Source organism: Corythoichthys intestinalis, chromosome 21, assembly GCF_030265065.1.
Source record: "Corythoichthys intestinalis isolate RoL2023-P3 chromosome 21, ASM3026506v1, whole genome shotgun sequence".
In the NCBI taxonomy this organism is placed as follows: domain Eukaryota; kingdom Metazoa; phylum Chordata; class Actinopteri; order Syngnathiformes; family Syngnathidae; genus Corythoichthys; species Corythoichthys intestinalis.
Window position 1 is genome coordinate 30,884,362 of NC_080415.1, and position 515,769 is coordinate 31,400,130.

Below are 515,769 nucleotides of genomic sequence, written 5' to 3' on the forward strand. Positions count from 1 at the left end.
ATTCCTCCATGCAGATCTCCTCTAGCGTAGTGATGTTTTGAGGCTGTCGTTGGGCAATACGGACTTTCAACTCCCTCCACAGATTTTCTATGGGGTTGAGATCTAGAGACTGGCTAGGCCACTCCAGGACCTTGAAATGCTTCTTAAGAAGCCACTCCTTTGTTGCCCTGGCTGTGTGTTTGGGATCATTGTCATGCTGAAAGACCCAGCCACGTCTCATCTTCTATGCCCTTGCTGATGGAAGGAGATTTTCACTCAAAATCTCTCGATACATGGCCCCATTCATTCTTTCCTTTACACAGATCAGTCGTCCTGGTCCCTTTGCAGAAAAACAGCCCCAAAGCATGATGTTTCCACCCCCATGTTTCACAGTGGGTATGGTGTTCTTCGGATGCAATTCAGTGTTTTTTCTCCTCCAAACACGAGAACCTGTGTTTCTACCAAAAAGTTCTACAGTGGTACCTCTACATACGAAGTTAATCCGTTCCAGGAGCTTGTTTGTAAGTCGAAATGGTCGTATGTCGAGCAGGATTTTCCCATAGGAATACATTATAATTCCATTAATTCGTTCCACAGCCCAAAAACCTGCACTAAATCCTTAAAAAATACTGCTGGTACTATTACAAATGGCAATTACATATAGCAAAACAAATAAATAATAAATAAAAATCGGATTAATAATATAATAATAATAATAATAATTCCTTTAATAGTGTAACGAAATGGGTTCTAATAAGGCGGACGTTTTTTTCTGTACCTGAAGGCACCACGGCGCTGACGTGACAAAGAGGGAGGGGAGCGGGTGAAAGTTTACTTTCGCTTTCAATGCTTTCTTGAGAACATCGTCAATTGCGGCAGACAGCAGGCGTTTTGTGTTGAATAAGTTGTGAAAGAAATGCTGAAAACGTGGCGAAGCTGGCGATTTCTCTGGAGATGTTACCACAATAAGAATTGTCAGCTTAACTTATAAAGACTGGCGAACGATGGTCGGAGGAGGACCGTGGAGATGTATTGTTGAGCCATTTCACGGATGCCCACCCTACGCTCATATTTTTCTGTCATTTGCATCTTGATTTAGAAGGTAAGCGTCAACTTTTTCCTTGTTTCACCACCTGTACCAACCTTTTCTGAAACCTGTGTTGGTTTGTCACACAAGAAAATCCGCCGTGCATTCGTCTGCGGTGCTGCCATTGTCGTCGTATTTCGAGCATGTCGTCGGATGTAGAAACAAATGGCGAGTCAAATTTTACGTCGGATGTCGAAAAGTTCGTGTGTCGAAGCGATCGTATGTAGAGGTACCACTGTATTTTGGTTTCATTTGACCATAACACATTCTCCCAGTCCTCTTCTGGATCATCTAAATGCTCTCTAGCGAACTGCAGACGGGCCTGGCTTCAGCAGGGGGTCACGTCTGGCAGTGCCGGATTTGAGTCCCTGGCGGCGCATTGTGTTACTGATAGTAGCCTTTGTTACTGTGGTCCCAGCTCTCTGTAGGTCATTCACTAGGTCCCCCTGTGTGGTTCTGGGATTTTTGCTCACCGTTCTTGTTATCATTTTGACGCCACGGGGTGAGATCTTGCATGGAGCCCCAGATCGAGGGAGATTATCAGTGGTCTTGTATGTCTTCCATTTTCTAATAATTGCTTCCACAGTTGATTTCTTCACGCCAAGCGTTTTACCTATTGCAGATTCAGTCCTCCCAGCCTGGTGCAGATCTACAATTTTGTCTCTGGTGTCCTTCGACAGCTCTTTGGTCTTGGCCATAGTGGAGTTTGGAGTGCGACTGACTTAGATTCTGGACAGGTGTCTTTTATACCGATAATTAGTTAAAACCGTTGCCATTAATACAGGTAATGAGTGGAGCTTCATTAGAAGAAGTTAGACCTCTTTGACATTCAGAAATCTTGCTCGTTTGTAGGTGACCAAATACTTATTTTCCACTCTAATTTGGAAATAAATTCTTTTTAAAAAAATCAAACAATGTGATTTTCTGTTTTTTTCCGACATTCTGTCTCTCATGGTTACCCATGTTGACAATTACAGGCCTCTCTAATCTTTTCAAGTCAGAGAACTTGCACAATTGGTGGTTGACTAAATACTTATTTGCCCCATTGTGTGTGTGTACAATGAAGAGTGTAAAAATGAAATAAAATATATATATATAGTATATCACGGCCCAAGCAACGATATGTATTTTTATTATACATTTCCCCTGCACATATTTTTTTATTAAAGAAATTTGCAATATTTAATAATTCTATTTAAAATATACAATGCAGCGATGAATGTGTTTAATCTTGCCAGAGTCACAAACTTTAAAGCGCCACATGCGTCAATCATCGTTTAACTTATTGAATAGTTGCTGTGGCAACTCATTGTGTGTAAGTGAGCAGCTCCGAGTGGATTTGAGTAGACTCACTCAATGAAGCATTTGATAAAGCCAAGCATTTTTCTCCTTTATTCTTGTTTAAAAATAACATGGTGGGACAGTAACATGTTTAAAACTTATCATAATTATTACATTTGAAGTGCTTAAAAAAACATTTACTAAAATATATATTCATTTTTTTTTATACTTTTATAGTTTTAATATACTTTTTTTTTTTTAAGTGAAAGAAAACATGTCTTATATTATCGTTTTTCTAATGCTAAATCTGAATAAATACATTTAACACAAAAAAGAAAATTCTAGGACCGCCACTGATTGTGTGGAGAGGAAAAAAACAATCAGGATGAGAATTGTGGACTATGTCAGTTGTGCTTCATACTTGGATGCAATTTCCAAGTGCCTAATTCATCTACTCAAACATTGCTTTCTGAAGCCAACTTCAAAATAAAAGCTAAACTAGGTATTCTAGTCTACCTTCGCCAATGGTACGAATACTAATGAAATCTAAGTTAGTCATTCCAAGTTGGTTAATTTGACTTTTTAACCAGGCACGGGGGTAAATATGCACTTGTATTTTCGTGCTTTTGGTCAGATCTATTTGAAGTTTGGTTTTATCTTTGGCAGCCGAGCTTTTTCCGGATGCGCGCTTCCCGACACGAGGGCAAGAAAGAGCCTCTTATGTTCACTTTTAGCTGGACTTACTTGTGAGGGGCTTCGGTGAGCCGCGACCGCCGTCCTCAGCGGGCCCGATGAGGCGAGACGCTGACTCGCAGCCTTGCTCGGTTAGAGACTGCTCAGCGGAGACTGAAGGATATGATTGGATTATGATGTGCTGTCAAAATAAATCGGGAGAAATCTGAGAAAATACAAAAATCACATGGATGCTGGTAGAGATTTATTCAACTATTTTTTTTATTATGAACTCTTAACGTCATTTTTATTTTAATAAGTTATGGTTTTATGTTCTGAAAAAAATGATTTATTTTTTCCATTTTTGTATTTTTTTAAATATAGTTTTTTATATTTGATATTTAGTTTGTTATGTAATTTTTATTTTTTTTATGTAGATTAGTTTGACTTAAATTTTATTTTTCAGCTTCATTTTTTTTTTCTCCATTTCTTTTTTAACAATTTGAAATGATTTTTTTTTTTCTCAATCAAATTCTTAACTAATTTCTGTCATTTTATTTATCAGGTTGATTGGATTTTGAAATGAAATTTATTTAGTTTAAATGTTTACATTTTTAAACATTCTTAAAATGCATCATGCATTATAATGTATTTATTTTATTTTATATATTTATATTCCTACATTATTTTGTATGTGGCATTTTTTGGGGGGGTTAACTTAAACATAAGTATCATTTAGTGAAAGCGCAACAAAAATAATATTCCTATCCCTCAAAAAAAAAAAAAAAATAATGTTCACAAAAAGAAAAGCACTTCAGTCTGTAGTGATGAGGCCCTATTCTCACACAGTTAAACAACAGTGCAAAGTGAACTGGCATGAACTTAGTCAGACTTTGGTCACTCTATTCTTATTATTGTTATTTTTATTCTTCTTCTTATTATTATTATATTGACTCTACTTTTGATTGAAAATTTTACAAATTTTATTAAAACGAAAACATGAAGAGGGGTTTTAATATAAAATTACTATAACGTGTAACTATAACATTTATCTTTTAAGAACTACAAGTCTTTCTATCCGTGGATCACTTTAACAGAAAGAATGTTAAAAATGCCATTTGTGGATTTATTGTTAAAGTAAACAAATACAGTACTTATGTATAGTATGTTGTATGGATATATCCGTCTTGTGATCTTATCTTTCCATTCCAACAATAATTTAGAGAAAAATATGGCATATTTTAGAGATGGTTTGAATTGCAATTAATTACGATTAATTAATTTTTAAGCTGTGATTAACTAAATTAAAAATTTTAATCGTTTGACAGCCCTAGTAAGTAACAATTAAAATTGATGTTCTGTGCTAATTCTTTCTTCTGTTACTGTTCCAGTTGTTTCAATAGTTGCTAGTTATGGTATTTGATAACACTTTATTTGACATTGGTGCAATAAGACTGTCATAAGACCATCATAATTATGACATGACACTGCTATGAGCATTAATGAGTGCTTATGGCAGATGTCATTTTGTGTCATCTGGCAAATTATCTCACTTTTAATGGATGTGAAAGATCCGAGCTGGACATAAATGGAGTTAGTGACATAATTTGCCAGATGACACTTAATGACACAAGCATTAATTAATGCCCATGATAGTGTCATGTCATAACTATGACGATCTTATGTCAAACAAAGTGTTACCTATTAACCCAATAAATCAACAAATAAGCCACACTGGACTATAAACTGCAGGTTTCAAAATGAGGGGCAAAAGTAGTGGCTAATAGTCTGAAAATTACGTTAATCATGCTGTGTGCAGGTAAAGATAAAAAACATGGAACAATAATTTTTATCTTTTTTTTTTTTTAAAGCCATTTCAAACACAAAAAACAGCATTAATTTTTACAATACTCTAGAAACGACATTATTTCATTCTCTCTCACTTCAGAAAAGAAGTATTCACCAATAGCAATGATTTGTGCTAAAATGGGAACAGGGTTACTTCAGGGACCATTAAAATTAGCAGTGGGGCCAGTGCTCTTGGTGCCCATCCCTATAACCACCACTGCCCACAATGTTACACATCCCAACGTTATCTGGATTTCTCCAAATCTTTCTTTACAGAAACTTTAGCTTGTAAAACGTCCTTCCGAACAAACTTTGTTGTCACTGTCGAGGCCCCCGAATGAAAATTGCAAGGAGGGCAGGTCCGCCCGGCGTGACGGGGGCGTCGAACCAGTGTCAAAAAGTCTGTTTGGGCACAGGATCTCATCTGCATAACGTGAATAATACATGCTGCTTATAAGCATATTAAATGGGAGGTTGCAAAGTGACGGCTGGCCACTACGTGTCACGTGAGGAGGAAGAGATTAGACCTCGCCGCTTCATTATAAAGATGTCAAATGTCAGCGGGTGAACTCGCTCCCAGGGGGTCGCCGCCTTTAGTTTGCTGATTATATGCACAAACTACAGATAAAGTCTCATCATACAGGCTATTAAGGCTGCGCCATTAGAATGCGGAAGAGGGCTGCTTTAAGACGGCTATGGCATCGATACGGTTTTTTGGTGCTGATATATACAGCGTATCACAAAAGTGAGTGCACCCCTCGCATTTCTGCAGATATTTATATCTTTTCATGGGACAACACTGACAAAATGACACTTTGACACAATGAAAAGTAGTCTGCGTGCATCTTATATGATAGAGTTAATTTATTTTCCCCTCAAAATAACTCAAAATATAGCCATTAATATCTAAACCCCTGGCAAGAAATTGAGTACACCCCTTAGTAAATACGTACATCCCTAAATCTCCAAATTGAGTACTGCTTGTCATTTTCCCTCCAAAATGTCATGTGACTTGTTACAGGAGTGCTGTCAGCATTGCTGCAGAGATTGAGGAGGTGGGGGGGTCAGCCTGTTAGTGCTCAGACCATACTCTACATCAAATTGGTGTGCATGGCTGTCACCCCAGGAGGAAGCCTCTTCTGAAGACAGTACACAAGAAACCCCGCCCATCTTATCAGACCATAGGACATGGTTCCAGTAATCCATGTGCTTTGTTGAGATGTCTTCAGCAAACTGTTTGCGGGCTTTCTTGTGTTGACTACTGCTATCGCTACATGGGTAGCCCAGAGAGTGTAGACCCATTAACATAGTCGAAGACGAGGGCCTTGAAAATTCAGTGACAACAAACAACAACAACCAATGACAATGTGCAGTGCCAGTGCCAAAACAGTGCCAGCATGGACTCATTTCCACTACAGTGGTGGTCTGCGCACAATAGTGCCCACAGTTAAGCAGGCCCACCTCGCAAAAAAAGTATCTGGTCACACCTGCCACAACCGTTCCTTGCGAGAGACTGTTTTCATTGCCAGGGCACATTGTTCAAAAGAAAAGGTCTGCTCTGTTATCTGAAAATGTCAACAAGCTAGTTTGCCTGAGCAGTTGTTAAAAAAAAAAAATAATAATAAGAGTATGGCTAACTTAAGCAGTGTTTCTAAAGACCTTTACACACAGTTTAGTGTCATGTTTTTCAGTTAAGTGTGTGAAAATTGACTTTTTTTTTTTTTTTTTTATATCTCACACAGCTTTCAGGCCATTTAGTGTAAAACTGAAAATGCTGCATTTATTTGTGTGAAATGTTGAATTTAACAGACAAGTTGTTTACACATTTTTTGAAACACCAGCTATTGTTACTGTATTGTGCTTGTCTGTGCTTTAAATTGGCAGCTAATTTTGGGTAATATGCCAAACGGTACTTGAGCCACATTGTTAGTCTGAGGCACTTTAAACTGTTAAAACTCTTTGCTGTATAATACAGACAATTTATTTTATTTTTTATTTTATATGATAAGTAAGAAATAAAATTTCAAAAGTCTATTTGGTCAATTATTAATTCATTCACACATCATACATTTCATCTTAAAACAAATTTTGAGTCAATTATAGTATTTTCCTAGATTTTTTTTCCTGAAGAGCAACTTTATTCATCCCGAGGGAAATGTGATTAATCATGATTAATCACACAATTGACATATGATTAACAAGATTAATTTTTTTCATCGTTTGACAGCACTAATTTATATATATAAATGCGACATTAGATAAGTTCTCGCGGCACACCTGACGATCTCTCACCGCACACAGGTTGAAAAACACTGTACTACGAGGTGTACTGAATTTGTTACAAGGGGTTTAGATATTAATGGCTATATTTTGAGTTATTTTGAGGGGAAAATAAATCAACTCTATCATATAAGCTGCACGCAGACTACTTTTCGTTGTGTCAAATTGTCATTTTGTCAGGGTTGTCCCATGAAAAGATATAGTTAAATATCTGCAGAAATGTGACGGGTGTACTCACTTTTGTGATATACTGTACTGTATATTCAAAATTATGAAGGGGACAACACAGTGTGTGCAGGTGTATGTTTAGGTCTTTAAAGAAGCCATTAAAAGCCAATCAGGGCAGCGGTGCAGCGAGTCCTGAGTGCAAAGCTCGACTTCACCTTGAAATGAGACGCTGTCGGACCGGGCCGCTGATTTCTATGTTCCTGTCAATCAATAGACTAGACCCTACCTCCTCTGCACCCACGAACCCCGAAGTAAAAGTTGGTTTCAACGGAGAAGGAAAGAACATGAACCAAACAAGGTTCAGCGTTTGGAAGAATGTCATCAAAAAACGCTTTTTTTCTTTGCCTGGCATCTTTTCTTTTTTTCCCTCAGAGTTGAAGTTACAGTAATTCTTGCATCCTTCCTACAGCAACGAACATATTTATCCTTCTTTCATCACATCTTTCCTTCATTCAGCAGTGTTGTTTTCGTTAACAATGATGATAACGAAAATATTTAGTCGACGAACATTTTTCACGACGATGACGAGAAAATGACGAGCTAGAAACGTGTCTAAAACATAACGAAACGAATGCTAGTTTTCGTCTGACGAGACAAAAAAAAGATGAAAATTCATCGAAGTTTTCGTCATGAGTTCACAATGTGTGACATTTTCTTATAGCATGTGTAGCAAGCACGCATCGTAGCAGTGTTTTCTCGTGTCAGTCGTGAGCGCACCAGGCGTCGCTTGTGAGTACAAGTGGAGCATGGTCCACTTTTGCTACTTTATGTGCAGCAGTACACGCAGGGCATCCTTGGAAGCGGAACTACAGTGTGAACGCAATTCAAAATAAACAATGGTACGATGACAGATGATTAGCCATGGACAAATGTTGTTGTGCTGATACACATTTTTGGGTTCTACTGTGGCAGTTGGGTTTTGCATGCTGTTGCTGAACGTATTGTGTGAGAGTGACAGTGGCATAAACAGGCAGAGCCTCTCGGGGGGCTGTTTCGTGAGTCCCGCTCTCCTGGAAGAGGCGACAATTTGATAGTCCAAAAAGACACGAAAGTGAGAGCGATTGCGCCTCTGTGACTTAGGGTACCACGCGGTTCCCTTTCGTAGTTTAATTTTCCCAGGGAGTTATTAGTCATTTTCTGAATTTGGTGTTTTGCCAAAAAAATGGCCGACTTTGGCACCCTGCCCAGGTCAGGCCCGAGAATGAATACTGACCATTTTGAGAACGTCATATGTCTCTTGAACAGTCTCACCAATTTTGAGGAGGATCCAACTAATTCTCTAGGCACCAAGATCTCAAACATGCACCCTGTAAATCGACAAAAAATTCACATTCGATCCAAAATTCCCAATTTCCTGTTGGATTTGGAATATGGGTGCATTTTTTAAATACTCCAGATTGCTTGGCACTGAGTCAGGAGCGAGTGGCGGCTTGCTATGCTATGCTACATTACGTATTGTGTCACAGCACCACTCCCATGAGGGAGGTATTTCCTCTTCTATTTTTCCAATCAATGAGTGCGCCTTTCGTCCATGGGATGCTACTCAGAAAGTTCGGTTGGCACAGTACGAATGCTGAACCTTTTCAACAACTCATTTGCAAGTGTTGCTGCGAGGTAGCTCTCCAACAGGACCCTGGTCCCCTTGGTATTGTGTGAATATAGTGTTGCCCCCCCCCCTCCAAATAAATTCACACTCATCCATGTCCTCTCCAGACTCCAGGCTTGCTTGTTTGAGCCACACGGTAAGATTTGTTTTCTTATCTTGGCAAGAGGGAATATGCAATGTTGCTTTAGCCTTTAAAGGTCTGTGCTGAATGATCATCACACACTACATGTAACTCGTAGCGTTAGCATAGTGTTCGCGTTAGTATTAGCATTTAGCGTGGCAAGCGCCGTCCAGGTGGGTATAATTGATCGAAAATAATGTACTGTCTTCCTGCTGAGTGTGTATTATCATCACCAAGTTGGCGTTCCCCTTGTAGCCGCTACAATATTTGCTCTTCTGTCAATGTCTATTCGAAATGTTTGGAAACCTTTATTTATTTATTTATTTTTCGACTACAACTTTTGACTTTATAGAGGAGTCATTGACTAAAACTACACGAAATTAGTCTGAGGTTTCGTCAAACGAATACATTTTGAAAGGACTAAAATATGACTAAAAAGTATTTTCGTTCAAAAGACTAAGACAAAAATTAAAAGGGTTGCAAAAACCAACACTGCTTCCTTGCCAATCCAATCCACTTTCTGAACTAAATGAGTCCTCGGGTTATCTGAAAAACAATAAATGAGTGCATTTGCAAAGTGTCAAGATATATATTTTTTGCCCACCCTGCGTGTGACAGTGGACAAAAAGAGCTCATATTAGAGGGCAGCAAGACAGCAGTCTGATGTGTTCTTTCAACTGGACTAAAATGTCGGTACTGAAGCTAAAGCTGAGTGACACGAGCACATACGCAGAAAAAGCAAAGTTGACTGTTTGCAAAGAGGAAGAAAAAGTAAGAGCGCAACACAGCCTATGTGCAGGATCAAAAACGCAAGACTAACATTAAGCTGAAAACATCAAATCAAAAGAACGACAAAAAAAATAAAAATTGGACCGAAAAAATAAAACAAAATTATAATTATGAAAGATATGCCTTTTTAGGCAATGTTGCCCAATTCGACAAAAATGGGAACAATAACGGACATAAAACAAGAGTGACCTTAAAGCAGTATTGTTTTCGTCAACAACGCTGATAACGAAAATATTTCTTCAATGAACACTTTTTTTCATGACTAAAGGATAACGATACAAATGCCAATTTTTGTCTGACGAGACGAGAACGAGACGAAAATGCGCAATCATGGACTTCAGAATAATATTGAAGGGACACCGGGCACGGGGCTGATTAATAGGGGGCCTGCATTGTTGGCGTGGCCGTCAAAGCTGACCGATTGGAATCACAGACAAAGAGCTTTTTTTTGTTGGAAATTCTTGTGAATAAAAGCTTAAAGCCCTGAATTCTTTATAGATATGGACGCAAAACAGCAAAAAAGCAACAACAACAAAAAAGGTGCAGCTAGCATTTATTTTACGTTAATAAGACAATGTACGATGTTAGTCTGTCAGTCAATGTGGCGGCTGCCATATGTAAACAGAGCTTTTCCAGTGAAAATTCTTGTGGATAAATGCTTAAATCCCTGAATTCTTTATAGATATGGATGTAAAACAATCTCGATTCTTGGTTAGAAGAAAAAAAAAAAAAAAACGTGCAGTTAGCATTTATTTTACGTAAATATGTTGAAGTACGATGCTAGTCTGTTAGTCAATGTGGCGGCGGTCTTATATAAATAGAGCTTCTCCGGTGAAAATTCTTGTGAATAAATGCTTAAATCCCTGAATTCTTTATAGATATCGACGTAAAACAGTCTCGATTCTTGGTTAAAAGCAAAAAAAAAAAAAAAAAGTACAGTTAGCATTTATTTAACGTAAATATGTTGAAGAACGATGCCAGTCAGTTAGCATTTATTTTACGTAAATATGTTGACGTACGATGCTAGTCTGTTCGTCAAAGTGGCGGCGGTCTTATATAAATAGAGCTTCTCCGGTGAAAATTCTTGTGAATAAATGCTTAAATCCCTGAATTCTTTATAGATATCGACGTGAAACAGTCTCGATTCTTGGTTAAAAGCAACAAAAAAAAAAAAAAGTACAGTTAGCATTTATTTTACGTAAATATGTTGAAGAACGATGCCAGTCCGTTAGACAATGTGGCGGCAGCCTTACAACAAAGAGCTTTTTACGTTGAAAATTCTCATGAAAAAACAAAAAATACAATAATTACCTTGAATCGTCGAACAAATCACTTCTGAGACAATCCTGTCTGTTTGTATGTGGTACAGCTTTCGTACTTTTTCAACATAAATCCGACGTTGGATTGCTGCATGTGTCGCTGCGACCGACTGCGAATAACTGAAGCGGATTGTGGGATGGCCCCCTACTTGAAGGCATGACGCAGTGAAGGTCAAAGCTGACCAGTCAATATCATTATGAAGTCTATGGCGCACTAGTTTCCATCACATGTTCACAATGTGTGACATTTTATGTGTAGTTAGCCTGCATTGTAGCAGTCTCTAGTTGTGTCAGTCGTAGGGTTGCCAACAGTCCCGGATTGGACGGGACAAGTTCTGACTGGTACTACTGCCGTCAGTACCAATTATAACTTCCTGAATTCCAGGATGTCCTGCCCAATCCAGGATTGTTGGCAACCCTAGTCAGTTGTGACATGCTGCCGACTAACAAGTGTCGTCTCCAGTCCATCCACCTTGCACACAATTTGTTTTCTTATCTTGGCAAGAGAGAATATGCAATGTTTCTCTAGCCTTTAAAGGTCTGTGCTGAGTGATCATCACACCCTAAATGTAACTCATAGCATTAGCATAGCATTTGAGTTCACATGCTAACAGCGAGCGTCCTCTTAAACCAGTGGTTCCCAAACCGGTCCTCAAGGATCCCTGTGGGTCCTGGTTTTTGTCCCTACCGATCGAGCATAGACCTTTTAACCAATGAGGTTTCTGCTAAAACAAGCATCACCTGACTAACATCAACTGATTACACTTGTAAAACATCAAATTGGTACACATGTGTCATCCTATTTTGTTGGAAAGAAATCCAGCACCCACAGCGGCCCGATGAGGAATAGTTTGGGAACCTGTAAGATATGCTTGATTGTATGACCATTATACTCTGCGGGTTATACAAGTTTGCTCTCCCACAGCTATTAAACGCGCTTTCCCAAGCTATTATGAAGAATACAGTTTTAGCCCATAATCATGTGCTTACATTTTTATTACCGGCAATTGCTCACATTCTGCTGATAAATAGATACACACACATATGTTGATTAATCACACAACGTCTCAGTACTTTTCCACCAAGCTACTTCGAGTGCAAATGTGTGTTCAAAACAAAGTTATCTTGCTCGCTCAAGAGTGTGACTGTTAATTTAATCAATGAGTGTGACTGTTAATTTAATCAATGACTAGAATAAGGAACTTGCCCGATCGAAACTGCCACGCTGGACAACAGTGTTGTAACTATATTCTGCCCAGCAACAAGCCCTCAATAAAAGTCAGTAGCGCGGGGAGCTCTGAGAGAGACTTCGATGAGACGCTCTTAGTCACGTTGCCCGATCTCAGACCTCTCCCCAAACTGCAGCTTGGTAAAAGTCTACTCTCTGCCTCCTGCCTCCTTGTGTCCTGCCTTTGTCACCTCGCTCTGGGTCAACAGCTAAAGAAGAAGGTGTTTTAGACCCAACAGAACCCCTGTCTCAAACTCTTGGACTTTTTTTTTTTTTTTTAACAGTTTGTGGCGTCCAGGTGCGAATAATTCATTGAAAATAATGTATTGTTTTCCTGCTGAGTGTGTACTATCACATTTTGAGATTACTAAAATATGACTAAGACTAATAAGTATCATCATCCAAAAGACTAAGACTAAAATTAAAAGGGCTGCCAAAAACAATGCTTCAGTTAAATGCAATTGAACAAGATTGATTAATAAAGCTTGACAATGACAAAATTAGGGTTGTTCCGATCATGTTTTTTTTTGCTCCCGATCCGATCGTTTTAGTTTGAGTATCTGCCGATCCCGATATTTCCCGATCCGATTGCTTTTTTTTGCTCCCGATTCAATTCCAATCATTCCTGATAATTTTCCCCCATCATATACATTTTGGTAATGCATTAAGAAAAACATGAATAAACATGAATAAAACTCGGACGAATATATACATTCAACATACAGTACACTGCATTTGTTTATTATGACAATAAATCCTCAAGATGGCATTTACATTATTAACATTCTTTCTGTCAGAGGGATCCACGGATAGAAAGACTTGTGACTTTGTATATTGTGACTAAATATTGCCATCTATTGTATTTGTTGAGCTTTCAGTAAATGATACTGTAGCCACGCCCAAATGCATGATGGGAAGTGGAACCATGACTGTGCGTAGTGCTACCAATTGATATATCTTCTCTGCGTTGGGAAGTAACATAAGGTGTTAAGAAAAAGATCAATTGCTACCTTGCGTCCCCACATTGCTTCCCATGATGTTTCTAAACAGAGGGATTGTAAGGCTTTAGCCAATTTAAAAAAAAAAAGGCTCCAAAGGCTGCCAAAATTCACTCTACTCATTTTACGCTGACTTTTATCTCTCTATATAGGTAAAACGGCGCCATTACAGATTGAGTGTGTCAATGCGTGATACATTTGTAAAAAAAAATTAATTACCGCCGTTATCGGGATAAATTTGATAATCCTACCTTAAGCCTAAACTAAAGACTCTGGATGACTGTAACATATTATGTTTGTAATGTTAAATACAATTAGAAAATTGTATTTAACAAGATTTAATTAAAAAAAAAAATATATATATATATAAAAAAGGCATGGCCGATATATTTTTGCCGATTCCGATACTTTGAAAATGACGTGATCGAACCCGATCGATCGGGATGCTGATAGGGATGCCGATCGATCGGGACATCTATAGACAAAATATTTCAAAAATATATAATAACAATACAGTAACTGAAAAAAAAAAAAAGATCAATTTAAAACACGATCAACCAGATAAATTGTCAAATAAAACTTTTTTTTTTCAAGGTAAAGGCTCTGGGGCTTTAATAAGTTTGTTTTGGTTCAGGGATCTGATTTAAACAACCCCCCCCCCCCTCCCCCCCACCCTTCACACACGCGCGAGCACCAACAACCCCCATCCCTCCCTCCCCCTCCGCCTCCTCAATATTTCATGTGTTGAGCCCATGCTGAGTATGTGAAGGCCACGCTACCAGGCAAATAAAAAAAAGAAAAAGAAAGAAGAGCAACACGAGCAAAAAGAAACGCCGCGTTCTATCAAACAGCAACAATTAGTTGATCCGGACCTTCCAATGCATCATGTTTACAAGTTTACCAACCTGCTTCTTTTTCCAACAGAACTGGAATCTTCCATGACCAAAGCTCCTCTTCTGCTGTCAGTGCCAGCCATAATTTGACTCAGGAGAGAGCTTTGTACCTTTATGGGATTGGTGTTCTAGTTATCTAGTGTTCTGTTATGCTTATGCTTGCTGGTGTGATATTAAAGGTTGAATTTGGCGAAGAACATCTGCATGCTGACATCTGAAAATATATCTAAATTGCATCTCTTCAACCATGCCCCTCAGTGGGTGAACAAGTGTGGCAAATTCACCCGTTTTCTGTGTCGAACAGACCATCTCCGCAAACGTTTTCTGTATCTCCTGCATTTTGACATTAGGAGTAAAAGCAATTCTTTTTCGATTTTGATGAGCTCCGGCTCGAGAAACAGCTGCTCCGTCTCGGACATTAAAGAAACCAAGGAGTGCTATGTGATGACCACTGTTGGGAGTAACGAAGTTATAAATAACGCCGTTACGTAACGGCGTTATTTTTTCAGTAATTACTTTTTCCGCCGTTTCAACACCGTTACCGTTACTGACGGTCAAATGCAGTGCGTTACGTACTCTGAATAAATTGAAGAAACTACCAGCCGTGTCGAGTCGACTCTCTGCTCTGTTGATTTGTCATCCAAGACTTGGGGTGCGTTCAGGTTCGAGAATAGCGCACGTATTTCTGACTCCAAGCTGTTTGTCCCTGCTCATTCAATTAGACAATGCTTTCCAAAGTTTGGTAACGTTTCTGTGTTTGCTACACCTGATGCTAGCCTCGTTCCCATCTCCCACTGTCAGCCAGCAATAATTCTGCTTCCATCTTGAGGACGGCAGGCGCTTTGAAGGTAACGTGAATTGTCGGGAAACGAGCCTACCTAAATGCAGCCCCTCGAGCGATGCGTTGGAAGTGATTGTGATTGGCTGAGGGTTAGAGTCATGTGTCGTGGTAAGCCAATCAGAGCCGGTGATTTCACAAGCAAACCGGAACAGCGCGTGCAGCAAACACACATACGCAAAACAGATGCACAGGGTCGGGATGGCAGATCATTCAGAAAAAAAATTGTCCTTTAAGAGGTGGAGATATAGACACCGTTTCAAGTTTGTCGAAATTAAAGGAAAGAACCTGCATGTAATGTGTAATTTATGTCCCGGGGCAAAGCTTTTGTCGACATCTGTGGTAAGCAATTCAAATCTGCTGAAGCACCTAACAAGTTAACTACCTGTCTGTTCTTCTCTATTCCACTTACTCGAATACTGCTCAGAAAATTTCAAATTCTTTGACATACAACAAGTTCTTTTTAAAGTAACGGAAATAGTTACTTTCCCTGGTAACTAGTTACTTTTACTATAGAGTAATTCATTTACTAACTCAGTTACTTTTTGGAAGAAGTAGTGAGTAATGTAACTAATTACTTTTTTAAAGTAACGTGCCCAACACTTGTGATGACCTGCAAAGGCCTGTGAAACCATACAGCGCAATGTGTCACTTCTACGCAGAAAAGTGCTAACTGACGGTGCAGGGTCGACGCTGTAGCTACGCCGTCGGACCGACGCAGGAGCATAAACCATGCATAATACCTGCATACCATCCAGTGTTGTTTTTGGTAGGCCTTTTAATTTTCGTCTTGAAATACTGAAAATACTTACCAGATAGCAGACATAAAGTGGGGCAAATAAGTGTTTTGTCAACCACCAATTGTGCAAGTTCTTCTACTTGAAAATATTAGAGAGGCCTGTAATTGTCAACATGGGTAAACCTCAACCATGAGAGACAGAATGTGGGAAAAAAACAGTAAATCACATTGTTTGATTTTTAAAGAATTTATTTCCAAATTAGAGTAGAAAATAAGTATTTGGTCACCTACAAACAAACAAGATTTCTGACTGTCAAAGAGGTCTAACTTCTTCTAACGAGGTCTAACGAGGCTCCACTTGTTACCTGTATTAATGGCACCTGTTTTAACTCATTATCGGTATAAAAGTCACCTGTCCACAAACTCAGTCAGTCATACGCCAAACTCCACTATGGCCAAGACCAAAGAGCTGTAGAAGGACACCAGAGACGAAATTGTAGACCTGCACCAGGCTGGGAAGACTGAATCTGCAATAGGCAAAAACGCTTGGTGTAAAGAAATCAACTGTAGGAGCAATTATTAGAAAATGGAAAACATACAAGACCACTGATAATCTCCCTCGATCTGGGGCTCCATGCAAGATCTCACCCCGGGGCGTCAAAATGATAAGAGCAGTGAGCAAAAATCCCAGAACCACACGGGGGGACCTAGTGAATGACCTACAGAGAGCTGGGACCACAGTGACAAAGGCTACTATCAGTAACATAATGCGCCGCCAGGGAATGAAATCCTGCACTGCCAGACGTGTCCCCCTGCTGAAGAAAGTACACGTCCAGGCCCTTCTGCGGTTCGCAAGAGAGCATTTGGATGATCTAGAAGTGGACTGGGAGAATGTGTTATGGTCAGATGAAACCAAAATAGAACTTTTTAGTAGAAACACAGATTCTCTTGTTTGGAGGAGAAAGAATACTGAATCGCACCATACCCACTGTGAAGTGTGGGGGTGGAAACATCATGCTGATCTGTGTAAAGGAAAGAATGAATGGGGCCATGTATCGAGAGATTTTGAGTGAAAATCTCCTACCATCAGCAAGGGCATTGAAGATGAGACGTGGCTGGGTCTTTCAGCATGACAATGATCCCAAACACACAGCCAGGGCAACAAAGGAGTGGCTTCGTAAGAAGCATTTCAAGGTCCTGGAGTGGCCTAGCCAGTCTCCAGATCTCAACCCCATAGAAAATCTGTGGAGGGAGTTGAAAGTCCGTGTTGCCCAACGACAGCCCCAAAACATCACTGCTCTAGAGGAGATCTGCATGGAGGAATGGGCCAAAATACCAGCAGCAGTGTGTGAAAAGCTTGTGAGGAATTACAGAAAATGTTTGGCCTCCGTTATTGCCAGCAAAGGGTACATAACAAAGTATTGGGATATGCTTTTGGTATTGACCAAGTACTTATTTTCCACCATGATTTGCAAATAAATTCTTTAAAAATCAAACAATGTGATTTTCTGGGGTTTATATCCACATTCTGTCTCTCATGGTTGAGGTTTACCCATGTTGACAATTACAGGCCTCTCTAATATTTTCAAGTGGGAGAACTTGCACAATTAGTGGTTGACTAAATACTTATTTGCGCCACTGTATGTGTAAAGGGTGCACGCGGGTCCATTGTGTACGGTGCGAAGAAACCTCCCTCCAGTTGCCTTTAAGAGGGTGCGCTGTCACCCTAACGCTGAAGCTGCTAGTCTGGGGTTTTAGCTTAGTGGTTAGCGCGCTAGCCTGCCGTGCTGGACGCGATGTGCGGCGTGGTTAGCTGTTCACCTCAAAACATAATGTTCATCAGTTTAACCCGTTGGCTGCCGTTGATAGCTATAGACGTCTAATGCATTTGAACTGGGTGGGTTGACAGCGATTGAATGATTGCCCACCCAGTTCAAAAGGATTTGACATCTACAAGTATCGTTGTCAATGGGAGTGAATGAGTTGAATATCTTATATTGTCATGTATTTGAAAATAAAGTATGAAAAGTATTCACAAATCATTGCATTCTGTTTTATTTACTTTTTACACAATATCTGTGTGTATCTCGGACTTGGTGAGCAGTAGTTCTTAACCTGGTTTCGGTGAGTAAGTCTAAGGCAGGGGTGTCCAAACTTTTTGCAAAGGGGGCCAGATTTGATGTGGTAAAAATGTGGGGGGCCGACCTGGCTGACGTCCTTTACAGAACAATATATTGAAGCAAATTTTAGCAAGCCATTCTGTGTGTCACATTTGCTTTATTATTATTTTTAAATGAATAATTTCAACAATCTCGCAACTAGCCTTTATGGCATTCTCTTTTGACTCTCGGCCTCTTGCGAAATACTGCTGCTGGGAAATTAAACTAGCTTCAAGTTGCTTCAATTTCTCTCTGTGTATCTTCCCTATAATCTTGTCGTACATGTCAGCGTGTCTTGTTTGGTATTATCGCCTCACATTGAACTTTTTAAAAACAGCTACTGTCTTTCCAAATGAGGCAGTACGAGTTGTTGCGTATTTTAGTGAAGAAATAGTCCAATTTCCACCTATCCTTGACGCGTCGGCCGTCGCTGTCAACTTTCTTTTTTTTGTTTGTTGATTGTAGCCGTTTTAGAAAATTGGAAGTAAAGGGTCACACGGGGTAATGTTAGTTAGAGTGCTGCTGCCTTTTAGTGGGTAAATGAGGAGCAGCATTTAGTGTGTAAGCTACTTCATATGCTGGTAGCAGCACTGCTGACCAATTTATTAAGTCTGTGTGCGGGCCAGACGTAATTGATTTTCTGACAAAAGCTGGGGGCCGGACGAAGTTTGACCGCGGGCCGCATTTGGCCCCCGGCCCGGACTTTGGACATGTCTGGTCTAAGGGGTTCAGCGAAGGCAAAGAAACGCAGAGCTCTATTTTAGCATGCTGACTAAATCTAGGCAAACTGGTTTTGGACTGGTTTGCTCCCAATGGCGTACCGCAAGCAACGCGTCACTTCCGCTCATTAATATTCATGACATTAGCTACTGTTGCTCAGTCGGGACAAGACACCGTTTGTCCCTAATAGGAAATGAATGGAAATCGTGTACGAAGGAGATGTTCACAGGGCTAAACCTACCATTTCTCTCCGAAAATGATATGCCTGGTGCCAAATTGACTGGCAAAGATGTGGAAGAACATAAAAATGTTCAGTTAAAGAGATGTCTTTAGTGTCGAAGGCTGAAAAAGACGAAAAAAAACGAGCCGACCTAAGCATAGCTTTAGCTTTTTTATCGACGCGACTGACAATGACATTCTCCTGTTTCAACAAGCTATCCTTTACCATCAGCCCTGTCTTCCTTATATATCCTCTTGTTGTCCAACGTCTCTTACCGTTCTTGGGGGTAATTTAGTTAGCTAACAGAAACGGTAACAGTGGCAGTCAGATACCATTGTAATTCTTTTCAGGTCATTCATTGTCAGACAGAAGCAGTAGGGCACAACGTTACGCTAAAAAAATAAGTTCAAAATATAAAAATGGCTTACCTCTTTGTCCCCTGAAAGACCATGCCAACCCAACATAATGTTTACTGCATATGAAACGTGAATAGATTCGCCGAGCTGGTGTTAAAGTCCGCGCAAGTTGATTCGGTCTTCACATTTTTCCCTCCCGAGTTTTTGGTTTCCGGAAACGTATGAAGAAAACATCCTTCATGTGTCGTAATGTCTAGAGTCGTTTCTACAAGTTCCAAAAAAGCAATGCGTGATCGGCATGTTTGTTTTTGAAAGATTACCGGCGAAAGGTAGCACTAATTGCGTTGTGTCTATGCGAGGGCGGGTCTATAATGTCCCACTTCGGCTTTACTTCCCCTTTACGATGCGACGTCACGGTCTAAAAATACCCTGCGTGCGGTACGCCATTTACAGGCTTATTCCATTTCTTTTAACTGCTAGTCCTCAAGCTGATGGGAGGAGGCACTGGTTTGCTCAGTGGAAGGTTGACTCACACTTGGTATGAGGGGAATACAACAGACCAATGGGCAGCGTGGTCTCATATTTTTACCAGTTTATAAAACATGCTGTCAAAATGATAATTTTGAACAGGAATTTGCTAAATTATTAGCTTGCTAGCTTAGATATATCGGTTTGGAATTTGGAAAAAAAAATTGCTTTATTATCTAATTCCGAAGGGTTCGGTGAATTCACATGTGATACTTGTGGGGTTTGGTACCTTTAGCAAGGTTAAGAACCACTGTTGGTGAGTTTACAAATGGGAGGAGCTTAAGTTTCGGCTCACTTTTGTTGCTTTTCGAGAAAAACGCGAAAATGGTGCCCGGATGCGCGTGTGAAAAACATCAAACATAGGCCATTTTCTGCCTTCTTTTGTCTGCAGCTGGATGTCATTGGAGAGCAAGAAAAAAAAAAACTAAAAGTGTGTCTTTTTTTCCCCCACTCTACATCCGTCCGCGTGTGTGTGTTTCGCAAACGAACGCGCACGCAGGCTTTGTTTTCCTTTTGAACATCCCTTTGATGCCGCTGCTTACTTATTTATTTATTTCCCCCCGCTCACTCGCCGGCTCGGCCGGATGAGGCGCGCCGCGCGCCGAGTGGCATCCATCAGCGAGGCGCCTCTCCGGGTGACCTCCACTCCCTGTCAGCGTTGAGGGGGGCTGGGGATTGGGGAGGGTAGTGTTATTTGGAAAGAGGAAGCATGGATGAAAACCACAAGGACATTTGTGACTTGAAAACATCACATATTTGACCTGAAACCTTCCATATTGATTGGATTATTTTCCTTATATTTTGAAAACTTTTGTTGTTGTTGTATTTTTTTTTTTTTGTTGCCAGTTAGTTTTTATGTAATGTTGCTACCTTTGTATGTTAGCATTAAGTTCGCAGGTGCTCGGAAAACAAAGTATTTTGTATTTTAATGCGCAATACGTGTATTTTTCTTGGATATGTGCGTTTAGTTTTACAGTTAACCTCACCTGTTGTGTAACAAACTACAGTGGTACCTTTACTTATAAATTTAATTGTTCTGGAAGTAGTTTCGTGAACTGAAAATTCCGTACGTAGAGACGCGTTTTCTATGTAAATGTCCTAATCCTTTCCAAGCCCCCCCAAATTCAGACATAAATCTTTTATAAAGCATAAAAATGCATCACAACATCTAACAAATACAGGCTACAATTAAGATTATTGCACAATGACCATAAAACGAGAGTTGCACATAATGTAAAAACAAAGAATAAAAGTTAATACAGCGGTACCTCGACATACGATCACTTCGACACACGATCTTTTCGACATCCGTCGTAAAATTTGACTCGCTATTTATTTCTACATCCGACGACATGCTGGAAATACGATTTATGACAGCGCCGCAGTTTCTTTGCTTTCCCGCAAGACGGACGCATGCCGGATTTTCTTGTGAGAGAAATCAACATGGGTTCCAAGAATGTTAGTGCAGGTGGTGAAAAAGGGAAAAACGTGAGGCTTACCATTGAAATGAAGATGGAAATGACAGAGAAATATGAGCGTGAACTGGTTCGACAGGGCGGCCGTAGAATGTCTAAGGTCTCGACGGTCCTTCTCCGACCTCCGTTCGCCAGTCTTTAGAAGTTAAGGTGACAATTATTATTGTGGTAACATCACGAAAAAATAGCCAGCTTCTTCAGGTGTTTAATCATTAATTTCAGATGTTGTGCAACACAACATGCCTACTGTTCGCCGCAGCTGAACATGAAAAGTGAAAGTAAAAAGTCCTCTCTCACTCTGTCAAGTCAGCCACGCGGTGCGTTCAGGTACACCACGCAAAACACATCCGCCACATAAGAACCCGATTTGTTACATTATAACAGGTATTATTATTATTATTATGATTATTACGATATTATATTAGTATTCCGATTTTTAGTCGAAATTTATGTGTTTTGCTCTGTGTAATTGATATTTGCAATAGTACCAGCAGCATTTATTAAAAACTTAGTGTAAGTTTTCGGGCTATGGAACGAATTAATGGAATTATAATGTATTCTTATGGGAAAATCCCGCTCAACATAAGACCATGTTGACTTACAAACAAGGACCTGGAACGAATTAACTTCGTATGTAGAGGTACCACTGTATACAATATAGTCTATGGGCGGATGAAGAGGACGCTGGGATACACACTTACACATACAGTAGAGGTCCTTCGTAGCCAACTGGATGCCAGGAAGATGCTAGGCAATAGCATATGGCAGATTAGCTATAAATATGTTACGTTCAGTAAACTCTGGGAGCTACATGTAGCAGCTCATACTTTATTTTTTTTGCTTTTGTATCCTAAAATTTCTTTTGTAACAAGAGGCAATATTTTCACGTTGAGGTGTGCCGTAACCTTACGAGACGTTCGTAAGTAGAGGTACCGCTGTACTTAAAAATCAATCAATAATGGACTTTAAGTAACGGTTCAAAAAACTGCAAATAATTATTTATGACAATGGTGATCATCGAGCTCGATCGAAAATTCTTAAAATTGCCCAGACCTAATTTGAAATCTTTTAAATAGAGATTAATGATGATGAGTTAATGCCTTAGTGGCTCTAAGTATATTTTTGGGTCACAAAAATCAATGTATTATGAGCATAGTTTTGGCTAGGAACAAACTGTGTATGCATGATAAATGAAGAAGATGGTTGGGTCAAACAATGGTGAACCTGTCCATGGTGCTGAAATCCTTACAGCAGTTCCCAGCATGCAACGTGCCAAAATAGAAGACAACAAGAACCTCTGCCAAGGCTTAATATTACTGATATATTGTCCGAGTTACTTTCATGTACAGGTATTTTTTTAAAAATATTTTCGTAATTTACTGCTTACACACAACACTGCTAACGCTTGAACTTACTACAGTGATGCCTCGTTTTTTCGCGGTTAATGGAGAACCCCCCTCCCCCATTTACTTTTTTCGTGTGTGTGTGTTCAATGTATTTATTCAGATTTAACAGCATTGGAAAAAGATACATACAATGAGGAGCAGAGGTTATTGCACCTCTTGTGATTTTGCAAGTTCACCCACTTAGAAAATAGGTAGAGGTCTGTTTTCCGAAATTCCCAGGTTCGAGGTGAATCAGTAACAGGCACACTTTTCCTCAATAGACGATGTTTATTGATTAGAAAATGCAGAATAAATGAGATTTATTGATTACAATCCCACAAAAGCAAGCAAACAGATATCAAAAACAAGCAAACAAATGGTCACGTGATGCTAGATTTGAGTTTGTCAATCTCAGAATCCCCGTGTTACGTTACAGCACACCTAGTTGTCCCTTAGAAATGAAAATTGCTTACCGTGACAAACGAGTGGGAAGCCAACAACACTCCAGTAAAGTGGCAAAAGGACAAAAGCCAGGCGATCCGTACGTGACCCGCTGGCAGACTTCACTGGTCGCCCGGAAATGTTCGGCTTTTGTAGGGAGGCACCCCTCAGAGGCAGAGAGGTCAACTTCTGCCCCCGAGCGGCGCGGCCCCGTCCAACCACAAACATTTAACCAACTTTTGGTTCAGCCCCCTTGAAAAAGGGCTTTTCACATGGGACAAATGAGCTGTTCTGCAACAGATGCCAACAAATGGTAAATATTATGGGTGCAAAACAAATTATCTCTATGGGACCCAGGCGTGTAACTATGGGACCCAGGCGTGTCAAAGCAAGTTATCTCGTGAGATTCTCAAGCGTGTCTCCTAACTATGGGAACAAGGTGAAAAACAATAGAAGTTGTTACAATCTATGCCACAGAAGCAATCATACATCACAAAAGCATAATGTAATATTTTCCCCTATCAAGGTCTGAAATTTAAATCGCAGATGCATTCCCACGTATAGAGTCATAATCTAAAAAAAAAAAAAAAAAAAAAATCTGAAACTCACGTTGTATGATTTTTTAATAATTTATTTGTAATTTCCTGGGGTTCATCAGTATTTGTGCCGTTGAGAAAATAAGTGCTAATTTTTAGTGAAGAAGCCTTTGTTTGCAATTACAGAGTTCAGATGCTTTCTGTAGTTCGTCACCAGGCTTTTACTTGAGTAAACAGGGATTTCGGCCCATTCCTCCACACAAATCTTCTCTAGATCTGTCAGGTTTCGGGGCTGTCGTTGAGAAACACGAAGTTTCAGCTCCATCCTAAGATTTTCTATTGAATTGAGGTCTGGAGACTGGCTAGGCCACTCCAGAACCTTTACATGCTTTTTACGCAGCCCCTCCTTGGTCAGCTTGCCTGTGTGTTTCGAATCATTGTCATGTTGGAAGATCCAGCCACGACTTATCTTTGTGTCTCTGACTGAGGGAAGGACGTTGTGGCTCAAAACCGACGATAGATTTCACCATTTATCCACTGCTTTTTACAGTACAGTCGTCCTGTCCCCTTTGCCGAAAAGCAGCCCCAAAGCATGAGGTTTCCATCCCCGTACTTCAAAGTGGGGATGGTGTTCTTGGGATTGTACTCATCCTTCTCTTTCCTCCACACACGACAGGTTTGCACCAAAAAGTTTTACTTAGGTCTCATCTGACCACATGACTTTCTCCCATGACCCCTTTGCATCATTCATTCATCATTGGTCCTTGGCAAACATTAGCTAGGGCTTCATATGTATTGGCTTCAACAGTGGAACCTTCTGAGCAAGGTATTTTCTTTAAACTGTTACACCGTAGTGTTCTAATGACAGCAGCCTTTGAAACTATGCATCCAGCTCTTTTCAGGTCATTGACCAGCTCTTGCCGTGTAGTTCTAGGCTGAGCCATCACTTTTCTCATCATGAGTGATACCCCAAGAGGAGAGATTTTACATGGAGCCCCAGTCCGGGATAGATTATCAGTCATGTTTAGCCTTTTACATTTTATAACAATTGCTGCAACTTCTTTCCAATTGTCCCATAGCCTTTTCCAGGTTTGTGGCACACAATAATTTTATGTCTGTGTCTTTCAAAAGCTCTCTGGTCTTGCCAATGGTAGCAGTTGGATTATGACTGACTGTGGGGTGCACAGGTGACAATTATGAGCTCAAACGGGTAGTGGGTGGGTGGCTACTCATGGGGTAAAGGTGGACTTTTTTCAAGGTAGACTGACAACTCTTTGAGTGCAAATAAATTAAAAATCATACAGTATAATTTCTGGAATTTTCTATGAGTGGAAGTGCATCTATGATTGAAATTTCAGACCTCTACCTATTTTTTAAGTAGGTTAACTTGAAAAATCAATAGGGGTGCAAATAGTCCTGCTCCTTACTGTATAAGACATGCCACACCGCTTTCCCCCAAAGTACAACCTAAAGAAAATAAAAATATAAACACATATGTATATGTTATCTTATATTTATATTTTAATAAATGTTTTGTAAGCATTGCAAATTTAATAATTATGACATAAATGAGATATATTTTTTTAAAAAAGCAATGATTTGTACATGTAAATAGGGTTGGGCATTGTTTGAATTTGAACGATTCCGGTTCCGATTCCACGTTTCGATTCCGATTCCGAACGATTCCCAAGGTCAAAAACAAAAAAATGCAGGGTCCAAAAAATTGCATAGTTTATATCAGGGCTGTCAAAATTATCGCGTTAACGGGCTGTAATTAATTTAATTACCCTAATTTCTGCACTATAAAGCGCACCTGACCATAAGCCGCAGCCCACCAAATTTGGCACGAAAACGGCATTTGTTCATAGATAAGCCGCACTGGACTATAAGCCGCAGCTGTCCTCACTGTATCATAGGATATTTACACCAAAAGATATTAACCGGTACAACCTTATTTGACAGCGGCATCATACGACCGACTATCATAAGACCAAATGAACCATCATTAAACTTTGAACCAATCAGTGCAAAGCTTTATTGCTTCAAGAAGCTTCATTTGGCCATCACTGCTACCTTGGGGGAGACAGTCAACCTCTGCTGCCACCTGCTGTTGACTGTTGTCATCCAACATACCTCTTAGCATGCATTGTAGCGCTACAGATGGAAATAACAATCAAAAATCATGTTCAGTGCTAAATATTTCTTCAGTTACTGTTGTTTCATCAATTGCTAGTTATGGTATTTGCTAACACTTTATTTGACAGTGGTGCCATAAGACTGTCATTACACAATCATAATTATGACATGTCTCTGTCCTAAGCATTCATGAATACTTATAACGAATGTCATTAAGTGTTATCCGGCAAATGATCTCACTTTTGAATGGATGCAAAAGATCCAAGATGGACAAAAATTGAGTTAGTGACATAATTTGCCAAATGACACTTAATGACATAAGCATTCAGTAATGTCCACGATAGTGTCATGTCATAATTTTGATGATCTTATGACAGTCTTATGACACCGCTGTCAAATAAAGTTACCTAAAAAAATCAACAAATATACCGCGCTGGACTATAAGCCACAGGTATCAAAATGAAGGAAAAAAGTAGCGGCTTATAGTCCGAAAATTACGGTAATCACGTTAAAATATTCGACGCAATTAACGCACATGCCCCGCTCAAACAGATTAAAATGACAGTTCTGGGTCAAGTGCACTTGTTACTTGTGTTTTTTGGAGTTTTGTTGCCCTCTGCTGGCGCTTGGGTTCGACTGATTTTATGGGTTCAGCACGATGAGCGTTGTGTAATTATTGACATCAACAATAGCAAGTTACTAGTTTATTTTTTGATTAAAAATTTCACAAATTTTATCAAAAAGAAAACATTAACATAATATAAAATTTCTTTAACTTGTACTAACATTTATCTTTTAAGAACTACAAGTTTTTCTATCCATGGATCACTTTAACAAATGTTAAATGTTAATGCCATCTTGTTGATTTATTGTTATAATAAACAAATACAGTACTTATGTATAGTATGTTGAATGTATATATCAGTTTTATGTCTTATCTTTCCATTCTAACAGTAATTTACAGAAAAATATGGCATATTTTATAGATGGTATGAATTGCGATTAATTACGATTAATTAATTTTTAAGCTGTGATTAACGCGATTAAAAATTTTAATTGTTTGACAGCCCTAGTTTATATTAAAGTCTTAACTTCTTGACGTTTTTTTAAATTAAATGAACTTCTCACAGGGCTAATTATAACTTGTATATAAATATTAGTCTTTAAACTCGAGAATTTTTTTTCCCGCTCAGCAGTCAGGGCATCGAAACAAGGAATCGAAATCTAAAAGTTTGAACGATTCCGGGAGCATCGGAGTGTTAGAAACGGTTACCATCGATGCTCAATGCCCAACCCTACATTTAAATATGCATATATCTTAACATTTTTTAATAGAATACTGTATTTATTTATTTATTTTTTTAATTTAAAAAATCTGCGTTTGAAGCCTTAAGTAGTGAGGGATCACTGTAATTACATTAAAAAAAAAAACAACAACTTTAAATCAAACAAAAACTCAAGGCCACTTGTGTGTTTTACGTCATTGATTTTCAGTGGATTTTCTTATTGTCGTTAATAACATTCATGCCCAATTTGATTGGATTGGAAAATTGAAAAAGTGGCGGAATAATTAAGAATGGACTGAAGGCTTGCCTCCCACGCCGGTTAAAGGAGAAACCCTCCAGGTCCAAAATAATGTCTGTCCGTTTAGCATAAACGCAGTGTGTTAATATCGCCAATTATTATTTCTTTTTACAAGATGGTTGACACTGGCCAAAGCCCCCAATTATTGTGAATGCTATAAAACACAAAACTTGGGTTTGTTGAATGTCCACTGAGCTTTTAGTAGGAAATCGATAAATTTGTCACTATTTAACATGCAAAAGTGTCCAACATTTTGCTACTATTTACAGCGATTTAGTCACATGTCTTTAACTAACTTTTACCGTGCATAATCTTGATATTTGTAAGGAGTTACACTTCGGATCCCCGCATTAATTTAGTATCACGCACAACGTTTCTTTCCTGATTTCTAGGGTTGTTCCGATCATGTTTTTTTGCTCCCGATCCGATCCCGATCGTTTTAATTTGAGTATCTGTCAATCCCGATATATCCCGATCCGACTGCTTTTTTTTGCTCCCGATTCAATTCCAATCATTCCCGATAATTTTTCCCGATCATATACATTTTGGCAATGCATTGAGAAAAAAATGAATAAAACTCGGACGAATATATACATTCAACATACAGTACATAAGTACTGTATTTGTTTATTATGACAATAAATCCTCAAGATGGCATTTACATTATTAACATTCTTTCTGTTAGAGGGATTCACGAATAGAAAGACTTGTGACTTTGTATATTGTGACTAAATATTGCCATTTAGTGTATTTGTTGAGCTTTCAGTACATGATACTGAGGGCCATGCCCAAATGCATGATGGGAAGTGGAACCATGACTGTGCGTAGTGCTACCAATTCATATATCTTCTCTGCGTTGGGAAATAACATAAGGTGTTAAGATAAAGATCAGTTGCTACCTTGCTTCCCCACATTGCTTCCCATGATATTTCTAATCGAAGGGAGAGGGATTGAAAGGCTTTAGCCTATTGAAAAAGGCTCCAAAGGCTGCCAAAATTCACTCTACTCATTTTACTCTGCCTTTTAGCTCTCTATATAGGCAAAATGGCGTCATTACAAATGGAGCGCGACAATGCGTGAGTGGGTCGTGCAGCGCATGCATTAATTGCGTTAAATATTTTAACGTGATACATTTTTTAAAAAAATTAATTACCGCCGTTATTGGGATAAATTTGATAACCCTACCTTAAGCCTAAACTAAAGACTCTGGTTAAATGTAACATATTATGTCTGTAACGTTAAATACAATTAGAAAACGATTTAATTAAAAAATATATATACAGTATATTAAAAAAAGGCATGGCTGATATTTTTTTTGCCGATTCCGATACTTTGAAAATGAGGTGATCGGACATCCCGATCGATCGGGATATCTCTACTGATTTCCTTCCCTTCTCATCACACCTGATTTTAATTTTTTCAACTTCCTTTGGGATGGAAAGATTTCACCATATTTTATTTAAGCGCTTTTGTAAGTAAGGCCTAATATTAAGCAGCTGTGATCTATGGCGGAATGACAATTTTTCAGGGTCAAGGAGGGACTGGGGCGATGGGAAACTGGGGTGCTGGTAGAGGGGAACAGGTGGGAGGAGGGACTTCACGTGGGTTTGATGGGATAAAAAAAATCAGACGAGAGAAAAAGGGACGGAAGAATCTCATGAGTAGTCTTTAAAAATGAATGAGAAAAGGGGTAATCCCACTGTCATGTGGTGGGTGGGAATGTGGTGGGAGGGGGGGATCAATATGGCTTCTCAACTCATGGGGGTCCTCAGCGGTCCTTGACATGAGCAAAACTTGTTGCCTTATCTCTCAATAGACGCGTGTTGTTTACGCCAAGAAAAATAGTTGAGCTCATTATTTGTTATTATCACTGGGGGTACGCGGTTGTCTGGGTAAGGGGGTCCGCTGGGCTGTGGTATAGATTACGTGACCTTTCAACAATCACCACAAATAGGAACTGAAGCAAAATTAGTATTGCAATACAAGTGATATCATAGATAGATCGTTTTGTTGAAAAGAATAATTTTCAATCAAATGTCTAATGTGTTAAAATGAATTTTTATTCTCTATTGCTTTAGGTGGACTTTAACTGATTGTGTTAAATGAGTACATAGTACAGTAGTTATCCATCGCTACTACATGGCTCAACTTTCGCACCCTCTTTGCGTGGCAGATTTTAAAGTCTTTTTGTAAGAATAAAAGAGCTTCAAAAACTTGTTCAAAAGTTTAAAATATGCGAGTTTTTTTTTTTTACACTAAACATAAGACATCAATTAATGATTCTAAGCTAAAAATGACAGACATTTCGAATAATAAATATAATTACTTACCTTCTTTTTATAGCTGGGTTGAAACAAAAGCGGTTGAGCGACATCTGTAAACGGGGGTTTCAAGGGTTAAACGGACAAATTAAAACTAGTTTGTGGTCTTATTGACCCATGAATCTGCTATGGTAGCATACAGACATATTGTTCTATCTAACACAACAGTTCTTTTGGCTTAAATACAGCAGTTTATTTTAAAGAGGGGTGAAAGAGCAGAAACTTTTTCAGCCTTGTCTATGTTTTCTGCCATACAGTGGGGTATATAAATATTTCGTCAACCACTAATTGTGCAAGTCCTGTAATTGTCAACATGGGTAAACCTCAACCATGAGAGACAGAATGTGGAAAAAACCAAATAATTTATTTCCAAATTAGAGTGGAAAATAAGTATTTGGTCACCTAAAAACAAGCAAGATTTCTGGCTGTCAAAGAAGTCTAACTTCTTCTAACGAGGTCTAACGAGGCTCCACTCATTACCTGTATTAATGGCACCTGTTTTAACTCATTATCGGTATATAAGACACCTGTCCACAACTTCAGTCAGTCACACTCCAAACTCCACTATAGCCAAGACCAAAGAGCTGTCGAAGGACACCAGAGACAAAATTGTAGACCTGCACCAGGCTGGGAAGACTGAATCTGCAATAGATAAAAAGCTTGGTGTAAAGAAATCAACTGTGGGAGCAATTATTAGAAAATGGAAGACATACAAGACCACTGATAATCTCCCTCGATCTGGGGCTCCATGCAAGATCTCACTCCATAGCGTCAAAATGATAATAAGAACGATGAGCAAAAATAACAGAACCACACGGGGGGACCTAGTGAATGACCTACAGAGAGCTGGGACCACAGTAACAATGGCTACTATCTGTAACACAATGTGCCGCCAGGTACTCAAATCCTGCACTGCCAGACGTGTCCCCCTGCTGAAGCCAGTACACGCCCATGCCCGTCTGCGGTTCGCGAGGGAGCATTTGGGTGATCCAGAAGACTGGGAGAATATGTTATGGTCAGATGAAACCAAAATAGAACTTTTTGCTAAAAACACATGTTCTCGTGTTTGGAGGAGAAAAAAGACTGAATTGCATCTGAAGAACACCATACCCACTGTGAAGCATGGGGGTGGAAACATCATGCTTTGGGGCTGTTTTTCTGCAAAGGGACCAGGACGACTGATCTGTGTAAGGGAAAGAATGAATGGGGCCATGTATCGAGAGATTTTGAGTGAAATCATCAGCAAGGGCATTGAAGATGAGACGTGGCTGGGTCTTTCAGCATGACAATGATCCCAAAACACACAGCCAGTGCAACAAAGGAGTGGCTTCGTAAGAAGCATTTCAAGGTCATGGAGTGGCCTAGCCAGTCTCCAGATCTCAACCCCATAGAAAATCTGTGGAGGGAGTCGAAAGTCCGTGTTGCCCAACGACAGCCCCAAAACATCATTGCTCTAGAGGAGATCTGCATGGAGGAATGGGCCAAAATATCAGCAACAATGTGTGAAAAGCTTGTGAAGAGTTACAGAAAACGTTTGGCCTTTGTTATTGCCAACAAAGGGAACATAACAAAGTACTGAGATGAACTTTTGGTATTGACCAAATACTTATTTTCCACCATGATTTGATAATTAATTCTTTAAAAATCAAACAATGTGATTTTCTGTTTTTTTTTTTCACATTTCCACACAATTAGTGGTTGACTAAATACTTATTTCCCCCACTGTACATATTGTTCCATCAAACGCAGCAGTTCTTTTGGCTTCGAATACAGCAGTTTATTTTAAAGACGGGTGCGAGAGCATGAACTTTTTCAGCCTTGTCTGGGTTTCCGCCATATATATGGATAATAATTCTGTGTTTTGAGAAACCATAATTCAAACGTCGAGGTATTAGGACAGTATACCAGAGAGCCATGTATCAGGTCCGAAAAAATGGCATCGAAGGCCATTGAATTGAATCGAAAATGTATCGTAGTAGATTTTATGACATCAGCAAATATTGTATCGTTGTACAAATTGATATTGTATCGTATTGTAACCACGTGTTTCTATAGCTCTAAGATTGGCTGACCAATTCATAGTTGAGGAGGCGTGGGGGTCCAACTGTCAGGTTCACCACCTTCTCCGATGTAGTCCTACACCTGCATTTAAGGAGTTTCACACAAAACTAACACTCCTTTCCCATCCATCTGTCCGTCTGTTCACTAAACGCACCCCCACCTAAGGCCCCCCCTCCACCCCCACCGTTCATTAGCGGGCTCTTCAGTAGCCTGTCACGGCGGATGTGCTCCATCAAAGCTGATCGGCTCGCCGTTTTTTCGCGGCGAGATGTCGCGGGTTATCACGGTGCGCTCAGATCTCGGGCTACGGGCGGAGCGTGACTGGCAGGCCGCCTTTTGAACACGCTGATTCCTCCCAGTTGGAAATTTAGAATCGTGTCGGCTAAGACGCCGCATGCAAAGTAAATTGCCGTGTGCGCGGGTGGGTGTAGGGCCGGGCGGGTAAAAGCTACTCGCTCTCGATGAATGTCCAAGCCACCTCCGGGAAACATTTTTTCGGCCTCTATGGACTGCTGATGATGCACTGTAAAAAAATTTACGGTAAAATACAAGAGGCTTTGGTAAACTTTGTTTACTGTAAATTGTATGGTATACTTTAGCTATTTTTTTTCAACTGAAAATCCAAGTAAAATATTTTTAATACTGCGATACATATGCAACTAGCCTTGATATCCTTTTTTCATTCTCCGCCCTCTTCAATCAGGATGTGAGGCCACACCATTACAGTGTCGAGCGTCCTGACTGCTGAGCTACTTAAGACCAATTGGAGCAAGTGCTGTTAGTGTAGGAAAATCTTCTTTATAACTGATAACTGATAAGATTGAAATGGTGGATGAAGCTAGACTGTGCTAATGGCTTGAAAGTCAGCATGATTGATTTCCATAGTGATGTAAAGAAACCTCCACCATCAAACTGGTTAAACATCAATAATTTTTACAGTTTGACATCGTTTTCTCATTCTAACCGCTCTCCGATCAGGGTGTGAAGCCACACACTGACCATGGCAGTCGAGCGTCCTGTCTGCTGAGCTACTTAATGCCAGTTGGCGCAAGTGCTGTTAGTGTAAGTTAGGAAAACCTTTTGATAGCTGATAACTGATAAGACTGTGATGTAGGGCTGCAGCTATCGATTATTGAAGACACTGATCAATCTATCAAATAGTTCAAATAATCCATTAATTGGATTAGAAACATTTAATGCGTTGCAGAATAAATTTTAGGAGCTGTAAAACAAGGGCTTGCGAAGATTGCACTTTCAAAAGAGCATGAACTGCGAATACAAAATAATTAAAATCTAAAGTTTAGCCTCAAACGGAATAAAAAATAATAATAAATGAGGATTGAAGTACAAGAAAAGAACAGTTGGCTAACTTGCATAGGAAAAATCCACTATCTTAAATGCGATATAATGCTAATTTTTTTTTTTTAAATTAATGCTCTTAGCAAATTGCTGAAACACATATACCTGCAAAAACTGCTAAATATACCTCTAAATTAAATGACAAATGCTTTAAAAAATCAAATTAGCTCCAACAAAAACTTACCTTATGTTGGTCTTCACAGGGAGCAGCTGGATCCAGCCTAGCTCGATGAGTTATGTCATATTCACTGTTTCCACTAGAGGGCAGTGTATCCACCCAATTCAATAAAACTAAATGCAAACACATTCGAAACAAACCATTACAACGCCACTCTAAACTAATCCTCGAAGCAGCAAAATATGATTCGAGGCTTTTTCCTAATTGAATTAGCATTACTGTGATGGTGGATGAAGCTAGACTGTGCTATTGTCTTAAACGTCAAAATGCTTCTCTTCCACAGTGATGGAAAAGATATTCAACATCAGACTGGTTAAACAATAGTTTTTACAGTCTGACATCCTTTTTTCATTCTCACCGCTCGCCAATAAGGATGTGAAGCCACACCAACACCATGGTAGTCGAGCGTCCTGACTGCTGAGCTACTTAAGACCAGTCGAAGCAAGAACCTCATTGATACAGTGGTATGAAAAAAATATCTCAACCTTTTGGAATTTCTCGCATTTCTGCATAAAATCACCATCAAATGTGATCTGATCTTTGTTAAAATCACACAGATGAAAAAACAGTGTCTGCTTTAACTAAAACCACCCAAACAGTTACAAACAATGACAGAAAAAGGAAAATAAATAAGTGACCCCTCTGCCTAAGGAGACTTAAAGAGCAATTGAAACCATTTTTTAACCAAACAATTTAAGTCAGGTGTGTGCCCAATCACTGATGAGTGGTGTAAAGCTGCCCTGCCCACTATAAAACACACACCTATTAAGAATTGTCTTGATAAGAAGCGTTGTCTGATGTGCATCATGGCTCGGTGAAAAGAGCTGTCTGAAGACCTGCGATCAAGGATTATTGATTTGTATAAAGCTAGGAAAGGATACAAAACCATTTCTAAAAGTCTGGATGTTCATCAATCGACAGACAAGTTTTCTACAAATGGAAAATGTTTCGCACTGTTGCTTCTCTCCTGAGGAGTGGCCATCCACCAACGATAACGCCAAGAGGTCGGCGCAGAATACTCAGAGAGGTAAAAAAAGAACCCTAGAGTCTCTGCTGAAGACTTACAGAAATCACTGGCACAGTCCAATATCTATGTGCACACATCAACTATATGTAAAATCATGGCCAAGAATGGTGTTCATGAAAGGACTCCACGGAGGAAGCCACTGCTGTCTTAAAAAAAAAAAAAAATTTAAAGACCATTATTGCTTGTTTAATGTTTGCAAAAGGCACTTGGACACTCCACAGAACTTTTGAAACCAAAGTTGAATTGTTTGGAAGTAACACACAACGTCATGTGTGGAGGAAAAATAGAGCAGCTCACCAATATCAACACCTCATCCCCGTGAAGCATAGTGGAGGGAGCATCATGATTTGCGGCTGTTTTGCTACCTCAGGGCCTGGGCAACTTGCAATCGTTAACTGAAGAATTGATTCAAAAGTTTATCAGGATGTTTTGCAGGAAAATCTGAAGCCGTCTGTCAGACAGTTGAAACTAGAAAGAGGATGGATGCTGCAACAAGACAATGATCCAAAACACAGAAGTAAATCAACTTCAGAATGGTTTCAGAAGAACAAAATACACGTTCTGGAGTGGCAGAGTCAAAGTCCAGACTTGAACCCCATTGAGATGCTGTGACATGACCTAAAGACAGTGATTCATGCCAGACATCTCAGGAATCTGATTGAACTACAGCAGTTTTGTAGAGAAGAATGGGCCAAGATTAGTCCTGATCGTTGGGCCAGACTGACCTGCAGCTACAGGAGTTGTCTGGTTGAAGTTATTGCTGCCAAAGGCGCGGGGGGTGGCACAAAATATTAAATGTGATGGTTTACTCATTTATTTTCCACCTTCTATCATTGTTTGCATACTATCCTCATTAAAATATGAAAACCTACAAATGTTTGGGTGGTTTTCGTTAAAGCAGACGCTGTTTTTTCATCTGTGTGATTTTGACAAAGATCAGATCACATTTGATGGTGATTTTATGCAGAAATGTGAAGAATTCCAAAAGGTTCAGATGAATTTTCATACCACTGTAGCTGATATCTAAAAATACTATAATGACTCAAAGGTCAGCAAGCTTGATATCCACAGTGATTGAAAGAAACCTCCACATCAGACTGGTTAGACAATAAATTTTATAGTCTTTTGCTGTTCAACAATTGAGTTTAAATGTTGTTCATTTTAGGATAGTTTGTTGCAATTTTTTTTAATGGTATCATTCTGGCAACCACAGATGCTGGTATTTTACTGTCAATCTTCTGTGAGAATTCGCTCTGAGAATGTGCTGTCTTAAAAGTCGCAAATCCACTTCCAAAAATTCCGATATCATCTGTTTTTCCAGCATGCAAACCATGACGCGGCATGCAACTCATTCAGGTTGAAATTTATTTGAATGACATTTATCGACAATACAGACACAACAGAGCCGTTCGGGGAACGGCCGCGTTTGGTGGATGGCGTCGGCCATAATGGTGGCCATTGTTGCTCTGAGTACCGCAGAAACGCTGACGGCGAGAAAAAGAGCGACGAAAAAGCCATTCTCTCTAGCGTACAAGCGGAGAACGTGGTGCCTCTTGTGTGTCCCGTCATGCTGGGGGGTGGCAGTGGGGGCAAAACGACACTGGCGGATTCATGGTGGCGCTCAAACGACACTATTGTTGCCTCTCTTTGGGGAGTCGTCGTGGCGAGGGTTCTTCTAATGTACGCGTTTCGGTATGTGTCCATCACTAGGGTGAGGGGGGCAGTTTCTAAGAGCACCATCCTTTGTCATGGTAAATAGTTGACAAACCTCAGGTGGGGGGGACGGTTAGTCCTGTATTTATTTATTTATTTTTTTCAACTTTTAAATTTGGTTGAGCCCAATCATTCTGTTGCTATCAAGAGAGTGAAGGGGGTCCGAAACTTGGGCCAAGGATGGTCCGACACGAAGGTGTTACGCAAAAGTTCTCATCGACCAGTGTTTCTCAGTTATTTTCTGTTACACGCCCCCCCCAGGAAGACGTAAACGTTCCACCCCCCCAATTCTCTGCCACCACTGTAACTATATACTGTAGTATCATTTGTATATAAAATTCTTATAAGTACGCCTCTGCATAACATTTTGTTCTTTTTAATATTAAAGAAAAAAACAACTTAAAATAAAGCGTAAAAAAAAAAAAAACACACATCCAATGTGTAAAAATACACTCAAGATACATTTTTGACCGAATAAAATCAATAAATGATAATAAATTCAAATTGATTAGCAACATTAACTCATGAGGACAATATGTCGAAAAATTAGACCGGAAAAACAAAAATTAATAGAACAAAACGACAGTTTCATTGGACAGAGGGACAGTTTTTATTTTTGCTGCAGGCAGTATCAGCTCCTTTGCCATGGTGTAGGGTTATTTTGCACTGAACAACTTGGTATGCCACCTTATATGATGCTGACAGTGCTCCCTGGTTTACTGATGTAACACTGACAAAGCGAGAGGATTGTTGGCAATATTTGCTACTCGCTGAAAAAAATAATTCCTGCTGTCCGCTGCGAACATTTTAGACAAAGTAAATAGTCTGTTTTTTCCTCATCTCCCACTGTACTAAAAGTCAAAGCCAAAAGCTACAGTGGGGCAAATAAGTATTTATTCAACCACCAATTGTGCAAGTTCTCCTACTTGAAAAGTTTAGAGAGGCCTGTAATTGTCAACATGAGTAAACCTCAACCATGAGCGACAGAATGTGAAAAAAAAAAAAAAGCAGAAAATCAAATTGTTTGATTTTTAAAGAATTTATTTCCAAATTAGAGTAGAAAATCAGGACTTGGTCACCTACAAACAAGCAAGATTTCTGGCTGTCAAAGAGGTCTAACCTCTCTAACCAGGCTCCACTTTTTACCTGTATTAATGGCAACTGTTTTAACTCATTATCGGGATAAAAGACACCTGTCCACCATCTCAGCCAGTCACACTCCAAACTCCACTATGGCAAAGACCAAAGAGCTGTCGATGGACACTAGAGACAAAATTGTAGACCTGCACCAGGCTGGGAAAACTGAATCTGCAATAGGTAAAATGCTTGGTGTAAAGAAATCAACTGTGGGAGCAATTATTAGAAAATGGAAGACATACAAAACCACTGATAATCTCCCTCGATCTGGGGCTCCATGCAAGATCTCACCCCGTGGTGTCAAAATGATAATATGAACGGTGAGGAAAAATTCCAGAACCACACGGCGGGACCTAGTGAATGACCTATAGAGAACGGGGACCACAGTAACAAAGGCTACTATCAGTAACACAATGCGCCGCCAGGGACTCAAATCCTGCACTGCCAGACGTGTCCCCCTGCTGAAGAAAGTACACGTCCAGGCCCATCTGCGGTTCGCTAGCGAGCATTTAGATGATCCAGAAGAGGACTGGGAGAATGTGTTATGGTCAGACGAACCCAAGATAGAACTTTTTGGTAGAAACACAGGTTCTCGTGTTTGGAGGAGAAATAATACTGAATTGCACCCGAAGAACACCATACATACTGTGAAGCATGGGGGTGGAAACATCATGCTTTGGGGCTGTTTTTCTGCAAAGGAACCAGGACGACTGATCTGTGTAAAGGAAAGAATGAATGGAGCCATGTATCGACAGATTTTGAGTAAAAATCTCCTTCAATCAGCAAGGGCATTGAAGATGAGACGTGGCTGGGTCTTTCAGCATGAAAATGATCCCAAACACACAGCCAGGGCAACAAAGAAGCATTTCAAGGTCCTGCAGTGGCCTAGCCAGTCTCCAGATCTCAACCCCATAGAAAATCTGTGGAGAAGGTTGAAAGTCCGTGTTGCCCAATGACAGCCCCAAAACATCATTGCTCTAGAGGAGATCTGCTTGGAGGAATGAGCCAAAATACCAGCAACAGTGTGTGAAAAGCTTGTGAAGAGTTACAGAAAACGTTTGGCCTCCGTTATTGCCAACAAAGGGTACATAACAAAGTATTGAGATGAACTTTTGGTATTGACCAAATACTTATTTTCCACTCTAATTTGGATATAAATTCTTTAAAAATCAAACAATGTGATTTTCTGTTTTTTTCCCCACATTCTGTCTCTCATGGTTGAAGTTTACCCATGTTGACAATTACAGGCCTCGCTAATATTTTCAAGTGGGAGAACTTGCACAATTAGTAGTTCACTAAATACTTATTTGCCCCACTGTAAATGCTACATACGCTTCGTCATATTTCCTTGTCTAAGCTTTTCATATCTCCAGTGCTCTTTGCTGTGTGCTCGTTTGGTTCAAAAATCCATGATATTTGCGTCATCAGCCTTCGTGCTGTGACCCGGGAGTTTAACACCACGGACATTATACTAAGACGCGACTGAAATGTCAGCGTCATCTCCGTGTCAGTGAATCCAGGAAATTGCTTTCTAACATAAGAGCTACCCGTTTAAATCCCGGGATTTAAACGGTGTTCATATGTGTGTGCAAGGGGCTTTACTTTTGACAAATCGGAAAGGTGCGGTACTCACGTATGGTATGGGCAGAGGGGTGGGGCATAAATTGTGGTGACATCCCTCAAAACAAAGTCTCCACTCGCCATTTTTTTATCACTTCTCTTAATGAAAGTAATCGCTCAGTGACAGTAATGACAAGAAACTAAAAACATCTAAAAACGAGTGGGGGTGGGGGTATCAGGCACGCATGCCCCCCTTCCCTACTGCATCCCCCGCCCCCCTCCCTCAGGTTGTCGCCGGCGCTCAATTATTTCCTTGTCAAGTGGCGGTGTTTTTAATGAGGCCCTGTGGGACTGACGTCTGTCAGTCAGCCCTGACTTTTTGACACCATTACAACTTCAAATAGAAACCGCCGCCGCCCGCCACGCTGCCTTCTACCCGCTCGTCTGACAGGCTAGGGGGGAGCTGGGGGGGTGGGCACAGAGGGAGGAGGTAGGAAAGGTGGCAGAAGAGGGGGGAGACAGAGGAAACACAAGAGCGCGCAGGTAGGACGAACATCGCCGGTCATTAACCCGTCTAGCCCCTCCTTTTTGCTTCCTGGTTTACTTTCCGCTTTTGTCTCATGACAACAATCGGCGGGCTGGCCCCCAGCACGGGACGGACCACCCCCCCGCTGGACGCTGTTTTGTCGATTGGTAATGTGAGACTTTGAAGCAGATGATGGGGGGTGAATTGGGAGGTATACCTTCACACGTCACAAAAAATATGACGGCTCCCATCTCTGAAGAGCAAATATGACACAATCATATATTTTAGCATCTGATTTTGATGATCTGCCGATACAGAGTACCGTTCAGATGGCTATGCAATGTATTAAGAAGAACAAAAAGCACAATCAATCGTGAAATATTTCCCATACCTGTCAACCTAAGGCAATCTTACAAATAGTGACGTATGCCCTTACAAATTGGTGACTAATCTTACAACGTTGTACCGTAATTTCCCGAATATAACGCACACTCCCCCCCCCCCCCCCCCCCCCAAAATCAACTTGTAAAATCATGGTGCGCATTATACACGGGTACAGGGATGGAGACATATATATATTAGGGCTGTCAAAATTATCGCGTTAACGCGCGGTAATTAATTTTTTAAATTAATCGCGTTATTATATTTATTAATATTAATATTTGACGCAATTAACGCACATGTCCCGCTCAGACAGTATTCTGCCTTTTTGTAAGTTTTACAGCAAGGCTTTTTGTGCTGTCTAACAGCGAACTCTTGTGGTCGCTTTGCGACATGGTTTATTGTTTTCTTGCCAGTTCAACTTCAATATGGCTGCACGACGTCTCGGGCTGACGCCTACGTTGTAATGTTGTGCTTATATGATCCTTGGACAAGATTTGTCCGTAAGTATGGTTGTTATAAAGAATGTACATATTATGTTAGTAAGCGAAATGTTATATTTTTTGTATGAGACGCTTTTTGTTTGTGTTGCTAATGCACTGCTTGCGTACTTTTTTTTTGTAGTTTTACGACGGTCTAAAGAGGACAATGGTTTGAGGCCATTTTATTAATAAATCAGATGAAAAAGGAAGAATTCTGATTATTAAGGCGTCGTTCACTAGCTGTCTAGCTTTGGAAAAAATAGACGCTTCGGAGTGAGGACAGCATAGACAGATTTAAATGACAGTAGAGTGAAATGGCCACTACAGTCCTTATGTACCGTATGTTGAATGTATATATCCATCTTGTGTCTTATCTTTCCATTCCAACAATTTATTTTACAGAATATATATATAATTCACCGAAAAATATGGCATATTTCATAGATGGTTTGAATCGCGATTAATTGCGATTAATTACGATTAATTAATTTTTAAGCTGTAATTAACTCGATTAAAATTTTTAATCGTTTGAGAGCCCTAATATATATATATACACACACTCACTCACCGGCCACTTTATTAGGTACACCATGCTAGTAACGGGTTGGACCCCCCTTTTGTCTTCAGAATTGCCTCAATTCTTCGTGGAATAGATTCAACAAGGTGCTGGAAGCATTCCTCAGAGAGTTTGGTCCATATTAGACATGATGGCATCACACAGTTGGTGCAGATTTGTCGGCTGCACATCCATGATGCGAATCACCCGTTCCACCACATCCCAAAGATGCTCTATTGGATTGAGATCTGGTGACTGTGGAGGCCATTTGAGTACAGTGAACTCATTGTCATGTTCAAGAAACCAGTCTGAGATGATTCCAGCTTTATGACATGGCGCATTATCCTGCTGAAAGTAGCCATTAGAAGTTGGGTACATTGTGGTCATAAAGGGATGGACGTGGTCAGCAACAATACTCAGGTAGGCTGTGGCGTTCCAACGATGCTCAATTGGTATCAAGGGGCCCAAAGAGTGCCAAGAAAATATTCCCCACACCATTACACCACCACCACCAGCCTGAACCGTTGATACAAGGCAGGATGGATCCATGCTTTCATGTTGTTGACCCCAAATTCTGACCCTACCATCCGAATGTCGCAGCAGAAATCGAGACTCATCAGACCAGGCAACGTTTTTCCAATCTTCTATTGTCCAATTTCGATGAGCTTGTGCAAATTGTAGCCTCAGTTTCCTGTTCTTAGCTGAAAGGAGTGGCACCCGGCGTGGTCTTCTGCTGCTGTAGCCCATCTGCCTCAAAGTTTGACGTACTGTGCGTTCAGAGCAGGGGTCGCGTTAACCGAATATTTTCCGTCGTTGACAGTTTTTTTAAAACGCTGACGGAAAAAAACTGAAGTCCGTCCATCATTTTGACAGGTTGCAATTCACACCCCAGACCACAGGGTGGCGAGTGAGCATATTAATTAGCTATTGTCTCTCTTAATGCATGACGTCGTTGGCTATTCTGTCAGAATATTGTAGCGTCACCGGGGTCTGGCGGCGGCACCGTGATTGACACATCAACGCGAGGTTCTTATTGGTGCACCCGGTGTGCCAGCGCGTCATCCAATTGGTGGACTAGATTGCCGCCTGTGTATAGACCCCAATCACATGACGTCACAACTCCGCCCCCCTGACTGGAGCCGCCATATTGTGTGTCAGCTCGTCGTGTTTACACATTACCGCTACGTACATGCGTCCTATTACGGCGTGTTTTTCTGCTCGTTAACATTAATAATCAAAATGGTGAAGGCGTGTGTGGCGGTTGGTTGCAGTAACAGAGAAGATAGACGGAGAGACTTGAAGTTCTACCATATTCTGAGAGACCCGAAGAGGAGAGCGAGATGGACTGCTGTAATTCGACAAGAAATCTGGGCACCAAACGATCACCGCAGACTATGTAGTAGTCATTTTATATCTGGTAAGATGCTTTTAATATATATTTAGAAGATTTTGGGCTGACAACCACAATTAAGATCATTGTGTGACGTTGGTGATTGGGGTCTATATAGTTGCCTCTTTTTCTTTGGGGGCGGAGTTGTTGTTTTGTTGGTGTTGTTGGCGGTAAGCAGAGTAAAAAGAGGGAGAAAAATACCACGACTTCCGTGTCTAATTTTTTGCCGCCAAGCAAGCGTTACAATATTAATTAAAAATGAATGAAAACTAAATACTATTGAATATGTCATCATTATCATTTTAAAAATTTAAGTGACGGGTAAAAATAGATTATGACCGGATTTTTATGACCCTGTCAGTCAAAATAGACAACGAAAATGTCTAGCGCAACCTCTGGTTCAGAGATGCTCTTCTGCCTACCTTGGTTGTAACGGGTGGTTATTTGAGTCACTGTTGCCTTTCTATCAGCTCGAACCAGTCTGGGCGTTCTCCTCTGACCTCTGGCATCAACAAGGCATTTCCGCCCACAGAACTGCCGCTCACTGGATATTTTGTCTTTTTCGGACCATTCTCTGTAAACCCTAGAGATGGTTGTGCGTGAAAATCCCAGTAGATCAGCAGTTTCTGAAATACTCAGACCAGCCCTTCTGGCATCAACAACCATGCCACGTTCAAAGTCACTCAAATCACCTTTCTTCCCCATACTGATGCTCGGTTTGAACTGCAGGAGATTGTCTTAAACCATGTCTACATGCCTAAATGCACTGAGTTGCCGCCATGTGATTGGCTGATTAGAAATTAAGCGTTAACGAGCAGTTGGTAAATGGTGTTAAACTTATACAGCGCTTTTCCACCTTTCAAGGCGCTCAAAGCGCTTTACACTATCTCGCCATCTACCTACTGGTGACGCAGCACCAGGAGCAACGTGGGGTTAAGTATTTTGCTCAAGGACACTTAGACAAGTTCATCAGGGCGGAGAATCGAACCCACAACCTCTGGTTTGGGGGACAACTACTCTACCACTGAGCCATGCCACCCCAGTTGGACAGGTGTACTTAATAAAGTGGCCGGTGAGTGTATATTCTATGTGCAATACTATTTACGTGCAATATTTATGTGCAATATTCCAATGCCTTCACTGTCAACTGCTGCTACTTCGATTATTTGCACTGCCTGAAAATAGGACTACCTCATACACATTTTGTATTTATTTAGATTTTATACTTTTATACTTGCAAGCCACTTTTGAGATTTTTACTTGTCCTGCACTGTAAAGGGAGATGCTCCACAATTTCATTGTACAACTGTATATGACAATAAAGGGCTATTGTATTCTATTCTATGCTCCCCAGTGTACTGTATCCAAAATTGTACGGTAAACAGATCCAAATTGCATGGTTTATAATGTCATCCTAAAATTTCACCAAAAAATGGCTGACTTCCTGTTCAATTTTAGATCCTTGGTGTGTCCACATTTATTCAAATTTGTCTACATTGTTAAAAAAAAAAAATCCAAGAAGAACTGAGAAATCAAAAACATTTTTCACAGCCAATGAGTCGACTTGCAAATTAATGAGAACTGTAAATAACTGTTTAAAAGACCTTAAAATAAGTTGAGGCTATTCATTGGCAGCCATTGATGACAAACGTCTATCACCGTCAACGACAGTTTCAAAAGGATTGATCCCGAAAACAAAAAAGAAGAATCAATTGGTCCTGTTGTGATTGTTATTAATGCATTATGGATTCCATAGAAAATACAGTATAAGCACAAGAAGACACTTTTATAAATAAATAGCAGAATCACTTAACATATAGATCTTGGAACTATACATGATGTCCATTTAAATGTTAGTATAAAGTCGAGTTAGAGGTCCACATTGAATTCATGTTTGCAATGATTTTCATTAAGTCTACTTCCAACTATAAATAATCAAGAAAAAAATGGGCCTTTTGTTTATCTCTTACATCGTGAAGATCTGAGTTTGTCCACATCCTCGTGTGTTTATGTGTCCAAAAACAAGGGCTGTGATTAACACTATGAATTGAGTTCTGTCCCAAGATGAACGCCGGAGCATGACAGAGGGAAAAAGATGACAATATATAAAAAGAAAAAGAGGAGAGGGGAAAAAATCCTTGTCAGCTGCAGGGAAAGCTTGATTCATGGTGACTATTTGTCCTAATTACAGTCCAACAACGCGTTTTGTCGCTATTAATCATGCGTGTGTGTGTTTGTGTTGGTGTCAAGATGGACGTGTGTGTTTTTGGAGGATCAGTGGCCCCGCAGATTGAAATAGATGGCCAGGATGATGGTGAGGAGGATGAAGGCTCCCAGGACGAAGACCAGCACGCGATTCTGGATGATCCTGCAAAGAGAAAAATTGTTGGGATTGCTGAATTTTTAACCTGTTTAATACCATTGACGTCTATCGCGTCAATGGCAGTCAATGAGTTAATTACATGTGCCAGCAGATGAAACATTTGTCTTTTTTAAACATCCTTAATGGGACACACAAATAGAAAGACTTGTAGTTCTTAAAAGATAGACGTTAGCATGAGTTCAAATAATTTGATATGAAAACCCCTCTCGATGTTTTTGTTTCGCCATTGTTGTTGACGCCGCAGGGTGGTGACGTCACTGAGTTACGCTGCTGGGCTTCCAGAGACTCTAGCGACATAAACATGTCATCTGTTCAGCTCTTTCAATTATAACCGAGAACAACATTATTGAGCATGACGGCACTGTCGATATCTCACAAAACGAGCTGCAAAAGCAAAATGAACAGGAAAGACGGGGTGAGACGAGAGTAGGACAAAACCGGCGTTCAGCCAAAATGTGCTACACCAGCGAAACGTCTACAAGAGGCGAATTTGACACTCAAAGTACTACCGTGCACTTTCAGCTTTTTTGTTTACATGCATACAGGCAAAATATACTGATGATGCCTTAAGAAAATAAATGTAGTAATATCTAATAAGGGTGGTTTAAATACACGACGTGACAAATGTGGTCAATAGAACAACAATCTGCTTTAAAGCTACCACAAAAAAACACAATGCTTAAAATTATGAGAGGGAAACAGATTCAAAAAGTGTTTTGAGGCAATGAAAAGGTAATAAAAGACTAAATTAAAAACATTAACAGTAAGTACTCGTAAGTACTATTTGTTTGTATGGTATGCTGACATAATTATAAATGACGAATAGTTGGGGGTGCTGCTGGCTCCGGTGGCCCAAGCCCTTGCTTGTTGGGGCAAGGGCAGCTGGTTGGGGGCCTAAGGCGATCGCCTACTTCGCCTGAATAGTAGATCCGCCTATGGTTACAAACAACATGCAAAATTGCACCCAAAAAAATCTGCGAAACAAGGCTGCGAAAGGCTTTATAGTGCGGGAAAACTCACTCAAATGGAAGAATATTTAGTTCCAAGCGTGTGGCCTCTCGGTGTGAAAAAGGGGCCACCAAATGGTTAAAAATCTAGCGTGAGCTCCAAAAATACCAGTGCGAAACGTAATAAACAAAGGTTAAACGCGCCAGCACAGAGGTGCGCCTCTAAAAGTTTATTTGCTAGCGTCTGGCTAGTTTGCTGGAAGTCATAAAAACAGCAAACTAATGATGGAATTTACCATAAAAACATTTTGACCAGGACTGACTTTGGAGGGGGAGGACAGGGCGGGAAGGGGGGGGGGGGGGGCGCTTGCTAAAATGTCCAAAAGACAGATCGAGCGCTGAAGCATTTGTGCCTCCCCAAAAAAATTCTCCGCACTGGCTGCCACTGACAAATGAGAGAATTATCACATTTGCTGACATGTGGAGGAGAGGCTGAGGTTGAGGGGGTGCCCGCTGTCCACTCCTCTAAGCGGGAGATGAATAGCCCCCCCGGTGGTGGTCATTTATCACCGGGGGGTGGGTGCTCACTCACCCCGGACGAGCTTGCTGCCCACCATCTCGTGCTTACGTCTTGATTTCTAGAACGTTCTTGAAAAAGTGCTTGTGACTAGAGGATGCGCCAAAAAGCCACGCTGGTGCGCCAGCTGCGGGAGGAGATGTTTAGGAAGGCCACGTCTCCCCGCTATTAGTTGACATGCATTATTTACTGTGATTATTTATTTACCCCAGCGGAGGGAGGGGGTGCGCTTCACTATGCGAATGTGTGCTCATGTTAATTTTGAACATGAGGGAATGGAAGGAGGGGCTCGCAGGAACGGGGTGTTAGCTTAGCCATGTACAGTGGGCAGGGGTGAAAGTGGCTAGAATTTCTTGCCAGAATTCCCCGACGTGAAGGTCGCCACGGAGCCAGAAATTTTATTTTTTTATTTAAAATTGTAGTTTTTCAATGATTTGCAAAATAAAAGTTAACAAAAACAGCAATAACCCCAACCTCATTCTCCGAATTTTAATTTTCCCTCATTTACCCACATACTAAATGCCAAATCTCAATTTTAACTACCGTATTTTTCGGACTATAAGTCGCACCTGAGTATAAATCGCACCAGCCATAAAATGCCCAACGAAGAGGAAAAAAACATTTATGTCGCACCGCAGTATAAGTCAAAATTTTTGGGGAAATTTGCTGTTCCAGAAAACATGCACATTTGAACCAATCAAAGCTAACCATCTCTACTGATCACATGTCAGTGTGTCAGCCAATTGAATGGATAAATGAGTCCAGGCGTTTTGCTTTGCTGCGTGCATTCGCACATTGACCTGAATCATCATCGTCAGACTCATAACTGCAGCAGCTGGGGAAACCTCCATGCCGTCCATGGTATATAATCAATAATAAATATTGGTGGAAACGGATCACGCTAAACAAGCACTTTATTATGCTTGTTGTTAACACTTGTGTATGCAAATCTGATGTTGGTAGATTGTTTTCTTCTTGGAGCTGAAATGCATGTGTGGCAGCTTAGCATTTTTTTTTTTAAACAGTGTTTTGACAGTTGCTGTCATATTTTCAGAATCAAAGCACCGTGTACCGGAACAGCATTCTGGCCCTGAATCTTATACCGGAACTGCGTTCCTGACCGTTCTGGCCCACTTTCACCGCTGACAGTGGGGCAAATAAGTATTTAGTCAACCACTAATTGTGGAAGTTCTCCCACTTGAAAATTAGAGAGCCCTGTAATTGTCAACATGGGTAAACCTCAACCATGAGAGACAGAATGTGGAAAATAAACCCAGAAAATCACATTGTTTGATTTTTAAAGAATTTATTTGCAAATCATGGTGGAAAATAAGTATTTGGTCAATACCAAAAGTTCATCTCAATACTTTGTTATGTACCCTTTGTTGGCAATAATGGAGGCCAAACGTTTTCTGTAACTCTTCACAAGCTTTTCACACACTGTTGCTGGTATTTTGGCCCATTCCTCCATGCAGATCTCCTCTAGAGCAGTGATGTTTTGGGGCCGTCTTTCTGACTTTCAACTCCCTCCACAGATTTTCTATGGGGTTGAGATCTGGAGACTGGCTAGGCAACTCCAGGACCTTGAAATGCTTCTTACGAAGCCATTCTTTTATTGCCCTGGCTGTGTGTTTGGGATCATTGTTATGCTGAAAGACGCAGCCAGGTCTCATCTTCAATACCCTTGCCGATGGAAGAAGATTTTCACTCAAAATCTCTCAATACATGGCCCCATTCATGTTTCCACCCCATGCTTCACAGTGGGTATGGTGTTTTTCGGATGCAAATCAGTATTCTTTCTCTTCCAAACATGAGAAACTGTGTTTCTACCAAAAAGTTCTATTTTGGTTTCATCTGAGCATAACACATTCTCCCAGTCCTCTTCTGGATCATCCAAATGCTTTCTAGCGAACCGGAGACGGGCCTGGACGTGTACAGCAGGGGGGACACGTCTGGCAGTGCAGGATTTGAGTCCCTTGCGGTGCATTGTATTGCTGATAGTAGCCTTTGTTACTGTGGTCCCAGCTCTCTGTAGGTCATTCACTAGGTCGCCCCGTGTGGTTCTGGGATTTTTGCTCACCTTTCTTGTTATCATTTTGACGCCACGGGGTGAGATCTTGCATGGAGCCCCAGATCGAGGGAGATTATCAGTGATCTTGTATGTCTTCCATTTTCTAATTGTTGCTCCCACAGTTGAGATTTCTTTACACCAGCGTTTTACCTATTGCAGATTCAGTCCTCCCACCGTAGTGCAGGTCTACAATTTTGTCTCTGGTGTCCTTCGACAGCTCTTAGGTCTTGGCCATAGTGGAGTTTGGAGTGTGACTGACTGAAGTTGTGGACAGGTGTCTTTTAGACCGATAATGAGTTAAAAGAGGTGCCATTAATACAGGTAACGAGTGGAGCCTCGATAGACCTTGTTAGATCTCGTTAGAAGTTAGACCTCTTTGACAGCCAGAAATCTTGCTTGTTTGTAGGTGACCAAATACTTATTTTCCATTCTAATTTGGAAATAAATTATTTAAAAACCAAACAATGTGATTTTCTGTGTTTTTTCTCCACATTCTGTCTCTCATGGTTGAGGTTTACCCATGTTGACAATTACAGGCCTCTCTAATCTTTTCAAGTAGGAGAACCTGCACAATTTGTGGTTGACTAAATACTTATTTGCCCCACTGTATGTTACGTTCAGTCAACTCCGGGAGCTGCGAGTACCAGCCAAACTGTAAATTTTTATCTTTCTTATCCTGAAATGTCTCCCTTAACAAGAGGCAATATTTTTCCCAATGAGGCATATCTTAACCTGAAAATTCTGTATGTAGAAAAGTTCTTAATTAGAGGTACCATGGATTTTATGTGGTTTATTTGTAATGGCTTTTACAGTGTATCACAAAAGTGAGTACACTCTTCGCATTTCTGCAGATATTTAAGTATTTCTTTTCATGGGACAACACTGACAAAATGACACTTTGACTCAAACAGAAGTTGTCTGTGTGCAGCTTATATAATAGAGTTAATTTATTTCCCCCTCAAAATAACTCAAAATATAGCCATTAATATCTAAACCCCTGGCAACAGAAGTAGTGCTGCAACGATTAATCGATTAACTCGATTATTCGATTACAAAAAATATTTGAATTAAATTTTGTTGCTTCGAGTAGTCGTTTGATTAAAGTGGCGTTTTAATGGTTTATTTTGAAAGTGTTTGCAATTAGTTTTATTGATGAGGGTGGATACACAGCCCTATGGTCTGCCTCTTTTCACATGGCTGAATCCAACTGCTCCCTGTTCAGATCAATGTAAGCTAAGTTTTTGTTTGAGCTAATGTTTTTAATGCATTCTTAACTTAGTTTATAGGTATATTTAGTTGTTTTTGTGGGAATATGTGTCTGAACCATTTGTTAAGAGCATTGTTAAAAAAAAAAAAAAAAAATACATTTTTTAGCATTTAAGCTAGCGGACTTTTTCTATGTAAGTTAGCCAGTTCTTTTGTTGTACGTAGATCCTCATTAAAAAAAAAAACAACAACAAAAAAAAAAACGTTTGAGGCTCAGCTCAGGTATTTTAATCTTTCATGTTCCTTATCCGATTACTCGATTATTCGAACTAAGTAGTCCATCGATTAATCGACTACTGAAATATTCAATAGCTGCAGCCCTAAACAGAAGTGAGTACACCGCATGGGAACTACTACATACATCCCTAAATGTCCAAATTGAGTACTGCTTGTCATTTTCCCTCCAAAATGTCACTGGGTTTAGACTTGGACTGAACACACTGCTCTTACTTTGCAAGGAAAATATCGGGTTATGTGTCGGTATTCAGCCTAATTATATCGGGACTTGACTATGACTCGGTCAATTAAATTGTGGGCTGAAAATACATTTTTATTAGACAAACCCAATTTTTTTTCCTTCATAAAATGAACCATGTCCAAGAAATATTATTAACCAATTGGCTTGCCATTGACGGCTATAGAATTTATCTAGACTGGTAGTTCTGACAGAGATTCATATTCAATCATTTCAAATGGATTGGACGTCTATTGCCGTCAATGGCACTGAAATATGATCTTTCACTGCCAGCTTTCCCGGTTCAAATGGAACCGATGTGTGTTTTGGTTGAGCGTGACAAGGTTCGGTGGCACCGCAACATGCGCTAAAGTGTCTTCGGCTTCAGTTTCAGCTTGTACGGGAGGAAGAAAGAGGTGGAAAAAAAAGCAAGGGGAAGTTCAAGTGTGAAGAACACGCTACTCGTTGATCCTATCCTGACACGTGGCGAGACGGAACACAACTTATCAAACCGGATCCGTCCTGCAGCTTTGACAGGAGGGGGACGGAGGTGTGCGTGCATGCATGTGCGTGTGTGTGTGGTGAGAGGAGGCGTTTCCACTTGCTGATCAGTTTAATAGAGGGGATGCTGGTTGGATTAAATCACACCTTTGTTTTCGAGAAATGAGACTTTTTATGGGTCTAATTGAAAAATGTTATTGGCTGTCATTTTCAGAAAGGACAAGCTCAAAGCTGATAGTTGACTAAGAGAAGTTTGACTGATATTTCAAGACCAATGCAATCTTGTGTTTTATGATTATGAAAACATAAGAACTACCAAATAAAAGATCAATTCGACTATCTTTTCTTATCGAGAAAAAAATAGACTGTTTCAGCCATATTCTTTTCTTTAGTAAATGTCAGTAGCTATTTTAAAGGTCAAAATTACCAGTGGCGGTTCCTGGCACATGAAGATTGGACAGTCACCTGGGACGTGCAAGTGATCGACTACTAAACTGAAATGATCACATCACAAAAAACTAAATAGCAGAACTACCAAATGAAGCTTCTTGGAGGAACTGAGCTTTGCAGCTATTTGGTTCATAGCTTCATTGCTTCAAGAAGCTTCATTTGGCCATTGCTAATTATGTGATTATGAAGCTTCATTTGACCATTGCTAACAATGTGATTATGAAGCTTATTGAAGCAATGAATCTCTTATGTTCAAAGCTTCATTCAAGCAATGAATGAATCTCTCTGGTTCACAGCTTCATTGCTCCAGGAAGCTTCATAACTACATAACTAGCAAATGGCCATTTGCTTCTTTCAAGCTTCTTGAAGCAATGAAGCTTTGAACCAAAGAGATTCATTCATTGGTCAAATGAAGATTCATTATCACATAATTAGCAATGGTCAAATGAAGCTTCTTGAAGCAAGGAAGCGATGAACCAAATAGCTGCAAAGCTTAGTTCCTCCAAGAAGCTCCATTTGGCCATTTGCTAGTTCTGCTTTGAACCAATTAGCTTCTTTTCAGCTTTGCAGCCAATTGGTTAAAGCTTCATTGCTTCAAAGAAGCTTCATAACTACATAACTAGCAATGAATCTCTTTGGTTCGAAGCTTCATTCAAGCAATGAATGGATCTCTTTGGTTTACAGCTTAATTGCTTCATGAAGCTCCATAACTACATAACTAGCAAATGGCCATTTGCTTCTTTCAAACTTCTTGAAGCAATGAAGATTTGAACCAAAGAGATGCAGTCATTAATCTCTTTGGTTTAAAGCTTCATTCAAGCAATGAATAAATCTCTGGTTCAAAGCTTCATTGCTTCAAGAAGCTTGAAAGAAGCAAATGGTCATTTGCTAGTTATGTAGTTATGAAGCTTCATGATGCAATGAAGCTGTGAACCAAAGCTATCCAGTCATTGCTTGAATGAAGCTTCGAACCAAAGAGATCCATTGCTAGTTATGTAGTTATGAAGCTTCTTGAAGCAGTAAAACTTTTAACCAATTGGCTGCAAAGCTGAAAAGAAGCCAATTGGCTCAAAGCTTCACTGCTTCAAGAAGCAATTGGCTGCAAAGCTGAAAAGAAGCCAATTGGTTCAAAGCTTCACTGCTTCCAGAAGCTTCATAACTACATAACTAGCAATGAATCCCTTTGGTTCAAAGCTTCATTCAAACAATGAATGAATTCCTTTGGTTCAAAGCTTTATTGCTTCAAGAAGCTTCATAACTACCTTTTGCTAGTTATCATAACTAGCAAATGGCCAAATCTTCATTTGACTTTTGCAATGTAAACTATCACTTCCCTTGGGAGAGACCAACAACCTCTGCTGTCAACACTGTTGTCATCCAACATGCTTCATGCCTCCTAGCATGCATTGCGGCACTATAGATTTTAATAACTTTCAATGTTCATGTACTTTCCTAATTATTTCTTCGGCAACTGTTCCAGTTCTTTCATTAATTTCATTAACCACTGCTATCCCTCCCATTCAAAATTGATTAGACGTCTAACGCTGTCTTTGGCACCGAAGCATGAGCATTTACGGACATTTCTGACAGTTTAAACGAATTAGGGTCCAAAAATCCAATACCAGTTTAATCCAATTTATCGTTCATTCATTAATGATTAGTACATTTAAGACTATTTAAGACCGTCATAGCGGAGCTGCCGAAGACTCTCAGTCACCCATCAGTGAGAAATTTAAAAAAAAATATTTGACAAGAAAATTAATGGCACTCAACATTAGAATTCCAGTTGAGGTAGGGTTTTAACCTAACCTTTTTAAACACAATTGGCAAGGCTGTAGTTTACTGTTTTTACGCTCAACAGGTGACCTAAAAGACAAGCCGATGCCTGTCACCCAAATTGGTCGCTATACAGTTTGATGATTAAAATCCAGTAAACATCTTCGAAAAATAACAACAACAGACACTAAAATCAAGCAAGAAGGACGATGACGGACTGCACAGTGAAGACAGAGCGAGAGGAAAAGCGCCAGCCAGCGAGTGAGGGTCCGTTTAGCTGCAGGAGAGAGAGGCCCCTCGGAGACCACATGAAAATAATGAGGACTTTTCTGTCAGGAAAGATTTACAAAATCGTACCAGTGTTATTAAAATTTAAAATCTCCCGTTTTTCCTCCTCCTTCTTCCTCTCTCTTCTATCCTCTTGTTTTTTCCCTCCCTTCACAGCCTTATTAGCTCTAATGAGCGGCAGGGTACACCTCAGCGCCGTGTGTATGTGTGTTGGGGTACAGGTCCCACTCTGCGCCGACCTAGTTGACGCGCTCATCACTTAATACAGCGGTACCCTGGAATAATTCTGTACTCGTAACTCAAATTGCTTGGATCTCAAATCAATTTCTCCATTGAAATGAAGGGAAATACCATTAATTTGTTGAAACCACTATTTGTTTTTACTATCGTCGTCAGTGGCAGTGAATTATTTAAAAAGGGCATCTCATCAAATATTTCATGATGAAAAAAAAAAATATATATATATGGCGGAAAACAAAGACAAGACTGAAAAAGCAGTTTCTGCTCTAGCACCCCTCTTTAAAATAAACTGCTGTATTTTCAGCCAGAAGAATTGTTGTGTTTGATAGAACAATATGTCTATATGCTGCAATAGAAGATTCAAGGCGAATTCAGCCCCCAAACTGTTTTTAATATGTCCGTTTTACCCCGGAAACCCCCGTTTACAGACGTCATGCTACCGCTTGTGTTTCAACCCAGCCATAAAAAGAAGAGAAGTAATTGTATTTATAAGGGTTGTTGCGATCATGTTTTTTTGCTCCCAATCCGATCCCGATCGTTTTAGTTTGCGTATCTGCCGATCCCGATATTTCCCGATCCGATTGCTTTGTTTTTTTTTTTGCTCCCGATTCAATTCCAATCATTCCCGATTATTTTTCCCGATCATATACATTTTGGCAATGCATTAAGAAAAAAATGAATAAAACTCGGACGAATATATACATTCAACATTCAGTACATAAGTACTGTATTTGTTTATTATGACAATACATCCTCAAGATGGCATTTACATTATTAACATTCTTTCTGTGAGAGGGACCCACGGATAGAAAGACTTGTAATTCTTAAAGGATAAATGTGTGTTTGTATATTGTGACTAAATATTGCCATCTAGTGTATTTGTTGAGCTTTCAGTAAATGATACGGCAGCCATTTAACTTCTGCCCAAATGCATGATGGGAAGTGCAACCATGACTGTGCGTACGGGCACCAATTGATGTATCTTCTCTGCGTTGGGAAAGAACATAGGGTAATGAAAATGATGAAACACTAACTTTCTTCCCCACATTGCCTTCCACGTTATTTTTAATTGCTGAGAAAGGTATTGTAAGGCTTTAGCCACATAAAAAATGGTGCCAAAGCTGTCAAAACTCTCTACACATATCATACGCTGCCTTTTAACGCTATCTATAGGTAAAACAGCATCTTTATAGATTGAAAGCGACAATGCGTGAGTGGGTTGTGCAGCGCATGCGTTAATTACTTGACGTGACAAATTAAAAAAAATTAATTACCGCCTTTAACGCAATAAAATTAATAGCCCTACTTTAAGCCAAAACTACTCTGGATGAGTGTAAAACATTTTGTCTGTAACGTTAAATACAATTAGAAAACGATTTAAATTAAAAAAAAATTTTTTTAAAAGGCATGACGGATATTTTTTTGCAGATTCCGATACTTTGAAAATGACGTGATCGGATCCGATCGGGACATCTTTAACAATATGCAAATTTTTTTAGAAGGACTAGTCTTTTAACACTTGGAATCTTTACAATTGCAGGGTTAAAACTTCTTAATAGCACCTTAAAATTTGGGGAAAATTTAAGGGGAAATGGGTGGACCGCCAAGGTGAGGCCCCTCCCACTCAGCGCAAAAACAACATGTCCACTAAGAAGAAAGTTAGCCGCAGAGTTTCATCTCTCAGGCCCTCCTTCTCGGCACCAGAAGCCCGATAAAATAAAAATCAATGGCTGTCTGAGCCGCTCTGGCTCTCCCCGGTGAGAGCCTGGGAATATATGGGCGATTTTGAAAGGGGGAGGGAAAGATCAATGCGCTCACAAATGGTTTGAGTGACGGACACGGCGGAGGGAGGGTCCGCACGAAAGCATCGACTTGTTAGCGCAAACTAAAACAAATAAATCTTTCATTGAGCTGTACACACACATATTTACAGTGGAGAACAATAACGTGTTTAAAAACAGAATGCAGTCAAAGTTCTGGTCTGGATTACACTCGGCACTGTGACAAGATGGCCGCCTCCATGTAATGCATGTTAAAGTAAAGGCTTGATATTTACTTAACTACACATTTTCAAAAAACTAATAATTAATAGTTTAATTTATGTAATAAATATGGAAAAATGTTTTTTTGGAGTTGTCCGAAAACGACTTTTAACCTATAACTGATATCCTGACATTATTCATCTCCAAAAATCCAATACCGATATCAAACCGATACTGATATATGCAGTCGTGGACTTACGAATGCTGCAACAATTAATCAATTAACTCGAGTAATTCGATTAGAAAAAAGCTTTGAATCTAATTTTGCTGCTTTGAGTATTTGTTTAACTAGTGGCATTGTAATGGTTTGTTTTGAAAGTGTTTGCATTTAGTTTTATTGATTTGAGTGGATACACTGCCTTCTAGTGGCAACAGTGAATATGAAATAACTGATTAAAATGGCTGAATCCAGCTGCTCCTTGTTAAGACCTACATAAGGTAAGTTTCTGTTCATTTTTTATAATGCAATCGTAATTTTTTAGGTATATTTGGCCGTTTTTTGTGGGAATATGTTTGAACGAATTGTTAAGAGCACTGTAAAAAAAAAAAAGTTAGCATAGGTATATTTGGCCGTTTTTTGTGGGAATATGTTTGAACGAATTGTTAAGAGCACCGTAAAAAAAAGTTAGCATCTTATAGCATTTAAGCTAGCCAACTTTTGTTACGAAAGTTAGCCAATTGTTCTTTTGTTGTTGCTGAGATCCTCATTTTTTTTTTTTTTTTATGTATACCGTTTGAGGTGATGCTCAAGCATTTTATTTTAAAAAAGGTGCGAATCTGCAAAGCAATCTTGGCAAGCCTTTGTTTTACATCTCCTAAAACTGATTCTGCAACACTTTAAATGTTCCCAATCCGATTACTCGATTATTCAAACTAGTTGATTGATTGATTAATCGACTACTAAAATAATCGATAGCTGCAGCCCTAGGACTTAGTATATTATCGTTAATTGTATTGTGATGCCCCACTAGGTGCATCACTAATGATAAATGTAACAACTTCAAGGTCGTTCAAATAAACATTCTGTGAAAAATAAGAGGACAACTTTTTCCCATTTACCATTTTGCTGGGTTAGTTTTTGTATTTTATTACTTTTTCTAGTTACTATTTCATTCCGGCAACATAGTAGTTATATGTAATGAGTTAATAACTCAAATTCAAGTCATTTATTGTTCATGTAATTTTTGCACCATGAATGCAAATGGTCTGCTCACATAACATCTTAGTTTGGAAACATCTAACGGTCAATAAGCATAACTGCTGTGCTCAGTTGTGACCAGCCTTTGTACAAAGGCAGAAGGTTTCAACATTCACTATGAAGGCAAAATGTATACTGGCCCAAAACCGGGAATATAAAACCAATGTTGATATTAGCCGATATCATTTTAAAATGCTTTTATCGGCCGATATTATCAGCTTCCTGATAATTTATTTTTGATTTTTTCTAACAATAAAGTTAGTGTTTAATTTGAAATTTTGAATTCCAGCGCGTATTTTAGAATTTAGGGGAATTTTTTTTAGGTACCCGCTCAAATAATTAACATATTTTTCGGACTATAAGTTGCAGTTTTTTTAGTTTTTCGTTTGATGGGGTGAGACTTATACTCTGGAGTGACTTATGTGTGAAAATATTTACACTTTATGATATCATTATATGGGGCTTTGCTTTGCAAATGTAGTACAATTCGCTTTTTTTTTTTTTTTTTTTTTTTTTTTTTTTAATGGCGTTTCTTTGGCGCGCCGCGCAGCCCAAATTGTTTGACTGATCATCACCATTCATATATCGAAACGACCGGAATTTTCGCGCAACTTTTTCGAATGATCCTGAAAAATTTTCTGTTTGCCCGATTTTTCGAATGCTACTTGTCCTATAATTTTTGACCAAATCACATAATTTAGACATCAAAAATTCCTGGACGGTGGAGGGCATAAAAGCCGTAAAAATGTACGGTTCCCCCCCATTCATTTCCAATGCCATTTACTTTGCATTGACACCCATGTACACAGATGCCAATCAGGACGATGCACGTCAATGACGCATATGTAAGTCGATGCCATTGATGGCCATGTACGTCCAAATTTCACATTCATTTCCAATGACATTTACATTGCATTGACGCCCATGTACACAAGTACATATTTTGTTCAATTTTCACACTATTTTCTGTAGGCAACAAAACTTGTCTTGCCAAAATTTGACCTTTATATCTTCATTAAATGTTAAATGTTTTTTCAGTGAAACAAATATATTTTTGTACATTCAACATCAATTTGGAGGGTTTTAGCTTTAAATGAGCCATTTCTGAAACCAATTGAAAGTCAGGTTATTAGCAATTGTTTTTACAAAATGGATAAGCAACAAGACTGTACACAGATGCCATTGACGGCAATGCATGTCAATTCTTTGGATGCCAATGTACTTGGATTCCATTTAGGAATATTTAGGTCGATGCCATTGACGCCCATGTACGTCCAAATTCCTATTCATTTCCAATAGCATTTACATTGCATTGACGCCAATGTACACATATGCCATTGACGGCCATGTATGTTAATTTATTGACACACATGACGCAAATTTTCCCATTCATTTCCAATGACAAAGGAAATGACTTGATATCAATACTACATGTCCCCTAAATGTCCCCAAATCAACAGGAAGTGAACTGATATCAACAGCAAATGTCGCCCAAATGTCCACAAATCAACCTGGGTGGGGCTAAGATCTTTATCTCCCACAGCAAAGCCCCATAATAATTTCTCCAGAAATTGCAGTTTGTAGTTTCACATGATTTAGTGATTTTGAGTTACACTGATGGGTTGGTAAACTTACTCATAATAACGTAATAGTTATCAGAATAACTCTTAATAGCTTTATTACTTTAACAAACCGGGCACGTTCTCAGTTCGTTGTTCATACGTCACATATTGTTCTCATACCGTACACTTGTTCAGCAGACTTATGTATACGCCTAAAGTCCGAAAAAAATGGTATTTATTTAATACATTTAATTAAGTTTTATAATTATTTTATCTATTCCTGAAATATTTTTGTGTTGGGTCTTAATCCTAGAATAAATTTATCCAATTTTATATATTTCTATTAAAATGTACTGTATATCATTAAAATCTTATGTCTATTTTAAAATTATTATTAAATATTTTTTAAATATAACGATAAACTAATAATAACATGTTTATAATTTTCACATCTACGCACTACTGATTTGCATTGAGCTCTTAAAAATATCAACATTTCTTCATTTTTAAGGCATTCTTGTTTATTTTTTTCCTCATCTTGCGTTTACATTTCATCTTTAGCCAACAGTGCACTTAATTAACGTGAAAAACTTCAGAGAAAACTAAAAACGAGCCAACATTAAGCGCTATTCTAGTGATTGTAAAGTGTCTCTGCTGTTATGGCGAAGCATAAACGCAGACGTATACAAACAAGTTGACCCGAGACGCCGGCTCGCCACGTTTACATTCCGCCGATTGCTCCCAAGGGGCCATTCAAGATAAATCATTTGACTTATTTGTTGATTTTTTTTCCCCCTGGAAGCCCCTTTCGAGCAAAGCAGCTGCTGGAGAGCAGCGCCGACACTGCCGTTTAATTGCAAGCTGTTTACACTAATGAATTATTTACAGATCATCACTTAATTCCCTGCAGATGGAAGAGTGCGCGCAAAGAGGCCGCCTCGCACCTTTGACGCGCTCCACAAACCGGAGGGGGAATCCCAATGTGCAGGATGGAATGTAGTCCTTTCACATAGAAAGTTGACTGTTTTTCATTCACTAAAAATGGGTCAATCATTTAGGAAAGGGTGAGCACCACCTCTGTCATTGTTCCTTATGATATGTTTTTGTAATTTTAGAACTATAAACCACTACTTTTTACCTGCTGCGGCTAATAATCCTCTGTCCTATGAGGCTAATTTACGGATTTTTACAACCTAATGAGCTCATGTCTTTTGATGTAATTATTAGGGGTGTGTCAATATATCGAAAAGGTGATATATCGCGACACTTTGTAACCCAAAAGGTTATCAATATGCTCCAACAATTCAACAAGTTGCTACAAAAGTGACATCTCTACCAAAATCAACAAAAGACATATATATATATGGCGGAAAACACAGACAAGACAAGCCAAAAGAACTGTTGTGTTTGATAGAAAAATATTTCTATATCCTGCCATAGCAGATTCATGGCGCATGAAGCCCCCGAACTATTTTCATTTTGTCCATTTTACCCTGGAAACCCCCGTTTACAGACGTCGCGCAGCCGCATTTGTTTCAACCTAGCCATAAAAAGGAAAGTAATCGTATTTATTATTCGAAATGTCTGTCATTTTTAGCATAGAATCATAATTTGATGTCTAATATTTGGTTAAAAAAAAAAAAAAACGACTTAAAAAATTATTCACTCACATATTTTAAACGTTTAAACAAATTATGTCACAATGAAAAATTAAGGTCTGTTAAAAAAAGTCACGGATATCTACCTCAGAACTATCGCTTAATTGTATTTTTTTCATTACGGTCGCATTTTCCTCAATATTTTAGATGATAATCGATCCAAACAAAGAAAAATTGGAAAAAAAAAATGTTTAAAAGCGAAAATATATGAAAATGAAAATGTTGACCACTCCTTGTTGTCTGTGATTTCTGCATCGCGACCCTTGTTATATTGCCATGTTTCACCCCTAAAATCCCCCCAAAATCCAGCTGTGGCCATTCACAGCTGTGTCTTGACACTCGGTGATACATGCTACATGGAGTTTTTGGATCGAAAAGAGGTAAGTACGCGATAATATCTCGTTAAAATCATGGCGTCTGTAATTATGCTCTCGCGTGGTCTTACCTCCAGTTAAGGTTTTGCTGTTAAATGCCTTCCTTTTTAAAATTTTTCTTCCCCCAGAAATTGAGATTTTAAGCTTTCCAATGATGTATCACACATGCATATTGGACAATTTTGAAATTTGGCCAAATTGGGGGTCTCAGAGCTGAACTTCAAGTCACCCGAGTGTTTTCCGTCATATACCGTAATTTCCCGAATATAACGCGCACTTTTTTCCCCCAAAATCAACTGGTAAACTCATGGTGCGCATTATAAACGGGTACATGGATGGAGACAGAAATATATATGTATTACATATATATATATAAACCGATTTTTTTTCATTGACACGGCCACGTTGTGTTGAAGAAACGTATGCGGCCACCCGTTGCCGACCATTACGGTACGTGACGTCACCGTTTTGTTTCGGTAATACTTCACTCTAATCGGCCGAATGATTTCGTCTGTGTTAAATTCTGCTTTTTTCACTCTTCATAAAGCACAGAATTTAGTTTCTTGAACTCATTTGAGTCGACGTTTATTGCAGCTCCGCAATTCGGACCATAACAAATGTAAGGACACACACTTCCTGTGTCCGTCAACTATATCGGTCCCTCGGGAAACTCAAACCCAAATAACAATAGTTCCTTTTGTTACTGTCATGCTGACAGCTATGAGCTCTCACGGATTTCCGACTTACGTTCTCACTTTCATTTTACCGTATCAATCCATGGAAGAAACATTTATTCATCATGAGGAAACGAGCAAGTTATACAGCAGCCTTTATAAGAAAAGTCACATCTGTTTTGTTTTCTCCTAGATTCTGGTAAGTTGGAGAAGTTGTCAAATCATATTATTACCGTAAATATTGTCAGTTCACGTTAATGTTTTGAACTACCAATGTGCTATGCTTGAGCTGTGTTTCACCAGTCAGTAAAATGACATCTCTGTATCTGTACACAAGCTCTGTTTTCTTGTATTCTTCTATTTATTGGTGCTAAAATTAGGGTGCGCGTTATAAACGGGTACAATAATTTTCCCTAGATTTTACAAGTAAATTTGGGGTGCGCATTATACACGGGTGCGCCTTATATTCGGGAAATTACAGTATATACTAGCCCTTCTCATAAAATTAGCATATTGTGATAAAGTCCATTATTTTCTGTAATGTACTGATAAACATTAGACTTTCATATATTTCAGATTCATTACACACAACTGAAGTAGTTCAAGCCTTTTATTGTTTTAATATTGATGATTTTGGCAAAAAAGTCAAGAGAAATCAAAAATCCCTATCTCAAAAAATTTGCACATTTTATCCGACCAATACAAAAAAGTGTTTTTTAATACTAAAAAAGTCAACCTTGGGAATCCTTTTGCAGAAATGACTGCTTCAATGCGGCGTGGCATGGAGGCAATCTGCCTGTGGCACTGCTGAGGTGTTATGGAGGCCCAGGATGCTTTGATAGTGGCCTTAAGCTCTTTCACAGTGTCGGGTCTGGTGTCTCTCAACTTCCCCTTCACAATATCCCACATATTCTCTATGGGGTTCAGGTCAGGAGAGTTGGCAGGCCAATTGAGCACAGTAATGCCATGGTCAGTAAACCATTTACCAGTGTTTTTGGCACTGTGAGCAGGTGCCAAGTCGTGCTGAAAAATGGAATCTTCATCTCCATAAAGCTTTTCAGCAGATGGAAGCATGAAGTGCTCCAAAATCTCCTGATAGCTAGCTGGATTGACCCTACCCTTGATAAAACACAGTAGACCAACACCAGCAGCTGACATGCCACCCCAGACCATCACTGACTGTGCGTACTTGACACTGGACATCAGGCATTTTGGCATTTCCTTCTCCCCAGTCTTCCTCCAAACTCTGACACCTAGATTTCCCAGTGATATGCAAAATTTGGTTCGATCTGAAAAAAAGTACTTTGGACCATTGAGCAACAGTCCAGTGCTGCTTCTCTGTAGGCCAGTTCAGGCGCTTCTGCCGCTGTTTCCGGTTCAAAAGTGACTTGACCTGGGGAATGCGGCACCTGCTGCTCATTTCCAGCACACACCTGTGCACGGTGGCTCTGGATGTTTCTACTCCAGACTCAGTCCACTGTTTCTGCATGTCCCCCATGGTCTGGAATTGGCCCTTCTTCACAATCTTTCTCCGAGTGCGGTCACCTCTTCTGGTTGTGCAGCGTTTCCTGCCACACGTTTTCCTTCCCACAGAGTTCCCACTTGATACAGCACTCTGGGAACAGCCTATTCGCTCAGAAATTTCTTTCTGTGTCTTAGCCTCTTGCTTGAGGGTGTCAATGATGGCCTTCTGGACAGCAGTCAGGTCGGCAGTCTTGCCCACGATTGCGGTTTTGAGTAATGAACCAGGCTGGGAGTTTTTAAAAGCCTCAGGAATCTTTCGCAGGGGTTTTGAGTTAATTTGTTGATTTAGATGTAGAGCTGAAACGAATACTCGAGCAGCTCGAGTAACTCGAGTTTAAAAACTGATCCGAGTAATTTTATTCACCTCGAGTAATGCATCACGTTTTGCTCGGACTACTTTTAATGCGGGACAACGCGCTGATGTCACGTAGAGTAAGAAGCAAAAAAAAAACTTACCGCAGTCGACAGCCGCTACAAACGACGCCAACGTTGCTAAATACTAGCCCGCATGATGCTACGTTGATTGCAGGTAGCGTGTGATGCGTCTCATAGAGATCACATGTATGTTGAACTAGATGCGAAATGACAGACTCGGGGCAGCGTTAGTAAACAGCCACCATCTTAAAGCAGTAGAGCGCTAAGTGCTAATAAAGAGCGCTAAGCGCTAATAAATAAGATTAACGTTACTGTCACTAGCTCACGTAACGTTAGCCCTGCGGAGGGCTAGGTTTCTATTAATTATGACCACTGTCGATGCGTGGCTAACGTGTCTTACATACAGGCTTTAACATAACATAGCGTTGTGGAGTGATGAGGGTGTAAAATAAAAACTTAATAATGCTAACTATCAATTTTAGCTCAGTAGTCATTGCTGGATAAAACACTAAGTAGCACTGGTCCCTAATGTGCTCCAATACAGCCTGTATCATACATTTATTTTGAACACTGCAACAACTCAAAATCCTATCAGGACTTACAGTTTAGACTAACTTAAAACTTAACTAGAACTTAAAAATGGCTTCACACAAATAGAAATTCAATTGAAACACGTGGGAAAAACTTTTAAGTGATGTGTGTTATCAAGCGTAAGGGCATTTTTAGGTATTTTTTTAATAAGATCTAAAAGTTTTTTGAGTGAAAGCAGTGAATTAGTCTTTTTTTTTATTCTGGTTACATCTGAGATGCAACTGTTGGCTGTTTTCAACAATATAAATCGAAAATAAAGACATTGAATGACTGAAAATGGTTCAAGATGAGATGAAATGTCTTGTTTTCTCATGTATATTTATAATTGCTCTTCACCTAAAAATATATTTGTTTTATTCGATTACTCGATTAATCGATAGAATTTTCAGTCGATTACTCGATTACTAAAATATTCGATAGCTGCAGCTCTATTCAGATGATTAGGTTAGTAGCTTCTTTAGAGTACCTTTTCATGATATGCTAATTTTTTGAGATTTTTGGCTTTTCTTGACTTTTTTGCCAAAATCATCAATATTAAAACAATAAAAGGCCTAACCCTAAACCCTTGAACTACTTCAGTTGTATGTAATGAATCTAAAATGTATGAAAGTCTAATGTTTATCAGTACATTACAGAAAATAATTAACTTTTTAAAAATATGCTAATTTTCTGAAAAGGACCAGTATGGCTTTATGAACTGACATTAAAGCTGTCAGAACAGTATTGCCAATCCGTTGGCAGTGTAATACGTGGTCATATGCAAAAATTACTGTCTGGTCAGTGCAAAAACAGTTTTTTGAGCAACTTTAGTTTGTCTACCACTGTCAATGGCAGCCAAGTTCTCAAGAATTGGACGTCTATCGCTGTCAATGCCACGAAAGGATGATCTTTCACTACTAGTCCTCCCATTTCAAATATATTAGAAATCTACTGTTGTCAATGGCAGCTAATAAGTTAAAAAGTATACATTGAGTCATTAATTTCTTTGCAATCAGGATTTAAAAACAACATAACACGTTATTTTACCAAATATGCTCAGATCAAGGCTTTTTTTCCCCTTCCCCTCCCCCTCCCTCACTCACTCACTCAGAGTCACGAATGCAGGAGAACGGCACCGAAGCTCTACAGGTTCATCCATTTTTAATTCAAACGGCTAACAAGGCTGGCTGGTAGCAGCCTTAAGACTGGGACCCCCTTCTCTCCCGGGCCACAGCAAGCGAGAGAACGAGTACATATGAGAAATAGAGAAAGAGCGAAAGATGAAAAGGAAGACGGCAAGAGAGAAAGAATAACGCCAAGAAGGAAGAGAAAGCGGATACGCTGCGACCACCATTGGAATTTTTACTGGAGTTTTTTTGCTGGAAGCAAATTTTAGGGTCTCTCCTTCCATGTCGCCCCTTTGTCCCGTCATTTGGTTCAATTTCACATGTTATGGAACGACCGGATTTTCCCACCAATGGGAATAACACAATCCAAGTGCTTTCCATGATATTGATTTTTGCAAGTAATACTAAAAGGGTGTACAGGTATGTGTTGGTTTGGAAAAGGGTTGGCCAAATGTGGCGTAAAACTTTGGGAAAGTCTTGTATGGGGGTTTCCTAAATTGGATCTGTGTCAAGTAAGCAGACGGCAAAGCCTCAATGCCCGCTACTTAACACCGACTCTATTATTGTGAAATGTGACCTCACTTCTTCGGGCAATCTGATAAGAAACACATTTTAACAGTAGTGAGGAAAGCACGCCTATAGTTCCAAGTTCAGGTGAATGTTTGCAAAAAGATCCACTCAATCACACTTCGGGCTGCAGCTATCGATTATTTACAGTGGTATGAAAAAGTATCAGAACAATTAGGAATTTCTCAGATTTCTGCATAAAATCACCGTGTTATCTTTGTCAAAATCACACAGATGAAAAAACAGTGTCTGCTTAAAAAAAATAAGTAAGTGAACCCTCTGCTTAAGGAGATATAATGAGCAATTGAAACGATTTTTTACCAAACAATTTAAGTCAGGTGTGTGCCCAACCACCAATGAGTGGTTTAAAGCTGCCCTGCCCACTATAAAACACAAACCTAGTAAGAATTGTCTTGATGAGAACCATTGTCTGATGTGCATCATGGCTCGGTCAAAAGAGCTGTCTGAAGACCAGCGATCAAGGACTGCTGATTTGTAAGAAGCAGGGAAAGGATACAAAACCATCTCTAAAAGTCTGGATGTTCATCAATCGACAGTCAGAGAAGTTGTCTATGAATAGAGAGAGTTTGGCACTGTTGCTTCTCTCCCAAGGAGTGGCCATCCACCAAAGATGTTCAGCGCAGAATACTCAGAACGATAAAAAATAACGCTAGAGTGTCTGCTAAAGACTTACAGAAATCACTCGCACAGTCCAATATCTCTGTGCACACATCAACTATATGTAAAACTATGGTCAAGAATGGTGTTCATGGGAGGACTCCACAGAGGAAGCCACTGCTGTCTAAAAAAACATTGTTCGTTTAATATTTGCAAAAAGGCACTTAGACATCCCACAGAAGTTTTGGTAAAATATTTTATGGACTGATGAAATCAAAGTTGAATTGTTTGGGAGTAACACACGTCATGTGTGGAGGAAAAATGGAACAGTTCAGCAACATCAAAACCTCATCCCCACCGTAAAGCATGGTGGAGGGAGGATCATGATTTGGGGCTGTTTTGCTTTCTCAGGGCCTGGACAACTTGCAATCATTAATGGAAAAAAAAAATCAAAAGTTTATCAGGATGTTTTGCAGAAACACCTGAGGCTGTCTGTCAGACATTTAAAGCTAAAAAGAGGATGGATGCTGCAACAAGAAAATGGTCCAAAACACAGATTCAACTTCAGAATGGTTTCAGATTAACAAAATACACGTTCTGTGTGGCGATTCATGCCAGACATCCCAGTAATCTGACTGAACTACAGCAGTTTTGTAGAGACAAATGGGCAAAGATTAGTCCTTATCGATGTGTCAGACTGATCTGCAGCTACAGGAAGTGTATGGTTGAAGTTATTGCTGCCAAAGGGGGGTGGCACAAAATATTAAATGTGATGGTTCACCTACTTATTTTCCCCATTGTTTGCAAACTGTCCTCATTAAAATCTGAAAACCTATAAAAGTTTGGGTGGTTTTAGTATAGCAAGCACTGTTTTTTCATCTGTGTGATTTTGACAAAGATCAGATCACATTTGATGTTGATTTTATGCAGAAATGTGAGAAATTCCATAAGGTTCAGATACTTTTTCATACTACTGTAAGTAATCGATTAATCCATCAATTAGTTCGAATAATCGAGTAATCAGATTATGAACACTTAATGCGTTGCAGAATCAATTTTAGGAGATGTAAAACAAAGGCTGGCTATGATTGCACTTTTAAAAGAGCATTAAATGTAAATACAAAAAAAAAATAATAATAATAAAAAAAGTTTTTAAACTATCCAGAATTGCACTTTTCTTTCCCGAAAGCAATAATTTTAAGAATAAATTAAAATAACTGAGCTTAAAAACAAAATAAATGAGGATCAAATTACAAGACAAGAACAATTGGCTAACTTGCATAGCAAAAGTCGTTAGCTTCAATGCTATAAAATGTGTGTGTGTGTTTTTAACAATGCTCCTAACGAATCATTCTAACACATATTCCCAGACAAGTGTTAAAGCAACCTAAAGCAATTGTCTTGGATAAAAGAAAAAAATCATCTAATCATTTTGACTGTTTTGGACGTCGAGTGATGCCAGTGGCACTGACACTAGAGCATTCTTTTGTCTGCATTTGTAGGTCACTTAAGGTTCATTTCAGGGCATTTACAGGTTATATCATGTTGATTTTCAGTCACTTCCTATTCATTTAGGGACATTCTTGAGTCACTTTGTTAGGGCCTCTACCACTCCCTCCAGTTGAAGCCTGGGACCGTGTGCTTTGGTCAGATGGGACCAAGATTGAGCTTTTTGGCAACAAACACTCTAAGTGGGTCTGACGTGCCACGAAAGATGCGCATGCTGAAAAGCACCTCATACCCACTGTGAAGTATGCGGGTGGGTCAGTGATGCTGTCGGGCTGTTTCGCTTCCAAAGGCCCTGGGAATCTTGTTAGGGTGCATGGCATCATGAATGCTTTGGAATACCAGGACATTTTAAATCAAAATCTGTTGCCCTCTGCCCGAAAGCTGAAGATGGGTCGTCATTGGGTCTTTCAGCAAGACAATGACCCTAAACATATGGCCAAATCTACACAGAAATGGTTCACCAGACACAAAATCAAGCTTGTGAAACACTATAGGAGAAGATTAGGTGCTGTTTTGTTGGCAAAAGGGGGTTGTACAAAGTATTAACACAAGGGGTGCTAATAATTGTGACACACATTATTTGATGTCAAATCATTATTTCTTTATGTGGGATTTTTTCCCCCACTGAATAAATGCACTTGTATTGAAGGTTGGATTTTCTCTTTTTTTCCCATTAAGGTTCCATATTATTTGAATTTTAAAAAATTATTAGAAGCTAAACAACACATCTTAACCAGGGTGCCAATAATTATGAAGGGGAACTGTACGTACATATATATATATATAAAACTGTTAAAGCTCAGTTGTAGTTGGTTGCGTTTGAAAACTTTTTTACAGAGATTCTAAATATCCATCTTGCCTCCACAGGGGTAGTTGTGGCTAAGCAAAGCAAAAGATAGTCTCTAAGGTGCTAGTCACATGATCTGCTCGAAAAATGATTCTGACCCATTATGAAATACGTTGTAGGATTCTTGTTCATTTCATTAATTTTTGTTGTTTGTTTTATTGCTTTACAACTTTTATAGACAATATTTTAACAGCTAGGTCTTGATTTTAAAGGTGAAGTTCAGAATTTTTGACATTCGGCTTTATCTTGGAGTTAGTGGGGGTTTATTGAGTCGTTGGAGTTGATCCGAACAAATTCCGTGCAGTTTGTCAGTTATTTGTTAGTTTCAGGGCTCCGGAGTGGCTAAGCTAGCGCGAGTCAATGGTGGTCGACTAATTAAACCCCCGCTAACTCAAAGATGAAGCCTTATGTGAAAAATTCAATTACATGTGATGACATTTTTCTGTTGTCATTTTTATGTTGAGGCAGCAAAAAGAGAAAAAAATGGTAAAAAGTAACTCATAAGTTACTTTTAAAGTAACTTAGTTACTTTGATAATAAAGTAATCAGTAAAGTAACTAGATTACTTTTTTGAGGTGTAATCAGTAATTAAATTACTTTTTAAAGTAATCTGTGACAACGCTGCTGATGCCCTACTGGATGCTTTAGTAATTATAATGTTCTCATAACAAATCCCAAGCATCTTAGTTCCGAGACATCTAATAGTCAGTAAGCATAACCACTGTGATAAGCTGTGACCAGCCCTTGTATGAAGACAGAAGGCAAAAAAATTCTACATTCACTTTGAAGGAAACATGCATATTAGCCCAAAACAGATTATAAAAAACTGATGACGATATTATCCGAAATCATTACTAAACTGTTTTATGGGTTACGGCCATAGACTTTTGTTCATATGTGCCAACCTCCAACTTGAAACGGATTGGAGGACTATTAGTGATAAACTCATTCTAATTTACAGCTGAAGGATGAAAATAGCTTGTTGTTCTGTGCATTCGTTTTTTGTAGAATGATTTCCTGACCCATGTATCGACAATCTTTGCATCGCCATATCATGAGATCATCGTTATCGTGAGCCTTGTATTGCAAATCGTAACGTGAGGTGCCCAGAAGACCCTCACTAACGTTTATGTTTCATTGCCGTTAAAAAGTCAGTTTTCATGAATGTTATCGCCTTCAAAAACAGCACTTAAAACTTTCAGAACGAGAGGCTAAAGTTTTCATCCCTGGCATGTTTACGATGCAACGACAACACATCGGCGAAAAGGATGTTTGTGTTTACGTCTACGTCGGCGCAAGCGGCGTCTCCGCGCACGCTTTGTTTGCAAAGCTGAACTCCGCTCTCCAAATATTTGCCTGCCGATCCCGTGAAGTGAAGTTGACCCTTTTCTTATACAAGCGCACGGGTCAGTGGAAGCATTTCACATGTCATGCCATTGCTTAAACAGTTTTTTTTTTAATTCAAGAGATTACGGAGGAATCGGCACGACATTTCAACAGTCAGACACGTGTATCCGCAATAAAAACTGAGGCTGGCAGCCCACGCGGAATCAAAAACAGCCTCCGAGGACAAAAGTAGTGTTACTCCGAAAAACTTTTGGAATGACCACAAATGAGGAGAGTAGCAAAAAGCGCAAGAACAACCTGGGGAACTTTTAAGGAGGTCTCGGTTTGGTCACATTTATTCGGACAGAATATCTGAGCATTGATAAAACAGAAGCCAGACTTTCTGTGTGGATTAATCAAGAAAACTTAGGAAAACTGTATTTCCGATCATGAAGTTACAAGGTACTAAAAGATTAAAGCAAGGGTGTAGGTTTGCATATAGGGACAGTAGGGACATAACACTACCAACTTTTCAGGATGCTCAAATTGTCCCTACCAACTTTTAAGCAACCTTATTTGCATTATATACTGAGTTCAGTTATATAGGTAATTTAGCTTGTCTTCCCATATGTTGTAGGGATAGAATAGACCCTTCCATAATGAAGTGAATTATTTTCATTATGTTCAGATTTACATTGACCCCTTTTTCACTTGCTGAAAGTGCCAGTCAATTTTTTTCCGCCTCAAACGCTCGTTTGATTGGCTGAGAACTTCGAAGACGAGGGATATTAGAAGTTTTTTTTTCCCGCCAGCAGCATCAGCCACTGTAAGTAATGTAAAAAGTCATCGTGAATGTTGTGGAGGCGGGGAACACACCACTAATTTTGCAACTGAAAGTCCGACCTGCATCGGAAAATAATCAAGGCAATTCGGATCATTCATAAAGCACCGTTCAGAGCACACACAAATGAACTCTAATGATGCACAAGGCCCACGCAAACTGTCTCCCGCCTAACCTACATCAAATCAATCAAATCAAATGCTCTATTCCAACTGAGGGAATCAAATTACGACCTAAGAGGAATCAGATTCTTTTCCTATCGGGCAACTAGGACAACAGTAAAATCTTTCTCGATTACGAACATTGGGGCTCGCCTATGGAATACATGTGATGCAGCGCTTACGAGTATAGAATCATTTAGTTACTTCAAAAAGATGTACAAAGAAACCATTCTAAATCGTTACTCGGACCAAAATGAGACATAGCTGCACTGCACACACACATCCGCAACTAAATGTTCCCACAACAAAAAGGCAACCAAAGGATGATTAAATGTCAGGGACAGAGACTAAGACATAACATTGTATGCTCTGAAGATATGCCCTCCAGCAAACTTAGATCACTGATCTGCTATTGCAACGTGTGTTCTGTGTTTAACCTTCTGTGAAATGGAGTTGCTTGACTGGACACTTAGCTCATTGGCCCAGTGACGACCCATCTTCAGCTTTTGGGCAGAGGGCAACAGATTTTTGATTTAAAATGTCCTGGTATTTCAAAGCATTCATGATGCCATGCACCCTAACAAGGTTCCAAGGGCCTTTGGAAGCGAAACAGCCCCACAGCATCACTGACCCACCCCCATACTTCACAGTGGGTATGAGGTGCTTTTCAGCATACGCATCTTTGGTGGCATGCCAGAACCACTTAGAGTGTTTGTTGCCAAAAAGCTCAATCTTGGTCTCATCTGACCAAAGCACACGGTCCCAGTTGAAGCCTGGGACCGTGTGTATTTTTGTGTGATGCTTTGAAATACCAGGGCATTTTAAATCAAAATGTGTTGCCCTCTGCCCGAAAGCTGAAGATGGGTCGTCACTGGGTCTTTCAGCAAGACAATGACCCTAAACATCTGGCCAAATCGACACAGAAATGGTTCACCAGACACAAAATCAAGCTCCTCCCATGGCCATCTCAGTCCCCAGATCTTGGTTTGTTGGCAAAAGGGGGTTGTACAAAGTATCAACACCAGGGGTGCTAATAATTGTGACACACATTATTTGATGTCAAATATTTTTTTCCTTATGTGGGATTTTTTCCCCACTGAATGAATGCACTTGTATTGAAGGTTGGATTTTTCTCTTTTTTTTCCATTAAGGTCCCATATTATTTGAATAGAAAAAAATATATTAGAAGCTAAAAAACACATCTTTTTCAGGGGTGCCAATAATTATGGAGGGCACTGTACGTACCGAACCGAGATTTTTGTGTACCGTTACACCCCTCGTCAAAATCCAGTAAAACAGCCGGGAGCAAAGGGGGTTGCACCAGTGAAAATGGCTGGGAGTGATTGAGTTAATGTCCCGTCCCCAGAAAAAAGTGTACATTTAGGTTACGTTGTTATATAGAGATGTCCCGATCCGATATTTGGATCGGATCGGACGCCAATATGGGCAAAAAAATGCGGATCGGTATCGGATCGGCCGACACGGAATAATTCCGATCCAGATTTCCGATCCAGTTGAAATTCCGGTCCGGGTTTTCCAGCGCACCGACATACATAATCCATTCCAGTTTTTGCTTCGGTTACCGGTCCGCATTTTACGGCACACCTTCAACACACTACATTACCGTCTTCCAATTTACAGAGAGACTTTATCTGTAAAAATATCAGCTGTGTGGGATCATTTCACCTTAAAGGACGACAAAGACGAAGAGGCAGAGTGCAACATATGCCACAATAAAGTCAAGCGTGGTGGTAAAGCTGTAAGACGTTTTAATACAACCAACCTAATCAAGGATTTAGCGACATACACATGCATTGAAAACTAGGTGCGTTAGTAAACAGCCGCCATCTTAAAGCAGGAGACTTCCCTTGTAGGCTGTTGTAGTGAACCTTCCAAGCGAACCTAATTAAATTTTTATCTAAAATACTCCTAAATCGGCAAAATCTTGACTTGAATCTATCTTCAAAACAGTTTTAAAACTTTCACATGTCATTAGTAGACAGAAGGGAAATCATGGAATAACGGGAGCAATTTTAACAACTTAAACAGTTGATTCGCAAAATTAAATTAATTGAATGTAGTTCAAAGCTGATACAGAATGGGGACTTGAGTATTTTATTTACTGTTTTAAAATGTTAACTTGATACTGAAATAGTTGTTTATTTAAACCTGAGAGGCTTTTTATACAATTTTTGTCACTAATGCACGAAACATTAAAAGCATCTAATAGCTTGGGGGGTTTGTGGGATTTTCCACTGACAGTTTACAATATTATTTGCACGTTTTACTGACTGACTATGCCATTTCTGTTTGTCATTTATAATGTTTTGTGTTTGTCACTGAAGAAACAGGTCAGTTTCTTGTTACCAACCATTGTATGTTATTCAAACTCACCTAATTCAGCTGGCTAGTTGTTATCAAGAGTACTAAAACCCTTTTCAACATGAGTCTGACAACTAAGTAAGAAGGCTAAATAACTTTAAACTTTAATACATGCTCAGATAGGCCGGTATCGGTATCGGCCAGTATCGGTATCGGATCGGAAGTGCAAAACAATATCGGTATCGGATCGGAAGTGCAAAAACCTGGATCGGGACATCCCTACTGTTATATCGTCTCTACCAATATTGAGACCAAACCTACGCGCTTGAACAGAAGCCAGACTTTTTATATGGTTAATCAAGAAAACTGAGGAAAACTGTATTTCTGATCATAACGTTAGAAGGTACTGAAAGATTTAAGACATGGAGGTATGCTTGCGGGTAAGGTAGTATCGACAGTGAGAGACTGCAGTCGAGAATGCAAGGGCTATAATGTCATCCTACAGCCCCCATTTGACACGACAAGGTAGGCTTTAGTCATCCTAAATAATCTATGGCTTTCCATTAAATTTGCACACGAGCTTCCCAAGCACCCTTACACACACACGTGCTTCCATTTCCCAGTCGAAGCTGTCGGTGAGAGCGAGAAACTGGAAAGGGGGAAATCGCTTCAGGAACAATTCATTGACCTCGGAAAACCCTGAGGTCGAGACCGGAGCTCCGAGTGGTCAGTCCCTGAAAACATGCTTGCCAAAAGCCGAGGGGGGACTGTAAAGAAGTCTTCCTTCTTTCCTGGGATGCGAAAAGATTTTTTTCGCAGCAGCATCGGCGTGGGCGGGAGGCGCCACAAGAGATGCAGATTGGCGGCTACACCTCTCGTGTACCAGGTTCAAGAGTCAAGGGGGCGCCTGGGATGCTTTGGGACTTTTTGGAATGTGAGAGCCAATCCATATTTGCAGAAGGCCATAGTGAAATCTCAAGAGTACAAAAGGGGGGTGTTTGAGGGGGTATTCATTGGAAGCATGTGAGTGTTACTCAGAAGAGAAGCCGTGTGACCAACAAACACAAACGCCTGTTATTTTGCTCACTGGTCAGCAGTCCCTGGCTATCAATCTGTATTCGAGTGGTCGTCACATCACAAGCTCACGACGATGCAAAATTCATGGGCCAACTGTCCATCAAGTATTCATGATCAAGTTTTTTTTTTTTTTCGTGGTCGCAGAGTTCCCCCAAGAGCAAACACCAAAGAGAAAAGCAAACGTTGGAGAGATGGGGGTTTGAGGGAGGCAAAAGGTGTGAGGCTAAGGCAAGTCTAAAAACATCTTTGGGCGCTCGATATTTCTCTTTTTGAGGGGCCGGGACCTGAACGCTCGGTCTTGATACGAGTCCCTAGATATCAACACAAATTTGTAGCAGTTTCTTTTCACCCCTTTGTGTAATCCCCAACATCTTTTGTTAAGCTAGCAAACTTTCCAAAAACACCTGAAACAATCCAATGTTAGTTTTCCTTGCTATCAAGGTTTCCAAAAGACAACTGAACCTGACTTGTTTCAGGTGTAAACACAAGGAAAATTGGAAATTTTACACAAACTCTGTCCTACCACTGGAGCAGCTGTGAAAGTACAAGGTCAGCAACGTCCCCTCCGGCCTTGCTGACCAACACATAATAATAATCACCTTTTTCCGACCGTCCCACAGTCTCCACAACCGGAGCTTGGATACGTTAAAACGGCCGGCCCCATGATCAAACGGGCAAATACCTCCCAGGTCAGCAAAAGGCCTACCCTGAGTCAGTTAACAATGCGGCATTTAAACATCAGACGTATGCAAAACGGCCGGTACACAGGGGGAAAGGAGATGGAGATTGGGGGGGAGAGTTGTGGGAAGCAAGGCCTGGACCGGAGAGATAATAAGCACGGGGGGGTGCTTAGGGAGAGCGTCAGCAGCTATTTAACATTGTTGCATCAACGCCGGGAAAATTTGGGATGTCACACATGGAATGGAATAACACTCAGATCACAAGATTCAGGTTTATTGACATATTTAGCTTTTGAGAAATGGTCTCCAAAGATATTAGCGCATGTGGTTAGTAGGGGTGTAACGGTACACCCAGGTCACATTCTTTAATTCACAGTTTTTGTGCAAAAATAGACGAATCAGGCCTTTCTGTAGGAATTGACTGAGGTAACATTTAAACGGCAGGTAGGACTTCAACCCATGAGCGTTTTACTCGTGTTGAAATTCGCCTCCCCATACAAGCTGCACGGAAACAGCGACAGCTGAACAAAGTGCCGCTCTGCCAATGCTTCCTCCGCGCACGCCAACCGGGAAGGCGGAACTTCGCGCGTTCATCTCTGATATTAACCCTTTGTACTGACTCCATGTTCCAAAAGTTTGAAAAAGACTCGCCGAAAGCAGGTTGGCAATTTATTCATCGACAATGGTCAAAAATAAGGCAAAAACAGACGACGGAGGGACAATTCTGGATCCAAAACAAGGCTACATGTTTCCGAGCAGCAAAATCTGTCTTATCTCAGTGTCCAATGTTTTTTAAGTCCGCGGGCCGGCCGGAGGTGTGTCCAGGGGTTGCTTAGGGATCATCCCCCTCTGGCCGGTTTCGGGCTGTTTAGGTTCGTGCGTGGATGGGATGCGGTTGCCACAGCGACGTCACAAGCGCCTGCTATCAACTTTATTATCCGGGCTTGCACAACTTGTTTTAGGACAAAGCGCGCTGGTCTTTGTCCTTGTTCGTTTGTCGGGAGGACTGATTGCCAGAGTTTGGTGCGTCAATCTTGCTCGTGGCGCACACGTTTTGGGTTTCTGTGATAAGATGGCGTTGTGTATCTATTCTGTTTTTTTTAAACTATGGTGTGCTATTTATTTTACATTAGTTGTGTTAGAGGAGTGCAGTTCTACGGTGAATATGAGAAATGATACTATTCCCTGATTGATTACATTACGTGTGTTCGAGTAATGCAAACAGTTAGACGGTGCCTACGAGAAACGTTACCATTTTTCCTTTTCCCCCTCATGAGCGCCATTAAGGTGATTCACTTTACTGTGTTCAAGGCTACTGAGTGGAGTCTGTCTAAACTATAGTTAAATGAATGTGTTATACTAATGCAAACAATTATATGGTGTGTGTGCGAGAACGGTACCTTTTCCCTTCACTCGGTTAAATTGTATTGAATCCATCATTTGCCATCTGAAAACTCACATTACCAACTTTGACTTTACAACTTTGACCTGGCCACTCCAGAACGTGTATTTTGTCCTTCTGAAACCATTCTGCTAATTATCGGACGGATAATTATCTCGTACCTCTAGAACATTCAATCTGGCGTGCCAGGTTAGTGTGTGGTTGGGAATCACGGAATTAGATCACAAGACTGACGTTTGTTGTTACCTAGGAAAAGATGCTTCCAAAAGTGGAACCTCAGAACCTTTACGGTATGGATGGTTGGACCCCTACGGTTAAGGAATCATAAGGGTGAAAAGGTAAAAGGTATTTTTTGTTGCCCCGGCCAATTCCCTGTCTGCGTCTGCCTCCTGCTTGGTTAACCGACTGACCTGCTGTCAAAGGAGCCTTTGTGATGGCGCTCTGGCAGGAGGCCCATCAGATCCTGCGCTTGTCTGTCTCACAGAGGGCGGGAAAAAAAAACAAAAAAAAAACGGTATGCCGTCGGTAGCAAGGAATGTGCAGACAGTCTGACTGGTGTGGTCCATCCTGAACTATGTCCCAGGAATTACCTGCTTGGCACGGGAGCTGGAGATTTTAACGCCTTGGGTTTATTCGCTTAGCAGCATTCAGTTTGCTGGAAACAACCCTTCCCTATGGTTAATTTTCCATTTCCACCACTTTGGTTGCCTGTACCTCAAATTTTTTTAAGTTAAAAAACTCGTAAATCAAGGAAACACTGCAAGCCTGACGTCAGAGGCACGCTTGGATGCTAAGCATCTCCCAAATCAAACACGGAACAACAAGAAAAGTTCTGACAAGTGCTGCTTCACGCTAAACAGAGATCACAACTTGCACACTGTACTTTCTACTTGGTAGAAAAAACAACAAGAACCTGCCACAGACAAAAAAAAAAAAAAAAAAAACAGCTGCGACAAAGTGCCACTTGTGACACATCATCCGAGGAAGCAAGTGTTTAGACGGCTGCTTCAGAAACCCAACTTCTGACAGCGGCGGATGATCAAAAGAGGAGCAGGTGTAAATTATTTTTTCCCCCTCCCGCACTTTTCAGAACCCCTGCTAAACCTGCCGCAGCCTCAAGCGTGCCCCTCGCCTTCCCCCCGCGGGAGAGAGAAAGCAGGGAGAAAATTGGGAGGACCCTTAGGACACATAGACGCAATGTGACTGATTAGAAATGCATACCTAAATTTAAAGTGTGAAAAGTATGTCTCACTGGCGGTTTGTTTACGACGACGTAGAGCCAAATCCTGTCAACCACTTTTCGGAGGAGACAAAAAATACATTTTTAATTCGAAAGTTTTGCCTTAAACAGTACAGGTTTGTATTATTTACTTTGTTGTAAAGTCAGCAGAAAAGGGATGGCCGAGTTCTCATTTTTACAACGCACACAAGCATTTCCTCCGGTCCTGTGACATACTGTACGACCGCAATTCAAATGACACACTCAGCAGATCGCCGGGCGCGTGTGTTTAGGCACAAAACAGAAGCGGCATTCTTGGCAGCGCTCGCGTGTCTGCGAACCCGTCGGGTCGTCGCGACTCGCTCATTTCACACGGCGAGGTGAGCCAAGGAGCAGGGACAGAATGGGGCAGTAAAACAGGCAGCCAGGGTGGGGGTAAGGGGGCCAGAAGGACTTAGATAAGTGCTCTTTGTATTTGACTTTACAAAGGTTTAGTATGAAATTTCACCAAAAAAAAAAAAAATAAACAAAATAAAATACAGGTAGTCCTCAGTTTACAAGCGAGTAAATCGGAATTAATCCTTTATATACCTCTAAACACCTTCTAAATTAAAAAAAAAAAAAAAACAATCCAAAAACATGTATTATACATCATTATACTGTCCTCGCTGATACATAGGAGATTATAGCTAGACAGCAAGGTAAGCCCCGAAATGACAGTCAGACGTCCGTGTGGTTTGCTGACTTTATTCAGCTTCTCATGACATCAACACTTGCAGAATGAAACTAATATAAAATGAAATTAAATCAGTCTCATCTTCAATAACAGCAATTCAAATTTGCGTCTACAAGTAGCTGCTGATACAGCAATAACAAACGATTAGCATGTATCAGTTAGTGTCCGCTCATCATCTAAAACAATCACATAAACTCGCCCCAAGTATTTGACCACAATTGAAAACGCACAATAAACAGTACAGAAAGGGTTATATACAGCCGACGCCTCTGGATGCTTCACTAGCAACAAATAATCGCGCAGGCTGTCACTCCTTTACTCGGCTGCTTCCTCATGTGTGCATGGAGGAGGACGCGACGATTTGGGTCAAAAACATGTTGTAAAGAATTGCAACATTGCATCGATGTCCATATTAAGGTCATTTTTTACAGGCTTAAACTAGAATTACATTCATGAAGTTGAAATACCTTTTAGCGGATTTTTATACACATTTCCAACGCGCAAATTAACAAACAACAGGAAAACCGATGTGACTTTCAAAATAAGGCGTGTAATGGAACAATTTGTATTTGATGTGCTATTTCAGACGATTTATTGCAAATAGTCCATAAATAATGAGCTACTATATATATTATTTTAGACGTCATTTTAAATCATAAAATTATAAATTAGAATTCCGTATGTATTTTTCAATCCTTTTTTCAAAAAAAAATCTCAATTGCAATGTGTGGCGGCTTTTATTTTGGTGTGGCGATGCGCCACAATCTTTTCTATGTAGGGGAAACCCTGTGTACATTCCTTGAAGTATTTCCTTGTAACAACAAAACCCATGTCAGCTCTTCTGCATTCAGTAACTGTAATTTTATTTGTAATTTCACCTCATTTCGGTAACTCACGTCAACACAGGCTTACAGGTTGTTATAATTTTGTCCACAAATGATCAACAAAGTGAAAACAACATACTTACAGTACAATCTTTTAGGTACTATATCCTTAGGTTTAAAGCACATCCATAACTAATTGTTTACAGCTGATTTCGATTTAAAGCGTATGGTGAGGTAGAGCCACACTGGCGCGTTGAAGCTGGATGCTGTTCAAAACATTCCACTTCCAACCATATATATGGGCGCTTCCAGTTCACGCACAGCACAGAAAGTCTCGGAAGCAGAAGTTCAGAGCAGTAATTATCAAAGATGGCGCCGCCCATGTTTCGCTCAGGAAACTTGTCTATAGGGTAAGTGACTATTTTTAGTAGTTTCAAAAAACCAACAACAAAAAGACCCTGCGTCCACATACAGTCCCTGACAAAAGTCTTGTCGCTTATCCATTTTGTAAAAAGAATTGCTAATAACTTCACTTTTAATTATTCAATTGGTTTCAGAAATGGCTCATAGGAAAGCTAAGACCCTCCCAAATGATGTTGAATGTACAAAAATATATTTGTTTCACTGAAAAAATATTTATCATTTAATGAAGGTCAAATTTTGGCAAGACAAAAGTTTTGTCACCTACAGAAAGGAGTGTGAAAATTGAACAAAAAATGTACTTCCAATACAAAAATATGTTAAATAACATAAGCGAACTAAGTCGTGGTGCTGTGAAATTCAAATGTAATATTTTGTAGGACTTCCATGCGGTTTGGCAAGGATTCATACAAGTTATTGATGAAGTCATCAGGAACATCAAAGAAAGCAGTCTTGCATGCCTCCCAGAGTTCATCAACATTCTTGGGTTTCGTCTTCCATGCTTCCTCTTTCATCCTACCCCAGACATGCTCAATGATGTTCATGTCTGGTGACTGGGCTGGCCAGTCCTGGAGGATCTTGATCTTCTTTGCCTTGAGGAATTTTGAGGTAGAGACTGAAGCATGCAATGGAGCACCATCCTGCTGCAGAATTTGTCCCTTTTTATAGTTAGGAATGTAAAAGGCAGCTAAGATTTGTTGATATTTCAGACTATTTATGTTGCCTTCCACCCTGCAGGTCTCTCGCACACCCCCATAATGGATGTAACCCCAGACCATTATTTTGGTAATGATGTTACCACAAAACTTCACTGTTTTCTGAGTGAATCTCGGATCCATGCGGGCTCCAGTACATCATTTGGGACGGTCATAGCTTTCATATGAGCCATTTCTGACACCAATTGAATAAGTAAAAGTCAGGTTATTAGCAATTGTTTCTACAAAATGGATAGGCGACAAGACTTTTGTCAGGGACTGTATTTGGACATCACATTCTGGCTCATGTAATCCTCAATATTAACATTTGGTGTACAAGTGTCTCAATTATAGTAGCAATTAAAATATTTAATACTCTTATTATTATTTTTTAAAATATTTTTAACGAAATATTACAATTTTGGAAACGTTAATCAAGACTAAGTTTAAAAAATATAATCTAAAACAGATGTACACTCCGGTTATGTCCGCCATTAACACTTTACAGCTGATTTCTTCTATTTTTAATGTCATTGTATTTCACTCATTACCATTGACAATGATAGACATCCAGTTCCTTTAAACTATATTTCCGTGCCATTTGACGGTGACAGATGTCGCTATTTCCTTCCAGCTTCTCCGTGTCAAAATAGATTGGACATCTAGTGCTGTCAATGGCGGCTAATGAGTTAAGCATAAAGGGTTAGCGATAAGGGTCGGTGATCAGGAAACTCGAGAGGGCATTTGTTGGTCAAGCGTTTCTACGACTGTTCCATTGCGAATGTGTAGCGGATTTCGCTGGCACGTCTATTCTGGTCCAGAAGCCACAGTGGTGTGTAAAATGAGAGGGAATGCTATGTTTGGGGAAATCTAATTTGAGGGCCTTGTTTGTTTTTACTGCCTTATTTTGCAAGCCGGAGGTTGGCTTCCAAAATGCTCTCTTGTCTTTTCCCCTACTTATTTTTTTTCTCATGCAAACAACATCTAACAAAAGTCCTCATTTCCAACAGAGGCGAGGAAGTCCAGTCGTCTCGGGCTGGATATGACGCCTGACTATGCAGGTGGTTAATTGCGAGGTTATCCCCGCGTGTCAGCACAACATATGCACCGGCGCAGACGTATAAAACGGATTTGAAAAGACACGATATTAGCAGCCGTCTTGGGGGAGCGGGCTAATTGCGATGTATTCCCAGTGGGATGACAGAGTAAGAGTAAATGGGCATTAATTAGCAGGGACTGGAGCCAAGTGTCATTATTTACAACTGGTGATAATCTGGAACATTCTGGTGACACTGGTGTAATGTTATAGAAAATGGAACATTCAGGATACTGAGGTGTCTATAGAGTTGAATTTGTTCCGAGAACAAGCTCATAACTCAAAAGTGATTCTCACTCTTTCCATGAATGATGTCGTGAAACTTTCAAGAATGTACTATACAAATGTATATTGTAATTTTCGCACTATGAGGCGCACCTGAGTATAAGCTGCCACCCACCAAATGTGACACAAAAACGGCATTTGTTCGTACATAAGCCGTTGTGGAATATAAGCCGCAGCTGTCGTCACTATATTATTGGATATTTACACCAAAAGATATTAACTGGTAACACTTTATTCAGCAGCGGCTTCATATGACTGTCATAAGGCCAAATCAGTACTTCTCAAATAGTGGGGCGCGCCCCCCCGGGGGGGCGCAGAGCGATGCCAGGGGTGGCGCGTGTGACCTCGGGGAACATGCTTTTTTTTTTTTTTGCCGTACTACTGTAGAATAAAGTGTACTTGCACATCCACTCAGTGGGTGGCAGTGGCGCTCTCATTTTCAAAGTGCGCGCAGTATTTTTGAAGTAAGCAAGAGCACACGGAAGAGACTCATGAAGAGCTGTGGAGCTGTGCGCCGTTTTCGAAAGCCGTTTTCGAAAGCCGTTTTCCGGCCGGACTCACGCAGCGACCCACTGTCTTCTCCTGTTCTCACGTGTCCGCCCGAGAAGTGCCATTTTCGGCTTGGGATCATCACGACGACCGCCCTCACCTACGGTTCTCCCTCGGCCGCCGAGAATGCGCTTTTTTCGGGCCGTTTGCCTTTTGGCTTTGACATTTAATACAGTGGTAGATGAGGAAAGACCACTGTTTACTGTGTCTAAAAATGATTATAGCGGACAGCCTGAAGCCAAATCAATTAAGACGCCACTTAAAGACATTAGACCCCAATCTCATTGATAAGCCGCTTGGTTGTTTTTCAGCGAAAACGTGCCGAATATTGCCAACAATCGTCCCGCTTTGTCAGTGTTATAACAGTAAACCAGTGAGCACTGTTAGCATTCTCAGTGCAAAATAACCCCACACCATTACAAACTGGAGGTGATACTGTGAGCAGCTAAAATAAAAACTGTCCTTCTGTCCAAAGACACTTTATATATATATACTTTTTTCTTCTATTCAGTTTTGTTTTTTCGGTCAATTTTTTTGGCATATTGTCCTCATGAGTTCATGTTTCTAATCAATTTGAATTTGTTATTATTTAGTGATTTTATTTTTCAGTATCAAATAGTCAAAAATTTACCTTGAGTGTATTTTTACAGTTTGGATGTGACTTTTTTTTTTTTTAATTCAGGCAAATTAATTCGCGTTAAGTGTTTTCTGTTACAAACAAAAAAATGGTAATAAAGTTATACTTTATAAATTGATCTCTGTTATTTTCTCTAATAGAAAAAAAGGATACAATGTGAGGCAGAGGTGTACTTATAATAGTACTATTATAGACAAATGATACTATTTACAGTGGAGCAGAGTTTGGGGGGGGGGGGCGCGAAACATTTACGTCTTCCTTAGGGGGGGCGTAACAGAAAATAATTTAGAAGCACTGTGCCAAATGAACCACCATGAAGCTTTGAATCAATTGGCTGCAAAGCTTCATTGCTTCAAGAAGCTTCAATTGGCCATCAATGCTCCCTTGGGGGAGACAGTCAACCTCTACTGCCACCTGCTGTCAATACTGTTGTTGTTCAACATGCCTCCTAGCATGCATTGCAGCGCTACAGATCAATCAAAATTCATGTTAGCTGCTATTTTTTTATTCAGTTACTGTTCCAATTGTTTCATTAATTGCTAGTTATGGTATTCAGTAACACTCACTGACAGTGGCGCCATACGACTCATTAGACAATCATAATTATGACTTGAAACTGTCACGAGCATTAATAAATGCCTATAACAGATGTCATTTAGTGTTATCTGGCAAACTATCTCACTTTTGAATGGATTTAAATGATCTGAGCAGGACATAAATGGAGTTAGTAACATAATTTGCCGGATGACACTTAATGACATCTGTCATAAGCATCCAGTAATGCCCATGTTAGTGTCATGACAGTCTTATGACGCCGCTGTCAAATAAAGAGATGGCAAATACCATAATTAGCAATTAATGAAACAACTAGAACAGTAAATGAATAAATAATTAGCACAGAACATGAACTCAGATTGTTATTGACATTTGGAGCACTGCAATGCATGCTAAGAGGCATGTGTTACCTATTAACCCAAATAAATCAACAAATAAGGCGCGCCTGAGTATAAGCTGCCACCCACCAAATGTGACACGAAAACGGCCTTTGTTCGTACATAAGCAATACTGGAATATAAGCCGCAGCTGTCGTCACTGTATTATTGGATATTTACACCAAAAGATATTAACTGGTAACACTTTATTCAACAGCGCCTTCATACGACTGTCATAAGGCCAAATGAACCACCGTGAAGCTTTGAATCAATTTGCTGCAAAGCTTCATTGCTTCAAGAAGCTTCAATTGGCCATCACTGCTCCCTTGGGCGAGACAGTCAACCTCTGCTGCCACCTGCTGTCAACACTGTTGTTGTTCAACATGCCTCCTAGCATGCATTGCAGCGCTACAGATGTAAATAACAATCGAAATTCATGTTATCTGCTATTTTTTTATTCAGTTACTGTTCCAATTGTTTCATTAATTGCTAGTTATGGTATTAAGTAACACTCACTTACAGTGGCGCCATACTACTGTCATTAGACAATCATAGTTATGACTGTAAGCATTAATGAATGCTTATGACAGATGTCATTTAGTGTTATCCGGCAAATTATCTCACTTTTGAATGGATTTAAATGATCCAAGCAGGACATAAATGGAGTTAGTAAAATAATTTGCTGGATGACACTTAATGACATCTGTCATAAGCATCCAGTAATGCCCATGATAGTGTCATGACAGTTTTATGACGCCGCTGTCAAATAAAGTGATTACAAATACCATAATTAGCAATTAATGAATCAACTAGAACAGTAAATGAATAAATAATTAGCACAGAACATGAACTCTGATTGTGATTGACATTTGGAGCGTTGCAATGCATGCTAAAAGGCATGTGTTATCTGTTAACCCAAATAAATCAACAAATAAGGCGCACTGGACTATAAGCCGCAGGATTCAAAATGAAGGAAAAAAATAGCGGCTCATAGTCCGAAAATTACAGTACTCTGAGTATGACGTGTGTGAATTTCTCAAACTTCCAAGTGTCTGTGTTTTTTCAAAAAAAAGTTGACACTACAAATTAAAATTGAATGCTTGGTCGTTATCTTCTATGGAGTGTTGAAAATATTTCGTCGGCGAACAATTTTTTCATGACGATAACGAACTAAAAACGTGACTTGGATGACTACTAGAACATAACGAGACAAATGCCAGTTTTCGTCTGACTAGACGACTACAAGACGAAAATGCGGCATTATTTTTGTCATTCATTATGTTCACAATGAGTGACATTTTCATATTTTACTTGGAGTACGTCAGCTTGCATCATGGCAGTGTTTGGGTTGTGTCACTGATGTGAGATGTGTTGCGCCTCTGCCTCATCGTCGGTCTCAAGCTAGGCTGCGCTCCATCTTGCTTGTTTGGAAACACGGTAAGATTTGTTTTCTTATCTCAACAAGAAAGAATATGCAATGTTGCTTAGTCTTTAAAAGTCCGTGCTGAGCAATCATTAGATTATAAATGTATATCCTAGCATTCGCATTAGCATTAGCTTCAGAATGGTGAGTGTCCTCTTAAAACACTGGCCAGTCTAAAGCAGAGCTACTTTGCTTTTCTGGTTAGTGAGTCTAGAGGATGTTAAACGCCCGGAAAACTTTTTTTTTTTCTTTCCATACAATTTGTGGCTTCTAGGTAGGTTTAATTGGAAAATAATGTACTGCTTTTCCTGCTGAGTGTGTATTATCATCACAAAGTTGGCATTGTCTTTGTAGACGCAACAATATGTGCTTGTCATTCTATGTTCATTTGAAATTTTTGGAAAGCCTTACAGTGGTATCTCAACTCATGAAATTAATTGGTTCTGGAAGTAGTTCGTTAACTCTAAAATTCTGTAAATCGAGACGTGTTTTCCATGTAAATGCCCTAATGCGTTCCAAGCCCCACAAAATTTAGACATAAATCTTTTACAATGCATAAAAATGCATCAAAACAAGTAACATACATGTTCAAAAATAGATTATTGCACAACAAACATAAAATCTGAGTAGTGCATTATGTAAAAAAAAAAAAAAACAAGAATGCAGTAAAGAATAAAAGTTAATACACTTATGTAAAGCTGTCGGAACACAAGCGGTGAATGAAAAGGATGCTGGGATACACACATACACATACAGTAGAGGTCCATCTTAGCCAATTGGAAGCCAGGAATACTAGGCCATAGACTTTACTATCAGTTGACGGGGCGCGGGGCCGCTCCTTAGGGAGCCTATTTTTCAAAACTTAAAATTCAAACATTTTCCCAAAACTCAATCGGGCACCTCCCTTAGGCATATATGAGTCTGCTTGAGGATCGGCATAAAAAAATTCAAAGTCGTTCCCTAATAGAATCCCGATTATTTTTATATAAGTATAACAAAACTTAAAATGGCTATAAAATTTTCAGATTTTACGCTAGATGCACAAACATCACCAAATGTAGAGATAATCACCTATATTTTAAGAATTAATAGCAATATTTAACATATGATACACATTTTTGCCTGAAATAGCGAATTCATTTTTTAAAAAATGTTGTGCTATTTTGACACAACTTTTCAACAGCTAATAAATCACTCGATTGTCACAGAATAACCTTAATAATAATTCCAACGTAAAAAGCTCTTTGTGGTGATAAGGCGACGCAACAGTGGCTTAAAGACCAGCAGCACATTTGACATATCTACGTAAAATAAATGCTACCTGCCCATTTTTTTTTTTGCTTTTTGCTTTTAACCAAGAATTGAGACTAATTTGCGTCCATATCCATATAGAATTCAGGGATTTAAGCATTTATTCCCAAAAATTTCAACGTAAAAAAACTCTTTTTGGTGATAAGGCGGCGCAACAGTTGCTTAAAGGCTAGCAGCACATTTAACATAATTACTAGGGCTGTCAAAATTATCGCGTTAACGCGCGGTAATTAATTTTTTAAATGAATCACGTTAAAATATTTGACGCAATTAACGCACATGTCCCGCTCAGACAGTATTCTGCCTTTTGTTAAGTTTTACAGCAAGGTTTTTTGTGCTGTCTAACAGCGAACTCTTGTGGTCGCTTTGCGACATGGTTTATTGCTTTCTTGCCAGTTCAATACGGCTGCACGACGTCTCGGGCTGACGCCTACGTTGTAATGTTGTGCTTATATGATCCTTGGACAAGATTTGTCCGTAAGTATGGTTGTTGTAAAGAATGTACATATTATGTTAGTAAGCGAAATGTTATATTTTTTGTATGAGACGCTTTTTGTTTATGTTTAGTGAACCTGTATAGCGTGCTAAGCTAACGTTGTTGCTAATGCAATGCTTGTGTACTTTTTTTTTTGTAGTTTCACTACGGTCTAAAGAGGACAGTGGTTTGAGGCCATTTTATTAATAAATCAGATGAAAAAGGAAGAAGTCTGATTATTAAGGCGTCGTTCACTAGCTGTCTTGCTTTGGAAAAAGTAGACGCTTCGGAGTGAGGACAGCATAGACAGATTTAAATGACAGTAGAGTGAAATGCCCACTACAGTCCTTATGTACCGTATGTTGAATGTATATATCCATCTTGTGTCTTATCTTTCCATTCCAACAAATTATTTTACAGAATATATATATAATTTACAGAAAAATATGGCATATTTTATAGATGGTTTGAATTGCGATTAATTGTGATTAATTACGATGAATTAATTTTTAAGCTGTAATTAACTCGATTAAAAATTTTAATCGTTTGACAGCCCTAATAATTACGTAAAATGATTGCTAACAGCCCTTCTTTTTTTTTTTTTTTGGTTTTAACCAAGAATTGAGACTGTTTTAATGTTGATATCTATAAAGAATTCAGGGATTTAAGCATTTATTCCCAAAAATTTCAAAATAAAAAGCTCTTTTTGGTGACACAGTGGCTTAAAGACTAGCAGCACATTCGACATATTTACGTAAAATAAATGCTAACTGCCCGTTTTTTGTTGTTGTTGTTGTTGCTTTTAACCAAGAATCGAGACTGTTTTAATGTCCATATCTATTAAAAAATTCAAGGATTTAAGCATTTATTCCCAAAAATGTCAACGTAAAAAACTCTTTGGTGATAAGGCGGCGCAACAGTTGCTTAAAGACTAGCAGCACATTTAACATAATTACGTAAAATGATTGCTAACTGCCCGTTTTTTGCTTTTAACCAAGAATTGAGACTGTTTTAATGTCGATATTAATAAAGAATTCAGGGATTTAAGCATTTATTCCCAAAAATTTCAACATAAAAAGCTCTTTTTGGTGATAAGGCTGCGCCACAGTGGCTTAAAGACGAGCAGCACATTGGACATATTTACGTAAAATAAATGCTAACTGCCCGTTTTTTGTTGTTGTTGTTGCTTTTAACCAAGAATCGAGACTGTTTTACATCATGGGTGTCCAAACCTGTCCTCAAGGGCCGCTGTGGGTCCTGGTTTTTGTTCCTACCAATCAACACAGACAGTTTAACCAATGAAGTTTGTGCTAAAACAAGCAGCACCTGACTGCAATCAATTGATTACACTTGTGAGACACCAGATTGGTGAAAAGATGTCGTTTTGTTGTGTAGGAATGAAATCCAGGACCCACTGCGGCCCTATGTGGAATAGTTTGGACACCACTGTTTTACATCCATGTCTATAAAGAATTCAGGGATTTAAGCATATATTCACAAGAATTTTCAACGTAAAAACCTCTTTCTCTGTGTTTCCACTCAGGAGATAGGCCCCTTATTAATCGCCCCGCACCTTGTGCCCCGTCAATATCATTATGAAGTCTATGCTGTAGACTAAAACTAGATGAAATTTGTATGAGATTTCGTCAACTAAAACTAGACAAAAACATTTTAAAATGACTAAAATATGACTAAGACTAACAAGTATTTTCCTCCAAAATACTAAGACAAAAATATAGCCAAAAACAACACTGCTTGTATGCAAAAACTGCAATCTCAACTGGTTTACAAATCTGAATTTCACAAACAAACTGGGAGAAAATCTCTTGACGCCCACCTGTTGAAAAACCTATTTGACGAATATAAACGTCAGTCAAGATTCACACGTGGTTTTAACACTGACTGGAAAAAAAAATAAATCTGACAAGAGTGTGAGCAACCATAAAACACTCTGAAATAACAACAGTCCATGTCATTGATGGTTGAACCCACACTGGCTGTTCATAAAGGACCACTTGTTGAACACTGGCTGAGTACGATCAGAAAAGGGTACAAGTTGCTGTTTTTTTTCTCTATATATCCAAAATATCAATATAATCAAGGATTCCAGTAGTACGGATTAAATCAGGTCACAGTGATGACAACTAAAGCATGCATTTTTGCCTCTCGCTAAGTACAGTGATGAAGGTGAAGATTCCTTGAGAAAGCAGTCAGTCTTTTTTTCAGATACGGGAGGGGGATTAGTCGAGCTGCTCAGACGGGGAGTGTACACACAGCGCGGTTTTAGGTAACAGTATCTGGTGTTCGCTGACACCGATGACACGCCCCGAAGCCCCCTCTCGCAGGCGTTTGACTCACTTTCGGTTGCTACTCTGTGTCTTAAACAATGTAGGCTGTAAAAAGAGACAAACTTGAACCTCCTCTGTAACGCAACTAGGAAGTGAAGTGCATTGTTAGTCTGCTAATGAGACGGTGGCTGTTATTTCCCAAAAAGTTGAAGACGCCAGAACGGACGAGGGCTTCGCTTGACCTTTTTTCCCCCCGAGCTGATGGGAAACTTCCCAGCAAAATTCGATACCATCCGAGCGGATCGGGCGTCTCTAATTTGTTCATCTCGGCTCTCGCCACACTTGCACGACCTATTTTCCCTCCGACCGACACGCTGATCGATCTACTTATCTTCCCGAGATCAAAGCCGTGCACCGCCCGTGTACATTTAGCCCCGACTCTGGTCCTCCCACGTCATGTCTAAATATTAATGATAATAAAGTCTCACACCCGTTCCCTGTGTCAGGCAATTACGGCCGACATTGATCGCCGGTTCCGCGCTCCAATTAGAAGCCGGAGCTCGTAACGTGTCCCGGCACTTCAAAGGATAACCGCCATTGATCCACTCCTGGATCTTAACATTTACCGTTAGGAGAAAGGAGACGGGTGGGGGATGTGTGATGCTGGGGAGAAGCTTTAAAAGAAAAAAAAGTAGCATTTTGTCCAGCAGGGTCGGTAAAGGAAGTGCGGAAGATGTGCGCAAAGCAAACGGAAGATGGATGAGTGAGGCGCGACGCAGGGGGGCGACTGAAAAACAAGAAAAATGGAGATTCTGGCAGAGGATAAAGGAAGTGAGGATCCGGAACCCCGCGAAGAGGCCTACCTAACACTGTGATGAAACTAGTAAAAGTTCCTGAGCATTCTGTAGAGAAAGTTGGGTTGAACTGCTTATGGTTCTTTTTGTAAAACTGCTGCTTAAGATAATGAGCAAAACAAACAGATTATCATTAGTAACCTCATTTTTACATGGGGAAAAATGACTGGTTTGCTTGTACCTGTTTCAAAAGACTGTCATAAGACCGTTACAATTATGACATGACACTGTTATGAGCCTGACAAATTTTGTCACTAACTCCATGTAATTTCCAGTCCAAATCTTTTACATCCGTTCAAAAGAGACATACAGTGCCCTCCATAATTATTGGATTTATAATAATTATGTGTTTTTAGCTTCTAAGAATTTTTTTCCGGAAATAATATGGGACCTTAATGGAAAAAAAGACATAAATCCAACCTTCAATACAAGTGCATTTGGGTCAGTGATGCTGTGGGGCTGCTTCGCTTCCAAAGGCCCTGGGAACCTTGTTAGGGTGCATGGCATCATGAATACTTTGAAATACCAGGACATTTTAAATCAAAATCTGTTGCCCTGTGCCCGAAAGCTGAAGATGGGTCGTCACTGGGTCTTTCAGCAAGATAATGACCCTAAACCAGGGGTGGGCAAACTATTCCACAAAGGGCCGCAGTGGGTGCGGGTTTTTGTTGCAACCCATTAAGAGGACACCTTTTCACCAATCTAAAGTGCAATCAGTCGATAGCAGTCAGGTGCTTCTCATTTTTGCTGAAACCGCATTGGTTGAACTATCTGTGCTAAGTCAGTTGGAACAAAGACCAGGACCCACTGCGGCCCTCGAGGACCGGTTTGCCCACCCCTGCCCTAAACATATGGCCAAATCTGCACAGAAATGGTTCACCAGACACAAAATCAAGCTCCTCCCATGGCCATCTTAGTCCCCAGACCTCAACCCCATTGAAAACCTGTGGGGTGAGCTGAAGAGGAGAGGACCCAGGTCTCTGGATGATTTAGAGAGATTCTGCAAAGAGGAATGGCTGATGATCCCTCTTTCTGTCTTTTCCCATCTTGTGAAACATTAGAGGAGAAGATTAGGTGCTGTTTTTTTGGCAAAAGGGGGTTGTACAAAGTATTAACACCAGGGGTGCTAATAATTGTGACACACATTATTTGATGTCAAATAATTATTTCTTTATGTGGGATTTTTTCCCCACTGAATAAATGCACTTGTATCGAAGGTTGGATTTTTCTCTTTTTTTCCATTAAGGTCCCATTTTAGAAGCTAAAAAACACATAATTATTATAAATCCAATAATTATGGAGAGCACTGTAATTCGTCAGACAACACTTAATGCAGTGGTTCTTAATCTGGGTTCGATTGAACCCATAGGGCAGGGGTCGGGAACCAAGGGCTCGCGAACCAGATCTTGAGTTTCGTGATACTCCTTTGTGCATTGCGCGAAACGGCGACGGTTACCAGCGACTAGAAAGCCGGTTCGCAGTAATTTTATGTCGTTGTGTCTATCTATTTATGGAGGAAAACACAGACAAGGCTGAAAAAGCAGTTTCTGCTCTTGCACCCCTCTTTAAAACAAACTGCTGTATTTTAAGCCAAAATAACGGTTGTGTTTGATAGAACAATATGTCTATATGCTGCCATAGCAGATTCATGCCGCATTAAGTCCCCGAACTATTTTTAATTTGTCTGTTTTAAAAAAACGGACAAACGGAAAACCCTGTTTACAGACGTCACGCAACCGCTTGTTTCAACCTAGCCATAAAAAGAAGGTACGTAATCGAAATTTTTGTCATTTTTAGCTTAGAACCATTAATTGATTTCTAATATTTACTTTAAAAAAATGACAAAAAAATTATTCACTTGCATTTTTTGAATTTTTAAGCAAATTACATCACAATGAAAAAATTAGCGTCTGTAAAAAAGTCACGGATATCTACCTCATAACTATCGCTTTCTGCATCACGACCTTTGTTATATTACCATGTTTCACCCATAAATTCCCCCCAAAATCTAGCTGTGGCCATTCACATCTGTGTTTTGACACTCGGTGATACATGCAACATGGAGTTTTTGGATCAAAACAAGGTAAGTACACGATAATAACTCGTTAAAATCGTAGCGTCTTTAAATCTGCTGTCGCTTGCTCTCACCTCCAGTTAGGGTTTTGCCGTTTAATTAAAAAAAAAAAAATTCTTTAAATGCCCTCCTGTTCAAAATTTTTCTTCCCCCAGAAAATTGAGATTTTAAGCTTTCCAGTGATGTATCACACGTGCATATTGGACAATTTTGAAATTTGGCCAAATTGGGGGTCTCAGAGCGGAACTTCAAGTAACCTGAGTGTTTTCCACCATATTTATCTATCTCTCTATCAATTGCATGTACAACACAGATAAGGCAGAGACACTGTTCAAGTGGGGTTGCCATATTTTGCTGTCGAAAAAAGCGGCCGGTGTGCGCATGTGCGTGAGATCAGGAAGTAAACTTCCCTCGTTTTCAGTTTCGTTTTCCGCGTTGTCATCTAATTTTGGAAACCCTTTTGAGAAGATGGCAAAAAGAAAAAAAGACGAGGAGTATCGTGCTTTTCAGCAGGACATAAGGGCATAAATGCCTCACAGTTTTTTTCTCTCGCTTTGGATGAGTCAACAGACGTAAGCAATTTATCCCAGTTCAGCGTGATTGCAAGGATTTGCTTAGATAGCTTAGATATATCGGTTTTGAATTTGAAAAAAATGCTTTATTATCTAATTCTGAAGGGTTCGGTGAATCCTCATGTGAAAATTGTGGAGTTTGGTACTTTTAGCAAGGTTAAGAACCACTGACTTAATGACATCTGTCATAAGTAGAGTTATCGGATATTATCAGACAGGTAGCCAATAATATCGGCCGATAAAAGCATTTTAAAATGATACAGGATAATATCAACATCTGGTTTTCATTATCAGTTTTGGGCTAATATACATGTTGCCTTCAAAGTGAATGTAGAAGCCTTCAGTCTTTGTACAAGGACTGGTCACAGCTTAGCACAGCAGTTATGCTTATTGACCATTAGATGTCTCCAAACTAAGATGTTGGGATTTGTTATGTGAGCAGACTATTTGCGTTCATGGTGCAAAAATTAAAATGAACAATATATGATTGAAAAATAATTAATATGTTGAGTCCACAACCACATATATCGGTATTGGTTTGATATCAGTATCGGGATATCGGTTAAAAAGTAATTATCAGACAACTCTAGTCAGAAGCATTCGTTAATGCTCACAACAGTGTTATGTCATAATTATGACGGTGTCATGACAGTCTTATGATGACTGTTTCAAAGAAAGTGCTAGTCATTGTAATTTGGCAAACTGGTTGTTTACATTTTAGAGCTAATCGGACATTTAAAAAAAAAAAAAAAAAACTAGTGGAGATTTATAAACAAATATTTTGGAGTTCTCCTGAAAAATGGCTGACTACAATTCTCAGAAAAACAAACTTTTTAAATCAGTAAAACTGACCCGGTAGAGGGGTATCATGACAATATCGAAATATTGCACGCCAATTTTGCCTCGGCAATAGGTAAAACAAATATTGTATTTTCCACACTATAAGGCGTACCTAAAAGCCTTTAATTTTATCTAAAGACGACAGTGCACCTTATATATTGATCAATATTGCTTATCCATGGCATGACATTCCCTTTACCGCAGCTCCATCTAGTGGATGCATAACGCAACTCTGACTACAACAACTACTACTACTACTACTACTACTGCACCTTATAATTCGGTGTGCTTTAGATATGAAATTTTTTTTTAAATAGGCCATTAATTGAAGGTGCCCCTTATAGTGCGGAAAATAAGGTACATTGTTTGAGTTGCACCAATGGCTAGCTTAGCCATCATTAAAAGAAAGAAAAAAAAAAGAAAAATACTGAAAACTGATCATCTGTAACAGATTTTGAAATAAAAAAAAGACTTGTTACCTTGCAGAAACTATGATGGCTATTTTTGCTTTGATTCAATCTAAATTCTACAAAATTATTATTCAAACAAAACATAATATAGCAAATTACTGAGCTTGGGCACGCTTGTAAGATCTCTTGAAGTAACAGTTGAAAGGTAAAATTTCTTACTGAAAACCATAGTAGAACCAAGCTTTGTGTTCAGGTAAACAATTGGCCTCTATCATCTTGAAGAGCAACCCTTGTACGATTCTAAAGCTGGTAAAAGAACAATGTTGCACATACACCAAAGTACAATATCGCACAGGAACAACCCCGAGCTCCCAGCCGTCCCTCCCGTCCAGTCAATAGACAGCGACGTGTCCCCATTAAACTGGCCGCATTCCGCGCACAATCGCCGGCGAACAATCCCGCTGTTGACTATATGACAGGGCTTGTTGTTAGCGTCTTTCTCAATCCGCGCCGATAGCTCTGATGGTCCCGAGGTTTATCCGTTGTTCTCCTTTACAATGCCGCGCTTCACTCCGCTAATAATGGAGTGAAACGGCGAGCTCGAGTGGAATGCCGTACGCACAGCTGATTGACTGGCTCGGAGACGAAAGTATGCTGGGATTGATCCGAGTGGAAGGATAGATGCTAAGCACAGGTAAACCACAGATTACGACGTATTCGATGTTCGCGATTTCGACTTCACGACGCCGGACTCTCATCCGATGTTTTGTCTCCAGTCCCGTTTTGTTTTATTGCATAAACAGCACCTTATTGTTCCTCACACTTATTTTTTACTTGACCTTATTAATATGACGTGTTCTATCCTCACATGAAGCTGTTGAGCTTTACAGACATAAAATATTTGTGCTTTTTGAAGCTTTTTACGTCCTTCACGTTTGACAATTTGTAAAGCTGTAACGCACATATGTACACTTATGTTCAAAATGACACATTTTAACAATAAAACACTTGACAAAAAACAATTGGTGTTAAAACATCCATCTAGTCTGATCAATATGTATATTTAGTTGATTAAATTAGCGTAATTAGCCTAACATAAGGCCGCTAGCTTAAATGCTACAAATGCTAACGTATTTACAATCGTCGTAGCAAATCGCTCATACGTAAGCTTCATTTGGCCATCACTGCTCCCTTGAGGGGGACAGTCAATCTCTGCTGCTACCCGCTGTCAAACGATTAAAATTTTTAATCGAGTTAATCACAGCTTAAAAATTAATTAATCGTAATTAATCGCAATTCAAACCATCTATAAAATATGCCATATTTTTCTGTAAATTATTGTTGGAATGGAAAGATGAGACACAAGACGGATCTATACATTCAACATACTGTACATAAGTACTGTATTTGTTTATTATAACAATAAATCAACAAGATGGCCTTAACATTAACATTCTGTTAAAGCGATCCATGGATAGAAAGACTTGTAGTTCTTAAAAGATACTGTAAATGTTAGTACAAGTTATAGAAATTTTATATTAAAACCCCTCTTTATGTTTTCGTTTTCATAAAATTTGTAAAATTTTCAATCAAAAAATAAACTAGCAGGTCGCCATTGTTGATGTCAATAATTACACAATTCTCATGGTCATAAAATCAGTCGCACCCAAGCGCCAGCAGAGGGCGACGAAACGCCAAAAAAACACAAGTAACAAGTGCACATAACCCTGTGCTGTCATTTTAATCTGTTTGAGCGGGGCATGTGTGTTAAGTGCGTCAAATATTTTAACGCGATTAATTACTGCCCGTTAACGCGATAGTTTTGACAGCCCTAATTTATACAAAATTAAAGGTTCGTAAACACTGTCATGAATGTTTCCAACCAGCTACGAGAGTTAACTCCAGCGTGTTTAGTGTGTCTAGCGGTGGTAAAACGTGTTTTTTTCTTTGGCAACTGTCTGTGTTAAGAAAGAGTGTGTGTATAATGTAAACATGATATGAGTCATACACACATGCTTTTTATGGAAAATAATTCAATTATTTTTGTTCTGATGGTGATAATGTTGAGCTGTGGCTGGGGGTTTAGGCTCACGTAAAGGACTGCATTAATTTGTAATATTTTGTATATGTAATATTTTGTTATTTTTATTTTAACTAAACATTATACTTATGTTCCAATTTGCTAATATGTTTTGAAAAATAAAATCCTGTTCAATGGAAATTAAAAATTAAAAAAAATTTTTTTTTTTTAAACCTAGATATCTCAAAGTAACACATTTTAGAGCTGTAATTGCAATACCGTGGTACCGTGAAACCGTGATATTTTGGCTTAAAGTTATCATACTGTCAGAATTTCATGCCTAATCATGAACCAGGTCAGGCCTGTGATCTTAATTTTACATAAGAATTGAGCAAAATCATTAAATTCCGCACAACCTTAATACCGTTTTGTTTTTCCATGGTTGGTTTTCGCGTATGATATTTTTGCCTGTGGATGCGGTGTCCCTCACTATTATACGCTTTGCTCACATGGTGCCCCACTTCAATTCTGTACCTCGGCTTCCCTACCAAACGATATAATTAAAGATTGGTCGAGTGAAACCAGTGTTTAGAAACCGTTTGCGTCAAGTCCATCCTGTCTTTGTCGTCCAAAGGAAATTTTTTTTTAGGATGGGTGCACTTTTGAGAGGATGAAGGGAATTTAACAGTCAAAATTCCAGAGAAAAAATACACGGCAACGCATTTGTTCCGGGATTCTGACGTGGGCATGCAACACTCGCTGATGCAGTCAGGTCAGATGAGGAGAGGGAGGAGACTGGAAAGTAACGCCGGGATGGCAAGACTTCAATGTCCTCACGACTTCAACATTTGAGTGACGTTACAATGTTAGCGCCATTGGAAAACAGGGCAAAACTCACCTAATGGCCTGCGTGACCTAGACTAGGAAAACAAACGAAACTTGAGAAAAGTAGGGCATTAAATTCTAAGAATTTAACGTGCTAGATTACCCAGTATATGAATATTCACCATGATGTCAAACACAAGGCTGGAGGAAAACACCTCCATTGGCACCACTACTAAAAAACACCCATCTTCACTCGTTCAAGATTCCCCGATGACCCTTCAAAGACCAACAGGCGCATGTTTCTGTAGGAACCCGGGCAAATAGGAGGAAACACATGGACAGACAACAATTCTTACTTCATTTATGGAAAGCAGTGTTGCTTTTTGGCAGCCCTTTTAATTTTCGTCTTAATCTTTTAGACGATAATACTTATTAGTCTTATTTTAGTCATTTCAAAATGTGTTTGTCTTTGTCTAGTTGTTGTTGACGAAAACTCAAGACTAATTTCATCTAGTTTTAGTCGACGTTTATTCAAAAATGTTTTCGTCTGTAAAATTCAAACATTTAACTCCAAAACCTTAATAAATAAAGGTTTCCAACTATTTCAAATAAACATTAACAGACAAGCACTTATTGTAGCGTCTATAAGGACAACGCCAACTTGGTGATTATACACACTTAGGAGGAAAACAGTACATTATTTTCAATTATTCATACCCACCTGGACGCCATGAACTGTATACATCATAAAAAGTTTTCCGATTGTTGAAGACGACGTTAGCATTAGCTTAATGCTAACGTGAATGCAATGCTAACGCTATGAGTTACATTTAGTGTGTGATGATCACTCAGCAGACATTAAAAAAAAAAAAACATTTGGTAATTTTTCAGTTTTGGTCAATTTTAGTGTTTTGCCTTAAGGAAGACTGTTTCCCATTGGAACCGGCGCTGCTTTTCCCATGAGGACCAGTGCACACCTTCAAAGTGTCGTAAGATCATCCATCAATCAAAAATTAATCTCCCGGTCGACTGCAGATGGTTTAAACAACATTTCTGTTTCCAGCGGCTGTGTGAAGGATGAATAGTAATAAGGTAATGAATCCAGTTGTGGCTAAACAATAGCATTTGACGGTTAGCAACCGTGTGGCTTAGTGTGGCTACCTCACCCCACCCGTCGCCTCGTCAGCAGTGGCGAGTTTGGGTTGGCGTCACACAAGCGAGTGAAAGCCGGGCTTTTTTTTCCCTCCTCAGACAAAACTTTTTGTCTCTTTTGTTGCTCTGCCATCTTTGCTCGAAAGCGTTCGCATCGACGTCCGTCTTTAAAATGAATGAGGGAAGGGGGAAGTGGCGTATGCTGTCAAGCAGTCAGCACATTTGTAGTTTTTTGTGTGGCAGGGTTCCTGCCACACTCTTCAGAATTAATTAGTGCCGGTGAAAGTGATACAGACTCCATCAAGATATAAAAGAAGTGTCATTCAACTAGTTGTCAGTCGACGTATCATCCCAAATGTTATGAATTTTTTTTCATAACAGTTGAAAAGTTACCTAGTGTTGATTTAAGGGCTAAAGCAACATTAAATGCGCTCTCTTGCCAAGATATGACAACAAATCTTACTGTGTGTGACTCAAAACAAGCAAGCCTAGAGACTTGAGAGAACACTGGTGAGTTCTGCGGGCGCAGCATGTCACATGAGTGACACAAACAGACACTGCAGGGTAACGATGCAGGGTAACTACACATAACATGGCAATTCGTCTTGTTTATTTTTCAGTCTCCCAACACACGTTTTTAGCTCATTATCGTCTGATCATGTAATAAATTGTTTGTCGACGAAATATATTCGTCAAAGTCATCGTTGACGAAAATACACTGATGGAAAGTTTCAAGCTGTCAAGATTCCCACGGTTAGCCTTGCTAGCAACTCTAAACTCCATTGTATGACACAAACAAACCACCTGCAACATTATCACTCTCCGTCAATTGCACCCAATGAGTTTACTGCTGTTTAACGTCAAAATGAGCAATAGTGTGTTGTGTTAGACGTCCATCTCGATTCCTTTTGCATGATTTCCCTAAAGTAGAATTTATCCAAGGAGTTTCCATTCAAATGGAATGGTCGAGTCGAAACCTGGGCAAACTTAGCAACGGTAACTCAGGGTGTCGTGCCTTTTGGTGAATACATTCCGAAACGCTGCTAAACCAGTGCTAATGACCTTTACGGGAAGCGGCCGCAGCTCCACGCGTGACACTTCTTATATTCGTAGCTTTACCATGTTTGTGAATGCGGGCCTTATGTTGCCTTGGACAAAACAGGCGTTGGCTGCCAAAAGTAAAAATACCCAATTATACAGTACAGTAGCAAATTCTTGAGTGAGACAGCTTGCGGAGGGATGATGTTGACCCTCGAGGTGCAAGCCGAGATCCCTGTCGCCACAGAGACGTGAAAACCGCGGCGGAGTTCTCCGCCCCCCTCGGCCCACCGCCGCCGGCTGGCACCGAGCCCGTCCTGGCACGGTGGTGCTCAGCCAAAAGCTTGTCTCCTCTGTAAGAACCCCCTACCCCTCCGATAGCCTCACGCACACCAGTCTGCTTGGCTGGCGCGGGCCAAAGGCGAGAGAAGGGCTGCCAGCTGGGCCGCCACTTCATCGCAGAGTAGCACTCTCCCCAAACAAACACAAGCCGTCGGTTTCATGCAACCTGTCATTAGCAGTCGTGCATGACTGGTCGACTCCCCGAAAAGCTCAGCCAAGCCTTGAACATGCACTGCACTTGTCTCGAACAAATGTCTCGGCCTAAAGGAGACATTTTGGCTACTGCTTTATCAGCGGTGGTGTAACTCGTTCTTCTTGTACTTTTATGAGAGGAACGTGCCGGAAGAACGGCAAACGGTCTTTTAGGGATTAGCCGCATACCGTCTAATTACACAGCAGTTCGTCAACTTCCACAGGCTAAAAATGGAGAGGCTAGAAATCGGACATTACAGGGTATTGATCAAGATTCAACCGGCTTTTGTGGCGTAACTGGGTTATGGTTTTGGGTTTTGCTGGCCTCGGTTGAAAAAGACATTCTTGCGAATTCCCGAAACGCTAATCAGTCTGCAGCGGGGACAATTTCAGAGGAATGCTGTTACGCTGGGACAAAAGGCATCCATGCATGAGAGTTACAAACCAGATAACTGGCGTCAACGTGGAATACAAAGATGAGCGTGTGTTCCGACGGGTATAGAAATATGCACCCAAGTGGCACGACGTAGGACTTACAGTGGTATGAAAAAGTATCTGAAACTTTTGGAATTTCTCACATTTCTGCATAAAATCACCATTAAATGTGATCTGATCTTTGTCAAAATCACACAGTTGAAAATACTGTGTCTGCTTTAATAAAAACCACCCAAACATTGATAAGTTTTCATATTTTAATGAGAATAGCATGCAAACGATGACAGAGGGGGGAAAAATAAGGGAACCCTCTGCCTAAGGAGACTTAAAGAGCAATTGAAACCCAATTTTTACCAAACATTTTAGGTCAGGTGTGTGCCCAATCACTGATGAGTGGTTTAAATATTCCCTGCCCACTTTTAAAACACTGGTAAGAAATGTCTTGATGAGAAGCATTGTCTGATGTGCATCATGGCACGGTCAAAAGAGCTGTCTGAAGACCTGCAATCAAGGATTGCTGATTACTATAAAACTGGGAAACGAAACAAAACCATCCCTAAAAGTCTAGATGGATATTCATCAATCGACAGTCAGAGAAGTTGTATACAAATGGAGGGAGTTTGGCACTATTGCTTCTCTCCCAAGGAGTGGCCGTCCACCAAAGATGACGCCAAGACTTCAGCGCAGAATACTCAGAGAGGTAAAAAAGAACCCTAGAGTGTCTGCTAAAGACTTACAGAAATCACTGGCACAGTCCAATATCTCTGGGCACACATCAACTATATATAAAACAATGGCCAAGAATGGTGTTAATGGGAGGACTCCACGAAGGAAGCCACTGCTGTCTAAAAAAAAAAAAAAAAAGCATTGTTGCTCATTTAATGTTCGCAAAAAGGCACCTGGAAACTCCACAGAAGTTTTGGCAAAATATTTTGTGGACTGATGAAACCAAAGGTGAATGGTTTGGGAATAACACAGAACGTCATATGTTGAGGAAAAATGGAACAGCTCACCAACATCAACACCTCAAGCCCACCGTGAAGCATGGTGGAGGGAGCATTATTATTTGGGGCCGTTTTGCTATCTTATGGGCTGGACAACTTGCAATCATTAATAAAAAAGAATTAATTCAAAAGGTCATATCAGGAAAACCTGAGGCCGTCTGTCAGACAGCTGAAGCTAAAAAGAGGATGGATGCCGCAATAAGACAATGATCCAAAACACAGAAGTAAATCAATTTCAGGATGGTTTCAGAAGAACAAAATACACTTTCAGGAGTGGCCAAGTCAAAGTCCAGACATGAACCCCATTGGGATGCTGTGGCATGACCTAAAGACAGCGATTCATGCCAGACATGCCAGGAATCTGACTGAACTACAGCAGTTTTGTAGAGAAGAATGGGCCAAGATTAGTCTTGATCGATGTGCTAGACTGATCTGCAGCTACAGGAAGTGTCTGATTGAAGTTATTGATGCCAAAGGGTGGGCCACAAAATATTAAATTTGATGCTTCACTGACTTATTTTTCCCCTTCTGTCATTGTTTACATCAGTGGTCTCAAACCGGTCCTCAAAGGGCCGCAGGGGGTACTGGATTTCATTCCAACCAAACGAGACAAATACCTTTTCACCAATCTGGTTTCTTACAAGTGTAATCAGTTGATTGCAATCAGGTGCTGCTTATGTTAGTAGAAACCTCATTGGTTGAACTGTTTGTGCTGGATCTGTTGGAACAAAAACCAGGACCCACTGCGGCCCTTTGTGGAGTCGGTTTGAGACCGCTGGTTTACATACTATCCTCATTAAAATGTGAAAACCTGTAAATGTTTGGGTGGTTTTAGTTAATAGAGACACAGTTTTTTCATCTGTGTGATTTTGAAAAAAGATCAGATCACATCTGATGGTGATTTTACAGGAGAAATGTGAGAAATTCCAAAACGCTCAGATATTTTTTCATACCACTGAAGCAGGCAGGCAAAGCAGTCCTTTGCTTTTTTGGTCCACTTGTTGTCTTTATGTAAGACATTTGTGCGCTGTCAGAAGTAGAACCCAAACCAAAGGACCATAAAGACAACATCTGAGTAGTTTTTAAGCAAATACAACGCCCAATTTTCGACAGCTCCCGACATACTGAAGCTTGTGCGAGTGGTTTCGGGAGTTTACTGAAGGGGGCATAGGGTCTGTCCTCGCGTCTTGTAGCCTCTTGGTTATAAAAAACAAGTAAAAAAAATAAAAAGATGTCTATTAAGTGGATCAAAGTTTTGAAGGTCGGTGAGGATTTATTTGGAAATCGGACGCGTTGTCTGCTTAACTGACCTCAGTCTGAACCCAATCAAATGTTTGACTTTCTTCTTGTTTTGTGTTGTTGAAGGGTCTTTCAAACAATCAGTCTGATGGAGTTGAACAAAAAAAGGCACTAACACAAGTATGACGTTTTTATCATTGTATGTACAGTTAATAAAGAGGTGGCGGCATGTTTCCTCTGGTAAAAATATGTCCTGGATTTGAAATTATCAAACACATCACACACCAATACCAACGCTCAATGGCAGACTCGCACCGACATGGAGGTGATGCTTCATCAACCCTTTTTTATAGCCCTCCTTTAACCCCGTCTGACTGTCACTCCGACAAGACGCCGGGAGATCAGTGGCACTAGCGTCCCTTGAAGTGGCTCCAGGTGTCACTCCAAGGGTACCCGCCCCGTTTGATCCACCCACGAGCGCCTGTTGGGCCGCGGCAGCCTCTGATTTCACCCATCATAGGAGCGGGGGGACCGGGCGAGTGGGGTTCCAGCATGGATTTACCTGTCGAAAAGTTGTTCCTAATACTTTTTTGGAGTGATGGTTGCGGTAGTGCGGGACAGGAATCGACAGTTTCCTATTGGGGTTTACTTTTGAACATTTGGCAAACGCCTCTCTCAAACTGGACTGATTTTTTTTTTTTTTTTTAAAGGATCCTGTTAAAGGGAACCTCGGACTTAAACATGTGGAGGCTCTAATAAGCCACAATTGTTCGCCTTTACTAAAATATGCACATATATTATTGCCATCAATTTAAAAATCTATGATATTTAGTACATGATTTGAATTACGGAAAGCGCCATGTTTTACGTGCGCAATGCACGCTGGGGTTGGTGACACGGTTGGGATGGACTGGGACAATCGCTGTGCTAGCTAGCAAGTGAAGCTAGTATGACGACTGGCATGATTTTGTCACATTCTGCTGCTAATTAGGTGTGCAAGATATGCATTTTTAAAAAAACCGATACCGATAACTTCCTGCTCCTCAAGGCCGATAACGATACGATAACCGATAATATATATATAATTTTTCAATGTATATTCACCTGAGTTTTTGAACACCTGTAGGTCAAAAATACTCGTGGTTGATTCAGCTTAGATTTGCCTTTGACCGAACCAGAATTTTCATGATGACATGAACATTATTATAATGAAAAAAAAACAAAGACAGTCACAAAACTTTGCATACTGGAAAAACAGGAGTGGAAACAAACGCACAAATCTCAATCCGACACCGTGCCAAAAATATTATTAATAGGGCCGATAATATATTATGGTATCAGATTTATTGGGATGATGTCATGATTCCTATTATCGGACCGATAATTATCGGACCGATAATTATCGTGCCCCTCTACTGCTAATCAGACTGTTTTGTTACAGAGCTGTGGCATGAGTTCCCAAAAAAGTACCTGCATCCAATTCCAGCAGTGTCAGCAGCAGTGTCTTTTAACCGATCCTAGGCGGCTTGCTGAGATAGTTACTTGCTGCCATTTGACAGTTTGTACACTACGGTTCAAAAGTTTGGGATCAAAGTGACCCCAAACTTTTGAACTAAAGTTTACATAATGAAAAATCCCATATGAAACATGAACTATTGTCGCAGTCCATCCCAACCGTGTCATCAACCCCCAGCGTGCATTGCGCACGACAAACTGTCAAATGGCAGCAAGTAACTATCTCAGCAAGCCGCCTAGGATCGGTTAAAAGACTGCTGATGAAATTTTTGAACGGTAATGTATATCCCTTTTTTGCTAGTTGCATCATTGCCTTTTTTTTTTTTTTCGTTTGTCTGCCTCTCACCGCGGTTTTTCCTCATTTTTAAAAATTTTTAATTTTAAATAAAATAAACTACTTCCCTCAAGCTTTTCTGGAAAAGTCAACCCACTAGTTGTCAGTTCAATTTCCAAAACAAAGCCACACACTAAATATTTTAAAATAACATGTTAACATCACCATTTACTAAATAAACACACCTCCCTCAAATTGGTAGAAAAAAATCCTTATTCTCTATGGCTTTACTAGTAACCAAGTCAGTAAAACATAATGCCGATCTTTAACTGTAGTTTAGAAAAATCACAAATAGTCAACCGGCAAACAAATTCAAGCAATCACTCACTACCAGCGTCTTCCAATTCAATAGCTTGAACGTCTCTCGCCGTAAATGGCACTGGAACATCATCAAAATTCTTTCTAAGAGCTGCCTCATAAAACAACTCGAGGCCTTTCTTTACCTCGTCAACAATAGCTTCCTCTACAGGCCAAATAAAAAGCGCCTCATCAGCACTCTCTAATGGGCGAGCCGGGAGACGGGAGTGGAGAGAAGATGAAGCAAGAGCGAGGAGGTGGCGGTGGCGCTTGTTTGCCGAGTAATGAGGGTGAGCTGTGCAACCCTGCCATTGTCCCAGCGGCGGCCCGTGCAAACACACACAACCCATTATTAGAATAGTGTAAGTATCGCCAAAGTATTGTTTCCCTTACATGCCGCAATTCCTCAAATAGCGGCTGTCACTGCCATCCACTTAAAGGCAAATAAAAATTGTGGGGGGGGGGGGGGGGGGGGGGAGTAATAGGTCCTGATTGGTCCCCAGGAAAATAAAACTATATAAACACCTCCCTTAAATTTTGGAGGAAAAAAAATAGTGCGTTCTAGAACTGCAGCTATCGATTATTTCAGTAGTCGATTAATCGATGAACTGGTTAGTTCGAACAATCGAGTAATCGGAGCTGAGTCTCAAACGGTACAAAAAATAAATAAATAAATAAATGAGGATCTAAGTACAACAAAAGAACAATTAGCTAAATTACATAGCAAAAGCCTGCTAGCTTAAATGCTATAAAATGCTAACTTTTTAAAGTTTTTTTTTTACAATGCTCTTAAATGGTTCAAATACATATTCCCACACAAAAAACGGCAAAATATACCTATAAACTGAATTACAACTGCATTAAAAAAACATCAGCTCAAACAAAAACTTAGCTTAAGTTGGTCTTAACAGGGAGCAGCTGGATTCAGTGAAGTGAAATTAGTTATGTCATATTCATTGTTGCCACTGTAAGACAGTGTATTCACCCAAATCAATAAAACTTAATGCAAACACTTTCAAAACAAACCAATACAACGCCACTTTAATTAAATGAATACTCAAAGCAGCAAAATTTAATTCGAATCTATTTTCTTATCGAATTACTCGAGTTAATCGATCAATCATTGCAGCACTAGTGCATTCCAATTAGTCTTTGGGTTTGTCATGACAATCATGAAAAATAAATCGCCTCAAAAATGTTCCAATCTGACTTAAGCAGATGTCCAAAATAGATCTGGATTGATTGGTTAAGCAACAATCCAGTCATATTAGTGACATTTTGGTTTCCATGGAATTGTCTGAAATGTTTTCACAACAAAATTGTCAAATGCGTCAATATTAGGGATATCCCGATCGATTTTTGCACCGAGTCCGAGTCACCTGATTTTCAGAATCTGCCGATTACAAATCCTGATCCAATACTGGATTTTTTTTTTTTTTTTTTTTTAAATAAATGTTCTAAACATGTTACTGTCTCACCGTTCCGCCTTCATAATGTGCATTATTTTTGAACAAGAATAAAGTATTAAAAAATTATTAAATGCTTCATTGAGTGAGTCCGCTCAAATCCATTCATACCACTTACACAATGAGTTGCCACAGCACACTTATGCAAGTTAAACGATGATTGAAACATTTGCGCCTCTGATCGTAGAGCTACCAAGCCTCTCTGGCAAGATCAAAGAGACAAACCTGTCAATCATCCTTAACTTTAAGTACCAAATGCAAGCTGGACAGTTTGGCCGCGCTGCTTAGCAGGAAGGAGGGTGGAAGGCTGGAGTATGAGGCAGAAAAACATAAATACATTTTTTAAAAATAAAAACCGATTCTTTTCACCTGATTCTGATCATCTGAAAAATGGCGCGATCGGCCCTATTTCTGATCACGTGATTGAATCGGGATATCCCAGTCAATATTGCTTTTTATTGCTTTAGAGAAAATGCGACTGTCTTAAACGTGTACATAATTATTGTATATAATCCATCAAAGGGCCTTGAATGGGATCTTGCCAGACTTTGTAACATAGGAAAACATTGTATAGCTACCCAAAGAATTGTTATGACATCATATTGTCATGAAATTGGTGATTTTAACCCCTACAGTATAGTAAAATACAAGATAGTAAAAAATTAACAGTTCTCAAATTAATGGGAAAAAAAGTTCACAATTAGTTCCTGAGCAAAAAACAACATTTTCTTCGTTTAATTATGACCCTAAGGCAGTGCTCTGCCGCCACTGTAAATTTGTCAATAAAATTATTAAAGGTACTTTATGATAAGCACACATCTGTATAATATTTTGTCCTTAAAAAAATAAAAAGTGAAATCCAAACTGTAAATAAACACTCATGGCACATTTTTGACAATTTGATACTGAAATATAAAATTTAATGAAATCAATGAATCATAAAAAAATTCACTCAAGAGTACAATATGCTAAAGAATTTCAGTGAAAAGAAGAAAAAAAAAATAGAACAAAAAGGATAGTGTCATTTGACAGAGGGACAGAGTTTATTTTTGCTGCAAGCAGTATCAGCTCCTTTGCTATGGAGTATGTTTTTTTTTGCACTAAGCAACTTGGTATGCCACCTTATATGATGCTAACACTGCTCGCTGTTTTACTGATGTGACACTTATAAAGCGGGACGATTGCTGGCAATATGCGGCACGTTTTCGTGAACAAAAACAAAAAATCAAGCAGCATATCAAGGTAAATGGATTTGGCTGCATGCTGTCCGCTGCATTTTTAGTAACGGTGAATATTAGTGGTGTCGACAATAATCGATGCGGCGATGCATCCCGATGCGGGGCATGGAATATTCGATTCGATGCGGGCAACAAGCCGAATCGATTCAGTGCATTTTAAAATATATAAGTACGTTCAAAAATCTTCCCTGCGCAATTCCGGTGATGCAACGGATTTGGTTTCCCCAGTTGTATTATTATTCTCATGTTTCATTTTTTTACACACCGCATAACTCTGGTCAAGTTTCCCACCATCCTCATAGAAGCCAAAATTTCTCCAGATGTCTGCTTTCAAATTCTTAGGTGCATCAATAATCTTTCTCGCTCCCTCTTTCTCCGCTTCAGCCATTGTTATGTTATGTCCTATCTCTTAGAGGTTAGATCTTGTGTCCGAACCCGATTAACATTTTGGGCAATTCGGGTCGGGTAGGGCCCAAAATGTTAAGCATTCACGTTCGGTTCGGGTCGGGCTGCTGCGCCGGACTAATAACTTATTATTAAAACAAAAAAAAAAAAAAAAAAAAAAAAACAAAAAAAAAAAAAAAAAAAAAAAAAAAAAAAGGGATAAAACCGAGAGCAGGCTCTCTGTATTGTGCATTTGCTTGTGCACGCACATGAACGCCGTGGCCCGCATGTTTTTTTTTTTTTTTTTTTAATTCAACTTTCCCAGCGTTATTTCGTTGTGTAAATGCTTTTATAATGATCATAAAAATATGTAGACTATTTAAACATTAAGAAAACTTGCGTTTTTTTTTTTCTGCCAACTGAGAAATCGTTACGAAGGACACTTTTATTTATGCACACAAAAGCAACAGAAATGTGATCCTTTTGAATCTCCTCTGTGTGTCTGCAAAACCCAAGGTTTTTTTTTTTTTTTTATATTAAACTTTCCCAGCGATCATAAAAATATGTAGACTATTTAAACATTAAGACAACTTGCGTTTTTTTCTGCCAACTCGAAGAAATGAAAATAAATTGCTGATGCTGCGTTTTTTTTTTTTCCGTGTCACTCTCCCCCCCCCCCCCCCCCCCCCCAAAAAAAAAGGGGGGGGGGTTGGGCTGGGCCTGCAAATCTAGTTAATTGATCTGGCTCGGGACGGGTCGGGCTTCAATACCAGCGGGCTGTGTCGGGTCAGGCTGGACTTTTTAGCCCCGATCTAACCTCTATTGCACATATATAGTGGGCTAGGCCTACATTTTACTTTTGTTCTACATTGCAATTTAGTTGATGTTTTGTTTGCAACTGAACTGGTCCCTGGATTGATATTGCGATAAAGATGCTGCTGCACTACAATATTTTCTTTGTCGTTTTCTTTAATATTTACTTGAATATTTTTATTGATGGGTCGTTGTGACTAAAATACAGTGACTGTTATTACTGATTTTGCACAGGAGTTCAGATGTTGCACAATGTGAAATGCTGTGATCTGTTTTTTTTTTTTTTTTTTTTAAATATATCAGAAATTATTTTCATTTGACTTCAACCAGGAGTGACACAGGAGCCAATAAAAAGTTGTTTAATGTCTGACCGCTTGTGTTGCCTCATGATTCATGAAAAATATGCTTTGCTTTAGAATTTTAATGCATACCAGGCTTTAATGCATCGTGATGCATTGCCGAATCGAACCGAATCGAATCGTGACCCTCTGAATCGAATCGTGGCCCTCCGAATCGTAACCGACTCGTGAGGGCAGTGCCGATGCACACCTCTAGTAAATATACAGGTCTTTCCTCATCTTCCACTGTGTTAAAAGTGAAGCCATAAGCTACTTACGCTTCGTCATATTTCCTCGTCTTAGCTCTTCATATCTCCGTGCTAGTTGCTGTGGGTCATATGCGCCGCACAACCCCACCCCCACGACATCGCTTTGCTCCCCTCTATTTGAGAAGTACTGCCTTAAGTTCACTTGAGAAAAAAAAGGAACACATTCTATCAAATGTTAATTTTCATCTAATTGCCTGCCACTGACGACGACCCTATTTGAACTGGGTCAACGGGAACCCCTTTCAAACTCAAATGCAAACCAAAACAGCAGCACCTCAATAAATGTTCAATTCCTTCTTCATGTCCTAAACAGTGATAAACAGTGTTTTATACAGTACTTTGCATACCCTACCAAACACTCTCAAACTACAACACGTATTGATGTACATAGAGCAGCTGCGCCTATTTGGCCACTTAAAAGTTGAAGGGGTCAGGCACAATTGATGTTGTTAACTTCACGCCAGAATAAAGACGTTTGAACATGAAAAGCTTCCCTAGCGGGGTAGGCACGATGAGGACTGACCCACAAGGGATGTGACAATATGGCATCGGAAGCAAAGGCAAATGTGTTTTAATGTACTACATGGAATAAATCGCTCACATCAGAAGGAAATGGGATCCAGTGGGAATGTTCTACTACTCGGGCCCAATGACGAGTTAGCGGTAGCATGTAAAAGTCAGCACTCACAACCGAACTGAGGCCTTTGAAACAGGAGATTTTTGCCTTTTGAACTTTAAAAGAAACACGTAAGCACGTAAGAAAATTAATCGTTAGTTGCAGGGTTCACATATAACAATAAAAAATGTGTTGTTAATTGGGGCTGCGACGGATTACGGGGATTTTTATTGATTTCAATGTGGAAAATGTATTCGATATAGAAGTGAATTGATTGGATTTCAATTGCTTTCAATAGAGAAAGTTGTTTGGATATACAGCATGACTCGTATGACTACAGGCAGTTATGTCAAAGTACCACTACAAGAGACATGCACGAGTGTGCTACAGCACACTACAGGCTGAAGGCTGTGATGAAGAGCGCGAATGAACTATACCCTTAGCTTGTAACAAACCAGCCAATTAATAGAAGATAAATACAGGTAGTCCTTGGGTTACGACAGACCTACAGACCCGACCTACGCGATTTTGACTTTAAATGTTCACTTTTGTTTTGTGACGCATGCTTTTATTTTGGTGCAGGAAGTGTAGAACAGGAAGCGAGTGCATGTACAAACGCGGCCGCCCACCCCACACGAGTGACAGAGCTGACAGCCTGCGCGCACATTTGTTGCTTGTAAAGCATCCAGAGGCGACGTCATATACAGTGCCCTCCATAATTATTGGCACCCCTGAAAAAGATGCGTTTTTTAGCTTCTAATATATATTTTTTAAATTCAAATAATATGGGACCTTAATGGAAAAAAAGAGAAAAATCCAACCTTCAATACAAGTGCATTCATTTGCATCTTTCGTGACCCAGGCCAGTGGGTCTGGCGTGCCACGAAAGATGCGCAAGCTGAAAAGCACCTCAAACCCACTGTGAAGTATGGGGGTGGCTCAGTGATTCTGTGGGGCTGTTTCGCTTCCAAAGGTCCTGGGAACCTTCTTAGGGTTTATGGCATCATGAATGCTTTGAAATACCAGGACATTTTAAATCAAAATCTGTTGCCCTCTGCCCGAAAGCTGAAGATGAGTCGTCACTGGGTCTTTCAGCAAGACAATGACCCTAAACATATGGCCAAATCTACACAGAAATGGTTCACCAGACACAAAATCAAGATCCTCCCATGGCCATCTCAGACCCCAGACCTTATTTTGTTGGCAAAAGGTGGTCGTACAAAGTATTAACACCTGGCGTGCTAATAATTGTGACACACATTATTTGTTGTCAGATAATTTTTTCTTCATGTGGGAATTTTTTCCCCACTGAATGAATGCACTTGTATTGAAGGTTGGATTTGTCTTTTTTTCCATGAAGGTCCCATATTATTTGAATTAAAAAAATATATATATTAGAAGCTAAAAAACATCTTTTTCAGGGGTGCCAATAATTATGGAGGGCACTGTAACCCCTTCTGTACTGTTTTTGTGCGTTTCAATTGTGGTCGAATACCTAGGGCGAGTTTATGTGATTGTTTAAGATGATGTGCGGACGCTAACTGATACATGCTAATCGTTTGTTATTGCTCTATCAGCAGCTACTTGTAAACGCAAATTTGAATTACTGTTATTGAAGATGAGACTGTTTTTAATTTCATTTTATTTTAGTTTAGTTTTAGTGTTGATGTCATGAGCAGCTGAATGAAGTCAGCAAACCAAACAGACGTCTGACATCGTCATTTCGGAGTTTAGCTCACTGTCTAGCTAGGACTTAGCTCCAACGTCTTGGGGATGACAGTGCAAATACGTATAATACATGTTTTTTAATAGGTTTTTTTTTATTATTTAGAGTTTTTTTTTTGTATTTAAAGGGTTAATTCTGATTTGCGCGGAAATCCGTGATACATCGCCAGCGTAGGAACGGAACTCGTTCGTAAACCGGGGACTACCTGTAGAATAGAAAGCCTTAATTTAAAGCTTTGCCATAAAGTGCATTACAAAAAACAAAAGCAAAAGTAGAATTTAAGGCTGAAAAAAAAAAAAAAAAAAAAAGGTTAGAGTGTACAAATATTGGGAATAAAGTGAATAAGGGACTATTAACAAGCGGTGATGTAGTGATTAGAGATGTCCCGATCGATTGGGATGCCGATCACGTCATTTTCAAAGTAGCAAAAAAATATCGGCCATTCCTTTTTTTAAATATATATATATATATATATATATATATATATATATTAGGGCTGTCAAAATTATCGCGCTAACGGGCGGTAATTAATTTTTTAAATTAATCACGTTAAAATATTTGACGCAATTAACGCACATGTCCCACTCAGACAAGTATTCTGCGTTTTATTAAGTTTTACAGCAAGGCTTTTTGTGCTGTCTAACAGCGAACTCATGTGGTCGCTTTGCGACATGGTTTATTGTTTTCTTGCCAGTTCAATATGGCTGCACGACGTCTCGGGCTGACGCCTACGTTGTAATGTTGTGCTTATATGATCCTTGGACAAGATTTGTCCGTAAGTATGGTTGTTATAAAGAATGTACGTATTATGTTAGTAAGCGAAATGTTATATTTTTTGTATGAGACGCTTTTTGTTTATGTTTAGTGAACCTGTATAGCATGCTAAGCTAACGTTGTTGCTAATGCAATGCTTGTGTACTGTACTTTTTTTTGTAGTTTTACGACGGTCTAAAGACGACAATGGTTTGAGGCCATTTTATTAATAAATCAGATGAAAAAGGAAGAAGTCTGATTATTAAGGCGTCGTTCACTAGCCATCTAGCTTTGGAAAAAGTAGATGCTTCAGAGTGAGGACAGGATAGACAGATTTAAATGACAGTAGAGTGAAATGCCCACTACAGTCCTTATGTACCGTATGTTGAATGTATACATCCATCTTGTGTCTTATCTTTCCATTCCAACAATTTATTTTACAGAATATATATATAATTTACAGAAAAATATGGCATATTTTATAGATGGTTTGAATTGCGATTAATTGCGATTAATTACGATTAATTAATTTTTAAGCTGTAATTAACTTGGTTAAAAATTTTAATCGTTTGACAGCCCTAATATATATATATATATATATATATATATATACATATATATATATATATATATATATATATTTTTTTTTTAACTAAATCGTTTTCTAATTGTATTTAACGTTACAGAAATAATGTGTTACACTCATCCAGAGTCTTTAGTTTAGGCTTAAGTTCAAGTTCAAGGTAAGGTTATCAAATTTATCCCGATAACGGCGGTAAGTAATTTTTTAAAAAATGTATCACGTTAAAATATTTAACGCAATTAATGCATGCACTGCACGACCCACTCACGCAATGTCACGCTCAATCTGTAATGCCGCCGTTGTACCTACATAGAGAGATAAAAGGCAGCGTAAAATGAGTAGAGTGAATTTTGGCAGCCTTAGGAGCCTTTTTTTAATTGGCTAAAGCCTTACAATCCCTCTCCCTACGATAAGAAATATCATGGGAAGCAATGTGGGGACGCAAGGTAGCAATTGATCTTTTTCTTAACACCTTATGTTATTTCCCAACGCAGAGAAGATATATCAATTGGTAGCACTACGCACAGTCATGGTTCCACTTCCCATCATGCATTTGGGCATGGCTACAGTATCATTTATTGAAAGCTCAACAAATACACTAGATGACAATATTTAGTCACAATATACAAAGTCACAAGTCTTTCTATCCGTGGATCCCTCTCACAGAAATAATGTTAATAATGTAAATGCCATCTTGAGGATTTATTGTCATAATAAACAAATATGGTACTTATGTACTGTATGTTGAATGTATATATTCGTCCGAGTTTTATTCATTTTTTCTTAATCCATCGCCAAAATGTATATGATCGGGAAAAATTATCGGGAATGATTGGAATTGAATCGGGAGCAAATAAAAGCAATCGGATCGGGAAATATCGGGATCGGCAGATACTCAAACTAAAATGATCGGATCGGGAGCAAAAAAACATGATCGGAACAACCCTAGTAGTGATCATATAACAGTGCGTCAATGACAATTTTTCGTGCTTCGACAAGCAGGCAGATGATTGACTTGATATGACATTGATTGATAGATATTAATGTAACAGTGCAGAAATGCTATAATGTAAGTGAGCAAATATTGCTTAGGCAGTACCCAGATTGAAGCAGATATCTGAGAGCCTATTACTTAGTGAGATGGATGTGACAATGTTGTGGCATTAGCATTGCGATGACATTGACATTTCAGTGCAAACTTGAATATGGTGACAGTTCTTGGAAAGACACTGTCAGCCCTGATACAAAATACTGCTCCATGCAACATTGCTATCAAGTTTCAAGATGATCGGTTTTATTTAGATTACCTTAATTTTTGGACTATAAGCCGCCACTTTTTTTCCTTCATTTTGAATCCCGAGGCCAATAGTCCAGTGCAGCTTATTTGTTGTATTATTTGGGCTAATAGGCAACGCTTTATTTGACAGCGGCATCATAAGACCATCATAATTATGACATGACAGTCTTATGGCACCACTGTCAAATAATGTATTACCAAATACCATAACTAGCAATTAATTAAATAACTGAATCAGTAATTAAGAAATAATTAGCACGAACATGAATTTTGATTGTTTTTTTACAGCTGTAGCGCTGCTATGCATACTAGGAGGCATGTTGGTCAACGACAGTGTTGACAGCAGGTGGCAGCAGAGGTTGACGGTCTCGCCCAAGGGAGCAGTAATGGCCAAATGAAGCTTCTTGAAGCAATTTATGGTGGTTCATTTGGTCTTATGATAGTCGTATGATGCCACTGTCAAATAAAGTGTTACCGGATAACATCTTTTGGTGTAAATAGGTGTGCCTTATAGTGTGAAAATTATGGTAGATTACACAAAAAAATAAAACTACCCAATAAAGTGGTTGATAAATGCATATAATGTATATAAATGTATTTGTCCAGAAGGTATAGTTACTAAAAATAACCTGAACTCCTATGTGACATGAATCAAGGCAGTCAATATAGTTCACACACAAACACACACATATATATATATATTAATATGTTTGTTTGTTTTTTTTTTGGACAAATCATAGCTTCCCCAATCGACGCCTCCCCCATCACATAAGTTAAAGAAAAACTCCCTTGACACTAACACTGCCCCCCTTTTTTACAACTCAGATTTCCCCACTCGTCTGGCCTTAAAACTCAACGTCAACAATAAATAAATCAACCAAGAGTACAAAAGGCGACGGCGAAAGATGTAAACAACGCCGCGCTCCATCTTTCAGCTTCAATTATCGCCCAAATCAAATCGTTTTGTTCGATCGCGTACTTCAAGATGGTCCCGAGACGCCGCCGTCGGTTATGTGACCTACATAGCCATGTTCCACAAACACAGACCCCGTGAGCCGGGATAGTATAGAGTACATCCTATTAACACCATACAGCTAGAGGGGATTTACACATTTGATGACCTGATTTACTCATTAATTTGTTAATAAAAGTAATAGAACAGAGCATGATGGTGAGTCAAGCTCACAAAATGAAGCGCTTGTCCGTCAGTTTTGCCCATTTTTATACTCACAAATGTAAATTAAATCCTTAACCACGGTTTCTCCTGTGAGTTTAATTCCTAAGCAACAGCCACAATATTTCCGTGACTAGCAAATTCTTTTCGTGCCGTAGTTAGGACGAGCCTCCGAAACGTGGCTCTCGGCCCAGTTCGGGACCGCTGGGGCTCCGGCGGTGGGAAGAAGCGGTCCCAGTAAAAGGGAGCAGTGAAGCAGGCAAGACAAGGAGGAGCAGGGGAAGCAGCGGGGCTGTCGGACCCTGGCTGGCAGCTGATCCCACATGCAGGTGGTCGACTCAGTCGCCAGGCAGATCAAAAAGTCAAGGCCCCGGGTGGACCTCCCTTTGAAATGGGAATGGAGGGGCCTGGATATCAGACGGAAAACATAAGCAAGCTCCCGGCCGCAGAACAGCTCCATATTCATGCAACCCGGGACTGGCGGGATGGACATCGCTTGGAGGTGGACTGCTCACATACGGGACATTTGGGATACGAATGACTACGGCGTACAAAGACGCCTGATAAAGTGTGACAATTTCTCCCATTTTTCTCAGAGTCAATCAATCAAGTGTATTCAGTCACGCGTGCCTTGAATTGACAAAGTCGATTTAGCCGCAAATTAACAGGGAGAATGGCGTGTTACTGTTCAAATTACAAAATGAACAATTTTTTAAAAAGTACTACTCGTATGTTGGTGCCTATAATGTCTAACATTATTTATTAATCACAAATTTAAAACAGGTAGTTCCCGTGTTACGAACAAGTTCCGTCCCTGCGCTGGCGACGTAAACCGAATTTCCACGTAAATCAGAATTAACCCTTTAAGTACCCCAAAATAACTATCCAAAAAGTCCAAAGTATTGTATGTTATTTGATGACGGAGAATACACTGACCTCCAATGGCAGCGTTGGGTCTGGCTTGACTGTCGCCTTACGACTGAGAAGCAGACTCTCGTCTGACACGGACATGGAGGAAGTCGGCGTGATGTCACCTCGTTTAGCAACGTGTCGCCATTTTGTGACGGGGGTATGCAAAGCTTAACATTCCATAGACAAACGTCTGAAATTCATATATTTCAGGTGTGTTTTGCGTCTTTTTTCCTAAAAATGTCTTAAACGTGGCTTACTATTATCACGAGTCACTGCCGACAGACGCGAGGAGGCGATGTAATTTAAAATTAGCGTTTCTTGGCGGACAAAGCTGCCGATACAAAGTCGCAGCTGATAGCTGGATAAACAAAGGAATGGCCTGCAATATCAAATCTGACATTCCTGGGGAAAATTATCGAAAGGGTTGTGTTCAAACAAATCCAGACTTTTATGATGCAAAACAATCTTTTTAACTCATTTCAGTCTGGATTTCGGCCACAACACAGCACCGAGACCGTGCTTATCAAAGTCCTAAATGATATTCGTCGGAATACCGATGCAGGCAAATCATCTGTTCTGTTACTATTGGGTCTCAGCGCCGCATTCGACACGGTTGATCACAGCATACTACTCAGCAGATTGGAACAGTGGGTAGGGCTTACTGACACTATTCTTCAGTGGTTCAGATCCTATTTACATGATAGGGATTTCTTTGTGTCAATCGGAAACTATCAGTCAGAACGAACCAAATTCACGAGTGGAGTCCCTCAAGGGTCAATTCTTGGACCACTCTTATTTAACATCTATATGCTTCCGTTAGCTCAGATAATGGAACAGTATGACATCTCCTATCAAGCCTATGCAGATGACACACAACTGTACATTTCTGTGTCCCCACATGATTATAGTCCCTTAGTCTCCCTGAATAAATGCATTCATCAAATCAATGAATGGATGTGCCAGAATTTTCTCCAGTTAAATGTGGAGAAGACAGAGGTGATCATTTTTGGGCCAAAAAAGGAAAGGTCAAAGATAAGCAGGGAACTTAGCACAATGTCACTTACAGCTACAAATCAAGTCAGAAACCTTGGCGTAATTATTGATTCAGACCTAAAATTTGATAGCCAACTAAAGTCCGTCACTAAGTCCGCTTATTACCACCTAAAAAATATAACCAGAATTAAGGGGCTTCTGACTCAACAAGACATGGAAAAACTTATGCATGCATTCATTTTCAGCAGATTGGACAATTGCGACGGTATATTTACAGGTCTTGATAAAAAAATCTGTCAGGAAGCTGCAACTAGTACAGAATGCTGCAGCCAGAGTCCTCACAAATACAAGGAAGCTGGACCACATTACACCGGTTTTGAAATCGCTACACTGGTTTCTAGTGAGTCAAAGGATAGACTATAAAATACTACTGCTCGTCTACAAAACACTTAATGGCCTTGGACCAAAATACATGCTTGACTTGTTAGATTCCTATGAGACCGGTCTTCTACATGTTCCAAGAACAAGAACCAAGCAGGGTGAGGCAGCATTTAGTTATTATGCTCCTCACCTCTGGAACAAGTTACCTGAACGTCTGAAGTATGCTCAAACTGTTAGCTCTTTTAAATCAGGGCTAAAAACGCTTTTGTTTAGCACTGCATTTCCATAACTGGCTATATATTACAATCTACCTGCTTTCTATTCCTCTTGTGCTTATCTCCATTGCTGATTTCAATTATTATTAGTAGTAGTAGTTTTTGTTTTATTTTTATTTGTTTCATTTTTATTTATTTATTTTTATTCTATTTGTGATTAAATGCGATCTTTTGTCTTGGTTTTTACGTTGTATTGATTTAAATGTGATTTTTATGATCTTCATGTGATGTAAAGCACTTTGAATTGCCTTGTGTCGAATTGCGCTATATAAATAAATTTGCCTTGCCTTGCCTTGCCTTGCAGTGGAGTTCGGAAACATCTACAACTACCTCATAAAGTCACCCAGTAAGTTGACCTTTATCATTTACGTGGAATATGTACTGTGTGGAAGTGAGAAAATTGGTAGTATATACGAAGTGATTATTTCTGCCGTTACCGGTAATTCGCTTCCAAGCTTTATTTAGCCGTCAACACGTCACGGCAAAATAACCAATTCCCAACAGGCCAATAATATAGCGATTGACTAATCAGAGCAGTTCACGGCAAAAGAAAAAAAAACGCTTTGCGAGTTGCCGGTTAAGGTAAAAATAACCACTGCCTAGTCTATTGGATCGTAGCAGCTAATTGGGGCAAAAAATAATCGATTAAACTCACCAGTAATAAAATGTCGGCTGCAAACGTAAATGTGCTTGGATTTAGGTTCCCACAGTCGAAAATAGTCCCCGGAACTGTCTTCTTTTACTGTTCCTCGATTAGTTGCAATATAATAAAGGCATTTGTTTCTCCTTTTTTTCTCACTGGGATTTTTGCTCACCGTTCTTGTTGTCATTTTGACGCCACGGAGTGAGATCCTGCATGGAGCCCCAGATCGAGGAAGATTATCAGTGGTCTTGTATGTCTTCCATTTTCTAATAATTGCTCCCACAGTTGATTTCTTTACACCAAGCGTTTTACCCATTGCAGATTCAATCTTTCCAGCCTGGTGCAGGTCTACAATTTTGTCTTCGACAGCTCTTTGGGGTTGGCCATAGTGGAGTTTGGAGTGAACTGACTGAGGTTTCTTTTATACAGATAATGAGTTAAAACAGGTGCCATCAATACAGGTAACGAGTGGAGCCTCGTTAGACCTCGTTAGAAGAAGTTAGACCTCTTTGACAGCCAGAAATCTTGCTTGTTTGTAGGTGACCAAATACTTTTTTTCCACTCTAATTTGGAAATAAATTCTTTAAAAATCAAACAATGTGATTTTCTGTTTTTTTTCCCGACATTCTGTCTCTCATGGTTGAGGTTTACCCATGTTGACAATTACAGGCCTCTCAAATCTTTTCAAGTCGAAGAACTTGCACAATTGGTGGTTGACTAAATACTTACAGTGGGGAGAACAAGTATTTGATACACTGCCGATTTTGCTGGTTTTCCAACTTACAAAGCAGGGGTCTGTAATTTGTATCATAAGTTCTCTTCAACTGTGAAGGACGGAATCTAATTTAAAAAAACAGAAAATCACGTTGTATGATTTTTAAATAATAAATTTGCATTTAATTGCATGAAATAATATTTGATCCGTCACAAAAATCGAACTTAATATTTGGTACAGAAACCTTTGTTTGCTATTACAGATACCAAACGTTTCCTGTCGTCCTTGACAAGGTTTGCACACACTGCAGCAGGGATTTTGGCCCACACCTCCATGCAGATCTTCTCCAGAGCCTTCAGGTTTCGGGGCTGCTGCCGGGCAACACGGACTTTCAGCTCCCTCCATAGATTTTCTATCGGGTTCAGATCGGGTGCCTGGCTAGGCCACTCCAGGACCTTAAGATGCTTCTTACGGAGCCACTCTTTAGTTTCCTTGGCTGTGTGCTTTGGGTCGTTGTCATGCTGACCAGCCACGACCCATCTTCAGGGCTCTCACTGAACGAAGGAGGTTGTCAGCAAAGATCTGGCAATACATAGCCCCATCCTCCCCTCAATATGGTGCAGTCGTCCTGTACCCTTGGCAGAGAAGCAGCCCCAAAAAATGATGTTTCCTCCTCCATGTTTCACGGTTGGGATGGTGTTCTTGGGGTTGTACTCATCCTTCTTTTTCCTCCAAACACGACGAGCCGAGTTTAGACCAAAAAGTTCAATTTTGGTCTCATTCGACCACATGACTTTCTCCCATTGCTCCTCTTGATCATCCAGATGGTCAGTGGCAAACTTCAGACGTGTCTGGACATGCACTGGATTCAGGAGCGGGACCTTGCATGCGCTGTAGGATTTTAATCCATGACGGCGTAATGCGTTTCCGATGGTTTTCTTCGAGACTGTGGTTCCAGCTCTCTTCAGGTCATTGACCAGGTCCTGCCGTGTAGTTCTGGGCTGATCCCTCACCTTCCTCATGATCAGTGATGCCCCACGAGGTGAGATCTTGGATGGAGCCCCAGAACGAGGCAGATTGACCGTCAACTTGAACTTCTTCCATTTTCTAATAATCTCTCCAACAGTTGTTACCTTCTCACCAAGCTGCTTGCTTATTTTTCTGTAGCCCATCCCAGCCTTGTGCAGGTCTATTATTTTATCCCTGATGTCCTTACACAGCTCTTTGGTCTAGGCCATTGTGGAGAGGTTGGAGTTTGTTTGTTTGAGCATGTGAACAGGTGTCTTTCATACAGGTAACAAGTTCAAACAGGTGCAGTTACTACCGGTAATGAGTGGAGAACAGGAGGGGTTCTTAAAAAAGACCTAAGAGCCGAAATATTTACTAGTTGGGAATGTATCAAATACTTATTTCATGCAGTTAAACACAAATTTATTATTTAAAAATTATACAATGTGGTTTTCTGGATTTTTGTATTCGATTCCGTCCCTCACAGTTGAAGAGAACTTATGATACAAATTACAGACCTTTACATGGCTTGCAAGTGGGAAAACCAGCAAAAACGGTAGTGTATCAAATACTTGTTCTCCCCACTGTATTTGCCCCACTGTAAGTGTTGTGACAGAAAAATACGCCATTGAGGACCAATGACATCTAATCTACTTTGACTAGGAGGGTCTGGCAAAATTGGACGTCCACCACCGTCAACGGCAACCGATGAGTGGAAGTCTTATAACAGTATTTTTCAAATCACACAACAGAATCTCAATATTTTCGCTTTGAAAAGCGTCAGCGGGGGTCGAGAATGTTAGCGGGAGCGCTCATAAATCCTGATTTGAGCTACGAGACGGGCGCTTGCTGGCACGCTACGTCTGATTAAGTCTTCCCGTTAGGTGACAGCTGAACTTTAACATTAATATGATAATATTGAAATAAGTGTGTTATTTACTTAACGCTGCCGACGGGATGATGAATGATTGTTGGACAGTTATGGGTGACTGACCGACACCCCCCCTCGGGGTCCTCCTCGCCGGCAATCTCCTTCCTCTCGCCGTAATCAAACGTGACAAAATGGAGACGTATGCAGAAATATCGGTTACAGTCGGCCTGCCCTCTCTTGTTGCCCCCCTACCCCCGAGCCCAAATTGTCTACGGGCACTGAAGCATCTATTTCAATTGGCACTTCCTTCCCGGCCCCTCGATTTTACATTTAGGCGCTGTCATTTACATATTACTCTTAATCAAAATCCACAGGAGGGAGGGGTGCGACAAGAAAGAGGGAGCGGGGAAACAAAACCGTGGCGTCGCGGTTCAGGGGGCTGGCACTTTATGAAATGGAGATGTGATAGAACGCTCGTATGTGTGTGTAGAGGAGTGGCGCAGCAAGGAGTATTGAATTATTTGTGTTTGAATTGTGTGTTTGATGGCAGCAGAAGCAAGATATACAGACGGGCGGCAAAGTTTTACATGGGTTTTATCTATATCGGGCATCATTATATATGTACCGTGAAGTAGTTCGACAAAACAATGTGGTTCCAATAGACTTTTTCGGAATGTTTGGAAACATTTTTTTAAATTTATGACAAAAAAATTTGGAATCAATGAAATGGAACTCGTGGGTTAAGTAGAGAGGATGTGGTAAAAAGATGCAGAGTTGATCGCAGGCGTTGTAGATATTTCTGAAGAGAAACAAACTTCTGTTGTTGAGTGATTTAGAGTAATTTTTAACAAAATTTGCGACAAATATACGTCTGCGCATCCTCTGTTTGAATTGATCATAATTTGTTCATAATTCTATACTGTTTTAATGTAACGATTAGGGGTGTGATAATATAATGTAGGGCTGAACGATATTGGAAATAAATGATATTGCAATTTTTGGAGGGGTTGCGATATATTGCGAAATACCGTATTGGCCCCAATATAAGATGGCCCTGATTATAAGACGACCCCCCTCTTTTTCAAGACTCAAGTTTGAAAAAAGACTTTTTGAACATCAATTAATTTCCATACAGAAAATAATTACAGTACATCTGAAACAAATGATTATAACAACATATTTGAGAGAAAAAGCATGTTATTTTGCCTCATTCAAATCTTAATATCTGAACAATTGAATATGTACACTAAAGTGCAATCACATTTGTAAATGAATGGCTTCTGGTTTTTGAAATGTATAATAAACCAATCTATTGTGATAAAACAACAAAATTGCAATAACTGCATTAACCATCAAAGTGAAGTCTAACTGTAACTGTAGTCTTGAAACAAATCTGAATAAGGAAAAATATCGCAATAAAATAATGCAAACTGGGTAAACTTGAGAGTAGCTGAGATCTGTCATGACAGAACATCGCTTCAATGATATCTGGCGCCATCTAGCGTCATGAATGGGTATATTGTCTAGACCGCAAATATAAGCCGACCCCCACTCCTTCAGTCTTATTTCAATGCAAAAAACACTGTCTTATATTCGGGCCAATCCGGTATATTGAGATATTAAAACTAGATGAATTTTCACCTGACTTGAGTAGCTCTGTTTGGGACTTTGGTTGACTCACTATGACTACATTGTATTCATTAGAGATGTCCCGATCCGATCACATGATCGAAAATCTGGCCGATCACGCCATTTTTCAGAGGATCGTAATTGGGTGAAAAGGATCGGGTTTTTACCGTAATGTTCACACTATAAGGCGCACCTGACTATAAGCCGCCACCCACCAAATTGGTCAAGAAAACGGCATTTGTTTCTAGATAAGCCGCACTGGACTATAAACCTCTGCTGTCCTCACTGTATCGTGGGATATCTACACCAAAAGATATTAACCGTTAACTCTATTTGACAGCGGCATCTTAAGAATGTCAACCTCTGCTGCCACCTGCTGTCAACACTGTTGTCTTCCAACATGCCTCCTAGCATGCATTGCAGCGCTACAGATGTAAATAACAATCAAAATTCATGTTCAGTGCTAATTATTTCCTCAGTTACTGTTCAAGTCGTTTCATTAATTGCTAGTTATGGTATTTGGTAGCACTTTATTTGACAGTGGCACCTTAAGACTATCATAATTATGACATGACACTGCCATGAGCATTAATGAATGTTGATAACAAATGCCATTGAGTGTTATCTCAATTTTGAATGGATGTAAAAGATCCAAGCTGGACATAAATGGAGTTAGTGACATAATTTTCCGGATGACACTTTGACATAAGCATTCAGTAATGCCCATGAGAATATCATGGCATAATTATGACGCCGCTGTCAATTAAAGTGTTACCTATTAACCCAAATAAATAAAATTTTTAAAAAAGTCCCACTGGACTATAAGCAGCAGGATTCAAACTGAAGGAAAAAAGTAGCAGTTCACAGTCCAAAAATTGCGGTAATTAAAAAATATATATCTATGTTTTTCTGCTTCATGCTTGTACAGCCTCTCACCTTCCCTCCAGAAAAGCAGTGTGACCAAACTGTTTCTCTTGGTCACCAGTACAGCTGGCGTCAGGTACTTAATTAAAGTTAATGATGATTGTCAGGTTTGTAGCTTTGATCCGTGGTAGCTCTAAAATCAAAGGCACAAATGTGTTAATCATCCTTAAACTTACATAGTCTGAAGTCTGCTTTGGCAACTTATTCCTTGTGTAAGTGAGAGGCTGTTCTCGCCAGCATGAGCGTCAAATTTAAAAAAAAAAAAAAAAATTTGGGATCAAATCGGGACTTTTAGTAATAGGCACATTCTCAAAATCAGGTGACTTGGACTTGGGTGCAAAAAAATGCGATCCGGACATCCTTAGTATTCATATAATACTGTCTAATCCAGGCTAAGGGGATTTATCTGTAAATGATGGCGATTAGTGTATATAAAAGGGATCCAGGAAGCCATGTCTCTGCAAGAAAACGGCTAAATATACCTATTCACTAAATCATGAATGCATATAAAAAAACTAACTCAAACAAATACTTACCTTATATTGGCCTTAACATGGAGCAGCTGGATTCAGCCATGTTAAATGAGTTATATCATATTCACTGTTGCCTCGAGAGGGCAGTGTATCCACCCAAATCAATAAAACTAAATGCAAACAATTTCAAAACAAACCCTTACAATGCCACTCTGATTAAACGAATACTCAAAGCGGCAAAATTTGATTCGAGGGCTTTTTTCTCTCGAATTACTCAAGTTAACCGATTAATCGTTGCAGCACTAAAATGCATTTTGTTCACTTCCAAAACACCAGGATTTATGCAATACATTTCGCCTAAATTGCTTGGATTTTAATATTTTGGTCAGATACTCTATCTCAAAAACTATAGACAACTGACACTTTTGACCTCATTTTTCTTTCTCATTACTTTTATCCATTCTGCCTTTTTGTTGGAGACCAGTGTTATCCGAATGCAAAGTATTAGCACGTTGCTAACGTTTCGTACCTGCCTCTTACCTTCTCAGCATGCCCGTGAGGATGCGAGAGCTCTTCCCAAGGTTGGCGTCCGTTTCTCGCAGCTGAAAGGACACGAGCGGGACAAACGACGGGTTAGTAACGATTGGATGTCAATCGCCGCCACTAGCAGTGAATGAGTTCAACAAGTTCAAGAGGTTTGCTTCTTTTACCTTGAGTTGAGACAACTTATTTGTATCACAAAAGCAACAAAAAGCTCCTGCTGAGCATACTGTAACACTTGACTTTTTTTTGTCTGTGTGCGTACAGTGGAAGGGTTCAAAACCAGTTCATGCATCAAACATTTCCAGTCTAGCAAAATGGTTGTTAACGACCTCTTAACCGTCTCGTGGCTTCTTTTTTTATCGCTTATACGTTCCGATCTTTTAAGTCGTGTGTTTGTGTGAATGCGGTGGGGGGGCGTTGAGTAAAGAAGACTCTCGGGAAGAAAGTGGAGAGAGGAAAAAGCAAAAGAAAGAAAAAGTAGCCTCGGTAGACACGGTGGAGCGTTTTTGAAAGGAAATGTTTGATTTCCTTTGAAAAGGTCTGAGCGAGGCCCACTGCCTTGTTGTGATCCTTAAGCATTCTCTGTTGAGGGGGCCGCCAGGGGTGGGGCGGCCTTTCCTGTTTTTTGGTCTTCTCATGCCTACCTATCATGTCTGTCCATCTGAGTGTTTGGCATGTGAAGGATTTTGCCTGTTATAAGTCTCTGGGCTTAACATTTTAGCCATAAATATGCATTGGAAGTGTAAACTACACTGAGAAAAGTTGGCTTAGGAATACTATGTACAGTAAGTGTATACTTATTTTTCAAAGCAAAAAAAATCTTATTAGGATTATTTTCAAAGATAACACTGGGGGGAAACAATTTTTGTTGTTAGGTCTGACAGCTGTAGGGCAAATAAGTATTTAGTCAACCACTAATTGTGCAAGTTCTCCTACTTGAAAAGATTAGAGAGGCCTGTAATTGTCAACATGGGTAAACCTCAACCATGAGAGACAATGTGGAAAAAAAAACAGAAAATCACATTGTTTGATTTTTAAAGAATTTATTTCCGATTTTCCGACATTTATGAACACTGATATTGACTATAAAGACGCTAGCTTTGTTAAGAATACTGGAAATAGGCTAGCGAACTTGGGCCCTCTGCTAACATAAGTGACTAGCACATGAGCTAAGCTAATCCATCTGTGCAACACTACTTATTATATAAAAATATTTCAATATTGACATACATTAAAATATGAAAGAAAGAGGCATGACTGAGGCAATCTTTATTTAACACTAGTACGTTTTTATAAAGGGTGTGGTTACAGTAATTTTTAATCGTGTGCAAGTAGTAAGAACGCAGTGAGTAGGTGAGCTGTAGAGGAGGAAAAAAAAACTTGGCGTACTACAAAGAAAAGCTGAATTGGCAATCAGTACGCCAATTTGAATTTCAATCAGCATAAAATAACTTTATTTTTTCAAATTGGTTGCAAGTGTTATCAGTATGCTTTCATCGAGGATAGAAATCTGAGAATATTTACTGTAAGGAGGCTAAAATAAGAGGATTTGGACCATTTTGTCTCAAAAAAATAATGAACTGATTATCAAGATACAGTGGTACCTCTACATAGTACATAGATGAATTCGTTCCAGGTCCTTGTTTGTGAATCAAAATAAACCGGAATTTTCCCATAAGAATTATGGTATGGATTCATTTGTTCTCAGCCCAAAAACCTACGCTAAATCCTTAATAAATACTGCTGGTACAATTACACTTAGTGTATATCTGTTTTATTGTTTTATTTGCTGTTTTGACTTTAATCGTGATGCGTTCTTTTTGGATTTTATTCTTTATGTCATTGTATAATACTTTCCCGCCACCATCTTTGCAATTTTTTTGCAGTCAGTTTGCATTGTTTTACATTGGCACGGATATGCTGTTAACCATAACCCGAAATTCAGAAGTTTTGACATCAGGCTTAATCTTAGAGTTAGCGGGGTTTAATTGGTCGGTGGAGTTGATTTCAACAAATTCCAAGATATTTGTTAGTTTCAGGGCTCCGGAGTGGCTAAGCTAGCGCGAAATTCTGATATTCCCCTTTAAATTCAATCATCAGAAAGTCAATTACATGTGATGACATTTTTTCTTTTGTCATTCTTATGTTGAGGCGGCAAAGGGCGAAAAATGGGTAAAAAGTAACTGATAGATTACTTTTACAGTAACTTAGTTACTTTGATGATGAATTAATCAGTTAAGTAACTAGATTACTTTTTTGAGGTGTAATCAGTAATCAAATTACTTTTCAAGAAATCTGTGACAACACTGATCATGAACTACATCGTTGTTGTAAAGCACTTTGAGGACCTTCTGGGTTTTTGTAAAGGGCTATTGAAATCAATTTGATTTGATTTGATAGCAAAACAAATAAATTATCAATACAAATCCTAATAATAATGTGGCGAATCGGGTTCTAATGTGGCGTTTGTCTTTTGCATGCTGTTCCTGCGGAAAAGCATTTACTTTCTCTTTTCATGTTGTTTTTGGTGTCGGCTACGGTGGACAGTAGTCGTGTTGTGTTGCTCAAGTTCTGAAATAAATGATTAAAACCTGGCGAAGCTGGTGACTTCCTTGCCGATGTTATAACAACTATAATTATCATCTTAACTTATGGCGAAGCGAATTCGGAGGAACGTCGAGATTGTAACATATTCCGTCCGTATTGTCGAGCCAGTTAACACACCACGCTCATATTTTTCTATCATTTCCATCCTAATTTCAATGGTAAGCGTCACGTTTTTTCCTTCACCTGCACTAACCTTCTTGCGACACATGTTGATCTGTGTGCTTCCATGAATGAACATGAGTATTTTTCCTTCATTCTGGAGGGTTCCAGCGATAGGCTGGAGCTGCTACATGCGTGGCGCTTTCATAGTTTTGCCTCTGCAACGGCGGGTAGTCGGCGACTTTTGTTTACATCATATTTAAGTTGCACATTTATGCCTTGAGGTGACTTGTTGGTAATCAGTAAAATAACTAGATTACTTTTTTGAGGTGTAATCAGTAAGTAAATTATTTTTTTCATGTAATCTGTGACAACACTGTGAGTTGACGATGGGTGTCTTTAGGGCAGGGCTCTCCGACCTATTCCACATCGAGCCACAGTGGGTGCAGGATTTCTTTCCAATAAAACAGCTTGAAACCTTTGCACCAATCTGGTGTTTTACAAGGGTAATCAGTCATCAAGTGCTGCTTGTTTTAACAGAAACCTTATTGGTTAAAGGGTTTGCGCTCAATCGGTAGGAACAAAAACTAGGACCCACAGCGACCCTTGAGAACTGATTTGGACACCGACTGCTTTTGAGGCAAGAATTTTCCCTTTTGGAATTTTCAATGGCCCATTACAACATTGAACCACTTCAAAAGGGCAAGAAATAAACTTCAAATGATTACATAATACTTTATAGCAGGATGAGGAGGGCGCATAATGTTGTAAGCAGATTTTCTTTGATGCACAGTGGTTATAAAAAGTCTACATTCCACTTTGAGATGTTTTTGAGTGACATAAAAGAAATCTTTTTACAACTTTATCCCAATTAATGTGTTGTATAACCTGTCCAACCCTCATTTTGTACTCATTTGATTTTGCGAAAGGATGATTGCGACTCATGTGATGCTACGAACGCCCGTGTTTAAACAAATCAAACAAACTTATTCAAATGGACAGGAAATACAGATGACTAAAAGGTAACGCGCAAACATAAAACTGCAGACGCGCCCGAGGCGACGCTGTGTCACGACGGTGCGCACACAAGTCGTGTTTGCCTGCGTTTTCAGCCCGGCCAACACTTTGCTGGCAACACTCACCCTCTCTCTGGCCCTCTGGATCTTCTCGCGGTCGGTGTGAAGGTTGGAGAGAATCTCTTGGCCCACTTGTTCTGCCAAACAACAAAGCAGATGCGTCAGCGCGAGGGGCTCGGGAACACGCGACCTCATTTCAGGGTTGCTCCTCCAAGGTGAAATTCGAGCAGTTGTCAAGCACTTTTGTGATGTGTTGGCAACCTGTTCTTGCACCTTGCGGCTCAGATACCTGATTATAGCAACGGATCCTTTCATGGTGAATTCTTGAAATGCTCGTTGTTGTTAAAATAGTACAGTGCTGGAACACAATCGAGGAATTTTTACAAGGGATCGAGAAATGTTCTTGACTCTTTGGCTGACACTCACGGCGATAGACGTGCAATCCATTTAAACTGGGAGGGCTGGCAGCCATCACTGCCAGTTCAAATGGATTGCGTGTTTATCATTGTCAGTGGCAGGCGATTAGTTAAAATTAGGGTTGTTCCGATCATGTTTTTTTGCTCCCGATCCAAACACGATCGTTTTAGTTTGAGTATCTGCCGATCCTGATATTTCCCGATCCGATTGCTTTTTTTTGCTCCCGATTCAATTCCAATCATTCCCGATAATTTTTCCCGATCATATTCATTTTGGCAATGCATTAGGAAAAAAATGAATAAAACTCGGTTGAATATATACATTCAACATACAGTACATAAGTACTGTATTTGTTTATTATGACAATAAATCCTCAAGATGGCATTTACATTATTAACATTCTTTCTGTGAGAGGGATCCACGGATAGAAAGACTTGTAATTCTTAAAGGATAAATGTGACTTTGTATATCGTGACTAAATATTGCCATCTAGTGTATTTGTTGAGCTTTCAGTTTATGATACTGTAGCCATTTAACGGTTCTGCCCAAATGCATGATGGGAAGTGCAACCATGACTGTGCGTAGTGGCACCAATTCATCTTCTCTGCATTGGGAAATAGCATAAGGTGTTAAGAAAAAGATCAACTTCGACCTTTCTTCCCCACATTGCTTCCCACGATATTTCTAATTGTGGAGAAGGGGATTTTAAGGCTTTAGCCAAGTATAAAAAGGCTCCAAAGACTGCCAAAATTCACTCTACTCATTTTACGTTATCTTTTAGCTCTATATGTAAGTAAAACGGCGCCATTATAGATTGATTGCGACAATTCATGAGTGGGTCGTGCAGTGCATGCGTTAATGGCGTTAAATAATTTTACGTGATTAATTAAAAAAAAATTAATTACCGCCGTTAACGCGATAAATTTGATAGCCCTACTTTAAGCCAAAACTAAAGACTCTGGATGAGTGTAAGACATTTTGTCTGTAACGTTAAATACAAATAGAAAACGATTTAATTAAAAAATATATATTAAAAAAAGGCATGTCCGATATTTTTTTGCCGATTCCGATACTTTGAAAATGACGTGATCGGGACATCTTTAGTTAAAATGCTTTAAAATAACAGGGAAAAGTATTGAAATTGTCTCCGTTCAAGCAGATTAATCTTCTAATAAAACAGGAAAACTGCACATATGGATTAATTTGTTGCGATCTATATTGACCAAGATTTATTCAGTTGCCTTTGAATGGTGCAAAGACTTGTGGGTAACCTTTCAAGCGGCTACCATGACTTTACGTAGATGGTGAATTCATGACTGAGTATTCTGTTAACAAACACACAAAACAGTGAGCCTGGCTTGATCTACCTACTACAAGAATGAATTTTAACCAAATAATCATTAATTTATATCAAACTGAGCTGTATCAGAGGTTGCTGACCTCTGACCTACGCTATTTAAAGATAAAATTTTACTAAAACATCATTAACTCATTCACTGCTATTGACAGTTTGAACTCTCCTAGTTCAAATGAATTGAACCTCTAGCACTGTCAGTGGCAGCCAATGAATTAATATTATCTTATTAAAATTTTGAAAGGAAATTATGCCCAAGATCCGATTAAAGGACTCTGAAGCAAGCCGCATCGTAACCAGTGATAAGAATCTACAGTGGTATGAAAAAGTATCTGAACCTTTTGGAATTTCTCACATTTCTGCATAACACCACCAACTTGGACATCAACTGATACAATGAACCCACTCAAATTGACAATATGTGAAATTCCATGGCAATCAATGACTTTTGAATGATATGTGAGTTAAAAAAAAAAAAGAAGAAAATAACAACAACAACAAAAACCTGATGATAACTGGACTGTAACACAAATATACTTGTCTGTGCGTCCCGGGCTGTTGGGGGACGGGAATCATAAGCATTTGCTTTTCCCGTCTTTCCTTTGTCTGTCATCGTCTTTTTTTTTTTTCGGGCAAATTCCACACTCTGAAACTGTCAATAATTATGATGATGATGACAATGACATTCTAATGACATAATTCATTCATAAAATCCCCATCAAATGTGAGCTGATATTTGTCAAAATCACACAGATGAAAAAACAGTGCCTGCCTTAACTAAAACCACCCAAACATTTATAGGTTTTCATATTTTAATGAGGATAGTATGCAAACAATGACAGAAGGGGGAAAAATAAGTAGGTCAACCATCACAATTAATATTTTGTGCCCCCCACCTTTGGCAGCAATAACTTCAACCAAACGCTTCCTGTGGCTGCACAACACTCTGGCACATCGATTAGGACTAATACACTGCCAATGGGTTTTCATCATTTCTGCCATGGGTCATCAAATACTTGTTCTCCCCACTGTATGCCCATTCTTCTCTACAGAACTGCTGTAGTTCAGTCAGATTCCTGGGATGTCTGGCATGAACCGCTGTCTTTAGGTCATGCCACAGCATCTCAATGGGGTTCACATCTGGACTTTGACTTGGCCACTCCAGAACGTGTATTATGTCCTTCTGAACCCATTCTGAAGTTGATTTACTTCTGTGTTTTGGATCATTGTCTTGTTGCAGCATCCATCCTCTTTTTAGCTTCAACTGTCTGACAGACGGCCATAGGTTTTCCTGCGAAACATCCTAAACTTTTGAATTCATTCTTCCATTAAAAATTGCAAGTTGTCCAGGCCCTGAGGCAGCAAAACAGCCCCAAATCATGATGCTCCCTCTACCATGCTTCACGGTGGGGATGAGGTGTTGATGTTGGTGAGCTGTTCCATTTTTCCTCCACACATGATGTTGTGTGTTACTCCCAAACAATTCAACTTTGGTTTCATCAGTCCACAAAATATTTTGCCCAAACTTCTGTGGAGTGTCCAAGTGCCTTTTTGCGAACATTTAACAAGCAACAATGTTTTTTTAGACAGCAGTGGCTTCCTCCGTGGAGTCCTCCCATGAACACCATTCTTGGCCATAGTTTTACATATAGTTGATGTTTGCTCAGAGATAATGGACTGTGCCAGTGATTTCTGTAAGTCTTTAGCAGACATTCTAGGGTTCTTTTTTACCTCTCTGAGTATTCTGCACTGAACTTTTGGCATCATCTTTGGCGGACGGCCACTCCTTGGGAGAGAAGCACCAGTGCCAAATTCTCTTCATTTGTAGACAACTTCTCTGACTGTCGATTGATGAACCTCCAGACTTTTAGAGATGGTTTTGTATCCTTTCCCGGCTGTATACAAATCAACAATCCTTGATGGAAGTTCTTCAGAAAGCTCTTTTGACCGAGCCATGATGCACATCAGACAATGTTTCTCATCAAGACATACCAAGTGTGTGTTTTATAGTGGGCAGGGTAGCTTTAAACCACTCATCAGTGATTGGACACACACCTGACTTTGTTTGGTAAAAATTGGTTTCCATTGCTCTTTAAGTCTCCTTAGGCAGAGGGTTCACTTCCCGCATTGGCCCGAATATACAGTAAGACGGTGTTTTTTGCATTGAAATTAGACTGAAAAAGTAGGAGTCGTCTTATATTCGGGGCCTAGACATTATCCCCATTCATGACGCTAGTTGGCGCCAGATATCATTGAAGCGTTGTTCTGTCATGACAGATCTCAGCTACTCTCAAGTTTAACCAGTTTGCATCATTTTATTGCAATGTTTTTCCTTATTCAGATTTGTTTCAAGACTGCAGTTACAGTTACACCTCACTTTGATGGTTAATGCAGTTATTGCAATTTTGTTGTTTTATCACAACAAATTGGTTTATTTACATTTGAAAAACCAGAAGCCATTCATTTACGAATGTGATTGCACTTTAGTTTACATATTTAAATGTTCAGACATTAAGATTTGAATGAGGCAAAAAAACATGCTTTTTTTCCTCAAATAATATTGATATAATCATTTGTTTCTGATGTACTGTATTTTCTGTATAAAAATTAATTTGGTGTTCAAAAAGTCTTTTTTCAAACTTAAGTCTTGAAAAAGAGGGGGTCATCTTATAATCAGGGCCGTCTTATATTCGGGCCAATACAGTACTTATTTTTCCCCCTTCTGTCATTGTTTTGCATACTATCCTCATCAAAATATGAAAACCTATAAATGTTTGGGTGTTTTTTGTTAAAGCAGACACTGTTTTTTTCATCTGTGTGATTTTGACATAGATCAGATCACATTTGATGGTGATTTTATGCAGAAATGTGAGAAATTCCAAAAGGTTCAGATACTTTTTCATACCACTGTTATTGTGAACAAACGCTGAATGCGTTGTAGCGCATATTTAGTTAATGACATGTAGACACAACATCGATCGGGTCCGATCACGTCATTTTCAAAGTATCGGAATTGGCAAAAAAATATCGGACATGCCTTTTTTTTAATATATATATATTTTTTAATTGAATCGTTTTCTAAATGTATTTAACGTTACAGACATAATGTGTTACACTCATCCAGAGTAGTTTTGGCTTAAAGTAGGGCTATCAAATTTATTGCGTTAACCGCAGTAATAAATTTTTTTTAATTAATCACGTTAAATAATTAATGCATGTGCTGCACGACCCACTCACGCATTGTCGCGTACATCTATAAAGATATCGTTTTACCTATAGATACCGCCAAAAGCAGTGCATAATGAGTAGAGAGAATTTCGACAGCCTTTGGAGCCATTTTTTATGTGGCTAAAGCCTTACAATACCTCTCTCGGCAATTAAAAATAACGTGGGAGGCAATGTGGGGAAGAAAGGTAGTAGTTGATCATTTTCTTAACACCCTATGTTCTTTCCCAACGCAGAGAAGATATATCAATTGGTGCCCCTACACACAGTCATGGTTGCACTTCCCATCATGCATTTGGGCCAAAGTTAAATGGCTGCAGTATCATTTACTGAAAGCTCGACAAATACACTAGATGGCAATATTTAGTCACAATATACAAAGTCACATTTATCCTTTAAGAATTACAAGTTTTTCTATCCGTGGATCCCTCTCACAGAAATAATGTTAATAATGTAAATGCCATCTTGAGGATTTATTGTCATGATAAAAAAAAAAAATGCAGTACTTATGTACTGTATGTTGAATGTATATATTTGTCCGAGTTTTATTCATTTTTTTCTTAATGCATTGCCAAAATGTACTGTATATGATCGGGAAAAATTATCGGGAATGATTGGAATTGAATCGGGAGCAAAAAAAAAAAGCAATCGGATCGGGAAATAACGGGATCGGCAGATACTCAAACTAAAATGATCGGGATCGGATCGGGAGCAAAAAAACGTGATCGGAACAACCCTAACAACAACTTTTTTTGTTTGTTGACATTTCGGGGAAAGTTAAGCTTCTCTTGCAATCTGAGAGCAATTGCCTCTGGTACACACACTGTAGCTTTCTTTTTTAAAAAAAGTTTTTTATTTAACCCAGATTTTTCAAAATGCATCGCGTCAGTCGTGGGAGCAAACGCATTAACGCGCAATTACAAAAAACATCGCCGACAAGACACCTGACAAGCTCGTCACTGGTCACTGTCAATCTGCTGTCCCTTGGGTTGGCTCCACCAAAAAAAGAAGCCCACCCTCGCTCCCCTCCTACTCGAAAAATGAAATAAAAACACTCTTTCCATCAATGTAGCTACAGCATTAGCGTTTAAAAATGATGGAGGCGAGAAGATGAATCGGGAGGGGAGTGAAGAATCCTTGCGCGGATCAAAGACGAGCTTTCAAGCGCACCAAACAAATGCGGGATAAACAACACAGTTGCTGACTGTATTACACTACACAGGTGCCGCACACCAAAGGGCCCACGTGCTGAGCGCCTGTTCGGGAGGGGCGGGAAAAGAAAAAAAAATGGGGTTACATCTGGCAGAGAAACAAGAGAGTGCGATGGGGAAAAAGAATTGGGGGGAAGTAGATGGCATTGTTGAGCGGGCGAGGGGGTGAAAATGAGAAGACGGCGTCAAACGAATGACACTCCATTCATCCCCCGAACCTTTTAGCTTCCCGACACTGTAAGTGTCTCAAATGTGACGCTTCCTGCCTTCATTAATTTCTAATCCGGATCCGACAGATTGAAGGATACCCAGATTAAACAGCGCAGTCAGACAGTCACATGTGACAAATAGGGCAGATTAAAAAGACTGAGCGCAGGTATTAATAACCATAACAGCCCCCTCCTCTTTTTTCTCTTCTGCGTCCCGTCGCTATGTGAGTAGAACAAGAGCAAGGCGGTAGTAGCGGAAATCTTCTGTTAAAGAGACAAATAAGCACATCTTTCCCTGTCTGTCAGGGCTGTGTTTTCTCTCCTAAATAAATGAGTGTGACAAGGACTGCAAGTGAGTAAGAAGTTTTTCGAATTTCTTTTTTTTTTTTATGCCCTACAAGTAGATTATTGGAAAAGTTTACAAGGAAAAGGAGGCCTCAAATCAGGCCAGAGGCAATAGACACTGGGTTAAGGTATGTTGCTATGAATGGAGGCATAATTCTAGGGTGCTAGGGGTGCAACCGCACGGGCCCACTTTACAGGCGTTAAGTGGGCGTGGTTGGGCGAGGGGAGGGTCAAACAGAAAGATGACGCGTGATGCTGTAATATAGTTTTAAAGTGCCTGTGACACCAGGCTTGAACATGCTCGAAAACTCACCAAAATTTGCACATACAGTGGGGCAAATAAGTATTTAGTCAACCACCAATTGTGCAAGTTCTCCTACTTGAAAATATTAGAGAGGCCTGTAATTGTCAACATGGGTAAACCTCAACCATGAGAGACAGAATGTGGAAGGAAAAAAACAAAATCACATTGTTTGATTTTTAAAGAATTTATTTGCAAATTAGAGTGGAAAATAAGTATTTGGCCACCTACAAACAAGCAAGATTTCTGGCTGTCAAAGAGCTCTAACTTCTTCTATCGAGGTCTAACGAGGCTCCACTCGTTACCTGTATTAATGGCACCTGTTTTAACTCATTATCGGTATAAAAGACACCTGTCCACAGTCAGTCACACTCCAAACTCCACTATGGCCAAGACCAAAGAGCTGTCGAAGGACAACAGAGACAAAATTGTACACCTGCACCAGGCTGGGAAGACTGAATCTGCAATAGGTAAAACGCTTGGTGTAAAGAAATCAACTGTGGGAGCAATTATTAGAAAATGGAAGACATACAAGACCACTGATAATCTCCCTCGATCTGGGGCTCCATGCAAGATCTCACCCTGTGGCGTCAAAATGATATCAAGAATGGTGAGCAAAAATCCCAGAACCACACGGGGGGACCTAGTGAATGACCTACAGAGAGCTGGGCCCACAGTAACAAGGGCTACTATCAGTAACACAATGCGCAGCCAGGGACTCAAATCCTGCACTGCCAGACGTGTCCCCCTGCTGAAGACAGTACACGTCCAGGCCCGTCTGCGGTTCGCTAGAGAGCATTTGGACGATCCAAAAAAGGACTGGGAGAATGTGTTATGGTCAGATGAAACCAAAATACAGGTTCTCGTGTTTTGAGGAGAAAGACTACTGAATAGCATCCGAAGAACACCATACCCACTGTGAAGCATGGGGGTGGAAACATCATGCTTTGGAGCTGTTTTTCTGCAAAGGGACCAGGACGACTGATCTGTGTAAAGGAAAGAATGAATGGAGCCATGTATCGTGAGAAGCAAGGGCATTGAAGATGAGACGTGGCTGGGTCTTTCAGCATGACAATGATCCCAAACACACAGCCAGGGCAACAAAGGAGTGGCTTCGTAAGAAGCATTTCAAGGTCTTGGAATGGCCTAGCCAGTCTCCAGATCTCAACCCCTTAGAAAATATGTGGAGGGAGTTGAAAGTCCGTGTTGCCCAACGACAGCCCCAAAACATCACTGCTCTGGAGGAGATCTGCATGGAGGAATGGGCCAAAATACCAGCAACAGTGTGTGAAAAGCTTGTGAAGAGTTACAGAAAATGTTTGGCCTCCGTTATTGCCAACAAAGGGTACATAACAAAGTATTGAGATGAACTTTTGGTATTGACCAAATACTTATTTTCCACCATGATTTGCAAATAAATTCTTTTAAAATCAAACAATGTAATTTTCTTTTTTTTTCCCCCCACATTCTGTCTGTCATGGTTTACCCATGTTGACAATGACAGGCCTCTCTAATATTTGCAAGTAGGAGAACTTGCACAATTAGTGGTGGGTTAGAGGAGGATTCATAATGACAACAAACACGAGGCTGATGACTAGAGCATACTGTAAAAGGACATCATTGTTTTTTTTCTCTCTACTCCAATACTTTTACAGGATATTCTTTGTATCTAAGCATTTCCCCCAATTGCTGAACAAATTGTATGGTCATGACACATAACAGTCTTGTTCTAAATGGAATGCAATATGAAATATTAAAAATGCATTTATTTAGCACGACAGGGCTAAGTTACTGCATAGTGGTCAGAACTGCCGACTTCTTGAATCTCCCGAACGGTATTTCATGCCACCGGTTAGTCCGGCTCTTGTCATTCCTCTAGCGAGGACTAGGAGACGGACAAAAGAGCTAAACAAAAGAGGAGGGTGAGAGCTATTCTACATGCTAACACGAACAGAATGGCTCTTCCAAGTCTGTTCCTCGCCTTTTGAAAACGAAAAATCACACAAAACTACCCCGACTTATGTCACACATGGCGGCGGGGGTGATAGCCTTTACCGATCGGCCAACCCCCGGCGGAAAGGAAAAATGCTAAGTGCTTACATTTTTAGCTAATTATTGTTTTTGATTTGAATTCGAGATTTGATTGAGCAAATGATACACAGATTTCAAGTCATAACTATGTTTAATATCAAAATACTACTGTGGTTCCATCCTGTGAGTGATTGGATGAACTTCAGTTAGTCAAAGCACAGATTGCTGTCATCTTTTGTTTGGGTGTCAATTTTGATATTTCTTAAAACAACTTAAAAAAAAAAAAAAAAAGAACAAGCTAACATGAAAAAAAGCGAATGATTGCTGTCAGGCCTCCCTGTTCAAATGGATTGGACATCTATGGTCGTCAACCGCAGTGATAATATCGCATTATGCCGGGCCAATTCCTTTAGGCGTTCATGGATTTATGGGCTGGGGTTGTGTGCTCTTTCAGATACAGTTTCCCCCTCGCGAGCCTAAATTTAAGCCTTCATTTTCCATGCTAATTCTTTCCTGCAGTTCTTGCTCCGAGCGACCAGTTAAACTCGAGCCGTGGAGCATAATGTAATGTAATAATGGGCTTGTTAAATAGACCTTGGGGTATGGCGATCTTTAGCGAGTGAGTCAGAGCAAGGCCTCCGCGCCGGGGTTATTTAAATTGTTAATAGCTGTTTAAACTGCCAGGGAATATTTGACTCGCTAACGAGCAACAAGTGGAGGGCAACAGCAGTAGAATTTCTCTTGTTTTTCACACATCCTTTTTTTCTACTACCTGGACTGGATGATGAATTAGCTGCTATTTAGTAAATATTTTTAATCTTTCCAGCAGCTAATGAAGTCTGAAATCCACAACATTAAATTAAGGTTGGAGAAAATGAGTAAGGCTTTAAATGACGTATGTTAAATCTATTAACCAGTCATGTCAGCCATTTTGAAGTTTTTTTTTGTTTTTTTTTTAACAAGCTGTTATTAAACTGTGATAGTCAGCAAAGGAATTTACTGAGCTATTAAAAAATTCTTCTTTAAAGAAGGCCATTATCTAATTTCCCCTCTCGGCAAACTCAGGTCACGACTGTATTGAGAGTTTGTATAAGACATTCATTTGAAAAGAAAAAAAAACATCCATGACAAATGTAGGAGCCATTTTTTCTTTTCCAAGGGCAACCAATACCATTTTAGTCATGAATACCTTTTGAATTTGACAATCATAATGTAATATTTTAGTTTGCAGTTCCTTTTTTAATACATGAATACTTGTCAAAAATCTAAATAGTGTCTTCAGGAAAGAAAAATACATTAAAATAACTTCAGAACAGAATTCAGAGCTTATTCAGTTGCATTAACATTAACCCATTCACATGAAATGATGCCTTAAGGGGTGTCAAACTCATTTTTGTTGCAGGAATACATTGTAGTCATGCTTTTTTTTTTGTTTGAGGCGGGCCTTTATGTGAGCAAACCCAAATAATTGGTGCTCATTGGTGCCGAAACGATTAATCGATTAACCCGAGCAATTCGATTAGAAAAAATATTTGAATTAAAATTTTGCTGCTTTGAGTATTCGTTTAACTAAGTGGAGTTCTAACGGTTTGTTTTGAAAGTGTTTGCATTTAGTTTTACTGATTTGGGTGGATACACTGCCCTCTAGTGGCAACAGTGAATATGATATACTGTAATTCATTTCACATGACTGAATCCAGCTGTTTCCTGTTAAGACCAATGTAAGCTAAGTTTTTTTTTTTGAGCTAATGTTTTTTCAGTGCATTCATAATTTAGTTTATAGGTGAATCAGGTGTGCCTAAACTTTTGGCCTGTAGTCCTGTACCGTATATATATATATTTAAAAAAAAAAAAAAAAAACTTTTTTAAGTCTATTAATGTTATTTAAATACAATCATATTTTTATTTGTTTAAAAAATGTTCATTAATTGAAAAATAAATTAAGAAATAGAGTAAACATATTTTTTTAATATAAAATAACAAAAAATGTGGGGGTGGGGCAGTAAATATTGTAGTGCTGCTACGATTAATCGATGAACTTGAGTAATTCGATTAGATAAAAAGATTTGAATCAAATTTTGCTGCTTTGAGTATTTGTTAAATTAAGGTGCCGTTGTAATGGTTTGTTTTGAAAGTGTTTGCATTCAGTTTTATTGATTTGGGTGGATACTTTGCCCTCTAGTGGTGACAGTGAATATGATATAACTCATTTCAAATGGCTGAATCCAGCTACTCACTGTTAAGACCAACATAAGCATACATTTTTGCTTGAGGTAATGTTTTTTAAATGCATTCATTATTTAGTTTATTGGTAAATTTAGCCGTTTTCTGTAGGAATTTGTGTTTGAACCATTTGTTAAGAGCACTGTTAATTTTTTTTTTTTTTTTTTTTTTTTTAAGTTAGCATTTTATGGCAATTTAGCTAGCGGGATGTTGCTATGTCAGTTAGCCAAATGTTATTTTGTTGTTCTTAGATCCCCATTTATTTATTTACATATTTTCTATCCCGTTTGAGGCTCAGCTCAGGTATTTTAAATTTCTATGTTCATTATCCGATTTTTCCATTTTTCGAACTAATTCCTCAATTAATTGACTACTAAAATAATCGATAGCTGCAGCCCTAAAATAGTCTTTATTTATTTTATAAATGTTTAGTTTTTAAAATTTAAATAAAAGATAAAAACAGTAAACACCGTCATTAAATTTTTAAACCATTCATTCATAATAGGAAACCAATAAATATTCACTCTTTTCTGTAGTCCTTAATCTTTCATTGAGGACTATGAAAATTTTATTTAAATTTCATTTTCGCAAAAATTTTAAACAATGAGGTCGATACACCTGTTGGACTTTCACAAGCCACACAAAAAGACGTGCAGGGGCCTGATCTGGCCCCTGGGCCGCATGTTTGATACCTGTGCCTTAACTCGTTCCCTGACATTTAAAGTGATAGATGTCTAATCTATTTTGGTCATTTTCGTTCATAAGGATAAACCTCAGTTTAAAGTCCATTTAAACCGTCATACACGTAAACTCTCCCATGAAAAGCTAACGTATGCAATGCTAACAGCTCTCGTTTCAAGTTAATTTCTGTTTTTGATTTGAAACTGAAAAGTGAACAAATGATACAAAAGGACAAAAACTGAGTTCTTCTGTGTGTACGTAACTGAACGTAGATTCCCGAAAAATCTAACAATGCGGCAGAAACCAGTACCAGTACTCACAATTTAGACATACGGTTTTTGGCCAAAATTCTCATTAAAAAAAAACAGTTGCAGCAACTTTGCAAACACATCTAATTGGACACAGCCACCATTTTAAGGGACTCGACCCAGTCGCCCACACACTTAACTCCAGTAAACAGCCTACGTTGACCCCACAGGAGGCATGAGACTGAGTATAGGGAGAAACCCGGATACATTTCAGGCCATTTTTCCCCCCACGTTGTTTTTTTGTAGCTCAGACACACAGACAAAGCAGAGCAGTCGACTTCCAGCGACTCCCCGGTGCATAAAGTTACCTGTCTTTGCACAATTCTTTTTTTTTTCGGGGGAGTAACAACTTCTACAACTGGCTGGTGACACACTTTCATCACCTTTCATCAAAGTTGTACCCACACTGGGATGTATTTGTGATGCCGAGCCCACAGGCCATGAGGCTAGCGAGCTGAAGCGCTCCTGCTTTTCTCGCTCTGAATAAAGAGGTGCCAAGCTCTCGGTCGCACGGGAAGTATAACGCAAGATTAAGCGGAGAAACAACAAACTCCAGTCCAAGTTGGTTAGACGTTGAGTCATCGGTACTGAAAGGGTCTGGATCTGTAGTAAGAGAATTTCGGTTGGAATTAACTCACCCACTGCAATTGCTAACATGATAGACAATTACTCGCTGCCAGCCTTTATCCGTCCAAATGTCGTCGATCAACGTCAAAGGCAGTAAATGCGTTAATATAGTAAAAGTTTGGTTATAGACTTCACAATCAGTTGACAGGACAACTCCGACGGACATTGTGCCTCACCTTCCCGTAGGGGGCCCCCCCCCAACCAGAGCCTCGAGTTGGCTTTCATTGTGATGAACTCAAACACACGCTGCGTTCTAATGCCGGATTTAGGTGGAAAACGGACAGTTTTACTGCATACAAACAGGCAGGAGTGTCTCAAGAGGGATTCTGTCGAGGATTATGATATAAAATAGCACCATGCATGCACTTTAAAAATGTGAAAAAAATGAATGGAAAAAATTTGCATAACCATAGCTTGAAATATTTACGTAAAATGATTGATAACTGCCCAGTTTTTTGCTTTCAACCAAAAATCTAGACTGTATTAAGTTCATTATCTATAGAAATTCCAGGATTTATGCATTTATGTACAATCATTTTTAACTCAAAAAGCTCTGTTTTGTGACAGCTGCCACGTTGGATTACACAATAGCGTAACTTTAGCATGAAATATTTATGTAAAATGAACAATAACTGCTCGATTTTTGCTTTTAAACAAGAATATAGACTGTTTTACCTTTATATCAACAGATATTCGGTAATTTACGCATTTATTTATAATAATTTTCAACTTAAAAATCTCTTTGTTTTTTGACAGCCGCCATGTTGGATTTTATATCCCTACACAATGGCGTAACTAGCAGGCCAACTGCACATTTTGTGCAAAAAAATGTAATTTAGACATTTCTGCGTCCATATTAAAAAAAAAAAATCAGCTTTTACGGGTTTTATTTTATGTAACATTTCAATTTAAAAATGACGAGAGTAAGATAGCCAGCAAGACGTGCTGAGGCTATAGACCCTACCCACCGACGTCACAAAACCACGTGCTCGCTGTATGGTTCCGCCCACTTGTCCGTCATTTTGTCTCTGTATTAGCATTGGTTTCAATTGATCGAGGAATTTAAAATGCATTTCATGGAAGACCCGGTGCTTTCTGATGCCGTAAACTCACTGGATGTGTTGCATAAAAGGCGTTATGTGGAAAAGCTTTGTTCTATACAGTCGCCAGATCCATATTTGATGCCCAAATCGATTTTTTTCGACCCACTGTCTTCGCCTTGTCTGCCTGACATCTGCTACGCTGATATTTACAATTATCTTGTCCACACAAAATCAGCCTATTCTCACGAAAATTTGAAAAACTTCAAGAGCTTGGAGGCTTATAAATATTTCGTTGCTGGTTGGGTGAAACAGGTCCTCGTCCACGAAAATTTGGCAGGAATCTATCTTGTGCTTGGAAAGGTGAGTTACGAAATTTTCAATTCAAAATCTTTTGTTATTGCTAACATCCACTGTCAAGTCTAATGTATTTCATGTCGTTTGTCAATGGAGTTAAGGCTTTTAATGTTTATATGGTTTAGCGATAGCACTCTCACTACATACATACGTGTATGTTGTCGGCGATTAGCCTAGCAATGATCTTAATTGTGGTTATTTGTCAGCCCAAAACCCTCTAAGTATATCTTAAATGCATCTTACCGGATATAAAATGACTACTACATAGTCTGTGGTGATTTTTTTGGTGCCCAGTTTTCACGTCGCATTGCAGCCGTCCATTTCGCTCTCCTCTTTGGATCCCTCGGAATACGGTAAAACTTCAAGTCTCTCCTTCCATCTTCTCTGTTAGTGCAACCAACAGCCACACACGCCTTCACCATTTTGATTAATAATGTTAAGGAGCAGAAAAACACGCCGTAAATAGGAGGAATGTACGTAGCCGTAACAGGTTAACACTATGTTTTGACGAACAATTGGGCGGTGCCATTCAGGAGAGCGGAGTTGTGACGTCACGTGGGTAGGTTCTATAGTGACATCGGAATTCAACCTAAATAAGTTGTGATTGTATACACATATGAAATACCGTAATTTCCCAAATATAACGCACACTTTTTTTCCCCAAAATCAAATTGTAAAATCATGGTGCGCATTATAGACGGGTACATGGATGGAGACAGAAATATATGTATATTACATATATATATATATAAACCGATTTTTTTTTCATTGACACGGCCACGTTGTGTTGAAGAAACGTATGCGACCCGTTGCCGACCATTACGGTGCGTGACGTCAACATTTTGTTTCGGTAATACTTCACTCTAATCGGTCGAATGATTTCGTCTGTGTTAAATTCTGCTTTTTTTACTCTTCATAAAGCACGGAATTTAGTTTCTTGAACTCATTTGAGTCAACGTTTATTGCAGCTCCGCAACTCTGACCATTACAAATGTAAGCACACAGACTTCCTGTGTCCGTCAACTATATCTGTCCCTCAGGAAACTCAATCCCAAATAACAATAGTTCCTATCGTTACTGTCGTGGTCACAGCGATGAGCTCTCACGGATTTCCAACTTATGTTCTCACTTTCATTTTACCGTATCAATCCATGGAAGAAACATTTATTCATCATGATTAAACGAGCAAGTGATACAGCAGCCTTTAAAAGAAAAGTCACATCTGTTTTGTTTTCTCCTGGATTTTGGTAAGCTGGAGAAGTTGTCAGATCGTATTATTACCGTAAATATTGTCAGTTTATGATAATGTTTTGAACTACGAATATGTTATGCTTGTGCTGTGTTTCACCAGTCAGTAAAATGACATTTCTGTATCTGTACACGAGCTCTGTTTTCTTGTATTCTTCTATTTATTGGTGCTAAAATTAGGGTGCGCGTTATAAACGGGTACAATATTTTCCCCTAGATTTTACAAGTAAATTTGGGGTGCGCATTATACATGGGTGCGCCTTATATTTGGGAAATTACGGTGTATATAAAGAATGCAAAATTTGCTCTTGTTGTGTAAAATTAAGATGATTCTGCATGCTTTCCTCAAGTGTTACGTTTCTGATGTGAAAATTGAGGTATTTAGTAGCTGTTGCAAACTTATGTCAAAATTGCACAAAAAAAGAAAAAAACTTATATGATATGTTAAATATTGCTATTCATCCTGAAAATATAGGTGGCATTTGGTGATTTTTGTGCTTCTAGTGTAAAACCTGAGCATTTCATAGCCATTTTAAGTTTTGTTATACAAAAAAATAATTAATCGGGATTTTATTAGGGAACGACTTAAATTTTTTTATGCCGCTGCTCATGGGGACTAATATATGCCTAAGCAAGGTGCCTGTTATTGTTTTAGGTCACTAGCAACTTTCGTTTAGAAATTTTTTAAATTTTAAGCTTTTTAAAATAGGCCCCCTACGGATTGGCCCTGAGCCCCATGTCCTATCAACTGTCAATCATCGTTTAACTTGTTAAACAGTTGCTGTGGAAACTCATTGTGTGGAAGTGAAACGATTAGAGTAGACTCACTCAATGAAGTGCTGCCTTGGAATACACAGGCTCTGTGTGCGCATGAATGAATGTGAACGTTCGAGGCAGCTGGACGTGTTGTGTTTGAGGCATTAAATGCCACATGTTAAAAGTGATCCTGAGCAGTTTGTAATTTCCACATGTCACATCCAAGGGAGGTAACAGAAGCATTTAATAAGGCCAAGGATTTTTCTACTACAGTATCGTGCTTTTATTATTGTTTAAAAATAATTTGGTCGGACAGTAACTTATTTAAAACTCATCATAATTATTGCATTTGAAGTGCTTAAAAACCATTTATTAAAATGTATACATATACATTTTTTTTTAAATTAACATGTCTTATACAGTATGTTTCTCTTTCCAATGGTAAACCTGAATAAATACATTGAACACACACACAAAAATGGGGGGGGGGGGGGCACTACTTTGTGGTTTTTCACTTATCGTGGTGGATTCTGGACCCCATTAACCGCGAAAAAAGAGGGATCACTGTATGACTAAATTTGAATTTCTCAGAGTCATTGGTTGAGGAACTTTTAAGTTTTTTTTCTTTTTTTTTTTTATTATGAAAAGGTTTAACATTAAATATCAAAAGACAAGGGAGAAATTTTGTTGGCATTTTTAGTTTTGGGCCTCTGTCAATTTGAGTTTGACACCATTTAGTCGGGGGTTTCAGTTACATTCAAGGTTAGGCTTAGGGTTTTGGTTAAAGTGTAAATTAGCTAAAGTTTCAGTCACATTTAGAGTTTAGTTTAGGAGCTAGGATTGTGTTGGGTTGGGTTTCAGTTCGGGTTAATCTTAAGGATTTTGATAAGAGCTTTGGTTGGAGTGTGGATTACAGTTGAGTTTAGGGTTTCGGTTAGAATTTAGGTTAGGCTTGCTGTTACCAGTTAAATCCAGAACTCAGCTTCTCTCCGACTTCATGTTCAAATCGGTCTAATTTTGCATGATAAGCGCACAGATATATTTTAGTCCAAACCTCTTACTAAGTGTAATATTGTGGGTAAAGCAGCATATTCCAGTCTATCCCGACTTCGCCTTTCCTTTCGTCGGAGGGCAGTCAGGGTGGATTTGTGGGGGCTTTCTTCACTCGGCCAGGCTGTGTTTTATTCATCGCCGGAGCCCTGACCCCGCACGGCTCCTGTTCTGACAAATCACTTCTGATTAAGACAGATCTCCGTTAGTCAGCCACTCAACTTGGCCTATTCATCATTCTCGGTTCTCCTCCTACCCCTCCCGCCTTCCTCGACCCCTCCGCCATCCCTCGTTCCCCCGCCGCCGGATCGTTTGCCTGTCCGTCAGACCGAAGCGAGGCGCGAGAGAGAAATTTCCGCCGCCGTTTTAAACGGTTGATTGTGGACAATTGCTGGTACGGAGAGACGTAAAGCAGTCTTATGGGTGATGAGACGCCAGTTTAATGAGTATAAATGACCGGGCGGGTAGGAGAACAAGTGCTAATAGACGCATTTGTTTAAAAATGAGCAATTGAAATTGAAAGCCGCATTTGAGCGCTGCGCACTTTTCTCCCCCTTCAAAGTCCCAACACGTCAAATTCATATGTATTATTTAAGCCTCACAGAGTCACTCAAATTCAGTTGTAAAGCAACTTCTATTATGGCGTTTTCCTGATTTAATACCTTGCATTACACACACTACAATACAATACATTCAATCACCAAAGCAAATGAAAAACGCATTCATACGCTAAAACGATTTCTCGCGGTAAACAAACTCGTCAAAATGTGCCCGAGCATGCATTGTGTTAATACGTCCAAAAAGCGGTATTAGATTAACCTGAACCGCCGCCGGTGGCAGAAGGCAACCAAGAGGGAGGGGTGAGCAGAAAAAACCCGGACTGCTGCAAGCACAAATTGCCTGGACTTAATCAAGCGGTCTTTACTCAAGCACCCAAATGAAAACTAATGGACTTTGGTTGCTTGGGTATGACAAGGCGGGAGGCTTTATTTTTCTAAGGTCGTCAATTAAAGAAGAAAAAAAAAATGACAATAGAAACTGAACAGACGACTAGTCAGCCAATAAGCTGACTTATTAATTCCATTTCCAGAGTTGAGAAAATGGTTTTTTTGATGAAACTTACTAGAATTCGTGAAAAATGTATGAAGCGAAGAATTAAAAGTCACCTACGGACCGTGAATGCATTATTCAAAAGGCTAACAATTGTGTCGTGCAAAAAGGAGCAGTGCTAGAAAAAATAAGCACTAGAAGATGAAACTAATTTCAGTCCATTATATATTGAGTAGCTGTCTGAAGGACAGGGTATTCCTAATGACACGATGCTAATAAAATGGACGGAACTGTTCATTTTTCACTTGTAATGACTGTACGGTATGGACATTTTGTCACAATTTATGGATCAGGATAAAGCATTTGCTACCAGAACTATTAACGTCCTACAAACGCAACAAATTAGAACCTGTTCTGATGGGATTTGACAAGCTAAATTTCCAGTCGATCTGGAGCAAGCAAGCAAACAACAGGGTTATATTTTATTGTTTGCTATTGACGGGGATTGACGTCCAACCGATTAGAAGTGGGACAAGCTGTAAAGATCGCACTGAGTTGTTTTTGAGAAAGGCAGATAACACAATTCTAATTTGACCACAGTCTGGTAAGAACAGACCCTCAAATGGACCTATCACAATACCACGCTCCCAAATCACAAAAGTCGGACACCAAGACGTAGAGTTGCATGGGGATACTGTGTGGTCTTGTAAAAGAAATAAAATTTTATAGGACGTAGTAGAAACGTAGACTTAACTACTGTATTAACGTTAGTTTCCTAACATTTGACTGCTAACTTGTTTACCAGTCTGTCAATACACAAATAGAATTAAATGTAACTAATCTAAGCTGTGACGACCCCAGCACTGAAAGTCTAACGCAGGGGTTCCCAAACTATGGCCCGAAAAAAAAAGAAAAAAAAAATTTTTTTTTCAATAGTGTAATTTATTTCCTGGCTTTTTTCTGTGATGAACCCAGAGAAGGTTATTTGGTTATTATCTATTTAATTAATAGTGTTATTATTATTTATTATTATATTATTTTTATTTTATTTACTTTTGTTCCGAGAAGAATTCAGGAAGGGTTATTCATTTATTTATTTTTTTAATTATTTTTTTAGCCCTGCGACTGGCTGGCAACCAGTTCAGGGTGTCCCCTGCCTACTGCCCGTAGTTAGCTGGGATAGGCTCCAGCACCTCCGCGACCCTCGTGAGGAAAAGCGGTATGGAAAATGAATGAATGAATGAATAATTTTTTTATTTTTTTACCTGTCCTGTTCAGCTGTTTGACACACAGAAAGTTATTTGATTGTGGCTTTCTGAAAAATAATACATTTTTACTAGGGCTGTCAAAATTATCGCGTTAACGGGCGGTAATTAATTTTTTATTTAATCACTTTAAAATATTTGACACAATTAACGCACATGCCTGGCTCAAACAGATTAAAATGACAGCACAGTGCAATGTCAACATGCTACTTGCATTTTTTGGAGTTTTGTGGCCCTCTGCTGGCGCTTGGGTGCGACTGATTTTATAGGCTTAAGCACCCATGAGCATAGTGTAAGTAACTATTGACATCAACAATGGCGGGCTACTAATTTATTTTTTGGTTGAAATTTTTACAAATTTTATTAAAACAAAAACCTGAAGAGGGGTTTTAATACAAAATTTCTATAACTTGTACTAACATTTATCTTTTATGATCTACAAGTCGTTCTATCCATGGATTGCTTTGACAGAATGTTAACAATGTTAATGTCATCTTGTTGATTTATTGTTACCGTGAACCTGCGTGTTTTTGTTTAAGGTTCTCATACGGTCAAAACCTCATACCGGCACATGTCTACGCATAACTTACTTGTGACTCGGATAACAGTGACTCGTGCAATTGTCTGCTCATAATCTGTTTTTGGTGATGATTATTAGCTGAACATTACACGCAACTTTTGTAATTCTTTATAGCCCAATACAAACCATAAATTTGCACAAAAACAAACAAAACTTTTCACACCCGCTTCAATTAATCCTTAGTTATATCCCAGACCCAACATAGACTTCAATTTCCAATCTGGAACGTCCTAATACACCATGACGTGACAAGAGGGGAAAAGTTTCCCAATTTGTCAGAAAAACGGAGTGCGTTGGAGGAAGGGTAAAAAAAACTTGACGTTGATTTTCAACAGTTTAAGAGCGCTAATCATCGCATTACCGTTGATTAAAGACTTTGGACGTCTTTAATCAAGAGAGTTGACGGGCAGATCAAAGAGCCTAACACAACATTTCTTGCCTTTTAATTACGTGTACAACAGCACACCTCGGGCATACTCCTACTCTGCCCATCCTCTCAAACTCCGTGAAAGGAGATCTAACACTCCAAAAACCAGTTCATTACCTAATCAAATGGGAGACGGGTGAGAAAAACACACACGCAAGCTTTCAGGATTCATGATTAGCGAGGAGGTCTTCTGCAGTCTTCTCTATTAACATGTCCCGAAATGGAACACCTTAATTATCCTTGTCAAAAATGGGACCTGGCATCAAGCTCATTTGCATGTTTTGACAAGGCCTGTCAGGGAGCCGCCTCCTTGCGATTTTTCTTCACAGTCCTTCGAGTGTCTTTACCTCAATGACTGCTGATTACAGGCCCCTCGCCGCTAAATGAATTAAATAGCTTGTTAAATGAGATTCAGCCCACTCGCCCGCCCACCCGCATTCCTCCGAGCGAGTGAAGTCCACATGAAGGTGCCTCTGAGAAAGATAGCGACTTCAAAACCTAGTGATGATACGACAGGACAACATCCAAAAGTTGACTTTGTTTGTGTCCAGCTGTTGGCGTTCTTTGGAATGTTCCAAATGTTTGACAGAATTTGCGACAAATTCTAGCGGATTTGGGAAGTGTGAAATTATAAGGTCGGTTTCGGGTTCACTTAATATAGGGAAATTCTGCCTTCAATAATAGTAACTCTTTACGTATTGTTCTGGTAAGAGTCCAAACAAAATTCAGTTGTCGGACACAGGAAAAAAAAATAAGAACGAAAGAAAAAGTGATGCTGGGCGGGTCAAATGCGACCTCGCGAAATATACTTCCTCCGACCAACGCCCGCCAGTTTCTATAAGTTAAGGTGAAAATAAAAACGCTTTTTTAAATTTCCGATTTACTAGTCCTTCTCCAAAAATAAGCATATTGTGATAAAGTTCATTATTTTCTGTAATGTACTGATATACATTAGACTTTCATATATTTTAGATTCATTACACACAACTGAAGTAGTTCAAGCCTTTTATAGACCCTACCCACGTGACGTCACAACTCCTTCCTCCTGACTGGTGCCGCCCAATTGTCCGTCAACACATCATGTTTACCTGTTACGGCTACGTACATTCCTCCTATTTACGACGTGTTTTTCTGCTCGTTAACATTAATAATCAAAATGGTGAAGGCGTGTGTGGCGGTCGGTTGCAATAACAGAGAAGATAGACGGAGAAGACGGAGAGACCTGAAGTTCTACCGGATTCCGAGAGACCCGGAGAGAAGAGAGCGAGATGGGCTGCTGCAATTCGACGAGAAAACTGGGCTCCAAACGATTACCACAGATTATGTAGTAGTCATTTTATATCTGGTAAGATGCATTTAATATATATTTAGAGGGTTTTGGGCTGACAACCACAATTAAGATCATTGCTAGGCTAATCGCCGACAACATACACGTATGTATGTAGTGAGAGTGCTATCGCTAAACCATACAAACATTAAAAGCCTTAACTCCATTGACAAACAACATGAAATACTTGACAGTGGATGTTAGCAATAACAAAAGATTTTGAATTAAAAATTTCGTAACTCACCTTTCCAAGCACAAGATAGATTCCTGCCGAATTTTCGTGGACGAGGACCTGTTTCACCCAACCAGCAACGAAGTATTTATAAGACTCCAAGCTCTTAAAGTTTTTCAAACTTTCGTGAGAATAGGCTGATTTTGTGTGGACAAGATAGTTGTACATATCAGGCTAGCTAGCAGATGTCAGGCAAATACGGCGGAGACAGCGGGTCGAAAAACATCGATTTAGGCATCAAATATGGATCTGGCGAATGGATAAACTGAAGCTTTTCCACATAACGCCTTTTATGCAACGCATCAAGTGAGTTTACGGCATCCGAAAGCACCGGGTCTTCCATGAAATGCATTATAAATTGCTCGATCAATTGAGACCATTGATAATACAGACACAAAATGACGGACAGGGGGGCGGAACCATACAGCGAGCACGTGATTTTGTGACGTCGGTGGGTAGGGTCTATTGTTTTAATATTGATGATTTTGGCAAAAAATTCCTATCTCAAAAAAATTACCATATCATGAAAAGGTACTCTAAAGAAGCTACGACCTAATCATCTGAATCAACGAATTAACTCAAAACCCCTGCAAAAGATTCCTGAGGTTTTTAAAAACTCCCAGCCTGGTTCATTACTCAAAACCGCAATCATGGGCAAGACTGCCGACCTGACTGCTGTCCAGAAGGCCATCATTGACACCCTCAACAAGAGGCTAAGACACAGAAAGAAATTTCTGAGCGAATAGGCTGTTCCCAGAGTGCAGTATCAAGGCACCTCAGTGGGAAGTCTGTGGGAAGGAAAAAGTGTGGCAGGAAACAATCAGAAGAGGGGACCACACCCTGAGAAAGTGGAGAAGGGCCGATTACAGACCTTGGGGGACCTGCAGAAACAGTGGACTGAGTCTGGAGTAGAAACATCCAGAGCCACCGTGGACAGGGGTGTGCTGGAAATGGCAGAAGTACCTGACCTGGGCTAAAGAGAAGCAGCACTGGACTGTTGCTCAGTGGTCCAAAGTACTTTTTTCAGATAAAAGCATATTTTGCATGTCATTCGGAAATTAAAGTGCCAGAGTTTGGAGGAAGACTGGGGAGAAGGAAATGCCTGATGTCTAGTGTCAAATACCCACAGTCAGTGATGGTCTGGGTTGCCATGTCAGCTGCTGGTGTTGGTCTACTGTGTTTTATCAAGGGCAGGGTCAATGCAGCTAGCTATCAGATTTTGGAGTACTTCATGCTTCCATCTGCTGAAAAGCTTTATGGGGATGAAGATTTCATTTTTCAGCACGACCTGGCACCTGCTCACAGTCCCAAAACCAATGGTAAATGGCCATGACCATGGCATTACTGCGCTCAATTGGCCTGCCAACTCTTCTGACCGGAACCCCGTAGAGAATCTGTGGAATATTGTGAAGAGGAAGTTGAGAGACACCAGACCCAACACTGTGGATGAGCTTAAGGCCGCTATCGAAGCATCCTGGGCCTCCATAAAACCTCAGCAGTGCCACAGGCTGATTGCCTCCATGCCACACCGCATTGAAGCAGTCATTTCTGCAAAAGGATTCCCGACCAAGTATTGAGTGCCTAGCTGATATCATTAATTGAAGGTTGACTTTTTTTTGTACTAAAAAACTTTTTCGTATTGGTTGGATGAAATATGGGTTAGGGATTTTTGTTTTTTCTTGACTTTTTTGCCAAAATCATCAATATTTAAACAATAAAAGACTTGAACTACTTCAGTTGTGTGTAATGAATCTAAAATATATGAAAGTAATGTTTATCAGTACATTACAGAAAATAATGAACTTTATTACAATATGCTAATTTTTTAGAAGGACAAGGTATTATCATTATTATTATTATTATTGTAACATAGGCAAGGAAGTCGCCAGCTTTGTCAGGTTTTAAATCATTTATTTCACAACTTGTGCAACACAACACGGCTACTGCCCGCCGTAGCTGACGCCAACAACAACATGGAAAAAAGTAAAAACTTCTCACTCTACTGCACCTCTCTCCCTCTCATCAGTCACACGGTACGTTCAGGAACACCATGCAAAACACAACCCCCACATTAGAACAGGATTCGTTACATTATTAGTCGGGATGTCCTGATCTAATCACGTGATCTGAAATAGGGTCGATCGCGCCATTTTTCAGAGGATCGGAATCGGGTAAAAAGTATCAGGTTTTTAATTTTAAAAAATTATTTACAGTGAGGAGCAGAGGTATTTGCACCCCTTGTGATTTTGCAAGTTCATCCACTTAGAAAATAGGTAGAGATATGAAATTTCATATTCAGCCACGACTCATCTTCAAGTCTGACTGGTTGTGGCTCAAAATCTGACGATACATTTCACCATTCATCCTCTGTTTTATACAGTACAGTCGTCCTGTCCCCTTTGCCGAAAAGCAGCCCCAAAGCATGCGGTTTCCAACCCCAAACTTCACAGTGGGGATGGTGTTCTTGGGATTGTACTCATCCTTCTTTATCCTCCACACATGACGAGTAAAGTTTGAACCAAAAAGTTCTACTTTGGTCTCATCTGACCACATGACTTTCTCCCATGAACCCTTTGCATCATTCAGATGGTCCCTGGCAAACTTCAGACGGGCCTTCACATATACTGGCTTCAACAGGGGAACCTTCTGAGCAATGCATGATTTTAAACCATTGTACCGTAGTGCTTTCCTGACAGTAGCATTTGAAACGGCATCCAGCTCTCTTCAGGTCATTGACCAGCTCCTGCCGTGTAGTTTTAGGCTGAGCCCTCACTTTTCTCATCATGAGTGATGCCCCACGAAGAGAGATTTTACATGGAGACCCAGTCCAAGGTAGATTATCAGTCATGTTAAGACTTTTCCATTTTCTAGCAATTTCTACAACTGTGTATTTAGTCTCACTAAGCTGATTTCCAATTGCCCCATAGACTTTTCAGGCTTCATGGAGATCTACAATTTTTTTCTCTGGTGTCTTTTTAAAGCTCTCTTGTCTTGCCCATGGTAGCAGTTGGATTATGGCCAACTGTAGGGTGCACAGGTGACAATATTGACCTCAAACGGGTGGTGGGTGGGTGGTTACTCATGGTGTAAAGGCAGACTTTAATTAAGGTGGGCTGAGAACACTTTGAGTGTCATAAATATTGCTTATTCTCAGGGGTACAAATACTTATGAACCCCAATAAATTACTAATACATTAGTGAAAAATCCTTCAATGGGAGTTCCGGATTTTTTTTAGATTATTACGCTATAAGAGGAAATGCATCTATAATTGAAATTTCAACCTCTACCTATTTTCTAAGTGTGTGAACTTGCAAAATCACAAGGAGTATGCCTGCTCCTCACTGTATATTTTTCTGCTTCATGCTCATTCAGCGCCTCAACCTCTCACCCTCCTTCCTGCTAAGCAGTGCAGCCAAACTGGCCAGCTTGTTTTCGATCGGGTCTGATCACGTCATTTTCAAAGTATCTGAATCGGCAAAAAAATATCGGACATGCCTTTTTTTTAATATAATTTTATTTTTAATTAAATCGTTTTCTAATTGTATTTAACGTTACAGACAAAATGTCTTACATTCATCCAGAGTCTTTAAATTTGGCTTAAAGTAGGGCTATCAAATTTATCGCGTAAACGGCGGCAAATTAATTTTAAAAAAATTAATCACGTTAAAATATTTAATGCAATTAACGCATGCGCTGCACGACCCACTCACGCATTGTCGCGTTCAATCTATAATGGCACCGTTTTACCTATATATAGAGCTAAAAGGCAGCATAAAATGAGTAAAGAGAATTTTGGCAGTCTTTGGAACCTCTTTTTAATTGAATAAGGTTTAAAATCTCTCTCTCAACAATTAGAAATATCGTGGGAAGCAATGTGGGGAAGAACAGTAGTGGTTGATCTTTTCCTTAACACCCTATGTTACTTCCCAATGCAGAGAAGATATATCAATTGGTGCCACTACGCACAGTCATGGTTACGCTTCCCATCATGCATTTGGGCAGAACAGTTAAATGGCTACAGTATCATTTACTGAAAGCTCAACAAATACACTAGATGGCAATATTTAGTCACAATATACAAAGTCACATTTATCCTTTAAGAATTACAAGTCTTTCTATCCGTGGATCCCTCTCACAGAAAGAATGTTAATAATGAAAATGCCATCTTGCAGATTTATTTTCATAATAAACAATTACAGTACTTATGTACTGTATGTTGAATGTATATATTCGTCCGAGTTATTCATTTTTTTCTTAATGCATTGCCAAAATGTATATGATCGGGAAAAATTATCGGGAATGATTGGAATTGAATCGGGAGCAAAAAAAAAAAAAAAAAGCAATCGGATCGGGAAATATCGGGATCGGCAGATACTCAAATAGGGCTGCAGCTATCAAATATTTTAGTAATCGAGATTCGACTGAAAATTCTATCGATTAATCGAGTAATCGGATAAAACAAATATATTTTTAGGTGAAGAGCAATTATAGATATACATGAGAAAACAAGACATTTTATCATTTTCAGTCAATCAATGTCTTTATTTTTTATGTATATTGTTGAAAACAGCCAACAATTGCATCTCAGATGTAACTAGAATTTTAAAAAATGACTAATTCACTGCTTTCACTCAAAAAACCTTTAGATCTTATTTTTAAAAAAGTATATACATATATATATATATATATATATATATATAAACACACCTAAAAATGCCTTTACGCTTGATAACACAGATCACTTAAAAGTTAGGATTTTTTCCCCCGTTTTTCAGTTGAATTTCTATTTGTGTCAAGCCATTTTTAAGTTCTAGTTGAGTTTTAAGTTAGTCTAAACTGTAAGTCCTGATAGGATTTTGAGTTTTTGCACTGTTCAAAATAAATGTATGATACAGCCTGTATTGGAGCACATTAGGGACTAGTGCTACTTGGTGTTTTATCCAGCAATGACTACTGAGCTAAAATTGATACTTAAAGTTTTTATTTGACACCCTCATCACTCCACAACGCTATGTTATGTTAAAGCCTGTATGTAAGACACGTTAGCCACGCATCGAAAGTGGTCTTAATTAATTGAAACCTAGCCCTCCGCAGGGCTAACGTAAGGTGAGCTAGTAGTGACAGTAACGTCAATCTTATATATTAGCGCTTAGCGCTTTTTATTAGCACTTAGCGCTCTACTGCTTTAAGATGGCGGCTGTTTGCTAACGCTGCCCAGACGCGGCCTAGTCTGTCATTGTGCATCTAGTTCAACATACATGTGATCTCTATGAGACTCATTGGACGCTACCTGCAACTAACGTAGCATGTGCGGGCTAGTATTTAGCAACGTCGGCGTCGTTTGTAGCGGTTGTCGGCTGCAGTAAGTTTTTTTTTTTTTTTGCTTCTTCCTCTACGCACGTGACATCAGCGCGTTGTCCCGCATTAAAAGTAGTCCGAGCAAAACGTGATGCTTAGAGCTGTCAAAATAAACGATTACTCTAGGTGAATAAAATTACGCGGATCAGTTTTTAAACTCGAGTTACTCGAGTTGCTCGAGTATTCGTTTCAGCTCTATACTCAAACTAAAACGATCGGGAGCAAAAAAACATGATCGGAACAACCCTAGTTATAATTTATTTGTTCGACTTACAAACCAGGTCCGGGAATAAATTAAATTCGTATGTAGAGGTACCACTGTACATATAAAACGGTGTAATTATTCAGTTTATTACAGAATTCATGTTAGAAAAGCTAATATTCTGTAATTATTTTACACTGTGATCTACATGTAATCGGTCTTGATAGCGGTAAGGGATTTCCAACCCTTTCCAACTGGGATTTGAACCCACCCACCCTGGATTTAGTCGAACTGAAGTTTCTAAACATGTAAATTGAAGCTCGATCACAGGACAAATTAAACTTGAAAATCAAGGTAGTTTTCAGTTCCAGTGCAAATAGCAAATAACCCATTGACAAGTGTTGGTGACAAAAGGGGCATGACGACGCAGCACAAACACAAAGTTTTTCTTTGACTTCAGGGTAATGCCAATACTGCGGTATAAGGACAATAATAGCGCTATTATACATAGGGTGGAGACATCACGCGCCTCATTTAACAGCGAGCGTGGGGCCACGAGTTGAAGGCCGATTATTGTCATCTGCCACTGTGAATACGCGGCGTGTGAGGACATTTCAAAACACTTGTGTATAGCATCCATTTTTTTCCCTTCTTTATTTCTTTCAATCGTCGAGTTTATATGCTTGAAAGCCACGGAATATACAACAAATAAAAGCGTGTACAATGGGAGACCTATTACAGCCCAGATCTTTTATTACAAACTGCATCCTGTATGTCAACCTCAATGAAACAGACATGGAAAAAACATGGATGTGGTATCTTCTCGAATGGAGGTCATTAATTAGTAACCGAAGCTTGCGTTCCGCCGAACAAAACATTATGGACTGCTAGCTGGCTTTAAAGTGGGTGATAGGTAACGTTAGATTGCATTTGATAGGTTGCCATTTCTGCAGCCACCAGAGGAATTACATGAAAATTATATATTCAGTACTATATTGTACAAAAAGAACATATGCACGCATGAGAATCATTGATGACCATGGAATCAAAAATGTTATGTCACTATCATTGTAATATGAATAGAAACATTTGTAATTCAGCAGCTCTGCAGGGAACAGGCTATCTAGGCAAGCAAGGCGGAGTGATATCACATTGGTTTTTTCACCACTGATTTTTTGGGTGGGAACGGACGGGACTCCCCAATCCCCCGAATTAATCACCCTGTCGCACGGTACTGTTTAAGGCCTTTTCACACTAGCGTTAGCACCGTGTGAAGAACTAACTATCTTCTACTTAACCCTGAAAAGACAGAAGTCCTTATATTATGCCCGAAAAGTGTGAGAGACTCTTTAGCTGCCCAGATAGTCACTCTGGACAATTTAAGTGTAGCCTCCAGCACCACAGTTAAAAACCTACAGTGCCTTGCAAAAGTATTCGGCCCCCTTCAACCTTGCAACCTTTCGCCACATTTCAGGCTTCAAACATAAAGATATTAAATTTTAATTTTTTGTCAAGAATCAACAACAAGTGGGACACAATCGTGAAGTGGAACAAAATTTATTGGATAATTTAAACTTTTTTAACAAATAAAAAACTGAAAAGTGGGGCGTGCAATATTATTCGGCCCCCTTGCGTTAATACTTTGTAGCGCCACCTTTTGCTCCAATTACAGCTGCAAGTCGCTTGGGGTATGTTTCTATCAGTTTTGCACATTGTGAGACTGACATTCTTGCCCATTCTTCCTTGCAAAACAGCTCGAGCTCAGTGAGGTTGGATGGAGAGTGTTTGTGAACAGCAGTCTTCAGCTCTTTCCACAGATTCTCGATTGGATTCAGGTCTGGACTTTGACTTGGCCATTCTAACACCTGGATACGTTTATTTTGGAACCATTCCATTGTAGATTTGGCTTTATGTTTTGGATCATTGTCCTGTTGGAAGATAAATCTCCGTCCCAGTCTCAGGTCTTGTGCAGATACCAACAGGTTTTCTTCCAGAATGTTCCTGTATTTGGCTGCATCCATCTTCCCGTCAATTTTAACCATCTTCCCTGTCCCTGCTGAAGAAAAGCAGGCCCAAATCATGATGCTGCCACCACGATGTTTGACAGTGAGGATGGTGTGTTCAGGGTGATGAGCTGTGTTGCTTTTACGCCAAACATATCGTTTTGCATTGTGGCCAAAAAGTTCAATTTTGGTTTCATCTGACCAGAGCACCTTCTTCCACATGTTTGGTGTGTCTCCCAGATGGCTTGTGGCAAACTTTAAACGAGACTTTTTATAGATATCTTTGAGAAATGGCTTTCTTCTTGCCACTCTTCCATAAAGGCCAGATTTGTGCAGTGTACGACTGATTGTTGTCCTATGGACAGACTCTCCCACCTCAGCTGTAGATCTCTGCAGTTCATCCAGAGTGATCATGGGCCTCTTGGCTGCATCTCTGATCAGTTTTCTCCTTGTTTGAGAAGAAAGTTTGGAAGGACGGCCGGGTCTTGGTAGGTTTGCAGTGGTCTGATGCTCCTTCCATTTCAATATGATGGCTTGCACAGTGCTCCTTGAGATGTTTAAAGCTTGGGAAATCTTTTTGTATCCAAATCCGGCTTTAAACTTCTCCACAACAGTATCTCGGACCTGCCTGGTGTGTTCCTTGGTTTTCATAATGCTCTCTACACTTTAAACAGCACCCTGAGACTATCACGGAGCAGGTGCATTTATACGGAGACTTGATTACGCACAGGTGGATTCTATTTATCATCATCGGTCATTTAGGACAACATTGGATCATTCAGAGATCCTCACTGAACTTCTGGAGTGAGTTTGCTGCACTGAAAGTAAAGGGGCCGAATAATATTGCACGCCCCACTTTTCAGTTTTTTATTTGTTAAAAAAGTTTAAATTATCCAATAAATGTTGTTCCACTTCACGATTGTGTCCCACTTGTTGTTGATTCTTGACAAAAAAATTAAATTTCATATCTTTATGTTTGAAGCCTGAAATGTGGCGAAAGTTTGCAAGATTCAAGGGGGCCGAATACTTTTGCAAGGCACTGTAGGAGTTTTATTCGACCCTGACTTATCGTTTAAAGCTCACATTAAACAAACATGCAGGACGGCCTTCTTTCACCTGCGCAACATAGCCAAAATTAGAAATATTTTATCTAAAAGCGATGCAGAAATATTAATTCACGCGTTCGTTACATCGAGATTGGATTACTGTAACTCCCTACTTGCAGCTTGTCCTAAAAGCTAATATTAAAGAAGCCGAGACAGTCTGCACATTTAAGATTAGATTAAAAACGTTCCTATTAGACAAAGCTTATGGTCAGGCTAGTTAAGTCGGAGTAGACACACAGTTTAGTCTAAGCTGCACTAGGTGAAGTACAGTACACAGCCAACAAAGGAGTGGCTTCGTAAGAAGCATTTCAAGGTCCTGGAGTGGCCTAGCCAGTCTCCAGATCTCAACTCCATAGAAAATGTGTGGAGGGAGTTGAACGTCTGTGTTGCCCAACGACAGCCCCAAAACATCACTGCTCTAGAGGAGATCTGCATGGAGGAATGGCCCAAAATACCAGCAACAGTGTGTGAAAAGCTTGTGAAGAGTTACAGAAAACGTGTGGCCTCCCTTATTGCCAACAAAGGGGAACATAACAAAGTATTGAGATGAACTTTTGGTATTGACCAAATATTTATTTTCCACCATGATTTGCAAATACATTTTTTAAAAATCAAACAATGTGATTTTCTGTTTTTTTTCCACATTCTGTCTCTCATGGTTGAGGTTTACCCATGTTGACAATTACAGGCCTCACTAATATTTTCAAGTGGGAGAACTTGCACAATTAGTGGTTGACTAAATACTTATTTGCCCCACTGTAAGTACACCTGCACCTCTGCTATTTTATGCGTAGTTGACATCAGCGCGGCGGTACTCTGAAAATAGGCTCTATTTTGGCCTCCGTCACTCGGGCCAAATTAATTTAAATTTGCTATTCCGCTCAAGACGGCTGTCCATCGCTCACTTTCGCCGAGAAGTCCACTCACACATACACAATGAATGAACTAAAAATTTGAAATGAAAAGTAGTTGCAACTTTAGAATGCCTCAATAACACAAATAAACTATCAACTGATACTTAATAAGTCATTAGTTAGTAAGTTACTATTAGCTTGTTTATGATCTAATGCTAATTTATAAGGAATAGGTATAAATAATTGACATACAGCTCATTTATCACTCATTAACAATCAGTTTATAATATATTACCTGTCCATAAGTCACCATTATAAATGCTAAACTGTTAAAAAACCCTTAACAAGTCAACAATCATTCATCAACAGTTTAGTAATGATGTATTAACTAGTTGTAACGGATAGTTATTATGAAGTGTTACCAAAAGTGTGACATATAGTCCAGAGAACACGACAGGCATCAACAACTATTGGAAAATGTGATGATTTTAACAGCTATCCAATAACATCTACTATACAGTTTAAGAAGTGATAAACTGTAATAAATAAAGACCCCGCGGCCATTTTATGTGAAAATAGGGCAGCTTGACATGCAAATATTCGAATTCAAAATGAGCACATAGTCCAATTTGATTGAGGCTGACACTTGACAGCCCGGCGCAGGGTCCCGGCCTGGCACGGCCACCTCTCCGTACCCCGGGGGGCTCCGACCGGGCCCCTTTCCCCGCACTCCGCCCCGCTTCGGTCACCGGGGCGTCACGGAGGCTAACGAGAGGGCAGAGGGAGGGGGGAGGAGACTGCTTAACCATTCAAGCTCATCCGTCGGCTGGATGTGTAAGCAGCTCCCCGAGAGACCCTCGGCGAAACAAGTGTCAAAAGCTAAGGAGACGCTTTGTACCTGGGAGGTATATTAATGCTCTGAAAGCTTCTGCAAGGAGGCGAGCAGGGGAAAGAAGAAAAAAAAAAAGTCTTTGTCCTCGTCGAGAAAGATGAAGGACAAAGCCCGGATACAACTTTTGAGCATGTTAACTTAGAACAAAAGACGGACCTTCAGGGAAGCATACAGAAACTGAGCTCTTGAAGACGTCTTAATTGAGGCGTTTATTCACTTAATACCAGGCACACTAGGCGTCCATTTTAGGAGGGCAATGAAACTGTTGAATAATACTGCATGGACAGTGATACCTTGACTTACAAGCTTGTAACGTAATATTCGCACTATAAGGTACACCTCACGATCGGCCGCCACCCACCAAATTTGGCACGAAAACCATAAGCCGCAGCTGTCCTCACTGTATTATGGGATATTTACACCAAAAGATATGAACTGGTAACACCTTATTTGACAGCGGCATCATACGACTAGGGATGCAACGATTAATCGATTAACTCGAGTATTCGATTAGAAAAAAAGATTCAAATTAAATAATTCTGCTTCGAGTATTCGTTTAATTAAAGTGGCTTTGCAATGGTTATTTTTGAAAGTGTTTGAATTTAGTTTTATTAATGTGGGTGGATACACTGCCCTCTAGTCTGCCTCATTTCGCATGGCTGAATCCGGCTGCTCCATGTTTGTTTGAGGTAATGTTTGGTTTAATGCATCCATAATTTAGTTTATAGGTTTATTTAGCCATTTATTGTGGGATTATGTGTCTGAACTAGAGCTGAAACGAATACTGGAGCAACTCAAGTAACTCGAGTTTAAAAACTGATCCGAGTAATTTTATTCACCTCGAGTAATCGTTTATTTTGACAGCTCTAAGCATCACGTTTTGCCTGGACTAATTTTAATGCGGGACAACGCGCTGATGTCACGTGCGGAGAGGAAAAAGGGAAAAGAAAAAAAAAAACCTTACTGCAGCCAACAGCCGCTATAAACGACGCCGACGTTGCTAAATACTAGCCCGCATGATGCTACGTTGGTTGCAGGTAGCGTCTGATGCGTCTCATAGAAATCGCATGTATGTTGAACTAGATGACAAATGACAGACTTGGCCGCATCTGGGCAGCGTTAGTAAACAGCCGCCATCTTAAAGCAGGAGAGCGCTAAGCGCTAATAAATAAGATTAACGCTACTGTCACTACTAGCTCACGTAACGTTAGCCCTGCGGAGGGCTAGGTTTCTATTCATTATGACCACTGTCAATGCGTGGCTAACGTGTCTTACATACAGGCTTTAACATAACATAGCATTGTGGAGAGATGAGGGTGTAAAATAAAAACTTATTAATGCTAACTTTCAATTTTAGCTCAGTAGTCATTGCTGCACAACCAAGTAGCACTGGTCCCTAATGTGCTCCAATACAGCCTGTATCATACATTTATTTTGAACATTGCAAAAACTCAAAATCCTATCAGGACTTACAGTTTAGACTAACTTAAAACTTAACTAGAACTTAAAAATGGCTTGACACAAATAGAAATTCAATTGAAACACGTGGGAAAAAACATTTAAGTGATGTGTGTTATCAAGCGTAACGGCATTTTTAGGTAAGATACATATAATTATTATTTTTTTCAATAAGATCTAAAAGTTTTTTTGAGTGAAAGCAGTGAATTAGTCTTTTTTTTTTTTTAATTCTAGTTACATCTGAGATGCAATTGTTGGCTGTTTTCAACAATATACATCGAAAATAAAAACATTGATTGACTGAAAATGGTTCAAGATTAGATGAAATGTCTTGTTTTCTCATGTATATTTACAATTGCTCTTCACCTAAAAAGATATTTGTTTTATTCCATTACTTGATTAATCGATAGAATTTTCAGTCGATTACTCGATTACTAAAATATTCGATAGCTGCAGCCCTAGTCTGAACCATTTGTTAAGAATATTGTATAAAAAAAAAAATTTTTTTTAAAAAGACGGGAAAAAAAAGTTAGCGTTTTATAGCATTTAAGCTAGCCAATTGTTCTATTGTTGTACAAAGATTCTTATTTATTATTTTTTTTTTTTTTAATGTGATTTTCTGTTTTTTTTCCAGATTCTGTCTCTCATGGTTGAGGTTTACCCATGTTGACCATTACAGGCCTCTCTAATATTTTCAAGTGGGAGAACTTGCACAGTTATTGGTTGACTAAATACTTATTTGCCCCACTGTACATTCGTTATCGTTGTCATTGACGAAATCAACACTGCTGTCTTTAGGAGACAACATGCGACAAGACGTGTACCTAAAATGAAGAAAATCAATGTCTGTCTAAAATGAAATCACACTATTAAAGTACTTTCCTAAAAAGTAGGCAAAATATTGATGCTGAACTTTCCTTTAAAAGGCAAATTGTTACGGCGAAACTTTCTTAAAAAGAAGACAAACTGATAATGTTGCACATTTCTGGAAAAAGAAGACAATGGATGTTGTACATTTTGAAAATCAAGGAAAACTATTTGGACTTTTAAACTATCGCTTTTGGCTTCCTGTGCAAGTCCGGGTTATCAGTTCCGACTCGACTCCCCCAACAAGTGTAAGTCTACGGGGGCCTCGTGCCATCCGTTGGGCAATGCATAATTTAAGCAACGCAGAAGCGGAAGCGTGTTATTATCAATGTTTTCATTAGGCAAAGCTAACACATGGGACCTACTGACAACAGGCCGTGAAGTGCACAGAACCGGTACAGGTTCTGCATCTCCTCAAAAGTGAAATTCTGACATCAGATCTTATAAAAAGACACATAGGCCTGCTTTTTTTCCCCGCCCCGTGATATATTTTCAATCTTTCCAAGCTTAAATTAGCCGGGATTTTTAAGATCAGGCAATGTTTTTTAAGCTATGAAAAATGGATTAAATGAAGAGGAAGTCTGGCCTTAATGAGCTCCCTGGGCTACGGAGCAGCAGGGACTGCACGAAGGGGGGGCGGTGGGGGACGTGGGGGTTGGGGTGGTGGAACGAGGCGAGCCTTTGAGGAAGAAGGGGGGCAGTGGGGTTGCCGGGGACGCGGCCGTGCCCAAAGTGTGCCAGCTTCTGCCAATGGCACAGACGGCACCTGGGCAAAGCCTTCGTGCCAAAAGGAGCAGTGCAGCAAGTTTGCGTCCAACCTGGAAACTTCACTCGGAGTTGGAATATCAGTCCACACTTCTACGGAGGGGATTCATTGGATGAAAACAACCACTGCCAAAATTTTTGTTATGAGTGAGCTTCGGAGCTTTGGCCAGAATTGAAGATGCAAAACGAGAGCACAGGCAAGGAGCTGTTGTAAACCACAATTCATCCCTCGATAGTCAGACTGAAATAACTAGTGCCTAAGCAGAACATAAAGTATTTGAGCAACTCAGGACTCCATTATTATCCAAAAGTATACTCGTATGAATCAAGGTTTTAAATAACAGTGTTACCTCGACTTACGAACGTCTGTACAAATGGAATTTTCAGGCTACAACAAGACTACACGGGAAAATATTGCCTTGTTACGAAAGAAATTTCAGGATACAAGAGGCAAGATATACAGTGGGGCAAATAAGTATTTAGTCAACCACTAATTGTGCAAGTTCTCCCACTTGAAAATGTTAGAAAGGCCTGTAATTGTCAACATGGGTAAACCTCAGCCATTAGAGACAGAATGTGGGGAAAAAAAACAGAAAATAACATTTTTTTATTTTTAAAGAATTTATTTGCAAATCATGGTGGAAAATAAGTATTTGGTCAATACCAAAAGTTCATCTCAATACTTTGTTATGTACCCTTTGTTGGCAATAACGGAGGCCAAACGTTTTCTGTAACTCTTCACACACTGCTGCTGGTATTTTGGCCCATTCCTCCATGTAGATCTCCTCTAGAGCAGTGATGTTTTGGGGCTGTCGTTGGGCAACACGGACTTTCAACTCCCTCCACAGATTTTCTATGGGGTTGATAACTGGAGACTGGCTTGGCCACTACAAGACCTTGAAATGCTTCTTACGAAGCCACTCCTTTGTTGCCATGGCTGTGTGTTTGGGATCATTGTCATGCTGAAAGACCCAGCCACGTCTCATCTTCAATGCCCTTGCTGATGGAAGGAGATTTTCACTCATAATCTTTCGATACATATCCCCGTTTATTCTTTCCTTTACACAGATCAGTTGTCCTGGTCCCTTTGCAGAAAAACAGCCCCAAAGCATGATTTTTCCACCCCCATGCTTCACAGTGGGTATGGTGCAATTCAGTATTCTTTTTCCTCCAAACAAGAGAACCTGTGTTTCTACCAAAAAGTTCTATTTTGGTTTAATCTGACCATAACTAGGGTTGTTCCGATCATATTTTTTTTGCTCCCGATCCGATCGTTTTAGTTTGAGTATTTGCCGATCCTGATATTTCCCGATCCGATTGCTTTTTTTTGCTCCCGATTCAATTCCAATCATTCCCGATAATTTTTCCCGATCATATACATTTTGGCAATGCATTAAGAAAAAAATGAATAAAACTCGGACGAATATATACATTCAACATACAGTACATAAGTACTGTATTTGTTTATTATGACAATAAATCCTTAAGATGGCATTTACATTATTAACATTCTTTCTGTGAGAGGGATCCACGGATAGAAAGCCTTGTGACTTTGTATATTGTTACTAAATATTGCCATCTAGTGTATTTGTTGAGCTTTCAATAAATGATACTGTGGCCATGTCCAAATGCTTGATGGGTGGATGTAACACGCCTTTAGCAACCATGACTGTGCGTAGTGCTACCAATTTATATATCTTCTCTGCGTTGGGAAATAACATAGGGTGTTAAGAAAAAGATCAATTGCTACCTTGCTTCCCCACATTGCTTCCCACGATATTTCTAATCGGAGGGAGAGTGATTGTAAGGCTTCAGCCAATTAAAAAAAAGGCTCCTAAGGCTGCCTAAATTCACTCTACTCATTTTAGGCTGCCTTTTAGCTCGCTATATAGGTAAAACGGCGCCATTACAGATTGTGCGTGACAATATGTGCATGGGTCATGCAGCGCATGCATTAATTGCATTAAATATTTTAACGTGATACATTTTTTAAAAAATTAATTACCGCCGTTATCGGGATAAATTTGATAACCCTATCTTAGGCCTAAACTAAAGACTCCGGATGAGTGTAACATATTATGTCTGTAACGTTAAATACAATTAGAAAACGATTTAATTTAAAAAAAAAATAAATAAATAAAAAAAATATATATATATAAAAGGCATATCCGATATTTTTTTGCCGATGCTCTTTAGCGAACCGCAGACGGGCCTGGACGTGTACTGGCTTCAGCAGGTGGACACGTCTGGCAGTGCAGGATTTGAGTCCCTGGCGGCGCATTGTTTTACTGATAGTAGCCTTTGTTACTGTGGTCCCAGCTCTCTGTAGGTCATTCACTAAGTCCTCCCGTGTGGTTCTGGGATTTTTGCTCACCGTTCTTGTTATCATTTTGACGCCACGGGTTGAGATCTTGCATGGAGCCCCAGATCGAGGGAGATTTTCAGTGGTCTTGTATGTCTTCCATGTTCTAATAATTGCTCCCACAGTTGATTTCTTTACACCAAGTGACGAGTGAAGAGTTACAGAAAACGTTTGGCCTCCGTTATTGCCAACAGAGGGTACATAATAAAGTATTGAGATGAACTTTTGGTATTGACCAAATACTTATTTTCCACCATGATTTGCAAATAAATTCTTTAAAAATCAAACAATGTGACTTTCTGCTTTTTTTTTTCCCACATTCTGTCTCTCATGGTTGAGGTTTACCCATGTTGACAATTACAGGCCTCGTTAATCTTTTCAAGTAGGAGAACTTGCACAATTGGTGGTTGACTAAATACGTATTTGCCCCACTGTATATACTGTATTCTTACTGTGTTATTGTAAATTGGTTAAGAAAAAATTGGTGTGTGTGTGTGTGTGTGTGGGGGGGGGGGGCGCAATAATATCGCATATCGCAATAATTTATGAGAGAATTTATCGCCCACTAAAATTTGTTATCGCGACAGGCCTAGGTATGTCGTAACTCGGGGACTACCTGTAGAGGTAACACTAAAGCATTTGACAGCTGTTTGGGGAAAAAAAAACTGAGGAAAACCAGAATTTCTGCAGAAGTCATGTTTTCCGTAAAAGGAATCATATTAGATAAAAACTGAAGAAATCAAGTTAGCCCACTAATTCTCAGTGGCTAAATTACTCTTAAAACCAATTTATTTCTTTACAGACGCCGAGGGTGGACTGGAGACAAAAAAAGGAAAATGCTGAAATTTAGGATCCTCGGAATGTGAACAACTGTCACAGAGACAGAGAACAACAGCAGCAGACGAGGGTGAGGGGAGAAGAGGGGCAGTCCATCTTTGGCACATTCCTGGGCTACTTTTTTCCTGACGGCGATTAGAAGCTGTCAGAGCCTCTCCGACCTGCCACTCCTCAGCACTCGCAGGAAGACTGTCATTCCAAATAGCCCCAGATTAAAATACCACACCGCTAGGGCGCACAGGGCCTCGACCCGGACAACCTCCTCAACTACACCTGCCTCAGACTGACAAATGTTGACGCGCACGACAGCACGGGGGGTCCCAGGTTTATTCCCACATATGAACTACTTTGCGCTTGCTCAGTTTCACCCTCAAATTGTATTCGCCGTGAAGTTTAATTAGGCTAATTGCGACAAGGGGCCGAGCGCACCCCGTGTGTTTTCACAGTTGCTGTCGCCACACAAAAGTTAACGGAGAATAACGAGCCGGGCGAGTTCCCGGATCTATTCGGTGTCAACGGGAATTGCCTGTCTCGACAATGAAAAATGACCCATCTCGGCAAGATGACAGTCGCCGGCTGCTTCGCTGACAGGCCAATACAGTGCAGCGGGAAGGCATCAGTAAGATGAGACTTGTAAAATGTACACAAACAGCAGCAATGTTCCTGTAAAGGACAGCCTAAGCTATGTGAACACAAATACAAATCAAGTACCAAAAAAATAACACGCACTTGACTCTTATTTGGACCTCAAACAGAGCTTGATATGTCAGACTCCTGTCACGTTACAATACGGTGAAATGACTGCGAAAAACAATTTACTCCAATTTTTAACAATGGCAGCCTGTTGCTTAGTATTGATACAAACTAAGACTGTTACGATATGCAATAAGTCAATTAATGGTACGTAAATAAAAATGTGTTAGTGTGTGCTGCGTCCACTCGGGAAACGTGCGTGTTGATTGCTTATGAGACTCTAGCTCCTTTAAAAGATGTTTATTTGTTAGCAACATACTGTAGAACTAAAGTTCAGACATTAAATAAGAAAGCACATCTACAGTACAATAAACATTGTAAAACGTTAGCATTGCTACATTGACGCTAGTTGAAAAATGACAATGTACTAACTAGCAACTGCAACGATTAGTCAATTAACTCGAGTAATTCAATTAGGAAAAAAGATTTGAATTCAATTTTGCTGCTTCGAGTATTCGTTTAATTAAAGCCGCGTTGTAATGGTTTGTTTTGAAAGTGTTTGCATTAAATTTTATTGATTTGGGTGGATACACTCCCCTCTAGGTTTTTTTTCCCCCCTAATAGTGAATATGGCATAACTCATTTCACATGACTGAATCCAGCTGCTCCCTGTTAAGACCAACATAAGCTAAGTTTTTGTTTAAGCTAATGGTTTTTTATTGCATTCGTAATTTAGTTTATAGGTATGCTCAGCCATTTTTTTGAGGGAATATGTGAACGATTTGTTAGGAGCGTTGTAAAAAAAAAAAAAAAAAAAAGTAAGCTAGCTTTTTATAGCATTTAAGCTAGCAGACTTTTGCCATTGACTAACTTAACTAAAAAGAAGACAAACAATTAAACTACTGCTGCAACAATTAATCGATTAACACGAGTAATTCGGTTAGGAAAAAAGATTTGAATTAAATTTGGCTGCTTTGGGTATTCGTTTAATTAAAGTGGCGCTGTAATGGTTTATTTTGAAAGTGTTTGGATTTAGTTTTAATGATTTTGGTGGATACACTCCCCTCTAGTGTTTGTTTTTCTCCCTAATAGTGAATATGGCATAACTCATTTCACATGACTGAATCCAGCTGCTCCCTGTTAAGACCAACATAAGCTAACTTTTTGTTTAAGCTAATGGTTTTTTATTGCATTCTTAATTTAGTTTAAAGGTATATTCAGCCATTTTTTGAGGGAATATGTGAACAATTTGTTAGAACCATTGTAGTAAAAAAAAAAAAAAAAAAAAAAAAAAAGTAAGTTAGCTTTTTATGGCATTTAAGCTAGCAGACTTTTGCCATTGAATCTAACTTAACTAAAAAGAAGAAAAACAATTGAAGTACTTTTAAAGACAACTAGTTCTGCAAACATTAATCGATTAACACGAGTAATTCGATTAGGAAAAAAAAGATTTGAATTAAATTTGGCTGCTTCGAGTATTCGTTTAATTAAAGTGGCGTTGTAATGGTTTGTTTTGAAAGTGTTTGCATTTAGTTTTATTGATTTGGGTGGATACACTCCCCTCTAGCGGCAATAGTGATTAAGGCAAAACTCATTTAACATGACTGAATCCAGCTGCTCCCTGTTAAGACCAACATAAGCTAAGTTGTTGTATGAGCTAATGGATTTTTAACGCATTCGTAATTTAGTTTATAGGTATATTTAGCCGTTTTTTTGTGGAAATGTGTGTTTTAACGATTTGTTAGAAGCATTGTAAAAAAAAAAAAAAAAGAAAAAAAAAAAAAACCTTAGCTTTATATAGTATTTAAGATAGCAGACTTTTGCCATTGAATCTAACTTAACCAAAAAAGAAGACGAACAAATGAAGTACTTTTGAAGACAACTAGTTCTGCAAAAATTAATTGATTAACACGAGTAATTCGAGTAGGAAAAAAGATTTGAAATTTGGCTGCTTCGAGTTTTCGTTTAATTAAAGTGGCGTTGTAATGGTTTGTTTTGAAAGTCTTTGCATTTAGTTTTATTGATTTGGGTGGATACACTCCCCTGTAGCGACAATAGTGAATATGGCATAACTCATTTCACATGACTGAATCCAGCTGCTCCCTGTTAAGACCAACATAAGCTAAGTTGTTGTTTGAGCTAATGGATTTTTAATGCATTCGTAATTTAGTTTATAGGTATATTTAGCCATTTTTTGAGGGAATATGTGAACGACTTGTTAGGAGCATTGTTAAAAAAAAATGCATTAGCTTTTTATAGCATTTAAGCTAGCAGACTTTTGCCATTGACTAACTAAAAAGAAGACAAACAAATGAAGTACTTTTAAAGACAACTAGAGCTGTAACGATTAATCGATTAACAAGAGTAATTCGATTAGGAAAAAAGATTTAAATTAAATTTTGCTGCTCCGAGTATTTGTTTCATTAAAGTGGCGTTGTATTGGTTTGTTTTGAAAGTGTTTGCATTTAGTTTTATTGATTTGGGTGGATGCACTCCCCTCTAGTGGCAATAGTGAATATGGCATAACTCATTTCACATGACTGAATCCAGCTGCTCCCTGTTAAGACCAAGATAAGCTAAGTTTTTGTTTGTGCTAATGGTTTTTTTAATGCATTCGTAACGTAGTTTACAGGTATATTTAGCTGTTTTTTTTTTTTTTTTTTTTTTGTGGGAATAGGTGTTTGAACGATTTGTTTGGAGCACTGTAAAAAAAAAAAAAAAAATTGTTAGCTTTTTATAGCATTTAAGCTAGCGGACTTTTGTTAGGTAAGTTAGGCAATTGTTTTTTGTTATACTTAGGTCCTCATTTTTTTTTTTTTTCCATTTGAGGTTCAGCTCAGGTATTTTAATTTTTTATGATCCTTACCCAATCACTCGATTATTTGAACTAACTAGTTCATCGATTAATCGACTATTAAAATAATCAATAGCTGAAGCCCTAGTACTCACCACTTTAGTTTGCTATAAAACATTGTCAGTCTTCCCCAAAACGCAAACTAGCGGTTAAAAGGGGCCATATCAAACATGAAAACTCGCTGGTTTACAGCATTTGCAATTGATTCGAAAAATAGAAGAAATCTACAACTGACACCACATGCATGACAAAAAATGAGGACAAGCGCACTTATTTTTTTACCGCGTGTAAAGCTTACGATTAGCGGCTTACCGAACTAACTTCCAGTGAACATTTTGAAATAAAAGCATGTCATAAAGATGTCTGGAATTACTCGCACATACTTCCAATTTAATGCTAAAATAGCTTTAAAGTGACACCCAATATAAAAAAATCTGATTGGCAATGAATAATTCACCAAATTTGCTAACGTGCATTTTGCAGGACAATATGACGGTCATTTCGGATCAAATCAACACTTTTGATGGGCTATAAGTGACAGAAAACAAACATGGTGTTGGATTTCACGCATATTTTAGATTCTACATACACCTAGCTAGCTTTCAAATGGCAAGTTATATGTTGTGTGTGTGTGCTTTAATATTTATTATTATTTTTAATATAGTTTGTGTTTTATTTGAGAATAACAATCTATTGCATTTGAATGGGTGATTTATTAGCATGTATTGTAACTACATTAGTGGTTGAATTGGTTTTAAAAAATAACAATATAGCAAATCCGCAATAATTTATGAGAATGTTTCGCATACTAAAATTTGTAATTGTGACAGGTCTATCGCTAGGTATCGATAAACTATGACTGAAAAACATTTTCAAATTCCATGTATTATTCCTTTCTGCAATCGTGAGAATACATACATGTAGATCAATATTTACTAATACAAGGCTCTTACTAATTAATTAGCATAAAGCTGAGTGTTGTTTTCAATCATTTGAATGGGGTTTGGTGGGGTTCTACACCTAGCCTGTCAATTACAATGACAATATTGCCGATTTACATAATGAATAAGCTGAAATCAGCCTTAATGGGAGCATGAATTGAGTGACTAAACCAAGTCAACGAGGGAATGATGAAGGAAAATGCACACATCAGTCGCAGGATGTTGTTATTAAAACAGATGAGCTTGAAATTACCTGACAAAAACAAATCAATTTCCGGATCGTTTTTCTGCATATTAACACTGAAATTGGCGCTAATTAGACGCTAATGTATAAATAGTCATTGTCAATTGCATTGAATCAGATCATGAGCAAGACTTGTTTTCCTGCTACCTGTAGGCGGAATTGGAGGTGGGCCATCTTAGAATGTGGTAAGCAAAAGCTCAAGACATGACAGAAAAGTGTCAACTCTGCTGCAAAATGTCCGACAGTAAAAAAAAATTCCTGCAAAAACACAAAATAACAGGTCATTTGGACTGCAAACTTTCTCGTACACTGTCAGGAATGAGTACTGAGTGGTCTGTTTCTGTCCCTAAATGTACAGTCAACACCAGCCATTTATTCGTGATTTCCTGACATTCAGTAATATCTTGAAACAAACTGTTAATTTTGAGTTGTAAATAATGACAAATTGGAGTTAAGACCAGACAATTGCACGAGTCACTATGATCCGAGTCACTATGATCCGAGTCACAAGTCCCGAGTCTTACCTATTGTGGGCAAGTCAAGTCGAGTCGAGTGTAGTCGAGCCCAGTGTTGTTGATGGCAGCCATTTTAATTTTCGTCTTAGTCTTTTTGACGATACAGGGTTTCCCCTAGGATTTTCTGAAACTGTGGTGGTGGGCTGAATCGGAGTTGGACAGCCTCACCATGTCGTGCCATGGTGAAATTGCATCATATCATTACAAATTAGATTTTTTTTTTCCCCAAGAAGAACCATAACAAAGATCATTTGAAATATTTTAGTAGCCAGGCTAATGTAATAGCTCTCAGCTACGGTACATGTACGTAAAATGTGTAGCTGATTACTGCTACATGAACCTAAATGATAATACAACTTTTTTTTCTTCTAGCAATAGTACGACTTACATCTCGTAGTCCTTCTTTTTCCTTTTATTTGGCCCTAATACGTACTACATTACCACAGCAATAATAGGCTTTCTTTTAACAGACCCATTTCAAGGAGTACGGGGAAATTTGAATAGCAGTGTATAGAGTTTTACTAGTTTCGGTGAGAAGACGAATAGTATTTTGTTTGTGAACTACATTTCCACACAAACGCACATCGAAGTACCATTTATCTTAGCAAGGCGAGGTATGGGAGTCATTTTTCGAGTGCCCCCAGAGCTCGTGAAACTTGAAAAAAAAAGCGCATTTATCAAGGTTTCGTCAGCCGTGATAGTGTATATCTGTCCGTGAAACAGCCTGATAGCACAGATATAAGTACGCCCGCCCCTCTGATACTGGATGCGTTGTTGACGTTAGCGCGGCATCACTCTGAAGATAGAGCAAGGCTCTATTTTTGGCCACGCCTTCCGGCGCAAAGTCATTCAAACTTGCCGTTCCATCCAAGTTGCCGTCCACCACTCAATGTCGCTGAGAAGTCCGATCCAAAATATTGTAATGCCCCGGATGGGGGGAAGAAGGAGAGGAGTCGGTATTGGCTTACCCACTTTATTGTGGCAACAATAATAAAGAAAAACATTAACATAATGACAGCGGGCTGAGCGACATGCGACCGCTATCGCTTGCTATTTCGCCCGTTCTCCCATTTTTCCTACTCGGTTCCCCCTACGGACATTACAATACACAATGAATAGGTTGCCGCTAAACCCCACACTATGCTACCACTAGTTTGAACCGGCCTTAAAGAAAAAAAAAAAAAACATCTCATTTGCTAGGCGTGGCGGCTTTTATTTTGGTGTGGCGGTGCGCCACAATCTTTTATATGTAGGGAAAACCCTGCAATAATACTTAGTCATATTATAGTCATCTAAAAATGTGTTTGTCTTCGTATACTTTCTGTTGACGAAAACTCAAGACTAATTTCATCCCGTTTAAGTGGACATTTACTAAAAATATTTTTTGTCTATTTCAGACATTGACAGATGAGAACACACTGTGCGTCTACAAGGACAACTCCAACAGCAGGAAAACAGTACATTATTTCCAATTATTTTTACCTCATACGTCATGAACTGTGTTTAAACAAAGTTGTCTGAGAGTTTAAGAGGATGCTCACTGTTGGGATTAACCAAACGCGAACGCGAATGTTATGCTAACGCTACAAGGTACATTTAGTGTGTGATTATCACTCAGCACAGACCTTGAAGGCTAAAGCAACATTGCATAATCTCTCTGGCCAAGATAAGACAAAAAATCTTACCATGCAAGCCTTTAGACTGGAGAAGACACTAGAAGGCAGCACGTCACATGCGTGACACAACCTGACACAACTAAACAGTGAAATTAGACGAAAACTGTAACGCATTTTCGTTGCATTATCATCTAGTCAGACGAAAACTAGCATTCGTCTCGTTATGTTTTCTCCCAAAACACCTTTTTAGCTCGTTATTGTCTCGTCGTCTTTATGAAAAAAGTGTTTTTTGACGAAATATTTTTGTTATCGTCATCGTTGACGAAAACAACACTGGTCGATAGTGGTGTCAACAATAATCGATGCGGCGATGCATCCCGATGCGGGGCATGGACGATTCAATTCGATGCGGGCAACAAGCCGAATCGATTCAGCGCATTTTAAAATATATACGTACGTTCAAAAATCTTCCCTGCGCAATTCCGGTGATGCAATGGATTTGGTTTCCCCGTTTGTATTATTATTCTCATGTTTACCTGTAGAGTACAGCCTAGTTCGGGCCTAAAAAAATCCAGCCCGACCCGACCCCCGAGCTGAAAAAAAAACGAAATTTTATTTTTTATTTGTATGCCCGAGCCCGAAAAAAGCCAGAAATTTTACGTTTTATTTGTAGGCCCGAGCCCATTATTTTATAACAAGTATTCCTTAGTTTAACATCCATACATCGTTTTAGTATACAAATATATATTTATTTTTTAAAAAAGTTAGTGAGAGAGAAGTCCGGCCCGACCCGATCCGAACGTAAATGATTGACATTTTGGGCCCAACCCGGCCCGAAATTCGGTCGGTTCGCGTCGGGTTCAGATTCGGGCTCAAGATCTAGGCTCTACTATAGAAGGAGCTACTTTACATTCAAATATAAATCCATTCCCCGGATTGATATTGCAATGAAGATGCTGCTGCACTACAATATTTTCTTTGTCGTTTTCTTTAATATTTACGTGAATATTTTTATCTATGGGTCGTTGTGACTAAAATACAGTGACTGTTATTACTGATTTTGCACAGGAGTTCAGATGTTGCACTGTGTGAAAGGCTGCTACTGTGTGTAAAAAAAAAAAAAAGAGCATTCAAAGCACTAATTAAATGCTGCAATCAGTTTTTTTTTTTTTTTTTTTAATATATATATCTGAAAGTATACTATTTTCATTTGACTTCAACCAGGAGTGACACAAGAGCCAATAAAAAATGTCTGACCGCTTGTGTTGCCTCATGATTCACGAAAAAGACGCTTTGCTTTAGAATTTTAATGCATCCCAGGCTTTAATGCATTGCGATGCATTGCCGAATCGAACCGAATCGAATCGTGACCCTCTGAATCGAATCGGATCGTGGCCCTCCGAATCGTAATCGAATCGAATCGTGAGGGCAGTGCCGATGCACACCTCTACTGGTCGAGTCGAGTCTCGAGGTCATGTCGAGTTGAGCCGAGTCACAAGGTTTTAAAGACGAGTCGTGTAAGGTCAAATTATGCAGTATAGTCTGCAGGGAAATCGATTGAGTTTGATTGCCATGATGTTCCGTGAGGGCGGGGCGAGAGTGGCCAAATCGACCAAGCGGATCACTGGCAGGTGGGAACCAATCTACAATCCAAGTTTTTCCGAGTCAGCTTGTCGAGTCTCGAGTCATTGTCTCATGACCCTCCGAGTCGAGTTGTGAGTCATCAAATTTGTGAGTCCGAGTCCTTGTGACCTGAGTCCAATTGTCTATTGAATCAAGGTTTCAATATGTCTCGAATTTCAGGTTGAATGTACCAACTAAAGCAGGGGTGTCCAAACTTTTTGCAAAGGGGGCCAGATTTGGTGTGGTAAAATAGTGGAGGGCCGACCTTGGCCTTTACGTAGAACAAAATATTCAAGCAAATTTTAGCAAGCCATTCTGTGTGTCACATTTGATTTATTATTATTTTTGTAATTAATTTAGGGCTGTCAAAATTATCGCGTTAATGGGTGGTAATTAATTTTTTAAATTAATATTTGACGAAATTAACGCAGATGTCCCGCTCAAACAGATTAAAATGACAGCACAGTTTCATGTCCACTTGTTACTTGTGTTTTTTGGTGTTTTGTCGCCCCCTGCTGGTGCTTGGGTGCGACTGATTTTATGGGTTTCAGCACCATGAGCATTGTGTAATTATTGACATCAACAATGGCGAGCTACTCGTTTATTTTTTGATTGAAAATTTTTACAAATTTTATTAAAACGAAAACATTAAGAGGGGTTTTAAGATACAATTTCTATAACTTGTACTAACATTTATCTTTTAAGAACTACAAGTCTTTCGATCCACAGATCGCTTTAACAGAATGTTAATGTTAATGCCATCTTGTTGATTTATTGTTATAATAAACAAATACAGTACTTATGTACAGTATGTTGAATGTATATATCCATCTTGTGTCTTATCTTTCCATTCCAACAATAATTTACTGAAAAATATGGCATATTTTATAGATGGTTTGAATTGCGATTAATTACGATTAATTAATTTTTAAGCTGTGATTAACTCGATTAAAATCTTTAATCGTTTGACAGCCCTAAATTAATTATTTCAACAATCTCGCAACTCGCCTCTATGGGGTTCTCTTTCGACTCTCGGGCTCTTGCGAAATACTGCTTCTGTAAAATTAAACTAGCTTAAAGTTGCTTCAATTTCTTGCTACATATCTTCCCTGTAATCTTGTCGTACATGTTAGCGTGTCTTGTTTGTTAATATCGCCTCACATTGAACTCTTTAAAAACAACGACTGTCTCTTTGCAAATGACGCAGACACCGTTGTTGCATATTTTAGAGAAGAAATACAGTAGTCCAATTTCCACCTATCCTTGAAGTGTTGGCCGTCACAGTCAACTTTCTTTTTTTTGTTGATTGTCGCCATTTTAGAAATTGGGAATAAAGGGTAACGCGGGGTAATGTTGCTTAGAGTGCTCCTGCCTTTTAGTGGGTAAATGAGGAGCAGCATTTAGTGTGTAAGCTACTTCATATGCTGGTAGCAGTACTGCTGACCAATTCATTAAGTTTGTGTGCGGGCCAGATGTTATTGATTTTATGACAGAGGCTGGGGGCCGGATGAAATTTGACCACGGTGCGCATTTGGCCCCCGGGCCGGACTTTGGACATATCTGAACTAAAGGCAATCTTAGGACAGGTTTGGACCCTTAAATTTGGTTTAGTACATTAATCCTAAAACTTGGATGAATGTTGGATGACTACGTGCACTGTGACTGGAATCCGGTTGCGGGCATGACTCTAGACCAGGGGTGCCCAATCCCTGTCCTCGAGGGTCCCTATCCAGCTTGTTTTCCATGTCTCTCTCCTTTAACACACCTGAATCAACTAATCAGGATCGTTATCAGGCAGCTGCAGAGCTTGCTGATGAGCTGATCATTTGATTCAGGTGTGTTAAAGGAGGGGGACACTGAAAACAAGCTGGATAGGGGCTCTCGAGGACCGGGATTGGGCACCCCTGCTTTAGACCTTTCAGAAAAGTTGTTTCATAATGAAATCATCAGTAGAAATCCCTTAGCAATATTCCATTTTCTATCCAACTTTGTGTTCCAAAAATTTCATTCAACATTGACTTCAGGTCAGGTTACATGAATTGAATGTTTCTCAAGGTAGCAACACAGGTCATGCACCGTCACCTCCGAAAAACCATCTCACCTGATTAGAATAAAGCCCAGCTGCCAGTTGTACAGTGTTCATACAGTATATGATAGTGTGGAAGTACAAGCAGATAATGTATAATGTATAATCCGCACGTGAAAAAATATGTACATATTCAAAAACGGTGAGGTGGTACACAAGTGCGAGTGGCGAGAAGGAAAGGAAAGCAATGCGTGTGTGTTTGGACCAATTCCTGATAGTGACCCCGTTCCTCATCTCCAGGGCATAAATAAACATGTGTGTGCAAGCGCGCCGGTGGATTATAATCACAGAGAGAAAAGGGAATCAAATTTATTCCGCAATGGCCATTAATATTTCAGGGCCGTTACTGTAGCCCGTGTGAGGGAGCATGAATGATTAATTTAGACATCACCTCTGTCACAAGCCCTTACCAGGCTCGGCCCAGGATCAACCTATGAGAGTGGTAAACAAAAGGGGGCTCCCGCGATGTTTTTTGTTGTTGTTGTGCAGCTCGGGTTTGGGCTCGTCTTGTCTGGCAAGACAAAAGGGAGGAAAGAGGGGGTGCTAAGGTGTTGTCTTGTGTTGTTGGACAACTTGGCTGCCTTTGTGCTTTTAAGGCTTATCTTCTAACGTGGCGACCAACTATCCAGAGTATTCAGCGTGAGGCATGAATTTCTCTATTGAAAGGAATTGTAAAAACTGAAAAAACTGTCGAAACTAATTAGAATGTAAACAAACAAAGTTTTCACTTCAATTTCACAGAATTTGATTACCTTGACTGTCTTAGTTTTCAGTGCTTTTCCACATACGCGGAGATTGAGGGGAGGCAGGTAGGGCAGTGCCCCCACTAATGGCTGATAAATGTCATTGCATGTAATTGATTTTCCAATACAGTATATGGATTTAAAATAAAGACTTTGCTGGTAAAATGTTGTCTATAAAAGTTGTAAAGCCATAAAACAAACAACAAAAATGAATGAAATGAACAAGAATCCTACAAAGTATTTTAATAATGGGTCAATTTTTTTTTTGAACAGATCATATGGCCAGCACCTTACGGACGGTCCTTTGCTTAGCTTAGCCAAAACTATACCTGAACAGGTAAGATGGATATTTGGAATTTGTTTAAACCTACTATATATTTTGCCATTTAATTTTATTGGTGACAATGCCCCCCTTCCTAACAAAAGTCAAACTCCACCTATGCTTTTTCCATCTTTGCATGGACACAGGTAAACAGGTTTAATTATTTGTTCTTCCAGCAGCAAAATTACAAAAGAACATCCTCAGTTTGCTGAGTGCTTTTTTTTTATACAGTGGTACCTCTACTTACGAAATTAATTGGTTCTGGAAGTAGTTTCGTAACCTAAAAATTCTGTAAGTAGAGCCACGTTTTCCATGTAAATGCCCGAATCCGTTCTAAGACCCCCAAAATTCTGACATAAATCTTTTATAATGCATAAAAATGCATCAAAGCATGTAACAATTATTCTTACACAATAAAGATAAAATTGAGTTGTGCAAAATGTAAAAAAAAACAAGGAATAAAAGTTATTACACTCATGTAAAGCTGTCGGAACACGCGGGGAAAATGGAGACGACGCTGGGATACTCACATACACATACAGTAGCCTAGAGGTCCTGCTTAGCCAATTGGATGCCAGGAATGCTAGGCAATAGCCAATGGCAGAGCAACTATAAGTATGTTACGTTCAGTAAACTCTGGGAGCTGCGAGTACCAGCCATACTGTATTTCTGCCTTTCGTATCCTGGAATTTCTTTCTTAACAAGAGGCAATATTTTCCCGTTGAGGCATGTCTTAACCTGAAAATTTTATATGTAGACACGTTCGCAAGTAAAGGTACCACTGTATTCATGGACTAGAAGTACAATTACAGTAGGAAGTTGGTGGTGTTCCACACAGCCCTATGCTAAGTCCACAAGTTTGTACAGTTGTTTCAATAGAAAATGAATGGTACTCTACATTAATATCCAAAGTATTTGTAATTTCAGCAGCAAAACGAGGAAAGGCTCATTTAAAATGCTACAAACTAGGGAGGTCCTGAATCCGATCACGTGATCGGAAAATGGGCCAATTGCGCCATTTTTCAGAGAATCGGAATAGGGTGAAAAGGATCTGGTTTTTAATGTTTTTCAAGAGGCATTTGAACAAGATGGCTTGGATTTACAAATACACAATGACACAAGAACAGAAAGCACATAGGGATCTTAAATACAGACATGGGGTAAGGAGACAATGAGGCACAGGTTGGTGACACAAGAAGCAGCGGAATGGTCAACACACAAGGAGCAGACAGGTGAAATTAATGGGTAATCACGGGGACAAGCCACACTGGAAGGAAACAAACCCTAACAAACACTAGCTTACTGAATTATAGTTTAGTTGTGTAATTTAAAGATATTATGATTACGTATACAAAATTAACGCTTGGATTTTGTTTCTAGCAGTGTTGTTTTTGGCAGCCCTTTTAATTTTCGTCTTAGTCTTTTGGACGATAATACTTATTAGTCTTAGTCATATTTTAGTCATCTCAAAGTTTGTTTGTCTACGTCTAGTTTTTGTTGACGAAAATTCAAGACCAATTCCGTCTAGTTTTAGTCGACGTTCACTAAAAATATTTTCGTCTGTAAAACAAATATACTCCAAAAATAAATAAATAAATGTTTCCAACTATTTCGAATGAACATTGACACAAACACATAGGATCTACAAATCTATCACCATCTTGGTGGTAATACACACTCAGCAGGAAAACAGTACATTATTTCCAATTAATCATATCCACCTGGACGCCACGAACTGTATGTGAAAAAGTTGGCAGAGAGTTTAAGAGGTTGCTCGCAATTAGCATTAGCCTAATGCTAACGCAAATGCTATGCTAACACTGTGAGTTACATTTAGTGTGTGATTATCACTCAGCAGAGTCAGCACAGACTAGACATGTGCCGATTACCGGTTTCAAGGTATCTGTGGTATGAAAACGTCAAGGTTTTAAAACCGCAAAAATTTACGTCATACCGTCCTTAAGGTATTTGCTGTTTTTTATGTCCCAAAAATGCAAGGAGAAATCCCTCACTTGTAGCTGTAAGGCTCAACCCTCCACCACCGGTTGTTGCTCAATGTCAGTAAGTTAGGTGTGTTACACAAAGGCTAGAGGAGGTGAAACTCCTGAACTTTTTCTCCCATTGAAGAACAAAATCACTAGCATGGGAATACTTTGGCTACAAAAAAGTTACAGACAGCCGGGGCTTAGAGGAGGAGGGCCAACCGACATCAAAAGCATGTTTGCTGAGAGTGGCTGCCGAGGAGGCAATACCTCCAATATGATTTCACATTTATACAAACTTAAACATTAGTAAACACTGTCATGAACGTTTCCCACCAGCTACAAGAGTTAACTCCAGCGTGTTTAGTATGTCTAGCGGTGGCAAAACATGTTTTTTTTCCTCTCTAGCAACTGTCTGTGTTGAGAAAGAGAGAGTGTTTATAATGTAAACATGATACGAGTCATACAGTCGTGCTTTTTATGGAAAATAATTGAATAAATTTTGTTCTGATGGTAATAATGTTGAGCTATGGCAGTGGGTTTAGGCTCACCTTAAGGACTGCATTTGTTTTAATTTTATTTAGAATATTTTGTTTGTTTGTTTTTAAATTTATTTTAATTTAACATTATACTTATGTTCCAATTTGCTAATACTATAAGTTTTGAAAAATAAAAATCCTGTTCAACGGACTAAAGTATTTTTTTTTTTGTTTTATGTTTTAACCAGTTATCTCAATGTAACACATTTTAGAGCTGTCATTGCAATACTGTGATACTGTGAAATTTTGGCTTCAGGTTATACCGGCACATGCCTAGCAAATTCCCGTGTGATGCGGGATTTGATCTTGTCATGGATTTCAGACAAGGGGAGATATCCCGTGAATAACATGGGCTGGACACTTTCACAGACTCGCCCCGTGTTGCCGATTTTGGCGCTCTCTGTACGGTGAGAGCGGCTGGCGCGATTTTATAACCCGGACATAACGTCATTTTTTTGGTCGGCATCGGCAACAAAATAAACAACACAAACCCAAAGATGGACATTGGGCTCTCTCCCGGGATTTAAACAGTGTTCAGGTGTGTGTGAAAGGGGCTCATGTCTGCAAGGAGACTGACTGATGACACACTGGTGAGTCAGGAAGGGAAGGGGGACGCAGCACGTCATGAGTGACACAGCCAGACACTGCTACGATGCAGGCTAAATACACATAAATTGTAGTGCTGCAACAATTAATCGATTAACTCGAGTATTCGATTAGAAAAAAAGATTCGAATTAAATTTGGCTGCTTCGAGTATTCGTTTAAATAAAGTGGCGTTGTAATGGTTTGTTTTGAAAGTGTTTGCATTTAGTTTTGTTGATTTTGGGTGGATACACGGCCCTCTAGTCTACATTTCACATGGCTGAATCCATCTGCTCCCAGTTAAGACCAACATAAGCTTAACATAAGTTTTTCTTTGAGCTAATGCTTTTTGTGATGCATTCGTAATTTTGTTTATTGGTGTATTGGTGACACACTGGTGAGTCGGGAAGGGTAGGGGGACGCAGCACGTCACGAGTGACACAGCCAGACACTGCTACGATGCAGGCTAACTACACATAAATTGTAGTGCTGCAACGATTAATCAATTAACTCGAGTATTCGATTAGAAAAAAAGATTCAAATTAAATTTGGCTGATTCGAGTATTCGTTTAAATAAAATGGCGTTATGGTTTGTTCTAAAAGTGTTTGCATCTAGTTTTGTTGATTTTGGGTGGCTACACGGCCCTCTAGTCTACATTTCACATGGCTGAATCCATCTGCTCCCTGTTAACATCAACATAAGCTTAACATACAACAAGTTTTTGTTTGAGCTAATGTTTTTTTAATGCATTCGTAATTTAGTTTATTGGTGTATTTAGCCATTTTTGTGGGAATATGTGTCCGAACCATTTGTTAAGAGCATTGTAAAAAAAAAAAAAAAAGTTAGCATTTTATAGCATTTAAGCTAGCAGACTTTTGCTATGTAAGTTAGCCAACTGTTCTTTTGTTGTACATAGATCCTTTTTTTTTTTTTTTTTTTTTTTTGTTAATATCGTTTGAGGCTCAGCTCAAGAATTTCAATTTTTTTATGGTCCTTATCGGATTACTCGATTATTCAAACTAAATAGTTATCGATAAACCGACTACCAAAATAATCGATAGCTGCACCCCTAATAAATTGTCATATATTGTGACACGTGACGGAAACTATTGCGCATTTTCGTCTAGTACTCGTCTCGCCAGACGAAAAGGCAGTCATCTTGTTATGTTTTAGTCACCCAAAACTCATTTTTAGCTCGTTATCGTCTTATCATCATCATGAAGAAAGTGTTTGTTGGCGAAATATTTTCATTAGCATCATGGTTAACAAAAAACAACATTGGATAGGAGTTTGGATTTATAAAAATCAGAAAACATAAAAAATAGTACGGCAAATTCTAAATTTTGTTGCTCACCATAAAAATAACACATCTTGGGCCAGATTATAGCCCCAGAACCTAATGTCTGATACCTGTGTCATAGCACATGCTAGTAATTAACCATGTCGAGCCAGCGTGTAAAAAAACAGAACAAAAGTTTACTTAGCCAGCGTTTTTTTTTCCGCTGGTGATAAGCTCCCAAGAGAGAAAAATGTCAGTTAACAACTTTGTCCAAAAAAACAACCAAAACATCACAGCTCATCAATCCATCTTGTTGTGTGCATTTGTTATTTATTTATGGAACTTATTCACTTATTTATTTATTATGGGAGGGGGTGGGTCGCGGCATTTGAATGATATGACAGCGAGAGAGGAAAAACAACAAAATGACAACCACACCAAAACCACCTGAGGGCATGTGCCAGCACATCGCATCAGTGTCATCCAGCCTTGATATGCCCCCCCCTGCTGGCTCACTGCAGGTAGCCACATGCACCCCACTCACCCCCGCACTCAACACCCCATTAAAACATAAAATAAAAGCCTTAATTTGCTTTGTTGCGGAACACTTTTCTTTAATAAAATGTGTTGGTGAGACATACACAGTAACATACAGTACAGTACATAGTATGTATTTACGAGGGCCCTGAGGCCCTGGAGACGGCAGCGGTGGCATCACAGGCCTGCGAGATGGATGCCGCCTGCTTGTGATCTCCACTTGTCAGACAAGCGTCACACAAAGCCCGCAACACAAATCAAAAAACACACACATTCACCCCCTCCTTGCATTGATGGAACCATGCTTCCCATCCGACATCGACGAGAAGGTGTTAAGACCTTATTGATGTATCAGCTTTGTGGACTCAGGAATTGAATGGTTATGTTGGGTTTGTGCTTTTTTTTTTTTTTTTTTTTTTTTTAAATAAAGATTTGTCATTATCATCGGTAATGATTCGGAGTACACACTTTTGATGTATAGCGGATCCTTGAAGGTCAAAACTAAGGGTGTGACAAAATATCGAAATGGTGATATATCGTGATACTTTGTATCCCAAAAGGTTATCAATATGCTCCTGCCAAGAATCGAGATATCGTTTTAAAAAGGTGTCAATGTTTTTTATTTTAAAAAATATATATATATATTTTTTTTTAAAAAGGGACCAACAAGTTGTTACCAAAATATTCTACCATAACAGTGTCTCAGGTAACTTAGGCTGCCATTAACGGTGCTCAACGCCCAATTCCATTTAGACTGGGAATGTTCGTTCATTCGAAATAGGCCTGCAGCGATCGATTATTTTAGTAGTCGATTAATCGATGAACTATTTAGTTTGAATATTCGAGTAATCGGATAAGGAACATAAAAATGTTTACCTTAGCTGAGCCTCACACGGTATATACAGTGGGGCAAATAAGTATTTAGTCAACCACTAATTGTGCAAGTTCTCCCACTTGAAAACATTAGAGAGGCCTGTAATTGTCAACATGGGTAAGCCTCAACCATGAGAGACAGAATGTGGAAAAAAAACACAAGCTTTTCACACACTGTTGCTGGTATTTTGGCCCATTTCCCCATGCAGATCTCCTCTAGAGCAGTAAAGTTTTGGGGCTGTCGTTGGGCAACACAGATTTTCAACTCCTTCCTCACGCCGTGGCATCAAAACGATAACAAGAACGGTTAGCAAAAATCCCAGAACCACACGGGAGGACCTAGTGAATGACCTACAGAGAGCTGGGACCAAAGTAACAAAGGCTACTATTTGTAACACAATGCGCCGCCAGGGACTCAAATCCTGCACTGCCAGACGTGTCCCCCTGCTAAAGAAAATACACGTCCAGGTACGTCTGCGGTTCGCTAGAGAGCATTTGGATGATCCAGAAGAGGACTGGGAGAATGTGTTATGGTCAGATGAAACCAAAATAGAACTTTTTGGTAGAAACACAGGTTCTTGTGTTTTGAGGAAATAGAATACTGAATTGCACCATACCCACTGTGAAGCATGGGGGTGGAAACATCATACTTTGGGGCTGTTTTTCTGCAAAGGGACCAGGACAACTGATCTGTGTAAAGGAAAGAATGAATGGGGCCATGTATCGAGAGATTTTGAGTAAAAATCTCCTTCTATCAGCAAGGGCATTGAAGATAAGACGTGGCTGGGTCTTTCAGCGTGACAATGATCCCAAACACACAAAGGAGTGGCTTCTTAAAAGGCATTTCAAGGTCCTGGAGTGGCCTAGCCAGTCTCCAGATCTCAACCAGATCTCAGAATTTGACGAAACCAAGTCCCGATCTGATACAAAAAAAAAAAAGTTTTTTAAAAAAATAATTTGAACAAACATCTTACATTTCTGTACTGTTTACAGTACTTCCACTTCCAATTTTACCGGGAGTATAAAATGTGTATATATTTTTGTTTCTTTTGGCAATGCCATTGTATTTCTGGATTATTTTGTTATTTTTTTTTAGCTCTTAACAGTAAGTTTTGATACCTTTTCGTTTGATCCCCACTTCTTATTTTTTTAGCCGTTATTAAAGCATTTTCAGTTCCTACTAGAAATCACTGAGACCAAGTCCAGATAAAAACTTTGTCGTTTCTTAGACAAGGATTAAAACAAGACTAATCCGAATCTCATACCTTCATAATGCAATCTTGAGTATACAACAATAGTAAAAGCCATATAGTGGAAAACAATGTACTTCTGACAACCTCGAATGAATCCATAAATTCAATTCATTGCCCGAGCCAACAATAGAGTACATACGACATAATCTTGGAATGCTTTTCTTTCCTCAAAACACACTACAAGGGAAAAAAAACAGACATATTGGGAAATTAACATAATACAAGATTACATAGGGGTCTTATTTTCTCAACATTTGGCTTATGGGACTTTCAGAGGTCAGGATGCATTTGAAAAACTTTCCCCGGTCGGAAGAGGAAAAAAAATGTGTGGGACTTGAAAGAAGCATCAACTTCCCGACTCTGTTGGCTATAGTTTCTAACACCAGTCGCGGATCGATAAGTAGCCATACATATAGCGCAAGTGGAACAAGTCCTGTCAAAGGTTACTCCTTTTTTCTCCATGCTTGCCTCTTCATTCGGAGTGAGGAGGAGGTGGAAGAGGAGACGGAGGCGAAAGACATGAGAGCAAAAAAGACAAACCCGGGAAGAAAAAAAAATATTTCAGCTCTTGTAGTCGCGGAACCAGGCGCTTAATGGGCTTTGACATGATCGCCGGCAGGCCGAGGAGAGAGGGAGGGGCCGGGGTTGCATCGATAGCGCTGCGCGAGAGTGGCCTCGGGGAGCTCGCGGCGGCGGCTAGGGCCAAATCCCTGGTACGAGCATGGGCTGGGGGCCTGACCGCCAATCATTAGAAAGTCAATGAGTTCTTTAGCGCTCACAGCCACGCTCGGCATCCCGTAGATATACAAATGTATACAGAGAAATTCACCTGCCAATGTAATACGCAGCGTATAATCTCAGCACTACTTCATCCTATACCAGAGTTATTTTTGGCACCCCTTTTAATTTTCGTCTTAGTCTTTTGGACGATAATACTTATTAGTCTTAGTCATATTTTAGTCACCTCAAAATGTGTGTCTTTAGCATTAGCCTAATGCTAAAACAAACGCGATGCTAACGCCACGAGTTACATTTATTGTGTGATCCAACATTGCATATTCTTGAGTGACTAGAGCAGGCCGGTATACCGAAAATTTATCGTTACTGAAATTCTTCATGATGACCAACGTAATTTTGACCATGTCGGTAAATTCGGTAATTTAATAAAACAAGAAAATAAAGTATTTTCATCCCGCTTTGACTCTGTGTTGTTCAGCTATGTTCACTCCCCTTTAAGGAAGCTGTCAGTGTGCTTATGTATGAAATCACGTGGTTATCAGGAAATCAAACAAACAGAAGCACAGTAGGTTAACGCTAGCGGCTAACGCTACAAGCAAACATGATGGAGTCGGGCTTAAGGGAGCTTCGCCAAACATTCACCGGACATTAAGTAGACTCTTGGCGGCCTCCAGATGGGCTTTCACCCGCTGCCCTCCCTGTTTCTCACGATTTCAGGAGAGGGTGCTTTCAGTGCTTTCTACTGGTAGCCATGTCACAAGCTAATGCTAGCGGCTAACGCTACAAATGAACGTGATAGTCGGATAGTCCTGTTACACTTTTATTTTGGTCTATTTCCTGTTCCATGTGTTTTGCAATGTTTGTAACTTGAAGGCGGGCCAAAAGGAGTGACGGTGAACTGTGAGAGTTTTGATCTAGTCTACTGTAGCGGACCTGCTCCGAATAAGGGTGAGACTTGACTGATGATTTAGTGCCTTTTATTGTCTAACCTTGCAAAACCGTTCCCTTGAACCATAAGAAAATAAAGCCGTTCACCTTGGAAAATAAAATGATCACCAGGATCACGGTAAGAGCTTTTCCTTTTCCAGAAGGGCCGCCAAATCCACCCAGAAATCAAATGCAACTCCATATATGAAATTCCATGCAAATCATGCAATAAATCATACATCGGGGAGAAAGGGAGGAGTTTTATTACAAGAAAAATGGAACACAAGAAGGAGTGTGAGAAGGAAACAACAAGAAGACATACAATAGCAATAAAAGAACAGGCACGACAGGAACATCACAAGTCAGCCATCACCGACCACTCCAAACGGGAAAACCACATTATGGACTTGTAAAAGGCGAGAGTCATCCGCACCAAAGAAAACAAACATCAGCGCTGGATCAGGGAGGCCATTGAAATCTGCAAGCGGGGCCCGGGGACCATCAACAGGGATGAGGGGGCTTACATGCTCTCTACTACCTGGACCAGCATCCTGGTATAGTGAATGATCAGATCAGCAGAGGGCGTGACTCGCCTGTCAAATCTGACAGGTGAGTCACGCCTTCATCCATCAGCTGATACAGATGCGTCACACCAATATCAGTGACACTCTGATGAAGGCTGAAGTAGTCGGCGAAACATGTCAGGTAAATAAAACAACCTAAAACAATTGGCTGGGATAAAAGAAAAATTCAACTAGGCAAACTTATGTCGCCATTTTTAGACTGAATATAAAACTGGCCAAATTTAAAGTTATTCTCGTCCCTGCCATTATCTATGGCTCGATTATGACTATTAAGTGCAGCCCCTTATCGTACCCGACACCGAACACAGGGGCTCTCTGGAGACCTTGGGAATAAACCGTCACCTCACCCATGGACCCCCATTCATTCTTAAAGGTCTCATACTAATACTGACACATAGCCCACTGACTGGACTACATAATGAGACATGTAGATGACATTTAAATTAAAGCTCATAGAAAACTAAAAGGGGTACTTTCCGTGTTATCAGATTTCCTTTGCTCTAATCGCAGACAGTAACGACTAACGTGTTAGCATTTTGGTTAGCGAGCTAACATTGCACTATAACGGGTCAGCAACCCACAGCTCACGAGCCGCATGTGGCTCTTTAGCGCTGCCCTAGTGGCTCCCTGGAGCGTTTTCAAAATTGTTTGGAAAAAGAAAAAGATCGGGAAGGGAAATATATGTTTTGTTTTAATATGGTTTCTGTAGGAGGACAAACATGATTCTAATTAATTAATATTGGAATGAAGTTATACTTAAGGCGGCATTGTACAACAGAGTAGTCTCGTGGTGTGTCATTCTCTATAGGATGCACTGCAGGTAAAAATTAACCATATTTTCCCCAGTATGAGGCGCACTTAAAAGCCTTAAATTTTCTCAAAAGCCAACAGTGCGCCTTAGTATCTGGTGCGCCTTATCGATGAACCAATATTGAGCCGCAAAAGGTCTCACAGAAACTCGGAGCACAGCTTCATCTAATGGATGCATAACGTAACCCTAGCCTCTTCTGTAGTGTCTATTCTATGCACCTTACAATGCGGTGCGCCTTTGTTGGGTCTAAAACACCTTCTTCAATTTAGCTGCTGACCCAGAGCGAGGTGACAGAGGCAGGACACAAGGAGGCAGGAGTCAGAGAGTAGACTTTTACCAAACTGCAGTTTGGGGAGAGATCTGAGATCGGGCCACGTGACTAAGAGCGTCTCATCGAAGTCTCTCTCAGAGCTCCCCGCGCTGCTGACTTTTATTGAGGGTTTGTTGCTGGGCAGAATATAGTTACAACACTGTTGTCCAACGTGGCAGTTTCGATCGGGCAAGTTCCTTATTGTAGTCATTGATTAAATTAACAGTCACACTCTTGATTAAATTAACAGTCACACTCTTGAGCGAGCAAGATAACTTTGTTTTGAACACACATTTGCACTCGAAGTAGCTTGGTGGAAAAGTACTGAGACGTTGTGTGATGAATCAACCTATGTGTGTGTATCTATTTATCAGCAGAATGTGAGCAATTGCCGGTAATAAAAATGTAGCACATGATTATGGGCTAAAACTGTATTCTTAATAGCTGTGGGAGCGCAAACTTGCATAACCCGCAGAGTATAATGGTCATACAATCAAGCATATCTTACAGCCTTACAGATGAAAAAGTTTTTAAATGGACCATTCTTTGAAGATACTTTGAAGATACTGTAATCATGAAGGCTTATTATGTATTTGTAGTCAATGTACCGGTAGTCATTTTGATAATAGGCTAATATAGCTAGTATAGATACATACAGCATGTGTTGCCTTAATTATAAGGCTTATCAGACATACAATATTTGTTTTTTGGTCCAATATGGCTCTTCCAACATTTTGGGTTGCCGACCCCTGCTGACTGTAATAATAAATAAAAAACCTATAGAGATCAGAATAGCAGGTTGGATATTCATATGAACTCATAACTCTGAAACGTGGCAAGTTGTTAGTCAAGATCACACAGACTGACACCAAGTCAAAACCAAGAGTCAACATTACTTGAAGAGGCCGGAATGAGTAAAACTATATAGACCAAGGTCCAGACCAAAACTTTAATCAGTTCTAACCAAATCATCACTTTAGGGATTAGAGACGAAGTCAAGACCATGACTAGATTAGGTCAAGATCTAGACTGTAAAATCCTTGCCAAGTTAACCCCTAAAAGTTGTGAAGTTTTGACGAAGATTTCGTTTTGAGCAATCCAGATTAAATTGAGACTACAGATTTTGAGACCAATATGAGACCAAGACATTCGTGGATCAAGACCATGAGCCTTGTTTGATCTGGATTGATTTTATGTTTCAGGACCTCACCTACGTACACTATGACCCATCTTTTAGGCTACGTTCATACTACAGGTCTTAGACAGACTGCCTTTGTCCATTGAGACCATTCAAGTATTACGCATGCGCACTAATTCGCAGTCCGACAAGCGCTGAGCAAGATGACCCGCATGCGCAGAAGCATCAAAACAAATGACCACACATGCTGGCTGTCATCCGTCATTCCAGGGATATCATATTTTGCTTTTTAAAAAGAGGACACAAATAACAGACATAAATAATCCCAGTTTAGGCTTATATTCAAAGTATATGGATCGATAGCATGCACGCACTGTCCGTGCAAGCAATGTTGAAATATTGCTTTTATGGAGCAGACAAAAAACCGATCATTCTCAGGCTTATTCTCAGCCCATTTTTATTATTTTTATGACTGTTGTCAAGTCCGACCCTTCCTAAAAAGCCGTGTTCAAGGCAAGCTAGGCGCTAATAACGCACAGCTGCACCGCTACTCGCTTTTTGATGACGTAATTGCTGCATGAATTCCGATTTGAGAGACTTGACAGTACAGACTGCCGCGACAGTCTGGAAAAATGTGGCCCGGATCGAATTTGAACCACATACAAAAGTGACCCAGATCGGATTTGAAATGGTCCAGTTCTATGCGACTTGTCACGTTCAGACCATCAAGTTAATGCCTCATTCGAGTCGGAAAAACACGAAAAAATCGGATTCGTGCATTAAGACCTGTATTATGAACGTAGCCTTAGTTGTAAAAAAGACCCATTGGCCCTTAAACTCAGACGTATTTGCCTCCCTAGCAGCGGTAAATGCAATCTGCTATTGGCCTAATGAATCCCAGTATGACGGTTACCTGCTTTGCATCAGGTGCTTGTACATTCAAGCATATGTAAGACCCTAAATCCAAATTGCGCCCGATCAATATCCTCCAAGCTGCTTAGCCTCCCCCTGATCAATATGCACCCAACCTAATTTTTTTTTTTTCTAACTGACAATACTACCCAGACCATCACACAGATCGATTGACTATCGATCAAGATGCTCAACCTTTTAAGGGAAGGAAGATTTGGACAGACCCCATCTGGACATGTGTATTTGTCCACTTTAACCATAGTGATAATCCTCTGACAAAAGCATGGACCCTCTTGGACACTATGAAAACTGACCTGGAACACCCTCAAGAGTTTTGTGTCTGGACACAACAAAGCTGACAAAAAGTGACTTCTAAAAGAAACGATACAAGCATATTTGTCAAATGAAAAGTGGCTTGGAAGATAAGATCAAGAGGGAGGTGACCAAAAAGAAATAAATAAATGAGGAAAAGAGTGACAGAGGGTATGGGGCTGCCAGAAACAGGGTCTTGGGAGGGGACTGACGTTCACTGAGGCTTCTCAAAGCTGCCGAGCCTCCTTTGAAGGGATTATTAACACATTTTGATTACTCTGGTCGAGTTGTCGCGGAAAATATAACCTCTATCAGGGCTAGAGAACAGGCGGCCATCAACCCCCCCCACGTTGTCCCTTCCCATCACCCTCGGCTGGCCCGACTCAAAGAAAGCCGCTAATTACCACCTCAGACGTCACGGAGAATAGACGAGCACCTTATTAGTCTCACAGACCCACGTCGGTACGTTGGCCGTGACCTGCATTAGCAATAAGACTTGAAGTTTAGCAGAAAGTTTTTGAGGAGGTTACTTAGCCCTTTAACACCGAACATGTCAGCGGCGACACGTTTACACAAATCATCTTTGAAGCCTCGTCACGCCGTAATTACATCACCCACGTGCTGCTGGTTGGTCTCATTTGAAAGTGCGGAAGTTGAGGTCCACGCCCGTTTTTACTTGAAGTCAATCAACAAAGAAAAACGGTAGATAATGTCATTAGACTTTTAAAGTTTTCTTGCCCTCATAAATAAACATAAACTCATTTGCTCCCAAAAACGTATAAATACGTTCTAATTTTAATTGTTTCAGTGTCCTAAAGTCGTATTTATACGTCTTTTACGGGTTTTTTTTTTTACCAGAGATATCTAGGGATGGGAATTGATAGGATTTTTACGATTCCGATTCCATTATCGATATTGCTTAACGATTCGATTCTTTATCGATGCTCTTATCGATTCTAATTTGGGGAAAAAGAAGAACAAACGTTTTGATTGGCATCGAGTTTAATCAGAAGTCACAACCTTACGAGTCACAACCTTACGACTCACAACGAGGTCAAAAGAGGCCCAAAGCCTCAATATTAACTGTGGCAATAAGTGGCAAATGCACAAGAATGTGTAACATTTTACTGAAACATTTTTCTAATAGAAATAAAAAATATGAAAATGAATGAATGAATGAATATTGGCATATAGGTCGTTGTTCTGCCGATGGCAACATGTGTTAAAGCAGGGGTCCCCAAACTTTTTTCCTGTGAGGGCCACATAACTTTTAACTGATGAGGGGCCGGGGTCAGTTTGAACAGAACACAGAAAAAGTGTGACAATTGCAGAAGTGCTGAAATGTAAAAAATTTTTGCTTTTCAGAAAGCCGCAATAAAATAACCCTTTCTGGATTCTTTACAGAAAAAAAGTAAATAAAATAAAAATAATAATATAATAATAATAATAATAAAAAATAGTAATACCACTATTAATCAAATAGATAATAACCAAATAACCCTCTCTGAGTTCTTAACAGAAAAAGGCCAGAAAATAATTAACACTATTAAGAAAAAAAAAAAAAAATTCAAAATGCCTCTGGTATTGTTCAGGGGCCGGACTAAATGTGGGGCGGGCCATATTCGGCCCGCGGGCCGTAGTTTGGGGACCCCTGTTAAAGTGTATTATTTACCAGTATATTGAAATGCATTAGTTTTTATGGCGCTGTCACGCTCAAGTGGGGGCGCCCTTGCGCTTCCTCACGCGAAGAAGAACGCGTTCACGTGAAGAAGAGCGCGCTTACACTTGAAGAAGAAATGCCGCATCCAAGCGAGTGAGCGAGTTAGTGAGAGAGGGGAAACCTGCTACGAGCCTACGTTCTTTTTTAATGTTTGTAAAATATCTACAGAGGCAACGCCTGTATGTATCGTCTTTTGTGTTGTTGTTGTGTGCTTCCACTCGCGATCGGACACTTAAATCCAGTTGTGTAGTAGATTGAACGATGTGCTAATGCTAGCGAACGCATGCTAAGCGTTTAGCTGTATTAGCAGCTAATCATCGCTGATTTACGTTGATGCAAACCTGTTTGTTATTGGGGACGAAATTGATTTCGTTTCTATTTTTAGTTTCACTCTTCAAGTGATGGTTGAATAAAGTCAGCAAATTATACCAACGTCTTCTGTATCCTCATTTGGGAGTTTAGCTAGCTATATAGCCAGGACTAAGTCTTAGCGTCTCTGTGAGGACAGTGCAGTCTTATTCCCTCCCGATGTAGTTATCTTCACCTTCCCTCCCGATGCAGTTATCTCCACCTTGCAAGACTGCAAGTCGTTTTGTTGTAATTTTTCCTCGTGAAGTAAAGACACACTTTCGAGCGTTTGAACCTACGTGCTGTCATTGTTATGTTTACGGCTGCAATGCTCGTGCTAAACCATCGTAACCTTTCATTTTCACCCTCTTTCCTGGTGAAGTGTAGCCGAACTTTGGAGCGGGTGGATCTTGGCGCCATGCTAGTTTGATGCGTCTGTACAACAAGACACGTCACAACGCAATATGCGTCTTTAGGAATCGTTAAAGGGATCGTTCAGGCTTTTTCATTGTGATGTCGAGGCCTCGAAACAGAAGGAACCGGTTCTTAATTGGAATCGGATTTCGATTCCCATCCCTTGAGATATCTCTGGGTTCTGATTCAATTTAGCTCCAAAGCACAAAGCTGAAAATCCATTTTAAAGCAATAAAACTGGCCACTGGAGGGCAGTAGAGCATTTGGTAAGACCCGCAACCTGATTCAACGGCAACGAACGGCCAGGGTGCCGGCGGAAGACGACCGAATGGAGAACAACCTAGAGGACGCCCACGACGCCAGGCGCTGGATGACCGAGCAGAACGACCAGGACCACCAGTGCAGCGGACGATGGCGTTGAGTCCGTGCTGCTCGCCAAGCAAACCCCGCAGAGACTAAAAAAAAATCCATCTTTATGAGACAGGCGGCGCTGAGGGAAAAGTTTACCCGGCTGTCGCAGCCACAACAGCGTCATCTCTCAGTTAGTTATGTTTAAATAAATTGTGACTTTGCTATCAAAAGCTCTATTTATCTTGTTGTTTATGTTATTTTGTAAAAGGAAAAGATTCAGACATTTGGGATGCAACTAAAGCCAAAAATAGCTGTGTTAAAGTCAACGTTATGTTTGAAATGTATGCTTTCACAAAAAGCTCCATTTCTCTGTTTTTTCATCAGAAATGGGAAATTTGCTCAAACTAAGCTATTTTCTAATGCTGATTTCTAAAGAATGGAAAAAGATATGAAGTTACTTTTCCTGCTGAAAGAAGAGAGTCTAATCTTTCTTTTGGTGGGTTCCATGTTTATATAGCAATAGAACAGAACTTTCTGTGGGCTTTGCAAAATCAGTCAAAATCCAGTAAAACGGCCAGGAGCGAAGGGCCTTGCTCCGGTGAAAATGGCTTGGAGTGAATGAGTTAATACACTGGATGGACCATATGTTTAAGTCCATATATTCATCATTTCTTGCCCTTTTTCAAAACCGAAGGCACCACGAAAAACTACATATCCCAGGAGGCAACATTTTGGTTTCCCCGTGGATTACAATGCGGAGGGAGAGAAAATATTGAAGAAAAAAGAAATTGCAAGCATTGCTCAGCGCTTGTTTCCCATGCTAATGGCAACACTTTTATAACATAACTCCGGCACCTCAGCCAGCATCACCCACAGATACCACTTTCTCAGCGTAGGACAACCCCGAAGATGACACCAGTGAAAACACACGGCGGGCTTCGTTAATTTATTTGCAACGCTTGACCCGCGTTACATTGTTCCCTCGCGGACATATTTCTCCAACAACGTAATCCCCGACATTTATGAAATGGCACGAAAAGCCATCGAAGATGATTTCGCTAAAGCACATAGTTTCGCCCTGACCACTGATAGTTGGAAGTTGGACGTCCCGTGCTACAGAGTGCTACTACCTAACTGTGACGGTCCACTATAATTCATACCTGTCAAATTGTACGGTCTCGTCGTAATTTGTACAAGTGAGCACTCATTTTTAAATGTGTACGCCGTACATCACGTTCAAAATCTGCACGTTTTTCATGCATTATGCTTTTTTTTTTCATCCGTTCGGATTTGGTCGCCGTTTCTGCAACGAGACAATGCGTTGGTTGAATGACGCGAGAAAAGTCATAGACTCGGAGAGGGAAGAGTGTTTGTTGAGACGCTGTAGCAAACGCGATGCTAGGCTAGGTGGCTCCAATATTACCTGACTTAGCCGACAACATACTATCTACGCCTAGATATCTCATGCATATAGAACTACATGCGAAATGACAAGACTCGGTAGCGTTAGTAAACAGTCGCCATTTTAGAGCAGTAAACTTCTCAGAAAGGCTCTGTTGTAGTAAACCTTACGAGCGAAACTAAGCAACTTTTCATCTAAAATATTCCTAAATCGGCAAAATCTTGAGTCTATCTTTAAAGGATGAAACAGTTTTAAAATGTTCACATGTCGAAAGTAGACAGAAGGGAACTAATGCAAAAACGGGAGCAATTTTATCAACTTTAACGGTTGATTCACAACATTAAATGACCTCCAAACATAGCAAAGGTTACTATGGTTTTTTGTTTTTTTTTAATGGAAAAAAAAAAACATGAACGGTATCACCAGTTACTTTGCCAGGTAACGTTTTTACTACTGTGTGTGTATTTCAGTAGTCAGTCACTACACTAGCCAAAGAGCTAAGAAGCATTTTAACAGTCGAAAATGTTTACATTTCAAGCGTTTGTTTCATTTTTTAAAAAGCAAAATAAAGGCAGTTCATAAAAAAAAATTTTAAAAATGCAAAACACAAACCGAAACCGTGATCCCAAAACCGAGGTTCAAACCGAACCGTGGGCTAATTGAACCGTTGCACCCTAGTGAGTACAAGTAAATCTTATCTGATGGCTGGGAAACAAATACTAAAAAAAAAACTTTCCGCACACTGACTCCATCCAGCTTTCTGTAAGGGATATGATGGTTGCAATTACAATTTGCCTGCATTGTAGCTTTGCGGCATTGGGGACCCTCTGAATTCCGGAGTAATTATGACCACAGCCCACAATGTAGTATATATTCTGGAATTTCAACTGCAACAATTACCGTCTTTAAAAAATATGTCAGGAGACTGGCCTATGCATCTTAAAGCTGGTCATTTCAAACAGACATGACATGAAAAAGACGCTAAGATCAGAGTCAAGGAAAAGCTATCCACAACAAGAAGAAAAAGAGAACAAACTCCATTACATTAAAAAAAAAAAAAAAGAGTGACTTTCAAGTACTTCTTGATAATGAGCACCGTTAATGCTCACTTTGTAGGCGATCTACAATCCCGTGTGTGAAATGTATCATAAACACACCAAATTGCGCAAAGGGGGGAGAAACGTTGTTTTTTAGAGTACTGTACACATGATTTGAGGAGAGGGCCAACAAAGTCAACATCAAAAGGGTCCGGAGTGTGAGAGGTAAAAGTAGGCCAGGCCACAGTCTGGCAGAGAGAGGATACAGAAGATAGTGAGAGAGCAAGAGAGAGAAAGCGAGAGGCAATGTGGATGGAGAAGGGCTCGGTCCCAAGCTGGGAGGAGCTCAGGTGTGAGTTGTGAGGAGGCACCTTCTGTTCGTGGCTCGGAGGCCCCGTGGTGGATAGAAGAGGGGTCCGGACAGACATGGGCTCCTCATGTTTGGCCCAAATAATCCAGGTGGTTCAAGACGCATGCTCTTGTCACGCCACACAACTTCAGGCCCCAAACTCACGCAAATTCCCTTAACTTGACTGAAAAGCAATTCAACCAAAATGACGAGAGGAAAGATCCCATTTCAAAATTTGAGGTTTAAAGTACGGGTAGTCCCCAGTTTACGAACGAGTTCTGTTCCTGCACTGTAAACTGGATTTCCATTTAAATCGGAATTACCAGTGTTGCAGTAATCAGATTACTTTCTTTCACCAACGAGTAATTTAACGCGTTCATTTTTCCAACCGGTAATCTGTTTAAAGTTCATTTCCTTCGTGTCTGTGCGTTACGATTTTGTTATTGCTTCATAATGTATGTAGAATGAAGAATATTGTAGTCATGTACGAAGAGCATTTTGAATAGAAAATGTTAGAAATGCTTCCACTATGTGTTCATTTCCATGGTAACCGCTCATAGTTACTTCCTGTTTTAGTCTCGAGTCACACACGCTAAGTGTTTTGGGACATGTTCCAGTGCGCGTGCACTAGGCCTGAACGATATTGGGAAAAAAATATTGTTGCGATTTTTTGGGGGTTTGCGATATAATGCGATATTTAAAAAAAAAATTATATATATTTTTTGAAAGAAATTTTCACTAGATGACTTGAATAACTGTTTGGAAAGACTTTGGATGACTCACCATCACCACAGTGTACAGTGATCCCTCGTTTTTCGCGGTTAATGGTGACCAGAACCCACCGCGATAAGTGAAAAACCGCGAAGTAGCGTACCCCCCCACCCCCCAATTTTTTATTTATTTATTTTTTTGGTGTGTGTATTTTTTGTGCTCAATGTATTTATTCAGATTTTGCATTGGAACGAGATACATATAAGACATGTTTTTTTCTCACTTTCCCCCCAAAGTGATTTAAAAAATGTATATAAATAAATGTTTTTTAAGCACTTCAAATGTCATAATTATGATCAGTTTTAAACATAACTGTCCAACCAAATCATTTTTGAACAAGAATAAAGTACTGTAGTAGATAAATGCTTGGCTTTATTAAATGCTTCTGTTTATCTACCTTAGCTGTGACCGTTGGAGTGACATGTAGAAATTTCAAACTCCTCATGATCACTTCTGGCATTTATATGTCTCCAACGTCTCCACACACACACACACACACACACACACACACACACACACACACACACACACACACACACACACACACACATTCATGAGGGAGGGTGTGAGGCTGTGCGCAGATCAGAAAGCAAGGCGTTTGTAGATTTAAAAAAATAAAAACTATCGCACGCGCTTGCGATGGGACTATCGCGCACACGCACATCGCAATGGCGATGTTTAAACGATATATCATTCAGACTTAGCGTGCACATTCCAGCCGAGTGCAGCCACCTGTTGAGATCTGCGAGGGAATGCTGATCTGTGCGCGTCCATGAATGTGAGTATTTTTCCTTCATTCTGGAGAGTTCCAGCAATAGGTTGGAGACGCTACATGTTCGGCCGTTTCGTAGCTTTCCCATTGCAACGGCGGGTAGTCGTCGCTCTCGCTCGTCTTTGCAAAATCGAGCATTGGTTACATCATATTCTTGTTGCATATTCATGCCGTGAGGTGCCGTGTTCATTTAGCATCTTTGGGATGCACCTCCATCTTTGTGTTTATTTCACTGTGCAATTTGTGTATTATTGTGCAATCAATTTGCATTGTTTTATATTGACACTGATATAATGTTAACACTAACCCTTAAACCCGAACCCAAAATTCAGAATTTTTGACATTAGGCTTAATCTTCGAGTTAGCGGGGTTTAATTAGTCGGTGGAGTTAAGCTAGTCAATGGTGGTTGAAATCAACTCCATCGACTAATTAAACCTCCACTAACTCGAAGATTAAGCCTTATGTGAAAAATTCTAATCTTCCCCTTTAAAATCAATCATCAAAAAGTTAATTACATGACATTTTTCTGTTGTCATTCTTATGTTGAGGCAGCAAAGGGAGAAAAAATGGTAAAAAGTAACCAGTAAATTACTGTTAAAGTAACTTGGTTACTTTGAAAATAAAGTAATTAGTAAAGTAACTGGACTTTTTTGAGGCGTAAACATTAAATTACTTTTTCAAGTAATCTGTGACAACACTGGGAATTAACCTTTAAATGCCTATTAACACCCTCTTAATTTAAAAAAAAAAAAAAAAACTATCCAAAAACATGTATTTTACGTCATATTAATAAAGTAAAGGAATAAGTGAAAAGTGCACGACTGGCCAGAATAAACTAGAATAAAATGGCGGCCAAAACACCACCGTCGCAACGTCAAAATCACGTTAAGTCAGGTGAATCGTAAACCGGGGACTACTTGTATTACTACTCGAAATGGGTGGCGAGTAGTCGTAATGTTGTTGTGAAAAGGATAAAATATGGACAAACACAAGATCAGAAGTCAGGATTTGGAGAAGTCCAGACCAATTTGTGACTCAGAGGTGTCTATGGACAGTCAAAACAAAGGTACCGTAATTTTCAGACTGTAAGCCGCCACCCACCAAATTTGATACGAAAACAAGCCGCACTGGACTATAAGCCGTGCCTATCCTAACTGTATTATGGGATATCGACACCAAAAGATATTAACAGGTAACACTTTATTTGACAGCGGCATCATAAGACTGTCATGAGACCAAATGAACCACCATGAAACTTTGAACTGACTGGCCGCAAAGCTTCATTGCTTCAAGAACCTTCATTTGGCCATCACTGCTTCCTTGCGGGATACAGATAACCTCTGCTGCCACCTGCTGTCAACACTGTTGTCGTCCAACATGCCTCTTAGCATGCATTGCAATGCTACAGATTTAAAGAACAATCAGAGTTCATGTTCTGTGCTAATTATTTCCTCAGTTGCTGTTCCAGTTGTTTCATTAATTGCTAGTTATGGTATTTGGTAACACTTTTTTTGACAGTGGCACCATAAGACTGTCATAAGACCATCCTAATTATGATATGACACTGTAATGAGCATTAATAAATGCTTATGACCGATGTAATTTTGTGTCATCCAGCAAATTATCTCACTTTTGAATGGATGTAAAAGATCCAAGCCCGATATGAATGGAGTTAGTGACATAATTAATTAATGATATCTGTCATAAGCATTCATTAAAGCCCATGATAGTGTCATGTCATAATTATGACAGTCTTATGGCAGTGTTATGATGCCGTTGTAAAATAAAGTGTTGCCTATTAACCTAAATAAATAAACAAATAAGCCACACTGGACATCAGTCAAACAAAATTGAGGCTTCGAGGAATCCAGACCATGTTCAAGTCCAGATCAGATCAAGATCAAGTCTTTAAGAAGCCCACAAAAAGAACAAGTATAAGATCAAGAAGTATCTAGACAGGAGAGTTAAGTCAAGACCAGTGCAAGACCAAGATTTTAAATGATTTGATTCATGTTTCTCTGTTTAAGAAAGGCTGTACGTGTCAGTAAGTACATCTCTTTGATGGACATTCAACACCGTGCATGACTAATGATCAGCGTCTCTGATGATCATCTTGACCGATCTAACACCAGGAAAAAAAAAAACAACTTCTCTCTCCTCGAGAAATTCGTTCAAACCAGTCAAATCACTTGGATCAAAGACGGAGCTTATGTATGGAGACTTGTTATGTTAACTGAAGGTAGGGTGCCAGAGCCATTTGCCGTCACTTGGCTTCTCCTTCGTCTAAATTGGGAGTGAAGGCTTCCCGGGAGAGATGGGTGAACCTGTCATGGGGCACTGAGGAAGTACAGTGAACCCGTTATCGCAGAGGATATGTACCAGCCTGACCGGCGTGAAGTGAAAAGAAACAACATTGCATATTATTCGCAAATTTACGACAAAAAAAAAACAATTTAAAGTTACATACAGTGGGGCAAATAAGTATTTAGTCAACCACTAATTGTTCAAGTTCTCCCACTTGAAAATATTAGAGAGGCCTGTAATTGTCAACATGGGTAAACCTTAACCATGAGATACAGAATGTGGAAAAAACAGAAAATCACATTGTTTGATTTTTAAAGAATTTATTTGCAAATCATAGTGGAAAATGAGTATTTGGTCAATACCAATAGTTCATCTCAATACTTTGTTATGTACCCTTTGTTGGCAATATCGGAGGCCAAACGTTTTCTGTAACTCTTCACAAGCTTTTCACACACTGTTGCTGGTATTTTGGCCCATTCCTCCATGCAGATCTCCTTTAGAGTAGTGATGTTTCTGGACTGTCGTTGGACAACACTGACTTTCAACTCCCTCCACAGATTTTCTATGGGGTTGAGATCTGGAGACTGGCTAGGCCACTCTAGGACCTTGAAATGCTTCTTACGAAGCCGCTCCTTTGTTGTCCTGGCTGTGTGTTTGGGATCATTGTCATGCTGAAAGACCCAGCCACGTCTCATCTTCAATGCCCTTGCTGATGGATGGAAGATTTTCACTCAAAATCTCTCAATACATGGCCCCATTCATTCTTTCCTTTACACAGATCAGTCGTCCTGGTCCCTTTGCAGAAAAAACAGCCCTAAAGCATGATGTTTCCACCCCCATGCTTCACAGTGGGTATGGTGTTCTTCGGATGCAATTCAGTATTGTTTCTCCTCCAAACACGAGAACCTGTGTTTCAACCAAAAAGTTCTATTTTGGTTTCATCTGACCATAACACATTCTCCCAGTCCTCTTCTGGATCATCCAAATGCTCTCTAGCGAACCGCAGACGGGCCTGGACCTGTACTGGCTTCAGCAGGAGGACACGTCTGGCAGTGTAGGATTTGAGTCCCCGGCGGCGCATTGTGTTACTGATAGTAGCCTTTGCTACTGTGTTCCCAGCTCTCTGTAGGTCATTCACTAGGTCCCCCCGTGTGGTTCTGGGATTTTTGCTCACCATTCTTTTTAGCATTTTGACGCCACAGGGTGAGATCTTGCATGGAGCCCCAGATCCAGGGAGATTATCAGTGGTGTTGTATGTATTCCATTTTCTAATAATTGCTCCCACAGTTGATTTGTTTACACTGCGTTTTACCTATTGCAGATTCAGTCTTCCCAGCCTGGTGCAAGTCTACAATTTTGTCTCTGGTGTCCTTCGACAGCTCTTTGGTCTTGGCCATAGTGGCGTTTGGAGTGTGACTGACTGAGTTTGTGGACAGGTGTCTGTTGTACTGATAATGACTTAAAACAGGTGCCATTAATACAGGTAACGAGTGGAGCCCCGTTAGACCTCGTTAGAAGAAGTTAGACCTCTTTGACAGCCGGAAATCTTGCTTGTTTGTAGGTGACCAAATACTTATTTTCCACTCTAATTTGGAAATAAATACTTAAAAATCACACAATGAGATTTTCTTTTTTTTTTTTTTCCACATTCTGTCTCCCATGGTTGAGGTTTATCCATGTTGCCAAACAGGCCTCTCTAATCTTTTCAAATAGGAGAACTTGCACAATTGGAGGTTGACTAAATACTTATTTGCCCCACTGTATTTATACGGCAAAATATTCAACTAAACCATACAGCACAGCATAACCCAAGCAAATACGTTATAATCAGCATCCGAACTTTTGTGTGATTGCATGCATGCGTTTGTGCGTGTCAAAGGCGAACCCCCCAAACCCCACCACCACTCCGCATTTGCATGAATTCCATACATTGCGCCATTTAATAACAATTATCTACAGAGCTGGTGGTTGGGGCCTAAACGTCTAAACAGCTCATTAAAATCGTCTGACTTCAAGCGCAGGAAGTGAGTGGTAAATTGGCAGGCAACATTATGGACTGCATAAATGTCCACGCAGGATAATGCAGTTTGGAGCTTTGTGGAGATGTTTGATTGTAAGCCACTGTTGGCTCCATCCGTTCACACATCTGAATTTTCTTCGTTATTTTTTTGCGTCATTCTTCTGTTCTGGTTTTCATTTCCGTGACATCTTATCTTTATGGTCTATTAACTGATTTCAGTAAATGTAAAAAAATAAAATAAAATATGCTGAACAATCCAGATGAAGTCAAAAGACCAAGACTAGATGACACTAATAAGCCCAGAGTTTGACTTGGCAGGTTCAGACCAAATCAAGACTAATATTTTGACAGGTACAGATAAAGACAATAAGGAACATTTAGAAGACAGGACCACAAAAATTGATGGACTCAGTCAAGAACAGCAATTTAAAACAGTCCTGAACAAGGCAAAGCTCTGAGGAGTCTAGACCAAGTCAACACTCATACTTTGACAAGTTAAAAAAAAAAGTCATAGTCGAGACGTTCCCTCTATTTTTTCACGTGTCTGACCAGACACACAAGCTCCCAAAGCACACTGCGGACCACTGTGAGCAACATCAGATGTGTACACGGTGGCCACACACTAGTATCACGCCTGTTTAAAACCTTGGATCGTAGCAAGTTACATGTCTTATTAGAAGAATGAAATTAGAGCAGCAATTTTCATTAGTTTACTTTTAATTAGTGCTGTCAAATTTATCGTGTTAACGGGCGGTAATTTTTTTTTTTTAATTAATCACGTTAAAATATTTGACGCATTTAACGCATGCGTGGAATGACCCGCTCATGTATTGCCTCAAAAAGATTACAATGACACAGTTTTTTTGCACATTGAGAGCTAAGAGGCTGAGAAAGGTGAACGGACACAGGCGTTCATTGGACTGCGCCGTTTATTGGCATAAGCTTCGGCAACTCCTTCACAACAAAGTATCATTTAGTGAAAGCACAACAAAAATAATATTGTTATCTCTCAAAAAAAAATAATGTTCACTAAAAGATAAGTGCTTCAATGTGTATTAATGAGGCCGTATTCTCACAGTTAAACAACAATGCAAAGTGAACTGGCATTCTCAATCAAAATAGCTATGCAAAATACACAAAAAACTTACTCAGACTTTGGTCAAACTCTATTCAAACATTTAGTTTAGCTCAACAAATACACTGGATGGCAATATTTAGTTACAATATACAAACTTTCAGATGTATCGTACGTTGTGAAGCCAACACTCAAATGAACGTAAGGTACAATGAACCGGAACCTACGGCGTCAGTCAAGGAGCAAAACGCACTCGTTGGCTACATCTCTAATTAATTTAAAACTTGCCATTGACACCTTGTGGTGTATTTCAATCACTACCTTACGTAGTTAAAGACACTGTGGAAGAACAGCAGGGAGCCCATGTGACGTCCCGCTCAGCGATATCAACAATGGCGAGCTACTAGTTTATATTTTGATTGAAAATTTGACAAATTTTATTAAAACAAAAACATTAAGACAAGTTTTAATATAAAATTAGACACAAAAATACACTCGGTCCGAGGCTTCAACTAAGACCGTGTGCTTTGGTCAGATGAGACCAAAATTGAGCTTTTTGGCAATAAACACTCTAAGTGAGTCTGGCGTGCCACGAAAGATGCGCATGCTGAAAAGCACCTCATACCCACTGTGAAGTATGGGGGTGGGTCAGTGATGCTGTGGGGCTGTTTCGCTTCCAAAGGCCCAGGGAACCTTGTTAGGGTGCATGGCATCATGAATGCTTTGAAATACCAGGACATTTTAAATCGAAATCTGTTGCTCTCTGCCCGAAAGCTGAAGATGGGTCGTCACTGGGTCTTTCAGCAAGACAATGACCCTTAAACATCTGGCCAAATCTACACAGAAATGGTTCACCAGACACAAAATCAAGCTCCTCCCATGGCCATCTCAGTCCCCAGACCTTGTTTTGTTGGCAAAAGGGGACTGTACAAAGTATTAACACCAGGGGTGCTAATAATTGTGACACACATTATTTGATGTCAAATAATTTTTTTCTTTATGTGGGATTTTTTCCCCACTGAATGAATGCACTTGTATTGAAGGTTGGATTTTTCTCTTTTTTTCCATTAAGGTCCTATATTATTTGAATTTAAAAAAATATATTAGAAGCTAAAAAATACATCTTTTTCAGGGGTGCCAAGAATTATGGAGGGCACTGTAAATGCCTTAAAATGAACAGCAAGTGACCTGTAAATGCCCCGAAAATCGGACCAAATGACTGTGAATGCTCTGGTTTTGAATAAACGAACGTTCCCAGTCTAAATGAATTAAGCGTCCAGCACCGGCAGCCTTTTTTTATTTTTATTTTTTTTTTAATTGACACCTTTTTAAAACGATATCTGGATTCTTGACAGGAGCATATCGATAACCTTTTGGGATACAAAGTATCACGACATATCACCATTTCGATATTTTGTCACACCCCTATTCAAGAGCATGTCAAGACCAATATTTTGAGGATTCCAGACCAAAGCAATACTACTACTCTGCCAACATTTTGTTATTATACAACATACAACTTTCAAGTCGAGGTGTGCGAAATTTCCGATTCTAAGACTATTCGCGATTCGGCCGTGGAAGATTCGAGAACGATTCACAAACATCAAAATTCCGATTATTGAAATATGTCAAGTAAAGCGCAAGTAAAACACACTCAGCGCGCCGCGCGGTCTTCAGGACGCAATGAGGAACGGAGCAAGCTAAACATCATGCTTGTCATTACCCGGCCCCTCGGGTAATGCCAATGCTCAACTCACGGCTCTAGCTCAACTCATGCCGCGAGATAAAAAAACAACAACATACCTGACTGCTGCCGACAGCTGCTACAAAGTACGTCCACATAATGTTACGTTTGATATCATAATTATACAGGACTAGATGCAAAATAGACTCGGTGGCGTTAGCAGCACATGTACAGAAAGCTAGATGCAAGCGTTAGTAAACGGCCGCCATCTTAAAGCAGCAGACTTCCCTGAACCTTCCAAGCAAACCTAATGAACTTTTTATCTAAAATACTCCTAAATCGGTAAAATATTGACTTGAATCTATCTTTAAAATAGTTTTAAAACTTTCACATGTTGAAAGTAGACAAAAGGGAAAGTATGGAATAACGGGAGCAATTTTAACAATTTTAACGGTTGATTCACCACATTAAATTACCGTAATTTTCGGACTATAAGCCGCTACTTTTTTCCTTCATTTTGAATTCTGCAGCTTATCGCCCAGTGCGGCTTATTTGTTGATTTATTTGGGTTAATGGGTAACACTTTATTTGACAGCAGTGGCATAACACTGTCCGAAAACCGTCATAATTAAGACGTGACACGATCATGGGCCTTACTGAATGCTTATGTCATAGAATAGAATAGTAAGTTTCACCCGGCATATTATGTCACTAACTCCATTTATGTCCAGCTTGGATCTTTTACATCCATTCAAACGTGAGATAATTTGCCGGATAACACTAAATGACATATGTTATAAGCATTCATTAATGCCCAGGACAGTGTCATGTCTTATGGCACCACTGTCAAATAAAGTGTTACCAAATACCATAACTAGCAAGTAATGAAACAACTGGAACAGTAACTGAAGAAATAATTAGCACAGAACATAAATTTTGATTCTGTAGCGCTGCAATGCATGGTAGGAGGCATGTTGGACAACAACAGTGTTGACAGCAGGTGGCAGGAGAGGTTGACTGTCTCCTACAAAGGAGCAGTGATGGTCAAATGTAGCTTCTTGAAGCAATGAAGCTTTGCAGCCGATTGGTTCAAGGCTTAATGGTGGTTTATTTGGTCTTATGGCAGTCATATGATGCCGCTGTCAAATAAAGTGTTACACGTTAATATCTTTTGCTGTAAATTTCCCATAATACAGTGAGGACAGCTAAGGCTTATAGTCCAGCGCGGCTTATCTATGAATAAATGCTGTTTTCGTGCCAAATTTGGTGGGTAGCGGCTTATAGTCAGGTGCGCCTTATAGTGCGAAAATTACGGTAATTATATTATTTATTGTTTTTAACTGTTAACCTGATACTGAAATAATCGATGATTTAAGCCTGCGAGGCTTTTTTTTTTTTTTTTTTGTAAACAGTTTTTGTAACTAATGTACAAAACATTAAAAGCAGCTAATAGCGGGAGGTGTCATCAATAATCGATTTATAATCGAATCATAGCCTCTGAATCGTAATCGTAATCGATTCGTGAGGTGCCCAAAGATTCCCACCTCTACTTTCAAGTCTTTCAAGTAATGAGTTGTTGCTTGGTTAATTGTTTCGTATCTAGCAAAAATATGACATTGAACTAGCTTTAGACCAGACATGTCCAAAGTCCGGCCCGGGGCCAAATGCGGCCCATGGTCAAATTCCATCCGGCCCCCAGCCTCTGTCATAAAATCAATAACATCTGGCCCACACACAGACTTAATAAATTGGTCAGCAGTACTGCAATCAACATATGAAGTAGCTTACACACGAAATGCTGCTCCTCATTTACCCACTAAAAGGCACTTTAACCCTTTATTGCCAAATGTATCACATTTGATACACCTAAAATTTCATGATTTTCAGACTAATTTAGAATTTTGATATTTCTTTTTGGAAAAAAAATGATGGATGCAAGTCAACACATGCATCTGCTGGTGCAATTAAAAAAAACATGATTTAGCATGGGTTATAGTCATTAGAGTGCTTATTACACATATTGATTTTGACTTTTCACAAATTTGAAAAAAGGTTTTGTTGAGGTAATTATCGAGGGTTGATTGATTGAATATTTGCTTGATTGATTGAATATTTGCTTGTGCTCATATATACCATAAATAATACATATTGCCATATTTTTCTTATTGATATAACCAGTAAATGATTATTGCTTGCTATACTAGGTTGTAGTATAATGTTTAAGTCTTACAAAGAGTAAAGAGGGTCGGGATGACAACTGCCTTGCTTCATGGCCGCATAATTGCGTAACTAGACCTTCCGAGACATCTTCAGCACCTGGCGTCTGGACTTTCGTCTAGACCTTCGAGGACAATTTTCCATTCGAGGACATCTTCCATGGCCGCAGCGTTGCATAACTGAAGTGTCTGGCTCATTTTGACCATTTTTTTACATGTGGCTTTGCTTACATACGTGTACTTACTTAGTTCCACCTACATGCTGTTAGGTCCTCTTCCCCCTCCTTCTGAGACATGCCCACCTCCAGCAGGTGTGCATGTTTTTAGCTGATTGCAGGTCAGACGAGTGGAGCGGCCACAGCTGAGAGCAATGAACATCAGCCAGCTTTAAAAGCCCAGCAGACGCTCCACCTCGTCGCCCGATCAACTCGTCTGGTTTCGCCGTCAGTTGCTTCTCGCATTCTTTATATGATATCACTGATTCCCGGCTCACGATTATTTTGCTCTCGCCCCAGGTCCTGTCTTCTGCGCGCTCCTTGTCGGATTCTACGCCTGCCTCCTTCCGAGCTCCCACGCCTGTCTCCTCCCAAGCTCCCACGTCTCACGCCGGCTCACGAAGCAACCCCCATCCGCCACGTTATCTCTGGTGTCTGTAAATAAATATTACTCACCGCAACCACCGTGTGTCTGCACTTAGATCCCTCCTCGTCGCACACCCTAACAGTTTGATCGGGCGACCATAATGGATCTCGCAGACAAACCCACCGGCTCACCCACGTCACTCCGAGACCACCACCAAGCCATTGACTTCCTCTTCCATAAGGTAACGGACATTTCCCACTCACTCCAGGCCATACAAGCACAACTCTCCCCGCCTCCCCTTCGCCGCGCCGCCGCCTCGCCAAGCCACGTTCCCGTAACTAACCTGGTGTCATCAGCTGCAGACCGGGAGCCGCACGTTCCCGCACCGGCGCCTTACGATGGAAACCTCGGTACGTGTCGGGCTTTTTTGGTCCAATGCAGCCTTGTTTTCGAACTACAGCCGTCCATGTATCAAGGGGACCGTACAAAGATTGCTTACCTCATCGGCTGCCTTCGCGGAGCGGCTTTGGAATGGGCCTCTTCAATATGGGAGCAGAGTTCTTCCGTGTGTGTGTCGTACTCCCGCTTCACGAAGGAAATGCGCAAAATCTTCGATCATCCAGTCCGTGGCAAAGAGGCAGCCAAGCGGCTAATGTCCATTCGCCAGGGGCCTCGGAGCGTCGCCGAATTCTCGGTTGAGTTCCGGACGTTGGCCGCGGAAAGCCGGTTTAATGACGCGGCTCTCCAGGAAGTGTTCACCCGCGCCTTGAACGAATCCCTCAAGGATGAATTGGCCACACGGGACGAGCCCAGTTCCTTGGAAAACCTGGTTCTTTTGGCAATAAATATTGACAATCGCTTACGCGAGCGAGAAAGACAACGCAGAGAAGAGCTGGACGCCACACGCAAAATCTTCCCTGCCCTTCCACTACCACCGCCACTTCCTGCCCAGGCAGCTGACACTGTGCAGGCGAAGTCGCCCCCTTCTGACAAAACTGAGCCAATGCAGTTGGGCCGCACAAGGCTGTCCCCGGAGGAGCGCACACGCAGGTATAAGGCTCAGTTATGCATTTACTGCGGTGAGGGAGGGCACTTTATTCGTGGCTGTCCGGTGCGTCCGGGAAATGGCTCGCCAATAGAGGAAGGACTATTGGTGAGCCACATGTCTCACAATTCTTCACGCAGACTCCAGCTCACAGCCACCCTCTCCAGGAAGGGCCAGTCTCACACAGTCACCGCCCTAGTCGATTGTGGTTCGGACGAAAATTTTATTGATGAAGGCCTGGCAAACCAGTTGGGGCTGTGCACGCACCCACTTCCTGCCCCGTTAAGGACCACAGCACTGGACGGACAGCCCCTGTTTAACGTGAACCGACGGACTGAGGCCGTCGACGTCATCCTGTCAGGCAACCACCGAGAGGTGAGCTCCTTTTTGGTTTTTAGTAGTCCTCGAACACCGCTCGTCCTTGGTCTCCCATGGCTTAAAACTCATAACCCCTCCATAGACTGGACACACCCTAAGGTAACTGCATGGAGTGACTACTGCCATACTCACTGTCTTAAATCTGCTCTAGTGCTGTCCGGTCCGGTCCGGGAATTGGGGCCGCCCGACCTGTCTGCGGTGCCGGAGTGCTACCATGACCTTGGGCAGGTATTTAGTAAGGATCACGCGCTGTCGCTTCCTCCCCACCGTCCTTACGACTGCGCCATCAACCTTCTTCCTGGAGCGACTCTCCCCAAGGGTCGTCTTTATAACATCTCGCTTCCAGAGAGGGAGGCGATGAAGTCGTACATCACAGAGTCCTTAGCCTCGGGTATTATTCGCCCGTCCTCCTCCCCCGTTGGTGCGGGGTTCTTTTTTGTGGGTAAAAAAGACGGAGGCCTAAGACCCTGCATAGACTTCCGTGGCCTGAATGAGATCACCGTTAAAAACAAATACCCTCTTCCGCTGATGGATTCCGCGTTCACCCCCCTCCAGGGCGCTACGATTTTCACGAAGCTAGACCTACGTAGTGCCTACCACCTCGTCCGTGTTAAGGAGGGCGATGAGTGGAAGACTGCCTTCAACACACCCATCGGTCATTATGAATATTTGGTTATGCCATTTGGGCTCACAAATGCCCCTGCTGTCTTCCAGAATTTGGTTAATGATGTACTCGGTGACATGATTAATAAGTTTGTGGTGGTCTACTTGGACGATATTCTGGTGTTCTCTCCCACACCACACGAGCATGAGAACCATGTTCGTCTAGTGCTCCAGCGGCTCCTTGAGAACAGACTGTATGTAAAGGCTGAAAAATGTGAGTTTCATGTTCCAGAAACTGCCTTCCTTGGCTACATTGTGGGGCGTGGGAAGCTGCGGATGGACCCGGCAAAAGTGACTGCTGTTCTGGACTGGCCTCGCCCCTCTGACAGGAAGCAACTACAACGCTTTCTCGGTTTCGCCAACTTTTATAGGAGATTCATTCGCAATTACAGCCGGATCGCAGCACCCCTCACGGCCCTCACCTCCACCGCAAAACCGTTCCTCTGGTCCGACGTTGCAGACGCCGCTTTCAGCGAACTCAAGAGTCGTTTCACCTCAGACCCCGTGCTGGTCCACCCCGACCCGTCACTCCAGTTCATTGTGGAGGTTGATGCCTCGGAGTCGGGCGTGGGCGCGGTGCTCTCCCAACGCCAGCCCACTGATGGCAAAATCCACCCATGTGCCTTTTTCTCCCGCAGGCTCTCACCCGCTGAACGCAATTACAGTATCGGGGACAGAGAGCTCCTAGCAGTAAAATTGGCTCTGGAAGAATGGCGTCACCACCTGGAAGGCACACCACAGCCATTCCTCGTGCTCACGGACCATAAGAACCTAGAGTACCTCAAGGCGGCTAGGAGACTGAATCCACGACAGGCCAGGTGGGCTTTGTTTTTCTGCCGTTTTGATTTTGCTCTTTCTTACATCCCAGGCTCCAAAAACACCAAGCCCGACGCCCTGTCTCGTCAGTTCCAAAGCATTGAACCTAAGGAGGAACCCGCGCCGATTATTCCTCAAACCCGCTTCCTGGCCTCCGTGGAATGGGAGATCGAACGCAAAGTAAAGGATTCCCATGGTGAGCACCCAGATCCTCGAGCCGGTCCCCAGTCTAACCTGTTTGTGCCCCAGGGTCTCCGTTCCCAGGTCTTGGAGTGGGCTCACTCATCCCGGCTGTTCTGCCACCCCGGCATCCGTAGGACATTGGCTGTACTACGCCAGCGGTTCTGGTGGCCCTCCATGCCAGAAGATACTAGATCCTATGTCCTAGCCTGTATGGTATGTGCGCGCAGCAAAACATCAACCAAGCCCAGCTCTGGACTCCTTCGCCCACTACCTGTCCCAAGCCGACCCTGGTCCCACATAGCCCTGGATTTCGTCACCGGTTTGCCCCCCTCCAAAGGAAACACTGTAATCCTCACTATAGTGGATAGATTCTCCAAAGCCGCTCATTTCATTCCCCTTCGTAAACTTCCGTCAGCCACGGAAACTACAACCCTGCTCACTAACCATGTCTTCCGTTTGCATGGCATCCCGACAGATATAGTCTCCGACAGGGGACCCCAGTTTACTTCTCAGGTCTGGAGGGCTTTCTGTGCGGCACTAGGCGTGGGAGTGAGCCTCTCCTCCGGTTACCACCCACAGACAAATGGCCAGTGTGAGCGTGCAAACCAGCAACTCGAGGCGGCCCTCCGGTGCACCACTCAAGCTCACCCCAACACTTGGAGTGACCAGTTACCCTGGATTGAATACGCGCACAACGTCCTGCCGAATGCCTCATCGGGTATGTCACCTTTTATGTGTTCTTTGGGTTACCAACCCCCGTTGTTCCCCTCCCAGGAAAGTGAGATAGCCGTCCCGTCTGTCCAAGGCCACATCGACCGTTGCTCCAGAGTCTGGGAACAAGCGCGCGCCGCTCTCCTCCGCGCCTCTGAGAGGTCCCGTACCCAGTCCGATCGTCGCCGCTCGCCCGCACCGATTTACACTGTCGGCCAAAAGGTGTGGCTCTCTTCCAAGTCCTTGCCCTTGAAGACAGGGTCCGTGAAGCTCACCCCCCGGTTCGTTGGCCCCTTTGAGATCACGAAGGTGGTAAACCCCAACGCAGTGCGTCTCCGGCTCCCTGCACATTACCGGGTCCACCCCACGTTCCATGTCTCCCTCGTGAAACCGGTCTCCACTAGTCCCTTGGCCCCCCCTGTTCCGCCCCCTCCGCCGCCTCTGTCGGTCGACGGGGGTCCAGCCTTCCGGGTGGAGCGGCTTCTGGATGTCCGCCGCCGTGGCCGTGGGCTCCAGTACCTAGTTGACTGGGAGGGCTATGGCCCGGAAGAGCGGTCCTGGATCCCTGCCCGGTGGGTGCTGTCGCGGGCGCTCATCCGGGACTTCCACCGTGCCCATCCTGGGCGTCTCCGTCGGGCGCCTGGTGTCGCCCGTAGGGGGGGGGGTCCTGTTAGGTCCTCTTCCCCCTCCTTCTGAGACATGCCCACCTCCAGCAGGTGTGCATGTTTTTAGCTGATTGCAGGTCAGACGAGTGGAGCGGCCACAGCTGAGAGCAATGAACATCAGCCAGCTTTAAAAGCCCAGCAGACGCTCCACCTCGTCGCCCGATCAACTCGTCTGGTTTCGCCGTCAGTTGCTTCTCGCATTCTTTATATGATATCACTGATTCCCGGCTCACGATTATTTTGCTCTCGCCCCAGGTCCTGTCTTCTGCGCGCTCCTTGTCGGATTCTACGCCTGCCTCCTTCCGAGCTCCCACGCCTGTCTCCTCCCAAGCTCCCACGTCTCACGCCGGCTCACGAAGCAACCCCCATCCGCCACGTTATCTCTGGTGTCTGTAAATAAATATTACTCACCGCAACCACCGTGTGTCTGCACTTAGATCCCTCCTCGTCGCACACCCTAACACATGCTCACACATATCCAACCAAAATCACAAGGGTGTCTCCAGCTTGCTCCACCCTCCCTCAGGGCGGCACCCTTTTGTGTTAGGGCAAACCGCTAAATAAAAATAGCAAGGAGGGTTTTTCTTTAGATCAATTTTGGTGACCATACAGCGTAATCTAGCATTTCTCTGTCTGGTCACTCTTTTGCTCTCCTTGGCCAAGAAAACTGAGTGTCTTCTCTCCTTAATTTTGGGTAATTTTACAAATGTCTACCTAAGGGTCTATTTTTGATATTTTTGAACTTGACAGGTTTCATTAGGACCTTATTTTTCAAATTTTGGGATTCTCTGATAATTGCTTCATGTTGCAGGTATTTAAGGGCTAAGCAACATTACTCTGTGTGACCCTCTACTTCCAATTTTCTAAAATGGCGACAATCAACAAAAAAAGTTGACTGTGACGGCCGAGGCTTCAAGGATAGGTGGAAATTGGACTATTTCTTCACTAAAATACGCAACAACTGTGTCTTGCCTCATTTGCAAAGAGACAGTCGCTGTTTTTAAAGATTTCAATGTGAGGCGATATTACCAAACAAGACACGCTGACATGTACGACAAGATTACAGAGAAGATTCGCAATGAGAAATTGAAGCAACCTGAAGTTAATTTAATTTCAAAGCAGTAGTATTTCGCAAGAGCCCGAGAGTCGAAAGAGAACGGCACAAAGGCTGGTTGCGAGATTGTTTAAAAAAATAATAAAGATAGAGATTGTTTAAAAAAATAATAAAGCAAATGTGACACACTGAATGTCTTGCTAAATTTTGCTTAAATATATTGTTCTACGTAAAGGACGTCAGCCAAGGTCGGCCCCCCACATTTTTACCACGCCAAATCTGGCCCCCTTTGCAAAAAGTTTGGACACCCCTGCTTTAGACAGAACTCTCGAGCCATGTGGCAGTCAAACACACAACTACGACAGAAAAACCTCGCAAGGAGCAGCTGCATGGCGAACCAATTGGCGCTGTAGTCAAGAGTTTCTGACCTCACTTACTAGGTGAAAACTTCTGAGCAAACCTTCCACTATATGAGCAAAAAAAAAATACACACACTTTGGAAATGCACGCTTGCACAAGAATAATTCACCAAGGCTTTGCAGATGAGAATTAGAACAGACAGAAAAAACCACAAGGACAAGTACCAACGTTCCAAAGTCTACATCAATTCATCAAACGCATTCCGTGTGTAGCCATTATGACGCACACCTTCACATCAAACTCCGAGAGAGTCCAGACCAAGCAAACGGGTCCCTTAGGCCACCTTAGCCAGTCCTTCACAACTACACTTTAAAAGCCGGGCGGCCGTACAGCACGCGGCGGTTGGCCTTGATTGATGCTCGGATAACCCGAGATCATAGACGCGCTCGGGGAAGGACCGACCGGCCCTCCCGGTACCCGAGCCGCGCATACATCAGCCCTTCAGGATTAGCGCGACACGTATCACGCGGCGAGGGTCCGACTGATGTGAGCGTCGGGGACGATGTCGGCCACTTAGCCGGGGCTTTCTACCTGCTAGTCAACAGTCAAAGTTGACACGAGCGCGATTAGAGAGCAGGACACAGGAGGAGTTTTTCTTCCCCTGACTCACTTTTTGATCCAGAATGAACATTTTACTTTAGGACACATGCGTAATATATTAACATCTGCCTCTATCCTTGACAAGTAGGAAAGCAGAGGTGGGTGAACAACTACTTTCTATTCGCATTCTCTTTTTAGGAACTTGAGCTCACACACCCGTCCAAATGATTATTGTGTGTGTGCATCCAAGCACACTCCCCTCTAGCACTTTCTTGTGACAACAGGCGGTGCCTTTTCCTACAGCAGCTCAAGGGCGCAGCCTATCTACCAAAGAATAGAATGCAGGAGAGTGTAAAAAGGGAAACATTCATCGATGGTTAGAGAACAAGCTATGAAATGACACCCGTATATTTCAATCTTTGAAACATGCTTAAGTCACCAAATACTTCTAAGGTGACCTCACTATATTATTCTGTCCTTGCAGTAATATTTTGGTTGTCTTTGGTCACCTTAGGACAAACCGAGTAACTGTATATTGCCTTTTGTTTTGTTTTAACTGTGACGCAGAGTGTTGCACCCACAGAAAACACCTTAGATTTTAGATTAGATCTTAGGGTTGCAGCTATCGATTATTTATGTAATCGATTAATCTATTGATTAGTTAGCTCGAAAAATTGAGTAATCGGATTACAAACATTTAATGCCTCGCTGAATAGAATAAGGAGTTGTAAAACAAAAGAGACAAGTTTTTATGCTTGAAATAATATTTATTGTGGCTTGCTAATACTGCACTTTCAAAATAAAATTCCTGAGTGTTTCTTCAAACTATGCAGAATTGCGGTAATAAATGAATTTAAAACTAAAGTAAAATACAAGATCTTAGCCTCAAACGGTATTAAAATTTTTTTTAAGGAGAATCGAAGTACAATTGGCCAACTTGCATAGAAAAAGTCTGCTACCTTAAATGCTATAAAATGCTAACGTTTATTTACAAAGCTCTTTAAAAATCGTTCAAACACATATTCCCACAAAGAAATTCTAAATGTACTTCTAAACTAAATTACGAATGCATAAACAAACATATTAGCGCAAACTAAAACATACCTAATGTTGGTCTTAACAGGGAGCAGCTGGATTCAACCATGTTAAAATGCTAACGTTTATTTTCAAAGCTCTTAACAAATTGTTCAAACATATTCCCACGAACAAATTCAAAATATACTTCTAAACTAAATTACAAATGCGTAAACAAACATATTGGCGCAAACAAAACCATACCTAATGTTGGTCTTAACATGGAGCAGCTGGATTGAACCATGTTAAAATGCTACCACTAATTTTCAAAGCTCTTAAGAAATCATTCAAACACATATTCTCACAAACGAATTCTAAATATACTTCTAAACTAAATTACGAATGCATAAACAAACGTATTAGTGCAAACAAAAACATATCTAATGTTGGTCTTAAGGGGGAGCAGCTGGATTCAGCCATGTTAAAATGCTATTATTTATTTTCAAAACTCTTAACAAATTGTTCAAACACATATTCCCACGAACAAATTCGAAATATACTTCTAAACTAAATTACAAATGCGTAGACAAACATATTGGCGCAAACAAAAACATACCTAACGTTGGTCTTAACAGGGAGCAGCTGGATTCAACCATGTTAAAATGCTAACATTTATTCGCAAAGCTCTTAAGAAATCATTCAAACAGATATTCCCACAAACAAATTCCAAATATACTTCTAAACTAAATTACAAATGCGTTAACAAACATATTACCGCAAACAAAAACATACCTAATGTTGGTCTTAACAGGGAGCAGCTGGATTCAGCCTTGTTACATGAGTTATGCCATATTCACTGTTGCCACTAGAAGGAGACGTATGCACCCAAATCAATAAAACTAAATGCAAACACTGTAAAAACAAACCATTACAGCTCTGAATGAATAATTAAAGCAGCAAAATTTGATTCGAAGCTTTTTTTACATCGAATTAATCGATTTATCGTTGCAGCACCTCAATTTTGTAAAGGTTTGACTCCAGTGTAGAAAAGGCCTCAACCCAAATAAATACAATATATATTTATATTAGGGCTGCAACCATCGATTATTGTAGTAGTCGATTAATCGATGAACTAGTTAGTTCGAATAATCGGATAAGGAACAACGAAAATCAAAATACTTGGGCTCAGTCTCAAACAGTAAAAAAAATAATAATAATGAATGATGATCTAAAACAACCAAAGAACAATTGGCTAACTTACAAAGCTAGCTCAAATGCTATAAAATGCTAACGTTTATTCATTTATTTTTACAATGCTCTTAACAACTCTTCAAGCACATATTCCCACAAATTCAAAATATTTTTCTGAAATAAATTACAAATGCATAAACAAACATGTTAGCGCAAACGAATACATACCTAATGTTGGTCTTTACAGGGATCAGCTGGATTCAGTCGTGTCAGATAAAATATATATGTAGTAGGGCTGCTACTATCGATTTGGATCGAATCAGATAAGGAACATAGAAAATCAAAATACCTAGTCTCAAACGGTATCATAAAATAAATGAAGATGGAAGTACAACAAAAGAACAATTGGCTAATTTACATAGCAAAAGATCGGTAGCTTAAATGCTATAAATGCTTAAGTTTTTTTTACAATGCTCTTAACAACACATATCCCCACAGAAACGGCTAAATATACCAATAAACTAAATTGCGAATGCATTACAAAAATAAATAAATAAATAAATTAGCTCAAACAATAACTTCGCTTATGGTTGTCTTAACAGGGAGCAGCTTTTATTGGTCATTTTTAATGTTAAAGTTACACTGTTTGAATGTGAAATGAGCACTTACGTTTGCCTTTTTGAAGTTGTGTTTCATTCAGACGTTTTCAAAGAGCCAAAAATAGCAAAGAGGGCATGCTAAACCTCATGAGTCCGTCCAATCATCTTCCAGAAGTGGCAAAAGCAACTAAATTCAGTGTATTTATTGATTTAGAGACGCGAGCGTGTCATGTCCTTCAGCATCATGCTCAGGTCTGTCTGAAGCAGCAAAATTTGATTCAAAGCTTTTTATCCAATCGAATTACTCGTGTTAATTAATTAATCGTTGCAGCACTACTTTACATCATTCTGCCCTGATATGGTAGATGTTTGTTTGTCGAAATTACATATTACCGTATTGGGCCCAATATAAGACGGTGTTTTTTGCTTTGAAATAAGACTGAAAAAGTGGGGGTCGTCTTATATTCGCGGTCTAGACGTTATACCCATTCACGACGCTAGATGGCGCCAGATATCATTGAAGTGATGTTGTCATGACAGATCTCAGCTACTCTCAAGTTTAACCAGTTTGCATTATTTTATTGCAATGTTTTTCCTTTTTCAGATTTGTTTCAAGACTACAGTTACAGTTAGACTTCACTTTGACGGTTAATGCAGTTATTTCAGTTTTGTTGTTTTATCACAATAGATTGGTTTATTTACATTTCAAAAACCAGAATCCATTCATTTACGAATGTGATTGCACTTAGTTTACATATTCAAATGTTCAGATATGAAGATTTGAATGAGGCAAAACAGCATGCTTTTTCTCTCAAATATATTAATATAATCATATGTTTCAGATGTACTGTAATTATTTTCTGTATAAAAATTAATTTGGTGTTAAAAAAGCCTTTTTTCAAACTTGAGTCTTGAAAAAGAGAGGGTCGTCTTATAATCAGGGCCGTATTATAGCCGGGCCAATACGTACTTTGTTTTTACTGTGACTTTTAAGTGACTCATATGGAAATATTTGTCATATTTAGTCCCTTTGTTCCAAACCCAATAGGTGCATATTGTGTACTTTTAACTGCGACGGAGTGAGACGACAACAGCCACAGAGCATTCTTAAGGTTACCTGCCAACCGCAAAATGAAAGCTTTCTATTATTTTGTATTACATTTTTTCCTGTCACATTGTAACAAAGCCATGTTTCTGCTTATTATGTCGTCTCAACTGAGACTCGGGGTGACGCAGATGAGTAGCAGCAACGGTGCACTCCGAGGGTTACCTTCCTCCTCCGGGACAAAATCTTTTTCTTATTAAGCTCTAGTACGATAACAATATTTTTGTTATATTTGTTAAAGATTGTCACAAATATTTTTGTCTTCTAAAATTGTGACTCGAGGTGTGTGACGCACTGGAGCACACTTAAGGTTAGCCCTGTTCCTCTCACAAAAGCTGTGCCTTTTTTCGTAAAAAAAAAAAGTTTCGTCTAGTAAAACAATTGAGAAGCGGTCTTCATGATTGCCCCCACCTCGCAATAAAAGCTTTACATTATTTTACCCTAGTAGTGCAACAATATTTTTTGTTCTTTTGTTTATTACATAATTTTACTTGGCAAAATTGTGAATTCAGTGGTGTGAATAACAGCCTCCTTCCTCGTGATAGAAGCTTTACATCATTTTTCCGCGGCTTTTTTTCCTTGGGGGGTTGAACCTGAACGTAAAAGAAAGGTACATAACACTGCAAATGTATAATGTTTCAGTAAGATTTTCTTCAATCTAGTTAAATAATGTTCAGTGTTAAAGATTTATTACCAGATTAATGTGTATAAAATGTATATCTATGTTTGAACTGAGTTTTTAGTTGCCAACATTTTGGAAGGTGGCAGCAAGAATTTTTTGTTCTTAATTAGATGCGAATAGGGGTGGGATTAATTTTTTTTTTTTCTTCCCGCTCCTTTTCAGAGAGACAACGAGAACAAAAAGTGGTACTTGCCATGTGGCAAAATGGATTTTGCCATGTGGCAATTTTTTTTCAATATGGCAAAATTGATTTTGCCATGTAGCTTTTTTTTGGTATGTGGCAAAATGGATTTTGGTTTTTGGCATTTTTTGGGAAGTGTGTGGCATTTTTTGGGGTGTGTATGACAGTTTTGCAGGCCATAAACATCCTTGCCATTGACGGCTACGCACGTCCAAATTTGCCATTCATTTTAAATGGCAGAAATGCATGTGTGGTTGTGATTTTTGACCTTTCATTTACCATTTACAACGCATTGACATTCAACCGGCACCCAAGTAAGGCTATGCCATTGATGGCTATGAATGTCTAAATTTTCCATTCATTTTGAATGGCAGAAAAACATGTGTGGTTGTGATTTTTGACCATTCACTTACCATTACAGCGCATTGACATTCAACCGGCACCCAAGTCAAGCTATGCCATTGACGGCTATGCAGGTCCAAATTTTTCATTCATATGAAATCGCAGAAAAACGCGGCTGTAATTTTTGAACATACACTTCGCATTACAGAGCATTGACATTCAACTGGCACCCAAGTCAAGCTACGCCATTGCCGGCTATGCACGTCGAAATTTTTTATTCATATGGCATAGCCTGACTTGGGTGCCAGTTGAATGTCAATGCACTGTAATGGTAAGTGGATGGTGAAAAATCAGAGCCACACATGTTTTTCTGCCATTCAAAATCAATGGAAAATTTGGACGTTCATAGCCGTCAATGGCATAGTCTTTCCTGGGTGCTGGTTGAATGTCAATCCGCTGCAATGTAAAGTGTATGGTCAAAAATCACAGCCACATGTTTTTTCTGCCATTTCATATGAATGGAAAATTTGGACGTGCATAGCCGTCAATGGCATAGCCTGACTTGGGTGTCAGTTGAATATCTATGCATTGTAATGGTAAGTGGATGGTCAAAAATCACAACCACACATGCCTTTCTGCCATTCAAAATGGATGGAAAATTTGGACGTTCATAGCCGCCAATGGCATATTCTTACCTGGGTGCTGGTTGGATGTCAATCCGCTGTAATGTAAAGTGTATGGTCAAAAATCACAGCCACACATTTTTCTGCCATTTAATATGAAAGGAAAATTTGGACGTGCATAGTCGTCAATGGCATGGACCTGCATGGCCTGCAAAACTGACATACACCCCCTCCCAAAAATATGCAACAAACCAAAATCCATTTTGCCACATGGCAAAAAAATGGCACATGGCAAAATCAATTTTGTCACATGGCAAAAAAATGCCACATGGCAAAATCCATTTTGTCACATGCAAAAAAAATGCTAAATGGCAAAAAAAAAAAAAATGCCACATGGCAAAATCCCTTTTGCCACATGGAAAATACCAGTTTTGGTTCTCGGCCCTGCTGCCTTTTCAGGCATATAGTTGATGTTGAAATGTTGCTTAATTTGTTTTGCTTTTTTTTTTTTTGTGTGAAGAATTATAATAAATATTTGGTCTCGACAAGGGGAGTCATGCCTGAGATAAACGAATGACGAACAAGACAAACAAATCTGTCAGATTATTTCACTTACTTCAAGTAATTATTACTATTTGTTCTTATTAAGCCCGTACATCTTAACGTGGGGTCATTTTTCACCCAATTCAAGAACGATTTGTTTTCGAGTACTGTTTTGAACAATTTCTATTCTTAAACCCGCAGCGCGGCTCTTTAGCGCTGCCCTAGTGGCTCCCCGGGGCCCTTTCAAAAATGTTTGAAAATGGAAAAAGATGGGGGATGGAAATGTGTTTCTTGTTTTAATGTGGTTTCTGTCGGAGGGCAAACATGACACAAACATTCTAATTCATAAATATTGTAATGAAGTTAAACTTGAAGCGGCATCATAGAGCAGAGTTTCTATAGTCATTCTCTATAGGATGGCACAGCAGGAACAATAAAAATGTAATCATGAAGGCTCATTATGTATTTGTATTCAACTTAGTAATTAGTTACATTTTGATAGTAGGCTAATATACATACATACAGCATGTGTTGCCTTCATTATAATGCTTATATAAGCCTTTTATTTTTTGCAGCTCCAGGCATACGTATTTGTATTGAATTTTTTGGGTCCAATATGGCTCTTTCAACATTTTGGGTTGCCGACCCCTGCCCTAAAATAAGAAACACTCCATTATAATTTGAACAAATCACTTTCATATCAAACCTTCGAACAGAATTGATTTCTTAAAAATGTTAAAGCAAGTAACAAATAAGACGTTTTAATCTTAGAAAACAAGTGTTTGAAGTTTATTTCACGATTTAACTATGTTGTTCTGTTGCTTAGGATGACTGATTTAAGCATTTTTAAAGGTTAATTTCCTAGATTTGTTGTTGTTTTTTGCTTGTTTGTTGCTTAGAGGGAGTGTTTAATGGTTTTTTTGTTTGTTTGTTTTTTAAAGCATTTAAGATTGAAATATACTTGATCTTTATACTTGGTAAAAGTGATTGAGTCAAGATTTATTTTCCTTAATTTGCTGCTTAGAAGAGGTGATTTTTGCTTATTATACCCAAAATGTTACCTTAAAATGACTGTTTCAAGCTTTTTTAAAACAATAGAATAGAATAGAATACAATACAACACAATTTTCCTTAATTTGCTGCTTAGAATGAGTGACTTTTGCTTATTATATACATAAAATTTTACTTTAACTCCTTGCCAAATGTATCACATTTGATACACTTAGAATTTCATGATTTTGAGACTAATTCAGAATTCTGAAATATCTTTCCTCAACAAAAAAAAAAAGGATGCAACTCATGTATCTGCAGGTTCCATGAGAAAAAAAAGCAGGATTTACTGAGGGTGATAGATATTAAAGCGCTTATTACACGTATATATTTTTTTCTATTTTACAAATTTGAAAAAAAGGTTTCATTAAGACCTTATTTTTCCATTTTTTGTGATTCTGTGACAATTGCTTCATATTGCAGCCATTAAAGGGTTAAAGAATAGAATAGCATTTTCCTTAATTTGCTGCTTAAAATAAGAGATTTTTGCTTTTTATATACACAAAATGTTACTTTAACCCCTTCTTGCCACATGTATCACCTTTGATACACTTAGAATTTCATGATTTTGAGACTAATTCAGAATTTTGAAATATCTTTCCTCAAAAAAAAAACAAAAAAAAATAGATGCAAGTCAACTCATGTATCTACAGGTTCCATGAGACAAAAAAAAAACAGGATATAGCGAGGGTTATAGATATTAGAGCGCTTATTACATATTAAATTGTTTCTTCTTTTTTACATATTTGAAAAAAAGGTTTCATTAAGACCTTATTTTTCAAAATTTGTGATTCTCTGACAATTGCTTCATATTGCAGGTATGAAAGGGTTAAAATGAGTGTCTCAAGCTTTTTTTAAAAAGAATAGAATAGAATAGAATAGAATAGAATAGGTCTTTATTGTCATTGTCAACAACGGAACATTATGACAATGAAATAGGACATGTCATTCCAGTAGAAAATTATGTATTTATTCATTCATTCATTCATTCATTTTCCATGCCGCTTTTCCTCACAAATGAAATAAAATAAAATAAATAAATAGGAAAATATATGCTCTAGAGCTATAAGTGCATAATTATAGTTTGCTTTGACTGAAATATGTGCAAGACAGAAATAGTGCAATGGGTCCTAAATTATATACTAATTTATTGCTTGAAATAAGTCTGTTCAGCATATTGTGTAAAGTGTTTAAAATTTACTTGAAGCACTGGCAGATAATTGCATTTATTTTTAATATATTTACACTGAAAACAAGGGAATTTAACTAGTTTAAGGAGGTGTGTTTTTGCAGTGTACACAGGTTAATAACCTCTCCTCAGGAGAAAAAGCTTTCCATGCCCAAACCTAGTACATATTTTCACAACTCTAGTTTGCTGTTGCAGACCTAAAACGCCGACTCCGGTCGCGTGACGTGCTGGAGTAGCACCCGCCGAGCGCTGCTAAGGTTAACCCCGGCCCCCTCCGCGGTACCCCCACTGACTGGCAGATGGGCCAAGCAGCTGATATCCCGGCCCGAATGCGTTTCATGTTCCTTGGGCGTCTTAAACAGGCGGGCAGCCCGTCTGATGGGCAACAGGACGGTTGAAGGAGGAAGGTCCTTTGACACGGTCGAGGGAAGGGCGGCGGGTGGGCGTGGGGGGGGTTTGGAGATCCTCGGGGCTCCCATTGAGGAGACGTGAGGACAGATGGGGATGCCTAATGTGCCTCGCCATGTTTGCGCGGGATAATTGTGGTTCTCGCCGGGAAGGGAGCTTCAGAAGACGGAGATTAATAAGGAGCTAATGGCACGCGTTTAAGCTCGAGATGCTTTTTCTTTAGCGTGACTTCCTGAAGGCGTTTTAACTTCAGAGCTGCTGCGTCTGCTGCTGTATCTTGCTTTTCTTTTTTTCTTATTACATCTAAAATAGGTGTCGTATTAAAAAAGTGAGGCTATCGGGTCCACTTGTGCTGAAAAGAATACAAGATTTCCGGTTAAATGATGCTTTAGAGTGCAAATAAAAAAACAATTTCTATTGTTTTTTGCTTTTACATGAGTTTTTCATATTTTATTTATGAGTCATCCATATTGGAGACAGTGTTTGTAATTTTGGTTTGATGACTCAGTGATTTTGTGGAATACTTTTGTCAGTAATTACGAGGTATTTTGAGAAATATAAAAGATTTTTCTTTTTTTTTCTATTTAAAAAATAAAAAAATAAAAGCAATATAAAATCAATTTCATCCCCTTGCTGATATATTTATTTGTACATGGTACTGTTTTTCTGGGGTGTGTTTTATTTGATAAACATATTCTTGTTTTTATAGGGAAAAAAGAAAATATTAATTTCCATAAATATTGCATTAATTGTATGTTTCATTCAATTTGAATTGTACTTTATTACGTTTTTTTGAAATATGGTTGGTTTGATTTTTTTTGTATTGTAGTAAATTCAGTAATTCTTTTATGGGTTATGAGTAATTCATATTTAGTTGTTTAGGATAAAACATTATGATTAAATAGTTTTTTTGATACAATTAAATGAATTACTTTCCACAACAAATGACAATTAAGAGCAACTCTCCCATTAAAATATCAATGCAAAATTGATTCAAATCAGTTATTTAAGTGAAAGGAGACATGAAATTCAAATCATAAAATGAAAAATATTGTGAATCTGAAGTGTTTTTGAATTTAGCAAAAAAATAAAAACATAAATAAAAAAATAAAAGAAATATTAATTCAGCATGCCGTCACTCTTCATGTCAATCTCATCATCAATTGCGTTACTATGTTACGCTCTCTTGGCTCTCCCTTCCCCTGTTTTTTTTTTCTCTTAAATATTGCGGCCCCTTAGATGTAGCGACCCTTTAAAGCGCCCGTGGGGGGCTCAGAGTCCTGGCTTTTGTCTCCCATTTCCTTCTGAAACGGCTTTTCTTTAACCCCGCGCCGCTCTTCACAGTTGTTGTCTCGGCTCTCTGCTCGCTGTGTGGCTCTTTCTTTTTTCCTACTACCAACAACCCCCCTTCGCCGCCCCACCGAGCCAACCACCCACCCTCCATCTATCCATCCCTCCCTCCTCCAGCTCCTCCGTGTCAGCCAGAGGTCAATGCTACACTTTTTCTTCTGCGATGCAACAAGGCGAGGAGACAAGTGTGTATGTGTGCGTGATGGGGTGGAGGGTCTTTTTAGTCATTGCAACCTAAAAATAGACAACTTTATCTGTTTATTTTTAAAATACAGGTGCAAGCAGGTGTTTGGGATCTTGGTCCGATTGCGTCGAGGGAAAGTGGCGCAGTCCTTCAAAAGAATGAGGAAATCATCTTTGAAAAATGGCAAAGAAGGCTGTAGGTGATGTCATAGAAAATAGTGAGTGACAACTGAGTACTTTGGCAAAATTATCCTGAATGATCTGTCAATTTTAGAGCTGCAGCTATCGATCAACTAGTTAGTTCGAATAATCGAGTAATCAGGCTAGGAACATTTAATGCGTTTCAGAATACATTTTAGGAGATGTAAAACAAAGGCTTGCCAATGCAAATACAAATTAAAATTCCTGAGTGTTTCTTCAAACTATGAAGGGTTGCACTTTCATTTAAAAATACATTAAAATACCTGAGCTTAGCCTCAAATAGTATAAAATAATAAATACCTGAGGATCTAAATACAACAAAAGAACAATTGGCTGACTTCCATAGCAAAAGTCTGCTAGCTTAAATGCTATAAAATGGTCATGTTTATTTTTAGAATGCTCTTAACAAATCGTTCAAACACGTATTTCCACAAAAAAAGGCTAACTATATCTATAAACTAAATTACGAATGCAAAAAATGCTAAACTATGCAGAATTTCACTTTCATTTAAAAATAAATAAAAATACCTGAGCTTAGCCTGAAATAGTATAAAATATTAAAAACCTGAGGATCTAAGTACAACAAAAGAACAACTTGCATAACTTGCATAGCAAATTTCTGCTAGCTTAAATGCTATAAAATGCTAAAAAAATTAAATTTACAACGCACAACAAATCGTTTGAACACATATTCCCACAAAAATGACTAAATATACCTATAAACTAAATTACGAATGTATACAATGCAAAATTATAACGAATTGCACTTTTATTTAAAAATAAATTAAAATACCCGAGCTTAGCCTCAAACGGTAGAAATAAAATAAATGAGGATCTAAGTACAACACAAGAATTGACTAATATGCAAAGCAAAAGTCGCTAGCCTAAATGCTATAACTTTTTTTTTTTTTTACAACGCTCTTAACAAATCTTCCGCATATTCCCACAAAAAATGTATACCTATAAACTAAATTACGAATGCATAAAAAAAAACATACCAACTCAAACAAAAACTTAGTTTATGTTGGTCTTAACAGGGAGCAGCTTGATTCAGCCATGTTAAATGAGTTATGTCATATTCACTGTTGCCACTAGAAGGCAGTGTATCCACCCAAACCAATAAAACTAAATGCAAACACTTTCAAAACAACTGAAACTTGGAGAAAACTGCTAATGTTTTATAGCAAACTAATTATTTTTAGTTTACTAATTATTTTAGTATTCGATTAATGTATGAACTAGTCAGTTCGAATAATCGAGTAATCGGATAAGGAACATAAAAATTTTAAATACCTGAGCTTAACCTCAAATGGAAAAAAAATTAATTAGGGTCTAAGTACAACAAAAGAACAATGGCCTGACTTACATAGCAAAAGTCTGCTAGCGTAAATGCTATAAAATGCTAAAAAATATATAATAATAAAATTCCAATGCTCCTATAAAATCGTACAAACACATATTACCACAAAAACAGGCTAAATATACGTATAAACTAAACTATGAATACATTAAAAAACCATTAGCTCAAAAAAAAAACTTAACTTATATTGGTCTTAACAGGGAGCAGCTGGATTCAGTCATGTGAAATGAGTTATGTCATATTCACTATTGCCACTAGAGGGAAGTGTATCCACCCAAATCAATAGAAATAAATGCAAACACTTTCAGAACATATCATTTCAACTCCATTTTAATTAAACGACTACTCGAAGCAGCAAAATTTAATTTGAAGCTCTTTTCTAATCGAAATACTCGAGTTAATCGATTAATCGCTGCAGCACGAGTCAGTTTTGTAAAGGTTTGACTCCGGTGTAGAAAAGGCCTCACCCTCAATAAAAAGGTGCCTTCCTTCTATCTGCATTTGTGTCCAAAAAACGCTTTGTTTACGCTCTCCCTTTTGAAGCCGAGTGCCGCTTTTGAGTCGTGCTGCGAGACCGCAGGCTCCGGAGTGGCCTAGTTGTAACCACGTCGCTTTTTTTTTCTGCCTCCATCTCTTCAATGACGACACAGTTGAAAAAAAATTTACAGTATATATTTCAATATTTAATACTCCAATAGCCAATGAGGTATGTTTTGATATACTTTTAACAGTCACTTCCAATGAGTTTAACCAACTGTACAGTAAGAGTAAAAGCTTTTAAATATCAAATATTTAGATATCAAATACCCGATCTGACCATGTGATAAGAAATCGGGACCGATCAGAGGACAGGAATCGGGTAAAAAAGATATGTTTATTTTTAAGTATTAGCTCACTGGCTACCTCCATCCATTTTAAAGGAAAAAATTTCTAGCGACAGAAAAGAAAAAAAAAAAGGGAAAATAAAATAAAATCAGCTCAAATTATCACAATGCATAATTTATATAAGTAATACAAAATTGTTGTACTTTTTATGCCATTTTAACCTTTATTTTTAATTTTAAAAAAACTTTTACATTTTTGGGCAATTGAACATGGGAGTTCAAATTGACTTAGGAGCAGTTTAAAAAAAAAAAAAAAAAAAAAAGATTAAACCAAGAATCAAGACTGTTTTAGGTCCATATCTATGAAGCATCTGGGGATTTAAACATTTATTAACAAGAATTTTCCCCAGAAAAGCTCCTCTTACGCCAGGCGACCGCTAGCCTCATTCCCTAACATAGCAGCATCAATATATGTAAAATAAACGCTAACTGTAAGGTTTCTTTGCTTTTATCCAAGAATCAAGACTGTTTTACGTCCATATCTATTAAGAATTCGGGGATTTAAGCATTTAGTCACAAGAATTTTCACCAGAAAAGCTTCTTTTACGCCAGGCGGCCGCTAGCCTTATTCTCTAACATAGTAGCATGGTACTTCGTCAATATACATAAAATAAACGTTAACCGTACGGTTTCTTTGCTTTTAACCAAGAATCGAGACTGTTTTACGTCCATATCTATGAAGAATTCGGGGATTTAAGCATTTATTCACAAGAATTTCCCCCAGAAAAGCTCCTTTTACGCCAGGCGGCTGCTAGCCTCATTCACTAACATAGTTGCATGGTACTTCGTCAATATACATAAAATAAACGCTAACTGTATGGTTTCTTTGCTAATAACCAAGAATCAAAACTGTTTTTCGTCCATATCTATGAAGAATTCGGGGATTTAAGCATTTATTCACAAGAATTTCCCCCAGAAAAGCTCCTTTTACGCCAGGCGGCTGCTAGCCTCATTCACTAACATAGCTGCATGGCACTTCGTCAATATACATAAAATAAACGCTAACTGTATGGTTTCTTTGCTAATAACCAAGAATCAAAACTGTTTTTCGTCCATATCTATGAAGAATTCGGGGATTTAAGCATTTATTCACAAGAATTTTCCCCAGAAAAGCTCCTTTTACGCCAGGCGGCTGCTAGCCTCATTCACTAACATAGTTGCATGGTACTTCGTCAATATACATAAAATAAACGCTAACTGTACGGTTTCTTTGCTAATAACCAAGAATCAAAACTGTTTTTCGTCCATATCTATGAAGAATTCGGGGATTTAAGCATTTATTCACAAGAATTTTCCCCAGAAAAGCTCCTTTTACGTCAGGCGGCTGCTAGCCTCTTTCGCTAACAGTATATCGTGTATAATGATAATAAAGGGATATTCTATTCCATAATAAGCTGTGAGTGTAGAAAGAATTTATTAATTATCTATTTACATATTATTTGTGATTGTTTCTGCATGTTTTCCTCAAGTATTAAGATACTGATGTTAATTTGAGTGATTTATTAGCTGTTGAAAACTTAGTAGCAGTAATTTTTTTTTTAAATTAAGTTGCTATTTTCGTCAAAAACGTAAATGATATGTTAAATATTGCTATTGATCCTGAAAATATAGGTGATTATCTCTGCATTTGGTGATTTGTGTGCATCCAGTGTAAAATCTGAGACTTTTATAGCCATTTAAGTTGTAGTATACTTAAATAGAAAATAATTAATCGGGATTTTATAAGGGAACGACTAAATTTTTTGATGCCGCTGCTAATGGAGACTCATATATGGCTAAGGTAGGTGCCTGTTTTGGTTTTAGGTCGGTAGCAGCTTTGGTTTTGTAAATTTTAAAGTTTTTGAAAATAGGCCCCCTACGAAACGGCCCCGTTACCCGTGTCATGTCAATAGGTTATGAAGTCTATGAATTTGTTGTACATTTAATGCCATTTTAAAACTTTTTGCTTTTTTTTTTCAATGAAAAATACTCACTTTTGGGCAATAAACATGGCAGGTCAAATTGACCCAGGAGCATTTTTTTTTTTTTTTTTTTTTAAACAACAGTAACGGTGTAACATAAAGAAAAGTGTGTGTCACTTGATACAATAATTATTCCAATTAAATTGTCTTTTTTGTTTCTGACAGCTTTAGATTATCAAACATGTCCGGGTCAAATTGACCCACGGATAATATCCCTAAGTATGAATGAAGACAAATAATATTTTCTTCTTCTAAATCTACTGTATTCTTCAAGTTTTGTGCCACCTGCTATTAATTATAATTCATCCAGATCTATCTCATGACTTTTTCCCCTCCGCACTCTCTTTCTGTTTATTCTCTGTTCCACATTGCGGTTTGCATATTCCGAGGAGCTCGCTTTTCATTCGTCTGTTTAAAAAAAAAAAAAAAAAGGACACTCCTTGAGGTATAGCATAATAAATGACTCTTTTTGTATGCCGCCTCAATGTAGCATTGTGTGTTCAGACGGAATACGGCGTCATTTGATAATTGTTAGATTAATGGCGCCCAGAGCGAGGACGTAAATATTTCACAGCTTGAATTTTTGCGCCGGGAAAAAGAGGCCTCGGAAAAAAAAAATGTTTTGAAGGAGAAGGAGGGGGGCGTTGAGTGTGTTTTTCTTCAAATTTAGTTAACTCTATTTCCTGAATGTATATGCTTCAGCTCTCAAAAAAAAAAAAATCCAGCCGCGGGTGTGCTGTTTATCGGCGGATGAAAGGCGTCGCTGTAATTATTTCCCCCCGCCCCCCCCTCCTAATCGGACCTTGTCAGCAAGGCGTCTTATCGAGGAGAGGAAAATGACACCGATGCTATCGAGGAGCCCCGGAGTCCGAGCCGGCGGCGCGTGGGCCCCCGCCAATCACGGGTCCGAGTCGCGGCCCCCGCCGTATCTAGCGCCGCCACAAACGGCGGGCGGATATTTTTTTTTTCCTTTTTTTTTTTCATGTGGACTTCAAAAAACAGTCGCCAGTCATTAAAATTGCAGCCGCGTCGTCGCTTTTTCGGCGGCGGGGATCAGCCAGAGCGAAAATGGGATGTGGGACGAGGAGACTGGCTAAATGTGTTAATTCCGTCCTCACATGTTTACGGCTTAATTTTAATCTGTTTGAGGAGGAAGGGGCGGGAGGCGATTGGAAAGGGGGCGCGAGGGGCAATGAGAAAGCTTCGCGCTGCAATAAATCGCCATTATCTTTGACACCCTAGGACTCAGCTGTTCCGCAGGGATTTAGGGGCAGAAAAAAACTTGTTTACGCTTCAACTGCACTGGCTAAGGTGCCGCTGGACAAAAGGCCTTGGGTACACAAAGGCTCGCTAGCATACGGACCCCTAAATGGGACGAGAAGAGCTGAACCAACAGACTCAAGTTTGGCGAAAAATCCCTAGTGGCAGTAGACCTTTTCATGTTTGCAAACAGCAGCTGCTGAGGTACTTCTGGAGGGCTGAAAAGTAACTATTGCTGACCTGAACAGGAAATAAAAACATCACATTTGCTAACAAAAAAAAGTAACATGATGGACAGATAAATCGAGTGTATGTCGTACTGTGTTGTTGTACTCCTCCGCGTAGAGAGGAGCTAGCTGAAATGGCTCGGGCATCTTATTCAGATGCTTCCTGGAGATGTGCATGTACCACCGGCGGGAGACCCCGGGGATGACTCAGGACACGCTGAAGAGACTACAGTAGTAGATATTAAACGGTAACAATTTATCTGACAGCGGCAAAGAAATGAACCACCATGAAGCTTTGAACCAATAGCTTCAATGCTTCAAGAAGTTTCATTTGGCCATCACTGCCCCTTGGGGGTGGGGGGGTGGGGGGGTGGGGGGGGCAGCCAACCTCTGCTGCAACCTGCTGTCAACGCTGTTGTCGTCCAACATGCCTCCTAGCATGCATTGCAGCACTACAGATGTACCGTAATTTCCCGAATATAACGCGCATCCGTGTATAACGCGCACCCCAAATTTACTTGTAAAATCTAGGGGAAATTATTGTACCCATGTATAACACGCATCCTAATTTTAGCATCAATAAATTGAAGAATACAAGAAAACAGGGGTCGTGTACAGATTCAGAAATGTCATGTGACTGACTGGTTCAAAACATTACCATAAACTGACAACGGAGGAAGTCGGCGTGATGTCACGATGACGTCACTTCGCTTAGCAACGTGTCGCCATTTTGTGAAGGGGGTACGCACAGCTAAACATTCCATAGACAAACGTCTGAAATTTATATATTTCAGGTGTGTTTTGCGTCTTTTTTCCTAAAAACGTCTTAAACGTGGCTTACTATTATTATGAGTCACTTCCGACAGACGCGGGGAGGCGATGCAATTTGAAATCAGCGTTTATTGGCTTATAAAGCTGCCGATACAAAGTCGCAGCTGATAACAAAGGAATGGCCTGCAGTGGAGTTCGGAAACATCTACAACTACCTCATAAAGTCACTCAGTAAGTTGACCTTTATCATTTACGTGGAATATGTACTGTGTGGAACTGAGAAAATTGGTAGTATATACGAAGTGATTATTTCTGCCGTTACCGGTAATTCGCCTCCAAGCGTTATTTAGCCGTCAACACGTCATGGCAAAATAACCAATTTCCACCAGGCCAATAATATACCGATTGACTAATCAGAGCAGTTCACGGCAAAAGAAAAAAAACGCTTTGCGAGTTGCCGGTTAAGGTAAAAATAACCACTGCCTAGTCTATTGAATCGTAGCAGCTAATTGGGGCAAAAAAATAATCGATTAAAATCACCTGTAATAAAATGTCGGCTGCAAACGTAAATGTGCTTGGATTTAGGTTCCCACAGGCGATAATAGTCCACGGAACCGTCTTCTTTTACTGTTCCTCCATTAATTGCGCTTAGCCATTTGTTTCTCCTTTTTTTTGCACGTGGAAAAATGAAGAACTTAAAATGCGGCTCCGAACTTTTCGTTGTGTGACAACCCGCAACACAGCAACTTTTAGCCATTCCGACAGAAAAAAGACGGCAAATAAGACGAAAGTTCAATGCGTTTGTATTATAAGTGATTCGTCTTTTACCCCATTGTCAATATGGCGACGCTTTGTTGTGGCTGGTGACGTCATTAAATGCCCGGATGTCCGACTGCCTCTATATGTACGGCGATAATAGGATTTAACAACTTCTTCAACGTGACAGAATCCAGGAGAAAACAAAACAGATATGACTTTTCTTTTAAAGGCTGCTGTATAACTTGCTCATTTCATCATGATGAATAAATGTTTCTTCCATGGATTGATACGGTAAAATAAAAGTGATGTCTGAAGTCAGAAATTCAAAAGAGCGCATCGCTGTAGACTGTAACAATAGGAACTATTGTTATTTGGGTTTGAGTTTCCCAAGGGAAAGATATAGTTGACGGACATGGCAAGTGTTGTGTTACGTTTGTTATGGTCCGAGTTGCCGAGTTGCAATAAACGTTGACTCAAATGAGTTCAAGAAACTAAATTCTGTGCTTTATGAAGAGTGCAAAAGCAGAATTTAACACAGACGAAATCATTCGACCAATCAAAGTGAAGTGTTACCGAAACAAAATGGTGACGTAATGTATCATAATGGTCGGCAACGGATCGCCGCATACGTTTTCTTCAACAAAACATGGCCGTGTCAATAAAAAAATTTTTTTTTTTAATCTGTCATTATATATATATATATATATATATATATATATATATATATATATATATATATATATATTTCTGTCTACATCCCTGTATAATGTGCACCCATGATTCGAAATTGTTGCAAACCTACATTATATTTGAAGGGAATAGTTAGCTTTCTCGCACACACCATATAACTGTTTGCATTACTCTAACACCCTTAATATAATCAATCAGGGAATAGTATCATTTCTCATATGTACTGTAGGACTGTTTGTACTACTCCAAAACACCTAATATAAAATAAATAGCACTTACACCATAGTTTAATGAAAAGAAGCAGAATAGATACACAACGCCATCTTATCACAGAAGCCCAACGTGTGCGTCACGAGCAAGATTGACACACCAACTCTCACAATCAGTTCTCCCGGCCACTCCAAGGACACAGAGCAGGGCGCTCTGTCCTAAAACAAGTAGCATCAGCCGGCCAACCAGGATATAAAGTTGATAGCGGGCGCTTGGGACGTCAAGACCGGCGTCAGTCGCTGTGAGAACCACATCCCAGCCACGAAGGATGACGCACGAACCTAACCGCCCAAAACCGGCCACAGAGGGATGATCCCAAGACAACACCCAGCCACACCTTCTGGCCGGCCCACTCCACCGCAGCTTTCAAAAAGACTGGACACTGAGATAACAAACTGTTCGCTGCTCGGAAACATTGCTATGTAGCCGTTGTTTTGACGACCCTGGATCCAGCATTGTTCCTTCGTTGTCTGTTTTTGCCTGGTTTTTTGACTATTGTCGATGAATAAATTGTCAACCTGTTTTCGGTGAGCCTTCTTCAAACTTTTGGAACATGAGTCAGTACAAAGGGTTAACAATTACAACTAGCCCTGCATGCAGGACTCAACGAGCCCGAGGGCGAGCGTATCGATTTCTCCAATTTCTTGTCAGGGAACCTATCGATTTCTCCAATTTCTTTTCGGTGATTTTTTTGGGGGGGATGCTAAATACATTTTGCCTACGCTTCGACATAATGTCAAAAAAGCAAAGGTCATTTTTATTTACCATGAAAAAAGAATAATACAAGAAAATAAGACATATCAACCACCTAATAATAATAATAATAATAATAATAATAATTTCTCCAATTTCTTTTTGGTGATTTTTTTGGGGCTCATTAGGTTTCTTTCCCTTCCAGGAGGAGTTGGTCTGGTAAAAAAAGGATATTTCCTGTTCCCAGCAAGGGGCGCCAGGCCTAATGGGTGATATTTCATTGAAGTCGAGTTCAGGCTGGGATATATCACGTACATGCCAAATATGAAAAAGATTGAACGTTGTATCGGGGAGTTATTAGTCATTTTCTGAATTTGGTGTTTTGTCAAAAAAAATGTACGACTTTGGGACCCCATCGACTTTGGCACGATGTAAAATACATTGTACCTTTTTTTCTCCTACAGATGAAGTAGCAGAGTGTAAAGCAACCGCCTTAATGAGTCAAAGCAGTTCTTCACTGCTGTCATCAGATGAAACAACTTAGCCCTAATATATTTAGTTGAAAAGTACATAGTATTTTTTTTCTCCCACAGAAGAAGTAGTTTTATCCCTCAAATATTTCATCAAAAAATACATAGTATTTTTTTCTTCCACAGAAGAAGTAGCAGAGTGTTAAACCTAACCCTAAACCCTAACCCAAAAAAAAAAAAAAAATGCCCCGCACAGGTCAGGCCCATGAATGAAAAGTCACCATTTTCATATGTGCAAATTTTGGTGAGTTTTCGAGCATGTTCGGAACTTCAAATTGGCCATTTTCATTTGCCCTGAAGAATCCCTAACCCTAAACCCTAACCCCCAAATAAGCCCGACTTTGGTACTCCACCCAGGTCAGGCCCGTGAATGAAAACTCACCATTTTGATAACTTAGCATCTCATATGTCTCATGAAGAGTCTCACCAATTTTGAGGAGGATCCAACTAACTGCCTCGGCGCAATGGTCTCAAACGTGCACCCTGGTTTTCGACAAAAATGGCATGTTTTTCAGTATTCAATCCAAAATTTCCTTTTGGGTTTGGAATATGGGTGCAAGAGACTTTTTGAAGCATTTTTACACAAGGTATCGAGTCCCCAAATTTCATCGCTCTACGTTGAAAAAACCTAAATGGAGAGGCCTTTTTTTAAAATTCCAGGGGGCGCCACTGAGCCATTTTTTAAAAACATCTTTTCACAACGTTGCCAAATTATCGAAACTTTCGCGAATCCGCATGTTTGTGCAAATTTTGGTGAGTTTTTGAGCATGTTAAGACCTCCAAATGGGCGATTTTCATTTGCCATGAAAAAAGAATAATAATAATCCTTAGCATAACAATAGGGCCTTCGCACCATGTTGGTGCTCGGGCCCTAAATACAGTTTTCTTGTCAAATTCAGTGCGTGCTGCTCACAGACAGGACCGCCGTAAATCTGAAAATTATGGTAATTTTGAAAAACATAACGGCTAGTCGTGGAAAAATCAGTTCTGCTCTATGCGGAAAGTCAAGTCACCAAAATTGTAAAACAGGCTTGTCAACTAATGTAAATAATCTACCAAACCAACCTAATTACAAGTTGATGACATACACGTTTAAATTATTTTCTGCTATTAGATGGCTGGGAGGGCTAGCAATTATTCACTATCAGCCCTCCTAGTCCAAATGGATTGGACAACTATCTACGTCAAAGGCAATGGTTGAAACATACTCATTCACTGCCGATTTCCCCATTTAAATGATTTGGACATCTATCGTTCGGTGTGGTGCCGGCTTATCGGACCCGCCGCCGCCTGTTATCAAAGTGTTTTAAAACAAGCCAATGCGCCCTTTAATAGTATCGTCAAATCATCACAGCGTCCTCACACGGGCTCGCTTAGCTTAGCCTCCGCTGCTGCTACTTTGTTGCTCGCTTCAATGATTTATGACAGAAAAAAAAAAAATCGGCAGAGCGGGAGCAGAAAAGGAGGACAGAAGGAAACAAAGTGGTGCCCCCCTCTACTCACAAACCCGATTGTGATTGTGAGTCCCGGGCACCTTTGATTGACAAGCTCTAATCAGCTTATCTTCCATACTAATAAAGTTGATGGCCCGCGGTGCTGCTCTCTACCTGGCACGTCGGGAACTTTAGGGAGGGGGGGCACCCCAGAGGGCCCGAAGCCCGAATCGCTGAGTTTATCGAAACGGGAGTGAAATCAATCCCTAATGAGCTGTGTTCAGTTTGATTCCAGTCCCTGACCACTTTCATATGCAAGTCTTTTGTCTCCTCACTTCACTTTTGGATAGATTACAGCCTTATTCCAAAAATGGAGTCAAATCATTTTGCCATGTCAGAGTCCTACAAAAAAATTCACAAAAGGAAGTGAAATTTTGTCAGTTAAAAAAACAATACTAAAGAAAAGTCACTTTGAGTTTGCGTACATTAAATTATGATTAATCAATACTTGAGATGTCATTTTCAAAGTATCGGAATCGGCAAAAAAATATTGGCCATGCCTGTTTTTTATATATATATATATTAGGGCTGTCAAACGATTAAAATTTTTAACCGAGTTAATTACAGCTTAAAAATTAATTAATCGTAATTAATCGCAATTAATCGCAATTCAAATCATCTATAAAGTATGCCATATTTTTCTGTAAATTATATATATATTCTGTAAAATAATTTGTTGGAATGGAAAGATAAGACACAAGATGGATATATACATTCAACATATGGTACATAAGGTCTGTAGTGGGCATTTCACTCTACTGTCATTTAAATCTGTCTATGCTGTCCTCACTCCGAAGCGTCTACAACGCCTTAATAATCAGACTTCTTCCTTTTTCATCTGATTTATTAATAAAATGGCCTCAAACCACTGTCCTCTTTAGACCGTAGTGAAACTACAAAAAAAAAAGTACACAAGCATTGCATTAGCAACAACGTTAGTTTAGCACGCTATACAGGTTCACTAAACAAACAAAAAGCGTCTCATACAAAAAACATAACATTTCGCTTACTAACATAATATGTACATTCTTTACAACAACCATACTTACGGACAAATCTTGTCCAAGGATCATATAAGCACAACATTACAACGTAGGCGTCAGCCCGAGACGTCGTGCAGCCATATTGAACCGGCAAGAAAGCAATAAACCATGTCGCAAAGCGACCACAAGAGTTCGCTGTTAGACAGCACAAAAAACCTTGCTGTAACACTTACCAAAAGGCAGAATACTGTCTGAGCGGGACATGTGCGTTAATTGCGTCAAATATTTTAACGTGATTAATTTAAAAAATTAATTACCGCGCGTTAACGCGATAATTTTGACAGCCCTAATATATATATTATTTAAATCGTTTTCTAATTGTATTTAACGTTGGCTAATGGCTAATGATCATTGTCCTAACACCGTAAGTTATTTACTAAAGCAGAGAAGATATATCCATTGGTAGCACGACGCACAGTCATGGGTCCACTTCCCATCATGCATTTGGGATGGCCACAGTATCATTTACTGAAAGCTCAACAAATACACTAGATGGCAGTATTTAGTCACAACATACTAAGTCACAACACATATCCCTCATAAAAATGTGTTAATAATTTCACACATAAGTTGCTCCTGAGTATAAGTCGCACCCCCAGCCAAACTATGAAAAAAGCTGCGACTTATAGTCGAAAAATACGGTAAATGAGAATGTTTTTTCTGTGAAACTTGCAAAAGTAGAACCAAACAAAACTACGCAAAACACATACAAATATATCTTATTTTATTAGAGTCCAACTGAAAGACATTTAAATTTTGTGTCATTTCAATTCTGTTTCCCCCCCAAAATTTCCTTTGGTGCTGTATCTGGCCTCTCAGCTATTCTTTCCATCTATTTATGAGACAAGCAGAAAGGCCTGCTTGTTGGTAGGAAAGGCGGGTGCAGTAAATAAATAGCGCCGTGTGTCCAAAGAGTGTGCTCGCAATCCCTTTGAGGGCTCTCAACGCTTTTGACAAGCCTTTGTTTTCTTTAAATACACTCGAGACGCTGAGAATAGTTTGGGGGAAAAAAAAAACAAATGCTAAAATGATATGATGATACAGTGTGAAGAATTGTCTTTGCTTTAGAACAAGTGTAGCTCTTTCCGCCCTTCAAATCTTGACCCAAAAGCATCCTGGCTTTTTGTTGGCGGTCATTACGAGAGATGACGCTCAAGTGGGGAGAAAAAAATAACAAAAGGAATTTTGACACCGTTTCTTTGTTCTTTGAAATGTCTTTTTTTATCTTTAAATGTCTTTTTGTACCACGTTTCTCTCGGCGGTCATATGCTTTCCTTAAAGGCCGCGCGGTGTCATTGCACAACTTCAAGCACAATATAATGACCACGTCTGGGCATTATGGGCAGTCTATTTAAACGCCACAATCGTGTTCTTTGTTTTGTCCATTTTATTTATGAATGCAATGTTCAGTGCTCAAAAAAGGCTCAGTTGGGAGTAGTAAAGCCACTTGTTGCTTTAACGCAGAGGTGTCCAACTTTTTGCAAAGGTGGGGGGGCCGACCTTCGCTGACGTCGTTTACGTAGACAATATATTTAAGCAAATTTTAGCAAGCCGTTCTGTGTGTCACATTTGCTTTAATATTTTTTAATTAATTATTAATTTAAACAATCTCGCAACTCGCCTCTGTGGCGTTCTCTTTCGACTCTCGGGCTCTTGCGAAATACTGCTGCTGTGAAATTATGCTAGCTTCAGGTTGCTTCAATTTCTCGCGGCTTATCTTCCCTGTAATCTTGTCGTACATGTCAGCGTGTCATGTTTGGTAGTATCGCCTCACATCGAAGTCTTTAAAAACAGCGACTGTCTCTTTGCAAATGAGGCACACACAGTTGCGTATTCTAGTAAAAAAGTAGTCCAATTTTCACCTATCCTTGAAGTGCCGGCCGTCGCACTCAATTTTTTTTGATTGTCGCCATTTTAGAAAATTGAAAGTAAAGGGTCACACGGGGTAATGTTGCTTAGAGTGCTGCTGCCTTTTAGTGGGTAAATGAGGAGCAGCATTTAGTGTGTAAGCTCCTTAATATGCTGTAACAGTACTGCTGACCAATTTATTAAGTTTGTGTGCGGGCCAGACGTTATTGATTTTATGACAGAGGCTGGGGGCCGGATCAAATTTGACCACGGGCCGCGTTTGGCCCCCCGGCCGGACTTTGGACATGTCTGCTTTAACGTGTGTTAGCCTAAAAAATATCAAGTATACAAGTAAACGAGTATATCAGTTTATTATAATATTTAAACTGAAAGCGGTGTAGCAAATACTTATACAGTGGTACCTCAACATGAGAATTTAATTTGTTCCAGGACCTGGTTTGTATGTCGAAATGGTCGTTTGTCGAACGGGATTTTCCCATAAGACAGTACTTCTCAAATAGTGGGGCGCGCCCCCCTGGGGGGCGCAGAGCGATGCCAGGGGGGGGCGCATGTGACCTCGGGTAACATGCTTTTTTTTTTTTTTCCTGCCATACTGGAATAAAGTGTACTTGCGCATCCACTCAGTGGGTGGCAGTGGCGCTCTCATTTTCAGAGTGCGTGCAGTATTTTTGAACTAAGGAAGAGCACTCATCACACAGAAAACAAATATGAAGAGCAGTGCGCCGCCGCCGTTTTCGAAAGCCGTTTTCCGACCGGACTCACTCACGCAGCGACCCACTGTCTTGTCCGGTTCTCACGCCGCCGCCGGTAAGTGCCATTTTCGGCTTGGGATCGTCACGACGACCACCCTCACCTACGGTTCTACCTCGGCCGCCGAGAATGCGCTTTGTTCGTGCCGTTTGCCTTTTAGCTTTGACTTTTAATACTGTGGGTGATGAGGAAAGACTGTTTACTGTGTCTAAAAATAATCATAGCAGACCGCCAGAAGCCAAATCAATTAAGACGCCACTTAAAGACATTCGACCCCAATCTCATTGATAAGCCGCTTGATTGTTTTTCAGCGAAAACGTGCCGAATATTGCCAACAATCGTCCTGCTTTGTCAGTGTTATATCAGTAAACCAGTGAGCATTGTTAGCATGCTCATTGCAAAATGACTCCACACCATTGCAAAGGAGGTAAATACTGTGAGCAGCAAAAATAAAAACTGTCCTTCTGTCCAAGGACACTCTTTTTTTCCTTTATTCATTTTTGTTTTTTCGGTCAAATTTTTTGGCATATTGTCCTCATGAGTGAATGTTTCTAATCAATTTGAATTTGTTATTATTTACTGATTTTATTACATTTTATTTTTCTGTATCAAATGGTCAAAAATGTACCTTGAGTGTATTTTTACAGTTTGAATGTGACTTCTTTTTTTTAAATTCAGGCAAATTGATGCACGTCAAGTCTTCTCTGTTGCAAACAAAACAATGTTAATAAAGTTATACTTTGTTATAAGTTGATCTATGTTACTTTTTTCTTTATTAGAAAAAAAGGACACAATATTAGGCAGATGCGTATTTATAATAGTAATTTTATAGACAAATAATACTATTTACAGTGGCGGCAGAGAGTTTGGGGGGGCGCGAAACATTTACGTCTTGCTTGGGGGGGGCGTAGCAGAAAATAATTGAGAAGCACTGCCATAAGAGTACATTATTATACGACTGATTTGTTCTGCAGCCCAAAAACCAATGCCAAATCCTTAATAAATACTGCAGGTACAATTAAAAATAGCATTTACATATAGAAAAACAAATTAATTATAAATACAAATCGGTATATACGCTGTAATATAATAATAATGGAACATATTGAGTTCTAAAGTGCCGGTTGTGTTTTGCATGCTGCTCCTGAACGCACCGTGTGACTGACGAGAGAGTGAGAGAGATGAGTTTTGACTTTCTCTTTCCATGTTCTGTTGTTGTTGTCGTCGGCTATGGCGAACAGTAGCAGTGTTGTGTTGCACAAGTTTTGAAATGAATGATTAAAAACTTGACGAAGCTGGCGACTTCCAAGCCGATGTTAGAATAATAATAATGTGAGTCATCCTCGAAATCGTAGACATATTCCAGCCGGATTGATTGACGTAATCAGGTAGCTGCCGGCAGCAAGGCGCATCCCTCGTTGCTACGGCGTTGCTATGGCAGTAACTCAAAAACTACGCGGCCAATTCAAAAACAATTTTGATGAGTTTTGATACAGTGAAGGATGTAATTAATACAATTTAATAGAGTATAATGCTCATGAATTGAAGTCTTCACATGCCCTTTAATTTCAATGGTAAGCTTTTTGCTTTTTTTCACCACCTGAACTAACCTTCTTGAGACCCATGCCGATTTCTCCCACAATAAAATCCGCCGTGCGTCCGTCTTGCGGGAAAACAATGACATTGTGACAATGTCATAAATCGTCGTATTTCGAGCATGTCGTCATATGTCAAGACAAATGACGAGTCAAATTTTATGCCAGATGTCAAAAGGATTGTATGTCGATGCGATCATACGTCGAGGTACCACTATACATTTTAGGAAACTATTGATGATATATATGTATACTAGAGCTGTCAAATGATTAAAAAAAATTTAATCGAGTTAATTAAAGCTTAAAAAATTAATTGTAATTAATCGCAATTCAAAACATTTATAAAATATGCGATATTTTTCTGTAAATTATTGTTGGAATGGAAAGATAAGACACAAGACCGATATATACATTCAACATACGGTACATAAGTCCTGTATTTGTTTACTATAACAATGAATCAACAAGATGGCATTAACATTATTAAGATTCTGTTAAAGTGATCCATGGATAGAAAGACTTGCAGTTCTTAAAAGATAAATGTTAGTACAAGTTATAGAAATTGTATATTAAAACTCCTCTTAATGTTTTCGTTTTAATAAAGTTTGTAAAATTTTCAATCAAAAAATAAAATAGTAGCTCGCCATTGTTGATGTCAATAATTACACAATGCTCATGGTGCTGAAACCCATAAAATCAGTCGCACCCAAGCGCCAGCAGAGGGCGCCAAAAAAACTAAAAAACACAAATAACATTACACTGTGCTGTCATTTTAATCTTTTTGAGCGGGGCATGTGCGTTAAATGCCTCAAATATTTTAACGTGACTAATTTCAAAAACTAATTACCGCCCGTTAACGCGATAATTTTGACAGCCCTAATGTATACATATACCAACAACTGATTTCCCTGACCTAAATGAAAACCTATTATTGACGTTGTAATTTCCTAAATTGAACAAAAAACTAAAGTTGCATACGCCAAAGAACAAGAACTTTTGAACTCATGCTTTCATGCTTCACTTTCTGAAAAAGAAAACTAACAAAAAAAGAAAAACTACTGATGTCGTATTTCCCCAAAATGAAGACAACCTGGTGGTTAGAGGACAAAAACGTCTTTTGCACTGTCCAAAAAGGAGAAAACAATATATTTTCTAGGGATGTCCCCATCGGATATTTGCACCCAAGTCCGAGTTCGAGTCACTCGATTTTGAGTATCTGCCAACACCTTGTAGTTTGTGGTGTTTTACCGTTTCTTTTAAAATTATCATTCTATTTGTCCTTGTTTATACTAAACAAATTTCAAAATTTACATTTTGTTTTTTTACGGCACCAAATCATAATCTTCAAAACAAGAAACGTTCAAATTTGTAATGCTTAGGCGTATCATTTTTTTCTCCTAGGGTTCGAGAAAAGTTTTCATTTTCGATTATATCTAAGTGCTTTAAGAAAAAACTGCATATAGTCCGGCCGCATCCTTGTCCTTTGTTGCCGATGCATTGCGTGTTTGACCCGAGCAGGCGTCACCATTTCAGGTTGTGCAGCTGAGCGAAGGGCTGGTATCGACAGCAGAGTAAAGCAAGGGGTCACGGATCAAACGCGCGGGGGTGAAGCATCGACCCTCCTTATGCCCCCGCAACCAAACAACCGACCAACGCACCCTGCCGTCGGTGCGAGCGGGACCTTGGCGGGATTTTTCTCAGATGAGTCGGCCGTCAGTGACAGAGGGTCAGAGTTCATGTGGCAAAGGGAACAAGCACGGACTGAGACACGTGATTCAAAACCATGACTTTTACATGTCTTACATGAAATAGTACAGTGTTATTTTAATGGATGATTTGGGGGCTGTTTCATGATAACGCTGCGACACCAAGACGCAACGATTGCGAGTTACCACAGCCACTGTTTAACAAGTTAAATGATGATTGGCGCATGCGGCGCTTTGAAGTCCGCATCTCTGGCAATATCAAACCCAAACGTCTGTCAATCATCATTAACTTCAATAAGCAACTCCAGTGCATTGCCTGACCAACATAGAGCAGAGAGAGGTAGGGAGGGACGGAGAGTGAGACTACGCGATCGGCTCGGGACAAGGTCTTCTGTATTTATTTATTGATTGAAAAAAAATCCATGATGGACTGGGGGCGCAAAGTTTAAAGCGCTAAGTAGCGAGAGATCACTGTAATCCGTAAATTGTGTGTTTCTGTCTGACTTGTGCTGCTAGCTTAACTCATCTGTCGCTGTCAATGGCAATGTAACATGATCATTCACCCATTCAGCCCATGAGTTACTCCCTTACCACCAACGTCGAGCCAATCCAGTACAAAAAACAAAAACATCCCCATGCTCAGTTTGTTTGGGCTTTCGCAGAATTCACAGCGCAGGCGACGACGGTGGTTTACGCGCATTTTTAAGCAGCCATCGGCTCGTATTTCCGAATCTACGAATACTTACGCTAGCGGAGGAGAAAACATGAAAAGTCTGTGGTCTTTCCTTGACTTGAATTATTAAATGTGTCAATGTTGCATGCGCGCCATTTATAGTGTAAATTGACAAACTTTCTGGAAAACTACAACGGAAGCCACTTGAAGAACTCTGCTTTGATACGTCTCGGAGGAATACGCTGCGGCGAGGAAGTGAGACGCGAATAATAATAAAAAAAAAAAAGAAAGAAAAAGAACCATACACGAACTGGTTAAATCTATTTAAGAAATGAGGTGACAGAATTATGGTGCGATGAAAAAACAACCTTATTAATAAGCTTGTTCTTCAGATGTTTTATTTAGAATTTCTTACACCTGAATTAAGAAGTATATTTTCGTAAGGCCCTTGAAAGGGGAGGGGGGGGGGGGGGGGGGTAACACTTCTCAAATACGCACACACTCATCGAAAAAGACGCACCCACTGTGGCGTAGCTTATGCATGAATTTTCCTCTTTCGGATGTGTCGCTCGTTTTCTCTCTCCCAGTCTGCCTCACCTTTGATGTGCACCCGAAAATGTCATCAGGCGTCAAGGAACCTGTTTTTTTTTTTTCATATACTTCTCCACCAAACACCAACCCCCCCTCACAAACACACATTTCCACCCACCTCACATATGAGCGAGCCAATTTGCTGTCGCTCACTCATCCCTCACAGCAAAAACCCCAATCAAGAATACATACCTGTTTCCACCGCTATCTGGTAGCCGGCCTCTAGTCTCCGCGATGACCTTTCCAGCCTCTCTGTGTTGTCCAACAGATGCGCTCTCTACAACAACAACAACAAAAATGGGGGACGCGTGAGGAAAAACACAAACGCTGATTGAGAAAGCGCTGGGAAGCATTTCAAAAGAAAAGCAACGCCAACCCTTAAATGCGGAACGCGAGCGTGTCCGCGGGGACGACGCAACATCGTCAAGGTTGCCAATAACCTTCACGGATGACAATGTGTTTAGATGCTGATGGAATACCAAACGCATGCATGTCGGGGATGACAATGACGACAATGTGAGGGCCCTCGTCTTGGCCGCCAAAGAATCCCGTAATTTTCTAACTATAAGCCACTACTTTTTTAAGGAAGCGGCTAATTTACAGTGCCCTCCATAATTATTGGCACCCCTGGTTAAGATGTGTTTTTTAGCTTCTAATATATATTTTTTTTAAATACAAATAATATGTGACCTTAAAGAGCATACGACAGGAGAAAAAAAGTCTTAAATAGCATTATTATGTGAATTAGAATCATATTTTGAGACGATTCAACTATATACAACAATTTAGCAAAGCGCAGATGACGAGAAATTAGTTTTTTAATCTGCCAGTTAGCCACGCCTACCATTATTGGGCTCTAGCGTCCCCAACAGGTGGATGACGTCAGCGGGTGACTGGGCTCATCGGTTTTACTATTCAGCCCATTGAGGGGGAATTATTCAGAACAAGGAAAACGCGACGAAGAGAGACGCAAAATGTCATTGTTTCAGTCTCTCTACTCCAATATTTTTACAGGATATTCTTTTTATCCAAGTATTTTCCCCAATTGCTAAATAAATGGCAAGGTCATGACAAATAACAGTCTTGTGCTAAATAATAAATAATAAAAATGCACTTATTCAGGACGACATGGCAAAATTATTGCCTGGCTCTGCCAGACTATTCTCCCTGTATTTTTCAAACACTGAGAGAAGTAGTCTGGGAACCATCCCATTACCGGCCATTAACGGCCTCTCGAGCAGGTACAAAATCAATCGACAAATCAGATTCGTTTATTTGCGTGACGTGTTCTTACCGAGCAACGTCACTGTTGCGCGTCGAAAGTCGTCTCCACAACACAGATGGTCAACGGGAGAGCCGAGAATATGTTCCAATCCACGGTAAAATCAGTTTTAAATGACCAAAAACACATCGACACGAGTCAATGACAACAGTCTGTCTCGCGCTAGCCATGTTGAATAAACTCCGCTCTCTTCGAATGTTTACTTCCGCGCGCAAGTCCCTCGTCCTTCCCTCGTCAGTTTACTAACGTCACGTCTGCCCGTGCCCGTCGCTGATTGGTCCACTCCGCTGTCTGTTTGCTGTGGCTTGCTCCGCCCTGGAAATTGTATCCGCTTGAATGGTGGCCAGACTCAATAGCTGGAACAGCGGTGAGTCTGGTGTACCAGGCAAGCAAAATTACTCCATAATGGTCAAAACTGTCAACTTCACCTTTACTGTCGCACCTCCCGAACGATATTTCATGACACCTAAATCGGACATATGTCATTTCCCTTCCCCGGCTTCGGAGAATGTAAACAAACCAAGAGGCGTAACAGCTAGCCGACATGCTAACCCGAACCGAGTGATGTTTCAAAGTCTTCGAAGCGGAAAATCAAACATAACTAGCCCGGATTATTTGACATGACGACTGGGTTGTCGATTGTCTTTGCGGATCGGCAAACCGCCCGGCGGAGCGTAATTTACAGTTCATTCCCTGGAGGAGGGCGGCTGCAGTTGTTGTGCAGCTAACGTGCAGCTAATGTGCATGAGGAGAGCTTTTTATATGCCAATCAATGATCAAACATAAGTAGTCCTTTATTTAAAGAAAGTTTGTAGTGTTTAGTTTGTAATCGCTGTATTCGTATCTGACATAATACAAAACAAGATGTTTACTCACTTCCTCGTAAGTCCAATGGTCCCACAGTAGTAGGGCTTGTTTTGGCCAATATCCATGGTGAATGGGAACATTTTGAAACTCCAAAAAGGTGCACACGACTCTCCCTCATAAAGCCAGATTTTTCTGCAGCCGTTTGGCTGGCGTGATGTGAAAAATAAACGTATTAACCCGCAAAATCAGCTGAGGTCAGTGATGCTGTGGGGCTGTTTCGCTTCCAAAGGCCCAGGGAACCTTGTTAGGGTGCATGGCATCATGAATGCTTTGAAATACCAGGCTCCAACTGGGACCGTGTGCTTTGGTCAGATGAGACCAATATTGAGCTTTTTGGAACCAAACAATCTAAGTGGGTATGGCATGCCACCAAAAATGCGCATGCTGAAAAGCACCTCATACCCACTGTGAAGTATGGGGGTGGGTCAGTGATGCTGTGGGGCTGTTTCGCTATCAAAGGCCCTGGAAACCTTGTTAGGGTGCATGGCATCATGTATGGTTTGAAATACCAGGACATTTTAAATCAAAATCTGTTGCCCTCTGCCCGAAAGCTGAGTCACTGGGTCTTTCAGCAAGACAATGACCCTAAACATATGGCCAAATCTACACAGAAATGGTTCACCAGACACAAAATCAAGCTCCTCCCATGGCCATCTCAGTCCCCAGACCTTTTGTTGGCAAAAGGGGGTTGTACAAACTATTAACACCAGGGGTGCTAATAATTGTGACACACATTATTTGATGTCAAATAATTATTTCTTTATGTGGGATTTTTTTCCTCACTGAATAAATGCACTTGTATTGAAGGTTGGATTTTTCCTCTTCTTTTCCATTAAGGTACCATATCATTTGAATTAAAAAAAAATATTAGAAGCTAAAAAACAAATCTTTTTCAGGGGTGCCAATAATTATGGAGGGCACTGTATATATCTTTGTGGTGACCTGTTTTTTAAAGTTAGCTTGATTTTAGCCATTCAGACAACACAAGTTGGTGGTGTTGATGCTTGTTTTTTTAGTTAATAAATATATTTTTGATAAAGATTTTTGCGTAACATCGATGTAAATATTTAATGTTAAGACATGGACACCTGAGGCTTATAGTCAGGTACGGCATATAAATGGATTTTTTTCTAAAATTTTGTGAAATTTGGCTGGTGCATTTTATAATCCGGTGCGCTTTATAGTCCAGAAATTACAGTACATTGGCGAATTTCTGTAATAGGGGTCAAACAAAATGCCAATATCGTTATCTCTCACGGTATTGATACAAGTGGTGGGGGGGAAAAAAATATACATTTTCTTACTTTAGTCGTCACCGTACAAAATCAATAACACCCACTTTTTTTTCCATTGCCTTCACTAGCTCATGCAAAAGAGTGCGAATACCCCCCGAATCGCTTGTTTACACAAACTTGGTCGCTTTTGATGGCCTTTCTCATACGTTACTCGTTTCACATTCAGAAACAAATGAAACTGGTTGATGCCCACCACATAAGCGAAGGGGACAAGGGGAGACATAAAATCTGGAGATTGGGTTTAGCTGTCAAAACACGTAGCAACTAATCACTCAGAGGAAATGGAAAAACACGCAAGGAGGGGGCGGCGGCTTGGAAATGAGTCGACACACTTTTCAAAGTTTGACAATAAGACGAAGGGGATGGAGGGAACTCTGCTTCCATCTCCTTGACAGATGTCATTTAAAATAGCGGAGAGGCTTTTTAGTAGCTAAAAGCCGGGGCAGGAGAAGGATGGGGGAAATAAAGCGAATCTGAGTGTGGTGGCTTGGGAGCCCACTGGAGGAAGTGACTTGTTTTGTTGTTTTGGGTATGGAAATTGAATCAAAATATATCCTATCGTTATGTCTCTATACTGGGAGTACAAGTAAATGTTGATATTGTATTTGAAGTCACTCTTCTTGGTTAATATGACACAGTATCATTTCGTTTGTAGCATATACCAGAGCTGAGAGAAAAAAAACTCAAAATCAATTTGCTCTGTATCATTTGTTTTCACTTTGGGGTGGCGTGGCTCAGTGGGAGAGTAGTCGTTCCCCAACCCAGAGGTTGTGGATTCGATTCTCCGCCCTGATGAACTCATCTAAGTATCCTTATTCTGAACCCCACCTTTCTCCTGGTGCTTCGTCACCAGTAGGTAGATGAGGATATAGTGTGAAGCGCTTTGAGGGGCTTAAAAGGGGGAAAGACACCATACAAGTGTAACTCCATTTTAGGGCTGCAGCTATCGAATATTTTAGTAATCGAGTAATCGACTGAAAATTCTATCGATTAATCGAGTAATCGGATAAAACAAATATATTTTTAGGTGAAGAGCAATTATAAATATACATGAGAAAACAAGACATTTCATCTAATCTTGAACCATTTTCAGTCAATCAATGTCTTTATTTTCGATGTATATTGTTGAAAACAGCCAACAATTGCATCTCAGTTGTAACTAGAATAAAAAAAAAGTCTAATTCACTGCTTTCAATCAAAAAACCTTTAGGTCTGATTAAAAAATATATATATATGTACCTAAAAATGCCGTTATGCTTGAAAACACCACTGGACATCACTTAAAAGTTAGGATTTTTTCCCACGTGTTTCAATTGAATTTCTATTTGTGTCAAGCCATTTGTAAGTTCTAGTTAAGTTTTAAGTTAGTCTAAACTGTAAGTCCTGATAGGATTTTGAGTCTTTGCAGTGTTCACAATAAATGTATGATACAGGCTGTATCGGAGCACATTAGGGACCAGTGCTACTTGGTGTTTTATCCAGCAATGACTACTGAGCTAAAATTGATAGTTAGCATTATTGAGTTTTTATTTTACACCCTCTTCACTCCACAACGCTATGTTATGTTAAAGGCTGTATGTAAGACACGTTAGCCACGCATCGACAGTGGTCATAATTAATAGAAACCTAGCCCTCCGCAGGGCTAACGTTACGTGAGCTAGTGACAGTAATGTTAATCTTTATTTATTAGCGCTTAGCGCTCTTTATTAGCGCTTAGCGCTCTACTGCTTTAAGATGGCGGCTATTTACTAACGCTGCCCAGACGCGGCCGAGTCTGTCATATCGCATCTAGTTCAACATACATGTGATCTCTATGAGACTCATCAGATGCTACCTGCTACCAACGTAGCATAGTGCGGGCTAGTATTTAGCAACGTCGGCGTCGTTTGTAGCGGCTGTCAGTTGCAGTAAGCTTTTTTTTTTTTTCCCGCATTAAAAGTAGTCCGAGCAAAACGTGATGCTTAGAGCTGTCAAAATAAACGATTACTTGAGGTGAATAAAATTACTCGGATCAGTTTTTAAACTCGAGTTACTCGAGTTGCTCGAGTATTCGTTTCAGCTCTACTCCATTTACCATTTAAAACCGATACCGGGGGTGGGAATCAACCCCATCGACTGGAGGGGCAACCAGGTATGTTGTCCCGGGCCTCAGGACCATATGGGCCCCTGAATGACCCTTAACCCCTTAATGCCTGCATTATGAAGCAATTGTCAGAGAAACAGAAAATTTGAAAAACAAGGTCTTAATTAACCCTATATTGCCAAATGTATCACATTTGATACACCTAAAAATTCATGATTTTGAGACTAATTCAGAATTTTGACATTTCTTTTTGGGAAAAAAAATGATTGATGCAAGTCAACACATGCATCTGCAGGTTCCATGAGAAAAACAAACAGGATTTAGGAAGGGTTATAGATATCTGAGCGCTTATTACACATATTCATTTGGACTTTTCTTTTTACAAATTTGAAAAAAAGGTTTCATTAAGACCTTATTTTTCAAATTTTGGGATTCTGTGACAATTGCTTCATATTGCTGGCATTAAAGGGTTAATGAAACCTTTTTTTTTTTTTTTTTTTTTCAAATTTGTAAGAAAGAAAAAAAAATTAATACGTGTAATAAGAAAGGGTTAATATGGAACACGACCATTTAGACTGGTAACGTTCGTTCATTTGAAATAGGGCTGCAGCTATCCATTATTTTAGTAGTCGATTAATCAATGAACTATTTAGTCCGAATATTCGGATAAGGAACATAAAATTCTTTACCTGAGCTGAGCCTCACACGGTATATATATATATATGGAGAAAAAAAAGATCTATGTACAACAAAAGAACAATTGGCTAACTTAGATAGCAAAAGTCCGCTAGCTTAAATGCTATAAAATGCTAACGCTTTTTTACAATGCTCTTAACAAATGGCTCAGACACATATTCCCACAAAAAATGGCTAAATATACCTTTAAACTAAATTACGAATGCATTCAAAAAAATCATTAGCGCAAACAAAAACTTAGCTTATGTTGGTCTTAACAGGGAGCAGATGGATGCAGCCATGTGAAATGAGGTAGACTAGAGGGCCGTGTATCCACCCAAATCAATAAAATTAAATACAAACACTTTCAAAACAAACAATTACAACACCACTTTAATTAAATGAATACTCGAAGCAGCAAAATTTAATTTGAATCTTTTCTAATCGAATACTCGAGTTAATCGATTAATTGTTGCAGCACTAATTTGAAAACAGAGCATTCGCAGTCATTCTTTCTGATTTTCGGGGCATTTACAGGTCACTTGCTGTTCATTTACAGGTAATTTCCTGTTGAGTTTGAGTCACTGCCTAATCATTTGGGTGATTCCCAGGTAACTTACAGTTCTGTAACACAAAATAAACAGGGGTTGACCCATAAAATACCCCAAAATCAACAGGAAGTAACTGAAAATCAACAGGTAAATGGCCTTAAATGGCCCAAAATTACCTCATTGCCTGGCATTGGCTGCCAATGACGGCCATAGACGTTCAATCTGTTTGAAGTTGGAGGGATGGCAGACGTCTACTAGTGATAAACTCATTCCAATTCGCAGCAGAAGCTTGTTTTTCTGTTTATTAGTTATTTGTAGAATATCCTAGAATGATTTCCTGACCAACGTATTGATAATCGTTGTATCGCCATATCGCCAGATCATCGTTATCGTGAGCTTTGAATGCAAAATTGCATCCTATCGTGAGGTAACAAGAGGTTCCCACTCCTAATTTAAAGACAGATTAAAGTCAATTTAGATAAAAAGTTAATTAGGTTCGCTACAACAGCTTCCAGAGAAGTCTACTGCTTTAAGATGGCTGCTGTTTACTAACGCCGGCGAGTCTGTCATTCCGCTTCTAGTTTTCTACACATATGCTAACGCCGCCGAGTCTGTCATTTCGCATCTAGTTCTATATACATGTGATATCTACCGTAGCATCATTTGGGCGTAGTTTGTAGCGGCTGCCGGCCGCAATCAGGTATTATTGGTTATTCATCTAGCGGTAAGAGTTGAGCATGATGTTTACTCTCGGTCCGTTCCTCATTGCGTCCCGAAAACCACGCTGACTTTGTTTTAGTTCCTCTTTACTTGGCATATTTCACTGGAATTTTCCACGGCCGAATCGCGAACAATCTAAGAATCTGAAATTTCGCACACCTCTACTATTTGATAACATCGGAGAACTCTAATTGGAATAACACTCGGGCTATACACTCACCGGCCACTTTATTAGGTACACCATGCTAGTAACGGGTTGGACCCCCTTTTGCCTTCAGAACTGCCTCAATTCTTCGTGGCATAGATTCAACAAGTTGCTGGAAGCATTCCTCAGAGAGTTTGGTCCATATTGACATGATGGCCTCACACAGTTGGTGCAGATTTGTCGGCTGCACATCCATGATCCGAATCTCCCGTTCCACCACATCCCAAAGATGCTCTATTGGATTGAGATCTGGTGACTGTGGAGGCCATTTGAGTACAGTGAACTCATTGTCATGTTCAAGAAACCAGTCTGAGATGATTCCAGCTTTATGACATGGCACATTATCCTGCTGAAAGTAGCCATCAGAAGTTGGGTACATTGTGGTCATAAAGGGATGGACATGGTCAGCAACAATACTCAGGTAGGCTGTGGCGTTCCAACGATGCTCAATTGGTACCAAGGGGTCCAAAGAGTGCCAACAAAATATTCCCCACACCATTACACCAACACCACCAGCCTGAACCGTTGATACAAGGCAGGATGGATCCATGCTTTCATGTTGTTGACGCCAAATTCTGACCCTACCATCCGAATGTCGCAGCAGAAATCGAGACTTATCAGACCGGGCAACGTTTTTCCAATCTTCTATTGTCCAATTTCGATGAGCTTGTGCAAATTGTAGCCTCAGTCTCCTGTTCTTAGCTGAAAGGAGTGGCACCCGGCGTGGTCTTCTGCTGCTGTAGCCCATCTGCCTCAAAGTTCGACATACTGTGCGTTCAGACATGCTCTTCTGCCTACCTTGGTTGTAACGGGTGGTTATTTAGTCACTGTTGCCTTTCTATCAGCTCGAACCAGTCTGGCCATTCTCCTCTAACCTCTGGCATCAACAAGGCATTTCCGCCCACAGAACCGCCGCTCAATGGATATTTTTTCTTTTTCGGACCATTCTCTGTAAACCCTATCGATGGTTGTGTGTGAAAATCCCAGTAGATCAGCAGTTTCTGAAATACTCAGACCAGCCCTTCTGGCACCAACAACCATGCCACGTTCAAAGTCACTCAAATCACCTTTCTTCCCCATACTGATGCTCGGTTTGAACTGCAGGAGATTGTCTTAAACCATGTCTACATGCCTAAATGCACTGAGTTGCCGCCATGTGATTGGCTGATTAGAAATTAAGTGTTAACGAGCAGTTGGACAGGTGTACCTAATAAAGTGGCCGGTGAGTGTAGAGTAACTTGATTTACGTGCTTATTAAGGGAATGACTTACTTGTAACTCAGGGGATCACCGAACAACTCTTTTCCCTTGGCTTCACTCAGAAGTCATTTCAAATAGTCAAGATGCTTTTATTTGTTGCTAAAAGCGAGGGCAGGGCAAAGATGTATGGGGGGAGCAAGCGGCAGGAAGTGACTTGTTTTTTGGGGGGCTTGGAAGTCTGAGGCGGTGGGGGAGTTGCACGACTTTTCCGGATGGAGACAACCCCGCGTTGGGGCTATATAATGAGCCCCCGCGGAAGAGCCGAGCTGGCGGTGGCGGTAGCGACGTATTGACGCGCGACGTTGAAGCCAACACACCTCGACCGTGGCTGCAGTGCGCGCACGGGCACACTGACAGAGTAGCGCACTCCCCAGGCTTCTTCAAAGAAGCCCAAGTGATTAGTATGTTATCATTACCATTGGAAACGTGATTTTTCTATTCCCTCTTGGCAAAAGGTGACACGTCTCGGGGAGAGACGGCCGGCAGACTCGCTGCGATGGGAAGCCACTTCAAAGCCTTCTCCCCCTGAATCGCTCTCGCTTCTCTTCCTTCGTTCTGGGCTGAGGGGGGGTGTGGAGGGAGGTAGCGCTGGAGGTGGCAGAGTAGTATGTGTGTGTGTGATCATTAAGAATAATGCGCCCCGAGTTAGACGGCGAAAGAACCCGAGGCGAAAGGGTGAGGGTTCAGCCGCTAAGAATGCAATAATGATACGCCGTGACGCTACTAATAGTGACACAAGCCTGCCAGGGGAAAGAAAAAAAAAAAACTCTCTTAAGGTTTGATATTAAGAAGTCTGTGCCACTCTATAATTCAGAAATATTTTGCATAGTTATCACGCAATTGAATGATATTTGAATTACAGTACTGATACGACAGGTGGAAAAACTCGAGATATCAATATATAGGATTGTTATCTTTTTAGTCCAACATCAATACTAAGTGACGATATTTATGGATTGTATTGTTATGTCTAGGTAGGGCATGCTAGGACAAACTATAAACAGCTTTTATGAAAAGTTTCCTTCCGTGCAGTATTTATACAGTGGTATGAAAAAGTATCTGAACCTTTTGGAATTTCTCACATTTCTGCATAAAACCACCATCAAATGGGATCTGATCTTTGTCAAAATCACACAAATGTAAAAACAGTGTCTGCTTTAACGAAAATCACCCAAACATTTATAGGTTTTCATATTTTGATGAGGATAGCATGCAAAAAATGACAGAAGGCGGAAAATTCAGTAAGTGAACCCTCTGCCTAATGAGACTTAAAGAGCAATTGAAACCAATTTTTACCAAACAATTTAAGTCAGCTGTGTGCCCAATCAATGGTGAGTGGTTTAAAGCTGCCCTGCCCACTATAAAACACACACCTGGGAAGAATTGTCTTGATGAGAAGCATTATCTGATGTGCATCATGGCTCGGTCAAAAGAGCTGTCTGAAGACCTGCGATCAAGGATTCTTGATTTGCATAAAGCTGGGAAAGGATACAAAACCATCTATAAAAGTCTGGATGTTCATCAGTTGACAGTCAGTGGCACTGTTGCTCCTCTCCCACGGAGTGGCCGTCCACCAAAGAAGACACCAAGAGTTCAGCGCAGAATACTCAGACAGGTCAAAAAGAACCCTAGAGTGTCTGACTTACGGAAATCAACGGCACAGTCCAATACCTCTGTAACCATACCAGCTGTATGTAAAACTATGGCCAAGAATGGTGTTCATGGGAGGACTCCACGGAGGAAGCCACTGCTGTCTAAAGAAAACATTGTTGCTCGTTTAATGTTCGCAAAAAGGCACTCGGACAGTCCACAGAAGTTTTGGCAAAATACTTTGTGGACTGATGAAACTGAAGCTGAATTGTTCGGGAGTAACACACAGCGTCATGTGTGGAGGAAAAATGGAACAGCTCACCAACATCAACAATGGACGAATGAATTCAAAAGTTTATCATGATGTTTTACAGGAAAACCTGAGGCCGTCTGTCAGACAGTTGAAGCTAAAAAGAGGATGGATGTTGCAACAAGGCAGTAATCAAAAACACAGAAGTAAATAAACTTCGAAAGTCCAGACTTGAACCCCACTGAGATGCTGTGGCATGACCTAAAGACGGCGATTCAAGCCAGACATCCCAGGAATCTGAACTACAGCAGTTTTGTAGAGAAGAATGGGTCAAGATTAGTCCTGACTGATATGCCAGACTGATCTGCAGCTACATGAAGCATCTGGTTGAAGTTATTGCTGCCGAAGGGGGGTACAAAATATTAAATGTGATGGTTCACTTACTTATTTTTCCCCCTTCTGTCATTGTTTACATACTAACCTCATTAAAATATGAAAACCTATAAATGTTTGAGTGGTTTTAGTTAAAGCAGACCGTTTTTTCATCTGTGTCATTTTGACAAAGATCAGATCACATTTGATGGTGATTTTATGCAGAAATGTGAGGAATTACAAAAGGTTCAGATACTTTTTCATCCCACTGTACTATGAGTAGAGAAAAGTTTCAATAGTATTACGAAGGATTCAAATAATTATTATCATACAAATACGATTCAAAATTGACTATTTGGACAATGATATACGTATTTGCCTAGATTACAAAGTCAGTTACAATTCGATTGAAGGGCAGTTCATCGATTTAGTATGACACATTTAACACAATTAGTTCCATTTAACCAAAAGTGATTTGAAAATACAAAGCCATGTTGACATTTTGACAACTGTCAAACCGTTTCCGTTCTTTTTAACTGTGAACGGAACTGTTTAAGTGTGTATTTACGAGACAACGATGTTGATAGCTGTTTTCCATGTCGATCGATTGGATTGGATTGTTGCTTAACCAGTCGATATATCGATCCAGATCGATTTATCATGACATCCCTAATAGAGCTGCAACAATTATCGATGAACTCAAATTCGATTAGAAAAAAGCTTAGAATCAAATTTTGCTGCTTCAACTCATTTAACATGGCTGAATCCAGCTGCTCCCTGCTAAGACCAACATAAGGTAAGTGTTTGTTTGAGCTAATCTGTTTTTTATGCATTCGTAATTTAGTTCATAGGTATATTTAGTAGAGATGCACGATAATATCGGTCACCGAAAATTATCGGCCGATAATGGCAATTATGATGTCACACAGATAATCCAGATAAAACGAAATTCAACCGATAATGCAATCCGATAATTATATACTTGATTTAGCCTCCAAATGTGCGCAATCAACAGTTTTGTCCGATTCTGCTAGTTTTAAGGAGGTGTTTTTGCAGTGTAGTAATGTCATATATGTTAGGAATGGCTTACTTTTAAATGCATTTTTGTTCAACTTGGGTGTTTACTCCTTAAGTAATTGTTGCCAAAAGCTTACTATTACACAATGTCATTGCCATTGTTTAGTTGTTGGAATTAACTCCTTGTTCACATTTGATGTGGAAAAAAATAGCATTAAATTACATTTTTGCACAGTAACATTTATTTTTGTATACTTTAAAATTTTACATACATATTTGAATAGAAATATCGGCGTGACATTATCGGTTATCAGGTGGAAGGGGCAGGTAATTATCGGTTATCGATATCGGTTGAAAAATTTATTATCGTGCATCACTAATATTTAGCCGTTTTTTTTTGTTTTGTTTTTTGTTTTGTTTTTTGCAGGAATATGTGTTTGAACGATTTGTTAGGAGCAATGTAAAAATTTTTAAAAATTGGATTTTATAGCATTTAAGCTAGCAGACTTTAGCTGTGCAAGTTCGCCAATAGTTTTTTGGTGTACTTAGATCCTCATTTATTTATTTTTTAATACCGTTTGAAGCTAATCTCACCTATTTTAATTTATTTTAAATGAAAGTGCAATTCTGCATAGTTGAATAGTTTCTGCAAGAAACACTCAGGAATTTTATTTTGTGCTCGCATTTAATGTTCTTTTGAAATTGCAATCTTAGCAACCCTTTGTTTTACATCTCCTAAAATTTATTATGTAACACATTAAATGTTTCTAATCCAATTACTCGATTATTCGAACAAAATAGTTGATAGATTTATCGACTATGAAAATAATCGATAGCTGCAGCCCTAATTCCTAATATCAGATTGTTATTTATAACAGGGAGAGACTCAATTCAGTCGCAAGTGTCAATCAACCAATTGGCTAACTTCATTGCTACTTGTAGTAGGTTCATTTTGCATTAAAGGGACTATACAAAGTTGGGTCACTTTTTCACTCGTGGCCGCCACCTCCGACCTAAAGTGTAACTGCAGCTTGTGCATGGCATGCATGCTTGTACGGGCATGAACATAAAGCAATGAGCGTTTGGCCAATCAAATCCGCACCAGAAATGTAAAAACGGTTAATAGCAAGTCTTAAGTGGTTTCGAAAAGTGTTTTAGCCAAGTGGAGAATAGATGGAGGCTCAGTGAAAACAGCGTGGACGTGCTCAGAGAAAATATCAGGGCTCGGTGTAGTCATCAGGGCATTGGTGGAGTATGCATGGAGTAGAAAAGTAACAACTCTAAAAATTCCGTATAGTCTCTTTAAATATGTTGTTAGCTCTCACAAGGCAAGGAGCCAACAACTAATAATGTCAATTAGAGTTGTCCGATAATTATTTTTTAACCGATAACCAATATCCTGATATTGTCCAGCTCCAAAAGTCTACCAACCTGATATGCGGTCGTGGACTCAACATAATATGGCTTATTGTATTGTGATGCCCCACCGGATGCTTTAATAATAATAATAACGCTCGCATAACAAATCCCAAATATCTAAGGCCATGTCTACACGTAGCATGGTATTTGACAAAAAGAAGAACTTTTTCTACTGTTTGGCTTATCATCCACACGCACATTTAAACGAGGGTTCTTGAAAACTGCGCCCAGAGTGAAGATGTGCGAATTCTGCCTTTGTGGCGGCATCATGTGGACACTGATAACCGAAGATTTAACTGTGGAAACATCACTGACTCCGACAAACTTTGTCCCTACGTCACGCATGAGACCAATGTTTACATTTGGAGTAAATTAGAGGGGTGCTTTTTTGCTTCCATTTATTTACCAACTCTTGCAATGCTTCATCTTGAAGAACACATGCAAAGGATGGTGGTATTCTGGACAATTATTTTTCACCCATTGTTATGAAAGTACTTAAAAAAAGGAATGAATGCGGTTGGCTGACATGGCCATAGTTTGGAGACATCTAATGGTTAAAAGTAGCGGTGTGCCAATAAATCGATTATTGGATTAATCGAGATTCGACACATGACGATTTGATTACCATTCATAAATGTTAAAAAACGATGATTTTCCCTAATAACTTAATGACAGCCGTTGCTAGCCGAACAAAATTCAAGATACGTCTGCCGCCCGGACACCTATAGGGACGCACAAAGTTAGGATGGCTGCAGCTGAAGTTACTGAGGGAGAGATTAACTCCTGTTCAAAAGACTCGAAAATAAATTTGTGTACGAGACAAGCAGGGGCCCGGCGGTCGCGCTTTGGGTCCTCTTCTGTGCGCAAGTTATTTTTTAGAACGAGAAGGGAAGAGAGATAGTTCGTTGCTCCCTGCCTTTCAGTTGTCCAGCAGTAGGTTCAAGTCGTTTTAACTGGAAAATGTCCCTAGCATGTTGCGATGTCCCGTGTGCGTCTATAAGAGGTGAGTACATGAACCCTCTTGTGCTGTTTAGTTTATTGTTGTTGTTCTTGAGATGTTACTAGTTAGCGGCGAGCGCTATGCTAATTAGCGAATTCGCTAAATTTCCATGTCCATTTGTGCATTGTTTGGTGGTGTACAAACGCATCTCGAGATGCATAACATGTAAAACCAGGATTAAGTACAGCAGTAAAACAAACAAAAAACGTGAAATAGTGCAGAAATGTGTGAAAACAAAGTATATTGGTTAAAGTGCGTACGACACGAGAAAAAAAGTATTAAATAGGATTATTATGTGAATTAGAATCATATTTTGAGACGATTCGACTATATACAACAATTTAGCCAAGCCTACCATTGTAGGGCTCTAGCGTCCCCAACAGGTGGATGACGTCAGCGAAGTAACGATTTCATCTGATTTAGTATGCAGCCCATTAAGGGGGAATTATTCAGAAGAAGGAAAACGCGACGAAGAGAGCCGCAAAATGTCATTGTTTCAGTCTCTCTACTCCAATTCTTTTACAGGATATTCTTTTTATCCAAGTATTTTCCCCAATAGCTAAATAAATGGCTTGAGAAGGACCAGTCAGCCCGTTGAGGGGGAATTATTCAGAACAAGGAAAACGTGACGAAGAGAGCGGCAAAATGTCATTGTTTCAGTCTCTGTACTCCAATATTTTTACAGGATATTCTTTTTTATCCAAGTATTTTTCCCCAATAGCTAAATAAATGGCATGGTCATGGTTATGTCATTTCCCTTCCATGGCTTTGGAGAATGTAAACAAACCAAGAGGCATGACAGCTAGCCGACATGCTAACCCAAACCGAGTGATGTTTCAAAGTCTTCGAAGCGTAAAATCACACATAACTAGCAAGGAGCATTTCACATGACGACTGGGTTGTCGATCGTTTTTGCCGATCGGCAACCCACCCGGCGGAGAGCAATATACAGCTCGTTCCCCTGCTACTGCGGACAGGAGAGCTTGCCGGGGAAGCAGCTGGACAATGACCGCCAAACAAACCGGCCGACTTCGGAGGAGCATGTAGCTGCCAAATGGTTCACACGAATATAGCAAAATAATGCTTTACTACACGGCGAAGACGTAAACAGCAAGAGACTCAGTGAAGGAGGGCGGCTGCAGTTGTTGTGCAGCTAACATGTGCAGCTAATGTGTATGAGGAGAGCTTTTTACATGCCCATCCATGATCAAACGTAAGTAGTCCTTTATTTCAGGAAAGTTTGTAGTGTTTACTTTTTAATCGCTGTATTCGCGGCTATTTTTAACACAAAGTTGCAATTTCTAATCAGGCGGAAAATATACCAGAACAATGGGCACAAGAAGAGGGCAATAAGCCCAGTATAGTGTTCTCCCCACGGGGGGATGAGCGACAGGCTGCCGGCTGTCGGCCGAAGGGAAAAGGAGCATGTCAGCCACAAAATGCCAGCCACCTACATATTAAAATGATCCCAGTATTTGACATAATACAAAACACGATGTTTACTCACTTCCTCCCAAGTCCCATTGTCCCACAGTTGTAGGGCTTGTTTTGGCCAATATCCACCGGTGAATGGGAACCTTTTGAAAGCTCTCCCTCGTACAGCAAGATTTTTCTGCAGCCATTTGGCTGGCGTGATGCGAAAAATAAACGAATTAATACGCAAAATCAGCTTAATCCTTAGTCCTTCTCATACAACAGTACGGCTGTATAGTGAAGAGGACTACTTCTCCCGTACACGTCACAGCGTCCTCTTCCTCAATGCAAGACCGAAGCCGGAAGTCTGTCATTTTCATAGCGCGGGATTCAAAAAATTGGATAAATATAATGATTGCTTCTTCACACATTCAAGTGGTCCATTTCATTCAGGAGCATAAAATACCGCGTGTATTATGAAATAAACATGCTTTTTCGTGTCACAGGCACTTTAATGCTAACTGTGAAAATAATGATGTATCGCGTGTTTTTTGCTAATGTTACAAAGTCCAAACTGAAAGCTGAGCCCTGTGGTTCTGACATACAAAAAAACTCTCTTTGAATTCAAATCGTGAGGACAGAAACAAATGACCTCACGGAGACACCACGCAGAGCATTTAAATACATTACAAGATAAATGTTGAGTAAATACGAGTGCAACCTCTTTTCCGTCTGTGCATCCTCTTTTCATCTGACACCTACAATTTCTTCTGAGGAGGCAGGAAAATTGTGTTGTTATTTTTTTTGTGCGTGAAGCGCTCCTCAGTTGTAAGTTATTAACAGGGAGCCCCAGAACAATGCAGCTGGAGCTCAAAAGAAATCTATCTCCCTCCTCTTCTTTTTCGCTTTCCTGCCTTTTTTTTTTTTCAATATCAAACACGGGCGGTTTCTATCACCATTTTCCAAAGTTCAGATGATTTCCTTATTATTTCAATAAGGGGCGGCGGAGGAGGGGGTGAGTCAAAGTGAATAATGATGACAGCTGTGATTCAGACTGACTGTGTGATCTTCCGCGCCGTTTGTTTGGGACTTGTAAGACGAGGAATTACAAGTGTCAAACAGCTGTGAATATGGCTGCTAAATATTTAAACGTGTTTTGCAGCTGAAAAGAGAGGGGTGAAGAAGAAGAAAAAAAGTATAGTTTTTTTTTTTCCTTCTTTAAAGCCAGGCTTAAGTGCGTATAAGCTGTGCCAGGCTTTGAAGGCTGGCGGCGGAAAAGGCGAAAAGGGGGCACCCGATCGAGGCCGATTACGCCGACGGAGGCGCTCGGAAAAGGGAGTCGACAGGTGAGGTAAATGCGAGGTGTCTCCTGACCCCGAGGCGAGATGGAAATTTACAAAAGTGTGGGAGGAAGACAGGCAAACTCGAGTACAACTAACAGGAAGAGAAAAAATATAACACAGGGTAACGCAGCATCTGGGCCTGTCGGGTTGCCGCTGTTGAATTATGAATCGCTTTGAAAAGGAGCACAACTCCAAAGATTGCGGGAGGGAAAGAAAATCCAACACTTAAGGTGGTATAATGCAGCATCTGCGAATGAAAAGTCATGCCTCTAAGTACGTGAACTGGGTTCGCCAAAATAAATAAAAACTAATTATTGACATTGTGATATTGTAATTAGGGGTAGGAACATCTAGGTACCTCACGATACGATTTGCGGTGCAAGGCTCACCATAACGATGATCTCACGATATGGCAATGGAACAATTATCGATACGTGGATCCGGAACGCATGCTACAATATTATACACTCACCTGCCATTTTATTAGGTACACCATGCTAGTAACGGGCTGGACCCCCTTTTGCCTTCAGAACTGCCTCAATTCTTCGTGGCATAGATTCAACAAGGTGCTGGAAGCATTCCTCAGAGACTTTGGTCCATATTCACATGATGGCATCACACTGTTGGTGCAGATTTGTCGGCTCCACATCCATGATGCGAATCTCCCGTTCGACCACATCCTAAAGATGCTCTATTGGATTGAGATCTGGTGACTGTGGAGGCCATTTGAGTACAGTGAACTCATTGTCATGTTCAAGAAACCAGTCTGAGATGATTCCAGCTTTATGACATGGCACATTATCCTGCTGAAAGTAGCCATCAGAAGTTGGGTACATTGTGGTCATAAAGGGATGGACATGGTCAGCAACAATACTCAGGTAGGCTGTGGCGTTCCAACGATGCTCAATTGGTACCAAGGGGCCCAAAAAGTGCCACGAAAATATTCCCCACACCATTACACCACCACCACCACCAGCCTGAACCGTTGATACAAGGCAGGATGGATCCATGCTTTCATGTTGTTGACACCATATTCTGACCCTACCATCCGAATGTCGCAGCAGAAATCGAGACTCATCAGACCAGGCAACGTTTTTCCAATCTTCTATTGTCCAATTTCGATGAACTTGTGCAAGTTGTAGCCTCAGTTTCCTGTTCTTAGCTGAAAGGAGTGGCACCCGGCGTGGTCTTCTGCTGCTGTAGCCCATCTGCCTCAAAGTTCGACGTACTGTGCGTTGAGAAATACTCTTCTGCCTACCTTGGTTGTAACGGGTGGTTATTTAGTCACAGTTGCCTTTCTATCAGCTCGAACCAGTCTGGCCATTCTCCTCTGACCTCTGGCATCTACAAGGCATTTCCGCCCACAGAACTGCCGCTCACTGGATATTTTTTCTTTTTCGGACCATTCTCTGTAAACCCTAGAGATGGTTGCGCGTGAAAATCCCAGTAGATCAGCAGTTTCTGAAATACTCAGACCAGCCCTTCTGGCACCAACAACCATGCCATTCTTGTACACTCACCGGCCACTTTATTAGGTACACCTGTCCAACTGCTCGTTAACACTTAATTTCTAATCAGCCAATCACATGGCGGCAACTCAGTGCATTTAGGCATGGTTTCAGACAATCTCCTGCAGTTCAAACCGAGCATCAGTATGGGGAAGAAAGGTGATCTGAGTGACTTTGAACGTGGCATGGTGGTTGGTGCCGGAAGGGCTGGTCTGAGTATTTCAGAAACTTCTGATCTACTGGGATTTTCACGCACAACCATCTCTAGGGTTTACAGAGAATGGTCTGAAAAAGAAAAAATTGTTCTGTGGGCGGAAATGCCTTGTTGATGCCAGAGGTCAGAGGAGAATGGCCAGACTGGTTCGAGCTGATAGAAAGGCAACAGTGACTCAAATAACCACCCGTTACAACCAAGGTAGGCAGAAGAGCATCTCTGAACGCACAGTACGTCGAACTTTGAGGCAGATGGGCTACAGCAGCAGAAGACCACGCCGGGTGCCACTCCTTTCAGCTAAGAATAGGAAACTGAGGCTACAATTTGCACAAGCTCATCGAAATTGGACAATAGAAGATTGGGAAAACGTTGCCTGGTCTGAAGAGTCTCAATTTCTACTGCAACATTCGGATGGTAGGGTCAGAATTTGGCGTCAACAACATGAAAGCATGGATCCATCCTGCCTTGTATCAACTGTTCAGGCTGGTGGTGGTGGTGTAATGGTGTGGGGAATATTTTCTTGGCACTCTTTGGGCCCCTTGGTACCAATTGAGCATCGTTGGAACGCCACAGCCTACCTGAGTATTGTTGCTGACCATGTCCATCCCTTTATGACCACAATGTACCCAACTTCTGATGGCTACTTTCAGCAGGATAATGCGCCAAGTCATAAAGCTGGAATCATCTCAGACTGGTTTCTTGAACATGACAATGAGTTCACTGTACTCAAATGGCCTCCAGTCACCAGATCTCAATCCAATAGAACATCTTTGGGATGTGGTGGAACGGGAGATTTGCATCATGGATGTGCAGCCGACAAATCTGCACCAACTGTGTGATGCCATCATGTCAATAAGGACCAAACTCTCTGAGGAATGCTTCCAGCACCTTGTTGAATCTATGCCACGAAGCATTGAGGCAGTTCTGAAGGCAAAAGGGGGTGTACCTAATAAAGTGGTCGGTGAGTGTAGTGTGCAATGATGCAGTCTCAATGTCAGGGGGAAAAATGTCAATGTCGTCCTATACAGTATATAATACAGTACAACATTCAGTACAGTATTATTGACAGTAAATCTGAGAAAATGCCCATTGATGAGATGTTTATATGCAAATATGTTTTATTAAAACTTGAGCTGCCACGATTAATCGATTAACTCGAGTAATTCGATTAGAAAGATTCGAATTAAATTTTGCTGCTTCAGGTATTCGATTAATTCGAGTGGGGTTTTAATGGTTTGTTTTGAAAGTTTTTTCATGTAGTTTTATTGATTTGGGTGGATATACTGCACTCTACTGGCAACAGCGAATATGACATAACTCCTTTCACATGGCTGAGTCCAGCTGCTCCCTGTTCAAACCAACTTAAGGCACGTTTTTTGTTTGGGATAATGTTCGTAATTTAATTTATAGGTATATTAAGCAGTTTTTTTTTTTTGTGGGAATACATGCTTGAACCATTTGTTAAGAGCACTGTAAAAAAAAAAAGTTAGCATTTAAGCTAGCAGACTTTTGCTACGTAAGTTAGCCAATTGTTCTTTGTTGTACTTACATCCTCTTTTTTTTTTTTTAATACCGTTTGAGGCTCAGCTCAGATATTTTCATTTTTTCATGTTCCTTATCCGATTGCTCGATTATTCGAACTAACTACTTCATCGATTAATCGACCACTAAAATAATCGATAACTGCAGCCCTAACTGAAACAAACTTTTGACCTTCATTTTACTACATTTAGCAAAATCGAATATCTTTAAACGTGCTGAAAATTGTCAACTTTGGAGTGTTTCTTTTTTGTTGTTTTTGATTAGTCTGAACAAGGCCACACTGAAACACAATTTAGATTACAAACCTTAATGGGAAACTTCCTGAGTTCACAGTTTATTCGTAATGCATTTTGAAAAGGAACAAATAATATGATCAAAAAATTTCATTTAGAGGAATAAAAATGAAAAAAATATCGCTTGACAAAGTTGCATTCTAATTGCTTGTCGCACTTTCCCAATTGACTGCTTTAAAAAGGCAAACTCTTCCAATTTCTTGCATTTAAAAGAATAGAAAAAGAATAGCTGGCCTTGTTGTGAATTCATTATCTTTGACTTGGCCTTTAAGCGCTTCAATCAGACCAAAGTGTGTCCAAATGAGCCGAATTTAATTTTCTGCGGAACAGACGAGGAGGGCAAATGGAAATTTCAGTGGAAGGGTAGGTGACGGAGAAAAAGCAATTTAAGTAGTCAGAGAAGCACTTACCTCTTCACGCAACTTTATCAACTGCATCACGAGAGCCGGGCAAAAAAGATGGAGGAGAGAGTGGCAGAGAGGGAGAGTGGAAAAGAAAATGAGAGGAAGCATTTCCAGGAAAAGCAAGCCATCACACAGTGGCGCGCGGAAATTAACCTTGACGATTTTTCTGTTTGCACACCGAGCGCTCGGAAATCAGCAGACAAACGCGCTAAACGCAGACGAGCGCCGACTTTTTTTTGAACAAACAAAGATCAAGTCGTCGCACTGTCACATTAAACAACAGCAAGGAAGTGGATCGCTCCGCCTGGCAGGATCAGCTAGCATTACCCGGGAAGTCACAGAAAATCATGTTGCCAGAGAAAAGTAAGCACTATACTAAGTATGCTCTTACATTATGTTCAAAAAGTGTCAAAACACGGACTTTACCGTTTCTCAGCTGTCATTTCGCTAAATTCTCCGGAATAAGGGTTTTGCGAATTCAAGTTTCATGGCACTGGAGAATTAGTCATACACGTATTTGATAAAAGACGTGCCGGAACTGAAATAAATCAAAAATGAATTTCATAGAGGAAATAGTGAAGCTTTGCATTTTCTAGAAATGTTTTCTCCACATGGGCGAAAATCCACAGAAATGTCACTGCTTACAATGTTGATTTTGACTCAAATAATTGAAAAAGTTAGCTTTCTGTCATCACAGGTTATTAAAATTTGTACAAATTCCAATTAATTTCTTGCAAGAATAAGTTTAAAAGTGCCATCACTCCATTGGTTGGGCTATTTCTGTACTTTCCGGACTATAAATCGCACTTTTTTACATAGTTTGGCTGGGCCTGCGACTTACACTCAGGTGCGACTTATATGTTGATACTTAAAGTCATGTGAAAAAATTAGGACACCCGATCGAAGCCTGTGTGTTTTCTAACATATTTGGTCATATGGATATTTAATATAAATTTTAAAACTCTTGAGAGATATACAATTAAAACAGAAAAAAAATATTTTTTTAATAACTTTCTGTAAAATGTCATTTTAAAAAATGCTCTTTCCGGTGAGGGATAAATTAGGACACCCCCATATCCAATCCCATTTACAATGGCTAAAATCACACACAGGTGTGTCACATCAGGTGCATATGATTAGAACATAATTATCCAGTGTTTTGAAGGAGGCTGGCCTTCTTTAAACCTCACATTTAGTTTGGTGTGCCCCTGACTGTTGAAGTGAGAGAAAACACCATGGTGAGATCAAAGGATCTGGGTGTGGGTGTGATCGGGGTGGGGTTAATTACAACAATTAAAACATATGGGAAGACAATCTAAAGGACCTATATAACTTAAGTCATTATATAACACAAATAAAGTTGCTTGAAAGTTGGTGGGGACAATTTGAGCATCCTGAAAAGTTGGTAGTGTTTTGTCCCTACCGTCCCTATGTAAACCTATGCCCTTGATGATAATGTATTCCTATGGGAAAATCCTGCTCAACATACGACCATTTCGACTTACAAACAAGGTCCTGGAAGGAATTAACTTCGTATGTAGAGGTACCACTGTACAGCTGAACTGAAGACTAAGACAACAAGGGTTAGGTTAGTTTCCTAATTTTAAACAATAAAACTGTCAAAATTCGGAAACATACAGGCTGTGTTCAGAATGTAGGCATATCTGATTCCAATGGAGTTTCTCTTAAATCTAATTTTTTAGGCCTGACTGTTCACACTATTGTTTAGCAAGTGTCCAAGTCAAGTCTGGGCCTGTTCAGACTGGGTCACATAACTTATATGACAGGTCATCACGGACAGTCAAATCCTATTTTAGCTGTTCAGACTGAGAAGCATCTTGTGCATATCGGATATGAAACTATCTCCCGTATGTAGTTCCAATCAGTCTCACCAAAATCAGATTTCTGTACTTTGTGACTGTTCAGACTAAAAAAGAGCCATCCACTTTCAATCTGGTTAGGCTAAAAAACAGATTTTAGCTGCTATTTTGAACAAGGCCTAAGGGCTCGAGCTAGTAAAGGGAGACCAGTTAAAGCTGTAATGTGAAGTAATTTCATAACATGCCAAATAGGGTCACAATTAAAGTAATTAAACATTGTCCAACAAATAAAGCATGAAAAAATAATTTATATGTTGTATATTTGACAAAATAACCGCGTTTCCGAAGTTCAAGCCTGAAAGGGGACGAACCCGGAAGTCATACGTCACACCGAGAACAGCGATGGCAGCGCTCCATACGGCTGCCATACAAAGCCCTTCAAACAATGATTCAAACAGCGATATAGGCAATAGATCGAGCGCAAGGGAGGAGATCCAAGTTTTTGAAGAGTTGGAGGAAGAAGAGGAGCTTGGAATTTTATGTTGGATCTAACATGTATTAGCCAGACGCTAATCAGGATGCAAACAATGTGCCTAGACTACCTGACATGGAATGGAGACAAGACCCATCGAGATTACGAGATTGGTAAGATATAGACTGTTATTATTTTCATGATTTGAAGATGCAGGCATTTGCACATAATTTTATGTTTTTGTCTATCTGATGACATTGTTTAAAAAAAATAATAATCAGACTGCATGTTCATTTTGGCAGATCCTGCAGCTCTCGTGCATATAAAATAATAATATAAAAACGTTGGGGGGTAAGAAGGAGATGAGTCTTTGATGGCTTTCTCCACTTTATTGTGGCAACAATAAGAAAACAAAATAATAGCGGACTGCCGCCACATTCGACCGCGAAGTTTTGCTTCTCGCTCATCTCCGCCTCGCCTCGTACTACCAGCTACTACTACTTCCTGGGGCTATCGGCAGGAAGTGGCGTCTAATAGCGTGAGGAAATGTAGTTTTTTCAACAAGCGAACAGATTACAAAGCACCACTTCAGTGTTGACCCGAGACTACATTTCCCATGATTCACTGCGGGACTTGAGCTATCTACGTTCACATTTGACAGCATTCTGCCGCGGTCCTCCTCGCCAGCTGTTTGCTCGCCATTCACGCTCGTTTGCATTTGATCGCTAGTCTGATACACTCCCGCTTTTTCGGTGAGGTCTTTTGTGTTTATTCGTTATTGGATCGTTTTTGTTCACCACTGTAAATAAGAGCACTGAAGCAAGAAGGGGTAAGTCGCCATTTCTGTTCAACCCGTTTTCTCCTGTTTTTTTTAGCGTAAGAAACTAGGTTAGTGGCTGTCTTTTCTTCGTTCTTTTTCATGATCAGGGTTTAGTTAGCGGTTGGGGTTCAAGTGTAGATTCCTTTTGTTTGCTGTTTTGGCCTGGGCTTACCCTGAAGCCGCGCTTCATCTACATTTTGTACATATTCATTGCGAGTTTGATTGTTGTGTAAATTTTGTGCCACTTGTGAAATTGTGTGGCTCGTTTTATGTTATGCCCTTCGCGAGCCGTCCTTGGGACGTAACACTAGCGAACGCAACAACAACTATGCCACGACTATTGCCACGAGTTGGCTTTCGGCTAACGTCGCTAGCTTCTACTGTACATTCCACAACAGTTGGCAGCTCTGCTTTGACAAAGTCATCAGTCATCTATCCAAAAATCACACTTACTTTTTTGCAAATCCTTGATCATAAGCAGACCGGTTAAGGAAGCAGGCATCTTCGATGTGTTTGCAGCAGAGAACACGACTCGGTGATGGCGTGAAATTCATTCGCTTCGTGCGAACGAAAGATGTCCATTTACGTGCCCTGCTATCCTTCGGCCACTCATACAACTATTCGTTTGAGTGAGAACACAACATCGCCACACACCGCCGTGGCATCTTACCGAGAAGCAATGCAACAAACAATACTGTTCTATGGCGGACTTCCCTCGCACTTCCCGGTGTGACGTAATTTCCGAAGATTTCCGAAGAAAATCATTTTCGTTGTCAAGGGCGTTGCTATGGGTGAAACAAAGAATCTGGAAGGGTTGCGTTAAAAAAAATAACGAAAATATGCTTATAAATGTTTAGCCATTGATATTATTCAAAAACATTACTGCTTTAAGTGCTCCCTCTTACGTGTTCCAGTTAAGAAGCCGTCAGTAACATTTTGAACAAACTGGAGATGTTAGAGAGAAGTGATCAATTGTATATCACAAACTGTTTTTCAGCAACGAAATCTCCCCAGTATCTGAAATGTGTGCATCTTCACAAATACAATAACATTCGTACAATCAGAAACATTGGCTTTGTTGATCAAACTCACAAAATTCAGTAAACATAAGTCCTATGCAGTTCGTGCGGTTCTCTGCATAAAAACTCACTTGAGCTAAACGAGGTAAACAAGTATTAATGTGTACCTCACTAAAGGGTCGCTAACAAGATGCTACTTAAATCCGCAGTGCAAGGTTGGCTTATTTAAAAGGGCAAAGTTTAAAACGACACTAAGGAGGGGGGCGATGTGGTCTGGGGAGATTATTGGAGAGTAGCAGATCCTACGATCGCTCAATGGCCTGCCAAACAAAACTTCTTCTTGGCTCGTTTGTGCCGCCTGACTGATTGCAAATCCTCACGGGAGGACTCGCACAAAAGCCTGGTTGAGATGTGGGTTTTTTTAGCTTGATTTTCCTTCGCCTACGGCGTCTTGAGCACGGCCAACGCCATCGCTCGCATTGTGGAACGCCGTGAATGTCGTAATTATGCCGTCTTCGTCTTGTGTTTTTGTGGTGCCAAGCAGCCGGCCAGCCAGCATTCAAAATTGCACTGCTGCAATTTTTCTGTTATGATAATCAGCAATTTTTTTTTTCAAACAAAAGATTTTTTTTCCCTCCCCCCCACCGCCACCTTCTACCCCAACGCGGAATTCGACACAAGTGGTAATGCGCTTCCTTTGTAGCTCGGGAAAAATCTGGTTGGTGCCGGCTCAAACCGGCGCAATCTCTCGTGGCCGAGCCTTCTGCTGCGACTGAAATCGAAACTATTCGGCGAGGCGTTTATGTGTGCGTGTGCGGGAGGAAAAAAAAGACGAGGAGGAGGGGAAAAAATGTGCCTAGCATGTGATAGTGCCAATTCCGTCTCTGCCGGCGTACAGATAACGAATAAATGTCCGACTCTATTAAATCGTCCTTTAGCTATTATCGCAACTTACGACGGTGGCCTATTTACTTAAGCTGGAAATCCTTTAGCCTCGTAACCGGCATATTTGTGAACGGTAATGATCGGATGGGGCGAGGGGCTACGCTACGCCGTCCTGACCCTCGTTTTACACATCGGCGGCAATTAAAATGACCCCACTTTGCCCCCCCATCCCGACTTCTGGTCTTCTCTATCTGCTATCGACGTTATCTTGTCGGATGAAGAAAATTTGAAAAAATAAATACTCAAGTTGTGAGTACTCAGGAATTATTGGAAATAGATTTTTTAAAGCAGAATGAGGTCGAGGAGGAGTCATAGAGTCCATAAATCATTGTTGTATTATAACTGTATACACTTAAGTTTTTTTATTATTATTGATCAGTGCAAAAAACAAAATACTATGATCAAAAAACAAAATACTATTTATTTTAAAGTCATTTGTGAGTTGTTTTTTTATGCAGACTTTGTCATTTCCTGAACATAAATGAAAACTTTATTTGAAAACAATATTTAAAAAAGCAAAATGAGTGTAAAAATAAAAATCAAGGCCACATATTCTATAAATTTGCTTATTATTACTGCATACAGGACATTGCATTGTGCATTTTTAATGATGTTTAGACTTTTTAATCATTGTTGTCAAAAAAAAAAAAACACATTCACACACACACATTAAACAATGTTAGTCCTTTCAAGAATATGCACTATTTTCTGGATTTTAAAAAAAAATATATTATTTCAATCTCACTCTCAACATTTTAAATATATTATTACATATATTAATTATTATTACGTACATTGGTTTAGTTTTCATTTTAAGTAACACTCACTTTTGTTGTGCCTGTCCAATGTTGCTGTATTTTATATATTAAATTAAAAATGCTAAAAAAAAATTAATAGTATAAACTTGTATTAATAAAAAAAAAGATTTTTATGTTGCTGTATTTTATATATTAAATTAAAAATGCTCTTTTTTTTTAATAGTATAAACCTATATTAATAAAAAAAAAAATTTTTTTTAAGATTTTTATTCGCATGTTAAGTTGTGAGCTTTTTTTTTTCCACACACAAAGAATTTGTTTGTAAACAAAAACTTCAATTGCATGTGGCATCTTAAAATATTATTTTTTACAATTATTCCACCAAGAATATTTTAATCCATTCAATTACACTATTATACACATGAAAAAACACTCAAAATACCAAAAACAAACCACGTTTGGGAGCTTTTTGACCATTTCCTGCAAATAAATGCTATTAATGACAATATTCCCAATTGTAGAAAAATCCAACAAATAATTAGGCTGTCATCGCTTAATTTTTTTCCATATCTGTACATAAAAAGCTATTTTTAGCAACGAGATCAATAGGACTCCAAATGAGACGGCGTGATTTCTCTTTTTTGTCTTTTTTGTCTCTTCTCTCCTTGATCGGCGGCCGTCAGCGTCTCAAACTTGACATCGGTGACAGCGGATCTCCTTCCCGACTTGCGCGCGTCACTTTTGTGTCTTGCTAATTTGCCGGGAAAATATGCATATCAATTACGTGTCCCGGTTCGCCACATATGTTTGGAAGATGGTGGGTCATCATTGAAATGGTAATAAGACGTTAGAAGGGGGGGGAAAAATACATATTTTACTTCTAAATATAATCCCATTTATTTTAGGCTAATGTGCTTTTGCATTTGGATTTGTCACAGTCTAGTAATTAGTCAAAAGATGGTCCTTATTTTAAAGTGTGTGCTTTTAAAAATTAATAAAAAACAGCTCTTTAAAAAGAAGCCAAGACCTATTCTACCACAAACAAAATTACTGTGAATTAATAGTTGGCATTTGCATGGAAATGATTCAAATTGAAGGGAAATACTGCAGGTTATTGGAAAGTTTTCTTTAATGACATCATTTAAATGACGATGAGAAAGTGTGTGGGAGATTTTTTTTTTTTTTTTTGGGTGCGTGTTTCACGAGCGAATAATTCAAAAGCTGTGTGTGACTTTCAAGCCTTGTTTGTTTCGTGGCTTTTCAGGATTTCCAGCATCCGGATCATTTGAAATGATTTTTTTTTTTTTTTTTTTAAATGTCTGAACAAGATTTCAAATGCAAAACTAGGCCATAATGATAATAAAAAACAGATTATTATTAATGGAGGTTTTTGCTCTTCATGATTCACAGGATTACACATCTGGAGTACACGATTGGGAAAAAAAAATTGCCTAATTCCTCTACCATGGAAACAAAACCCATTTCACACTTTAGTTCTTTTTAGTTATTTTATAAATTATATTTTACTTATATGTGGGAAAATTTGTTTCATGTTGAAAACTTACATTGAAGAAAAATACTGCATGATACTACTACTTCGCAGCTCAACTTTCACGCCCTCAGTGAATCGCAGATTTTTATAAAATATTATATTATTATTTAAGAGTTCTAAAAACATTTTTGTGCACTTTATTTACATCTACATTTGAATGTGAACTTACACACACACACACACATATACACGTATCATATGAGAGTGAGAATGAATATACAGTATGTAATATTTGTTATTTATACATTATTTCACGTATGTTATTTATATTAGTTATGTCTTTAACTATTCTTCAATGCTCTAATGACAATATATGAATTTATAGGGTTTTATATACAGCGGAAAAAACAGACGACTGAAAAAACAGTTTCTGCTCTTACACTCCTCTTTAAAAGAAACGGCTTTATTTTAAGCCAAAACAACAGTTGTGCTTGATAGAACTATACGTTTATATGCTGCCATAGCAGATTCATGGCGCATTAAGCCCCCGAACTATTTCTAATTTGTCCGTTTTACCCTGAAAACCCCTGTTTACAGACGTCAAGGTAAGTAGTTATATTTATTATTCAAAATGTCTGTCATATTTAGCTTAGAATTCCTAATTGATGTCTAATATTTTGTTTAAAAAAAAAATTAAAAAATTAAAAATTATTAACTCGCATATTTTAAACTTTTAAACAAATTACGCCACAATGAAAAAAATGGCGTCTGTAAAAAAGTCACGGATACCTACCTCATAACTATCGCTAAATTGTATTTTTTTGTTACTGTCGCATTTTCCCCGATATGTTAGATGATAAATAATCGATCCCAACAAAGAAAAATTGAAAGAAAAAAAAAACGTTTAAGGGGGTAAATATATGAAAAAGAACATCTCGACCACTCCTTGATGTCTGCGATTTCTGCATCGCGACCCTTGTTTCACCCATAAAATAAAATTTTAAAAATCCAGCTGTGGCCATTCACAGTTGTGTTTTGACACTCAGTGATTGGATCGAAACAAGTTAAGTACGCGATAATATCTCGTTAAAGTCATGGCGTCTGTAATTCTGCTCTCATGTGCTGCATATAGGGTTTTGTTGTTTAAAAAACTTTTTTTTTTAAATGCTTTCCTGTCCAAAATGTTTCTTCCCCCAGAAAATTGAGATTTTAAGCTTTCCAATGATGTATCACACATTCATATCGGACAATTTTGAAATTTGGCCAAATTGGGGGTCTCAGTCATCTCAGTGTTTTACGTCATACACTTATTGATATTAAATATATTGCTAAAAATATAGACAAGCCCGAAAAAGCAGTTTCTGCTCTTGCGCCCCTCCTTAAAATAAACTGTTTTTTAAGCCAAAAGAGCTGTTGTGTTTGATAGAACAAGATGTCTACATGCCGCCATAGCAGATTTATGGTGTATTAAGCCCCCGAACTATTTCTAATTTATCCGTTTTACCCTGGAGACCCTCGTTTACAGACACCGCATGTCTAATATTTAGTTTGAGAAAAAAAAAACCACTTTATAAAATCATTCACTCGCATAATTTAAATTACGTCACAATGAAAAAAATTGTGTCCGTAAATAGGTCACGGATATCTACCTCATAACTATTGCTTAAGTGTATTTTTTGTTACGGTCGCATTTTCCACGATATTTTAGATGATGAATAATTGATCCAAACAAAGAAAAATTGAAAAAAACATTTAAAAGGGTAAATATTTGAAAAAGAAAATGTCGACCACTCCTCGATGTCTGCGATTTCTGCATTACGACCCTTGTTATATTACCGTGTTTCACCCATAAAATCCCCCCAAATTATACACTCGCATATTTAAACTATTAAACAAATTATGTCACAATTAAAAAAATAGTGTCTGTAAATAGGTCACGGATATCTACCTTATAACTATCACTTAATTGTATTTTTTTTTTTGTTACTGTCGCAATTTCCCCGATATTTCAGATGATAAAAAAATCGATCCAAACAAAGAAAAATTTAAAAATAAAACGTTTAAAAGGGTAAATATTTGAAAAAGAAAATCTTGACCCTTGTTATATTACCGTGTTTCACCCATAAAATCCCCAAAAAGTCCGTTTGTGGCCATTTACAGCTGTGTTTTGACACTCGGTAAGACATGCTACACTGAGTTTTTGGATCGAAACAAGGTAGGTACGCGATACTATCTCGTTAAAATCACGGTGTCTTTAATTATGAAATGCCCTCCTGTTTAAAAATTTTCTTCCCCCAGAAAATCGAGATTTTAAGCTTTCCACTGATGTATCACACATGCATATAGGACAATTTTGAAATTTGACCAAATTGGAGCTTTCAGAGCTGAACTTCAAGTCACCCGAGTGTTTTCCGCCATATACAAAAATTAAAAAAGTACGTTGTACTTCGCGGTTTCTCACTAAACGCGGTCAGTTCTGGTCCCCATTAACAGCGATAATTGAAGGATCACTGTAAAATATGTATATAAAATTTGTATACTTTTAAAACACGCTAAAAATAGTAACATGCTATGTTTAGCACAGTTTTGGGTGATTTCTTCTCAGGTTTTTTTTGTACGTTCATCAGCTCTGTATGTTCCAAAATGCATCTTACATATTTTAACTGAATTATGAAAAACACAAAGCAGACAAGTCCTATTTTGCGCTTGCATTAAAAAACGGTGAGAATAAATGAAAATTATTGACATTGTAGAAAACGACGAAACATATTTTAACTAAATACGAGTACAAAGAGGAGAAAATGAGCAGTATTTTTCCACTTTTGACACACTTTTTGTGTTGTTTTGTTAGCAGATGTGCAAAGAAGCCGATTTCATCGTTTTGTGCGCGAGGGTCCTTTACGAGGCGACGCCCAGCTGCGGTTTGGTATTGAAAACTGCTTTGCATTGTGTATACGTGCGTGCATGTGTGGGTGCTCACAATCTGGCCGGTCCCATGCCCCGCATCGGCCCAGCTTTGCATTAAACAGTGTTGCTTCTGCATGACTTGGTGACAATACGCCGCCGTCCTCAGATCTGGGGAGCCTAAACCGACCGCCCCCACCCGACGGACCCCCCCGGGGCCCGAAGTCGGCCTCCCGCACCGGTGGCCGAGTCGGGCCGGGGCTGATTAGCGCCTCACCTGGTTCTCCGAGGAGCCGACGTCATCCCCCAGGAGGTCGTTGCGCACCTCGTCACTGTAGGCGATACGTGACCTTTTCTGAAAAGACGAAGAGGGGGGAAAAAAGAGGGAGGGGTGAAAAAATGGGAAAACAAGTGGAGAAATATGGTTTCGTGTTTATGTTGAAAAGAAGAAAAAGAAAACATAAGAGGCATTCCTAAAGCACGGGAGCCCCCTAATGGAAATGGGTGACAAACAGGAGTCATAAGCAAAAAATAACATTTAGACTCATTATGGCTGCCTTTGACAACGATACACGTCCATTTTAGTGATGCATGATAATACGTTTCGACCGATACCGATAACCGATAATTTCCTCCTCATTCTAACCGATAACCTATGATGTCAAGCCGATAATTCTATTAAAAGATTTATGTAAAATTTTAAAGTATACACAAAAGAAAATATTACTGTGCAAAAATATAATTTATTGCTCTTTTTTTAAACATAAAATATGAACAAGTCGTCAATTCAAACATCTAAATAATGACCAATTGTCTGACATTGTGTAATGGTAAACCTTTGGCAACAATTACTTACAGAGTAAATACCTAAGTTGCACAAAAATGCCTTTAAAAGTAAGCCATTCCTAACATATATAACATTAATACACTGCAAAACACACCTCCTTAAAACTAGTCAGTTTTAAGTGTAAATCTATTGGCAATAAGTGAAATTATCTGCCATCGCTTCAAGTGTATTTCTCTCAGATTTCTTGGAAGAAAAATAGCTAGCTGAAAATAATCTTAACAGCCTTGTTTTAAGCAATACATTATTATACTTCATCAACAAAAAAAAACTTGGAAGAAGGAAAGATTTTGAATAATATTTGTGGCTACAGAATATTGATTTAAGAATTTGATTATCTACTGTGACTGTAATTGAGAAGGAAATAAGTTAAATAATTTAAAAAGTGATCGCTAATGTTATATGCTTTGTTGCACACTGAAAATGATTAACTCAAAAGAGCGAGATGTCATGTACCCATTCTGCAGCGCTTTGTTTACATTTGCGGCTTTCACGACATTTGCTTTACAGCAGCTAAACTGCTACACGCCACGGCAGTACTATTTGGACGGAGTTGGAGCTCGCATCCGTGTTGTTTTGTGCCTGAGTTTTGTTAAGCCGAAAATAAAGGCAGCATTACAAAGTCATCTGACCGCTCGTTATTTTACATACTGAATGCATTATTGACTGGCTGACTTCGTTTTCTCCATGTTTAAATTATCATCTAACCACTGTGCCGTCATGATAAGCTTGCTTACTGGACATCACTTTTTTATGAAGAATGGTGGTCGTATAAACTGCATTATTTTTTTTTATCCTTTGGTTCTCGGGTCATTTAGGTAAAAAAAAAAAAAAACGTGTCTTATGTCGGCAGCGGCGGCAGCTACGTTCGTACTGGATAATCCGCCCGCCCCGGCCGGTTCGCCGCAGCGAATTCGGGTCCTGGCTCTGCTCGCACGCCGTGGGGGAGATCCCGAGGCTGGGGAACCGGGCTCGGCCTGCCGGACTGGCCAGAGCGGCGGGCTCCGTCGGAAGACGGCTTCTTGCCGACTATCGGTCTCCAGTCGTGCCGGTGTTTAGCCTTAGATGCGAATTTACCACCCGCCTTGGGCTGCATTCCCAAACAGCCCGACTCTGTATCGTCACAAGCCCTGTAGTTTAACTTAGTTAGTGTTTACAATACCTTTAGCATTCCCGCTAGCAGCAGCCTCGTATTCGTTCCAAAAGTCTTTGTGATGCAGTTTTAAATGGCTGCTGGATTAGTGGCTTTGAATGAGGACGCTTTCTTTCTGCCTCGTGGAACTTCTACGGTACATGTTTTGCAGATGGCGAGAGCGTCATTTTTTCGTAACAGCAGCCATAATATTCAACTACTTCTTGTCGTGTAACTCCGCCTCCTCAACCCCTCCTCCCTCAGGGGCTTCAGAGAGGGGAGGGTTTGAGGAGGCGGCGTGCTGAATTCTTCGGTTGCGCACATTTGGAGGCTAAATCAAGTATATAATTATCGGATTGCATTATCGGTTGAATTTTTTTATTATCTGGATTATCTGTGTGACGTCATAATTGCCATTATCGGTCGATAATTATCGGTGACCGATATTATCATGTATCTTTTGTCCATTTCATTTGAACCGGGAGCGAATGATCGCTGCTAGCTCTCCCAGTTCTAATGGGTTGGACGTCTGAGTTTGTCTAGAAAATTTGAAATTTCTAGTAGGGGCGTGAAAAAATATCGAAATGGTGATATATCGTTATACTTTGTATCCCAAAAGGTTATCGATATGCTCCTGTCATGAATCAAGATATCGTTTTTAAGAAAGGTGTCAATGCTTAAAAAAAATAAAAAATAAAAAGGAACAAACAAGTTGCTACCAAAATCTTCCTCCATAATAGTGTCTCAATTAACACTAAGGCTGCATTGATGGTGCTTGACGCCCAATCCATGTAGACTAGGAACATTCGTTCATTCGAAACCAGAGCATTCACAGTCATTCTGTGATTTTTATTACAGGTCACTTGGTGTTCATTTCAGGGCATTTACAGGTCATTTCCTGTTGAGTTTGAGTCACTGCCTATTCATTTGGGTGATTCCCAGGTCACTTCCTGTTCTGTAACTCAAAATAAACAGGAAGTGACCCATAAAATACCCCAAAATGAACAGGAAGTAACTGAAAATCAACAGGTAAATGACCTTAAATGGCCCCAAATTACCTCATTGCCTGACATTGGCTGCCACTGACGGTAGGGCTGGGTGATATGGCCTTAAGTACGTATCACGATAAATTGAGCAGATTTACCTCAATAACGATAAATGACGATAAATTCGCCCAAGCGGACTGTTATATAATTTGAATCAATGCATGGAATACAAATTAACAGTTTCTCGTTACATTTATTTACCAGCTTTCAATTTAACAATTGCATATGCAGTCTAAACATTAAGTATTAAAAAACATGTACTGTGAACATTTAGAACAGCTTGTATGACTTGAAAAATGTACAACATTATAAAAATCAATATGGCAACTGTGCAAACAAACTGTCTCCAGATGTCTGCTTTCAATGTGTTAGGTGGATCAATAATCTTTCTCGCTCCCTCTTTCTCTGCTTCAGCCATTGTTATGTTATGTCCTATCTCTTAGAGGTTAGATCTTGTGCCCGAACCCGATTAACATTTTGGGCCCCGACCCGACCCGAAAATGTTAAGCATTCACGTTCGGGTCGGGTCGGGTCGGGCCGCCGCGCCGGACTAATAAATTATAAAAAAGAAAAAAAAAAAAAAGGGATAAAACCGAGAGCAGGCTCTCTGTATTGTGCATTTGCTTGTGCATGCACATGAACGCCGTGGACCGCATGTTTTTTTTAAAAAAACTTTCCCAGCCTTATTTCGTTGTGTAAATGCTTTTGTAATGATCATAAAAATATGTAGACTATTTAAACATTAAGAAAAGTTGCGTTTTTTTCTGCCAACTGAGAATTCGTTACGAAACACACTTTTATTTATGCACACAAATGTGATCCTTTTGAATCCTCTCCTCTGTGTGTCTGCAAAACCGCTTTTTTTTTTTTTTTTTTTTTTTAAGTTTTCCTGGCGTTATTTGGTTGTGTAAATGCTTTTATAATGATCATAAAAATATGTAGACTATTTAAACATTAAGAAAACTTGCGTTTTTTTTTTTTTTTTTTGTGCCAACTGAGAATTCGTTACGAAGGACACTTTTATTTATGCACACAATGGCAACAGAAAGGTGATCCAATGTCAGTAGAGTTTGCTCCTGAGTCATAAGCCGACAGTCCAGCCAGACCCAACGCTGCCACCAGAGGGCAGTGTATCCTCCATCATTACACAAAATAGAATACTTTTGGACTTTTTGGATAGTTGTTTTTGGGGTACTAAAAGGGCCGATTCCGACTTGCACGGAAATTCGGTTTACGTGGCCAGCATTGGAACGGAACTCGTTTGTAACCAAGGTACTAGCTGTATTGATTTTTGTAAAAATTCAATGTTCTTATGTGTGAGGAATGCATTTCTTATGTCGTATATGATATATACCAGAGTTGTCCAATATTGTGTTGGAATGTTCAGAACATAACTGAATTGTGGTTATTCCATTAGTGAAAATTATAAATTTATTTGATATTACTAGTATGCTTAATTTTGGTGGGAGTGTAAATAACCGTAGCCTAATTTTTCTGTCTATTTGATGTCTTTTATTTTGTAATTCGCCATTACTTCCGGTTACGCTTTTACTTTGGTGTATTTCCTGTTTCAAGTGTTTTGCAATGTTGGTAGCTTAAAGGCGAGTAAATAGAAGTGACGGCAAATGTGTTTTGATCTCGTGTAGCGGCCCTGCTGGAAGAAGCAAACCTCTTACGGTGATGTTAGGTCTAAACTTAATACTTGAACTAAGAAAACAACAAAAGACCTAGGAAGGGACAGAGGAAGAATCAGACTTGAGACGAAGATAAAGTTTTTACGCTGACGGCCGTCAGGAGAAAGGTTGATGCGGAGCGAGTGGCTCACAACAAGCTTATCTTCCCTCCCCCTGAGGAGCGCAGCCTTTTATTGCACACACGTGAGTTTCGTTTAGCTGCTAAGGTATTCTTTACTGAGAACAGAAACCAGAATGAAACATTATGGTAACGTTTACTGAAAACAGAAACCTTACTCTTTTCATTGTGTAAACACTAAAGCACAGGCGAAAAAACTGTTACATGAGAAAACATAATCATAACACCTAGTTTTAAACACACATAATTGCTTTAATTATTGTAAATACTGTTATTGTGCAAAAGCATTAAAGCACATCTCACAGGTGAACCTGTTGATCGTATTATTTTCTTATGGTTAAAAGGAACATTTGCAAAGTTTGATAATAAAAAACACCAAATCATCAGTCAGGTCTCACCCTTATTCGGAGCGGGTCCGCTACAGTAAGCCGATAATATCTGCTGATAAAAACATTTCAAAATGATATCGGATAATATCGACATCGGTTTTTCATTATCAGTTCATATGGGAGTGCCTTATTGGCACTTTGCACTTGATCCAAAAAACAATGTTTGCACTATTTTGATTTGAACAACAAATATAGAGGTGCAATATAAGCACACTTTCCAAAAATTAAGTTGCTTATTTTTCACAGAATGTTTATTTGTAAAATCTCCAAGTTGTTACATTTATCATTATTAAAGCATCCATTAGGGCATCAAAATACAATTAACCATAATGTATATCGGTATCGGTTTGATATCGGTATCAGATTTTGGAGCTGGACAACATCGGGTTATATGTTAAAAGTCATCATCAGACAACGCTAATATATACTTTAGCATTATTATGTATAAATGGAACAAACAGTGTTAACCTATATATTTGGCACAGAATTAGTTAATATATAAACAGTACGGGGCAAAAAGGAGCAAATATGTAAATATATAAAAATATATACGGTACTTAATATTAAATTTTAAAACGGAATTTAAAAAAAAATTAAATATGCAGGCCTTGTTTTTTGTTTTTCTTTAAAATTAAGATAAATATATCTGTCATCTATATTGACACTAGGGAAAAGGTAAATGGTAAATGGTGTAATACCTATAAGTGTGAATAATACATATTGAAGGAAAAGTGTGACACTTTGACACATAAACAGGAAAAAAAAAAAGTTGTGCCTAAGTGGTCCTTGTGTGGTGGTAGGGGGAGTGTGGGGTTGATCTACTGCTAGCAGGGTAAACTTGTGCCACAGGGGTAGCGCCCACATGAATAATAACATATCTTGTGAGCATGCCGAGTCAGTGGGACAACGGGGAGTATTATGAGGAAGTAGCACTTGTCAGCACTAAATCTTTTCTTGGGAGGGGGGCACTGGAGGTAGGTGATCTGTTTTTAGGAGTGGGGGTGCTGTCACTGCTGTCATCCCAGTGCACTGGCAGCCTCTGTGATAACACCAATGCAGGGACTCAGACAGGGAATAATTCATCAGCCAATGGCGAGGGGTTTCCTTGCTCTCTGTGCAGACACAGTCTTGACAATAAGAGGGAATGCCATGTCCAAAATGTGTGTGGAGAGTTTGGGGAGGGGGGGGGCAGCACAAAATAAGACACACACTTCACACACGGCTGGAGGAGTGGGCTGCAGACGTAGCGCTTGTTTACAGACGCCCGGCCCGTGAAAAACAACGTGTCGGCGTGCCCTCTTAAACTGAGCATGCGGCGACAGCAGACGCCATGCTAAAGTGTTTACCCAGCCGCAGTAACTCCAGAAACACCCCCCCACCGCACCAGAAACACCCCCCCACCGCCGAGCCCAGCCCGCACTGCCTCACTGCTTTTTTGGAAGGTGAGCCAAAATCAAAGACAAACGGCATGGCAGTCCAGTAAAGCCTTTTGTTGGGTGTACTTTTTATTTGAAAGTGAATTCGGGCAGGAAGAGTTGCTAATTATCTGCTGCATGATGACACAATTTATTATTGTAATGGTTCATTTAGAGGGCAGGGATCTTAAAATAAAATATTTTCGGGATAAAATGTCAGATTATATTTCTTTTTTGAGAAAAAGCAGAATTTTGGGTGACGATGAATGAATGAATGAATGAATATATAATTTTATTTTTTTTTAAAATAATTTTAATGATAAAAGTTTTTAACAATACTGAGTGATATTTAGGGAGTAAAAAAAAAATCAATGTACAATAACCAGTGAAAAAAAAGTTTTTTCATAAACGCTGCAAATTTTCGGAAAAAGAAAGAAAAACGTTATTCAGATTTTATTTTTTTCCTGTTCTTCTGTTGTATGTGTGTAGATTTAAGATAATCATCAAGGTAAAGTTTATTATTTGTTGCAAAAATATATGTGAGAAAAAAAGCTGAATATTTAATGCCGACAAAAAGTATATTTTTAATGTTTTTTAAGGGTGTGAAAAGTAGTTTTTTAACCAATACATGCTAAATATGTTCACGAGTTTTGTTGCGGGAAAAAGGAAAGAAAAATTGAATGTTAATTAAAAAAAAAAAAAGGACTTTTTTCGGCAAAAAATATGCATATTTTCTAATACTACAACAATTAATCGATTAACTTGAGTAATTCGATTAGAAAAAAGCTTCGAATCATTTTTTGCTGCTTCGAGTATTCATTAAATTCGAGGAATGTTGTCATGGTTTTGAAAATGTTTGCATTTAGTTTTATTGATTCGGTGGATACACTGCCCTCTAGTGGCAACAGTGAATATGACATAACTACCTGGTATAATGCATCTGCTCCCTATAGACCCTACTCACATGACGTCACAACCACGCCCCCGCGCCATATTGTCCGTCAACTCGTCAATATTGATGCATTACCGCGACGTAAATTCCTCCTATTATGGCGTGTTTTTCTGCTCGTTAACATTAATAATCAAAATGGTGAAGGCGTGTGTGGCGGTCGGTTGCAATAACAGAGAAGATAGACGGAGAGACTTGAAGTTCTACCGGATTCCGAGAGGCCCGGAGAGGAGAGCGAGATGGGCTGCTGCAATTCGACGAGAAAACTGGGCTCCAAACGATTACCACAGATTATGTAGAAGTCATTTTATATCTGGTAAGATGCATTTAATATATATTTTGAGGGTTTTGGGCTGACAACCACAATTAAGATCATTGCTAGGCTAATCGCCGACAACATACACTCAGACGTTGTGAATGAACTCCCTGAAAATATATAATTATAAGGGGATAATAAGACAGTTGTCATACAATTAATTTACAATTTCACTATTGAGGTCAAAAGCCAAAAAATAAATTCAACTAGGGACAATCTGGAGTAGTGCAATTGCACTTCATATTTATTACATATTATATATGTATGTAGTGAGAGTGCAATCGCTAAACCATATAAACATTAAAAGCCCTAGCTCCATTAACAAATGACATGAAATACATTAGACTTCAATGTGGATGTTAGCAAGAACAAAAGATTTTGAAATGAAAATTTGGTAACTCACCTTCCCGAGCACAAGATAGATTCCTGCCGAATTTTTGTGGACGAGGACCTGTTTCCCCCAACTAGCAACGAAGTATTTATAAGCCTCCAAGCTCTTAAAGTTTTTCAAACTTTCGTGAGAATAGGCTGATTTTGTGTGGACAAGATAGTTGTAAATATTAGGGTAGCAGATGTCAGGCAGAGACGGCGGAGACAGCGGGTCGAAAAACATCGATTTAGGCATCAAATATGGATCTGGCGAATGGATAAATTGAAGCTTTTCCACATGACGCCTTTTATGCAACGCATCCAATGAGTTTACAGCGTCAGATAACACCGGGGCTTCCATGAATTGCTCTATAAATTGCACGACTAATTGAAACCATTGAGAATAGGGCTAAAAAATGATGGACAATATGGCGGCCGGATACAGCGACACGTCATTTTGTGACGTAGGTGAGTAGGGTCTATTAAGGACAACATAATGTAGGTTTTTGTTTGAGCTAATGTTTTTTTAAACATTAGTAATTTAGTTTATAGGTACATTTAGCTGTTTTTCATGGAAATATGTGTTTGAATGATTTCTTAAGAGCATTGTAAAAAAAAAAAATTAAAAAAAAATTTTAAAAAACATTTTATAGCATTTAAGCTCACGGACTTTTGCTATGCAAATTGGCCAATTGTTTTTTGTTATAATTAGATCCTCATTTATTTTTCTTTATACTATTTAAGGCTAAGCTCAAGTATTTTAAGTTATTTTTAAATGAAAGTGCAATCCTGTATAGTTTGAAGAAACACTCTGGAATTTTATTTTGTAATCGCATGTGAAAAGTTTTTGAAGCTTTTGAAAGTGCAATCTTAGCAAGCCTTTGTTTTACATCTCCTGAAATTGATTCTACAACGCATTAAACATTCCTAATCCGATGACTCGATTATTTGAACTAACTAGTTGGTAGATTAATCGACGACTAAAATAATCCATAGCTGCAGCCCCAATATTTTCCATTCCATTACTTATTTCTAGTTTTGGGAATGAATAAAGATGGGTGTTGTTATTTGTTTTAGAGGGTTTTGTAAATAATTCTGAACAAGGCCAAAACCCTATAATAGGGTATGGACACTATGGTCCACATGACTGTTCAGAAGTCAAACCTATGGTGGAACGTTTTCCAACAAATTGTCCTTCCCTCATATTTTCATATCCAGTAAACCCGGCCTATGAACCGGGGTGTGTAGACTTTTTGTTGCCCCAAAAGTGGACACTTTTCACACATCAACACAATAATCAGCATCAACGTGGTGAATCTACAAAGAAATCCCTTCTGATTTTGCCTGGGAATAAAGAACCCAAAACCAAAAAAACACGCCCACACGTTCCATTTAAGTGGAGATTCCTCATAAAGAGCCAGGGTGCAACTTAGGGGGAGCATCGACTTACAGCCGTAATTGAGACGGAGAAGCGTCGCGAGCGGCATTGATTTGAATGCCTTCAAAAGGAACAAACGCCGACGAGAGGTGTTTCTAAATAGCTGTTTGCGTGTGAAGCACTTCCGCAATGAGACGGGTGACAAAAGGAAAAAGGTATAAAAGGACGGGAAAATGTCAGCGCAATAAAAGCCTCGCCCCCGTTTCCCCCCTGCGCCCGCTACGAGCAAGCGCGGCGGGTTTTTCGGATTCCCCCTCTGGAAAACAACACATCCCTGAATGATTAGCACCTTGCCATTTGATGTCAAACAACAACAACCTGTGTCGAGATTTGCTGTTTAATACGCTGACAGATTTGATAATAAGCAGACAAATGCGTATTTTGGTTTAGAAAATACGCCAGTTGATTATGTGCAGCGGGTAGAAAAAGTCGACGGAAAATGCCGGGGTTTTGTACTAAATAAAATGGGTGTGTCTACTTTTTATCTCCAATTCCGTATATGGATACGCCGCTAGCGTCTTGAAATAAACCTCATTAATCAGGCTTTGGGATCTAAAAAAGAATGGTCGCTTATTGTGGAGATGAGACAGGAAGAAAGCTTGTTTTATTTATTTTTTTTAGTCCTTTTCAAAGGTCTGTCTTTTGTCATTTTGCTAATCTTGGGTGAGAATTTTTGCATTGTATTCCCAGTAGCGCGCACGCGGAACAAGTACAAAGGTACATCTTTTAACGTGATGCAAACGCCGTCACAACAGCGCAAGTGTTGGTGTCCTGTCAAATCAAAAAAAGGGATGACAAGGATAGCTCCGCAGAAAATAAAAAAATAATAATAAAACATTTTTCGTCACCCATCAAAATGTAATTACATATGCACGCAGAACAAATCATATCAGATATGCTAATTCGCTTTGCATAATCTTCTGTGTACATTAACTCATTACTGTAACATGGATTTTCTTTAGCGGGAAAAATATTTTTTTGTGTATTTTCAGCTGATATTTTCAAGAATCAAGTCATACGTTTTAGGAGAAAAACTATTTTTGAAGAAAGAAGTTTGATGTTTTTGATAAAAATCATAGTTTTTAGCAGACAACTACAAGAGTAAGAGTCACTGTGATCCAAGTAACAAGTAAGTCCCGGGTCTTACCTGTTGTGGGCAAGTCAAGTTGAGTCGAGTCGAGCCACAAGGTTGTCAACGGGGGCCATGTCAAGTCAAAGGTTGTAAAGACGAGTTGTGTAAGGTCAAGAGGTTGTCGAGTCAAGTCGAGTCACAGGTTTGTCAAGGCCTTCACCGTTGTTCCCCAGCCCACCCACGAGCAGTCAGGTTTTTCTTTGAGGGAAAACCTTACTGTCAATGTAAGTCAATATAAAAAAAACAAAAACAGAGTCTATGGAGTATAGACAAGTTTCCGACAAGTTTCCGGAGTACCTCCGTTTTACTTCCGCATGTCTGCTTGCGACTTCCATTTTCCACGTTCTCTAACCAAAAAACAATGGAGCCGGTAGCATCACTCATCCAAATCCCTCAAAAGACAATTCGGAAATATCGCACCAATCTGCCATCATCACGACGTGGGAGGACAACATGAAGAAATGGCTAAAAGTCACCACAACCAAAATATGTTCGTATTTTATTGATTTAATTGCAGGGTGGGTGGAAACGCAATTGGAAACCTCAAAACCTCCAAGGCATTCAGTACCTACCTGCACAGCAACAAAGTTGAATGTGTCCTGATTAGGGCTGCAGCTATCGAATATTTTAGTAATCGAGTAATCGACTGAAAATTCTATCGATTAATCGAGTAATCGGATAAAACAAATATATTTTTAGGTGAAGAGCAATTATAAATATACATGAGAAAACAAGACATTTCATCTAATCTTGAACCATTTTCAATCAATCAATGTCTTTATTTTCGATGTATATTGTTGAAAACAGCCAACAATTGCATCTCAGATGTAACTAGAATTTAAAAAAAAGACAAATTCACTGCTTTCACTCAAAAAACCTTTAGATCTTATTTTAAAAAATATATACATATATATACATAAATATATATATATATATATATATATATATATACATACATATACAGTGCTGCTCGAAAGTTTGTGAACCCCCTCAACATTTTGGAATTTTCTATTATTTCAACCTGATTTCCTAATCAATCAATTCAGTAGTTTTTTTTTTTGTTTTTTTAACAGTTGTGTTGTCGAGACTAAATTAAAAAGAGTTTTCATCAACTGATGTAGGTGCAAAATTGAACTGTTTGGTCACAACCAAAACCGCCATGTCTGGCGAAAAGTCAACACTGCATACCACCAAAAGAACCTTCTCCCAACAGTGAAGCATGGAGGTGGGAATGTCAAGATCTGGGCTTGCTTTTCATCCTCAGGACCTGGACAACTCCACATAGTCCAGGGAATCATGAATTCTGAGGAATATTGTCAAATCCTAGAACATAACCTGACGCCATCTGTTTTGAAGTTAAAGCTTGGCAGAAGGTGGATCATGCAACATGATAATGATCCAAAGCATTCCAGCAATACAACCAAGGAATGGCTGAAAAAGAAGAAGATTCGTGTTCTGGACTGGCCCAGTCAAAGTCCTGACCTAAATCCCATTGAAATGCTGTGGCGGGACCTGAAGCGAGCAGTTCATGCCAGACGCCCATCAAACCTCTCTCAACTGACTGCGTTCTGCAAGGAAGAATGGGCAAAAATCCCCCAAAGTAGATGTGAGAGGCTGATTAGTCACTACAGAAACCGTTTGGTTGAGGTAATCTCTGCAAAAGGAGGCGCAATATCCTATTAACTGAAGGGGTTCACATACTTTTGCACACATGATATCTGAGTTTTTCTTAAATCAACCACTTTTGTTAAATAAAGAATGACAATATAACTATTTCTTTTGTTTCAGCCCATTATTTGGAATGTCAGTATTGTGGATTTGGGTATAACTTAACATTTAATAAGGTTTTTTTTTTTTTTTTTTACAAAAAATCTGACCATCGCTGTGGGGTTCACAAACTTTCGAGCAGCACTGTATATATATATATATATATATGTATATGTATATATGTATATATATATATATATATATATATATATATATATATATATACCTAAAAATGCCATTACGCTTGATAACACACATCACTTAAAAGTTAGGATTTTTTCCCACGTGTTTCAATTGAATTTCTATTTGTGTCAAGCCATTTTTAAGTTTTACGCTACTCTAAACTGTAAGTCCTGATAGGATTTTGAGTTTTTGCAGTGTTCAAAATAAATGTATGATACAGGCTGTATTGGAGCACATTAGGGACCAGTGCTACTTGGTGTTTTATCCAGCAATGACTACTAAGCTAAAATTGATAGTTAGCATTATTCAGTTTTTATTTTACACCCTTATCACTCCACAAAGCTATGTTATGTTAAAGCCTGTATGTAAGACACGTTAGCCACGCATCGAAAGTGGTCATAATTAATAGAAACCTAGCCCTCCGCAGGGCTAACGTTACGTGAGCTAGTGACTCAGACAGTAACGTTAATCTTATTTATTAGCGCTTAGCGCTCTTTATTAGCGCTTAGCGCTCTACTGCTTTAAGATGGCGGCTATTTATTAACGCTGCCCAGACGCGGCCGAGTCTGTCATTTCACATCTAGTTCAACATACATGTGATCTCTATGAGACTCATCAGATGCTACCTGCTACCAACTTAACATCATGCGGGCTAGTTTTTAGCAACGTCGGCGTAGTTTGAAGCGGCTGTCGGCTGCGGAAATGTTTTTTATATTTTTTATTGCTTCTTCCTCTATGCACGTGACGTCAGCGCGTTGTCCCGCATTAAAAGTAGTCCGAGCGAAACGTGATGCTTAGAGCTGTCAAAATAAACGATTACTCGAGGTGAATAAAATTACTCGGATCAGTTTTTAAACTCGAGTTACTCGAGTTGCTCGAGTATTCGTTTCAGCTCTAGTCCTGATACATGAATACGGGAATTTTGTGGTCAGGCAGTACCACCATAAAGCAATAACAGGTACAATTATGTTCAATTTGACTACAAATCTGTGTCTTGCATCACAGCTGAGACATCACTAGCTTTGCTAGTTATTCGATGTTAAAGAAATGGAAAACAAACACTATTCAAGGGCTTTTTACCCTAAATCAGTGGTTCTTAACCTTGCTAAAGGTACCAAACCCCACAAGTTTCAAATGTGGATTCATTGAACCCTTTGGAATTAGATAATAAAGCCATTTTTTTTCAAATTCAAAACCAATATATCTAAGCTAGCAAGCCAATATTTGAGCAAATTCCTGTTCAAAATTCTCATTTTGCCCGCATGTTTTATAAACAGGTCAAAATTTGTGACCACGCTGCCCATTGTTTTGTTTTATTCCCTCATACGAAATGCATGTCAACCTTCCACTGAGCAAATGAGTTCCTCCTCCCATCAGATCGAGGACTGGAAGTTAAAAGAAATGGATTTAGCCAGTAAATAGGCAACGAAGCAGTCCAAAACCTGGTCTAAAAAGCCACTTTGCCTGGATTTAATCAGCGTACGAAAATAGAGCTCTGAATTCTTTGCCTTCGCCGAACCCCTCGTACTTACTCACCGAACCCCTGGGGTTCGATTGAACCCAGGTTAGGAAACACTGCCCTAAATGCATAAATGCAAGTGTTACATGTTTTTTGTGTTTTTGTCCACAGGTGGAAAACACCGTTAGGCAAGGGAAGACAACTTGATGTGACTCACAACAAAATTATGTTGATGGACATATATCGAGACTATGTGCATTCTACCTTGATGATGGAAGGCTCGATTTATGCATCACCTTCATTAATATTTTTTTCTAATATTTTATCAATTGTGATTTATTGACCTGTTTTGCACATGGACCAATTGTTTTAAATAAAACGAGAAATTGAGTCATGTCCAAAAGTTTTATTGCGATCAATATCTGCAATAAAAAAGAATGACATACTATTTGTGTTTTTTTATGTACATGCATGATGAGCTCATAATACCATAACTAGAACCAAATGAAAAATACCTTGCAGCATTTGCTTGTAACAAAAAAATCCATGTCAGCCTTCTGCATTTGGCAACTGTAATATTATTTGTAATTTTGCCTCATTTTGGTCACTCAAGTGGCCGGCGTATCTATCTACACCTCATGTTAACAAAACAGATTGTTAGAATTTTGTCCACAAACGATCAACGAAGTGATAAGAACAAACATACAATCTTTTAGGTGGATCCTTTAGATTTAAAGCACATCCTTAACTTATTGTCAGATGTTGGTTTCGATTTAAGGTGTATAGCGAGGTAGATCCACACTAGCGCTTTGTAGCTACTAGCTAGTCGCTGATCAAAACATTCCACTTCCAACCATATATATAGGTGCTTTCAGGAGTTCACACACAGCACAGAAAGTCTTGGAGCCTCATCTACAAGATGCTGAATCCATATTTGAGAGATTCTGTGGGTTCCTTTGGTTTGCTTTTAAAAGTTTTAACTTTGTCAACACACTGTTTACTTTAACCGCACTTCATGTTATTCTGTATAAACCGGAAGTCCGTAGCAGAAAATGTCAAAGATGGCGTCGCCCAATTTTCGCTCAGGAAACTTGTCTATAGTCTGCAGGCAATTTGATTGACTTTTGATTGCCATGATGTTCTTTGAGGAAGTTGCAAAAACGGGCAAGGCGACCAAGTGGATCACAGGCAAGTGGAAATCAATCTACGAATCAAGTTTTTCGAATCGGATCGTCAAGTCTCGAGCCATTGTCTCACAAGTGAAGTCGAGTCAAGTCTCAAGTTAATGCCTCACAAGTCGAGTTAAGTCTCGGACCCTCCCAGCTCCAGCGAGTCAAGTCTGAGTCTGTATTTTTTTTCTCAAGTCCAAGTTGAGTTGCGAGTCATCAAATTTGCGACTCGAGTCGACTTGAGTACCATATTTTTCGGACTATAAGTCGCAGTTTTTTTTTTTTTTTTAATAGTTTGGCTGGTGGTGCGACTTATACTCAGGAGCGACTTATGTGTGAAATTATTAACAGATTATTATATCATTTCACATGGTATTTTGGTGTTTTGGAGTGACACTGATGGTTTGGTAAACTTGTTAGCATGTTCTTAATGCTACAGTTATCTCAATAACTCTTAATAGCTATGTTACGTTAACATACTGGCCACGTTCGCATTTCGTTGTTCATGCATCATGTAATATTATCGTACTGTACACTTATTCAGCATGTTGTTCTCCATGGTATTTTTATTTTAAATTGCCTTTCAAGGTGACATCTGTTTTATATGTTGGATTTTATCAAGTAAATTTCCCCAAAAAATGCGACTTATACTCAGGTGCGACTTATATATGTTTTTCTCCTCTTCGTTGGGCATTTTATGGCTGGTGCGACCTATACTCAGGTGCGACTTATAGTCCGAAAAGTACGGTATATCGTACTTAAAATTTCCTAAAAACTTAAATATATATTTTTTTTTAAAGCAAACATTTTCTTTATACGTCATAACCTTACATGTGTAAAGCTGTTGAATAAACAGAAAATTGCAGAAAAAAAGTATTTAATAATTTTTTCTTTAGTTTTAGAAAGAAAAAAATAACTTTCAAAAGCAAAAATTTCTGATTTTTTTATGGATGTAATGACAGAAAAGAAAAAAAGTCAATTTTTATGAGTATAAAGCTGCTCATTTTCAAGTAAAAAAAAAACTTCCTAGCAGGTCTTTTCAATGTAAGAAGGATAACCGTATATTCTTCGGAGTAAAAAAAAAAAAAAAAAAAAGTATTAACCTCATGAGAATAGAATTGTACATTTTTTTGTTTAGAAAAGTGATTGAGAACAAAAAAAAAAAGAATAACGTCTTCCATTTTCATGTAAAATTTCAAAATGTCTTAAGCTTAGGGAAATAAAGTTGCATATATTATTTAGAAAATGTCACATATTTGGAAAAAAAACATCTCACAAAATTAAAATAAAATGTCCGAAAACATGAATTGTAAGCAACAATTCATATTGGAAATGCAGTTTCGCAATGTTTTCATTACATTTACTCCATTATACATTTTTCCATTTGTGTGAGAAACGCTAATTAGTTGTTTGACATCCCACTGCTTGGCTATAATCGCAAGAAAAAAAGAACATTTCGATTTTTAATGATTTCCAAAGTGTCATGTGCGCGGCCATTTGACTGCCCCCCGACTGTTCTTTGTGCCTTTTGCCCGGAGCCACGAGTGACACCAGGACAATTGCAAATAATGGTGTACGCCTGCAAAGCTAGGGTGAAAAATGTAAACAGTTCATTAGATAGGGGGGAATAAAAGGCGTATATATAAAAATAATTGAAAAAATACCCAGGGGCAGAGTGTAATTAGGGGCCCCTGAAGTTCCAGGCTCTGTTTGGCCAAGCCACACATGGCTGCTGGCATAGCGTGAAGTGCAATTAAGCGTATTCAGTGCACGGTGGCACGTTCCCTTGCTTGCCAGCCAGAGAGAGGAAGAAAAAGAGAAAGAGGAGGAGAAAGGAAAAGATGATGAAGAAGAGCAGGAGGAGGAATGGAAAATCAAAAAAAGAGGCCATGTAATCTTTTTTTTTCCGATGACATAAAGGACTTTCTTCACAAAAGTACGTTTCTTGGAAATAGTTCATCACTTTTATTCTAGCTTTCGTAGAAATCTTCAAACATGAACTCGCATTTTAACAAAATTCTCAAAAATATATAAACATAACTCTAAATTATTCCACTATTTCTCATATGTACAGGTCTTTTTTATTGATGCCCCCCCCCCAAAAAAAATGTCCAACTACAGTAATTTTCGCACTATATGGCCCACCTGACTATAAGCCGCCACCCACCAAATTAAAACTATAACTTAAATTATTAATTAGGGCTGTCAAACGATTAAAATTTTTAATCGAGTTAATCAGAACTTAAAAATTAATTAATCGTAATTAATCGCAATTCAAACCATCTCTAAAATATACCATATTTTTGTAAATTATTGTTGGAATGGAAAGATAAGACACAAGACGGATATATACATTCAACATACTGTACATAAGTACTGTATTTGTTTATTAAGACAATAAATCAACAAGATGGCATTTACATTAATATTCTGTTAAAGTGATCCATGGATAGAAAGACTTGTAGTTCTTAAAAGATAAATGTTAGTACAAGTTATAGAAATTTTATATTAAAATCCCTCTTAATATTTTCGCTTTAATAAAATTTGTAAAATTTTCAATCAAAAAATAAACTAGTAACTCGCCATTGCTTATGTCAATAATTACAGAATGCTCATGCTGCTGAAACCCATAAAATCAGTCGCACCCAAGCGCAGGCATGAAAATGGGTCAGGGGTTAAAAAGGTGAGAAGGGTGTGGAGGAAATATGTTCCGGTGTTCTGCCAAAATTCTGCCTACATGAGGCGAATTTGACAATTTTAATTTTTCACATAAGGCTTACTATTCGAGTTAGCGGGGATTTAATTAGTTGAAGGAGTTGATTTCAACCACCATTGACTCGCACTAGAGGACTCCAACGACTAATTAAACCACGGCTAACTCAACGATTAAGCCTAATGTAAAAAAATTCTGAACTTCCCCTTTAAAATAAAAACCATTGAATATGGCCATTAAAATGTTGTCTATAAAAGTTTTAGAGCAATAAAACAAACAACAAAAATGAATGAAATGAACAAGAATCCTTCAAAGTATTTCATAATGGGTCCAAATTATTTTTCGAACAGATCATGTGACAATAGCACCTTAGAGACAGCCGTTTGCTTTGGTTAGCCAAAACTACAGCTGAGGAGGCAAAATGGATATTTAAAATTCCCTTAAGCCTAACCTTTCAAAACCTTCAACAACAACTGAGCTTGAACCGAGGATTGAGCACGAGCAGTATCAAAAAGTCCTGGCTGTCTTGTTACCTGTTGTGCTGTAATTGCAAGTTGTGCTTCAATTGGATGCTTTTAGCGGTCGACAGTCTTTTTGAGCCAGCGCAAAGTTCGCAGCGCACCGAGATATTTTTGTCCTCTTTACTGGACAAAAATGTGAAGTAATGTCTGTATTTCCGTGTGCAAATGCAGCTGTTTGTAGTATATCTCCTGCCTATTTCATTGCATCCTGGCTAGGTAGCAAGGCAATGTTGTTTTGGCCGCAAACTCCCAGCGCTCACGGCTCACGCATCATAGTAATACACGTGACCTGTTTTTTTTTTCCATCCCTGATTAGAAAATGTGACATGTGATGTCACTCCCATGACTACAGTATTCTTCATTCTACATACATTATGGGGCAATAACAAAATAGTAACGTACAGGCATCAAAGAAAGTAACTTTAATCAGATTACTGATTTAGAAAAATGAATGCGTTAGATTGCTCTTTACTTAAATAAAGTAATCAGATTACAGTTGCGCATTATGCACATAACGCGTAACTGACAAGACTGTTTTTATATTACCGTTAAATACACAAGCTTGACGCTAACTTAACGGGAGCTATTTTTTCACCGGAGATTTGGCTAGCTCTGGCAGTGTTCAACGCAAGCTGCAATGATTGAAACCATTACTCACCAAATTCAATATGTTGGCAAATGCATTAATCTAAAAAAAAAAATGGGGAGTGAGACCTCCCCTCGTCCATCGAACGTGAATTTGTGCTTAGGACAAGATCATCTGTCGCAATTAGCGATCTTTGACGCTCTCTTTTTCTCCCCCTGCATTCAAACTTGTTTCTCTCTCAGCGGCTGTGATTAACCTCAATGTAGTTGCTCTCCTAGCTAAGCCTTGCCAATCATTCGTCTTTGTAAGTTTTTAGTAACTTTGTGTATTGAATTTGAAAGGAAAATTTGTTTTGTTTTTGGCGAACTTTTTCATGAAGCTAAACTGTTGAAGCTACTCACGTGGAAAAATACGATTGTACAACGTTTTAAATGTATTCATTTCGTATATTTTAGTTACCACGATTTGAGAGATCAATAAATTCAAGAAAAGTACGCCTTGTGTTTGGAGTGTTTGTTTTTGGGTTTGCTGGAATAGCGTCACTGACACACGCAGCATCAAAAGGGGAAGGGGTAAGCGCTGCCGCGCCAAGCCACTTCTGGCTGCATTTTTGAGACATGAAAAATAACGAATACGTGCTACTGTATGACAGAAAATTTGAGTGGTTTTGTAACCACGACGTTTTCATAGCATGGTAAACCGTGAAGGTAACTGGCACATGCCTACACCCGACCCCCCCCCCCCACTCCTCTTAAAAATTTTCTCCTCGGATCTACACGATTCATGTAGGTCATCCTTATTGACTTCAAAACGGCGAATTTCGCCGAAAGGTGAGAGATTTTCATGCCTGCAAGCGCCAGCAGAGGGCGACAAAACACCAAAAAACACAACAAGTGGCATGACACTGTGCTGTCATTTTAATCTGTTTGAACGGGGCCTGTGCGTTAAATGCGGCAAATATTTTAACATGATTAATTTTTTAAATTAATTACCGCCCCATAACGCGATAATTTTGACAGCCCTGTTATTAACACATTATTATAAACTTGTTAGCACATTCCTTATGCTATAGTTTAAGGATTTCCCGATCCAACCATGTGATCAGAAATCGAGCCAATAGCACAATTTTTCAGAAGATCGGAAGTTTTGGGGTTTTAATTAAAATTACCGTAATTTTTGCACATCGGACTATAAGCCGCCCACCAACCTTGGCATGAAAACGTTTCCAGAAAACACAGAATTGGATGTTAAAATTCCTGTGCGGGCACATGCAAAAGATTGACACGAAAACGACATTTGTTCATAGATAAGCCGCACAGGACTAGCCGCAGCTGTCCTTATTGTATTATGGGATATTTACACCAAAAGATATTAAACAGTAACACGACTGTCATGAGACCAAATGAACCACCGTGAAGCTTCGAACAAATTGGCTTCATTGCTTCAAGAAGCTTCATTTGGCCATCACTACTCCCTTGCGGGAGACAGTCAACTTCTGCTGCCGACCGCTGTCAACACTGTTGTTGTCCAACATGCCTCCTAGCATGAACTGCAGCGCCACTGTTGTAAATAACAATCAAAATTTATGTTCTGTGCTTATTATTTCTTCAGTTCCTCTTCCAGTTGTTTCATTAATTGCTAGCTCTGGTATTTGGTAACACTTTATTCTACAACGGTGCCATTTAAAACTCATAAGACCATCATAATAATGATATGACACTGCCATGAGCATGAATGAATGCTTATAACATACTGTATGTCATTTAGTGTTATCTGGCAAATTATCTCACTTTTGAATGGATGTAAAAGATCCAAGCTGGACAAAAATGGAGTTAGTGACATAATTTGCCGGATGACACTTAGGGGCAGTTTACATGGTGACTCTCCGAGAATACAAAAAAATTCAAATTTGCATTTATATGGGCCCGTCTCCATTCGAACAGTGTCGCAATTCCGCATGAACATGATGTAGTATTCATGCCAAGCCCTAGGGGGCAGTGCCGATTTACAAGGTCACAGCGAAACCCGTCCATCCTCCCGCAGCCCAGCAAAGGAGACCCCCCCCCCCCCCCCCGGGATCCAGGGTGGTCCCCCGGGCCACCCGCGCACCCATCAACCGGCCCCCTACCCCCACCACCGCCCGCCCACCCGGACCACGAGCCACAGCCCCCCAACAGGCATGGCACGCCATGGGACCCCCAGCTGCCCACCAAGCCCAGGGCAGGGCAGGGTCCCCCGCCGGTGCAGGCAACACCCAGCCGATACACCGGCGCCCAGCCAGCGACCCGCGACGGAGCACAGGGCGGATATCCAATCAGAAAAGAGACGGGAAGGCAGAGGCAGGAGAACGCCGAGGAACCGCCATGGGGCGACGCAAGCCCCGACATCCCCCTCCCCCGACTCCTGCGGCCGGCAGCCCAGGCAGAGGGGAGGCCATACCCCAGGAGCCACACCATAGGGAAAAAGTGTGGGACCCACCAACCACCCTATTACTGTGAGCACCGTGATGGGATTGTGAGGGGAGGGTAGTGCAATGTATGCATTAAAATAGGAGAGCTTGGCTTGGGGCAGCGGGACCGCAGGATGGAATTTTGGTACTTTTTTTTTTTTAAATCCAGCATCTTATTGTGGATTACTCAAAGTCACAACGTATCATCGTAGCACATTTAAATTTGTAGATGAAACTGTTTGAATGCAGACTTTGCAATCGTAATGGACTTTTGCCCAAATGATGGCGCAGTCACCTCCACAATCAGGTCGAATTTTCTATGCTCATTTTATGAGTTTCAAATTCATTTTCTGCTTTAAATTGAGGCCTACAGGGATCAAACCCGTTTAAAGCCTAATTTATGCTTCTGCGTTGTAGTGACGGAGTAGCAACGGCGTAGAACCAACATTGTCAACGAGGATTCGAAGTTCTGCGTCAAGGGAACGTGTTGCTCTGTAATTCACCACCAAGCCACTAGAGGGATTTTGCATTGTGTTTGTGCAGTTTTGGGGGACTCTTGTAAAATTTCTTGAGTAAACAATGGCAACGGAGCTGGAACGCTTGAATGTGGATCTTCAGCTCATTAGCAGTGAACAACAAATATTGAGGCGCAGGCGACGCAGAAGACTGTTGCAGAGGTGGTCTGTCCGACTGCTGATGCCGCACAGAGGCTGGCAGTCACATGACGAATTCTAGCATCGGGTGGAAGCCAGCAAGCTGTGGCGGCTAGCTACAAACTGACGTTGAGCAATGTGACCTACGTTTTGTCCGATTTCTTTGCCGTGTCCTACAACCAGCATGTGGGAAGCCATAGCAGATTTCTGGTGGCTATGGAACTTCCCAAACTGAGTTTGAAGCCTCAATGGTAAACACGTTATCAAAATCAGTGATGATGTTTCGGAGTCCATAAGGAACAAACACACACACACACACACAAAATTCCATTCATATATAACTATAGACATGGATATAGATATAGAGAACTATCAGTATTTCTCGAACATAAAGGACTTTTTTCCTAAAAAATGTTTCCAAGAAAATATCCCACTGAATAAAATAAACAACAAAATACATTTTTCACATTTCATTCACTAAAGAAGTTAGTGAAAATATGGAAAGATTTAATCAGAGTTAAGGACTTTCTTCTCAAATCAAAGTATTCAAATTTGTCTTGAAAGCATTAAAAAAAATATACTACATTAAAAAAATGTTTGGTGAGGTAGTGGTGGCTGTTTAAGTGCTATGTAAATACAACTTTTATATAAATAATAGCAATTACAGTTGTCCGATATTATCGTATAGCCGATAATATCTGCCGATAAAAGCATTTTAAAATGATATCGGATAATATCATCATCGTTGGTCTCTTATTGTTTACAGAACGTTTACTTGAAAAACCTTGAAGTTGTTATATTTATCATTATTAAAGCATCTAGTGGGGCATCACAACAACACAATTAGCCATAGTATGTTTAATATCCATTATTTTCCCAAAATGCTTTCGTTTTAATTCAAAATAAATTTTAAATTCAAGAAAATGTGCAGATTTTACTCCAATATGAAACCCTCTTTTTTTTGTTAGCCTTATATCATAAACTTCAACGCCGGATCTAAAAAATCTTTCCCATGAAATAAACGGACTTTAATCTTGTATTTCCCCTTTCTCCCCTCCATCGCGCTACTCATCTTCGCCATCCACCGTCGAAAGTAAGCGGTGCAACACTGAATATTTTTCTCCCCGACGCGAGCGAGCGCAGGAGGGTGTCGTTTGTTTTATTTCCCTTCTTTGTCGACTTCTTTTGCTCCGTCGTACCTCTTGCTCGCTCGCACGAGGGGCTACTGTACGCCCAAAAATAAAAAAAATAAAATAAAAAGAAAGAGAGAGAGAGAGCGCCTCCTTCGGAGAAAAAGGCGACAACGGCGGAGAAAAAGGAACCGAGCGCCTCAGATAACAGCATGGGGGCCCCTCTCATTAGCTCACAGGTTGGCGCCTTTGGTGGCTTTCCACTCGACGCTTGCATTGTGTTCTCCTTCCATGAAAAAGCAAAAGTGTGTCGCCAAAACAACAAGGTGGAAAAAAAAAAATCATCAAGTGCGCAAAGAGTGAGGTGAGGAGTCTTTCTTTTTTTGGTGTGTGCGTTTACTTTAAGGGATCTCTTTCACTTAAAATGACCAACATCTATCAAAGATGGAGTAAACAGCATCCCGAGGGGGGCCGTGGAGGAGCTTTCAAGCTTGTACCTCTGTGATAGCGGCGAGCGGTTGAGTCATTTGAGGCCTTAACAAGCAGGGGTGAGAACCTCTGGGTACCTCACGATATGATACAAGGCACGATAACGATATGGCGATGTAACAATTATTCATACAGTGGGGCAAGTAAGTATTTAGTCAACCACTAATTGTGCAAGTTCTCCCACTTGAAAATATTAGAGAGGCCTGTAATTGTCAACATGGATAAACCTCAACTATGAGAGACAGAATGTGGAAAAAAAAGAAAGAAAATCACATTGTTTGATTTTTAAATTAATTAATTTGGAAATCATGGTGGAAAATAAGTATTTGGTCAATACCAAAAGTTCATCTCAATACTTGTTATGTACCCTTTGTTGGCAATAACGGAGGCCAAACGTTTTCTGTAACTCTTCACAAGCTTTTCACACACTGTTGCTGGTATTTTGGCCCACTCCTCCATGCAGATCTCCTCTAGAGCAGTGAGTGATGTTTTGGGGCTGTCGTTGGGCAACACGGACTTTAAACTCCCTCCACAGATTTTCAATGGGGTTGAGATCTGGAGACTGGCTAAGCCACTCCAGGACCTTAAAATGCTTCTTACGAAGCCACTCCTTTGTTGCCCTGGCTGTGTGTTTGGGATCACTGTCATGCTGAAAGACCCAGCCACGTCTCATTTTCAATGTCCTTGCTGATGGAAGGAGATTTTCACTCAAAATCTCTCGATACATTGCCCCATTCATTCTTTCCTTTACACCACAGGTGTCAAACCGATTCCAGAAAGGGCCAAGTGGGAGCTGGATTTTGTTCCAACCGATACCGTGCAGAGAGTTTAACCAATGAACTTCCTACTGAAACAAGCAGCTCCTGACAAAGTTTAACTGATTACACATGTAAAAGATCTGACTGGTGAGGGGTGTCCTCTTCATTGGTTGGAAAGCAAACCTGCACCCACTTGGCCCTTTCTGGAATCGGTTTGACACCTGTGCTTTACACAGAGCAGTTGTCTTGGTCCCTTTGCAGAAAAACAGCCCCAAAGCATGATGTTTCCACCCCCATGCTTCACAGTGGGTGATGTGATTGCGAAACAGCCCCACAGCATCACTGACCCCCCGTACTTCACAGTGGGTATGAGGTGCTTTTCAGCATGCGCCTCTTTCATGGCACGCCAGACCCACTTAGAGTGTTTGTTGCCAAAAAGCTCAATCTTGGGCTCATCTGACCAAAGCACACGGTCCCAGTTGAAGCCCCAATACCGCTTGGCGAACTCCAGACGTTTGCGTTTATGATTGTGAGTGAGGAAAGGTTTTCTCCGTGCATGCCTCCCAAACAGCTTGTTGGCGTGTAGACAGCACCTCATACCCACTGTGAAGTATGGGGGTGGGTCAGTGATGCTGTGGGGCTGTTTCGCTTCCAAAGGCCCTGGGAATCTTGTTAGGGTGCATGGCATCATGAATGCTTTGAAATACCAGGACATTTTAAATCAAAATCTGTTGCCCTCTGCCTGAAAGCTGAAGATGGGTCGTCACTGGGTCTTTCAGCAAGACAATGACCCTAAACATATGGCCAAATCTACACAGAAATGGTTCACCAGACACAAAATCAAGCTCCTCCCATGGCCATCACACATTATTTCATTATTTCAAATAATTTTTTCTTTATGTGGGATTTTTTTCCCCACTGAATGAATGCACTTGTATTGAAGGTTGGATTTTTCTCTTTTTTTCCATTAAGGTCCCATATTATTTGAATTAAAAAAACATATATTAGAAGCCAAAAAACAAATCTTTATCAGGGGTGCCAATAATTATGGAGGGCACTGTAGGTCAACCCTTTTTGACTTAAAAAGTTGAGTGATTTTCATGCCTGGTAATACCGTATTGGCCCGAATATAAGACTGTTTTTTGCATTGAAATAAGACTGAAAAAGTGAAAAAGCGATGATCAACAAAGTATCACCATTTCGATATTTTGTCACACCCCTATTAACGAATGCCCGACGAAGACGGCCGACCGGATAAAAAGGAAGCAAATTGAAGGGGGCTTTGATTGAAGGAGCTGTTCGAGACCGGGGGGGTGCTCTCCATTAAACCCCGTATTAAAATATGGAGGTGCGGCTAATGAAAAATCAAAGGCACCCCCGTTATTCATCCCTCCTCTCCGCGGTTGCGCGGTAGGGATGCGCAAAGTGCGAAAAAGGAAGATCTAGGAGGGAGGACGAGGGAGGGCTGCCGGTGCTAAAGACGGGCAGACAGCGTCGGATGGAGGGAGGGAATCGATAGAGCCGAGCCGTCGGGGGTCGGAAATGGGGGGAAGGCTGTTGAGGGAATAAAGCGGGCCTCCCCGGGTCAGCACCGGAGAGAAAGGTGAGATTAGAGCAAAGTGGAGGAGGGATTTTCCTAACGGGGGGATGCGGGCTACCTGGCAAGCCCGCCAACCAAGCGGCCCATTAGCCCGTGGCTACCTACATAAGGTTCAGTGAACCCCCCCCAACCCAACTTCTTCCATCCCGCACCAACCCCTCCCACCTTTTTTCCGTCAAAAAAGGAAAGAAAGAAATACCTTCACTTTTAACCCGTTCTTACGCTTTGGAAGGAGGCTCACTTCTGACCTCCATTTGTGATTCATTTTTTGTTTGATGTCTATTCTCAGGCTCTTATCTAAAATTGAAAACTGTCGTGAAAAAAAAAAGGAAAGCTAGACACAAAAGGCAGACAAGATGCAATGGGTGCGTGTGGGGCTTTTTAGTTTTGTTGCCCGAATTAGAGGATTAAAAAATATATTTTATCCGTCAAAGAAATGGCAAGAAATTGTAAAAACATCTTTTTGGCGGGAAAAGGAAAACAAATAAACAGTGTCTTTTTACAAAATATACAACTTTTGTTTTCTAACTCACCTCTTAACTCAAAAAAATGTTCTTTTCTCAAAATATCCAACTTTTTTTGGGGAAAATATGCAGCTTCTGCTTTTTTCCACAATACTTTGTCTGTTTTTTAACAATTATTTAAAGCTGCAACGATTAATCGATAAACTCAAGTAATTCGATTAGAAAAAAGATTCAAATTGAAACTTGCTGCCTCGAGTATTCGTTTAATTAGAGTGGCGCTGTAATGGTTTGTTTTGAAAGTTTTTTATTGATTTGGGTGGATACACTGCCCTCTAGTGGCAACAGTGAATATGACATAACTCGTTTCACATGGCTGAATCCAGCTGCTCCCTGTTAAGAACAACATAAGCTACGTTTTTGTTTGAGCTAATGTATTTTTAATGCATTCTTAATTTAGTTTATAGGTATATTTTGCCATTTTTTGTGGAAATATGTGTTTGAACCATTTATTGAGTGCATTGTATAAAAACGTTTTGGCATTTTATAGCATTTTTTGCTATGTAGGTTAGCCAATTGTTCTTTTGTTTTACTTAAATCATCATTTATTTTGTTATTTTGTACCGTTTGAGGCTTAGATCAGGTATTTTATTTTCTATGTTCCTTATCCGATTACTCGATTATTCGAACTAACTAGTTCATCGATTAATCGACTACTAAAATAATCGATAGCTGCAGACCTACAATTACTACTTAATTTGAGAGCATATTTTTTTAGGTAGGGAAGGGACTATATAACTTAAAATCTTAAAATATAGTAAAACATTTTTAACTAGTTTTTCTTGTTTCAAAAATGAGTGAAATACCCCACTTGTCATACACATTTATGCATTACATTCATTACTTTTCTCGAAAATATACACATTTACATCACAAAAAGTCACAAGTTACTTTCTAAAGTAATGCTAAAACTTATATTCTTGAACATAAATATGTACATAAATTTATATGTATTAAAAAAAAAAAAACTACCCTACAAACTACAGTGGAATGGACTTTTAGGAAAATGGACCGCTTTTGGAAGTAGACTTTTGACCTCCATTTGTGATTCATTAGGGCCCGAGCACTCTCAGCGTGCGAGGCCCTATTGTTCTTCGAAGGATTATTAGGGCCCGAGCACTGAGCGTGCGAAGGCCCTATTGTTTTGCAAAGGATTATTATTATTATTATTATTCTTCTTCTTTTTTCAGGGCAAATGAAAATGGCCAATTTGGAGGCCTGAACATGCACGAAAAGTCACCAAAATTTGCACATACGTGCGGCTTTGCGTAAAATTCGATAATCTTGTGTCGTTTTGAAAAAATGTCAAAAAATGGCTCAGTGGCGCCCCCTTGACCCTTAAAATTTTCAAAAAGGCCTCTCCTCTCAGGTTTTCAACGTAGAGCAATGAAATTTGGGGAGTAGATACCTTATGCCTAACTGTTCAAAAAAGCCTCTTGCAACCATATTCCAAATCCAACAGGAAATCGGATATTTTGGATCAAATGTGAAATTTTTATCGGTTCACAGTTGGAGTTTACATTTGGAGGCCTGAACATGCACGAAAACTCACCAAAATTTGCACATACATGCAACTTTGCGTAAATTTTGATAATCTACAAAAAAATTTAACAAAATGGCTCAGTGGCGCCCCCTTGAAATTTTCAAAAAGGCCTTTCCTATTAGGTTTTTTCAACGTAGAACGATGAAATTTGGCGAGTCGATACATTGTGCAAAACTGCTCCAAAAAGTCTCTTGCACCCATATTCCAAACCCAACAGGAAGCCGGAAATTTTGGATCAAATGTGAAATTTTATCGATTTACATTTGAGACCTTGTCGCTGAAGAAAATAGTTGGATCGTCTTCAAAATTGGTCAGACTATTCAGGAGACATATGAGATCTTAAGTTTTCAAAATGGTGAGTTTTCACTCAAGGGTCTGACCTGGGCGTGGTCCCAAAGTCGGCCATTTTTGGGCAAAATACCAAATTCAGAAAATGATTAAAAACTCCGTGATACAACGTTCAATCTTTTTCATTTCTAGCATGTATATGAGATATCCCAGCCTGAACACGACTGCATTGAAATATTACCCATTAGGCCTGGCGCCCCCTAGTGGGAACAGGAAATGGCCTTCTTTACGAGACAGGCTCCTCCTCCAAGGGAAAAAAATCTATTGACCTCAAACCTGTTTCAGGGGAGCCTCAAGACATGTGTTCAGGTCCCTGATGAAAAATATTGAGGTTTCGTTGAAGCGGAGAGGTCCAAACTGGAAGTGAAAATGACCGTCAACAATTTGTCTCGCCAAAAATTTTGAACAGTCATAACTCGGCAGATATGCAACATATCTGCGCCAAACTTTCCGTGTTTGTTGAGAGTCATACCCTGAAGGTTCTTGTAGGGGTCATTTGCATCAACTCTACAGTGCCAACTAGTGGCGACAGAAAGAAGTTTTAAAAAAGGCCTTTCCTATTGGGTTTTTTCAACATAGAGCAAGGAAATTTGGGGAGTAGATACCTTATGCAAAACTGCTCCAAAAAGTCTCTTGCACCCATATTCCAAATCCAACAGGAAATCGGGTATTTTTGATCGAATGTGAAATTTTCATGGGTTCACAGTAAGAGTTTACATTTGGAGGCTTGAATATGCATAAAAACTCACCAAAATTTGCACATACATGCGGCTTTGGATAACGTTCGATAATCTTGCAACGTTACGAAACAATTTAACAAAATGGCTCAGTGGCGCCCCCTTGAAATTTTCAAAAAGGCCTCTCCATTTAGGTTTTTCTAACATAGAGTGATGAAATTTGGAGAGTCAAAACTTTGTGCAAAACTGCTCCAAAAAGTCTCTTGCACACACATTCCAAATCCTACAGGAAATCGGGTATTTTGGATTGAATGTGAACTTTTTATCGATTTACAGTGTGCACATTTTACACCTTGGCACCTAGGGAATTAGTTTGATCATTCTCAAAATTGGTGAGACTGTTCATGAGGCATATGAAATCTTAAGTTATCAAAATGGTGTGTTTTCATTCACGGGCCTGACCTGGGCGGGGCGCCAAATTCTTCCATTTTTTCGCCAAAACACCGAATTCGGAAAATGACTGATAACTCCCTCATACAACGTTCAATCTATTTTAAATCTGGCATGTGTGTGAGGTATACCAGCCTGAGCAGGACTGGATTGAAAATTTACCATTTGTGCCTGGCGCCTCCTAGTGGGAACAGGAAATGCCCTTTTTTACGGGACACACTCCTCCTCTAAAGGGAAAAAATCAATCTACCTCAAACCTGCATAAGGGAAACCTTAAGACCTGTCTTCAGGTGCCTGATGAAAAATATTGAAGTTTCGTTGAAGCGGAGGGGTCCAAACAGGAAAGTGAAAATGACTGTCAACAGTTTTTCTCTCCAAAAACTTTGAACAGTCATAACTCGGCAGATATACAAGATATCTGCGCCAAACTTCCCGTGCTTGTTGAGAGTCATACCCTGAAGGGCCTTGTAGGGGTCATTTGCATCAACCCTACAGCGCCAACTAGTGGCGATAGAAAGTCACTCGTTTTTCCAAAACATGTCCAGTTCTTTTCATGTTGGTCATTGTAGTTTCAAGACCTATTAAAATACTTTTTTACGGCCCATGTCCACGTGTCTCTGTCTGTTGCCGTGACGACCCTTTGTTCGCCATTTAAAGGAAATATTTTTTTTCAGAGACTCAGGGAGCTTATAGAGCCACAATAGTTGGCACACTTGGTCGAATTGGCCCAGTTAGAAGATTAATTTTGGTTTTGAATAAGGGCTTGGCTGCACAGCTCAGTAGTGGCTCCTTTTTTGTAGTACTCTCTCCAATAGGGGTTTTTATCTCTTGGGTGTGGGAATGTAAATAGGCGACTTTCGAGCATGTTAGGTTCTAATGAGATGATTAGAGAGGAGGATCTGCCACCACCCTGACCTGCACACAGTCCGAGTTGCGTGACGTCCGAGTTGCGCTAGATTGCGAGGGCCCGTTCAGTCCTGCTTGCAGGCCTAGTTATTATTATTATTTTTTCATGGCAAATGAAAATGGCCAATTTGAAGGCCTGAACATGCTCAAAAACTCACCAAAATTTGCACATACATCCGGCTTCGCGAAAATTTCGACAATTTGGCAACGTTTACAAAAAAAATTTAAAAATGGCTCAGTGGCGCCCCCTTGCAATTTTCAAAATGCCCTTTGCTTTGATGTATTTCAACGTAGGGCGATGAAATTTGGGGAGTGGATATGTTGTCCAGAACCGCTTCAAAAAGTCTAAAGCACCCATATTCCAAACCCAACAGGAAATGGGATATTCTGGATTGAATGTTGAAAAATATAGCATTTTGGGCGAAAACCAGCATGCACGTTTCAGACCGTTGCGCCGAGCCAGTACGTTGGATCTTCCTCAAAATTGGTGTAAGTGTTCATGAGACATATGAGATACTAAGTTGTGAAAATGGTGAGTTTTCGTCCATGGGCCTGACCTGGGCGGGGTACCAAAGTCGGGTGTTTTTTTGGCAACGCGCCAATTTCAGTAAATGATTAATAACTTCCTGATACAAGGTCCAATCTTTTTCATATTTGGCATGCATGTAAGGTGTCTTAACCTGAACACGACTGCATTGAAATATTTTCCATTAGGCCTGGCGCCCCCTTGTGGGAAGAGGAAACACCCTTTTTTACGAAAAAGGCTCCTCCTCCTGGTGAAAAACATCAATTGATCTCAAACCTGCATCAGGGGAGCCTTAAGACATGTCTTTAGGTATCTGATGAAAAATATTGAGTTTTCGTTGATGTTGCAGTATCCAAACAGGAAAGTGAAAAGACCCTCGGCATTTTCTCTCAAAATGGCAAATTTCAAGGTCTGAACATGCTCGAAAACTCACCAAAATGTGCACATACATGTGGCTTCATGTAGATTTCATGAATTTAGCAACATTGCCAAAAGATGTAATAAAATGGCTCAGTGGCGCCCCCTTCAATTTTTAAAAAAGGCCTGTCCTATTAGTTTTTTTCGACGTAGAGTGATGAAATTTGGGGAGTGGATACGTTGTGCAAAACTGCTCCAAAAAGTCTCTTGCACCCATATTCCAAACCCAACAGGAAATCGGGTATTATGGATTGAATCTTGCATTTTTGTCAAAAACCTGCATGCACGTTTGAGACCATTACGCCGAAGCAGTAAGTTGAATGCTTCTCAAAATTGGTCAGACATCCCAAAAACATGCATGGTAGGCTGATTGAGCACTCTAAATTGTCCGTAGGTATGAGTGTGCGCGTGAATGGTTGTATGTCTCCTTGTGCCCTGCAATTGGCTGGCAACCAGTTCAGGGTGTCCCCTGCCTACTGCCCCGAGTTAGCTGGGATAGGCTCCAGCACCTCCGCGACCCTCGTGAGGAAAAGCGGCATGGAAAATGAATGAATGAATGAATGTTCATGACACATATGAGATGTTAGGTTATCAAAATGGTGACATTTCATTCACGGCCCTTTCCTGGGCAGGGGAGCAAATGTGTCTTATTTTTGACAATACAATTCAGTAAAAGACTACTGTATTTTTCCGACTATAAGTCGTGTTTTTTTTTCTTCATATTTTGGTTTGGGGTGCGACTTATACTCAGCAGTGACTTATGTGTGAAATTATTAACACATTATGATAACATTTCCCATGTTATTTAGGTGTTTTGGACTAATGGTTTTGTAAACTTGTTAGCATGCTATAGTTATCTGAATAACTCTTAATAGCTATGGCCATTTTCATTTGCCATGAAAAAATAATAATAACGAGTGCGCTCCCAGTTGGGCGTGAAAGCGCCACAAACTAAATGCATCCATTTCAATATAAAAAAGTCAATTATACAATTGAACATACATTGCCAAAGGCAGAACGCGAACGTGGCCATAGCTATTAACAGTTATTCAGATTACTATAGCATGCTAACAGGTTTACAAAACCATTAGGCCTGGTGCCCCCTGGTGAGTGAAATTATTAACACATTATGATATAATTTCCCGTGTTATTTTGGTGTTTTGGACTGATGGTTTTGTAAACTTGTTAGCATGCTATAGTTATCTGAATAACTGTTAATAGCTATGGCCACGTTCGCGTTCTGCCTTTGGCAATGTATGTTCAATTGTATAATTGACTTTTTTATATTGAAATGGATGCATTTAGTTTGTGGCGCTTTCACGCCCACCTGGGAGCGCACTCGCACTTGTTTACGTGAATAAGCGCTCGCACACCAGAAGAAGACTGACAGCCACATAGCTCTGAGTGAGTGAGTGAGTGAGTGAGTGAGTGAGTGAGTGAGTGAGTGAGTGAGTGAGTGAGTGAGTGAGTGAGTGAGTGAGTGAGTGAGTGAGTGAGTGAGTGAGTGAGTGAGTGAGTGAGTGAGTGAGTGAGTGAGTGAGTGAGCGAGCGAGCGAGCGAGTGAGTGGGCGAGTTAGCAAGAGAGAAAGACGGCTGCGAACCTACGTTCATTGTTTATGCCTTTAAAATATCTCTACAGAGGCAACGCCTGCGTGTATCATCTTTTCTGTTGTTGTGTGTTTTCCACCCGCGAGCGGACACTTACAGCGAGTTGTGTGGTTGTTTGAATGGTGTGCTAATGCTAGCGAACGCATGCTAATCTGTTACATTATTGCTGTAATAGTACGTAATTATCATTTATTTACGGTGATGTGAACCTGTTTGCTATCGAGGACCAAATTGATTCAACAAATTATGCGGACATCCAGAATTGTCTTTTTGGAGTTCGCTGTCTATAGCCAGGACCGAGCGGTAGCGTCCTGGTGAGGACAGTATATTCGCATTTCGTTGTTTATGCACTGTACACTGTACATTTATTCAGCATGTTGTTCTCTATTGTATCTTTATATTAAATTGCCTTTCAAGATCACATATCTGTTCTATGTGTTGGATTTTATCAAGTAAATTTCACCCACAAATGCGACTTATACTCCGGTAAGACTTTTTTTTCCTTAAAGCAGAGGGGTCCAATAGGAAAGTCATAATGACCGTGTTCAGGTGCCTAATAAACACTTTTGTTTTGTTAAAGCAGAGGGGTCCGATAAGAAAGTCATCATGACCGTCGCCATTTTCTCTCCCCACTAATTCTGAACATTCAGACATGCAATATATCTGCCTGGATATCTGTCTGTTGTCGACTGCCACCGCCCCGACCTGCCTGCCCTCCGACTTTGTTTGACGTCCGAGTTGCGCCATACGCGAGGGCCCGTCAGTCCTGCTTGCAGGGCTAGTTTTTGTTTGATGTCTGTTCTCTGGCTCTTATCTAAAATTGAAAACTGTCATAAAAAAAATAAAAAAAAGCTAGACACAAAGACAAGCGAGTCGGCCTGCCGTGCGTACGTGCATTGGTCATCCACTCTGCGAAGACTATCTTGCCTTTTCTTGTAACGTGACTATTGTCGCTCCCCAATGGCGGAATGTATTAGCATAAGAATACAACGCGACACACATCGGGACTTAGCCAGATCATTATCGCTCTATATTGAGCTGTTACTTTGTTATTTCACATGGTGGGGGGACACACTCACACGCTGATTAGCCCCCCCCCACACACACACACACACACACACTTCTACACCTCCAACACGCACATTTACTGAACTAAAACATCACTTTTCTTGTTTTAGAATTGGCAAAAACAGCACAAAATTATGTTTTAATATCAAGGTTAAATCACACAGTGTTATTACAATATCAATACCAAACACAAATGTTTAAAAAAAAATATCAGTGTGCTTGCAAAAAAGTGTGTTTTGTTTCTTGTTTACAAGACTTTAGCGAGTTCGCTTTCAGGCTACTAGCCTAAAAGTGTTTAAAATAATATATGGCTTACGGTGTAGGTTATAGTGCAAAAAATATATTTGACATTTTTACAAAAATGTCACACTATCAATAAGAAAAAAAAACAGATTTTTTTTTCTTTTCTGTTTTTGAAAACCTGTTTCTTGTTTAGACTTTCTTGTTTAGACTTTAGTAAGTACGCTTTTAGGCTAGCAATAGTTGCCTATTGCTTGCTTTAAAGTGTAAAAAAAAAAAAACATATGGCTTACAGTGTAGGTGATAGTGCAAAACATTATATTTGACATTTTTACTAAAATGTCACAATCAATAACAAAACAGATTTTTTTTTAACGTTTTCGAAAACATATTTTTTGTTGAGACTTTAGCAAGTACGCTTTTAGGCTAGCAATAGTTGCCTATATGGTATAGGCAACTATTGCCAGCCTAAAAGTGTATGAATGAATGTATTGTCATTGTCATCATCATCATAATGTGGGTTCTCGCCTTTAAGAAGATGACAAAGGAAAGCCGGGAAAAAGCAAATGCTTATTGATACCCGTTCCCCAACAGCCCGGGACGCACAGTCAAGCATGTTTGTGTTACTATCAGTTTTTTGTTTTTGTTTCTTTCTTTTTTTTTTTTTTACTCACATATCATTCAAAAGTCATTGATTGCCATGGAATTTCACATATTGTCAATTTGAGTGGGTTCATTGTATCAGTTGATGTCCAAGCGTGCTTTTCAGGAGCTCAGAAATATGCATCTGTACACTTCGAGCGGTTAGAGCACAATTTTGAAAATATAATATATATATATATATATATATATATATATATATATATATATATATATATATATATGGCATAGAGTATAGGTTATAGTGCAAAAAATATTTTTGACATTTTTACGAAAATGTCACAAAATCAATTAAAAAAAAAAAAGAATTTTTTTTTTTTTTTTTTAAAGTTTTCGAAAACTTGTTTCTTGTTTAGACTTTCTTGTTTAGCCTTTAGCAAGCACGCTTTTAGGCTAGCAATAGTTACCTATATATTATAGGCAACTATTGCTAACCAATAAGAGTAAAATAAATATATGGCTTACAGTATGGGTTATAGTGCAAAAAAATATTTTTGACATTTTTACGAAAATGCCACAATATCAATGAAAAAAAACTGATTTTTTTTTTTTTTTAAACGTTTTCGAAAACTTGTTTTTTGTTGAGACTTTAGCAAGTACGCTTTTAGGCTAGCAATAGTTGTCTATATAATTCAGGCAACTAATGCTAACCTAAAAGTGTAAAGGCTCACAGTATAAGTTATAATGCAAAAAATATTTTTGACATTTTTACGAAAATGTCACAATATTTAAAAAAAACTTTTTTTTAATGTTTTCGAAAACCTGTTTCTTGTTTAGACTTTAGCAGCAGTAGTTGCCTATATAGTATAGTATATGCTACTGCTAGCTTAAAAGTGTAAAAGAGAAGGAAAAAAATGGCTTACAGTATAGCGTATACTGCAAAAAAAAATTTTTGACTTTTTTACGAAAATGTCACAATATCAATAAAAAGAAAATACTTTTTTTAACGTTTTCGAAAACCTGAAAAAAAACTAAACTCTTTAGCAAGAACATTAGCATTTTTTTCGGAAGTATATCTTGTCAAATATGAAAATGAATTTAGTATTTCAGCATCTTCAAAGTACTTTGTATTAACTGTGTTCTTCTTCTCTAATTACCCATACGCTATGTATAATGCATTTATTGTTGGCAAACCGATCAACAATAAATGCATAAAGTGCTGCCAAAATGTACGTCATGAATGCTAAAAAAAATCTGAAAAATAAAGCAATTAATTCATCAAGCTCACTGTATTTGTGATCAAGGCGGCGGAAAATTCCACTGCTGGCTTAAAATACTGTGGGACAAGAAGGACAAAATGGATGTCTTCTCATTAGAAACATTTAGGATGACAAGCTGGGAGAAAATTTAAATCTAAAAAAATAAAACAACACAACAAGATGACATCCTCTGTCGTTTTATATTTAAAAAAAATAGATATCAAAATTCCAGTGCTAGCTCTAGAACAGGCAACGATTCATAATATATTTCATTAATACTTCATGAATCCCCCCATACTTAAGCCAGTCTGGGCAAAAAAAAAAAACATTGTCACCTATTCTAGTACCCGCTTGTCAGCACATCACTAGGGAGCGGGTGTCACATGTCACTTCTGGTTTACGGCGCTGCGCGGGACGGGCTGCAGACACCGGGGGTAGGATGGCGAAGAAGAAAGTGATGTGGTAGAAGGGTGAGGGGGTGGAGGGAGGGAGGTAGAGGAAGGGGATGTTATCATATCATCGCCCTACGTCTTTATGTTTCCCTCCCTTATTATCTGTACCCCCCCTTCGCAACTCACGGCGAGTCACTCAATCACACGAGCCCCGAGGACAGTGAGGGGACCCTGGAGGGCCTTTTTTTTTTTTTTGGCGCATCCAGACGAGCGTCTGAAAGCTATACTGATCGCTGTCACTGAGTGAGTGTGTGAATGTGTGAGAGCGACTTTGGAGGGGAGGGGACAAAGATAAGCGAGAGAGGAAGCGATAACGGTTAGGAAAAGAAAAATAAAATAAAAAAGCTACAGGCAACAAGGACAACTTGAATCATTGGCGATCATGCTGCAAGCCCTCAGAGTTCAAATGGACAGGACGTCTACTGCCGTCAATGGCAGTGAATGTGTTACGTTTTTGCTTGATGAGATCGTAAAAGATTGAAGACGTGACTTAAATAACAGCTAGCAAAATAAACGCATTGATTGTCTCAATTGAATCATCATAATTTATTTTTATGTGTAAGCTTCTTCGTTATAGGTTTTATTAACCTTGAAAATCTATCATAACAAATAAGTAAATGAGAAATATTAAATCATTTTGGGGGGGGGATTGTTTCTGGGGGAAAAAATGTCACTAATTAATAGGGGTGTAACGGTACACAAAAATCTCGATTCGGTATGTACCTCGGTATTGAGGTCACGGTTCGGTTCATTTTCGGTACAGTTAGAAAACAAAATGTAATCTATAAATGTGCTAGTTGTTTATTACACACTTTTTTGCTTTCAATAATAGGAACATTAGCCTATACAATGCTAGAATTCTGCTCAAAAAGTAGCGGGTATTTAAAGATAATCCAACAACAATTTGCCTTTCAGACCCCGCGTATTGGTCAGCTTTCTTTATGAAAGAAAGAAGAAAAAAAGAAGTCCTGTGCTAAAGAGAAAAGCAATCCCAATGACAAAGATTTTAACATGTATTTTACAAATGAAATGCCCCAATGAAACTTTTTTTTTTCTTATGAACGGTTTTCAAAAGCTTTATTGGTGGATTTTCTCAAGTTAAAGCGCCACACAGAAATTAATCAATTTAATTGTGTAAGCAGGATCTGTATTATTCTTATTATTTAATTACAGGTGTTTTAGCTCATTTCAATTTATTTAAATAGGCTATTATTTATTTTATTATGTGTTTATATTAGGCATGTGCCAGTATGATATTTTGACAGTACGATAACCTTGAGGAAAAATACAGCGGTTTCACGGTATCACGGTATTGCAATTATAGCTCCAAAATGTGTTACTTTGAGATGTATGGGTTAAAAAAGACGTTTTTTCGGGATTTTTTTTTTCTTTTCCAGAACATATTTTCAAATTGGAACATGAATATAATGTTAAACTAAATTAAAAAAAAACAAAAAACAAATATTTTAAATAAAATTAAAATCAATAGAATTTATAGATTAACCACAGCCACAGCTCAGGTTGCTCAAGATTAGAGCAAGAACAAAAATAATTGCTATAAAAAAGTAAAATCACTTCAAAAAAAAAAAAAATATATATATATATATATATATACATGTATATCTACTGTACGACTTTTTTTTTTTTTTGAGGGGGCAAAAAGCTCAAGTGAAGTTTCACCATTTTCAACCACTGTGTCAACTCTAGTCTACATGTCATGCCTTTGTGTTAAAAAGACATAAAGAATTCATAAGTTATTGAGTTAAAAATGCCCCGCCAAGACACTTCTGGCTGCATTTTTGGGAAATGTTTGATAGCAAATACCGTATTACGGTATGACGGAAAATTTCGGTGGTTTTGAAACCGTGACGTTTTCATACCATGGTAAACCTTGAAATCGGTAACCGGCACATGCCTAGTTTATATTTTACAAATGTGATGTAGAATTCATTTATATTGTATATTTTACGTTGTATAACTTTAGTTCCTATGTGAATATTAGTTCCTACTTGTTTTGTTGTGGTAGGAGGGTTTTGTATTGAACAAGGGGCCGTGTTGGTTATTATTATAGCAGAGAAGACAGCAGTAAATCAACAAAGACAAGTCAACTGTGCCCCGATTTACCACTCAAGAGATCTGATGGACTCAAAAAGTGGGTTACGATTGCATATTAGTTTGAAAATCGACCGGATCCACCCTATAGACCCTACTCACATGACGTCACAACCACGCCTTCGCGCCATATTGTCCGTCAACTCGTCGTGTTGACGCATTACCGCTACGTAAATTCCTCCTATTATGGCGTGTTTTTCTGCTCGTTAACATTAATAATCAAAATGGTGAAGGCGTGTGTGGCGGTTGGTTGCAATAACAGAAGATAGACGGAGAGACTTGAAGTTCTACTGTATTCCGAGAGACCCGGAGAGGAGAGCGAGATGGACTGCTGCAATTTGACGAGAAAACTGGCCTCCAAACGATTACCACAGATTATGTAGTAGTCATTTTATATCTGGTAAGATGCATTTAATATACATTTAGAGGGTTTCGGGCTGACACATTGCGAGGCTAATCGCCGACAACATACAGTTTCAAATTCAAGATGCTTATTTCTTCCACCATCATTACATTTTGAATAATATTTAGCTGGTACCAAGTGAAAGAAGCTGGCCTCGTCTACGGATCATCAGTTAAACAGGTGTGTCCAAACCTTTTGCAAAGGGGGCCAGATTTGGTGTGGTAAAAATGCGGGGGGCTACCTTGGCTGATTTACATAGAACAATATATTTAGACAAATTTTAGCAAGGCCTTCTGTGTGTCACATTTGTTTTATTATTTTTTTTTATTCATAATTTCAACAGTCTCGTCTTTGTGGCGTTCTCTTTCGACACTCGGGCTCTTGCGAAATACTGCTGCTGTGAAATTAAACTAGCTTCAAGTTGCTATAATTTCTCGCTGCGTATCTTCCCTGTAATGTTGTCGTACATGTCAGCGTGTCTTGTTCGGTAATATCATTATCGCGTCACATCGAACTCTTTGAAAACAGCGACTGTCTCTTTGCAAATGAGGCAGACACAGTTGTTGCGTGTTTCATTGAAGAAATAGTCCAATATCCACCTATCCTTGAAGCGGCGGCCATCGCAGTCAACTTTTTTTGTATTGATTGTCGCCATTTTAGAAACTTGGAAGTAAAGGGTCACATGGGGTAATGTTGCTTAGAGTGCTGCTCTTAGTTTTTCAAACTTTCGTGAGAATAGGCTGATTTTGTGTGGACAAGATAGTTGTAGATATCAGGGTAGCACATGTCAGGCAGAGAGGGCGAAGACAGCGGGTCGAAAAATATCGATTTAGGCATCAAATATGGATCTGGCGAATGGATAGACTGAAGCTTTTCCACATAACGCCTTTTATGCAACGCATCCAATGAGTTTACAGCGTCTGAAAGCACCGGGGCTTCCATGAATTGCACGACAAATTGAAACCATTGAGAATACGGATAAACAAAGACGGACAATATGGCGGCCGGATACAGCAACATGTCATTCTGTGACGTTGGTGAGTAGGGTCTATTTTTACACGGGTGACTTCAGGTCTGCCCGATACTAGCTACCGGTAATAGTATTGACGCAGAGGGTCGCGTCTCGCGTCAAATAATAAACTCTGCCGTTCTTTCCGCGTGCGTCGTGATGAGCTGCTTCTGGGACGCGTCTAACACGCGGCCGCACTGCGACTGTTGTGCATTGGCTGATTGACCTTAACACCCGCGTTTCACTGCGTTCTCACGGCGGCCACGTTGTCGCGCCATTGACGTTTCCGCGTTATACTGTCCTACAGTGTTGGTCCTCATTAGAGTAGAGAAGACGGAGTAAATATAATCTATACAAAGAAACTGTAACCCGATCGACACACAGCCTCGAAAAGTAAGGGTTACATTACATCAGAAACTCGTTCGGTACGCCTCCGTTCCGAACCAAGCACCACGTACCGAAACAGTTCAATACAATTACATGTACCGTTACACCCTTAATAACTAGTATATGGCGGAAAAAACTCAGGTTACTTGAAGTTCCGCTCTGACACCCCCAATTTGGCCAAATTTCAAAATTGTCCTATATGCATGTGACCCTGAAATACCCCCAAATCAGTAGGGAGTGGCCTGATATTAACATGAAATGGTCCTAAAATGTCCTTAAAACAAAAGGAAGTGACCTGATATTGACATGAAGTGACCCTGAAATTTCCGCAAATCAACTGGAAGTGACCTGCAATCACCAGGATGTGACCCCAAGGGATTTACCTGCGAATGCAAAGCTACCATGGCAATTTCTCTGTACTATAACCTATTACATGACTATATTAAGCAAAAAAAAATAAACCAAAAATATCTTATTCCAACTAGAAAAATCTACAGAAATGAAACATCCTCCGTCCAGCGAACAAGAGTGCCGTCTAGTGGAGAAAACATACCTCACATAAAATTAAAACGCTCATATTTCCGGTTTTAGGCGCTCTATCGGTGCGAAATAGAAACTGCAAGTGAGGTTGAAACCCGTGCTTTTGATTCATGTTGACGGCGGCGCTCCAGGTCAAAGAGTTTATTTTTTACGCTGCTTTAAAGACGCCACATGATTGAACAAGCCGGCGTTATCTTAGGGCAGAGGTCACGGAACCGCGGACCTTGGTCCAGTTCCGGACCCCCAAGCCGTCTGGACCGGATCTCAAGCTGTCGCGACTAATACACGTTGCAACAACAAAAATCATTTTTGTCTGCGGGTTTGCAGAGCGGAGGTGGGCAACAAACAAAAACCTTAGCGGTGACGCGCATGACCCAGCCAATGGGAGTGAAGCATTTGAAAGTTATTTTTAGAACAGCATGTCTCAGGGGCAGTTTACATGGCGACTGCGACACAAAGACACATTGACTGAGTAGCGGACTTGCCTCGCGTGCATATGGTGTCGGCGAAGACGGAAGGCGAAAACGAAAAATTCTGAATCTTGCCTCCAAAGTGGAAGAATCCGATTGCCAGGAATTGAGGGGGGCTTCCTCGGCATGCATATTAAAGGCTCCCGCGGCGCGACACCGCGACGTTAACGTTAGCACTCGTACACGTCACATTGGGCGTGCGCAGCGGTGCTACTAAACATTGAAAACAGCAAATATGGCGGAATGTCGGCTTTAATTTACGGTTTTAATAATATTTTTAAATTAACTATGTTGGATGTTGTTTCAATGTTTATGCATTTTTGAAAAAAAGAAAAATGCCATTGCTTCGAGTGGGCGGGCATATTTTTTTCCGGGCTGAGGGAGCTTGGTGGGGTCAAAGTGCATTATTCTCTGTCGCCCTGTAAATCCGCACTGCCCCCTAGGGCCTGGCATGAATACTACATCGTTTTCATGCGGAATTGCAACATTGTTCAAATGGAGGCGCAAATGCAAATTTGAAATTTTTCGTATTCTCGGAAAGTCACCATGTACAATACATGGCCCCTCACACTCGCTTTCCAGACTCCGCGGAGTGACAGCCAAATACTGAGCCGAATGAAGTTGGAGGAAGAGGCGAAAAAGGTACGGCAAATGGCGTGCTCAAAACTACGCAAGATTGATGCAGAAAACAGTGTTTAAGGAGGAGTGGACCAACACATTTTTGTTTATTTTACCTGGCAGCAGCACAAGACCGTTATGGCTCATCTGTTCAGAGACGGTAGCGCTTGTAAAGAGCAGCAATTTGAAAAGGCACTATGAGACGAAGCACGCAGCTTTTTCGCAAAGATTCCCTAATAACTCTGCCATCCGTTCTAAAAAAAATAGCGGAATTAAGGGCTTAATATTAGAGATGCACGAAAAAAATCGCTCACCGATAATTATCGGCCGATAATGGCAATTATGACGTCACACAGATAATGCAGATAAAACGAAATTCAACCGATAATGCAATCCGATAATTATATACTTGATTTAGCCTCCAAATGTGCGCAATCAACAATTTTGTCCAATTCTGCTAGTTTTAAGGAGGTATTTTTGCAGTGTAGTAATGTGATATATGGTAGGAATGGCTTACTTTTAAAGGCATTTTTGTGCAACTTGGTTGTTTACTCTCTAAGTAATTGTTGCCAAAAGCTTACCATTACACAATGTCATTGCCATTGTTTAGATGTTGGAATTTACTACTTGTTCACATTTGATGTGGAAAAAAATAGCACTAAATTACATTTTTGCACAGTAACATTTGATCTTTGTATACTTAAAAATTTTACATACATATTTGAATAGAATTATCGGCGTGACATTATCGGTTATCGGGTGGAAGGGGCAGGAAATTATCGGTTATCGATATCGGTTGAAAAATGTATTATCGTGCATCACTACTTAATATGATCGCACCTCAATGCTCATGGTTCATTCATTCACTGCACAGCAACGCGCAAATGAATGCTCCCTCAGAATAGCGTGGATATTGGGTCAAAAGAAAAAGTCTTTCAGTGACGCACCGATTGTCAAAGATTGTATGAGTGCAGTTGCTGAAGCTTTGCTTCGTGAAAAGCAAAAAGAAGAGGTCTGTCAAAAAATAAAGCAAGTCCCCCTGTCAGCATCCTCAATTTAAAAAAAAAAAAAAAGTCTTGAACATGCTCTTATGTTGCTATTTAATGATTCAATTAAAGCACTTTTTTAGTTGTATGCACCTTTTATATATTATTTACAATTTTGAATGTTGTAATTATCAGCATGGCCACTTAAAGATACGTTTGTATTTTTTGGAAAAAACGAAGCATTAAAAATATTTCCGGACCCGAGATTGTTGTAATTTTTTTATTTCGGACCCAGAGGGTTTTTAATTCATGACCCCTGTTTTAGGGCTTCGGACTGCAAGCTTGTGTGTGATCATGTATTGTTACGTCTGATTGGTATAATGGAATCATGCGATTATTATTGCAACATATCACTGGTAGGGCCACTCTGGGAAAACTAAAGTAAAATCTAATTGTCAAATAAAGAGGAAAAATGTAGCCCAAATTAGAGGACTAAGAGTAGTGTTACTTAATCAAATATCTACTCAAGTAAAAGGTATGGCATGGTCAAAAAGTACATTTTTCTCAAAAGGTTACTCAAGCAAATGCCACAGAGTAAATGGAATGCATAACTACAATCAAAATTCTCACATACAGATAAATAGTGGCAATAAACAGTTGGATTCCAGTTGACAAAAACCAAACGTCCACAACAGTAAATAAGTTCATTTCTATGCATATTTTGACTATAGAAACATTTGTCCATGTGCAGCCCCTTATTTTCACATTATCTACATACAATTCATTGTCCTTGAAAGTCCTGATAGGATTCAAAAGCTATTACCGGTAATTCCAATTACATATGAGTGTTAAAAGGTTGCTAGAAGGTGGTTTGTATAGTAACTTGAAGTGACAGTGAAAGTTTATAACCATTAAAATCAATATCAACGTGAAAAAAATATGTTCAAGATGTCCTTCAACCCTGCTTTGACCCTCTGCTGCCGTTTAGCTATAAAACCCAGCTAAAGAAATGAATTCATCACGAGCGGGGCTGAGAAAAAAGGGGCTTATCCGCCAACTTGTGTGTCGCTATAGATGAGCGCCCGACGTGACAAATCCGCAAAAAGGGAAAAGACGGAAGTGTACGACAACAAGATCCATTTGTTTACATCTTAAATCTCGCTTTTTCATGGCGAGCCGCGACTGCTTAGGCTTTGGTGTCACTGATGGGGCTGCGGGAAGCATGAAAAGAGTCAATCTGCTTTGGCTCCTCATCCGAATTAGAACAAGCAAGGCGGGGGGGTGTTTTAAAGTACCCGACTCTTGTCGGTTTGTCATGTCCGTCGCGGTTTGACGACAACAGAGGTCAAAACGGCGAGAGGCCTTCATGACGGATTACAACAATGTGACTGTAATAGTGCCGACACAACATCTCGGCTTTAAAAAAAAAAAAGACATTCAAAACTTTCCGTTTCTCGGTCATCCTTTGCAACCTTGACTCGTCCCGGACAGTTAATTTTTAAAAATTGCCTGTGAATATTCATGCCTTAAATAACCGACCAACACACTCACTCACGGACGAAATAACCAGTAGTGGGTAGAGTAGCTAAAAATTTTACTAAAGTAAGAGTAGCGTTACTTCAAAATAATATTACTCAAGTAAAAGTAGTCATTCAAAAACATACTCAGCACAAGTGAAAAAAAAATGGTGAAACGAATACTAAAGTAATGAGTAACATTTTGAGTAAGTGCGTATGATATTGGATTTTTTTTTTCTAAAGAATGGTATTATTTTCTGAGCACAAAGTTATCAATATGAACTGTGATTATTACCGTAATGACCCGAATATAAGATGGTGTTTTTTGCATTGAAATAAGAGGGGGGTCATCTTATATTCGCGGTCTAGACATTATGCCCATTCACGACGCTAAATGGCGCCATCATTGAAGCGATGTTCTGTCATGACAGATCTCAGCTACTCTCAAGTTTAACCAGTTTGCATTGTTTTATTGCAATGTTTTTCCTTACTCAGATTTGAAGACTACAGTTACAGTTCGACTTCACTTTGATGGTTAATGCAGTTATTGCAATTTTGTTGTTTTATCACAATAGATTGGTTTATTTACATTTCAAAAATCAGAAGCCATTCATTTACGAATGTGATTGCACTTTAGTTTACATATTTAAATGTTCAGATTTTAAGATTTGAATGAGGCAAAATAACATGCTTTTTCTCTTAAATATATTGTTATAATAATTTGTTTCGGATGTAGTGTAATTGTTTTCTGTATAAAAATTAATTTGGTGTTCAAAAAGTCTTTTTCAAACTTGAGTCTTGAAAAAGGGGGTCATCTTATAATCAGGGCCGTCTTACATTCGGGTCAATACGGTATACTGTACTATAAGCTATTGCATATAAACATTAAGCCAAAGAAATACCAAAAAAAAAAAAAAAATCGTTGGAATTCCGACGAGAAAAAAAATTACATAAATGAAGCGTCATTCGTCAAAGAGCATGAGCGCCCTCTAGTGGAGAAAACATTACCTTTAACATTAGAGAAACATTATCAAATTAAAAGGATCATATTTCCGTTTTTCCGTGGTCAATCGGTGCCAAATAAAAACTGGGAGAGAGTTTAAAATCGTTCCAGTCATGTTGAGGCAGCGCTCTATGTAAAATACTTAATTTTTTACGGTGCTTTAAAGACACAACGTGATTGAACAGGCCGGCGTTATCATAGAACAGCCAGCTTGAGTCTGATTGGTGTAATGGAGTCTTGTGATTATTATTGTGACGTCTCGTTAGTGAAACTGGTAAAGCCATTGTTGGCATCATCTCTGGAACAAAAAAACAGTAAAATCTAATATGTAGAATAAAGAGAAAAACTGTCTACTGTAGCCCAAAGTAGCCGAGTAATGTTTCTTCTTCACGAATCTACTCAAGTAAAAGTAAAAAGTATGGCTGAGTAAAAGTACATTTTTCTCAAAAGGTTACGCAAGTAAATGTAACGGAGTGAATGTAACACGTTACTACCCACCACTGTAAATATCGCAGCTTTCGCAATAAAATGGAACTTCGAAGAAAGGAGCACAGCAGCGAGCTCAAAGTCAGGTATAATTTTACATGAAAAATGCAAAAAAAAAGGGGGGGGGGGTGTAATTCATTGACTATAAGGTATTGTTCAGAGGTTTTAGAAAACAGTCATTAGAGTCTTTTACGCTGAGATCCTGATAAACATCAGCGTTTTCTCAACTGAACGCAAATACAAAAATCCAAAAAGCAAAATACAAATAAGAAAAATAAACACCTATCACCTATTAAGAAGTACAAACATGAACAGTCAAGTAGCATATACAGCGGTAACTCCAGATGCGAAAGCTTCAGTCCACGAAAATTCCATTTTACAAAGTTTTTCGAAGCTTTTTTTCACTTTATTTTACAAAAAATTATCCATCATACAGATAATAAAGATAATACATCCTGTAATTAATTAGTACCGCCCATAGTGACGCAATAATGTAACTACGTTTGACTAAAATTGTAAAGAAACAAAATATATAGACCCCCATTGTGCTACACAATGCTCATGTATTTGAAACAAAAGAAGAATATATTGAATAGCTGAAGTTAGCATGTCTTTTAGCACTCCTGTTCACTATGAGCTCGAATAGTCATGTGATAACATCTGTAGAACAGAATACAATACAAATCCTTTAGTATGATTGTACAGATTACAACAAGATTAGTGTTGCAACGATTAATCGATTAATTAGAGCACAGGTGTCAAACCGATTCCAGAAAGGGCCTAGTGGGTGCAGGTTTGCTTTCCAACCAATGAAGAGGACAACTTTTCACCAATTAGATCTTTTACATGTGTAATCAGTTAAACTTTCTCAGGTGCTGCTTGTTTCAGCAGGAAGTTCATTGGTTAAACTCTCTGCGCGTTATCGATTGGAACAAAATCCAGCACCCACTTGGCCCTTTCTGGAATCGGTTTGACACCTGTGAACTAGAGTGATGAGAGTAATTCAATTAGAAAAAAAGATTTGAATTAAATTTTGCTGCTTCAAGTATTCGTTTAATTAAAGTGTCGTTATAATGGTTTGTTTTGAAAGTGTTTGATTTAGTTTTATTGATTTGTGTGGATACACTGCCCTCTAATGGCAACAGTGAATATGACATAACTAATTACAATTGGCTGAATCCTGCTGCTCCCTGTTAAGACCAACATAGACATAGTTTTTGTCCGAGCCAATGTTTTTTAATGCATTCGTAATGAATTTAAATGTATATTTAGCCATTTTTTTGTGGGAATATGTGTTTGAACCATTTTGTTAATAGCATTGTTTAAAAAAAAAAAAAAAAAAAAAAAAGGTGGCATTTTATAGCATTTACGCTAATACACTTTTGCTAGTAAGTTAGCCAATAGTTTTTTTGTTACACTTAGGTAGATCCTCATTTATTTATTTTTTTAATACCGTTTGAGGCTCAGCTCAGCTATTTTAAATTTCTATGTTCCTTATCGATTGCTGGATTATTCGAACTAGTTCATTGATTAATCGACTACTAAAATAATCGATAGCTGCAGCCCTAAACAACATTAAGCTGAAAACTAAAAATGTGGTTACACTTAAGCGCTACTAGGGGGCGACAAAGCATTACAAATAAAGACAGGCAATCAGAGGACATGACAGCAAATTTAATGTGATGTTTCAGTAGAGTTTAAAACGAAATAGGCGATTAACAAGTTTTACAAGTAAAACACGATTCATTACACAAAAAAGTCATGATACGAAAGCTACTCCTGAACGACTTAATTTCGTACCTTGAGATACCACTCTACTGTGCTCTTCTTCTAACTTTGTTTAAAAATTTCAGTTCATTAAGGCTAGTATAGTGAACACACATACACATTATTATAAAACAATGGCACTACATTGCTAACACACAGTAGCGCTCAAAGCTAAAACACACAGCAAATTCCCGCCCCTAAACCGGGTGCGTCATCTACTTGGGAAATATAACTGCCAACCCTAAAATTAACTTCCCATCAAGCCCGAATAAAATGGAGACCCGCTGTTACCCCATTCCGTGTCCGGGGCATAAAAAGGGTCTATTCATTATCTCCTTTACACAGCAATCACCACCATTATGCCACTTTACCTCGATCATTTCGTGAAAAACATTCACCTGTGTCCGGTTAATCGGTAATTGATGTCACTGGCGACCATTTGCGCGCCGAGGGATTCATTAAACGGTGATAGCGTGTTGTTCGGCGCATTTGAAAGCCAAAGTTATTTCTAGAAGGTCACGGATGAAACTGATAAAGCACAAAAAAAGAAAAGAATACAAAAAAAAAGTGTGTTGGGGGGAATTGCGCCAACACTCTATTCACCTCATCCATCTAGCTGGCAAATAAAGTGTTCCGTATTTCAAGGTTGGGCTTTGGAAAGGCATTAATTACCTCCCTGGGCAGACACTGGGAGGCATTATATCTGCTTTTTTATTTCAAAATGAAAAGGCACAGTCACAGATCCCACTTGACCGTGACTGAAACGCTAAACAACAGAAGTGGGAAAGGGATAGGTGAGCATAATGACGCACAGAATGCGACTGAGGCCTCATTGAAGTGAAGTATATAAGTACATAGGGGTGGCGGGGCAGCCATTTTATAATAAACTCGTACAATGCGGGCAAGACGACATGTATGGTAATAATCACGAAGGACTGAAAAGCAGCATCTGGATGAAATGGTATCACACTCACAAAGGGGGACGTTTGCCGCGGTCCGAATCGGACATGATCAATGAAATCCCGCGACTTATTGTTAGAGAGAAAATAGCGCCCCGCTTCTCACACTGACGCCGCCTTGACCGTTAGCGGACCCTATTTTCCACTTTGGTAGTATCCATCAATAGGATTCCTTATATATTTAATTACTGTCAATGAACCTTCACTTGAGTCAAGGATACGTAAACATCCCAACCTTATTAACTCATTGCCTGCCTTTGTCTACAGCAGTGAATGAGTTAATATTTGTTTGTAAAATGAAGAGTGTTTCTGCCCACTAGGTGGAGTTTGTCAATTTGACCAAGTGTTGGAATAATTGAAGAAAAACAATCTACCGCCAATCCACCAAGGTGACCCGGGGTGGGTAACTGCCACCCTAAAAGATAGGCTTGCCACTCCAGTTGCCACCTCAGTCGGCACTGATGAAAATTTTAATTTGACATTAATGTCAAAAATATGCGATCGGACATCCCTCGTATGAAGCTAAGTTTCTGTATGGCTGAAAACACAGACAAGACTGTAAAAGCAGTTTCTGCTCTTGCACTCCTCTTCAAAAGAAACTGCTGTATTTTAAGCCAAAAAAAACTGTTGTGTTCTGTAGAACAATATGTCTAAATGTTGCCATAGCAGATTCATGGCGAACTATTTTTAATTTTCCCGTTTTACCCTGAAAACCCCCGTTTAAAGACGTCGCGCAACCGCTTTTGTTTCAACCCAGCCATAAAACGAAGGTAATTAATTATATTTATTAGGGGTACACGATATCCATTTTTTGAAACCAATACCGATATCGATAACTTCCTGCTCCTCAAAGCCGATACGATAACCGATAATGTATATATATAATTTTTAAATGTATATTCACATGTGTTTTTGAGCACGTGTAGACCAAAAATACTACTGGTGGATTCAGCATTGACTTGCCTTTGACCTAACCAGAATTTTCATGATGACATGAACATTATTAAAATGAAAAAAACAAAAACAAGAACAGTTTTGCCTTCAAATAGAGTGCCCGTATTTATTTTTTCAAATAAATAAAATTTGAGTCAATTACCATCAATTAGTCAATATGATTGATGATGTGTTCCCCTGAACAATGAGCGCTGAACTAAAACAAATATAAACCCAACAGGTATTGTGCTTTGTCAGCAGATTAAACATTTGGTGCAAGAGGAGAGGAGACTTTTGTGGTCTTGGTCCATGAAACAACTCAAACGCACACATCCCAATCCACCGACACCGTGCCAAAATTAATATCGATAGGCCCGATAATATATAATAGTATTGGACTTATTGGGATGACGTCATAATTCCTATTATTGGACCGATAATTATCGTGCACCTCTAATATTTATTATTCAAAATGTCTGTCATTTTTAGCTTAGAATCATTAATTGATTTCTAATACTTCATTTAAAAAAAGATTTTAAAAAAGACTAAAAAATTAATCACTCGCATATTTTAAACTTTTAAACAAATTACGTCACAATAAAAAAAATGGTGTCTGTAAAAAAGTACGGATATTTACCTCAGAACTATCGCTTAATTGTATTTTTTTTGTTGTTTCTGTCGCATTTTTTCCGATATGTTAGATGATAAATAATCGATATAAACAAAGAAAAATTGGAAAAATAAAACTTTTAAAGGGGTAAATATTTGAAAAAGAAAATCTCAACCGTTGTTATACTACCATGTTTTACCCATAAAATCTCCCAAAAATCCAGCTGTGGCCATTCACAGCTACATGGAGTATTTGGATCAAAACAAGGTAAGTACGCGATAATATCTCGTTAAAGTCATGGCGTCTGTAATTCTGTTCTCGCGTGCGCTCACCTCAAGATAGGGTTTTGCTGTTTAAAAAAAAAAAAATTTAAATGCCCTCCTGTTCAAAATTTTTCTTCCCCCAGAAAATTTAGATTTTAAGCTTTGCAATGATGTATCACACGTGCATATTGGACAATTTTGAAAGTTGGCTAAATTGGGGGTCTCAGAGCGGAACTTCAAGTCACCTGAGTGTTTTCCGCCCGATATTAGTTGTTAAATGTCACTTGTGCCTTTTGTAGTATCAACATAAGAATACTTAGCCAACTCTGATTCAATAAGTATACACACATCTGCCATATTTTGACACTAGGGGTGTACCAATCATTCCGTGTGGATCAATATATCGTGTATATATGTAATTCGATCGAAATATAAAATGATCATATTTTTGGTATGCCGTTTTTAGAGCTGTCCCGACGAACATCGATGAAGTAAATGCGTCGACGAGCACAACACAACATTAACACGACTGTTAATGAAGGGTTAAAAAAATATAAGCGTGGAAAGTTGAGAATATTGGACGCTCGGTATGCAAGCGGGGAAAGCGGCACAAAGCCAAAAAAAGCGCACCAGAGTGGCCAAAACACTGACTTATTTCAACGAAACAAAGGAGGGTACACTGTTGTGTCCTGTCTAGGGTTGGGCATCGAGCATCGATGGGAATATAGGTTCTATCACGCCGATAGTCCCGGAATCGTTCGAATTTTCACATTTCGATTCCATGTTTCGATGCCCTGACCGCCAAGCGGAAAAAAATTGCTCAAGTTCAAAGACTGATATTTTTATACAAGTTAAAATTAACCCTGTGAGAAGTTCATATAATTTTTAAATAATCATCGAGAAGTTAAGACTTTGATATAAACTATGCAATTTTTTTTCCCCCCGCCTTTTTTTCCCCTCCTGCTCTTAAAAGAATCGTAATCGAGAATCGTTCGGAACCGGAATCGAAATGTGGAATCGTAATCGGAACCGGAATCGTTCAATTTCAAACGATGCCCAACCCTAGTCCTGTCTCGTCAATGTCAAGCTTGCATACCAGGCTGCACGTGGGCCGTGAATGGACACCTAAAGCGCCGTCACCCAGTTGTAAGTTTGGAAGACGACAGGAGACAACAAGCTGGCAGATCGTAAGTCTATCTATCTAACTAACGACATGTTTTATTGAAGTAGCTAAGCCTGTCGCAATATGCAATGAGTCCATTAATCGCACGCTAAATAAAAATGAGGGCGGTCATTTTCACGGCTGCGTCTTATCGTCTCATATGAGACTCCAATTCCTTTCACAGATCAACACCCCGTAGAATTAGAGTTCAGACATACAAAATAAGGAAACACATCTATATTAAACACTGTAAACGTTAGCATTGCTACAGTGAGACTAATAGGGGCAAAAAGACAACTTACTTTAGCCTGCTATAAAGCATTGGCAGTCTTCTCCGAAACGCGAACTTGCGGTGAAAAGGTGACACTTCAAACATGAACAAAATCGCTGGTTCACAGCATTTGCAAACGAAAAAAAAAAAAATCTATTACTGACACCACATGCAGTGACAAAAAGTGCTTTTTTTGCGGAGTGTAAAGATTATGGTTAGCGGTTTAGCGAACGTACTTCCAGTGTTTATTTCAAAATAAAAGCACGTCATGTTCGTCATATAAATAACAATTTCTGGAGTTAATCCCACATCAGAATTCGGATTTATACACTAAAAATAGCTTCAAAATGACACCCTTTATGAAAAATCTGATTGGCAATGAATAATTATTATAATACTATTATATCCAGTAGTATACTATAATATTAATGCAAGATATTTATTTAAGAATTGTTTTGAATCATGTTGGAAAGGGGAAGTCATGTTCTGAATCTGTTTCCATTCTTTTGCACTAGTTAATGCAATCAGCATTTGACCTCATTGTTTCTTTGTGATTTATTATTGTTATTTATCTGTTTATTTGTACTTTAATAAAGAACTTAAGTGTTGCAAAATGTTTTTGTGTTTTAATAAGCGTCAACAAAAATTTCATTGCTAAATTAGTTTAAAAAAAGGGGGGGGGGGCAGGGTTATTAGATTAGTCGACTAATCATAAAAATAGTCGGCTGACTAATCGGGAGAAAATTAGCAGTCCTGGCTGATTTGTAAAAAAAAAAAAAAAAAAAAAACATTTTGGAAAAAAAAATGTTTTATCAACTAAATTGTTACTAATTTCAAACTAATTTGTATTTTTTTTATTGCTTTAAGTAAATTGGAACAGATTGTTTTAAATATCTTCATCATTTTTGTATTAAATCAATTGAAGGCTTTTGAATTGAATCGTCGCAGAATATCGTATTTTGTCCAAAGAATTGTTGCTCTATTATACCGTCATGAAGTATTTGCCACCCTCAAAAAGTTGCTCAATAAATATTTTTCTATATCCGCCCATGTCTACCGCAAGGACGTTGACGTAACGTTATTTTCAAATCTTTCTTACAAAGAGAGGGGATCAAGTAAAGCAATAAGAGGATGTATTTTATGATTAGACATCAAAATGGAGCAGAGTCATTTGGTAAATGGAGCCCAATTGTGTCCTTGAGATGAACCTGCCCATTGGGGGACGATTCTTGGAGCAATGTCGCCATCAGCTGGCGAATAAGACGAACAACAAGAGGAAAGATTCTTTTCATATTATTTATTACTTTGGGAAAGAGTAATTTAGAAATATATACATATTGTTAATTGTTATCCCATTCCGTGTTGGGGCGGAAAAGGGTTCAAATCATAGAAGAAAATTAAGTTTCAAATGAATAGAACAAATTAAAACAAAATCTATTACAGTTAATATTTTAATCAAATTTTAATTATTATTTCTGAATCACTTTTGTTCAAGAGTAAAACTTTATTTTATTATGTTTCATTATATTCATTCTGTATTACTTTATTATATGATTTTTTATTTTTTTCATATTATTGTTTCATTTCTTTACTTATTATACGTTTCATTCATCATTTTATCCTTTTTTTGGGAAAAAAAAATACATTAAACAAATTCGATTAAATCGTTAGTACTGCTTTGGAGACCCTCACGTGTGTTGCCATCATTTTTCAAAACTTTTAATCGGATTTCCTTTTTACGGAGAAAAAAACCCAAACAGCAACATATATGCATTCTTGTCACTATCACATCACTTTGAATTTAGAACAGTTCAGACGTCAAAAGCGATCCTGTTTTTGACACCTGATCATTTTAAAAGCAAATAAAAAGAAAAAAATAGAGTGTTCTTCCTGAGACGCAGCAGACATCTGCGGACCCCCGTCGTCCCCGCTGGGACACACCGACAGGCTCCTTTGAACGCGGCGGTCTCTGTTTACCCGAGAAATTTGATGGGATTAAGCCGACGTTCGGCCTCCTCTTTGCTTGATCAAAGCGACGGTTGAGAGGCGCACGTTTTCTCTGCCTCTGTGAGCAAACCGCATTGGTTTGGGGGGGCGGTTTTCATGACATACTTTATGTCAGTCATTTTCAAAGTGTGGTGCAGAGGCGCCCTCTTGTGGTATACCTTAAAATCCCTGCTTGTCTACAGTTAGTTATATTTAACTTTTAAGTTGGTGATGGTCATATCATTCAAAAAGTGGTGACGCTCCAATGAAATGGCGTAAATGAAATTGAATTTCAAATTATATCCTGTTCAAACTACTTTAACATTATCTCTTTATGTAAGTTCTGTATTCTAACTACAAGTCCAGTACTCACAAAGTCCTTCTCCAGCTTTTCCACTTCCTGCTTGTAGCTTTTCAGACGGCTGTTGTACATGGCTCGACTCTGAACCGGGATCTCCCGCACCTCCAGGTCCATCTGCTCCAACTGAGAAGAATTCAAAGTGAAATCAAAGTTAGAACAGTTTTGATTTTTAAAAAAAAAAAAAATATGCAGGGTTACCCACAAATACAGGAACTTTTAAACAATCCAATAAAACCAAGAGTGATGGAAAGAAAAAATATTAAATTTATACGAATTGAAACTTTAAATCATGCCATTTAAATAACAACAACAAAAATGCCGTTCTTCAAATGGTGTTCTCCCGTACAAATGCATTCTTGAAATCTGCTGTTGAGATTCCTCATTGATTTCTCACCTGAGCTGGAATATACTGTGAATTTCATCCTGAATTCACCATCATTACTAAGATGGCAGATTGCTTACTTGCTAAAGGTCAATGTCTCGCAGTGCTGCCACCTGCTCATGTCTGCCAATAAGCACAATTTCCCTTTGTTTTTTAACAGTGGTCAACAGCTGATTTTAAAAATGCATTAATTTAAATGACGTCAGTTCAAATGAAAATTCCATAATTGTTTCTTATATGGCATGTTTTAGGGTTTCAATTACTATGAAGATTTTTTTTTTTTTTTTCCCATCACTGTTAGTTTTATTGGATTCTTTAGAAGTTCCTGCTTTTTTGGGTCATCATATATATATATTCCTACATTTTCTTTTGGTTGTTAAAAAACAAAACAAATTTGCAGTTTGATTTTTCCCTTTTGATCTCTCTTCTTTATAGTTGTCAGAAAAATGACTTTTTTAACCAATATTGCCAAACTCTAAAAATCCAACACCGATATATGCATCCGTGGACTTAACATATTATGGCTAATTGTCTTGTGATGCCCCACTGGATGCTTTAATTAATAATGAGAAATGTAACAACTTCAAGGTTTTCCAAATAAACATACTGTGAAAAATAAGAGAACAACTTCAACTGAAGTCATAAAAAAAACGTTTCTATATTGCACCACTACATCAATAAGCATAACTGCTGCGTTGTGACTAGCCCTTGTACAAAGGCAGAAAAGGCTTCTACATTAATTTTGAAGGCAACACGCATATTGATCAAAAACCGATGTCGATATTATCCGATATCATTTTAAAATGCTTTTATTATTATCAGCTACCCGATAATTGTGGACAGTCATCCGTCATTGACAGTTGATAAAGTAAGTTTTGGTTCTAAATTTTGCTTCGTAAAAATTACGATATGACAGCTCGTAACTACAAAAACAAGTTTTAAATCAAGCTAACGCTGTACTTGAATGACTGAATTGAATATTCGGTTGAGGAATATGCCAAAATTTACAGACCTCTAACGGCAGTGATGCCTTGAGCTACCATTTTTAGGTCACTTCTATATTTAAATATACATACATACATACATTATATACATATATATATATATATATACAGTTGTGGTCAAAAGTTTACATACACTTGTGAAGAACATAATGTCATGGCTCTCTTGAGTTTCCAGTTATTTCTACAACTCTGATTTTTCTCTGATAGAGTGATTGGAACAGATACTTCTTTGTCACAAAAAACTTTCATGAAGTTTGGTTCTTTTATGACTTTATTATGGGTGAACAGAAAAAAGTGATCAAATCTGCTGGGTCAAAAATATACATACAGCAGCGCTAATATTTGGTAACATGTCCCTTGGCCATTTTCACTTCAATTAGGCGCTTTTGGTAGCCATCCACAAGCTTCTGGCAAGCTTCTGGTTGAATCTTTGACCACTCCTCTTGACAGAATTGGTGCAGTTCAGTTAAATTTGATGGCTTTCTGACATGGACTTGTTTCTTCAGCATTGTCCACAAGTTCTCAATGGGGTTTAAGTTAGGACTTTAGGAAGGCCATTCGAAAACCTTAATTCTAGCCTGATTTAGCCATTCCATTACCACTTTTGATGTGTGTTTGGGGTCATTGTCCTGTTGGAACACCCAACTGTCCCCAAGACCCAATCTTCGAGCTGATGACGTTAGGTTATCTTGAAGAATTTGAATGTAATCCTCCTTCTTCATTATCCCATTTACTCTCTGTAAAACACCAGTTCCATTGGCAGCAAAACAGCCCCACAGCATAATACTACCACCACCGTGCTTGACGGTAGGCATGGTGTACTTGGGGTTAAAGGCCTCACCTTTTCTCCTCCAAACATATTGCTGGGCATTGTGGCCAAACAGCTCGATTTTTGTTTCGTATGACCACAGAACTTTCCTCCAGAAGGTCTTATCTTTGTCCATGTGATCAACAGCAAACTTCAGTCGAGCCTTAAGGTTCCGCTTTTGGAGCAAGGGCTTCCTTCTTGTACGGCAGCCTCTAAGTCCATGGAGATGCAAAACACGCTTGACTGTGGACACTGACACCTGTGTTCCAGCAGCTTCTAATTCTTGGCAGATCTGCTTTTTGGTGATTCTCGGTTGAATCTTCACCCTCCTGACCAATTTTCTCTCAGCAGCAGGTGATAGCTTGCGTTTTCTTCCTGATCGTGGCAGTGACAAAACAGTGCCATGCACTTTATACTTACAAACAATTGTTTGCACTGTTGCTCTTGGGACCTGCAGCTGCTTTGAAATGGCTCCAAGTGACTTTCCTGACTTGTTCAAGTCAATGATTCGCTTTTTCAGATCCATGTATGTATATTTTTGACCTAGCAGATTTGATCACTTTTTCTGTGAACCCATAATAAAGTCATAAAAGAACCAAACTTCATGAATGTTTTTTGTGACAAAGAAGTATCTGTTCCAATCACTCTATCGGAGAAAAATCAGAGTTGTAGAAATAACTGGAAACTCAAGAGAGCCATGACATTATGTTCTTCACAAGTGTATGTAAACTTTTGACCACAACTGTACATATTAAGGGTGTAACGGTACATGTATTCAGTATTCGTATTGAACCGTTTCGGTACTTGGTACTCGGTTCGGAACGGAGGCGTACCGAACAAGTTTCTGACGTAATGTAACTCTTACTTTTCGAGGCTGTGAGTCGATTGGGTTACAGTTTCTTTGTGTAGATTATATTTACTCCGTCTTCTCTACTATAATGAGGACAAACACGGTAGGACAGCATAACCCAGAAACGTCAACGGTGCAACAAAGTGGTTGCCGCGAGAACGCAGTGAAACGCAGCCGTTAAAGTCAATCAGCCAATGCACACCAGTCGCAGTGTGGCCGAGTGTTAGACGCGTCCCAGAAGCGGCTCAAGGCGATGCACGCAAAAAGACGGGCAGAGTTTATTATTTGACGCGAGACGCGGCCCTCCTACGTCAATACTACTAGCTAGCAGACCGGAAGTCACTCGTGTAAAAATAAGGTGGATCCGGTCGATTTTCAAACTAATATGCAATCGTAACCCACTTTGTGAGTCCATCAGATCTCTTGAGTGGTAGATCGGGGCACAGTTGAATTGTCTTTGTTGATTTACAGTTGTCTTCTCTGCTATAATAATAACCAACACGGCCCCGTGTTCAATACAAAACCCTCCTACCACAACAAAACAAGTAGGAACTAATATTCACATAGGAACTAAAGTTGTAAAAGATTAAATATACAATATAAATGAATACTACATCACATTTGTAAAATACAAACACATAATAAAATAATAGCCCATTTAAATAAAAAATAAATTGAAATGAGCTAAAACACCTGTAATTAAATAATAAGAATAATACACAGATCCTGCTTACACAATTAAATGTATTAATTTCTGTGTGACGCTTTAACTTGTGAAAATCCACCAATAAAGCTTTTGAAAACCGTTCATAAGGAAAAAAATGATTCATTGAGGCATTTCATTTGTAAAATACATGTTAAAATCTTTGTCATTGGGATTGCTTTTCTCTTTAGCACAGGACTTCTTTTTTCTTCTTTCTTTCAGAAAGAAAGCTGACCAATACACGGGGTCTGAAAGGCAAATATTTGTTGGATTATTATCTTTAAATACCCGCTACTTTTTGAGCAGAATTCTAGCTTTGTATAGGCTACTGTTCCTATTGTTGAAAGCACAAAAGTGTGTAATAAACAACTAGCACATTTATATTTTGCATTTTGTTTTCTTAGTGTACCGAAAATGAACCGAACCGTGACCTCAAAACCGAGGTATGTACTGAACCGAGATTTTTGTGTACCGTTACACCCCTACAAAGCACTGATAGCTTTATTTATTTGTATATTTATGTGTTTTTTAAATTATTTAATAGTTCACTGTTAACTCATTGACCCACTGACGGTGATGGACGTCCATCACTGTCAATGGCACTGAAACACAATCCGTTCATTGCCGGCCTTCTCAGTTCAAATGGAATTTACGTCTATCACCATTAATGGTAGCGAATGATTAATAATTCCCTCGGAAACTTAACAACTTGAAATTCTGCAACCCATTTGATTAGATAAGCTAGCACAGTACATCTGTGCAAATTTATATTTACATGCAGCATGTCACAAACAAGACAGCCTGAAAATAGTCAACTTCACCAAATGACAAAACTGGCATGCTGTTAATTAAGCGTGTTCCCATGTAGATCAGAAAAAGGCGTCACTCATCTTCCCAACTTGAAAGTTGTGACAGAGAAACATGTACGCAAAAATCCATCGGAATGAGGTGCAAGTGCATTTGATGCGTGGCTAAGGCGGATGTTTTGACTAATCACGGTGACATAACGAGACAATTTGTCTCTTGTCGGGCTCGTTTGCATGAGGCCTCCCGCTCGCAGGTAACGGCTTGAAATGTGTCATGGTGGGTGTCACTTAAAAAAACACACACACACACAAGAATATTAGCAGGCGAGTAATCACGCAAAAACGGAAGCCTCCTCGACGCCTGATGCGATGCGGCGACACTCGGTTCGTTATTTAGGAAATGGAAATGAGCGATCAAAGACGTACCAACTCTCTGACTTCTTCAAGCTGTTTGTCGACATTTAGAACCAGCTGTGTCTTCTCCTCTGAAAGGGAAAGAGAGAACACATATTGATCAGGCGGCGGCAGGAAACGGCGCTTCGTGACAACAGCCCACGCGAAAGGTGCCAATGGTGGTGGCGGGTGGGGGCGGAGAAGGGAAAAGCACAACATGAGGACACATTTGAAGATATATTTACACGTTGTCGCCCCGTTTGTGTGTGACGCCTCGTAGTTGTCGGCGTGCGCGGGAGAGGCCTTTGTTGGCTGGCGAGACAACTCGAAAGGAAGCGGCGTGTCAGCTCGGGAGTCAGGAAAGAGGTGCACCTCCTCTCACCCCAAAGCTTCAAAATTGACTCATTGGAACACGTTCGGTCTGGAATATTATTATTCAGTGTTCATAAGAGCATCATATGATGGCTTTCATTTGCTTTGTTGTTTGCCATGGATTCTAGAGTTTTCCAATACCTAGTGATGGACAAAGCTTATAAAATCTATTCAGTTAATTCCTTATTCAATTCCCTTACTCAATTCAAGAGCCAATTCAACTTCAGCTTCAATTCTTAATTCCATTTCTGATCCGATTTTATTTCCAAATCTGTTTTGATGTACAGTGTACAAAAGTGAGTACAACCCTTGCATTTCTGCAGATATATAAGTATATCTTTTCATGGGACAACACTGACAAAATGACACTTTGACACAATGAAAAGTAGTCTGTGTGCAGCTTATATAATAGAGTTAGCTTATTTTCCCCTCAAAATATAGCCATTAATAATTAGAGCTGGGAATCTTTGGGCACCTAACGATTCGATTACGATTACGATTCAGAGGCTCCGATTCGATTATAAAACGATTATTGATGCATCCCCCTCCTTTTTTTTTTTTTTTTTTTTTTTTAAATGTTTTGTACATTAGTTCCAAAATTGTTCAAAAATCCTCTCAGGCTAAACCAAACTATTTCAGTATCAAGTTAACATATAACAGTAAACAAATATACAAAAATAACAGTAAATAAAAACTCCAGTCCCCATTCTGTATCAGCAGCTTTAAACTACATTCAATTAATTTAATGTTGTGTATCAACTGTTACAGTTGTTAAAATTGCTCCCGTATTCCATTATTTCCCTTCGGTCTACTTTTGTCAAAGTTTTAAAACTATTTCATCATTTAAAGATAGATTCAAGACAAGATTCTGCCGATTTAGGAGTACTTTAGATAAAAAGCTAGTTAGGTTCGCTACAACAGAGCCTTCTAGAGAGGTCTACTGCTTTAAGATGGCGGCTGTTTACTTACGCCGGAAAGTCTGTCATTTCGCATCTCTGTTCAATAATACATGTTCCAACACCGACGTCATCTGTCATTCTGCATCTAGTTCTACATATATATGATATCTACTGTAGCCGTATGTTTGTAGCAACTAGCAACTGGCCGTTGTTTGTAGCGGCTGTCAGCCGCAGTCAGGTATGATTGTTTTTTTTTTATCTAGCGGCATGAGTTGAACATGATATTTACTCTCGCTCCGTTCCTCATTGCGTCCCAAAGACCGCGCTGACTGTGTTTTACTTCTGCTTTACCTGGTATAATTCAATAATCGGAATTTGGATAGTTGTGAATTGTTCTCGAATCTTCCACGGCCGAATCGTGAATAATCTAAGAATTGGAAATTTCGCACGCCTCTATTAATAATCTAAACCCCTGGCAACAAAATTGAGTACACCGCATGGGAACTACGTACATCCCTAAATGTCCAAATTGAGTACTGCTTGTTATTTTCCCTCCAAAATGCCATGTGACTCATTAAAGGAGTGCCGTCAGCATTACTACAGAGATTGAAAAGGTGGGTGGTCAGCCTGTTAGTGCTCAGACCATACGCCGTACTCTTAATCAAATTGGTGTGCATGGCTGCCACCCCAGGAGAAAGCCTCTTCTGAAGACGGTACACAAGAAAGCCCGCAAACAGTTTGCTGAAGACATGTCAACAAAGCACATGGATTACTGGAACCATGTCCTATGGTCTGATGAGACATAGATTACCGTATTGGCCCGAATATAAGACTGTGTTTTTTGCATTGAAATAAGACTGAAAAAGTGGCGGTCGTCTTATATTCGGGGTCTAGACATTATATCCATTCACGATGCTAGATGGCACCAGATATCATTGAAGCGAATGCTGAACTTGACTCCCCAGGCCAAAGCGGACCCCTTATGGTCAATTTTGTTGTTTTATCACAATAGATTGGTTTAGTTACATTTCAAAAACCAGAAGCCATTCATTTACGAATAAGATTGCACTTAAGTTTACATATTTAAATGTTCAGATATTAAGATTTGAATGAGGCAAAATAACATGATTTTTCTCTCAAATATATTGTTATAATCATTTGTTTCAGATATACTGTAATTATTTTCTGTATAAAAATTAATTTGGTGTTCAAAAAGTCTTTTTTCAAACTTGATTCTTGAAAAAGAGGGGGTCGACTTATAATCAGGCCAATACGGTAATTTGTTTTGTTCCGATGGTCTCAAGCATGTGTGGCGGTGACCAGATGAGGAGTACAAAGATAGGTGTGTCATGCACTCAGGCAAGCGTGGTGGTGGGAATGACCCCCCCACCCCCACCACCACCACCTCTTCAATCTCTGCAGCAATGCTGACAGCACTCCTGTAACAAGTCACATGACATTTTGGAGTGAAAATGACAGCAGTACTCAGTTTGGACATTTAGGGATGTACGTAGTTTCTATGCTGTGTACTCACTTATGTTACCAGGGGTTTAAATATTAATGGCTATATTTTGAGTTATTTTGAGGGGAAAATAAATTAACTCTATTATATAAGCTGCACATAGACTACTTTTCATTGTGTCAAAGTGTAATTTTTGTCATTGTTGTCCCATGAAAAGATATACTTATATATCTGCAAAAATGCGAGGGGTGTACTCACTTTTGTGATACACTGTAAATTTTGCACTTAACCTGCACTTGTTGTAAAATAAATAGTTAGATTCAATTCCCGATTTGACTTTCCTTGCGATTTCTGATTATATTCAATTAATGCTGCAAAGATTAATCGATTGAGTTATACGATTAGAAAAAAGATTCGAATCAAACTTTGATGCTTCGAGTATTCGTTTAATTAAAGTGGCGTTGTAATGGTTTGTTTCGACAGTGCATTTAGTTTGATTGATTTGGGTGGATACACTGCCCTCTAGTAGCGACAGTGAATATGGCATAACGAATTTCACATGACTGAATTCAGCTGCTCCCTGTTAAGACCAACATAAGCATAAGTTTTTGTTTGAGCTAATGCATTTTTTAATGCACGCGTAATTTAGTTGACTGGTATATCTAACCTTCTTTTGTGGGAATATATATTTGAATAATTTCTTAGGAGCATTGTAAAAAAAAAAAAAAACATTTAGGTTAGCATTTTATAGCATTCAGCTAGTGGACTATTGCTATTAATTTAGCCAATTGTTCTTTTTTTGTACTTAGATCCTCATTTATTTTTTATACTGTTTGAGGCTCGGCTCAGGTATTACATTTTCTATGTTCCTTATCCGATTACTCGATTATTCGAACTAACTAGTAACTAGTAGTTTAATTCGAATCTTTTTTCTAATAGAATTACTGGAGTTAATCTATTAATTGTTGCAGCACTAGTTACAATGTTTGATTCAAACCTTTGTTTTCAAAAAGTACTAAAGAAACATTTTGAAGAGCAAGTCCCTTTATTAAAAAAAAAAAATGGGGAGCTATCCAAGAATGAGTCCACTTCTGGGGGACACTGGAGGACCCCTTGACTCAAACTAAAATATTGGAATATAAAAGTGTTTTGGGAAAAAATTCATGAAAAAAAATCTGAGCTATCCAAGGACCGATCTACATCGAGGGCACCCAAAGTACTCTCATTAAATTCTATGATCACTCTTGGGCACTCTGAAGCCATTACGGTAATGCACATAATGCAAACAATGATCCAGATGAGTATATGCTAGCTTGACTTCGTTGTTCCTTGTGAAGGCTTGCCTGACCGCAGTAGCTTTGCAGGTTATAAAGTTCACACGGATTAATGCTATGCTAGCTCTGATGCAAGTCAGACTTTTAGTAGCAAAATTAGTGGCGTTTCCCCAACCTCCACAACTTTGACACTTTTTACGTGTCTATGTGGCGGGAGGAGGGGCGGGGGTCAAGTCATCAGCCAATCAAACGTGTGTTTGAGGGTGTGGGGAAATGGACCAGCACATTCAGCAAGTGAAAAGGGATACATGTAAGTCTGAACATATGAAAATAATAATGAAAATAATACGGGAAGACAATCAAAATAGCATACCGCACGCAGGCTATTTTTAGACCGTGACGTCGCATTGTAAAGCGGAAGTAGGACATTATACAGTGGGGAGAACAAGTATTTGATACACTGCCAATGTTGGCAGTGTATCAAATACTTGTTCTCCCCACTGTATACACGCCTTCGCATGCAAACCATTATATTTCGGCCTTCTTTCTCTGGTAATCTTTCAAAAACTGACATGCCGATTATTCACTGCTACTATGGAACTTGTAGAAACGACTCTAGACATTACGACATATAAAGGATGTTTTCTTCATACTCTCCCGGAAAAAGAAAATGTGAAGAATGGAGCGACTATGCTACTATGGCGCGGACGTCTAAAAGACCAGTTTAACGCCAGCAAAGTGAATCCGTTCACATTTCATATGCAGTAAGCATTTTGTTTGGGCAAAGAGGTAAGCCATTTTGATATTTTGAGTTATTTTTTTAGCGTGGCGTTTTTCATGCTGCTTCTGTCTGACAATGAATGACTGAAAAAAAAATTAAAGCGGTATCTGACTGCCACCGTTGTTACCTTTTCTGTTGTAAAAAAAACTTTAGTAAGGGGGAAGTGTAAATAAATTAATAAAATTAAGATTTCTTATTAATGAAAAAAATGAAGTGTTCGTTGGCTGTAAACGAGTAGCATTTGCGATCGCTACACAAAACAGCAATGTCACCCAAAACAACGGTCAGAGACGTAAGACAACCAGGGGATATAATATATAAGAAAGATGGGGCTTATGATGGTAAAGGATAGATTGTTGAAACAGGAGAATGTCATTGTCAGTGGCGTAAGAAAAAGGTGTCGATAAAAAAAGCTAAGGGAAGCTTAGGTCGGCTCGTTTTTTCCGTCTTTTTCAGCCGTCGACACTCAAGCCATCTCTTTAACTGAACATTTGTATGTTCTTCCACATCTTTACCAGTGAATTTGGCACCAGGGACATCATTTTTGGACAGAATTGGTAGGTTTAGCTCTGTAAACATCTCTGTCGTAAACTATTCCCATTCTTTTCCTATTAGAGACAAACAAGAGCTTGTCCCCCCTTAGCTAACAGCAGAGCCACAGAAGCTAACGTCATAAATATCAACTGAACTCATTGTATAATGCAAATAAGTTGGCTTAAAAGTTAATGGGGACAATTTGAGCATCCTGAAAAGTTGGTGGTGTTATGTCCCTACTGTCCCTATGCAAGCCTATGTGCCCTTGGGTCAGGGTTCTGAAAAGGAATTTTGCAATAACTTGATCACGGACTAGACTATTTAAATCAAATTTGCAGGGTAGGTGATACAATGAGATGTAAAGATATGATGATATTTTGGAGCAGATTGCCAAAGATAAAAAAGGCCGTAGATGTACATGTTGGGCAGCATAAGGTCAAAAGTCATAAAGCCAAATATGGAGATGCTTTAAATTTGGTTGCTGAGGCGGAAGTCGTTTCCCACAGTGTGCTCCTCTAGTTGTTTGTTTACAATCAACATCCATTCGTTTATTCTAGGGCTGTCAAAATTATCGCGTTAACGGGCGGTAATTAATTTTTTTAAATTAATCACGTTAAAATATTTGACGCAATTATCGCACACGCCCCGTAAAAACAGATTAAAATGACAGCACAGTGCAATGCCAACTTGTTGCTTGTGTTTTTTGGAGTTTTGTCGCCCTCTGCTGGGGCTTGGGTGCGACTGATTTTATGGGTTTAAGCACCCATGAGCATTGTATAATTGTTGACATCAACAATGGCGGGCTACTAGTTTATTTTTTGATTGAAAATTTTACAAATTTGATTAAAACGAAAACATTAAGAGGGGTTTTAACATAAAATTTCTATAACTTGTACTGACATTTATCTTTTAAGAACTACAAGTCTGTCTATCCATGGATCGCTTTAACAGAATGTAAATAATGTTAATGCTATCTTGTTGATTTATTGTTATAATAAACAAATACAATACTTATGTACCGTATGTTGAATGTATATATCCATCTTGTGTCTTATCTTTCCATTCCAACAATAATTTACAGAAAAATATGGCATATTTTATAGATGGTTTGAATTGCGATTAATTACGATAGATTACGATTAATAAATTTTTAAGCTGTAATTAACTCGATTAAAAATTTTAATTGTTTGACAGCCCTAGTTTATTCATATTTTATGACTTATCTAGTCTTGTTTTACTGTTTTGTGGGGGGGGGGGTTACATTATTTTCTTATAACTATTGGATATGTTGCTTATTCTTGTTGTTTAAAATTTTGATTTGACTAAGCAAACTAGGATGTGAACTAAACTTAACTTGTAACATTTGAAATTTGTAAGAAGAGAAGAGAAACAAGACATGAAGCTACACACGTTATTTCCCACTTTTGACATCAGCATTATTTGATTTTAAAGACAGTTAAGTATGAGGCTCCCCACCTGCTATCATTCGCTAGCCTTGTCAAGCGACACGGTCATCATACTAATCACTTACCTCCACCCAATTTGGGAATTCTGCCTATTTTGTTGGTTAATTCCGCGGTAACGGTTCCAAAGTCCTGCTCATAGGTTTCAAAATCAGAAGACATTTTGTCGTTTGCGTTTAAATGGGACTGATCGCTTGGGTTTCAAGCTCAGAATAATAAAAACAGCGGCTCTCGGGTGGCTTTTCCTTTTGTCACAGTCAAATATGTCCGGTGCAGAATTGCACTTTGTTTGGCTCTTATTCCATTTCGGAAGACAAAATAAATTGTCAAACCGACAAAAAAGTATTTATTAAAAATATTTTTTTAATTATTATTTCATAGTCAAATGTAATTTTGTTGGCTTTTAATGTCATTTCTGTTTTTAATAACAAAATTAAATAAATAGATACAAGAGTAACATTCAAATATATTCGGAACAAACTAATATTAGAAAGGTTCCTACCGCTACACAGCGCAACCAAAGAGTGGAAAAAACACGGAAGTGGCCGGGTTGGGTGACCGTTTTTTCATTCTCATTCTCACTTAAATGATAGCGCAAACGGTGCTTTTTAAATCGGTAAGTTACATTCTCATTTGCGTGTTATGTCGATCCTGTCATAAATTTAGTTTTGACGTGTGTTTTGCTATCTGCTGACGAGCTAACTGACAAGCTAGTATGTAAGGTAAATAACGTGTAGTATGCCACCTGCTAAATTGGACCAAAAATGCGTTTTTCTTTTATATGTTTGTTTGCTAGTTTTAAATGTCTTGGCTCGAATTGGGTGGAACTTAGTGGTTCATCAACTTAACGGTTTTCGTGGTTCTGAATTTATGAAAAATGTGAAGAGTGTGTAGTGTTTCCTGTTTTCATTAATGGGCAGAATTGAATTTTTAAATAATTTTAAATGTATTAATTTTATAAATAAATGCAATATGTATTCGTTATTCAATATATTTAGAATAAATAAACTGTCATTCATTTAAAAATGTTGGTAACACTTTATTTGAAAGTGACGTCATATGACGGTCACAAATATGACATGACATTGTCATGAGCATTAATGAATGCTTATAACACAAGTCATTTAGTGTCTTCATGAACTCCATTTACGTCCAGTCCGCATCTTTTACATCCATTCAAAAGTAACATAATTTGCCGAATGACACTTAATGACATCTGTCATAAGTAGTAGGGTGACCATATTTTGATTTCCAAAAATGAGGACACTCGACCCGGCCGTGAGAAATTTGACTTGAAGTTCACTCAAAGATGCCTTATCACTTTAATACATTTAAAGTGTGCCTCCTCCGTCTGAATAGACAAATTCAGTCTTATAATAAATAATAATAATAATAATAATAGCTATATAAGACACATTCAAATTCACAGAGGTTACCTAAGAGGCTTTGTTGGAAAAAAAAAAACACAAAAAAAAACACTGGAATTAAATAGTGATTTTTTTTTAAAAATGCCTCTTCTGTATTGGTGAATCCTTGAACAAAATAATAACTGTGTTTTCAATTCTTACTGTACAAAAAAATAATCTGAACCAATGTTCTAAATAATACCTCTTCTGCGGAAAATCCAGTTTTGACAAAAAGCTAATTTCTCTTTCCAGTGAAATAATGTAAATTAAACCGTCGTCTCAAGAATTATCACTGCAGTTGTCGTTGACAAATTGTTATTCCCACTCAATTTTATTTCTCATTCAGTGTTCTAGATTGATCCCAAACAATAACCGAAATAAACTGACATACAATTCAACCAGCATGTTTCCATTCCCATCATGCCTAGCGCGACTTACCTCACTGACTGGCCGAGGAAAAAAATCAAACACTTCTGTAAAAGTTGACAATCATCAGCAGCGTAACAATGCAACAGCAAACGGGATTTTACAGATCACACCAGTACAAAGCACTGACAGAAGTCAACAGTTGCCGAAAGGTACATTTTGCATGTGTACATACAGATAGCCTGTGAGCACCTGTTGTCACGATTCACCAAGGTTTGTTTGTGAATGCGCAAATTTGTATCCAAAGCAGAATAACGGTATTTTCGACTTAATTACACTTTTAGGTACGCAAGCATTTGCTTTTAGGCTATACGTATTGAACACAAGTCTTAACAACTGGGCAGGCTCTATGGGAATATGTTACAGGCAGCACACTCACGTAGCATTCTGTGCAAATTGTCAGTCAAAAAAACAGACATTTTCATGAATTTATAAAACCTCGCCGGGCGCCCCGGACAGGATATAAAAAGTGGACATGTCCGGGCAAAAGAGGACGTTTGGTCACCCTAGTCGTAAGCATTCATTAATGCTCATGAGAGTGTCATGTCATAATTATGACAGTCTTTTGACAGCAATGTTGAATAAATTGTTGCCAAAATATTATTGTATTATACAACAAATGCAAACTAAAGTCGAAAAAAGGGTTCAAAACCATGATTATCGGTGTCGTTGAGCCATGATTCAGGACAACTGACGAGCCTCATCTCATAGTCAGGAGTTACATCATAGTGTGCAGCAACAAATGTAAATGGAATTATTTTAAGAGCCTTAATTTTATATTCTACATTATGAAGATATGTAACGTGGTTTAGGGGGTGAGAAACACACTCAATGCGAGGGAGTTGAGAATTTATGAGGTTGTTCCTTCAAAGCAGATATGACTTCCTTTTACGACAAAAATCAGTCACACTTTGTATATTTGTTCACTGAAAGTCATTTTTATTGTTTGTTCTTCTTCTTAGATGGGGAATCACACCCCGTGAGCACCATTAGTGAACACTGCTCACTCTCATGACAAATAGGAATGGCACTCAGGATGTCATGCTGATTCCAAAACGGTCTTGTTACTGTCTTATTGGAAGCAGAGGTGGAAAAATATGTGTACCGTCCTCACCGCTGATTTTGCAAGATAACAGAAAGTAACCCCCGCGGACACTCAAGCTTCAAATTGTCCCTGCTAAGTCATAATGAACTTGGTGTCATGGGAGAACCTTCACGAGGTGCGCCGGTTGTGCCACTGGGGTCCGATCATCGCCTTGTCTGTCATCGCCGTGTGTTCCTCTATGGCTATGATAGATTCCATCATCTGGTACTGGCCTCTGGACACAACCGGCGGAAGCATAAACTTCATAATGCTCCTCAATTGGACTGTCCTTATCCTCTACAACTACTTCAATGCTATGTTCATCGGGCCGGGGTACATTCCCCTCGCTTGGAAGCCTGTAAGTAAAATCTTTTTGAGGATCGAGACCGAAATTTCTCATTCTGTGTTAATCCATGTGTGCCAGGAGAATCAAGAGGACACCCAATACTTGCAGTATTGTAGAGCGTGTCAAGCTTTCAAGGCCCCAAGGTCCCACCACTGCCGCAAATGTAACAGGTAAGCTATTGACTTTGTTTAACAAAACACAATTGCTTGTTAGATTTCAAAGCAATTTTCCTATAAAGGTGCGTAATGAAGATGGACCACCACTGCCCCTGGATCAACAACTGCTGTGGCCACCAGAACCACGCATACTTCACCAGCTTCCTGCTGCTGGCCCCATTAGGGTGCTCGCACGCTACAGCCATCTTTATCATGACCATGTACACACAGCTGTATGAGAGGGTGAGCACAAGATGGCACCAAAGCCCAAGCATTACCTGGCACAGATTGTTTACAGTTATGTTTGGTCCTTCAGATCTCATTTGGCTGGAGCACAGTGAAGATTGACATGAGCGCCATGCGCCAGAGGCAGCCCCTCATACCCTTCAGCGTCGCCGCCTTCGCCGCCACCCTCTTCGCCTTGGGCTTGGCGCTCGGGACCACCATCGCTGTGGGCATGCTCTTTGTAATACAGGTACGTCCGTATAGGGACGGATATTTTGTGCTGAGTAAGCCGGCGTGTGTTATAAGAGCACTGCTGGAATCATGTGTTGAATTAATTGTGTTATTATACCGTACTTTTCGGACTATAAGCCGCCACCCACCAAATTTGCCACGAAAACGGCATTTTTTCGTAGATAGGATGCACTGGACAATATGCCGCAGCTGTCCTCACTGTATTATGGGATATTTACACCAAAAGATATTAACCGGTAACACTTTATTTGACATTGGCATCATAATACTGTCATAAGTCCAAATGAACTACCAATTGGCTGCAAAGCTTCATTGCTTCATTTGGCCATCATTGCTCTTGGGGGAGACAGCCAACATCTGCTGCCACCTACTTTCAACATTGTTGTCGTCCAACATTTCTCCTAGCATGCATTGCAGTACGACAGATGTAAATAAAAATCAAAATTCATGTTGTATGCTGATTATTTCTTCAGTTACTCCTTCAGTTGTTTCATAAATTGCTAGCTATGGTATTCTGTAACACTTTATGTGACAGTAGCGTCATAAAACTGTCATAAGACCATCATAATTATGATATGACACTGCCATGAGCATTAGTGAATGCTTATGACAAATGTAATTTTGTGTCATCCGGCAAATTATCTTACTTTTGAATAGATGTAGAAGATCCAGGCTGGACATAAATGAAGTTAGTGACATCATATGCCGGAGATGATACTTAATGACATCAGTCATAAGCATTTATTAATGCCTAAGATAGTGTCATGTCACAATTATGACGCTCTTAGAGCGATTTTAGGACGCTGTTAACCCCAAAAAAATCAACAAATAAGCCGCACTGGACTATAATGTGTATACATATGTACTGGAAAAAAGTAGCTGCTTATTGCCCGAAAATTATGGTACCAGTGATTTTAAATATTGATTTGAGAATTAGTCATTTATTATAACACATTTCTGTTCTCTTAGTCATGACTGGAGCAATTAAATCCTCCTCCACTAGATGGCAGAAGTTTTTGCAATTCTTTCAAATGAAAAATGTGTGCCATTATGTAAAAACATCCATTATCCTTATTTGTTTTTTAATTTCAGATGAAAGTCATCATTCGAAACAAAACCTCAATAGAGTCCTGGATCGAGGAAAAGGTCAGGATTGTGTTTTTTTCATTATGCCTGTTATGCAACAATGCTACAAAATGATGGTCATAAAGGAGGGTTTTCGAGTAGAGTCGATATTATCATGTAAAAATGATATTGGATAATATTGACATCGTTTTTTCATTATCAGTTTTGGCCCAATATACAGTGGAAGTAAATGTAGAAACCTACCGTTTTTGTACAAGGGCGGGCCACAGCTTAGCACAGCACATATGCTTACTGACCATTAGATGTCTCCAAATTAAGATGCGTGAGATTTATTATATGAGGAGACCATTTGCATTCGTGGTGCAAAATTAAATTAACACACAATGTTTGAAAAATAAAGAGTATGTGAAAAGGGAAGTTCGGAATTTTGACATCAGGCTTAATTTTCGAGTTGGGGGGGTTTAATTAGTCAGTGGAGTTGATTTTTTTTTTTTTTTTTTTTAATCCGTGAAGTTTGATACTTTTTTTATTCTCAGAGCTCCGGAGAATCACTGATGTGGCATGCAGTCAAAAGTGTGGGCTATGTATTCAGGATAAAGTTATTAAAACTTACAATTATATGTCAATAACTGCAGTATGAACAGCAACATTAGTAATTCAGCTGCTTTGCAGAGAACAGGCTGCCTGGGCAAGCAGGGCGGAGGGATATCACATTGGTCTTTTCAGCACTGATTTTTTTTTTTTTTGTTAATATGTTTGATGCGACATTGTTTTGGCTGCATGGGATTTTTGCACATTGAGCTGCATTTTGAATTTATCTGACTGTTAGATCTGTTAATATCGTTTTTTATTGGCATGCTAGGAGGGGACTATTGGCTTGACTAGCCACTCTGGAGCCTTGAAAATAATAAAAAACTAACAAACTATACAGATTTTTAAAAAAATTCAAATCAACCCCACAGGCTAATTAAACCCCCCACCAACTGGAAGATTAAGCCTAATGTAAAAAATCCTGAACTTCCACTTTCAGGGGACAACCACATACAGTCCCTGACAAAAGTCTTGTCGCTTATCCATTTTGTAGAAACAATTGCTAATAACCTGACTTTTAATTATTCAATTGGTTTCTGAAATGGCTCATATGAAAGCTAAGACCCTCCCAAATGATGTCGAATGTTCAAAAATATATTTGATTCACTGAAAAAAGATGTATCATTTAATGAAGACATAAAGGTCAAAGTTTGGCAAGACAAACGTTTTGTCGCTTACAGAAAGTAGTGTGAAAATTGAACAAAAAATGTACTTCAAATACAAAAATATGTTAGATAACATAAGCAAATTAAGTAGTGGTGCTGTGAGATCCAAATTTAATATTTTGTACGACTTCCTTGGGCTTGAAGGACTGCATCCATGCGGTCCGGCAAGGATTCATACAATTTATTAATGAAGTCATCAGGAACGTCAAAGAAAGCAGTCTTGCATGCCTCCCAGAATTCATCAACATTCTTGGTGACTGGGCTAGGCAGTCCTGGAGGATCTTGATCTTTTTTGCCTTGAGGAACTTTGAGGTAGAGATTGAAGTATGCGATGGAGCACCACCCTGCTGCAGAATTTGTCCCTTTTTATGGTTAAGAATGTAAGAGGCAGCTGAGATTTGTTGATATTTCAGACTATTTATGTTGTCTTCCACCCTGCAGATGTCTCTCACACCCCCATACTGAATGTAACTCCAGACCATGATTTTGCCACCACCACACTTCACTGTTTTGTGGCAAAAGTTAGATTTTTCAGATGAATCTTCCATTGAATTACACCACAGTTGCTGCAAATATTGCAAAAGACCTACTGGAGCCCGCAAGGATCCAAGATTCACTCAGAATTGGTGGTGGCAAAATCATGCTATCTAACATATTTCTGTATTTGAAATACATTTTTTGTTCAATTTTCACACTACTTTTTGTAGGCAACAAAACTTTTGTCTTGCCAAAATTTGACCTTTATGTCTTCATTAAATGATAAATCTTTTTTCAGTGAAACAAATATATTTTTGTACATTCAACATCATTTGGGAGGGTCTTAGCTTTCTTATGAGCCATTTCTGAAAACAACTGAATCTTTAAAAGTCAGGTTATTAGCAATTGTTTCTACAAAATGGATAAGCGACAACACTTTTGTCAAGGAATGTACTTCATATCTGGATCGGATTTTTGGAATTGGACAATATCGGGATATCGGTTACCGGTTAAAAAGTCATCATCGGACAACTCCACTTACAAGTCTTTCAAAGTGAAGCTGTCTGAATAGAATTGAATTTGAGAATTTGCTTCACTTACTAAAAGTGCCGTACCAGTAAAAGACTTATTTTCTCCAGGCCAAAGACAGAATACAGCACTACCAAACCGGGGAGGAGTTCATCTTCCCATACGACCTCGGTAGCCGTTGGCTCAACTTCAAAGAGGTCTTCACGTGGTCAGGTTTGCCCAAAGGAGACGGCCTCTGGTGGCCCGTCCACCCCAAGTGTCACCAGCACACCTTAACGGTCAGCCTGCGGTCCTTCATTCTACCACAGGAATGAATTGACTTTCATTCTGCTTTTATCCCTTTAACACAGATCGAGCAACTGAAGCAGAAGGCCGACAAACGCGTGAGAAGTGTAAGTAGTCTTAAATTGAGACGCCATTTTAATCTCAGCGCAAATTTTGTAGAATAACCATAATTGTGCTATGGCTCGGCCAGCAGGTCCAGTACCGTGCAGTTGAGGACTACAATGGCGCTTGCTGCCCCATGACCAAGGGCATCCAAACCTTTTTCCGAACCCCTTGCACAGAAGAGCCCAGAATACCCCTACAGCGTGGGGACACCATTCTCGCCACCCGTGGCACCAAGTAAGAATAAAAGTGAATAATTATGTTTCAGTGCCATGATGAATAAAACCTCTGATTTATTCTCCTTTAGATGGTGGATGTATGGAGACAAAGTCTTAAACGAGGAGCAAACAAGAGGTAAAAACAAATTCAAGTCACGATAGCAGCTAGTACAGTGTTTTACTGCCATCTTTTGGCAAATATATGCAATTGCATCTTTTGATTACAGATTCTTGGATAATACAGTAATCTCTAAACTGTCCTTTTTAGTGGGGACTCGCATTCGTGGATGGTTTCCGCGGCGATGCGTGGAAAAGTGCCATTATGACACCGCGGTCGTCGACGGTGCCGGCGATAAAAAAGCCAACTAGCGAGGTTGCGCAAATATTTGCCGATGTCACTCTCGGTGCTGCGTACATCACCGCATATTCTGGTCAACACACATTTTGATACTGACTTGAATTTGTCCAAAAAAATGAAAAAAGGCCTTGGAATATTACTAAGCATAAGTCATGTGTGGTGAAGAAGAGTCTGAATTTCAATGAGGCTTTAATGTGACTGCATAAGATGTTTCACTTGAATTCTGTTTGTTACGTGTGCCAATGTTGTGCGTTTTTTGCCAATTATGCAATTTGCCTCTGCCGCCCCAGCCGGACAAACCCCAGGGCCAGGTCATGCAACTCTTTCTACTACTGTAGCCCAATAGCGCTTGATTTGTCCTTTATTTTTTTTGTAAAACAAAGCTGTTCGCTTCAAAATTAAAAGATTTCAAAACATTTTCATCAGAGTCGAATCTTTCAACATAATTGCTGTATTGAAATAACAGTGTGATCACTTTTTAAAACAAGGATGTTATACATTTCAATCAAGTTTGTCATTAAATAACTTATTTTCCTTATTACACAACGAACTTTTGTTGTTGTTGTTGTTTGGGCGTAGGTTTGCATAGGGACAGTAGGGACACAACGCTACCAACTTTTCAGAATGCTCAAATTGTCCCCACCAACTTTTAGGCAACCTTATTTGCATTATATAATGACTTCAGTTATATAGATAATTATGTTGTAAGGATAGAATTGACCTTACCATTATTAAATTATTTTCATTTTGTTCAGACTTACATTACCCCTTTTCACTGCTGAGTGTGCCAGTCCATGTTTCTCCCTCAAATGCACGTTTCATTGACTGATGACTTGACGTCCGCACTCACAGCCCCAGCCTCATGCTGCCTACTTGGCCCCCTTCGAGGAGGAGGGATATTAGAAGTATTTTTGTGACCAGCAGCAGCTGCAGCCACTGTAAGTAATGTAAAAAGATGTCAATGGTGAGGAAGTGGGCAACACACTACTAATTTTGCTGCTGAAAGTCCGACCTATATCAGCGTTAGCATAACATTAACCATAAGAACTTTTGTATACTTGAGTAGGAAGCTGCTTTGAGGTGTCCTCCTGTATGTTTTCTACTGTTAACGTTAATTCAACTGTGAGAAATGTAGTGAACTGAGGTTTATCCCTTTCTCCCCAATTTTCATTTTTATTTTATTTATGTGGTTTTAAAGCAGCCCAAAGGAGCTTTTTTTTTTTTTTTTTTTAGTTTGGCTGTGCTTGTGGACAAAAGCAGTAGTGTCTTGCCTTAAGGAGGGCTGAATTTTCATTTTATTCACTGACTAAGAGGTTTTTTTTCTGTTATATTTAATTTATATTCTATTTATGTTATATTAATTTCTCAACAATGTTGAGTGGTCTGAAGACAAATGTAGTTTTTTTTTGCATTCTGGATAGTTAAGAGATATTATAAACGCGTTTGTATTTATTGTGTATTTTAATATAATTTTAGTTACAGTATGTTTCCAGCACCTCAGACGGTCATTTGCATTGCATATAATTTTCAAATATATATATATTGGGGGGGGGGGGGGGGGGTTTAATGATTTTTTTTCCCTATGAATTTTTTTTTTTTTAATTGAATCAACTTTTAGGGGGGGATTGAATGATTTAGACACAAATGTCCTAATCATAATATCGTCCAAACACAAAAAGGATTGCTTCAATCAAAGAAAACTTTTTCAATGAAAAATTAAGTGTTCAAATGCAAATTTTTCAACCTCAAATATTTTTTTGCATTCAAAAACTTTTTCTATGATTTAAATTTTTCTTTTTTTGATTGAAGTGATTTTCTTTTTGAAAATCTATATATTTTTTAAGTAACTTATTTTTTGATTGAATGATAAAGACAAAAAAATCAACATTACTTCAATCAAAAAAGTTGCTTCAATAAAAAAAAAAACGACTTCAATAAAAAAAAAAAATCAAAGAAAAATAGCTTTCACATGCATTTTTTTGAGTTTCAAATTTATTTTTGCATTCTAAAACATTAATATTTATTGAAGTGACATTTTTTGGGGGTTAAAAATATATTTTATGATTGAAGCAAAAAATTGTTCTGATTGAAGAAACTTTTTTTTTTTTTTTTTTTTTTTTAACAAAAACAAAAATCTACCTCCATATGGCTCCACCTAGCGGATACAATTTTTGACTGGGGTAACTACATTGGTACAACACCGGCGGGCGTATCATATTCAGTGGATGACGATCTTAGTGAAAAGTATTGCCTAAGCAGCCTGATTTAAAATTCCCCTCAAGAATGATGGGAAACAAAAAAAACGCTCATTGTCAACTTATTATTATAAATATTCATGTAAGTTAATTTTATTGCTGACACTCCGTTTCAGGGCAATCAACATGTTGTGCCCCCCCTGCCCCAAAAGTCAAACTCCGCCTAAGTGTTTAGTCGTTTTTTTCGTCGGTGACACAAAAGAACTCCATATCCCATACGCCACTGCGTATTTTCTAACCAATCAGGTCGCGCTAAAACATCTGACGTAACCATCACTCAGCCAACCTTCCTTCACGAGCCGCTGTGTCGTATCAAAGCGGTTGTTTAACCATTTGGACTATCTCGTCAAACATTCCCTTTTCTTATAAGTGTGCTCGCGAAACGACAATAAGCAGGTATGTTCAAAGACATTCGTTTTTTTTTTTTTTTAAACCTCGCATTTGTTCGTTTTTCCTGACGTCGCGCCAAGCTTGCTAGGTGACTCTAAACTGTGTGTCATGTCAACCAATCTGACAGTTGGCTCAGGATGATGACACTGTAGTGATGCTAGTTTGCTAACATGACGCACAGTTTACGGCATCCCGGCGATGATTTATGGATTCGAAAAATTGATAAGCGAGTGTTTTCCTCGCAAGTTAAAATTGATTAATAATGAGCCAACTTAAACACATTAACGAAGTAGCTGAAGTAGCTGGTGGAGGAAGTAGTGTGACATTGGAGTAATAAGCAGCTGCTATAAACAGGATTCCCCTTAGCAACCGCTTATCACTGTCTAATCAGTAACTATAGTTACGTGAAACAGTGATGGCCCAGTTATTCACCAACTGCCTTGACTTTGTGGGACACTCCAGATGATTTGCTAATGTTCTCAGTGGAGATTGGAATGTGTGGAGTTTGCATGTTCTCCCATGTTTATCCAAGTGTTTTAGCTTCTTCCCACATGTCAATACATGTAAAGATTACAAATAGTGCTTTGTTGCTATCTGGATGCCAACAAACTATGTTGAAGTGAAGGGGTGGGGGTTCATTTTTATTCCCGCCACAAATTTGTCTTTTGTCGCATATATACAACCCTAACAAAAAGTATGAAATCACCAGTCTCGGACGAGCACTCATTCAGACATTTTATCATGTAGAACAAACTCGGATAAAAAGCTTGAAAAAATAATGAATTGGTTCAAAAGTGCAACTCTTTAGCATTCAGAAACACTAAAAGAAATGAATAAAGACATTGTGGTGGTCAGTAAATGTTAATTTTATAGAGCAAGTGCAGATATATATATATCACTCAATTCTCAGGGAAAAAATATGGAATCATTAGAAACAAACAAAGAAATGACAATCAAAACACATCTCTAGTATTTAGTCGCACCGTCTCTGGCTTTTATGACAGCTTGCAGTCTCTGAGGCATGGAATTGATGAGTATTCTTCATCAGTTTGGTACCAACTCTCTTTAATTGCGGTTGCCAGATCATCCTTGCAGGTCGGAGCTTTGCTGTGGACCATTTTTTCTCAATTTCCACCACAGGTTAGCAATAGGGTTGAGATCTGGGCTATTTGCAGGCCATGACATTGACTGGATGAGTCTTTCTCCAAGGAATGCTTTAACAGTTTTAGCTATGTGACATGATGTATTGTCATCCTGGAAAATGACAAACGTATTTTCAATTGAAGGGATAAGAAAGCTGTCTAAAATTTCAATGTAAACTTGTGCATTTATTGAAGATTTCACCACAGACATCTCCCCAGTGCCTTTGTCTGACATGCAACCACATATCATCAAGGACTGAGAGAATTTTGATTTCTTCTTCAGGAAGATCATCTTTGTAAATCTCACTGGAACAGCACCAAACAAAAGTTCCAGCATCATCACCTTGTCCAATGCAGATTCTTGACTCTTGACAAGGTGATGATGCTGGAACATTTGTTTGGTGCTGTTCCAGGGAGATGTCCAAAGATGACTCCCTGAAGAAATCAAAATTCCCTCAGTCCCTCACTTTTTATTTGAGATTGTTCTACATGATACAATGTCTGAATAAGTGCTCGTCCGAGACTGGTGATTCCATACTTTTTGCTAGGGATTGTAGATGATTACAAAGTTGCGAATTTCTTTGTCTTGCCTCCTTGTAGCCTTTTTTGCGGCTGTTACCACGACGACGGCATCTGGAACCATGTCAATGTTCAGCACAGGCATCCTGGTGCTCACGTCGCCTCTGCATAGCCTTCGCATTGCCCCGGTGCTCAGCTCGGCGGCCCAATTGGTGGAGCGCACTCTCTACGTCCACCTGCACCCGGGACTTAACCTAAGCGGCGGAGGCCAACCACGTCCCGTATTCATTCCTCCGGCTGTCGATCTCTGTTCACTCATCACGCGACTGTACAGCAACGCGGCTGATGTGTGCGCTCACCTCGACGTCCGTGTTTTGCTCACCAATATCAATCCCCCGTCTGGCATTTCTGGCCCTTTCCCCACGCCGCAGTTCCTGTCCCACCCTCCTGAGGTGCTGCTCACGGACTTCCCCCTGCAAGACCCTACGCAGTCACACCAGGTGACGCAGTGTCTGCAGGGCTACGCCGGACGCTGCTACGCATGCCGGCCCGGCCTTCCGTCAGTGTTGCTTCACTCGGAGATGGCCGCTCAGCAGGAGGACTCGGTGGTCGAAGAGAATCAGCCTGAAGATGGGAAACCTTTGGAGATGTACCCCGACGTGGTGGTAGGCGGCACCTTTGATCGTCTCCACGGGGCCCATAAGACCCTCCTCAACATGTCGTGCTTGCTCGCCACCAGACGATTCCTCATCGGCGTGTGCGACCAAGGAATGCTGAAAAGTAGGATTGCAACTGCAAATCATCTACCAATTATTTTTTTCAATTAATTGATCATTTAGTCAATGTTGGTTTCTTTTGTTAGGTCTGACAGCTGTTGTTAACTAATTTTTCGTATGGAGTCCAGTAGTGCTGCAAAAATTAATCGATTAAATCGAGTAATTTGATTAGAAAAAGATTTGAATCAAATTTTGCTGCTTCGGCGTCGTAATGGTTTGTTTTGAAAGTGTTTGCATTTAGTTTTATTGATTTGGGTGAATACAATGCCCTCTAGTGGAATAGTGAATATGACATAGCTCATCCAACATGGCTGGATTCAGATGCTCCCTGTTAAGACCAACATAAGGTTGTCAGTTTTTGTTTGAGCTAATATGATTGTTTATGCATTCGTAATTTCGTTTAGAGGTATATTTAGCAGTTTTTCATCGGAATATGTCGTTAAACGATTTGAGAGTTGAGCATTGTTGAAGAAAAAAGCATTTTGTAGCATTTAAGCTAGCGGACTTTAGCTATGCAAGTTAGCCAATTGTTTTTTGTTGTACTTCAATCCTCATTTATTCTTTTTTTTATATCGTTTGAGGCTAAGATCAGGTATTTTAAATTATTTTTAAATGCATTTTTTGCTCTTGTGAAATTAAAATGCAATTCTGCATCGTTTAAAAAAAAAAAACACTCGGGGAATTTTATTTTGTATTCGCAATTAATGCTCTTTTGACAGTGCAATCTTAGCAAGCCTTTGTTTTAAATCTCCTAAAATTTATTCTGCAATGCATTAGATGTTCCTAATCTAATTACCTGATTATTTGAGCTAACTAATTGTTAGATTAATCGATTAAACAATCGAGAGCTGCAGCCCTAGAATCCAGTTTTTATCTCTCACGTCAAGTTTATGGACTTTCAGATCCTTGTGTTCTTAAATAATAAAACCAACCATATTTACCCGTTTCATAAAAACAAAAACAAAGAAAAATAAAGGCAAGTATTGACACATACAAGGAACTATGAAAGAAACCAGTTTATCTGCTATGTTTGTTTAACACAATGTTTTTACAAAGGATAAGGCTATTGTAATTATAATTGTTTGCAAGTAGTAACAACACAGCGGCTCAGAAAGATGCAGAGAAAAACTTGGTATGCTGGGAAAAAAATTTTTGGAGGCAGAAATACAATTTTGATTATTAGTATAGATTACTTGTTGTGTCTTTACTGAAAATAGTAGAGCTGTCCAATAATGACTTTTTAACTGATATCCTAATATTGTCCAACTCCAAAAATCCGATATAGATATATGCAGTCGTGGAATATTATGGATAATTGTATTGTGGCTAGGGCTGCAGCTATCAATTGTTTTAGTGGTCGATTAATCGATGAATTAGTTCAAATAATCGAGTATTCGGATAAGGGACATAAAAATTTTAAATACTTGGCTGAGCTTCAAACAGTGGGAAAAAAATGAACAAAAGAAAAAGAAACACAAAGAAAAACAAAAACAAAAGAAAAAGAACAATTGGCTAACTTAAATAGCAAAAGCCAGCTAGGTTAAATGCTATAAAATGCTAACTTTTTCTGCAAGAATGCTCTTAACTCTCGAATCGTTCCCATGAAAAACTGCGAAATATACCTATAAACTATTACAAATGCATTTAAAAAAAAACTAACTCAAACAAAAACTTTCCTTATGTTGGTCATAACAGGGATTGGCTGGATTCAGCCATGTGAAATGAGTTACTATATGTCATATTCACTAAACTAAAAACTAAATGCAAACACTTTCAAAACAAACAATTACAACGCCACTTTAATTAAACGAATACTCGAAGCAGCAAAATTTTATTCGTATTTTATTTCTAATAGAATTACTCGAGTCAATCGATTAAATCGTTGCAGCTCTAGTTGTGATGCTCCATTGGGTGCTTTAATAATGATGCTCATACAACAAATCTCAAGCATCTTAGTTTGGAGACATCTAATGGTCAATAAGCGTAACTGCAGTGCTAAGCTGTGACCAGCCCTTGTACAAAGGCAGAAGGCTCCTACAGTCACTTTGAGGGCAACATGCATATTTGCCCAAAAACTGATAACGATGTCGATATTATCCGATATCATTTTTAAATGCTTTTATCGGCTACCAGATAATATTGGACTAATCTAGAAAATATAGTGTACTTAACGTGGTAAAATGGCCCTAAAATACTATTTTGTGATCCAATTTACAGTGGGGCAAATAAGTATTTAGTCAACCACTAATTGTGCAAGTTCTCCTACTTGAAAATATTAGAGAGGCCTGTAATTGTCAACATGGGTAAACCTCTACCATGAGAGACAGAATGTGGAAAAAAAAAAACAGAAAATCGCAGTTTGATTTTTAAAGAATTTATTTGCAAATCATGGTGGAAAATAAGTATTTGGTCAATACCAAAAGTTCATCTCAATACTTTATGTACCCTTTGTTGGCAATAACGGAGCCCAAACGTTTTCTGTAACTCTTCACACACTGTTGCTGGTATTTTGGCCTATTCCTCCATGCAGATCTCCTCTAGAGCAGTGATGTTTTGGGGCTGTCTTTGGGCAACACGGACTTTCAACTCCCTCCACAGATTTTCTATGGGGTTGAGATCTGGAGACTGGCTAGACCACTCCAGGACCTTGAAATGCTTCTTACGAAGCCACTCCTTTGTTGCCCTGGCTGTGTGTTTGGGATCATTGTCATGCTGAAAGACACAACCACTTCTCATCTTAAATGCACTTGCTGATGGAAGGAGATTTTCACTCAAAATCTCTATACATGGCCCCATTCATTCTTTCCTTTACACAGATCAGTCGTCCTGGTCCCTATGCAGAAAAACAGCCCCAAAGCATGATGTTTCCACCCCCATGCTTCACAGTGGGTATGGTGCAATTCAGTATTCTTTTTCCTCCAAACACGAGAACCTGTGTTTCTACCAAAAAGTTCTACTTTGGTTTCATCTGACCATAACACATTCTCCCAGTCCTCTTCTGGATCATCCAAATGCTCTATAGCGAACCGCAGACGGGCCTGGACGTGTACTTTCTTCAGCAGGGGGACACGTCTGGCAGTGCAGGATTTGAGTCCCTGGCGGCGCATTGTGTTACTGATAGTAGCCCTTGCTACTGTGGTCCCAGCTCTCTGTAGGTCATTCACTAGGTCCCCCCGTGTGGTTCTGGGATTTTTGCTCACCGTTCTTGTTATCATTTTGACGCCACGGGGTGAGGAGGTAGTTGAAAGTCCGTGTTGCCCAACGACAGCCCCAAAACATCACTGCTCTAGAGGAGACCTGCATGGAGGAATGGGCCAAAATACCAGCAACAGTGTGTGAAAAGCTTGTGAAGAGTTACAGAAAACGTTTGGGCTCCGTTATTGCCAACAAAGGGTACATCATAAAGTATTGAGATGAACTTTTGGTATTGACCAAATACTTATTTTCCACCATGATTTGCAAATAAATTCTTTAAAAATCAAACAATGTGATTTTCTGTTTTTTTTCCCACATTCTGTCTCTCATGGTTGAGGTTTACCCATGTTGATAATTACAGGTGTCTCTAATATTTTCAAGTGGGAGAACTTGCACAATTAGTAGTTGACAAAATACTTATTTACCCCACTGTATATAGCTTTTTACCATGTCATCTTATACATACAAAAAGCATGCTGACAAATGAGCTGCAAATCAGTCAAATTTCAACTTTAATGCTAATTTTTTTTCCCAAAAAAATTATCTTCCACAGAAAAAGTGCTGAAGGAGCTCATCGAGCCATATGACCTACGTGTTGAAAAAATCCAGGAGTTCCTTCGGGACGTCAAGCCCTCCTTGCAGGTGGAGATCGTGCCTTTGGGCGACCCGCTCGGGGTGTCAGTGGTGGATCCACTTCTGCGCTGTATCGTGGTTAGCGAAGAGACCCGCAAAGGAGGCGAGGCTGTCAACCGGAAACGTATTGAAAACGTAAATTGGCTCTTTACAAAACCCTCATACTGGCTTCATTTAACAAGCTCTTTTCCCTGTGTTATTTTTAAATCAGGGTCTTCCTGCTTTGGTTCTTCACGAGATTCAGCTACTCAAGGACGCGCACCACTCCGAGACAGAAGAGGAGAAAATTAGTTCGTCCAGCCTTCGCTCCCGCTTGCTGGGAACACTTCTCATCCCACCCAAAGTGGGTCCAAATGAGGATCAGATATACTGTCGATTTTTATGAAAATCTTAAGACGAGCTGTGTTTGTTCTTCATGCATCAGGACACGCCTCATCTGCCACTCAGACCGTATGTGATCGGTCTGACGGGCGGGAGCGGCAGCGGGAAGAGCTCAGTGGCCAAGCGCCTAGAGAAGTTGGGAGCAGTTTGCATCGACTGCGACAAGCTGGGCCACCAAGTATACGAGACAGGCACTGCCGCCTACCAACGTGTCGTCGATGAGTTCGGATCAGGTGGGCTTAGACTTCCCGTCCCTTTTATTGTCAAAAATTGAATTAAATATCATTTTTAATCACGCTTAGATATCCTGAATGAAGACAAAAGTATCAACAGACGAATCTTAGGGAAGAAGGTGTTTGGAAAACAGGTAGCTAATCATATAGCAGATGTTTGAGAGCCCAGCTGATTCGTCCTCCCTTTTTTTTTTTAGGAAAGATTAAAAGCGCTAACAGACATTGTGTGGCCAGAAATTGCACTTCTCGTCAAGGATGTAATCAGCCAAGCCAGGGAACAAGGTACAGATCTGTTTTATTTTTGACAATAACAACAAATTTAGTATGAATGAGAGTAATGTCTTTGCAGGTAAAGATGTATGCGTATTAGATGCAGCGGTTCTTCTGGAGGCGGGTTGGACGGACATGGTCCATGAAGTTTGGGTGACCATCATCCCCGAGGAGGAGGTGGAGTAAACAACTTTGGCTGTCAAATCATTAACACGTCAAGCATGAACAGATGAGAGCCGATAAGATAGCTTTTGTCCACGGTTAAGACAAAGGTGGTTCAAAGGGCGTTACAAAAAAAGTAGCGGAATCATGGGATTGTGTCGAATTCTCTCGTAAATCAAATTTGAGCTTTTATCTTTTGGTAAAGGCCTCAGTTTTGTCTTCTTTTTGGTGTACAGTCCCTGACAAAAGTCTTTTCGCTTATCCCTTTTGTAGAAACAATTGCTAATAACCTGACTTAATTGTTGAATTGGTTTCAGAAATGGCTCATATGAAAGCTAAGACCCTCCCAAATGATGTTGAATGTACAAAAATATGTTTCACTGAAAAAAGATTTATCATTTAATGAAGACATAAAGGTCAATTTTTGGCAAGACAAAAGTTTTGTCGCCTACAGAAAGTGTGAAAATTGAACCAAAAAATGTACTTCAAAAAAAAAAAGTTACATAAGCGAATTAAGTAGTGGTGCTGTGAGATCCAAATTTAATATTTTGTATAATTTCCATGGGCTTCGGCAAGGATTCATACAATTTATTGATGAAGTCATCAGGAACATCAAAGAAAGCGGTCTTGCACGCCTCCCAGAGTTCATCAATATTCTTGGGTTTGGTCTTCCATGCTTCCTCTTTCATCCTGTTTATGTCTGGTGACTGGGCTGGCCAGTCCTGGAGGATCTTGATCTTCTTTGTCTTGAGGAACTTTGAGGTAGATATTGAAGTATGCGATGGACCACCATCCTGCTGCAGAATTTGTCCCTTTTTATGGTTCGGAATGTAAAGAGGCAGCTAGGATTTGTTATTTCAGACTATTTGTGTTGCCTTCCACCCTGCAGATCTCTCGCACACCCCTATACTGGATGTAACCCCAGACCATGATTTTGCCACCACCAAACTTCAGTTTTGTGGCAAAAGGTGGATTTTTCAGATGAATCTTCCATTGAATTACACCACAGTCGCCGCAAATATTGCAGGAGACCTACTGGAGCCCGCATGGATCCGGGATTTACTCAAAAAACAGTGACGTTTGGTGGTGGCAAAATCATGGTCTGCGGTTACATCCAGTATGGGGGTGTGCGAGACATCTGCAGGGTGGAACATAAATAGTCTGAAACCACATGGATGCAGTCCTTCAAGCGCATGGAAATCATACAAAATATTACATTTGGATCTCACAGCACCACTCCCTTATTCGCCTACGTGACATATTTTTGTATTGTACATTTTTTGTTCAATTTTCACACTACTTTCTGTATGCAACAAAACCTTTGTCTTGCCAAAATTGGATCTTTATGTCTTCATTAAATGATAAATCCTTTTTCAGTGAAACATTTTTGTACATCCAACATCATTTGGGAGTGTCTTAGCTTTCATATGAGCCCTTTCTGAAACCAATTGAATAATTAAAAGTCAGGGTATTAGCAATTGTTTCTACATAATGGATAAGCGACAAGACTCATCAGGGACTGTTGGTCCCATTTGTGATAGTTATTACATTTCCACCCCCCGGTTCATTTAGGCGGTGTCCCGTATAACAAAGCGAGACAACGTATCACCGGAAGACGCCCTGCACCGCCTGCGGAGCCAGGGCTCAGACGCTCAGCGGCTGGAGCATGCCAACGTGGTGCTTAGCACACTGTGGGAGCCTGAAGTCACACAGAAACAGGTGACTCACTCCACTAAGTATTCAACTAGTCATCGCTCGTAAAAGTATTCACAACATTCTGGATGCGCCGTACTACATGTTGGAATTTAAAATGCTTATCAGAGGTGGGTAGAGCAGCCAAAAATTTTACTCATGTAAGAGTAGCGTTACTTCTAATATTACTTAAGTCCAAAAATTTACTCAAATTAGTATTCGTTGAAAAGACTACTCAAGTAATGAGTAACATTGTGAGTACCTGCTTACAATGTCATGCTTTTTTAAATAATGGTAGTTTACCTCTACATACAAAGTTAATTCGTTTTAGGACCTTGTTTGTAATTTTCCATAAGAATACATTATAATTCCATTAATTTGTTCCACAACCCGAAAAGCTACACTAAATCCTTAATACTGCAGGTAGTATTGCAGATAGCAATTACAGAGGAAAACAAGTAAATTATGAATAAAAATAGGAATAATACCTTTAATAATGTGGCGAATCGGGTTCTAATGTGGCGAATGTGTTTGCATGGTGTACCTGAACGCATCACGTGGCTGACTTGACAGTGAGATGGGACTTTTAACTTTTACTTTCAGCTGCGGCAGACAGTCGGCGTGTTGTGTTGCACAAGTTGATGAAATAAATGATTAGAAACCTGAGGAAGCTGGCGATGTTACAGCAATAGTATTTGTCACCTTAAGTTATGAAGACTTGCGAACGGAGGTAGGAGGTGAACCGTCAAGAGTAGACAATTCTACGGCCGTATTGTCAAGCCAGTTGAGGGATGAGCACACCACACTTATATTTTTCCATCTTTATTTCTATAGTAAGCATCACCTTTTTTTTCACCACCTGCACTGACATTCTTGGAACCCATGTTTTCCTCTCACAATAAAATTCGCCGTGCATCCGTCTGCGGCGCTGTCAGAAATAGTCGTATTATGAGCATGTCGAAAAGCTCGTGTGTCAAAGCAATCATATGTCGAGGTACCACTGTAATTGTATTTTTCTTCAGCACAACTTCATCTTTATATGAACTATTACAGGTATACTGTACTATAACCCATTTCATGGCGATATTGGGCCAAAGAGAAACGCATAAAATTCAGGCCAGAACACCACCATAGTGATGGGTCCAGTGATACTAATGCGCCGGCGCGCGCGCCGAGCTCATGGAGCAACCCCTGCATCGGTGCGCGTATCGCTACAAGAAAATCACGTGACCGATGCATGAACTCATTGAACTGTGTCGACACAGTCATGACGCGGCAAACTGCTTCAAAAGGAAGCGCGTCTGTCAACGCGATGGAGCTGCTGAAACAATCCACATCTCACGGTTACTTCCTCGTTGTCTACATGCTGTGGAAATGGACGTAAGACAGGGAAAATGCAGTTGTCATCTTCCATTCAAAATACAATTAGTTTTAATGTAAATCTGAGTTTAGTAGTGTGACAGGTACACGCGGGTCCGTCATTTGTGGAGCCTTGCCTACACCTTTACCTGCATTTGACATGTTAGCTTAGTGGTCAGAACGAACGCCACTCGTCTCCGACGCATAGTGCGCGCGGGTTCGAGTCCCGGTCAGAACGTATCGCAATGCAAGACCAAAATTTTCGGTTTTACTATTAAAGTTATTTTTTTTTTGCAGGTGAAATGTTGCATTTGTACTTTGTATATGACTAACCTGCCATATACAAACAGTTGCCACCTCCTCAATGCTGAAGCATTACTGGCCCAAGCATGAGAATGAAGTTTCTGATAATCCCAAAATAAACACAGGTATAGAGCCATTCCTTTACTTTCCCACAGTCACTTTTTTGGTAATTTATTAGACATCTGTAATTAAGCTATAATTTATTTTTTGTCCACTTCAATTTCTTTCTGGTGGGTTATGGTAGCACTTAGATGACGAAGTGGGGAGTCAAGAAGGCAATGCAACTGTAGATGAAATTGCAAAAGTGCAACGATGCATGGCTGAGCCGAACATGAACCGAAGCCCAACTGAGCCAATGGACATCTTATCCAAACCTCTTTCAACTGGAAATTCTTGTGCATGCTGGCATCATTGGTTCCATGCGAGTGTGTTGTCCACAGCAGGCTTGTTTGATTTTAAAAAGGTAACCAACTAAATTTTAAACATTAAAAAAAAAAACTATGTTTTTGAATAAAATTTTATCAGAACAAAAAGTCCACAGGCATTCCTCATTCACCCATTCATTATTACTTACATTTTCACATTATAATATATTTTCACATAATTTAAAGATATGGAATAATGCAATATGAATGCAAAGACTTAAATTATTTGATTTTACATGCTGTGTCAGTCTGTCAAGTGGGTTGCCTGTAGGGATTTTTTATGTCCAGCAGGTGTCAGTATTCAATGACACAGTATCCACACTGTGTCAACACAGTGTGTCGACACGCTTCATGAGGTCTCACGGACCCATCACTACACCACCAATGTTTTTGGCAGCCATTTTAATTTTCTTTAGTCATTAGCCTGTCATTTTGTCATTTCAAAATGTGTGTCTTCATCTAATTTTTGTTGACGAAAACTAATTTGGTCCAGTTTTAGTTGACGTTTACTCAATATTTTCATCTGTAAAATTTGAAAGTTTCACTCCAAAAATAGAAAAAACGTTTCCAACTATTTTGAATGAACATTGACAGACGAGCACATATTGTAGCATCTACAAATCACGTGATAATACACACTCAGCAGGAAAACAGTACATTATTTTCAATTAGTTATACCCACTTGGAGACACCGCGAACAGTATGTAAAAGAAAAAAAAAGGTCAGTTTAAAAGGACGCTCGCCGTTAGCAATAGCCTAATGCTAGCGCGAACGTGAATGCCATGCTAATGCTATGGGTTACATTTGGTGTGTGAGGATCACTCAGCACAGACCTTTAAAGGCTAAAGCAACATTGCATTTAAAAGGATGCTCGCCGTTAGCAATAGCCTAATGCTAACGTGAACATGATTGCTATGCCAATGCTACAAGTTACATTTGGTGGGTGAGGATCACTTAGCACAGACCTTTAAAGGCTAAAGCAACATTGCATATTCTCTTTTCCCAAGACAAATCTTACCGCGTGTCTCAAAACAAGCAATGGGGAGACAGGAGAGGACACTAGTGGGTGAGTTGGGGGGGGGGGGGGGGCACAGAACGTCACATGAGTGACACAACCAGACACTGCTACGATGTAGGCTAACTACTCATAAAATGTCAACTCATAAAATGTCATTGTGAACATGTAACGGACACTATAGCACATTTTCGTCTCGTCAGACGAAACTGGCATGTGTGTCGTTATGTTTTTTTCTTTCAAGACACGATTTTAGCTTGTTATAGTCATCTTTGACGAAAACACAACACGAGTGCCCTGTAGGGGGGTGAGGGGGGAGGGCATTGTTACCTCTGAATGGTAAAATGGAGTCATGTGGTTATTGTTGCGACGTCTCATTGGTGAAACAGACAGCCACTGTCGGCATCTCTGTCACAAAAAAGTCAACATGTTGAATAAAGAGGGAAAAATGTAACGACTAGTGTATCCCAAAGTAGCTGAAGTTGTTTCTTCACAAATCTACAAAATTAAATGTGTGGTAAAACTAAGTCCATTTCTCAAAACTAAGTCTAAGTCAACTAAGTCAAATGTTACTCAAGTAACTCGCTCCTACCCACCTCTTGATGCTCGTATTTAAGTGAAGCGCTCTCATGTTGTCTCCTCCCTCCCATTCCTAAAGGTACTAAAAGCATGGAATCTTCTACAGAAGAGGATGCAGCAGAGGCGCGGCGAACTCTAGAAAAATTAACCGGAATGGTATCACCAACCATTTCAGTGCCTCTTAAGTCGCCCATTTCAAACGGCGATGCACTGCATCACTAAAAGATGTGCCTACAACATCAAACCATGTGATCCCAGGATGAATCTATCACATGATTATGAAATCCTGTATTTCAGATAAAATAGTTCAGGTATTTCACACCCCTGATTTTTACAGGCTGTTAGCTTTTGATAGTTCATACCTTACAGGAGGGCAAGAAATGGTGGTAAGATGCCAGAAAGACTATAAAGGGGGCTTCACAGAACCCAGTCTGTTACGTCTAACCTCAAAGCCAGAAAATTACGATGTAAACTTGCCACCCCATTCCGTGTCTGTGCCTTTCACACAGTACAGTGACTCAGTGGAATTAAGGTAATGACATCCCTCTAATTTTTAACTACAATAGTTTCATTATGCGAGAAGTGAGTATGCCGGGCTTTGATAAGGTACAGCAAGTTTTTTTTTTTTTTTTTAAGTACTACATGGGAAAAGAGTATTAGGAAATGGGACGCTTTTTTTTTTTTTTTAGGGCTCACCGTAAGAAATTATTGGAGTTAACAAGGGAAAGAACCGCTCACTGTCAAGGTGTGCATTTATGATTGTTAATGTTATTGTTTGTAATGTCGAGAATAACCACTAATAAACGTTTGCCTTATTTAGTCAAGATGTTTTTTGTTTTTTTTTAAAGTTGCAAGTTCTTAAAAGTTATCCATTTGGATGGGCATCAGGACAAAAACTTCAATTTGACTAAACTCAATTTCTTTGATATTTAGCCTTTAATTACGAATGCTATGAAAAGATTCACATTGAACAACATGAACTGTGTAAAACAAAACAAAAATTTACAAGTTTCTCGTCTGGTGTTGAATAATGGAAACATTTGACATTACAGCGTGCTTTCACAAAAGGATGAATACTTAAGTGCAGAAGGAATCTGGCGTTTCCGTTTTTCCCGTTCACATGTCCAGTTTGAGTCTGGCAGAACACGAGGCCGCTCCGAGCTGGTTGCTGGCTCGGCACTCGTACACACCAGCGTCCGACGCTTCCACGCCGGGCACGATCAGCAAGCAGAGACCGTTTTCGCCGTAATCCATCTGCACTCGGGTCGACTCGGACAGAGGCTTGTCGTTGTGCAGCCACGTCACCTCCGGATGAGGGTAACCTGAAGTATAAAACTGGTTTAAAATGTGTAAATCAACACCTGTTCCACTGTATGATCACCTGGGGGCATAACTGTACAGAGCCCCTGACATGACATGAATGGAAAAAAAATTGTGCGCACGAGCGACTACACAGATCCCTTGCCAATTCACGCTTCGAAATTTGCGGTTTCAGTTATTCACGTACTTTTGTTTTACTGTATAAGGCTTCCTTGATTTCATCATTGTCAGTCAAAGAAGGAGCCGGTGGAGTGATTTTATTTAAAAATGTTATATGTATACAAGAAAACTGATCTGTATACATGCATACATTTCATTTTTATCATAAGTATTAAAAAACCCATTAATAACAATATACAGTGGGGCAAATAAGTATTTAGTCAACCACTAATTGTGCAGGTTCTCACACTTGAAAATATTAGTGAGGCCTGTAATTGTCAACATGGGAGAGAATGTGGAGGGGAAAAAAAACCTGAAAATCACATTGTTTGATTTTTAAAGAATGTATTTGCAATTCATGGTGGAAAAGAAGTATTTGGTCAATACCAAAAGTTCATCTCAATACTTTGTTATGTACCCTTTGTTGGCAATAACTAAGGCCAAACGTTTTCTGTAACTCTTCACAAGCTTTTCACACACTGTTGCTGATATTTTGGCCCATTCCTCCATGCAGATCTCCTCTAGAGCAGTGATGTTTTGGGGCTGTCGTTGGGCAACACGAACTTTCAACTCCCTCCTCACCCCGTGGCATCAAAATAAGAATGGGGAGCAAAAATCTCAGAACCACACGGAGGGACCTAGTGAATGACCTACAGAGAGCTGGGACCACAGTAGCAAAGGCTACTATCAGCAACACAATGCGCCGCCAAGGACTCAAATCCTGCACTGCCAGACGTGTCCCCCTGCTGAAGAAAGTACACGTCCAGACCCATCTGCGGTTCGCTAGAGAGCATTTGGATGATCCAGAAGAGGACTGGGAGAATGTTATGGTCAGATGAACCCAAAGTAGAATAAATAAAACTTTTTGGTAGAAACACAGGTTCTCTTGTTTGGAGGAAAAAGAATACTGAATTGTACCATACACACTGTGAAGCATGGGGGTGGAAACATAATGCTTTGGGGCTGTTTTTCTGCAAAGGGACCAGGACGACTGATCTGTGTAGAGGAAAGACTGAATGGGGCCATGTATCATGAGACTTGGATGGGTCTTTCAGCATGACAATGATCCCAAACACACAGCCATGGCAACAAAGGAGTGACATCACAAGAAGCATTTCAAGGTCCTGGAGTGGCCTAGCCAGTCTCCAGATCTCAACCCCATAAAAAAATCTGTGGAGGGAGTTGAAAGTCTGTGTTGCCCAACGACAGCCCCAAAACATCACTGCTCTAGAGGAGATCTGCATGGAGGAATGGGCCAAAATACCAGCAACCGTGTGTGAAAAGCTTGTGAAGAGTTACAGAAAACGTTTGGCCTCCGTTATTCCCAACAAAGGGTACGTAAAGTATTGAGATGAACTTTTGGTATTGACCAAATACTTATTTTCCACCATGATTTGCAAATAAATTATTTAAATTATTGTGTGTGTTTGGTGGGGGTGTCATCAGCCAATCAAATGTGCGTCTAGGAGGGGGGAAAATGGACCTGCACATTCAGTGAGCGAAAAGAGGTACATGTACTGTAAGTCTGAACATAATGAATATAATTCACTTAATAATTGGGTCAATTACAACAATTAAAACATGGACAATCTAATTGACCTATATAACTGAAGTCCTTATATAACGCAAATAAGGTTGCTTAAAAGTTGGTGGGGACAATTTGAGCATCCTTAAAAGTTGGTAGTGTTTCGTCCTTACTGTCCCTATGCAAACCTACGCCCTACCGCGAAAAAACGCACCAGCGACTACTACGTGTGCACGAGTTGTAGTAGTGGAAGCAGTGGCGCGGGAAGTTGGGTGCTGCAGCACCCCCTGGTGTTATTGAGGGGAAAAAAAGGTTTTTGGCAGATTTTTGTGTGTTACATGCATAAAACACACTAAAACAAAATCAATAAACATTTAAACAATAGTGTAACTTTGGGGAGTAAATATATATGTTGAAAAAAAAAATTGTTAACACCACTTGACACCTTGCTTACAAGGTTACAGTGAATAAGGCGCTATTGGAAAGGAAAAGAACTGTTTACAGAGGAAGTGTAAACATGGCACCAAAACAAATTAGTGTTTTTTTTTTTGTTCTTTACAAAATCAGCGATAAATTCTAAAACTCAATTCGAAGACGAAAACGAAGATGACTGTCCTTTGGTGGCTTCAAATAGGCAAGACATGCTTGCATTGTAGCCATATTGTTTGTTGTTGCTGTTGAGCTGCCACTGTGTAGAGCACTGTTGGAATTATTTTAGTATTGTGGAGGGGGTGTTAAATCAAGTCTTATTGGCCCTTTTAGTAAGCCCTTTTTTTTGGGGGGGGGGGGGGCACCATTTTCAATGTTGGATTATACACAGTTACGGTAACTGTAAACCATTACCATAAACAAACTGTACACGCCCATATAAGACAAATGTGTTGCTGTGTCATTGCCCTGTCTAACTAGGCCCTAGGGGGATATTCATTATAATACACGGGTGCCTTTATTTCCAATACAGAACTCCCAACACACACTGTAGGTGAAACAGAATGCCGTCTTTGTAGTAAAAAAAAAAAAAAAAAAGATCCTCAGCACCCCCTGCTGCACCGCCCGCTTCCATTTATGTCCTGTCTGGGGCTACACACCTTATAACTCAATATCACGTTATTAAAGATAAATTCCGGTATGCTCTTTTGGAAGGCCAATTTAGTTTTCACACAGAATTTGTGACTTGTTGTGGCATTTTCCGCTTCTGTCATAATGTGATTTAATTTAATTAAAAATGCTCACTGCAATCAAAATATTTTCTACTGAACTTATATGAATTTTTTGCCATTTTGCCTCCCGAGGAATATTTAATGAAGCGCCCGAGGTCGTTCTAACCGTCTACTCGGCACGCCAGACGAGCGGTAGCTCCCGCGGAGAAGCTGGCGTCCCTCAGGGGCTCCCGGAAGCGGGGCTCGCCGTGCAGCTGCTTATCCAGCGAGCGGATGGCCTCCTCTGCCTCTTGGCTCCAGCTCGGCTCTGGATGAAGGGGAAACTTGATGTGACAATGTGAAAGTGCAAGTCTGCTGCCATACATATGTAGCTCTAGGACATCCATATAGAAAGTATTGATTTATTCCCCACATTCTGCATTCTTAACTTGAATTATTTTTAATATCAGTTGTACACGTTGCATTCCATAATAACATGAGAACAAAATTATTCATGTATATTTCTTTTAAATGCCTTTGCTCAATACTTTTTTGATGTCTTATTGGCAGTAAGAACAGCCTCAAGCATTGGCCAGTTGTCATTTGAACTTTGAGATCCACAGCAAAAGCTACGAGTACTTGTTCTGAGAGTTTAGCATTTGTGTGGCTGTGTGATAATCAGTTTTACCGTCTGAAGAGCTGCCAGGAGAGTCTGGCCTGTTGGAAAGGTTGGACATGCGCTGCAGGGCCAGAACAGCCTTGCCGGTTTTCTGAAAGTTTCAAAAAGACAATTGACTACACAACACTGAATTCAAACATAGCAGCATGTACGATGTTTTCCAGAAGATGGCACCTTAGAATTAAAAAGCAAGTTGAATTTGAGGTGTAGGGACCACAAAATAATGCTTATATTTGATAGTTGTGAGCACCTCTTGAGGACTGAATATCAGTTTTCTGTCAGTATATGAATCAGTGCTGTGTTGAGAGATAGTTATATATATATATATATATATATATATATATATATATATATATATATATATATAACTATCACATTTTCTGTATCATGCTATAATAACTAGACTACAATAGAAAGCTTTTATTGTCATTGTACAGAGTATGACTAGGTTTAAAGCTTTAAAAGGCAAAGATTAGTTAATTTTTGGTTCCTTATGTTTGATACTCCTGTTATTCTTGGGTTATCAAATTTGCAGTATATGAAACTGAAGAGGATCATTTTTTACAGTAATGAGATCAAAGGTCGTTGGGGTCAGAATAGGATTTTCACAATTTATGATGGTAAATGCATCCTAGCATAGGTGGGGTTTGACTTTTGGGGCAGGGGGGCACAACATGTTGATCCAAAAACGCAGTGTCAGCAATAAAATTAACTTACAAGAATATAAATAGAAAATGAGCGTTTTTTGTTTCCCATCATTCTTAAGGGGAATTTTAAATCAGGCTGCTTTGGCAATACTTTTAGCCAAGATCTTCATCCATTGAATTTGTTATGCCCGCCGGTGTCGTGCCAATGTAGTTACCCCAGTGAAAAATTGTATCCCCTGAGCGGAGCCATATGGATGTTGATTTGTGTCTATTCAATCAAGAAAATGTTTGAATGCAACAATAAATTTGAAACAAAAAAAATGCATGTGAAAGCCATTTTTTTGGGGGTGATTTTTTTATTTATTTATTTATTTTTTTTTTTTTTTTTTTGATTGAAGCAACTTTTTGATTGTAGTAATGTTGATTTGTGTTTGGGTCACATTTTGGCTAGGACATTTTTCTCTATTATTCAATCAAAAAATAAGTTGCTTCCAAAAAAAAATTATAGATTTTCAAAAAGAAAAAAAATCCCCCAAAAATTTTATCATAGAAAAAAGTTTTTGAATGTGAAATAATATTTGAGATTGAAAAATTATTTGAACACTATTTTTTATTGAAAAACTTTTTTTGAAGCAATACTTTGTGTTTGGGCCATATTATGATTAGGACATTTGTGTCTAAATCATTCAATCCCCCAAAATGTTACTTCAATTAGAAAAAAAAAAACAAAAAAATCAAAGAAAAGAATCATTTAAAAAATATATATTCTTTTAATTATATGTAAAGCAAATGACTGTCTAAGGTGCTTGAAGAATAATTTCGACCCATTATATATTTTTTATGGCTTTATAGCATATATATATATATATATATATATGAAATTCAATACATGCAATGACACTTTTCGGCCCCCCTTAAAATCCGCTTATGCAACCTCGATTTATAAACATCCATAAGTGCCGTACAATTTCACAATGTACCCCATTAGGGCCAAATTTATGATAGCAAAACCAATCCTTACTTTCCATTTGCACCTTGCCAGGAAACGTCTCATCTTCTCCTTCCTGAGTGTCTTGGTTGGTCTGCGGTTGAGCGCCGTGAAGGAGGTCATCCAAGGGTGGACTAGGGCCTCGATGCATGATAACCTACTCCTGAAGAGGTGAATCAGAATTGATAGTGTTCAAGCTGTGCGGAGTTATATTAGATATAATTATCTCGTTTTACGATGATTATCATTTTCTTTAAGTTTCCGAGGTACTTTCTGCTCGCGACTTCGGTTTTCACTTTTAACTTTGACTGCAACAGCGTTGGAGTGGCATGACTCACTAAAAACCCTGAAATGGCACGATTTGGAAATACCGCATCCTTCTGCCATCTCGACATGGGAAGACAACATAGATGGCAGAGGGTGACCACATTAAAATATTACCGTATTGGCCCGAATATAAGACGGCCCAGATTATAAGACAACCCTCTTTTTCAAGACTCAAGTTTGAAAAAAAGACTTTTTGAACACCAAATTTTTATGCAGAAAATAATTACAGTACATCCGAAACAAATAATGTATTTGAGAGAAAAAAGCATGTTATTTTGCCTCATTCAAATCTTAATATCTGACCATTTAAATATGTAAACTAAAGTGCAATCACATTCATAAATGAATGGCTTCTGGTTTAAAGCAATCTATTGTAATAAAACAACAAAATTGCAATCACTGCATTAACCATCAAAGTGAAGTCTAAACTGTTACTGTAGTCTTGAAACAAATCTGAATAAGGAAAAACATTGCAATAAAATAATGCAAAGTGGTTAAACTTGAGAGTAGTCGAGATCTGTCATGACAGAACATCGCTTCAATGATATCTGGCGCCATCTAGCGTCGTGAATGGGTATAATGTCTAGACCACGAATATAAGACGACCTCTTTTTCAGCTTTAGTTCAATGCAAAAAACACAGTCTTATATTCGGGCCAATACGGTATTTTATTGACTATGGCAGTGGATGGAAACGCCATCTGGAACCTAAAAAGCTCCTAGGCATTCCAGTACCTGCACAGCCACAAAGTTAGATGTGTCCTCATACATGAAGACGGGAATTTGGTCATCATGAAGGCGGATGTGGAATGTATGTTCTCCAAAAAATATGAAACCTAAAATGTGGCGCATGAAACGACTTGTTGCCTTTGCTATTGATATTACAATGACTGTAATTATAAAGTTTTGAAGCGGATGAATGTTGTGAGTTATCTCGTTGAGCTGACGTGTTGCTATGTCCGGCCGCTTGTGACACTGCTAACTCAGCCGGAGCGCGCACGGCTCTTCAGTCAGGCACGGCAAAATATATTTTCCTCCCCGGAACACAACATGCCCCACATAAGTTCCCTAGGTGAATTCTGTCAAAAGGTAGTGGTCACCACAGTTTAATTTTTTTTTTTTTTTTTTTTTAAGTACGACTACTGCTGTAGCTGCTACTACAACAACACATGCTAACTACTAGGCTAGTAAAATTGCTGCTAGTCTGTTACTAATCAGTAAGTGCAATATACTGTATGTGTAGAATGGTTCATATATGTTCAAAATGAATCAGTGGGTTCCTTTGATTTGATTTCGACTTTGTCAACACACTGCTAACTTCAACCGCAACTCTTGTTGTTTTGTCTAAACCGGAAGTTCGGAGCAGAAATTCTCCAAAATGGCGCCGTCTATGTTTTACTCAGGAAACTTGTCTATACCCACCTGCGGTCTTTCTTCAGAAGGCCACTGATAAAGTCTTTGGCTTGGTCGGAAATGTCCTCGAAGTTCTCGGAGTCAAAGTCGTAGCGAGCTGCCGTGACGAGCCCGAAGGTCTCTGCATCGCAGTTTCCCTGGAAGGGCGACTCTCCGCTCAGCCTGGAGAAAAAAAATAAAATGTACTCGTGTCATCTTGTTGTCGCAAATGATCACGTTTCAGTGCCATTGACTGATAGATATCCAGCTCTTCCATTTAAATGGATTGGATTTCTCTCACTGTCAATGGCAGCCAATGATTTTTCACAGTATTGCCTTGGCCAATGGAAAAGCAGTATTTGGTATTTTTACAAGCTAGGAAGCAACAACATACTTGCCAGCTGGCAATAATTTACTAGCCATTTATTTTTACGTCAGAACAAGACGACTTTTCAAATGCTTCAAACTATTAGTTTATACAAATGACTTTTTGGAGGGCAATTGGATTGTTCAGGGTGCCTGACCCCCACGGGGGTTCACTGTAGCAAGAACTTTAAGAAGGGGGCAACTATGAAGGTGAAGATCCAAATTTGGACCACTGAGGCTTGGCAGAGGTCTGAGCCCCGACTCTAAACCATGTCCTTGGTGTAACATGCGGGTTAGCGGATTGTATTCTGCCATTTAAGCCAACATGGCAGTGCGTTGCCTTTGCCACGGTGTTATTTATAGAGGAAAAAGTAGGGGATGAGAATTAAATTCCCTCTAGAATTTCAAAGTGTTCCCAGCGTGGCATTAAAAAAAAGTGATTGCGTGTGATTTATTTATTTACAAGATGTAACAGATGACTCCGATGCTCCACATGTCCGTCTCCACTCCCACGGACTCGTAGCTGATCACCTCGGGGGCTACGAACTCTGGTGTTCCGTGCATCACCATTAGAGGCTTACCTTCTTCTACAATAGAAGATGATAGAAACTAAAAATTCGACAAACTTTCTGGTGGACGTTTCTTCAGTTCCTCACCCAGTTTACTGGCCAAGCCAAAGTCAATGATTTTGATGCTTGTTCCAGTATGGTCAGTGCAAACAATGTTCTCAGGTTTTAGGTCCAAGTGGACGATGTTCTGCTTGTGGACGTACAGCATGCCCTCCAGGATCTGCCGCATGTAGCCGGCGCTGGTAGGCTCCGTGTGCTCGAAGTTGTCATCCACGATGCGCTCGAATAGTTCCCCGCCCGCAATACTAGAAAGGACTGAAGTTGAAGTCCAGCTTGTAGATTTGATTGGGCTTCCGGCCTTTCTAGTTACTTACTATTCCATGACCATGACAGTCTCCTCGGGGGCCTCGTAGGCTGCCAAACACTGGACCAGTTTGGGGTGGTGGAGGCAGTTCATCAGCTCGATCTCCTTCCGGGCGGCTGAACGTTCCTTGGAGCTTCTGGCCCTGTAGAACTTCCCTGCGTAGACTTCACCCGAATCTTTGTGGGACAGACGGAATACCTCACCAAACTTCCCACTGGACAGGAAAAAAGTTACCTGCATTAATGCCAAACAGAATCGTACATGTGCTTAGTCACTTACACTCCCAGTTTCTCGTGGATATTGTAGTGGTCTTTCACTTCCCGTTTGGTGTCAATCACCACTTTGACACAAGGTCCCATGGAATCCTTCTTTTCTTCTTCTAAAACAAAGAAATTAGTCAACGTGTCCACGATCATTTTGGAACAGGTTAGGAGAGAAAGTCAAACAAGCGAAAATAACGAACTGGTAGTTGCCATTGTGATGCAGTCCGACTCCTGACTGGGCTCGCTGACCCCCTCGGCGTTGTAGGCTCGTACCCGGAAGCGGTACTTTGCGTAAGGCTCCAGGCCTGAGCTGACCTGGGTAGAGGTGTTCTTACACCGCTCGGCTATTTCAGTCCAATCCCCAGATGCGTCGGCACCCTGCCTTCGGACCTCCACGATGTAACCCAACACGGCTGTGCCGCCGTCGAAGCTGGGACCCGTCCAGGAGAGGACAAGGGACTCAGCCGACAGCTGGGAGACCACCGGATGGGACGCGGGCGGGTCGGGGCGATCTTTTGGAAAGATTCGGGAGTGAGTACTTGGGTTTCAAAGGTTATTTCAAAGCTGGACACTCACGTATGACGCTGAGGGAGACCGTGTGTTCGGCGGAACCGTTTCGACTCCGGGCGATGAGTGTGTAAGAACCAGTGTCATCTGGGTGGGCCTCAGAGATTACCAGGCTGCTGTGTTCGTTGTCGCTACTAACGGACATCCTGGGGTCCGGCAGAACTGCCTGCGAAGAATATGGTTAGCAGCATTTTATCACTGTTTAGTCGTGTTTTATGAATGTTTTTCTGACAGTATATCAATCAGTGGTCTAGTCCAAAGTTACTGTATTGTAAGCTTTTCAGATACAAATACTATATCACTATTTGACTGAATGTTAACAGTTTACTTCCAACTTATTGATTAGCACTCCTAGCAATTGAAACAATCCTAACCTTTCCTCTGTTGAAAATCCAGCAGCAAGCTACAGGGACAGAAACAGCATGGAAGTTGCAGTGCAAACGGGCCTCCTCGCCAACTCGAACCGCCACGTGCTCTGGTGGGTCCAGAAAGTCCACAGGAGAACCTTGGAGAGAAAAAAGGCAAGGAAACACTTAACTGGTTACTCCTGAAACAAATATTTCTGCTTGTTTCTGCAAAACCTTTTGTTTGAGGGCTCCCTTGATTACTACCTGTGCACACAGGAGAGGGTGGTGTTACCAGGTAGGAATGTGATTGGCAGGTTCAAATGATTGACAACCAATCAGTGTCATTTAGCTCTAACAAGCAGTTGTCACTCATTTGGGAACCACAGGTGAGAAGTTGATTTGATTGATTTATAGGTATCACAAAATCATATTTCAGGGCTTTCTTACAGTTCATCCATTAATACTCTAAACGCTATATCATGACATCATCACATATCAGATAAAGTTTCCCTTAGTACCATTATCGCGTTTAAATGCAAACATTTCCCAGGAAGTCAGTAGATCAGTCAACGTACCAGTTTCAGGTTCTGTCCTGCATCCACTGTCCCTTCCGGATGTGTCCGGGTTTTCTGTTTGGAGCTCCATTGTGTCTGTTTTAAGGCACACAACACAATCACAGGCCATTATTCAAAGGCATGAAGTTCATTAGTCTTGTTAGTGTTTTGCCCCTCTTTTAAGCATACTGTTTATGTGGGTGTGATTTTCAGAATAATTCTCCCAGTTTAAATTCCCAGCATCTCTGTTGATGCTGTAATAGCTGAACATTTGGCAGTTACTATTATATACCGTTACTTTTGCAGTGAGTTGGTTAACCAGGCTAAATTGTCTTCTCAAAGATGTGCTAGTTGTAAACACGTGATTATACAAGGGGCATTCAGCCGGCGAGGCCTTTGGGTGCACAGCAGGGCCACCCCTTACTCTTGAGGTGTGGGAGCCGCCCTCTATTCTATTGGCCAGGTAGCAGAACCAAATAGTTATCGGGGGGTATATAAACAAAAGCCACTTTCGCACTGTAGAAACGATCCGCAGTTCCAAGAACCTTTTGGGGAACCATGACGTCATTTTGCGTGTTCACACATGTAGGAACTCGCGGCCAGGAACCATTTTATTTCTTACTTGAAGGTAGGGACTTTCAGTGGGGCCATAGGAACTCGATTACGTAGGTTTTGGTGATTCGCTGAAATCAGCAACTACGCCCCGTCCATACTCGCACTTCTCGAGGAGCCGCCATTTTTAATAAGACTACCCTTTACTAAATCTGTGTGCTTTTCCAGTCTCGTCGTTAGACGCTGAATTTTCTCGCCAATGGAAACTATTCCGTTCAAACATGCAAGAATTGCCGCCGTGTTCTCGGCTGTTTCCATTTCGTTGTTTTCCGTTCAGCTTATTTTCACGGTTTTATTTTTCCAGAAGTGGGTGTGGCGAGTAAATAATGTCACAGCAGTTCGTATCAGGCCCAGTACCCATGTGCAAACATGATCGCCTGGCGAAAGATAGTTCCTATAACTACTGGAGAGGCCTATAGTTATAGGAACTAAGTACCTAGGTTCTTACAGTCCGAAACGGGCTAAAGTTTGGGAGGGTGACAGGGCTTTTCTCCTCTCCTCACGTAGGCATGATACAGCTGTTGGATTAGGTTCATTAGGAGACACAAGATTTCAGTGCAAAAAAAGCCTCCACTTGTTCAACTAGAACAATCATGTATTTTCTTTTCATTTCTACATCACCTCCCCTTGGCGACTGGCCAGAGAGCCTCCAAGAAACCCCAACAGACACCAGAAAATACAAAACAAAGCCATTGGATGAAACTTTTTACCTAAAAACTAGGGCTGTCAAAATTATCGTTTTAACGGGCGGTTATTAATTTTTTTAATTAATCACGTTAAAATATTTGACGCAATTAACACACATGCCCCGCTCAAACAGATTAAAATGACAGCACAGTGCAATGCCAACTTGTTACTTGTGTTTTTTGGAGTTTTGTCGCCCTCTGCTGGCGCTTGGGTGTGACTGATTTTATAGGCTTCAGCACCCATGAGTAATGTGTAATTATTGACATCAACAATGGCGGGCTACTAGTTTATTTTTTGATTTAAAATTTTACAAATTTTATTAAAACGAAAACATTAAGAGGGGTTTTAATATAAAATTTCTATAACTTGTACTAACATTTATCTTTTAAGAACTACAAGTCTTTCTATCCATGGATCGCTTTAACAGAATGTTAATAATATTAATGCCATCTTGTTGATTTATTTTTATAATAAACAAATACAGTACTTATGTACCGTATGTTGAATGTATATATCTATCTTGTGTCTTATCTTTCCATTCCAACAATAATTTACAGAGAAATATGGCATATTTTATAGATGGTTTGAATTGCGATTAATTACGATTAATTAATTTTTAAGCTGTAATTAACTCGATTAAAAATTGTAATCGTTTGACAGCCCTACTAAAAACAAATCAAAGTAATGTTAACTCATTGGCTGCCATTGATGGAGAAACACTACTGTGAGACCCTTACTCATACGCGGAGACTTAGGGCCCCCCCCCTCCCGGTGGCCGAGAATGTCATTGCATGTAATAGACTTTCCAATATACAGTATAAATTTAAAATTAAGACTTTGCCGGTAAAATGTTGTCTATAAAAGTCTACAAAAATGAATTAAATGAACAAAAAATATTTTTATAATGGGTCAAAATTATTTTTCAAACAGATCATGTGACTAACACCTTAGAGACGGTCATTTGCTTTGCTAAGCCAAAAAAAAAAAAAAACACCTGAGGAGTCGGACAGAAGAGGCAAGATGGATATACGTATTTTTTTCAAACCTAGGCTTTCAAAAACGACAACAACTACTGAGCGAGAACCAAGGATTGAAGATGTGGACCATGAAATGCCGAGAGCACCGCTAAAATAGTGAGCGGAGTTTCGGTTTGCTCCACTAAAGACATTAATTGTACAACAGAGCCTCCATCAGCCGTGCCATATTCATTGGACTATGATGTTGGCCAAAAGCATAGCGGTCCTAAGTAGTCTGATTAAGAATTTCCCTCAAAAATGATCAGAAACAAAAAAAACGCTCATTTTCAACGTATTATTATAAATCAAGGGTCCCCAAACTACGGCCCGCGGGCCGGAAACGGCCCACCTCCACATTTGGTGCAGCCCCCTGAACAAAAAAAAATTTTTTTTTTTTTTTTTTCTTTTCAATAGTGTTATTTATTTGCTGGCTTTTTTCGGTGAAGAACCTAGAGAGGGTTATTTGGTTATTATCTATTTAATTAATAGTGTTATTATTATGTTATGTTATGTTATGTTATGTTATGTTATGTTATGTTATGTTATGTTATGTTATGTTATGTTATGTTATGTTATGTTATGTTATGTTATGTTATGTTATGTTATGTTATGTTTAGGGCTGTCAAAATTATCGCGTTAACGGGCGTTAATTTATTTTTTGAATTAATCACGTTAAAATGTTTGACGCAATTAACGCAGATGCCCCGCTCAGACAGATTTAAATGACAGTACAGTGAAACGCTCACTTGTTGTGTTTTATGGAGTTTTGCCGCCCTCTGCTGGCGCTTGGGTGCAACTGATTTTATAGGCTTCAGCACCCATGAGCATTGTGTAAGAAATTATTGACATCAACAATTGTGGGCTACTAGTTTATTTTTTGATTTAAAATTTTACAAATTTTATTAAAACGAAAACATTAAGAGGGGTTTTAATATAAAATTTCTTTAACTTGTACTAACATTTTTCTTTTAAGAACTACGAGTCTTTCTATCCATGGATCGCTTTAACAGAATGTTAATAATGTTAATGCCATCTTGTTGATTTATTTTTATAATAAACAAATACAGTACTTATGTACCGTATGTTGAATGTATATATCCATCTTGTGTCTTATCTTTCCATTCCAAAAATTTATTTTACAGATTACATATATAATTTACAGAAAAATATAGCATATTTTATAGATGGTTTGAATTGCGATTAATTGCGATTAAATACGATTGATTAATTTTTAAGCTGTAATTAACTCAATTAAAAATTTTAATCGTTTGACAGCCCTAATTTTTACATTTAGGCACTTCTGCAATCGTCACACCTTTTCTGTTACAAACTGACCCCTCATCAGAGAAGGGAAAAGTTATGTGGCCCTCACAGGAAAAAGTTTGGGGACCTCTGTTATAAATGGTCCTTCAGTCTAAAAAGATGCCGCATGTACTTCTCCACTAGGTAACACAGAAAAACGCACACACACACACACAGCTGGGATGCCTGTGTGTACGAGCATGGGCTAAGCTACTATCCGAGCATGTATCTTGCATGTTAATTTTATTGCTGACACTGCATTTCGGGGTCATCAACATTTTTGCCCCCCCTGCCACATAAGTCAAACTCCGCCTATGTCCTTACTCTAGTTAACACCCCTAATTGGAAACCCTTACCCATGTTTGAAGATCTAATTTAAAGTTCTCATTTGTAACACTAACCCAGGCTTACAGATTCTCAATCACAGACATTCTAAGCACTCGCTAGCAGTATTGTGTCGCCAGGAAACCCCTAGGGGTTGACTTCTTCCTGCGATAGCAACTTGAATTTTGTCCTCACTTCCTCCACTGATGTTTTTCATCACTCACAATGAATTCAACGTCTTTTAAGGCGTTTATTTCAGGAAGTTAAATTGAGATTAATCAGCCATTGTTTTGAAGAAAGAGGAACTAATCGCTAAAGTGTCAACACTATGTCGCCTCAATTTTAAAGTTTCATATGGAATGAATCAGTATCTGGGGAATGCAGTTTTTTTTCTTCTTCATAGTGATTAGCTCATGTATCCGCCACATCTGGAAGAAGTTTTTTTCTTCCCACTTAGATGAAATGAAGGATCAATTCACATTTATTCTAGTGGTTGATTGATGCATTCAGTATTTACCTAAGGGATGGCATCCTTTTGAGTAAATACTGCTGTAGCACTGGTGCAGAGTATCTCCATCGCTGTTGCTTGTTTTTTTTCCAGCATGCATCCCGTAGACAAAACAAAACACCAATAACCCAGAAGGAATTTATTACTTTGAGTGGGCTACCAACACATCCGGTGATTTACTAGGACATGGCGTCTATTTTAGGAAATATGGTAGTAGCACAAGTGTAACGTATCCCCATCTGTGTGTTGAACTTGTTTTTGTCTCCATGCATCACTTGTATGAAATCATTTAACGGTAAGGTGTTTACTTCTTCAAGTGGACAGCAACAATCTCTGCTTTTTAACATCTGAAATGTTCTCATGCAAAAGGCTCCGAGTTAAAAAAAGGTCAAGCGTGAAGCTGCTGGAGACTTGCAAAGGGGGTGTTAAATGTTTATGAATAGAGGCCAAAAAGTTTAATGATATACGCGCTCATGTTACAAATGATAGTACATATTAAATTGGAATATCAAGGGAGATTTTTACCTGTTGGACATGAGAGTCCCGCAGTGTTTCTCATCCCCGTCCGGTCAGCAAGAGGGTCTCTTCGGTTGCGTGTGCGCCCCTGGAGCTGCAGGCGCACTGTGGACACATAAGTCTTTGGCTCGCCACCATCCTCGTCCATCCTTGCGTTTTAAAATAGCAGCTGACTTTCACTTTGAGTGATTCATCCCATGGGCCTCCTCCTGTGCAAAAAGCCGCCTCTTATGTCGGGAGGAGTCTGTATGCCGTGACCCCGTGGGACCCGCCGTACTCCCGCTGGATGCAGGAAACTCCTTGTTTTGCCGCCCTGATTTCTCGAAAACAGAGAGTCACATGTGACGCTGAACAAAAAAACACGTCAATTGGAAGGTAGGGAATGTGTGGGAGAGATTAGATCAAGGAATGACAACAATAACAAGGAGGAAAAAAGGGTTTAAATGTTCTTTTTGGGCATTTCCTTATCCTCTGCAAATAAGTAACAGTTGAAAACACAGTAGATGAATTACTAGAGTGGCTGTAGGAATCAGGAAAAGCAAGTAGAGCGACAATGAATACTACATGAGACGTTGTTACCTCCATTCATACCTGCGTTGCTCTATTGAGGGTGTGGCCCACAGAGCTGAAGCTCTTGTTGCTTTTTATCTGAAAAATACTGTCAACTTGGCAGTGCTTTCAGTGTTATTAAGTAAATGGTTTTATTTGAAAAGATGATAGCGTATTTCTTTGTTGCTGATTTTGTTCTCCGCTGAACATGGAACATACAGTGGGGCAAATAAGTATTTAGTCAACACTAATTGTGCAAGTTCTCCCACTTGAAAATATTAGAGAGGCCTGTAATTGTCAACATGGGTAAACCTCATCCACGAGAGACAGAATGTGGAAAAAAAAAAAAAAAATCATATTGTTTGATTTTTAAAGAATTTATTTGCAAATCATGGTGGAAAATAAGTATTTGGTCAATACCAAAAGTTAATAGCAATACTTTTTTATGTACCCTTTGTTGGCAATAACGGAGGCCAAACGTTTTCTGTAACTCTTCACAAGCTTTTCACACACTCTTGCTGGTATTTTGGCCCATTCCTCCATGCAGATATCCTCTAGAGCAGTGATGTTTTGGGGCTGTCGTTGGGCAACACAGACTTTCAACTCCCTCCACAGATTTTCTATGGGTTTGAGATCTGGAGACTAGCTAGGCCACTCCAGGACCTTGAAATGCTTCTTACGAAGCCACTCCTTTGTTGCCCTGGTTGTGTGTTTGGGATCATTGTCATGCTGAATGACCCAGCCTCGTCTCATCTTCAATGCCCTTGCTGACGGAAGGAGATTTTCACTCAAAATCTCTCGATACGTGGCCCAATTCATTCTTTCCTTTACACAGATCAGTCATCCTGGTCTCTTTGTAGAAAAACAGCCCTAAAGCATGATGTTTCCACCCCCATGCTTCACAGTGGGTATGGTGTTCTTCGGATGCAATTCAGTATTCTTTCTCCTCCAAACACGAGAACCTGTGTTTCTAGCAAAAAGTTCTACTTTGGTTTCATCTGACCATAACACATTCTCCCAGTCCTATTCTGGATCATCCAAATACTTTCTAGCGAACCGCAGACGGGCCTGGACATGTACTTTCTTCAGCAGAGGGACACGTCTGGCAGTGAAGGATTTGAGTCCCTGGCGGCGCATTGTGTTACTGATAGTAGCCTTTGTTATTGTGGTCCCAGCTCTCTGTAGGTCATTCACTAGGTCCCCCAGTGTGGTTCTGAGATTTTTGCTCACCGTTCTTGTTATCATTTTGATGCCACGGGGTGAGATTTTGCATGGAGCCCCAGATTGAGGGAGATTATCAGTGGTCTTGTGTGTCTTCCATTTTCTAATAATTGCTCCCACAGTTGATTTCTTTACACCAAACGTTTTACCTATTGCAGATTCAGTCTTCCCAGCCTGGTGCAGGTCTACAATTTTGTCTCTGGTGTCCTTCGACAGCTCTTTGGTCTTGGCCATAGTGGAGTTTGGAGTGTGACTGACTGAGGTTGTGGACGGGTGTCTTTTATACCAATAATGAGTTAAAACAGGTGCTATTAATACAGGTAACGAGTGGAGCCTCGTTAGACCTCGTTAGAAGAAGTTAGACCTCTTTGACAGCCAGAAATCTTGCTTGTTTGTACGTGACCAAATACTTATTTTTCCACTCTAATTTGGAAATAAATTCTTTAAAAATCAATGTGATTTTCTGTTTTTTTTCCCACATTCTGTCTCTCATGGTTTAGGTTTACTCATGTTGACAATTATAGGCCTCTCTAATCTTTTCAAGTAGGAGAACATGCACAATTAGTGGTTGACTAAATACTTATTTGCCCCACTCTAGGAGTAAGTTATTTATTTATTTATTTTCATTATACTGTCATTTTCGGACTATAGGGCGCACCTGACTATGAGCCACCACCCACCAAATTGGACACGAAACAGCATTTGTTCATAGATAGCCAAACTGGACTATAAGCCGCAGCTGTACTCACTGTATTATGGGATATTTACATCAAAAGATAACCGGTAACACTTTACTTGACAGCAGCATCATAATACCAAATGAACCATCATGAAGCTTTGAACCAATTGGCTGCAGAGCTTCAAGAAGCTTCATTTGGCCATCACTGCTCCCTTGCAGGAGACAGTCAACCTCTGCTGCCGCTTGCTGTAAACACCGTTGTTGTCCAACATGCCTCCTAGCGTGCATTGCAGCGATACAGATGTAAATACGAATTAAAATTCATGTTATGTGCTAATTATTTCTTCAGTTACTGTTCCAGTTGTTTCATTAATTGCTAGTTATGATATTTGGTAACACTTTATTTAACAGTGGCGCCATAAAACTGTCATAAGATCGTCATAATTGTAACATTACACTGTCATGAGCATTCGTGAATGCTTATGACAGATGTCATTTAATGTCACCCGGCAAATTATCTCACTTTTGAATGGATGTAAAAGATCTGAGCTGGGCATACATGGAGTTAGTGACAAAATTTGCAGGATGACACTTAATGACATCTGTCAGATGCATTCATTAAGGCCCATGGCAGTGTCATGTCACAATTATGACAGTCTGATGACAGTCTTAGGACGCCGCTGTCAAATAAAGCGTTACCTATTAACCTAAATAAGTCAACAAATAAGCCGCACTGGACCATAAACCGAAGGATTCAAAATGAGGGAAAAAGTAGCAGCTTATAGTCTGAAACTGGTAATGACATTTATTTGAAAAACTGCAGAAGTTGCTCATGAGTAACTTATTTAATCACTTGTTGCTATTTGTTTTCAGTCATCCCCAGAGGTGGGTAAAGTAGCCAAAAATTTTACTCAACTAAGTTTTAGCATACCTTCTAAGTAATATTACTCAAGTAAAAGTAAAAATAGTCATTCAAAAATTTACTCAAATACGAGTAAAAAGTATTTTTTACAATGATTACTCAAGTAATGAGTAACATTGTGAGTAGCTGCTTAGAATGTCAGATTTTTTTAATAATAATGCTATTTTTTTTTCTCAGCACAACTTGATCTATATGAACTATTATTATTATACTGTACTATAACTTATGACATTACCATATTTATGGAATCACAGGAGTGCCAAAACAAAAGAGTTAGTTATCAAAGACATTCATTTTGATTCTCTTGGTGATGGGGTAGTTGGCTGAGCCGACCCATCCGGCCTGTCAGCTGCTTCTCTAAGTAGTTGTGAAAAGATTTTTTTCCCATATCTCTCACAATAAATGATGAATCAAAATTCCCACGTGATACAGATTTTCCCCCATCGCTCCGAGACGTCACTTTCCTTCAGGTAAACTACGAGTAATCAGCTATGAATACTATTCCTGTTTGGAAAGTCCCTCGCAACGCCATTTGACTGACAGACCAAGCAAAGAATGTGACAAGTGAAATATCAATATATAAATAATTTTTTTCCAGTTGTGTTTTTCACTAACAAAAATGTAAAATTCAATGACAAAAATTGTCATTGTTTTTTTCGTTTGTGTTTTTCAATGAAAAAAAGTAAGACTCAATAACAAAAATTGTTATTGTTTTTACAGTTTGGGATTTTCAATGACAATAAGTCAATGTCAAAATATACTTTTATATTTTCATTTATTTATTTTATTTATCCATTTATTTTTTAATTTTGGGACTCCTGTGTTTCCATACATATTAGGCCAAAAAGATGACACAAAAATCATCGAATTTAGAACAGAACAACACTATGAAACATCACCCGTCCAAAGAGCATGAGCATGAGTACCCTTTAGTGGATGAAAAAATATCGCTACCTCTGATTCGGATAATGGAATCATGTGGTTATTGTTGCGACGTCTCATTGGTGAAACTGAGACAGCCACGGTCGGCGTTTCTAGCCGAAATAAAGTCAATACAGTATGTAGAATAAAGAAGAAATATGTAACGACTCTAGTGTAGCCCAAAGTATCGTTGTAAGAGTTTTGTTTCTTCTTCACCAATCTACTCAAGCAAAAGTAAAAAGTATTGTGTGTTAAAACTACTGTAAGAAGTACATTTTTTTTTTAAATTTACTCAAGTAAATGTAACGGAGTAAATGTAATGCGTTACTAGTACTACCCACCTCTGGTCATCCTATGAAATGTATATGGCGGAAAACACTCAGGTGACTTGAAGTTACACTCTGAGACCCCCAATTTGGCCAAATTTCAAAATTGTCCGATATGCATGTACATAATTGGGAAGCTTAAAATCTCAATTTTCTGGGGGAAGAAAAATTTTGAACGGGAGGGCATTTAAAAAAAAAAAAAAGTTTTTTAAACAGCAAAACCTTACCTGGAGGTGAGAGCACGCGAGAGCAGAATTACAGACGCCATGACTTTAACCAGATTTGATCGCGTACTTCCCTTGTTTCGATCCAAAAACTCCATGTAGCATGTATCACTGAGTGTCAAAACACAGCTGTGAATGGCCACAGCTAAATTTTGGGGGGAATTTTATGGGTGAAACATGGTAATATAACAAGGGTCGCGACGCAGAAATCGCAGACATCAAGGAGTGGTCAAGATGTTCTTTTTCCTATATTTACCCCGAACAAAAAATTCTTTGTTCGGATCGATTATTTATCACCTAACATATCGGGGAAAATCCGAAAGTAACAAAAAAAAAATACAATTACCCCTAATTTTCGCACTATAAGGCACACCTGACTATAAGCCGCAGCCCACCAAATTTGGCACAAAAACGGCATTTGTTCGTAGATAAGCCGCACTGGACTATAAGCCACAGCTGTCCTCACTGTATCATGGGATATTTACACCAAAAGATATTAACGGGTACAACCTTATTTGACAGCGGCATCATACGACCGACTGTCATAAGACCAAATGAACCATCATTAAACTTTGGACTAATTAGTGCAAAGCTTTATTGCTTCAAGAAGCTTCATTTGGCCATCACTGCTTCCTTGGGGGAGACAGTCAACCTCTGCTGCCACCTGCTGTTGACATCCAACATGCCTCTTAGCATGCATTGCAGCGGATGTAAATAACAATCAAAAATCATGTTCTGTGCTAAATATTTATTTAGTTACTGGTCAATTATTTCATCAATTGCTTGTTATGGTATTTGCTAACACTTTATTTGACAGTGGTGCCAAGACTGTCATTACACTATCATAATTATGACATGTCTCTGTCCTGAGCATTCATGAATGCTTATAACAGATGTCATTAAGTGTTATCCGGCAAATGATCTCACTTTTGAATGGATGCAAAAGATCCAAGATGGACAAAAATTGAGTTAGTGACATAATTTGCCAAATGACACTTAATGACATAAGCATTCAGTAATGTCCATGATAGTGTCATGTCATAATTTTGATGATCTTATGACAGTCTTATGACACCGCTGTCAAATAAAGTGTTACCTAAAACAAAAATCAACAAATAAGCCGCACTGGACTATAAGCCACAGGTTTCAAAATGAAGGAAAAAAGTAGCGGCTTATAAAATTACGGTAAGCGATAGTCATGAGGCAAATATCCGTGACTTTTTTACAGACACCAATTTTTTCATTCTGACGTAATTCGTCTAAAAGTTTAAAATATTCGAGTGAATAATTTTTTTTAAGTCGTTTTTTTTTTTTTTTTAAACAAAATATTGGACATCGAATAATGAATCTACGCTAAAAATGACAGACATTTTGAATAAGAAATATAATTACTTGCTTTCTTTTTATGGCTAGGTTGAAACAAAAGCAGTTGCGCGACGTCTGTAAAAGGGGGTTTCCAGGGTAAAACGGACAAATTAAAAATAGTTCGGAGGCTTAATGAGCCATGAATCTGCTATGGCAGCATATAGACATATTGTTCTATCAAACACAACAGTTCTTTTGGCTTAAAATGTAGCAGTTTATTTTATAGAGTGTTGCAAGAGCAGAAACTGCTTTTTCAGTCTTGTCTGTGTTTTCCGCCATATATATTTCTGTATAGGTATTTTAACCCCTTCAGACAAGCATGCTGCGTTCGCGTCTTTAAACCAATAAGTACACAGAATTTAAGTCGCTATTGCCAATTCTGGGAGATGATTGGATCAAACTTTCCCCATCGAAATCAAATCATGGGGTTTGGCACGCCCTCTTTGCTATTTTTGGTTCTTTGAAAAAGGCTGACCAAACGCAACTTCAAAAAGGATAACGTGAAGTGCTCATTTCACATTAAAAACACATTAGTATTAAAAATAAATTCTAGGGTTGTTCCAATCATGTTTTTTTGCTCCCGATCCGATCCCGATCGTTTTAGTTTGAGTATCTGCCGATCCCAATATTTCCCGATCTGATTGCTTTTTTTTTTTTGCTCCCGATTCAATTCCAATCATTCCCGATAATCTTTCTCGATCATATACATTTTGGGAATGCATTAAGAAAAACATGAATAAAACTCGGACGAATATATACATTCAACATACAGTACATAAGTACTGTATTTGTTTATTATGACAATAAATCCTCAAGATGGCATTTACATTATTAACATTCTTTCTGTGAGAGGGATCCACGGATAGAAAAACTTGTAATTCTTAATGGATAAATGTGACTTTGTATATTGTGACTAAATATTGCCCTCTAGTGTATTTGTTGAACTCTTCTCTGCGTTGGGAAATAACATAGGGTGTTAAGAAAAAGATCAACTACTACCTTTCTTCCCCACATTGCTTCCCACGATATTTCTAATTGTTGAGAGAGGGATTTTAAGGCTTTAGCCTTAAAAAAGGCTCCAAAGACTGCCAAAATGCACTCTACTCATTTTACGCTGCCTTTTAGCTCTATATAAAGGTAAATCGGCGCCATTATAGATTGAACGCGACAATGCGTGAGTGGGTCGTGCAGTGCATGCGTTAATTGCGTTAAATATTTTAACGTGATTAATTTAAAAAATATATTAATTACCGCCTTTAACGCGATAAATTTGATAGCCCTACTTTAAGCCAAAACTAAAGACTCTGGATGAGTGTAAGACAATTAGACAATTCGAAAACGATTTAATTAAAATATATATATATATATATATTTAAAAAAGGCATGTCCGATATTTTTTTGCCGATTCCGATACTTTGAAAATGACGTGATCGGACCCGATCGATCGGTCCGATCGGGATGCCGATCGATTGGGACATCTTTAAAAAAACAACCACTAAAAGCAAGAAATATCCCCGACCAAAAAAATTGCACTTTGATTTGGTGTTTGAATACAGTAAAAATCAGTGCAGATTTTTTTTTTTTTTTTTTTTGCCCAGCAGAAAAATTACGGGTCTAAAGGGGTTAAATATTAATATGGATTATGCTTTTTTTTTTCTCTCCTTTAACTCATTGGCTGCCATCGACAAAAATGGACGTCCTATCCGTTTTGACTGGGCGGGCGACCATCCTTTCCCAGTCAAAAGGGATGAGATGTCTATCGTAGTCAATGGCAGCCTATAAGTTAAATATCACTTGATATTTGTGGATGTTTTATTAGTCTTCTTCATGTCACACAAATTTGAGACGATCCCATTATGGACACATTTCACTCAGTGGTGGAGATTGCGAGTGCTATGATTGCACAGACTGGTATGTTTAAAGTAGAACCATATGGGAGGGGTGTCGGGGTCATGGTATTTAGTACCAGCAAGTCCCCTGGTGCTGAAAGTATGCAAAAGACACCATCCACTTACGTAATAATACTAATGCTCTAAACATTTGTTTTTAGATCAATGTGGACCGCGTGGCAAGTTTTAAAAGCATCTTTAAATGGAACCAGATGCTCTTTTCTGGCCTAATATGGACATCTCCCTTATAACGTGAGCTTTCATCCTCATTTTAGAGGGTCATGCCTCATTTCCAGGCTATCGCCATTATCCTGTCTGTGAATTCTGAGGAATTCCAAACAGGAAAAAGCAAACGCGAGGGACAAACTAGGTCCCAGCTGGCACTGTTTCTACTTCCTTTTTCGAGGAAAAAATGATGAAAGGCGGCATTTTTGTTGTTTCGCATCTTGTTCCCAGAAAAATGCCTATTGTGGGCACTAAACCGAAACGATTAAAAACGTATTATCGGCCTTCCTTTGACTGTAAGCCTCGCATGTAGCAATTTTCTCCTTTTACAGAAGACTAGCGAAAACTGTTTGAGCATTTCTAGAACACTAGCAGAATGACAATTTTGCTAACATTTCCCATTCTTTTGGCCAACTAGTACATGTTAGTAATAAACCACAAGGCAAATTTCAGAAATCAGTCGACAACATCCATATATTAAATAACTATTCACTGACTTTACGTGTTTAACATATGGCAGAGAGAGACACTTGACATTTGATTCAGACATTTCAGATGCAACAGGTGGCTTCCATGATAATGAAACCTTATCATAGCCCCAGGAAGTGAAGTCCAGAATTAATTAGATTTTTAGCGAGGGGGAACCTTTCTCGACCCGTATTTTCGCTTATTTGCTGCCAGTTACTAACAACCTTTTGCTTACTTTTTTTTTTTTAATTTCATTTTTAAATTATTTAAAGGTTGTGTCGGGACTAGGCATGTGCCGGTATGATATTCTGACGGTATGACAACCTTAAGCCAAAATATTACGGTACTGCAATTACAGCTTTAAAATGTGTTATCTTGAGATATCTGGGTTTTAAAAAAAACACAAAAAAAACTTTTTTTACATCGAACAGGATTTTTATTTCTCAAACATATAAGCAAATTGGAACGTAAGTGGGATGTTAAGTTAAAATAAATTATATATGGATGAAAACACTCTGACTTGAAATTACGCTCTGAGACCCCCAATTTGACCAAATTTCAAATATGTCCAATATGCATGTGTGATAAATTGGAAAGCCTAAAATCTCAATTTTCTGGGGGAAGAAAAAAATTGAACAGGAGGGCATTTAAAAAAAAATAAAAAAAATAGCAACAAAACCCTAACTGTAGGTGAGAGCATGAGAAAGCATAATTAAAGACGCCATGATTTTAACGAGATATTATCGCGTACTTGTTTCGATCCAAAAACTCCATGTAGCATGTATCACCGAGTGTCAAGACACAGATTTGAATGGCCACAGCCGGATTTTGGGGGGATTTTATGGGTGAAACATGGTAATATAACAAGGGTCGCAATGCAGAAATTGCAGACATCAAGGAGTGGTTTCTTGTTCATACATTTACCCTCTTCAGCATTTTTTTCCCAATTTTTTTTGTTTGGCTCGATTATTTATCATAAAAAATATCGGGGAAAATGCGACAGTAACATAAAAAATACAATTAAGCAATAGTTATGAGGTAGCTATTCGTGACTAATTTACATACCCTTTTTTTCATTAGCACGTAATTTGTTTAAAATTATTCACTCGCATATTTTTAAGTTTTAAAGTCCTTTTTTTTTTAAACTAAAAATTACACATCAATTAATGATTCTAAGCAAAAAACGACATACATTTCGAATAATAACTATGATTACTTCCCTTCCTGGCTTGGTTGAAACAAAAGCGGTTGCGCGATGTCTGTAAACGGGGTCTCCAGGGTAAAACGAACAAATTAAAAATAGTTCGGGGGCTTAATGCGGCATGAATCTGCTATGGCAGCATATAGACATATAGTTCTATCAAACACAACAGTTCTTTTGGCTTAAAATACAGTAGTTTGTTTTAAACAGGGGTGCAAGAGCAGAAACTGCTTTTTCAGCCTGGTCTGTGTTTTCCGCCATATATATATATATATATATATATATATATATATATATATATATATATATATATATATATATATATATATATATATGCATTAAAATAAATGCAGTCCTTTAGTTGGGCCTACAGCCACAGCTCAACCTTATTACCATCAGAACAAAAATAATTGAATCATTTTCCTAGAAAAGCACGTGTGTATGACTCATATCATGTTTACATTGTAAACACACTCTCTTTCTCAACAAAGACAGTTGCCAGAGAGAAAAAAAACACGTTTTACCACCGCTAGACCAGGGGTTCCCAACCTATTCCACTAAGGCACACTGTGGGTGCAGGATTTCATTCTTACCAAACAAGATGACAACACTTTTTCCCCAATCTGGTGTTTTACAAGTGCAATCAGTTGATTGCAGTCAGGTGTGGCTTGTTTTAGCAGAAGCCTCATTGGTTCAACTGTCTCTGCTGGATCGGCTGGAACAAAAACCAGGACCCACAGTGTGCCTTGAGGACTGGGTTGAAAACCCCTGCGCTAGACACACTAACCACACTGGAGTTAACTCTCACAGCTGGTGGAAAACGTGCATGACAGTGTTTAGTAACCTTTAATTTTGTATAAATGTGAAATCATATTGGAAATATTGCCTCCTCGGCAGCCACCCTCCGCAAATATGTTTTACATGTCGGTTGGCCCTCCTCCTCTAAGCCGCGGCCATTTGTAACTTTTCTGTAGCCGAAGTATTCCCATGCCAGCGATTTTGTTTTCTTCGATGGGGGAAAAAGTTCAGGAGTTTCACCTCCTTCAGCCATTGTTTAACACATCTGGCTCACTGACACCAAGTAAAAACAGGCGGGGGAGGGTTGGGCCTAACAGCTACAAGCGAAGGATTTGTCCATGCATTTTTGGAACATAAAAAATAGCTAATACCATGGTGACAGTATGACGGAAAATGTTTTCTGTTTTGAAACCTTGACGTTGTCTTACCACGGTATACCTTGAAACTGGTAATCGGCACATGTCTAGTCGGAACATTACTACAGTACTTCTGAATATATAGTAGTAACAGGTGGTCTATACTGCTAACAAGTGGGCTAAGACGGCCACCAAATAATTTCCCTTCATCACAACAAATAATATTCAATATTATCAGTTGTTTAAAAAAATGGAAGGGGAAATTACTTTAAATTCACCTACCATCATTTTTTTAAAAGACTAAATTATTCGACCAAAGTTCAAGAAGTCAGGACTCGTTATTGAAAATGTTTAGTGGGTCAAATTAGCCGCACCTGCATTAGCAGTAACAGTGTTGCTTATTGTCCAATATTTTGAACCCTACTTCTTATATAGATATTAAACTTAGTTTAGGTTTTATTTATGTCATCAGCGAGTATTATTCGACGGTTTAGTGTTGTTGTTGACTTTCTTTCGCATCAGCAGCTAGCGTTAGATAACTTTTCGTGCATTTTATGAGTTGCAGACTACATTTCCCATGTAAACTCTGTACCGGAAGTGTGTTTGCCGTCATTCGCTCCGATTTGACGTAAAATCTGCCCGTAAAGTCAGCGTGTGTGCACTGTGCAACCACGATAACAATTTCGAAGCTTGATGAAATAAGGAGAAAAAAAAAACGGTTGTTAACTATTCTGAGGTTGAAAGTGAAGGTAAAAACGGATGTTTTTTTTTGTTGTTGGTAATATTATGTATTGTTGTCGTTATCAGCGCTAAATTGTTTTCAAGACAAGTAGAAAGAACTCGCTACGCTACGACTCCTACAGACGTTAACATAAATTTTTGACTGTTTATTTTTATTCAGACATTTCCAGCAGTATGTCCGACGCCTTAATCCAGAGAATAAAGGACCTGGAGAAGGAACTGGAGAACCTGAAGTCCCAGTTGAATGAAAGCCACATGGAGAATAGCCCATCTCCCAATGATGAGAAAATGAATTGTAAAAAAGGGAAGAAAGCAGCCAAACAGCGTCCGTTTGACTTCTCTGCCCACCCTCACCGCCACGTCGCCCTCCGTCTCGCCTACCTGGGATGGGCCTACCAGGGCTTTGCTGTCCAGGAGAACACGGACAACACAGTGGAAGCAAGGCTCTTCGAAGCCCTCCTGAAGACACGCCTTATCCAGGACCGCCAGAGCTCCAACTATCACCGGTGTGGACGCACAGACAAAGGTGTCAGTGCCTTCTCACAGGTGAGTTTGTGACATTCTTAGTTTTAATTATAGTAGTTTGACTCTGGTTTTTCCTTTACCCGCTCCACAGGTGATAACAATCGACTTGCGCTCCACACAGTATTCCGGATTAGGTGTCACGCTACCTGAAATTGGAAAAAAAGAAGCCACTTCTGCCTCAGAGATTCCCTATGTGAAAATTCTGAACAGAGTCCTCCCACATGACATTCGAATTTTAGACTGGGCCCCTACCGCCGAGGGCTTCAGCGCCCGTTTCGATTGCCAGTCCCGTACGTATCGATACTACTTCCCGCGAGGCTCCTTGGACGTGGCGTCTATGGCTGACGCGGCGAAAAGGTGGCTTATCATGCATTTATAGTATTTTAAAACACTTTCTTGATAACATCTATCTTCTCATCAGGTACGAAGGGACACATGATTTCCGTAACCTGTGCAAGATGGACGTGGGCAACGGCGTCCTGCAGTTTGAGAGAACCATCCTGTCAGCAACAGTCAAGCCGACAGACCCCAAACAAACTACTGGAACAACCGACCCGCATGACATTTTTGTGTTTGAGATTCAAGGACTCGCATTCCTTTACCACCAGGTATCGTGACTAGTGCTGAAACGATTAACTCGAGTATTCGATTAGAAAAAAATATTCAAATTCAATTTTGCTGCTTGGAGTATTCGTTTAATTGAAGTGGCGTTGTAATGGTTAATTTTGTTTTTGTATTTAGTTTTATTGATTTGGGTGGATACACTGCCCTCCAATCTGTCTCGTTTAACATGGTTGAATCCAGCTGCTCCATGTTAAGACCAACATAAGCCAAGTTTTTGTTTGAGCTAATGTTTTTTAATGCATTTGTCATTTAGTTTATAGGTATATTTAGCTTTTTTTTTGTAGGAATATTAGGAATATGTGTCTGATCCATTTGTTAAGAGCAGTGTAAAAAAAAAAAAACTTTAGCGTTTTATAGCATTTAAGCTAGCGGACTTTTGCTATGCAAGTTTGCCAATTGTTCTTTTGTTGTACATAGATCCTTGTTTTTTTATTTTTTTTGTACCGTTTTAGGATGAGCTCAGGTATTTTAATTTTTCATGTTACCGATCCGATTACTCGATTATTCGAACAAACTAGTTCATCGATTAATTGACTACTAAAATAATCAATAGCTGCAGCCCTAATCGTCACTTACAAATAGTCGTTCGTCTTTAAAAATAATTGTGGTTAATGTACCATGACGAGGTCTTTGTTGTTACGCCCCAGGTCCGCTGCATGATGGCTGTGTTGCTTCTGATTGGACAGAAGCTGGAAGCACCAGAAGTCATCAACAGCCTTCTTGATGTTCACAATAACCCTAGAAAGCCGCAATATAGGTGACTAACATTCATTGAAATATTTAAATCATTCTCTAAAATCTATGACTTTTTCCGTTCTCATCTAGCATGGCGGTGGACTACCCGCTGGTGCTGTACGACTGCCACTTTGACAAGCTGAACTGGGAACAAGACGCTGAGGAGCTGAATTTCGCACTTAACACTCTGCAGCAACACTGGACGCAGAGCGCAGTCAAAGCCAACATCCTCGGGGACATGATTCGAGGTTTGGAGGCCACAGGTGAGAAGTCTATACCTGGATTAGGGGTGTAACAATATATCAAAGTGTGTTAAACCGCGATACTTTGTAGCCCAAAAAGTTATATGCGCCCTCCAAGAATCAATATTTCGTTTTAAAAAGTTGTCACCTTTTAAAAAAAAGAATCAACAGATAACCACCAAAATCTTCCATTAGAATAGTGTCCATGTTTGCTCGCTGGCTACCATTGATGGCGCTAGACATTCAATTCATTTTGACTGGATTGGAAGTCTAGCGGCGTTAATAGCACTGAAACCAGAGCATTCACAGCCAGTCTCTTGGTCATTTACAGGTCACTTTCTGTTCAGTTTAGGGCATTTACAGGTTAATTCCTGTTGATTTTGAGTCACTTCCTAATCATTTGGGAACATTCTTGAGTGGCTTCCTTTTCAGTAACCCCAAATCAACTGTAAGTGACCTGTAAATGTCCCAAAATCAATAGGAAGTGACCCATATATGCCCCAAAATCAATAGGAAATGACCCTGACATTGTCGGTCATTGATAACTATAGACGTCCAATCCGTTTGAAATGGGAGGGATGGCAGAAAATGAACGAAGGGTTCATTCAAGTGCTGCAACGATTAATTGATTAACTTGAATAATTTGATTAGAAAAAAGTTTTGAATCAAATTTTGCTGCCTCGAGGATTTGTTTAATTAGAGTGGCATTGTTGTGGTTTGTTTTGAAAGTGTTTGCATTTAGTTTTATCGATTTGGGTGGCTACACTGCGCTGTAATGGCATCAGTCAATATGACATAACTCATCGAACATGGCTGGATCCAGCTGCTCCCTGTTAGGACTAACATAAGGTTGTTTTTGTTTGAGGTAATATAATTGTTTATTCATTCGTAATTTAGTTTAGAGTTAAGTTTAGCAGTTTTTCGTGGGAATATGTGTTTGAATGACTTGTTAAGAGTATTGTAAAAAGTTAGCATTTAAACTAGCGGATTTACGCTATGCAAATTAGCAAATCATTTCATACATTGTTTGAGGCTAAGATCAAGTATTTAAATTTATTTTTAAATGCATTTATTGCTCTTGTGAAATGGTGCAATTCTGCATTGTTTAAAAAAAAAAACAATTTTATTTTGTATTCTCATTTAATGCTCTTTTGAAAGTGCAATCTTGGCAAGCCTTTGTTTTAGATCTCCTAAAATTGATTCCGCAACGCCTTTAATATTCCTAATCTGATTACTCAATTATTCAAACTAATTGATAGATTAATCGATTACTTAAATAACTGAAAACTGCAGCCCTAGTTCATTCGCTGCCACCCTCCCAAGTCAAATGGATTTGGACGCCTACTAGTGATCAACTCATTCCAATTTACAGCAGAATGAAAATGGCTTGTTTTTCTGTTTGTTGTTTTGTAGATTTTTTTTTTTTAATTTAAATTTAAATTTTTATTTTATTTTTTTAGAATTTTGTAGAAAAATTGGCTAACTTGCATACCTAAAGTTCCGATAGCTTAATTGCTATAAAATGCTAACTTGTATTTTTTTTTTACAATGCTCTCAACAAATCGTTCAAACACATATTCCAAATACAAAAAAAATGGCTATACATACCTATAAACTAAATCAGGAATGCATGAAAAAACATTCGCTAAAAACAAAACTTACCTTATGTTGGTCTTAACAGGGAGCAGCTGAATTCAGCCATGTTAAATGAATTGTCATATTCACTGTTGCCACTAGAGGTCAGTGTATCCTCCCAAATCAATAAAACTAAATGCAAACACTTTTAACACAAACCATTACAACGCCACTCTAAATAAACAAAGACTCGAAGCAGCAAAATTTCGAATTAATCGCGTTAATCGAATCGTTATCGTTATTGTGAGGTACCCAGAGGTTCCCACACCTAACCTTGATGATTTTATTTATAAAGATAACAGGATGCAAGTATATGTCTTGATCCACAGGCGGAGTGTCGTCTGCAGTGTGCTTGCTAGTGGAAGGCAGCCGCCAGAAGAAATACCGGCCTTTGCTGGAGCGACCGCTCTGCGAAAGCCTCGAGTCACGCATCGAGCATTTTGTCAAGAGAGGCCGTCTCGAACGTGAAGAGGCAGAAGATGGCGGAGAAACTCTCCATAAAGGGAAGCGGTCCAAACATTTGCACAATTCCACAAGTTTGCTTGTTGTCAATGACTTGTCCAAGTCCTGAATAGAAACGTGTCAATAGGATTTTTGTTCAAGTTTCATAATTTTCTTTTCCGGCAAAAATGTTTATTTCTGTAAAATAAACATACCTTTTACAACAATTTCGACATGACTTGTGTACTTGATTTATATTGTGAAAATGCTTCAGATTTTATTATCTCAAGTGTATATATTAAGGTTTTTGTAGAAGTGACACACTGAAGAAGGAACCTTTCAGATACGAGGACGACCGGAGGTGTTTTGCTGTGGCATATGTAGCACCAACATCCGGTTGTCAACATGTAGTTGACCTCAAGAGTATTGGCTGACAATTTGACGAATAATATCGACCGTTGCCCATTTTGTTTGACTGTGAGACTGCAGAGACGAGCGAAGGAGGACGATGGCTCCGTTTTACCGTCTATTTTCGGTCGTTTTGACAACGTTGTCGACATTTAGCCTGTTAGCATTAGCTTGAAGTGCGGCTCCAAGTCCCAGTTGGTTTGCAATTTTCATAGAGCAGTCGACAGTAACGAGGTAAGAAACATATTGTAATATTTTGTTTTCAATCATTTATCAAGAAATCATCTGGACAATTTGAATTTTTTTAAAGTGTGTGTTAATCTAAAATGGAGCCAAACCCACTTTTGTGTTTGTTAAATTGTGGAATTATCGTAGTCAAGGTTTAAATGGCAAAAGACAGGCAGCTCAATGATGTGTCCATGCAAAAAGTGGACGTATTTGTTAGCATGATTTCATAAAAAGTTGGTAATAAAAAACTTTCTAAATGTTGTCCCCTTGCTAAGAGTAGTCTTATCGTTATTGTAGCGCTACTTACATTAGGCTCCAAATGCTGTATATTTAATCATGTTTTTGTATCTGTATTCCTTCCTTTTATGTCCAGCTGCATTCTCTGAATGAATTAATATTTTTTTAAAAATACAGTGATCCCTCGTTTTACGCGGTTAATTGGGACAAGAACCCGTCGCGATAAATGAAAAACCGCGAAGTAGCGCCCCCCTAATTTTGTGTGTGTGTGTTCAATGTATTTATTCAGATTTAGCTTTGGAAAGAGATACATATGACATGTTTTTCCCAAAATATAATTAAAAGTTAGATATTAGTAAATTGTTTTTGATCACTTCAAATGTACTTATGTTTTAAACATGATACTCTCCCATCGAATTATTTTTAAACAAGTATAAAGTCGTCGAAAAATGCTTGGCTTTATTAAATGCTTCATTGAGTGAGTTCACTCACTCCACTCTACTGCTCACTTACAATGAGTTGCCATGGCAACTGTTTAACAAGTTAAACAATGATTGACGCATGCGGCGCATTAAAGCTTTGGCTTACAAGCATCTTTGGCAGGATCAAACCCAAACATCATTCAACATAGTTAACTTTAACACTCAACTTTACATGTCTAAGCAGCTGAACAGCACATATTTTTTTAAATGTACATGATTTTCGACTTAATGAAAGAATGTAGATTTCACTGATGTAGTCGCCCAGTGCAATTTAAAAAAACATTTTCATAAAAGGTTAAGAAAACATTTTAAATCATATTTTTTTTCAGAAGATGTATTTGGTTGGCCTGACGGGCGGTATCGCCTCTGGGAAAAGCACAGTGTCATCAATGCTGCGTGAGCTCGGCTGCCCTATCGTCGATGCGGACGTCGTTGCCCGAAAAGGTAGTTTGCCAGTAATTTAGTACCGTAATTTTCGGTCTATAAAGGGGCACCTGACTATAAGCCGCCACCCACATAATTTGTCACGAAAACAGCATTTGTTTTAAGATAAGATGCACTGGACTATAAGCCGCAGCTGTCCTTACTGTATCATGGGTACTTACACCAGAAGATATTAAATGGTAACACTTTATTTGACAGCGGCGTCATAAGACTGTCATAGAACCGAATGAACCCCGTGAAGCTTTAAACCAACTGGCTGCAAAGCTTCATTGCTTCAAGAAGCTTAATTTGGCCATCACTGCTCCCCAGTCAACCTCTGCTGCCACCTGATGTCAACAGTGTTGTGGTCCAACATGCCTCCTAGCATGCATTGCAGCCTTACAGATGTAAATTACGATCAAAATTCATGTTCTGTGCTAATTATTTATTCAGTTACTGTTCTAGATGTTTTATTAATTTTATGGTTATGGTATTTGGTAACACTTTATATGACAGTGGCGCCATAAGACTGTCATAAGACCATCATAATGAAGTGAAAAGGTAGCGTCATCGCACACACCATATAATTGTTTGCATTAGTCTAACACATTCATCTAACTATTCTTTAAGCAGACTCCACTACATGCCCTTTGACACGGTAAAGTGAATCACCTTATCCGGGCTATTGAGGGGGAGATGAGAAAAATGGTACAGTTTCTCGTAGGCACCGTCTAACTGTTTGTTTGCATTAATCTAACACACGTAATATAATTAATCAGGAAATAGTATCATTTTCATATTTACGGTAGGACTGCACTACTAATATACAGTGGGGAGAACAAGTATTTGATACACTGCCAATGGGTTTTCCTATTGGCAGTGTATCAAATACTTGTTCTCCCCACTGTAAATAGCACACCATAGTTTAATGAGAAGAAATAGAAGAGATACACAATGCCGTCTTATCACAGAAGCCCAACGCGTGCTTCATGAACAAGATTGACGCACCAACTCTTGCAATCAGCTCTCCCATCAAACTCCAAGGACAAAGCGCTTTGTCCTAAAACAAGTAGAGACAGCCCGGACAACAAAGTTGATAGCGGGCATCCCATCCGCGCACGAACTTAAGCCGCCCAAAACCGGCCACAGAGGGGAAGACCAAAAAGCAACGCCCAGACACACCTTCGGACACACCTTCGGTACGGGCCGCTTCACCACGGACTTTAAAAAGACTGGACACTGAGATAACACAGATTTTTGCTGCTCTGAAACATGTAGCCTTGTTTTGGATCCAGAAGTGTCCCTCCGTCGTCTGTTTTTGCCTTGTTTTTGACCATTGTCAACCTGCTTTCAGCGCGTCTTTTTCAAACTTTTGGAACATGGAGTCAGTACAAAGGGTTAATATCAGAGGTGAACGCGCGAAGTTCAGCCTTCCCGGTTGGCGCACGCGAGGCAGCATCGGCCGAGCGGCACTTGTTTTGGCTGTCGCTGTTTCCGTGCGTCTTGGCCGGGGGAGCGAATTTCAACAATAACTATGACATGACAATGCCATGAGCATTAATGGATGTTTATGACAGATGTCATTTTGTGTCATCCGGCAAATTGTCTCACTTTTGAATGGTTGTAAAAGATCCGAGCTGGACATAAATGGAGTTGGTGACATAATTTTCCAGATGACTGTAAATGACAACCGTCATAAGTATTCATAAATGCCCATGATAGTGTCATGTCATAATTATGACTGTCTTATGACAGTCTAATGACGTCGCTGTCAAATAAAGTGTTACCTATTAACACAAATAAATCAACAAATAAGCCACATAAGACTACAATCCGGAGAATTCAAAATGAGGGGGAAAAGTAGCGGTTTATGGTCCGAAAATTACGGTATTACTGCTCACCCTCTCACGATGCATTTTGCTTTTATTTATACTGTAGTGGTGGAGCCACGCTCGCCTGCCCACTCGCGCATCGTCTTCCATTTCGGGCGTGAGATTCTGCTGGAGAACGGCGAGATTGACCGTCAGAAGCTTGGCCGCATTGTCTTTGCAGATGCGGCGAAGCGCAAGCTGCTCAACTCCATCACGCACCCGGAGATTCATAAAGAAATGTTCAAACAGATTGTGTACTACTTCCTCAGAGGTGAGGATGTCATTCATTGTCAGCCTCTCAAATTTCAAATGGACTGAGTTAAATACAGTCTCAAAATCAAGCACATTTGTAATTTCTGTAGGTTACCGCTACGTTGTGCTGGATGTGCCACTTCTCTTTGAAACCAGAAAGCTCACACAGTTTCTTAATCACACTGTTGTCGTTTACTGGTAAGATCTTCACTTTTGCCACAATTATTATTATTTTTTTAAATGATCTAAATTGTGTTTTCCAGCGATCCCGCCACTCAGCTGTCACGCCTGATGCAACGGGACGGCTTGACGCAGGAGGAGGCCGAGCAGCGGCTAGCGGCGCAGATGCCGCTCAACGAAAAGCGCGGCCTAGCTAGCCATGTCATCGAGAACTCAGGCACGCGAGAGGACACACACCGCCAGGTCTTGCGGCTTCACACCAAGCTGGAGGACTCAATGGACTTCCTTCTGGTGCGGGTGCTAGCCGTGGCCGCCACCGCCGGTCTGGGCGGGGTGCTGCTATACGCCGCCAAGATGATTTTGTCCTAAGGTGGGATGACGGGAATGTTGTGTTTTAACTGTGAGGTTAGTCATGTTGTCAGCAACATTTAGTAGGATTTCTTACAAACCATGCACTTTAATTACTCTAGAAAGGAACTGACTTTGACTTTTTTTTTTGATGGGGGGGTATCTGTCAAAGTGTAATGAAGTGAAGTATGTCTTTTCGACTGTCAGATGAATTTAAAAGGAACATTTTCACCATGTTTGTCACCATAGGTTTAGCTGAAAAAAATGCTTTAACACTACTAATCTTGTGTCATATTTTGTACAATTTCCTACTGAATTCTCATGAGGACACTTGACAACCACATTTATTAGCTTAACTTGCACTGACGAGTAAATGTATGATTTATCCACGTGCAATTAACTTTGGTTTTACTGTAACGTAAAGAATAGGAGAGTCCACGAAGCTAATAGATATTTTTATTTTACACTTTTAGCGTTTTGTCACACATTTTAGTCACTTTAAAGTCACATACAGTAGGGCTGCCACAAACCTTTTTTTGGAGTAGTATATGCCCGATTATATTTAGTGAAAAGTTGAACTTTGAAGAATCTAACTGTATGTGTTTTCCAAAGCAAAAGCAAATGTTTGCAAATATAAGTTGACTTTCGTTGACGACTACAGAAATACACATATATTTACCGTTTAGAGCAGGGGTGTCAAATGTACGGCCTGCTAGGGCAGGGGTCCCCAACCTTTTTTGCACCACGGACCGGTGTGATTTGTGCCTTTTTTTTCATGGACCGCTGGTCTGTCAAATTTTGCACCCTTATTAAATTTTGCTCCCAAAGCTTTTGTGGCGGTGAAAAAAGCCCTCTTTTATATTCAGTTGGACTCTCATTGTTATCCAACGGTGCTAAAAAAAAAACTATTGACATCATAGACATATGTGCAACACGAAAATGGCGTAAATTAATGCTTAACGACACGGTCAAGTCTTTAAGTGAGAGAGCTACGAGCAGTTGTGTGCAGTTAACATGGCAAATGTAAGTTAATATTCCTTTCTTTAAAGAAAGTTTGTAGTGTTTACTTTGGAATCGCTGCATTCGCGGTCATTGTTAACGTTACGCGCATGCCAAATTTGTCGGAACACCGGCAACGTGCGTCAGAAAAATACAGTAAATATAAAATAACATTTGTTTTTAGCCCCGTCGTGTTAAGTGCAGGGAAAATACAACTCACCCGCTGAATGGCGTACCGCAAGCAACACGTCACTTCCGCTCATTAATATTCATGACATTAGCTACTGTTGCTAAGTAGGGACAGGCCACCGTTTGTCCCTAATAGAAAATGAATGGAAATCGTGTACGAAGGAGATGTTTACAGAGTTAAACCTACCAATTCTCTCAGAAAATGATGTGCCTGGTGCCAAATTGACTGGCAAAGATGTGGAAGAACATAAAAATGTTCAGTTAAAGAGATGAATTTAGTGTCTAAGGCTGAAAAAGACGAAAAAAAACGAGCCGACCTAAGCATAGCTTCAGCTTTTTTTACCGACGCGACTGACAATGACATTCTCCTGTTTCAACAAGCTATCCTTTACCATCAGCCCTGTCTTTCTTATATATCCTCTGGTTGCCCTACGTCTCTTACCGTTCTTGGGGGTAATTTAGTTAGCTTTGTGTAGCGATCGCAAATGCTACTCAGTGACAGCCAACGAACACTTTTAATTTTTTCATTGACAACACATCTTAATCCTATAATTTATTTACACTTCCCCCTTACTAAAGTTGTTTTTTTATATATATATAACAGAAACGGTAACAGTGGAAGTCAGATACCATTGTAATTCTTTTCAGGTCATTCATTGTCAGACAGAAGCAGTACGGCACAACGTTACGCTAAAGAAATAAGTTAAAAATATAAAAATGGCTTACCTCTTTGTCCTCTGAAAGACCATGCCAACCCAACATAATGTTTACTGCATATGAAACGTGAATGGATTTGCCGAGCTGGTGTTAAAGTCCGCGCAAGTTGAACGTATGAAGAAAACATCCTCATGTGTCGTAATGTCTAGAGTCGTTTCTACAAGTTCCAAAAAAGCAATGTGTGATCGGCATGTTCGTTTTTGAAAGATTACCAGAGAAAAGTAGCACTAATTACGTTGGGTCTATGCGAGGGCGGTTCTATAATGTCCCACTTCGGCTTTACTTCCGCTTTACGTTGCGACGTCACGGTCTAAAAATAGCCTGCGTGCGGTACGCCATTAGTGGGAGGCCTGAGATTGTTTCGTTGTGACGAGATAGGAGAAGGAGAGAAGCTAGCTTCACAAAGACATGATGTTGGAAATTGTTGCAGTTTTTAGTGCGCTCCTAGCAATGTCAGGATATTCCGAAATGACTTTAGTCCAGAACCTCGGTAGAGTTGTTGTCTCAAATGTACGTTTAAGGTCGCTGTGATTTGCGATCTCTACAAGCTGATATTCCTGTTGCACAGACATGCTCGAATCACTCGGTTTATTCACATACGGGTCACAATTCCACTCCTTCGGAGTTCGTGGGTCTTTAGTGATTGGGAAGTAGCATAGATTTAGTTTTCTTCGAGGTTGTAGGCTTATCTTCTGGCCCGTCAGGTTCCCTTTTCCCCATAAAAAAAAAAAATCTTTCCAAAGACGTCTGTTTTTCAGTCATTCTAGTGTGGGGGCTATTTATTTCCGGGAACAAATTTGATGTGTGACGTCATACGTTATTATCGAGGCCAAGCACACATAGATATACAAAACAAGATGTACTGCTAACAGTCCAATCAATGCATTTCTATGACGACATCCTATCCTGTAGTTGTATATCTAGAGTAGACAAGGATATTGGTGTGTTAAGCGGCACAGGCCAAAGTCAATCGGCCAGAATGCAGTTGTTAATAAATTATTTATTATTTCTGCGCAGCCCGGTACCAAATGCGCCACGGACCAGTCGTTGGGGACCCCTGTGCTAGGGGGTTCAATCCGGCCCCCTGGTGGTGTTGTTCTGCCTGATGGGCATGTTTTAGCTTATTCATACTGTTTATACAAAATGACATGCTTTTATTTTGACATTGACGCACTACTGCGCTTGGCTCAACTTTTGTGTCGGCAGTTACATTCGTCCCATCCCAATCAAAATGTATTGAACGGCTAGCTCCATCAATGGCACCCAACAGAAAGTTACATAAAATCAGCTGGTAGTAATCTTGAAATGCCCTAAAATCAATAGGAAGCATCTTGGAAATGCCTGAAAAATCAACAGTAAATGATCCAAAATTGACACGAAGTGAGCCGTAAAATGAGATGGAAGTGATTCATTGCCTGCCATTGACAATGATAGATGTCCAACTCGATTGACTGACTGAGAAAGCTCATTTTCCAGTGCCATTGACAGTGCTCGATGTCCAATCTATTTTGACCGAGAAGGGCAAGGACGTTCAATCACAACTCCCAGTCAAAATAGATTGGACGTCGAGCTCTGTCAGTGGCAGCCAGTAAATAAGTTATTTGGCCAAAAATAAACTAGTCCGGCCCTCATGAGATCTAATTGCAATAAACGTGGCCCGTGAACCAAAGTGAGTTTGACACCCCTGGTTTAGAGGCTCTAAGAAAACTTGAACAATATTTAGGTAAACAATCTGTGAACGATTAATTGATTATAAAAGTTGTTTTGGTTCATTTGATAATCAATTCGGCGATTAATCGTGGTAGCTCTAATGCACAGAGTACCTGAGCTTTTGCCAGACCGAATGTATTTGACAATCCACTAAAGATGTTGAAGTGAGTGAGTTCTAGAACTTTGCTGTATTTTCTTACTCATGATTTCCTTTCTTGAACCCCCACCCTCTGTGAACTTTCTTTGTAAAACTGAATATAAACTAAATCCAACACTGATTTTTGAACAACTTCTTCCTGAGGGTTTCGACCCAAGTAGGTAAGATTGCCAATGGCAAATAATAGAAAACTTTCTTGAGGAGAAGACAAACATCAAGCAAAAAGGAAAAAAGAAGCGGATGAAGCCATGACGTCACCCTTCGCCAATGTATGTCACTTGGCTTGGTCCAAGGCCCCCCAAGCCACCGCGTCACTAATGTGGAGTGATGGGTGGCGGGGGTGTGCATTTAAACATACACTTGCACAAGGACATAATGTACCAAACACTAGTTTATAGTTACCAGTACTGCTACCTGGAAAATATACCTTAGGGATGTGTCAATATATCAAAAAGGTCATATATTGATGCACTTTGTAGCCCAAAAGTTTATCGATATGCTCCCACTAAGAATCTATCCTGTGGTACCTCTACTTACGAACGTCTCTACATACAGAATTTTCAGGTTAAGATATGCCTCAACAGGAAAATATTGCCACTTGTTACGAAAGAAATTTCAGCTTACGAAAGGCATACCTGTCAACCTAACAAGTCCCTCCAGAAACTGCAGCTCCTCCAGAACTCAGCAGCACGCCTCATCACTCGAACCCCGGCAACACACCACATCACCCCCATCCTCCGTCAACTTCACTGGCTTCCCGTCAAACAAAGAATCAACTCCAAGATCCTCATCATCACCTTCAAAATACTTCATGCCCTGGCCCCTCCCTACCTTTGCGATCTTCTCCGTCTTAACAATCCAACCCGTTTACTTCGCTCTACCACTATTCTTCCCCTCTTCGTCCCCCGTGTCCGCCTCTCCACCTTTGGTTCCAGAGCTTTTAGTCATTGCGCCCCCCCCAGCTCTGGAACTCCCTACCCCCTGATCTTCGCAGCATATCTACCCTATCACGTTTCAAATCTAGACTGAAAACACACCTGTTCACTCTTTCTTACCCACCATAACCCCTAGCTCTTATATTTTTACTTCTTTTTATTGTGCGTTTATTTTGAAGCGTCTTTGTGTGTTTTGAAAAGCGCTCTAGAAATAAAATGTATAATTATTATTATTATTAACCCGAGGCCGTAGGCAATCTTATAAATAGTGATGTATGCCCTTACAAATTGGTGACTAATCTTACGTTCTATATAGCGTGCAATATGAAACAAAAATAAAACTCAATTTTTAAAATAATATGAATTTATTGGTAATATTGTAACATATAACCTGGTGCAATCAAAGAACAATGAATATCTTCAGCTACATCATGATTACTAAAATTTAACATTGACTTTTGTTATAATTGCATGTAGCACTGTTGGCAATTTCTATCATGTCTTGATGGCTGCACTTCAGCTCACAATTCAGTTTGACTTGAAGGTAGTTCGTTAGTGTGCCCAATTACAAATTTAAAAGGTCAATTGATAAAATGAATTTGCCGATGCAATCTTTGAGTCAAGGAACATTTCTTTTGCTAATTCTTAGAAGTGATCAGCAATAGTTGCGGGCAAATTGTGTTCAGTAACAAATTGGCAGAATGAAATCTACGCTTTCGTCACTTTTCATTCCGCAGACTTCATCTTTATGACCGGTGTTGTTAATCTTACTCTTAAAAAGTAATTAGTTACAAATTACTTCTTCCAAAAAGTAATTGAGTTAATAGCTCAGTTACCTGAAGGTAAGAGTAATTAGTTTCTCTGCAAAGTAACGTGTTACCTTTCATGTTTGTTTTTTTTTTTTTTTTTCATTAAAAAAAAAACAAACAAACATAGTAACCTTTGGTGTGTTTGGAAATCGTTTAAAGACCAAATGTGAAGTAATTTCATAAAATGCCAAATAGGGTGACAATTAAAGTAATTAAACATTCTCCAACAAATAAAGCATGAAAAAATATTTTATATGTTGTATATTGGACAAAATAATTGCGTTTCCGAAGTTCGAGCCTGAAAGGGGACGAACCCGGAAGTGATACGTCACACCGAGAACAGCGATGGCAGCGCTCCATACGGCCGCCCTACAAAGCCCTTCAAACAGTGATTGGAACAGCGATATAAGCGATAGATCGAGCGCAATATTCGTTTAATTAAAGTGGCGTTGCAATGGATTGTTTTGAAAGTGTTTGCATTTAGTTTTATTAATTTGGGTGGATACACTGCCCACTAGTGGCAACACTGAATATGACATAACTGATTTCACATGGGTGAATCCAGCTGCTCCCTGTTAAGACCAACATAAGCCAAGTTTTTGTTTGAGGTAATGTTTCTTTAATGCATTCGTAATTTAGTTTATGGGTATTTTGAGCCATATTTTGTGGGAATATGTGTTTAACCCATTTGTTAAGAGCATTGTTAAAAAAAAAAAAAAAAAGTTAGCATTTTAGCATTTAAGCTAGTGGACTTTTGCTATTTAAATTAGCCAATTGTTCGTTCTTTTTGTTTGAGGCTCAGCTTAGGTATTTTAATTTTTTATGTTCCTTATCCAAATCTAAATTGTCCGTAGGTATCAGTGTGTGCCTGAATGGTTGTATGTCTCCTTTTGCCCTGCGATTGGCTGGCAACCAGTTCAGGGTGTCCCCTGCCTACGGCCCGTAGTTAGCTGGGATAGGCTCCGGCACCTCCGCGACCCTCGTGAGGAAAAGCGGCATGGTTAATGAATGAATGAATGAATGTTCCTTATCCGATTACTGAATTATTCGAAGTAACTAGTTCATCGATTAATCGACTAGTAAAATAATCGATAGATGCAGCCCTAGTTTTAAGTCTACTAGTGATAAACTTTCCAATTCAAAGCAGGTTGAAATGAGCTTGTTTTTCTGTTTATTAGTTGTTTTTTTAGAATATCGTAGAATGATTTCCTGACCCATGTATCGATAATTTTATCGCCATATCGTTATCGTGAGCCTTGTATCGCATATTGTATCATGAGGTACCCAAAAGTCCCCCCCCCCCCCCCCACCCCCGTGCAAATCTGCAAAATACTTTTTCGTTAGGGACAATCGGGGGTCAAAGCCGGCGAACGCACATCGCCGTTAATTAAAATTTCTTCATCAAAAATAGTTGCAACATTTTTTTGTCTTAAATGATATTCTTAAAAATGTCTTAAAAACCATTATATTTGACTTTTAAAAGGGTGCAAGAACCCTGGAGTATTTGAACTGTCATCATTTCCAGAATGTGTCTGGAGGCCGCATTTTGCAGGCTTGGACTTTATCTGAACCAGCTAGTGTGAATTCTCTCGGGGTACGTCCCTGTCTGAATGATAATTGTGTCTTTAATAACGGAGCCATGAAGTTTGATCGTACTAAAACTGTCGCCGCCGCCACCTGTGAATGCTCTCCCCACAGCAGATTTCAGGAAAATAGCCATCACCGAGCTCTGCCCCCCACCATGGGCGCCCGTTGAGTGTCGTCTGTCTGAGCACTTTTTCATCACCCGCCCGCCTACCGACCATCAGGAAAGGCCGAGCTGGGATAGCGCTAAATTAAAAATTAGAACTGTGAGGACTGATAAGAAGGCATTCCAAGCCAAATGTTAACCACGACTTCATTGTGGTTTCTATTTGCTATTGTTTGCCACATGAACGCTAATTCTTGTTTTAATCTGCTTAATGGAAAAACATGTCGTCTTATTATTCCTTAAGGGTTTATAAGCAGTTTTTCATATCAGACAATTATCAAGGAGTACATGCTGTCTGGATAAATGTGTTATACTGTCCCTAGTGGCCAAGTTGCATACTTAGTTTGAGCGGCAATTAATTTATAATGTGGCATTAACTATTCAGTTTAATTCTATTCTTTGTCATATTTTTCCCTTATCATTACTTTTCTTTCGGGGGAGGCTGTAATGGATTAATGGCATTTCAGTCTATCTCCTGGGAGTAAAATAATTTGGGCAAGTGTAAATTAAAACTCACATCTCGAGGTATTATTGACAACAGTCGCTTCTAGAATTTTTTGTCACACCTTATAGTGCGAATTTATGAAATATGAACTCATTCACTGTTATTGATGAAAAAACATGTATTGTGTAGTGCAACTCTTCTGTGATTACTCGTACTGACGAAGAAGAAAATGGCTTGAAAAAGGGCTAGTCAATTTTAACATTAAGATTTGCAGAAAAAAATGATCGAGCTCTGTATCAACAATGTCATATTTAATTGACCATGTGCATATTCAGATGCAAACTGACTATTTTGGCAGATTTTGAGCAGTCGTTCAAATTTAAACATTACACATGTTCTGCCCGAAAATACAAAATACATTTAAATTTCCAATCACTCATTACATCAATGTTAATATTCAAGGGTAGACGCCATTGAAAAAAATGGTTATTTAAAAAAAAAAAAGAAGAAAAATACAGTTTAAGAATTTTGAAAATAATCAAGATTGAACAATAGGAAAAAACTAAATTAAGATTTTTTGGGGGGGTGGGGGGCAGGGGGCAGATGCCCAGTCTTAGGTTTAATTAAACATTTTTTTTCCCCGAGTCTCAGTGGAAGTAAAAAATCTTACATATTGTAGATTTGGTGTACAGTATAGATCGGGCAGTTCAAAACGGTCCTCAAGGGCTGCTGTGGGTCTTGGGTTTTGTTCCTAGAGATCGAGCACCAGATTAAAATCAACTGATTACACCTGTAAAACACCAGATTGTTGCAAAGGTGTCATACTGTTTTGTTGGGAAGAAATTCTGCACCCACTGCAGCCCAAAATGGAATCGTTTCGGGACCCCTGGTGTAGATAATGACAGAACAAGACTATGATTTTGAACAGACCGAGATTCACCCAAAATCAAAGATCTCTTGGGATTAAAACAAGTCCAAGACTTAACAAGAGACTGAAATCAAGACAGTCTTTTGGTAATTGACCAGACAAAGATCTTCAAAATGTGTCTTGAGCTAAGACTTTAGTGTATAAAACACACTATTTTGTGGCCCTTGAAAAACAGTCAAGATCATATGAGGATATTAAGGGGGGCTGGTGGCCGAAAATGTCATTGCATGTAATTGACTTTCCTATATAGTACACTGCTGGCCAAAGTATTAGCACCCCTGCAATTTTGTCAGATAATGCTCAATTTCTCCCAGAAAATGATTGCAATTACAAATGCTTTGGTAGTAATATCTTCATTTATTTTGCTTGCATTGAAAAACCACAGAAAAAAAATGGAAAAGAAAAATTAAATCATGATCATTTTACACCAAACTCCAAAAATTGACTGGACAAAAGTATTGAAACCCTTTGAAAAATCACGTGATGCCTCTCTAATTTGTGTAATTAGCAGCACCTGTTACTTACAGTACCTGTGGCACATAACAGGTGGTGGCAATAAGTAAATCACACTTACAGCCAGTTAAAATGGATTAAACTTGACTCAACCTGTGTCCTTGTTTGTACCACATTGAGCATGGAGAAAAGAAAGAAGACCAAAGAACTGTCTGAGGACTTGAGAAAGCAAAAATGTGAGGAATCATGGGCAATCCTATAGCTACAAGTCCATCTCCAAAGACCTGAATGTTCCTGTGTCTACCGTGCACAGTGTCATCAATAATTGTAAAGCCCATGGCACTGTGGCTAACATCCCTAGATGTGGATGAAAAAGAAAGACGAGATTTCAAAGAAAGATTGTGCGGATGGCGAATAAAAACCCTCGACTAACATCCAAACAAGTTCAAGCTGTCTTGAAGTCCGAGGGTACAACAGTGTCAACCTGTACTATCTGTCAGCGTCTGAATGAAAAGGGACCCTATGGTAGGATACCCAGGAAGACCCCACTTGTTGACTGAATTGTTGATGTCAATAATTACTTACACAATGCTCATGGGTGCTGAAGCCTATAAAATCAGTCGCACCCAAGCGCCAGCAGAGAGCGGCAAAACTCCGAAAAACACAACAAGTACACTTTTCACTGTGCTGTCATTTTAATGTTTGAGCGGGGCATTTGTGCATTAATTGCGTCAAATATTTTAATGTGATTAATTTAAAAAATTAATTACCGCCCGTTAACGCGATAATTTTGACAGCCCTAATTTTTATAAATTACTATCACGACAACTGTCCTTGACAAATTGTTATTCCCATCTAATTGATATTCTCATTCAATGTTCTAGATTGCACACAAACAATCACCGAAGTAAACTGACAAACTATTCAACCAGCATGTTTCAGAACGTAGCAGTTCAAAACTACGTTTCCCATAATGCCTTGCATGATTTAGCTTACTGATAGCTAGCTGAGGCAAAAATCAAACTTTGCTATAAAAGTTTACAATCATCGGCAGCGCAACGATGCGACACCAAATGGGATTTTACAGTCAGAAGTCAACAGTTGCCATTATTTACATATTTATCGTTAAAAACTTAACAACTGGGCAGGCGTTGTGGCCAAATTGTCAACCCAGTAGATGGCGGTAATGCCTCATGATAAGGTAAACTGCCAACAAAAACAAGAAGAACTACTCCTTCCCTCCCTGCTAGTAGGAGCCATGTCAACTGCTGCCACCCAGCGGCCGGAGGGATTCTCTTAAAATTGGTCCCGTGAAAAATCATAAAAACCGGACATTTTTATGAATTAATAAAACCCGCCCGGATGACGAGGATACTACGTGAAAGTAGGACTTGTCCGGGCAAAAGAGGACGTTTGGTCACCCTACACTAAACAAGCACTATGTACTGTGAAGCTTTCGTACCTAACCGCAACGTACAGTTGTCGAGCAACAACCGAACTGTCGGCATCAAGAACTTGTTAGATAACCATTCTATGAAAGTATAAAAGACAGAAGGCACAAAAGCCGGCGGCACAGCCTCCGTGCCGCAGTTCACAAATGCAGCCCGACACCGACGGCTAGCATTAAGCGGCCCTCCGCGGCCCTAGCCATCTTGAACTCTGGCGTCTCGCGTCACGGTAGGCCCGGTCCGCAGCCGGCGCCTCCGTAGCGCGTTGTCACGCCGCATCCCGGCGACGCCGGGTGAGGTGAAGAGACAGGCAACACGCCAGCGGAGCGTCCCTGGCCACATGAGTCAACCTGTCCTGGCGCGTTAGGCCTGGCTCAGTCAGGGTCGGGCCACGAGGGGAGCGCGGACGGGCGGCCGCTGGTGCTGAGTCACTGACACACTGGACTTGTACCCCCGGACGCGGCGTGACGCCCGGGAAGGACGTGAGGAAGCGGCGGACGCTGTCATGTTCTCCCAAGGAGCGCTAAGACGTAGCGCTGGTGTGCATGGATGCACACGTAAGCCCACCGCAACCCTTTCAGCGCTTTCCTAGCGCCCGAGCTAGCTTTCTGCTCTATTTGCTTTACAGTCGCTGCTACTAATGTCGCGTGATGACAAAGAGTTAAATGTGTGCGGTTGGGAATTTTTCACGATTACGAAAATTACGATTACATGGCTATGTGATTAAATCGTGAACAACGATAGAGGACCAATCTATTTGAACTGGGAGCAGCTCCATCACTGTCAATTGCAACGTACGAGTTCATAATTTTGTTGTGTTCACTGCTGTACAAGTGCAAGGACAGCGTTGGAACATTGCGTGGGAGGCACGAGGGTAATTTAGCCGAGGCATTCGTCTCTAATTTGGATGCCTCTTGGTGAGTTCATTAGGGGGTGGCGACGCTCAAACAAAAGCAAGCGTTGATTAATGTCACTTTTGTGGGGAGGCGGAGGCCCCGGCTCGAGTCGGAACGAACAACAAAGCCGCTGCGGGTGGGCCCTAACGATTGCGCTGTTTTGCAGGAGTGCCCTTGGTCTTATTTGTAAAAGGCGTACTGTACAACCTTTCGGAATCCATCTGTATCATGTGTGTCAAACTAAAGGCCTGGGGGTCAAATTTGGCTCGCTACATCACTTTTTATGGCCTACCAAAGCAAAAGTGTGTCTACTTTGTTGTTCTGGCTACACTGCTGGCCAAAAGTATTGGCACCCCTGCAATTCTGTCAGATAATGCTCAATTTCTCCCAGAAAATAATTGCAATTACAAATGCTTAGGTAGTAATATCTTCATTTATTTTGCTTGCAATTAAAAAACACAAAAGAGAATGGGAAAAAACAATTAAATCATTATCATTTTACACAAAACTCCAAAAATGTGCCGGACAAAAGTATCGGCACCCTCAGCCTAATACTTCGTAGTACAACCTTTAGGCAAAATAACTGCGAACAACCACTTGGTATCCATCAATGAGTTTCTTACAATCTTCTGCTTGAATTTTAGACCATACTTCTTTGGCCAACTGCTCCAGGTCTCTGAGATTTGAAGGGTGCCTTCTCCAAACTGGCATTTTCAGATCTCTCCGCAGGTGTTCTATGGCATTGAGGTCTGAACTCATTGCTGGCCACTTAGAAGTCTCCAGTGATTTCTGACAAACCATTTTCTAGTGCTTTTTAAAGTATGTTTTGGATCACTGTCCTGCTGGAAGACCCATGACCTCTGAGTAAGACGCAGCTTTCTCATGCTGGGCCTTACATTATGCTACAAAATTTGTTGGTAGTCTTCAGAATTCATAATGCCATGCACACGGTCAAGCAGTCCAGTGCCAGAGGTAGCAAAGCAACCCCAAAACACCAGGGAACCTCCGCCTTCCTCACAATTTTGCTTCTCAAGTCCTCAGACAGTTCTTTGGTCTTCTTTCTTTTCTCCATACTCGATGTGGTACACACAAGGACACAGGAAAGAGGTTGTGTCAACTTTAATCCATTTTAACTGGCTGCAAGTATGATTTAGTTATTGCCACCCCCTGTTGTGTGCCACAGGTAAGTAACAGGTGCTGTTAATTACACGAATTAGAGAAGCATCACATGATTTTTCAAAGGGTGCCAATACTTTTGTCTGGCCCATTTTTGGAGTTTTGTGTAAAATAATCATGATTTAATTTTATTTCCATTCTCCTATGTGTTTTTTCATTGCAAGCAACATAAACAAAGCTATTACTACCAAAACATTTGTAATTGCAATCATTTTCTGGGAGAAATTGAGCATTATCTTACAGAATTGCAGGGGTGCCAATACTTTTGGCTAGCACTGTATATAAACTTTTTGGCGAATAAAATATGTTCTGAAATGTTAACTTTTTTTCATAAAAAATCTTAAATAGCATTATCATGTGAATTAAAATCATATTTTTAGACGATTTGACTATCTACAACAATTTGGCGAGGCGCAGATGTTGAGAAATGTGTTTTATAATCTGCCGTTCAGCCCCGCCTGTCATTCTAGCACTCTAGTGCCTCCATCTGGGTGATGACGACGGCAGAGTAACGATTTCAGCTGATTTAGAATACAGCCCATTGAGCGGGAAGATTCAGAAAGAGGAAAATGCGACAGAGAGCAGCAAAATGTCATCATTGTTTTAATCTCTCCAATATTTTTACTGGATATTATTTTTACCCAGATATTTTCCCCCAATTGCTAAATAAATGGTATGGTTTTGACAAATAACAGTCTTGTGCTAAATGGAATATGAAATATTAAAAATGCATTTATTCAGTATGGCAAGGCAAAATTTCTGCATAATGGTCAAAACTGCCGACTTCTTAAACCTTCCGAACCGTATTTTATGCCTCTGGAGTTAGTCCGGCTTTTGTCATTTCTTTGCCCCGGCTTTGGAGATTGAGGGAAGTGCGTAAAAAAAACAGGAGGCGTGAGAGCTAGGCGCCATGCTAAGCTGAACAGAGCGGCTCTTCCAAGTCTCTTTCTTGTCTTTTGAAAACGAAAAAAAATCACACAAAACTACCCCGGCTCATGTCACACACGGCGGCGGGGGTGATCGTGTTCACCGATCAGCCAGCCCCCAGTAGTGAGCAAGTTTCGGCCCGTCGTTCTGCTGTGGCCCCGGCAGGCAGGCAGTGCTTGATGCCGAGGGTGCAGAGGGGAATGAACGCCAAAAATAGCGCATTCTAGGTCGACAAACTGACCGACATCGGAGCACGTGGCTGCCCGAGCCCAAGCCGAGGATAGTGCTCTATAGGCGGGCACGCGAAGAGGACCGAGGGGGATGGAAGTCTACACAATCGAGAACCGGAGACGAGAGCAAGGGCCTCCCCTGGCCCAAGCCGACGCATGCCTTTATGGACTAGCAACCATAGTGTGCGACAAGCCGCCGATCGTCGGCCAAGTGGCCTTCTTGGTGGACAGGGAGCATTGTCACCCACAAAATGCAAGCCACCTCCTTATTAAAACGTTTGCCATGATTCCAGTATTTGACATAACATAAAACACGTAGCTTACTCACCAAGTCATCCGTCCAGTGGTTGCTCCATTGTCATTCTTGTTTTGCCTATTCTTCGTGGTGAACAACATCTTTGGGAAATCCAAGAAGCCTCACACCACTTTCCCTGGTGTAGCAACAAAAGCCTGCAGCACATTGGGCAGGCGTGACGCAAAAAATAAACGAACTAATCCGCAAAATCAGTTGAATCCGCAGTCACCTGCATACAATACTAACGGCTAGGGTTGTTCCGATCATGTTTGTTTGCGCCCGATCCGATCCCGATTGTTTTAGTTTGAGTATCTGCCGATCCCGATATTTCCCGATTCGATTGCTTTTTTTTTTTTGCTCCCGATTCAATTCCAATCATTCCCGATAATTTTTCCCGATCATATACATTTTGGCAATGCATTAAGAAAAAAATGAATAAAACTCGGACGAATATATACATTCACCATACAGTACATAAGTACTGTATTTGTTTATTATGACAATAAATCCTCAAGATGGCATTTACATTATTAACATTCTTTCTGTGAGAGGGATCCATGGATAGAAAGACTTGTAATTCTTAAAGGATAAATGTAACTTTGTATATTGTGACTAAATATTGCCGTCTAGTGTATTTGTTGAGCGTTCAGTAAATGATACTGCAGCCATTTAACTTCTGCCCAAATGCATGATGGGAAGTGCAACCATGACTGTGCGTAGGGGCACCAATTGATATATCTTCTCTGCGTTGGGAAAGAACATAGGGCATTAAGAAAATGATAAACTACTACCTTTCTTCCCCACATTGCCTCCCACGTTATTTTTAATTGCTGAGAGAGGTATTGTAAGGCTTTAGCCACATATAAATGGCTCCAAAGGCTGCCAAAATTCTCTCTACTCATTATACGCTGCCTTTTAGCGCTATCTATAGGTAAAACGGCATCTTTATAGATTGAACGCGACAATGTGTGAGTGGGTCGTGCAGCGCATGCGTTAATTACTTAACGTGATTGATTTTTAAAAATTACCGCCGTTAACGCAATAAATTTGATAGCCCTAATTTAAGCCAAAACTACTCTGGATGAGTGTAAGACATTTTGTCTGTAACGTTAAATACAATTAGATAACGATTTTAAAATATATATATACATATATATATTTAAAAAAGGCATGTCCGATATTTTTTTGCCGATTCCGATACTTTGAAATTGACGTGATCGGACTCGGCATCCCGATCGATTGGGACATCTTTACTAATGGCTGTATTTTGAAGATGGTTAGTCCGCTGACGTCACATTCGCCTTCTTCCTTAATCTGAGACCGTGGCTGGAAGTCTCTCATTTTCGTAGCGCGGGATTCAAAAAATTTAATGAACATATTGATCGCTTCCGCACACATTCAAGCGGCCAATTTCATTCAGGAGCATAAAATACCGCATGTAATATGAAATATACATGCTTTATCATGTCACAGGCACTTTAAACTGGTTTGATGAGTATGACGCATATTGCTGCCCCAGCAGTATATAAAAAGACAAGAGCACCATTGCAATAGCCAATGGAAGAACTCATAGCTGCTAGCAAGCTAGAGTCGTTTACAATTAAAGTTCAGCTTGCAGCCAACGCAAGTGACACCATTAGGTTGGAATCATGCCGGCGTTTTCAATCATGTAATAATGGTAGTGTTGTACACTTGAGTCTTGTCTTGGTTCAAGACATATTTTTAAACTATTGGTCTTGGTCTTGACTCCCAAAAGTGTTGATCTGGACTTCATCTCAGTGATTCATGATTTCGGTCAAGTCTTTTTTTTGTGGTCTTGATCGCAAAACTAGAAAATGTTTTGTGACAAACCAACGTTTGAATCAAAATCACTTTGAAATGTTCGATCTTGGACCGGAATGGTATCTATCAAAACAGGACTATTTTATTAAAACATATTTTTTTCAAAACGAACATTTGGCATGATCTTAGCAGCGTTTAGTTCGCCGGAGAAGGCTTTCGGGACGACAACGGCAGCCGCTCCGACGGCTCCTCGCTGCACCGGAGGCGCTTTCGTCTTTGACATTGTGACATGAAGTCTCTAATTTGACGATGCGCTCATAGCGCCTGAGAGGAAGCCGGCTTCTCGGCCTCCCCCGTGGCTCGGGTGACCTCTGCTGAGGCACGGTCACTCACTTTTAATTGTGTCTGGAGGAAGTGAGCTGTCTGTCTCCAAGGCATTAAATAACACTGATGCTCTGACACGGCGAAGCAATCCACTCGCCGCGGTTTTTTATCAGCTCTGCGACTCCGTTGGCTTTTTCGGATGGCGCAGTGCACTCACCGGCAACCGTTTTGAAACATAACTTCTTGACACTGTTGCGTCTTGCCATTGAGTTTCAGAACCTCCGCGGGACTACAGATTTTTCAAATAATAAAGATAATCCCGGGGGAAAGAATAGCTTCTTACAGTTGAAGTCTTGAGGGCTACTGTCTTGTCGCAGATTCGCCTGCTGGATGATCTCATGATCTAAGCTTTGTCATGACATGTCTGTAATACACTACTGCGCAAACTTTCAACACTGTTTTCTTTCTGTTTCTATCACTGTTTCTAACGTTTTATGCATTTAAAACTAGGGTTGTTCCGATCATGTTTTTTTTTGCTCCCGATCCGATCCCGATCGCTTTAGTGAGTATCTGCCGATCCCGATATTTCCCGATCCGATTGCTTTTTTTTTTTTTTGCTCCCGATTCAATTCCAATCATTCCCGATAATTTTTCCCAATCATATACATTTTGGCAATGCATTAAGAAAAAAAATGAATAAAACTCGGACGAATATATACATTCAACATACAGAACATAAGTACTGTATTTGTTTATTATGACAATAAATCCTCAAGATGACATTTACATTATTAACATTATTTCTGTGAGAGGGACCCACGGATAGAAAGACTTGTAATTCTTCGGCAAAAAAATATCGACCATGCCTTTAAAAATTTTTTTTTTTATTATCTAAATCGTTTTCTAATTGTATTTAACGTTACAGACAAAATGTCTTACACTCATCCAGAGTAGTTTTGGCTTAAAGTAGGGCTATCAAATTTATTGCGTTAACGGCGGTCATTAATTTTTTATAATTAACGCATGCGCTGCACGACCCACTCACGCATTGTCGCGTTCAATCTATAAAGACGCAGTTTTACCTATAAATAGCGCGAAAAGGCGGCGTATAATGAGTAGAGAGAATTTTGACAGCCTTTGGAGCCATTTTTTATGTGGCTAAAGCCATACAATACCTCTCTCAACAATTAAAAATATCGTGGGAGGCAATGTGGGGAAGAAAGGTAGTAATTGATCATTTTCTTAACACCCTATGTTCTTTCCCAGAAGTTAAATGGCTGCAGTATCATTTACTGAAAGCTCAACAAATACACTAGATGGCAATATTTAGTCACAATATACAAAGTCCTTTAAGAATTACAAGTCTTTCTATCCGTGGATCCCTCTCACAGAAAAAATGTTAATAATGTAAATACCATCTTGAGGATTTATTGTCATAATAAACAAATACAGTACTTATGTACTGTATGTTGAATGTATATATTCGTCCGAGTTTTAGTCTTTTTTTTTTTAATGCATTGCCAAAATGTATATGGTCGGGAAAAATTATCAGGAATGATAGGAATTGAATCGAGAGCAAAAAAAAAAGCAATCGGATCGGGAAATATCGGGATCGGCAGATACTCAAAACGATCGGGATCGGATCGGGAGCAAAAAAACATGATCGGAACAACCATAAGCGTAACTGCTATGCTAAGCTGTGACCATCCCTTGCACAAAGCCAGAAGGCTTCTACAGTCACTTTGAAGGCATCATGCATATTGGCCCAAAACCCATAAGAAAAAACTAAGTTAATAATATCCGATACCATTTTAAAATGCTTTTATCGGCCGACATTATCGGCCGGTATTGGACAACGCTAATATTTTTCATTGCTATTGACGGCTCGAGACATCCGATCCAGATAGAGTTGCTGGGATTCACTTTTTCATTTTGTGCAAATTTTTGGTTGGGATAGTTAGATAGAAGGATCACTCATTTAATGGTGAATAGTTAATAGTGAATAGTAAATAGTGAGTTCAGTTTGAATAGTTTCCGGCATCCTGATTTCTGTGCTCTAGAACATTGGTCACTGACCTTTTTTGTTCCACGGACCGGTGTGAAGTGGACCTTTTTTTCCACGGACCGGCAGTGTGTTACAGAAAAATACAGCTGTCATAATACAGGACAAGAGACAGTTGACATGAAGAACTTTGTCCTTTAATGTAAAATAAAACATTGGGCATCCGCTTAAGACCAACCAAGTTTGAACATATCTGAGTATCTTTTCATTCTTTAATAGATTTTTTTGCATGCAGATCTCAACAAGCGAGCACATCACATGATAGAGTCACGATAGTAAGGATTTGAACAGACACACACTGGGATGCATGTGCACTACTCGGAGTAACAAAATTCAATAACAGATTTGTTAGTTTACAATTTTGGTTTGTCGAAGTGAGACTTTGCAACTCATTCACCACCATTGACAGCGATATCAATTCATTTGAATTAGGACTGAAGACACGTCCCCCAAAATCGGCCTTTTGATGAATTTCGTGCTACTCGTTAATCAGAGCTGGAACAATTGTCCAACTCGAATCAAAATCTTTTGGCAGCTGATTTTAAAGTCGTTCAAGAAACACAAAAGTTCAACGTTCTAATAAGAATTCAACGAACATCAACAAACACCGTGACCTAGAAGCGGTGCTTCAAAATCATAGTCGCCCCAATGGCGCGAACCCCCCGAACAACACACTGATAAAGAGGTAGAACGTTCTCTGTAACCCCCGATTCCATGACTCGCGGGCGATATCAGCTCGTCTTCGCCGGCAAAATCGGCCGCTGGCGCCCGTCCTTTCGTCAGTCGGCGTACAGGATGAACCCAGAGAAGGTGCTGTACTTGTTGCTGTTGCCGCCGTGCGCCTTGCCCCCGTCCAGTTTGATGAATACCTCGTCGCCTGCGTCCAAATGCAGAATGACACTGTTGCTGGCATAGTCGTAACTCTGGTCCTGGTCTTGAGCGATAGCGCTAGCCCTGACCTAAAATGAAGAAAACCAAGTAATTTATCATCAATTCCTCTTAAAGTACAATTTATCTTTAGGTACTCGGGGAAGTAAACAGTTTTTCAAAAGGCCTCGGGAATCTTCACATATGGTATTTCTTCATTTGACTTCTGCAGACAAAACAAAACATCATCTGCTGATGCGAGGAATTCTCCGCGTGTGTTCTTTAAGAGTGTACTAGATACAAGAACACGGTGACTCAAGTTGTAAGGCTTCGGCTTGACTCACGCCGCCTGAGAGGATGCGCAGTGCTGCCAACGATCTCCCTTCACCCACCCCGCCCTCCTTTTTATTTCTTTATTTCTAATCCCGCACTTGCATCATCACCGCCTGTCTGCACGGAGTGTATAAAACCACCACGAGTGCCACGTCTCATCCGCGTCATGAAGACACCATAGGGCGAGAGGGCGTTCAGATTTCCCTTAAAACTTTTGACGGGTGGAAAGCCGTGCGCCTCGGATGGTCCTCTGCTTTTTAGGCGCTTGCCAGTTTGACATTAGACATAAATTCAGCAAATTATGATATATTTTGGAGTTGTCCGAAAATGACTTTTTAACAGATATCTCGTACTTGTCCAACTCCAAAAAGTCCGATACTGATATATACAGTCTTGGACTTAACATATTCAATATTTTTCAATCATTTGTTGTTCATTTAATTTTTGCAGCATGAATGCAAATGGTCTGCTCACATAACAAATCCTAAGCATCTTAGTTTGGAGACATCTAATGGTCAATAACCATAGCTACTGTGCTAAACTGTGACCAACCCTTGTACCAAGGCAGAAGGCTTCTACAGTCACTTGTAAGGCAAAATGGATATCGGCCCAAAGGCAAGGCAAGGCAAATTTATTTATACAGTACAATTCAACACAAGGCAAATCAAAGTGCTTTACATCACATGAAGATCATAAAAAATCACATTTAAATCAATACAACGTAAAAACCAAGACAAAAGATCGCATTTAATCACAAATAGAATAAAAATAAATAAATAAAAATAAAACAAAATCTACTACTACTAATAATAATTGAAATCAGCAATGGAGATAAGCACAAGAGGAATAGAAAGCAAGTAGATTGAAATATATAGACAGAGCAGACATTGCAAAGAGCTAACAGTTTGAGCATACTTCAGACGTTCAAGTAACTTGTTCCAGAGGTGAGGAGGATAATAACTAAATGCTGCCTCACCCTGCTTGGTTCTTGTTCTTGGAACATGCAGAAGACCGGTTCCAGACGACCTTAGAGGTCTAGATGTCTCATAGGAATCTAACAAGTCAAGCATGTATTTTGGTCCAAGGCCATTAAGTGTTTTGTAGACGAGCAGTAATATTTGAAAGTCTATCCTTTGACTCACTGGAAGCCAGTGTAGTGATTTCAAAACCGGTGTAATGTGGTCCAGCTTCCTTGTATTTGTGAGGACTCTGGCTGCAGCATTCTGTACTAGCTGCAGCTTCCTGACTGATTTTTATCAAGACCTGTAAATATACTGTTGCAATAGTCCAATCTGCTGAAAATGAATGCATGCATACGTTTTTCCATGTCTTGTTGAGTCAGAAGCCCCTTAATTCTGGTTATATTTTTTTAGGTGGTAATAAGCGGATTTAGTGACGGACTTTAGATGGCTATCAAATTTTAGGTCTGAGTCAATAATTACGCCAAGGTTTCTGACTTGATTTGTAGCTGTAAGTGACATTGTGCTAAGTTGCCTGCTTATCTTTGACCTTTCCTTTTTTGGCCCAAAAATGATCACCTCTGTCTTCTCCACATTTAACTGGAGAAAATTCTGGCACATCCATTCATTGATTTGATGAATGCATTTACTCAGGGAGACTAAGGGACTATAATCATGTGGGGACACAGAAATGTACAGTTGTGTGTCATCTGCATAGGCGTGATAGGAGATGTCATACTGTTCCATTATCTGAGCTAACGGAAGCATATCGATGTTAAATAAGAGTGGTCCAAGAATTGACCCTTGAGGGACTCCACACGTGAATTTGGTTCGTTCTGACTGATAGTTTCCGATTGACACAAAGAAATCCCTATCATGTAAATAGGAAGTGAACCAATGAAGAATAGTGTCAGTAAGCCCTACCCACTGTTCCAATCTGCTGAGTAGTATGTTGTGATCAACCGTGATCACAACCGATAATGAAAACGGATGTCGATATTTTCCGATATCATTTTAAAATGTTTTTATCACCTGATATTGTCAGCTAATATCGGACAACTCTAATATTTTTCATTACCAATGAAGGCGAGAGATGTCTAATCCATTTGAATTGGAAGGAGTTAGCAGTGACCGATCATTTTTATATGGAGCTTTTCCTAATATTTAACCACCTCATTAGTAACTAGAAACTGCAATTTCTGGAGATATTACGATGGGGCTTTGCTGTGGTAAATATCGGTTTAACAGGTCACTTCCTATTTATTTGGGGACATTTCAGGGACACGTCCTGCTGATATCAGGTCACTTCCTGTTGACTTGGGGACATTGGCTGTCAATGGCATCAACATACAGTATTTGGGAGCCAGCTGAATGTCAATGGGCTGTAATGGTAATTGGTCAAAAATCCCAACCACACAGGTTTTTCTTCCATTGTAAATGAATGGGAAATTTGGACATTCATGGCCGTCAATGGCATCGACTAACTTGAGCGCCAGTTGAATGTCAATGGGCTGTAATGGTAAATGGTCTAAAATCCTGACCACACAGGGTTTTTTTGCCATTGTAAATGAATGGGAAATTTGGACGTACATGGCCGTCAATGGCACGGACGTGCATGGCTGTCAATTGCATCGACTTACTTGCCCATCATTTGAAAGTCAATGGGCTGTCATGGTAAATGGTCAAAAATCACAACCAATGTTTTCGTGCCATTGAAAATGAATGGGAAATTTGGACATACATGGCTGTCAATGGCATCCCATTAGAAATGAATGGGACAGTTTTTGCAAATTTGGGGGCAACCGTAGGTGTTTGGCAAATTCTGTACACAACTTTTATGCCCCATACCGTCCTGGAATTTTTGATGTGTAAATATGCGACCTGGTCAAAAACTGTAGGACTAGATACATTAAAAAAAAAAAAAAAACACTTTCACGAATGAATGGAAAGTTTTTGGGGGTCACTCAAAAAATTCCCAGCGTCGTGCAAAAATTTAGATTATTTTGATATTCGTTTGGTGACGGTCGGTCAAACGCTTTGGACTCTGAGGCGCGCCGAAGAAACACCATTCAAAAAATAAAAAGGAATTTTACTATCTGGGCCTTTGCCTTGCAAAACCCCATCGAACTAAAATACAGAGATAACTTGAGATAAGAGTTTAACTAACCACACCCGGCGGCTTGTGCCTCAAAAAACTCCTCAATCAAGGTATAGTGGTACCACTACATACGAATTTAATTCATTCCAGGACCTGGTTTGTAAGTCGAAATGGTCATATGTCGAGCAGGATTTTCCCATAAGAATACATTATAATTCGATTAATTTGTTACACAGCCCAAAACCCTTCGCTAAATCCTTGATAAATACTGCAGGTACAATTACAAATAGCAAATACACATAGCAAAACAAATAAATTATAAAAACAAATCAGAATAATAATAGTGTAAAGAATTGGGTTCTAATGTGGCGGTTGTGTTTTGCATGCTGTTCCTGAACGTACTGTGACTGACGCGAGAATGAGAGAAGTGCGGTAGAGTGTAAAGTTTTACTTTCTCTTATCGTGGTCTGTTGCTGTTGGCGTCAGGTAGGACTGTCAGTAGCCGTGTTGCATTGCACGAGTTCTGAAATAAATTATTAGAAACCTGACGAAGCTGGCGACTTCCTTGTCAGTGTCACAATAATAATAATATTAATGAGTGTCATCCTCGAGATTGTAGTAGACCTATTCCGGCTGTATTGTCGAGCCAGTTCACTGATGCGCACACCACGCTCATATTTTTCAATCATTTTCTTCTTAATTTCAATCTTAAGCATTACGTGTTGATCATCACCATGTTGATTTCCATGTTGATTTCCGTCACAAGAAAATCCGCCGTGCGCCCGTCTTGCAAAAAAAATGAAATTGCGACACTGTCATAAATCATCGTATTGCGAGCATCTCGTCATGTGTCTAGGCAAATGACGAATTAAAATTTTACGTCGGATGTCGACGCAATCGTATGTCAAGGTACCAAGGTACTTGTGTCTCAATTTTATGCCCTGATCTCAAGATCACAACTTGTCCAAGGGAACAATTCCCAAGTAAAGGCACTCTTACTTTCAACTCAAATTTTTGTTCTATCTCAACAACAAATCGTCCAAGTAGCAGCTCAAAACTAAATATTTAATATAGCAAACTTTTATCTCGAGACAAATCTTTTATTAAATCCTAAGGACTTTGTATCTTAAGACATACGGTCTTAAAATACATTGAATTGGCAGTGATTCCCAACTGCGCTGTTGAGTGGATTATCCAGTTTTATAATTGGTCCAAATATCATTTACCTAACCACAAAGAATACAGTGGGGCAAATAAGTATTTAGTCAACCACCAATTGTGCAAGTTCTACTACTTGAAAAGATTAGAGAGGCCTGTAATTGTCAACATGGGTATCCCTCAACCATGGGAGACAGAATATGGGGAAAAAAACAGAAAACCAAATTGTTTGATTTTTAAAGAATTTATTTCCAAATTAGAGTGGGAAAAAATTATTTGGTCAACTACAAACAAGCAAGATTTCTGGCTGTCAAAGATGTCTAACTTCTTCTAACGAGGCTCCACTCGTTACCTGTATTAATGGCACCTGTTTTAACTCATTATCGGTATAAAAGACACCTGTCCAAAATCTCAGTCAGTCACTCTCCAAACTCCACTACGGCCAAGACCAAAGAGCAGTCGAAGGACACCAGAGACAAAATTGTAGACTGAATCTGCAATAGGTAAAACGCTTGGTGTAAAGAAATCAACTGTGGGAGCAATTATTAGAAAATGGAAGACATACAAGACCACTGATAATCTCCCTCGAGCTGGGGCTCCATGCAAGATCTTACCCCGTGGCGTCAAAATGATAACAAGAACGGTGAGCAAAAATCCCAGAACCACACGGGGGGACCTAGTGAGTGACCTACAGAGAGCTGGGACCACAGTAACAAAGGCTACTATCAGTAACACAATGCACCGCCAGGAACTCAAATCCTGCACTGCCAGACGTGTCCCCCTGCTTAAGCCAGTATACGTCCAGGCCCATCTGCAGTTCTGGTAGAAACACAGGTTCTCGTGTTTGGAGGAGAAAGCATACTGAATTGCATTCAAAGAACACCATACCCACTGTGAAGCATGGGGGTGGAAACATCATGCTTTGGGGCTGTTTTTCTGCAAAGGGACCAGGACGACTGATATGTGTAAAGGAAAGAATGAACGGGGCCATGTATCGAGAGATTTTGAATAAAAATCTCCTGCCGTCAGCCACGGCATTGAAGATGAGATGTGGCTGGGTCTTTCAGCATGACAATGATCCCAAACACACAGCCAGGGCAACAAAGGAGTGGCTTCGTAAGAAGCATTTCAAGGTCTTGGAGTGGTCTAGCCAGTCTCTAGATCTCAACCCCATAGAAAATCTGTGGAGGGAGTTGAAAGTCTGTGTTGCCCAACGACAGCCCCAAAACATCACTGCTCTAGAGGAGATCTGCATGGAGGAATGGGCCAATATACAAGCAACAGTGTGTGAAAAGCTTGTGAAGAGTTACAGAAAACGTTTGGCCTCCGTTATTGCCAACAAAGGGTACATAACGAAGTATTGACATGAACGTTTGGGGTTGACCAAATACTTATTTTCCACCATGATTTGCAAATAAATTCTTTAAAAATCAAACAATGTGATTTTCTGGGGGGGGGGTTCCCCACATTGTCTCTCATGGTTGAGGTTTACCCATGTTGACAAATACAGGCCTCTCTAATATGTTCAAGTGGGAGAACTTGCACAATTAGTGGTTGACTAAATACTTATTTGCCCCACTGTATGTCTTTCAGTTATCTATTCCAGCTACCTATCTTTAAATACTCATTTTCTAGAATGCAGAAGGTCCTACGACAGAATATCATCTTTATTTGTCCAACTAAACAAGCCCGTGTTTTATACTTGCTTTGCATATGTTGGTAAACTTATAAGGTGTTATTTGAGGTTACACTGTATATCTGGACTCTCATCATGTTTGCGTTTCACTTCAGATTTGCGTGGTGTTTGATCAGTTTCATCACCTGAGGCTTCCAAGACATTACCAAATGATCCGTGATCCGTAGCCAATACCTCGTTTCCACACCATAACCGTCTGGCCCGGCCCGCCGTGCGATAAACACCAAGCGCACGGACGTCACGGCGGCGGTCTAAAAGTTTGTATTTTGTATTTCAAAGCTCTTTGAACTTGTTGTCACCACCTCAGGCGACGTTTTGATGTACGCCAGGTTGCGGGTCACGCTCGGATCGCTTTGCCTCGCGTACGCAATCTGACAGCCCCGCCACTGTGCGTTGTCGTTTTTGCGTGTTTGAACCGAGCGGGAGTTGAGATCACGCCACATATGAACGCATGACTTCACAGTTTCAACTGGTGGGCCTGAAATGATTACACTTGGTCAAGTCACACATGCGTGCAGGAAGCTGGTGAAATACTGTACTTTATTGATAGATGCTGAAATATTGATGATCTTGTCCTTATTTTCTTGAAAGTGTAGTCTTGTTTTCACACTACACTATAAAAAACGATTTTTGTGGGTAGTAATTATGATCCATATAAATTGTATAAATTATAAGCATTTAGATTAACCGCGACAAACGAGGGATCACTGCATTTACTAAGTAAAATTGGCTAAACTTCACACTATCAAATTGAGTGTAAATTGTTTCCTCAATTTTATTGAGTAAATTCTATAGGTTGTTTTTTTACAGTGTAACTAATGGATACACAGGTTAATTGTACCTGCTGCTTTACATATATGATCTTTATACCGGAATCTCACAGTGGGTCCATAGCACACACACACACACCAACAAAGAGGAAAAGAATACCGTACGTACGGAGACATAATAATAAATAGTGGATAAGATTTTATTTGTTATGGCTGTCATGATATGCCACTGTCAAAGATAGATAAATGGCATTTTTAATCAAATATGATGAAGGATTGGTTTGATTGATGAACTCTTGCAGTCCCAAAAGTTAAATTGGGTAATATTGTTGTTACCGTTCTTGGGAATCACTGAACTAGATATTTTTTTAATGTGTGTAAATAAGCTCTTTGGGTGACAGAAGAATGATAGATTACCACTAATTTGAACTAAAGCAAAGACAGAAACTTTGTACAATTAGTTAATGAGGTTATACAGGTTTCAGAAAGTAAGCGACTGTCAATAAGTTTATCAATCAATCAGTTAGACGGTACGTCTGACTTTAAACTTGGGCTGTTTTTGCAACAACCTACCTCTTAAGATCTAAATTATGGTAAGTGTTCTGATTCAATAGCAAAAGAAGTTTACTTATACCTCAGTGAGTTATTGCCACCTGCAAGAAAAAGCAAAATCTAAAGTCTTTTGGTGTAAAAAAAAATCTCCTGGGAGCGACGGTTACCCACCAGACTGTTCTTGAGCAGATCGGCCCACATGCTGGTTCCGTCTCCTCCCCTCATTAGAACGTTGTATATGAAGAAATAGGTGCCGGGAATCTTGCAGGTGAACTTGCCCGTGGCGCCGTCGTAGTTCCCCCCGATGTTGGTCACTACGTCATCGAAGCGCAGGACGTCGTAGCCTTCCTGCGGGTTACGGAGCCCCGCGTAAAAAGCCACGCGGGGTGTAGTGTTGTAAGTGGCCGTGCTTACGGAGCCGGCGCCCCCCAAGCCTAGAATTCCTGTGCGTATCACATCCACGCTATCCCCAGGCGGTCCCTTTGGTCCCGGCGGACCTGGCTCTCCGGGCGGCCCGGGGGGTCCGGGCTTACCCGGGCGTCCGGGTCTGCCTTGTGAGGCGTGAGCTGCGAAAGTGGGCAGGGGCGGTGCGACGCTGCGCTGGCTCAGGTCTCCCTGGTTGTCCGCCTGTCGCTCGGGGGTGACCGGCTCTTCCGCCGTGGGGAAGGGGTCGCACACCATGCGGCAGGCGCCCAGCATCTCCAACCTGCCGCCGCTGTCCTCGCCACCTCCGACCGAGCTGACCAGCACCGGGATGAGCACCACTAGGACCAGCACCAGCATGACCCCCACAGCGGCCGCTACCAGGGTCTTGCGCCCGATGCTCAGCCGGGGAAGGGGCTGGGCTGCCAGCGTGGACCTCTCCGGGGTGGGAATGGTGACTGCTGGTGGCGGGCTTCGCCGAGATGAACGCAAGGAAGATGACGAGTGCCGCGGAAGAATTGAGTGACGAGAGGGAGCGAGGGATCCCGGAGAGCCAAAGGAGAGAGAGAAAAAGGAGAGAGAGGAAGCAACGTGTATACACCAACTCTGAGTCAGGGTGAGGGGAGTGCTTCCTCATTGATGCTCATGACCAGATATAATACTGTTGCTGTTTTGTTTATTTATCATTGTTGTAAAGCACTTTGAGGACCTTTCGGGTATTTGTAAAGGGCTACAGAAATAAATTTGATTTGACTTGATTATAAGATTTGAAACACAAGAACTGACAAATCAGTTCTTAATTGTGTTTGCCAGGTTGAATCTAATAAGTATTTACAGTAATACAGTAAAAAAATAGTTGGTTTTTTTTTTTTTAACATATTAGGGCTGTGCAAAGAGTCCTGATGAGTGTTTGGAATGTTTCCCGGCACTCCCTGACCCAAATGTGTTTTTGGAGCATTTTCGGGGGGAAAAAAAACATAAGCCTTAACCTTACCACTTTCATTTCATTTATTGGAACAAGTTACCTGAAGGTCTGAAGTATGCTCAGACTGTTAGCTCCTTTAAATTAGGACTAAAAACGCTCTTGTTTAGCACAGCATATCCATAACTATCTATATATTTCAATCTACCGGTATTTGCTTTCTATTATTCTTCTGCTTTATCTCCATTGCTGATTTCAATTATTATTAGTAGTAGTAGTATTTTTTCTTTTTAAATATTTTTTCTAGGGGTGTCAAACGATTAAAATTTTTAATCGAGTTAATTACAGCTTAAAAATTAATTAATCGTAATTAATCGCAATCACAATTCAAACCATCTATAAAATATGCCATATTTTTCTGTAAATTATTGTTGGAATGGAAAGATAAGACACAAGATGGATATATACATTCAAGGTACGGTACATACAGTTGTGGTCAAAAGTTTACATACACTTGTGAAGAACATAATGTCATGGCTCTCTTGAGTTTCCAGTTATTTCTACAACTCTGATTTTTCTCCGATAGAGTGACTGGAACAGATACTTCTTTGTCACAAAAAAAATTCATGAAGTTTGGTTCTTTTGTGACTTTATTATGGGTTAACAGAAAAAGTGATCAAATCTGCTGGGTCAAAAATATACATACATGGATCTGAAAAAGCGAATCATTGACTTGAACAAGTCAGGAAAGTCACTTGGAGCCATTTCAAAGCAACTGCAGGTCCCAAGAGCAACAGTGCAAACAATTGTTTGTCAGTGTCCACAGTCAAGCGTGTTTTGCATCTCCATGGACTGAGAGGCTGCCGTGCAAGAAGGAAGCCCTCGCTCCAAAAGCGGCACCTTAAGGCTCGACTGAAGTTTGCTGCTGATCACATGGACAAAGATAAGACCTTCTGGAGGAAAGTTCTGTGGTCAGACGGGAAAAAAATCGAGCTGTTTGGCCACAATGCCCAGCAATATGTTTGGAGGAGAAAAGGTGAGGCCTTTAATCCCAAGTACACCATGCCTACCGTCAAGCACGGTGGTGGTAGTATTATGCTGTGGAGCTGTTTTGCTGCCAATGGAACTGGTGCTTTACAGAGAGTAAATGGGATAATGAAGAAGGAGATTCTTCAAATTCTTCAAGATAACCTAACGTCATCAGCCCGAAGATTGGGTTTTGGGGGCAATTGGGTGTTCCAACAGGACAATGACCCCACACACACATCAAAAGTGGTAATGGAATGGCTAAATCAGGCTAGGATTAAGGTTTTCGAATGGCCTTCCCAAAGTCCTGACTTAAACCCCATTGTGAACTTGTGGACAATGCTGAAGAAACAAGTCCATGTCAGAAAGCCATCAAATTTAACTGAACTGCATCAATTCTGTCAAGAGGAGTGGTCAAAGATTCAACCAGAAGCTTGCCAGAAGCTTGTGGATGGCTACCAAAAGCACCTAATTGAAGTGAAAATGGCCAAGGGACATGTCACCAAATATTAGCGCTGCTCTATGTATATTTTTGACCCAGCAGATTTGATCACTGTTTTTCTGTTCACCCATAATAAAGTCATAAAAGAACCAAACTTCATGAATGTTTTTTGTGACAAAGAAGTATCTGTTCCAATCACTCTATCAGAGAAAAATCAGAGTTGTAGAAATAACTGGAAACTCAAGAGAGCCATGACATTATGTTCTTCACAAGTGTATGTAAACTTTTGACCACAACTGTAAGTACTGTATTTCTTTATTATAACAATAAATCAACAAGCTGGCATTACCATTATTAACATTCTGTTAAAACGATCCATGGATAGAAAGACTTGTAGTTCTTAAAAGATAAATGTTAGTACAAGTTATAGAAATTTTATATTAAAACCCCTCTTCATGTTTTCGTTTTAATAAAATTTGTAAAATTTTCAATCAAAACATAAACTAGTAGCCCGCCATTGTTGATGTCAATAATTACTTACACTATGCTCATGGGTGCTGAAGCCTATGAAATCAGTCGCACCCAAGCGCCAGCAGAGGGCGGCAAAACTCCGAAAAACACAACAAGTACAGCTTTCGCTGTGCTGTCATTTTAATCTGTTTGTGCAGGGCATTTGTGCGTTAATTGCGTCAAATATTTTAACGGGATTAATTTAAAAAATTAATTACCGCTCGTTAACGCGATAATTTTGACAGCCCTAATTTTTTCCTTATTCTATTTGTGATTAAATGCGATTTTTATAATTTTATTTCCTATTTCGATTGTCTTTGTTTTTACGTTCTATTGATTTAATGTGATTTTTATGATCTTCATGTGATGTAAAGCACTTTGAATAGCCTTGTGTTGAAGACGTGGCCCTCCTGCGTCAATACTACTACCGGTAGCTAGGATCGGGCCAGAAGTCAAGTCAGGAACTAATATTCACATAGGAACTAAAGTTATACAACATAAAATATACAATATAAATAAATACTACATCACATTTGTAAAATACAAACACATAATAAAATAAATAATAGCCAATTTAAATAAAATAAAAGACCCAAATAGTGTTATTCTGTTGGTTTTTTTTTTTTTTGGAATGGGATTTCTTCGGCGCGCCGCACAGCCCGAACCGTTTGAAAGATCGGCACCGTTCGAATATAGAAATGACCGGAATTTTCACACGACCCCGTAAAGTTTTCTGTTTGCCTGTAAACACCGATTTTATGAGAAAAAAAAAACACATTTTCAAAATGTAATCCTACAATTTTTGACCAAATCACATAATTTGGACAGAAAAAATTCTGGGACGGTGAGGGGCATAAAAGCTGTATACAGAATTTGGAAAAAATGTACGGTTCCCCGGAAATTTGCCAAAAACTTTCCCATTCATTTTAAATGAGATGCAACGTTCAAATTTCCACATTTACTTTCAATGGAATTTCCATTGAAATTTACATTGCATTGATGCCATTGACGGCCATGTATGTTGGATCTATTGATGCCAATGTACTCGGATTCCATTGAGGCATATGTAAGTCGATGCCATTGACGGCCATGGACGTCCAAATTTCCCATTCATTTCCAATGACATTTACTTTATTTGATACCATTGACTGGCATGTTTGTCCATTCTATTGATGCCAATGTACTTGGATTTCATTGACGCCTACGTAAGTCGATGCCATTGACGGCCATGGACGTCCAAATTTTTTCCCATTCATTTTCAACGGCAAAAAATCCAATGTCCCCAAATCAAAAGGAAATGACCAGATATCAATAGGACGTGTCCCCCAAATGTCCCCAATTCCATTGACGCTTATGGAGGGCGCTGACATTGACGGCCATGGACGTCCAAATTTCCCATTCATTTCCAATGACATTTACTTTATTTAATGCCATTGACGGGCATGTTTGTCCATTCTATTGATACCAATGTACTTGGAGTTCATTGACGCCTACATAAGTCAATGCCATTGACGGCCATAGACGTCCAAATTTTTTCCCACTCATTTTCAATGGCTAAAAAAACATTGTCCCCAAATCAACAGGAAATGACCAGATATGAATCGGACACGCCCCCCAAATGTCCCCAAATGACTGATATGACCAAGCCACGCCCCCAAACGTCCCCAAATGACCTGATATGACCAGTCCACGCACCCCGAATGTCCCCAAATGACCTGACACGCCCCCAAATGTCCCCAAATGACCTCATATGACCAGGCCACGCCCCCCAAATGTCCCCAAATTACCTGATATGACCAGGCCACGCCCCCCAAATGTTCCCAGATCAACAGGAAGTGACTGATATTGTCCCCGAAATGTCCCCAAACCAACCTGGGCGGGGTTAAGTTCTGTATCTCCACACAGCAAAGACCCAGAGTCGAGTTAAAAAATAGTGTTCACAACAGGTTGATACAAATTGTGTTTGGTTCACTTATCATAATTCATTTCAGTTGTATATTAGCCTTCACAGTGAAGGTGAAGGGTCAAAGGTCATCCAGGTCAGAAATATGGGGATGCTTTGAGTTAGGCTGGTTTAGGTGAGAGTCTAGTCTCTCACAGTGCTCCTCGGGTTTTCAGTCTGTGATTGTTTATTCATGTCTTACTTATGTAACAAAAATCATCTGCTCTGAAACTACGAGTGGAAGGGTTGGGTCAGGGCTCCGGGGCTTGTTTTCATAAGAATGTTGTCTCAGCTATTGACAGGACATGTCAAGGAACGCCCATGCAAACAGTCCTGGTGTGCAAGTTACCACCCTTTTATACACAAAACTTCCAGTCGTGTGTAAAATACTGTATAATGGCTCAACTTGCCTCTGGGTCCAAACTTGTGGCCGAAGTTACGGAAAGAAATCCCTGTGAATTCACTGAATGTTTGATCAAGATCGTACAGTTGAGCTAGTGACCATTGTTCTCTTTGTTTGGCTGTTAAGCTGATGTAATTGCGTTCTTGTCCGTTCCTCAAGTTACACAGGAAATGCTAGATAAAGCATCAGGAGGAGGGAATTTCAGAGTTCAGATTCCAGATTAGAGCTTCTCTTCACTCTATTTCCAGGAACGAGCTCACATTGGGACAGCCCACTGAGAGACTTTGTGTTTTTTTAACTAATATGTTCACTGGGGCTCGCAGAGGCAAAGTCCAGATGTTAGTAGACCGAGGAGTTACAAGTGGAATTTGCAGTCTATAAAGAAAAGAGTGTACTAAATTTCTGACCGGAGGCGAGAAACAGACTTCAGAAAGAACTTTCTGCAGGATATTTGTTCCGGTCACTAAAATCTTTCAACTCCAGCCATGTCGGAGGACAAAGACTTGTCCTACGGAGAGGCCATCCAGGAGGCCAGCAACTCCATCATCCGCTTCCCTGTGATCCCCGTCAAAGGAGTTCCTCTCATGAATTTGATCGCCAACAACTTTGACGCCGTCTCAGCTTTCTGTCCGGACTCCTCCGACCTCCTTATCGCCACCTACCCGAAAGCGGGTTCGATAAATGCTGCTTTTTGTCGCAGTCGGGTTACGGAATAATGTCATTCACATTGTTTTTGCACTTTTGGGGCTCAAGGGACGACATGGACCCAGGAGATAGTTGACCTGCTTCTTCACAACGGGGATGCTGAGGCATGCAGACGGGCGCCCACGCCAATCCGAAGTCCGTTCCTGGAGATTTGCAGCCCGCCACCCATCCCTTCAGGTGTGTAGGCTTTGCGATTCGTGATTTTTTTTTTACTTCCGATGTGTTTTTTTCATCATATGTTTTGCCGATACAATCCGTTATCTTTATTCTGTGATGACAGGTTGTAAAATGCCACCTTGCGGGCCAAATTCGGCCCACTACATCATTTATTTATGTGTGGCCCACCAAAATTAGTCATACGCATCGACCTCATGTTTCCCGCTAAAATAATTTGAATAAAATTTCTGTAGTCCTCAGTAAAAGATCTAAGATCACAGATATCTGAGAATATTAAATGTTTTTTTTTTTCTTTTTTGAAAAATTATAACTATTTTTTATAGAATCAATAGAGAACATTTTTTAAAAATGTATTTTTCCTTTTTTTTAAACTGAAATCAATCAATAAAAAAAATACAGCAAATACATAAATACATTTTTTAATTAAGAAAATTCATAGACTTCATAATGATATTGACGGGACACGGGACGTGGGCCGATTAATAAGGGGCCTGCATTTTGTTGTGTGGCCGTCAAAGCTGACCGAGTGGAGTCACAGCCCAAGAGCTTTTTTCGTCGAAAATTCTTGTGAATAAATGCTTAAATCCCTGAATTCTATATAGATATGGACGTAAAACAGTCTTGATTCTTGGTTAAAAGCAAAAAATCCGTGCAGTTAGCATTTTAAGTAAATATGTCAAAGTGCGATGCTAGTCTGTTAGTCAATGTGGCGGCCGCCATATGTAAACAGAGGTTTTCCGGTGAAAATTCTTGTGAATAAATGCCTACATCCCTGAATTCTTTATAGATATGGACGTAAAACAGTCTCCATTCTTGGTTAAAAGGAAAAAAACGTACAGTTAGTATTCATTTTACATAAATATATCAAAGTACGATGTTAGTCTGATAGTGTGGCGGCCGCCGAATGTAAACAGAACTTTTCCATTGAAAATTGTTGTGAATAAATGCTTAAAGGGGAACTTTGATGTCAGGTTGGCCAACCATGTTTTTGAATAATATCAATGGCTAAACAATTATAAGCATATTTTCTTTTTTTTTTTTTTTAACGCAACCCTTCCAGATTCTTTGTTTAACCCATAGCAACGCCCTTGACAACGAAAATGCTTTTCTTCGGCAATCTTCGGAAATCTTCGGAAATTACGTCACACCTAGACGTGCGAGGGAAGTCCACTATAGAACAGTATTGTTTGTTGCATTGCTTCTCGGTAAGATGCCACAGCGGTGTGTGGCGATGTTTTGTTCTCGCTCAAACGAAAAGTTTTATGAGTGGCCAAAGGATAGCAGGGCACGTAAATGGACATCTTTCGTTCGCACGAAGCGAATGAATTTCACGCCATCATCGAGTAGTGTTCTCTGCTGCAAACACTTCGAAGATGCCTGCTTCCTTAACCGGTCTGCTTATGATCAAGGATTTGCCAAAAAGTAAGTGTGATTTTTGGATAGATGACTGATGACTTTGTCAAAGCATAGCTGCCTACTGTTGAACAGTATAAGCTATGAGAGCCGCTGACAGGTGACAGCTGAAAAATAGCGTGTTGGTTTAGCGTAGCCATTGAGTCAATCTCGCAGCGAATCAGCGAGCGCGCAGGTCACGCAGTGAATCATGGGAAATGTAGTCTCGGGACAACACTGAAGTGGTGCTTTGTAATCTGTTCGCTTGTGTGAAAAAACTACATTTCCTCACGCCATTAGACGCCAATTCCTGCCGAGAGCTGTGCCGAGCTGTGTTCTAACTTTTCCATAAGAACTGCTCCATGTGTTAATAAAGAGACAAGGTTGTCAGCGCGTCGTGTGTTCGATACATTTGTAAACAAAAAGCTCATAACAAGACACTATGCACAATCCGTTTAAGAGACGCTGGAGTGGGAGGCGAGGAGGAGATCGGCGAGAAGCAAAACTTCGCGGACGAATGTGGCGGCAGTGCGCTATTATTTTGTTTTCTTATTGTTGCCACAATAAAGTGGAGAAAGCCATCGAAGACTCATCTCCTTCTTGTCCCCCAACGTTTTTATATTATTATTTTATATGCACGAGAGCTGCCGGATCTGCCAAAATGAACATGAAGTCTGATTATTATTTTTTTTAACAATGTCATCAGATAGACAAAAACATAACATTATGTGCAAATGCCTGCATCTTCAAATCATAAAAATAATAACAGCCTATATCTTACCAATTTTGTAATCTCGATGGGTCTTGTATCTATTCCATGTCAGGTAGTCTAGGCACACTATTTGCATTCTGATTAGCGTCTGGCTAATACATGTTAGATCCAACATAAAATTCCAAGCTCCTCTTCTTCCTCCAACTCTTCAAAAACTTGGATCTCCTCCCTTGCGCTCGGTCTATCGCTTATATCGCTGTTTGAATCATTGTTTGAAGGGCTTTGTATGGCGGCCGTATGTATGGAGCTGCCAACGCTGTTCCCGGTGTGACGTATCACTTCCGGGTTCGTCCCCTTTCAGGCTCGAACTTTGGAAACGCGATTATTTTGTCAAATATACAACATATAAATTATTTTTTCATGCTTTATTTGGTGGACAATGTTTAATTACTTCACTTGTGACCCTATTTGGCATGTGAAGAAATTAGTTCACATTACAGCTTTAAATCCCTGAAATCTTTATAGATATGGACGTAAAACAGTCTCGATTCTTGGTTAAAACCCAAAAACAACCGTGCCGTTAGCATTTATTATACGTAAATATGTCGAAGTACGATGCTAGTCTGTTACTCAATGAGGCGGCCGCCCTATGTAAACAGAGCTTTTCCGTTGAAAATTGTTGTGAATAAATGCTTAAATCCCTGAATTCTATATAGATATGGATGTAAAGTCTTGATTCTTGGTTAAAAGCAACAACAACAAAAAAACGTGCAGTTAGTATTTATTTTACGTAAATATGTCGAAGTACGATGCTAGTCTGTTAGTCAATGTGGCGGCAGCCATATGTAAACAGAGTTTTTCCGGTGAAAATTCTTGTGAATAAATGACTAAATCCCTGAATTCTTTGTAGACATGGACGTAAAACAGTCTTGATTGTTGGTTAAAAGAAAAAAAAAAAACAACTGCAGTTAGCATTCATTTAACGTAAATATCTCGAAGTACGATGTTCGTCTGTTAGTCAATGTGGCGGCCGCCAAATGTAAACAGAACTTTTCTAGTGAAAAATCTTGTGAATAAATGTTTAAATCCCTTAAATCTTTATAGATATGGACGTAAAACAGTCTCGATTCTTGGTTAAAACCAAAAAAACAACAGTGCCGTTAGCATTTATTTTACGTAAATATGTTGAAGTACGATGCTAGTCTGTTACTCAATAAGCCTTATGTAAACAGAGCTTTTCCGGTGAAAATTCCTGTGTATAAATGCTTAAATCCCTGAATTCTTTATAGATATGGATGTAAAAGTCTTGATTCTTGGTTAAAAGCAAAAAAGCAAACAAACAAACAAAAAAAAAACGTTCAGTTAGCATTTATTTTACGTAAATATGTCCAAGTACGATGCTAGTCTGTTAGTGAATGTGGTGGCCGCCATATGTAAACAGAGCTTTTCCGGTGAAAATTCTTGTGAATACATGCTTAAATCCCTGAATTCTATATAGATATGGACGTAAAACAGTCTCGATTCTTGGTTAAAACCAAAAAACAACCGTGCCGTAAGCATTTATTACACGTAAATATGTCAAAGTACGATGCTAGTCTGTTACTCATTGAGGCCGCCGCCTTATGTAAACAGAGATTTTCCAGTGAAAATTCTTGTGAATAAATGCTTAAATCCCTGAATTCTATATAGGTATGGAGGTAAAACAGTCTCAATTCTTGGTTAAAAGAAAAAAAAACATTTAGCATTTATTTTACGTAAAAATGTCGAAGTACAATGCTAGTCTGTTCGTCAATGTGTCGGCCGCAATATGTAAACAGAGCTTTTCCGGTGAAAATTCTTGTGAATAAATGCTTAAATCCCTGTATTCTTTATAGATATGGACGTAAAACAGTCTCGATTCATGGTTAAAAGAAAAAAAAACGTGCAGTTAGCATTCATTTTACGTAAATATGTCGAAGTACGATGCTAGTCTGTTAGTCCATGTGGCGACAGCCTTGCAACAAAGAGTTTTTTACGTTGAAAATTATTGTGCAAAAACGAAAAATATATTAATTAACTTGAATCCTCGAACAAATCACTCCTGAGACAATCCTTCCTGTTTGTATGCGGTACAGCTTTTGTACTTTTTCAACCTAAATCCGGCGTTGGATCGCTGCGTGTGTTGCTGCAACCGACTGCGAATATCTGAAGTGGATTGTGGGATGGCCCCTTACTTGAAGGCGTGGTGCAGTGAAGGTCGAATCTGACCCGTCAATATCATTATGAAGTCTATGGAAAAATAATTAAATAAAATAAATAAGATTGAAGGATTATAGTTTTTACCCCTTTTTTAATGAAAAAAAAAAAACTTTTCCTCCTTATTTACTTCTTGATTTTAAAAAACTACAGTAAAAAAAAAATTTGTATATAAGAGGATACTGTTTAAGGTAAAATGAACTGTTGTTTTTCTCCATTTTAAAAATTTAAAAAATAATAATAATTATGTATATAAGAGGACAATGTTTAAGGCTAATATGAACTGTTTTTCCCCATTTTATCAATTAAAAAACATAATCAAATAAATAAATGAATATAGATAAAATGAGTAGGCCCCCCCCCCCTTTTTTTTTTAATTAAAGGGAATCTACGTTTTTTTCCCCCCTCTTTTTAGTTACTTATTTAAAAAAATGAATAAAACAATGTTTTGAAGAGGATATTGGCTTCTCAAACTGGCACCGAACTGCCTTTGTGGATAAAAACAAAAAAACTTGTCGCCTAGGGACAATTTTGCGATGCTGTTCCGATGCCAATTGGCACTAGCCAGGGAAAGGATTTGCTTACAAAAACAAGAGCCCAAATTGCCACATCCTGATTGTCTTTTATTCAATATAATACCTAAAACGTAAAAATAAAGTGTTTAAATGACTCAAAAATGTGCGACAATATTCCAGCTATATTTTCTATAGCACCTGTTCTCATTTTGCTGTGGACCAACTCATTCCAGATAATGCTTCATATAGACTATCCATATTGTAGCTTCTATACAGACTTTACTTTGTAGTGCAGTTGTTGCTTAATGCCATGACTGACAATGGCCTAGCGGCTAACTGGCAACCAGGCCCCCGGTTAGTAAGTCAGTAAGTAAATACTGAAGCTTTCCCACGACCCTGAACAGGACCTGCGCTGCTGGACGTGTGCTGATCTGCACCACATCTAGGTATTTGTTACCCGAGAGCAGGGGTGTCAAACTCTTCTTTGACATGGTCCACATTGAAGTTATGGTTTATTTCAGAGGGCCATTATGGCAGCAAACCAATATATATGCGTGTATATACTACTATATATACAGTGGGGCAAATAAGTATCTAGTCAACCACCAATTGTGCAAGTTCTCCTACTTGAAAAGATTAGAGAGCGTGGGTAAAGCTCAACCATGAGAGACAGAATGTGGGGAAAAAAAACAGAAAATCACATTGTTTGATTTTTAAAGAATTTATTTCCAAATTAGAGTGGAAAATAAGTATTTGGTCACCTACTGTACAAACAAGCAAGGTTTCTGGCTGACAAAGAGGTCTAACTTCTTCTAACGAGGCTCCACTTGTTACCTGTATTAATGGCACTTGTTTTAACTCATTATTGGTATAAAAGACACCTGTCCACAATCTCAGTCAGTCACACTCCAAACTCCACTATGGCCAACACCAAAGAGCTGTCGAAGGACACCAGAGACAAAATTGTAGACCTGCACCAGGCTGGGAAGACTGAATCTGCAATAGGTAAAACGCTTGGTGTAAAGAAATCAACTGTGGGAGCAATTATTAGAAAATGGAAGACATACAAGACCACTGATAATCTCCCTCGATCTGGGGCTCCATGCAAGACCCCGTGGCGTCAAAATGATAACAAGAACGGTGAGCAAAAATCCCAGAACCACACGGGGGGACCTAGTGAATGACCTACCGAGAGCTGGGACCACAGTAACAAAGGCTTCTATCAGTAACACAATGCGCCGCCAGGGACTCAAATCCTGCACTGCCAGACGTGTCCCTCTGCTGAAGAAAGTACACGTCCAGGCCCGTCTGCGGTTCGCCAGAGAGCATTTGGATGATCCAGAAGAGAACTAGGAGAATGTGTTATGGTCAGATGAAACCAAAATAGAACTTTTTGCTCGAAACACAGGTTCTCATGTTTGGAGGAGAAAGAATACTGAATGGCATCCGAAGAATACCATACCCACTGTGAAGCATGGGAGTGGAAACATCATGCTTTGGGGCTGTTTTCTGCAAAGGGACCAGGACGACTGATCTGTGTAAAGGAAAGAATGAATGGGGCCATGTATCGAGAGATTTTAAGTGAAAATCTTCTTCCATCAGCAAGGGCATTGAAGATGAGACGTGGCTGGGTCTTTCAGCATGACAATGATCCCAAACACACAGCCAGGGCAACAAAGGAGTGGCTTCGTAAGAAGCATTTAAAGGTCCTGGAGTGGCCGAGCCAGTCTCCAGATCTCAGCCCCATAGAAAATCTGTGGAGGGAGTTGAAAGTCCGTGTTGCCCAACGACAGCCCCAAAACATCACTGCTCTAGAGGAGATCAGCATGGAGGAATGGGCCAAAATACCAGCAACAGTGTGTGAAAAGCTTGTGAAGAGTTACAGAAAATGTTTGGCCTCCTTTATTGCAAACAAAGGCTACATAACAAAGTATTGAGATGAACTTTTGGTATTGCCCAAATACTTATTTTACACCATGATTTGCAAATAAATCCTTCAAAAATCAAACAATGTGATTATCTGGGTTTTTTTCCGCATTCTGTCTCTCATGGTTGAGGTTTACCCATGTTGACAATTACAGGCCTCTCTAATATTTTCAAGTGGGAGACTTGCACAATTAGTGGTTGACTAAATACTTATTTGCCCCACTGTATATAGTGATTGTGAATTGATAGTTTCGTTTTCATGTCTCCGGCTCAATCGATAAGTCCCGTGCAACAATACCGTAATTGAGCACTGGAGGCAGCAACACGAGTATAAGCAAGACTAGGCAGGTGAATAAGATTGACCAATAAATACCAACAGTCAGAGAAGCGTGCCTTCAGATGGGTGCAACACACTCTTGTGCAGTAGGTGGTGGTATGCACCTGATAGTTGGTTGCGATCCGCCATTAAGCGCAATTTTTTTAGCTTGTTCAGGTTTTGTTTACAGTGCAGTCAATTTTATTGCTTGTTTTTTCCAGCTGCTCCCTGTTAAGACCAACATAGGGTTGTAAGTCATTGTTTGAGCTAATATGATTGTTTCTGCATTTGTAATTTAGTTTAGAGGTATATTTAGCAGTTTTTATGGTGGGAATATGTGTTTGGACGATTTGATATAAGCATTCTGGAGGGGGAAAAATAGCATTTTATCGCATTTAAGCTAGTGGGCTTTTGCTATGCAAGTTAGCCAATTGTTCTTTTGCTGGACTTCAACCCCCATTGATTTTTTAAGATCAGATATTTTACCCATTGTTAAATGCAATTATTGCTCTTGTGAAATGAAAGTGCAATTCAGCGTAGTTTGAAAAAACACTCGGGGAATTTTATTTTGTATTCACATTTAATGCTCTTTTGAAAGCGCAATTTTAGCAAGCCTTTGTCTTACATCTCCTAAAATTGATTCTGCAATGCTTTAAATGTTCCTAATCCAATTACTCATTTGAGAGATTAATCGATCTGGCCAATTATATCACTAATGTCATTTATGTCCAGGCCGAATCTTTTATGTTCACTCAAAAGTGACATAATGTGCTAGATGACAGTTCATGACATTTGTCATAAGCATTCATTCAACCCGTGTCCGTTATTTTATTTTGACCAAATTCTTGTGATTTTGTCCAAAGTATGGCTTTTCCTTTGAAGTGTGATAACTAAGTAATTTATAAATATTTTTTCTCTTTCAACCACTCAAAAATGTTCATTGGCATCAGACCTATCTACACATATATAGTTTTTATTTTTTTCACTGCCCCCGATGGACATTAATAGCAGTATTATTCTAATAGCAAAACTAACTATGCTGTATATATATTAGGGCTGTCGAACGATTAAAATTTTTAATCGAGTTAATTACAGCTTAAAAATTAATGAATCGTAATTAATCACAATTCAAACCATCTGTAAAATATGCCGTATTTTTCTGTAAATTATTGTTGGAATGGAAAGATAAGACACAAGACAAGACAAGATATACATTCAACATACAGTACATAAGTACTGTATTTGTTTATTATAACAATAAATCAACAAGATGGCATTAAATTTATTAACATTCTGTTAAAGCGATCCATGGATAGAAAGACTTGTAGTTCTTAAAAGATAAATGTTAGTACAAGTTATTGAAATTTTGTATTAAAACCCCTCTTAATGTTTTCGTTTTAACAAAATTTGTAAAATTTTCAATCAAAAAATAAACGAGTAGCTCGCCATTGTTGATGTCAATAATTACACAATGCTCATGGTGCTGAAACCCATAAAATCAATCGGACCCAAGCGCCAGCAGAGGGCAACAAAACACCAAAAAAACACATGTAGCAAGTGGACATGGCACTGCGCTGTCATTTTAATCTGTTTGAGCGGGGCATGTGCGTTAAATATTTTAACATGATTAATTTAAAAAATTAATTACCGCCCGTTAACATGATAATTTTGACAGCCCTAATATATATATATATAATAAAAATCTAATTTGAATATTTCATATGACATAGAGACCCAAATAAGTCCATAAGTCATAACAACAGAATTTCTTTGCAAGCAAATTCATGTTTTGGCCTTTGGCGCCACCGAGTGACTTTTGGGTGTTAAGACTCTCAACACACAAATTTCTCTATTTCCATGTTTTTGACTCCCCAAAGAAGCGATTGCATCAGTAATCACGGAAAATGCATTATAACACATCAGGTTTACAGCATATCAAAAAATAGGATTTATAATGGGAGTCAATGAGCCAGAACATGGCATTATTACAAGAATTTAGTGCGAATCTCCCCAACCTGTTTGCAATAAGTTAAAAATTGCAGCATGGTGCCCTTTTTCTTTTTCTTTGATGAAACACCGAAAAAAACCTTTAAAAAAGCCAGGAAATGGACAAATAACAATAACGGGTTAATGCTCATGATTCATGTCATAATTTTTAACGGTCTTATGACTGTCTTATGACGCCATTGTCAAAAAAGTGTTAACAAAAAATATTTATGAAGAAAAAGACAACTCAACTGTAAATGTTTTCTTATTCCTTAAAAACTTATAGAAATCTGGCTTTAACGCGAAAAATGAAGTTGATGCATGAAAATGTATGTGGGCTCCGATCTTTTACTGAGGATTACAGGAATTTTATTAAAATTTTATTTTAATGAGAAACACTTCATTGTTGCACATGATTTAATTTCACAGCCCACACATAATAAGGTGGCGGGTGCAAGTTTGACACCTGAGCCCTACACATAGAAATGCTTGTCAGAAAAGAATGAGAAAAACAACCAACGACAACAGTCGAGAAACGAATATGTTTTTTTCTGACTTATAAAACCTGGAATGGTTTATTTCTTCTCACTTTCAGGTCTTGACCTCCTGAAAAAACAGGCTCCCCCAAGAATAATTAAGACACATCTGCCGTTTCAGCTGGTTCCGACTGGCTTTTGGGAAAAAAAGTGCAAAGTAAGTTGATGAGTGATGACGAGTGCTGATTGATATGACGATATACACCACCAAAACAATATAAATCTTTCTGATTACATTTTCAATGTCAAACGTCATCATAGCAATAAAAAGATCTGTTCCTGCAATGCAAATTTTTGCCAGAAGATGGCTGTCAATCCGTGATAACTTCCTGCATGATGGAACTCCATATGCATTCATGTGCCATCAGTAGTATAAGTATCAGATGTCCCTATATATCTACCTAGCTCTCTTGTTCTCACTCAATAGTGAATTGGCTCCCCCTGCTGACCGTACATGAGTAATGCATGCAAGACAATCGAAAATAGTAACACATAGAACGCAGCACAATTTGTTCAATTAGAAATATTTTTTAATTATCGATGATATCATGATAAATTGTAATGATGTAATATTTTATTTTATTTTATTTTATTTTATTTTATTTTTCATGCCGAACTTTCATCTCTACTTAATATACTTAAATGTCAAAACCACTGGTCACAAGTATTAGAAGACGATTAGAAATTTTTACATTTGAGCAGAACGATGTAAGCGACAGTGCTTCTGTTTACACAGAATAACTTGCAGCACTAGTCAGTTGTCAAGTCAGTTCAATGTTCATTTAAAAATAAAGTGAGTGAGGGGGAAACCGGCATATTTGTTGTGCAGTAATTTTCGCTCTATAAGGCGCACCTCACTATAAGCCGCCACCCAACAAATTTGACATGAAAACAGCATTTCTTCATTATTAGGCCGCACTGGACTATAATCCGCAGCTGTCCTCACTATATTATTGGATATTTACACCAAAAGATATTAACCGATAGCATTTTATTTGTACAACTCTCATAAGACCAAATAAACCACCATGAAGCTTTGAACCAATTGGCTGCAAAGCTTTGGCCATCACTGCTTCCCAGGGGGAGACAGTCAACATCTGCTGCCACCTGCTGTCAACACGGTTGTTGTCCAACATGCCTCCTAGCATGCATTGCAGCGCTACAGATGTAAATAACGATCAAAATTCATGTTCTGTACTAATTATTTCTTCAGTTACTGTTCCAGTTGTTTCATTAATTGTTAGTTATGGTATCTGGTAACACTTTATTTGACAGTGGCGCCATAACACTGTCATTAGATAGTAATCATTATGACATGACACTGTATGAGCATTAATGAATGCTTATTACATATGTCATTTAGTGTTATCCAGCAAATTATCTCACTTTTGAATGGATGTAAAAGATCCAAGCTGGACATGAACGAAGTTAGTGACATAATTTGCTAGGTGACACTTAATGACATCTGTCATAAGCATTTAGTAATGCCCATGATAGTGTCATGTCATAATTATGACGGTGTTATCGCACAGCTGTCAAATAAAGTGTTACCTATTAGCACAAATAAATCAACAAATAAACCGCACTGGACTATAAACTGCAGGATTTGAAATGAAAGAAAAAAAGTGGCGGCTTATAGTCCGAAAATTACAAAATAATGTTTCACCACATAATTGAAAACAGTTTAGGTGGGCATTAGTCTTACCTGGGGGTAAGCTCTGAATGATATGATCCATTTTCTGTTGCATTGCCCTTTTTTTTGTCGCATCAATTCAACAAACTTTTGTTTTGTTGCTCTTCCAGAAAACATGCACATTTGAACCAATCAGAGCTAACTATCTCTGCTGATCACATGTCAGTATGTCAGCCAATTGCCGCGTGCATTCGCGCATTGACGTGACTCATCATTGTCAGACTCTGATAACAGCAGCAGCTAGGGAAACCTCCATGCCGTCCGTAGAATAAAATAAATAATAAATATCAGTGGAAACGGATTACACTACACAAGCACTTTATTATGCTTGTTGTTAACACTTGTGTATGTAAGTCAGATGTTGGTAGATTGTTTTCTTCTTGGAGCTGAAATGCATGTATGGCAGCTTAGCATTTTTTCTTTTTTTTTAACATAACGTTTTGACAGTAGCCGTTATATTTTTGGAATCAAAGCACAGTGTACCGGAACAGCATTTCGTCCCTGAATCTTATACCGTAACTGGGTTCCTGCCCTGAATCTTATACAGGAACTGCGTTCCTGACCGTTCTGGCCCACTTTCACCCCTAGGTATATGACCTTAAATAGCCCAAAATTACCTCATTGCCTGGCATTGGCTGCCACTGACGGCCATAGACGTTCAATCCGTTTGAAGTGGGAGGGATGGCAGTGAATGAACGAACGTTCATTCGCTGCCACCCTCCCACTTCAAATGGATTGGACGTCTACTAGTGATAAACTCATTCCAATTCGCAGCAGAAGCTTGTTTTTCTCTTTATTAGTTGTTTGTAGAATATCCTAGAATGATTTCCCGACCAATGTATCGATGGTATCGCCATATCGTCAGAGCATTGTTATCGTGAGCTTTGTATCGCAAATCGTATCATGAGGTACCAAGAGGTTCCGACTCCTAATATGAATATCGTGAAACAAAATGGCCTGGACAGCAAGTGGTAACTAAATAAATGAGTTCTCCTTGAGAACATTCCTTCTCTTTCTACGTACAGGCTATCTACATAGCACGAAATGCTAAGGACAACATGGTGAGCTACTACTACTTTGATCAGATGAATCTGACCCAACCTGAGCCTGGACCTTGGGAGGGCTACATCCATAAATTCATGCGTGGAGAGTGTGAGTGGAGAAGAATCCTGGCTGGAATACTTACAATAAAGAAAAAGCTTATATGTGTTTGAATTCATATGCCATTGACAACGATAGACAAACCAGAGCTGCTTAAAAAATGAACTGTTTTTACTTGAACTATTTTGTGATTTGGACATTTTAAGACAGCACTCAAACTAAGTTGACACATGAACTGTCACAATACTAAAAATTTAAATCATTCTGCCTGTCACAATACATCAATGGCATTTATCGACATAAGCGGATTTTATGGGGGCCCCCTGGTGTCCGAAAAGTGTCATTGCATGTAATTGACTATCCTATCAATATAAAAGTTGAAAAGCAATAAAACTGCAACAAAAATGGATTAAATGAACAAAAAAATATATTTTTATGATGGGTCAAAATTATTTTTCGAGCACCTTAGAAGGTCATTTGCTTTGCATAAAATTTAAAAAAAAAAAAAAATTTCTTTTGAAAAAAAAAATTTTTTTTAATGATTTTTTTCTTTGACCGAAAATTTTTTTTTTTTCGATTGAAGCAACTTTTTTTTTTTTAGATTAAATGATTTAGACACAAATGTCCTACCCATAATGTGGCCCAAACACAAGAAGGATTGCTTCAATCAAAAAAAGCTTTTCAACTGAAAAATTAAGTGTTCAAATGCAAATTTTTCAAAAACTTTTTCTATGATTGAATTTTTTTTTTTTTTTATTGAAGTGATTTTCTTTTTTAAAATCTATACATGTATTTCTTTGAAGCAACTTATTTTTTGACTGAATAATAAAAACAAAAATGTTCTAGCCAAAATGTGGCCCAAAAACAGTTCAACATTACTCCAATCAAAAAAGTTGCTTCAATCAAAAAAACTTGACTTCAATCAAATTCAAGAAAAAAAAAAATAAATAATAATAATCAAAGAAAAATAGCTTTCACATGCATTTTTTGTGGCGTTTTTTGAGTTTCAAATTTATTTTCGCAATCAAACACATTTTTTTTAATTGAAGCAACATTTTTTGGGGTTGAATAATAAAGACACAAATCTACCTCCATATGGCTCCGCCCAGTGGATACAATTTTTGACTGGGGTAACTACATTGGCATGACACCGGCGGGCATAACCAGCCTGGTTTAGAATTCCCCTCAAGAATGATGGGAAACAAAAAAAAAACGCTCATTGTCAACTTATTATTATAAATATTCTTGTAAGTTAATTTTATTGCTGACACTGCGTTTCGGGGTCATCAACATGTTGAACCCCCCCGTCCCAAAGGTCAAACTCCGCCTATGTTTATCGAGAAATAATGATATATAGATCAATTAATGATTTATTTAATGATTTCCAACCAATTCATTTGGCATGCAGTGTCATGGGGCTCTTGGTACGATCACGTGAAAGGTTACTGGGAAGAACGAGAAAAGAAAAACATCCTTTACCTCTTCTATGAAGACATGAAAGAGGTAAAAAATTAATAACTAATTTATGAATTAAATAATTGGTATTACTAAAAGTGCCATCACCAATTTTATGACCACATCAATTCACCATTTTCCATGCAGAATCCCAAACGTGAAGTGGAACGCATCATGAGGTACCTGGATTTGTCCCTCTCTGATGATGTCATCAGAAAGATAGTTGAGCTGACAACCTTCAAATCCATGAAGGAGAACCCAATGGCCAACTATACATTCATTCCAAAGATTGTTTTTGACCAATCCATCTCCAACTTCATGAGAAAAGGTCAGTCAAGTCCTCTAGTTGTAAAGCAGTGCCCTCTTGCGGTCATAGAATTTACTGTTAAGTGAATTTAAATGGATGTCCTACTTGTTTACAATTACTGTCAATGTGCAATATCAGTTTTCATGACTTTTTTGAAAATATATAGTATAAATACAATCTAAATATGTTTTCATAGTATTTATAGCACTTTAAACACACTTTAGTACAAAACGAGCACATTTTTTTTTAGGTCTTTAGACACACTTTAAAAAATAAGACTTTTTAACATGTTGTAGTGCTGCAACGATTAACCAATTAGCTCGAGTAATTCGATTAGAAAAAAAGATCCGACTTGAATTCTGCTGTTTCGATCATTTATTTAATTTAAGTGGCGTTGTGATGGTTTGTTTTGAAAGTGTTTGAACTTAGTTTTATTGATTTGGGTGGGTACACTGCCCTCTAGTGGCGACAGTGATTATGACATAACTCATTTCCCATGGCTGAATCCAGCTGCTCCCTGTTAAGACCAGTGTTGTTAGTAACGTCGTTAGAATATAACGGCGTTACTAACGGCGTTATTTTTTTCAGTAGTGAGTAATCTAATTAATTACTTTTCTCATCTTGGCAACGCCGTTACCGTTACTGAAGCGGGAAAGGCGTGCGTTACTATGCGTTACTATGAATGACGCGAGAAAAGTCTGAGAGAGACGGACTCGCGGAGACGAGAGAGCAGAGCAGGAGTGGGGACGCCGTTGCAAACGCGATGCTAGGTGGCTCCTGACTGTAGCCGATAGCCTACAAACTACGCCCACATGATGCTACGTTAGATATCACATACTATAGAACTAGATGCAAATAACAGACACGGTGGCATTAGCTATATATATATATATATATATATATATATATATATATATATATATATATATATATATATATATATATATATATATATATATATATATATATATATATATATATATATATATATATATTGAACTAGATGTGTTAATAAACAGCCACCATCTTAAAGCAGTGGACCTCTCAGGAAGGCTCTGTTGTAGAGAACCTTCCTAGCGGAGCTAAGTAACTTTTTATCTAAAATGCTCCTAAATCTCAAAATCTTGACTTAGATTTATCTTTAAATGATGAAACAGTTTTAAAACTTACACATGTCGAAGGTAGACAGAAGGCAACTAATGCAATAACGCAATTTCAACAACTTTGACGGTTGATTCAGAACTGTTTGGTTTTTTTTAGGAATAAAAACATGAAAACTATCACTAGTTACTTTGCCAAGTAATTAATTACTTTTACATTCAGGTAACTGAGTTACTAACGCAATTACTTTTTGGGAGAAGTAATTTGTAACTGTAATTAATTACTTTTTTAAAGGAAGATTAACAACACTGGTTAAGACCAACATAAGCTAAGTTTTTGTTTGAGCTAATGATTTTTAATGCATTCATAATTAGTTTATAGATACATTTAGTCATTTGGGGGGTGGATATGTGGTTGAGAAATTTGTAAAGACCATTATAAAAAAAAAAAAAAAAGAAGTTTGCATTTATAGCATTTAAGCTAGCGGACTTTTACTATGCAAGTTACCCAATTGTTCTTTTGTTGTATTCAGAACCTCATTCATTTTTTTTTTTTTTTTTAATATCGTTTGTGGCTAAGATCAAGTATTTTATTTTTTTTATATTCCTAATACGATTACTAGATTATTTGAGCTAACTAGTTCATAGATTAATCGACAACTAAAATAATCGATAGCTGCAGCCCTAACATGTTGTATTGAACATAGAAACAGAGGAGTGTAGCTGACTAGCAGGCCATACTTTCACAAACTAACTTATTACTTGACAATATAATGTGTGTGAAAATCATACGTGCAAAAGAACATTGTGAAATTAACCTAGCTAGCACAGTTAAAAGCCAGCTGGAAGGTGATTTTGACATTTATCCTGAAGTAAAACTCGCGTTAGCGTACCAGTACTTCACGAAATTCCCAAATTAACAAATTTATAATCGACATAATCATGCTCAAATTATTCAATTCACCTACGGTCGTTGGATTTTGTAGGCATAAATACAGGACTGAATATGATTGTGATATTTACCTTGAAGTAAAACTAGCGTGAGCTTATTAGGCTAAGAGACAAACAGCAATTCTGTTTTATTCGAAAAATGAACAAAATTATAGTCGACAAATTCATTAATGATCATGCCCAAGGTGTATATTATCTAATTAACCTACAGCCGTTGCTTTTTGCATCTTATCTTACTGTAAAATTAGCGTTAGTTTACAGAGCTAAAAGGTGAATAGCAAGCCCATTTTCCCCAAATGAACAAACAAAAAATAACTTGCAATGTATTTAGAAAAAGGAGCCTTAAAGGCATATAATTGCTAGTTATTCTTAAAGTTTTTGGGGAACACCAATTTTTTTGTATTTTACTGTATTCTGCATTTTATTTTCACTTTACAGGCACTTGAATGTTTTTCCAAAACCACGTTAGCATCACTTAAAAAACACTAGTTTGTCTGTTCTCCGTTTTTGTCCCCAACAGGAGAAGTTGGTGATTGGAAAAATCACTTCACGCCCGAGCAATCAGCGGAATTTGATGAAGATTACGAGAAGAAAATGAAGCACGCTAACATACCGTTCAGAACGGAGCTCTAACAAACTTGTTTTGTTGTGTTGTCGCTCATTACAATTCCAATATAATCTCAAAACAAATTTGAATATAGTTGGTTGGACGGGAAGCTAGCTAAAGGTGCTACACAGGAACATTCTGCGAGTGTATAGTTAACTTCCAAGTATAAAATGGAAAATTAGAAATATGACTGACATTACGTTTATATGCAATGGCGCTTTGTTACAGGACATGTGGTTACATAGACATTAGAACCTACTATTTGGCAAAATATTTAACGAATGTATCGAATTTGATTTTGCAGTATTAACTTTACAGACTCGTGGAAGTCACGGGTAACGAAAAAAATGTGGTCACACCCAGTGTTTATTCAACAACAAATGCGGAATACAAGATCAATTGAGACTGGTGAAGAACAAAGAAATGCATTATTGTAAAACTTCTAACACGCTTGGAAGTCCTTCAAAGGCTTCTGCTCTCTTTGGATCACGTTCCAAATAAATCATGACATCACATTGAAGTGAAAAAAATTTTGTTTGTAATTTGTTCCGTGTTGTGAAGCTAGCTAAATATGCTACATATGAATAGGGAGAAAATAATGATTAGGTTAAAATTCACTGTACAGGAGTCCAATGTTTTTGCATTTAATTAACAAAACAAAATGAAAAATTTTAATGTTAACATAAATTGAAAAGTACAGTAATGAAACTAGTTTACAAATTGCTTTATTAGTAAAAATGGCAGCTCCAGAAAATTCAATTACATCATAACATTGTTCGTGTTTTGTTATACAGTGGGAAAAATAAGTATTTAGTCAACCACTAATTGTGCAAGTTCTCCCACTTGAAAATATTAGAGAGGCCTGTAATTGTCAACATGGGTAAACCTCAACCATGAGAGAAAGAATGTGGAAAAAACCCAGAAAATCACATTGTTTGATTTTTTAATAATTTATTTGCAAATCATGGTGGAAAATAAGTATTTGGTCAATACCAAAAGTTCGTCTCAATACTTTGCTATGTACCCTTTGTTGGCAATAACGGAGGCCAAACGTTTTCTGTAACTCTTCACAAGCTTTTCACACACAGTTGCTGATATTTTGGCCCATTCCTCCATGCAGATCTCCTCTAGAGCAGTGATGTTTTGGGGCTGTCATTCTGACTTTCAACTCCCTCCACAGATTTTCTATGGGGCTGAGATCTGGAGACTGGCTAGGCCACACCGGGACCTTGAAATGCTTCTTACGAAGCCACTTCTTTGTTGTCCTGGCTAGGTGTTTGGGATCATTGTCATGCTGAAAGACCCAGCCACGTCTCATCTTCAATGCCCTTGCTGAGGGAAGGAGATTTTCACTCAAAATCTCTCGTTATACTGTATGGCCCCATTCATTCTTTCCTTTACACAGATAAATCGTCCTGGTCCCTTTGCAGAAAAACAGCCCCAAAGCATGATGTTTCCACCCCCATGCTTCACAGTGGGTATGGTGCAATTCAGTATTCTTTTTCCTCCAAACAAGAAAACCTGTGTTTCCAAAAAGTTCTATTTTGGTTTCATCTGACCATAACACATTCTCTCAGTCCTCTTCTGGATCATCCAAATGCTCTCTAGCGAACCGCAGACGGGCCCGGACGTGTACTTTCTTCAGCAGGGGGACACGTCTGGCAGTGCAGGATTTGAGTCCCTGGCGGCGCATTGTGTTACTGATAGTAGCCTTTGTTACTGTGGTCCCAGCTCTCTGTAGGTCAATCTCTAGGTTCCCCCCGTGTCGTTCTAGGATTTTTGCTCACCGTTCTTGTTATCATTTTGACGCCACGGGGTGAGGAGGGAGTTGAAAGTCCGTGTTGCCCAACAACAGCCCCAAAACATCACTGCTCTAGAGGAGATCTGCATGGAGGAATGGGCCAAAATACCAGCAACAGTGTGTGACAAGCTTGTGAAGAGTTACAGAAAACGTTTGGCCTCCGTTATTGCCAACAAAGGGTACATAACAAAGTATTGAGATCAACTTTTGGTATAGACCAAATAATTATTTTCCGCCATGATTTGCAAATAAATTCTTTAAAAATCAAACAATGTGATTTTCTGTTTTTTTTTTCCACATTCTGTCTCTCATGGTTGACGTTTACCCATGTTGACAATTACAGGCCTCTCTAATATTTTCAAGTGGGAGAACTTGCACAGTTAGTGGTTGACTAAATACTTATTTGCCCCACTGTATGTGCTATTAAATAAACAGAGTGCCAGCACGCCCTGTGTGGTATATCTTTGCTAAGAAAAAGCATAAAACAAAACACGTGCGCTATTCTCGAACCTGAACGCACCCCAAGTCTTGGATGACAAATAAACAGAGCAGAGTAGACTCGCTACGACTGGTAGTTTCTTCAATTTATTCAGAGTAAGTAATGCACCGCTTTTGACCGTCAGTAACGGTAACGATGTTGTAACGGTGGAAAAAATAATTAGTTAGATTACCGCGTTACTGAAAAAATAATGACGTTATTCCCAACACTGATCATAACATGAGACAAAAACAAAACACATTATTCGTGTTTTGTTATATGTTACGGCGAACCTAAAGCTAACTAAATATGCTACTCATGAACTTGTAAAGATTAATTGTTGACGTAAATTCCAAGTTAAAATTCACAATACAGTACTTCCGTCCAATGTACAGTATTGCAGTCTAGTGTTGCCTGTAGTTTACTTAACCCAGCATGTCATTCTTATTGACTCAACGGGACTTGTCGGTTGTTGGCAAAAGTCATTTTACGCCTAAGCAGACGGCAGCGTTCAAAAGAACTATGAGGGAAAAAAATGAAGCATGTCAACATATCTTTCAGAGAACAACTGTAACAAGCTTTGCAGCATTTCTGAAGGCGCCCTTCCCAGTCAAAATGGATTGGACATCTGGCACCGTCAATGGATGATTTTAATATACATGTCATTATTTTAATATAACTTCTACAATGCATATTCTGTGAATAATAAACATGATGTGTTTTTTGGCTAGTAGTGAAGGATTTAATACAAGTATTCTCTTTTTTATTTAGTTTTTTTTTCCATGTAAAAAGAGGGGGAAAGTTATGCAATTTTTTTCAACTTATTTTTCCTTTTTTAAAATTTTTTTATTTGTATTTTTTAGTTAAAACAGTGAGTATTTATATTGAATTTGTTTCATGTATTTATAATAGAGCTGAAACGAATACTCGAGCAACTCTAGTAACTCGAGTTTAAAAACTGATCCGAGTAATTTTATTCACCTCGAGGAATCGTTTAATTTTGCCAGCTCTCAGCATCACGTTTTGCCCGGACTACTCTTAATGCGGGACAACGCGCTGACGTCACGTGCGTAGAGGAAGAAGCGATTAAAAACATTTAAAAAAAAAAAAAAAACACCGCAGCCGACAGCCGCTACAAACTACGCCGACGTTGCTAAAAACTACGCCCGCATGATGCTAGTTTGGTAGCAGGTAGTGTCCGATGCGTCTCATAGATATCGCATGCATTTAGAACTAGATGCGAAATGACAGATTCAGCCGCGTCTGGGCAGCGTTAGTAAACAGCCGCCATCTTTAAGCAGTAGACTTCTCATCGCTAATAAATATAACGTTACTGTCACTCGCTCATGTAACGTTAGCCCTTCGGAGGGCTAGGTTTCTATTGATTATGACCACTGTCGATGCGTGGCTAACGTGTCTTACATACAGGCTTTATTTAATCTGTTAAAACATAGCGCTGTAGAGTGATGAGGGTGTAAAATTAAAACATAATAAAGCTAACTGTCAGTTTTAGCTCAGTAGTCATTGCTGAATAAATGTGCTCCAATACAGCTGGTATCATACCTTTATTTTGAACACTGCAAAAACTCAAAATCCTACCAGTACTTACAGTTTAGGCTAACTTAAAACTTAACTAAAACTTAAAAATAGCTTTACACAAATGGAAATTAAATTCAAACACGTGCTAAAAACACATAGCTTGCAAGTGATGTGTGTTATCAAGCGTATTTACATTTTTAGGTAAGAAATATGTTGGTTTTTTTTTTTTTTATAAGATCTAGAAGTTTTTGGAGTGAAAGCAGCGAATTTGTTTTTCTAGTCAAATCTTAGATGCAATTGTTGGCTGTTTTCAACAAAGTACATCGAAAATAAAGACATTGATTGACTGAAAATGATTCAATATTGGATTAAATGTCTTTTTTTTTTATCATGTATATTTATAATGGCTCTTTGCCTAAAAAAAATGTTTTATCCGATTACTCGATTAATCGATAGAATTTTCAATCGATTACTCGATTACAAAAATATTCGATAGCTGCAGCCGTAATTTATAATCTTTTTAAAAAATGCTGTTGTCAATGGCAGGTGATGATTCTTTTTTTTTGTGCATTTTACTAATTAGTTTCTTTTTTTTTAATTAAAATTAAAAAAAACAATATTCTCTTATTTCAATTTTTTTTTAAAGCTTTTTAAAAAACAGGAATTATCTAAAATCCCCCGTAAAAATGGGTTGGATGTCTATCGCTGTCAATGGCGTGGGTTAAAACTTTAAAAAAAAACACAAATTGGACAATTTTTAGGTCTCCAAACGATTGAACTTTGCCAAACAGATTGACAAACATAACCAGTGGCGCCGGTGTTGTGCCGAAAAATGTCCCCCCCCCCCCCCCCCCCCGCGTGAAATGTCCCCCCTGACGGGAACGCCCACACGTCACTCGTACAAACAGCTTTTTCTTACCAATCGATGGACACGGAAATGACTTTCTTCTCCTGTGAATATGTATTATTTTACTCAGCTTGTGAACTAATAAATCTTGTACTGTGAATATGTATTCTTTTACTCTGCTTGAACTAATGTCATACCTGTGTGACTGTCATTGGGATATGGTCGTGAAAACCTGTAGACTAATACATTTCAGTTCAAAGATGGTTATGTGGCCCAGTCCACGATTTGTTACCAAAATACAGTACTAGTATTTTGTGTAATTTATTCATTCAAACCTGATTTTTCAGTCATAAATCCATTACTGTAGTGCATCCAAGAAAACATTTGATGTTTTCACCTCAATAAAGCGTCATAAATAAGCGCTCCCGTCAGGGGGGGACATTTCACGTGTGGGGGGGGGACATTTTTCGGCACAACACCGACAAGAGCGGCGGGCGCCGTCGGAAGACGGCTACTTGTCGTTTATCTGTCTCGAGTCGTGCCGGTGTTTAGCCTTAGATGCGAGTTTACCACCCGCTTTGGGCTGCATTCCCAAACAATCCGACTCTGTATCGTCACAATGCCAGTAGTTTAGCTTAGTTTGTGTTTACAATAGCTTTAGCATTCCTGCTAGCAGCAAAATTCGTTCCAAAAATCTTTGTGATGCAGTTTTAAATGGCTGCTGGGTTAGTGGTGTTGAATAGTTATGTGTCGGTCGCGAATAGGCCGGTGCAATGAGGTGAAGTGAACGATGAGAGCCGGCACCCTTCCTCGAGAGCCGGCTCTGTCATTAAATGAATGAATGAATTCTTATTGTCATTGTCATTTTCCCTCCCCCTCTCTCTCTTGCGCGCGCTCGCTCTCTCTGTCTCCTTCTCTATGTCGCTCTCTCTTTTTCACGTGTCTGAAGCGAGGTTTGGCAGTGGCTCAGCTGCCGTGCTCAGAGAGGGAGACAGGAAGAGAAAGGGGAGGGGCTTGGTACTAGGTACTGCACGGAGTGCACTCTGAGCACATGCTCCGTTGCGTCTGCGCAGCCACAGACAGACACAGGAGGAGGAAGGATTGCACACAAACGCGGTTTGTAGACCTTCAAGATGAGCCAAAAACGCAGTAACATTTTGAGACATTTTAATTGGTTAAAGTCAGATGACAATAGGGCAGAATGCCGTGTCTGCAAACTTAAACTGTCCGTTCGAGGAGGGTCAACTAATAACCTCCACAGGCACATGAGGACGGTTCATTCTACTGTCCAGCTAGAAGAAATGAGAGAGGCAGGTGTGCCTGTTACCACCATTCACATTAATAACAGGGTACCTGCGGGTTATTAAAAGTATTAAAAAAGCTTTGAATTTAGTTTACCATTATTAAAGGTATTAAAAGTATTAAATTAGCTGTCGTAAGTCTGGAATTTTTTCACCGTGGTTTTAATTTTCAAGAACATCTCAGTGCAACCTAAATTATATCCATGATGTTTTTTTTTTTTTCATCCATAACGAAGATGACACGTAGAATTTTTACAATGCACTGCACCTCGTGCGTGCGCGCCGTTAGCATCACTAGCATCAACATCACAACAGCAGGCAATCGCACAGTACTGTGTGCTAACGCAAGGAACTGCTCAGATGCCTTAGTTGTTATGTTCGAAGAAAGCCTCAACAAGACAACCAAGTCCAAACAGTTGGACTAGCATGTGAGGTATTGGATCGGCGACCAAGTCGCATCCAGATACTTTGGGTCGCAGTTTATGGGTCATGCGAAGGCAGTGGACCTGCTTAACATTTCAAAGTAAGTTGCCAATTTCTCCAAATAAAATGTGTTAGATGCAATAATGTATTTCTGCACGGTTTGCCTTTCGAACGAATGTGAATTTCGCACTTTTAACTCAAAAGTTAGCCATGTTCAATGGGGTATTGGCAGGTGCACTAGCCTTAGCATGGATAAACCGGAGTCGTAGATTCACCATCACTCTCAGATACACATCACGGTTGACACCGTCTATTATTGGAACGAGTGCGGGGTAACGTTGATCTGAATAACATGGCATGGTAATGGGTAAATTATAATGTAGGTGATAGTAAAACACCTCCTGGTTTATTTAAATGTTTTTCTTGATTAAATAAGAGTATGGATTTTCTCTATCTGATTAAAAGAAATGTCTTCAATAGCTAACAAAGGATTAACATGTTTTGTATACTTCTTGTAATGCGATTAGAAAAAAACGATTACCAAGTGACATGGTCATGTGTAGCTTTTTTATTTTGTAGTAATTAATGGTAAACTACTGCCATTTAGTGGCTGTTTTTTAAACTTTCACTGCCAATTGCAAGCACTTTACAGTTAAGGTGGCCAACTTGACAATCAACTACCTACCACCTTGAGTAGGCCCTCTTAAAAGGGAAACCTGTTGTATTGCATATGTAATTTCTGAAGTTGCTTTACAATAATAGTGTAAAATCCATTTTATCCTGGGAAAAAATAATTCTGAAAGACCTTATATTTAAATGTGTTTTAATTGTATCTTCAATAAATGTGCATTCTTTTGTCAAACACACTTAGTAATTGAGGTTAAATTTGATGTTTAGTGCTTTATACTTTTAATATGATTCAATATTATCTAAATAATGGGTGCGAGAAAAGTATTAATTTTCAGTTGAAATGGCAATCAAATTTAGATTTATCAATCCTGGGGGGAGCCTGAATAATTAAAATAAATAATAAAATAAATAAATAATTAACAAATAATAACTGAGAGAAGGTGCCGGATCAGCCAGTCCAAGTTAAAGTATTTAGTTTTCTTGAATGCAAATCTAAAATAAAGTAAGGAGTAGCTTATGTTTGTCAAAATAAAGTAAGGAGTAGCTTATGTTTGTTTTGTTCGCTGCTGTTGCAGTTTCTACTCACTATTTTTGTTATGGTGCAGCGTGTTTGATTGTTTTTGGTTGAAGTTAATTTTGTTGCTTGTTTATTGTTTGGAGCCTTTTTAATGTTCAATAAAAGTAAAAACCCTTTCTTTGCTCGATAATTGTTGCTATTTGCAGTCCGTAGAGTGCAATATTTGACGAGGCGGCATGCTAAATTTTTCAGTTGCGCACATTTGGAGGCTAAATCAAGTATATAATTATTGGATTGTATTATCGGTTAAACTTATTTTCTGGATTATCTGTGTGACGTCATAATTGCCATTATCAGCCGATAATTATCGGTGACCGATATTATGGTGCATCTTTAATTTTTGTACTACTATTATATATAGTAGTATACTATAATAATAATGCTAGAATTTTTTTAAAGAAATGTTTTGAATAATGTTGGAAAGGCAAAGTCAGTGTTCTGAATCTGTTTACTTTCCATTCTTTTGCACTAGTAAATGCTATCAGCATTTAACCTCATTTTTTATATGTGATTAATTGTTATTTACATCATTATTGGTACTTTAATAAAGAATTTAAGTGTTCCAAAATGGTTTTGTGAATTAATAAGCGTCATCAAAAATGTCATTGCTAAATTAGTAAAAAAAAAGAAAATTATTAGATTAGTCGACTAATCGTAAAACTAGTCAGCTGACTGATCAGGAGAAAATTTATCGTTTAGGACAGCCCTAGTGTAGCAGAACATATTTCCTCCACACCCTTCTCACCTTTTTAACCCCTGACCCATGAAGAGGGCCCCTGGATATGTTCGCCTTAGGCCCCAAAATTGCCAAGTCCGCCACTGGCAGCAAATCTATCACTGGAAACGGCAGTCAATGAGTTAATCATGCAAATACTGTTGCATTTGTACCTCCTACTAAAGGGTTGTTTCCTTTGATCTGTAAGAGCTGCAGGCAAATTATTCAGATTGTACACGATCAAGCATATTCAGGTACTTAAAATCAAGCACATGCAGAACTACCTTTCTCAAAGAACTACAGCTATAATAGTAACTAGTGATATACTGTATTATTATTTTACTATTTGAGATTTTTTTTTTCTAATCATGTCGGACAAGCAGACTGCTGTTCCTCAACCTGTCTTAGTCAAGGTAAAAGGGACCCTGCTTAGGGAACACACTGCTCAACAGATAGATGCCATCGCTGCGTTCCGTCCTCATCCGTCGGATCTCCTTATCGCCTCCTACCCGAAATCAGGTTTGAGAACTTTCATGCTTCAAGTGAAGACACATCACACCAAATGTTAATATTGTGACCGACATGACCCTCAATAATTTGTATGCAGACACCAGGCCTTAATTATAATTATAGATTTATTTTAGTATTAATAATTATACTTATAAATAGTTTTTTTTTTTTTTTTTTTTTTTTTGTGAATAAATGAAATCGTAAGTCAAAATATCAAATAATGACCCCTATTATTATGCGAGAGTCGAAAATAAATAAAATGGTTTTTCGCATTGGCTTTTGTGTTTTGAAATAAAAAATAATAAACATTTTAATTCAATAGAGAATAGGGTTAGGTTAGCTAGGAGAATATTTACTGTTTTTAGTTATAAAATGTATTTTAAAAAGTTCAAAGTTTATATATAATAAAAAGAATATTCATGATTAAGTTTCAGTGTCTTCACACTGAATTTTGTTTTTATTTTATTTTTTAATTAGATAAGAATACATAAAAACAAAATTACATCATTTAAAAAAATTAAATAATACAAATAAAAATAATTAAAAAATAATAATACAAGAAAGGAAAATAATTACATTATTTAGTGTTTGCTATATTTAACCTCTTGATGCCTATTGTACCAAATTAATCATAAAGCAGCTTCAATTATGTTTTTTTTTTTTTTTATTACCATCACTGCCTCTTATCGCTACTTTGTATCATACATAAAATTATATGTATTTCATTATTATTATACTTTATTTTGTATTTTATTGATTTATTATTATTTTGTATTAGGTTGTGATTAGCCCTTTAATGCCAGCAATATGAAGCAATCATCAGAGAATCCCAAAATTTGAAAAATTAAGTCATAATGAAACCTTTTTTTTCAAATTTGTAAAAAGAAAAGTCAAAATGAATATGTGTAATAAGATATCTATCGGATATCTATAACCCTAGCTAAATCCTGTTTTGTTTTTTTCATGGAACCTGCAGATGCATGTGTTGACTTGCATCCACCATTTTTTTTTTCAAAAAGAAATGTCAAATTTCTGAATTGGTCTCAAACTCATGAAATTTTAGGTGTATCAAATGTGATACATTTGGCAATATAGGGTTAGGGCTGTCAAAATTATCGCGTTAACGGGCGCTAATTAATTTTTTAAATTAATCACGTTAAAATATTTGACGCAATCAACGCATATGCCCCACTCAAACAGATTAAAATGACAGCACAGTGTCATGCCCACTTGTTACTTGTGTTTTTTGGTGTTTTGTCGCCTCTGCTGGCGCTTGGGTGCGACTCATTTTATGGGTTTAAGCACCATGAGCATTGTGTAATTATTGACACCAACAATGGCGAGCTACTAGTTTGTTTTTTGATTGAAAATTTTACAAATTTTATTAAAGCAAAAACATTGAGAGGGGTTTTGATATAAAATTTCTATAACTTGTACTAACATTTATCTTTTAAGAACTACAAGTCTTTCTATCCATGGATCGTTTTAACAGAATGTTAATAATGGTAATGCCATCTTGTTGATTTATTGTTATAATAAAGAAATACAGTGCTTATGTACCGTATGTTGAATGTATATATCCGTCTTGTGTCTTATCTTTCCATTCCAACAATAATTTACAGAAAAATATGGCATATCTTATAGATGATTTGAACTGCGATTAATTACGATTAATTAATTTTTAAGCTGTTATTAACTTGATTAAAAATTTTACTCTGACTGCCTTACATTGCATGTAATTGACTTTCCTATGTATGAATTTAAAATAAAGACCAAGCTGGTAAAATGTTGTCCATAAAAGTTATATAACAAAAAACAAACAAACAACAAAAATAGAAGAATCCTCCAAAGTATTTCATAAAGGGTCAAAATTCTTTTTCAAACAGATCATGTGACTAGCACCTTAGAGACAGTCCTTTGCTTTGGTTAGCCAAAACTACACCTGAGGAGGCAAGATGGCTATTCCAAATTTCTTTGTTGCATGTTTTGCACCCCCTAACATAAAAGTCAAACTCCGCCAATGTATTTTCATGAAAAGGTACGACATGGACCCAGGAGATCGTCGACCTGCTTCTTCATAACGGAGACGTTGAGACCTGCAGACGAGCCACGATAACCAGGCGAAATCCTTTCTTCGAGCTTTCCAACCATATGAGCAACCAAACAGGTAGTGGTGTCAACAATAATCGATGCGGCGATGCATCCCGATGCGAAAAAGGACGATTCGATTCGATGCGGGCAACAAACCGAATCGATTCAGCGCATTTTAAAGTATATAAGTACGTTCAAAAATCTTCCCTGCGCAATTCCGGTGATGCAACGGATTTGGTTTCCCCATTTGTATTATTATTCTCATGTTCCATTTTTTACACACCGCATAACTCTGGTCAAGTGGTCAAGTTTCCCACCAACCTCGTAGAAGCCAAAATGTCTCCAGATGTCTGCTTTCAATGTCCGCTTCAGCCATTGTTATGTTATGTCCTATCTCTTAGAGGTTAGCTCTTGTGCCCGAACCCGATTAACCCAAAATCCGAGTCGGGCCCAAAATGTTAAGCATTCACGTTCGGGTCGGGCCGCCGCGCCGGACTAATAATTTTTTTTTTTTTTAAATGGGATCACACTGAGAGCAGGCTCTCTGTATTGTGCATTTGCTTGTGCTTGCACATGAACGCCGTAGCCCGCATTTTTTTTAATATATTAAACTTTCCCAGCGTTATTTCGTTGTGTAAATGCTTTTATAATTATCATAAAAATATGTAGACTGTTTAAACATTAAGAAAATTTGCGTTTTTTTTCTACCAACTGAGAATTCGTTACGAAAGACACTTTCATTTATGCACACAAAGGCAACAGAAATGTGATCCTTTTGAATCTTCTCCTCTGTGTGTCTGCAAAACCCAAGGTTTTTTTTTTTTTTTATATTAAACTTTCCCAGCGTTATTTTGTTGTGTAAATGCTTTTATAATGATCATAAAAGTATATAGACTATTTAAACATTAAGACAACTTGCGTTTTTTTCTGCCAACTCGAAGAAATGAAAATAAATTGCTGATGCTGCGGGGGGGTTCCGCGTCACTCCAACAAAAAAAAACAAAAAAAATAATTCGGGTTTTTCGGGCTGGGCCTGCAAATCTAGTTAATTGATCGGGCCGGGTCGGGCTTCAATACCAGCGGGCCGTGTCGGGTCGGGCTGGATTTTTTAGCCCCGATCTAACCTCTATTGCACATATATAGTGGGCTAGGCCTACATTTTACTTTTGTTCTACATTGTTTTGTTTGCAACGGAATTAACTGATCCCTGGATTGATATTGCGATAAAGATGCTGCTGCACTACAATATTTTCTTTGTCGGTTTCTTTAATATTTACTTGAAAATTTTTATTGATGGGTCGTTGTGACTAAAATACAGTGACTGTTATTACTGATTTTGCACAGGAGTTCAGATGTTGCACTGTGTGAAAGGCTGCTATTGTGTGTAAAAAAGAAAGAGAAAGCCTTGGTCTCATTTAAAGCACTAATTAAATGTTAGTCTGTTTTTTTTTTTAATATATATATCTGAAAGTATTTTCATTTGACTTCAACCAGGAGTGACACAAGAGCCAATAAAAAGTTGTTCAATGTCTGACCGCTTGTGTTGCCTTATGATTCATGAAAAATATGCTTTGCTTTGGAATTTTAATGCATCCCAGGCTTTAATGCATCGCAATGCATTGCCGAATCGAATCGTGACCCTCTGAATCGAATCGAATCGTGGCCCTCCGAATCGTAATCGAATCGAATCGTGAGGGCAGTGCCGATGCGCACCTCTACAAACAGGTGCCTCGACCAAATCTAGATCGTAAATGGACAAATATAATCTTTGTTTGATATGGATTTATTCTTTATGGTCAGGTCTTGAGCTCCTGAAGGAAATGGAGCCCCCGAGAGTCATCAAGACGCATCTCCCGTTTCACCTGGCTCCAGCTGGATTTTGGGAAAACAAGTGCAAAGTAAGATACTACTGCATTTAGATGACAACTGAGATCCATCCCTCATTTGGTAATGTGACGTGTTTTAAAGGCCATCTACGTTGCACGCAACGCTAAGGACACCCTGGTGAGCTACTACTACTTTCATCACATGAATAAAGCCATTCCCGAGCCTGGACCTTGGGAGGACTTTGTCCACAAGTTCATGCATGGAGAACGTAAGTACGAATGACGTAGAGTAGGAACCGCTCGAGTAAGGTTGCTCACTTTCTGAATGTTGTCTTTGCAGTGCTATGGGGCTCCTGGTACGATCATGTGAAAGGTTTCTGGGAGGAACGAGAAAAAAAGAACATCCTTTTCCTCTTCTATGAAGACATGCATGAGGTTTACTTTACTGTTGTATACTGTGTATTGTACAGGTAGTCCCCAGGTTACAACACACCCGACTTACAGTGGTATGAAAAAGTGTCTGAACCTTTTGGAATTTTTCGCATTTCTGCATAAAATCACCATCAAATGTGATCTGATCTTTATCAAAATCACTCAGATGAAAAAAAGCATGGTCTGCTTTCACTAAAACCACCCAAACATTTATAGGTTTTCATATTTTAATGAGGATAACATGCAAACAATAACAGAAGGGGGAACAATAAGTAAGTGAACCATCACATTTAATATTTTGCCCCCCCCCCCCCCCCCCCCCCCTTTGGCAGCAATAACTTCAACCAGACACTTCCTGTAGCTGCAGATCAGTCTGGCACATCGATCAGGACTAATCTTGGCCAATTCTTCTCTACAAAACTGCTGTAGTTCAGTCAGATTCCTGGGATGTCTGGCATGAATCGCTGTCTTTAGGTCATGCCACAGCATTTCAATGGGGTTCAAGTCTGGACTTTGACTTGGCCACTCCAGAACGTGTATTTTGTTCTTCTGAAACCATTCTGAAGTTGATATACATCTGTGTTTTAGATCATTGTCTTGTTGCAGCATCCATCCTCTTTTTAGCTTCAACTGTCTGACAGACCGCCTCAGGTTTTCTTGCAAAACATCCTGATGAACTTTTGAATTCCTTCTTCAATTAATGATTGCAAGTTGTTCAGGCCCTGAGGTAGCAAAACTGCCCCAAATCATGATGCTATGCTTCACAGTGGGGATGAGGTGTTGATGTTGGTGAGCTGTTCCATTTTTCCTCCACACATGACATTGTGTGGTACTTCCAAACAATTAAATTTTGCTTTCATCCGTCCACAAAATATTTTGGCAAAACGTCTGTGGAGTGTCCAAGTGCCTTTTTAAGAACATTAAACAAGCAACAATATTTTTGGTAGACAGCAGGAGCATGTAGGAGCATGGAGTCCTCCCATGAACTCCATTGTTGTCCATGGTTTTACATATAGTTAATGTGTGCACAGAGATATTGAACTATGCCAGTGATTTCTGTAAGTCTTTAGCAGACACTCCAGGGTTCCTTTTTACCTCTCTGAGTATTCTGCGCTCAACTCTTGGCGTCTTGTTTGGTGGACGGCCACTCCTTGGGAGAGAAGCACCAGTGTCAAACTCTCTCCATTTGTAGACAACTTCTCTGACTGTCGATTGATGAACATCCAGACTTTTGGGGATGGTTTTGTAACCTTTCCCAGCTTTGTACAACTAAACAATCCTTGATTGCAGGTCTTCAGACAGCTCTTTTGAGCGAGCCATGATGCACATCATACAAAGCCTCTCATCAAGACAATTCTTACCAGGTTTGAGTTTTATAGTGGGCAGGGCAGCTTTAAACCACTCATCAGTGATTGGGCACACACCTGACTTAAATTGTTTGGTAAAAAATTGGTTTCAATTGCTCTTTAAGTCTGCTAAGACAGAGGGTTCACTTACTTATTTCCCCTCTTCTGTCATCGTTTGCATGCTATCCTCATTAAAATATGAAAACCTATAAATGTTTGGGTGGGTTTAGTTCAAGCAGACACTGTTTTTACATCTGTGTGATTTTGACAAAGATCAGATCACATTTGATAGTGATTTTACACAGAAATGTGAGAAATTCCAAAAGGTTCAGATACTTTTTCATACCACTGTAATTATTACTGTTTGAACTTTTGGTGTTTGCTTTAGAACCCTCGACGTGAAGTAGAGCGGATTATGAACTACTTGGACTTGTCCCTCTCGGATGAAGTCCTCAACCGCGTTGTGAAGCAGACGAGCTTCAAGAACATGAAGGAGAACCCGATGGTTAACTACACATTCGTTCCCAAGGAGATTTTTGATCAGTCCACCTACAAATTTATGAGAAAAGGTCATTTACTTTCTTTGGTGGTGTTGCTCAGGCTCATTATTTTCTTCACTCACAACAGGGGTCGTCGGTGATTGGGAAAATCATTTTACACCCGAGCAGTCAGCAGAGTTTGACGACGACTACGAGAAGAAAATGAAAGATGTCAACATGCCGTTCAGAATGAAGTTATAAAAGGCTTCAAAGTATTTCAATGACCTCAGTTATTTCTCAGACAAGTGGAAAAAATGTCAAATTATGACTGTTATTATAATGAACGCATTCTGTGCCAACATTTTCACGTGTTTTTTCACCTGTTCCACTGTCAATTTGAAGTTTGTAGAACAGGTTTAACATTAGAATGGTGCTCTGCATATCCTCATGATTGAAAATATGACTAGTAGAATATTCAAAATTTACTTAATAAACCTGAAAGTGCCTTTGGGCTTCCAATATTTGGAGCGCACATGTGGTCAGTTTTTACCTCTTTGTAAAATAAATAAAAATTCCTAATAGTCATGATAACTATTTTGGGTCCTTTAAGTCTTTGGCTGCCATTGATAGCGCCAGACATGCCATCCATTTTGCCTGGGACAGGCGAATGAACAAATGTACATTGGACAAAGGATGCGAGTTCTAGCGCCGTCAATGGCAGCCAAAGAGTTAAAGGATAAAAAGAATGTACTGCAGCAACATAAGGTAGATTTTTGTTTGAGCTAATACTTTTTTTTACCGTATGTATTCGTAATTTAGTTTAGAGGGATATTTAGCTTTTGTTTTTTTTTGTTTTTTTGTGGTAATAATTTGTAACTAGGCCTGCAAGCAGGACTGAACGAGCCCTTGCACTTTGGCGCAACTCAGACGTCACGCAAACTCACACGGCACGCAGGTCGGGGTGGTGGCTGACAGCCCCCCTCTACTCATCTAATGAGAACCTAACATGCTTGAAACGCCTCTTTTTTTGGGATAAGAATTTGTTTTGAGTTTTCGAGCATGTAAAGGCCCCAAATTCTGCTGCCACTAGTTGGCGCTAAAGAGTTGATGCAAATGACCACTACTGGACTCTTCAGGGGAAGACTCTCACCAAGCACGGGAAGTTTGGAGCAGATATCTTGTATATCTGCGAAGTTATGACTGTTCAAAATGTGTGGTGAGACAAAATGGTGACGGTCATAATAACTTTCCTGTTGGACCCTTCTGCTTCAACCAAACCTCAATAAGTTTCATCAAGCATCTGAACACATGTCTTAAGGATCCCCTTATGCAGGTTTGAGGTCAATGGATTTTTTTTCCCTTAGGAAAACCAGTTTTAACCAGTCTAAACCGGTTCAGACCGGTTCAAACCAGTTCAGACCGGGTTTAACCAGTCTAAACCGGTTCAGACCAGTTCAGACCGGTCCTGTTGTTTTAGTTTTTGGTCAGATCAGACCCGTTTTTGAACTGGTTTTAACCAGTCCAAACTGGTTCAAATCGGCTCGAACCGGTTCAGACTGGATTAGACTGGTTAAAACTGGCTTAGACTGGTTAAAACCGGTTTGAAACAGTTTAGACTGATTAAAACCAGTCTGAACCGGTTCGAACAGGTCTGAACTGGTTTGAACCGGTTTAGACTGGTTTAAACCGGTCTGAACCGGTACAAAAGCTCAAACTAGTTTTTGGTCAGTTCAGACCCGTTTTTGAACTGGTTTTAAAATCAGATTGAACCAGTTCAGACTGGTTAAAACTGGTTTGAACTGGTTTAGACTGGTTAAAACCGGTTTGTACCGGTTTGAAATGGTTTATACTGATTAAAACCAGTCTGAACCGGTTCGAACTGATTTGAACTAGTTTAGACTTGTTAAAACCGGTTTGAACCGGTTCAGACCGGTCATGTTGTTTTACTTTTTGGTCAGTTCAGACCCGTTTTTAATAATAATAATCTTTTGCATTACAATAGGGCCTTCGCACACCTAGTGCTCGGGCCCTAACAATAATTTGAACAATTTGTTAAGAGCATTGTAAAAAAAAAAAAAAAAAACATGAGCATTTTATAGCATTTAAGCTAGCGGACTTTTGCTATGTAAGTTAGCCAATTGTTGTTTTGTTGTATTTACAGTGTATCACAAAAGTGAGTACACCCCTCGCATTTCTGCAGATATTTAAGTATATCCTTTCATGGGACAACACTGACAAAATGACACTTTGACACAGTGAAAAGTAGTCTGTGTGCAGCTTATTTAATAGAGTTAATTTATTTTCCCGTCAAAATAACTCAAAATATAGCCATTAATGTCTAAACCCCTGGCAACAAAAGTGAGTACACCCCTTTGAAAAAAACGTACATCCCTAAATGTCCAAATTGAGTACTGCTTGTCATTTTCCCTCCAAAATGTCATATGACTCGTTACAGGAGTGCTGTCAGCATTGCTGCAGAGATTGAAGAGGTAGGGGGGTCAGCCTGTTAGGGCTCATACCATACGCCGCACTCTACATCAAAATTGGTGTGCATGGCTGTCACCCCAGGAGGAAACCTCTTCTGAAGACAGCACACAAGAAAGCCCACAAACAGTTTGCTGAAGACATATCAACAAAGCACATGGATTACCGGAGCCATGTCCTATGGTCTGATGAGACAGGCGAGCTTTCTTGTGTACTGTCTCCAGGAGAGGCTTCCTGGAAAAATGTAACGACTCTTGCGTGGGCCAAAGTAGCAGAGCAAGAGTAGCGTTTTTTTTCTTCACAAATTTACTAGAGTAAAAGTAAAAAGTATAGCTTTGTAAAACTAGTCTAAGAAGCACATTTTTCTCAAAACCTTACTCAAGTTAGGAGTACATGCAACGCGTTACTACCCACCTCTGATCGCCGTTAATGACTTAAAGGGTTAACACAAAGAAAAAAAACTAATAATCAATCCAATATGCTCATGTTTGTCATCATCATTTTATTTCATCTCATCGCGTAAACAATATATAAGACCAAAAGTGTTGAGACTGCGTGGACATGCCCAACGTGTGTCAAGAGACCAGCGACTGCGGCGAGCCGCATCCGGCTGCCGGATGGATGTTCACCAAGCCGTTAATGCCAACCCTACAGCACGAGGCAGTAAAGACTACAAGAGTAAAAGTCATGAACTGAAAAATCTATCATAAAATGGACAGAGGACACAAAAACACAACAGCTGAGAATATCCAAGTTTAACAAAAAAGTCACTTTTAATACATCAGTTCTTAGAATAAAATCTTAAATACTTTGAGAGTTAATTTGCAGGGACATCTCCCGTTTTGAAATTTCAATCTCCTTCCTTATATCGAGGCGATTTTTATATCCATTTTTGACACATTTTGTTGATTTTTTTTTTGTTGCACATTTCCCTGTGTTTTATCTTCTCTCCTCTGTTGGTTGGTTCAGTTGAGCCTTGTGGTTGAAATGCTCCTTCCTCTCGTTCGCTCAAGTTCTTCTCCATCTATTCCTATCCACAACCCATTTAAGATCGCCTTCTTCTACATCTCTATTTAGCTTCTGTACCTAAAGGAGGGAAAACAAAGCAGTCAAAAAGTTGAAAGAGATTGCGGCACGAAACAAATCGGAAAGTCGAGGCTTCACGACTGTTTTTTTGGGAACGTTTTCACCCCAAAAACTGACTAAAAAGGCTAAAATCTAATAAAAGCAAGCAGCCCGTAAAGCGTCTTCAAATAGTTTTTCCCATGATTTAAAATAATAACCATAGCAATTATCCGCTATGCTAGTTCAAGCCAAAAAATATCGTCAAAAAAATTAAAAACATTTCAGTGCCACCTTGACTTATGCGTGACTTGACGGACAAGTTTTTCAAGATGCTAGCTGTCATTGTTTACAAGCAGATTTTTTAATTATAAGGACTAGACGGTAACACTAAACTTTAAGACAAGTTTTACAGACATTGAATAACTTGACAAAGTTATTCACTTATTATAGCAAAGTCTACTAGCTAAAATGTGTGAAATGCCAAAACTACCATTCATGTTGCAATTAGAAACCTTTAAACGACTTACATATTAACACAAGAGCTAGCAAAGGCAAGCTATAATTGATAAGCAGAGGTGGGTAAAGTAACCAAAAATTGTACTCAAGTAAGAGTAGCCAAAAAAAGTATTTGGTGAAAAGAATACTGGGATAGGCTCCAGCACCTCCGCGACCCTCGTGAGGAAAAAGCGGCATGGAAAATGAATGAATGAATGAATGAATGAATACTCAAGTAATGAGTGTGAGTAACTGCTTACAAATTTCTTTGATTTTTTTTTCCCAGCACCATGTTATCTGTATGAACTGTGTTTACAATTATACTGTACAATAACCTATTACATAACCACATTAAGCCAAAAAACAATAATCATGAAAATAATCACTGAATTCCGGCGAGAGAGAAAAATGACAGAAATAAAGCATTATTCGTCCAAAGAGCATGAGTGCACTCTAGTGGAGAAAATAGTTCGTAGTTTGAATAGTGAATACAGTAATTCCTCAAAGTTACTATTAGAAATGCCGATCGATCGGGTCCGATCACGTCATTTTCAAAGTATCGGAATCGGCAAAAAATTATCGGACATGCCTTTTTTTAATATATATATATATTTTTTTTAATTAAATCGTTTTCTAATTGTATTTAACGTTACAGACATAATATGTTACCCTTTAGTTAAAGCTTAAGGTAGAGTTATCGAATTTATCCCGTTAACGGCAGTAATTAATTTTTAAAAAATTTATCACGTCAAAATAAATAACGCAATTAACGCATGCGCTGCACGACCCACTCACGCATTGTCGCGTTCAATCTGTAATGGCGCCGTTTTACCTACAGTGGGGAGAACAAGTATTTGATACACTGCCAATGGGTTTTCCCATTGGCAGTGTATCAAATACTTGTTCTCCCCACTGTATATATAGAGCTAAAAGGCAGCATACAATGAGTAGAGTGAATTTTGGCAGCCTTAGGAGCCTTTTTTTAATTGGCTAAAGCCTTACAATCCCTCTCCCTACGATTAGAAATATCGTGGGAAGCAATGTGGGGAAGCAAGGTAGCAAATGATCTTTTTCTTAACACCCTATGTTATTTCCCAACGCAGAGAAGATATATCAATTGGTACCACTACGCACAGTCATGGTTGGACTTCCCATCATGCATTTGGGCAGAAGAGTTAAATGGCTCCAGTATCATTTACTGAAAGCTCAACAAATACGGTAGATGGCAATATTTAGTCACAATATACAAAGTCACATTTATCCTTTAAGAATTACAAGTCTTTCTATCCGTGGATCCCTTTCACAGAAAGAATGTTAATAATGTAAATGCCATCTTGAGGATTTATTGTCATAACAAATACAGTACTTATGTACTGTATGTTGAATGTATATATTCGTCCAAGTTTTATTCACTTTTTTCTTAATGCATTGCCAAAATGTATATGATCGGGAAAAATTGTCAGGAATGATTGGAATTGAATCGGGAACAAAAAAAAAAAAAAAGCAATCGGATTGGGAAATATCGGGATCGGCAGATACTCAAACTAAAACGATCGGGATCGGATCGGGAGCAAAAAAACATGATCGGAACAACCCTAGTTACTATATTGAAATTAAAAGGATCATATCTCCGGCTTCTGTGTCAATCGGTGCCAAATAAAGACTGGGAGAGAGGTTTAAATCCGCACTTTCAAATCATGTTGAGGGCAGCGCTCTATGTCAAATACTTTATTTTTTACAGTGCTTTAAAGACACCACGTGACTGAACAGGCTTGTGTGATCATAGAACGGCAAGCTTGTGTTTGATCGGTATAATGGAGTCATGTGATTATTGTTGCGATGTCTCATGGGTGAAAATGGTAGAGCCACTTTTGGCATCGCTAGCAAAAAAATTAAAAAAAAAAAAAAATCTAATATGAAGAATAAAGAGGAAAAATGTCACGATTCTTGTGTAGCCCAAAGTAGTGGAGTAAGAGTAGCGTTTTTTTCTTCACAAATATACTCAACTAACATTAAAACTATGGCTTAGTAAAACTACTCTTAGACCTACATTTCTCTCAAAAAGTTACTCAAGTAAATGTAACGGAGTACATGTAATGCCCGACTACCCACCTCTGTTGATAAGTCAACGCAACACTGTATCCTTGTAATTACAGGCTAACACACTACAGAGCGAGTATTGCTAATGAGCAGAGTACATAAATGAGCTCTAATGCAAATGCAGACTACCGTACTAGTTGTCACCGCTTACAAGCAAAAATTTTGATTACAACCGCTGGATGCTAACGCTAAACTTTAAGAGTAGGTGTTAAAGAAAGTTGAAAAACTGTCTTATGAACTCTACTAGCTATAATGCTAACACATAACACAAAACTACCATTCACTTTACGGTAAGTAAAAACCTTTAAGCAACTCACATATGAACAGAAGAGCTAGCAAACACATGCTAAAACTGCAGGTCAGGGCACCACTATATGCCAACTACAGGCTAACATACTAACATATTACAGAGCAAGTATTCCTACTGAGCTCCAAATGCGGCGGACATAAATAAGCTCTAATATAAATGCGGACAAGTGAAACGAACTGAACTCACCACTGACACCCCCACTCATCAACGTCATGTGACAACATTACGCACATATAAAGATGCATAGAAAAGTACAGGAAACAGAAGAGTGGGCAAACTATACACATGCCTGATGGATGTGCATGAGGACATATGGGACGAAACATTGGCATGCATTAAAACAACATAGACTGGCAATATTAACAGATGTAGAATACCTGACTTTAGTTACAGGCTAAAGGTGATGGTGGACTGAATTAGCCTGGAAATCAATAGAAAGGGTTAATTGGATGATGAATGAAGGGTCAGTGATATGATAGGTATGACTTAACCTGGAGGGTAGGATTGCAATACAAGATTAGGTTAAATATGTTAAAAAGAATTGAAGAAATCAGGGACCTGTTATGCATATACTTACACTCAACGTAGTTACGGGCGAAAAACTTCAACACCTCGTCAATCAAGATGACGGGGAAGGAAAGTTTCAGGACAATGAGCCACTGATCTACAGACAGATGGGTCAACTTGAAGATCATCTGAGGGGGGGCAAGGAGTCAAAACGTTAGCCTACAGAAACCTGGAAGTGTTTTAGCACCTGGAACAGTGTAGGTATGTTCACTTCATTTGATCAGAAAAATCTAGGAGATGGTTAACGAACGGTAACTCAAGGGAAGCTCAGGTTATGGATTCTTTCGAAAATGTGTATGCTAACAACAAACTTACGGGCAGAGGGTCAACATAGATGATCATGAAGTGCAGGGACATGGAGAGGGTCATGGCGGCAAGAAGCCAGAAGTTGCTCCATGGGGGCATGCGGATCAGGGACTGGTTCTCAGACAAGCTTACAGAGAATTTAAAAAATGAGGTGAGTTCTCTGGATCTACTTTATTGCTGTTCAAATTGTATTTGTGGGTGTACCTGTTGAGAGCGTTGCACATCTCAATGGTGACCAGCACGGACAGAGCCATAGTCATGGGAGGAGCGGCCTCAAAGATTTCACACTCCACACCGGTAAAGTCCTCGTTCTCATCATGGCACTGCATGAAGTGGGACTGAGGAAAGGAGAATTCAAGGTTACGTTTACAAAGATGAAACTTGCAACATGGTCGAGAGACAAAAACCTACCAACTGGTGGTAGGTGACCATGGGACCAGTGCTGTCGTACAGGAACCACCAGGCAGCTCCGCCAACGGTGGCGGCACCGACGTATCCTGCAGGAAGGCGCCAGTGTGGGTGAAAAAAAACAAATCAACAACAGTATGATCTTTGGTATCCACATACCACCGATGGCCATGTATCTGAAGAACAGCCAGCCAGAGATGAGGGGCTCCTTGGGGGAACGTGGGGGCTTGCCCATGATGTCCAGATCAGGGGGGTTGAAGCCCAGAGCGGTGGCGGGCAGACCATCAGTCACCAGGTTGACCCACAGAAGCTGCACGGGGATCAGAGCCTCGGGCAGACCCAGAGCAGCAGTCAGGAAGATACTGAAAGAAAAAAACTGTGTCTCTGACTCTTGTTTAGGTTGGTTTATGCCTGTCCCTAATTGTTTTCCTTACCAGACGACCTCACCAACATTGGAGGAGATGAGGTAGCGAATGAACTGCTTCATGTTGTTGTAGATAGCTCTGCCCTCCTCAACAGCAGCCACAATGGAAGAGAAGTTGTCATCAGCCAGGACCATCTCAGAGGCAGACTTGGCAACTGCAGTGCCAGAGCCCATAGCGATGCCAATCTCGGCCTTCTTCAGGGCGGGGGCATCATTCACACCATCACCAGTCTGTGCAAAACCACAAGTTAGTGTTTGCTGTCTTGTTACGATTCCTCATCTTTTGCAGAATTCTTACCATGGCAGTAATGTCATCATAACCCTGCAGGAATTCAACAATCTTGGACTTGTGGGACGGCTCCACACGGGCGAAGCAGCAAGCCCTACGGACAGCCTCGGACTGCTCGTGGAGTGGCAGGTCGTCAAACTCACGTCCGGTGTAGGCCTTGCTTTCTACATCCTCATCCTCACTGAAGATGCCAATACGACGGCAGATAGCGATGGCGGTTCCCTTGTTGTCACCTGAAGAACAACATAAGAGAAGTCAACCGTGGTTGCGGATGTAAGCTTCACACAATAAAAGTGAATACGAACCAGTGATCATGATGACACGGATTCCGGCAGCCCTGCAAAGCTCAATGGAGCCAGTCACCTCCTTACGAGGAGGGTCCAACATTCCCACGCAGCCAACAAAGGTCAGGTCAGTCTGAAAAACGTGAAACAAGGGGTGTTCAGACCTTGTTAGCTCTCCGATACTCTTAATTAATCCTCACCTCGTAATCGGCAAACTTGGTGGAGTCCTCCAGGTTCATCTCCTCTGGCTTCAGAGGGTTGTCGCAGGTGGCCAGGGCCAAGCAACGCAGGGTGTCACGGCCGGTACCCCAGTCCCTGATGACGGTCATGATCTTCTCCTTGATAGCGTTGGTCAGAGGGACGCGGGTGGTGCCAACGCGAACGTACATGCACCTGTCGATCACACCTTCTGGGGCGCCCTGTAAAGGTAGGTTGTATTGACACCTGTGCTAAGCAAATTGAATAGTTATCTCAGGAGAGACACACAAACCTTCACAAACATCTTGGCACCACCGTCACCCTTGGTGGGAGTGCAGTACACAGACATAGACTTCCTGTCGCGGGAGAACTCCAGGGTGAAGTTCTTCTTCATGAGCTGCTTAATGACCTGGAGTACAAGGAAATATTTGTGTGTTGGTTCTTAGCTGATTTGCACTTCTTTTAGAAATCAAATGGCAGAATCTTACAGAGCAGCAAGCGTTGGCTCTCTCAATTCTGGACAGGTTCTTCACGTTGGAGTTGAAGACATTCATCTTCTCAACCAGGCAGCTCAGGGCGGTCTCAGTAGCCTCACCAACCTTCTCATAGATCTTCTTAGCCTGGAGCAACAGACGACAGTGATGTATCTCAACTGTTCCAAGTCACGATCTGATGCAAAAATTTTGGTTTTACCTCGTTGTAGTCCAGAGAGGAGTCGTTGCACAGGGCGCAAATTGTGGCAAGCTCCACAAGACCGTCATAGGCACTGCAGTTGGTCTTTGCACCAGCCTGGGAACTGTACACCAAGGAGTTGAAGATACATCAGAGATCTGTTTTTTGCAATCTTATGGATAGTTTCTGTACAAAATTCAACTGGAATTGTAAACTTACACCTCGCCCTCAGGGGTGTACTTGGATCCGGAGATATCGAAGGCATCAAGGTCGACATGACTACCTTCAACATTCTTGACAATAAACATCTGCGGAGATGGAAGTTTCCAGATGTCATGTAAAGTTGTAAACAACTTGCTCCAGCCTTTAAGGACTTTTTTAGTGGACTTACCTTGGTCACACACATCTGGTTGGTGGTGAGAGTGCCAGTCTTGTCAGAGCAGATGACAGAGGTGCAGCCAAGAGTCTCCACAGAGGGCAAGCTTCTGACGATGGCGTTCTTCTTGGCCATACGGCGGGTTCCAAGGGCCAGGCAGGTGGTGATGACAGCGGGAAGACCTGATACAGAGGAGGATTTTGTTAGTTGGATTCTGAGGGCAAGGCTGATACAGATTTTCAGATCTCGGTAATTTAGTAAACCGAGCGGTTCCAGGTTTTTTATCCGGAACAGGAATGAGACGCAATTGTGCACTCATCTGACCCTCAGGAATGGCGGCCACAGCCAAGGCAACGGCGATCTTGAAGTAGTAGACGGCACCGCGGATCCATGAACCTCCGTGGACGGGGTCGTTGAAGTGGCCGATGTTGATAGCCCAGACGGCAACGCAAATCAGGGAGATGACCTTGGACAGCTGCTCGCCGAACTCATCCAGCTTGGCCTGCAGAGGCGTCTTCTCCTGCTCGGTGGCAGCCATCTGGTCACGGATCTTGCCAATTTCAGTGGAGACTCCGGTGGCCACGGCCACACCGATGGCTTTGCCCGCAGCGATGTTGGTGCCCTACAGTGGACAAGGTTAGACTGAGGACTAAGTAGTAGCTCCAAGCAAGAAACGATGGTGGTGGGAGGATGCTTACAGAGAAAAGCATGTTCTTCTTGTCCTGGTTGACGGCTCTTGGGTCAGGAACAGACTCGGTGTGCTTGATCACACTGACGGACTCACCTGACAGAGGAAACGGATATTACCTATGAAACCTACCGATTGACTTTGGCTGCAACACTCCAGGTGAACCTAATTTTGAACTGTTCTGTTTTTGAACATGTTTGCTGTGAGCTCACCAGTGAGGATGGACTGGTCGACACGCAGAGTGGTGGACTTGATAGAAACAAGCCTGATGTCAGCGGGGACTTTGTCACCAACTGCGGATCAGAAAAAATTGATGGTTAACATCTACTGGATTTACGTCACTCCTAAGAATTTCCTCAGAAATTCAAACTTCTCAAACTTCCAAAGATTGACAAAATTCAGGACATGTTAGGAATGACTCAGTCCTGACCGATTCAAACCAATCCAACAATATAAAGGGTTAACCAATCCATGTTTCGATCCAGATCAATGTATCTGTTGTCCTACTTTGTTCATATGTACAAGTTCACCAACCAACTGCGCAAATATGATGACCTTCTGCAAGAACATTAATTATTTTCACACCCCATACTATTCAAGTGAGTGTAAGGGAAACCCTCGCAGCATTTCTATACTTGATCCGCGGATTTCGTCGGGGTGCGGAGGGTAAACCGATGCCTGGTGAGAATGAAGAGCGGGTGGGGGTGTTGGCTTGTCAGCCAGAGGGGCAACAGGTGTGCATGGACAAGGGAGGGGAGAAGAGGTGCGGCAGGTGCTAGCCAGGGTATTTATACTTTGTGATTTTGTTTTCCTCCACTCAGCATGTTTTCACAACACCGCCAGCGTCCCTTGCCTTAAAAAGACATGAAGTGTCGCCTCGCGCTTTCGTAACTCAGTCAATCACCGACGCGTGTTGACGGACAATCCATTAGGTGCGCTTGGAAGTGAGCCTATGCCATCTGAGTTTGCGTACAATTTTCTGACACATATTTTTTCTGCAAAAAAAAAAACAGCTGCAAAACAGTCAGCAGCAAAAAAATCAGTTGCCAAATATATAGTTGAAAATTGTGTTTAGTTGCAAAAAATTTGGTCGCAAATACCGTCACGACAAAAAATGGAGTCGGTTTGACATTCGGTCCAAAAAATTTCATTCATTTAGTCATCTCCTGTGCCGCTTATCCTCACGAGGGTAGCAGTGTTGGCGGAGCCCATCCCAGCTAACTATGGGAAGTAGGCGGGGTACACCCGGAATTGGTTGCCAGCCAATCAAAGGGCACAAAGAGACAGACAACCATCCACGCACACACTTATACTCAAGGACAATTTAGAATATTCAACCAGTCTACTATGCATGTTTTTGGGATGTGGGAGTACCCATAGAACAGGGGTCTCCAACTCAGCCCTCAAGGCCCACTGTGGGTCCTGGTTTTTGTTCCAGCCAATCCAGCACAAACTTCTGAACGAATGAGGCTTCTGCTAAAACAAGCCACACCTGACTGAAATCAACTGATTGCACTTGTAAAACACCAGATTGGTGAAAAAGTGTCATCATCTTGTTTGGTTGGAATGAAATCCTGCACCCACAGCGGGCCTTTGTGGAATAGGTCGGAGACCCCTGCCATACAATACCTACAGGCACAGGGAAGACATGCAAACTCCACAGCCCAGTCTTGAACCCATAATCTCAGAACTGCAAAGCGAAAGCGCTAACCACTTTGCCATCGTGTCACAATGAATTAAAACTGCATGGAATTCCGTAACAAAAAAATTCTGTTGTTACACATATATCGCTAATTAATTTCTGGTGACAATGTCGATGCTGAAAAAACTGGCACAGATTTCCTAGTTTATCAAGTCCGATACCGAATTCGAACAATTAAACTTTGACGGTGATAGACGCCCAATCCATTTGACCAGGAGGGGCTGGCAGTCACATCTGTGAAATAAAATGATGACTAGTTTGTAATGCTAAGTATAGTCATGTAGTACGGCTACCACAAGCTTTAAAAACAATTTATTGTTGCGAAACTCTTAACCAAGGGCGTAGGTTTGCATAGGGACGGTCGGGAGACAACACTAGCAACTTTCCAGGATGCTCAAGTTATCCCCACCAACTTTTAAGCAACCTTATTTGCATTATATAATGACTTCAGTTATATAGGTCATTTAGATTGTCTTCCTATATGTTGTAAGGATAGAATTAATCCTACCAATATTAAGTGAATTACAGTACTTTCATTATGTTCAGACTTACACTGCCCACTTTTCACTCGCTAAATGTGCCAGTCCATTTTTTTCCATCAAACGCACGTTTGATTGGCTGATGACTTGAACCCCCCCACACACACACACGCATTCACAGCTCAACAGAAATACAACATGCCGCCGCCCCCCCTTCAAAGATGAGGGATATTAGTTTTTTTCTGCCAGCAGCAGCCACTGTAAGTAATGTAAAAAGACGTCAATGTTGTGGAGGTGGGGAACACGCCACTAATTTTACTACTGCTACAGTGCTTCAGGTCGATTTTACTCACTGAGATTTCTTGAAATAAGAAAAACAGCTAGCTGAAAATAAGCTTAAGAGACTTATTTTAAGCAAAAAGTATGTATATTTATTCTTAAAAGAAAAACTTGTTCGCAAGAAATGTTCTTAATTCAAGAATATTGTTCAAAACATTATTTGAAAGAAATTTTTTCTTGACTTAGGTGAAAAATGACCAACTTTTAGATGTATGGGCTCATTCCGAATAAATAGTAATATTTACCTAAAGTAAGCGGAAGAATATCACGCATTAATCTGTTAACTAGACTTTATCACTCAAAAAAAGATGGCGGAAATTATTTGACTAGATTTAACAAAAATTATCAGATTAAGACGTTATAAATTTGCAGTGTGAAAATTAGTATAGGTCAATACAAATTTATTTTGCATTAATCATTTAGCCTATAAATTAATTAGGTTCATATTGGTGACAAATGTAGCCCTGACCCCCATTCACAAAATATGTTTAGTCTTATTAATGTCCCGTCCCCAGAAAAAAGTGTACTTGCAGGTAGAGATGTGCCGATCGATCGGGTCTGATCACGTCATTTTCAAAGTATCGGAATCGGCAAAAAAATATCGGCCATGCCTTTTTTAATTTTTTTTTTTTTTTAATTAAATCGTTTTCTAATTGTATTTAACGTTACAGACATAATATGTTACACTCATCCAGAGTCTTTAGTTTAGGCTTAAGGTAGGGTTATCAAATTTATCCCAATAACGGCGGTAATTAATTTTTTAAAAAATGTATCACGTTGAAATATTTAACGCATTTAATGCATGCACTGCACGACCCACTCACGCATTGTCGCACTCAATCTGTAATGGCGCTGTTTTACCTATATAGAAAGATAAAAGGCAACTTAAAATGAGTAGAGTGAAATTTGGCAGCCTTTGGAACCTTTTTTTAATTGGCTACAGCCTTACAATCCCTCTCCCTACGATTAGAAATATCATGGGAAGCATTGCGGGGAAGCAAGGTAGCACTTGATCTTTTTCTTAACACCTTATGTTATTTCCCAATGCAGAGAAGATATATGAATTGGTAGCACTACGCACAGTCATGGTTCCACTTCCCATCATGCATTTGGCCATGGCTACAGTATCATTTACTGAAAGCTCAATAAGTACACTAGATGGCAATATTTAGTCACAATATACAAAGTCACAAGTCTTTCTATCCGTGGATCCCTCTCACAGAAAGAATGTTAATAATGTAAATGCCATCTTGAGGATTTATTGTCATAATAAACAAATACAGTACTTATGTACTGTATGTTGAATGTATATATTCGTCCGAGTTTTATTCATTTTTTTCTTAATGCATTGCCAAAATGTATATGATCGGGAAAATTATCGGGAATGATTGGAATTGAATCGGGAGCAAAAAAAAGAAAAAAAAGCAATCAGATTGGGAAATATCGGGATCGACAGATACTCAAACTAAAACGATCGGGATCGGATCAGGAGCAAAAAAACATGATCGGAACAACCCAAGTCACAAGTGCATAGGCGCAAACCCAGAACTCTGTACCACCTGAGCTACACTGTTCCAACAATTGTAATCATTTTCAAATCCATTGCGCAACTGAACGACCTCTTACCCGACACCTCCACGATGTCTCCGGGGACAATTTCTCTGGCCTTGATCCTCTGGACACTCTTTCTGTCAGAACGGTAGACTTTGCCCATCTCTGGCTCGTACTCCTTGAGAGCCTCGATGGCATCCTCAGCATTACGCTCCTGCAAGCCACACAAAAAAAAAAAACACAAAACAGGCTCAGCCACAGGGCTTGTCGGATATAAACAAAGCTGCCGGTCATTGTTGGGCATCCGATGATAACAGAATGATAAATGCTCTCATTGAGAAGAAGGCCTCGGTTGGCATGGGCGTGTTGACGTTCCTGGACTGACAAATGCCCGACGGCGGTGCCAAGCACTTAACGGCGTGCCTGCAGAGGTGTTTGAATAGCACAACAATAGCAATCAGACGATACCTGCTTGTAACAACATCTGTTGTACGAACAGATGGCTTAACGCATACATTCCAGCAGCTGTTCGGGGAGTGATTTAACTCACTTTAGTACAAATGTCTTTAAGTGAGCAAAGATTTTTCGACACCATAAAACACACTGGTCTTTTCTTGTCTCTCACTGTATTAAAAGTCAAAACCAAAAGCCAAACGCTACATAAACTTCATCATATTTCTTCGTCTTAGATGTAGCATCTCCAGTGCTCTTCGCTGTGTGCTCTTGTTTGGTTAAAAAATACTGCGCACACTCTGAAAATGAGAGCGCCACTGCCACCCACTGAGTGGATGTGCTTTATTCTAGTACGGCTGTAAGATAAGTTGTATACCAAATATATTATGCCAGTTTGCTCTCCCACAGCTATTATACGCGCACTCCCAAGCTTTTATGAAGAATACAGTTTTAGCCCTAATCATGTGCTTACTGGTGATTGCTCACATTCTGCTGATAAGTAGATACACACACATATGTTGATTCATCACACAACGTCTCAGTACTTTTCCACCAGGCTACAGTACTTTGAGTGCAAATGTGTGTTCAAAACAAAGATATCTTGCCTGCTCAGGAGTGTGACTTTTAATTCAATCAAGAAGTGTGACTGTTCAATCAGTGACTAGAATACTGCCACGTTGGACAACAGTGTTGTAACTGTATTCCGCCCAGCAACAAGCCCTCAATAAAAGTTAGCAGCGCGGGGGAGTTCAGAGAGAGACTTGGATGAGACAGCATTAGTCGCGGAACTGTCTCCTGGCTCTCCCAACCTGCAGGTTGAAAAATGTCAACTCTCTGACTCCGTCTCACTTTATGCCCTGCCTTTTGTCAGCTTGCCTTGGGTAAATAACTAAGTTAAAGAACGAGTTTTAGACCCAACATTTTACGGCAAACGTACGCAAGTTTACGCATATCATCTTTGAAGCCTCCTCACACTGTAATTACGTCACCCACGTGCCACTGGTTGGTCTCGTTTGAAAGTGCGGAAGTTGAGGTCCACACCCGTTTTAAAACGAGAGACCATGTCATTTGAGTTTCATAGCTTTATTGCCCTCATAAATAAGCATTAAAACACTGCATGGACCATGTGTTTATGTCTATATTTACATCATTTCTTGTCCTTTTTCAAAACCGAAAGCACCACGAAAGACTACATATCCCAGGAGCCATTGTGAAGTCACGAAGGACGGACGTAATGTGAACATTTTTGATAAATTGCCAAGCGAGGCGCGACCTAAGGAGAGGGAGGTGAGGTAGCGAGCGACTTTGAAATGCGGAATGCGGAAGTTGTGTAAAGCGCAAATACGCCTATGATCATACCTGCTCAAAAATAAAAATATTCCGTCTTATTTTTTTCTGTTGAATGTTTATCCTAACAAGTTAAATAAATATTATGGTATTAAAGGATTAAGCTAATAATATGTTATGTTAACAAACACCTATTTAGACTGTTGTTGTCAATTGTTTTATTACTACAATGGGCTCTCTAATGTTTTTTCTTAGGCTCTAACGAAACCAAATTCTATCCCCAAAATGGGATTTATACTCATCACTGTGCATTTCATTATTAGTTTTTTTGCCTGGTCAATTTATAGTCTTAAAAATACTAGGGCTGTCAAAATTATCGCGTTAACGGGCAGTAATTAATTTTTAAAATTAATCACGTTAAAATATTTGACGCAATTAACGCACATGCCCCGCTCAAACAGATTAAAATGACAGCAATGTAATGTCCTCTTGTTACTTGTTATTTGTTGTTTGGCACCCTCTGCTGGCGGTTGGGTCCAAATTATTTTATGGGTTTGGGGAGTGAGCATGGTGTAATTATTGACATCAACAATGGCGAGCTACGAGTTTATTTTTTGATTGAAAATTTGACAAATTTTAATAAAACGAAAACATTCAGAGGAGAAGAATTTCTATAACTTGTACTAACATTTATCTTTTAAGAATTACAAGTTTTTCTATCCATGGATCGCTTTAAGAGAATGTTAATAATGTTAATGCCATCTTGTTGATTTATTGTTATAATAAACAAATACAGTACTTATGTACCCTGAATGTATATATCCGTCTTGTGTCTTATCTTTCCATTCCAACAATCATTTACAGAAAAATATGGCATATTTTATAGATGGCTTAATTGCAATTAATTACGATTAATTAATTTTTAAGCTGTAATTAACCCGATTGAAAATTTTAATCATTTGACAGCCCTAAAAAATACGTTACAGGCCTATATAGTAGTCGCGGATTATGTGTTGTGATAGCTAGCAAAAGCATGTGTAGCATAAATGAGATTTTTGATATAGGACACAGTTTACATACATTCTGGTAAGTTATTTTATTTGTAGTGTATGTATAGCATCAAAATACTTATTTTCAAAATAAAAGTCATTTACAAATTGTTTTTTTAGCTGTTTTATAGTAATTTAAAAAAAACACCTAACTGCTAAAGGCGTCACAAAAGCTTCACTTTTTTTTGTTTCCATTCATTTAAAAAAAAAATTTTAAAAATCACATTTTCTCAATTTTTTGTGGGGAAAAAATGACCCATGTTCAACTGCTAATTATTAAATAATAGGAAAGAGTAGAATCGAAGTTATTTTTCCTGGTGATAAAAGAGTCTAGACCAGTGGTTCTTAACCTGGGTTCAATCGAACTTCAGGGGTTTGGTGAGTCAAACTAAGGGGTTCGGTGAAGGTTGGATGCTGACTAAATCTAGGTAAAGTGGCGTTTTAGACCAGGTTTACGGGCTGTATTTCAAATTTTTCAGCTGCTAGTCCTCTATCTGATGGGAGGGCAAACTGGTTTGCTCAGTGGAAGGTAGACTCTCACTTGGGATGAGGAAATACAACAGACAAAAAAACGTGCTCTACAATTTATGTCGACATGAAAACAAGACGGGTTCAATTTCATTTTCCAATGTGAAAAGCAAATTAAAAGGAAAATTTATTTGCTGTAAATTAACACTGTTTATTAGATTTGTGAACAGATTTTTGTTTGTTTGTTTGTTTTAAATCTTTTTTAACATAATGACTTCGCGTACAAATTTGGCGATCATTTTGTTCAAGGTGTTTCGTTAAATTTCTTATCATTTCAGATGTAACGTGATTTTTGAACTATAATCCGCACCTGACTATAAGCCGTCACCCACCAAATTTAACACAAATTTAACATAAACCGCACTGTATTATGGGATATTTACGCGAAAAGATATTAACCAGTGAAACTCTATTTGACAGCAGCATCATAAGACTAAGAACAAATGAACCATCATGAAGCCTCTTGAAGCAATGAAGCTTTGCGGCCAGTTGGTTCAAAGCTTCATTGCTTCAAGAAGCTTCATTTGGCCATCACTGCTCCAATTAGGTGAGACAGTCAACCCCTGCTGTCACCTGCTGTCAACACCGTTGTCATCCAACATGCCTCCTAGCATGCAATGCAGCGCTACAGATGTAAATAACAATCAAAATTCATGTTCTGTGCTAATTATTTCTTCAGTTACTGTTCCAGTTGTTTCATTAGTTGTTAGCTACAGTATTTGGTAACGCTTTATTTGACAGTGGCACTATAAAACTGTCATAAGACCATCATAATTGTGACATGACACTGCCATATGACAAATGTCATTTTCTGTCAACTGGCAAATTATCTCGCTTTTGAATGGATGTTAAAGATCCGAGCTGGACATAAATGGAGTCAGTAACATAATTTGCCAGATGATACTTGGTACTTGGTATTTGGTAAAACTTTATTTAACAGTGGCTCCATAAGACTCTCATTAGACCATCATAATTATGACATGACACTGCCACAAGCATTAATGAATGCTTATGGCAGATATTATTTTGTGTCATCCGGCAAATTATCCGACTTTTTAATGGATGTAAAGTTCCAAGCTGGACATATATGGAGTTAGTGTCATAATTTGCCGAATGACACTTAATCACAAAGGTCATAAGCATTCGTTAATGCCCATGATAGTGTCATGTCATAATTACGACGGTCTTATGGCAGTCTTATGACGCCTCCGACAAATAAAGTGTTACCTATTAACCCAAATAAATCAACAAATAAACCGCACTGGATTGTAAACCGCAGGATTCAAAATGAGGGGGAAAAAGTAGCGTTTTATAATCCGAAAATTACAGTAAACATGAAGGAAACTGCACGGAAACTGCAACTAAGCGGGTTTAATGTTAAATAACAAGATATATTCCTCCAAATTTGAATGAGAAATTCTAATATATGCGAATTCGGACCCGTCTCAGTTTAGTGGTCTGATGATGCTTAATGCGTAATGATGAAAAAACATAAATTTTGACCCGTTTAAAAACATGCAGTCTAAATGAGAAGAAATTTGAATGGAAATTCACTTAGGTTTTAGCTTGTTAACTTCGATATATTGATTTTAAAGTTGAAAGATTTTTCTAATTCCAAAGGGTTCGATTAATGCACATGTGAGACTTATGGGGTTCGATACCTTTAGCAAGGTTAAGAACCAATGGTCTGGACAGTCATTTTCGAGATTTAGTGTGCATATAATAAAAAATCTTTATATTCCTCTGGCCTTGAAAGATCATCCCAAATTTTCAAAAAACAGCTGGCGCTCTATTTCTACACCAGTACAGAGTGTGAGAATGCACCCATGTAATATTAAGAAAGCCGGTATTTTGTTTCCCTGTTTGTGGCATATAATGTGACATGTGTGACATTGTTTATGTACGATGCGCTAAACGGTGCAACACGGACGAAGGCTATTTTGAGCCTCGCCGCTGTAAAAGCGATCGCGTTCCGGTCGGGCATGAAGCGGCCCGCCTGAGGTAACCGGAGTGGTTGGTCTGACATCACCGTAACGGGATAGGCGTGTTATTGCCGTCCATCGTACTGACCTGCCACACTCCGACCACGGCATTGGCGATGAGGATGAGGAGGATGACGAAGGGCTCCACGAAGGCGGTGATGGTCTCCTCACCTTCCTCAAACCAAGCCAGAACCTTGAAAGACAAAGAGAAATAATATTAACACTTTATAAGGCACTCATTGGCTGCTATTGACGGCACTAAACGTCCATTTCATTTTGACGTCTAGTGGCGTCAATGGCACTGAAAGATGAGCATTCACGTCCTCCCAGTTTAAATGAATTGGATGTCTATCATTGTCAATGGCGATTAAGAGGAGTTGAATACAAAATTTTTCCCCCCCAAAAAAGCTAATGTGTTTTTGGGGGCAAAAATATTTTTGTTTTTATACATTGTAATTGAATTTCTTATGTATAACTGTATTTAAAACTCATATTTTGATCAAATGAGTTGAATTAACTAAGTTTGTGGGCTATACTTAAATTTCTGAGGACGCGTAAACTGAATTTAGCATTAGCTTAACTCTCAGTGCCTTTAACAGAGCGTGCTAATGTTTAGCTTAGTGGTCTGAGCTAAACATGAAAAAATTTACAAATTAACTTAAACTGACATTTAACTGACTTGAAATGTCGAGTTTAGACTACTTACTGAATTCCAGTTTACTAAATTTTGAGTTCAGACAACTTAAGTGCAGTTAGCTTAAAAATGTAATGTTCACAAATGTGGATGCTAGTTTTTGTTGAGCTATTTATTCCCTTATATTTGTTTATTTTACTTGATACATTCAAGTGTTAAAGGCTTAAGCTAATAATATGTTATGTTAATAGACACCTATTTATATAGTTGTTATCAATATTTTTACTACTATAATGCTATACTATACTATACTATACTATACTATACTATACTATACTATACTATACTATACTATACTATACTATACTATACTATACTATACTATACTATACTGACTAATGTTTGTTTTTGGGCTCTCATGAAACCAAATTCCACCCCTAAAATGAGATGTATACTCGTTGCCGTGCATTTTTTAAAATTTTGTTTGTCTTTCTGACTTTATTTTGATACGATAAGAGTGCAGCTCTCATCTTCTTCTCTGAAACAGCTCTAAAATTACACTTTCTTGTGAGCAACTTCATGGGTTAACATGCGGCCTGTCTATTTGCATTTGGAATCACAAAAAGTGTATGCATTGGAGGACATTTTTAATTGTTCTTTTCTCAATAAATGTATTTAGCTTAGGTGAAGATTGCTTTCTTTTTGTTCCTGAATTGTGTGTCTTCATCTCCTGCTTTTTAAATGATATAAAAATGGTCACTTCCCAATACAGGGCTAAGAAATTCACATCCAAACTTCCGTACCAAAAGTAAATATTGTGGTTTACATGACCCAAAATGTGCGATATCTTTCTTTTATTATTAAAAGATATTTACTTGCTCTTTAACGGGTTAAGAAATTCATATTCAAACTTGGATGGGGCTGAAATTTGCACATCCCTTCTCATAATCAGGCGGCGTCCTAATTGCTTGACATCATTGTTATCGACTGGTTTTTGGACGTCCTTGCAAGTTAGATCCCGCCGTTCCTTCCTTGAATCCTGACCTTTCCCGAAGGATTCAGTTTCTCTCTTCGGCTTGGGCCTACCCTTAAAATAACCTTCCCTCGCTCGGCCCCCTCCTCTTCACTTCCACGACCCCCAACCCTCTCTCTCGCCCCTCAATATTCGCCTTCTAAGGCCATCGTGACAGCCGGCCGGCGGAATTAATACGACTCCTCCTAAGACGCGCAATTTGTCTCAAGCTGTCATCTTCCGAAATATACCGACAGCTCTTGGAAGGGGAACCGAATAGGTCGGGGGGGGGGGGGATTTGGGGAGGGGGATGAAGTTCAAGATGTCTTGACAGGACCCTCACAAGTCTGGATGTAAAATGACAGCGCAGCCGGTGTTTACTTACAAAAGAGATGCAAGCAGCCAGCAGCAGGATTCGGACCAGCAGGTCCTCGAACTGCTCGATGATCAGCTCCCAGATGCTCTTGCCTAAATGTGCAAAGAAAAGATTAACCCAACGTGAAATCGTGCAGAAATCGTTTTGATTGTGCATTAAGTTTAATTGAAATCAAGTTAACTCTTAATAGGGCAGTCATTTACAGATTTTTATCGATTTTGATTGACAGTAACATTCCGTCATGAACTGTTTTCTTTTACTTTTACAGGGTGCTACATGCTAGCGACGCTAAGATAGCTAAGCCGCCATTGACGGCGTGAGACGTCTAAGAGAAACAATGCGTCATGGACTGTTTTTGCAACTTGTGGTGCATGTTAGTGATGGACATAGTAGTGCTTAGCTGCCATTGACGGCACTTGACGTCCAATCCATTTTGACTGGGAGGGTACAGTCACAATGGATTGGGCGTCTAGTGCCATGGGTGTTTTTAATATACGTGTAGTTCTTATACTAACTGCCACAGTATATAATCTGCGAATATTAAATATACTGTATATTAGGGTTGATAGAATTTTTTTTTATGTATTATATTTATGTTGGAAAAATACTTAAATAAAAAAAGGTGATATAATGTCAATATTCAGTTTTAGGATTTACTTTACATTTTAAAATTAAAATAAACTGGGAAAAAATGTTGAATATTTGTATCTATTTCATGTTATTTTTATTTGATGTTTTTAAAAAACATTAAATGGCAATGAAATGGCACTGGAACATGAGCATAAATAAATTGGATGCCTATCTATTCAGTTTTAGTTTTACAAACATTTTATCTACGCGTAATTTTATTTATTCATTTAAAAAAAAAGTATACATCATTGTAATGTAGATCTGGTGATCACATGGGTTTGGGTTTAGAAATGTGTACATCACATTTTGGGTAATGAAGGTAACACTAAATATTAATATGTGCAATCACTTGCCCAATGAAGGGTTTAGACAGAAACGCAAAAACTTAAATCAAGTCAAACGGAGTCATCTTTATGAAGTGTAGAGTCTGTGCTCTCAGGACTGAAGACCTGTACTCATCCAGAAGGCTTCTTGAGTACTAAAACTGAAGAGTGGGGTGTCTGCTTTTAGAACAGAAAGAAGCCTTTTGAATCAAAAGGAAGACTCCACACTTCAAAATCAGATTAAAAGAAGCCGTTTGGTCTCAGGGTTGAAGGTCTTCAACAAACGAAAAGACTCCAGTTGCCTCAATTCAACCTTTTGCGGATCACTCAATCGCTAAGGATCTCCAGACAAGTCAAAATCAAGGTCACTTAAGTGCTACAGAGTGTTTTGAAGGCTGGGCTTGAAGCACTTACCCTCTTCAGCGGGCAGCTCTGGAGAAAGAGAAGAGAAGAAAAGTTCAGTGATTGAGCGCAAATAGCATCCAAAAATCAACAATTGCAACAGTAAATAGTCATCGATAAGCAATCGTGATGCGTATCATTTAACCCTAAGCCATCCAGGGGCCGCCCCTTTGAACCCTGCCTAAAATTATCCGTGCTCCCCGGCCCATATATCAGCCAGGAAGCTTCTTGAGCCTGTCACCTGTCTCTCTCGCTCTCCAGCCATCTTCTTTGGCTATCTTTAAATAGCCTCTCAAAGCCCTCAAAGATCTCTGCTTCTCAATGTCTCGCTACGCGTCAAGCAGCTGTCACAAGGCCTCGCTAAAAAAGCCGTCGCCACGCGAGTAGAGACCCCCCCGGCTTGTGCTCAGGTCTTACCGTTGTGGCCGTACTTGTCCAGATTCTTCTTGAACTGGTCGGGGGTCAGACCCGTGTTCTCGTTCACGCCGAAGTAAGCCAGGCATTCTGCCGGGCTCTTGGTGTGTGCGTTCTCCATCCTGTCGGGATAGATAAGGGACGGGCCGTACCACGGTTCCTGTCCGCGCTCACTTCTCGGGTCTACTTGTCTACAAGCGTACGCACCCTTGATCCACCACCCTCGCCCTTAAGTGGCACCCTCCGATTTAGGAGTGCTGGTCTGACAGAAAGAGCGAATAAATGCATACTTGCCCAGGGTTTTATACCACCTAAGGGGTCCCCGGATTGGTGGACACCCCCCCATTGACACACGCCTTTGCATACCAACAACGGGGGGCGCGCATGGTGACTGGGAGGGTTGTGGCCTGAGGTGGAGCCATGAGGAGGTGAGACCGGAACAGGGGGTACAAGGAGGCTTGGATTTGGGGAAAGGAGGTGAAGTGCTAGCAATGGGTCGGAGGGGGGCGGGGGTGGCACCACTGATGAAAATGGAATCTGTTTTTGGAACATGCATGGTCAGTGGAATAAGACGAAGAGAGAAGGTGAGAGAGCGACGCGGGGGATCATGAAGCAGGAGGTTTTAGGGGGTGGCGGCGGGGTTGGTTGAGTGACAGCTCAACTGGTTTCTGCTGAGGAAGTTGGGAGACGTGGATGCATGAACTTCAAAAAAACGTTTTCAGGCAAATCTACGGCAGGGGTTCCCGAGGTATAAATTAGACAAGTAAAAACTGACTGACATGACGCACCACCAAAGAAACAAAGTTGTTGATTTATTTGGGTTAATAGATAACACTTTCTTCGACAGCGGCGTCATAATTATGACATGACACTATCATGGGCATTAATGACATTATGAATTATGTCACTTACTCCATTTATGTCCAACTCTGATCTTTTTATCCATTAAAAAGTGGGATAATTTGCCGGATGACACAAAATGACATCTGTCATGAACATTCATTAATGCTCATGGCAGTGTCATGTCATAATTATGAGTCTTATGGCACCTCTGTCAAATAAAGTGTTATCGAATACCATAACTAGCACTTAATGAAACAATTGGAACAGTAACTGAAGAAATAATAAGCACATAACATGAATTTTGATATTTACATCTGTAGTGCTGCAATGCATGTTAGGAGGCATGTTACATGACAACAGTGTTGACAGAAGGTGGCAGCAGAGGTTGACTTTCTCCCCCTATGGGAGCAGTGATGGCCAAAAGAAGCTTCTTGAAGCAATACATCTTTGCAGCCAATTGGTTCAAATTTTGATGGTGGTTCATTTTATCTTATGACAGTATTTTGATGCCGCTGTCAGATAAAGTGTTACCGGTTAATGTCTTTCGGTGTAAATATCCCGTAATACAGTGAGGACAGCTGCGGCTTATAGTCCAGTGCGGATTATATATGAACTAGGGCTGTCAAAATTATCGCGTTAACGGGCGGTAATTAATTTTTTAAATTAATCACGTTAAAATATTTAACGCAATTAACGCACATGCCCCGCTCAGACAGATTTAAAGGACAGTACAGTGAAATGCCCACTTGTTAATTGTGTTTTATGGAGTTTTGCCGCCCTCTGCTGGCGCTTCGGTGCAACTGATTTTATAGGCTTTAGCACCCATGAGCATTGTGTAAGTAATTATTGACATCAACAATGGCGGGCTACTAGTTTATTTTTTGATTGAAAATTTTACAAATTTTATTAAAACGAAAACATTAAGAGGGGTTTTAATATAACATTTCTATAACTTGCACTAACATTTATCTTTTAAGAACTACAAGTCTTTCTATCCATGGATCGCTTTAACAGAATGTTAATAATGTTAATGCCATCTTGTTGATTTATTGTTATAATAAACAAATACAGTCCTTATGTACCGTATGTTGAATGTACATATCCATCTTGTGTCCTATCTTTCCATTCCAACAATAATTTACAGAAAAATATGGCATATTTTATAGATGGTTTTAATTGTGATCAATTACGATTAATTAATTTTTAAACTGTAATTAACTCGATTAAAAATTTTAATCGCTTGACAGCCCTAGTATGAACAAATGCCATTTTCATGTCAAATTTGGTGGCTTATAGGCAGGTGCGCCATATAGTCCAAAAATTATGGTATGACTAATTTTGATCGTTTTCATTTTAACTCATTAATTATAATTAGGAGTAACAGTCTGGGATGAACTATGGTCTTTTACCAATGCATTTAGCAATGAGCGCAGTCATACTTTAGTGACGCTAGACGTTCAATCCATTTTGACTGGGACGGTTGGTAGTGAACTTATGCTAAAAAGTTAACAGTAAATATTGCACTTGTTTTTAATTTTTATGATTTTCAAATAAATAAAAAAAACAGGAAAGGAAAAGTATATAAGATGTTTTTTGGGGGGGGATAATACTTAAAATAATAAAAACGACACATTCAGAATTCAGATAGCTGGAGTCTCGTTTCATTGTTTTTGGCGTTAGCATAATAGCACGAGTGCCCCAGTAATTCTTTTTTTATTTACTGTCAAAATAGCTATCAGCTAGCAGTTGCTAGCTAAAAAGTTGTCGTTTTTTTGTCTTCATGCTGGTGTAAATTCTTAGTTAACCAGGTTTTAGTAAACTGCAACGTTTGGATTCAGATAACTGGAGTCTAATTTCAGTCCTGTATCATTCTTTGGCGTTAGCACAGTAGCATGGGTGCCCAAGTAATTTACTGCCAATATAGCAATAAATAATAACAATAATACCAATGTCGAGGCTAAAAATAGCGAGTTAAATGAGCAGCGAACTAAAAATTGTTAATATTCTCTTTGTACCTGTGTACCTACGTAAATTTGCAATGGTTGAATTCAACTAGCTGGACTATCATTTTAGTACTGTGATCCTTCTTTGGCATTAGCATAACAGCATAACTGCCCAAGTAATTTTTCATTTCATGTCAAATAGCAATAAAAATACTTATGTACTTGCTAAAAATAACATTTTTTGCATTGACGCCTGTGTAAATTCTCAGGCTGACACACATTTCTGCTCATGATCTTTTTGTTCCGCTAACCAACTACCGTAATTCTCGGACTATAAGCCACTACTTTTTTCCCCTCAGTTTGAATCCTGCGATTTATAGTCTAGTGCGGCTTATTTGATGATTTATTGGGTTAATAGGTAACACTTTATTTGATAGCGGCGTCATAAGACTGCCATAAGACCGTCATAATTATGACATGGCACTATCATGGACATTAATGAATGCTTATGACCTTTGTCATTAGGTGTCATCCAGAAAATTATGACATTAATTCCATTTATGTCCAGCTTGGATCTTTACATCCATTACAAAGTCAGATAATTTGCCGGATGACACAAAATGACATCTGTCATAAGCATTCATTAATGCTTATGGCAGTGTCATATCATAATTATGATGGGCTTATGACAGTCTTATGGCGCCACTGTTAAATAGTGTTACCAAATACCATAAATAGCAATTAATGAAACAACTGGAACAGTAACTGAAGAAAGACTTAGCACAGAACATGAATTTTAATTGTTATATACATTTGCATCGCTGCAATGCATGCTAGGAGGCATGATGGATGACAACAATGTTTACAGCAGGTGGCAGCAGAGGTTGACTGTCTCCTCCAAGGGAGGAGTGATGGCCAAATGAAGCTTCTTGAAGCAATGAAGCTTTGCAGCCAATTTGTTCAAAACCATGAAGCTTTGAACCAATTGGCTGCAAAGCTTCATGGTGGTTCATTTGGTCTTACGACAGTCTTATGAAGCTGCTGTCAAATAAAGTGTTACTGGTTATCTTTTGGTGTAAATATCCCATAATACAGCGAGGACAGCTGCAGATTATAGTCCAGTTCGGCTTATCTACGAACAAATGCCATTTTCATGTCAAATTTGTGGGTGGGTGGGTTGTGGCTTATACTCAGGTGCGCCTTATAGTCCGAAAATTATGGTAGCTATTGACCGCATTATCAAACACGACAATAATTTTGTTTCTAAAATATATTAGCACCAGCCTGAATGCATAAATGCCCAAATAATTTTTACCTTCCCGCCAAAATAGCAACAAAACAAAAAAAATACAAATGTCTTTGCTAAAACAAAGCTAGCTAGCTAAAATATGCGTTTCTGGTAGCTGGTCTCTCATTTCAGTTTCTTCGGTGCAACATTTTGCAGGGCATTTAAGTACACGAATGCTATATATGAGAAGAAAGCTAGCAACAGAAGGGGAGGAATGTCAAGAGCAAAGCCGGCGTGACACGCAATCGCACCGCAGATGAGACCCACTGATGGACAGATGGGGGGATCGAATTTTATTCCACTTTTTTCTTTGCCGTTATGAGTAGCCGAGACACACGCCAACCACTTTGGCTCGCGATGGCCTCTTGTGGCGGAGCGGGCGCATTCAAGCGGCTGCGATATTAGCCACAGGCGGGCTAAAGTAACGTTTATCTTTTAGCGCTAGCGTTCAAACAGGTGGACATCAGGAAGTGTCACATGTGGGGACCACACTGGCAGAGGGAAAAGTTGATTTACAATTTGTTTTAACTGCACTTAGTAAGTCTCGTAAACAGGAGGAGGGTGAAGTGAAGCATGTTTCATTGGCAATCAATGAGTTTTTTTTTTTTTTTAGATCATGTGGAAGAGAGTTAAATGTTCTTCCAGACTAGTCAATTTGATTGCAAGTGACAAGTATAGATATTTAAACTGGGAGGACTGGGTGGGAATGTTCATTCGCCCCTTCCTCAGACCTAGTCAAACTGAATTGGACATTTAATGCCGTCAGTGGCAGACAATAAGTGACGCTATTATCAAACTCAGGGCCTAGCTTTTTGTCTGGCTGGCCTGCAAAAGTAAATTATGCGCATCAATTTAATAAAATTTTAAGTGTTTTATTTAAATTTTATTTGTTTTAAATTTAATTTTCATTCAACATTTTCATTTAATAAAAATTACTTACTTACTTTTTTCCTTAGATATTAAATGTACCCTATATATCAAATACTGTGCACCTCTTTATTTAAGAAATAGTTTTTCCCTTTTTGTTTTTACAAAAGTAAAATAAATTAATAGAAATACTTTCCCGTTTTTGCATTTTAAAAAAAAATGTAATCAAAAGAATCAAAATAATGAACGTGAAAATTTTTTTAAAAGACTATTTTATTTTTGCCTTTTTTTTTAAATATAAAAAAACACATATCTGTACTGTTGTTTTTGTTTACTTTTTTAAATTAAAAATTTAAAAAATTTAAAAAATGGCAAACAAAATATGTAAAATGCTAATATATAATACGTAAAAAAAATCAAAATAATAAACAGGAAAAAAATTTTAAGAGGCAAAACAAAATATGTACTGTATTTTTTTACCTTTTTAAATTAAAATTTGAACTAAAATAAATAAAAAAATGAAAAGAAAATATGTAAAATAATAATAATAATAATAATAAAACTGAGACATTTTAAGACAGTATTTTTATTTTTCCCTTTTTTATTAAAATAAAAAAAACAAATATGTACTTTATTTTCTCACCTTTTTTCAATAAAATTGTAAATAAAATAGAAAATGTTAGCAAAATCTGTAAAATAATAATTATAATACAGATAGAAAAATTAAAATAACAATTTTTTTTTTAAAAAGGCCGCATTTTAGGTTTCCCTTTTTTATTGAAACGAATAAAAATTTTAATTAAAATATATGTAAAAAATATGAACTGTATTTTTTCCACATTCTTTTAAAATTAAAATTGTAAAAAATACTGCAATACAAAAAAAATAAGCAAAATACATAAAAATATCATAGTAATTATAATTTTTCCCCCTTTTTTATTTAAATAGTTAAAATCAAGAAGCCGTAATATTTTTTTCTCACATTTTTCACTTTTCGCTACAAAATAAATAAAATAAATAAAAATTACAAACACAAGAGAATACATCCAATTACGAACCTCAAAAAGGAGGTTTCAAACCATTTTTAGGTCAACAATGTTTCTAAACAATTCATCGACGAGCAAAATATTTGTCGACTAATATGATAACCGCTTAATTGCGGATTATACGATTATTTATCGTGCCAGACACCACATTAATTTGACACCCCTACCTAATTACGACTAGCCTGTCAAGCCACGTGTTGACAATGCGTATTAATTTTGTTTTTTTACCACAATAATTTGAAATGAACTTGGGGACACATTTTTGCCAACAATTTTATCTGGCCCGCGAAACTTTGACGGTTGCTTTTCAGCTGTTGTACAAGCGTTCTGACCTCTGAGATTTTTTTGAAGGGGGGGCTGCGATTGAGGTCGGCCTGTCAGTGTCTCCCTCAGGGCGGCGCAGTGACATTTAACTCAATATCCCAGAAGGATAGTGTTTCCTCCCCCGTCCGCCGCACCCCGCTTCCATCCCGAAGCCACTACACGGTGCACGCCGGGACACCCATGGGGGCGCTAACATGCCGGCGTATCTTGCCAGGTCTGAGGGATTACCGTGGGCCACCTTAACCCTTCCATCATTTGCGAACACTACCCGTGTTGCCAGTTCTGAACAAGTGTTAAGTAGTGCGCGCGGGGGGTGCAGCTACACGCATGGTTACGCAACTCAAAAGCATCTCTGCTGACTTGCACAAGCAAAACGAGACCGGCGCTTTCAAAGATGCATCTTGATAAGTCGTATTCACTCATATGACCTCTTGGCTGCTGTGAATGTTTAATTTTCAGTTCTATTGACAGTGCTAGACGTCCAATTATTTCGACTAAATAATTGGACGTCTAGGGCCGTCAATGGCAGCCAATACGTTCAGTGTTGTGAAAAAACTGTGAATTTCTTTAGGAAGATTTTAAACTTCTTGAATTTGAAATTGTGTCTGAACATGTCAGTAGATTTACTGATTTTTTTGGTGAGGTTGGCTGTGAAATTGTATTGTTTTTTTTGTTGCCCGATATTATCGGGTAGCCGATAGTAAAGCATTTGAAAATGATATCGGATAATATCGACTTCGGTTTTTCATTATCGGTTTTGGGGGAAAAATGCATAAGGCTGTGCTGTCATGTCCACTTATTGCCTGCCTGTTTCTGGTGTTTTTTCGCCTCCTGCTGGCGCTTAAGTGTAATTACTAGGGTTGTTCCGATCATGTTTTTTTGCTTCCGATCCGATCCCGATCCATCTAGTTTGAGTATCTGCCGATCCCGATATTTCCCGATCCGATTGCTTTTTTTTTGCTCCCGATTCAATTCCAATCATTCCCGATAATTTCTTCCGATCATATACATTTTGGCAATGCATTAAGAAAAAAATGAATAAAACTCGGACGAATATATACATTCAACATGCAGTACATAAGTACTGTATTTGTTTATTGTGACAATAAATCCTCAAGATGGCATTTACATTATTAACATTCTTTCTGTGAGAGGGATCCACGGATAGAAAGACTTGTGACTTTGTATATTGTGACTAAATATTGCCAACTAGTGTATTTGTTGAGCTTTCAGTAAATGATACTGTAGCCCTGCCCAAATGCATGATGGGAAGTGGAACCACGACTGTGCGTAGTGCCACCAATTTATATATCTTCTCTGCGTTAGGAAATAACATAAGGTGTTAAGAAAAAGATCAATTGCTACCTTGCTTCCCATGATATTTCTAATCGTAGGGAGAGGGATTGTAAGGCTTTATGCAATTAAAAAAAGGCTCCAAAGGCTGCCAAAATTCACTCTACTCATTTTACACTGCCTTTTATCTCTTTATATAGGTAAAACAGCGCCATTACAGATTGAGCGCGACAACGCGTGAGTGGGTCGTGCAGCGCGTGCATTAATTGCGTTAAATATTTTAACATGATACATTTTTTTAAAAAACTAATTACCGCCGTTATTGGGATAAATTTGATAGCTCTACCTTAAGCCTAAACTAAAGACTCTGGAAGAGTGTAACAAATTATGTCTGTAACGTTAAATACAATTAGAAAACGATTTAATTAAAATATATATATATATATTAAAAGAAGGCATGGCCGATATTTTTTTTTGCCGATTCCGATGCTTTAAAAATGACGTGATCGGACCCGATCGATCGGACTCGATAAGTTCCAGCACTTTCTGGTGATGTTGTCTTATGTCGACGCGAGCTCATTGAGAATATCGGAATCGTCTGCAGACGATGTACCAGAGGTGGGGAGTAACGCGTTACATTTGCTTGAGTAATTTTTTCGGGGAAAAAAGTACTTTAACGCGCCATACTTTTTACTTTCACTTGAGTAGATTTGTGACGATGAAACACTACTCATATTCCCCTACTTTGGGCTACACTAGTCACTACAGTTTTCCTCTTTATTTAACATATTAGTTTTTAGTTCTGCTTTGTTTTGTTTTGTTCTTGCTAGCGATGCCAACAGATTGATTTTTGGGGTGAGTTTAGGTTGGAGTCCAACCCATTTGAACAATCAAAAAAGGGTTTTATGTGTTGCTGTTGTTTTTGTGCTTAAGATTTATGTTTCATTGAGTCTTTTTTTTAACTGTACTACTATGAAAAACAATAGTTATTATTAGTTTTTCATTGATTTTAATTTTATCATTCATTAACATTTCATTCATTTCTGAATGTACCGTAATTTTGGAACTATAAGGTGCACCATAAACTGTCACTCACTAAATTTGACACGGACGCGGCATTTGTTCATTGATAAGCCGCACCGGACTATAAGCCGATATATATATATATATATATACATATATATATTTAGTCACAATATACAAGGTCACATTTATCCTTTAAGAATTACAAGTCTTTCTATCCGTGGATCCCTCTCACAGAAAGAATGTTAATAACGTAAATGCCATCTTGAGGATTTATTGTCGTAATAAACAAATACAGTACTTTTGTACTGTATGTTGAAAGTATATATTCGTCCGAGTTTTATTCATTTTTTTCTTAATGCATTGCCAAAATGTATATGATCGGGAAAATTTATCGGGAATGATTGGAATTGAATCCAAAAAAAAGCGATCGGATCGGGAAATATCGGGATTGGCAGATACTCAAACTAAAACGATCGGGATCGGATCGGGAGCAAAAAAACATGATCGGAACAACCCTAATAACTATAGACATGTTTAGTTTTTGATAAAACTGCCTTGTCATTCTGACCGGTTTAAACCGGCCTAAGTTCCACAGGTCAACTTTCGAGGACAAGACACAGACATTGACAAACTAAACTGTCTGGGACATTTAAGAAGTCATATTGTTGCATTTTATTACTTGCCAAATGCTATTGCTTCATGAAATGTATTTGATATAATGTATTTGAGATAATTATTATATATTTACTCTAATCAATTGCTGCTCGCAATGAAGAAATGTTTTTGCTTATTGTTGCTGAGTCTGCTGACAAAGAAGGAATGTTTTGTCTTGAAGAAGCCTTGAAGAGGTCTCCTGCCTGTTCAAGGACAGAGGCAAAAGAGGCAGCTTTGCTACTGTATGTGCTGACACAAATTTATATAATTCCACCTAGATGCACACACACATAGCCAAACAAATAAAAAAGGGTGTGGCCAGCTTGCTTCCTTTTTCCTTTTTAGGGTCTGTTGCTAGGGCCATCCCAAATAAAAAGAGAGGTGAAGGAGGAGCTAGTCAGAACCATTGCGGAAGCTGTATTTTGTTGTCAAGTCTCCCTGAGTAAATGCATTCATCAAATCAATGAATGGATGTGCCAGAATTTTCTCCAGTTAAATGTGGAGAAGACAGATGTGATCATTTTTGGGCCAAAAAAGGAAAGGTCAAAGATAAGCAGGCACCTTAGCACAATGTCACTTACAGCTACAAATCAAGTCAGAAAACTTGGCATAATTATTGACTCAGACCTAAAATTTGATAGCCATCTAAAGTCCGTCACTAAATCTGCTTATTACCAACAAAAAAATATAACCAGAATTAAGGGGCTTCTGACTCAACAAGACATGGAAAAACTTATGCATGCATTCATTTTCAGCAGATTGGACTATTGCAACGGTATATTTACGGGTCTTGATCAAAAATCAGTCAGGAAGCTGCAGCTAGTACTGAATGCTGCAGCCAGAGTCCTCACAAATACAAGGAAGCTGGACCACATTACACCGGTTTTGAAATCGCTACACTGGCTTCCAGTGAGTCAAAGGATAGACTATAAAATACTACTGCTCGTCTACAAAACACGTAATGGCCTTGGACCAAAATACATGCTTGATTTGTTAGATTCCTATGAGACATCTAGACCCCTAAGGTCGTCTGGAACCGGTCTCCTGCATGTTACAAGAACAAGAACCAAGCAGGGTGATGCAGAATTTAGTTATTATGCTCCTCACCTCTGGAACAAGTTACCTGAAAGTCTGAAGTATGCTCAAACTGTTAGCTCCTTTAAATCAGGGCTAAAATCGCTTTTGTTTAGCACTGCATATCCATAACTGTCTATATATCTCAATCTACTTGCTTTCTATTCCTCTTTCTATTCATGATTTATTAGCATGCAGCGATCTAACGCCGGATTTAGGTTAAAAAGTACGAAAGCTGTACTGCGTACAAAGAGGAAGGATTGTCTCAAGGGTGATTTGTTCAAAGACTCAAGGTAATTATTATATTATTCGTACCATGCATGCATTTTGATACGCTGTGAAAAAAATCAGTGGGAGAAATTAGCCACTACAGCATTGGCATTATACTTCGCAATATTTATGTAAAACAAATGCTACCGCATGTTTTTTTTGCTTTTAACCAAGAATAGAGACTGTTTTATGTCCTTATCTATAAAGAATTCAGGGTTTTAAGCATTTATTCATGAGCATTTTCAACGGAAAAAGCTCTGTGTTTCCACTCGGTCAGCTTTGACGGAGATAGGCCCCTGATGAATCGGCCCAGTGTCCCGTCAATACATTATGAGGTCTATAATACACCAAAAGATATTAACCGGTAAAACCTTATTTGTCAGCAGCATCATAAGAATGTCCTTTGAACCAATTGGCTGCAAAGCTTCATTGCTTCAAGAAGCTTCATTTGGCCATCACTGCTCCCATGGGGCAGACAGTCAACCTCAGCTGCCACCTGCTGTCAACACTGTTGTCGTCCAACATGCCTCCTAGCATGCATTGCAGCGCTACAGATGTAAATAACAATCTAAATTCATGTTCTGAGCTAATTATTTCTTCAGTTACTGTTCCGGTTGTTTCATTTATTGCTAGTTATGGTATTTGGTAACCTTTATTTGACAGTGGCACCATAAGATTGTCTTAAGACCATTATAATTTACAACATGACACTGCAATGAGCATTAATGAATGCTTATGACAATCGTCATTAAGTGTCATCCAGCAAATTATCTCACTTTTGAATTGAGATGAAAGATCTGAGCTGGACATAAATTGAGTTACTAACATAATTTGCCGGATGACACTTACTATCTGTCATAAGCATTCATTAGTGCCCATGATAGTGTTATGTCATAATTATGACAGTCTTACGGCAATCTTACGACGCCGCTGTCAAATAAAGTGAACCTATTTACCAAAACAAAAAAACAGCACTGGACTATAAGCCACAGGATTCAAAGTGAGGGAAAAAAGTAGCACCTTGTATTCCAAATATCACAGTACCTCTTTTATAAAACTATAGAAATAATATAAAAAATACAATAACAATGAGGAATTACAATAGTTTTTTTCTAAATTACCAAAATTGGACACTTGCTTTACAAAGGGTTAAATTTACATTTAGTTTATGTCTTAAGGTTTAAAAATGTATGCAATGAAACCTGTAGAATCTGGCTATTAATTTTTCCTCCAAATTGGGCTGTCGCCGTCTCCCCTTACCCCAAGATGGGAGCACTCACTCATATTGACAAGCACATTCAGTCGGCTTTGTGGTAGCGCAACGGGGAAGTTGAGGCAAGCTCCGTAAAGGCACGCTGAGATGAGTTAGGTGTCATAGAATTTGAGATCCCTGCCCTACATAACCTAACCTCAAATCCATTACACATTTGGGACCGAGCAGAACATCGGATTGGGGGCCACGCAAGCCCTAGAAGAGCTCGAATTTCCCCACTGAGAGTGGACGGACAACGACTGGACCTGTCGCAGAGCACAAATAGTCAGACGACCATTCATTTTCACGTTCACTGAAAGGATGCCATTTGGGAAAAAAGAAAATGACAGTGACATTTTCTCACATTTACCTTCAAAATAGATTTCTGAGGCACTTTTTTGTGTACATTTCTAACAATAGTTGTCAACTTAGACATGTTAGGTCCAACATAAAATTCCAACCTCTTCTTCCTCCAACTCTTCAAAAACTTGGATCTCCTCCCTTGCGCTCGATCTATCTCTTATATCGCTGTTTGAATCATTGTTTGAAGGGCTTTGTATGGCGGCCGTATGGAGCGCTGCCATCGCTGTTCTTGGTGTGACGTATCACTTCCGGGTTCGTCCCCTTTCAGGCTCGAACTTCGGAAACGCGATTATTTTGTCAAATATACAACATACAGTGCCTTGCAAAAGTATTCGGCCCCCTTGAACCTTGCAACCTTTCGCGACATTTCAGGCTTCAAACATAAAGATATAAAATTTTAATTTTTTGTCAAGAATCAACAACAAGTGGGACACAATCGTGAAGTGGAACAAAATTTATTGGATAATTTAAACTTTTTTAACAAATAAAAAACTGAAAAGTGGGGCGTGCAATATTATTCGGCCCCCTTGCGTTAATACTTTGTAGCGCCACCTTTTGCTCCAATTACAGCTGCAAGTCGCTTGGGGTATGTTTCTATCAGTTTTGCACATCGAGAGACTGACATTCTTGCCCATTCTTCCTTGCAAAACAGCTCGAGCTCAGTGAGGTTGGATGGAGAGTGTTTGTGAACAGCAGTCTTCAGCTCTTTCCACAGATTCTCGATTGGATTCAGGTCTGGACTTTGACTTGGCCATTCTAACACCTGGATACGTTTATTTTGGAACCATTCCATTGTAGATTTGGCTTTATGTTTTGGATCATTGTCCTGTTGGAAGATAAATCTCCGTCCCAGTCTCAGGTCTTGTGCAGATACCAACAGGTTTTCTTCCAGAATGTTCCTGTATTTGGCTGCATCCATCTTCCCGTCAATTTTAACCATCTTCCCTGTCCCTGCTGAAGAAAAGCAGGCCCAAACCACGATGCTGCCACCACCATGTTTGACAGTGGGGATGGTGTGTTCAGGGTGATGAGCTGTGTTGCTTTTACGCCAAACATATCGTTTTGCATTGTGGCCAAAAAGTTCAATTTTTGTTTCATCTGACCAGAGCACCTTCTTCCACATGTTTGGTGTGTCTCCTAGGTGGCTTGTGGCAAACTTTAAACGAGACTTTTTATGGATATCTTTGAGAAATGGCTTTCTTCTTGCCACTCTTCCATAAAGGCCAGATTGGTGCAGTGTACGACTGATTGTTGTCCTTTCGACAGACTCTCCCACCTCAGCTGTAGATCTCTGCAGTTCATCCAGAGTGATCATGGGCCTCTTGGCTGCATCTCTGATCAGTTTTCTCCTTGTTTGAGAAGAAAGTTTGGAAGGACGGCCGGGTCTTGGTAGATTTGCAGTGGTCTGATGCTCCTTCCATTTCAATATGATGGCTTGCACAGTGCTCCTTGAGATGTTTAAAGCTTGGGAAATCTTTTTGTATCCAAATCCGGCTTTAAACTTCTCCACAACAGTATCTCGGACCTGCCTGGTGTGTTCCTTGGTTTTCATAATGCTCTCTGCACTTTAAACAGAACCCTGAGACTATCACAGAGCAGGTGCATTTATACGGAGACTTGATTACACACAGGTGGATTCTATTTATCATCATCGGTCATTTAGGACAACATTGGATCATTCAGAGATCCTCACTGAACTTCTGGAGTGAGTTTGCTGCACTGAAAGTAAAGGGGCCGAATAATATTGCACGCCCCACTATTCAGTTTCTTATTTGTTGAAAAAGTTTAAATTATCCAATAAATGTTGTTCCACTTCACGATTGTGTCCCACTTGTTGTTGATTCTTGACAAAAAAATTAAATTTTATATCTTTGTGTTTGAAGCCTGAAATGTGGCGAAAGGTTGCAAGATTCAAGGGGGCCGAATACTTTTGCAAGGCACTGTATAAATTATTTTTTTCATGCTTTATTTGTTGGACAATGTTTAATTACTTTAATTGTAACCCTATTTGGCATGTTATGAAATTACTTCACATTTGGTCTTTAAAATGTTCCAATCCAAATACTGAATGTTAATCTTCAATGTGAATGCAAATGGTATATGTACAGCAGATAAACATCTATATATGAAATATAAATCAAAATATTATACTCAACATTTTGATTTATATGAACATTAAGGAGTAAAATTTAGTACATCACGAAACAGTGGGGAAATATATATGTATATAAAAATATTAAGAATTAAAAAATAATTAAAAAATACAAAATTGATAAATACAACTAGAAATTAGAAAATAAGACAAAAAAGATTTTTTTTTTAAATCTATTTTTTTCTATTATAATGTTTTAATTAGGTTATGGAATTATTTAAAAAAAAAAAAAAAAAATTAAAAAAAATAAAAAGATGATATAAAATGTTACTTTTAAATTTTCACCCCAAAATAATTAAATTTGACAATTTTAAAAAACAATATTTATACATTTTGTTTTTTTTTAAATAATGGCATCATTTTCCCATTTTAGCTGTATTTTTGAATTTTCTTTTTTTTTTTTTTGTTCAAATGTTAATATTTTTTTAATATAAGGAGGAACTTATCCTTTATTTACTTTTTCAATTTTCACCCCAAATCATCAAATTTGACAAGATTTTATTTTACATATTTTTATTATTGTTTATAATTTTATTGCATGATTTTCTCATTTTCAGCGGTATTTTTCAATTTTTAGTATTTTTTAATTATTAAATTTGACATTTTACTTTTATTTCATTTTTTTTGTAATTTTATTGCATGATTTTGTCATTTTCAGCTGTATTTTTCAAAAAAAAATTGAATTATTAAATTTGACAAGATTTTTACTTTTATACATTCCCTTTTTCTTAATTTTTTTTGCATGATTTTCTCATTTTCAGCTGTATTTTTCAATTTTTATTTTTATATTTTTTTTATTCAAATGTAATTTTTAGAAAATATAAAAAGGAGGCATCTGTCCTCTGTTTTACTTTTGTAATTTTCACCCCAAAATTAAATTTTGCAAATGTTATCTTTGATATATTTCCTTTTATTACTTTAAAAAAGTTTTATTATATGATTTCCTCATTTTCAGCTGTATTTTCAATTTAATTTTCAATCTTAATTTTAATCAAATGTTTAAAAACTAATACCAAAAGCTTTTTTCCATGAGATTTATTGCTCAAACAATTGCTTCTAGCCCTCCCAGTCCAAATGGATTAGACGTCCATCACCGTCATTGACTTAAAATGTCAAATTCAGCAGTTCCAAACTCCAAACACACCTTGTCAAGAAAAATAATAATCCAGCCTGAACAAGAAGGCTTTTCCCCCCGAGTGGCTGAATTGAAAGACACGAGCGCTATTGACAGTGAGGACATAATTAGTAGCGGGCAATAAGGCAACGGATAAAGAAGCTACGCTGTCCGTACTTTTTACAGCATTAGCTAATAGTAATAATAGAAGTGGCAGCTGAGTCTGTGAATCCAGGATTCCTCAGCGGATAAAAATAGAGCAGGTGACACTGTAGTGCTGGCCGCGGCACCGCGCCGGATTTACACTTTTTTTTTTCATTTAGGACTGCAGAACTATTAGGAGAAAACGTACAAAATCCTTTGAGGGAATCAGCAGTTCAAATTTCAGGATGAATTTACAAACAAAGATGGTGGGCATGCGACGGTATGAGATTTTGACGATATGATAACCTTAAGCAAAAATACCGCGGTTCCACAATATCGCGGTATTGCAATTATAGCTCTAAAATGTGTTGTTTTGAGATGTATGGGTTAAAAGAAACACTTTTTTTTCCCATTGAAAATGACTTTTTTTTTTTTTTTTCTCCAGTATATTTGCAAATTGGTACATCAACATGAATATAATCTTAAAATAAATAAAACAACCAAAAAAAAAATAAATTAATTTAAAAAAAAATTTTTTTTAATTGAAATAGAACTTATATAAAGTGGACTTAAAATCAATGTAATCATATTGTTTATGTAAAATACACACCACTACTACTATTAATATTAATTAGTTGAATATTAATGGAAAGTAAGAGACAGAGCACGTGTGTATGACTTGTATAATTTACACATTATACACACACACACCCTCTCTCAACACAGAAAGTCGCCAGAGAGAAAAAAACACCACAGGCTGTATTATGAAAATGTCCTTTTGAACACATGTTTACATTGGTAGGAGACTACAAAAGTAGGCTAATGGCAGAAAGAAAAGTAGTTAGCCGTCTTGGCGTGCTAACTAGCCACGTCATCTGTCTCGTTAACTAGCTTATGTTATAGTATTTGTCTTACTATCGCCGGACACACTAGACACGCTGGAGAGAACTGTCGTAGCTGGTGGGAAACGTTCATGAAAGCATTTACTTACCTTAAATTTGGTGTAAAGTGACGGATGATCATCACGTAAATGTGAAATCATGTTGGAGGTGTTGCCTGCACATCGGCTGTCCTTCATCCTCTAAGCTGCGGCTGTCTGTTTTTTCTCGGCAGCCAAAGTACTCCCATACTAGGGACTTTTTCTTTTTTGAGGGGGGAAAAAGCTCAGGTGTAGTTTCACCACCTTCAGCCATTGTGTCTACTCTCGCACAGCGACAGAGTAGTGTCACCGACAGACACAGGACAGAGCAACAACCTTAGGTGGAGGGTTGAGCGCTGCCACTCCAAGCCACGGTTTTCTCGCTTTTGAGACATTAAAAAAAAAAGCTAATTCCATACTACAGTATGACGAAAAATTTTAGTGGTTTTAATACCTTGACGTTTTCATACCACGGTAAACCTTGAAAGCGGCACATGCCTAGGCGAGATTATAATGTTCGAAAACGTTCATTGAAAATTCTTCAATCGCTGCGAGAGGCGGGGCTAACAAGCAGACTGAATTGGGAAAAATGTCTGTTGTAGTCAACTTGTAGTCCACAAACGATAACTGACGTTTTTTTGTAGGTAAACTCCACAGGAATACATGGTTTATTTGCTTCTACTGTACTGTAGTAGAAGTAGCACTATCATTTCCTATAGACCCTACTCACATGACGTCACAACCACGCCTCCGCGCCATATTGTCCGTCAGCTCGTCGGGTTTAAGCATTACCGCTACGGAAATTCCTCCTATTATGGCGTGTTTTTCTGCTCGTTAACATTAATAATCAAAATGGTGAAGGCGTGTGTGGCGGTTGGTTGCAATAACAGAGAAGATAGACGGAGAGACTTGAAGTTCTACCGTATTCCGAGAGACCCGGAGAGGAGAGCGAGATGGACGGCTGCAATCCGACGAGAAAACTGGGCACCAAAGGATCACTACAGATTATGTAGTAGTCATTGTATATCTGGTAAGATGCATTTAATATATATTTAGAGGGTTTTGGGCTGACAACCACAATTAAGATCATTGCGAGGCTAATCGCCGACAACATACAGTTTCAAATTCAAGATGCTTATTTCTTCCACCATCATTATTTTTTGAATAATATTTAGCTGGTACCAAGTGAAAGAAGTTAAACAGGTGTGTCCAAACCTTTTGCAAAGGGGGCCAGATTTGTGCGGTAAAAATGCGGGGGGCTACCTTGGCTGATTGACATCGAACAATATATTTAAACAAATTTTAGCAAGCCCTTCTATGTGTCACATTTGCTTTATAATTTTTTTAATTCATAATTTCAACAATCTCGTCTTTGTGGCGTTCTCTTTCGACACTCGGGCTCTTGCGAAATACTGCTGCTGTGAAATTAAACTAGCTTCAAGGTGCTATAATTTCTCGCTGCGCATCTTCCCTGTAATGTTGTCCTACATGTCAGCGTGTCTTGTTTGGTAATATTGCGTCACATCGAACTCTTTGAAAACAGCGACTGTCTCTGCAAATGAGGCAGACACAGTTGTTGCGTGTTTTATTGAAGAAATAGTCCAATATCCACCTATCCTTGAAGCGTCAGCCATCGCAGTCAACTTTTTTTTATTGATTGTCGCCATTTTAGAAAATTGGAAGTAAAGGGTCACACGGGGTAATGTTGCTTAGAGTGCTGCTGTTTTTCAAACTTTCGTGAGAATAGGCTTATTTTGTGTGGACAAGATAGTTGTAGATATCAAGGTAGCAGATGTCAGGCAGAGAGGGCGAAGACAGCGGGTCGAAAAATATCGATTTAGGCATCAAATATGGATCTGGCGAATGGATAGACTGAAGCTTTTCCACATAACGCCTTTTATGCAACGCATCCAGTGAGTTTACAGCGTCTGAAAGCACCGGGGCTTCCATGAATTGCACTATAAATTGCACGACAAATTGAAACCATTGAGAATGCGGATAAACACTGACGGACAATATGGTGGCCGGATACAGCAACACGTCATTCTGTGACGTTGGTGAGTAGGGTCTATTGGGTTTTGAGGCATTTAGGGCATTTTTGGCTCACTTCCTAGTTACTGTAATTTTCGGACTATAAGGCTCTCCTGGCTATAAGCCGCCACCCACTAGGGTAGCGTAGGGTCGTAAATCAGGTCTGCTTTAACGCCGTAGGTCCGCTATCACCGCAACATAAAAGCATAAATCAGCCTTAAGTTGCAGGATTCAAAATGAGGGGAAAAAAGTGGCAACTAATAGTCTGAAAATTATGGTAACTCATAGGCTGCTATTGATGTCGTTACACGTCCAACCCATTTTGACCGGGAAGAATGACCACCACTCAAAATCTATTGATTTGCTGGTGCACGCTTCTCCAAATGAACTAGCTTGACTCCATAACATAATGTTTGCTGCATCCTGACGGCGACATTAGGTCCCTGGGGTGCTCCAAGGTTGTTCGCACCATTCCTCACACTTAGGACTGCAATATAGAAGACCCGAGGGAGACTGAGGGGAAAGCCACACTACTGATAATTAAAAAACAAAACTTTCTATGGACTCCGCCAACTCGCAAATTCAACATACAGACGGCAACCAATCGTACGACAGAGTATAAGGGCAACATAAAGGTAAAAAAATAGGCCTGCAAGAATAATATTATATTTAGTCGTCATAGTACCAGTTTAAAGTCAAAATACTACAAGATTGAATTCAAAATACTGTATAATCAAAGACCTAATATTGCGTACCCTTATGTACTTTACATAAAATGTCCGGATGCAACATGCCTAAAATGTAATAATACGAGATTAATTACATTGAGTAGTATTACGATTTATAATCTTACATGAATTCACGTGACAATACAAGATCAGTTATAACATCACGTCATTTCACATAGTGCAAGATTAAACATGTAATATTGTGAAAAATATTACGTAACAGCACATAAAATCACGACTTTAATCTCACGTTACATAAAGAATGTAAAAGCGTAATATTATGTTTTAATTGTCGAAATTTGACGTAAAGTACATCGAATTACGTAAATATTACGTAAAGTAGTATCACGACACATATTACACAAATTTACATTAAAAATGACATCTTAATTCTCGAAATGTGACGTAAAGTACACAGAATTGCATGTCGTAATATCACAAGATTAATGATGTTATATCACGTCAATAACTTCACGTAATATTACGACTTTAATCTCAATGTTATGTAACGTACATAAAATCGTTACATTACGTAAATTTACATTAAAAATATTACATCTTCATTCTCGAAATGTGACGTAAAGTACATAAAATTACCTGAAGTAGTAATATTACGAGATTAATGTAATACTACGCAAAGTAGTATTACGATTTATAATATCGTGGATTACATTAGATTCTGTAATGTTGCAAGTTGCAATATTACGTAACGTCACGTAATATTACAACTTTAAATCTCGTAATTTTACATAAAGTGTATAAACGTTACGTCTTAACCCTATATTTCCAAATGTATCACATTTGATACACCTAAAAATTCATGATTTTGAGACTAATTCCGAATTTTGACATTTCTTTTTGAAAAAAAAAAAAAAATGATGGCTGCAAGTCAACACATGCATCTGCAGGTTCCATGAGAAAAACAAACAGGATTTAGGAAGGGTTATAGATATCTGAGTGCTTATTACACATATTCATTTTGACTTTTCTTTTTACAAATTTGAAAAAATGGTTTCATTAAGACCTTATTTTTGAAATTTTGGGATTCTGTGATAATTGCTTCATATTGCTGGCATTAAAGGGTTTTAAAGTACACAGAATTACGTAAAGTTGTAATAAAGTAGTATTACGACTCATATTACGTAAACTTATATTAAAAATGTGAAACCCTTAAAATGTGACGTAAAATACATAGAATTTTGTGTAGTGAAATTACAAGATTAGTTTTGAGATATCACGTAAATAACTTATCATATTACGACTTTAATCTTGATGTTACGCAAAGTATATAAAATTGAAAGTAAACATTACGCAAATTTACATTTAACAATTACATCTTAATTCTCAAAATATAACGTGAACTATAGAATTATGCGAAGTCGTAATAGCACCAGTTTAATGTAATATTACATAAAGTAGTATTACGAATTATAGTTCGTAAATTTACATTAAAAATATTACATCTTAATTCTCGAAATATTACGTAAAGTACATAGAATTACATGAATTCGTAATAGTACAAGAGTAGCATTACGAATTATATTACAGTACGTGAATTTACATTAAAAATATTACTTCTTCATTCTCGAGATATTATGTATAGAATTACATGAAGTTTCAATTTTAATTAATGAATGAATTAATAATTAGTTTTAATTGAATGTTTATTGTTGTAATATAACGTAAAGTAGTATTACAAATCATATTTCGTAAATTTACATTAAAAATATTACATCTTAATTCTCGAGATATTACATAAAGTACATAGAATTATGTAAAGTCATAATAGTACAAGTCTAATGTCGTAAGTTTATGTAAAGTAGTATTAAGACTCATATTATGTAAACTTAAAAATATCAACCCTCGAAATGTGACGTAAAGTACATGGAATTACGAGAAGTAGTAATACTGCAAGATTTATGTCGTAATATCACGTAAACAACTCCAAGTAATATTACGACTTCAATCACATGTTACGTAATAAAGTACATAAAATCGTAACATTATGTAAATTTACATTAAAAATACTACATCTTAATTCTCGAAATATCACGTAAAGCATAGAATTACGTGAATTCGAAATTGTACAAGTTTAATGTTGTAATATGACGTAAAGTAGCATCACGAATTGTATTACGTGAATTGACATAAAAAATATTGTCTTAATTCTTGAAATATGTATGGAATTACGTTAAGTCCTAATAGTACGTTTAATGTCGTAATATTTAGTACTACAAATTATATTTTGTAAATTTACATTAAAAAAATTACATCTTCTCGAGATATTACGTAATGTACATAGAATTACGAAGTCATAATAGTACAAGTTTAATGGTGTAATATTACGCAAAGTAGCATTACGAATTATATTACGTCAATTGACATTAAAAATATTACATCTTAATTCCCAAAATATTATGAACATAGAATTACATAAAGTCGTAACACTAAATCTTTACTGTTCTAATAATGTTGCAACAATTTAAATTTCGTAATATTACGACTCAATACAAGAGAGCCCGGTGTTCTTGCTTCAGTGCATTTCATCTTTGGGTGCAATATCCCACCCTTGTACAATAGGTTTGCTCAGCGCAAATTTTTTCAATGCTTTTAAAATGTAATAAGGCCCTCGGAGGATTGAATAGCTTATCCTCCCGCCCGCCCGGCAGCCTGTTTTTTAACCATTACATTTCATTACGCGCTCGCGTCACATTATATTTAGAATAGAAATATCCAGTTTCAAACAGCATGAGCGTAAACAAAATCCCTCTCGGGTTTCGCCATGGCGCTCGTAAAAAGAGGAAGGCCGCACTATACGGATACGTCGCCGCTATTACCGGCCGTGGCGGTTAACAGTCATTGGACACTTCATTAGGTACACACGGACCGGCCAATGAAATCCAATGAGCTGCCAGCGGAGGAGAAAATAGATTGTTCTTTAACTTAGAAGTCCAAATATGATCTCGGTGACAAAGTTTTACATTTTAGTATTAAGTAAAAAAAAAAAATTATTATTTTTTCAAAATTTTGTGCCATTTTGCTAGATGCATTATATATTTCATTAAAGAAACCTTGAAAAAATGTCAATCATTTTGCTTTCACATTTTAAAATCTATATTATATACCGTTCTACGTTATATAGTTTAAAATATATAATTTAGTAATCTTGCTATTTTGTAAGATTTTTTTTTTTTTTTGCCATTTAGTCCCTTAATCTTTTTACTAAAACGTTTTAAACAATATCCTGTGCTATTTTGTAAGGTTACATTTTTATCATTTTAATGAATATAAAGCAAAAACTAAGAAATAATTTTCAATTTTTTTTTTTCTTAAATGAAAATAACAATAGCCAGAAATATTTTTTGCGCTGCGATGATCAATCGATTAACTCGAGTTTGATGCTATGAGTATTCGTTTAATTGGAGTGGTGTTATAATGGTTTGTTTTGAAAGTCTGCATTTAGTTTGATTTGGGTTGATACACTGACCTCTCGTGGCAACAGTGAATAGGATAGAACTCATTTAACATGGCTGAATCCAGCTGCTCCCTGTTAAGACCAACACAAGCAAAAGTTTTGTTTGTGCAGTTTTTTTTAGTGCATTCATAATTTATAGGTGTATTAAGCCATTTTTTCTGGGAATATGTTTGAACAATTTGTTAAGAGTGGTGTATTTATAAAAAATTAAATTAAAAAAAAAAAGAAAAACATTATATAGCATTTCAGCTAGCGGATGTTTACTATGAAAGTTAGCCAATTGCTCTTTTGTTGCACTCAGAACCTCATTTATTTTTTTTGCTCCCTGTTAAGACCAACATAAGCTAATATGTATATATTTTTTTATCCATTCGTAATTTAGTTTATAGGTATATTTAGCTGTATTTTGTTGGAACATGTTTGAAGAATTTGTGAAGAGTATTGTAAAAATGTTTGTATTTTATAGCATTTAAGCTAGCGGACTTTTGCTGCGCATGTTAGCCAATTGTTGTTTTGTTGTACTCAGAACCTTATTTTTTTGCTCCCTGTTAAGACCAACACAAGCTAATTTTTTTTCTGTATGCATTTGTAATTTAGTTTATAGGTATAATTAGCCATTTTTGATGGAACATGTTCGATCAATTTGTTAAGAGTATTTAAAAAAAAAAAAAAAGTTTGCATCTTACAGCATTTAAGCTAGCGGACTTTTGCTGCGCATGTTAGCCAATTGTTCTTTTGTTGTACTCAGAACCATATTTTTTTGCTCCCTGTTAAGACCAATATAAGCTAATTTTTTTTATGCATTCGTAATTTAGTTTATAGGTATATTTAGCTGTTTTTTAATGGAACATGTTCGGACAACTTGTTAAGAGTATTTAAAAAATTGTTAGCATTTTATAGCATTTAAGCTAGCAGACTTTGCTATGCATATTAGTAAATTGTTCTTTTGTTGTACTTAGATCCTCATTTATTTATTTTCTTGATACCGTATGAGGCTAAACTCAGGTATTTTTAAATTTATTTTTAAACTAAAGTGCAATTCCGCATAGTTTGAAGAAACTCAGGAATTTTGTATCGCATTTAATGCTCTTTTGAAAGTGCTATCTTAGCAAGTGTTTGGTTTACATCACATAAAAATTTAATCTGCAATGCATTTAATGTTCCGAATCCGGATTACTCGAATATTCGAACTAACTAGTTGATTAATCAACTACTAGAATAATCGATAGCTTCAGCCCTAAATATTCTAAATAGCTTTTTTTATTCTTTTACAATTTTTTTCCACTTGTTTGTTACTATGAATGGCAATAGATGTCCAATCCATTTGGCTACTGGACGTTTATCACCGTCAATGGCACTGAAAGTGGATCCTTGACAGTCTCGCAACGCTCGTCAGCGCTCTCAGCTGATTGGGCCATTTTGGAAGGCCGAATGGATGGAAGGACGGCGTCGGAAAAGGGTGTCGTTGACAGCAAGATGAATGAATGCAAAGAGAGCAACAAATGCCCAAGAAGGAAACGGGATCCTTTTTTTTCTTGATAAATATAGAATGTGTGGCACTCAAAGAGACTCTTCTTCCACCTACTTATTAAGAAAATGGCGCCACCCCTTGGCACCGCTTCATTTCCAGCCATAGGAACATCTTCGGGAAAGTTCTTCACCCAATTTTTATTACAATTTTAATTCTTTTGTTTATATTTCATTTCAATTTTCATGCATTTCAAGTTTTAATTATTTTAACCTTGTATGTTTTATTTTTA

General features: G+C 39.3%; 9 protein-coding genes across 19 annotated transcripts; 5 read left to right on the forward strand and 4 right to left on the reverse strand.

Annotated features, from left to right (window-relative positions):
* Positions 1-43,584: 43,584 nt before the first annotated feature.
* vti1a (vesicle transport through interaction with t-SNAREs 1A) lies at positions 43,585-342,372 on the reverse strand. Of its 4 annotated transcripts, none has more exons than XM_057827004.1 (9): positions 342,184-342,372; positions 335,364-335,422; positions 330,397-330,507; positions 275,885-275,962; positions 265,384-265,404; positions 244,268-244,352; positions 127,450-127,520; positions 123,599-123,660; positions 43,585-44,505 (listed from the first exon to the last, which is right to left on the reverse strand). In XM_057827004.1, the coding sequence occupies exons 1-9, from the start codon at positions 342,275-342,277 to the stop codon at positions 44,412-44,414; spliced, it is 675 nt and encodes a 224-aa protein (XP_057682987.1). In that variant the 5' UTR covers positions 342,278-342,372; the 3' UTR covers positions 43,585-44,411. The 4 variants fall into 4 exon arrangements, with proteins under 4 accessions (XP_057682987.1, XP_057682989.1, XP_057682988.1 ...); XM_057827006.1 differs by having other exon boundaries at positions 123,588-123,660; XM_057827005.1 differs by lacking the exon at positions 265,384-265,404.
* A 204-nt stretch (positions 342,373-342,576) lies between these two features.
* zdhhc6 (zinc finger DHHC-type palmitoyltransferase 6) lies at positions 342,577-350,737 on the forward strand. 2 transcript variants are annotated; one of them, XM_057826319.1, is made up of 11 exons: positions 342,577-342,731; positions 344,910-345,389; positions 345,456-345,547; positions 345,616-345,775; positions 345,849-346,007; positions 347,102-347,155; positions 349,467-349,634; positions 349,707-349,748; positions 349,832-349,980; positions 350,051-350,097; positions 350,230-350,737. In XM_057826319.1, exons 2-11 carry the CDS (start codon positions 345,135-345,137, stop codon positions 350,328-350,330), a joined length of 1,227 nt encoding a protein of 408 aa, XP_057682302.1. In that variant the 5' UTR covers positions 342,577-342,731; positions 344,910-345,134; the 3' UTR covers positions 350,331-350,737. The 2 variants fall into 2 exon arrangements, with proteins under 2 accessions (XP_057682302.1, XP_057682303.1); XM_057826320.1 differs by having other exon boundaries at positions 349,835-349,980.
* A 2,108-nt stretch (positions 350,738-352,845) lies between these two features.
* coasy (CoA synthase) lies at positions 352,846-366,472 on the forward strand. 3 transcript variants are annotated; one of them, XR_009061793.1, is made up of 12 exons: positions 352,846-352,970; positions 354,707-355,405; positions 359,150-359,364; positions 359,441-359,572; positions 359,654-359,843; positions 359,913-359,977; positions 360,041-360,125; positions 360,193-360,290; positions 361,848-361,994; positions 363,624-363,754; positions 363,874-364,092; positions 365,728-366,472. XR_009061793.1 is itself a non-coding variant. In XM_057826529.1 (11 exons), exons 2-10 carry the CDS (start codon positions 354,748-354,750, stop codon positions 363,717-363,719), a joined length of 1,686 nt encoding a protein of 561 aa, XP_057682512.1. In that variant the 5' UTR covers positions 352,846-352,970; positions 354,707-354,747; the 3' UTR covers positions 363,720-363,754; positions 363,874-365,111. The 3 variants fall into 3 exon arrangements, 2 of the variants coding, with proteins under 2 accessions (XP_057682512.1, XP_057682513.1); XM_057826529.1 differs by lacking the exon at positions 365,728-366,472 and having other exon boundaries at positions 363,874-365,111; XM_057826530.1 differs by lacking the exons at positions 363,624-363,754; positions 363,874-364,092.
* A 9-nt stretch (positions 366,473-366,481) lies between these two features.
* LOC130909744 (myosin light chain kinase, smooth muscle-like) lies at positions 366,482-382,031 on the reverse strand. 3 transcript variants are annotated; one of them, XM_057826526.1, is made up of 14 exons: positions 381,828-382,031; positions 376,875-376,949; positions 376,327-376,457; positions 375,962-376,118; positions 375,586-375,897; positions 375,402-375,501; positions 375,133-375,336; positions 374,846-375,063; positions 374,653-374,776; positions 373,854-374,006; positions 372,139-372,268; positions 370,480-370,561; positions 369,979-370,119; positions 366,482-366,970 (listed from the first exon to the last, which is right to left on the reverse strand). In XM_057826526.1, the coding sequence occupies exons 1-14, from the start codon at positions 381,964-381,966 to the stop codon at positions 366,765-366,767; spliced, it is 2,172 nt and encodes a 723-aa protein (XP_057682509.1). In that variant the 5' UTR covers positions 381,967-382,031; the 3' UTR covers positions 366,482-366,764. The 3 variants fall into 3 exon arrangements, with proteins under 3 accessions (XP_057682509.1, XP_057682511.1, XP_057682510.1); XM_057826528.1 differs by lacking the exons at positions 376,875-376,949; positions 381,828-382,031 and adding an exon at positions 376,564-376,581 and having other exon boundaries at positions 366,500-366,970; XM_057826527.1 differs by lacking the exons at positions 376,875-376,949; positions 381,828-382,031 and adding an exon at positions 376,534-376,553 and having other exon boundaries at positions 366,500-366,970.
* An 11,540-nt stretch (positions 382,032-393,571) lies between these two features.
* On the forward strand, positions 393,572-406,981 carry LOC130909998 (dephospho-CoA kinase domain-containing protein-like). Of its 3 annotated transcripts, XM_057826994.1 has the most exons (8): positions 393,572-393,711; positions 393,864-394,249; positions 394,320-394,585; positions 394,650-394,836; positions 395,500-395,609; positions 395,678-395,850; positions 397,794-398,547; positions 401,622-401,767. In XM_057826994.1, exons 2-7 carry the CDS (start codon positions 393,878-393,880, stop codon positions 398,033-398,035), a joined length of 1,350 nt encoding a protein of 449 aa, XP_057682977.1. In that variant the 5' UTR covers positions 393,572-393,711; positions 393,864-393,877; the 3' UTR covers positions 398,036-398,547; positions 401,622-401,767. The 3 variants fall into 3 exon arrangements, with proteins under 3 accessions (XP_057682977.1, XP_057682979.1, XP_057682978.1); XM_057826996.1 differs by lacking the exons at positions 393,572-393,711; positions 393,864-394,249; positions 394,320-394,585; ... (1 more) ...; positions 395,500-395,609; positions 395,678-395,850 and adding exons at positions 399,593-399,704; positions 401,917-402,004; positions 402,070-406,981 and having other exon boundaries at positions 398,045-398,547; positions 401,622-401,825; XM_057826995.1 differs by lacking the exons at positions 393,572-393,711; positions 393,864-394,249; positions 394,320-394,585; ... (1 more) ...; positions 395,500-395,609; positions 395,678-395,850 and adding exons at positions 399,590-399,704; positions 401,917-402,004; positions 402,070-406,981 and having other exon boundaries at positions 398,046-398,547; positions 401,622-401,825.
* Positions 406,982-420,694: 13,713 nt separating this feature from the next.
* Positions 420,695-429,923, reverse strand: LOC130909563 (C1q-related factor-like). The gene is made up of 2 exons (XM_057826197.1): positions 429,171-429,923; positions 420,695-421,525 (listed from the first exon to the last, which is right to left on the reverse strand). Exons 1-2 carry the CDS (start codon positions 429,780-429,782, stop codon positions 421,346-421,348), a joined length of 792 nt encoding a protein of 263 aa, XP_057682180.1. The 5' UTR covers positions 429,783-429,923; the 3' UTR covers positions 420,695-421,345.
* Positions 429,924-434,894: 4,971 nt separating this feature from the next.
* LOC130909899 (sulfotransferase 1C1-like) lies at positions 434,895-453,237 on the forward strand. The gene is made up of 7 exons (XM_057826839.1): positions 434,895-435,339; positions 435,421-435,549; positions 445,227-445,324; positions 447,886-448,012; positions 449,370-449,464; positions 449,564-449,744; positions 452,295-453,237. The coding sequence occupies exons 1-7, from the start codon at positions 435,153-435,155 to the stop codon at positions 452,405-452,407; spliced, it is 930 nt and encodes a 309-aa protein (XP_057682822.1). The 5' UTR covers positions 434,895-435,152; the 3' UTR covers positions 452,408-453,237.
* Positions 453,238-460,211: 6,974 nt separating this feature from the next.
* LOC130909576 (sulfotransferase 1C1-like) lies at positions 460,212-467,909 on the forward strand. The gene is made up of 7 exons (XM_057826231.1): positions 460,212-461,211; positions 463,241-463,369; positions 465,094-465,191; positions 465,262-465,388; positions 465,460-465,554; positions 467,286-467,466; positions 467,525-467,909. Exons 1-7 carry the CDS (start codon positions 461,061-461,063, stop codon positions 467,635-467,637), a joined length of 894 nt encoding a protein of 297 aa, XP_057682214.1. The 5' UTR covers positions 460,212-461,060; the 3' UTR covers positions 467,638-467,909.
* A 2,529-nt stretch (positions 467,910-470,438) lies between these two features.
* atp2a1l (ATPase sarcoplasmic/endoplasmic reticulum Ca2+ transporting 1, like) lies at positions 470,439-491,464 on the reverse strand. The gene is made up of 23 exons (XM_057826889.1): positions 491,207-491,464; positions 490,802-490,819; positions 489,444-489,526; positions 487,501-487,605; positions 482,189-482,327; positions 478,255-478,335; positions 478,053-478,138; positions 477,679-477,976; positions 477,370-477,536; positions 477,198-477,286; positions 477,000-477,102; positions 476,795-476,926; positions 476,599-476,715; positions 476,309-476,527; positions 476,130-476,241; positions 475,834-476,057; positions 475,546-475,766; positions 475,271-475,473; positions 475,115-475,200; positions 474,908-475,041; positions 474,713-474,830; positions 474,408-474,525; positions 470,439-470,946 (listed from the first exon to the last, which is right to left on the reverse strand). Exons 1-23 carry the CDS (start codon positions 491,322-491,324, stop codon positions 470,930-470,932), a joined length of 2,988 nt encoding a protein of 995 aa, XP_057682872.1. The 5' UTR covers positions 491,325-491,464; the 3' UTR covers positions 470,439-470,929.
* Positions 491,465-515,769: the final 24,305 nt, after the last annotated feature.

What these genes read in the sequence shown, in the direction of transcription:
- coasy (XM_057826529.1), top strand. Translation starts at nt 354,748, where the DNA reads ATGTCAATGTTCAGCACAGGCATCCTGGTGCTCACGTCGCCTCTGCAT. An exon ending in CGACCAAGGAATGCTGAAAA is followed by an intron (nt 355,406 to 359,149) that starts GTAGGATTGCAA and finishes TATCTTCCACAG; the next exon opens with AAAAAGTGCTGAAGGAGCTC. An exon ending in AGAAGGTGTTTGGAAAACAG is followed by an intron (nt 359,978 to 360,040) that starts GTAGCTAATCAT and finishes TTTTTTTTTTAG; the next exon opens with GAAAGATTAAAAGCGCTAAC.
- LOC130909576 (XM_057826231.1), top strand. Translation starts at nt 461,061, where the DNA reads ATGTCGGACAAGCAGACTGCTGTTCCTCAACCTGTCTTAGTCAAGGTA. An exon ending in CCATATGAGCAACCAAACAG is followed by an intron (nt 463,370 to 465,093) that starts GTAGTGGTGTCA and finishes CTTTATGGTCAG; the next exon opens with GTCTTGAGCTCCTGAAGGAA. An exon ending in CTACAAATTTATGAGAAAAG is followed by an intron (nt 467,467 to 467,524) that starts GTCATTTACTTT and finishes CACTCACAACAG; the next exon opens with GGGTCGTCGGTGATTGGGAA.
- vti1a (XM_057827004.1), bottom strand. Translation starts at nt 342,277, where the DNA reads ATGTCTTCTGATTTTGAAACCTATGAGCAGGACTTTGGAACCGTTACC. An exon ending in TTGAAGAAGTCAGAGAGTTG is followed by an intron (nt 330,508 to 335,363) that starts GTACGTCTTTGA and finishes AATTCTTCTCAG; the next exon opens with TTGGAGCAGATGGACCTGGA. An exon ending in CTCACGGGCATGCTGAGAAG is followed by an intron (nt 44,506 to 123,598) that starts GTAAGAGGCAGG and finishes TTCTCTTTGCAG; the next exon opens with GATCATCCAGAATCGCGTGC.
- LOC130909563 (XM_057826197.1), bottom strand. Translation starts at nt 429,782, where the DNA reads ATGCTGGTGCTGGTCCTAGTGGTGCTCATCCCGGTGCTGGTCAGCTCG. An exon ending in ATCTGCTCAAGAACAGTCTG is followed by an intron (nt 421,526 to 429,170) that starts GTGGGTAACCGT and finishes TCTTCATTTTAG; the next exon opens with GTCAGGGCTAGCGCTATCGC.
- LOC130909744 (XM_057826526.1), bottom strand. Translation starts at nt 381,966, where the DNA reads ATGGACGAGGATGGTGGCGAGCCAAAGACTTATGTGTCCACAGTGCGC. An exon ending in GGGACTCTCATGTCCAACAG is followed by an intron (nt 376,950 to 381,827) that starts GTAAAAATCTCC and finishes GCCTTAAAACAG; the next exon opens with ACACAATGGAGCTCCAAACA. An exon ending in CAGGACAGAACCTGAAACTG is followed by an intron (nt 376,458 to 376,874) that starts GTACGTTGACTG and finishes TTTCTCTCCAAG; the next exon opens with GTTCTCCTGTGGACTTTCTG.
- LOC130909998 (XM_057826994.1), top strand. Translation starts at nt 393,878, where the DNA reads ATGTCCGACGCCTTAATCCAGAGAATAAAGGACCTGGAGAAGGAACTG. An exon ending in GTGTCAGTGCCTTCTCACAG is followed by an intron (nt 394,250 to 394,319) that starts GTGAGTTTGTGA and finishes CCCGCTCCACAG; the next exon opens with GTGATAACAATCGACTTGCG. An exon ending in CCTAGAAAGCCGCAATATAG is followed by an intron (nt 395,610 to 395,677) that starts GTGACTAACATT and finishes GTTCTCATCTAG; the next exon opens with CATGGCGGTGGACTACCCGC.
- LOC130909899 (XM_057826839.1), top strand. Translation starts at nt 435,153, where the DNA reads ATGTCGGAGGACAAAGACTTGTCCTACGGAGAGGCCATCCAGGAGGCC. An exon ending in TTTGGGAAAAAAAGTGCAAA is followed by an intron (nt 445,325 to 447,885) that starts GTAAGTTGATGA and finishes TTCTACGTACAG; the next exon opens with GCTATCTACATAGCACGAAA. An exon ending in TAAATTCATGCGTGGAGAGT is followed by an intron (nt 448,013 to 449,369) that starts GTGAGTGGAGAA and finishes TTTGGCATGCAG; the next exon opens with TGTCATGGGGCTCTTGGTAC.
- zdhhc6 (XM_057826319.1), top strand. Translation starts at nt 345,135, where the DNA reads ATGAACTTGGTGTCATGGGAGAACCTTCACGAGGTGCGCCGGTTGTGC. An exon ending in TTCCCCTCGCTTGGAAGCCT is followed by an intron (nt 345,390 to 345,455) that starts GTAAGTAAAATC and finishes CATGTGTGCCAG; the next exon opens with GAGAATCAAGAGGACACCCA. An exon ending in GCATGCTCTTTGTAATACAG is followed by an intron (nt 346,008 to 347,101) that starts GTACGTCCGTAT and finishes TTTTAATTTCAG; the next exon opens with ATGAAAGTCATCATTCGAAA.
- atp2a1l (XM_057826889.1), bottom strand. Translation starts at nt 491,324, where the DNA reads ATGGAGAACGCACACACCAAGAGCCCGGCAGAATGCCTGGCTTACTTC. An exon ending in GAGCCAACGCTTGCTGCTCT is followed by an intron (nt 476,716 to 476,794) that starts GTAAGATTCTGC and finishes CTTGTACTCCAG; the next exon opens with GTCATTAAGCAGCTCATGAA. An exon ending in AATGTTGGTGAGGTCGTCTG is followed by an intron (nt 475,474 to 475,545) that starts GTAAGGAAAACA and finishes TTTTTCTTTCAG; the next exon opens with TATCTTCCTGACTGCTGCTC.